General features: G+C 39.1%; 1 protein-coding gene and 2 long non-coding RNA genes across 10 annotated transcripts; 2 read left to right on the top strand and 1 right to left on the bottom strand.

The window, feature by feature from the left end:
- Positions 1–38,288: 38,288 nt before the first annotated feature.
- Positions 38,289–350,945, top strand: zfhx3b (zinc finger homeobox 3b). Of its 4 annotated transcripts, none has more exons than XM_017303941.2 (14): positions 38,289–38,699; positions 144,434–144,468; positions 168,940–169,010; positions 196,848–197,191; positions 257,402–259,915; positions 260,079–260,658; positions 263,605–264,098; positions 289,589–289,820; positions 322,324–322,431; positions 333,721–333,857; positions 334,391–334,591; positions 337,849–337,972; positions 338,380–343,896; positions 344,284–350,945. In XM_017303941.2, exons 5-14 carry the CDS (start codon positions 257,438–257,440, stop codon positions 346,005–346,007), a joined length of 11,595 nt encoding a protein of 3,864 aa, XP_017159430.2. In that variant the 5' UTR covers positions 38,289–38,699; positions 144,434–144,468; positions 168,940–169,010; positions 196,848–197,191; positions 257,402–257,437; the 3' UTR covers positions 346,008–350,945. The 4 variants fall into 4 exon arrangements, with proteins under 4 accessions (XP_017159430.2, XP_017159429.2, XP_008403558.2 ...); XM_017303940.2 differs by lacking the exon at positions 38,289–38,699 and adding an exon at positions 126,425–126,623; XM_008405336.3 differs by lacking the exon at positions 38,289–38,699 and adding an exon at positions 126,425–127,199.
- LOC108166184 (uncharacterized) lies at positions 172,057–176,138 on the bottom strand. The gene is made up of 2 exons (XR_001776458.2): positions 173,158–176,138; positions 172,057–172,819 (listed from the first exon to the last, which is right to left on the bottom strand). It is a non-coding gene; the product is annotated as an uncharacterized LOC108166184 (long non-coding RNA).
- A 15,123-nt stretch (positions 350,946–366,068) lies between the features above and the next one.
- Positions 366,069–500,616, top strand: LOC145551099 (uncharacterized). 5 transcript variants are annotated; one of them, XR_014086902.1, is made up of 7 exons: positions 366,069–366,464; positions 391,667–391,695; positions 397,805–397,872; positions 447,313–447,374; positions 498,515–498,615; positions 498,684–498,735; positions 499,298–500,616. It is a non-coding gene; the product is annotated as an uncharacterized LOC145551099 (long non-coding RNA). The 5 variants fall into 5 exon arrangements; XR_014086898.1 differs by lacking the exon at positions 498,684–498,735 and having other exon boundaries at positions 366,217–366,464; positions 499,298–500,609; XR_014086899.1 differs by lacking the exons at positions 391,667–391,695; positions 498,684–498,735 and having other exon boundaries at positions 366,218–366,464; positions 499,298–500,609.
- The last annotated feature ends 2,271 nt before the right edge of the window (positions 500,617–502,887 follow it).

The raw sequence follows: 502,887 nt of genomic DNA, 5'->3' as shown, positions 1-502,887 counted from the left end.
ACAATTCAGCGCACCACCATAAAATCTGACATGAATTCTACTCTGTATCATAGGTTGCTGAAGGAAAACGCGAGACCATCTGCAAAAGAAATTGAGCCGTAGCAGAACTGGATCCTGCAACTTGACAATGATCCAAAACATACCAGTAAATTCACCAAGGACTGGCTGAGAACTGAAAAATAGAATATCATAGGGTCGAGTCAAAACCTAGATCTTAATCTCAATGAGATGCTGCAGGGTGGCTTGAAACCAGCTGTACATGTAAGAAACCTTCAGAGCTGATAGTGAGGAGTGGGGAAAAAACTTATTTCAGAACGATGTCAGAGAATCGTAGATGGATACAAGCAGCGTCTGACTGAAGTTATTCCAGTCAAAGGATGCAACATAGCTATTAGGGGGCATGGGATCCTAACCTTTTCCTCTGGTAAATTCATTTCTTCCTCAGACATGGGAAAAAAATATTAGCTTTTCTTTTGAAGGAATTAAACATGCTTTTTTTTTCTTGACTAGAGATAAAGATGGAGGCAGAGCAACATTTATCTATGAAACCGCTGTGGGTTTCTTAGAGACACTACATAATACAACCCCCCCCCCCCAAAAAAACTGCATGCATGAAATCATGGCGCTTCCATTCCAGATCCATCCTTACAGCCGTTTTTTGTGCCCCAAGAGGAAGAGGAAAAATGAAGAAAGACAAAATTTCAAAACAAGTTTAAACCTGTCAAGTTTCTGGCGTTATAGAAGAAGCTGAACTTTAAATGTTAGAAACAGAAAGCACATCTTGTTTCCATTAACTTTAAAAAAGCTGAAAGATCAAACTACATGAGACAAATGGGGTTCTGTGCTGATGAGATCTCCACACAGTTAACAGCAGAGCCAAGTGACTTGTTCTTAACCGTGTCAAGACGGCGCCACGCACAATTTTCAGGTTATTATTACATGGATGTATCCAGCAAATGTATATACTTATATAATATAATAATAGTGTAGGTGTTTATCAGTCCCTCAGAAGACTAAAAGATTCCTAAACCCACCTGAACTGTAGAGGGGAATCTAACTGGGCAGATGAAACCAAGATTTGGAACCAATTATAATCAATCAGGATGATCACTGGATCACTGTGACAGCTGCAGTTACAGCCATACAAATCCGGTAATGTCTATCAAACATTACGCAGCAACAATAGACAACTGTATATATCATTACCCTTATTTTGGTTTCTTTAAATGATTTGTAATGATTTGATTTACAATTAATAAGACTATTTTTGGTTAAAAATGAATTTAAAAAATCATACAATACTGTAAAGTAAGTGCACATATTTTAGTTTACACCATTACACGTGTTTGGATTGATTTAATCTTGTTTTCTGAGCTACCGCAGTGCCAGCTGCTCCAGTCCTTTGGCTGAACAAAGAAGTGGAAAAGGGGTGGAGCAGGTTTACAGGGGGACCTACAAATCGGGTCTTACCACATCTTAGGAACATGGAGAGAAAAAGGGATTTGCTTATTGGTTTCAGTTAGATTTTTGTTTTTCTTCCGTATTTAAGTTTCCCCTTTGGCTCATTTTGGAAAGTCAGTTTGTTTGAATTACTCATATATTATACCCCAATATATTGATTTTGTATAGTTTATCCAAGTTTTTCTTTGGACTTTAACCTGTTGCTAGCTGTCATTTGTTGCTCAGTCACACATGGGTAACTTTCGCAGAACCGACTTGCATTTTTTTCCCATGTAGTCTTTACCTCCATCTTTCCTGACTTTAGAACTGAAACAATTGTTCTGTTTGCTAAGGGGCACTTTGCCACACTTTTGAAAACAACATTCCCAAGAGATTTTCTGCATACCTCCAAGGAAACTTGATTCATGCACAGTTTTACATAAATACAGCCTAGTTTAATGCAGCGCAGGATGCAAACCAAATAAGAAGACATCTGACGCAACTACATCTTGAAAGTTTGATTAGTTCTTCCTGACCCAGTCGGTCATTTCTAAGGTTAGGTCTAAGTGTGAACTCTGTTCCTGTGCAGAACTCTGTTCCTGTCTCAACTGATGGGGTTCTGTTATTTTACCAACACATCATATTTGAACGACAGAGAGACTTCTCAAAGTTACCAAAATGTCAACAAGCTAAACATTTTGATATAATGGCAATAAAATACCATGATGTCAGTCTCTCTCTCTCTTTTTTTTTTTTTTTTTTTTTTTTTTTTAAGTAATCTTCACAGTTGTTGTCTGGCTTTCAGACAAACAACTTGATTATATTAGCTTAGCAAGATCATAAGAAGTGCTAAAATGTTCTTTCAAATCACTCATTTGAGACACTTGAGAATATTTCAGCGAAAATCACTTGCCTTGATTTATTCTATGCATAACTGCATACTGTTCAGCGATCAGGTTTCTTCTAGGGCCCATGAGTCGTATGGGCCCTGCATGCTTCTGTGTATGCTGAGTGTAATTGAAGGAGATGGGACATGATACGAAGAAAATCTAAGAAACAGACCATTTTGATACGCTACAGTAAACTCTGCAACAACAACAACAACTTTGGGGATTCTTGAAAAGTCATTACCTGCTGACACAATCAGTCTTCAGTTTTGGACTCAGTGGTGCTTTTTCCTGAAAAACGCTGCTGACTCTCGAGTAGAGTCGGAGTCAAAATATGACTTATAGTAATGTGTGCCACAGATTAACTGCTCTGATGGCTCTGAGCGTCTTTACAGTAATAATTACAAAAAAATTAGGTCCAGTTTTATGAGATGGTGGATTTTTACATTTTCAGCCTAAAATATCTGAGGCACTCACTGATATGATTTAGTTCTGAAGAAAATCTTTATTAAGAAAATATTCAAAGGTTTTAGGCTGTCAACAGAACATGTGCTTGACAACTAAAGTTTAAGGTTATTCTTTCTTTATACTGATCTAAATAAGCTGCAGCATGTTGTGGAAACGGAGAAAAGCCTTTATTGTGGTGCTGCAGACGTCCTGACAGCTCAACTCTTAAAAGGCTTTTAAGGTTTTTAATATGAGTGTTGGCCTTTTTTTATGAAACAGAAATATTTTGGAAAGAGATAAAAAATAAATTACCAAGTTGACTGAATGTTGAGGATTCACATTTTTTGGCAGGGGTAAAAGAAAAGCTTTTCAACCAAAGCGGGGTTGGAGTAGCATTTGTGTGTTCAATTTCTCTACTAATTGAAGGATTATTTGATGGAGTAGGCAATAATAGCTGCAGCCCTTCTCATATTTTTTGACATCCTGGGCCACCAGGTGCTGGAATGAGAGCTGATTTGACTAGACCAATGGTTCTAGGAGGTCATTTTAAAGAGGACTGTACAAAAACCGTTAAAGTACATTAAGTCCAGATCTGTTGAAGTCAGGCCTCGCTGCAGTACTGAGTCCTCCTCCTTTGCCAGATTCATTTAGGATCTTTTTATGTATGAACCAGAGTGCAGAGTACATCATGATATTATCTTGAATGACAGTACTCTGTACACAGCCAGTAACATTTCTATTTTACTTCTGCAAAGATAAAACATAAATTTCAGTTCTGATGGCCCAATATTTGACCCTCATTTCTTTTTTATTACTTAAAGGTCATTTTTTTTCTTTTTTTTTTTCCCCACTGACCTGAACACCATGAAGCCACCAATTAGGTTGGGCGTTTCTATTGCAGTCTGTGTAAATGCTATGATTGTGAGCTTGAGGCCTTGGTTGTGGTGTTAGCAGGAATGAAAGCAGTGACTCTTGGAGGAGAGAATGTGGTGCTTTTTACTCTGCTCAGCCAAATGTGAAATAAATAAAAAGAAAGGAAAAATGGCTGCTCCCCTGCCTTTACTTGTGGTCCCTTGCTCTTTGTTAAAACCATATCTCAGCTGCTCCATTGCCCCCAGCAACATTAAATCCCATTAAATTCACCTTCATTAAAGCAGTCCTCTCGATTCTTTGCCGCAGCCCTGGTGCGGGCCTCTCAAGGACAGAGTAATAATGAGGGTGGACTGGATTTAACCTTGAAGAGTACAGGTTTTCATTTCCAAATCAATAACTTATGCTTCAAAACTGCCATTAGATCCAGGGTATAATTTTCCAGCTTTAATTGTGTGGATTAGGTTTCTCCAGCAGCGAGAATGTATTTCTCTTTAAGCTGCAGTGTGGAGATTAAATTTATTATTATATATTTTCTCCTTAAATAAAAATTGACAGCTTGCACATTTTGTGCACAAATTTATGTGCATGTGTACAGTGTGGCGAACAGATGGGAAAACTTAAGGAGATTGTATTTCAAAGAGTTTGTCCAAATAGAAGTTATAAGGGGGTTGGTGCAATTTTCTGCAGCGAAACCAAGGAGAGGACAGTACGCTGCTTGGACTTTTTCCCCTTCATCTCCATCCAGTATTGCAAACTGTGTCATCATTCACTATGAGAATGCAGAAGTGTAAGAAATCTCTTGTACAGCTATGTAAGACAACTTTTGGCAGTCACCTGCTGTCAGAAAAAGCCGAAGGAATTGCGTATAAAATTAACTCTTGGTTGATAGGCATGATGGGAGTGGGCGGGAAAAAAACTGCTTGACCTTCAGGGAAATGGTTTAATCTCCTGTCTTTTTGAACGTTTTAGTGGGACACTCTCTCTTCGGCGGGCTTTGCCGTCATTGTCACATGATTGTATTGAAAGCATTAACTTGTCCTGCGGTGATAATTTCTGCCCGACATTTTAATAATGGGAAATATCAGGTCTTTTCCCTAAATTGGGGAGGGCTGAAGGTGTGGCGATCACCAGAGCTTAATTTTTTAATCAACTTCTCTTTTAAATGAAGCTTTATTAAATTACAAACTCACACAGCAGGAGTAGGACACAGGCAGAGTGTGTAAAAAAAAAAAAAAGCTTCGTGGTATAATTAAATAAAATTAATAATAAAAATACCATCTTCTAGCACGGAGCGAGGAGAATGGGAAGGAGACAAAACCCACAAGCTATTTCATGCTTCGCTTTTCTTCCATTCTTTCTCATTAGTGTTTCAGGAAATTTACCATGTAAAATTATGAAAAGAAGAAAGGGATGCATTGTCTGCAAGATATTGATTCAGGGTAAACGGAGACACATTTTCATTCATTTTTTTCCCCCCCAGCTAAATTCAGTCACTGTGTTCTGTGAATTGAATGGGCTCATTGTTGCTGCTGTGGCAAAGAAAACAGAAATGATTGTATTTGGTTGAGCTTTGGTAGCTTTGGTTAGTTGTAAGTACTGAGAACATAAACTAAATTGACAGACAAGACGGTCTGCAGTTTAATCATGACTTCAAGAAGACAGATTTCAGTCTGTTATAATATGCAAGTTTTTTTTTATATACTGAAAGATTTGATAACAGGTAAAATATTTTTAAGAGTATTACAGAATACTACACAAAAGAAACTATAACAAAAATATCTGGAATTACAAGTTGATATTAGAAATCATACCAGTAATACAATTAAGCTATCCTGGTAAAAAAAACAGCCCCTTTTTCTACGCTGTTTCGTCTGGATCCTCGGCTATAGAGAAACAATTTCAACTTGCTGGAGGCATCAAGTTGAAGTTTTAAATGTTACCCAATTGCTAACATGTGGTCATGACGTATGCAATGTGCCAGTTTGATGCTATGAAGTTTACCGGAAACTGCGTACAACCGTCGTCCACTGCGAACAGAGAAGTGCCGATCCGAACGAGGCGGCTGTTGATGTTAATTAAATATGTTGAAGTTTGACCAACACGGACTGAATGGCTTCATTCACTCCCTCTGCTCTCATTGCTACAACTACAGGCAGACTACAGTTCTAAAAAAGTCATTATTAACAGGACAGCCTACAATTAAGCCACAAGTCTGTCACTTCTTTCTGTTTCTTCCATATTGTGTTAAATCTCTTTCTCTTTACTGGAAAATGCTTATTTTTTCCTCTCCTTATAAATAACTCAGCAACACGTGATTCAGACACAATCTTCTAAAATAGGTGTTTATCTTTTAGTCACAAACAAAACAAACTATATCACTGGACTAGAAGTGTTTGCATAGTGATATTCTGAAAGCTATACATCTGTCAGCAGGTGTTAAAATTGTAATTTTTAAGAAAATCCAAGGGTTAACATTTGTCTTCCATGGCAAAAAAAAGTGCATGGGTGGATTTTCTTTTTATGACGGCTTCGGTATCATGCTTTCTGATTAGGTAGATTTACTGCCTTGGTGTTTTAGTGACCACAGTAAATGCTTTTAGTTTTTCCCTTGAGTTTTGTGCTCATTATTTTTGCACAGCTGTCTGTCACATGTGGTTGTCATGATACTCTAATCTCAGAATAGTTTCTGCATTTTGTAGGTGATTGCTGTAGTTTATTGCACAAATAAAACTATAACAAAAATATCTGGAATTACTGTCAGCCAGAGACGGTTCTGCTATTTATACACAATTGTCACTGCAATATGTCTATAAGGAGTTGTTGGAGATCGTAAGAGACTCCAACATGCAGGGAGTGCTTCCTTTCCTCATCCCAAAGTATTCACAGGCCTGCCAGTCCTTTCACCACCAGCCCTCCCAGCTGCAGTCTTACCAGCAAAGCTTACCTTTACTCCCTCTGAGTCGAAACTGCAACACTAAGTACTGCAGGGTGGGTTTGCTGATGTTTAGGTAATTTTCTGGACACAAGAAAACTTTATCATTAAATGTAAAAACAACAAAAACAAGTAACCAAAAACATTTGTTTTAGGTCAGAATTAATGGTCTGAAGTCCAGATAAAGCAAAAATAAAAATAAAAAAAAGAAAAAAGCTTTATCCTTGCTGAAATTGTATTTACTTTTGGCTATCCCTTTTTCTTATTCCACCTTCCTATAGCAAAACATTTCAGCAACATGCACATATCAAATTCTGTAAATAAGGTGATGAAACACCTGAATTTTGTGTGTATTCAGGTTAAACCACAACTCTTCTCTGCCTTTTTGTGTCCTGCTCTTGACTACCTATTTCATTTGGCTATTTATTATTATTTTTTACATATTCAAATAATAAAGTTGTAAAATGCCCTTTAGGCTTGCTGTGCCTTTGATTCTTTCTATGTTCCAATGCACTTTTACTTGACAATAAAGTATCAACATCAAAATCTGCATTAGACAAAAAGACTCTGAAGGGACTTCTTAGTAAATGTTTTCTATGGAAAGTGACTTTGCTAAAGCGAATTCACTGCTAGGCCCAAAGTACAATCATTAACAATCTAATTTATTTTACTATATTCTGGTTTTACTCCTGATGTGTTCAAATCCTGCTCTGCTCTGCATATTGATATTGGACTGTAAAACCAGCTTTTGTTTTTAATCTGATGTATAGCATGAAGGCCCAAATATGCTTTTACCAAAAAAATGTTAAAACACTGTAACCAGAAACCAGTGGATATATTCTGAAAAATTAAAAGCGCATTTGTGCACTCTGTGCTAGCAGCTCATCCAACCCTCTGCAGCATGACATCTAATGCCTGTCCCAAAATCTTTGGATGGACTTCAAAGCCTTAAATATAGTAAATCTTATTACAGCACCTAATATTGTACTTATAAGTCACCACAGAGCATGTAAGCTGGAGTAATTCAGTTATCCCAAACCTCTCCCAGCAAATGCTCTGAAGTTTTACTCTTGCACTCTCTCTGTTATGAAATTTCACTTTTATGTCTGCTTGTCAAACTTTTTAATGCTCTGATTTCTAACCCACTGGCAGTGTTTTATAATTAGATTATACTTGAGGAATAACCAGAGTCCAGAATGCCAATTTGTGTCCCAGACGGTGTAAAATTTGTTGTTACGTTGCCGCCAAAAAGTGTAGGTGAGAGCAGACAAAGTCCTGAGGCAAAGAGCAGAAGACTGCTGCTTGACTATTTCTCTTCCTTCTCTTCCTCCCATCTCTGTTCCTTCTATGCCAGCAGATATCAAAGACATCTGAGGAAAGATAAACGACTGTTTCTGCAGACCAACAATTGCAGAGAAATGTAGATATTTTTACATAAAGACCAGCGATGACAGAAAAAGAACGGCAGCTGTGGTAAGGGTTTATTTTATCGAGTTTATTTGGAATTTAACCCCCTCCCCCCAATGTTTTTTTAAAGAACATGCAATTAAAATACTATGAATAGATTTCTGTTGCATGTTTCAAATGCTTGTTGTAACACTCCACACTCAGGTTTACATAAATTGAGAGAGAAAATACTTACCTTGGGTTTGAAGAATGTAGTGGACCAAAGCAGTGAGCAGCTGCAGGTAATTAGAGCTGGCTTGGGATTCAAAGTAAACATGGACGGTTTCCACAATCAACAACATTTACAAATGTAGGCGAAGGAAGCTACTGAATTTGTGAAGAATGTGCAGTGGGAATGGTAAACACAGAACCATGAAGCCAGCAGATGTTTAAAATCAAATACATGTGGCATGTGGCTAACAGGACTGGGGCCTTATTCTTCTGATGGGGGAATGTCGAGTTCTTCGGGGCTCAAGGCAGCTGTTCTCAGTTAAACCTTACAGGTTAACATTCACCCAGGCCCTGCCAAAAGGGGAAAAAAAAGGCTTTCTTCAGGGGAAACTCACTTCAGTTTTGCGTATCTGTGCTCGCTACTGATGTTTGTGAAATTTAACTCTTGTATTTAAAACCTGATCAAAGCCGTGCAGAAATTAGTTGTAATTATTGGCTTTAACTATGAGAATTAAAATGACAAGAATAGCTTAGATTTTTATTTTATCTTATTTTATTATGTATCAAGAGTTTAGGAGAATCTTTCCATCTTATTGCATCAACTTCTGGGTGCTATAAAGTCAGCCAGAAATATTCCTGTTGGATATGTGGGGAGAGATAGCTGTGATAAATCATTGAAAAGTAAAACAGGTGCAGATACTGACACATGGAAAGAAAATAACGTGTAAAGAAACTGCCCTCCAAAACCCAGCCGCAGTCTGTATATTCCCTTTCTGAACGTCTTTATTTTGAGAAGTTAATCTTGTCCATGTAACGAGAGCAGAAGCTCAAAACATTGACATATTTCATGAAAGTTAGTGTAAATGCTGTTCTGTAAAGGTAGATTCTTCATTTTCTGAGGTAAGCTAATTGTTTTTATTGAAGAAACCCAAATCAACCTCAACTCAAAAGAACCTGCTGGTACAACAGGACAGAGTTACTTCTTCCATGACGTCACCATCCCTTTTCTTAATTATCATCTGGCCAGCTGGGAATGAAATTCCAACTCATTATGCACAGTCAAATAAATAATATTATAAATGTGTTAGACTACTTCCTGCTGATGGCACTATGAGCATGCAGTATGCCAGAGTAAGGTAGTAGCCACCCAAACCACCACATAGCTATAAAAAAGATATTTGGGCGCAAAGTGACCAAATTCACAAATATAAAAATCAAGCACTGAAACAAATGCAACAGAAAGAAAGAAATCCCATAGAGACATTTCCCATTTGAGTAGAAGTTAGAATATGTTTAATTGGTCTCTGTGAAAGATTGCTATGCTAAATATTAACACACAGAGCCAAAGTGTTTTCCCCATGGTTTCTTTGTAGTGTCATGGTTTAAAGCAGCTGCCTGAAGCTTAGACCCTCACACTTTCAAAGTTATGATTTCATACATGCAACTGATCTCATTTTGAAATCTTTTATAGTTTATTTAGACATTTGATTTGCTTATCATGTACAGAAAAAATATTTACATAATGAAAAAAACACTAACAAGTGGCATAGTTCACAAATTTTTTCTTCTGATATTTCCTCTGATTTTGAAGCAAATGAAAACTACAGTATTTTCCACACTATAAGGCGCACCTAAAAACCTTCAATTTCCTCAAAAGCTGACAGTGCGCCTTATAATCCGGTGCGCCTTATATATGGACCAATATTGAGCCACAACAAGTCGAGCAACTACGGTAAGCAGCCGCCGACTTCATTTTCGCCCGTAGAAGAAGAAGCTCGCGGTGAATGCTGGGATAGTTGTCAGAACGCTGGCTTGTTAATAAAGTTTGACTGACCTATCTACCTACCGACCTGATAATCGGGTCGTCTGCAGGTCCTTTAGCACCACGTTCTCCACGAACATGCCGAGCACGAACAGAGAAGGGTGACCATCGTCCGGCCACGCCCCGGCCCAGTCGCGGAAGGCTCTCCTCGCCGACCGGAGTCGGACTGTTTTGTTGACATTCCCTTTAGTGCAGCTCCATCTAGTGGAGGCATAATGTAACTCCAGCCTCTACTATAGCGTCTATTCTATGCGCCTTATAATGCGGTGCGCCTTATATATGAAAAAAGTTTTAAAATAGGCTATTTATTGAAGGTGCGCCTTATAGTGCGGAAAATACGGTAGTTTTGGTCGTGTGAGTTGTTGCTAGAGTAAGATCCTGTCTTTTGAAGACAAAAAAAGGGACCCTAACCCTAACCCTAACAAAATTACAAAATTATCAAGCCATAATTTTGTCATTTCATTCAAAAATAATAGGTCCATTTAACACATCTGCCTTGATTTTTATTGGTGACCTTCTGGTCCTCTGTTTACAATGTTTGATAAAGACCCATGCACATCGTAAGTTTCCCTTATCTCTGTTCTTGGTGATTTAGCCTCTGGGTGGTTACAGTCTTCCTGTAGTTAGTGCGTCACTGTAGACCAAAATAAAAATATTTCTGAGGAAATGGTGGGGAAAAAAACCCCTTTATGTCAGGGTGTATATCAAATTGGGAAAATGAAAGCTTTCCTATTAACTCAGCTTATATTGTAGATTATAGTTTCAAAGACCGGTGTAGATATGCCAGATAGGATGGCTCATATTTGCCGCAACTGCTTCCCATTGGTTTCAGTGATTGGGAAATATACATTATGTATTTCATATTAAATCATTTTTAAAGTTAGCAGTAGCAGGGATGGTCGAATGGTCAAATCCCCATTTAAAGAAACGAGGTGTTTTATCGCCAGCGGGTTATTGGACAGAGTTGAAGCCCTCCTTATCCCCACAGGTGGGTTAAGATCATTAGTTTTAGTTTTTGATGTGTTTGGCCTTTTGATGTTCCTATGTTCTCTTTAGGCATCCCGGCCTGAAGGATATTTAATATCACTCCTACAAATTTCCAGTTAGGAATAATTTGAACTGAGCATCTGTTGAAGAAACAGCCATTTAAATACATTGGTCATGGTTAAAGAGGCATAAAATGAAGTCAGATTAGACAGAGCACCTTTTTCTGAAGGCTTGGTTTAGTTGAGTATGGGTCAACCAGGGGCAGAACAGCCCTGCAAAAACGCTACTGCTTTACATTTTATATATTCACACACGCTATGTTAAACAACTGGAAGACTTGGACTTTAGCATGAACATAACATCATGTAAGGCTGGAAGTAGACGTCCAAGAAAGCATGTTTCTTAAACTGCTTGTACGAGTCGTCTGTTTATATATTGGTATTGCTTGTGGAATAGAAAATATACAGCAAACTGTGCAAATAAATAAAAAAAAATTCTAAATGGATACAGAAAAAAAACAGAAACACAACAGCAGGGATGAAATTGAGAATATTGTTCAGCAGTGACATTTCCGAGTTTGTTTTATCACCGCACCCAGTGTGTTACCCGGTGAGGAAACTTCTCCATTTCCAGAACCTGGCACATTTCCACTCTCTTGAATTACTAACTACGGCTCAGTTTATGTAAACATAACATCAAAAATTTTGATATGCATGTGCAAGTCAAATAAGAACAAAACAAAGAGAAAATGTCCAGCTTCTCCAGAGGATTTCACATGTAATTGTTGTGTAGGTCAGTTCCACACACGGCAAGCGAGGACCGCAAATGACCCATCTCTGTCTTGTAATCTACATTTCTCGTCTTTAGTAATTATTTAACATTTTCAAATCACTTCAGGACTTTTTTTCATTCCTAACTTGGTTGTCCTTATTCTATCATGCTACAGTGCCAATGCAATTAACCCTAAGAAAGTTCATTAAAAAATTAGGTAAATCCCAATTATAAATAGTCTAAAAATAGTCGTCGTCATGTTAAATGGATCACCTAAGGTCTGAATGAATATCTGATTTGATTATCTAGTGCCACTATGACTGTGTTGTGTCACAATGGATATATCTGCAGTGTTTTTTTATATACATGAAGATTTCTGTTTTTCTCATTTACTCCGCTCACTGTGAGTAGGCTTGTTACAATAAGCAAATCAGATAAATTAAAATGAGCTCAATATTTTCCCCTTTGCATGATTTTATAATTTTTCTCTTTTCTCTCTTTGTGCGAAAAACTGGATGACAAAGTCTTCAGTCTGGTGCATTGGTCTCAACTAACCCTTTTCTTGAAGGACAATTTTGTTTGCACAGCCTTCATAACTCATTTTATTTGTTTTATTTATTTTGTATATTTAAAATGTCTTACAGTTAAAGTGTAAATGCTCACTGGAATTTAAAACTTAATGGACTTGGCAAATGTGTTTTTGCATTCTTGTGCCATTACCATTATACTACTTGAAAATGGTCTCAAAACAACAATAATATTGTTTATTGCAAAAACTTCTGGGACAATTTATCGTGCAGCAAGATTTGTTATTGTGACAGGCCTAACTGTGAGTTGAAATCAAGATTTCAAAATGGATGTACCATCTTTTTTTCATCATTTTCAACTTTTAAGTGAGACTAAAAGTTTCCTTAAAAAGCATGTCTCATTGGGGAAAGGATTTACGTAGCAAATAGGAATATATTAATACAGTTTGAGTAGTTACAATCAGTAGAATTACGATGATCAGCCTAGAAACATACAGATAGTCGTAACATAAAAGTTTAGTGTGACTTCAATGTACCAAATATTGTAGAAACATTTTGTCTAAGAGACCCAAGAAGAAACGGTAATGGGTGCTGAAAAAGTCAGGTTGATGATTAGGTAAAGTTCTTAGGTGCAGTTTTTGGTAAAATGTATAAATTAGAATTTTTACACTAAATACAAGTTTGAAAATAGACAATTTGTCTCAAAAAAGAACTTGTAAATCAGTCTTATCAGAGTAGAAGTATTTGGCCAGGGCATAAGGAGGACTCTTCCTCTATAAATACATGTATGTTGCTGAAGTCTTACTTCACCCCTCGGCTTCCTTTGAAACGGAAATCATTTGGGTTCAGGGACTGTGCTTCTACTACACACTATCTAGTTCAACTTGACGTTAAATAACTCGATAACAGGGAGTAGTTAATCTGTGTGATGTTGCGGCTTTATCTTTTACTTTGGTTTTCCTGGTGCTGGGAGGAGACAGTGGAATAGGTGAATGTCCTGTAAGTGAAGAACTGCTGTGGAATAGGCTGTCAGGCTCTATTAGCCTAAGCAATCTCTATCTTAGGGGGAATGTAGCTTGTGGTTTAAAAGCAATTTCCATTACCTGGTTTCATTTTATTAACTTCCGTACCATTACCAGACAGCTTCCCTTTGACAGTTGTTCCTCCTTTCTGTCTCGTCCTTTCTAAGAAATCCATGTGGGAACTGATTGTGAAACTTTCCCTGTCCTGTTCTCTTAAATTTACAAAGCTCTGTGTCTCAGCCATCTTTACCCAATTGTGCCAAAAGTGTACAGTGTGTACTATGGATATTAGAGCTGTTGAAATAACCTTCTTGACATCAAAAGTGATGCAAGTGTCCTACAGAAATGGCTCATCTGTATCTGGTATTTTTGAACAGCTGTAAAGGGAAATTTGCAGTAGCCTGGCTGAGGTTCTCTCATAGATCAAGCATTTTTTCTTCTTCTTCTTCACTGTTAAAAGAGCTGCTGACTTTAGAATCATGTGCACAGCGCTAGGCTGGGATAATCCTGCCGGACTGAGAAAAGTCAGCAATATCTATTTACTTCACGACTTCTGCTGCTGATAAAATCTGCTATCCATGAATAAGACAGGCTTTTCCTTCAAGTGGAGAATGCTAGCATAAAACTTGTGAGGCACCCCTCGTCTTTACTACCACTTGGGAGCGGAGTGAAATGGAAGAGGAGGTGAAAGGCCAGGTTTCTGCCACAGCATTTAATTAGAAAGACTGGATACGTTGTGCTCTGTTCAGCTGCTTCAGGCATTCTTTAATTGCCCCATTCCTAATTTCTTCCAGCAGCTCCATCTGTAAAGTTCATTAGTATTCATTCTACATGTGCATTTGGGAAAGTTGATTGCAAGAATATTTTATTTAACTATTTTTTTTTTTTTTTGCAATTCCTTCCCTGACTTCTTGCATACATTTAAAAGCATTTACGATAGTTCTGTTTGAAGCTCCTTTTTCCTGACGTTGAATGTGATCAGTCTTTTATGGAATGACATTAATGGTTTAAAGTGAGAAATGGTTATCAAGTTATTAAAAAAAATCTTTGAATAAATGTTGTCTTAGAGAAAACAAGATACATTTTTTATATGGAAAGTTGATAAAAGAACATCAACAAAAAGGCCTAGATGTTTTAAAAAAAGTAATGTAATGCTGTTCATTGTGGAAATTAGAAAAACTTTAGAAGATTTTCTCTGATTTTCTCTGCTTAGTTTTAGAAATATATAGTTAATTGGTTTCTACTCAACACAAAATTTAAGTGTTGGGAAGTACCGTGGCAGAAATAAAAGTGAAATCACAGAATATTTGTTGTAAGAAACAAATTGTACTTAATTTTAGATGTTTAAAGTAAATTACTTTGGGGCAGTTTGGGATTTATTTAGCACTTCCTGAAATCTGTCAGGGGGTTTGGTCCGATCACTTTATGTTACAAGTCGTTAATAGTTAAAATCTTATTTTAAGAATGTGCTGACTGGAACGCCAGCACATCTGAGATTTCTTTAACTCAGTAAAAATGGCACTGTTAATACAAAGTGGTTATTAGCAGAGTAACACTGTCCATTTCCTGTTTAAACAGCAATTATGTGGAAAATCTGATTAATAGAAGATTTTCAGAAGGTTGAAAAAAAAAGAAATGGAGGACTAATTAGGCACCCTGAACACACATCTCACCAGCAACACAAACCGCATACAGCACCACCCCCTGCCCTGCACTATAATATCGGGTTTATCTAGCTACTGGGAATGGTTAAATCCTTCATGGAGGAAGCACTCTGTTGGTAGGATTACTCCAGTATCCACCCACCGCTTTTCTTCTTATTATCACCCGTTTTTTTTTCCTCCAGCAGGCGAGCTTAAGGCCAGTGTTTTAATGTTCGGCTCAATCCAATCCCCAGCATTTACACAGGATATAGTATTTATTTTAGCTAATCACGTAAGTATTATGCCGAGCTTAATATTCTTAGTGCTTGGTAACAGGATTAGGTGTCCAGTGGTTGAAAGTCAGGCCACAAATATACTTTTTAGATGTACTTTGCTAAAAAGTTAGCCTTTTTTCAAACACGGAGACAGTCATATTTGCTAGTCACATATAAAACTCTACTTTACTAATCTGACCATGAAATTGGAAAACCTTTTTGCCCATTAATGTATTACTCAGTCTACTCAATCCAGAGTGTGTCAGAAAAGACACATGAAACATGAGTAATATAAAGTAAAATAAAAATCTGTGTTGTTGGATATCCTTTTTTTTCGTGCCCAACATTTTTGATTTCCCAAATCCTTTTTTTTTTTTTTCCTTGAATGATTCACATGAGACTGGACTCTGCACATGCTGTTTAAAAGGTTCATTTTGGACTTACAACCAAGGCTGACACCTGAGGAACCCTGGCTTTGATTGATTGCTGGGACCATTGATCTAATTTTGAAACCTTTGAATTTCTTCTCTGCATCCTTCCTTTTTTTTCCCAGCAAGGTTTGGAGTAAAACTAATTTCCTTGTGCTTCATGTGGAGCTTAACTCTCTATGGTGGGGGAAACTGCAGTGAATAAATAAATAAAAAAGCCCAGGAAGCAGGGCTTTCACAGTGGCACAGGGATTTTTATAGACTGGATCGATTAAATTTGTCTTATTTGGAACAATGGGACATCGTAACTCAGTAAGAGGTAATGTGGTTGAAAATGTCCCTTGCTGTGCAGCCATTAGGTGAAAGAATGTTACCATGAGACTTTTCGCATGCAGGGATTTACGGAGGCATAAGACTGGTCTGAGCTAATTAGAATCAAGAGCAGCCTAGATAGCGGAAATGTGGGTGGGCATCCTGGGTTATCAAGACCTGCTGCGAGAGTGAGGGGGAAAGAAAAGACTCCAGGGCATGATGGAAACCGCCGGTGCTTCTGAACAGAGAGGGAAGCTGGTGTCCTTTGCTTTTAGCAGTCTAATAACATCCTTGGCCATCAAGGGTTAGCTTTTCGTTTTGCTGCACTATTATGTGAAAGTAGAACAATTTCAGAATCGGTGCACTCTGCCGTGGCAAAGCATAACATGCAGTCTCATTTAGCAGTGAAATGTGTAAAACCCAACAGGTCATCAGCAGCGCAGTGTCGCGGATGATTAGCAAATACTGAAAAACTAACAAGCATGTGATTTTGGACTGGGATAGTTTTAAAACTATCCCAGTTTGATCTTTCGCATGTTGGTGCATCGCTTTATCAGATTTCCTTATTTTAGCTTAAACTGGTTTAAAAGTTCATTTTAACCCCATGCTGCTGCAGCTGCGAGCCTGTTGGTGTGTGTCCCTGTCAGCTTTGACTAACTAAATACTCGAAACAAAAAAAAATCCTTACCTGTTCTTCCTTAAAAATAAGATCAGTCAGACTGGATGAAGCGTGACTGTGACCATCCATTTTAAGTGGTCTAGTCTTTGACTAGACCATCAGATCACGTGCATATGCTTTGATATAAATGGTTATGTAGCTCTGGCTGTATGTTTTGGGGTTGTTACTCTGCTAGAAGGTGAACTTTTCCCCCAGCTGTCAAACGTTTTGCATAATTACCAGTTTCTTTTCCCTCTATTTAGTTTCATCCATCTTTCCATCTATTAGAACAATCTTCCATTCTTTCCGTTCACATGGGTGCCCTAAGCAAAGGTTTTTTGTGGTGGTCCCAACCCCGTAAACATGAAATCATCATCACCACCATTGTACTCAGTGGGTATATTATAATTCCACCACACACAGCATTTTGTGTGTAGACCAGAAAGTTGAAAATACCCCTCTATCTGAGCAGAGCACCTTCTTTCAGCTGTTTCCTCTCCCCTACCTGGTTTTGGGTAAAACACAAGGACTTTTTTATTTATTTATTTATTTATTTATTTATTTATTTATTTATTTATTTATTTATTTATGTTGCCATTTTTAAACATTGTTTCTTTCATAGAGGTCATATTTGTGGAAGTTATTTTCTTCCACGTCCCCGGTTAGTTATAATTAACTAACCGGGGATATAATTAGAAATAAAAAGCAAATGCCAAAATATATGGTTTTATTTGCACAAAAACTGATTGTGGTGAGCATTACGACCCTACAGGATGACTTAAGTGTTTGTAATTTGACCCTGTGGGCTTATTTACTTGAGGATAGAATAAAAGACATATGTGCTGCACTTAAAACTTCTCCCACACTATAATCCTTATTTTTATTCTTATTTAACAAATTATCAAAAGGTTTCTTTAGTATTTTGCTTACCTGAGGCATCGATGGGTAAATGGACTGAACTGCATTTGGGGACAAATTTAGGCTTTTTTGTACTGTAGATACTTTTGTCTTATTATTCTATTGCTTAAATAAAAAAGAATCAAATGTCCTGTAGCAATGTCATGCTCCCTCGAGTTATTAATTTTTTTCAAGTTTGTTTATAACCCTAATATTTTTTGCAAAATTTAAAAAAAGCGTTCCCTGTTTAACCTGTCCTGATGAAAGGGACAAAACAGTTCCTCCTTTGTGCTCTTGTGTGTATGTGGTGTGTACGCGGTGTGCACGCGTGTGCTCGTAAGAAGCACTTCCCTCTAAGTGTATTCAGATGTGTTAGTTACTATGTCAGGGAAGGATAGAAACACAAAGTGCCTCAGGACATTATAACAAACTCCCTTGTGCCACCAGCCCCCCCGACACAATTACCCACTCATGTCTAATTGGCATTTGAAGCTTCTCTGCTTGATCGACCATGGCCATATCAGCATGAAGTGGCAGCGCAGTGCTTGCCAAACTGCGACTTAACTGGTATCACGCTTTGTTACTCTCGTAGCTACTTACATAATTTGTTGATGTAAATTCACTCTGCCTAATTAGCATCGTCAGCCTCTCATTTAATCTGAACAGACGTGGGATGCAGTCAGTCTCCAGCGCTACTGTCCGTTCTGCTGATGTTACTAAGCGGTGGCGCACAGACCTGTCGGTGTGCTCTGAGGACCTTTCGTTGCAACTTGGCAGAACAAATTCATTCCTCAGTAAAGTTTAAGCATGAAGAGTTGGAGGAGAGGGCAAACTTTTGAGAAGAGTGGTCATTTTCAAAAAGGTTTTGGTTATTTGTTTTAAAAGCTTGTAATGAAAATAATTTAATGAATAATGGAAAATTGTTGCTACCAATATGGGTTTGTCAAATTTGAGTTGAAGGTGTAATGGAAACCAAAAGATGGTCTTTGTTAAGGAGCCCTGTTTTCATAGTTATTGGTGTGACTTAAGTTACAGACTGTTACATCTTTAGCTCATCAATTATATATATCCACAAATATGCACTTGTTTGCCAGTACACACTATACATCCAGAGCTAAACAAATATAAATGTAAAAGATTTTATTAATGTAAAGGAATGACCCAAAGTTGTTGGTTGTGATTCTCATTTTTATTATATTTAACACAAAGTCAGAGTTGCAAGAACATAAAACAATCTACAGTCGCTGTTATTGCATTTTTGTCATTGAAGCTCTACATTTAGGTTTTATTACAACTCTGTGATGCTTGAATGAGACGCACCATGTCGGCAGAGCTGGTCTGATGTGGACCGAGCCTCCCACTGCTTCAGTCAGTCAGGATATTAGATCAGACTGGTGGTTTGTGATGATGGCAGGGTCAGTGAGCATCTCATTCGCATATCCCCTTCCCCCCTCCCTCCCTACCCCTCTGCTCCCTTTGATGCTCACCCATTTGCCTCTCCGCTGCACGCGGGGTAATCAGGACAGCGACACTTTATGAGAGAGGAAACGACAAAAGGATTTACACACAAAGCCTGTCAGTGGAACAAACCTTTCTTGCTTTCAGAGTTTGAACTTGCATGCCTAAGCGTTTAAGTTCAAAGGAACGGAGTACAAGTCAAATAGCCTAATTGTTTGCATTCATTTGCATCTTAACACGTCAGATGCATGTGCGCATATTATTTAGATTTCAAGTTTTATTTATTGGCTGCTGTATGCAAAGTAGAAAACTGATCATTCCAAATGCCTGTCAAAGTTTTCAGAATTTTAATCACTTTCAAATAGTGATGATTCGCTTTGGTTTTTGGATAGCCATTGTTTTACTAACATGTATAATTTACAGGATTTTTACTTTATTGACTGACCTACATTGCCTGAATTCAATCAGCTTACAGTAAAATAATACATAAAACAAAACTAAAGAATACTTGTAGAAAGTTAATTCAAGCACTCAAACATGAGGAAACCTAGAGGAAAATATATATTTTAATGCTGCAAACTGAGAAATATTAGAAATGTGTAACATAAATAAACTATAAACATAAATGTAATAACTTTTAGAGCAGATACGTGATCTGGATATTCAAAGGCCAATTAACTATCGCTGTATATCTGGTAGCTACTTACAGTTTCCTTGATTACAAAGATCTCCTTTATTGGCATAAAGTGAATGGAGGCACTACAGAACAGAGAAGACATACAGCAAGCACTTTTGCTACAGTTTCAGGTAGGAAAATGCAAAGTTTAAGAGAGCTTTTTAATTTTTTCTTTATATTCTTTCAGTATGAGATGTCCTCTGATGTCTGCAAAGTTTTTCAATTGAGCTGCAAGTGATTTTTTTACTCTGTTTGACCCAAGTTAACGGAGGGGTTTGTGAACGCAGCCAGTCTGATTTTATATAAATTATTTTCTCTCGATCCTCAACATCAGTGACCTTAGTTTAAAGTAGCTTTTTAAATCCAACAGTTATTGTGTACAACTCCAAACAAGCTGTTTGGTGTTTCTTAATTTCTTAGTAATGTTCAACAGTTGCATAGCTAAAGGACAGCTCAACCTTTACATGCAAGAAAAATGGATCTATTGGTTTGGAAAGCTGAAACTTGACTTTGTTCGTACCTTGTGGATAACGAGTGAATGTTTGTGGTGACTGTTTGAGAGAACATGCTGATGCTTCGCTGTGCATATCAGAGTAACAATGATAGTCAGAACCGGAGAAGAATCAAATTTTTCTGAAAGCTATCAGAATTTTATTGTCATTTACAGTTTTTGTTACAAGTGGATCGGGCTCGCTTCAAACCTTTTAAACTTGTTGATATGGTGCCAGTTTGTCAGGTCTTCAACCTATTTCTCTTGGACAATATTCTATTTATATATCTTCTAATTTCTTCTTCTTGGCTAAAGAATTTGAGCTGCAGACTTTACTATCACTATTTTTGTCTCAGGTGAACATTGATGTTCCAAACTTCAGTGTTGTCACTTTTCAACAACCGTCAGCCATGTTATCAGTGGCCTTCTGCTCGCTTCTTTTATGTATATTTGCACATTTCTCAAGTGCTGTTGTGCAAATAAGTATAAATATCACAAGCTACAACCCTGAACACAATAAAAAAAAAAAAGAAATAATATTATATATACTTTAATTAAAGAAGATATTAAAGCACCAGCATGTTTACTGCTGACCCAAAAGTTTCTGTTCTTAAACTTTAATTTTGTGTTTTATGCCCAACTATAAATATATAAACATATCTGTGGTTGTATTTATCAGGCCCTTTACCAATTTTTACTGGCTCAACCTTAAATTCTTTTAAAGTTGCAATCACTGCATATCAAGGAGACTTGTTGACTTATCCATAAAGTTAGATTTCAAGTAATGCTCCTAATACTTCATATTTCATAGGGAGGGCATATTTAACAGGGTTTTTTGAAGATCTCTGCTAGGCTTCCGCACAAACTTTGGTCAGTAATAAAGAAAAATTTCCCTCAGGGTAAGGCTCACAGGTACTGTTTATTTTGACCAATGGAACCACAGGCTGGAAACCAGAGGAGCAGCTCTGTTGGAATTGAAGCAGGTGGGTTCTGGGCTTCAAAGACCTAAAGATAATCTTGTGGAAAAAAAATCTAAAGCTGGGCTCAGAAATGTGCTGAACATCTACGAGCTTTTGCTCGCAAAGACACAAGGCTCATCATGTGGCTTGAGCCGGTCCAGGAATGCTTTGATGCTGCTGATCTCCGAACTTTTGTTAGTTTATTTGACTGAGTTTTAATGTATAATATGTATTCCAAATGCCAGCTTCTCTTTAAAGAACTTAAAGGAAATCCAGAAGAAATAACCTTGGAGTTGAGAGCTTGTGCAAAAAGCGTCAGTTGATTCAAAGGCTCAGCTGCAAAGTCGTCTATAACACAAAGGGAGAAGTGCTCGGCCAATAGGTGGATAAACCGCAGCCAAAGATGGCACCACGTAAGCACAGAAGATCCTTTTTTTATCAGGCTTATATAGTTTTTAATTTTCTGAGCAGAATGATAATGTAGATATATCGACTGGCTTGCTGAGTTACCTCTAAAAATGATTTCATTTTATGCAGAACCTTGGTATTTGTTGTTTTTCTCAAGGCATCCAATATAACTTATGACTTTACAATATTAAGTATTAATCATAAAGAGATGTGTGCAGTTTTTTTAGTCATTAAAGTGTCCTTATTAAGTCTTTAAGTGTGTCGCTTTAAAGGCAATGTGTTGATATGTTGAACATTTATTTAGATGAATTGTTTTTAAAAAAAGCACGGATATAACAGAATCATTTGCATCCTAAATACTGCTTCAAACTCTTTTTTACCTACTTTTCCATCTATGCTCACTTATTTCCTTCACACATCTCTGAAGTTGCCTGAGTTTATAGGCTGATGAGGCGGATAAAGTTTTGTATCATCTCTGCTATGTGAATTAAACCTGCAGGTTTTCAGTTTTATCAGGTACATAATAAACTTAAGGCAAATATTCCAAAGCTTTCAAAGTTGCATGTAAAATCAAAATGTTTTCCATGTTCTGCATGCACAGTATTTGAACACTCCTACTTTTCTGACTTCACATGGATAACGTAGTTATAACACAGCATACGTGATTACACAGGCAGAATGAAAAAAACAGAAACAGGAAACGGAAGGACCTAAATGAAGAGGTTTGCTGCATACAGTGACTTACAGTAAAACCTTTCGCAGTGTGAATAATTTGCTCATTTTATTAAAGTGTGTACATTTGCTTGGTATGTAAAGCTGGGCATCATCGAGGGTCTCCAAACATGAAATTGGCAGAAATGTAAAAATGTATATCGTTTTATTTTAAAAGGGTCGCATTTGAAGAGAGTAATTGTGTTTTTCCTGCCTGCAGAGGGTGATATTGGCCTGGAGATCAACTCATGTGTTTTTAAGTAGCTGAGCAGCATGCACTGATTCCCCCAGATATCTGCCTACATGTGTATTGTATGCAAGAATTTCATTACAGGATGACAGCCTGTCTATTTGAGCAACTCTGTGCTGTTTTACAGCTGAGCCACCCTTTTCTTGCACAGGGAGCGTCGCGCAAAGCATCCGGTGGATACCACGAGTCCGTCTTTGTTCATCTAACTGTATTGTTCGTGATGCGGCGTCTATGAGGGGCTGCGGAGGCAAATGAACTGAGGGGTAGTTTTGTAATTTACCAGAACATTAAACAGAGATTTAAAAAAAGTTAGGAGTATTTAACAAATCCCATTTGGTAGAAAACGGTGCAGGTGAGAAGCTGCTCAGCAGACTGTTGGATGAAAACAGTCCATAAATATGAGAAATAGTTGAGGTTGAAGAATAGGCTACGGAGGTGGGAGATGAGATAGCGGCGGTTCAGATCCCCCCGCCCTCCTGGTGCCGGCCGTCAGAAGGAACGAAGTAGCCATTTTGTGGCGAGTGCGGTGGTGCGGCAGAGATGAGATGGTTAACACCCTCCTGCAGTATAGCTACCCTCCTCTCTCTCCCTCTCTAATTTTCTCCCTCTTTCTTTTCCTTGCTCTTCGCTCAGTCGACTATGAAGACACTTCATCTTCCCTGACAGCATGACCACTGCTGCACGTTCTGATGCGTTCAGCATACCTTCATTGCATCATAAATAAATCAGAGAAATGACTTTTTCTCTCTTTTTTCCTCTCATATCTTCCTTTTATTTCCCCCCCCCTTACAATGCCTGTTATCTTGAGGGGTCTCTGGGAAATAGAAAAAAAAAAAAAAAAGTGTGTTGGTCCATTTCCTGCTCTCCTTTCCTCTTTCGCTGCTCTTACTAAATGTGCGGGATCATCACCCTCCAATCCCCTTTTACATTATCTCAAAGGAACAAAATTATTTTTTCCCTCTATAATGATATTCGATTCTTGCCATGACATTATCTGGTTTAATTTTAATTTAAATGTCATGGATGTGAGGGGTTTTCCAAATTAATGTGTGCAGAGGAGGATGCAAACACAAAGTTGCATAATGGAAACAATGTGATGTCCTTTCTTCTCTTTTTAAAAGGTTTGGGGAGTATTTAGGTGTACCAACAACTCGGGTGATTTGTTATCATGTTGGGACCACATAAAAAAATAAAATAAAACACATCTGCACATCACTGTGGGTCTAGAGCACATGAACTGGAAAGGTTGATGGAAAATTAAGGTGGGGGGGGAAGATTGTCAAGAATCCCTCCTCCCTCTGGCTCCCTGTAACCCAGTCCCCCCCCCCCCCCCTTTCCCCCCCACAACCCTTCCTGTAATCTCCACTCCTCCACGGGTAGTCTCAAACCTTGTGTTCGTCCACCACCAACCAATTACCTGGCAACCCTGCCCTTATCCCCAGCACAGCCATGATGCTGCTGCATGATGGGGTTTTTGTATATTGAATTCCATCTCCTGGTGAGATAAAGGGTGTAGGAACAGGGCTCTGCCGCTGTGCTAGATAAGTGTTTCTCACAAACCGTTCCTCACTGCTTCTTCTGACACTGATTGTGGAGAAAAGAGACGTAGGGGATGAGGAGGAGGGCGATGAGGGAGGGTTGCAAGATGAGACCAAATTTTCAGAGGTTTTCTTTTTGTGTGTGTGTGTCTTATTTAATTTGTCGCAGAATAAGCTCAGATGTAAAGCTGTGGCTCCATATTAGATGTCTTTCGTTTTCAACGCTTGTAAATGGCTGTCACTATTGACGGCAATATTCAAATATCAGGAGAGAACTCTTTTCTTACCAAACACCAGATGTTACTTTGGGGATCAATACTTTATCTTCATTTAGCTCTACAGCTCAATCTGCAGAGGTGACAGTTATGGGATGAGCATCTCTGCGGAGTATCGGGTTCTATTCTGCTCCATCCCTTTCCTCTCAGTCTTATTTGTAATCTGTCCCGAGTCGTGTCCCTTGGCACCAAAGGCCTCACCTGGGTCCATATATCCGTCTTCTGTTTGACCGTCTGCAGGGAACCCTCACCGGCTGTTCTCGTGATGGACTTCCGTTCATACGTCAAACCTGCCGGCCGTTTGACAGTTCAGGACAGAAGTATTGAAAATAATGCACGCATCAGAGGTTAAAAATAGAGTTGCCACAGATAAGTGCTTGGAAAGTTGAGGGAGAGAGCTTTTTTTTTTTTGTATGACCCGCCCAACCCCTGTCCTCCCGCTGTTTTTCAGAGGGTTAATGGAAGCTGCCTTGAGCGCAGGAGAAAAGATGTTTCCAGTTAGCTCGAATGAGTGATATTCAACTGCTCGGACACTAATATGCTTCAATTGAATTTCTCCCTTTGTCAGAGGGAAGTCTGTCCCGGCGCAGACCCTCTCTCACAGCTGTGCCCTTGCCTCTCTGCTTGGCTCAAGCGTCACTGAGCCAAGCTCCTCAGAGGTCAAGTGTGAGGGGTCAAGTTTAACCTGAAACCAGACGGAGAGGGGGAGCCAGGAAGGTCCGAGGTCACTACTGTGCTGCGTGCCACCCTGTGCGTTTCTGTTCCTGAAAGATTTCCTTTAACATGGAGAGTTGTAGCAGTGTCTTTTTGCGAAGCACATTTTGTTTAAGAGGATTTAGCAATGCTAAATATTTCTGACCGGATCTTGCAGCATTCTCTGTAATTTCTTTTTTTTTTTTTTTTTTTTGCAAAAATAAGTTATGAAAATCTAATCAGGCTGGTAGACCGAGAAGTATTTGATGTTATGAGGGAGCCGCGGTCTTTTTAAGCCGTGTGTAAAAAGCATTTCTATCTGGATACATATCAGAGCTCCTGAGCGGGGCGGTGTACAAGGCTGCCTTATTGCTTTCACATGCTTTGAGCTTAACAGAGTTTGTGTTGCCCTTCTGTTTTAGTTTTGCAAATTGCCTGTGGATCTTGAATCTGTTCCTGTACATAAACATCTGCATCTCCCACTTGATTTCTCTCAGTCACACACACTCCCAGTGTGAGTCGGGCCACACCTGGAACAGATAAAGGGTCTTTCATGTTCGCGGGGCTATCCCGAGGTCACAGAGAGCTGGTGTTGAGAGCTAGTTTTACTATGAGCGAGTGTAGCTGGCGGACAAATGAAAAGAAACCATATACATCCAGGTGTTGCAGAAGTAAGGAACTCGTATTAGTTGCAATTTCTTCCTCAATTCTTTCTCCCACCCCTATAGAGATCTGCCCCTGGCATCATACCATACCTATCTATTGCAGAGTTGGCTCTTCAGGAGAAATATAAATGGAAGTCTGCATGGTGCCTTTTGAATTATCAACAGTATATTATATAAAGAACAGTGTACATTTCTTGTATTGTTGGAATTTATTGGAGATTTTGTGCTCCTTGTTGAACCCTCCACTGACTATTAAAGTTTATGATACACCTCTATCTGCAAGAGTTTCGTCTGGCTTTAATTACAGGAGATCATATGGGAAGACTTATTCTCTGCAAAGTAACTTTTCCAAAAAAAAAGTCAAATGGCATCCAAAATAAATATAGACCTCTCAACGTATTCATAATCTTTAAATCTTTCCAAATTTTACCACCTTACCATGACAAACTGCAATGTGCATATTAAAATATTTTTTTTTGGACAAACACATTTTGATGTCACTGGATTTCATTTAGGGGTATCAGAATGGAGGGGACTGAATGCAAATGCATTGCTAGTGTTTTACATGTTGAGAAGTTGGCTTAGCTTTTTTTTAAACCAATGATGTTATTTGAAACTAGTATTTTGTACATGACCAGGTCTAAGGGTACAAATACTTTTTTCCCAGCACTGTATGTCGTCGTTCTCTGATGCAGTCTCTTCCCAGCTAGCCGTAGGGGTAAAATGTCAAATAACAGTGCTTGGAGCATTTTCTTATAGACCTTTTTTCTTTTTTTTTCTTTGAATGTCACAGCAGTGGACATATACACTGGGCTGAGCTTCTATTTATGTGGCTGTGTGAGTTCATGCTTTAATGTGAGTTATTGAAATAAACAAATAGGACCCTCCATGCCTCTTTTCTCACAGTCCTCTGTGGAAGAATGGCACCTGTATTCTTGTAAAGTTTCTGTTTCAGGTGTAATTCCCTGTAAAACTCTATAATTTACTGCCCTTTGGGAGCGCACGCGCTCTCAGGGTGTGAAAATCAATAAGATGGCGGAGAGGGATTGGGCACACACAACGGCAGCCGTTAGGGTAATTCTGTAATGGCAGGGGATGAGGTTCAACCTATGTAATGCTTTATCCGAAGCAGATAAATGTTTTACAACACCACCGTTTAACCCATCCTGCCCACTGCACCCTGCCCCCAACTCGGAGGTTCTACCCAGGGACCGCCCCTACAGCTAAAGTGCATACCATGATGATGGTAATGGTATTTCATTGAATGTATTTACGTGGGCACGGTTCATCCACTTTTCACCCTGCGTGTGCATTCAAAGTCTTTATAGTGCAAAACCTCATAAAGCCGGGCTGTATGCTAAAATGCCTCAGGCTGTCTTCAACCCCCCCCTCTAGTTGTTTCAGTGGGGAGTCGTGTGGAAAACACGCATTGAATCTTACAAGACAGTGCATGTATAATGTAGAATAGAGTGGGTCATGGAAACCAAAGGATGAAATTATCCTAATTTGTTGCACCCTTATAATATGCAGAGTGCATTGTTTTCCTCATAATGAGACTGATAAGTATCACCGGTGGAGCTAATTGTTGTTTAAAGTAACGATGAACACAATGTAGCACTGCTTCTTGCATTTTTCTTTAAATACAGTGAGCATTTGAGGAACTGTGTGTGTGTGTGTGTGTGTGCGTGTGTGCGTGTGTGTGTGTGTGTGTGTGTGTGATAGTTAGGAAACGGCTGAGGAGGGAGATCCCCAGCTGAACTGCATCTCAGTCTGCGTGACGCGTCTTCACTTTGACAGGGATATGCAATCCTCTGTGCGAGAGTGGCACTGAGAGATCTCATTGTGCCTGCTGGGATTGGCATCTTCAGCAATCACTTGTTTCTGATCTATTAGATAGCCAAGGAAATTAATTTTGATCCAAAATGCATGGTCGGAAATTAGATGGTGAAATTGTGTGAAAGAATCGGTGATTGTCGTAACGCCCCCCCGCCCCTCCCCTCCTCCGCCATCCCTCCGGAGGTACTGATAAGTGCTGATCTCAGTGACACCATTAATGAAAAACTTATTCAGATTCAGGAAAGAAAGAAAAAAAACCCGGCATTGGCATTGTTGTAATTAACTTTCCTTTTTCTCCAGCCCCTTGAAGTTACTTGAACCGCCCATTAATAGTCTCCTAAAAGCTGGACACTAACACTCAGGTTGTGGTTAGAAACGGACCTTTGGAAGTGCTGCCCTCCATTTCGCTTCCTGTTCACACATCCAGTATGAAAAGAACAAAAAGGATGAGCATTGCTGGATTTAATATCTGCAGTGCAAGAATATATAATTCATGCTGTCATGTTGCAGTTCAGCCTCAGTTTGGATGTTACAGTATACTAGTACATTATGTTTTTTTCAACTGTATGAGTCGTTGCACTTGCTCTTCTATATTTAGTTTTTTTGCTTACCGTTTATTATAATTGGCTAATTATTAGTGTGAAGCTGGCTGTGCCGAATGCCACTTCTCACTTTTTAATTTGGCCAGGCACAATAAACAACGTTCACAGTAAAGCAAATAAAAAATGAGAACATTTAGTTTTTAGACCTATAATTGATCCAATGTGCCTCAGTAGAACTGAACTGGACTATTGAAGATCCTTCGACGCCAAACGCACCTTAGATCTACATGAAAAGTTTTGCTCCATCTCTACACTTCAGAACAACTATTGAATGCTGTATGGACTTTTTCTAATTTGACTTAAAACTTTAACAGCCATGTTTCAGCACGAAGGCCAAATTGGTGTGAGATTGCTTCCAAAAATTTAAGAAGCAGTCCTAAAGATTGCTTTGAGCTTTTAATAGTCACACTAACTTCTTCTTGAAGCCTTGCAGAGAGGTTGAGGTAGTGGGTATTTAGTTGATTGCAGTCTGCCTCTATATCCTGCATGGATCTCACAGTAATTCAGTGTAGGGTCTTTCACTGTCCAGTGAAACAGATACTTTTTTATTGTTCAAAGACACTAAACACAGGAACTAACTCATATACTATTAACCACGTTCTCCAAGTATAAAACCCTAGTCACTTTTAAATTTTGGGGTTGCTTAACTGTGATGCAGCATTGCATGACTTTAAATTCACCTGCTGCACGTCTGATATAGTTGACTGTAATCCCCAAGTCTGACCCATCATGATTTTTCCACCATTAATGTCCCTTTATTTTGTTATAATGCTTGAATGCTAATTGACTGGTGGGTATTTTTAAGGATTGCTTAAATTAATAAGTCCTGTTTTAATTTCATTGAAAGAAGTGAAAAAAAGACAATTATTCTGATTTCTCCTGCATGTACCTATATTTCTGTTTGCAGTTAGCCCGTCCTGCCTCTGTCCGATTTGTCAGTCGGCTCCTGAAGGTTATATCACGTCTGGACATCTAATCAGGCCCGGTCTTCTGGTTGAATATGCTTTGGCCCTCACCCTCAAACTCTGTGCTTTTCATTCTACGGCCTGCCGTTACATATTCAAGTCTTTGTCCTGTCTCCGCCACTCATCATGCTATGATAAATGAACATGACCTTAGAAAAGAGGAAGGTGGGAGAACAATACAAAACACTTTTTTATGAATTTATTGGTCCGATTTAGAGTGAAGTTCAGTAGAAACCAAAGTTGCCCATTTGAAAGACATTTTTTATCTGAGCTTTTAAAAATGTGAGTGACATTTTTATTGACAAATATGAACAAAACATTTTTAAGATGTCCTGCCTTGTGCTGTTTTAAGGCGACCAAAGTCTGATACTCGTTCTCATTTTTGTAGGATCCTGGTGACGACAAAGGTCATAGCGTCTTTATACATATGCTTACTCATCCCAGAAAGTTGATTATGGAACTTCTTGGTGTTCTTGAAAGGTGTGGATAGTTATTCTGGAAAAAGACTCTCCTCTGAAAAAACCCCCCAAAAAACTTCATCTCACAACCAACACCATTTTGATACTCAGATCTCTCAGGATTACCCAAATGAACCGTTTAGGCATTTATATTTCAGAACTAAATGACAAAGATGATCTGTTGGAGTGATGATTGCTTTGCATGCATCTGTGGGATGAAGACTTTTCAAACTGTAGCCTCAGTACATGCCCATTAAAGTTGATCACAACTACATGTCATCATTCATGCTCATCAGATCACTTCACGCTCCCACTCTTCTTTCCTACTGGATATTATCCATATGCAGTTTTGTTGAATCGTAGTGGGGAAATTCAGGTGTACCAGCATTAGCTAAAGGTAAATGGAAACATGCATATTCAAATTAAGGTAAAAAAAAAAAAGAATATAAGATAAAAAACCCCCAGAATAATAAGAATAATACAGTAAGGCCATACATCAGCTCTTCTCTGAAAGTCATACAAATGTTTCATTTACTAGCAGCTGTGTTTCTGTCCAAGTGAATAATTTGCTTAGAAGATTCAGAATAGAGCTTTCTCTACACCTCTTCTCTTGCACCAGTAAGGCTGCAGTACCCATGTCTGGCCAGTAGATGGTGGGCCTAATTCAGGTTTCCCTGGGTTCCGGTCACTGAACGTTGCTTGCTCACCCGTGTCTTGTGAAAGTGCTTTGGGGTAGGCCTCCCCAACCTATCATTCTGCACCCCCTCCCTGAGCCATAACCTCCTCGTCCCCAACATGCACCCCCCACATCTCCTGCACCCCTCTGAGCACCCCTTCCATCTTTGCCATCTCTCCCATCCTCCCCCCTTCTCTCTCCAACCAGGGGGCAGAGTCACCGAGGTGGCAGTTCTAACAAGCTGCCGGGGACCGCACTGCTCAAATGAGCCAAATCAAAGAGAAAAGGGGGAGTGGGATAGGTAGCGCCATGAGCCCCCTGCAGAGAACAACCACTCTGATGAATATGAAATGAATTTGTATTGCTCGACATGATAAGCCCAGGGATAAGTCTGTGCTCTGCCGACATCTGCACCTTAACATCCTGCAGACATTAACAGATTGCCACAAAATTATCAGCAAAATAGTATTGTACTAACTGAGAAGCTTGAGATTATTTATTTGTGTTCTCACTTTTTTTTCCCTTTTTTGAGGTTGTGGCTGCTGAGAATCTCCTGGTGCTTTTTTGACCATCTGTATAAGGACTCCAGAAGGATGGATGGCGCACACAGTGCAACAACACAAATATTTGTTACATTGACTGGTGGGGTTGGCATTAATAAGAGAGCGCTCCTGTATTATTTTCTGTTTATGTGTCAAATTTCGATCCTGTTGTCCCCTCCTGCCTTCCGTCTTCATTCCCTCTGCACCTCCATGATGCCTCTTAATCTTTAGTGGTGAAGTTGCTTCTCTTCAACATTACTTGCATTTGTCTCAGTTTGTCTTCCTGGAGTTGGTGTTTGTTATAAAACTGCACCACATCTGCCCAGATAATGATCGCATGAATAAATAAATAACCAAGCAAAAAATAAAAAACAAAAACAACAAACCACTGTCCTGGACAAAGTAAACACCAAATGGTGTCCTCCCCCATCCTTCAGCTTTAGTCCATCATTTCCAAAACCCACATTTAAACATGTGTGAGTGACCATCAGTTCGCACGCACGCACGCACGCACGCACGCACGCACGCACGCACGCACGCACGCACGCACGCACGCACGCACGCACACACACACACACACACACGCATACATGCATGTGGACAAACTCTCATGTGGCAGCTGCACACTTCATTTAACACATACAGATGCAGCTGCTTTATGGTTTTCTTCAAGCCAGAAAACAAGGAAGTGCACAGAAATCGTAAAAGCCGGTGTTATCATTTCTGTTCACAAATGCTCTTGGCATGGAAGAGGAGCCATTGAAATTGCCCATCCAAAAGAAGGGAATAGAATACGTTATGTGTAATAACGTGCGTCAGGTTTTTTTTATTTTTTTTATCCCTGCTTTGTCTGAGTGTGTGCAGTGTGAACCCAGGTTTTACAATGATTTTACAATATATAAAAATGTAATGCATACAGAAAAGACATTATCAGAAGTGTTTCTTTCTTTTCTTTCTTTTTGGTTCCTTTAAGCACTATGTGAACTCAAAGAATTGCACAGCCAACGTGTCTTACCTGCATTACAACTATTATTTCTAACAAGATGTTCTTTTGAATGATTCCCATCTGAGAAAGTCCTTGTTTTCTAAAAGTAATGCAACATGCTTATGTGTTCTTCTCTTAAAAAGCAGTAGAACTGATAATTCTGCTCACATATGAATATTTTAGTACCCTCTATTAAGTACTTATTTATGTGGCGTCAGAACTTTTTTTAACATTTTATTTTTTTTTATTATTCTTTATTAATTGTTTTTGGGAACCTGATATTTATTTATGCTTATTGCAAAAGTAATATTTTGCATTCAAATATAAAATAAATAAATAAATTAATTAATTACCTAACAGGTTTTTGAGGAGTTTCTAGGTAAATCAGGAGGTGTGATATAGGTTTGACGGATATATTTAGATATGGCTCTTTTGGCTCACTGTCCAGGGTGTCTTTGTGTCAGGGAGCAGCTAGAGAGTGGGTACAAAAAGGAAAACTGTCATTTACAACCTTCTGTAGCTTACTGTTATCTTGATTCAACCTGAAGTGTGTGTCTCCTTGTCTTGTTCATAATGCGAGCAGGGTAAGAAAAATATTGTTATATTAATACTGGTGTCTAATCTTCCTTTTGGTCCAAAATAAAAAAAGACTGTTTTATTAAACTGTGTTTGATCTGCTTAAATGCATAATCTGCAAAGAGATGGTGAAACCTGATCAATAGTAGATAGTTGAGAAACCTTTATTCTGTTTGGGAAATCACAAAGAAGTTAGTCTTTCTGTAGTGTTTTTTTTTTTAATGACAGAGAAGATGTATATGTACTGAGTGTGTTTTTAGAAACTGGAATTTGTGAAACCAATTTGTAAAAACCAAAGTGCGTAAAAAAAAAGATTATTTTTTGATTAAAAATATTGTTAGGTTTTTTTCTCCTGTGTTTTATTTTCATTCAACCCAAATGTGTGTATTGTACAGTGGACACAGAAAAAGCACTGTGTTGTTCCTGCCTGGTCAGTGCATATGCATTAGCCCTCACGTGAGAATTGATGATGTTGTTTGACTGATGATTTTCTTCTTTCATCTAATGTCCTGTTTGAGTACCATCATGTTCATCATAATGCACCTCCGTCATGCTTTAAAAAAAAAAACAACAAAAAACACTTTACCGGGAAGGAGCAACATGTGTTGACATATTCAATCTTAAATTTCCAGATATTATTTAGAAAAGCAGAGCAAAAGTGGCACATTGTTGGCTCTCTAATTCTAGTTCGTAAGTCATTTCCTCTGCGCTTTTGTGAGCATTGTCTCTGGACTAGATGCTGGAGGTGTTTTTTTTTTTTTGCTTTTGGTTTTCCTGAGTAGACACAATAAAAGCAATTTCTCTATAAAGCCACTCAAATGTGGAGTGATCGGACAAAAGGGATTGGAGGAAAATCTGGGCCACAGCAGAATCCAGCGTGCCCCTCCGCTAACCTCCGCTCAAGCGCAAACAGCAGCCATTTCCTCCCTCTGTCCCTGGAGCCCCTCGCCACTTGCTGAAGAACCAATTCAGGGCTGCTGCGGCACAGGTGTCGTGACGTCTGCCGTTTTTACCCGCATTTACAATGTGGTCGGAAAAGCATTTTGTCACAGCATGTCCGTAACGTTTATATTGTTGTGTGCATAAAACTCTTTTTTTTGCTGTTAATTTAATTTAAATGTGCAAAAGCCATTGTTTAAATAAAGCTTGTGTTTAGCCCGTGAACATTTTTCCACAGAATAAAGAGCAAAAAATATAATATATGACTTGGACAAAATGTAGTACTTTTTTTTTGTTTTGTTTAGATAACATCAGACAAATTTGATATAGTTTTAAGCTAAATGCTTACATGCTTTTGAACAAAGCACAAGTACAGCACAAAATATCTAAACTTGGCTAAATTGTGCTATCTTACTTAAAAAGGGATTCCTCCCCTCTATTTTAACATTTACTGTTTTATTCACATAAAAGCAAGCAATATTTTATGCACAGATGCATCTGGTAGGAATCAGCCGGCGAAGCTGAGGGAGCTAAAAGTGAAAGGGACTGTTGTACTTTAGCACAGGTCGACCTGCAGAAGTGACTGCCCGAACACACTAAATCCCTGGCGTGGCAAAGAAATCAAGCATGGAGTTAACACTGTGTACCACCAAATAGGAAAAAACACGAAGCACCAAAATGAAACCAAACGGCAGAACCCCCCCACAAAACAAATAAAGGTTTGAGATATTCTGGCTTTATTTACATAGAGTCCAGAATTCCTTTCACAAACCCACACTTTCCTGCATTTCTCCCCTTAAATTAACACAATTTATGATTGAGTTAATGATTAAAATTATTTTTTATAAATTACATAAATTAAAAAAATATATTTGCGTTATAACTGAAATTAATGTCATGCATTAGAAAAGGCAAAAATAATGTTCAAATAAAAATTAGAAGAAAAAAAATCTAACAAAGAAAAAAAATATATAGAAAAATTAAACTGAAAAAGAAAAAGATGGAGCATTTATTCTTTTCTTTTTTTTTTTTTTGGATCATACAAATCTGAATCTCCCTTCTCCTTTGGAAGAAATAGAAAAATCTTTTTTTCCCCCCAGAAAATGTTTTTTTTCTTCTCCCTTTGCCATACAATTTTCCTCTATCGCTCTGATGGCCATGAATCTTGTCACTCATATTTTTCATCAACTCATGTCCATGGAGCGTGCTGCAGCTCCTGAAGATGGCCGCTGAAGCGAATGCAGTGGCCAGAATACGGGAGTCACAAAGCAAACGGGGAAAACCCCCCCACAAATACAGACAAATAATAATAATAATAAAAACACTGCTTCCACAAGATCAAGCCGGAGACCTGTTCCAGCACACAAATATACCAATGGCAACAGAGGTTTGAAATAAAACATGACAGTAATATGTTGTCACGTCTGTGAATAACACGAGCGTCTGTGTGAAGTGATTTGACTGAGCAGATGGAAACTGGAACAGTTGACAAAAACACTCATTCGTACGGACTTTAGCTTCTCCTATCAAAATATTTGTAAGCCGTGCAGGAATTTGGTAAGAGGAAAATCGTGTTTCCTTGTGAACGCTGGTAAAAGGCGGCAGAAAACAAGGGAGCGGCGCGTGTACTCTAGTTTCCTCCAGGTTGGATTCTCAGATGGCAGGAGCCACATCACCGGCTCTCCTCTTTGCATCTGGGCTCTGCTGCCTGTCAGCTCAGCTACTGTTGGGTTCATATGTGAGCCATGTTTCTTTTGGTGCAATTCTTTCTGCCTTCCAGATTCTTTGTTCTTTCAACCTGAAACTGACATTGTTTTCCCTGCTTATGTTCAAGGCTAGAATGATTGGCTGTGACAAAAGGGCTCTCTCCCTCCATCTTCAGAGAAGAGTGATGGCCTCTCAGACAGCTGTCATTTACTATTAGTCTTACACTCTCCCCCTTCATCTAATACGATTTCGTATTGTTTTTAACTCCTGCAGAAATGTGTTTTCTTTTTTTTCATCAATAACACAAAGCACATTTTGCACAATCTCTTATCTACCCGTTAATGCGTCTGCGAGTGGCATAATCACTTGTTCTTTAGGCGTTAATTGTGATTTAATTGCCCTAATTACTTAATTATCTCATGCATGGCTAAGATAATTAGCCTAGTGTTAAATACTGTGACTTTTTTCCTGTTAGACAGGATGAATTCCCCTTGATTATTTAATGAGATTAATTACTCTCACAGATACACCAGGTATATTAGAGGAAATTCCCACCTGTAATTTAATTTTCACTTCATTAATGAAAATTATGTGCGAATAAAGACATACATGTGTTTTTTTTTATCAGTTAATTAATTGCAGATAATCTTTCACACAGTGTAAATGTGAAATTTGGATAATTTATATATGGAAAAAGGGTGCTTGAACTGTGTAATCATTTATTCTCTTATATAAATGAGGTATTTCTGTGTTTTGGATTTAAAGGTTTATATATATATATATATATATGTATTTTTCTAAGCTTCATAAATTTTTCAGATATCTTTGCCCGGACTGGACCTAAATTGTAATTGCTTGATAAGCATGAGGCCCAGTTTGAAAAGTGACCTGATATCTGTCTGCCTGATGAGTTTGGAATTGATATTAAGCCTGTTTCACAGAAACTGTAGCTTGAATAAAGTCAGCATGGGTTGAATAAGGCTGAATCAATCAGCATGGTTAGCCTTTAGTGGAATTTAGCAGTTGAAAGAAAAAAAAAAAAAACAGCCTAAGTTGAATATTGGATGCAGCTGCAAAATCTGACGGAGAATCAGGGTAGCAGTTTTGTCTGCCTGTATTTTTCTGTGTCTCTCTCCACCCTCCGTGTCTTTCTGTCTGTGTGTCGGCACTCAGTGGGTAGACTCAGTTTTACTGTCACTACCTGTGAAATTGCATTCCATGAAGATGGATGCTTTCTCTTATATTCATGACACCCAGGGAAGCACAGTCACCTCTAGAGCTGTTTAATATGGATGCTACTATACGACGGACACGTGTACTCACGTTTGCATATGTGAACGCGATGCACGCATGCGCATCCACAGCAATGCATAGGCAGGAAGTTTCTTATGCAAACCAGCATGCTCTCAAACATGGGTAGTTTTTGCCCCAAAGACGATGTATGGCTGGTGTTTTCTTCGCCTCCTGATGATGAAGAGTGGTAGTGACAGTGCTGCTCTCAGTAGGGTTGATGCATTACAACACAGTGTTGCCATGTTGCGTAAAGTCTGTGTCTGCTCATGGAAAACATGGCGGTTTCTTATCTGGCATGGGGCACCCTGTTCTTCTGAATTCTTATCTCTGGGGTTTTATGAGAACATTTAGTCTCTGTTGGTTGATTACACATTGTAACGACAGAATAGTTTTGCCTTTTGGCTCGGACATGAGAGGGGCTGCACAGATATGGTGTCAAAGCCACTTGCAACCAGCTTACCTTACGTAAGAGTTGACCAGTGTAGAGTAAGCTGCACAGGTTTGCTTGAAAACTATATTTTGTACTTTTCTAGTTTTGGTAGTGTTGCAACCAGAAAAGCCCAGGGCTGTCTACATCGGCATGTTGTGCACCAGTTACATTGGCTAGAAAGTCATTTTCTATGTTCTGTGTACTTCAAGAAAATGTGGTTATGTGGGCAATAAATAATATCAATCAACAGGCAGTCAATTAAAAGTAATCGTGCTTTGATTACTGTTCCTGTTCTGTCATATTTCAAAAGAGTGCAGGGACCCCGGAGCTGATTCGCTGCCTGCGTGCCATGAGTGTGGTTGAATATTTTTGTATTTATTTGCACTAAAAGAAAGGACAGAGTGTTGGTGGTGGAGATGAATGGGTGGTCTGTAGGTCAAGAGAGCAGGAGCCTCATGGTTAAGGGGTTTGTGGGCTGCAGCCACAGAAGTGTGCAGATTAATAAAACAACAGTAAGCACAGTCCAGGCCTCTTAGGGGCACCAGCAGGCCCTCTCTTCCCTCCCTTTTTATACTAACCCTCCCCTCACTTTTCAACTACTACCCTAATATAACCAAGACATGCATCCCCAGGAGTCCTTGAGAGTGGGGCTGGGGGTGTGGAGGTGGTGATGGGGGAGCATCATTATTTTTCTTTTGGGCTTTCTTTTCCCTCTTACTGTTATTCCATAGTATACGGCCCACACCCTGCTCCCGTATGCTCGAGGCCAGTGCAAACTTGCATGTGTGCAAGTTTGCTCTTCACCCCGGACCCTCCAGTGTTCTCTCCCGATGCCCTCATGCAACACGACAGTCAGCCGCCGCTCTTCGCCGAAGCAGATACAGAAATACTCGCACATCTGGGCTCTTTCAGGAATATCTCCACAGAGAGGCTGCCTGAGCTGTTACAATGCTGCAGCATTTCATTCTTTCTCTGCCCCCTTTGGAAGAGCTGTTGTTGTAGAACTAAACTTAGGCGATATGCAATAGCTGCGGGTTGTGTGGAGTTTCTACACCTTGTTCTTTGGTGTGGGGGAGGAGAGGAATCACAGAGTTTGTAGGAATAGGGGTTCTGCTCAGGGGTTCAGAGGAGAGGTTTTTGTGTAATCCTATGCTAAATTCAGCATCAGATCTTTAGGGGAGCTGTGTAAAACCAGTATGTTTTTCTTGTCTTTGCTTTTCCGGCGCACCTAAAAAATGATGATAGCACATGGCTTTTCAGCTATCTCGCCCTCAAGGCAAAATGTATAAGGCTGCTAGGCGGCGTTAACTCTTCCTCTTCCTAGAGACAGCTAACCCCCTCAAAGGATGCTGATGTCTGGAGAGGGAATGCCTATGAGCGGAAATTTGGTCCGGGGAGGGGGTATGATGGGTTTGGGTAGGGTGAATGAAAGAGAACAAGGAGGGAGGGAATACGTGTTTGATTCTAAAAGGAAAAAAGCCGAATTTTGTCCGCCTGTTCTTTGTACAACATTTAGCTTTGACCCTCCTTCTCTGCTCCCTCCCACCGTAACCCCCCCACCCCTGCCCAACTCTTGCGCACAAACGGACAGACGAGGTCCAGAAAATCTGCGGGATACCACACCAGCGAGCCTTTTTGGTGTCCTCTCCACTGAGACGCAAGCATCGTGATGTATATCTTCACAGTATAGAGTGTGTATATGTCCACACTGTTGCAACAGGCAGACACTAAGGGAGGAGAGAGGGAAATACAGAGAGAGAGAGAGTGACAGGAAGGGAGTGAGGGAGGAAGAGAGGTGGAGGGAGAATCAGACTGAAAAAGGAAAAGGGAGGGGGAGAGCTTTATATGTTGGTTTCATGTTTATGATACAGGAAAAAAATATATAAAAAAATTATTTTGCTTTTCTTGGGTAAAGTTAGGGATAGATCCAGAATGTTTCCTATATTTCTGGCGAAGTTGTCCACATAGCTGCAGCCAGAGCTTCTGACCAGACCTCCACTTGTGCTGAGCAGACTGGAGGCGACCCTGGGTAAGTTATGGGCTTCTTTCTTTCTCTCCCTCTCTACGCTGCTGATTATGATGCTGCTGATTGATTGGTTAGAGGCTGTGGATTATCACGGGCCGCTCGTCACCAGGTACCTGATGATGAGAGGAGAGAGAGACGAGAGGGGGAGGAGGAGGAGGGGGGATTTAGAGGGAAGGACGGAAGGAGGGGTGGAAATTAGATGAGCATGGCCAGCGCTCGCATCAGCCAGATCTCACTAACTCCCCTTCTGATTTCTGTTTACTCTGGCATTGCACATTTGTATACAGAGAGTGCAGAAATTGATTTTGTGCATTTGTGTGTGTTTGCGTATCATCTGGATGCGAGTGTGTGCTCCCAACCGGCACACGTTGCGAGCCCTCTCGCTTTTCCCTTAGTCAAACCGGCGTGTGCTGATGAGGCCGTGGGGAGGGGTTTGCTGATAAAGGGAAAGCCAGAGGGGCCTTTTTGGTAAATATGCAGATGAGGGGCATGTATAAATGGGAGTGGGCTCGACACGAGCGCGTGCCACACGCTTTACTGTTTATATGTTCTCCATAGGGAGCCTGATCCTCAACAGATGCTGCCGTTTGGTGTGATCTTGCCACTGCTTTGTTTAGTGCATTCACTGACAAAGATAGAGACAGCAAAGAGCAGAGTCAGAGAAGGAAAGATTGAGGAAATACTGAAGGGGAAAAAAATGTTAGAGAATGAAAGAGATCGGGGTGGGGGAGAGGGGGTAATGGTAGAGTAGCTTAAGGGCATATTTTCACCCCAATGACAAGATGTGATGATTGCTGCTTTGCCCCATCCCTCCCTCCCTCCTCCCCCCCCTTTACCTCCCGAGACGTTTTTCTAATCCATTTGCATGTCAAAGCAGTGGAGGCCACTGCACAGATTAGTATGAGATGACATAATGATGTAATGAATTAAATACTCCTGTTTAAGCTCTGCGCTTAGCTGTAGTACGAGGCAAGGACAGCGGACCACTGGGGGCAAGAAAGCAGCGCCTTGTAAGAATGCTGATTGAAGTAACATTTTTACTTAATTTGATTACTGCTGCTTCTGTGACCTTAATCTGGTTTACATGTTTTCGCTGAACGCGTGCTCCTTGAATGCCACCGCCTCTGCTAAAGTGTACAGCTGTTTGTCTTTTCACCGGATGGTCTTAAATCCAAAATTTTCATACTCAAATGTAAAATTTTTGTGTAGCTATAACAAATTGTTTCCCGTGAAGTTTTGTCGTCTTCTGGCTGTGATTACGATCACTTGTATCAGTCTTAACTGCGTTAAAGAGGTGGAACTCATTTTACTTACGTTTTTCCTGTTTGTAGTTTCCAAACCTTTATTCGAATCAGTTTTTCCTCAAAACGTTTTAAAATAAATTTTTATGATCAGCCTTTAATTTTGGCTTTTATCTCTGAAAGGTGTAAGAGATAAAAAAAATAAATGTATATAAAAATACTTATTAAAAGTGAATCAAATTAACCCTAGTATTTCAGTATTTTTGGAGATGTGACCACATTGTTTTTGCCTTCTCTTTGAAGGCTATTGATTTAAAGTTTTTGTCTTTTTCTAGCTACATGAATGTGATGCATCTTTGTCTCTTAATTTTATTTTTTTACTTCTTTTGACATTCACTTTAATTTCTGGAATTGAAATCAATATGCTTAGCAGCTGTAAAGATGTATGAGTGATACCACTGAGTGCTGTATGAATGAGGCATTTTTTTTTCTTTCAGTCCAAGAATATTTAAAACCCAATGCTTGGGTGAAGGGATCGCAATGTATCAAAACTATATTGAGATGGTGTTATCAGGGTGTGCAATATTAATATTGCCATGGATTGTGAGGAATGCAGTAATTATTCACTGATAAATGTCTCATAAGTAGACTCTTAGCATGCCAATAGCATATTCAGCCTGTTAGATGGAGTTTCACTGTGATATTAAAAATACAGTGCCCAAGACAATAATATCACAGTAAGACCGGGAAGCGCAGTTGAAAAGAATAATTGGCATCACATGACTTTTTTTCACGTTGTCTAACTCTAACTTGGGTCAATGTGGAGAAACATTTCAGGCCAACAGAGGTGAGAATTTATCACTTTTGACACCATAAAAAGACCCCACTCACACATTAAAAGGAATATATATGTTTTAAATACATTAAGATGCTTCTTTTCACTATTACTAATTTAGTGAAAAGAAGCATTTTAAAGATACTTCTGTTTCTTTAAAATGTTTTTTTTCCTCCATGAATTTTTCCATGACACTAACAATCGATTCCAACTTTATATTGAATTTCTAAGCTTGTTTTTTTAATTTAAAAACAAAAAAAGTGATTTTGAAATAACATTTAATTGTATGACAAGCAAAAATATATATTTTTGCGCAAACAATGGTTTCATTTGGACACTTTGAGATATTGCAGAATCTACTGCTGATCTTGGGTCGACAATAAGCATTGTTCAGATATACTTTGATACTTTATGCATAGATACACTCCCCTGCGTGGCCCCCCGGAGCCATGTCCAGGCGGGCGTGGCCGCGCGGAGTCAGCTGGCTGGTGCAGAGGGTAATGAGTATGGACTGTGACAGCTGGGATAAAGTGTATGGATGTGTTTGGTGGGAGTAATCAGCTGCCGACCACGGGGTGCACCGGGATGATGTGAGGCTTTATGACTGCAGAGTTTACACCAACACACACACACACACATGAACACGTACACGGAGGTCCGTTGGGACTGTATGCTTCGTCTCGCCCTGGTACTGCTGGACATATCCCAGTTTCTCCTTTTTGGTTTTGGTAGAACGAGCACACTCTTTGTTTTTTCCTCCCTATTAATCATTATTATTTTGTATGGCAAACATGGAACAAATTTCTCAAACAGCAAAATAATTTTTTTTTTTAAAATTAATAAAGTTCTGTTTTAATCTGAATTGTGATGTGGTGAAAATATGCAAAGCTGTGTTTTGTGAATGAAGACAGACTATCTGAAAGTTAAACAGCAGAAAAATATTGAATTTGCATTTGGAAACAAATGATTTTCCAATATTTCAGAAGAGTATGATTAACATGCTATTGTGCAGTTTTTTTGTTGTTGGTGGTGGTGGTGCTGTGGCGTAATTGTATTACTGAACAGATTTGCTTTGTTACAAACCACATCTCAATACAACTATTTAGAGCATGTGTTTTCAGTGATTTGCAAAAACAATTGGTATAAACTGGGCCCTCGTGTTAAGTGACATGGAACACCTAATAAAGTAAAGGAAAAATAAATATCGATGACCATGTGCATAAGAATGAGGTGGCTATGCTTTGATTTTTATTATTTTCATGGTATTCAAACCAGCCTCTTGTAAAGTTTGGCTTGCTTCGATTTTGCCTTTTTATAATAAATCTTCGTCTGCACTTTTGAACGTGTCTGTAAAACATTGATTGAACAAGTAAAAGTTAGCACCCTTTGACCTGAACTCCTCGCCCCCATCTATTGGCTGGGGTTTTACCCCGTTCTTCTAGGTTTTCCATCGTCAATGAGCAGAATAGGTGGGAAAGCGGATTATTGGTATTGATCTACCCAGGAGGATCATTAGGCATCACTATCAATTCCCAGCTCCAAGCGCACAGCACCGGCCCGCACAGACATTGCCAATTTGTCCCTATTAGAGGTCCCGTTTTCTGTGTATAGGCTGTAAGGGGCTGCTCTGGCCACGCCACGGAGCAGCCATCCAGGCCCTGCTTTGGCCCTGACCACTTGTTGTGATTGATATCCAGAGCTGCAAAATCTCCAACTGAATTTACTGTCTCCCCCCCCACTTTTCTCTCCATGCAATGTCTGTAATTAAAGATTTTATTTCAGAAAACAAAGAAACTGAGATTTTTTTTTTTTTTTTTTAAAGACACATTCCACTTCCTGCCAGCAGCTTCCTCTACATGCCCATATTATTTACTGAAGGGTAATTGGCACTGTAATAGAATACTTCAGCGAGGCTTATCCAGCCTGGCCCACTTATCTGTGTAAGCTGGCTGTTCTGGAGACTAAAGCTGCTAGATCTGTTGTCGCCGACTTTAACCCTGTGCTGGATTCAGGTGTGCAGGGAAGCTGTGCTGCTGCTGCTGCATATCATGTTGGGTGGCAGGTAGCACAAGTCACTTTGAACAAACACACGAAATCCATCACTCATACAAATAATAATAATGAGAAAAATAATTGTGTAATTGCGTGTAATTTGCAACTATTTTCCACACATTTTGTGTTCCTTTTTATTTTTTTCAGTTTGGCATATTTATGAGCCCAGCATGAACTGTTTGTACTGTATGTATGCATTTGAATCCAAAGGATGTTTCATAATTCTCTGCATACTGTAAATGTAACGGCATCGAACCACATTGAGAAACACACACCCGTAGTCTTACCTGTTGTGCAGTCGAACCAGAGAAATCCACGTCTACAGATTTCATTATAGTATCAGACGGCTCAGTTAGTCACCGGTTCATACACTGCAGAAAAGAAGAAAAGAACTTTAAAAAATGTAGTGATTTTTCACCCGAATATCAACGCTCCGTTGCCAAGAGAAAAATGATTCAAATGAGGAAAACAGCAGATCACTCCTTACCACGTTTCTTATAAACAAGCAACAACGTCTTTTTCGCCTCTGCTTGTGATCGGATGTGTCTTTAAGCGCTGGTGTTTTGCGCCAGCCTTTAAAAAAGATTTCGTCGGCTCTGTGATGACTGCAGATTTCTCGTGAACTCCACTGGGCCAGCACAGATGACACAATTTACCTCACAAATCCAGCTTGCAGGGTTTAGTGGACAGGAGATTGGACCGGGATATTCGCCTGAAGACATTTCCTCCCTGGTTGAATACAAACATCATCACACATTTGACTGTGAAAATGGATCTTAACCTTTGACCTGACAGTCTGGTAAACATGCTGGTCGAATAGTTTTTTTTGGGGGGGGTTTTGCGACATCTATTAAAAACAACATCTGTTATTTCCAAACACAAGCTCCAGACAGTAACATGCCTTTATTGGATTGTGTCCTGATTACTTTCATTTTAGACTCGGCCTGTTGTTTCTTTCTTACAACCGGTGCAAAATGCTGGCACTCAAATTAGTTTTGCTAAATCTAGACTTTAATATTAGCATTCTTTATCTGCCAGCTAGCAGTGTTTTACTTGTGCAAGTCTTTTTACAGAGTTGCCCCATTTTATCTGTCCATGCTTCTATACACACAAGTATGATTATGTTCCTTCAGGTGAGGAAACTTGATGCTTTTGAAGTCTCAAAACACACCATGCAAACTCCGAGGTGAAACGAAGTTTTGGCTTTCCTCCCCTTTTAGTCTTTGTCCTGTGTTTTTTTATTATTTTTTTTAGTTCAGTTTTAATGTGTGACACTTCGATAAGAGTTTTTGATTCTTAAAATGTGTTGCACATAAATTGGTATGGGAAACTTTGTAATAGTTTGGTAACTTGTGACATTTTCTTTAGGAAGACAGAGGAGGAAGATTGGTTCAGATTGGGAGGATTTAAATTTTTTCTGTTTGCAGTCATATCAGTATGTTAAATTCACATATTTAAGTTTATTTTGCTTACCCCACACTTACAGTTCGCCACACAATAAGCCTGACAAAGCTTTCCTTTGACCAAGTGGGTCGGTGGCCAGCAGGTGATTTTCTTCCTCATGCCCTTTAGCTCCTTCCTGACTACTCTATCTGTATCCTAATAAAAGCACGGTTATGCAGAAAGATGAGCAATGACTGCACCCCTGCTCCAAACAAATACAGTGTGGATATGTTTCAGATGGTACACTTAAGAAAATCAAAGCCAAATCTTTGACTTTGTAAACAGTATCATGCTTAGTGGGAACAGTATCAGTTCACACTGTGGTCTATTAAGGGGTGAGCTGTGTGTGAAGGACATCCTGCAGACCTTTTAAGTGCTCTAATAAATCATCTTCAACACATTCAAAATTCATCAGCGCTAGCACTTTGCCCTCTCTTTCCGAAACTGCTCCGCGTATCCAGACAGCCAAAACCACATGAACACACTTAGCAGAAGCTGTGCTCCAGGGGAACAACACATTGGACCTCAACCTGAGGTTTTTGCATATGGAAATCAAAGCCTCACTCGTAATGACTTCAGTCTGGGCGATGCGTGGGGGTCCCGTTTGAGCCGGCTATTCCCCAGCCGTACCCTGGCTTTCACACGTCCTCGTTCACACGCAGCTCATAGGATACTGTTAGGCTCTGCTGGGTTCGGTCAGCGACCACACAAATGACATATGGAGCCAGCTTTTGAGTTAACCAGTCCATTCAGTCACTCACACTCAATCAACATAAAAGCCAAGGAAATACTTGTAAGGCTACATCATTAAGACGTAACAAGAGCTGGTTATAGAGAAAACATAAACTGGGTAAGTAATAAAAGATGGAAGATGACATTAAAATTGGGGATCTAATTGTTGTTTTATACGCTCTAAGCAGCAATATTGTGGAGCTGCCAAGAGAGGGCAGTGTGGCCTGCCCATCAGCGTGGCTGGCAGCCGCAAATTCAAGGTTGGAGGATTGTGATCACCTGACACAAGCAGACAGGCGCGCACACACACACGCACGCACGCACGCACGCGCACACACACACACACATGCACACACTTTGGCTTCACATGCTCCGTCTTCTGCCTGGTTGCTATAAACATAAATGATGTACAGACGTCCATAGGCCTTTTCTTTCTTTATGGTGGTGCGTGGAATCTTTCTGATCTTCACCGGGACTCGCACGCCTGCTTTATAGATTATAATCATTTTAATCTCGGTTCATTTTAAATCGGCATTATCCTGGGTACGAAATATCAAATGCTCAGCTGTCGTTGAAGAGCTAAATAATTTATTTACAGCATTTGATAAATAACATCTCTTGGAATATTATTAGAAGAAAAAGAGCAGCCGCATTTGTAAATTTAACAGGCTATATTTGTGTGCCAGTTGTATACTCTTTATGTTTTTTTATGAGACAATGGAGGCAGACTGTCTGGGAGTAATCACATTAAAACAAGAATCACTCATGACGCTTAAAAATGTACAAATGAAAAATAAATGGATCGCACCGAGTAGGTGGGAGGGATTTTCCTGACAGGGTCATTCACTGGTAGATCTCACTGTTACAAAGTCCACATCCTCTTGATATGTTTTTGCTTGTATGTTTTGTTACCCATAGATATGCTTGAGAGAGAGAGTGAGTTTTCCTGGGTGAAGGGAGAGGGTGAGTGTGTGAGCAAAGGAGAAAAACCTTAGAAAAAGGAAAAAGAGATGGATGAGGGCAGTTCGGGGGCCCTGGGTGTTTTAATTATCCACTGCTCTGTCGTTGGGTCAGAGCTCGCTATCTCTTCCTGGCTTTATCCCTGTCTCATGATTTGAGCAGTACCTTTATCCCTAAGCCTTCAGCTCCTCTGGCCAAACAAAGAAAAAAGGGAGGGCAGAGAAAGGGTATTAAATCAGTAACCATGCCACATTTACCATTAATATCCCCCAATCTCCTCTTTTTTTATGTAGCGCAGAGCTGAGTAACCTCAATAAAATGACCCTGCTGAGGCCTGGTGGTGTATGAATATAGCTGTTGGGATGGAAGACCCTCTTGCACTACAGGGAAGAGCCGGTCTAGTTCTGCTGAAAAAGCTGAAGCTAAGTGCTGGCATCCTTCTAAACAAGCAGGGTGAAGGAGCAAAATATTTTTTATCTTCTTACTTCCATCATTCTTTCTTTCTCTTTTTTTTCTATTTTTGTTGCGTGGAAAGATCGTTGAAATGCCAAGCATTCCAGGAACAGCGCCTGATAACACTATTGGCTGAGGAATGGCTACTGTGGATGGACACTGGTCACATGACATAGTTGTCGAATTTCCCTGAAGCATTTAGAGATCTCTGCCAAGCACTGGAGTCGATTTTTCTGTCAATAACTTTTTTTTTTCTGGTTTATTTTCATTGAGAAGACTTTTCACCATAAGTGCTAAGATGTTAAATAGAAAAAAAAAGTTTCCACTTCAGTAGAAAATGTTTTTTTTAAAATACTTACACCCCCTTTGTGCATGTATTTTATTTTTGATCAAATTTACCCTTTAAAATAAGAGAAGTAAAGCAAATATTAAGCATTCATTAAATGTGCATATATATATATATATATATATATGTACATTTCTGGTAGTTTTTAATAATTACACCAATTTTTACTGGTATTCCTGAAGTCTGGAACAAGTTGTTTTTGCATATATGTTAAGATGTTTAAAAAAAAAAAAATCCTCAAAGCAAATGTTTTTTATTGGGGTGTGCATAAAAGCTTGACAGTTTATACTGTATCTCAGCTTCTCTGTGCAACTCTGTAATTTCTGGACTCTGCTGCATCTCCATGACAACCTGGTTTTGATGTGGGTTCTCTTCCTGACATTTCCCCGTTTGGGGAGGCTCGTGAATTGCATTGCCTCTCCTTCAGTCAGCATGTCACATTAAAAAAATGTGTTTGGGGTATGTGTGTGAGTGGGTAGGGTGGGGATCCGTGGAGTGTGGGGGGGCAGTATGAGGAATCTAATGGGCGTCTGGTCTGATTGTCCTCAGCCGTGGCAGAAGAGACAAAGCAGATGAATTGTGCAATGGATTCGAAGAGATTGGAGACAAGTGCATGTCAGCGGCTCCTCCATCTCTCCTCCTTTTCCTCCCCACCATCTTCCAGGATCCCTCCCTCTCCCTCTCCATCTCTTCTTTTTTTTTTTTGTCTGACATTCAGGAAAAAAAAAAAAAAAAAAAAAAGCAGGCATGACAGCATTGCTCCGCTTGAGCAAAACATTGAAAACAAAATGCAATCCTCACCCATTTTGTTTTTGTATTAGATATTCAGTCAGACAGCCAGAGTGTCGGACTCATATTAATTGTGAAGCACCGCATGGGGAATTTTTGCAATGTTAATCACTGAGCAAACATCAAGGACGTTTTTTGATTCATGCCATCTTGAGTGCGAGAAATAAAGGACGGCATTTTTAGGGAACATATTTAGAAGATAAAGGCACTTATCTAATCATCCTAAAAGAGTCACAGTGGGCTGAAATCTGATAGACTTTTTCCCTTGAATGTCTTTGTCTCTCATTCTTACATTTTGAAATGTTTTTTTTAATTTATTTATTTTTTATGAAGTGTGATCCCGTTTCAATCTCTGCGCTACAAAAATGACTACACAGTGTCTGACTAGAATAAACTCTTTTCACAAGGCTCTAAACTCCAGGAAACTGTTACAGCACAGCAATTCAACCTTTGTATGATCATTCTCGCTATCTTTGTCATAAAAGGTTCTGGCCGGTATCACAGCTTTAGCTGAATGTTTTGTGTTAGCTGCATAGTGTGAAGATCTCCTACAGTAAGTTTGTTGATGTATTTCAGACAGCTACTGTAGCTTTGAAGTATCAAAGACGAACCACTCAGGGATCACTTTTTCTTCTACAACACATGTTTTGAGTTCGGGTTAGCTGCGCTTTATCTTTTCAAGATGTTAAAGTGTAAGGTAAATTCAACCAGAATCTCTAGAAAAGAGCGTTGAGGCTTAAATTTAATTGGTTTTTGTCCTAAAACTGCACAACACATGAATAGACATGCAGACGTTTCCATGAAGTGACCACAATGGCAGCACTGGTCTGCCAGCTTTTGTTTTGTGTTGACTGTATTTATTATTCATCTTTACATCACTCTGTGTTTTAATATGAATAATGGAGGAGGTATCAGAGGAGGAATAGGGATGTGAGAGAGGGGTGGCACACAGCATGTGTCCTTGGCTCCTCTCCACTTCTGCGATACTCAGAGGGGAGCAGGTGGAAAAAGGAGCAAGAAGAAGAGGGGATGCGAGGTTTTGAGTCTACCTGAAGGGCTCAGACTCTGAGGTCTTGCTCTTCTGCTTCTCCTCCCTCACTCTGCCTACTTTACCTGCTTGTCTCTCTTGTTTGGTTTAATAACAGTGTATAAATCAAAAGCCTCCTGTCACCCACACAGCTTTCATTAAATTCAAATGGCGAACGTTGCTCTTTGGATCTTTGTTTTTTTTTTTAAATAAAACCAGATGATCAAATGTGGGTTGAAATGTGGGTCATTATTTTATGATTCTTAAAGCGTGTTGCCATTGTTTTTTTAATTTTTTTTACTTTACATTTTAGAGGATAAGACCACACGTGCGGATGTGCTGAACTTGACTGTAAAACATTTCTGCAAGGGCATTTCTTTCTTTGTATGCACACACTGGAACACACAATACATGTTATTTTCTTGTAATAAGCCCAGGAAATTCAAGAGCTTTGTGTTTTCCATTTCTTTTCGCAATGCACCATGACAGTTTTTTTTTTCAAAGTGAAGAATATTCATCCTTGAAAGTATTTCAAGTTCACAGAACAGTGAAAAACAGAAGTACTTCTGTTGGAAAAAAAAAAAACATACACACAAAGACCTCCATTTTATTTGTTTTTATTAACATTTCAAAGTGTTTAGGGTTTTCAAATTACATGCAGGGTAACAAAGGTCAAAAGTTACAGAGCCGTGAAGGTCTGTTGTTAGAGGTTATGAAGATGACTCCCTAGAGGCATTTCTTGATATGGGCGATATGCCTCACAACTGCTTGAAAAAAATTCTAATATATATATTTTAGATTTTTACTTATCTAAATGGAAGTTCTTTAATCAAAACCAAATTCCTACAACTTATTTTTCAATCCAGTCATTGGGGTTTGAGCTGCTGTGCGTTGAGTGAAAAATACAGAACTTAGTATCTGATTCATGGCATCAGATTTGGCACTAAATCAAAGCTTTATTTTACAAATATTACAGAAATCTACACTGCAATTATTCATCAGATCAGAACCTAAAATACTCAGTGATCAAACTTAAAAAAGGTTTATTCTACTGTGGATGAAACTGGTTTTTAATACAAACTTTATCCTCTATTTGAAAAGATAAAAAAAAAAAACAACACAGAAAACAAAATTTCTGATTGCTTTGAGGCGCGGGAACCAGAACCAGCTAAAAACATCTCAGTTAAACTTTAACCAAATTATGCTACACCAGTTGCACCTCAAAAATTGGTTTGTAAATTGTTTCCAAAAAAAAAAAGAAAAAAAAAAAGAATTTTAAGCATCGATATATGTGTGGACCTTTTGTGCTTAGGGATGACTTGGAATAGGGTTTCAGAGTTGGATGTTTTCCCCGGGTATCAAAAAGGACCAACTGCTTTGTCAGCAGCCGTTGGTGATTTTTTCCCCCAAGCAATTAAAAAGAAATAAGAAATATGACAAATTATGCAAAAGTTTTACAAATCTGCATGTCATGAATTCAAACTGTGTGCAACTTTTTTTTTTATTTATTAACAAGACTTGTACAAGTTAAAGAACATAAACATCTGTTTCTTAACTAACACTTGCGTGTGAAATGAGACAATTGTGTTAAGGCTCCTACTCTCGCACATCACACAAAAACGCATAAATAATAATGTAAATCGAGAACCACGCAGAAAAAAAAGCAGCACTTTTTGTCCAGTGGCAGGTGGATTAGGGAGTTTTGTTGCTGATCAAAATGAATAAAACTGTATCATGCAGCCTGCAAGCAGAAGAGGGCACTATGTGTCGGCAGTGTGCATTCTCTTCTGTTTCTTCTCTCTCATCTTTTCTTCTTTTGCTTCGCTTCTCTCTGTCTTTGCAACAATTTGCCATATATGCTGTATTTCAAAGCCACATGCTGCAAGAATTTATGTCAGCTCTGGAGGAAAGTACATGAGATCATATGCAGTAAAACATGGGTTAAAAGTGAAGATGATTAATAGCAGATTAGACTCTTATTTGATGTAGTGGTATCTGTGCACAGCCTCTCTGGGTAGTTAAATGTCCACATGTTCAAATGTCATATAATAAATCTTTTAAATAATATTGTTCGGTAATGGGTATCTTATTTTAAACTAAATTTGCTCTCAATTTAATGACGAGCAGGTTCTCTGAGTATTTCACAAAAGCTTTTTAGCCACACAATTCCTTCATCATACACATTTTATGATGCTGTCCTTCACCAGTGTTACCGGTATAGTTTTGAAAGAAATGTTTAGAACGTAAAATATTTGCAGATAAATGTTAGATTTATGTTAAACATTGTATTTTTCTTCTCAGCTGCTGACATAGCATTTACATTTTGTTTTTTATTAAACAGTAACTACAGCAGATCAACATGACCATACTCCACTGAATTTGAAGCGACTTTCCACATCAACGCACTTTTTTTTTTTTTTTTTTTCTTTTGTTTGTTGTCAATCCTTTGTTTGAGTGGAGACGGAGCGGCCCTTTGAATATTTGTCCCGCACAAAAGCCAGATAATCATGGCGCCGATACCTGAGCGCTGTGTCCTCTACAGGCAGGTCAGAGTAGCTCCCATCACCCCCTAGTGTGTCTGCCTCCTGCCTCTGTTCTTCCTGCCTCCTTTCCTGTTGCCATCGTGGCCTGCCATGTTAGCGCAGGCCCCCGCTGCTTGGCCCTCTCCTTCAATAAATCTTCATATGTGCTGGAAGGGGAAGGTGGAGGGTACAGACAACAGTAACCGCTGGTACTCTCCATCAAAGGGTTATCTGGCTTTCACAGGCGCACTGACAGACTGCTCTCTGACATGGAGCTGAGACCAAGTGCTATGTGCCTGAGAGAAGGAAGTCATTTATAAAAACGCAGCACAAAACGTCAAAATAAGCCAAATTAAAAAAGTTTTTGTAATCAAGTCCTTTAAAGACGCACTTTTTTTTTTTTTTTTTTTTGCCATTATCATTACTAAAATCTTTAACGTGTAAGGGCTTGTTTTGACTCAGGCTGACAAAAACCGTTCTGCTCGTGAAGTAGATATTTAAATTTCTGCGTTGAGTTGCAGTGGTCTATTTTTCAGCGTTGTGTTATTGTGTCAGCAGGAAGTGCTGTTATGAATTACCAGCCTCAAATTTTGCAACTTAAAAAGTGGGAATGAGAGTAAACCTTTTGTTTATGTCACCCATCATCTTGAAATATTTACCATTCTGCGCCTCTCAGCTCCTTGTCTTCCTCCAGTGTGATAAAAGGTTGCCGGCTCCCAGTCTTAACCCCTTCCTGCTTTATCCCGTCTCTGGATCCAACATCACACAAACCTCATCTTCCTGCTCAAATCTGCTTCCTCCAATTTTTTTTCCCCCACCCTGTTTTCCTCCTTTCCCTCTGGAGGAAGTGGTTTATTCAGAGTGGTTCCTTTGGGAATTATATGAGCATTTGACCAGGTGTCTGTGTCACTTTTCAATATTTTATTCCAGAGTATGTTTGTGTGTTTAGTTTGTGTATTTGATTTGTTAGGTGTTTGACTACTCAGTTCGGAAAGAAGCAATACACGCCTGTGCTTATGCTCTTTGTACTGTATTGCCTGTGCGGTGTGAGGGGAAGGTGTGTGCAGTGTTTCTTTCTTTTTCTTAGTTTTAAGAGCAAAGGAAATGAAATTCAATGCTATATGAATTATGGAGTATGTATCGTTACCTACTGTGTGTTGTTCAGAGTGTGTCGGCGAATAGAATCCACGTATGAAAGGTGCAGAAATAAAAACAGAAAAACTGCGGAGTGTTGTAGACATAGTGCCGGGTACTGTATGAATTGCCTGCGGTTGCCTTGCAGGAGTGATGCCTCTGAAATCCGACATTTTTCTCCATTCACTTTCAACAAAAACATGTCCCCCAGCTAGGGTGCACCTTCACTGTTTTACCACCACTTTTTCAAGAGAAAACAAAACTGTGCGGAATGGCAGCCTGATTCTGGGTTTTGTAAAGATGTTTTGTGAAGTTTTCAAAGCTAAATTGGCATTGTGCTGGAGTAACCTTCCATATATCACTTGTTTTCACTGTCGGAAGCAAACTGATGACACCAGAAATTACTGCACATAACCGCTGTGGAAAGCCCTTTGTTGAGTGAAATGATTATGTTTCACCAAGTAAAGCATCTGCATGTTTTTCTAGAAATCTCGTGTCAAAAGAGAAAGATTTCAATGGCATTTTCTGTTGCAGGAACTACTTGAGATGTAATTTTGACAGAGGAATTAGTTTTGTTACCGTCATGAAATGCACCTACTAATAGGCTTGTCTGCATCCGCTAGACAGTTTAGTGTGTGTTTGATCTTTATATATTCTTAATCCTGCCTGACACCTTTCTGCCTTTGTAAATAGAAGCAAGGGCTCGTGTGAACGTTTTAAACAGAATCAAAGCCTTAAATATCAACATTTAGATTTATTGTCATTAAAAATAAGACGGGTTTTTGTGCTTCTAGTTATTTCTCATCTCTCCTTTACATTCTTCACATCGGACTGACTCCCTTTTGTTTTTAAATCCCATTCATTTTTTTCTGTTGGATGGTGGGAGATGGTGGCCTCTTTGTGGTGGTTATATCAGGAAAGGTGATCATAAATTTTAAGAGCTGCAGGGAGACAAAGGGGCTAAAATGGAGAGGCTTGGCTGAATGAGGGGACCTGGCCATGTCATGTACCTCAGTCATTTTTCTTGTGCGCTTAGAACTCAGTCAGGGGTTTAATTGGAATCCAGACTTCAAAGAAACGCTTGGTCCATCCAGCAAACCCCCCACCTCCCCATTCTCCATCCCAGCTCCACCCCTGTTCCTAGCTCCCCTGGCTGGATGGATCCGCTCACATTCACAACACATACACACAGAGCATGACCACTACAATATCAGACGGAGCATCACCATGCACGACCTCGGCTGAAATTGACTTTGCTCATATTTGCACAGGACGTTTGGGTGTGGGGCGCGGATTTGTGTGGCCCTTGTTTGTGCTTCCAAATAGACGCTCCCAAATAGACGCTCCCAAATAGACGCTCCCAACATTGCAAAAGTGTGTTCGTTTTTTTTTTGATAACCTTTGTGAAAGGTGAGAAAAGCAAATAAAGACAATTATTTTATTTGTGTTGCATTTTCTGAATAGTGTGGCAGAATTTAACAAGCGACAGCCTTTCTTAAAAATAATTTTTCAGGATAGGCTTTTTGTGAACAATTGTGATAACATGACCTTGATAATTTTTTTTAGCTCTTTTAAAATAAGTATTAAATAAAATTGCAGCTCCGATAAAGATTTACCAGCTATAGCATGATACAATTTAAGTTTTTACTTCGGTTACTTTTTATGACTGTGACTCACACCTAATGAGAATCCAGTTTCAGAACTAAATAAGACCAATGAAAAATAGTTTTAATACAATTTTGTTTTGAACCACCTATAATAGACAGTGACTGACACTCACCCCACACATCAGCCACATTGCGCCATTGCTACAGGATCTGCTTGTACACACAGATATGCATACAACATTTTATTGGAAGATGAAGTGGAAGGAAAAAAGTGTGGTAGAAAAATATACACAAACAACAAAGATGAATGCTTTATTGAGATCATTGTGAAGCAAAGCCCATTTAGGAGTTTGAGGAGATCAGCAAATCATGGATTGTTGCTGGAGTGAGTTTCTCAAGGTCCACTGGCATACTGTCATAGCAGCTCTATGCCACAAAATTGTCCAACACTTTGTGCTTCCCATTGTTGAAAAACGTAAGGGATATTTTATTTAATTTATTTTTTTTCATTTTCCAGCAGGACTGGGCATCTGTTCTCTCTGCCAGACATACAAGACCTGGTTTAATGAACATGACCTGCAAACTCTCCTGAACCACTTGGACAATCTATACAATATTGTCAAGAGGAAGATGAGAGACGCCAAATTCAAGAATGCAAACGAGCTAATCATTGGCTTCCTAAACACCTCAGCAGAGTCACTGTCTGATCGTCCCCATGTCGCATAGTCATTCATGCAAAATGCGCCCTGACCAACTGTTGAAGTTATTTACTGTATAATGTATGGACATATATTTCAGAGGGTCAGATTTCTGTGTCACAGGTCTTTTATATTGGTCTTACATGATGTGTTTTGAATTTGAATTTTGGGTTTGCATTAACTACAACCTGTGATCATAAAAAAATAACAAATGCTTGAATTCAATTTTGAATTGAATTAACTAAATAAGTTTACACTTTAATTGTATTCTAATTTATTAAGAAGCACTTGTCTAATTAGTTGAGAGCTGCAGCTGAGCTGTTGTCCAGATGATCATTGAAATGACGTTTGAACAGTCTGAACTTTTATTAGCTTTAGCTGCACCATGCTCCTAGGCCTGCTCCTCTTGGAACAGCTCTAAGTTTTTAATGTGAAAATACACAATGAAAACGGTTAAGCAGTGAGATATTTCAGCTTACAGCTTTCAGTGTGTTGTATGGAAAGAAGACTCACAATGTGGGCAATCTCGGCTTTGCATTAGGCTGCGTTTCTCAGCTCTCGAACCGTTTGAGTCGGCTGTCAACGGAACTCTTGAGGTTTCTGTTATTACAAGGTTCATTCTGCAGAATTCAGAATAAAACCATGATCGAGGTTTATTCCTCCGGTAATATAATGCAGTCACTTTTATTATGGATCCTGAGCATAGTACAGTGAGGCAGCGGACTTGTCTTCCCACTGAAGCCCTCCCGAGCAGCTGGTGAAAAGAGAAACTGTTTGTCACAGTCGTTTGTCTTAAGGTCCCCATGACAAAACAGAATTTCCTTCCTGAAACTCCTCCTCTTCATGCTGCTGAAAGCAGAGAGGGTTAAGTCAGTGCTTTGTTTCATCAAGAAGTTCATGTAGTCCTCCTGAAGTTCATGTAGTCCTCCTGTAGTTTTAGCCCTTTATGGCTGGAGGGACAACACTGCAGAATCTGAAGTGAATGAGAACCAGATAAAATCTTTGTTGGAGTAAATATCATGAAGCATGCAAACGCCAGAAAACAAAATATATGAGAATTACACCGATGAGTGTAAATTGTGCAGCGGTTGTGTAAAACTTACACAGATTGTGCTGTTTCTTTTATTGTGAGTTGTAAAATACTTTTCATATGTGGACATATTTTACACCACATGTGATACTCTGTCTTTATTTAACTTTTATCTGGTGGAGATTATGTCTTCCTATCAGTAGAGCTAGAGATCATGTGTGTGTGGAGATGCTCCTGATGGTCTCTGCAGTGAGAGAAGCTTGAGAAGTTGTACTTGTAATTACCACCATATCGAAAATAAAACCCAACATAATTTATGCATGAATAAGCAATTTATGTTATTGCTATAAACATAAAACAGTGTTATTTAAGAAGATTAGGAGATAAATAATTCAGGCTTCGTTGTTGTTTATTGTTGGGACTTCCTGTTTTGCTCATAAGGAGTTTTCTTTTTGTAGTTAAGATATTAATGTTATAGAAAGTCATTCATATTATTTTTCTTGTTGTAAAATAATCTCCAAAAATGTTGAGTAATCCGACAAGCACCACCATTTTTACACTTTTGTTCCTTCAGATTTTCTGAAATGTGTGTGTGTGTGTGTGTATATATATATATATCTGAAGGAAAGTTAACTTAATCACAAGGCAAACCTATAGAAAATTGGCAGAAAAAGAACTGAATATTAGAAACTATAATTAACAGTGGAGCAGCAGGAGCTGATGGGCTGAAATACATGGCTGTGTAATTAAGGTTTCAGGTCTTTTTGAGTTTCAGCAGGCCTTGCTTGCAACAGTGCTGAAGATACAGTCTGTAAGATAATATGTTTCCAAGCTGTAATTATTAGGAGGAAAAGACAACCTATTTTCAGACCTCTAACAAATCATTTTTTCCATTACACCTGGTAAAGGTGTTAATGACTTCTTGTCTATTTGATTCCTCCTTTTGAATTATGAAACATCTGAAACACAGCTAGATGAGAATTTAAGTCACAATTTTTACAAAAATGCGCTTTGAATTTTAAGGTACCTTGATTTTTGTTTTATTTTACAGAAAGGCAAAAGTTCAGATGGGATTTGCCGATGACGTGATTTAAAAACAAATTGACTTAAAGTGGTCAGCTGATTATGATGTGAAAACTTAAAAAGGTGACGCAAAATTTTAATCTCAATCTCCTGAATCTCAAGCACTATCATTTTTACTCTTCTGTTCTTTCAGATTTTCTGTGTATATATGAAAGTGAAGGAAAGTGCAGTGAGATTAACGAGTTATATTAAATATTTATATATTGAATATATAAAAAATGTCCCCCGGGGGGTCTTGTGGGGAGTTCTCCGGGAGTATGGGGTACCGGGCCCTTTGATACGGGCCGTCAGGTCCCTGTATGACCAGTGTCAGAGTCTGGTCCGCATTGCCGGCAGTAAGTCGGGCTCGTTTCCGGTGAGAGTTGGACTCCGCCAAGGCTGCCCTTTGTCACCAATTCTGTTAATTACTTTCATGAACAGAATTTCTAGGCGCAGCCGAGGTGCTGAGGGGATCCGTTTTGGTGGCCTTAGGATCACATCTATGCTTTTTGTGGATGATGTGGTCCTGTTGGCTTCATCGGAACGTGATCTGCAGCTCTCACTGGAGCGGTTCGCGGCCGAGTGTGAAGCAGCAGGGATGAGGCTCAGTGCCTCCAAATCCGAGGCCATGGTCTTGAGCTGGAAAAGGGTAGAGTGCCTTCTCTGGGTCAGAGGGGTCGTCCTGCCTCAAGTGGAGGAGTTTAAGTATCTGGGGATCTTGTTCACGAATGAGGGAAGAAGGGAACGGGAGATCAACAGGCGGATTGGGGCAGCATCTGCCGTGAAGTGGGCGCTGTACCGGTCCGTCGTGGTGAAGAGAGAGCTGAGCCAAAAAGCGAAGCTCTCGATTTATAGGTCGATCTACGTTCCCACCCTCATCTATGGTCATGAGCTTTGGGTCATGACCGAAAGAACGAGATCACGGATACAAGCGACCAAAATGGGTTTCCTCCGCAGGGTGACTGGGCTCTCCCTTAGAGATAGGGTGAGAAGCTCGGTCATCCGGGAGGGACTCAGAGTGGAGCCGCTGCTCCTCCACGTCGAGAGGAGCCAGTTGAGGCTCAGGCATCTGATAAGGATGCCTCCTGGACGCCTCCCTGGTGAGGTGTTCCGGGCATGTCCCACCGGGAGGAGGCCTCGGGGAAGACCCAGGACACGCTGGAGGGACTATGTCTCTCGGCTGGCCTGGGAACACCTTGGGGTTCCTCCGGAGGAGCTGGAAGAAGTGACTGGGGAGAGGGAAGTCTGGGCCTCCCTTCTGGAGCTGCTGCTGCCCCGCGACCCGACCCCGGATAAAGAGGAAGAAAATGGATGGATGGATATATTGAATATGTGAATATTCGGAAGGAAAACAATACATTCTAGTGCTAATTATTTTTGAAGTTGTTGCCTTGCCACTAAATAGCTTTTCATTTTTGTTTATTGAGACAATTTGACAACTGCTGCTAGTCTTTCTCTGAATTTTCTGTTTACACATCAACCCATGAACACACAAGATTCAGCTTGACCTGCCGCATCCGTCTGCACAGTCAACACGGTGAATGTAAGTCTGTAGATCAGCCTAATGCAGAGGAGCATGTAAACAGTTGGTGGTTGCAATGGCCATGACTGATTGTTGTTGAAAAGAAAACAAATATGTCTTTTTAACCATCCTGCTGTTAGTTCCAAAATTAATAAATAAATAAAACGTATGGTAAGCGTGGGCTGTGAATGACTAATAGACCTGCTCATACAGAAGAGTTAGTAATGGAGGTGTTAATGACCATGTTCCTTAAAGGTTACCTCTGAGTGCTGTTTTCTTTCTGCCTCACATCAACACCTTTATGCTCCCGCCAACGTGTTCCCTTTGTTTCCTATTATCGGCTGCATTTCCAGCACAACCTTGAGTGTAACTGCAGCATCCAGCAGATCAAGGGATGACAGAATCAGATGAGAATGAATACAGTAATGAGGAAAAATGGTGCTGTGGGAGAAAAAAGCGCTAAATCATATAGATCTCAGCTCTACACAGCTTGATTTAGTGGGACTTAGGTGACTCTTAACTTCCTGGGCATGATGTATTTCTCGCAAGAGTCTTTACTAGGTGAAGCCAATCCCATAGTGAATGTTCTCTGCAGCCACACCATGTAGAAATCATCAAATGTTTGTAAATTCAGGGATTGCAGCTCACAGCGGAGCCCCAAAATTGCAGGACACAATGGAGCTATATGTGAATATTGGGGAAGGGAAAAAAAAGGGGACAAGGATTTTTTTTGAGAGGCAGATGGAGGTCAGGGGTGCTGTGGGGTGCAAAGAGAGGTGGTAGTTCTGAAGGGGCCCAGCTTTTATGGTAATTGCATCTCAGCATCCCTTTATCAGTTGACTCAGTGGTGGGTCTAATTTTGCAGCAGAGGTTGTTGTGTGTTGCACTCTGACAGGCCTGACTATTGTCATATCCAGTGGGGGTACAGAGCTCTGCCACACATTTAAGCTTGGTCTTTATTGAGTTCTGGAGGCAGGTGAAGGTTGGGTTAAATGGATGTACTTGCCGAGAAAATGGTGGACATTTGAATAAACTGATGTCCTTGCCTTAGAACAGGTCTGATGGATGTCGTAGTTGTCAATGGACTTCATTTTGATTTTTGTTTTTTTTTGCATGTCAAGTTGCCACTTATGATGTTAATTGAAAACTCGTATTATAATACAACAGACTGATACAGTAAGTACTGTCACAGTATAGAAATAATCCAGCAGCCAGGATATTAGACCAGTCTACTGGATGAGAATAGAAATCACAAGTGGCCGGCTGCATGATGCCATTACTGTATTTATAGCTTCATCCAAAGAATTCTTTTTAGTTCTGTCATAACTCTCTGTAAAATAAGCAGGACTCTGCAAAGTTTGTAACAGTGTCCGCTAATATTAGCTTTTAGTCTTTAATCTTTACCAGAACCACAGTAAAATTATCATATGCTTCTAAATAATCATGTGTACTCTAGAACTACCAAGCTTTATGTCTGTTTAGGTTTTTTAGCTCTGCGTACACCTGTAAAAGTGGAACAGAATAAAATGGGACCATTTTTAAAACAGCCTTGGTCGTTAATGTTGTAACTTAGTTGGACTTTCAATTTTATTACAATGCTTGATTCTCAAGTAGGGTATAAATTTGATTTTAAAAATAGATATTAGCAAGTACTCATGTTACAAATGTTTGGCTATTTGAGGTCCAGGTCATACTGTTTGGACTATCATACTGACCATACATCACAGTTTAACCAATATTTTACTTGACGATTTAAAAGTTTCTCAGATCCCCAGTTAGAGGAGATTTTTCAAGCATTAGATTCAAAATGTTTTATTAAATTTATGCCTTAGGTCTGAATGAATTAAATGCAAATTCTCCAGTTTTGTGTGTTATTTGCTGGTAATAAGTAGTGATGTTTGCACACCATCTCACCTTCTGATATTACAGATTTTTTTTATTGGGATACTTGATGGAAAATCTCCCACGTAGGCTCTGGGATAATGCTGCAGAAATTAGCATTCTCATGCGCGCCTTCCTTCTGGAATATTTCACGTGTGTGAAATGGCTTAGGCAAGCAAAAAGGATGAAACAATGTTGGTGTTCCGGGTGCAGACTCAGAGTTAGGTTAGAGGTGCATCTACCTACATGATCTATTGATAACAGACCTTAGCCGAAACTTACAGAGAGAGTAGACAGAACACAGCCACACTTCTCCGCCTGCAAACATACAGTGAGAGAAAGAAAGAAAAAAGCAACACCAAACAGCCTTAGCTGCCTCTTGGCTGTGGTGCAAACAGAAGGCTCCACTGCTTTATCACTGTGGGGAAAACGTACACAAAGCATATATATGTATATTTATAGGCCCCTAAGCCTTGTGTTTGGGTTGAGCCCACATAGATGCTTTTTTTTTTTTTTTTTAAATAAATGTCGGACAGAATATCCCTCAGCACAAAATCTTACAATCATAAATCTGTCTTGATCACACCTATGATAATATTTAAACACTGACTGCACTGCCTATGCCAGAGTTGCAGTGGAATTATATTTGTTTGGCCTTTTGCTAGTTGGGTTTTAAGGGTACAGCGTTCCAGCCAGTGCAGAAAATGACATGGCATATATTTTTAAATGACTGCTGTAAATGCAAACAAAATTATTAGAAGAACTTTAATAGCAGATTTGAAACGTTACAACACATATTCATCACAGTCTGTGAAACTGTCATGTAAAGTTATCAATTGGTTTGTAAACTGGGACACAATTTATACACATGGCGGTCATCCAGGACCCGAGTTTATGTCTGGATTGACCGAGTACTTTACCCCCTTACTTTGTAGGCTATTAAAGATAACTAAATGTTTTATTTTAGACTGCTTTCTTTATTCCTTCTATTTCTAATTACTTGTAGACATCGAAAGTACACAGATTTGTTAAAGAAAAAAAAAGTGTTTGAAATTATCTGCTGTTTGAATCTAATGTTTTAGTTTTGGTTGAGAATGCCTGACCCGCCATTAAAAGAAATAAAGAAATTTTGTTCAGTTATCGTCAAGTTAATCTATTCTGACATTTTAAAAAGCAAGTTGTGGTCTTGTTTAAAAAAGGAAATAAGTATTCACCTGAAGACAAGGCAACAAAAAGTTAAATGTTTTTTTTTGTGTTTTTTTTTACCCCTTTGGAAATGTAGCAAAACATTTTTAATTAAAATGAGGCTTAACATCTAGCAGACACATTTTGAAAGAAATAACTTTTTCTTTTTTCTCCCCTTTTGTGCACAATCATTCAACTTTCTCCATCATTTATTTATTCAACTTCTATTCCCATCTTAACATGACCACAACATTTCACTTGACCATACTAAAATAAAGTTGAACAACTGTTAAACGCGTACATTGGCTTGCCAGTGTTCACTTGTGTGGACGTCTGAGATACATTTGTAATGACGGCATGTTCTGAAGTCTGTCGAGGCATCCTTTGTGTTCCCTGCTGAAACCACAGGCTGAGCCCCCTCTGCTGCTCCTGTGGCTCTGTGTGGTAACAACCTGCAGGATTCGGGCCACAGCCGAGGGGATTAGACCTACCAGTGGTGAGAAGCAGAACGGAGGCTTGTATTTTTAACGTAGGAGTGATCCTCTCCGCTGGTGGCTGTTGTGGGTGGGCTTTCTGAGACACTTTAGCCGTTGTAGCTATAGGCCTCATGAGGAAACGTCTCTTGGTTTCTAAGAACTGCGGCTTTCATTTATTGTTAAGATACCACAAAAATGCCCCTAAAGTCTGCAGTATACTTACCGCAAAGGATGCTGTGCAAATGAATTCAACCTCCTCCACCTTTCCGTGTCTTTGTGTTTTGCTTAACACCAGCGTGCGTTAGCGCTTTCCTCGAAAATAGTTGCAAACTTGAAATAAAATGATTAAAATCTAAGATCCCAAACATTTCTACAGCAGAAAAGCAACGTGCCAACAATCCTGCAGCAAAGCCCTGAGTTCAATAAAAGCCTTTAATTGGTCTTCTAAACATTACACTGTAATTGACTGTGGTGAGCCTGGAGAAATCTGTAAACACTCCGTATGTGGTGTTTTTCCTCAACCCTCTCCTTTGACTTTCTTCTCCTTACATCTCCTCAAAAGGGTAGAAACATGAGTTGATTTTAAAGACTGGAAGTTAAAGAATTTACTTTTTTTTTACTTTCAGTTAAAGGAAAAATGTCTTGTTTTTATTTAAATCAATGAAATATTGGAGAAAAAAATCAACTCTTTATTTTTTCTTTTTGTTTTCTTTTATTTAATTTAACTCACAACTGCTAAGTATTGGGATTTCATGAGAAAAGGCCAACACAAAGTACTGTAAAGTGAATAGAAAATCATTCATGCCCTTTAACAGTTTGTTCACATAAAACCCTGAAAACGTGTGGCGCTATTCAGCCCCAATCTTTTCATCTGATGCCTTAAAATAAAATCTATTTCATTGCATTGCTTTCAGAAGACACCTGATAGTCTGCCTGTTGACCTCAAGACAAACCCAGATTTTATGTGAAGGTCTCAGTGACTTGTTAGAAAATCTGCACAATTTCTTGAATCACACTGTTGCTCTGTGGTAGCACTGCAATCACAATGGACTGCATGGGTGCAGTATTTTGTTGGGAATTATGTTTCATGCATTGCAGTTTTGCATATGCAGATGTTTGATATGCAAACATCTGGATATGTTTGTATATCCAAATGCATATTGTATAACATATACAGTATTTATACAATATGGAAGTTGTGTAAATGTCCATGTTAGACATTTACAAAATGTCTAATATGGACCTTGTGTAAATGTAAGAAACAAGAAACCAAAAAGTGTGGGCTTATTGCAATAGTATCATAATTAAACGTTTCTTATGTTTCACACACACTCACTAGGGCATAACTGTCTAAACTCACAGCTAAAGAGAATATCAATGCAAGAAGCAACCAAGACCCCCATAGTAACTTTGGATGAGATTCACAGTTTAGACTGGGGAATCTGTTGACAAGACAACTTTTAGCATTCTTTGCCATTGTCTGGCAAAGACAATGTTAGAAGAAGCCACTGCTATATTTACAATATTAGGGACAAATCATTGTATGTAGAGGAAGGCATTCGGGCCTGATGACACCAAAATTGTAATTTTTGGCCTACGCCATTTGTGATGGAAAAACTAACACATCTCATCACCATGAATATGCGTTCTCTGCATTAAAATAAACAGGAATCAACTTTATCATGCTGTGGGGAGGGACAAAGTAGCTGGTAGAAGTTGATAGAAATATGCATAATGCTAAAGAGAGGATTATCCTGGAAGACAGAGGCTCATTTTCAAAGATGACAGTAACTGTAAACATACTGGAATGACCCAGTCAGAGTCACGATCCAATTACACTTTGTCAGCATATGGTTTTGTGTGTAGAATTTTGAGGAAAGAGATTAATTTAATAGAATCTAATGGAATTTTAATTTAAAAGAACATAAAATCTGGAAAAGGTGAAGTGCGGCTAATACTTTTCAGATGCACTGTACATTTTGCAAGGCACTGTACACGTGGTTCCATATGTCACAGACTTCTTGTTAATATCAGACTCCATTTGTACAGTTATGAGGGTTAATTCTTGTAGACCTTGTCATGAAGAACTCAACTCGTTTGAAGGGTAATATAAAGGAAGTGGGGGGCTGGGGGGAAATCAGATGCAGAAGGTGAAACCTGTCTTGGTTCAGGTCAATCAGTTTTCTTCTGGTCCCCATCCCCCTGACTCTTTCACTGACTTCATCTATTTTTCCCTCTGGAGCACTGGAGAGAGTCACAGTAGAGTTGGAGTTCAGAGTGGAGGACACAGAGAACAGGTGACACTTATACTTTTAATGAGAAAAGTTGGAATACTTATGCCTGTTTTTACCTGTTTCTTCAGAATTAATAGAGCCTGATTCAATGCTAGAAATGAGAGGACAGACAGAGAGTAAAAGCTCCTATTACTTAGAAAATTAACTTGAAATCTCGGGTGTATATAGACACACATCCCAGCCATAGTGTAATTTATGTACATTTGCATTAAGGCCAGGATTCTAAATTGTTTGTAAATAAGATACTTAGATTTTAATACATTACACTTCTACATCACTTTTTCTTGCCGTACCTTTGTGTCATGTTTCTGCACCCATAAGTCTGACGCAAAGCAACATCCGCAAACGGCAGCGATGAATGACAAGTCGCTTCTCTGGGCTCACTGGTGGTTAAAGATGCTGGAAAAGGACTTGGAGAGTCTAAAGCTAGTCAAACTTAAAATCATCTCAATGAAAAAACAGGAGGGACAGACGCCCCCCCAAATGCTAATCCCACCATCCACATTTCAAAGTATTTTTTCCAAAGAAGTTTCTGAAACACTTCAAAGATTTATAGATGCAACAGTACTTTGCACCAATCATATGGTGGAATAACCTAAATAAGATGAAAAATATTTGTCGCTTGTATCATATGTCTATTTATTCAGTGATGTACCAGCAAAACGGCTTTTGATGTGAAAATATTGCTTATTTTTTTCCAATATGGTCATTGATTAAAATGCGATTAAATGATATTGATTAATTACAAATCCTTTGAGACCCTTTTGGCCAGGAAATGTTTGCAGTATGAAAGAGCCACAGATGAGGGTGAGCTTTGTAACGGGACAAATGAAGCAATGAGCAGTTTTCCATCCTGACATTGGATGGTGTATAGAGATACCTTAGTTGAGTTAAAGGTGGTTGTCTAAACCACTGGTCTTCACTGTAGAACAAGTAGCACACACGGCGAGGTGGAATCTGAACAATTTTTGATGTTAGCTGCATGTTACTGTCTTTGGCAAGACGTAACACTCCACGCATCTTTACCAGTGTATGAGAAGTGATAGCCCTGACATTTTCATGAAAAGATTGCCCTAATATGGAATGCATGTAATTGCCAAGCTGAAACATTGCCAGGTTTTTTTTTATTATTGCTCTTGAGGGTTTTCCTTTGACGCAGGTGAAGTGGTGTCCTGTTCTGTTATTACACCCAGAGAGCTGATGGCTAATGTAGATACGCTCTGATAGGAGAGGTTTATCACAACGTGCCGCAGCCGCGGCGATGGATGCACACTCCCAGTGGGTAGAGGTGCTTATTATGCATCCCATCTGGAGGCACAGTGTTTGCTCATAAAAGCCCAGTCTGGATAACGATGCTTGAACACTCGCTCTTATCTGATTTCATCTAAAGACTAATGATGAGTTTGCCTTCGAACTTCATTTCCTCTTAGCGTCACGGTGCGGCCGGGTTTTGCCCGATGATTAAGCGCTATAAAACTACTGACGAAGTATTTGAGCTACAATGACAAAATGAGGTGTAACAAGTCCAGGTTTTTCATGATGGAAATATTTCTTTAAAGTATTCTGCTGAGCTTAATTTGAAGTGATTTAGTTTATTTTCCATTCTTTGTTCTTGTTCCTCCACTTCCTGTGTTTTTGTAAGCCAGCCGGTGACAGCTCGAGTCTGTGGTTTACCTTTGTATCCTTAATGTCACACTGCCTTTAGATTACTGCTGTCTAGTTAGAGGTTGATTTATCCTGTGATAAAAAGGCTATAAAGTTTAGAAATTGGACAAAAATTCTTCCTATAGCACCACAGGGCTTTTTTTTTTTTTACTTATTTACTTCTCTCTAAGTGAAGCACAAAATAAATAAAATAATAATAAATAAAATTGGATATTTAAACAGAAATAAATAAGGCCGCTGTCTGTTTTCTTTTGCTTGATTGTGATAATTCATGTCTTCCATGTTGGAAATAAGTTAAATAGAAACATAACCGACTATATTATGTTAATTGAAAAAATCTTATCCTGCAATAGATTTTTATGGAGTTGAATTTTTCCTAAACCGTCAGGACACTTAAGTCTACTGTTTTGTATAACAAGTTGAGGTATTCTGAAACATACCAATTATAAGCTGATCATAAAATTGTTCTGTATAAAATATCTTTAATTTAATTTCTCTTTGGGATTAATAAAGTATTTTTGAATTGAATTATAATCTTTTTTATATAAAAATTAAATGGTTGTTTGCATATGTAATTCTGTTCAGAATTTTGATTCTTCTGCCTGCATGACTGTATATTATATTGCATGTCAATTTGATGAATGCTTTTACCCCCTATTATGGGTTCTCCTTTAAAAACATTCAAGGATTCCTGTTTCGTTAAATCACACTATCGTATATTTTATTCAGAAAGCTGAAGAAAATTAAAACTACACATATTCATATAGATTTATAACTTTTGTCAAGATGTTGTAATACCTCCGCAATGTGTCTTGATATCAACCAAATAGCTACACATGGCAAAGGTTTTGTGTTTAAACTGAATACCAGAAACAAGGTGAGACCCCAAGCAATAAAAACTGTTGATTACACGCTTTCCTTGAATTATGGACAAGGCATTTTATTTTTTGCTGCAGTTTCAAGCCACCCTCTCACAAACACAAATTTAGCAATTCAATAAATAAATAATCAATTCTATTGCAAAATATCAAAACAACTGCCCTTTTTCTGGCATTTCATTATCATATTTATGCCTGAAGCCCTAATTTAGGGTGTCAGTGTTTTTTCACAAGAACTATTTGAAGGCTAATTTCAAGACACTGACCTTTACCAGGTTGGACATATCAAACAATCAAGCAAAAACAAATACTTTGCAAATTTGTGAACATATTCAGCTGCCACACACGTATATCTTTGTTTATTTTAGAAACAAACACACACACACGCACACACACACAATGATACAAAAACGAAACAAAACCAAAAAAAGGCAGAGTGTTTGTTTGTTTTGCTCCGGCAGTAAACTGCATCTGGTCAGCGAAGGCTTGCAGAGACTTCACTGAGACGATATTGTGTCCCATCCCCCCCTTTTGTGCTCCGTCCTTCTTTCAGTCACATTTGAATTTAATATTCCATGAAATAAAGCAGCCCATCAGGCTATTGTGATCACATCAGGTTATTAGAAGAAGTAAAATTATTCTTTCTTACTCGCCTCTCCCCCTCCTTGTCACTTTGGGAACCTTATTTTTTTTCTCTCTATCATGAGTATATTTGAAGGCGAAATGTGCCACGGTTTTTTTCTGTCCTTTAAAATTCTTCATGCTGCCTCTCTGAGGGTTCTGAGAAATGCAAGGGTCCATCCTAAATGGCAGAGACAGTTCCTTTTGAGAGTAAGACAGATGTTTATTTTCATATGCATTTTGTTAATTTGTATTTGTTATATTTCTGTTTCCCCCCCAGCCCCCAATGTTTACTTGTGCAGGCCTAGCTTGTACACACACATGCATACACATGCCCACATGAGTGCAGTCTGTGGGTGTCAGCCTGTCAGGGGTTCCACATGTCATGTAATTGTATGTATCACCTGCAGCATTCCTTCATTGTAAAAGCATTCTCCTGCAGCTCTGTGGCCTGCTGATCTGGTGCGACGGTGCAATGCCATACATGTGACACCCCCACACTGCTCCCATCGGGCTCTTTATTACTCCCATCTTACCTCCATCAAGACCTGGTCTGCTGCCATTATGTCACCTGAGGAGAGAGGGAAGGAAGGGAGAAAGAAGGAGAACAGTCACACTCAAAGCAACATATTCCTGATGGACTGTCTTCTGGACAGGCCAGAGACAGAAAGTGCTTCTGCTCTCAAAGTAGCATTTCCCCTTTTTATTTTAAATAAAGATCTTTCTCGTATTTCTTAACTTGGAATTTTCTAGTTTTAAAACAAACAAACAAAAAAAAAAAGTGTGGTGAAAGCTATTTGATATTTTAGGATTTAGCTGGCTTATGTTTGATATTGTTGATGTATGATTTTTAAGAATTCAGAGCAGCAACAGCAAATTATCTGATTTAAAATAAAAGTTTTGAGCATTTCAAGTTTTAGTCAAAGGGCTCTGTTTTGTCTCTTTCCCAAATCTGTCGTATTGAATTTATGAAACCATTTAAAACCATTTACAGCTAATAAAAAAAAAGAAAAAGATTTACATTTCGTCAGTAACTTAATGTTTGTTGTCAGTAAAGTTTAGCGTAATAAAAATAGACTGAACGTGTGCACTGAAGTAAACAGTCTTTTTCTTTTTTAATATTTTGTGTTTCAGTAAGTGCAAAACTGAAAAACATATGGACTTAAAAAATGACTGAGAACAGATATGAATTTAACTACCTTTTAAGAAGATTTTTAAATATAAAATATAACTAACGTAATACCTCATTTGTACTTCAATTAAAAAACAAGGAAAGCATAGAAAAATTCAAGAATGCCAAACTAACAAAAAAAATATACAGGGTTACAAATATTCCTCAGGAAAAAAATATTACTGAAATTTACAAATCTTTCATTTTCAGTCGAAATGTTTTGATTGTCTTTATAATTTCTTTTCTGTTAGTAGTGCTTGGAGTTTTCTTTACATGTCTTTTTTTTTCTTGTATCATTTTACCTATTTTATTCTCTAAGACACTGAACAACTGAAAATCTACTGTGGATTTGAAAAAAGTTTAATGTGTAATATGTAAAATAATTACATCACACATCACATGTGATGGCAGTAATGAATCTGACGATGCAGGTGATTTAGATTTGTTTCAAACACAAGAACAAGAAAGATGAATTACTTCTTGTTTTTCAGTTTATAAAGACGTCTAAATATTTGCAAAACTATGAGATTTATATCAAACTCATCAGTGCTACTATTAAAAGTTAAATCCATGTTATAACATTTTTGCCATTTCACTTTCTATTAATGTAGTTTAGCATAGAACAATTTTAAAACATATTTCAGTTATTACTCAATTATTAGATATTTTGTTGCACTAAGGCCACATGATTTAGATTTACTTGTGTATGTTATTGCTTCAAACAATACAGAATTTATAAATGTAACACATCGAAGTAACGGTATGTTTTCTGTGAAGGTTAAAAAATTAGTTAAAAAATGTTAGTTCATTTTCTACTTTAACAAAATACACAAACGCGCAATTTTTGTATTCTACCGCTGCTTTTTGCAGAGTTTCCATTTTCAGTTTTACAGTTTTAATGTGATCTTGCAACTTGAGTGTTTGTATGGGGGCGGAGGCGGGGGGTAACAGAGAAAAGGGAGAGAAGGGGTAAGATGGTGCATGCTGATTTATAGCAAGGCCAGAGAGCAAAGCCCTGAAGCAGCAAATGCTGTGGTTCAAATAGAGATTGCTGGCGGCCTTTGGTGTGATCGGTGACCCAAGGTGAGGCACTTAGTGATTTATCTCCTACATATCTCCTCATCTCTCTTGCTCTCTGGTGGTCTGGGGTGTAGGCTAAAACATGTAGCACCTCACTTGGCTTCGGCCCTGGCTTCGCCTCTGACTGACTCAGAAGCGGAGCCTAGCTTAGCCTGGCAAGCGCAGCCCCTCCTGTTAGGGTTAACCACACATTATGTCATGGGTCAAAGATGGAGGACAAGAGTTGCATGACCTCTGAAAACTTAAAAAGTGATTGTTTAAAGTTCTTGTGCTGTAATTTGATTGGTTTAGCTGTTAAAGTTTTTACTTTTACAAATGTTTAGTCTTTGATAGTGTAACCCATAATTAGTCAATTAGTCAGACTTTTATTTTTGCGGGCCCACTTCCTGCCTTGCCCCAAACTCTTCAACTTATTTAAAGCCCCGCCTCCAGTGCAGTTTGAACACTACCTGTTTCACTGTGATTGTGGCTGGCTGTTGGCGTCTTGCTGATCATCTCCCCTTGGCAAATTCACCCAAATCTCTGAAACAACTGATTTGAACTATTGAACTGTTGGCAGTTGTTACCTGGGCCGTCACCGGGATTCACAGCTGATCGCAGTCTAGCACTCTCTGCTCAAAGGTCTTTTTTTTTTTTGATGGATCAGATCCTCTTCTGAGCAAAGGATGGCGAGCTAAGGACAAGAATTTTGATCTTTTGAATTGATTTATTTTGAATTAATTTGACCCTCATTGTGTATTTGTAATTGTTTGTTGTTTTTTTCCCCCAATCACCAATACAAAAACACCAAAACTAAAACAGTGATTGTGTCTTCATTCACACCTCAGGCTCCTTAAAGAACCATCTTCTGATGCTGCTTTTGTAGCCGCAGTTAGCTGCCTAGCCCATAACTGTTACAATAGCCATCATCCTGTTTCAGTAAATGCCATGATATCTGCCGTCGCATGTAAGCAAAACGTCTTCGTTTTACTACGACAGCAGTTTGTAAAAAAAAAACTTTTCTTTAAATTTCCTTAATATTGGTTGGTAATTTCTAAAGCTAGAGCTCAGACACCGAGCTAAAAGAAGAGAAAAGGCCACCAAGTAACTTATGTCTTATTTTACATGTGGGTTCTGTGTGACGGACAGTAAACAGCCTGATCTACCTTTTCTCAGGTGCCTACCTAACAGATGGGGGTGCCAACTCTCTATGGACTACACATGCACAAAAATTAAATAAGACTTGTTCAGACCCTGAAGGACAGATAAATAAGTCAATTTTTATGCCACCCTGGGAAACTGCCCATATCAAAACCACCATTTCCTGGGATCCTGTAGGAGTTGCATTAAGATTGATTTCCCAAGAAAACATTCCTGCCAGCTTTGACTGGTAGATCTTCCCTCTGCTTGGATCCTATCTTCATGACAGAGCGGCTCCCACACAGCGAAAGAGGCCCATCTCCAGCAGCCACATATAAACCAGAGAAAACAACAATCACTGACTCTCCTCGGCTATGAGATTGGAGTAGTTACAGTGGCTTACAGCCAGGGTCGCACATGGTGCTCAGGACAGGAGGGCACTCACAGGCAGCCGAAGGTGATAATGAGCCTCTGTGCTGAGTGTCAGTCACCGGTATGTTCTCTCTTTGTGATGTGTGAGGGTATATAGGTGTGCAGTGATAGTTTTGCTGTCGTAATTGGAGAAGCCAAGTGTGGAGGTGCAAATGACAGCATTGCTCCCCTGTAGGTGATCGGCTGACGTCTGCGCTCATATGTTGTGAGTTGGAGGATGTTATTCTGTCCAGCTTAATTATGCCTTAAATCTACTGTATTATTGCAGCAGATACTTAAAAAACACGCAGCATATTCAGACAGTATTACAAATATTACTATCCTCAGTTGGCCACTGTTCAATTATGCGCTATGTTTGTTACCCTGCGGCCCTTTCTAGTGACCTTTGTGAACACACAAGTCTGAGGTTTTGTGTCTTCAGCACCATATATTAGATTAGTCATAAAAAAAAAATGTCTTGAGCTCTTACTGCTTCATATACTGACAGCTAATGAGAGATGGACAGTCTGCTGCACAGTAAAGCCACTCACCAACACCGGTGGAGGAACCTGGGTAATAAAGAGAGGAAGGGTGTTGAGGACAATTTGATCTCTTACAAGAAGTGTATTACCTCTTCAACTGCCGTGTCCGTGTGGCGTCCATTTTAGCTGTCGCAGGGTAGATGGGCCAGTTAATGCACCGGCACATGTTGGAGCAGAGAGAAGGTGCCGTGCGGAGATTCAAGCACTTCTCGCTAATTTCACACGTATTTCACAGAAGTTCAGATGAACATTTCTGTGTTGTGCCGCCGTTTCAGGAGATTAAGAGACAAGAGACTTTATCTCACGGTGAAAGAGTTTCTCTTAACTCACACTCTTGGTTAAATGACCAAAGGGTCGTGCTCAGTGTTGCTTACACAGTTTAGTTAACATGGGTTCATATTTATAATCTATGCATCTTCATACAATAAACTTGATTTCCCAATGTTTCTCATCTCCTGAGACTTTAATTACTGTCACTTTATTCATAAATTTGCATGAGACCTATCTAAAATACAGTGCTAGAATAAACTCCTTAAGCTTATAATGTGGATACATAATGCAGTAGATTGCGCAAGATACATGATTTAATAATGTGGAATTTTTGTGATGGTTTTCATTGTATTTTTACCCTGTTGAATATTTTTCTGACCACAAGCCACATCAATACAAATGTTGTTTTTTTTTCAAAGGCAAATGTATCTGCAAGCACATCAAAGTCGCTCATTTGTTCTTTTACTCAAAAGAAACCAAAATCTTCAAAGACGACAACCTCAAAGACATTGTGTAAAAATGGTATATGGAGTGAACTCATGAAATGGTTATAGACGTATTGAAAACTGAGAACTTTTAATAAAACAAGTCACATTTGCCCATCCACGCACTCACGTTGGGAAGCAGCTTTGGGTTCAGTGTCTTTCTCAATGATTTTTCGACATGCAGTGTGGAAGGAGTGCTGCAGTTGAACCCACATACTTTTTTTTTTTTTTTTTTTTTTTTTTAGTAAATTTATTCATTTCATTTTAAAACAAAACAGATGCTATACATACAAAAAGAATATACAAAACACAAATCAAAAATAAAAAATAAAATGAAAGGTAGCAGTAGAAGAATAAAATTCTTATTAATATCTGCCCCTGTTTTCCAATAAACACATTCTAACAATAATAGTTTTCCATTAATAAAGCATTACAAAAAGTGAAGAAAGAAAAAAAATAAACATCAGCTCCTTCTTGTACAACAACTTTTATGATTGCACATTATACATTTGAATATACTTTCAACAACTTAACTTTTATCATTCTCTTAAATATATCTATCGAACCAGCATTTTTATAATCACTTTCCAGATTATTCCACAATCTTATACCTTGTACTGATGTACATCGGTCCTTCAAATTTGTCCGAATCTTAGGCTTTACAAACATTTCTATACCCTTAAGATTGTAGTTACTTGCTCTCTTAACGAAGTATAATTGCATATTAAGAGGTAATAAACTTTTATGAGCTTTATACATAACCTGCAAAATATTGTAATCAACCAACTCATAAAATTTCAAGAATTTCAACTGACAAAATAAAGCATTTGACGGGTGATTATAATGTTTCCTGGTGATACATCTTATTGCTCGTTTCTGTAAAATATAGATGGGATTTGTAATTGTTTTACATGCTTTCCCCCAGACTTCAATACAGTAAGTCAGGTGTGGAGCAATTAGTGCATTATATAACATAAATAAAGCTTTGTCATGAAATAAATCCCTTACTTTGTACAATACTGCCATAGATTTGGCTATTTTTGTTTTTAAGTAATTTACATGGGGTTTCCATGTCAACTTTTCATCAATGATAACACCCAAGAACTTAACCTCATTGACCCTACAGATCTCAACATCATCGACTTCAAAAGGAAGATCGATAACTTTTTTTTTTTTTTTTACTAAATATCATGTAATTCGTCTTATTCAAATTTAATGTTAATTTATTTAATTTAAACCAAGTTTGTATCTTAATGAATTCTGTTTGTATCATCTCCATCAGTTGTTCTATGTCTTTTCCTAAACAGAAAAAGGTCGTATCATCTGCAAATAACACACATTTAAGAAGCCCTGATACATTTACTAAATCATTCAGATATAAAAGAAACAACTTTGGCCCAAGTACAGAACCCTGAGGAACCCCACATGTAATGTTACAGAGTTCAGATCTTGCATCATTCACCTGCACGAACTGCTTCCTATTTTCCAAATAACTAGATACCCACTGTAAAGCTGTACCTCTTATGCCATATCTATTTAACTTTTCCAGAAGAATGGTGTGGTTTATGGTGTCGAAGGCCTTCTTTAAATCAACAAAAACACTAACACAATACTGTTTTTGATCAACAGCTTCTGTTATTTGTTCAATGAAGTCCATAATAGCCATTGATGTAGAATTTCCAGACTGAAAGCCATATTGACTTCTACTTAATAAATTGTGTTTATCAATAAATAAATTTAATCTATTTACAAATAATTTTTCCAAAATCTTTGAAAACTGTGGTAACAAAGAAATTGGTCGATAATTTGCAAACAAACTTTTTTCTCCATTTTCCTACTGCCAAAGGTCATGGGTCACGGGTGGTCTTCCTACCGGAGGCCACGACCACACCATGATAATGGGGTTCGTGTTTTACTTTGTATGGTGGCAAAACCAAATGGATGAGTCATGTTTTTTTTTTTAAAGAAATATTTTATATAACGAAAATACAAAAACAATGTACATAAAAGCACAAATGCACACAAATACAAATTTATGAGAATATTTCTGTCACACTAATGTTTAAGAAAGTCCACCTAAACCCTCCAAACGCTATGAAATTCTTCCTTTAGTTGGACAGGTTAGTCATCCAGCACAGTTTTCTTTATTAATACTTACTTTGAATCTGGAAGGAGCTTAATTGTGTTTGAGATATGACTGCTGCTAAACTCTGTGGCTGGCATTTGTATTACAATATTTAATCAAATATATATGTATCAGTTGAGCCTTTAATTAAGTATTTAATGTACTTGTGGGATTCCTTTTCATGTCTGGATGCTTTTCAGATTGGTATGCTTCGTGAACTTTACTAAGATCTGTTGAACTGACATAAACTAGACTGAACTGAAAACTGAAACTGGATTTGAATTTGAATCAGACTCTGCACTACTTTGGGTAATCATTTAACTGATTAACACTGTTTGTACAGTGCCTTGAGAAAGTTTTGTACCCATTTAAGTTCTTTACATTTTCCCAAATTACAGATAAACCATTGATAAAAATCTAAAGGTTTTGGTGTGCATTTGCTTTCAGCATACTTTACTGCACTACCCCTAATTAAAAAAGCTACAAACATTTCACAGAGCGGTGTTAAATACATCTGTCCATCTATATTTTCTTTTTCCCACAGATGCTTAACTCCTCAGGATACGGAGGAACAGTAAATCTCCCGCAATCAAAGTACACCCTGGACAGGTTGACAGTCCATCACAGGTCTAGTACAGAGACGTACGAAATAGATGTGAAAGATGTGCATTATCCACTGTGGACACAGGAGGAACAGACTCACCCACAGGGTCCGCATGTGTAAAAGCATGGAACGGTGTCCCCTGTTACCTCTGACAGCTCACTTCTACCTGTGCCCTTTACAATCACAGCAAAAGCAAAGTGAAGAAGCATGTTAAAACCCCTCGTGCACAAGTCACGTTCATCTGTCAGGGTTGTGATTAGCATGAACTATGATCTGGTATCCACACGCACAGTCGTGGCCGTGCAACACTCACTCCTGTCTTCCTGTCTTTTATGCAAAGTACCTCCGATGTTCACGCACTAACTCTCCCTCCATCACTCTCCTTAGTTCGTCACGCAGTCAACAAAGGAAATCAACTGTTTGGTTCCCCTGCTCTCTGTCAGTATTTATTCTAATGTTGTCTGACGTTGCAGGAGAAGCTCATGAAGAGTTCTGATAAATTAACGGTTGTATTGTTCGGCTGCCATGGTCGTTCTTGATCAGGACACCAATTATGGAGGGCAATTTTCTTACTCGCCCGTCTTCTTCCATATGTTCCCAACAAAGGAAGGTTTCTGCAGGGTGGATCAAGTTGACACATGGTGACAGATTCTTTTTTAAATCTTTTTTTTCCTAATAATATTTCAGTGTTATGATGGCACTTACTGTATTTTTATAAATGCTTCCCCCCATTTTCTTCTCTTCCTCAGGGGTAAAGCACAAAATACAGCTCATCTGATTCAATTGAAAATGTCACCCAAGAATCTTTAACCTGAATAGAATAGTTTTGACTCTCCTTATGAGATGTGACATATGAGGACGCAGCCTGTCTTTATTTGTAAAGATGTAGTCAGACAAGTATGCCTGTGCCTAACTAGTGCAAGTCTAAAAATCAGTAAATAAACTAAGATGCTTGAAGACAGGTGAAGGGAACCTTTGCTTTTTTCATAAACAATATATGAGGGGCTTTTTGCAAGTCAAATCCTTAAAGATTTACTTCTAGCGGTGCTCTCAGTGCTTTTTAAAGAGCGAAAGCGCATGCATCTAAAATGGGGAGGAAGCGCAGAGGGGGCAGGTAAACAGAAAAAGGATGCACTAAATAAGAACCACTGGGTAATATAAAAATTGAAGGAGTTGGACCATATTGTGTCCCCCTTTAAATCTTATTTTTAGTATGAACCCAAATATGTTTCTGTCTGCTGCCGTCACTCTGAGCTTGCTGAAAACTGTGATGACAGTGCCGTTCCAGGCGCAGTCTGTGCAGCCCAGTTGGTCAGACAGAGAGTGACCAGTAATTAAGAGGTTTGGTTTCCCACTGCATGTTATTGCCTTAATAGTCTCCAGGGTAAGATGCTTTTTGACTGCTGGTTGTGCAGTGACCTGCACACATCAAGCTTTTCTCTGCTTATTGGGTTGTCTTCTTTCCACACTAATGGCCATAGGGGGCTGCGTCCAGGCTTCACCTGACCACCGCTCACAAAGCTGGGTCTCTGGAACCGACAGGCGGAACGGAAATCACATTAACCCGACTCAAACCAAAATAAAATCCTACATTCTCTTGCGCTATATTCTAAACAAAAACAGGAGAGTGTCTCTGTTTTCCCCTTTCATCAGCAGCATGTGTCAGTTCGACTCATTGTTGTTTACCGGTGCTTCATGGAGGCCGTCTGCCACCCACACCTCCTTTCCGAGGGCACTCGACAAGCACCTTGTGAGAACACAACTGGGGTGGAAGATCTGTAACACAGAGAGGGCGATTCAGGGGAGTTGACCTCTCTAGTCAACACACTTTAATTTTGTCTTAAAAGGCGTATAATTAACCGAGCTTGTTACCGGTTAATTTAAAATCTCAGTTTGTTTTTCATTCAAGCACTCTGATGGCTGTTTCCATGACTGGAAGAATCTAGGCCACTGCAGTCCAGCACATCACATCTTGCCTGTAGGCTTAAAGGCAAGAAATTGGAGGTGAATTAAAGCTAAATTAGTTATCACAGCAGCAAGATTTTTTTTTTCTTGTTAAGATTGTGCTTGTTTTTTTTTAGTTTTTTTTTTAGGTGAGTCTCCATGCCTCTCATCTCTCATCTGTGCGCGCAGCTCTGTGTCCAGAAGGCATCTAGACTCATTTCTTTCCTACCCTTTACATTGCACCTCATCATAAACTCCCCCCCGCGCGGACAATACTGTGGAGAATAAATCGACAATATTTCACCGCTGATGCTCCCTGCCCGCTCTCAGTCCTTTAAAGGGGGTGTGCAGATGCACTGGCAGTTTGTTGTTTTTATTTAATGTGCTGCTACTTCTATGTCATATTTTCTCTCTTTAATTGATGCCATGCCCGCGTTGTTGCCTATTGCACCATTGAGAGGATGGTTTCTCCTAGCAGGCCCTTATCTTTCTCTAATAGGCCTGGCACTCCTCTGAGGCCTTCAGCTGTGTCAGGCCACTGCTGCCTCACCGCACCTCCGGTTTGAGCTGTTGCCGTGCTGCCCATTAGTTCTCTCTCCAGACCTTTCTATTCCCTGCGCTCATCCCTCTGCCACCTCGCCCCTACCCCACAGCTTTCCCATCCTCATCTTTTACCTCTGCCTGCTCTGTTATCTCCTTTCTACCCCGCAGTGTTTCATCAACTGTAATATGAGCTTTCACAATAACTATTTTCCCTCGTACTTTGGCTCTGGTCTGCTCTAGCCCACGGGGTTAGACGCAAAAATTAATTGTTTTTGAATGTTTGGTTAGCGGGTATACAGTCAATTGACAGTGTTGCTAATCAGATATGATGTGTTCAAAAAAGTGTAATATAAAGTATTGAAAATATTTAATTGCCAACATTAGACAGCAGGTTGTGGAAGTTAAAAGTTAGTTAATTCTGTAATCTGAAAAAATTCTACTTCTGAAAATATTTCAAACAGTAAACGATACTAGTTTATACTTATGCTGAAGACTCAATAGAGGAAACCATCGCATAGCAGTAAATGTCCCTATTCAATTCTATTATCAGCCTCATTAAGCCAAATAATCTAAAATCAATGGAAGAAGTTTCCTTGGAGCCTTCTTATTGCATGTTTTAAAGGGAAATAAATAAAATAAATGTTATCTTATAAAAATAAACTAAATTTGAAAATTGCAATATTGCCTCTTCAAGTTAAATTTTAATGCTGGAACTAGTCACTTACAGAATCAGCAGCCAAGCTGTCACTAATCACAATCATTTATAGCTATGAGCAATCAATAAAGCAGCAAAGCATAAGCAAAACAAATCCAACATGAAACTAATAACTATTTAAAGACAAGTTCTGATGAACCCTGAGAATGACTATTTTGTAGCTGATTAAATGCTTGACATTAATAAAAGTTTACGTTTTCTCTGCTATCTCTAAAACCGGATGGTTTGGTTGCATATTTTAGAGTTAATAACTGAAATTAATAACTGACTCAGTTAAAAAGTAAAGTTTGGAAGGGGGGGAAGAAAAATAACAATTCAAAAGAAGGAATCCATCAATTCAGAGGAGAGTACACCAGAGGTCCTGCTAATGGGTTACGTCACTTTCTGTGTCAACTTGGATTTCAGACCCATGTAGCTTTAAGCTCCTGCCTCTTTGAAGAAGGTGTTGTTTATTTTTGTCTTGGTTGTGCTGCTTTTTCATAAGTAAAGCACTGTCCCATTAGCCTGTTTCGACTGGCATATTTTCAAGACTTTGCAGAGGATAGACAGACGATTTCAGCTTGCTTTACTGCTGCTAATTTATGGTGGATTTCCCATTTTACAGTTTGCATGGTACAGTTTTACTTTCGCTGTTGATGTTGCCCTCGAAGAACTCAACATCAGCTGTTCATCATTTCACTGTCTCAAAGTTTGTTAGGAGAACCACACACAATTCAACCTCCGTTTATTATGTTTATTTTGCTGAATGTGATTACACACTATGTGGTTCCATGCATGCTCACAGGGATTGAGTAATCCATAAAATTTACTGGAAACGCTGCATTAAGAAAATGTGCGACCTCCTTGAGCTATGTACATCTGGTGAGTTGGGGTGAGATCTGTGACAAACGTTTACAGGATTTTGTTTTTATTATATGGAACTGATACCTATAATAAGTTTGTAGAGCATAGTGTAGAATAACTTGAAACTGGGTGTTTTGTTTGTCTGCTTGCACTTTGACAATTACGTATTTTTGCTAAGAAAGTCTTTGATGTTTTTTTCCTTCCAAACCAGCTTATTTTCAGAGCCAATATATTCTGATTAGAAACATTAGAACTACACTTGTAAGTCCTTTTTCAGTAGTAATAATATAGCTTATGGTTTCCTGTCATTACATTGCAAATTGGTGTGAAAATTTGAAGTGGACTGTTTCATCTGCTGTAACATGGCTGTAGCTCTCAGCTTGAGATTTCTTTCCAGATCATGTTTTAATTAGTTTAATGCTTGACTTAGTCTGCCTGTGCTTGTTGGTCTAAAAGAGCAGAACCGATATTCTATGTCTTTTAACTGAAAATGGAAAAGATACTAAATTAATTGCTAAAATCTGATCTGTGTGTAACAGCAGTCTTCTTAACTTTTGACAGTTTGGCAAAATGATTAATTGTGCAAGACCAACGTGTAATTGCACCAATCAATGTGCACTAAATACCTTTTTTACATTTGTGTTATACATGGGCTCTAGTTATGGAAAATAAAAACAGATCTCATTGGTATAATTTTTTTTTATATATATTTTTTAGAAATTTAATTCATAACACTAAATTTTTAACCTGTGCAGTTTTGTGTGTGATTATTTACAAAATTTTAAGCTCACCAGCATAAATCCACTTGCGAATGTGATGACCTTCTGGTGACCCAAGCCAAGTCCATCAGGATCAAGTTGAGCAGCTTTTAGCCAATCACATTTCAAGGTTTGATCACATGACATCAGTGGGTTGGGCAACAATGCCAGTGGTGACTCTCTCCGAAGTTAACTGTAACTTAAGCATTTGTATAGCTGCTGTAATTGATGATATACCAGTGGCAATAGGAACAAAAGGATAATTTTTTATTCTTGAGAGCATCACAAAGAGCATACAGTACTTGAAGACTGTGTTAAACTAAATAATTTAATTCTTTCTTAGCAGTGAAAGGGAGAGTGCAAGGTTTGTTAGGGGTTTTCTTAACTTATGGCTGGATATTTTTTTATTTAATTAACAAAAAAATCACTATTTTACTTATCTTGATGGCATTCTATTGTGTACATTTTGTAAATTGTTTAAATAATTATATTCAGTAGCACTTTTCTTTGGATGGATTATGTTATTTTTAATAACTACGTATTTTATGTTGTCAATTTACCCTTACTATACAGTATGCTATTTTCTAGTTTTTATATTTTTTGTGTAAATATGCATTATTCGAGACCTCTCTAAATTGGCCCTAGGTGTGAGTGTGTGTGTGTGTGCATGGTTGTGTGTCTTGTGTGTCTCTGTGTTGCCCTGCGACAGACTGGCGACCTGTCCAGGGTGACCCCGCCTCTCGCCCACAACAATAGCTGGAGATGGGCAACAGCAAACCCTCCCGACCCCACTGAGGGACAAGGGTGTAAAGAAAATGGATGGATGGATGGATTCATTCTTCGACTTACCTGTCACTTTGCTGCTGGTTTACCTGAATTTCCCCACTGAGAGACTATGAAAGTTATTTCTATTTTATGTTAGGAATTTACACTATAAACAGTTCAATTTGGATCATACAGTTAAAGAAGAATCATGTATCAAAGTCAAAATGTTTGTGTTCATTCAATAATGTTTTTATAAAGTAAAGTACTTTGAACTACCTTGTTGCTTAAATGTGCTATACAAATTTGATTGATTGATTGAATAATTAAGAACAGTCAGTATCAATAATCATTTTATTACAGATTTGATGGCACCCCGTCTTTGTACAGATCTTAAATTGTTTTACGTATTCTTGTCCTGTTCAGGGGATTCCTTATCCTTCAAAAATATCTGAAGAATATGTTTTATATTAGATTCAGATTTGCTAAATGCTATGACATTATGATAAAAAAAATAATACATTACTCCAGGTGCTTTGATATTATCCATGTCCTTCTGAGAGGTGAAATCTGACACTGACTTGTTGGTTGTCTTGGAATGAAAGCCCGTGTAGGCATTGGTAGATTGGCAAAGCAGTTTGTTCAACCAAATTTAACAATGATATATCATTATCACAACTTTTGGGAAAATCTATAAAATCAATGGGCCTGCAGGAGGAGCAGGATTAGAATTACTAACACGCTAAGAGAGTGTTAAAGTGCTCGAGTATGGATCTCGGTTGTGGCTTGGATCAATGGCATTTGTGGACACTAAGCTCAATAACAAGCCATCTAAGAACTGGTTAGAAGAAGAAAGAAATAGATGTGAAAAGCAAATTTGCTGCTAGAGAAGCTAATATCCTGCGCGCGCGCCTGGCTGAACATGAGCTGCGCAGCTGCTCTGAGAGAAAAAAGTGCAGAAAGGTGCAGAGGAACAGGTCCTGCTGCTGAAACGATACAGATACAAATGTAGATGCCTTTATTGATATTCCTCCATCACTGTTATTGACAGACAGCAGTGAGGAATGTAGAGATGCATTGATCTCAAAGTGTGGGGGAAAAAATGCATTGAGTGGCACAATTTAATTTGAACATTGAGTGTTTTCAGAAAGACAAGTGATCCTGTAGTATTTATTGAAGAATGCATTACTGTAAGGTTTTATAATTATTTTTTTGAAGGAGTTAATATATTTCAATTGGGCCTGAAATCCTAGTCTGATGTCTGTGCTCTCTGGTCTGAGTTTTATATCACTTAACAACAAAAATAACACAAAAAAAGTGAAACTGTGCTCATGATTTTCACAGTTTAAGAGAAAGTGATGAAATACAGTATACATTTAAAGCTGATTATGTATCTACATTCAAATGCCAATTAGACACATATAGTACAAAAGTACACTTTAAACAGAACACTAGAAAATACTTTTAAAATTAGACAATGTAACTTAAGCCCCCTTTTATGACTTTACTCTGTTGCAAAACAATAGTGAAAATAAAAACTTTTATTCACCAGAAATTTTAAGTGAAAAATACTGAGTACAGCCTTCAAAGGTTTCAATTCTTCAGTGGACTTGGACTTCCTTTAACACCTTAGATCTGAACAATAGACCGTCCATCTGTCCGTGTGTCTAATCACAAGGCATCTCCAGATCAAATAGGAAAAAAGCCATCCAGCAGGGTTTTGGGTCCATGCCTGTGGTCTTCTCCCAGTGCAGTAAGATCCATACCCCAACACTCCTGGTAGATATAATCCCAAAATACCCCATAATCACAACAACCAAGTGGATCAGACAATGAAAATCCCATGACACCTTTAACAATTTCTACTAAAGATCAAGGTCACAGTTCCACAACCAGGTTAGGGGGCACACTGCTCCTTCTGAACTTGAGGTTTTAGATGTGTCATTCCTTTAACACATAATTGGCATTAGCAGGATTCAGGAGAATGTTACATATTAAGGTAATCCAATGGAATTGGGGATACATCTAAAGGATACAGGGCAGCCTTCAATGACTACCTTTTCACATCCTTACCCTGGAGTAAAGATTCCTAGAGAAACTGAGATGTGGGAACTGGAATCTCTGCTCTCCTTTCCAGATAGATGGGCTTTAGGTGAAAACCTAAAGCCTATCTTTAGGTTTTTACGTTTTCACCTAAAACCTAAAACATTTTAGGTTTTAGGTGAAAACCTAAAATGTTTTCACCTAAAATAGGTGAAAACATTTTAGGTGTTTTCACCTAAAATAGGTGAAAACATTATTAAACACATATATTTTATTAGCACCAAAATCTAATTGGGTTTTACTTTCCTTATCTAAACTGAAATGGGGTGTGTGCTTGTACTTGGTGATTGCATGTGCAATGAGGACCAACTCTGGCTTCATGTGGAACAGTTGAGAAGGTAAAAATGGTGCTTGAGCTACAGTCAAACAACTCCACTTCCCAAAGAGCACAAGTGGGTTGTCTACACAAAGGGCTGGGAATAACAGCGAGACACCAACACAACTTATTTGCTAGGAGGACAACACAATGGTAAGAATGATGGACTGAGCAAAAAGAAAGGACTGTTGTGTGAAACACAAAATAAGGACAGGTATAAAAGGAAGGCAAGAAGTGAAAAGGCAAATTGTTCCAAATGGAGGATGGATGAAAACTCATAGTAAACTGGGAAGCTTAGACTCCCTTTAACTAGTTTGGTTCTACCGCCTCGATGAGCGGCATGAGAGCTAAATGGAGTCAGGTACAAATGACGCATAATCAAACGGCTTAACGAGTTCCAGCATTTAAAAAAAAATTTTTTTTATTGTCACCCTTGCAACTATTTTCTAACTGGAGGCCTGGTTTGGATGTAGAAAATCTTCTCTTTCAGAGATGTCAAAGAAGTTTCTGACAGAGCAGTTATCACAGCATGTCAAATTGCTCCTGCTCAAGAAATAATTTGGATTTTTTTTTTCTTTTTCAGAGAGTGCTGCAAAACAAAAGCCTCCACCCCTCCCTAATTTGCCTTGGCAGGGTCCCTCTGGCTGGGGGGTCCGCATGGAAAGAAAGGGTTTTACCAGAGGATTATAGGAGGAGAGGGGGTGAGATGAGAGAGTATGGATGTGTATGTGTGTGTGAGATGAGGTGTGGTGGTGATGGGGTTGCAAGCAATTTTATCCAAAATGCTGCAATTGTCCCCAAGATTGTACAGTGCAGAGCGGTAGCACTCATTTTCTAGTCTATTCATTACCTCCTCTGTATTTACTTATCTTTGTCTCCCAAGAAAAAAAGAATCTGTGTTAAAAGGGTTGCTTTTATTCGGTAGAGGGTTTTTAACAGAGCTTTATCCCCTGACGTGGTTGAGTTAACCTAAACTGTAGCTATCTTATGAGAGTGGCATGAATAGCAAATGAGTAGTTTTGAGGTTTCTTGTGGTAATAGACACTGTTAGATTCCTGATTTCTTCAAATTGCATTTCCCTGCTGTCTCACGTAATGTTTTCTTTTTAAATGGAATTGCCAGTTTTGTTGTAGCTCCAATTAGAACAGTGAGAATTATGCTATTATTTTGAGACAGGAAGAAATTAATGCTGTTTTTAGATCCTGTACAATCTATGGTAGTTTGTGATTGTAGTTTTCTTTGAAATGTAATCCCCTCATAAATGATTCATATTTGGTGGGAGATCATATGACAGAGAATAATAAACAAGTACTGGCTGTCATATTTACATTCAAATAAATGCAGGCAAAGGAAGTTCATATGAAAAGATATTTCTTCTGTTTTTGTTTCCCTGTAAAACATAGTTGTCATTGTCTCTCTCAATGACTGTCAGAGTGGATTTACAGTATTGTTGTGTCTCAGTTTGATATAATGTCATTATTTTAGATTCTGTCAACGTTTTTTTTTTTTTTTGTATACATCTTAAGATTCATGTAGAAATCAGGCTTTTCTTTAACACTAGAACTTGAGGAAGTCTTACATTTGGTTGCTATGTGTTATAATCTCAGTTTTAATCCAAATTACAGAACTCACAACTGCAAAAGAATTAATAAATTGTGTGAGGAGAGTAGATCCTTAATAATAATTAACACAATTTTTTTTTCCCGTATTTTAAAAAAAATAACACAAAGCTGTTGTAGCTTTTGTACAAAACATGGGCTTTGACTATAGCTACGACATTAGTGTTTTCAGAATGTTTCATATTTAAATATTGGAACTAATGAAAAACAACCCCTGGATAAGAAACAAATGGATCTTTCTTGACAAATTATTTCAAAGCACATTTTGCTGATTATAATTCGCTGCTCATTCGCATGCGGGGGGCACAGCTCATTGGGAATAAGCCCCAGTGTTGAAACATTGTTAAATTGTGGTTACTGATAGTGTGCCAACACTTCATTGCAGATAAAGTAAAGTCTGCAAGAGAAATAACTTAAAGAAACATCTCCTTAGGGCACTCAGGCTAACCAATCTCTTCGGGAGAAAAAATGTCCAATTAAAAACTCCTGAACAATAAGATTTTTTTTCTCCTCCCTTCCAACTTAATTACTGATATTTCTCTTTAATAGGTGCCTGATTTGAAGTAGATAATTAGATGGGATATTGAACTGGGCCTCCAGGGGGCTCAGGTCTAGTGGATCAGGCACACAAAGATGAGTGTAGACGCCATCTTTTCAAATTATTCTGGGAGGCCAGTGCTCCCAAGCAGCTTATGCAGCTAAGGCTGGGTAATTAAATTATAATTTAACCTGCTGAGGGTGGAGTGGCAGGACTGGACTGAATTTGGGGGTAGAATGGCACTGACAGGATTTACACTTAATGAAATAATAAAGCAATACTAGCAAGGAAGCTGGCAGTGAAGTAACAGATGTACTGCCACTTGACTTTCTCTTTATCCACTCCTAAGCATTGAGAGAAGGTGCAAACGTAACGAGTGGCACGCTCACTCCTTTCCATTTTCTGCTTGCACTCCTCCCTTTTCTTTAGCATGTTTTCGTCAAGTGGACGATGTTATGCTTTAGTCAATAAAAACAGTTTTATGGTGTTACTTTTTTCTCCAGGTATTTGCTCTGAGTGTGCGTGAAACGCATGTTGTTTGAAATGTAATGAACACTAATGTTTACACAGGTTTATAGGATTTTGAAAGAAAGACAAACAATGTATATAATGTACACAGGCAACGTCGACCTGCTTTATCTTATTTTTACACTATGTTGTTTTGAAAATAGACTTTATTGCTTTCTCTGCTTAATAGGCTGTTGTCATTTGCAGCCTTTTTTTTGTTTGGCGAACACGTGGCATGCATCTTGTACATCCAGAGGTTTGTCCGTTCTCCTTTGTATAATTGTGCGAGCTCAGTTAGATTTGATAGATTATCTCTGAAAATCTTTCAAAGCTTGCCACAGATGCTCAATTAGAATCATTCAAACTCAGATTTTGACCAGGCATTTTGAGCACATAGATGTGCTTTGATCCAAACCATTTCATCTTAGATCTGACTGTACGTTAAAGGTCATCCTGCTGACAGATAAACATCCACACGAGTTCCAAGTTTTCTGCAACCTCTACTAGATTTTCTCCCAGGGTTGCTTTGTATTAAGCTCAAGAAGTGCTCAAAGCAAACACCTCCACAGCCGGTTTTTCAGTGTGTGTTTAGGTGATGTGTAACACTTTTCCAATACCGCATAGCTGCATGCATGTAGGCGAGAACACAAAGGTTGTCTTCCTGAAATACATTCACAAAGACCAGATTTGTGGAGAACAAAACTAAACTGCCAATGTCTGCAGCTCCTCCAGAGTTACCATTGACCCTCTTGGCTGCAGTGACCCTTGCTTGCCTTTCATGCCATTCGGTTTAGATGGAAAGCCATGGAGGTGTGGCTTGTGAGATTTGGCATCACATTTCAGAAAAATGTAGTTAGACAACTGATTGTACCTCTAACAAAGGGAACGACTGTCTTTTGGCCACGATGGTTTGAAAACCTTTCATCCTTTAATGAAAGTGTGATATGAAAACTGCTTTATATAGGTTTGCAGTAATGGCTTACTGGTTTGCTCTTTGATGACGGATTAGTCAGCGGTCTGTGAGTTTTTACAGTACTTGGAATATTATTTTGTAACCTGAAGTTGCTTTAAACTTCTCCATAACTTTATCCCTGGCCTGTGTGTTTTATTCCTTGGTCTTCATGATGCTGTTTGTTCAGCAATGTTCACAGAACAGCCGGGTGTAGACAGGTACATTTTACTAATTAGACGTCTGCTAGCATAGTTTGTGCTGAAATCGATGCAGGAGCAATTAAAAGCAAAACTTTACTTTAAAAATATTTGATCTCAACATTAACAAGTGATCCATAGCTTGAGACATCAAATCTATTTGCATATTCCTCTCAGTACATACCTGCGTCGTGTATCTCATTATGATGCCTCCTCCACCATCTGCAGTCAGTTCTGAAATAAACAAACACGGTGCACCTCATTCACCTTCAGACAGTGAGCTGGATTACATTTCATAAAGGACTCTCTCAATTCAGAGTTCTTATGTTAAAATGCATCAGGAAGACAGTGGGTGAATTAAAGAGGAGAAGGAAGTGGAGTAGAGTGTGAATTGGAGAGAAATAAAAACATTTAGACAACCGTCTGGGCAAAAGAAGTAGAAAATTTGACTGCTTCTGTTTAGGGCTGCTCCATCTTCTCGTATTCCCTTCTCTCCCCTTCGTCCATCTCCGTCGCAGTTAAGATGGATGCATCTCAGCGGAAGCAAGAGGCAGGCAACGTTCCTAAAGCTCCTCGATGCCGCGAGCTCATTACATCCCTCCCCTTCATAATCACTCCCACCCTCGTCCGTCCCCGCTCCCACCACTCACCCGAGCCTAAATCTGCCCGCAGCCTCGGCCTGAGATCCAGCCCCAGCCAGCATGACAGACAGGCCCAGTTAACAGTCCCTGTAAGCAGGGAAAGAAAGCCAAGCATTGAGGTAAAATGACTGGACCGCAAATGACAGGTGTAGTTAAAATAGTGAGGCGCAGAAAGGCTTGAGGACAGAGAACCAGGGCAGTGCTGTAATAAGCAGGATGAAGGAGCTCAAGCATTGCCTGAGTTTTCCTCTCTCATCTACTAACATCTCTCCTCAGGCAAACACAGGGAAAATAAGAGAAAGTTAACTTTTTTTTTCCTTTTGAGACTTCGTCTCTTCATTCAGTTATGTCTCTTATGTTAGTCCTGTCTTAAAGGAAGGACGCTAATGAAGTGTGATTGACATAATGCAGGATTTTTCCATCAAGTTCAGTCCACCCCAATTTCAAAAAATATTTTTGTTGCATCTTGGCGTTGGGCTGCAGGGTGGCTGAGCGGTTGACTGGAAAAGAATAAAACTAACTTAGAAAATGAGTTGAAAGGCATGGAGTTAGACCGTCACTGATAGACAATTATGTATCTCAGCGAGTTCCAGTCTATGAAAAACATATTTTAATGAACTCATTCGTTAAAAAAGGTTTGATAGGAATCATTAAAGGTTGATAATGTCAAGATTTTCTAAGCACAGATCACAGAATGTGGAAATTGGAGCGTTGAGCTGGTCTTTTTTTTGGCTGTGTTTTTGTTTGTTTCTGTCTTTGCTGGAAACTACAGGATAGCGCATTAGTATAAACCAAATATAAGTTATTGTAATTTATTAAGATGCTTATTTTCCTGCTAAAAGTACAAGTATAAAACATTTTGTAAATACAAAGTGCGGTTTATGAAGATTTTGTGCCTTCATTGAAAAAGGCGATCCAAACCAACCTCAACTTGTGTGAAAGTATTATTCCCCAACTTATTAAGTCAAAAGTCATGAATGAAAAGCTGTGATTAACCATATTTTTCTTTTTGATTTATAAGCTAACCTTTCTGTCATGAAGGAAAGACCTCAAAATCAGCACATCATATCTCAGTCTAAATGACTTCTCGAACATGTGAGAAACGAAACAAAACTGAGAAAACTGAACAGGGGTGTATCTTTGCAAAAATGGGGGATTTCTCCAAGAGCAAATCAACGACTCACACAGGTGGTCACAGAAAAAAAAAATCAACCTTGCTGTAATTAATGGAACCAGGAATTCTGCTCTCCTGCAGAAAATTGTGAAAGTGAATGTCGCTAAGTCATGACCTTAAGCTCAAGTCCACTTTTACAGGAAAATAATCTATCTATCTATAATAATAATAAATGCACGATCTAGTTCACTAACCTGCACATAGAATAAAATGAAGGGTTTAAAGTGATCTATTCAAAATCTGGACTTGTATCTGATTGATATGCTGTGGCGTCACCTTAGACAGACCTCTCATGCTTGAAAAACCTCCAGTGTGGCTGAATTAAAACAATTCTGCAAAGAATCAGAACAATGCAAAACTGATCTTTAGCTATTATTAGGTTTAACATGCATACTTTACATGTAGCCCCAGGTTGATAGTTTTTTGCCTTGAAAAGACTTTAAAAACAAAACTGTATTTTGTGTATGCTGAAGTTGCACCTCTTTATCTAAAATCTTATTTGACAATCTGAAACATTTAGTGTGAGAGCAAAAACCAAAACAAAAAATCAAACAAAAAAAGGATTATTTATCCTCAGCCTTTCAAAAATGTCCATATAAAACAATCCCCTCAAGATGACTGGCAGCTAAGTGTCATGATTTCTAATCCATGAATGAAAAATGCTACATAAGCAGTAAATATCCACTACTATTTATTATCTAAAACACTTTCAAAGTCCATGGCATTGGGCTGATGTAGTGTCTTTGTTTTGTTCCATCAAATTCATTTGATGAAGTTGCTTTTTATTATTCAAAAGTATTTTTTTTCTTATCCTTTCAATTGCCCTTCCTGACACAGATTCCCATGCCTGTCTGATTGGTATTAGCAGGATTATCAATGCTGCAGTCATAATGAAAGGTAATGCACCACAATTACTGATATAGATCTGAGGGATTAAATTTCATAATGCAGAGTTTCCTTTGGGGTAATAAATCTAATGCGCTTTGATCATCAACTTAGTTGATATATGCATGCTGCTTCTGTTTCCACAATACTTAGCAGATCATTATTGGCTCTCAAACTTGGCTTTGCGCTTCCCTTGTACTGCACAAGAGAGACAATCATTCTCCTGCCATATTTGTAGTTGATCTCTTGAAAAGGTGATGTCACAGTTAAATGACCATAAAGTAGACATGCTTCATTTTGACTTCTTTATTTATTTAGAGCAAAATAAAAACAAACAAAAAAACAATCATAAATGGTATGATGACTGTCCATCCATGCATTGTCTGTCTATAGCTACCTATCGTTGCAGAACCTAAATATACAGGTTAACCTAACAGGTTTTGGACTGCTGTTTAGGGTCTTAAGCTGAATTTGATTTCGACCGCTCTTCTGGTTAAGAACGACACATCGGTACAGTTTTGGCGGAATCTGGAAAAGAGAGCCAAGTTGAATTATAAATGATGGATGATTGTTAATTTTTTTGAATAAACTGAGCTCAAACACAAATAAAAGATTAAACTTGCAGAATTGGGTTGTATTTATGTTAATAAAAATATCAAACAATGGAGATTGTTCTTTGCACTTTTACAAAGTAAACTTGCCAATTACTCAAAATGTTAAAGGGCGGGTAATATGTATTTTCCAGTCACATTGCCATTTCATGACATAATCCAGTAACTCTGCTACCTTCAATTGTTATGAAAATGCTGTATACATCAAACATAGCTTAAAATAAATTTGGCTTCACTATTTGATGCCTTGAAATTGGCCTCTGTCTCTTTAAGAAGCACCTGCTCTTTCTGACTGTCTGCTTTCAGGATGTCATCACATCACCCTTTTATTAAGCCATTTACAAATGTTCTTCAGAGCATTGGACTGAGAAGCAGTTCATATGCTGAACACAGCTGATGCGTAGTTCCATCAGCTGTTTGCTAATTGCTGCTGCTGCTAGTCTGTAGGAGCTGTGAGGGGAAGGCGCAGAGGAGAGCAGCTCTGTACGTTCCTGGAGACTGCAGCTCTGAGGAAGAGCTTTCTTTAAATAGCTGGCGCTTTGCTTGAGCGAGCGATTGGCAACCCTGAATGGCTGCCACCAGAAATTTAAGGACTTCTCAAAAATGCATCAAAGAATCAAAGCATAACACCAGGTTTGATTGTGATTAGGGAATAGCAATACAATATGATAAAATGCTCAAAAAAGTTGATTTTGGAAAATATGCCCCATCTTAATTTATCCTGGGTGTAAATTTGGTCACTTCAAATTTAATATTATTCTCATTCTCGATAAACAAATCACAAAAAAAGTTGATCTATATTCTGTGTTTAAATTCAAGCATTTATGCCAAGCCGTGATGGTTTGGGGGCACTAAGCAATGGCTTAGTTCTCTTATGGGTAGGATCGACTCTCGTTTGAAGAAGCCAGAAGTACCCGGCGAAAACTTGGACAACATGCAAAGTCAATGCAGAAAAACCTCAAGCCAGAATTGGAACAAAGGACTTTCTAGTTACAAAGCAATAGTACAAACAACTGCACCACAATGCCCCCCCGAACTACTACAGCATCAATAAAGATAAATGAATGTAGGAATTTTGGTGAAAACCTTAGTTATATTTAGATCTAGTGACTCACAATAATCTTATGTTTAGCAACATTCTTGAGTGAAAGGACATAAGCTCCTTCTTCTACAGAAAGACCGAAGTACAATCATCTTTCAGCCCATGTCTGTACAGGACATGTTAAATATGACTAATGGCCCTGTCTTAAAACAACATTTCCACAAGGTCTTTGGCTGTTGTTAAAGGGCCAGTCTATCATAACATGCACAAAAAACTCAGCATGATGAGTTTCCATCATCACTTGTGTATAATTGTTTGAAGAGGTAAATGTGGCACCTTCAAGAGTCTGGAAAATGCTTCCAAGGATGAACCAGAGTTATGCAGCTTGGCAATTCTCAAGATATCTTGGCTGTTTTTTTTTTGTTTTTTGTTTTTTCCTGTGATGTCAAGTAAGAAAGTAGTGTGTTAGAAACTGCTTTCTAACACACTGATTAACTCATGTGGAGTTAATCGGTGTCCCTCCAATTAACTCCACATGAGTCAGAAGTTCCCAAAGCCATGACATCACCATCCGGGCTTCCCTGCTTTTTCCTTTTATTTAAAGAGATAGTAATCAGTCGATATGTAAATTTTTGATTTTGCAGACATTAATAAATAAACCTCTGACACATCCTCTTATTTTTGTGGCATGTTAGAAACAAATAAATTGTGTTAATTCTAACTGACTTAAAACAAGTTAGGTTTGACCTGATTTAACTTCAGACACATTCAGGTGTATGTGCCTCCTCTATTCGGTGTGAATAAGTGCCTGGTTTCAGCTTGACTTTCTAAAATTGCAAGCAAATTCGAAGGCTCTTTCCAGGTCAGCAGCCTTTGTTTCTTTGTTTTTTTTTGTTTTTTTTTTTTTGTTTTGTGTCTCTCTATGCCTTCATTTGACTTTGTCTCAACAGTTTCTAAAAATATTCCACCCTGTCAGAGGGCCTCAAAAAAGTTGGTGTTACCTCTGATTGAAAATAATTTCTAATCTTATTAGAAATTCTACCACTTAAGTTCAAAGCATACCTTCACTTGTTGAGTACCTGGACAATATTTTTTCCTACTGAATCAGAATCTATTCTGTAGTTCATAAAACTAATTACACATCTATCATAAATCAGTTGTTTTTCTTACAGTTCATCTTCTTTAATTCCTTCCTCTATTTTCTTTGTCTCATTATGTTGCCTGCTCTTATGTTTCTGCTCCTCCACATCCTTGGCGTCAATCGATTAAGTCCTTGGTTGAGGTTCTTCCCCTTAGCGGATGCGCTGGGTATCCATAGTTTGCATTCTGACCCTGGTGCGACCCCTTGCCTCACCCCGTGGCTCCTTCCGAACTTTGATGGTAGCGTCCATATCCATGTCACCAGTCTGACACTGTCTGTACTACATCAATAAACATTTAGGGTGGGCAGATTTTTCGGGGCTGAATAATTTATAGTGCATGATTAGAAACTCTATCCTGACGGAGGGGTCTGGTTGCTTGTATGTTTTGTCTTGGATCTTTACAATAAAACATGACCCAGTCTGATTAGAAACTCTGTGGCTTCAGAGATCGGTGTATTGTTGTGTGTCTGTGAGCAAAAATACCCATGAGAGACAGAAAAACTGGGGTTTTGAAGGACGACTGGAGAAGCCAATACAGCATAAAGAAACTCTTGTTAAGTCTTTGATTTTTCAGTTGACTTTGTCTTTGTCCTTTTGACAAGGACTACCTAGCGTTGGACGCGTCTGGGTTTGCCAGCTCACCTTTAATTGTAGATAATGGTAATTACTTGACAGCAGTGGGATAATACTTTAACATGATTTGAATAATCTTCTGTTTAAAATATGGTACATGTCAACATTGAGGCAAACTGCAGATTTTCTTTAAGTGGTTTTCTTCTTGCGACTGTTTCAGTAAAAGGCCACATTTGTTAAGAGCATGACCAACAGTTGTTCTGTCAAACTAGGTTTCCCACCTGAGCTGTGGGTCAGGTGGGAAACCCTCTTGACATAGAGGACTCTCGTGGTCCTCTGTTACTTAAAGATCTGCAGGCCCAGCCTGTCACTTTAGGAAAATGACAATGTTCTAGTAGGTCTGCAGTTGTGGAATAAGCCCTCAACATACGTCTCCATGTCCGTGTATAGAAGCTGCTTAGGCCTTGTGCCACTATTCATCCTATTTTTAATTCTGCTGAACAACCACATTCTACTTAGAGATGAACGGTTCTCACCACGGCCTCTTAAGCGATGACAATGTGTTGGTTTAAACATTGTCTTCTCATAGGAGAAAAAGAAGGAAATAACTGTGGCAAATAATTTAATAATTTCTCAAGAGTAGCAATGCAGTTAGTTATTGCTGAGAGATGAATTATCTAAATAAAGAGAAAAACAGTAAATATCTCCTGACTTTCTGAAAAATGAAAAGTTTTCTGAAAAGTTGTTTTTTTTTTTTTCTTCTGCCACTCATAATCTGACCGGTTGTTTTCTTTACCTGCTGTGTGTTGGGCACCAGCCTCTGACTGTGGAAGTTATTGGTTCTGTCAGTGCGTCAGCCAACGCAGTCACAAAAATCTGGGCTGCACACGGACATTGGCAGAGTCAGCTGGTGAGTAAGTACAGCTGGCAAAATTAATGACACGCACACTTTGCAGTTGAGCATGCAGTAGAGAAGACGAGGAGATATGAATTTGGCTATATTTTTTTCAATTTTGGCATGATGGATTTGACATCCATCATTCCGTGATGGATGCCGTGAGATAACTTGGGATATTGTTCTACAACCTTACCATCTTTTAATCTTCCCAAAAACGTAATCCCTGAACTGTCTGGTTTGTTGTTTGGTCTACACGATGGTGTTTAATTTCTAGCAGACCTCTGGGACCTTCACAGACCAGCACAGTAAGTTACAACGTAATGCAGCTGGTTGCTTTGAATATTGCGAATGTATAACAGAGTAAACAAAACTAAATAGAAACTTTTCTCTCAATTTGTTTTACAATTTATGTCTAAAACAAAATCCTTGTCGTTAGAGTTATGAAACTAAAATAAATGACAATATGTCAATTGAAATCTTTTATTCCAAGAGTGAATTACATGCTGACACAAATTCTAAAGCCCCAGTCTTTACCTTCAATATCTGACTTTTAAAAGTGAAGCGCTTGTTCCATTTGAGCGCTCACATCAGTTTTTACATAATACAGAGAAATATTCTGCATGTTCAGAATATGAAAAAAAAAAAACTTTCATTTTCATCCAGCTGATAAAAGCAAACATAAGCAAGTGTCTGGCAGGCATTTGTGTCCTTCATGCGGGCCCGCTTTTCTTTGTGGTTCAAAGGGACAACGGCGAGAGCTCATCATGGACATCTCATCATGCAGCATCTCAGAGTCTGTGTTTGGGGTGGGTAGAAGGGTGTTATGTTCATTAGCACAGTCAAAAAGCCTGGGGGCATACGCAGAAGAGGAGTGAGTGAAGGGGAGCAGAGAGGGAGGGATGGCTTGTATGGAAATTGACCAGTGTGCTGTAACTGTTCATCTGGTGTAGGCCTTTGAAGTGAGCTGTTCAACACTGCAGCCGGCCTTGTTCTTGATAATTGCCTAAATGATCTCCGTGGAGCGTGGGCTTGTGTTACAACTGAACTAATCCAGGGGCAACCCGCTGATTTGACAGAGAGCTCCTCTGTGCCCACCCTGCACACCCACCCCCTTCGCCCAAACAACCCGCCTGTCTTCCATTCTTTTTTTGTCTGTTTATTGGACTAAAGCACCAGGGGGTGTCATGCTTGTGTTGCGGGTTTTGGCGGTGCGGGGAATGTTGGCGGGGGCTGGTGATGTTCTGTTTGTTATGGGGTTGAAGCCCTCAACAGTCCTCAAGGTTAGGCACACGCTTAACCCCGCACTCCTTGACATACTCTTCTCATGCGCATTGATATGGAAATGCACAGAGGACCTTATTTGCAAATCAGGGAGGAATAATTAGTCAGGAGCACTTGGTAACAACAACAATATAACACAAGTCTGATCCAGGCTGAGCTGCTCTCTCTTTGTCATTTTAGCAGCTTTTGGCAATCTGACAATCTTTCCTTCACCCCACACGCCTCTCAGTTGCCAAAAACGCTTGTGGGTGATGGGGCATCCACATCAACTACAGTGTTTGGCCTTTTGGAGCCTCAACAGGGTTTAGGGAGCCAGTGGAGCATGGAGGCCAAGCAGAGCCCTAGGCCAAGAGCATGGAGTATGGAGCAGAGCCTGGGTCGGAGACCTTTCTGGGAATCAGCGAGGTCAGAGCACAGAGCAAAACAGAAAGGAAATAATGTGGATATCCAGAGACCTGAGCTTTACAGGTCCTGAAGGAAGAAAGAGCTTGATCATTTAGGTCCATGAAAAGACTTGTAAAATGAAAGTTCAGTCAAAAGTAAGAGACATAGTTTGCTAGCTGAAGTTTCTCTTGAAGAGCTTTCGTAAAGAAAGAATTACAGAAAGAGGCTTGAGAAAAAACAAAGTGGCCAATGAGGGGGTAAATAAATAAATGGCATCGGTTTCGGGAACATAAGTCTGTGCCTCAACTGGGAAAAATAGATTATTATGTCCAATTTACATGCAGTGATGGTTCTTCAAAGAGCGGGTGTCATGTTAGTTCTCTGGTGCCAGGCGTAATGAAGAGCCCCCCTCCCACTGTCCCAGGACAGGCCCAGTGGCGCAGTATCAGGTAGACGGAGGTCCCGTATAAAAGCGGCCTCTATGAATTATAAATCATAGGCCACTGGAGCCACAGCCTGTGGGATACGGAGAGGGTAAGACGTACCATATTCCCGGAACAAAGGACAACAATGGGTGGGGGTAAGGTGGAGAGGTGGCGGCTTGTCCAGTAAGCTAGGGAACGATTTGATAGTATAATGTTTGTCTACGATGAAGAAAGCTATATTTTTGGTCATAGGCACTTGACGCATAACGAAAGCCACATGTTCTACCTTAAGGTCCATGCGCATAAAAAAAGATTTCTAAACCAGCAGGAGTGTGGTCCTCCCCACTGGTCACCAGGTTGCAGGCCTGGTTCAGTCAGAAGTGATTGAATAGAAATATTGTTTTTTTTCCATTTTTTTGTGGGGTGGGGGGCATACTGATGAAAGGTTGATTGATATGGTGTCGGGCGCTCTGTGATGGATTAAATTGTGTGTGCAGACGTAGTGGCCCTGGCCAGTCATGGCTGTTGCTGCCTTTTCCGCCAGCTACCGCTGCGGCGGCTTTAAGAAAATTTGATTTTCGCAGCTCAGAAACACACGGCAGCCCCTTTCTCTCCGCTGTCTGACTTCCATTTAGTTTGAGAGTGCACAAGTGATTCTTTATTGGATGAAATCTGCACCGGATTGGATAAAGTGTTAGAGCGCTGAGCCATCTATCACTATCACCGCCCAAGCTCCAGTTTCATTTAAAAAAAAAAGAAAAACGAATGAAAGGAAAAAAAAAAAGAAAAACAGACAGCCATAGGATGTTGGAGATTTGAAAATTAACTGTGGCAAAGAAAAAAAAGATCTATCCTCCAACCACTAAGCCTGTTTCCTCTGTTGGAGGATACCAGGGTTTTCTCTGTAGAGATGCCTCCATGACTCACGAGTTCACCAAGCTCTCCTGTCTCTCTGCTCTCTTAATGTCTGCTGACTAGCTCACACTCACACCTCTTCACATCCTGCTCTGTGGGTCTTGCTCACTTCACACCATCCTTATGTTTTTGTTTTTTTTTCCCATGTAGTAAATCAGATGATTACAGCAATAAATAAGAGTCACTTCTGTATTCATATTTTTTACTTAAACCCATATAGCAGCTGATCTAAAATGTGAACAGGTAATAAATATGCCAAATTTTAAACATCTCACAGAAACGTTTAGTTCATTGTCAGAAAATGAAAAGTGTTTATCACCAAATGTGGAAAAGTTGAAAGTATGCTTTTGTATGCAACTCTAAAATAAATTCTCTATTGACCAATATGATTACATGCCATTTGTGATGGCTAAAACTTACAAATACAACCTTTTAATGCAAATTAAAGCTGTTTTGTATGCATATAAATTTAGCTTTACTAGAGCAAACCTTATAATTTCCTTTATACTACTACTGCTTTAAATTAACCTGAAAAAGGTTAGTGTCACATTGATTGGAATCTGCCTTGTAGCCAAATGCTAGTCCAGTCTATTTTAGGGTTAAGAATTAATCCAACTTGTTTGCTCACATCTGACCATCCCAATTTCATCTATTTTTGAACACTGTTACTTCTGTCCCTCTGTCTGTGCATTAGTGCTTTGCTGTATGAAGCAAATGGCCGTACATTTACCTCAAGGCGATGCACACTGGAGCTCTGAATGGAGGGGAAAAGAAGGAGCTCTGGGCAAAAAGTAGAAATAAAAAGTCGGTAAAGAAAATGCAAGGCTCCTATGCATTTCATTTCATCTTACATAATTCAATATGATATGCATCTTGGATGATGTAAATCTGTTCAGAGGCACCTTCTGTTTCAAGCCTTTACCCTTAAATGTCTCTGCGGCTGAAGTGTCCTGAGGCGGTTTGGACCCACCAGCCTTCTCCTCCTCCATTCTTAATAAATCATTATGGCGCCGGGCTGCACTTATCAAGCTGGTCAGAGACCTCTAATGAGCACAGAGACCCCGACTCTGCACAACCCAAGAAATATTTTATTAGGAGCACATTTAAACAGACACCACTGAGGATGTGTAACCACACTTGTGAGCTCTCAGTATAGTATCGGCATCATAAATAACTTGCCCTTAGACTCCAGAGTGTATGTAGATGTGGCCATTATAGTGTAGCTGATTTTCACTGAGCCTGACTTGTCAGGTGGATAACATTTGGCCGCTCTATTGAAATGTTTTTGGATCCCAATTACGAGAAGGGGGTCTCATGACCTTTGCTCCTACAATCTTTTTGTGATGCCCCAATGAGTCAGAAATGGATTTGTATGTCATGCTTCAGTTATCTTTAAGAGGAAAGTTCTTCACCTGGTCCAATAGGTAGACATATAAATATTTACCAGAGCCAACCCCAAGGTTGTATTGAGCGCTAAGCAGAATTTGATTCAGAGGGAGCACTTTCATTAAAGTCCATCACACACACCGACCCACACAGCATCACTGATGCCTGTTTAACGTTGTCCATCCGTGATTATCTGTGCATAGAGGCGATGGTGGCGATGTTGGTAGGAGTTTGTCCTGCAGTCGGCTGGTTACCCGTTTGATTCCCGCTCTGTCTGCCTGCGTTGTTCCGTCTGACCGCCACCAGCCCTTTCATTTGCATTTGCACTGAATTGGTTTCCCTCCACCTGCATAGAAAGTGTGCCAATTTTTCATAGAAGCAGGATAACACAAATGGATCAAATTAAACTAAATGAGAAAAGAAGCATCAAAGTAGAGTATCGGGGCTTTAAGAATTGCGGTTTGACCTCAGTGACCCTTTGGCTTTTGGTCCCACTGACTTGCTGCCTTGGCTGAATTCCCTTTGGGTCTTTTCTGCCATTCTGTCCTCGTTTCTGATCCAGTACTGCTATATTCTGACAGAATAATACCATTTTCTCACTCTGCCAAGTGAGTATCTCATATGGTGCCCTTATCAGAAACATATCTTCACCGCACCATATTTACCTTGCTGGAGTTTAGCAGAGGAAAAGCTTGTATCTTCATCAAACAGCAGTCAGGAGAGATAAAAATTGTGCGCCTGCTTTATGCATTATTAAGGTTAAAATCTTTCTTATATTACCCGTCCTTTCCTCCTTCCACCCCTTTTCCTCCTTTACGTTTTGCTACTTTTACTTGAAATTTTAAAACATTTATACCCTTCTGTTCCTGAGTAAACGAGCTCAGGGCCCATTTTCTATTAAAAATAAAAGTTGCACGGGGGAGGAAAGAGAGATGGTATGTAGAATGGTCGGTTTTAGCCATCTTTAATCAGTCCAGTCCATGTGTGCTTGCAAGGGAAGGAGTCAGATGAAACAACCTAGTAATTATTTTTTTTTTTTACTAGTTTTCTTCAGTCTTGGATTTTGAAAACTTGAAAGGAATGTAAAAGAAAGACTTTCTTACCTGTTATTATTACTGTCAGCGAGCTCTTGCTCATTCTGCTTTTGTTCATTGGTCTAGGCAATTTTCCAACTTATTAATAAAGTGAAGCATTAACAATGTACTTGCCATTATCCTGGGTCAGGTGTTTCTGAATGGAGGATTCGTTGCTAAGAGCCTAAGCATTTCTTTAATGATAGCCCACCTATATCAAAGAGACTGGCCTTTTACCTGTAATGTGATCTTTTTCTGGTTCTCATTTTACCTCTAAATGCCTTACTGACTGGCTTAAATTGCAATAATTCATTAGGAAAAAATAGAAAAGCTAAAGCACATCAGGTTTTTTTCCCCCTTTTTTTTTCACAAGTACAACGGCAAATGCTTCAATCATACAATGAAGGCCACAATCCTGTCAATCACAACAGTGTTTCAGCTAAAAGGATATTGTAAAGGATAAGATTTTCAAGAGTAGTTTAATAACTTTTTTACTTGTACTATTCACTATTAAAATAATTTGTGCTTGTGGCTAATTTAAGTTTGGAAGTCTTTTATCTCAATGCAGCAATTTTACCTGAATTTGAAAAAACTGATAGTCAAAGATTTCCTAACAGTGAACAAAACTCATCATAAAACTGTGATTATAACTAATTGAAACCTGCAAAGTAACTGATGTGACTGTGTAACACAGTCAATTAAAACATAACTTTTTGCTTCACTTGTTTACTGTAAAACAAGTGTTGTTTAAATGGTAAGTGGATTGTACTTACCACTTACCATTTAAACAACTTACTCTTGCTCTTAAACAAGTCCACAGGACACCAAAGCCTCTTATACTACACTCAGTCCAAGTTGCATTCAGATCCAATTACGTACAGTTGAATTTGAACCAAATTAAAATAAAGTGCAATCTAAGTTATTTAAGAAATGTTTGAGTTTTGAGCTTCTAGTAAGGCACAGACCTACCAACTTATTTGGCAAATGTTTCCATCTCTCCTTTTGTGCGTTCACTCCCGTTTGTAAAAGCCAAAACCCACCTCAAACGAGCGTAAAACTTTCATGTGACATTGAGGACGTTATTTTGAATTTGGCCATTTCTGTCATCCTTTTCAGTGGGACACTTTGAAATGCGCTTACAAAAAAGCACTGGTGGAAATACGGCCATTGACAGTTAAACTGTCTTTTATGGAAAATGGGGAAAAAAATGAATTACTCATCTCTTTAGGAAGTAAGTAAGGAAGGAAGGGAGGGCAGTTCCTCTGATCCCCTCTTAAGTTGAGGCTCAGCATGCTTCGCAGCACAGCGAGTCAAACCTGCGGGTCCCCCAGGGTTCACAATGTGCTCAAGGAGTTCACCTCTGTCAGACTCCTCTGCATAACAGCGAAGGCACAGCTTCTTTTCCATCTCAGCGATCACATTCGCGCTCCCCCCCTGACGGACTTGCATGTTGACACTGAGTTTGAGGAAGTGTTCTGTGATAATGTCCCAGTATTGATCAGCTTGCTGTGGTGGTAACTGCTGGGAAACAGACCTGAATTTAATAAGTTAATGAATGTTAATACTAGACACTGGATGGGGCGGCTCAGCACGTGGCTGGCCATGTTGGGGGGGGATGGAAGGGGATGTTAGGCAGTTAGGTCCAGGGTTCACCGAAATGAGCCCCTCCTTTCCATCTGCAGTCTTGAGAGTCAAGTTCAGCCAGAGTCTATGAGGGGACGGAGGTCTGGACACCATGTCCATCTGGCTCAATCTGCATACGCAGGCCAGCTGAGTGGAGCTGCAGATTCTAGTTGAGCACAGAAAATGAGGACGGTAGAGTTGGAAGGATTTACTATGAACTATGTTTATTTGACCTAGATTATGGATACAATGGAAGGATGTGGTCAGCAATGATTTCATTTTGAAATTTGCTAAAAAACAAAAGTGACTTAAAGTGAGATAAACAATTAGAGAAGGCAACTGTTGTTTTTAAAGATGGATTTAAATTTAAATGTCAGTGTCGATGTTACTCCTTGAACCACAGATCTTTGCAAATGGTCTGTTTATGAGTGGACAATATGCATCTGTGGGTGTGCTTGTGTGTGTGTGTGTATATATATATATATATATATAAGGCATTCATGAGATTAGCGTGAACCCTGTCCTCCCTGAAGGTGCAAAGGCCAGGCACACTGCTGATGCTCATATGCATCTCTTTTATAGTCTATTGTGTGTAATCACAGTCCTTTTGCCTCTCAGTGCCAGACTTTTGACCCCTTTTATTTAGCTGTCCATTTTCAGCTGCTGCGCCACATAACAGGCGTTAGACTGCAGAACAGATGTGAAGGGGAGGGAGAGGAAAGCTAAAAGAATGCTAATGAATGCTTCTGAAACAACAGATCTTTTGAAAAAGATGGCAGAACTCAAGACGGATTCATGTGAGGGGCGATTTTTGTAAAACCCCCCCCCCAAAAAAAAACAAAAAACAAAACAAAACAAGAAAAGCCTTCAGTTTTGATTCAAGCTGAAAAATCAGCAGCGTGAATGCGAATGTGGCCGTCCATCCAGGCTAGACAAACCTTGGTAGTTCCACCCTGTCACCGCAGAGGCCTCGGTGTGCGTGAGCATGAGTGTGTGTGTGATCAATCTCACGTGGACCAGTCATGGTGTCAGGGCAGCAGTGGATCTGACTCTCCCTCCCTCTCTGCCTCTCTCCTCTCCTCGTCTCACTCCCATTTCTCTCCCGCTCCCATCATCCTTCCGTTTCCTCTCCTTCCCGTTGACTGTGGGACAGTGGGAATGCCACACCAGAGCATTCCTCTTTGTGGAGGATAATTAATGCATGCCGAGCTGGAGGGCCGATGCCACCACCAGACTTCTCCAAACAGGTACTTTCTGTGGAGCCAGCCTGCTCTGCTTCACTTCGTCAAACTAAGCTGACTGACTGATTTGCTGACTGCCACTCACTCCTGCTTTCACTTCTCACATCCTGGCTCTCCCTCCCTCTCTACCTCACTGCTCTTTCCTTTTCCCTCTCTCTCCCCCTCACACACACGCACGCATGCACGCACACACGCACACACGCACACACACACGACACATGCACACACTTGCACTGTACACAAGGTAATGCTCTAGTGTGTACAGTCCCATCACTGAGTAACTTTTAATAGTATTTGCTGGAGTGAGAATACACAGCTCGGCTTCCCTCTACACCATGTGGGTTTACAGGTTTACAGGTGTAGAGTCAGGGAGGCACATTTTATGCTCTGAGGTGGCAAATGTCATGTGTTTGAAGTTGAAGTAGGTTGTCTTTACTGCTCTGGGCTGTACCAGGCGCTTCTGCACCTCTGATCGCCTCTGATCGACTTCCACAAAGGTTACAGCTCCTCTCTTTACTGTGATTTTTTGTGCATTTGATGTGTTATTCCTCGCTGAGATGAAGACCAAAGTATGTGGCAAACTGTGATGATTTTGACGCAGTTAAATCTGTTTGACTGCTTTGCAACATTGTTACTTTGTAGCCCGAAGTGGTTACTGGAGTGTTGCACTTTCTTTAAATAATAATAAATAATAATAATAATTTTTAAAAAAAGTCACGGCAAAAGAAGTCGATGTTTTGTATTTTTTTTTCTTCTTAGAAGTAGGAAATGTTTTCCGTATTTCTTGTAGTTAAATGAACTTTTCTGCGATTGTTTCTTAATCTTTGCAAGTCACTAAAAAGACCTTCCACATGTTTTTGATGACACTGAAACTTTAGCTTAAGTTAACAAGTTACTACAAAGCCTCCTTCTTCCAAGTCATCCTACCACATTAGTCTTGATGGACAGAGAGGATCAACTTTCAGAGTTCTTTAGGCATGTAGGAAGGCAACAACTTCACAGATTTGAGAAAAGAGGAAGAGGTGTTTCCTCTAAATGTCACTCTGAGTTTTAGATGAAGAGATATTTTTTTTCTGAAGGGTCAGCCGGAGAATTCATATTTACTTCAGCTCTGGGTGCTCTATAAGGTGTCTAATTTGGGAACCACATGACATGGCTCTCAAAAAATCCCCCTCCCCTTCAGCCCCTTTACAAAAAAAAAAAAAAAAAACCTGACACACTATGGGGTTTTGTGCTCTGATATATCTTAAATGCATTCCATTTATTAGATGAAGCTAGGTAACTCATTTAGAAGTTGTTTTAAACTGAATTTACACGTGCATCCACCAGTCCAAAAGGTTAATGGGTGACAAATTAACCCCTGCAGCATTATCTTACAAATGGCCTACAGCATATGATAACCTATAATCAATATTGCCAATTATGTGTCTGACAGAGGCTGTTGGCCATGACCTGTCTCTCATGAAGAGACTTTACGAGGAAACAGGATCTCCTCCACTATGCAGATCAGGGATACTGTCCATGCTGATGTCATTAGAGACACCTGGGACCACCTAACATCCTCTGACTGCATCTCCCCGTCTGATTGTGTTGCTTCACTGCAGACATCCATTCTGCATCTTTGTCTTCTTTTTGTCTTTATCTGTGTGTGATCTGTGGCCCTTTCCTTTTGCTTCTTCTGGTTTCTCTCTTCTAATTTTGTCTGGGTTTGTTTTTTGTTTTACAAGTTATCTTTTTAAATTTTGATGGTGTCTCCCCCCCCCACCCCCTTATGCAGGTTTTGAACATGAATTGACCTGTAGGTCAAAATGTACATGTCGGTTCTGTTCAAATAAGGAACTACAATCCTTGCTGTATTTTTGTTAATTTGGTTGGAATATTTGTATTTGTTAAAGAGGCAGTTTTGTAGTTTCATGTTAGATCAATTTAAAATTGTTTGATGAGAACGTTTAGATTTGAAGGGAAATGACGTCACTCATCAACTGGCAGTTTCTGTTATCAGGAAAAAATCGAAATAATTAAGTTCAGGTGATGATGGGGTCCATCTGTTCAGAGCTTATCTTAACAGGCCTTGATAAAACTTCAGATGTGGCTCTCTGCATCTCTCGAAGTTCAGAAATTTATGAAGGCCACCTGTGCTTTTGTGCATATAATTAAGTCATAAATAACAATGGGTAACGAGTTAGCTCCTTCTCCTTTTTAAAAAAGAAACTTTTGCTTTCGTTGTCAGCCATTTTTTCTGCGTTTTCCAGAGTGGAATTTTTATTTTATTTTTTTAAACAAAAAGAGAAACATTTAACTCTGCCGAATTTTGCGCTGACGGGAGTGTGGGGGGTAGCGCAATAAGAAGTTTTAATCGGAATATTTAAAATAGAAATGTAAAAAAAAACAACAACAAGGGCTAAATAATTATTTAATTTAAGAGCGCATAACTCAAATCATGTTCTGCAGAGGTTTTTATTTTATTTAATTTTTTTAGTAATGTGCATGTTTTTCATAACTTTAAATCTTTTTATTTAAGTATAGATTTTGAAATTGTCAGTGTTTATCACCACAGTAATAAAACTACTTGTCCCGTTTTTGCATACGAAATAACAATAATGATAATAAAAAAAAAAAAAAAAAAAAAAAAAAAAAAAAACGCGGTCCAAAAAATAAGAAAAGACGATCCATTCGGCCCTCAACAAGATTGCTGGTGGAAGTTGTTACATAAGAACTTGAAAAATGACTAATTATTCTTAACTCTAGCTTCAAAAATAGCTGAAGAAAATATGTTTAAAAATGAATATTAGATCATGTTTAAGAATGTGACATTTATTTAAATTCGAAGAGACTGCTAATTAAATTCAACATCCTGAGCATCTTTAATGGCTCGATGTTCTCATCTAAATTAGGAAATAAGTATAATTAATTCAATAATAATAATAATGATAATAATAAAAAATAAAAGTGTAATTTTTTTATTTTATTCTGGAACATGTTGACAGAGTCTCAGCCACGCATACAGCGGACGCTGCGTCCTCCCAGCGTCGTTATGGTCACTGGCTGCAGAGACCTTGAACTTCACCAGAGTTGGCTGGGGCTTCAGACATGGGGGGGGGGGGGGGGTTGCGCACAGCCATATGCCCCCAAGTGACTGCTGCTTCCCTGCTCAGAGGGACTAATGGACACCGCATCTATTTTTTTTCCTTTAACCACTATTATTTTTTAAATAACTATTGTTGTTAATGATTATTACCTGGACGTTTTGTAAACATTTATTTGGCCATCATCATATACCTACAATATGCACCGCTAAATGTAATTATGAGCTTTACATTATTACTTCAAAATTATCAGAAATATTTTTATGTATAATTGAATAAACAGGCCTCGATTCTGCATATCATTACGACAATTCTAAAACCATTATCGTCTCTACAACAGTTTGAAAACTAGTTCCTAACTTTCATGGTGACATTAACCCAAACATATTTTCATATATATTTTGTTTCTACATCATGACAGCAAATCTGTTTTCCGCTGTTCATTTTTCCCGCCTCATACTATTTTGTTACACGACTGTTAATTGATTAATGATCAAAGATTCTCGGCAGTAGATCATTTTACATCCTGCATTGATGCTTCGAGACTACTATTTTTGTTGCACATCAATTTTTTGGCGATGTAAGACAGCAAGGGCCTGCATCCTTCCCTGTCTGATATGTCCGGTCAGGCTGTGTGATGTCACGTTTCTTTTAAACGCCTTTGCTCTTTGAGGGACTGAAGGTACATAGAGCTATAAATAAGGCAAACTAAACAAACTATATTCTCTCTTTATGTGGAGGGATGGAGGGTACAGGGGTTAATAAATGACGTTTAATAAATGACGTATGAAGGGACTTAAAAAAATCTCACCGTTTATTAGAAACATGAAATCAAAATAGTATAATTTAATAGCGAGCACTTAATTTTTCTATTCCCTTTAACTATGTTTTACCATATGAGGACAAATTAGTTTGGAAAATTTTCGGAACACTTCCAATAGTTAAAAATGGCACTTAGTTCTCACTGTGTACATTTCTGGAGAATATATATTCTCCAGAAATAAATATATATATATATATATATATATATATATATATATATATATATAATTTTATCATATTTTAAAATGATATCCTTAAAACATGAACCCTGAGAGGTAGATTGCAAAACAACATGCGGGTCCCACCGTGTTGCTGGCCCCTAATTGGTGTATTCATGCTAACAAGTGTCCTATTAGAATATAATGAATATTAAATAGACGGAATGAACTTGTCAGCTTCAATCGGATCACGCGCTAAATTCCTTAACAGTTGGCCCGCGAGGCAATTAATACAAGCTATTATCGCGTGATAAAGCTTAATTAGCACCGATTAGCCCAGAAAGGGAGGGGCCGTGGAGGGGGGGGGGGGGTAGGTGGGCTGGACTGCTAATTGAAAAATCCTGCTTGTGTATCGCAGACACGGGCTGTTTCTAAGCAGCTCTCGGTGTTAAATGCGCATTCACATTCAAATGAGAGCCGAAAAGTTTGGCACAGGAACAGGCACACGTCCGCCTCCCAGCCCTTCAAAACACACACACACACACATACACACACACACACGCATACACGCACACCCACGCTCACACACTCCGCCTTTTGTTGCCACGACACGTGTTCTGGAGAGCTTTTTATTGTGGATTCTGCTGGAAGGTGGCTCTGTGCCCGACAGCCTATAGGAAACGGGTGGAAGGGGACATCCTAATTACAATTAAGGCGTAATTAAAATTAAATTGTATCACCTAAGTGTCTGATTCTTTTTTGTTGTTTATTTTTATTTGACCTTACAATGTAACGCTCCGAATGACGCACAGCCAGGCGCTCAAATAAAGCCAACAAAAGCGGAGCAGAATAATAATCTCATTGAAATAAAACGAGGGGTAATGCGTGTGTGTGTGTGTGTGTGTGTGCGTGTGCGTGCGTGGGTGCGCGTATGTGTGTTAAGAAAGGACTTTAAATGCGTTTAAGCTACAGTGTGGAGAGCAGAGCCTTGCACCTGTCTCCCCTCTCGCTTGCGGATTCGCACCCCTCCTTCTGCCACTTGCATTGAAGAGTCGCTTTCTGTCTGCGTGTGCCTGTGTGTGTGTGTGTGTGTGTGCGTGTGTGTGTGTGTGTGTGTCTGACTAGTCATGCATGTCATATTTCTGACCGGCACACACGCAAACAACGCCTTTCCTGCGGCATTTGTCTCTTTCTTGCGCATTACAGTGAGCATGTGACCTAAATAACCATTTTGTCGTCTGTTCTCCCTTTTAGACTTCTCATAAGAATAATCTGTAACTCTGCACGTTTTGTTGCGTCCCGACATCCCCCTCCTTTTTTTTTTTTTTTTTTTTTTTTTTTTTACACGGTATGGTCTTTGATGAGTATAATATTAACATGATAAGGAGATGTCAATGAAAAGATCTCTACCTGACGGAGTAGAGGGCCCTGTGATATACTACCTCTAATGTAATATTAATGCATGCAGGGCTTGTTTCTTATCGGGAAAGATCTTTCCAAAAGTGTCCTCCACAGGGACCCACTTAGACTGAAGCTCACGTAATAGGAAAGATCAGACTATTTTAGCACGTTGCCTGAAATTTCCTTCCAGTTTTTTTTTTTTTTTTTTGCAATATGTGGCAGGAATTTAAAAAAGCTTTGATTAACAGCAGCACATCTTTTTGAGCTCTGTTAAATTTATGAGCTACGTTTTTGGTCCTGTGACAGAAAGTGAAGGATTTTTGATTCCAGTCAAATTGGATTTATTCCATAAAATTTCTGATTTTTGCCATGAGAATCAGGCAGACTGTTTAAAGTGAGCATAGTCAGCTCTGATTAACAAAAATGTGAATTAGAATCAGAGAGGAATTGTATTCAGAAATCCTTTGTTTGTTACCTGAAAAAAAAAATATATTTTTTTTTATGTATTTTGGTAAAGCTGGATTTATGTAGTAGTTCCATTTTTTTATTATATGTTTGACCATTTTGAAAGCATTGAGCTTGGATGGGAAGTGTTTTAGGAAGGGATTCATTTGCTCCTCTGAGATTGTGAATTTTTTATGCTTTTGTTTTGTGTGTATTGTTTTAGTTCTCCAATAAAAATAGTTAAAGGAAAATCTGAATTTAACCACTCAATTCATAAAATTAAACAGTTTATTTGAAAATATTATTTAAATTAGAATGAAGTTTTTTTAATTTGCATGTTAAGAAAGGTAAAAATGATTATAAATCAGGTTTAAATTCTTTTTATCGCTCATCTATTTTTATGATGTATGTGAATGTTATTCTGAACAATCTTAAATAATTGTTTTTGCATAAGGCCAAAATGAACTTTTCTGCTCCTCGGATGGATTGAGATAGACTTAAATCAATAACGCTGACAGTTGTATGTGTATATTTGTTGCAGAACTGCGAGAGTGTAAATAAAATGCCGACTGATGTGTCTGCCCTGTGAGGAGAGAATATCCAGAGATAATGAGGCATAATGCTGCCTGAGACCGGGGCCTCCTACTGAATGAATCCCAAATTATTCCCCAAACCCGATGAACATTCTCCTGGGGGCCACAAGGTCAAGTCCAGGACCTCTGACCTCGGGGAGTCTGGGTCTGGAGTGGAGGTGTCGCAGGAGGCTGATCGTAGCCACTCATGCGGCGGCTGCTGCTGCAGATGACGACGGCGATGATGGCGAGGGAATGCCCTGTACCTGCTTGTTGTCTCTCTATATCTTGCCGTCCTCGGCCTCTGCATGCCTCTCTGGACTTGAATTTTAGCCAGAGCTCCATCTATTATTTAGCAGGCTTATTAAAAGTTTTTTTTTTTTTTTTCCAGAACCATCAGGTCCAGCCAGATGACCTGAGAAGACGGGGAGGTGGGGGGGCTCCTGAGTGGCCAGACAGGAAATCCAAATGGATGCAGTGAAACTGCTAAAACACATACACTTCAAATAAACAGAAAACACAGCCTGCATTATTAAGAGGTGAATTCACTGGAGGAGGAATAAGAGCTTTTTAATATTTCACATGCATAGTCTCAAATATAGAAAACGCTTTAATAAAAGCCAACTTTTAGAAATAATAAAAGCATAACACTATAGACGCGCTAAAATAAACAGAGAATACAATAACTTTATTTAAACATAACTGAGATCGTTGGTTGTGCAAAAAAAAGTAATAGAAACACTAAATTTGGCCAAAACTAAATTAGACTCGAGCAAAGTCAATTTATATATATATAAAAAAACCTTTGAAGCATTGAAGTATTTTAAATCACAATTTGAAATAATAGTCTGAATTTGATTAAACATGTAATAACTTGCAAGATTCAATATATTACATATTTTAATCATTTACATCCTGTGGGAAAGTGATTTTGAAGAGAGTTTAAGGTCCAATTTGAACATTTCTTGAACTTTAACACCAATAAAACTTGCCTTATCACAGAGATGTTGGATCCTCCTTAAGAGAAAGACATAACCCAACACAGATTTTTTATTCTTTTTTTTTTTTGCTGGGCTCTGTTTGGTTTTTGAATATTTAAATCTTTGGTGAAAAGCATGACATAACCTTTTCCCCCTTAATGAGATGTGCACCCATGCACTTCCCATCTGTGTCCAGAGAGGGCAGGGCTATCATGGGGGGTGGGGACGGGTAAAAAGAGCGAGAACTGGCCGAGGCAGAAAGGTCAGCAGAGGCAGGAGACAGGCGGGCTGGCCGACCGCTAAAGCTTTGAACCTAACAGATGGTGAAGGTTAGGTGACGTCCCCTCGCCTGGCCTTTCCCCAGTAATTGAGGATAATTTGAGTACCAAAGAGAGCAGGCCTGTCCACTGTCAGGCCCAGAAAGGAGAGACGAGGTTAATATGAAAATGATTTTGCATTACGGCCGGCTTTGTGAGGCTGGGTGCAATCCTAATCCTGGCCTCAGGCAGCAGGAATGAAGAAGTGTCACCCTGGGTCCAGGCGCCACGCCACGCACATGAATACATCTCCAGCCTATCGCCCCGTGCCCCCCCATTAACCAGCACTCTGCCAGGACCGATTACACACTCCCACTCAGGAGCTGGGCAGGCTTTGGGGGCATTTTAGGGAGGCTTGAGAGTGAACTGACATCACCCCTTATCCCAGAAGAACAAAAGAGGTACAAAAAGATATCAGTGGGGATTTTCTAACTCTTACCACAGCTACTGCAGCTTTAGACCTGGATTAGGATTACCTTTGAGAAAGTTATTAACTAGGACATATGTTTTTGATTTAAAACATTGCTTTAGTCTTTCTCGTTCTTATTATATAAAAGCATACAGTTTTTTTTTTCTTCCAAAGAATGCATCTTTGCAACAAATGTTCAGGACAGCTTTGAGTTGGCACAATGCTTTCAGTTTGCAATTGTGCAGTCACTTGTGTTCACATGGTTTGATGAAGTCACTTAAAACTATTGATCTGACAGTCGAACCGGACGTGTTAACCTGACGAGCCTTGGAGGGAGTTTCTGGGAAAATCAAGGTGCCCCAGGGAGCAGCTCATAAGCTCTAAAACAAGTCACAGTAGACAGAAGGCTCATCTAAAATGTACTGTGTGGCGTGAGCATTAATTTGGGAAGTCTTCCTTTTTAGGCCCTAGTATACTGTTTTTGTTGGTCTTTAGTTAATTATACTGTAAAACTAAGCTCTGCTATATAATGTAACAACACAATAAACTGAAAAGTCGCATGAAGGCCAAATTATTGTTTATCTGCGAAGGAGAATTTTGAACACAATCCAAGCGCCTACACAAAAACAAATACACAGCTTTTTTAAGGCAACTTATTCAACATAATATTTCAATTATAAGGAAAAGAAAATTTCAGCTTGGTTTGTCACATATGTTCGCATTGTGTTTGATTTGGGTCAATTATTATTTTCTAATGTGTCAAAAAAAAAGTTGCCGCTGAAATAATCTGATTAAATGTGTTGAAGTGTTCAGTGTTCTCTCCAAGGCTGAAATTCGTCTTCCGTTTGTTGTGTGTTACCAAGTTGCTACTGTGCCATGGAGCTGGGTGGCCCCTGGCCTCCCTCAGGTGTAGTCCAGATGAAGGGGTCTTTGCCGGGGAGTCCCTGCTGCGGCGCCCTCTGCTAGTCTGTCTTGCTCCCCTGAAGCAGCGAGCTTTAAACCGGCTCGGCCTGCGACCCCCCCACCCCCGTCCCTCTCCCCGGGCTCTGAACAGACCTTCCCAGCCCTGGAGGATAGTTTCTGGCTACAACTCGGGTCCTCATCTTTCTCCACCTGTCTTTTCACTTTTTAAGCCCCAGCTGAAGTTTTTTTTTTCCATCATAGTTGAAATAAGTTCAGGTTCATGTACCGAATAAAGCAGAATAATGATTTATTGGCTGCACTTACACCATTGATTTTGTTAAAAGAGAATAACTGTCGGAAAGATGGAGTTTGCCTCTCGGTCTGAAACGGGGGTGCTCTCTGCCTCCGTTTTCCTCCTCTTGTCACCCCACCCCCTGAGCTTCGTGTGGATTGGTCAGCTGGCGGGTCAGTCGCTCTCTCAGAGGGAGAAGGCTGAATAAAAATTGTGTGCTGCTTCCCTAAACAATGAGAGAAGCAGCCGTTTTATGCAGCTCATAAGCCTTTTTCTTTTTACTGCAGCACAGACTCGCATGCTTGCCTGCACACTCTTGGGCTGTGATTGGAACCTTTTATTCACCTTTTTACCATAATGCAACTCCTATTCCAGTAAATCACATGAAGGCAAATATCTCTTGCAGTTAAAATTGTATTTCTTTTTTACATATACGCTTATCTGAGCTTTCAGCTTTATTACCTTCTAATTATTTAACTTCTTTTTGCAAGTTCAAACTCAAAGATAACATTCGTCATTACCTTGACCTCTACAATCAAGGCAAAACATGTGTCTTTGAAAGCTAAAGCAATGAGCAGAAAAAAAAATACACTTTTAAATAAGATCAATTTTAAACAAACCCAGGGCAGCCCTTTGAAAAGCCCCGCCAAGAGATTTACCTTGCCCCGTGGCAAATAATATTTCTTGAACTTGGTTTAAATTTCAAGTGTCTTGGGTTTATAAAACGCTGGAACAAAAGAAAGAGAGTCTCCGAACAGCAAATATTATTTGCTGGCTGGGCAAAATGTCAGGGCTGCCTTTTTGTTGTCTCAAGTACAGGGATGGATCTGGTATCTGGCAAATCCCGGTAAAACAACAACAACAAAAAAAATCTCACAATATACATCACTATTTACTTGAATTTAGTCAAATCGCCGTGAAACCTTCCCCATGTTCGTGTCTGACTCAGATCCTTTCTCCATGTCAAATTTCAGTCCTCTCAGGATTTCTTTGTTTCTTAGCATTTGGTCAGTTCAAATTCACTTTGGCATACAGCTGAGATTTTTTCCTCCTGCTATTCAAAGCCAGTTAAAACTAGTTTATAAGCGACATCACTGCGGTTCAGAGTAATGTTGCATATCATTACAATAACTTTATTTCTAAAAGTTTCCACATAAACTTGGATTTATTTGATGATTGAATATATTAAAAAGGAGACGTGCTTGCCTGCTTGCTCTGCAATCTTTCAGGATGATAAACACAGCAATAACTATTTACTCTTCCTGGGTAATAACAGCACTTGGAAACCAAGTAATGTCCTGTTCCCTTGATCAGTCTCATCGAGCAATGATGAAAGCATGTGGAAATTTGTTACAGAGGCCTGGTGTGACATCCATTACTCCTTAATATCCTGCAATCTTTCCACTCTCTTCTTTCATTTTTCCTAAAATCCCCATTGCTGCGAATCTAACAGACCACCTCAGCACGCATGTTCCCACCTCTCTGCTCCTATAATGCTTCACATTTGGTCTTTTGTTTGTTTGTGTGAGCACATCAGAGAGAGTGAGATAGCTAAGTAGTCGTAAAAGAAGGCTGCTGCCCCACTGCTGAGTCACTTTTCTTTTAATTGGATGCAGGTTTTTCCCTAAACTTCCCTCGCTGGATGCAGGGAGGAACACCACTGCCTGTAATTTGGCTTTCCTTTGTAGTGAGACCTTGTCAGAGCCAAATAAACTTACCGAAGCTCACCGACCGGGAAACCCTTCCCTGCAAACCCACTACACCCCAGCAAGAGATTCTTCTCTGTCATCTGATGTTCCACTCTGCTTATACCAGAGCTATCAGGGGTGGAGGTAGGGGGTGGGGGCAGATATCAAGGGTGCAAGGGGTGGGGGGAGAAAAAGGAAAAAAACAAAAAAAGCCACAGCCCCGCTATCATCATTTTATTTTGATTTTTTTTTCATCCCTCTCTTTAATCCTTCTGATGAAGTCTGGACAGGCAGAGGCATGCTCTCGCAGACAGCAATTTCACTTCACCATATGCACCTCACACATAGAATGGCAGGGAGTAGAGGGGTCTGTCGGGAGCATAGCCAGGAGACAGAGGCAAGGAAGAAAATGCACGACATGAAATCTGGAATGGACAGCAATTTCGGTGCACTGATAACGCATGAGATTCTGTCTGCAGCATGCCCTCATTCTCCTTCACCTACATGTCTGTCATGAAGTCACCATTTGCAAAAAAAAAAGAAGCCCCTCGAAACACTGTCACACTTCAGAAATGGCCCACGTCTTACTGCTAATTTTAAGGATGTAAATAAATGAGCCGGATACTCACAAAAAGAAAGCCAGGTACCCACACAAAATGGTGGTGAGCGTAGGGATGCTTAGCCCCTCCCTGCTCTGTGAAAGCTGTGCCGACACCCTGATCACATGACTGGAGAGGATCGGAAATTAGCAAGTCTGCTGTGGTTGCTGTCAGACTACCCCGGTTTGCTCCGCCGTGCAGAAGTGATGCCTTGGCGACGCAGGCGACATGCATTGTTTCAGATGTTGAAATATTTAAATCACAATCCTCCCCCCCCCCCAACCCCAAAACAAACGTAAAATACAATAATAAAAAAAAAAATCTTTGGATTAATATTTCAGGTGCATTTGAGCATACTATGATATAATAATGCCAATAAACCTCAAAGGCTAAATGTGAAGCCACTAGAAAAGTAGAATACTATAATATAGAAAAAGATAATTTTATGTCACTGTTAGGGGGACCTGAAGGAAAATCACTGTAGGTGGAAGTTAAAATAATTTTATTTTGATCAATAGACCTTGACCAGTTAAATACAAAGGGGGATCCATAATTGTGGATGTTGTTTGATTTGTTTGCAGTTTCAGTGCTGACCAAGCAGATTACCCATTAGATCTTTGTCTTGCTTCCTACATATACATAATATATCCATCTCATATCATCCTGACCTGTGTACAGCCCCCTCTGAAGTGTGTGTAGACCTCAGGGGGATGCATTGCATTTGTTCCCGAGGGGATGGATAGAGGGATGGATGCGGCTGAGCAACACTAGGTCACACACACTGATTGGGTGGTATGTAATTAAGACTGCATTTGGCAGCTTTCAATTTTGGGCGAGAATTGAAGGGGAATTAGAGTGATTGTGTCTATTACTAAGTTCACCTGAGAGTCCAGGGGGATCGCATCAGTTCTCTGAAGCTCGGAGACTGTTGGCATGAGAAACTGTTTCCAGACTTAATTTGTTGTTTCTGCAACTGATTTGAATGATAATGAGTTTTTTTTTTTGTTTTTTTTTTTTATAATCTAAAAACATACAGTGTATTTCAAAACGCCCCATCTGTTTCCAGCTACACCGTCACTGTGAGGCATTCTTCACAGTAACCCATCACTATCAGTGTCCATGTCGAGTTGGACACTGGCTCCAGTGAATCGTTTTAAATGTATTTTAAATGGCAGTAATAAGACCCGCTGAGTGATTGATGTTGTCAGCAGATAGCGTATACCTAAGCAACCCTGAGCCCAGCAGGTGTAGATCAGCAGCACATTAGACAGACAGGGGAAATGTCTCACAGTTGAGGTGTTTTTTTTTTTCTTCTTCTTCTTTCCTTGAAGAGACATGCGTTATTCGTCCCTCGGCAGTGATGTTAGCGTGCGTACTGTAACACAGTACCTGTGCTAGGCGATCCGCCCAGGAGGATCCATTTATAGCTTTTCAGTTGCTGCAGGGAAAGACTGAGACATCCCGGGATATTGATCTAGTTATTGACATCATTTAATGGTGTCCTTTAAGCATATTGTTAAGCTGCCAAGGAAATAGAGGGGAAGTGTTTAGAGGTAATCTCCCTGTAATCAAAGTTAAATCTGTATTTTAGTGTGAATATTCAAAACTGAGGGTGCAGTTATCCCCCTACCCCCCAAGTCATCGAATCAGATGAGGTTGAAGTTTAAATGAATTTAATTCAATTTAAAATTTGGGGGAATTTATAGTAAATTTGCTATGCCTCTATAACTGTTTAAGTCACAGTAATCTGTAAATGTCAACATTTAAATCGGAATTTTTGGTTGCCTCTCTTGCATGTTTTTAAAATATATATTTGCCACGTCCACTTAGAGCTGCAAGGGCCGGCCTTGACCTTGAGCCATTCCCAGGCTCCGTAGGGGCCGCGAGGGGCTCCGAAGGGGCAGCTATGTGTAACACACAGACAGCAGATGTTCCTGTGAATTTTGTTGTGGTCAGTTTGGGATGTCGTCTCTGTCTGGACCTGACCCCGTGACCTTTTAGGTTTAACAATCTGCCCCAGCAGGGTTCTAAAAGAAAAGCTCCATATGCAGTGAAGTTGGAGAAAAAAATAATAATGCAAATTTTATATATATATATATATATATATATATAGAGAGAGAGAGAGAGAGAGAGAGAGAGAGAAAGAGAGAGAGAGTTTGAACAAAACAATTGTCACTTAATGTTTTGAAAATGCAGCAGACGGTGAACATATTTAAATTGTCAGTAATTTTGGTGCTACTTTCCTCATTAATAATATTTTTGGGTTTCATTTTTCCATTTTTAAATTTTAGAATTTAAAATGTTTCTACCACTCATGTAGCAAGGCAGTAAAGTGCATCATCTTAACAGAGTATCTCACGCTTGTCATAAGCCGGTGATGATTTTGAGATGGTGCCTCAGTCGTTCAAACAAGGGTCTTCTCCTTCCATTCACCGTGCATCGTATCACTGCGAGGGGCTCAGAGTCTGCTCCCCACTGACCAGTTCCAGGCCTCGGGGCTTTCTGTAGGGAATGAGCTACTTGCTGACCACTTCAATAAATTTCCATCATAGGTACCATTCAAAATTCCAGTAACCATGTTCTGACTTTATAATGTGACAGCCTATGTCAAATCCCATATCATTGCAACAGAAGTTCAACTAAAAATCTTTCCTCATTCAATCATTTCTTTAGCTGTCCAACACATGCCGTGATCTAAAAGCCCAGAAGGCTCTTCGAAAATTAGGTTCTGTTAATTACGAAAGTTAACTTTCTTTGAGTTTTGTTAAACGAAATGTGGAGCCGACCGTTAATAGATTTGTGACTTTGTGAGAGTGAGTCTGACAGGATGATGCTGGTATTTGATTCAAATGAATTATTCATTTTGAGATGCTTTTTTGTATAATTCATGGGTCTCTATTTCTGTGTTGGCCACAGCACCTGGGATGATTCCGTAGCTTAAAATGATATGTGGGAATGTGTGTGTTGTAATTAGATTAATAATTATTTAGGTAAATTATAGGAATTCAAATATGTTAACTAGAATTTGGTGCTGGTTGATTCTGAGTTATTTAGAAGCCTGTCAGAAAATAGCTTGACATTAACCTGATGCAATAAACAGTAATTTTCTATTGTGCTCAAATATAATTTGATTGATTTTGTGATGAAACTGTTAAATTTATGAATTTCTGTTTGAAATAAAACAACAACAACAAAGAAAACAAAAGGAAAGTAATAAGGTAGCACATTAGCTTAGAAAAAATGTTTCACCTTATTTAAGCACCTGTACAGTTGGTGTGGAGTTAAAAGAAAGGTGTAAATATATAGTTTTCATAAAATATAAAGAATAGAAAGTTTCATAACATTTTATGAATGTTTCTATCACTTAGTTCCTGTTGCTTGATTAATAATATTTTATAGTTAATTCACATCTTATTAATATAAGTTTTGAGTAGTACTGTAAAGGTGGAATTAAATAAATTTGCATTTTCTCTCACTCTATTTCCAGTTATGTAAAACTAATCACTTAAGAAGGGCTTTGTTTCCTATTTTGTTTTTGATTTGCTTATGTAAATATATATACATATATATTCATATGTGCACAAATTAAACATATTTAGCATAAATTTTAAAAAAAGTTAAAATAAACCTTTTTCAGTTTTTATTCTCCCCCATGGTATTAAACAAAATTTAATAACAAAAGCAAAGAAATGGCCAAATCATTGTTTCTAATTTTGTTTGAGTCGTGAAGTGAAAATATTTGCCGTGGTTGCATTTCAAAATTAAATGCAACATTTTTACAATCTCTCTTTCCCACCCTACCTGTGGCCTTGTTAAAGCTGTTGAAAGCACACATGTTGCCTGATCCCAGCCTTAAAAGTTTTTGACTGACAGCAGCTCATGGATGAGCTTTAGTAGCAGCTCTCTACGGTCCCTCCCCTCAAAGACACGCGGCACAGGCTCAGGCTGATTTGACCTCAGCCACTTTGTTGACTTTTCAAAGATAATGGGAAGCATCTTATTGTGCTGTCTGAGGCTTAGTGATTGCTGCTTTCCCTATGAAACTTTCCCCAGGATCAAAGACTCTCTCATGCATTAATAAAGGGTGTTTTGTGAGGCTCTTATTAGCTGTAATGTGCCTGTCTGGTAATTCATGTCTGGTGGCAGCACGCGTCAGTTGTAGGCGGAAGAATGAAAGAGCGCAGACAGTGTTGTATTTCAATATTGCTGCCTTTCAAGCGTGCTGGGGCTAAATTTATATTGATCTGAATTTGATAATGATTCTATTAGCTCTATTAAATCTGTATATATTCAGGGGCTCAGTTACACTGAAACAGAAAAAGAGACAAACAAAACAAATTAGTGTGTAAAGGTGGATTGTGTTGCATGTAATATAAGAGGGAGCTGATGCAGAAGATCAAGACCTGTCATAAAGTTTGAATGGGTTGTGCAAGAGGCTGCGTTTGTGTGTGTAAATATCTAAATAACCTCGGCATAAACTGTAGTTGGAGTTTACTCTGGACATTTTTTAAACAGATTTCTTTTTTTTTGTTTTAATTTTTTTTTTGTTTTGTTTTTGCCCTGAGCAGTCAGTTTAATTAAGCTTGTTTGCACGTTCCAGATTAAAACAAATGTTACATGAAAGCCTTTCACACAAAATAACTGTCTAATGAGTATTTTCTATAAGAAAATAGTTATAAAGTTTGAGTTTCCTATGAAAAGTAAAAAGAATAACAGTTATTAGCAGCAGTAGCCACAAATTACCTACGCACATAAAGTATCTAGAGAAAAAAAAGCAAAGTAATAAAAATTTTCTCCAGCAGCATAAAATCCAGAAATACCAATAACTTCTAAATCATAAAAAAAAGCGCCGCGGCGTCAACTGAGTTTTGACAATTAGGAAATACAAATGCCATGTCTGTAGGTGGCAGACGCATCAGTGTTGGTAAAATACATTGTAGAAGTTACTAGGAGAAAAATACTTGGGTGGAAAGATGAAATTTGAGGTGTTTATGTGCACTACTATATTCTGTTGCATTCCCTCTAATTTATGTTTTTCAGGGATTTAAAAAAGTTCTAAATAAAATGCATTGCTGTAAAACCAGGAGGTATGAGCAAAGCCAGCAAATATGTCACCATTTATCCAATTTTTCCCTTTTTGTGAGTCAAATTATACACAACTTACACTTTAAAAATCTCTACTGAAGAAGTCTTTTGGCTACCAAAATTGGCAGTTTGTATGTGGAAGAGGGTGCTAGCACATCACACAAACATGTTTTTGCAAGTTAATGTGGAGAGTTTTTACCATATTTATCTAAAATTACAGTTTGTTACACAAACTTTTAAGCTTAGGAGTGACAGTGTTCCTGGATTCGCACCAAAGAAGGTCGGGTTTCAGAGGTCATCAGATCACTCGCTATTAACACACTGACCAATTATCGGCACCTTTGTGACACTGGTCAGCAGGTCTGCCAATACCTGTCTGTTACTATCCCGGTCAGACAGAGGTCATCATTAGAGATCTGGGTCGCCATGGGGACCTTAGGGACCACCAGCTCAACAGGCCACAAGCACAGACAGGTCAGGTCGGGGCAAACCCCTCACCCTTCCACCTCAACCTTATTCCAGTTTGCTATTTCTCTCTCTTTTACTCTTTTAAAATTCTTCATTTACTATAAAAACACCTTTACACGTTGGTGCAATTGTAGTTTTTGATGTTTTCTGCGACTTGATTTATAGTCGAAATAGGTCATCATCATTGAGCAACTTCTCGATCTTTGCCTGTGGCTTTTGCATTGAACAGTTGAAGCACAACTCATCCTTAGTGTTTTCACTTCAGCGACCAACATGGGGCTGATAAATCTTTGGGAAAACACTCATTTAGGGAGTGTGCATGCATGCTTCACAAATAATGGGGATTGTATATTTAGGTGAATTAACATAAGACATTTTGCACAGTCTAAGTAAAATATAATTCATGCATAATTGATCGGCGGCATGATTGCCTGAGTTTACTGTCATTTTTCTGTGGTGAGACAAAGTCTTTCCTCAGGCTGTTTAGCCTAATGGACTTTGGGGATTTTTAATTTAGGGCTGTCCGGGAGCAGAAATGGAGCTTGGGAACTCTTGCTCTCTTTTGCGCAACATGTGTGGACAATCTAATTGCCTGTCATTTTGATAAACTCCATCAACTTATTTAAATGTTGTGCCTCACATCTCAGTTTTTAGCTGCAGGTGAGAAGAGTGGGACAACTTTCATGGAATAAGTTTAATTTGGTTGACAGAGTTGTTTTGTTTTTAAGTTATCAGTTTGAAAGTGTTATTTGTAACATTAACACCCTTCATTCAGCTTAGTTGTAAGTTCTCTTGCAGAACAAGAAAAATCAATTATCCTAAATGGGCATGAACTGCATAACACAATCAACATATACTAATATTTAAAAAAAAAATAAAAATGTTACTATGGTTTAAAGCCTTTTACACGAGATGCCAAAGAAAGTGCATAAGTGACCAGATTTTCTCAGTCTGTGCACAGGATAAATTGCTCTTTGGCAGCAACAGGTGAGGGAGGCAGAAGGAAAAGCAAATATGTATTTTTAAATGTTATTTCTGGCTTAAAATACAAAGACAGTCATAGTGTCTTTGTATTTTAAATTAACTCTTTAAATGGCACGGATTATCATTTTCACAAGTTTCCCCTTTCATTTGTTTTCAGGCTTGTGGATCATGACAGTTGCATTCATTTTATGTCTAAAATCCAAAAACGTGTAAAAGACGAATTAAGTTACATTTGAACTGTTAACTCAGGAATCAGTGCATAGAACAGCGGCCAGCACTGACTCGCCAGAATTAGCGAGTCACTTTCCTCATCACAATCAGTTGGTTATTTACTTGTTAGGGTTTAACTGCACTGCAGTAATGTAGCTGCCAAAACATTTACCAGAAGGACATTGTCTGTCTCACCATTCAAACTCTGTGTCCTTCTCCAGCTAGAGTCTACTGCACATCATTTGGGCCCCAAAATGCCACTTTACACTAATCCTTGGAAAGTTAAATTATTCGGACACCATCTGCAGCCAAATGTTCCCTGATTCATTTGGCTTATCTGACCCAGATACATTGTAAAAAAAAAAAAAAAAAAAAGTAGTCTCTTCTAGAACTACTTATCATGGTAAGCATGTAGGAGAAACATTTGAAACAAGTGAACATAGATGTATTTATTAACATGGTCTGCGGACACCAGCAGGAGTTTGCACTGAGACAGCAGACATACTGCATAAAAAACTAGGTTTAAGAATAATGTATTTAAATCTAAATCAGTAAGGGGTGTGAATCATCTTAGGCACAAATGTCCTGGTGCCAATTTTAAAAGCTGAATATTAAAAAAAAAACATACAATTTTATAATACACATTTAAGAACTCATGAAATGTAGGATGTTTTTATGATATTGTTAGCAGACTAAAATCTAAATAATGTGATATTATAGCTCAAATGACTGCACCTACAAAAATCAACTTTACACTTCTTTGAAACAATTAAAATAGTTTTTCCTTCTCTGTTTTAAATTAACAGTTCCGTCACATTGAGCATTTTAACTTTGACATATGTCAATTATTTGATTGAGTGAAATGATGGCATTTTCACTAAAACTCATCACGCCAGTAGAATATCATACTGGCCAATGCCTGGCCCCATTGTCACAGTGACTTTGAAAAATGTTTAAAAAAAATAGTCCTAAAGTCTAAAAATGGTCAAGTTCACAAATCTGTTTATGCCCTATTGTGCAGAAAACCACTAAACTTTACTCTACTACTGCAATCAACTAATATGCCTTTTTCAGGGTCAGAGGTAGTGTTACTTTTGTTTGTATAAGTGTGATCTATTTTGAGAAAGATGCAAAAAATAAATAAATAAATAAAAAATCTGCTGCTCATGAAAAAAAAAAGATATTTTACATTAGGGACTGTTTGAACCTCATGGTCATAAGATATGCCCATATTTGGACTGAAACAGGCGCTGATGCCCTTCTTTGGTCTAAATGCTGCTGTGTGCTTTGAACAAAATTGTTTGTATGTTGCTGAATGTGGTGGCCAGGTTGTTAGAGTAATTTATACCTGTTGTGCACCAGATAGGCTTAGATTGGCAAGATGTCTGTCAGAAAGAGAGGCAAGATTAAAGATAGGTAATGCATGGTTAAGGTAGTCTTGAAAGGTTTTTTTTTTTCCTTTTTTCTTTTTTTTTGAGAGCATAGTATGGAGTTGAAACAGGCTATTGGCTGCTAACAGACAAATGAGAAGACATAAGTTACAAAGAACATTAAGTAGCGATAATTTTCATGTATTTTCAGACTTTTCAAGTAACATGTAATGGCTCAGGATTACGAGAAGGCTAGCAACCATGTTCGGCAATGGCCCTTTCACAGCTGGTGGACGTGGTGAACGAAACATAGCCAAACCCCAGGTTGGTTGCCACTTCATTATCCCCCTGTAACCATTCACATCAGCAGCCGCCTCCACCCCAGCCTGCTGGGGCCACCGCTGCACCAACCACTCGCCCGAAACGAAACGCAATGAACTCCAAAACAGGCCGTTCATCTTCCAGATCGGGGTGATTTACCGATTTGGAGCGGGCCTCTCACCCTCGAGAGCCACAAGAACATTTCTCCTTCTGCTGAATAAACATTCATAATCTTTAACTTGATGTCCTGATAGGAGGAAAATAGAAATCAAGCTGTCAAAGTTCATTTTCGAGCATTCTGCGCTTAATCAGCTGATGGAGAAAACGGAGTAAGATGACACAAGGGGAGAAGCAGAAAAATGTGGAAACAGTGGAAAAATGAATGCATCTGATTGGACAGCAGAGCTCGTAGGACATTTGAAATCATGCTGGGGAGGAATGGAAGCAGGAGCTATACGGCTTTTCCTGCTGAGTTGCATGAAAAGAGAAAACGGTGGAATGTTGTATGTCCCTTTTTCCAATTCTTTCTATGAAGTACAATTGTTTTTAGAAGCTTGATTGGAGTTTTTGCAATTTTATTTACTACTCTGATGCAGCTGTAACTGTGTCTTTCTCTGTGCCTGACATAATGAGCCTACATCCACAAGCAGAGTGGGGCAAGGAGACTGACCGGGGGGTGGGGGGGAGAAGGAGGAAAACACAAGGTGTTTGGGGGTGGCGGGGAGTGTTACATAGGAGAAAACAGGGCTGCAATAGAGATATGCTTTGGGAGAGGGAGGGGCGTGTATTAAAAGATGAGAGAGGTGACCTTTTTTCTCCCCCAGCTTCAGTGTGGCCATCAGTGAGCAGCCATGTTTGAGAGGGACGCCATTTTCTTGCAGCACTCATTACTGCGTTTTATATTCAGCGGTGTTGGGATTCGCTGGTCACTGTTCAGGCCCACAGTCATGTCAGACGTCTGTTAATCATGTGAAGTGTGTCTGTCTGTGTCAGGTTTGAGTAGGGGGAGGGAGAGGGGGCGCTCCGAAGGCGGAATGAGGGTGGGGGCGCTCAGATTAAACAGACAGACTTCTGTCTGACCGCAGCTGAAGTTCATAACTGCGGCGACAGTCGACGACGGAAATCGCTTCGTTTTGGCGTGTGTGTTGTCGAGCGTGCTCGCCTCTAACATCATCCCATCTGTGCCGTCGCTCATGCCCATCTTCTTTCGGGCCTGCTGGGTGGACCAAATTTCTGTAACCTTCAGTCAGAGCCTGTAAGCGTGACCGAACGGCATGCTAACACGTGTGCGGTTTCCGGTGCTGTTTTTGCGTCTGTGAAAGACAGAGGCGCTGTTTTACTGGGCATGTGCGCAGTGTCAGACTGTGCTCTGAGTACAATACATGGTGACAGAACAACCCACAGACACACGCGCGCACGCACACACGCACACACGCACACACACACACACACAAAACACCAAGACCCTCATCCCCCCCCTCCTCCTCCTGCCCTTCTCCGAACACAACCTCCTCCCTCTTTACACCCCTTCACGAGGACATCTGCTCCCCAAGCGTGGCTGCCATTGTGGCACTCCACACTAACAGGGGTTTTAGCCACTGGTGGTGTGAAATTAAACAGCCACCTCGTCCCTTGATGATAAGTGGCGTCCTGTCTTCATGCTGCGGCTATCTCCTGTCACACAGCACAAGGTCATGCTTTCAAGGGTGATCATGGGAATTAGAGTTCACCATTGTAAAAAAAAAAAAATCACGAGGAGTTGAACATGAGGGACGAATGGTTGTGGAAACTATCCTATAAGGACAGACTCAGTCTGTTTTTTTTTGTTAGTGAACCTCACCTGATAATTTGCTGTTCAATCAACAGAGATTTTGCCTTGATTCAGCTCTTTATCCAGCATCTGTGTCCATTTTATGCTCCATTTTAATTAAAGTAAACACACGCAGGGCTTTCTGATACTCCAAGCTAATTTTTTTTCATATTCTATTTGATTTACAGGTACAAGGTAATTACACATTACTCATTCATAGCGAAGTACACTAAAAAAAACGAAAGAAAGTTATAGAAGTAATGAAAAGGCTCTTTTCCCTGCCCTGGCAAATTATCTTTTTGAAATTAATACTTAATATTTTAGTATTGTTATATATTTTTAATTCACTCTGCATTTTTGCAATCATAATGTATCTTTCCACATTCATCGCGGTGCTCAGCCTTGATGAGTACTTCAAATGTGAATTAAGGCACTCCATTTTAAGAGGAAAACGAGTAATAATTCAAAGATATTAATAAAACATCATAATGTTATTCAGGAAAATTGAAAGTAGAAAAACAGGAGAGAAAAGGAAGGAAACATTAACTCTTTGAGTGTTTAGTGATGTTTCACGGTTGCGTGTCTGGAATACGATGTGCGCAGAAGGGGGGGAGCGGGTCACCGGAGTGCAGGTTGTTGTCTCGGCGGTCCGACGGAGACCATGAGGTCAAGGAGAACACATGATAGTGTTATTTACTTTTACCAAACCATTCATTAACATGGAAGCTGTGTATATAATCCTTATTTTCTTACTTGGTACACGATGCAGACAGACAGAGGTGTGCAGCAGAATGGACGCAGGAGGGGAAGGACTAAAGCTTACTCTTGTCTCTCTTTGACTTATAACTCGGGTTGTGCTCTTTTCACTCCCCTAACTTAGTCTCTCTTAATTTAAGATTGTTAACTGGTGAGAATGAAATTTCATTTTTCTTACTGGGGCTTTAAAAAAATAACAGAAGGACGTTTTTATGATTATGATGGCGTTAAAATGATTGAGATGTGCTGGTCTTACCACTGGAGTAATTTTCCAGCTCTACTTAAGCTCTGTCAGTGACAGAATGGTTCGGCCTTGCCCGGGGTCATTTTATAGTAGATATGCGTCCTGTGGTTGAGAATTTGGGAACTTGGATCAGCACAGACTTCAGTGGAGCTAAGTGCAGCACAGGTTGTGTCACCTGTATGGCCATTAGTGAGTAATATTTGCATATAAGTTGTGTTCACTCAGTAAATCTGCCTTTGTTTCATCTTTTGGGATTTTTAACTCTCCCGTTTGTGACACGTGTATTTCTATCCAGAAACATATCAGTTATGTTTCTGGATAGTTGTGTTTCCGTTGTGTTAGTCTGCTGCTCCCGCTGCAGAGAAGGGGCAGTGCTGATGGTGCTGACAGAGTCTTGAGGGTCCACTCTGCAGTCATGACTTCTGCCTGGACGTTTAATCCCACGGGGCCACACTGCAGCAGTCTGTTGACCAGCGGGGCAAGTTGAGCTTACGCAGGCACTTTAAGCCTGTGAGAGCTCCCTTCTTCACTGTCCAAGGCTAAAGATTATGCTAATACGCATTTGTCCATTCATATTTTTTGTAAAAAGTAGGTTAAATAAAAGATCACAGCCGTTATTTAAAAATTTTTTATTTTTATTTTTATTTTCTAAATCACTAAATACAAATCATCAACAAAAGGAAGTCGATGTTAAAAACACAGACTGTTATTCTGTCTTTTTAGTGTTTTTAGTTATTCTCTTCAGTACACACAGATGTATTATAAGCTCATGTTTTTATTCAACTGCAGGAGGCCTAGATGTAAAATTTTGGAGATTCAGTTCTGTCTGTTTTTTTTTGTGTGTGTGTGTGTGTGTGTGTGTGTGTGTGTGTGTGTGGAGTGGATTCATTTTGCACAAAATATGGCAGCGCGATTTGGGATTGCTTGGAGCCAGCAGTGATGTCATTAGGCAGCACCTTGGATGATAAGGCAATCCCAGGCACTGAATAAATAAATAAATTAAAATCATTTCTTATGTATTCTTTTCACCTCCCTGCACGTCCCGCCTCTCCCTCATCCTGACCCCCTCATCCCTACCCCCAACTGCCCACCTCCCCTAAGTACACATATCACAAATACAACCCTCATGTAGTCGTCACTGCTGCTCCCTTCCCCCCTGCGTGTCCACAGGAATATCAGGGAGGGGGGGGAAAAACAAAAAAAAAAAAAACGAATGAATGCAGGTTTTTAATAAATAATGCCTTCTACTAATATGCATTCAGGTGGAGTCAGTCTTCGGCCCATCTCGCACACATCCGCAAAGAGGAAAAATATAGAATCCAAGAAGGGAAAGCTTTCCTCCTGAACTGAAATCGTTGACGGCTCGATAATAGGCTAAAACAACGAGCACGAGAGTGAAAGAGTCAGAGAGGGAGAGAATGATGAGAGAGAGGGAACCGGGAAAAAAGAGGTGAAGGGGGGGCGGGGGGGTAAGAGAGAGGGAGAGAGTGGCAAGCATATTATAACTCATCCATGTGGATCACCCTAGTAGATTGGGAGCAATCCCTTGTTGAAATTGTCTTCTAAACACTTAGAGAGAAGGAGACAGAACGGAGCGGCCAGCCCATCTCAGTGTGCCTGTGTGTGTGCTCTCACACTGCCTGCTATCCCAGCCAAGGTAGAGAGACCTTTGACAGACTGCCTGCATGTGTGTGCGTGCGTGCGTGTGTGTGTATGTGTGTTTCACCTTGCTCTAGTGTGTGTTGCCTATCTTGTCAGGCAGCCAGCAAGTGTGTGTGTGTGTGTGTGTGTGTGTGTGTGTGTGTGTGTGTGTGTGTGTGTGTGTGTGTGGGTGTGCGTGTGCGTGTGTGTGTATGTGTTTGAGCAAGAGGGAGAGAGAAGATGCATCTGAGTGTGTGTGTGTGGTGGAGGAGGTGGTGGGTATTATGCACCCTGGATGTTGCCTCGTGCTTTAAACAGTTGCCTACAAGCCCAGGTAGTGTGTGCCGGCTTCTAAATAAGCAGCACATTCACCGTCCCCTTCAGGACGGGAGGCAAGGCTGCAGAGTGTGAAATCAGACTAATACAGTGGCGTAGGACTGAGCAGGAGCAGGAAGAAGCTCCCGCATGACTTACTCAGACTAGAGGGGTAGAGAGAGAGGGGTAGAGAGAGAGAGAGAGAGAGAGAGGACAAGAACCAGCAGAAGATAAAGAGGGGATTGGACATCAGAGATAAAAGGGAAAAAACAGAAAGGTCAGTATTTTTTATTTTAATTGATTTTATTTAGTTATTTCTGCTCTGTGGATTCTTCCTTTAAGTCTTCCCCACTTTCAGTGGAGTTAGTGTGGAGCTGGGACTGAGCCTGTGACTGTTCTGATTTGCTGGAAAAAGTATTGATTGTAAGTTTGTGGGAAGTGTGGTTATTTGATCCTGCCAGGTGAGAACAGACAGAGTGGAGGTGGGGGGGCAAGTATAGAGAGTGGCCTAACTTTTTATTTAGTATGTGTATATGTAAGAATGTGGAGTGTATATTTTTTTGTTTGCATAACTCTGTATGTTGTCTAGATTTAGTTTTACTGTACACGGTGTGCACCTGCAGTCTGTGTACTTTGCTTTCTTTTTTGAAATTTTCTGAATTTATGGAAACAGCTAAGGCAGGCGTGAGTATACATGTGGAAGTGCAGAGATTGTGAAGTCTAGGGGTGAACGAGACGATACTCCACAGAATCAAATGGGTCATGATGGGGTGGAAAAAGAGGACTTTTCATCTCCAGTTTGTGTGTGTGACGTAAAGAAGACAGACAGACGGCGTGAAGCTCGAAACACAGCGAACAGTCAGTATGTCATGCGGTGACGCGTTATCCAATCACAGCCTGCGTGCACATATACAGAAAGACCATGTGACCATGGCGCGCGTCCACACACAAGATGGTGTCCACAGCTACTGTATGGAAAATTTTGTTCATAATATAATTCAGAAAGTTTTTTTCTTTCTCGATTAATTTTAAATGTTTCATTATCACACTTCTCACATCTTAAACATTTTGTCATAGAGTTAAAATTCTAATTAACATTGCATTAATAGCAATAGCAGTTTTTTTTTTTCAAAAAGCATATTTTTAAGCAGGAAGGAAAAAATGTCAATGTACAGATGTGTTCAACCACACACACAGGCACAGGAAAAGTGAAAAAGCCCGGACTACCAAATTGTCAGCAATACTAAAGACATCAACACAAAAATTTCAGCCATCCATCACAGCTGTCGGCCTTTTTCTGTGGCGACAGTGATTTATTCCAGGGCTGAAATTATTTGGAGTCTCTTGCTCCCTAACTCACTGGCTCTCTCGCTTACATTCACAGACACACACACACACACACCATGCACAGCCACTCCTCCAGTCTTAATAGGTGTTGGATTTGTCCTGTTGTAAATTTCTGAAGTAGAGATGTGATGTATGTGGAATTATATATGTCCTCTTAAAAAGCTGACCGTACTAATATCTTCTTGGGTATGTTGTGTGCTGGATGCTAACAAGGTTTATTTCGTCTCGTCAGTGTGTGAACAACAAATACTCACAATGTTTCTTTAAAAGACGGTTTAATCAAATCTCTAATCCACAACAACCTGCAGAATACATTTAAATTTAATTCATTTTAATTATTTTTATTTTTATATTTTAAGAACTAACATTTCAAATGTCACATTGCAAACTTTATTAGATTTTACTTGTCTTCATACGGGTGAAAATAAGTTTAGGTATTAAATTTCTTGTTTTAAATATTGAAATTAAACTTTGTAAATATTTCCTACAAAATCCCGATTCAAAAGACTAGACTTACCCACCAACTGAGACGAGAGATAAAAAGTGTTCTACTGCATTTTTTCACTTCAGTTACAGCAGATTTGATTAAAAATCAGTCATGTTTAATAGATGTCAGTGTTTCTCTTTTTTTTTTTGCAGCACTGTAATGATGTAAATAAAAATAAAATCTGTCACACAGTGGTGACCCAAATTCTAAACTCGCCTATAAATTCCACACAGGAAGTGGCAGGCGTTTCTCTAAGACTATTTTTGACATGTGTGTTAGCCATGCATCTAGCAGAATAAATGCGGAGACATTAATTAAAACTGATATGCAGTGAGTATTCTTTCACATACTGGTGCTTGTTTGTTTGTGGAAATTATGAGCAAAACAGCTGCCCACAGCAGTGCTAGTTTGACCCCCCCCCCCCTCCCTCTCCTTTATTTTTAATACCACTGTCATTTCATTTCCTTTCTTTTCTGCACGGCCTCTCTGGTATTCTTTTCAGATGTCGGATGATAAATCAGGTCTTTTGTGCTGGAGCATTTATAAGTCAGTCCAATGCCCCTAATAACCCCGCTCTTCCAACAAGCGCACACACTCCTCTAAGCTTGTGCTCTTCCTCTAAGCCTTAGTCCAAGCCCTATGGCTGCGACTTAAGATTGGCGTGTGCATGTCTTTCTGCAAGTGGGTACATGCACATGGAGTCACGTGGCGTTGCGCTCACTGCTGTTGTTTTTGGTGGATGGGTGTTTTGTTTGATTTGCTTAAACATGCCAGTTTTGCACATGCACGGTCAGGAGCCATCAGCTCTTGATATTTTCGTCTTCATTGCTGATCCGAGGTGGTCTGTGTGGTTATGGAGTTGAGCAGAGCAGCAGAGATTGCTTGGTTATGTGTCAGCTCTGCTCTGGCCTTTTATATATCTGGAGAAATGATGTTTGTGCTGGCATTGAAATCGGCCAAGGGGGTCACTCGGGCTCAGTCAGAGACAAAACTCAGAGCGTGTCTTATGTTAACAGAATCCAACGCGCATTAAAAAAATGAAACATCTGTTTGTCTTGTTGAGCAAAAAAAAAAAAACATCTGAGGGAGTGAGGAGCTGGCAGAAAATAAATAGCTAATTGAAATTTAAATTAATCTTTGCTGAAAAAAAAATTTACATGAACCGAAAGAAACTTAAAACACTGAAAAGTTCCACAAAGACAGAGTATGATGTACATTATTAACCAGCCAATCATTACAGTTCGTGATTCAGGCTGTCTGGGCTTCTGCATAGTGATTGAGCTCAGCCTAGGGTCTGGGCCTTGTCATGATAAGGTGCCAAACTTAGCTTTACTTCTAAAATCCTGGATTAATGCCTGCTTTAAGAGCTTAGCATGGTCATCCATTCAGACATGCACTGGATTGACTGGCCTACCCTGGTTGCCTGTTATCTTCTTTTAAGTTTTACAAGCACCAGTTCGCTGTGAAGCACCACCCCTTGCTGTGGATATTCATCATGTCCCATACTAAGACTTTTTATCTTATACAAACTTTTAAATTATTATTATTGTACTCAAACAAAGCAATGCACAATTTTTATCAAATTTACTTTTCATTTTTATGACAGGATGCTGTTTTATAGAGTTCCAGCTAAATAATGTAATGTTATTATTGCATTTATTCGTTTTCCACTAGAAGTGGATGATGTGGGTCTCTGGGAAAGAGTTAGTTTCAGTCCCTTTCCCACACAATTGTTTGCCTATTAACTTTAAGGATTTTAGGTCTTATTCACTTTAAAATAGTTTTCTATAAAATTATTTATGTGTGTTTCTAAAACAGCTCTTTTTTTCTTTCTTAAGAAGTCATCAATACAAAAAGATGACCCACAATCTTATGATAGTCAATTTTTGATGCTTCTTTTGAAATGCATAAAAAATAAAGATGTGTAGCCTGGACACATCTTTACACCATGCTAGGTGTCCGGCGTTATGTTTGAGGTAAAGCTATGACATTATTTTTTCAATTGTTGCATATTAGTTATCTGCATAAAGAATCCCACAAATTAAAACACCACACGGTCGTCTGTATGGTTGTTCTCACTATCATGACTCTTTTTCAAAGTCGTATGTGTTTGAAAGGCTACAATGTCTAAAAATGTGCCAGAAGATATGTTAGCATTTTTGCTATTGATAAAACAAATATCCTGTTATACTTTGGCTTTTTTGTTGTTTATACTACTTTCCATTCAGGGAAAGTAGAATAGATGCGAAAACAGTTCAATGCACTCTTTCATGTCCTCTCACTTCTCTGAGCCTCAATATTAAAAGAACATTGTGCTAATATTTGACTATTATTTTAGTCCTACTAGGAAAGGCAGAATTAATATTTGTTTTTCTTTCTTCCTTTATATTTTTTACTCAAAAATTACTTTCTTTAAAAATGCTTTTGATTTTACCTGTACTTTGTGAGACAAAGTGTGCAATAGAGCTAAAAAAACTAAAATTTTCATGAGGTTTTTTTTCTTTTAACATGATTTGTAATATTACAAGTAATATTACTTATTCAGTAAATACGTTTTTCTCAATTATAGGCATCTGTTCTCTTTATGAAATATATTCAGGGAAGGCGGTGCGGTGATTAAATGCAAACTTCGAGAAAGTGATTGTGAGGCAGATTTTCAAGTCGAACTAAAATGTCCATAAACTCCATGCTGGATTTGGCCAGAATGTCAGAAATACAGCGTGAAAAGTCTGATAAAGACTTTGTAATGTTTTAGAGTAAAAATTATTTTTGATTACTATCTTACATTGTGTCTTACATTTTTGTACCTTTATTTTCCGCTAAAATAAAGGTAGTATATTTTTAAAACTGGCTAAATGTATTTACGATCATGGTGATGGTCATTCGCACTAGTAGTTGAAGCTGTAGTAACAAAAGTAGCACTAGCAGAACAATAAAAACTACTAGTTTTAATTGTAATTTTTTTCTTGAAGTGTAACTCTTGTGTATGACAAATTTTGTTTCTTTACTCTTGACATTTTCTGCTGCATATCCTATTATCCATTTTTGTAAGATAATAAGATAGGTAGGTAACTAATGCCTACCACCTGAGGCAGGTGTTTCACCAACAGAAGTTTTGAATGGAATAGCTCCTGATAATCTACAGGCACAGTTCGTTTTTCATCTTGTGCTGTTGGTAAGAGTAACGATAGAGGAGTTTGGAGCTACGTTGATTCCATCTTGACTACTCTGCAATAAGTCAGGAGTGGAAGAGAAGGCGCGGTGGTGGGCAGCCACCATTTTACTCCTCCAATCCTCCTCCGCCACCACTGGAATATAATCTGCTGTCTCCTGACCTTCAAATCATGCAACGCTAGAGCCATTTCAATTGGCCTGTCCACCATTAACGTGAAACGCCCTCTAAACACTCTGCTTCTGCTCATGGAAGATTTCCCTTCTCCCAGCATGTCTTCCTTCCTCGTTCCTCGCTCCGTTTTTCCATATTGTCTTCTGTTTCCATCATGCCCCCCTGGATCTTCACAGCTGTGGAAGGTGGGAACCTCTTGCACTTTAGAGCTGTGCCACCACAGGAGATGCTGCTGGTCTAAAGATGGGAATGAAAAATATTCCATTTGTTGTTCTCTGAAATGTTTGTGTTGCACCAAATGAACAAAGAAAAAGGCCATTTTAGAATACATTGGAAACAATAGACTATTTTCTTTTCCAAAATATTGGAGTTCACATATGACATTCATCCATGAGCCACTCAACCATAGTGCTTTAACCCATTAGTTTTCCGAAAACAAAAAGACACATTTTTATTTGAATAAAATATGAAGGCAAAAATTCTTTAAACTCTGATTTCTGTCCAACAAAAATGTAAGGAAGCTCTTAAAATATTATGAACCTACATAATATGGTTCATAATATATTGCAGTTTTTAAGGAAGTGCCAAATCCCTTGTCATAGTGCATCACGTTTACAAATCAGACGGGTCCCCCTTCTTATTCCAAAAAAATGTAAAGATGCAGCACTGATTGGAGCATAAAATCCCACTCCAAAGCTCAGCATGTTATGTTGCCAGTAGATGGATAGATCTATTATTGAAAAAGGACATATTTGATATGATCTGAATATTAAAAATATATCAGAGGGCAAACAACGTTCATTGCTGCCATCTGATCTGTGCTGAGAGATGGGTGTCAAATCTCGAGGGAGAAGCTTTATTCAGCAGGGTCAAGGGGTTTTCTAAGTGCTTGATGAGATGCAGGAAGTTTTATTTTTATAAATTTTTTTGTTGTTGTTTGGTTAGCATAAAAGTGTCACTGGTGCCTTTTAAACATGGTCTTTATCATCAGCCCAATTGCTAATTATTTTACCATCATGAACACAGATGAATGTATCGTGACCTAGAATCTTCTGACAACTTAATCTCTTCACAAACACTCATATTTCAGCATCATATTTTTCCCTCCATATGATGTTGTTTTCCTGTTTTTGCTCTGACTGATTTTATTTCATCTTGTCCCTGTTTATTGTCATCTTTCTAGGGCAGTGACAAATGTAAATAAGACTCAATGCAGCCGTGTGACTGATTGTGCAGCAGCTCTAGTAAGGTGGGCAAACTGGTGAGACTGGTTTGTTTATAAAGTCAGTGTTTCTTGACCACATATAAGTCCTCATCTCAAAGCTTTTGTGTAGTCTATTCCACTGGTTGTTATTACATATAATAAATGTATTTATGATTAATGACTCCACTGGGGTTTATCCATAACGCTATGACCTCAAGGTAAAATTGAAATGCATGCACTGGATGTAGAGCATTTGTATATTATTGCTCAATATACTTAGCAGCCATTACATTTGTTGGCCCTGGTGAAAATAAAACAGAAGGCTATGGGGTTTCAAATCAACAGGGCCACTCTAAGAAATGGACTTATTGGAATTGCATTAAGTTGATTAGACTGAGAAATGAATACTGTTTACAATGGAGCAGTGTTAAACACTCTTGTTTCTCCCAGCTATAGTAGTGCATCGACAGTCAGTCAGCATCAATTAAAGCTCCTGATCTGTATATCCTGAGAGCCTGGTCTTGTTGTCTTCTAATAAAGCCAAGCCTGTGGCGGCAGAATGTTTCATTTCCTCCTAGAGATTGCCCTCAGTAATGCCGAGCACTTATCATAGTCCAGGAAAAACAGGCTGTAACGACATAGCAGTCAGATGCTTGATGCCCAGATCAAACTGAGGCCACATGAGGAAGCACATCTGAGCACCATGTCAACGTTTTACACTGCAAAAAGACCTGACACTTTAGAAGAAGATGACTTTAAATTTCATGTTGTGCTCCAAACTCTGTAGTTAAAAAAAAAAAATGTGACAAAGTTGTTCACTTAATAGGTTTTTCCGTATCTTAGGTTTTGGGAATACAAGGTATTTGGGGAATATTATAAGCGGTTGTATGTGTCTGTTTGTTCAGATGAAAATGAAAAATGGGGCCTGGGAAATACAGGGTTGTGAAGGGGGCCAAGCTGTCCCTGGCCATTCATTCTCTCTGGCCCCTCTGTCTAATTAATGGGGCACATTCATACACGTTATTGCACCAGAGGGTCTGTCACTCATTAATCATGTGACCTTCTGTGGCACATTTAATGACCTTGGAGGAGTAGATCAGCTGGAGATGGCCGAAGCTGTGGAATTAAATTGTTTCTGGAAGTGGTCATGGCCACATCAGGTGCTTTAACAGCCTCTCTGCTTGGGCCCTCTCCTGTGCCTCATCTGAAGGATCTTTGTAGGCTCTGCAGCCAAGATGGGAAAGAAAACTCTAGGGCTCTGGTCTAGATTAGGGAAAGAAGTAAAGTCAAAGTAAAATGAAAAGTTTTTTTTTATTCTAATGGAACAAACAATGAAGAAGATGCACACATTTAAAAACTTGTAAACATGCACTCTCCATACCTTAATGAAAATGTCATAATTTTCAAATATTTTGTTTTTCTACTAAGTTTCAAACATGAGAATATTGCAAATCCTTTGCAGGCTTAGGAATTAACACATTTGTTTATAAAATATTTTCAAGTAAATAGAAAAGCCTAAGTGCAGCCTAATGTTTGTATATTTTGATTTGAACCCTAATTTAGATGTTATGTATTCATACTTCTGTATTATCACTCATCAAATTCATGTTTATTGAAGATGTAATATAGAGTTGAAATGGTGCAGTTACCAGAGGGTCAAACTGAATCCCTGTCTTTTTGTTTTATTTATTAAAAATGTTATTGACAATTGAAATGAAATATTTTTCTTAAACCAGAAAACTGGTCTAAAATACCTAAACTCATCCTTTGTCTGAGACACTTTTAATTGAGACTTTAAGGATGCAGCTCTGGAGGCTGGCTTAATTTCCTCCGGCAGGAAAGTAGGCCTTAAGCAAACAAACAAACAAACAAAAAAAAAATAAAAAAATAAAAAAAAAAACAACAAAAAAAAACAGTTGGCCCTACCACAGGTTTTTCAACAGAGATGACAGGAATGGTATGTTTTCTGTTTTGCAATCCTAGCGTCTTATTTTTATGTTAATTCTAAATTATTATTTTGGAGTGAATAAATTTGACCTAAAATCAAAAAGCATCAAAATACAAAAATGAATTCACATTAAATTGTGGCTTAGGTCAAGAAATTATATATTCTGTTCATTTTTAAACAGCTACACTTTGTTGTGAAGGGTAACTCGGGGTCACTGCAGTGGAAGATTGACCAGTTTATCAATGCAATAATTCTGTGATCTAACTAGAGAACTGATTTGAGCCTCCTAACTGCATAATGTTATGTATGTAATTTTGTAATTTTTTTTTTTTTTGCAGAAATGTGAATACTGATGTTGTCTAAAATAATTATTCAGTGGAGTCATTAAAAGAAAACAAAAAAATGTCTAGGCTTTTTCACTGCATTCATTTTTTCCTCCAAAAGAGTAAAACTGGAGGATTTTCCATATAATGAATGTCCATGTCGTTGTTATATAGCGAGTCTGCAATTAATGTTTGTGCAGCACCAAAATTATGTTTTGTTGCATTTTTAGATGTGAGGAAAGGTCCAATATCCCAGGGAGACAAAAAGAAGTAATTAACAAATGTAAAACTAAAAGAAATGGCAACATCTCCCACAATTCCTCATTCATCTGTGCAAACTTTTAGGATTCCACTTCTTACAGTGAGCTTTGGAAAATCCTTTTTTTTTTGTTTAACCTGATCACTGCGTGTCATAAGATAAACGAGTTCTTTTTTAACCTTGCTTGTCTGAGTTCTGGTATTTTAAACATCTTTGCATTAACTATATAAATGAGTTAGTTTAGTCCAGTGGCTGTATGTATCTTGTAGTCATTTTCTTATGAAGATCAACACACGTCTGACTCACTTAAAAGCTGTGTTCTGTTGTCTTTCCCTTTTTGACATCACTAACGGAAATTGGCCCTTTATTAGATATTTATACTACAGGGCAACAGAAAGGCATGGATTATTAAAGTAACCAGAGACTTTGACTTAAAAATGTGAAATTGTAAAAACAAAAAGCCAAAAAAAAAAAAGCATCATAGGAATTGTTAGTGAGGTCAGTATTTGTATTTTATTTTATTTTTTTACATATTACACATTTTACATACAGGGGTCATTTCATGGACTATAAATAGCATAAACTTACTGCATCATGTTAGAGGCTACCACATTCCTAGTCGCTTGATAGGCACCGCCTTTCAATTAACATCTTATTAACATTTTAGAAAAAAAAAATCCCAATTTCTTTGCATCCAAAGTTTAAACGCAGATCTCGTTTGGCTGCCACCTTCTGTTCACAGCGGCAGCGTGAAAATGTTGGCTTTCTTCTCAGTGACATTGAAATGGAAGGATTTTGTTTATCCCCGTCTTTGTTTATTTAACATTTTGCTCAGTGGGGGGAGTTTCAGATAGATTGTTTTCAAGACAGTCCCTGCAGACAGCGAGCAAACACACTACAGCTTCATCAAACAGAACAATCTTCAACTTTCCCCTTCTGCAGCGTGCAGGGAAATGTGACTGAGAGGAACATCATAATGGAATATGATTGAAAATGATCGGTGTAATTTTTGCGTGCATCTGTAACAGTATGCCAGCGTTGTTTTTTTTTTAGTTTTTTTTTAGAGGATTTATTTAGAATCATGTGTAAGTGTACCCTTACACAGAAAAAAAAAAAAAGCACAGTGATGGATGAAAACATTTCATTTTCATGTGGCAAACATTTGCAAGTTGGGTTATTAATGGATTCATGCGCGTGTGATGGATTGTCGATGTGCAGGGATTGTTTTATTTCCTTGCCAAGGAAGCGTCAACAGAAATTGTGGCACATGAAATTCAACTTGAAAAACAGGGAGGGAGCTAAAATAAATCTTTGTGAGCTGAAAAGTGAGTTAACCCCCCCGGTATGAAATGAGTTCGGAATTGAGTTCATTTCACATGTTTGACTCGTCTTTGTGTAAATGTGAGCAGGGCGAGAGCTGATGGAAGCAGCAGCGTTTTGAAATGTATTTATAACAAAAGAGAGAGACTCTGTTGTCAAAAGTGGCATCTTTGGTGTCGGCATGCAGATGTTCAAAGCGTGCAAGGGACAGTTATGAACTTTTGCAACTTCACTCATTAAAACACATCAAATCAAACACACGGAGGCTGTGCCATTACCCCCTCTCCCTCCGTCTGCCTCGCTGCTGTCGTTCGTCTCCTTCCACCATCCTATTTCTCCTTGTCGTAAGCGCAGGCCTGATTAATATTTTTCACCGTCCTGTAACCATGGCAATAAGGTCACTGCATATGATACTTAATTGAATCTTCCCTGTGCTTTTGTGTGCGCCTCCACTGTCCGGGCAATAAAAATCTTCCGCTGATGACTCAGAGCCCCTTTTCTGCTCCCCTCCATCTTTCTCTTCATGTTGTGGCCCATGAATTTATTCATTTGTTTCCTCTTTCTTGTGCCCCCCACCCCGCCTTCCCTCTTTCATTCCTGACCTCTCTCTGACCTAGTCTTCCTTGTCTTGGTGTAGTATTTTTATTTATTTTTTTCCCTTTTTCCTCCTCAAACACTGTTTTTGCGCAGGTCAGTCGCTTGTTAATGTGTTGAGTTCAAATCTTTTTGTGTGTGTGTGTTCTGTTGCTTGCAGAACAACACTTGATGGCTTATTGCTTTTTAATGTCAGAGTAATGCACAGCAGGTCCTCTCAGCTTGGCCTTTTTTTGTGCCCTACTCTGGTCTTCTTAATGCTTACTCTTTTTCTCCCCATGCAAGAATTTGCATACTCAAATCAGTCTCGGGCACAATTGTTAAATTGATTTCAAATGACACTGATGACTGAAGTGGGGAAACAAAGAGGCCGGCAACCAGGAAACCGCTGGGTACACAAAGTAAGCCTCTGACACAGGTTGCTCTCCGAGCAGGTGCTCTGATTAATGCCTAACAAATTGGGGTTCTCTAAGATCTGGTCGTAAGTGGGAGACATGTTTCCTCTTCACACAATGCAAGGGCCAACACATAAACACGCCCTGATGGAGTCTTTGTTCATGCCAGTGTGGGGGGTAATCCAGGACAAGAGGGCATGCAGGGTTACATTGGGAAAACACCAGCATGGCTAAACAGTAAAACAGTAAAGTGAAGGAAAGGACCGTTTTATGGGGATACTGGAATAAAAATACTAATACGACAGCATGCAGGCTTGCCTTAGAACATATGTTTTTAATTTAATGTCCTTCTATTCTGTATGTCCTTTGTCGCAAACTGTTTTTGAGATGATTCATGTTAGTTTTTCTCTCAGTGAAGTAACTAGAGCTGGATATAGGGTAAACAAATACTGTACTTAAGTAGGAGCAATATCATTTGTAAAATCAGGACCTCAGAGGTTTTTTTTTTGTTTTTTTTTTTTTTTTTTTAGAGAACATTAGAGAACACCTCATCACAGTGGAGGTGACAGGTAAGCTGGTCAGAGTGCATGGGGAGATGGATCCAGCTAAATACACCCATGACCTGGTCAAAAGTTTATCTTCCAACAGAAAAGCATCCCCAAACACACAGTCATATCTGCAATGGACAACTTAGATGAAAGCATTGCTATTGTTAAAAAAGTCTAGATCTAAAGCCTATTTAAAATATGTACCAAACCTTAACCCCCCCCTCACCTCCCCAAAAAAGAAATGTTCTTGAACCCTATTCGTCCAATCTGAACGAGCAACAGCGATTCTACTGAGAATAAGAAAATAAAAAAATCAGTTTTTTGCTATGCAAAGTTAATATATACACACCTAAAACATTTGCAACCATAACTACAATGAATATATTGTCTGGAGAGGGTAAAGGGAGGCGCAAATACATTTGCATCCACACCTACCTGATTAAAAAAAAAAAGAACAACAAAAAAAAACTTGGTTCATGACGTAAAATAAAATGTTTGTAAAATTAACAAAATGTGAACATTTTGAGTATAAATATTTTTTGTAAGGTACTTTATGCCGCTTTGATAACAGTCAGATAATGACTGATAGTATAATTAAATGTATACTTTGCTGTTATTCCTCACAGGCCATGTTTGTGAAAGGTCAATACTTGCTAACATCTCTCCAGGATTAAGGACTTACTGTAATAAAACTGCGACAGTGATCTTGGGTCAATCATTAAGCTCAAATTAAATCAACTAGTCCAGTTTGTCTGAGGAGGGAAAAAAAAATACAAATCAGATCTGACACATGCATCATAAAATAACCATTAGCTGTTACCTGCAATTTGAAGTGACAGTATATCAATAATGTCACTTGGAAAATGGGACAGGTTTGTTGTTGTCTTTAAATCACCCGAAACTCCATGCAGCAGTGGAGTATGCAGGTACTGGAAACGCATTAAGGCTTGATGGTAATGGCCACGGTGGAAGCAGTGGGACACGAGAGAAGCGGGGGGAGAACAAGAACATCATTCACTCCTCTCTTGGTCACAGACTTCCAACGTCTGACTTCGTAACAAGGTACAAACTCAACATTAAATTTTCTGTTTTAATAATTAGCAAAAATGCTTCCAAAATATTTTCCCCATTCAGCCTGTTTCTCATTATCTCACAATTATTCGGTAGACTAAAAGATGTGCATCCGTGGCAGCCCAAACGATTGTAATATAAAGAATAAAATGCATTCACATTGGAATTAATCTGTTAAAATATTCCTTTTACCCGACTATTTAATCCACGGGGCCTTTTGATCACTCACCATGCAAATGGCCTCATTCAAAGATACATAAGCACACATTCAAACTGTGCAAACAACCACACCCCCCCTTTCCTTACTGATGGGGCATTTGTGTACAATCACACTTAATGTTGCATATGAATGGGCCTCTTAATGAATGGGACATGCATACGGTCTCTGCCAGCTTTGAGGGTTGAGAGCGGAGCACGTGTCCTTTCTGCCGTTTGTCACAGAAGCATGTGGAGGCTATAGTGTGCCCATCTGTTCCACCCCCCCCCACACACTCCTCAGCCACCTAATTTCTGCCATGCGCCGGCGTAACAGGCGAGCATTGTGGCAACAAGTGTCTCTACATTGCCACGCTTGCCAGCTCCCCTCACTTGGCAGCGAGCCCGCTCAGCTGCCCTGCCCTCTTGTGAGAAAAAGGCTTGATTGTGCCAGAGGGAGAGAGCCGAGGGGGCCCGACCGGGAGGAGGGACAAGGAGGGGGAGGGATTTGATTTACATACTCCAGCTTATGTGGCACTCATCTGATTTTAAACAGCTCCAAAGCAATTAAGGGTCATTAATCCTTTTGTTTGTTTGTTTTATAATTTTTTTCCCTTTTCTCCCAGAGGCATGATGCTGCAGTAGCAGCATCTGAGGCACAGTGCCACCTGTGGGGGCTCCATGTGGGAATGTCAGCTCAACACAGGGTCTTTCTCTCAGCCTTCGTTCCTATTCATGCCTACTGACACAGCTGTGCTCTGTGTGTAAACAAACACAGCAGCACCAGCTTGGCACTGCAAGGGAAGGTACTTTGGCAAAGACCCAGATCTGGAGTGTGCAGCTGGTGATGGCGTGCAGGGGCCACAGGCTGCTTATCCTAATTGTTCTAATTATGACAACAGTTTCTTTCATTTGATATAATCTGCAGAATTGAAGCACTTAATTAAATTTGTATCAGGGCAAGGCAAGTGCTAGAATGTGTTTCCACTGGAATTTTTTATTTTTTTTTGCCGGTTTAGCTTTAAGGGCTTCACTCCGTGTAATGGGAAATGCACTATAAATGTGATACAACCGCATAATATCGCAGATCATGATTCTTTATCTCGACACATGCGCTTTAATATTTTTTTTTTTGTTTTTATTTGTCCGTATATACTGTCTACCACTGAGAGCAAATGAATAATATGAAATGTTTTAGAATACATTTTCAACTATAACAGCATTCTAATGAGGGGATGTGATGAGGCAGGTATTTTAAATAAGACATAATGTAGAAAATAACATTGCCTCAAGGTCAATTGTGGTGCAGTAATGAGGGCTTGGCTTGGGAAACATTCTTCAAATATTTATTTCTGCATCATCCATTACTCACTCAGGAGGCAGCGCTGTGTTAAGAGACCCTCACTACGGTGAAAATGCATCACGGAGAGCAAAAGGAAGACGGGCATGGTGCAGAATGCGAATGTTCTCGTGTCCATTCTTGTGGCCGAACGACCCTCCTCACACGGTATAGAAAAACACTTACTGGTAATGTAAATAGCAAAGCAGCATAAATCAGGGGACACGTGCAGCCTGGGAGAGTATTGTGTAATAGTTATAGCGAAATGAAGTGGCATTGGGATCAATATCCTACTATATCTCACTCTGGCGTAATGGCACAGAGGGAAACTGGAGGCCAGGGGAGTCTGATCCCTCCACCCCACTATGGGCCTATAAATCTGCCCGACCTGCAGACTGCTTATTAAAGTACATACACAATCAGCAGCAGCCATCCAAAATAGCAAGCTTACTTACTGACCTGAAGTCAGGGGAATGGATGCCTTTACCTTGTTAAGGAGTGGGGTTACAGATTGATTGGCATTGTCTCATTATCCTGCACAGGGAGGTAAGGAAAAGTTGTATTATTTATAACATTGAAATAATTTACTACTGAACATTGCAAATATGTTTTAACTGTTACAGAGTTAAACCAACTTAATAACAGTTAAATATTTTTCTTAAATTAGTACTCGTTTTATCTTTTAAGAGACGCATGTCTTAATTCTTCTTAGCAGTACACTTCTAAGTTGAATAAAAATAACTTGTAAATCTTAAATTCCTTTCCCGTTAAATCAGGAATTACAACTTTTTGAGATCCCTGACCTTGTTAGCTAAACCTAGGACTGATTACAAGAATATGAATAGAGCTTACCTGACAACAGGAAGTAGAGTAAGATATTTTTAAAGGCAGGTTAATGCCTGTAGCATCACCAAGACGAGTTGCATGAATGGTGGCCTCATTACTCCTTTATAAAAGTTTTGCATGTATGCTCGTACATTTATCAAGCCACATATTTCATAAAATGTTAGGCATGTCCAAGTGGAAGTCTCTTTCAATGAGTCAACTGAAATTCCTTCTGGATGAGTTAATTAAACATGACGTTTCAAATGTTAACGTTTAATCAGATTTTTGTGGTCAAGCACCAACAAGCGGTCCGGTTTGATAAGATTACGTTGGTCATGACAGTTGAAACTAAATGTTTAAATATACAATGTCGATAGACACAAACACATCGTTTCTCAACGCCCGACATTAACTGTCCATTTACTGTTATGGACAGTTACGATTATTCAAATTTCCTCTATGTCAAATGCCAGGTTAATTAAGGACACAATATTTGAGAAATATTTGTATTAGTTTGTCCACTTTCAAAATTTTTTATAGACTTCTTTACTGTTTAAAGTGTATGACTTTGATCAGATATTTTGGGTATACTTCTCTGTGATAAATGATGCTTTTTACTCTTTTTTCGGGGGGTTGATTTACACTTTTTGTGCCAAAGCGTATTCATTTCTGGGACACAGAACTCTTCTCCTTCTTGGCCTGTATGAAGGCTGGACATTTCTATGATGTTTATACTTGCACATATTTGTTTATACAGACGAACTGCGCACCTTCAACCATCTGGAAATGGAAATCCAATGTTCCAATGGCAGATTTATTTTGATTTTCCCATAAATAAGGAGTGTGTTAAAATACAACCATAAGTGTTTCTCCATGTGAGTTAAGCTGCCTTCCAGTTACCTCACAAGTGAGAGCTCAGGAATGGATCTGATGTCAGACCTGAGGTAATGGCATTCTGGTTAAGAAGTTGGAATTTCAACACAGCGATGCTCAAAAACATTGTTTTCAAACATAATTTTAGGCTTTACTTTCTATAAGCAAATACCACTATTAATTTGTTAAAGTTATAGTTGCAGGCACTAGGTAACATTGATTTTAGGAGCACTTCTTGTATTCTAAAATACACATTTTCACCATATCTTGTTGATGCCAGGAGCGGCCATATTGAAATGCAAAGTTGTGGGTAGTCGGAGTTACTCCCAGTTTCCCAGTGGGAAATCTGACTTGGGAGGGCATTCCAGTTGATTTTTCTGATGGGAAAGTCGGAATTTTCCAGTTCCAAAAGCAGCTAGAATGTGGAATTAACCTGTCACAGGCTTACAAAGCCATGACATCAACCATCATATAAGCTTTTTCACATTGTTTAAAAGTACAGTAATATCTGAGGTTATGTCAACTTCTGTCCTTGGATATTAGATCTGAAAATTCTCTGTTCTCTCATTATTAATGAGCAAATATAATTAAGTTTTCCTAAGGCAGAAATATTTTGTCTCATTTAATAGATAACAAAAAAAGGGCTATGTGTTTTTTTATGCAACGTATGTATACACCTGGCTCCAACTCAATATACAAATTGAATTAAACAATATGTATGTTGTTTAATGTTTTAAAAATGCCATTAGTTTATGACTGCATGAGTGTCATTTTTGCAATAACATTCATTGGAAACGGAAAAGGATGCCACTGCATGTTGCAATTTCACTATGTACAGTCTGTTAGTGTGCAGATCACTTTGTATTCTCGTGAGACGTTTGCGGGTGATCATTCGAGTGGGAGAAGTACATTTTAAACAAGTAAGGGACAGTGCATTGGACTGTCTAAAGTGCTGTAATAAAGTGGTCTAAATAATGAAAATGCCGTCGGTGTATGAAAGACGAGTAGTTTTTGATTTACATTTAGATTTTCTCTGACAAAGATTGTATTTTTTAACATAGCTTTTATGTATTTTTTTGCATAATGTGTTTGTAGATTGTCCTTTTATCAACCTCAGGTTGTAATAACTTTATAAAAAAGAATACAGAACCTGAAGGCAGAAATAAGTGCAAAATACCAATATAATGGCTGCCTGTGATTTTCCAAATTATTCAGGTTTTATCCATTTATTTATAAGATCTTGTTGAAGCTTAGCACAGCCCTGAGGCAGAAGGATGTTGGCAAAAGGTTGCGAATTGTAATTGTAATAAAATAAAAGGAAAAACAAGAACAATGGTTTACTTCAGTATTATCTGAGATCTTTTCTTTCAGTAGGTTATTTTGTGAACTGCTGAAGACTGTGAACAGTAAAAAAAAAACATGTCTTGTATTTTACAGGACCATGAAGACACCTTTGCCCTGTTTCAGAGTGGGTAAGTGATTCTTTTACACATTCTTTTTTTATTACTTGAAATCTTTTTCTCTGTGGAAAATTAGAATGTTTAAACAGGATCTTGAGAAACAAGATCCTTTGATTTGAATGAAGCAATAATGATTTGGAATGTGAAGTATGAGCGATGCTTCAGAGAATAAATACATCAAAAATATCAATTGAATATTATTATAATGTAAATACCAATTACATTGAACCAGTAAAATCTTCTCATTTACTATGGAGGTTTCCTCCTCAAATTTTGACTGTTTAGCCAGGTCTAAGTATTTAAAGTACACCATTTAATAAAATCTTAGACAATAATTAAAATTCATCACAGGTCAAAAGCCAACAAAACCATAATAGATTAAATTTATAAATTATTTGGGGTTTTAAAGAAACAACATTTGAAAAAACAAAAAAACAACAACATGGACCATAGTCCACTCTTCTGGTGTCTTATAAGGTTGACCTTTGGCATGCTAACCTTGGCATGCTACCCCATTTAATAGACCAGCTGATTATTCATTCATTCAGTTTTGTCAAACCTTTGCACCTTGTGGTAGCCGACGGTAAGCATGAGCTCCTTTAATCAATTCAGTCCACATCTAAAAATTAATATACGGTTTAATGCCTACAAAATAGAGAAAGGCTATATAAAGACATTGAAGCTCTTCCACCATGCAATTTCCACTCTCTGAAATGTCATTAAAATTAGAGGAGATGTGAAAGTCAAGGGAAAATTTCCAAGAAAACTTTCACATATAGGTACATGTGGTAGACAGGAAAAGTGTGCAAAACCTGTAGGGACCTGCTGGAAAACATCAGATATGTAGTCTCTGTGCAACACTGATGCATAAATAGCTTCAATGTGGAAGAGCAGAAATAATAATGACTTAAAAAATAACCTACCTGGGACTGTTTCACAAGATTCAGAACTTAACATCTGAATAATTATATTGTAAATAAATCTGCTTGACACAGTTTCATATACTGATTCAAAATGAGTCACAGTGGAAGCAGCATTTGTAAAACCTTACATAATGCTGTCTACCTTGCTTACTTACAACATGGAATATGCCAGAAACTCCTCCTCTTTGAAAACACCTAACACCTTTAATATACATCTAAAAGTGAAACAATAAAACATGTACAATGTAAAACAACAGGCTCAAGGCTTAAACAAATGTTGAGATCATCAGTAAACAACAATTTCACTAATTACATTTTTTACATACTGAGAAAATCCAATATTATTTCAACAGTTACCATAAATTACTTTTAATATCTTACTTTCTACTGCGTGTATGTGCACACCGGGTCATATTTCAGGCACACAACTGTTTGTATGTCAACAAGTAGCTGAGTATTTTTTATTTATATATATTTTTTGCCATAGTTGTTGATGAGCAATACAATAATTTTCTCATCATCTCTTACACTACCAAGTCTGGAATAAAGGGATTTGTTTGGAAATGGATGCCACAAATCTGCTCTGGACTTCATAAAGATATGAACTGGCTCTGTCCGGTAATGGTAGCCACAGTCATTTTCTGTTTCAGTTCTCCAGCAAAATAGTACGTTAATTACATCTAAATGGGTAGTACTGTTGAAATTTTGTTTTTATCTGCTGACAAGACGAATGGCAACACAGTATGAAATAATGTGATGCTCTATTAAAAAAAAAAAAAAAAGTGACTCCCAAAGCAATTGTTTTTAAATTCAATGCAAAAAAAGAAAGAAAGAGGAGTCACATGTCAGTTATGAAAAGTGTTCTATGGTTAAAAGTTGTGCATAAGAAAACATTCACATGATTAGGTGAACAGATATTAAGCAGCACTTTTTTTTTTTTTATGTGCCATACCTTCTGTACCCTGTGGTGGCAGTAGTTTACAGGACGTCCTGTCAATGTTGGAGATTCTCATTTTGTCTTGCAGTAATTACCATCTGAGTGGAGGTGTCCTACATGTAATGGGAAAAAAAATGCAGATGTCATAAGGTCAGTTAGGAGAAATAAACAGAATTTCTATAATAGAAAAATTAGTTGATGCCAAAAAAAAAACTTGAAAGAATGTAACAGATGTTTCTGAATGTTGTCATTATTGCTGCCAACTGTGTACAAAATGTGTGATCCTAAATATTATGTTTGTATCTGACAAAACATGCCTAATATTTGTCTGATCTGCCAGTCGGTGGAAATAAAAACACAGTTGATGAGATTAACCCCTTCCAAACAGCTGAAAACAATACAATATTACAAAAACAGGTTAATCAGAAGCAAAGATATTTATTTTACTCTAAATTGTGGAAACAGAAACTTTTTGTCATTTGAAAAAAATATTTAGTCTTTTGTTTTGATTATTCTGTAGGAAAATATTGTGTTTCTTGTTCTAATTTAGACAATGTCTAGAGACAATCTGAATAAAATATTTGAGTAACTTAAAAAGTAAAAATTGTAATAAATAACATCCATTGTTGTGTCAGAAAATCTAAACATGAACCAAGTTAATTATTTATTTAAACTTTATTCTATTGCATTGTTTTATACCGGACAGGATTGAAAAATCATAAGCTTGTGCAATAAGAAGTTTGAAGTTAAATAAATAAAATAAAAATAAATAAAATCCAAATTGAATTTAGAATTGGGAATTTTGAATTTACATTTAAAAATAGATAAAATTATTATGTTAGTCAAACTGGGCATTCCCTTTACAATCTTACACAAAACTAGGACTTCTAAATTCACACCAGTACGAGGTTAGACTGATGACGAGGCTCTCTGATCAGTAGATATGTACTGCAAATTTTTTTTGTAAGACCACATCGAGATTTAAAATAAATGACAAATCAAGAAATACTCTCTAAATCTTACATTTAGTGATCTGTGAACTTGACCTATAACAAGCCTTTCCCCTCACACCCACCTTTCCACGCACACACACACCCGCACACACACACACACACGCACACGCACCCACACACACACACACACACACACACACACGCACACACACACACACACACACACACACACACGCATTCTTCTCTCCACTGAGTGTGTGTGTTTGTCTGCGAGTCTGTCACTGTCCATGGTCTTGACCTTGCTGGAGGTCACCAGACAGTGATGACAGTGGTCTCCTTGTTGGAGTAAATGTTTTAGCATGAAAACTGACCTGGAAGAGAAAATGATCACAAACCAGCCTGCAGAACAGCTACTGTTTTTATTCACTACAGGTGTTCCCACAATGCAGACCTGATTTTTGGAAATCGCATGTAAATATTCAGTCAGCCTGACCTTTTGGTCTGTCTGTGTGAGGATCTTTGACCAGTGTCTGACCTATAATCCGCTCCTAAATGATTTGACAATAGAGAGACCTATTGATCTCGTCAGACCCCGTTGCAAAGGGTCAAGAGCCTGATGTGCAGTGCAGCTCTTCTTAGTGTGTTTAGGTAAAATGGAGTCACCAATACTGAATGAGGCACCTTTGTCTTTCCACAACCTGCAGTGTTTGTGCTGCTTAATAAGTGGATCAGGCTTCTGTTTCCATTCTTGGGGCAGAGAGGCTTCATACGTCAGCTCCTACGTCACTTGCTTTGCTGCATTAGTAATGATTACAAAGAAGCTCTGTGCTAAAATTGAAAAAATAACACATTAGGAGTCATGTGGCAGGCTCAGGAAATGGCTTCTTTTTCTCTTTAACACAGCACAAATTGCTTAAAGTAAAACGTATGCCTACAAGCTCTGGTTACCTTTGCTATTAAACATGCTGCTTTTAACATTATAAAAAAAAGAAAAGAATAACTGCATACTCTTTCTCAGAGCTCTCGCTGCAGCCCCTGGGTGGCTCCTCTGGGTTCACAAAGAGACGCTTTGGCAGCTCCTACATCTGGCCAGACAGAGAAAACATGGAGAGATTCTCCTGCTGACCACTAGTCTCCCCATCTTGCGTAATAAAACCATCCCTTGCTCTCTTTTTTTTCTTCTCTCCCTCTCTCTCGTGCTCTCCTGGATTCTTTTGGAGTGACTGCTGTTGGAGCAACATCTGGAATCAGCAGCAGTTTTCTTTCCCTGTGTTTTTTTGGGGGGAGATTTAGGCCCCCGATAATCCGTCTCCCTCCTCATTAAAGGGGCTGAATAAACACAGGCCTCTTCCAGTTGTTCCTATGAATTTCCTTACCAGGCGTCAGGAGACCGAAGTGGGGGCTACTGGATCAAAGCTGCCGGCAGCCGTGGGTGAAAAGAGTGAGAGTGCGTTCCGGGGTTGGGCCCATTACCTTTCTCCCCGGGAACCCTGGAGACTCCTAGGTCACTGGCTGTCAGCTCTTTGGCCCAAACTCAGCAGAGAGAAGAAAGAGTAGAGGAGAGAGAGAGAAAAAAAGAAAACAGATTTTTTTTTTAACAGAAGTTGCCTAGAGGAGATGCACAGATGTTGTATTGTCTGTGTGCTTAAAAGAAGGATAGCAAATTAAGAAATGCAATGCTGAGATTCTTGAATTTTCTGTAATGTTGTGTCTGCATTTTTTTTTCCAAGTGTGTTTTTAAATAAGTGATCACTGATGATGTCTATCAGGTAGGATTTGTTTTTGTCCGAGGGGTTTAACATGAGCTCTCTGTGCATTTGTCCGACTTTGGCGTGTTTGGCTGATGATTGATGATTGAAGACTGGAATCTGTAGAGTTTAGAGATCGGGTGAAACTTTCGGGCCCGTCAAGCCGTCCATGAGCAGCTTTTGTACATTTTGAGGTTGCTTTGTTCCACTGCAGGAGGTCATTGTTTGGTTGTTGCCCTGAACGTAATGGTTCACATGAAATCCACACCAAAAAGGCTTTTTGTATTTTTTTTAGAGTCGAACTGGATATAGAGCTGGTCAGAGTTGTTGCCTATGTTCACGTCTGCCTCTAAAATGATGGATGCCTTTGTCTCCTGTGGGTGAAGGTCCAGGAAAAACAAAACAACAAAAAAAAAACCCCAGCATGGCATAGATGAAACAAAATACACTAATTTCTTATTTTATCTCATTGACTCTTCTAAATTCCCAAGGAACTGTTTAAATTATACTTTAATCCCAGAGCTATAACTGGAAATGTGGCTTTGTTTTTTTGACAGATGAAACAAAGGCTGAACTTTTCAAAAATAATGTCTACTGCAAAGTATGGTGAGAGATCTGTGATGCTGCGGGCCTATTTCTCCTCCATAGGTATTGGAAATCATGTTCTTCTGTATGCCAGATTTTAAATTAAAAAAAATCTTGGCTTTCTCATTATAGTAAACATAGCTTTGTCAAGGATATCTCGGCAAAATTATGATCCAGAATTTGTGGGCAAATCAACACAAAATGGTTCACTAGACAAGGAAAGCAAGTATCTCTCAGAACCCAGACCTGAATCCTATAGATAACCTGCTAGAGATGCCAGAAATTGTACTCAAGCAAGAATAGCACTACTTCTATATAAATTAGCTCAAACATAGATAAAAAGAAGTAATAAAAAAAATCACAATATTACAGTAAAAAAATAACAATATTACAAAATTACACATTCGACTAGAAGAAAACAACATTTTCAAACCTCACTTTTCCACAACACAAAACTTTTGGAATCAATGCGTAAAGCAAGCATATGGTAGTAAAACAATCCACTTACAATTTATACTCTTTATTTTATCTCCAAAAAGACACAACAGATGGAAAATAAAACAAAATAAACTGTGAACCTGCAGTTTTGATTAAAACATGTTTTTTTTTATTGTTCAGTTAAGTAACTCAAGGTGGGTAGTTAGAATTTTTATGCAGTTAAGAGTAGTGTAACTTCCTAATAATATTATTCAAGTAGAAGTAAAATGCATGGCAGAGTAAAATTACTACTAGAAGTACTTTTTTTTTCTAAAATGCTACTTAAGTAAATGTTACTGGATAAATGAAACTAGTTACAACCCACCTCTGTTCAGCTATGAGGTGAGTTTAAGAGAAGAACATTTAAGAGAAGACCCAAGATTCGGGAGGATCTAGAGATATTGTGAAATAAATTGTTAAATATCACTCTGTGTTCTCCAGCTGTGGGAAGTGTTATTGGAGAAGAATAACTGTTATTGACAGCCAGGGTGCCAGCAGTTCTGCCACCGGTAATTGTCTTAAAAACTGCAATTACTTTACATGAAATGTTGAGCAAGACTGTGCTTCTCCAATAAAATCAAAATTTATTTTAAGCCATTTTACACATGTTTTTCAGGAGTGATTTCAAATTTATTTGTATCTATTTTTTCCCTACCAAAATGGGGTAAAGAAAAAATGTAAAGAACTTTTTTTTGTGTTAGCCCTCTAACATGTTGAAAAAACATGGTGCGAATGTATGTGTGCCTCTCTAATGCAGTGACCCCAGAGTAACATTAATTTTCTAATTCCCTCACACGTCCTGGCAATCGAGTTATAGGTTCGCTTCAAAAGTTTGCAGTAGAGGCAATTAAAGAAAAACCAGAAACCTTAGAAATAGGAGCAGGGTAATCAACATAGGAAAAGGGTGATGCCTTGGACTGCAATTGTTACTCACTTACTCAGAAAGATGATAAAATTGATCAAATTGCATCCCCCATGCTCCAAAGGAAAAAAAAAAATGCCAGTATTAAATGGTCAATGTAATTAACTTGCTTGGCCACTAGCTGCGTGATGGGAGCAGCTGCGGCTGGATATAGTGTTTGTGTTTGTATATGTGCACTCTGCGTGTATGTGTACAAATGGCCCTGTGGTCATCATCAGGCCCCCATCAGCCCCTCCATTAGTTACTGAGCTGCGGGTCTGCGTTGCAGCCCACCTGCACTGAATACAGATGAGGGTAGGAGAGCATGGACTGCAAGCGCAATGAAGACAAACACGCACGTGAGCTCTCACAAAAGACGGCATTACCATATTATCTGCTTTGACACGCCGTGACATATTTTGAAACACAGGCTCGCAATTAAAGCCGAGACAGAACTGTTGCATCATGGGCTTAAATTAACCGCGAGACCATTCAGCTGCTTCTGTATGTTTCCTCTGGCTGACACAAAACATCTGTCACTGAACAAACACCGGAGCTTCTGGAGACCACTTTATCTGACGCCAGCACATCATAGCTTACACGTTCTGAAATAACGTCACACACAGCAGAGTACACACACCGGCAGCCATGCACAAAGGCAAACATGGCTGCGCGGCGATCTCCTTCTTCTCCCAGAGTCGCAGGCTCACACGCTCGTGACAAGAAATCTGCTGGCGGTCATTACGTCGGGGCCGAGTAAACTCGGGGCCGCCACGCTGACAGATAGCGTTTTCACGTGCTCTGCTCCTGCGAGAAGCAGGTGTTTGTGATCCATAAGACACTGCCTTAAAATTTTAAAAACAAATGGTTTTGGTTTTAGGCTATGTGCAAAATTTTATTTTAAACAATGACCTTAAGCTGTATTCTGATTTAAATCCATATGTCCAAATGGGGGAAAAAAAAAAAAGAATTAGCTGTCCAGAATGAGATCAAGGCTAGAGAGCAATGTTTTACCCTGGAGTTCAAGCAGAACCTGTAGGGCATGGGGACTGGGGGAAGGAGAGAGAGGCTGTGTGATGGCTTCAGTGTGTCTCTGTGGCAGTGCAATGGGACTCTTGGGAGACCCAGGTCAGGAGCCCCCGCCTCCAACTCCCTCCCACCCCCACATTACTGTGCCATTTAAAGCCACCCAGCATCTATTTCCTCCAATAAAAACTAATAACCTTTTCTGTCGGAAATCACGGCAGCTCTTGAGTGCTGGAGCAGAGGCCTGGCTGGATGGCCTGTAATTGCGGCCCTGTAGTTTCCCTTTAGTTTATTTTTTGCACTGTTTTGGATTTGATTTTTTATTTTTTTTTTACCCTGTCCTCTTGGTGCTCTGAGCTTTGTGGCTGATTGCCTGTACAGCTCACCCCACACTCAGTAATCAGACAGGAGCTAGAGAGGGGGCAAAACAGCAACTCAAGGACCTTTTATAATTGGGAGGGATTTGGGGGGCAGTATGACTTTACATTTGGTGACAGAATTGGTTGTGATGGTGACCGCACACGCCGAATAACAGGCATGCCAAAGCCCTCTCTGCAGTCCAGTCATTGTGAGGCGGCTATGAATAGTTTGTACATGTTTGTATTCTTGTTCTGGAACTGTCCATTTGCCACTGAGACTGGCATATTTGGTAATGGGCTAAAACCATCCATCTCCACATTTTGCACACATTTTCACCAATGCCTGAATGATACTCCACCATTCATTTGTGGTAATGTTTTATAGAAAGGTTGTTATTTCAAATATTCAAAGTGTCAAATGTTGGTTATGCTCTTTGCGTTTTTTGGCAGTGTTTTCAGCTTGTTTTGCATTTGTTTAAGTAACGTGGGATGGAAATTGGTTTTAAAGCACCGCTCGGTACATGTGACTGACTTTGTGACCACCGGCAGATGAAGTAACATTGCTCTTACTGTTGCAATATTTTTCTGCAGAAAACATAGAATATGACTCTCACACAGGTACATCTCATCGTACACACCTACATAATTTTACAGACAAGTCCCATTTTCCACCTGGAAACAGAACCTCCCAGCATAAACCTGATCATGTCTAAACAGAACAGTGGAGGAACCCACCAACTAGTAAAAATATAAAAACCAGTTATTAAACTTAAATAATCATCTGAGGTACACTAAAAATAGTTTTTTAATCCATAAAGGGCTGGTAGAATATTCAACATTTATTGATTATAATATAATATTTTTCATGGAGATGTTTACTATAAAAAAAACACTTTTCTCTCTATTAGAGAGATTGCATGTTTCAACTTAAAATAATTTGATATCTAAATCTCGCTCTTTGTGGTGGTTGTAGTTATAATTAACAGTTTGCTCAAAAATATTGAAGAGTTTATTTCACTATACCAAAATCAAATACCGTTCATTCAAGAGTGTCCTGCACCGGAGTGAAGTTCAGTGGGCTCAGGATGATTTGGTGGACAAAGGAAAGTTAAATCTTTGAGCAGAACTAATGTTTGGGTTGTAACAACTGCTTTGGTTTGAATTATTTCACAAGGTTTTTCAGTAAGTTGGTTTGGCATCATATTTTGATAGACTTGCAATCATCTGTACTGTCTAAGTTTTTGTTTTTGCATTCATATATTCTCATAAGGCTGCCTAGAGATGTTTGAACAAAGAAGCCACAGTCCAGCTTTTTTTACAGACAATACAGCAATACTTAGCATCCGTAAAAGAGCAAATGTTCATGATTTCCACAATATTTGGCACACTTTTGGCATATCTGTGTAAGAGGGCTAATTTTCTCTTTTGATCTTGCAGAGCAAGATAGTTCTGGGAATTTAAGAAGTGCTGCAAACTAAAATTTAAAACACAGATGTCAATGGCTGCTTTGTCATCTGTGGACTACAAACTGTGGTCAGATGAGCTCGATTTGTTGCTGGATATTTTTTCACTTAAAGCACTGAACTTGACAAGAAACTTAGAGAAATTCAATTTGTGAGTTAAACATTGTAATGACAGATCAATAGTAATTATGGAGCCTTCATGCCTGACAAAAGACAGCACTGTGTGTATAAACTACTGCTTGTGACCTGTGTGAGCACAGTTATGAATGTGAGCATGGGCTCTTGTCAGTGTGGGTTAATTAGAATTAGAATTGTGTAATGTAGGGCTGTATTTTTCAGGCACATGAAACCTAACACTGCAGTGGTGTCAATTTATGGGGCTTTATTTATTCATAAAACTGGTCCTTTTAGCTAACTAAGTCTTCCTTGCAAAAGAAAAAACTGATTGTATTGTTGAGAGGCTTCACAAAGTATTTAGGTGAGAAAAATATGTGTTGATGTTTTTGAAGAAAAATCCTACCTCTTCACAGGAGGCACTATATAATATGGCATTTTCAGGAGTTTTTCTACCACTAATTCATGCTAAAATACAAAAAAGCAAATTCACTTTACATGTTCTATATTTTTCCCCATTCAAAACTGGTTTAAGTTTGCTTTGTTATAATAAAAACATTTTCATTTCTTAATTTCATCATTCAGTGGACTTAATCAGTTTAACAAGTTTATTGTTTATCACATTAAAATCTTTCCACCTGCAGAATAAATTGAAAATAGGCTTATTTAATAGAAGACTTATGATTCTAACATGTGGTTTGATTGCTTCAAATTTGCTGCAATTACAAATTCAGGATGAATTTCTCAAGCCAAAGAAAACCATAGTCATCACTTACATTTTGTAGCATTTATTACTTGTCTCAGTAACATAAATAAAATATAAAAAATAAAAAAAAGAAGAAGAAGAAGAAAAAAAAGAGGAACCCTGGAGTGTTTTCTAAATGGCAAAAATGAAAAAAGACAAACACTGAAAAATGAAATTTGGTGGTTTACTTCAGCCTTAACAGAACAGACACACACACATATAAGGGAAACTGTCTCTTTTTCACAAACTAGTTGCTCAGCATTCTATGGCTATTACTGCCTGACTGAACTTTTCACAAAACGGCACACCTTGTCACTGAAAGTGAAAGTGATAACCAAGTCCATGAGCACATGCTACAAACTTGCTTTTGCATCTTTGCTTAAAACAATAAAAACTGTTGCCAATTTTCCAAAAAAAAAAAAGATTAATAATAATAATAATAATAATAATAATAATAATAATAATAATAATAATAATAATAAAATAACTCTTTTGATTAGAGAACTCCTGTCCAATATACCTGTCTATCTCACAAGAGCTCAAGCACAAAAAATATGCAGTTTTCTTTGTGTAATCTGTAATTGCTTTTTTCCTTAATGATTTATTTTGTACTTTTATTTGTGGATGCACTGGTTAAATGTATATTACTTCAAAAAAATGTTCTAAAACAGGCTCATCACCACTTAGTTTTGGGTTTAAGGCCATACAACATTTGGGGCTCTTCATCCTTGGACTTTCCCTTAACTCCCTTTATCTTTTCAAAAGGTTATGTCGAACTGAACGGACTCTGTTCAGTTCAGAGTGTTTTTAACCTCCTATATTTTTTGACAAATGCGGTGCTGGCCACTTTTATTGGCACTCCTGGTGAAGATAGGTCAAACCCCCTTTAAATAAAAGAAACTAACCTTTAAATTGAGCAAATCTATTTAGTGGTGTTAAGAAATAATTAGCACACTAAAAGGAACATTTTGACCATTCATTTTTTCCACACTATTTTTTCCATGCACCTTTCCCTTCAGCTCAACCCACAGATTTTCTCTTGGATTTAGTTCCTGTGACTAAGATGGTCATGAAAGAAGGTTTAGATACTCGGTACCAAATAATTCTTGGCTTTCTGACGTAGACCATCAGATTCTTCTTTAAAGTGTCTCAATATTTCACAGAGTTATTGATGCTGCACACTCCAAAAATTACCCCAGGGTCTTTAAAAGAGAAACTGGCTCATAACTTTATAGATCTTTTGGCATATTTTACAGTTATCACGAGATACTTTTCCACATATTCATCCTTTGTTTCGTGCCAGACCCAACTGGCCGTCCTACCCACTGTCCGCTGCAGCAAAATAAAGGTGGATCCTTTTACATGCCAGGTAGTGGCTAAAAAAAAGGCCTCTGTGTCACATCATATATATACCCCATATAAACATGGGATTTTCCCCCATTGAATAAATGTCTTCAGGGTAAAGGTTATATAGTGAGGTTAGGGAAGTGCAAGGAGAACTATGCTTTTATGGGTTTTTACAAAACGTTATCAATGACAGTCTTACCCGAATTGCAAGGCTCTGATTGCTTACTGTAAAAGATACTCAGTTTCATTTCAAACTGTTTTCTTTCAGCTTTTCTGAGGTGGTAATACTGAAATCGCATTCTCAGTTTTTTTTTTTGAAAACCTGACACGTTTGTCTTGTGTACCGTTGTCTGTTCAGTTGAAACAAATGAACAACACCAACATTTTTCTTGGGAGGTAGAATTGCCAGGAAAGCAATTAGACAATTACAGTTTGTTAATCTTTAAACGGGTACTAAAGCTGTGTACAAAAATGAAGTTGACGGCTACATTAGAGAGAAAACACTATCACAAACTTTGAGCATCATATCTAAGATACTCTGAATATGACGTGATGCAACTAAGTAAAAGGGTTGCTTTGCCTAATAAATCGACCTTTTCCGCTTGCTTCTCTGTGCTTTGTTCTCTCTATGTATTTCTGTTTTTGTGTTATGCACTATCACCGCATGTTTGTGTGCACACTTCCTTAATTGCATTAAGAGGATGACGCACTTTCTTACTCTGTTTAAGCTCACTTTAATTGCCTCTGAATGGTGCTCTGGGGAGGCAGGGACTGACTGTACAATGTGGACATGCAATTAGCTAGCTTTCATAAGACGCTCCGGGGAAAAAGAGAGGGTTTCAGTTCATGGAGGAATTTCACACAGAAGGCAGCAAATGCTATTTTGTGTCATTGATGTGGTGGCATCTTGATGGAATGGCATTTCATTCTTTAAAAAAAAACTGAGACTTATAGAAGAACCAAATAGAGAAAAATTGATTCACCAAGAAAGAGGAGAAAAAATGGGCAGAAAAACACCAGCATATATAAAAGGTTAGGTGCACTTAGAAAAGAGGCGAAAAAAAGATGGATATGCAAGCAGGTGTGATAGGAATAAAATACATTAAAAAAAGAAGCATTTTGCCATTGTGAAATAATCACCACTCAAAAAAATGTTGAGATTACCCTGAGGTTTAAATTCACATTAACATTTTATGTCATTCAAGTTGTGTTTGTATGATTTGTAGCCAGTTGTTCTATAGTCCTGTCCATATCTTGAATAACAATACTACCAGTTTCGCAGTTTGCTATGTCTGATCATTACATGAACCGAGAAAAATACTTTGTAAACAGAATCAGTGATAGCTACCATAGCTTAGCATTTAGCTTCTAGCTGAGATAACCATTTAGCATGTTTTAAGGAATATGTGGACATATATAGTTATTGAGGCGAGAGAAAAGGAAAAATAGCACTAAAATGGAACAAGTTAATGTTTTAAGACTGTCAGTGCTCAAATTGCTTATTAGAAGGAAATTTGAATGACCTAAATCTCGATAACCTTCAGCTTTGGCTTCCTCTAAGATTTCTAAGCTCCAGCTTGGAACAGTTTTAAGCATCAACAATGAAAAAAAAATAAAAATATTTATGTAATTTTATCCTAAACTAATTTATCTCTCTGCCCAGCCACACGTCTTGCTTTAGTCATTCTTAAGGACAGCAAAAGTGCCAATAAGCAAAGGTAGCCGTGATCAGATGGGAGCCTTTGCAGCACGGTGGTGGAAACCAGTTGAGGTTATGTTGTGTGGCTAGTGGCTGGGAAAGTCGTTGGCTTGGAGCAAGACAGTGGTGGCAAGACCAGTTGGAGGAATAAAGCGGCAGGGCATTGTGTGTGGAGCTGTCTTCTCTCTCAGGATGGTGGAAGTAGCACTGGTGTGTTGGCAGGATCAGAGGCAGCGTTTCTTTTGGGGTCTCTACGATTGTTTAGATTCCTTTCTGCATTTTTTCAGATAAGCCAGGGTCAACATTTAATCTTTGACCAGAATGCAGCAGCCCAAATGCTAAGCTCTGAATATTGACTTTGGACTCAGGGTTACTGCAAACATGCAGTGCCTTTCTTCTCCACCAGAAAAGATGGGGTCTCACAAGACTGCGTCGCGTCATTGCAGTGCCCTACAGTAAAGTGACAGACTTCCTTCAAGGGTAGGATTTGGTAAAACATTATGTCACAGTGAAACTCCTTATCTGCTTTTTTTTAAACTGAAAGTGTGTCATTACAGTGCATTCTGGGATTCAGAGTTTTTATACCAGTCTCTTTGTTCCCCGTGTGTAATTCAGTTCTTCATGACTGCGTCCCAACAGCACATCCTTTCTACTCAACAAACATGATAACCAAACGGAAAACATTTGTGAAGAACTTAATGCACATTAAAAATACATAAATGCGAAAACACTTGTAACCCTATTTTTTTAAACTCTTTCTGAGCATGTAAAAACTTTCAAAGATTTAGTGTTCTGCCATTTTTTGTTACACTCATGTACATGTCTCATGCAATCAAACAAATATTCTCAGAGAAAGAACACGCATAAATAAATCAGGGAGTTTTTGAAATAATGTTTTCGGTTGTCGAAAGAAGTGGGGGAAAAGTCACTTAATTAATTATTAATTTTCAAATAATTAACTGTGATTAATCAAACCTGGAAGTGATTCTCATCAGATCTCTAAAATGAAGAGATTAAATTTATCCAGCCTCTCCGACAACACAAAAGAAGCTACAGGATCTAAAAAGCAACAAGGAATTCGGGAATAGGTGCAAAAAAAAAACAATCACTGATATCTGTCACTCTGGAAATGGGCGTATATGTAGACCTTACACCAGATTCCAGATGGTCATTTCTTAATAAAAAAGAGGAGATTAATATGCAAAAGTTTGAGAAAAATTTACTAAATTCGGAAATACATAATTCTCAATCATTTGCAAAGGGTTAAATTACTAAAGTATTTTTTTCTATAACTGTAAACATAAATACATTGACTTCATCTAACACTGAGCCAGCTAGCAATTATATATTAAGTACCCCTGCGATCATCAGTTTATGATGCTTTATCTAGATTTTGACAAGTTTCACCATGTGTTTTCCACGTGTGCAATCTTTAAATACACAGCATTAAAAGTACAATATGTGGTTATGCGCCTAGTTAAAGATATTGTTGTAACGCAGATCAGAGACTTTTCACACCAGATAATGTGATAGGTACGTAAAGCAGAACCCACTGTCTCCTTTCTTTTGCTCTTGTAGTCATTCTCTATGCCCTTCTCCACACTCCCACCCCCACTTTTTTTTTTTTTTTTTTCATTTTTCTATAACACCCCACCACCTCTGCGCCACCCTGATACCCCTTCCTCCTGTCTTGGACAATCCTTTCCTGTGTATTGCTGTCTTTCCTGTCTTTCCTGTTCTTCCTCTTTCTCTGTCTGTCTGTCTGTCTGTCTGTCTGTCTGTCTGTCTGTCTGTCTGTCTGTCTGTGTCTGTCTCATCCCGACTCCATTCTCCCTGTCCCTCCCTCCGCTCTTCTTCATTTAATAGTGGACCTCAGAGCGGTTGCCATGTCGACCAGCCGGCATATTACTATGGCAACCACTCGGAGCGAGACAAGGCTGCTGATTAGGGAGAGATGTCTAGTGTTGCCTGGCCAGTGGAGGGTGGGGGAGAAAAGGAGGGAAACTGTTGGGGGGTGTCAGAGAAGGTGGCGGTGGGGGTTTATTATAGACCTGATCATTGTGTGTGTGTGTGCGTGTGCATGTGTGTGAGTGCGTGTGTTTGTTGGAGAGTGTGTGCTGAACGTGTGTATGTCTCAAAATAGAAATTTACAGAGGCTGGTTGGATTTCAAATAACTAGCTAAAGGACATTTTACCTTAGATTTTATATCATGGTCAGCTGCATTTATTTACTCTTCAAAGACTTTTTTGCTTTCTGTAAATACATTTGATTTAATTAATGCATTACTGCTTGAAATCTAATATGGTTTTAATTCATATTTTAATAATAACCAATAACAAAAAAAAATCATTAAAAATTACATAATCATTGCACAAGAATGATCTTATCTCCAGCATTGAAATGGAGCTCGTCTGGTTTATTTTGTGATCTCAAGGCATTCTGAACCAAACTGAACGCTGCAGGTTGCATTTGGGCAGGTTCATATCCAGTGTTATGACATGTGAGCGAGGGAGCAGGGAGAGCTTTTTAAGAGCCAAACCCGCCTCCAAGACCACTAATGAACACTGTGAGGATGCCTGAGACCTCCCAGATCCATCAGAGAAACTAATTACAAGATCCAATTAAAGAGAGGGAGAAAGAGAAGAAGGGGATAGAGAGAAAAAAGGGGGGGTGTTGGGAGGGCTGGAAGATGACGGGGTCCCTCTTTACCATTGACCAAGCCAAGCCGTCAGCTCATTCAAGACATTAATTATAGCTTATTTATTATTCATCCTTGAGCTAAATAAGAGCATGACATTTCAATAACAATAATAAGGGCAGAAAAAAGGCAGCGCAAACTACAGACTTACTAATTGCGGTACTCAGAGATTAAACGACTGGAAAAATGTTATTTACTTATTCATAACACCGAGAACAGTCATAAGAGTGGAGCGAGGCACTTTGCTGGAAATGAGTCTGAGGGGGTTCTCTCATGATCTCCCCAGTGGACATAATCCTCAATGAAACCAGGATGACATGCTTTCCTTAACAAGTGTTGTGATCAGTATCACAGGGCAAACTGTTCTCTGTGGTGGCTGAGCCTCATTAGTCCGAGGGAAGGAATTCGGTAAAGTGAGGCAAAAATGTTTACATCGGACACAATAAGAAAAATAATTAAATTAATAACTTGAAAAACAATTTTACGCCTTTTAATTTTAGCTATTTAACTGCAATATTATATCCTGCCTTTTCATATGGTGAATATTTATTTTTATTTTTTTTTTTACAAATATTGACTTATTTAACTCACGTCTTCACTCCTCCTCTTCCTTAAGCTGAACTTGCAGGCCACCTATTTGTGCTGCCAACTCTTGGCCTCATTGCCTGCGGCAGAGGTGAAGAATATCACATAATCATGAAGTGGATCAGGCATTACGCTCATCACAAATTATGAATGAGTTTTACTACGTGGCAGCCCAGTGGACTGCAGCTCGGTTTAAGTGACTGTCACAGGGGTCTGCAGCTCCTTTCTCGTTTTCTTGTTTAAACCAGCTCCCCCCCCACCCCCCCAATCTCTCGTTCCTGAAGCTAAAATTTAATAAGCCCGTCTGGGTTAACATCTGGAATCTGTGCATTACATCTCTCGTTACGTTTTCTTCTTTTTCCACCATGCATTAGGATTTACTTTAAGATCAAATAAGAGAAGTTTCTGGTTTACTCTATGAAGCTAAAAGGTCAATTTTATCCAAATCCAGTGAACCGCTGATGCATTTCACATTGAAATATACCAAGAAACAGTTATTGAAAATGAAAGGTTGGAAATAGTCTAGCTGGTATAAATCACTTAATCACATTTGAAAGGGAGATGGATTATTCTTACCCATTAACCTTTAATTATGAAGATATTTCATATTCTCTTAGGTCATTTACTTTCCAGAAATTGATATCTATGTTTGATCATAACATTAGCTTTCGTGTTGGTCCACAGGATTCAACCCTTATGACTCTGCCTGGGAAGTTATTTTGTGAAACATACAACTGTAGCCACACAATTTTGCTGTAATTTTTTTGTTGTTTTTTTTGGTTTCCATTTGAATTTTCTCCTTTAGTCATCTGAAAAGCTTTCATGGTGCTTAAGACCACTAGAGTGTACACTCTAGTGGTCTTAAGCACCACCAGTCTCCAGTCAACTGTTCAGTTCCTTGTTTCATTTTCTCTATTATAATCTTGTCCTTGAATCTTATAGGCACCTTTTTAATGTTGTTAGTTGAATGAAGCAGCCACAGTTGAGGTGGTATAAAGGAATAGTCGGTATTAAGATAGGTCAAAGGCATGTTAAGAGATGAATTTTGGTTTCCTTTTATCTTAAATGTTCAGTCTCATGAAATGGAAAATTGTGTTAAAACTGTTAGTTTCATTAGCAGTTTTTTTTTCCCTAAAATATTGATACCACTTGAACGTTTTTAAAAAGTAGAGCATGATTTTGAAGTGGAAGAAAATGGATACGAATTTCCTGTAACTTTTACAAATTGATTTATGTAAAGTGGGGAATGCTTTTATTTTCTGGTTTCCCTTAAAATATCCAGTGCAGCTAATTGCTTTCAGAAATCACCTACCTGTTCCGCCTGTGTGTCATTTATGTTTTAGTGAACACAACCATTCGATGAAGGCTTCAAAAGTTTAGCCATTATTAATCCATAGTATGTGATCATTGTGCCTGCTTTTACTTACAGCTTGAGTATCATATATATGTAATATGCTTAGTTAGTATAAGTATGATTTTGTGTCTTTTTTTAAAAATGATTAATTTATTATGTTTTCTAATTTATGATGTTCTACTGTGCAATGTTTTGATGCTTTTAGGCTAGGTCATTTTTGAAAATGATGATTTGTTCTCAGTCACTTACCAGGTTAAAATAAAAAGATAAAATAAAACAATCAAAGATGCAGCCAAGGAGCTCATATTGGAGCAACACCTGTGTTTATCAGGGACAATCCTGTTAGAGGCTGTGAAACACTTTGGATCTGGGTCAAGGTTTGCCCAGGTCCAGCAAGACGTTGACTGCAAACGCAAAGCCAGTCGTACAATAAATTGCTTAGATTAAAGAATGCTTGAGTAGCCCGGTCAAAGTCCAGACCTAAAGAGCCGGGGGAATTTGTAGCAACACTTGGATTAGATTTTTACATACGCTCTTCCTCTAACCTGAATGAACATGAGTTATTTTAAAGTTTATCTCTGACACAAACCGTCAGACATACCCCAAAACACTCCTCTCTAAATGCAGTAAAAAGTGGTTCTACAAAGCGTTGACTCATATGAATACAAATTCACATCATATTTTTCAGATTTTATTTACAAAAAATGTAGACAACTATGTACAATTTCTCCTCAACTTTTCTAGTTGTATTTCCTTCTTCTTGTGATGTGCCGAAATGCAAAACAATCAGTGGTGTGAATACTTCTGCAAGGCACAGTATTTCATATAAACGCGGCTGAGCACACGACTGAGTTTCACACGACTGAGTTTCACACTGACAGATATAAACTCGCAGAATTGTAAATAAAAAGGAATCAGTCGCCCAGGTGACCTGAGGAAGACAGACATTTTTATTTTGCTATTTCTGATTTTCCCTTTCACGTCATTTAGTTTAAATCTTAGTTGTTGTTGGGGTTTTCTCTCGGAGAAGGAGATTTTTACCACTTAATCAGCTGATACAGCCAATTTAATTGACTCTTTGGTGACTTTTCCATACAGTTGCCTCACATTTTGTGAGTGGTTTCATTTAGTGGAAATGAGGGTTTCTCTTTTTCTATGATACACCAAACAAGTAACTGCAATTTCTTGAATTTTAAATTGCATTATCTAGTCAGATAAACGGAACAATGATAAAACAACATGGTAGCTTTACTCTGTACACTGTAAATAATTTCCTCCTCATTCGCTGTGCTATTAACTCAGTCACAGAAATGATGCGAAAAAGCATCCAAACGATTACACCCATTTGGGTCATAATTAGACGATCACGTCAGACAAACAGACAAACACATTGGCATATTGCTTCCTCGACACCCTCACCGAAATGCGTACACGCTGACCAGATCCCACCCCCTCGGGGCTGTGGGGCAGTGCTTGAGCGATGTGTCCCCAGGGGGCTGATATTTTATAGTTTGTGTCCATCAGTGCTGTAGCCTGGGGCGCAAGGGTTGACAGTAAGTGCTCTCAACACCGGTGACACTGATTCATCTGAGCCATGACACACATGAGAGGAAAAATGGGAGGAGGACCGGTCAGAAAAGAAAAAAAAAAAAATTCTGGGCTTAAAAATATTATAATTCATACAACAGTACACCAAATCGTGTTCAGGTAGATTATACTATCGCCTAGCATCAAATTGTTTTATGTTTTGTAGGTTTAGGTTTATTTACTAAAAGTCAAAGGTTTGTACTATGATATAGTGGACTAATATGGGCCAGCCTTGGCTAGACTAGAAAGATTGGCTCGAGGAAGAGACTCCAATCTAACATGGCATTTCAATTTCTCATTCCCCGTTATGGCTGTGCTGTGCACTGCTGAGCCTCTTCTACATATATATAGGAAGGACGCCTCTGAACCCCAGCTTTCTAGATGCGCATACTAAGCAATCAATGTGTCACCTCTTCCTGACAATCCTATTTTTGTTGTATGGGGGCCGTGCTCATTTTTTCTTGTCAGCAGAAGGTAATTTGCTGTATTGTGATTCAGTCCTAAAACTTGGTGACGAGGTGTCTGATAAGTCACTACCTCCCTTCGGTGCTCCCCTGCCGCCCCTCACCCCCAGCATCCCTGCCATAATATGGAAAATCCAAAGGTAGCACCCCAACCCCCATTCTATCCGCGCCCTGCTGCACCCCCACGCCTCTGTCCCGTTCTTCCTACACTAAGTCCAACATAGTTGTATCAAGGCAGGCTGCTAAATTAGATAAGCAGGGCTGTGGTGCAGCGGCCCTGATTAATAAAAGATGCGGCATTCCCTGGGGATGGCCCCTCTCAGGGCCGAGCAGAATCTACCCGCAGACAATAGGGGTTGCTTGCACACAATGAACAGGAAGTGGAGAGAATGAACCAATCATGGAAATATAACATTTGAAAAAGAACTATCCTGTGACCCTATTGAACATTATGCATGCACTGATGCAAATTAGATCTTGAGAACCTTAACAATTACTTGTAAACCTGCAACTGACTCTAAAGGTGTATATGAAGATGCGTTATGCTCATGCCCACAAGTTTAGGCAGTGCACAGGACCTTACCAAATAAACTTGGTGAGTCTGTAGTTTAACTGACAACATGTAGCTTTAAACCAAGCTCTTTGAAATAATTAGGCTCCCTAAGGACTTATGTGGTACAGACAGGAGTGATATTTTCAGTAGAAGGAACATGACAGCAGATGGAAGGTGAAAGGCGTAGTTATCCTGAGAACAGAAATCGCCAATTTACAACAAAAAAAATTGTAGAAAAAGTCAGCCCGCATTTATAATTTAAGCTAAAAATATTCATACCTTTGGCAAATTTAGATGTAAAATAATTTTCATTCAACCAAGAAATGTGTCACTGGAAATGAGACAGGCATGTTTCAAAGTAAACTAAAACAATGCAAAAAGATGTAAGTTTTGAAAAAATGTGATTAAAAAATGGCATTTCAAAAAGTATTCAGAATCTTCTCAATAATCAGTTGATATTTGGCACCACACCAATTTTACTATTCTTATAATTGTTAAGCAGCTTTTAGCATGTCTCCATTGGTACATTCACACTATATTTTAGGTTATATTTTAGTATTTTAGATTGGAAAACCTTTTTGCCATTACCGTAAAACTCCCTACACATCTTCTGTCAGATTCAGTCAGGGCTCTTGCTGGGCCACTTCAAACAAGCTGTTAGAATTACTTCCAGTTGAAATAAAAATATTACTTCAAATCTAAATCTAGCATGAGTATGAATAATTTTGGGCTCAACAGCAAATCCACAAATATTTGGTGAAATAATAATAAAATAATTTTACTTCTGAAATCAGAACGGACTTTTCTTAAAGTCAGTGTTGGATAGAAGCATGATATCTGAGGATAAGCTTACTTTTTCTTACTACTATATGTATTGATACATCTGATTAAAATATAAAAAAATTACAAAAAAATACTTAGTCACAGCAAATTCGTAATCAGAATTTTCTGATTACAAAAATTTAAAAAATAAAATACAAAAAAAGTATCTTAATTTTTTTAATCATTATTATTTAAGATACCTTTTTTTTTTTGGAAACTACATTTTTTCCCAAACACTTACCAATACACTGTAGAAGCTCTTGACTGCAGAGAATAATTTCATGAGATTATTTTATACATATTTCGCCCACAGCTTTATATATTTCTTTAGGATAATAATCCATGGTAAATTCCCATATGTAAAGCATACTGTGTAAGAATCCTGAAACACTGTGAATTTATACAATCATTGTAAAAAAAAAAAAAAAAGTATGTTGGGCATCATTTCCAGCATTTCAATTAATAAACTATATTTTTACAATGATATGAAGTCATAGAATTTAAAGGGGATGTTATTTCATTTAACTTTGACTCTACGCATGAATGCATACTTTAGAAATCACAGATCCACAGGCCTCCATAAAAACCAAATGGAGTATTTCACTTGCCTGGTAAACATTCCACTGGCCCTCAAAACATCAACATAAACAAGGTTTAAAAGTTTTTTCTACCACTCGAGATTATAAAAAGACTAACACTCAACTATTGTTTTTTACGCCACAAGTCTCATGTTGTCATGTAATTTCAGCTTTTCAGAGTTGTATTCATATTTGTCACCTAATGGCTTTGTTACTCGGAGGACATTATCCCTCTCATTGCTCATGTTTATAAGTGAGCCAGCAGTGAACCAGTTGCCTATGGAGACCAGTGAAATCAAGGTTGTATAACTACCTGAGTTTCCTTTCTAAAGTGAGCTCAAATTGAGCATTTAAGCTGTTTTTTTAATTGCTCATCGTGATGCAAAATTGTTCTCAGAAACCTTCCTGCCAGATGGGTTTACCAGCCAAATAAGGAGCTACTTACATGCTAAGCATTCACCACAACAAAGCCTTGTTGGTGCACATCTACCTCATCCAATCGCACTGCGTGCTGCATTCTGCCGCGAACGCTGGTGTGTGATTACTGCATGGATCATGAGCACTTAAGCATTTATCTTTAAATAACCTCCACTACTGTCCCCCCCTTTGGTAGTGAACAATAGTGAGATGTGTCTAATTTTCAGCAAGATAATGGTAATCATATTGAGATGAAAAAGGTCAGGGGTTGACTTGTAAGGTTCTGATTGGCTCCGAGCATCCCTTTGCCCCCCGGAGATAAAATGGAAAGTGATATTTCATTTGTAGCCCCGCCTTTGCTTAGCAGTTGTAGATGATGAGGAGACCCACCGCTGCAATGATTGGAGTGTAGCCACCAGTCAAATGCTAAGCACAAAAAATTATGCCTGGGATCCCTTGCATCAGTGGGTGTGTGTGTGTGTGTGTGTGTGCGTGTGCGTGTGTGTGTTTCCAGATCAGACATATGGTGTATATATTTTTTCATTCTGTTTTTTTAATATTTAAGGATTCAAATTTCCTTTATACCCCTCCAACCAGAAAAGATTGATGGGTTTTGTTTATACATATGTATAGGATGCTGAAATGAAGCTGAACCTATCTTTGACCTTTATCTTCTCACATATACGCACTGAGCTACAGCTGTAACACTATGCATTGCTCTAGCTTTTAAAAAAATATAAAAAATTCTTTGATCGTTAGAATAAGCATGGCTTTAGTTATTTTCCTCACTTCACCGGAAGCTCATAATAAAGGTACTTCTGATATAGTACTTTATTAATATTGCAGCATAAACATTTAGTTTCATATTCCTCAAATCACAGTACAGTTTTATGCCCTGCTTGTCAGTTTGCATCTTTCTAGCCTGGTTTCTGTTCTATGTTGATGATGTTTTTTTTTTTTTTTGCTTTAATATCCACCCTGAGGGCCAGATGCATCACATTATGCAGTGACCTGAGCTGTATTTTGCACTGAACAGTTCAGCCAGTGGGAGTGGCCTGAGCTTGTTGAGGAAGCTGCCCTTTAAGGTCATTACAATGGTCATGTGATAGGCCAGTGGAGCCCCGTGAGCCATATGACAAACCGAGCTGCCAGACCAAGGTGTGTGTCTGGGGTGTTTTTCCACAAAGCATTCTATAAAAGTGTAACTGGGCTGTATTTGCCCTTTTCTCCTGCTATGTGTTCAGCCAACAGGCCCCTGAAGATCTCTTAAAAAGTGCTGATCCACAGAGCTGGGCTGGTGCTCTTGTAATCCTTCCAGCTCAGCCCCACCTCCCCTCATGTTCCCACCGTTCCCACCTCCTCCTCTTCCCCCCACATTCCCCCACTCTTTCCCAGAATTACGCCTGGTGTTGGTGCGAGGGACAAGGTGATGCTCTAATGTAGTCAAGCACTAATGTGAGCTAATTAGCCCACATTAGAGCATGACTAAATAAGGCGTAAGTGTTGCTAATTGGTCGGCAATGAAAACAATAACTGTTGTTCCTGCCTAGAGGCTCTGGGGTACTGAACGGCTGGGACACGAGGGACCTGGGGACCCTGGCACTAGGCCAGCAAAAGGCACCAGCACCATCAGTCAACCGCCTTCATGCTTGAGTCACACACCACTTGGCACTGCTGCTCTCATGCTCCCTCTACCCCACACCCACCACCCAGCCCAACAGCTACTCTCCCTGCAGCCGTCACCAGCAAAGAATAAGCTCTACATGACAAGCACAGACAAACTCAGTCTGTCTGTGGAGCCATCATACATCACAGCATTAATAAACATGAATTAGTAATGGCACAATTAGATGGGGCTGTTCTGACATTTACTGGTACAATAATGGTGTGCTCCTTTCGACAGAAGCCTTTGGCCTTTAGTGGAGCGCCAGCAGACCTTAGACATTTAGATATGATGGGTGGAATGGGGAGAACTGTCTCAGTCAGTTTGTATCTTAATCACATTTTTGGTCCAAAGGGTGTGACTCCAGACTGTGTTTTTTTTTTTTATATTTTCCAACAAATGGTACAATAATGATTAACAGTATTAGTCTGGCTGTTTTCCACCGTATAAACACAGGCATATTGTATGTTTGTTTCCCCTTTAGGTTGCAGCCTGGCCAGTGTGTGAAGACGATATTTGAACAGCCTGGCCTGCTCGAGCTGCTTCGGACCAAAGGTATGTTTGGGACAGACAGGCCATCTCTGACACAGAGGCTCTGACAAAGAGAGAATAGAATAATCTCCCAGTTCTTTGAACATTCTCTATCAGATAATATTTGAACCGCTGTCATAACAATAAGACATTACCTTGGTGTTTTTACTATGTGGAATTATGCTTTTTTTTTTTTTTTGCTCTGAACTTGTATAAAAATAAGAAGAAAAGATGATCTGTTCCCATTATCAGAACATTTTCTTTGAAATCTTAATGTTAACTTGGGTTAAGCACAGCTTTTCTGCATGTGTGTGTGTGTGTGTGTTTTTTATGTGCTTTGCGAGTCAATTTGACTTAGCAGTTTGAAACTGATCAAAGTAATGCATCAACACAATAAAGTTTATGATTAGAGGAGCTAAACAGCTTAACCGTTGCCAAGTGTCTAGTGGCTTTCTCCTTTTCCCTCTCAAACCAGAGGCTTTTCATCCTTGCTGTCATTCTTCTTCTGGGTTTTACTGCTTTCCCAGGGGACTCATGTGCTTTTGTTAGCTTTCCTGTGTACACACATGGCCTAATTAGTTGATTAGTTCAGCTCGACTGGCTTGTTAATTGAATAGTAATTTATGTTTGATGTGTCTAATGAATACCCTAATTTGATGTTTGGCACTCATCCAAAGGTTTGTTTTTGACAGAAGGAATTAATCAAAAGAATGAATGGAAAGATGAAAACGACTTAGTGCGCAGATTTTGCCTTGATATCTCATGAATTAAGTCTTTGAGTGAGGTGATGATGCTCTTGAGTTTATCTTTGTGTAATTAAGCTTTTGTAGACAATAGGATTACCAATGTGTATAAAGGGCAAATCATGATCAGTAACACAATGTTTTGTTCTAGGGGTCGAAACTGTTGTCGAATAATTTTATTGTAATAATTCATGCACTGGCCACAATGAGAGGCAATGTCAATCACGATATAACAAGATGGAAAGGAAGCTACTTAATGTAGCATTTTCTGTGCTTAAGAAACTTCAACAGGGGGTTAATGAAGTATTTCAGACTTGTTTTATACACTGCAATTTTAATTACTGGTAGTCAAACTATTTATTGACTTTTTAAAAAAATCAAGAATACTTTAACCCCAATTTTAGAGTAATGTTTCTATGGATTTTGAGCAATCGTCTGGTGACCTTGACCAGTGAAAACATTGATTACAGGTGGTTCATTTGCTCATACACCTGCTAAGACATTCATTAGTTTTGGCAATATAATGCCACATGAAAAGACGAGTTTATGTTTGTTCACTTTAACAAAGCTCTTAAAAAGAATGGCAAGAATGGCACTTTACTGTTATACTACATTGTGAAAAAAAAATGTACCCATTTAGTTTAACTTTTTCTTTGATAGACAGTTGAGATTTTGCATTGCGTCAATATTACTGTTATTATATTATGCAGTGATATAATTCTCTAATTTTAATTTATACAATACTGCAGTGAATAAATAACACTTCAGCCAATAAAACACAATTCTTTGCACAGAAAGGGACATCAATGTCATTTTTCTTCAACCTTTTCTTTCACTTGTTCTAATAATGTTGCTATAGTATCTAAAAGCTTTGTACAATTTATCATGTAACCACAATGAATAATTTTTAGTTACGTATATCCTTTCATGATTCATAATTTGCACATTGATCAATCAAAAGGTGTTAATTACCTATCCTAACTTCAGATTCAGCTTTACGTCATCTGCTTACTGATTCTTGTGCCTCATTTTCTATGTACTTGACTTAAACTTCAGCTCAAGATCTGAATTTAAATCAACTATTGCATCCTACCTCTCACTGGGAAACAATACTTTTGCATTATTATTAATTTACATTTAGTTTTTAATGAAAGTTGCTTTGATTGTCTGGAAAACATCTGAGACTCTGAACATTGCATATGTTGCAAAACATTGCATATGTTGATTGTCTGGAAAACATCTGAGACTCTGAACATTGCATATGTTGCATATGTTGCATATGTTGCAAAGCAACAGTATGATACTAATCATACTGTTGCCGAGAAGGAATAATCTATTTAAACTTAATATGTTGTTTCACCAATTCCTCCCATTCCATTATAAACATTGGTTGTTCTTATTTAACAGGCATTAAGAAAAAATATTTTAACCACGTTATCTCATTGCATGTGTTAAGTGTTTAACCGAGAAAGTGCAATGCCTTCCAAACTTATTAATGCTCTTGCATTTTCACATTTTGTCTCATTACAACCACAGACCTCAGTTTATTTTGTGATAACCCAAAACAAAGTAGTGCTGAAGTAGAAGGAAGGTGCTTTCCTTCCTTCTACTTCTGTTTGCTTCTTTTTACTCTGATGCAATTAATAAAAATTGGTTCCATATTCCTTCAGAAATCACCAGGTATACTCTTTTCAATTGGAAATGTTATGCCACATGCATCATTGAAACCCATCCACCAATGACGGAGAGCATTGGGTTGGGAGTGTTGTAAAATATGGTCATAGCAGCAAAATGCTGTGGGTATGCTTTACTTCACAAGCTAATGAGAGTTAAAGGATTGATTGATAGAGCTAAGTAGTTCTGGAAGGAAATCTCTTTAGTGGCTGCAAAAGACCTAAAACCTTTGTGCATATTGACTTTATAGCAGAACAATAACCTAAACTTACTGCAAATACAGTTGCAAGGTTTTTCTGATGTGTTTGCAATCGGTTAGCAAATTAAGTCTAATCTAAACTGTTTGTATAGCAACTTTTATACTTAGCATCTCGCTTGGATTATAGGATTTTGACTAGGGCATTCTTACACATAAATGAACTTAATCATAACCCATCCTCTGGCTGTAGAGGGCTGTTTACCATTATTGAAAAGGATAAGCTGAATTCAAATACACACCATAGTTCCCAGGTTTTATTTGTGCAGTGTTTTTAAGTCTTTCTATCCTTTCCCTTTTGGCTCACAGTAGTCCATTATTTGTATTGGTCTATTTCATAAAATCCCAGTAAAATGCTTTGTTTGAAAGGTGAGAAGATTCACAAAAGGTCAGCTGATGAAATTTTTGCCCAGTGTATTTTGTTAATTCATTAGGAAAATTGTTTACAAGTGTCTCATGCCCTTAATAAGCCTTGATAAGCCTAAATCCTTTTTCTTTCTTTTTTTTTTTTTAGCTTGGTCAAAGAGGCATGAGCCATCAGGCCTTTTTCATTGAGTGCTTCCACACTAGTCTCCAGAGCACATGAGTTCATGAGCATCAAGGTCTTCCCCCACAGTTCGTTTGAGGAATTCATCTTCCTTCAGATCCTCATTTATGCACAACACATCTTATTTAAAAACCAATCAATGAAGCTTGATTTCCCCACAGCATGAGGGAATGACAGCAAAAGCATTTGACTTGTCCTCCAGCGCAGGGCAGATTGTGGCCTTGAACTTGTGTTGAGTCATCCAGTGAGTCATCTCAGCTTCAGTAAATCTCCTACTTGTGTTTTAAATGTAAAGCAATCATCCAATTTAGAGAATTCCCAGACAGTAAAAAAGTATTCCAAAAAGCCAGCCATCCACGTGTTTACAAAGCGGCAGCAATCCTGTACGTTGAAGATGGTCGTCATGTTGCCATGTTTGTCTTTTGGTATTAGCATTGCCTCTACATTTAATATGCTTCTGCAGTTCTTCTTCCATAATGGTGATGTGGAATTATTCCTCTCCTGAATGTTAAGGATGTTTCAGGAAATATAAGTTTTGATCATTTTGCAGCAATTAGATTCAGAGCAGCAGTGTGCTCTCAGCCTCCTCCGTCTCTTCTTTAAGAGTTTCTTTCTAGGAATAACAGAAAAAATAAATCTCTGTGAATTTGTTTACATTATCATCACTTATCATCTGATCATCCCACACAGATTTATAGAAAACAATCTCGTTTGACCTCATGCAGTCTTGCACATGCAGTAGCGTACCTGTTTGTGTCACATGCTATAACAGGCCTGAATTAGAGCAGGAATTTTACAAAGTTATTCTCACTTTTCCTGTCATCATTCACTATCTCGAAACTGTCATCAGTTGCCGTCGCCCCCCTCCCCTTTGTTAACGAGAAAGCAATTACCATTTGTTTTCCTCAGTCCCAACGGCCTGGCAGCATTTCCCAAAATCTGCATCCTCACCTGCTTCCGTCTCTGCGTCCGCCTCTCCCTCAGTCTCTTCCAACCTTGCACCTCTTTTCGTTTTCACTGTGGTTGCAGACTCGCTCTCCTTCGCCATCCTCTATTCAGCCTCTCTCTTTTGCTCCTCCCACCTCTGAGCTCTAGGCTGTTCTGGGTTTTAGACGGATCACTCTCACAATGCCTGATCAATACAGGTATTGATCTGCTGGCAAAATGTTTATAAAATCATTATGGGCAACAGCAGTTCAGTGGGAACGGAAGGCGGGGCCACGAGACAGCCAACATTCCATGTCATTCGCCTGCAAAAGAGCTTGCACACATCTGATTGGCTGCCTGCCTTGTGCCATGCAAAGGACAGGACTGGCACATTTTGCCATTCTTTTATATCTTTGCTTAGTGCACAACAACTCCTCTTAGATTCAACAACACTTTCCAGACTGCAAACGTTTTGATCAGCAGTTTAATATATGAGTCATTTCACTCTGCCTGCAATGTAATTCCACCTGCTCCCACTCTTTGTACAGTAGATTAATTTAGGAAGTGGCAAGGGACTTTAATTTATTGATTCATGTCGTTGTACCTCTGCTTTTCTCTGAGGACAAAACAATATATATAAAACCCAAATTAAGAAAATGCATTCTGCAGTACTCTGATTTTTGCCCATTCTTTCTGTCATGACCACCCCAAAAATTTTGTACCTGCCTTGATCCCCCACTCCCTACTACAATCTCCTCCTGTGCTCTGCTGTACAGCAATAACAATCTGTCGCTTTGCTTGGGAAAGACTGACGGGGCAGGCGACTCGAACGTCACAGCACTTCAGCTCTGTTCAACTGCGTGGCAGATTCATTGCTTTCGGGAGACTTTTGCAATCCACAAACGTGCTTTTGCTCGTGTCTTGTTGATCGATGATCTACGAGATCTTCATTAAACAGAGGAGATTATTCCAGCATGCGGCGCAACATGGTGTAAATTTTTCCAGAAACACAACTCTTGTTGAAGCAGATGAACATCTGTGAGCCATAAGGCCAGGCAGCCAGTGTGACCCAGAGTCAACCTCACCACTCTGGGACGTCTGACTGCGTCTGCTCTCCTCCCTCTCTGGCACCGGTCCAAGACCCAGATGCCCAGACGCTGGCTCAGACCACAAGGTCTGGTCCTGCCCGTCTTCTATTAATAGATGATGTTCAACAAATTATGAGAGATATTGCGCACTACACCAACTGCTTAAATGTTGCACATTTTAATTTGCATGTTTTCTGCTTTGGCCAACTTGTAGGGACCCATATTATTTCCACACTCGCTTAGGCAGACACAAGCATTTTGTGAGCATATCCAAAAAGTGTCACTCACACATGCTGCAAAGTGGTGATTACTCTAACACGTTCAGAACTGGCCACAGACCATTCATTACCATAACATGTTGCAATGAAGTTTAATCCCTCATCATGTTGTCTGTGGTTGGAGAGCGGCATGTGGCTGTTATCCTCCTCTGCTCCAGATGTCTCCCAGTCTGTGTCTCCTCAGTGCTGCACTAGACTGAACACATGAAATTCAGTATGGCACATTTAGACATTTCCTTCCATTTTTTTCCGTCCCTGCTTTTCTTTCCCCTCATAAAATCATTTTGACCCCATCCATCTTTGTTTCTTGCCTTCCTCCCTGATCCCATTTTCCACCTTCTGTTCCTTCTTCCACATACCCCCCCCCATCTTCACAAGAGTATGTTATTTATTTCATCTGAAAGCAGAGGCTCTTTGGTGCATGCTTCTCACAGAAATCAATTTCAGCTCAGACAGCATAACCAAACAAAGCACTACACTCATTTCAGCACGGGCAGAGTTGTAACCCATCTCTCTCATTTTCTCCCTCCTGCTCCTTTATTGGAAGACATTTTGTTCTCACTCTGATGCCATTATGTCAATCACTGCAGACATGTCGTGATGTGTGGATGCAGCTGCTAAATGAGTCATGGCAAGTAATGATCATTAGAGACTGCAGAGTTTATATATGTGCTAATGTGTTTTTGCATACAATTGTCACCTTTTTCTCTGCATGAATATTTTAAAAATGTCATTTTTTTATAGTCATTGTCACTCACTTGCACATGTGCGTGTGTGTGTGTGTGTGAGTGAGACCCTTTATGTCTGTTGAGACTTTTAAATTGTTTTTCTTTTTTCAGAGTCTCCACTGCATTACAAAATGACAACATATAGTGTAGATCACAAGCAGAATTCTTGCACCATTGGATGAATGAGAGGCTGGAGCTTCCCACTCTCCACTGCCAGCAGCCCACTTTATACCACAGTCAAGACCACCAGTTAATGCAGCTGTTGGATCGTCCTCTTTCCTTGCTCTGCCTTTATTGATTTCAGTCAGACACAGAGACAGACAGAAAGAAAGGGCCTTTTCAGGAAGAAGTTAAATGGTCAAGTAGCGGGTGGAGGGTGGCTTTCACCACTTTATTGACGAGGTGGAAAAATGTCACTATTATGGAGGCCCTTGCAGCAGATAGCGAGCTGATTGGATGAGTGCCCCCAGGTCAGAGTGGAGCACATTCCCCCCCGCAACCAAACGAGAGCAAATAAAAGGGCAGAGTAATCCGCTTGAATTGCAGGTGAGATTTCTCTCCACCAGGCCCCTCTTTATGCCACATTTTTCTGGATGCATGAGTGTTTGCGAATGTGGACCGAGTCCTGATCTCTGGTGAACTTCCTCCCACTGAACGGCTCTCAGAGCATTTTACGCATTCACATAAATGTTGAAGCTGTACCACAAATTCATAGTAAGACCACCTGAAAATGGGTAGGACATGAAGAAGCTAATGCAACTTGAAGAGGACTTTTTTTCATTCCCTCAAATGCACATTAGTTAGGAATGACAGAATGGACCTATTTGTTTTACCAACATTCTGTACTGCCATTGTACCAGCAGTCAGACAATGCATTAATTTGGTATGTTCACATGTAGCATGAACTTTTATATTGCTCTATATAGACAGGTTTAAACTAGACAAGAATTCCTTATGTTTTTATATTTTATCTTTTAATACCTCTTTCTTGCAGTTAAAGCTTTTACTAAATTTCTGTAACAAGTTTGACTTTACTGATGTCACAGGTCAAGCACAAATATGTGCAAGATGTGCAGGACATCAAAAGCACACCAATAACGGTCCATGTATGAATACCTAATAGGTTTTGGAGTGATATAGTCAAATTGCGAACTTAATCTGTGTGAGAAGCTGACGTATGATTAAACTAGCTGATCATGGTTGAAAATTCACCAATGTGACTGAATTAAAACAATTCTACAAAGCAGACCAAAATCAGAAACTCCTTACATGAAATGTTTTTGAGTCAGACATCACCTACAAACTCTATTGTAGAACCAAATTGCCAGAAAAGCAGATTCTCATCATACAGAAAGGTCAACAAGACAGACCTTTTCAATGTCCAACACCCAAAACACTGGAAAAATTAGAAAAAAGTAGCGAGCTCACCAAAAGTGAAAGCACACTATTTTATAAACTACATTCAAAAATATGACTGATAATACGTTTGAAATCTAAATGCCAAAAGCTTTGCTATTTAATAATCCTCACCAACAATTTAAAACAGTGATACATTTTTAGTGTTATCAACTTTGAAGTAGTGAAGGCATTAATGACTGTTAAATGTGGTGAATGCATAGACGTTCATTATTTTTGCAAATTTGAAAGACAGTGGAGAGAGGTTAAAATAACAGGCTTAGTACGGTCCTCTTCAGAGGGATCCAAATTTCTAATACTCCAAATATTATACAACATGCCTAGTGTGAACATATGAATGCTTGCTTGCATATGACCATGGTAAGTGTCACCATGGTCAATGTACAATCACAAAATATTTGGCTGCATGGGATAGATGAAAAAAATTGTCACAAGCCTTGCAGTAAAGTAGACAGTTAATGGGATGGTTGATCTTCAATAAGCGTCTAACAGGAGGGAAGGAGACAGATAGTTGTTCCTGCAGACAGTCACTTTTAACACTCTAAATTAGGAATCTTACTCAAGAGCATCCAAATACACAATGTGTGGTTGATGTACCCAATGCATCTGCTTTTCAGACTTTTCCAAGTTTGAGCAACGGAAACCTTTCCCTACGTACAGGAAGACCCCAAGGAGAAGTCGACCCAAAGCAAGCTGTATTATTTACCACCAAGCAGGTGTTTTGTTTTTCAATTTCTGCACAAGGGAAAAAAAGAGAGAGCATCAATTAGAAAAATAAAAGCAAACCATATGCTAGAAAAATTTGCAAAAAAAAGAATTTATGCTCAGCACACAAAGATGAAATTAGAATGACTTGTGAGTCTGAGAGTCCTTAACAGAGATGCAGTTGTGATTCCTGACAAACGGTTCAAATACAAGCCACTGTGCCTTCTGACGTCAATCAGTCTAATTAGCCCCGCATATCCTCTGTTTAGCCCCGCCTAGAAGCACAAGACAGACTTCTGGAAAGGTCAGCATGCCACAGCAGAGACAGAGCTGTGCTTAAACAGAAGCAAAATGGTTTCTTTTCCAAATTGATTCTGGTTCAAATCAGACAAGACTATGTTGTGTTGAGCCACTTAAAGACTTAATGGAAAGGCGGCAGTCACTATTAAGGGGGCTTTTAAAACAAGACATTAACAAACAAAAACTGCTCTGGTGACATCTGGACCTGGGCCCAAAGAGCAGCTTGTCACATGTAAGATCTGCCCGTCTCTATCTTCATCTCTTTCTGGTCTGTTTCCTTTCTCTTGTGTCTCTTTATCTCCTGCTCTGCTTGAGGCGCAGTCTGTACATCTACATGTGGACGCGAAGACTCGGATGAACAGAGAAAATTCATCATAACTCTGTAGGAAACTTTTTTTTTCTTCTTCCCCCCCACGCATGGTAAAACTTGAAATATCACTTCTCTCGTGTTGACACAAAACTGTATGAAATAAATATTTTCTCTTTGTTTCCACAAAGTAAATCAAGTACCATTAACTCTGGACCCCTGGGGCATTTTATCTGTTTAACACCCTCTTTTTTTTATATACATATATATATAAAAAAAATAATAAAAAAAACACAACAGGCATGTCACAGTCATGTATACATAGAGGGAAACATCTGAGTTTGCCAACACCCACACGCCGGCATCTGCATAGCGCACATTCACTACCTCCTTTTTGCTGAATGCATAATATATGTAATGAAATAATGTTTCCAGTGGGGATGGTTTTGGCTGGGGGATGGAGATGTGTGGTGAATATCAATTTGCCTACCCCCAGACTCCCTGGTTCAATTGGCGTGATGGTAGGGGGTAAATGAATATGTGGAAGTGAGAGAAGCTTTATCCCTCTGCCCAGAGCAACAGTGGATGGAGGCGGGGTCCTCCACAGACTCACTCCAAACTTGTAAACTTAAGGTTTTTACTGTTAAATTGTCGAGCACACTATCGGTTTTATTGTGTTTTTTTTCTAAAAGGCACTATTTGCTACTTACTAAATTATGATATCCATTATAATACGTCACAAAAACAGCTTGATGTCTCATTATATTGTACGAATGCAGGTGAGACCATTGACTGGCAAGACCCATTAGTTTTATTCACATTACAAATCCTGAAATTCAATGTTTTTTACTCTAATATCCCTACATAAAATCTAAATTCTGCTTTCAAATATTGCCTGATCTATAGATGTAGTCTGACTCTGTGTAATTTAATCTGTCTGCTCCGTGAATAATTAAGAGGAATGTTTATAGAGGAGGTTAGTGAACCAGCAGCAAAGTAAAGACCAAGAAACACAATAAAGAGGTTAGGGATGAAGTTAAAACTTTCTATTGAAGCAGAAGGGAAAGTCAAAATTTCTTAGTTTTGTCTTAACACTGGTAAGCTTTAAGGTGTGTTTGAAATGTTAGCAAAAGGTCAGCGTCCTGCACGCAGAGTGGAAACGGTCTCCAAAGCAGAAAGACCTTTGTAAGGAGCGAAAAAGATTTTGTGCTGAATTCAAAATTTCATTGGGACCCTATATAACAAAGCCAATAAATGACAAATATAAACTATTTGAAAGCCTCTGAGGTTTGTTAGAGAATGCTGGTGAAAAAACTTGACGCGTCAAACTCTCCAAACGGGTCAAATCGCGCCACGCTAGACGCTCAAAACACACCGCAGCGGGCCCTCCACGTGCCTCCACATAGACATCTGTCTAGCTATCAAACTGCACTATTATTTGTTGGTTAATAACATAACATCATACTAAAAAAGGATGTGTAAAATTGAAGATGTTAAAGAGACTGTACATTCCTAAATTAAATCCTACATACAAAAGCATTAACCAATTTTGGTCAACAAATTCCATGATATCTCAATGAAAATCTGCAAGGAGGTAAATGACTTCCACCCCCTGTGCCTCACCTTGACTGACTCCAGTGTGCTCATCTGTTCCACCTCGCCTCACTGAAGATGCTGCGTCTCTTCGTCAGCCGTGGCTTTGATGTTTTAAACATTACCATTAATAATGTTTTGAGCATCAGAATTAATTGCTCTGCAAGTCTGTCCTGTTCTCTTCATCCTAAGTGGAGGCATGTATAAATCAAACCTAACTACCTTTGTCTTGAAATTTTGAGGTCAGGAGTTTGGGATGAAACCAAACTTTTACATATCTGTGAAGTTCTGCGAGTGTGTCTGTTGGGAGCTTGCAAGAATGAAGCAGTGGCGCTTTGAGTTTGTTGGCTGAGTTAATTACATGTTGACGTATGTGCCACTCGTGCTTTTTGAAAATGAGGCTGGTGGTTGCGTAATATAATGAGTTTGGAACAGTTTTGTTAGAAATTTGATGTAATTTCCATGTTCCCTTAGTCTTTGTCCCAAATCTGATGAAACAGTGGTTCTAAATATAGAATGCACAAAGTTTTGGCATAATTACTATACTGCTACATATGTCAGTTTATTATTTTTTCTTAACAAAAGCAGAAATATTGGGCCTGTCAAATCTTTGGTTTTGGGATGTCGCTCACAGCAAGATGTGGCAACTTTTGAATGAGTTTGAATCAGTCGTCAGAGAGGTATTTTTGTGACTTCCAGATGTTCTGTTATCTATAATTCCCAGCTGTGTTCGAAGAGCTTAAATGAGCTGGAAAGTTCCTGTCCAAGTTCTGTTACACTCATCAGGCTTTGAGAAATGTAATTACTGCCTTTTTGAGTTCATGTCGCTTAGCAACTCCCTCCTAAATAAACACACACATAAAAACCTCTTCCATTTTCATTTAGCCACACCTCTTATACACCAAACACCTCCTCTGGAGTGGCTTTGGCAGTGTCCAGGCTGCAGGGGCCCTGTAATCTGAAGACAGAGTGAGGAATGTGTGAAGCATCCAAGGAAACATGAACTGCTATTTTCCCACAAGTATGAAAAAATAGAGGTTACGGCTGTGGAATCTTTCTGACGCAATCAGTTAGTGGGATGGCCTTGGTACGTTTGGGATTTGGATGAGGGCTTTGGCCAGGACGCTGTTAAAGTCTTAGGACTTAAAGATCTAAACTGGGAAAGTGAGAGAGCTGCTGACAGAGGTAAAAATCAAATGAGGAAAACCGGACGAAAACATTGCATGAACCGACGGTTGGCCCCAACTCCCTGATTGGGAACACTCTATTGTTCCTGCTTATTTATTATTTGTGTTTTTAACAGGCATCTTTTGGGCACCAAATTAATTGTTTGTTGGTCAAACAGTCATTAAAAACACAGAGAACAGAGTGGCTTTTGCAGAGCTGCGTGTGGGAGCAAAGAGCCAAAACAGGAGAAAGCTTCACTGAAGGGGCCCCAAGAGCTCTTCCTACAGACCCAAATGATTACCACTCTCCTGTTCGCTCTGCCATTCTTCAGGCATCAGACAGAAGATGAAATTCTCAAACACAGAAACGGAGCAAACTTCAACGAGTCCGTTACTTTCCTGATCTAATTATGCCTGCACCCATAATCACTGTTATATTCATCACAGTGGTGCGTATTTATAGGGTCTGTTTTCATCATACTCTAATCTCACTCTGAAATTCCCAAGCAGGAAGACAAAGCATGGGAACGCCATTATATATTTTTATGTTTAGGATGCCATTAGGGCATGACTGCCTCCTTTATTTTTTCTGGATTTCTATCTTCTGTATATGACATGCATTCAGCTTGGTTTTAATTTTCACTTCGTCTTTGTCAATTTGCTAAATGCCAATATATGTCAAACCTCAGACTACTGCTGTTTCTGTGGCATCATAGAAAAAAATCTAAACAAATCAAACAAGAATTTCACAGAAAGAGAATAACGAACTTTAAAAAATCTAACTGATCATTTTGTGCAGTTTTCAGATGCCTGGCAGGTGTCATGTTTATCTGTTGAAACATTTGGGCGCAAGTAAAAAAAATATTCTGGGAGATCATCTTATGTTTTTTTGTCCCAGAGATTAACATGATTGAACTGAGATGAATCTATGAACCACACAAGAGCAACATACATTGTGAATATCTTTGCTGTGGGGGGTTAAGAAACTCTTTTTGAACACTGTCAAGAAAGTCATTTACTATAATTGGAGGAAAAGTCACTCTGCAAGGCAGAGGTTATTTCACCTAAAGCAGGGGTGTCCAAAGTCGATCCTCGAGGGCCGGCGTCCTGCACATTTTAGTTCTCTCCCTGGTGGTAGTAACAACCTTTTCAGCTTGTCAACGTTCTTCTTAGGGCTTCTAACGAGCCATCATTTGATCCAGGTGCGTTAAACCAGGGAGAGAACTCAAACATGCAGGATGTCGGCCCTCAAGGACCGACTTTGGGCACCACTGACCTAAAGCAACATAAAAAAACAGTAACAGTATACAAATGCCCCGTTTCCACTGAACAGTACAGGATGGGATGATTTAATTTGCTCTTTCATGGATATAATCCAGAAAGTGCTTTCTATGGATAAATGAGCCAAAATTCCAGCAAACCATTGCAAGAAGCTTGTGGGAAAAATAACTGGTTCACCAAACTCATATAAGGTCAAAAGGGAAATTCTTAGGCAAATTTATGAAAAACATACATATCTCATTATTTTTGCAAGGATTAATAGTTATTTATTATAATTCTACTAAAAAAACTGAAATTAAACTAGTCTAAACTCATATCAAAGTGAAAATAAAATGTTTGTCTTTTTACACTACATTTGAATTTAACTGTATGTCTTCATCCCTTTAATGTTGGAACCTCAACAAAAAACTGTGTTCCTGTCTTTCCTTTCTCTAAATCCCTTCTTCCCATTTCATTCTTGCTCTGAAAAGAACCCACTGCCTCCTGTTCTGTGCCCCCACAATGTTGCTCCCAGTATTTGGATATATATTTAACACCCACATGTGAGGCCTGGTAGAAGTGCCTTGGGAATGGAAAGAAAAACAAGCATGCCCTCTGTCCTGGCCCTTTAGAGCTGGCCTGCTATAAATACCTCCGGGTGGCGCGCCGGTTCCAGCACCAGTGGCATGGGAACCTCTCCCCCCTCCTCTGGGCCATTGCTTGGCCACTCATGTCTTGTCTGGGAAGCTTGGAAGGCTTTAGCCAAACAACCTAGCCTAAAGGGTGGGTGGGTGAGAAGGTGTGTGCAAAATGTGTAGTGCAGGAAAAAAGGAAAAAAAAAGAAAAATCAACAGAAAACGCAGGCCTTTGTAGCATTCATGGTCTTCCTGGTTGTTTTGTCTGCGCCGTATAGGAGCATCCCCGTGTCTTTCTGCTTTCTCCCGTCCTGTCATCTCTCTTTTCAAAAGACTTCATGTATACTGCATTTATTCTGTTTTGCCTTATGAAGATTGTATGAATATGTGCTTTTCAAAGCGTAAAAAAAAAAAAAGATTGCCCCCCTCCCCCCTTCACCCCTTTTCAATGCTGCGGTGAAGCGTTTGTTATGTTACTCCCCCAAAAATTGATTTAGACTTTTCAAAGGTTTGTTCTCCTCAACGCTGTCTCCCCGTGTCGATGCACGACAGGCTCAACTCATATTCTCAGAGTTTGAGGTAATAGTTTTAAACTGACAGACTAAACAGACTCCCCGGCTGTTCCACCTCTATGGAATGAATAGTTTTATGTGCACAACCATACACACAAAGGCTGTGTGAATGATTTGATTTCTTGATCGTTTTTTTCTCTCTTTTTCATTTTGGGACGTCAAGAGATTTTGGAAGCTGAAAGTTTACATCCTATTGGTCCTTTTTTTTTTACCCAAAATCTTCTAATTGTTGTTCAGTATATCATATGCAAGGGACACATGATGTCCATGCTCTGTACTTTTTAAAATCATAGATATGTTCTTTACTTTTGCACACATAGTGTGCTTTTTATCTGGTTATTTACCAAACTAAATCCACACATCGAATATCTCAGCTATCCCTCCCCAAACGCCTCCCACCATCCTAGTTCTGTCCCTTTTTCTCTCTCCTTTGCCTAATGCTCCACATCTCTCTCTCTCTCTCTCCTACAAGTCTTACTTGTTATTTTTTTGTACAAGGTCCTTTAATTAAGTTTGACATAAGCACAGGGATTAAATATGCGGTTGAGCCGGGAGAGAAAGGCGCTCTGTTACAATTTCAAGGCCAGCTGTAAAATGGAACCAGATTGCAACACTTGGAGCTGGAAAAGTTTGTAGAAGGAGGTTTCGAGCACAGCCAAGAGACTACTGAGTGTCCAGCCAAAAACATTAATATTAAAGCTCCTTAGGCAGAGAACTAACACTAAGTCCGATCCAATGATTATTTCTTTTCTTGCTAAAATACTACCATCGCCTCGAGCAATGTGTTAAAAGTTGTCTGTCCGGCCAGATGAGTGATAAACCTACATGGCAAAACTCTGCTGCCAAAAGCTTTCTAGAAAGCATAGTTTGCTGCACATTTATGGTCCATGGGTTTAATGTATTATTTCCTTTGGGAAACAACAGCTAATTTGTCTGCTAGTTTGTACATAGTTATCACAACCTGTAAACAAAATGGTTTGAATGAAACCAGATGTCTTCATTTGAAGTCACAGCTTTTGTTATTAAGCAAGCAAGTTAATTAATTTCACAAATGAGGACAAAACCTGAATTGAGCCTTTAACTCCTAGGCATGGGCCTGTATGAGATCCTCAGTGATGAGAACCCGATGTCAAAATAACACAGTCTCATATTTACACCAAAAACTTATAAAATAATTTAATTGCACAAAACCAAGCCACCCTCTGAGGTCCTTTGGTTTTGCACTCCAGGTGTGTTCTTTGAACACACAAAAAAATGCTTTTCATAAGATTACCATAAATGTGTAATTTACCAACTTATTTTTTTCCAATTTCTTTTTTCAGATTCCATTATTATCACAATCCTCACTATACATAGAACATATTAAGAAATATAATAAGACTAAATCAAATATTTTTTGGAAAACCCTATTTGATTGACAACTTTAAAACATCTCTGACATGGAATCAAAAGATTATGCAATATTTAGGTGTGATTATGACCCATTCCTCCAAACTGTCTTCAAATGGTGAAGGATCTAGGGGTTCTTTCTTTGCACTTCATGAGATCTTCAGCTCTGTTTACTGTAATGTATATGACAAAACCCTTTGACAAATACGGCAGTGGGAGGAGTTTCACTGGAGCTTGGCTCGGTGTGTGCCAATACAAACATCCCGATACCACATGACCGCGTATTAACGGTTCCACTTCAGTCTGACTGCGTTGGGACCAGTATGCAGCCCACATCAAGGTTTTCCCACCTGCAAACTTCACTTTTGCAGTAAAATAAAGGGATGATGTGCAGAACTGTTCTATTCTCAAACATAGACGACGAGTGCAATGACATCCGTATAGTTCAGCTTTGGCGTAATGTCATCGGTGTATATTCTCCCAGTATTTTGCTGGCTCGTTCAAGTTGTCTGCAACAAGCTTTAAACAAGTGTCGAGCTTTAATCATGTTTTTACTTGAGCAAGATCTTCTGCAGTGAGTTTGCATGAAGGCTATTACCGTTAAAGGAATTACTTATCATTTTCACGGGGGGAAAAGCTGTTCCTGCTATTCCCAAGTCTTTCTTGAGCTCGCTGTGAAAGCTCCTTGGCTGTTAGATAGCTCTTTTGATTTTTATTTCCTACTCCTCTCCAAGAAATCTTGTGAGGGGCACCTGGCCATGACTGGTTTATGGTGAAATTATGTTCCTTCCAATTCTGAATTATGGATTCAGTGGCGCACGCTAGAACATTCGGAAGTTAAGAAATGCTTTGGTAACCATTGCCATTAGTGTGATTTGCAACAGTAAGACATTTTTGTGAAGGCCTCTTTGCTTTTACCAGCTGTACCACTCTGAGCAATAGTTTGGAAATGAGAGACGCTTTTACAGGCCATGATAATTTTAAACCAGCAAACTTTGACAAAGCAGCTGGAATACTTTCTAAATATTGACAGATTTTCTAAGTATCGACTAGTTGTCTTTTTGTACATTCTTTCCCTAATCTGCATACTTATCCCACGTCTCGTTCCCTTTCTTCGAAATTAAGTTAAATTATTAATTCATTTTTTTGTTTGTTTTTGTATGTGTGAATTTCTTGGCTTGTTACTAAAATCCAGTATGAAGTTCATGTCAGTAGAAATATTAGAAAGAAATTTTCAAAAACTTTGACTTGTTCAAAAACTATTTTACTTGCTGTATACCATAAATTGTATTTTTATATCTTGAGGAATGAACACAGTAATTAAGAACAGAACAAAAATGGTAGTAATTTCTGTATTTAATTTAAAGAGTAAAAGTAGAAAAGAAAATTGTTAACCTGGCCTAATTGAATTTCCATAAGCATAGATAGCCAAGCTTATGCTTATGCAAATAAAAGCTTGTGCAAATAAAATTACAAAATACAAAAAAAAAAAAACATCTCGATGAAGCAAGAGAGTGAAGGCAGAAAATCAACAATGGATCCTAAATTAAAAATATATCTGGGTTTTTACTTATTATTTTATAATATTATCTATAGTATTAATTTATTTTGTTTCTGAAGCAAAATATTAAGCAAAGAATTAACACCTGCTGAATTCAGTGGTGTGTTCATGTTTTTATTGAACAGTATATTTATGTTTTTATCATCCTGCTTTTTATAGTGACAAGATCGCAGTGAGCCAAAAAATATTGATATGGCTTCTCATGCTTGTAATCCACGTAAGCATAATTTTTATTTTTATTTTTTACTTAAAATGTTTCAAAAACATTTATTTGTTTTTTCTTTTAAGTGAGGCAAAAACAGTCGCCTTCTTTTAGCCAGCTGATTCACAGAGGCAGCAACAGGTCAGGGAGGGGCAGTGCTGTGTTACTGACATTGTTTCTTTAAAAAAAAAAACACACAGACACACCTCACTATATGATAGAACATTTTGGCAGTTTTCAAAACATATATATTTTTCAACTCTTGATATGCTGTAACACCACTCTTTTAACCACGTGAAGAAAAAGTGATCACAACTCTAAACCTCACTGCATCAGGAAAAACACATTCCACATGCTATCACTCAATCACTGACACCAAATATAGAAATATAGGGTAAGATCAGCCCCAAGTGCACCGAGCGTGTCAATAGGATTTTCTTCTGTTTTGAACTCTGAGAGGTCTCACATGGAACTTTGCATTCTTAAATAACTCTAGCAAAATGCTTTAATCTTAATGAGTCTGAACAGTAAATCTCTCATCTGCAGCAAAAAGGATTAGGAATTCAGAAAAAAAAAAGAAAAAGAAAAGGAGAGAGACCGACGTTCCACTTTGATGAATTGTGTTTTGAAAATCCCTGGGCATAAAGTTCCCCCAGTGAACAAAGCGTAAGACGAGAACGGATGCTTTTTTAAACAACACAACTTATCTGTGAAAAACAGAACATGCATTTAAGTGAAAACACAAAAGCAGAGCTGATTCCCCTCCTCTGCCGATGATAAAAGTGACTAACTCCTTTTCCTCAATCTGCTTTGCTACTTTTGGAATCAAACCTGGAGTAGCTTTGCACAAATTATTGTGCATTGTGTTTTCGGTGCCTCATCAGTGTTTATTTATTCTTGCCTGACGCATTCTGCCATTGTTAAGAGTAAATAAATGACTTCATAATTTTTTTCTTTGCCTCCTGGTAAAAGCTTAAAATGGATGATGCTGTGATGAAAAAGGAAGCTGATGAGCCCAGGCAGTTTAAGTGGCAAAAAAAAAAAAAAAAAAAAAACGGGCTTCTGAAACCACAAAAAAGTGTCTGCTGCTTCCTCTGTACTCTGCTGTGGGTTTCGGTGTTGTTTGAGGAAGATGAGCTTTTCCACTTTAGTTCTAAATTTTAGCTACTTAAACATGCCATTATGCGGAGGTGTTTATTTGTATTTGATTTATGCATTATTGATAATATGTTAATGTAATCCAAATCAAAGCAGTTTGGTGTTTACTTGATTAATTATTACGCTGTGGTGTAATTTCCCCAAACAGGCTCTCTGAGTAGTTGGGGTTAGAGCAGTAAGCCTCTGGCTTGTTCAGAATGCTCCAACTACAAAGAGCCTTGCTGCCCTGGGACCTGGTCTGGGTTCCCCCCTTCCAACCCAACACCCACCCCTTTAAATGCCCCCAGGCCTTCAGAAATACCCTAGCTAATGTCTGCTGCATTCATTTTACCTTTGCTTTCAAATCCACTCCTCCTTTTGTTCCCTGTAATAGACAAATCCATGTCTTGCCGATGCAGGTCAAGCATATAATCTATATAAATAAAAAAACATTTCTCAGCTGTAAAGGTTTTTGAAGTCAGTAAGAATATCAGTAAATGGGCTAAATGTCTAGCTGCATGCAAGTGTTCAATTATTTTGCGTTGTGAAGACATCACCGTGTTGGCAAGTGTAGTTGTGAGTATTACCATCCCGCTTGCTTCGTATTGATCTCTCCCACTTGCATGGATGTCCACTCCACCACACTGAGCCCAAACACCTGGTCACCAGAACGCTGTGAATGACAGATAACATCTGGGAAGTCTTCTGCTATCACAGGAAACATTGTTCCTATCTCCTCCTCCGTGCCCCCTTCCTCCCCATGTCCTGCTCATAAGCACATCCTTCTTATTGATTTCTCATTAACCCCTTCTAGACTGTGAGTATCTCCCCATCCAGACACGCAGACATCAGGAGATTGATTAACAGCATAATGACATCACTATGGCTGCCTGTTCTCATCAGTTTGACCAGGTCTGCGGAGAGATCCTGTTCTGCACTCCTCCCTTATGTTTCTAGGCTTCCGTCCTCCGTTTTCCTCGATACTCAGAAACGCTTTCTTTACTTCCCACTACAGTTTCCTCTTCATCCTCTGCATTTTCTTCCTTTTAGTTTGCCAATATTTTTAAAAAAATTTTTTTTAATGGCACTGAACCTCAAAGCCAGCGGTGACTTTTGATATGGGTGATGGAGCTCAATGATCCGAGTGGCACGGCCAGTGGAGGAGCTACACTCATGCTACGGAGAGGAAAAGTTAGCTGTCAATGAGTTTTCTATTGCTTTTTTACTTCTCCTGCCAATTTTGAGTTGGCCTTCTCCTACACTCTGTAAGGTGCAAATCACTGTCAGAACTGTAAAAAAATAAAATAAAATGGCCGCACACCAATACTGGTAACACTGAACTTGCTATTTGAGTTGCCATTGATGCCCAATTAATGGGCTATTTATGTGTAAAGAAGTTTTAAAAACTGAAAAATTGATTGAAAAGATTCTCACTTTTGTTGGGCAAAATAAGGGACTCAGTCCGCTGGACCACAACTCATACGAGAGCCACTGTGGAGCATGTGTCTCCCTGCTTAGTTTCACAATGGCAGAAGAGACACACGCGTGTGTCCGTTTGGAGGCTCTCTACGAGTATGGCTGCCACTTAGGTGTTAAATTGGTGCGTTCGTCAGCAGTTGGCTTCTGTAGTGCTTGTGTTTTGGTGCAAGAGAGTAGTTTTGAAGTTACAGTGAGAACGCGTACAAAATTCAAAATAAACTCATCTCTTCTGTGGGGGGGGGATGGGTGTTTTTGGATTTCTCTCTTCTGCCTCACAGTCTGCTAAAGACATGCCCGCTTGCAGAATGCTGTGTCTGTTTTAGTACGTCTTCCCTCCCTTTCTCTCCCAACAGCTCTGGTGGCAGGATATAGTGTGCGTTTGTTCGGTTATGTCGTTCCAAACCACAATGGAAGTAAGTTAGAGAAAGCAGTTGATTTAAGCATGGCATGCCTCCATCAGTCCCAGTCTCTGATGTACAAAGAGCCCAGAGGAAGGAGCTTCACAGCTGTTTGTAAACTATGAGAACAGGAAAGGTCAACAAAGTAATGCAGCGCGCTTTTTTTGTAACACATTTTCATCTCTCTCTTTTCCATAGTGAGACAGCAGGGCTGCACCCTGCCTCAGTAGTACTGGTGCATTTAAATTACTGTTCTTGCCTGGAGAATAATGGTGAAAGCATAACCCCATTGTATTCTTTGATAAACTCTGGAAAATGCATGGTATAAGCTGGGAGAGAGGCACGGTTTAAGGGCACAATTGCCTTGCAAATCTACCATGGCAAAGTTTTTTTTTTTTTTTTTTCTGAAGGGAGAGAGGGAGGAAAAGAGGAAGGGAGAGATGACGGGAAAGAATGGTGGAAAAGGGAGATAGAGGATCTTACATGTGGGTTACAGTCGAAGGGGGAACCGAAGGGGAGTCTCAGTTTCAGGGACATGTGTTATCTCTGGGTGCAGAGGCCTTTGTTTGTGGGGCACAGAGGTGTAGATTTCTTCTCCATGTCAGTGCCTTTATTTGAGGCTCAGCACTCAGGGGACAATAGAGGACTAATCCACTCGTGAATCAGGATTAATATTCAAACCACAAATATTAATTCGCAGTGCAAATAAAGGAAATGCAGAATCTGTCAAAAAACTCCCAAACAAATAAAGAACAAAACAGCCGTCGACGTTTGACCAAAAAAAAAAAAAAACACCCTTTCAAAGTCTTTTCATACGTGTGCATTATTTTGACCGGGGGCCTGCCGACTTGCCTCAGCATTCTGTTTGATTTCAGTATTAATCTTTATAATGAGTTTCTATAGAAGAGTGAGAGCTGGAGGAAGCTGAAGAGCCGCATGTTGTTTTTGGCTATTCTCCTCACTAAGCTCTGGATTTAAGATCTGGATTTGAATATTTATGATTGAAAATAATGGGGGTTATAAAAATAAGTCCCTGCAGAGCTGGGCTGTAAGTTATAGGGGGGTAGACGCAATGCCTCCCACATGAAAGGAGCCTGAAGAAGTTGGCCACTATAGTCTGATGCCAGTGAAAGCCTATGGTTCTTCATTCTGGCCCAGTTGAGAGTTTGATCCTGCTGAAGATTTATGATCCCAATAGTGTCATTCGCTCTCAGCGCTCGCAACAGTGCAGAATTTATTAGAATTAAGTTATTTAGTGCAGTTTACTTTAACACAAGACAAGAGAAAACAAACCAGCCCTCTGGGTGAGATCATTTGACTCGCTTCAAACACAGTTGGACTTGTTTTGAGATTGAAACAAGTGATAGTGTTTGTAACTGACAGTTGAGTGACTTACAGGATTCAAGAAAATGTTTTAAACATGCTAGTTTGAATATAAAACAAATGACACTTTGCCCCCCCAGTGCCAGTTTTTTTGTTTTTCGCATTCTGAGATGCTGATATTCAACAGAAGTGTGGAAGTAATATCTGCTTTCTCTGTTTGTAAAAGGAGGAGAGGAGAGTAAAAGACAAAAATCCTGATGGACACCTATTTATTAGTGTTAGATCATTCATTTTACGTATAGAAATAATAAAATACTAATGTTCTGACAATCCATCTCTTTAAAATTACAAGCTTAGTAGTTTTAAAATATCTGGGAAAAATATAGAATCTGTTTTTTAAATATTTTTCCATTTAAAATTTAATTTTGGCCGGCATGGTGGTACACTTGTTTGCACAGTTGCCTTGCAGTAAGAAGGTCCCAGGTTTGAATTTTGGCCTGTGATTAGTCCAGAGGGGTTTGCAACTTTTCCCTGTGCAAGTAGTCCTACTATTTAAAAACTTGCATATTATGGCAATGGGTTTCTCTAAATTGCCTTTGGTGATGGACACCAGATCTGTTGGGGTGTTTTTTGCCTCTTGCCCACTGACAACTGGAGAGAGGCACCAGGCCTTTGTAACCAAGAAAAATGATAAGTGGATTTTGACAATTGATGTCTAAACCAATTTGTATTTATGCTTTAAAAAATGTCCAAAAAGGTTCCTTTTCCAGACCATTTTTCATCTGGAAAAGTACGGAAATCAGAGCAGGCCTCGAATGGAATACTGAGAGTTACTAATAACCCTATAATTATTTGTCCAGAGTGATCATAAAAGAGAGAGAATAAAGTTTTTTACACAAGATTAGTTTTTCAATGTAGTCTGGAAAAGCAACCATGCGTGTCCACAACACACCCCTTTCTGCACACACACACACACACACACACGCACCCCCACACGCACACACACACACCCATACGCATAGGCACTGTAATCCCACAATGGGGGGTAGAAGCCTGTTGTACACCAACCTACAAAAACCATTGTGATGTTCAAAGGGGCTTCATGGAGGCTCTGGCCATTGATAAGCTCTAATGTTATAAAAAAAATATAAAAAAAACTGTAAACTTCATCTTTTATACATAGTAACATAATGTGAAAGGTCATCTTATCTTAATCCTCAAATCAGCAGCATCCAGACCCATGCCCCCTCCCCATTTTTCATGAAGTTAAAGAAATAATCTTAGAAGGCACTCCAAAGAAAGCCTGCATTATCTTCTCGACTAGGTCCAATCAGAAGATGTCATTAAAGTGTGCCATGAATGCACTGTCAGGAATGATTATTTCTCTTTTCTAATCGACCTCAATCATATCACAGAATCAGCTGGACTGTGAGCTCGCGGTGAGAAGTGTTATTATGTCCAGTGATTAATCATCAAGCACTACCTTATCCCTCTCAGACGCACAGCAGACTGCTGGCCTGTTCACAGCCAAAAAAACAAAAAAGACATAAAAACTTTCATCTGCATGCTATTTGCTTCATTTTCTCTACTCTCACAACTACGTCTGTTAAGGTAGATGGTCTATATTACGTGAACACCATAACTGTTGTTTTAGGAGCCATGTTACTCGGCAACTTTGTGTGCATTCTAATGAGAGTCAAAAAGCAACAGTAATAAGGCATTGCTGCTTTTTTTAAAAAAAATGTTTTAGCTGGTTTATCCTTTTTAGTGAACAATTCAAAAACCAGCTATCTTGTTTTGACTAGCCCTTCTTGATCTGTTTCAGCATGCCCCTTCCATACCTACCAACAGAAATTTTTATCAGCTTAAAACAAAAGCGCCATAGAAATTGAAGAGAAATCATATACACAGTTACATGCTGAATTAATGCAGGTCAAAGAGGTTATTATCTCAAGCTTCAGTTTGTGCAATTTGTTCCCCAGGAATCCTTTGTTCTTGACTAAAAGTGTGTCAAATGTAGACAGATTGTGAAATATTTATTCCATGACTGAAAATCATATTAGAGTGTCGTTTGTTTGTTTCGCTTTTCCATTCCACCCCTAATTTGCCAACAGTTACAGGGTTTTTGGCAAAGTCTTACAAACAGACATCAACTTTAACACAGTATACCCCATCCTGTAGCCTTAATTAGAAAGAAATTGTAAACAACCACGCCTGCCTTTTCTTTTGCAGATTATCCATACTTTATGACTGAGCGTTTGAAGTTATGAGGGATTCTGAATCAGCACTGCAGGAGCGGTACTCTTATAGGACATTGTTGTCTTCAATTATTTTCAGTCATATTCCCGTCTGTAAGAGGCAGAGGGTCATTTATTATTTAAAGATGCAATCGTTGCTGTTTATCTGAGATTTTTTAAAACCGGGTTATCTCTTCACATAGCATTTTTTTGATTAAACGGAACAAAGTGCAATAAAACGCAGTTTCAAATAGACGCCTGTCTCTCCAGAGCAAGAGCTCATCTGCCATTAATGTGATTTAATATGTACGGTGGCAAGCAGTTGCAGGGAGACGAGAGTTAACGAGCAACAGAGATGCTTTAGTATGTACATAAAGGGGCTTGCACAGACACTAACGGGCACAAACACACACAAATACACACATAGTTACTGACTAACAATCTCATATATTTGTCTCCCTATGTTGTAGTAAAGGAGATGGCAGGCTCAAAGAAGAGATGCCAACTTTTGGAGTTATGGAGCGCTGTTTGAACAATGACTGATTAGTGCCTTCTGCATTTAACTTAAAAATCTCGGATGCAAACATCAACAAGAGCTGAAAGAAAAAAAAATGCATTCTAAAACAATCTGAAGAATATTATTTGCTAAATATGTTGTTTTTTTTAAGCAATTTTTTTTGTACTCTGCAACAACAGATTGTTAAACTGTAGCTGCAATTTAACAATCTGTTGTTTCTGAATAATTTCCAAATAAACATCTGCCAAACCTGAATCCCAGCCTGATATTAATTTAAAATCTATGTGATTAGAACTCCATCCACTGCTTTACAGTGTTGCTTTACACTGTTCTTGAAAGGAACAGATATTTTAGCAAAATGGCTTTTCACTATAAAATGTGTGCTATCTATTTAATAAAACAATCTCTATCTATTTATTTATTTTATTACTGGAACAGGAATTGTGGAGAAATAATGAAGAACATTGATTTCGCTCCCTATTTAAACATTCCTCAGAAAATAGGATGAGCCATGCTTTGGTGCAATGCAGTTCTATTGTGCCATCTTCCTTTTTGTCATGTTCATTGTGATTTTTAGATGTAGTAAATGGTCCAGGTCTGCACTGGTTTTTAAGTTGAGGGTCTGATTTTCTGGCAGTTTTGCATTAGAATAGATTGGCCACAATAAAATGTGTGGTTTATGTCCCATAAGCTGCTGTATAGAGTAGATATTAGGTCAAAGTAAAACAAAAAGAAAAATGAAGATAAGACTTCAGAAAGTAGTGAGTGGTACAAATCTGACTCCAAGAGTTCAGTTTGCTGTGGAAAAAAATTGCCCTGCACAAAGTTTGATGGCCCATATACAGCATTTTTTTTTTTTTCAAGAATGAACAATCACTGTCTCTGTCTCGCTGCTACATCTCACTCTTCCCAAATCCCAAATCCCCACAGCTCCTCTGGTGGACCCTCTTATGTTCACTTGTATCCACAAGCTGCACTATCACTGCTGTTAGTTCCAATGCTTAACTTTACCCTGAAGTCTTTGCCCCTGAGACCCTGGTGTTGGGAGATTAGTCTAACCTCAGCCGAAGCAGACAAACTGCAATCAATACCTGATAGGAGCAATTCGCCCGGGTCAGCTGACCTCGTATGCCACTAACGGTAACCTTAGTAAAGTCCTAACACTTCCTGGGTGACTGACCCCTGACGACCTGGGCAGATAAGGTCAGTCTGGCCTGAGTGACCCAGATCCAAGAGGCCACTGTCCAGTTAGTCTAGCTGTCTTATAATGAAGTGGTCAGTATTGCCTTTCTGTCACTCAGCAATTACCAGGAGAGATATGGAGTCATAGATACGTGCTGAATGCACGCAGAATCACTAGCCACAGAATTACATTCATGAGGCAAAGTACCGGTAAAGTGACATGTAAACTACTCTAATATTGGCTCGTAATGACTGGGAGCAAAATGGATCGAAAGGAGTCTGACAATTGCAACGGAGCTGCTTTACATCGGAGTGTGCAGACACAGGAAAACGCCACAGAAAAACTCATAACTAATAGTGGCTTTTAAAAGTCTGATGTTTTGCTCATTTAGAAAAGCTGAGCTGCCACAATGAGGGTTTTTTTTGTCTTTCTGTTGAAGTGCTACAAATTCCTTAAATATCAGTGAACATCAGTCAATACTAAACACCTGATGAATGCTCAGTCTACAGGAATCAATGTATAGATGAGACAGGTGTAGCCAAGAGTCGGAGCTGTGAGCACATTTAAAGGACAAACAAACATGCGCCTCTTCTGGCCATTTGTGCTCTTTCGATACAGGTCACGGAAAAGGGAAATCCCCAAAGCCACCCAGCTGCTGCCATCACAGACTCTGTGCATTCTTGTATCTGCTAACTATTTAGTTGTCAGTGATTTGGTTAAGTGGAATTGACTTTTATCTGCGGTGTGCTGTGGGGCTGCCACTGGCAATTCAGAATCCCCCTTCCTCAGCTCCTGTTTTAGCCCAGTGTCACATCCAGCACATTGCTATTGGCAGCTGAGCCGGGCCTAATCAATACCCCAGGTCAGGGATCGCCCGCGGCTCTGCTGTGGGTGGGCTATTGATCCGACACACACACTCCCACAGGTCTCACCCGACAAACCCTGGAAGTCGTGGCCTTGGACGGAGCGCGAGGGACGGGCAGGCAGGGATGACAAATTAACAGCGCTGCTCTTCTTCTGCTGTAACTGCTGACAAAACAGTGTCATAAAAATAATTTGGTTATTGATTAGCAAGTGAGACGCTGTGCCCCCCTTATTTAAAATCGCTTGGAAGAAACATTATTGAAATTGATATTTCAAGTGGATTCTAAGAAGCTGAAGTCAGGAAAAACACACACGTTAAAAAAAAACTACAAAAAAACAAATGAAACATTTCAGCTGTGTGTAGCTTACAGTCACACTCGACCTCTGCTGCTGTCGGCCTGTCTTGCTTTTCTTCTCCCCTTTTCACCGATCTTGGTTTGCCTTCGCTTTGTGTGGATACTCTGTCGTCACTCTATCAGACCTGCAGCCAGAGACACTCAAGCTATTTTTCAGCTGCAGTTTTAAATGTTGCTCCCAGAGCTCCTTATCAGCGCCATGCTAAGAACTCATGGGAACAATTAAGCACAGGCTTTAACTCCAGCCTAACCACAGAGGTAAAAAACCATTGCACAGTGCTTCCAAATGGATGTAGCTTCAAAAGAGCTATTCAGTTATCACAAGCTGTCTGCCGATCCCAGCCGTATTCCCAAACTAACTCTCAGTCACTGTGGAACTATTGGAACACATGACAAGCATATTTACCCAGCTTCACAAACCAGGCCCTCGTGGAATTCAAAGCCTTTTTTTTTTTTTTTTTAAAGCCTCATTTTTTTTTATTTTATTATTATTATTGCTGGAATTGACAGTTGAATAAATAAGTATTGTTTATGAGACTTTGTTGTCGTGTGCTGGAGATCCTCTGCAGAACAGGCAATTATATATGCTATTACAGGAATACGACTTGTTCCAGTTACAGGGAAATTAAGTTTCTCTGCAAATCTTCTTTTCATTTTTCATCTGAAAAGTCTTCAGTGGTATGAGAAAAGAAATTACTCACAGCAGTTCATTTGCTATTAAATATAATCTTGAAATCATGCGAGGCTGTCCAGCAGTGGTAGCATACAAATAATTATAGATTAATTTTGTTGACTCTGAAAACAGATGATTAATTTTGAAGTCTTGATGGAAATCATACTGCTCTGGTTTGCCTCCCCTGAAAGACATTTATTATGTGCTCATATTTCCGGGATGAGGCACAGAAACTGTGGGGCTTACAGAGGACTGCCATGGAACTTTTGTTTTCCTTTGTTGTAATGTTTTCCAAGTGTGTTGAAAAATCTCCCTAAGTCCGGTCTTTCTTTCTCTTCTTACTCTAGGTGATGGTGTCATCTTGATATGCTGTTCGTTTGACCTGGGAGCCCCTAATTCCCAAACCACATAGCTTTGGAAAACCCTGGAAATACCTGGAATTCTAGGAGTATCTCACCAAAACAACTTTAGGTGCCCAGGCACCGAATCAATAGCTTTACGCTTTTCATTCATTTTTCTGCACACAAAGAAGAACCATCGCGATATTGGTAATAGTGGCTGGGCCGTTCATGTCCACAAGAAGCGTGCCGAGACCAAGAGGGCGTGACCTTTCTGCATGCTGACTTCAAACAGACACCCGAATTGGAGACACAGTCAGAGAGGGGACACTCAGACCAAAAACCTCCATCAGGTAAGGCTGTGCAGACCCCACTGCTTATGCGGACCTGTAACTGAGGTCTTTAACATTTTATGGTCTTTGAAGCTAACTTGCTCCCCACATGTTTAGTTTGTTTTAGGATTTGGTGCGAAGCAATGTCTGGCTGAGAAATATTCCATCTACATGCCCTGTTTTCTGCTTGTTGCTCTTGGATTAGAAGTTCTGAATATGTTGAAATTTCCTTCCATGCATGCACACTTCAGGTTGGAAGCTTCGGACTCATATTGGCAGCATTATTAGCTTCAGCAATATGTTAAGGGAAGCATCGTTTTATGCAGTCACTTTTGCATTAATCATCTTCTCAGCTTCATTCACACATGTCTATGACGAAAGAACAGAGCCGCGGTTTTCACAGGTTTTCTGTCACATATTTTATCGCCATCACATTAACCTCACAATCATGCTGTGGGTGTGTAAACATCCAGGCAGTTTATGGGAAAGTTGAAAAGCTCACCAACAGCTGATTTGAAACGAAACTGTTTTACAGTGAAGTTTGAGCAAAAATATTTTGAGGAGTTTAAAGTCTGCAGAGGAATAATGTTGTTTCTGTTGAGTTTGATGATAATTGGCCACAGCTAATGAAAACCAAACAAATATTTACTACAAATTAAATAAGTTGTAACTGCTAATGTGACAGTTTTCCAGCAGACAGTCACTGACAGTCTCCACAGGAACCCCGAGCCATGAAAGGTCACTGTGACCGGAGTTGACCTTATCCAAGCATGCGGATAGAAAGTTGAGTGGAAGGAAAAATGTGAAAGGAAAAAGTACTCAAGCTCTATGTTTAACCTGTCACGTGCCTTGTGTTTGACCACATGTCAACCAGAGACTGTTAGTGTCTGGAAATATAGGTAAGGAGGAAAAATAGACAAGGCTGTTTCTCACTATTCTAAAATTAGCATTTCAGACTGATTCAACTTTAGATTTTCATGTATAAAAAATGTCCTAGGATCTGAAGAAAGAGTGAGATTTGGACTGATATACTGCTTTGAGGTCCAGTGTGAATTTCACTAGTCAGTGATGATATGGTGACCCATGTCTTCTGCCTGGTCGGCCCGTTGTGTTTCATTTAGCCATTGTCTCTTAAAGCTACCTGGGCTTCCTTAACACCTCAGCTGAGTCACAGTGTGATGATCTCCATGTAAAGCTGCATTTATGTAGTAATTCTTTTAAAAAGCAGCCCTGACCATGCATCTTAGAGTCTGTATTGTACAATACATAGACATACCTTTCAGTTGACATGCCAATGTAAAAAAAACGATTTCTTATTGATCTTATGCAATAATATTTTCAGCAAGTTTTAAGTCAATCTTTCAATGACATTTGAATTTATTGGGATGCTTCTGTGTGTGAATATCTACATATCTATTACAATAGACATGCAGACGATGTGATATGTTTGCATGTGTGTGTGAGTGTGTGAGAGGGGAAGTTCATCCATTTCACTAAATTTGGCATGGTGCTGTGCGGACAGAGCTGCTCTGAGTCAGATGTGTGATGTTTTCTGTTAGCAATACTTAAAATATAGAATTGTTTGTTAAAAGGGAGAAAAAAGAAAGAAAAGAAAGAAAGCCACGAAAAGGGGCAAAATTCAACAACAACCTTCTTGAAGGATGTGTTTTCTGAGCATCTTTGTTCGTGTTATGACAGGATCTGTGAGATCATTTTAGCACTTTCTCTGCAAACCAGACTTTAAGCCACATTAACCAACCACTACTTTGCTTATCTCTTTACCAGTGTAACATCCTGCTGTTGAGATTTATTTCTTAAAATACATGCCTTTTTTTGCACATATTCCATCAATATTACTTGATTGAGAGGAGACAGTTAACATGATCCCATCAGAAACAGGGAAGGTGCACATGCCAACGTGTGGCTAATGTATGCAGTTACATATAGTTAATGTAAAATGAAGTGCTGTCTGCAGAGCCTTATGTGTTGTGCACTATGGCCCTTTTGAAAATAATCTGAATTTATCCAAATCAGCTTCAAAATGGCCTCAAAGTAACATTTACAAACTATGCGCTTTCATGTTTTCATCCTGAAAGAAGTGTGTATGCTGTCATATTGAAATGTTCAAAATGTTAGAAAATCCAGAGTGGATTTTTTTGCAGTTAAATTGTGACCACAAGCTCGCTTTGTATGTTTGTTGAAAGAGTTTTTGGTACGTCTGTGAGTTTGATATCAAAAATGTCAATTTTGTGATGCATAGACCTCCAGCTTCTGATTCTAGTCTGCCAGTGCATCTCTCTGTCAACATTCAAGTCCTGGACCCAAGTTATTGGCACTGTACCAAATAATTTTGTTTTTGAAAACATGTTTTCGTTTCTCTGCAGTGACTTTGACTCAAACGATATCAGATATCCTTCATTCAAAAGGTAAAACTGTTTATCGATGACACAAAGGGGAGATTGTTCTTCACTTGAAATTATGTCTGATAATAAGAGAAATTGGTTCATGAAATCAAGGAAGAATATTTTAACAATGGAAGAAAATGTGGCAAAACCAGCAGGAGATGAGTCACTTGGATTTAAGGATCTAAACACACTTGTTTTGATGACGAGAATAAGGACAAGCAAACAAAGATAAGGCTGCGTTTTATTTTATTATGAAAGCATGTTAAGGTTGCTTATATAAAAACATACAAATAATAATAATAATAATAATAATAATAATAATAATAATAATAATAATAATAAATTGTTAATGCAGAAATCGTCACCGTCACAATCTGGAACTCATTTTCAATAAAATCTGAATTAAGATCAAACACATCAGCTGCCTTCCAAGGAGGGGGATGATAACAAAGCTGAATTCAGGAGAAAAAAGGATTTCCATCTGGGGGGAAGCATCATCCATCCCTCCCGCCTCTCCTGCGTGCTGAAGTAGGGCTCCAGGGCTCCGACACTCGACCTTATTTTCACTGTTCTTCTGCAGCCAGGGTTTCTCCCCTTGTGCGAGCCTTCTCCGTTCAGAAAAAAAAGGGGGAAAAAAGGCATGCATGATTTTATACATGAAAGATATATGTAATTGGACAGTGGTGCCCATGCTATACATTTACAATTCTAAACAGGACCTGTAAAGAGCTGTTTCCTGTTTCCCTCGGCCTTCCCTCTCGCAGACTTGTATTCACAGAGAGTAAGAAGCATGACATCAAAAGGTGGAATAAACGCAGGTTGATGCAGTTGTTGTAACTCACATGAATGTACAAAATGCTCAGAAGCTGCCAGAATATGGCTCATAACTTCACATCATCAGTCTAGATCAGACACTTTGTGGTAGCTTGAAGAAAAAAACAAAACAAAACACAAGATGATTTGGATTTGACCTCCAATCTGTCTTTGTGAATTGATGTGGGCTGAAGCACTAAAAGTAATACATTAAGGATTGTTAATAAAGCCTCTCTGACAATACAATATCATTTTCATATAATAGCTTTCATGAATAGTGCATTCAAATTTTAGTCAAGCTTGTTTTATTCATCAAAGAAAAGCATAGGCATAATTGTTATTATTTTCTGTTAATCACTTCCTTCAGCTAAACAAGTATACCCCCAAAATACACCAACCTGAAGATTTCAGTTTGGACATTTCTGAGTAAAACTAGACATTTTAGACACTAAACAAAACCTACATCAGGAAAAAAAAATTGTGCCTTCCAAAAGCACTTTTATTCCTTAAACTGTTTACATTTGGTCACAGTACAATAATAAACCTCAATGTGTTTTTTTTAGGACTTCATGTAACAAACCATTTAAAGTCAGTATAATTGCAGTTATTCTGTGAAGGTCTCAGAAGTTTGTTGGGAACATTAGTGAGAAAAAAACAGACCCGCAAACACATGACATATCTAAGATAATAGGGTTAGCTTATAAAACAATAACCTAGACTATAAACATTTATCAAACAGTGTTCAACTCATCATCTGAAATTGATAAGAGTATACACAACCTACCAAGACATGGCAATCCACCTAAACTTATGTAAAAGGAGACAATGGTGTCTCAGGAAGAAAATTGGAGTCTGTAGAAAGGACCATTACTAGTGTACAGTATAAAACTGACTTTTGAGTGGCAAGACAAATCCCTTTGTTGAAAATGTCCACAAGTCATGTAGGAGAAAAAAAAACATAAATGAAGGTGCTCTAGTCAGAGCAGACCCAAATCAAGCTTTGTCTTACATGCAAAAAGGTTATGATTGGCATAAAGCTAGCCCTGTGCGTCACCCACAGTGAAACATAGCTTTATTTGGCAGTGGGGATGATCTTCAGCATAGACTAGGAAGTTGGTCAAAGGAGATTGGATAATTGCTGAAGCTTAATGAAGAGTAATCCTGTAAGAAAGCATGCAAGGCACTGTAAAAGACTCGAGACTGGGATGTCACCTTACAACAGAGTTATGATCAGATGCACACATTTTTCATCTATACATTAAGTCAAACTCCAGACCAAAATCCAGTTAACAATTAATAACAAAGCTTGAAAGTTGATCTTCAGAGTCTCCCCATCAAATCTGACTGAGACTGAGCTGACTGGCAATAAAAACTGAACAAATTCTTCTGTTTCTAGATTTGCCAGTTGGGTAGAACCCAAAAGATTCAGACCCAAAAGATCTGAATCTGGAATGTATCAAAAGCAAGGTGTTCTACAAAGTGCTGATTTGAGAACACTAATCACATATTCTGTTGGTCAATCAAACAAAAACCCCGTGAAATATATTTAAGTTTGTGGTTGAAACCTAAAATAAATATTAAATTAAAAGCTTGTCAACAGTCTTGGAAGGTACCATTTTGCTAAAATGTCAAAAGGTCTCCATTAATACCTGCCTGAAAGAATCCCCTTGAACATTAATACATCATGTACTGGTAACAGGCTTCCAATAGTCCTGCATGAAATTATTAGAGTTGTAAAACAGGTTCAAGATGTGTATATAAACTGAGCTTTCATGAAGTGAAGAAATGTGTGATTGTGTGCACACATGTAATCCTGTCAGATGTGAAGGAGAATATGAAGTCACTGCTGGTCATCTGACCCGGGGGAAGGTGTGACCTTTTGGATCAGAAAAGCAGGTTTTTTTATTTTTTATGTTGACATGTTTTTTCTGTTACAAACAGAAACAATGGCTTGTTTAGATGGTCGGGTTTTGGTTTATTTATGATCGAAGTGTTGATGTGGCCATATTTAGCTTTTGTTATATTCTTGTAACATGGTGTAATCCACACCAGTGTCATAATTTGATTGCATGTGTTAAAGTAATCAAGTAGCAGTTGCTATGGACTCTTTTATGGGAAAAAAATAAAATAAAATAAAAAAATAATCACATTTTACACACAACAGATGCCAAAAAAAATGTTTTTAACCAAATTAAGGATTTTTTTTTTCCCTATTACTTCAAGGTCATCCGCATTGCAAACTTCTATGACATGTAAGCTGTGATAGCAGGCTGCCTTACAGCTATTTCTAATATGCGAGGCCTCTTAGGATATGTTTCTATTTAAGAACTGATCTTATGAGATTTGACTCCACCTTCTGTTTATGTCTCAGTGTTTATAACCAACTCTACCATGAAAGTTAGCATTTTATGGAGTGCTGCAGACCTCTTGATTTTATGATCTTCGCTCAACCTTCGGTGGTGTACCTGTCATGCAAAAGTAAACACCTGTACTGTTAACCTTCTTTACAAGCTAACACCTTAAAAAGGAAACAGCTCTACCAGGCACTTGGTTTTATTGGTTGCAGGAACACTGAAGGCTATACTGAGGGGTGGGGGTGTGGGGGGAGGGCCTCACCTCTACTGAGGCATTTCAAGTTCAGAGGCCAAAGCAGTTGATGGACAAGCAAAGCTCTGTGACCTCCACCCTTCCACAGCTTGCCACACACAGCAAATATCAGTGGGGCTTACCGGCAACCTGAACAAAGTTTAGAGTTTGAGAGCTTACAGAGGTTAAACGTACCTCAGTTACAGTCACACAAGTGGGGAGGTGGGCTCCCACGCTGTCTGAAGGTTTGATCCCACAAAGCTTCAAATGAGCTGCTGTGGACTGTTTTACAACAAGGAATTGTAATGTCTGTATTTCCTTTGTTTCCTTTTTTTTTTTTTTTTTTTTAGAAAAGAAACCCAGCCAGTGATTTCTGATGTGCACGCAAACAGAAAAACTGAAATTAGATAGTATTTGAAGCTACTGAGGTCATCCTTTATTCTGGATTTACTTACTGTCTTGATTAGGTTAGTATTCCTCGTTATACATAATTATTATTTTGTTATAATTGTCTATTTACTGACAATCAGATTTGGGTGATTTCTTTTTCTTTTTTTTTCAGATTCCGTTCAAAAATGATTTCCTTTCTCTGCGCCACATGTCATTTATTGTTATTTTGTTTCATGAATTATTAATAGTAATTTAAAAAACAAAACAAAAAAACAGCATTCATTGTTGTTTGGTCCAAACAAGACAGATGACATCATCATGGCTAGGATTTGGATTTGACCTCAGGGGAAAATCTTAGATCTGTACTTGCCTTCTGTGTCGCTTCTACCTGTCATCTTTCATCTCGTCGCGTTCCCCCCCCCCTCCCCCCCCCCTCCATTTTTATTCTTTCTCCTTTTGTTTTCTTTTCTTTTTCTGTGTGTGTGCTCTTCTTGACATCAGGAATATCAGGTCTGTAAGTTTATTACGTTCCCGTGCATATTCAGCGAGCACGAAGTGGCATTTAGAGAGGCTTGGCCTCGCAGAGGTCTGCGATTCTCCCCCTCGTCCTGTTTGGATAGGTTTACCATCAGCGGGTGCATGGCTGCTGCCTGAAGTGTTCATATGGCTCTGATTTGGGATCCCTCTGTTTCAGTGAGCCGCTCTAAAGCGCGTAAAACCCCACGGGTCTCACCCGGAGACTGTGACAGCAGCTTCGAGGATTTCTCCATTATTCACCGTATCACCGACCTGAAACGAGCATTATTTGAAGATCTCTACTCCATTTTCCACTTTTTTTCTTTTTTTTTAGTCAGTTACTGCTGCTTAAAAATAATTTCAGCATAACTTTTATTGAGAAGAGGTTTAACATTGAACGCTGATAAACTGTCAAAAAAAAATGAGCAAAGCTCATCTTCAAGACGAGCTTTGCTTGTGTCTTTTTATTTATAGCTATTTGTTTTAAATTCGAGTTTTTGGAATTTGATCTTCAACACTTTCAAGGTACTAAAATCTGTCTGTTACCTGCAGTTTAATGCGTTTAAAACAGATAGAAAAATGTGCACAGATATCACCCAGTCATTTTTGACGTTACTTAATGAGCATACACGTAAAAATGACATCGATCTTTTCAAAATACATATTTCTAACATTTCTTATTTTCTAAATGTCTGTCAATTTTTCAATTTTTCATGGGTTTTTTTTTGGACAACAAATACAATACAATAAAAAAATGATAAAAAACAGAGGATTTGTTTTCAAATATTAAATTTGTCGTATTTTTGTTTTTATATTTGGACTTGTCAATTAATTATTATTATTATTATTATTATTATTATTATTATTATTATTATTATTATTAGTTTTACATTATATAACAGACTCGTAAAACACTTTACCATGCAGTCACACACACACACACACACACACACACACACACACACACACACACACACACACACTGAGCATACCATACTCATGCACGGGCGCACACACAAACACACACACACACACACACACACACACATTGGGGAGAGAGAGAGGATGGATTCAGACAGACAGGGGGAGACAGACAGACGGTTACGTTCGCTGCTTTGGGGAAATCTTTACGTGTTTTAATGTTTATTGGTTTAAATCGCTGTGATCAGGATGAAACGATCTGCACGATCAACTAAAGACAGCAACAAAACATCTGCGATATTTTCTAAATATTGACAGGAGAATTAAGGTTTAACAGATCTATTTCCGAAGGAAAAAAATGTTAAATGTGTTTTTTGAATAATGCATAGGATCTTTAATAAGGTAGTACTGACAGGGCGAGTAAATGCATGAGAGAGGAGAATTGATATGGCTTCTTGTTTCTCATGTAAATGAAGCAGACTGACCAGACGGTCGGTCCACATTTATTCTGCTCCAAACTCAAAAATCAGAAACACCAGACGCACTGGGTTGTGTGTGTTTTTTTTTTTGTTTTTTTTTCTATTTCACAGATCTGGTGTTAGGTTTGCCTCTAATGTGCTGTTTTGCTTATAGTTACTGCTTCTATGAACGAATTTTACATTTCTATATCAAAATTGTAAAAAAATAAAAAATAAAAAAATGAAGCAAACTGTCAGACGATGTGTCACCTTTCAGAAAAATTTTAATATGAACATTTTATTTGAACAATATTTAGCAAAGGCAGCATCAGCATCAAAGTGCATCTGAATACACTGGGAACAGGTGAAGTCATCATAGGAAACAAAAGTATATGTTATTCACAAAGATACGAAACACGTCAACAAATTACAACTCAAACAGATTAGGAAAATATAAACAGCAGATGACAAAAAAAAATAAACAGAAACAAGAAAAGCTGTGCATTTGAAACAAAATCAAAAATGAGTAAATGATTGAAAAGGTCCGATAAAAACATCCAGTATAGTACCGACAAAATCTATTAATACAGAAAAAAAAAACATTTGGCCAAATGTAACAATTGACAACATTGTATCCTCTCAGAAAGGTTCTGTGCTAAACACCCACCTGAGCTCAACGTGAAGATCAAGACAGAATAAAAGATATATCTATGGATATAAATGGAGATATGAGAGAATAAGACTGAAGAAATGCCTTTCATTAAAAAAACAACAAAAACAAAACTCAGGTTTGTTAAAACGACGTTTCCCATATCCACCAGGGATCGGCTTACATGATGCTGGACGTTGCATCACCTGACATACATTTTATTTATACCACAAAAGTTTGCTCATAAAATATAAAATAATGACAAACCTAATAGTTTTTTTTTTTAATTAATATTATTATTTTTCATTTCTGGATCGGCTGCTGTCGTGTTTGCAGCTTAGTCCCACTTATTTCGTTTAAGTTCATGTTTAATCGAAGCTGGACCCTGGCCACACCTCATTCCTCCACTAAAACATGCTGTTTACTAATTAGAATAGTTTCAGAAACTTCTACACACCTCTTTGAATAAACGCGAATTTAAACAACATTGAACTTCCCTAAACAATCTCCTTTTTAACTTCTTTCATCAGATAACCCGATTGGCGTTTTAGATAATGTGAGATCCTCTTGGATGCGGTTTGAACCGCAGCACACAGTATTGGCAGGTAAAGGTAAAGGTGCGCTCTGGCAGAGACCACTTGGTCCGCAGGCGCCTGCCTCGCTGTGAAACAGTTGATGCTCTGCTTGATCCCAGTGGTCAGGCTGAACATAAGAGGGCGCTCCCATTGCACCTGGCTGTGCTGCCCTATCCACCCCAGACACAGGGAGAGCCGGACGCCATGCTCCCATGTGTGATGTGGGGGTAAACAGTGCTGTCTTAACTGCTTTATACGATAGGAAACTATATATACATATTTTTTTAAACATAGGATGAATCAAATCAGCATGGAAATAAGAGCCGCGTGTACTTGAAGATGCTTAAGTCTAGTGAAAGTGCGCACTAACTTTATTGAAATAGAATAATGCGCGATGCCTTTTTCCTGCATCTCTAAGAGAGACGCAAAAGCGAGGCGTTAAAGTGTTGCAGCTCGACTTAATGTAACATGCTTCTAAATGTTTTATTCAACCCACCAAAAATAAAAAATAAAAAATATATATATATATATATATATATATATATATATATATAATAAAAAAATATATGCATTGTTTTTAAAATCAGGTACAGAGTTCTCATTCTCTCCCAATTTAAATATTTTCAGAGCATAATCTCACTCACTGTGTATTCTAAAGAAACTATGATGCCCTTTTCATCTCTGTTTACCACAGCCTCAACATACAACTCACACCGTGCAGTCGTTAATATTACAGCCTATGAACATCTTAAATCCCCCCAAATCCTTCGAAATATATTAGTCGTTATCTCTTTATAAAGTTATATGACTTTTTCTCGAACACAGCTTTTATCTTTAAATACTTTCAACCCTGCTCATTTCCTCTGTTTCCTTTTGTGCTTTGTCTGGGATTGCGCGCGCTCGTGCACGCTCACACACGCTCGCATGCGCGCGCGTGCGCGCGCCCGGGTCCCACTGCAGAGAATAACTTGTAATTCAATTTGAAAACATTAAAATAAATGTTTCTGACAAGTCGTGCACGTGCGTCTTGCTTGCGACACCCCCCCCTCCTCCTCCTCCTCCCATCTCTTCAAGGAGCGATTATATGGGGCTTGGCCCTCCGTCTCAATGCGCTGTTTTTGTTTCTGGCAGCTCTGGTGATGGTCAACCACTTCCACGCGCCCTCGCATCCACGCAGCACTTTGCATTTCAAGCCACTCTGGCTTTCTTTGTCACATCCACGGGCTGTCATAGCCACAGGTTGCGTTGAATTTGCAATGCCACTCATCGATGCATGCCTATTGAGGCTGGCACGTGGACAGTTATCCTTCCCACTGAGAGGCGCAATTGAATGCTGGCAACACAAAAGCCCCAGACCCTGTCAGCCCCCCTCCCCACACACCCCCTCTCCTCTTTTCACTCAAGCATAGGCCCTAAAAGCATGAAGGCCTCCGTCTGGCAGCTCCCTTTTTTGATTTAGCCCGCACCGTGCTCAATATGGCCACTGATGGAGTAATGTCAATCAGGCCTTTGCATTAATTTGTAAACTGAAGTTTGCATTGTTGCAGGGCTTTGAGCGAGCGACTGGCTGAAAGCTGCCTCCATGCAAGCCTCAAATTACACCAGACTCTTTTATTATCTGGTAGCCCCCTTTAACTCCTCCAGCACGCTATTTTCGACCTATTCATTTTTACAATCTCCTTCTTCCCGAGAGAGCAGACGCGTCGCAAATCCTCGAGATTCCTGCAGTCTGCCTCTCACACATGCAGCGATTGGGAGGAGAACAACAACAACAACAAAAAATGCAAGCAGTTTGAGCGATTTATTTACTTAGTTTTTTTTTTTTATTTCTGAGGAGGGGGGGCATTCTATACAGCAGATGCTGCGTTGCTTAAAAACAGGTATCAGTGGCTGTCGCTGCTTGTGGACTGCCGGGGAAATGCCGTGTTACAGCACAGCACCATATATTTTAGCAGCAGGGAGAGAGAGAGAAGAGGACAGTGAGGGAGGAAGGGTGAGGGAAAAAGGGAGAGTGTGATGGAAAAGGGTGGGGCAGAGGGTGGGGGTAGGTGGGGGGGGGAGTCCTGACCATATAGGCTACAATGTAAGAAGTTTGAGTCTCTTCAAAGGAATATATGCTATTGGATCTGTAGAAACGCCGCATCCCGGGAGGGTGGGGGGGGGGGGGGGGTTTCATAACCTCTCTAACCTTTAAGTCAAAGGGCCTTGGAGAACATAAAATATAGTCTATTTATTTCATCAGCCATCCTTCTCAAGCAGAACATCACGGAGGTCTTCAACCGGTGCAGCCTTAAAATAAAAACACACCGGAAAGAATTTCTATCCGGCACAAATATGAAACACACACACAAACGCACACACACACACACACACACGTCAGGTATTTTTCTTAATCCAGTTATGATTTCTTAAACAGTGCGAGTTTTTAGGTTCGTTCTCAGGCAACATCTAGATACGACAATGTATTTCTTTTTTATCTATTAACTCTGCATCGGAATTTAGCACGTTGACGTCGTGGACTAACAAATCCGTATTGTTTCAATCAGCAGAAGGCGTTCTGTGAAAGCTGCTGCCTGTGTTCGCAGTAACTTGGGCTCAGCACAGAGAGCTGTTTGCACAGAAAGTGTGTAGAAACGAGACAGAGAGGGGTTGTCCACGTTCTCAAACACCCAACAAAAAATTCTGATAAAAAGTGCAATGACAGTCAAGTGTTTTTTGCTTGTTTTTGTTGCGTTTTTTTTTCACTACATCCATCTGGGGGCAATAGAGGGGGGAATAACGTCCTTAGTTTGCGAGAAAAAAAGTTGGCAAATGTTCAGTTTGCGTAAGTTCTGATCACCTTATAATGAGATATCAGACTGATAATGTGGACACTAACACTCTTCTAAAAAAATAAAATAAAAAAATCCAAAACATACAGCCAGAACCTCAAGAAACGTCCTGATCAGTCTGAGTCACGCATCTTTTTTTTTTTTCTTTTTTTTTTACATTTATTATTGTTATTTACGTGAACCCACACGTATTGACAACGTGTTCCTACAAGTTTGGTAACAGATGTCACGATGGCATGCTGGTTCATCACACCTACACTCACAGGTCTTTCTTTCACTGGTGTGCTTGGTAAGAACAAATCTATTCATATTTTTGCAAATGTTTTCTATACACATCTTCTTAATTTTGATTTGAAACATGAACACGTGTATGCAAAAAAAAAATGCACTGAAGCTTAAGCAGGTATTTCTGAGACGAGCTGAAGTTGCAGACATACTGTACAAATGCAGGCAGCCTTGGTGATTTTTTTTTTCACTTTTTGAATGAAAGCAAAATATTTCAAATTGTGCTCTATTCCGAGATTTCTTTACGTAAGTGTCTTTTGTAGCAACAAAACTCCGCGTGTGTTGTGAGCTGAGAGTAAAAGGTAAACCATAGAAGCTTTTATCATCTCTTTAAAAATGTATCTAATTTTTCATTTTAAAGGCAACATTTTATTATTTTAATAAATATGACAAGAGCTTGGATTTTTTTTTTTTTTTTTAGCATTTTATAGTTCTAAATCAATAAAACCTATAACTTACGTCTAATAATTAGAGGCACTCATCGGTCTGAGTTGGGTTTCTTGTTCTTTATTATAACCTCTTGTTCTGAGCAGAACATTTATTTTTTATTTTTTTTAAAGAAATTTCCCGACTGCATCATCTCTCAAGTTGAACTACATGAACTTTATCAAAGTTAAAACACCGAAGCTGCGCCGTCAGGACAACTTCATATTCATTTTCTGCTCCCGAACTGAGGTATTTACTCTTAATGCGTAAAATATATATTTACCGGTCCAAATACACAGTTAGCTGTGATAATATGCAGGTGCCACTGTATTTACGATAAGCTCTGGTCTTTGCAGATTACAACAGCAGCCCTTGCGCCGTGCCAGCTCATGTGTTGCTGCTACTGTACAGTTCTGCGTAAAGGAAGCGCTTTAAACAAGCTTCTATTGTCGTAAAAAAAAAAAAAAAAAAATTATTTGCTTATAATCTGTCATTTACATGGTTGTGTGTGGTACAGATTGCCGAGCGTTTCGTCGCTTCCGTTTTGCTCTCAACAGAAAGTCAAAGTTATGATTTTTAATAAGTTGTCAAAGCGATCGCAAAACTCGTCAGAAACGCAACCCCCTGGCTCTACTTTTGAAGCGACTAAAATGCAAGCCGGGAAGTCTAAATAGTTGGAATAAAATCAAGCGGAGTCGCTTTTGTGCTGAAACTGCATAAATTATATTTATTTAAAAAAAAAAGCAAAACAAAAACGCTTTTTTTAAAGTGAAGGGGGGGAGAAATAATAATAATAATAAAAAAAAAGCGGTGGAAAAAACGTGCGCCAGTGCCGTCGGTGTTCGCCCGCTGAGGCTGCCCGCTCCCGCATTAACTTTCACTGTCTTCCGTCTAATCAAACTCTTACTTTCCGCTGTTCGTAATTCCATATTTTCAATTCCTGATCATTACTTTCCTCTTTTTTTTCTACTTGTATCTATCCATCCATCCCTCCCTCCCTCCCTCTATCTCCCTCCCTCCCTCCCTCTCTCTCCCGAGCCTCTCTCCTTTGCTGAATCTTATTGATCCAGAAGGCGGCTAATTAGCCCTTCCCTTCGTGCCTGTGTAATGAAGCACATGCGCACTGAATTAATCACAGCCATTTTTTGCAGGAAACTAATTAGCAGGAATAAAGATCCAAAGAGTTTTTTCTTTTCAATCATCAGATCTCACTTTCACCTCTTCCTCGCTCCCTCTAACACAAGACTCATCGCCTGCTTTGCATCCAAATTATTTTTATATCGCCTTTAACAACTAATAGTAGCCTACCTACTTCGGTTTTTTACACTCCGCAACAACAATGATCTTTCTTTTGCCACCCTAAGCGCAAACTGACCAAAAGGAGACTTGCCTTGATGGGATCTTTAGCTAAATCATCTCAATACTGGATTAAAAAGCGAGGATCACAAAGCGGCAGCGAGAAATTGTAAGTTTCAACTTTGCGTTTATCTCTTTTTTCCTCTCTTGTTTCCACGATCCTATTCTCTCGCTGTGTGACTTATCTGAAGCACTCTGTCTGTTCGTGGGGTTTACCGTCTGGCGGACCCGGCTATATTCTCGCTTTTAGAGAGATGACCGGCGATCACAAGTTCATTTTCATGCAAGATACTTTGCTTTTATTCTCGATCTCCTTTTCTTTCTTTCTTTTTTTTTTTGATCATTCGTATCGTTACCTGTGTTTACATGAGCGTTCCGTCCTCTCCTCCTCTCATGAATGGAAGATAAGAAACGGGGCAAGACAGCGATCCACTCCAGAGCAGTTGATCGTAGAAAAACACGGTTTTAAAAACGGAATCGTGTTTTGTTTTCTGCGGTGGGATCGGGGAAATGGGTATGGAGGGCTAATGGTTGTTAAGAGACGTGTTTTAAAGCACAAATGCAACAAGGAGGTGGTTGGAGGTGGGGGGGGAGGAAAGCTGTGCAGAGCGGACGAGGGGCAGCGGCAGCTCCACATGAGCGCAGCCCAGGGAAGGAGCTCCAAGTCCAGCCTGTGGGTCCGTGGGCGTCCGGGAAAACCAGGGGGAGCATCTCTCGCTTTCTGCTCTGTTTTTCTGAACAGATTTGACACTTTCCACATCCAGAGAGTTTCGCCACCGTCGATTTCTAATAAAATCCTCTTCTGGCTGAGGACAGTTTTGTTCTTCTCCGACAACGTCTCTTGTGTGAAATGTGCAATCCCTCCGCCCAGCCTCAGCTCCGTCAGCCGCACACTTTTTCCCCCCCAAACACTTTCTCCGTGTTTTAGCCCCTTTTTTTTATTTTTACAACAGCTGTTTGCCTCCTTTCGGTGATGTTTTTCACTCGATTCTCGCTCATTCACTGACGAAGTCACATGCAGATCGATTGACAAGCGTGTGTGTGTGTGTGTGTGTATATGCGTGTATGTGCGTGCGTGCGTGCATCAGGGGGGCTCGGCGTTGAGTTGAATGTGGTGTTGTTGATGGGGTTGGGAGAAAAAACGGAGCACCGGGTCTCCTGCGTGACAAGAGCGGATCAGCAGGACCCCGCACACGGACAGGCTGCGAGTGGGAGCTGCGTGACGAGGGATCAGACATGTGGGTTCAGGGAAGAGACAGGGAGGCTGGCTCTGCTGCCTCGAACTATACTCGGCTACCGACTCTGACTTTCAAGGGAATATTTCTTTCTCGTGGAGAGAAAACACAATACTGCCCTATACATCTGATCTTAGAGGATGTTAGAATTAATGCAAAGTAACCATCGGAAACTTTAGATGGCGGTCCAAGCTGCATCCGGGGGGGTCGCTTTAAGTTGCAGCATCAGTTTATGTAAAAGAAAAAAAAAACAAAATAGAATAAAATGCCAAAATACGCAAAAATCATAACAAATGCAATAGGAAAAAAAAACTGGCTGCAATGGGAAAGAGGCCTTTGTGACAATAACCTCCCAAAATAATTAGAGAACACAAGTCATTAAAATGCAAAAATCGACATAAATGCAATATTAAAACGTTGCTTTTGGAAAGAAGGGTTCGAAATACAGTCAGATTAAAAAAAAAAAGGTAGAACATTGATTCTTTTTTTTTTATTCCAGAGAAAAACAAGAAAAAATGGGAAGCATTTTTTTTTTCTCTTTTTGCGATGAACAGAGATGGTGGCAGGATATCTGTACTGTTGGGGTAAAAGCTGAAGGCTGAGGGGAGTGAGGTGGTGGTGGGGTGGCAGTTGTGAGTGTGTTTGCGGGGAGTGCAAGGGGTGTGGATGTGGGGGTGGTGGGGGGTTAGGTCAGACAGCAAGAAACAGGGGAACAGGGGTCATGGAGTGAGTACAGAGATAAAAAGGAAAGAGAGGAAACCCCCTCGCAAACAGCCAAGAGGATAATGGGGAGAGAGTTGGGTCTGGCTGGGAGAAAAAGGCTGATCTGAGTTGTTGTTGGGTGTGTGTGTGTGTGTGTGTTTTATTATTATTATTTTTCGAAGCAGGTAGAACTCAAATAAAAAAGGGGGCTCACTGTTGTCAGCATCTGGGGGATTACGGATTTATTTATTGATGAGAGAATCAAAAAATGGGGCCGGCTTTGATAAAAATTAATCACCAAGCAGTGAGAGAAACTCCATCTACAAATGAAGAGGAGGGGAGGGCTGTTAGGGTGGCAGAGCAGAGAGGTCAGATAGCCATGGGCCATAGAGGAGAAGAGGTCAGGTAAATAGATCCCTGCTTTTCATACAGGAGATAGGAGTAAAAAGGGAAGCAAGATTCTGGCTCTCTTCAGAAATAGTCACAATTCGAAATGACTTTTCATAATTCGGTTCTGCCTTCTTTGGATTTTCTGACACTGGCTTTTTCATCACTGCTTCATTTGCCTGCAGTGGGGACTTCAGATTGCCACGATCAGAAACTTATAGATGCTCAGTGGGACAGGAAGGCCGCTTTCCGCCCCCCGCCCCATCCCAAAAAAAACCCAACAAAAAAAAAAAAACACACCAATGATCTCCCTTCCTGCACCGTTTGACAGGATAGCACTCCTCTCCTCCTCCTTCCCATCTTCCTCCTCCTTCTCTCCCTCCTCTGTTACAAAACAAAGACAGCAGAAAATGTTTACTGTCATTGCACCTGCCTGTTTTTTTTTTTTTTTTCCTGTCTTGCCACATTCTCATATTTATGTTTAATTATAACAGTTCCAGGAAAAGGTGTGGAAATGTCATGGGCTTTATTTTTTCCATGTACTCTCTTTTCACAAAATGCATCCAGGTGTTCTGTTTGGTGTTGGTGGCAGCAGTTCCAGAATCCTTAACTCGGAATTATTTTTCACTGAATTCCAATTAGACAGTGACGGTTCGAAAAGAGGCACTTGAAAAATAAATACGTCCAAAATAGGTTTGTTTTTTTTAACGTTCACCTTTCAATCTTTTATTTGTTATTGTCAAATTTTATTTAAACGTAATTTAGCAACATTCTGGTACATTTTAATCTGAGGGGGGAATGAAAGGACTTCTCATTCATACTTCCCTCCATTTTGGTTAATTTTGTCGTTGCATGTTTTAATTATTTATTCAATTTATTTTACATAAGTCCGTGATTGCACGTAGCGCACTTTTTTTATTTGAAGATGCAGATGTGCATGTGACAACATTCTTCATTTTTATTTAAATGACTAGAGGAGCTTTGTTTGCAGCTCTTCTGCATATAGTAGCTGCGTTAAAGTGCAGATGTGAGGTGTTGTGGCTGCTTTTCATAGGGAGGTCGTTGTGTTGAAACGTCAGTGGCCATTGATTCTGCATTGTCCACCGTTTGCACTTGACCCTCGTCTGTAGCAGCATTTAATGTGAGGTATATTTAGAAAATTTAGATGCCATTTAACTGTATGAGTGGGAACAGAGCGTCCAGCAGTTGCGTAAATGAGATAAAGGGGGGAGCCGCAGTCGTCACGGATTGGCTTGCTTTTTGGTTTGGCGTGAGACAGAGGAGAGCTGGAAGGGGTGCAGGGGGGAAGGGGGGTAACACAGAGAAAGGAGAGACAGCGCCTCTGGCTGTCATAACCCCTTCGCCTCCACACACACACACACACACACACACACACACACGCGCGCGCACACTCACCGGTGCATCTTGTTCTTCCTATCTCATTCTCGGCATCTCTGCATATATCCCCTTCCTTGACTCCCACCTCTTCGTGTTCGGGATGTGGCACTGTGGGGGGAAATCGGTGCCACGTCTTCGGTCGGAGGGAGCCCTCTTTGGGTGAGGAGCTGGCTGGGAGCATACGTGAAATATTCAGCAAAGAAGCAGTGAGAACTGCATGTAGTTACGTATGCACATAGAGGAGAAAAAGAGTGTGTGTGTGTTTTTTTATTTTATTATTTTTTTTTTTTACATAATTGTTTTAATTCACAATTTTGTTTTCTTATTTATTTCCAATATCTCCAAATAAATTGCAGGTCGTTTCCAATTAGTTCCCCTCTTCCGAGACACAGCATCATAAAATGCCTGTAATTGTGTCGAGTGTGTATTCTCTGAAACCCAAAAGCCGGAGCAGGCGTCTTGTCTCCACCATTAGCCGTATGGATGTTTAGATGAGTGCGACTGACAGACACAGATGATGGGCTTTTCATCTGATGTATGCTTTTCAATACGACCGACTCTTCCAGTCATGCTGCATCTGAGTCCGGCAAACACTCGTCATGGCTGTCAGAACGGGGTTCAAGCTGCTCGAGGAGGGGGGGTGTGGTGGAGGTGGGGGTGGGGGCGGGGGGTGTGCCCGTGGTCCTGGCTCAACACTGTGAGTGGGATGGATGCGATGGTCAGGTGTGTTTATGTAGGCATGCTTACAATGTGAATGAATCCTCCACCCGATCCTTAATCCCAGGAGTCCAGAGTGTCCTCTTCATCTGCAGAGAGCCCCCTATCCCCTGCTTGTCTCTAAAATTTCCCCCTCCATGTTTCCTTTAGAGTTTGCCTCTTTTTTTTTTTTATTCCTCCTCACTGTCGACTGTCTTTTATCTTTCTGAAGTGAAGTTGGCGGGGTTTCTTGTGGTTTGCTCTTTCACAACATGTTATCGTGTTAACAATCTTGGTTAAATCATTGTGGTAGACAAGATTTATGACTGAGAAGATGCACATGTGTCACAGCCTGCGCGCGCAAGCGCGCGCTTGTGTGTGTGTCTGTGCAGCAGCAACGTCCGGATTTATTTGTATGCCGACATTGTAAATAAATCAGTTTTCTTTTAAGTGTGCTATGTCAAGGTCTTCTCATGACATAGTTGTGGTTTTAATCAATATTTTGGCAAGCTTACAGGAAAAAGCTGAATTTAGGTGTCATGCAGCAACCAGATTCTGATTGTCTACTAGTCGTAATGTGAAAAACAGGTGAAGCTTAAAAGCAAAAGATGCTTTCTTTTTTCTTTCCACCCTTCACTCGTGGATACTGTCGAGGTGACAGAATGGGGTTGAACAATGTGTGAAATATTTATTTTAAAAAAAAGAATTCTGTTTCTTTTCTTACAATGAATTAAAGCTGTTACATTGAGAGAAACACATTATAATATGCTCTTGTGTCCTTGAGTTGAATGTTACTACTGGAATAGGTTTATTAGTATGCTTGCAAACCAAGCTTTTTCTTAGATGCTGCTATCACCGTACTTATAAACTCTGTTGTTTTTTTTTTGTTGTTTTTGTTTTTTTTCCTGTTTTGCTTTACTGACTGTGAGTCAAATTCCTGTGTGATGCAAGTCCATCCATGACTGGCAGCATTCTCAAAGTGTGTGTGAGCGCGTGTGTGTGTGTAGGTGTGTGTGTGTGTGTTGTGGTAGAGCAGTGTGCTGACTCCATCCTGTTTGAAGCAGCAGGAGCAGCGGCTAGCTCTCGTGCTCTGAGATGTGTCTGCGGAAGCTGCGTATGCCAGTATGCCGGTCAGGCAGGGATGACAGCGAACGCTCTGAGGGCTGCAAAATTAAAAGGGAGCTGCATCCCGGCCACCCTCCCATCCTCTACCCCCATGCTGCTCCTCATAAGCCCACCCTTCTTTTTGGACCCTGGAGGCCAACATTCCACCCTCCGCACTGGTGCTTATCATCACAAAGGACAGAATGCATAAAACATGGAGGACGCTTAGACAGAGGCTGCCCAGGTCGCCTCTTTCTCCCTACGCCGAACCGCGGAACAATGTGCGGGCCCCTCTGGCCTGTGACTCTGACGACACACACGCCATCTTTTTTGTCCTCCCCCTGTTTCTTTGTCATGCTCTTCCTCTTCCTCTGTGTTACTGTGCTCTGTGGAGTGATAACTGCCCTTGCATTGTTTATCTGTGTCTGTGAAATCTCCATTGTGTAACCCAAATGTAAGTGTGTGCGAGCGCGCGCGGCTGCTTGAGAGAGTGACAGCTTTAACAAATTGACACTGCCACAGCTGTGCTGCTCCTGCTTTCATGCTTCATGTTATCTGTTGCTTTATGAATTTAAAGAATGAGAATTCGGATTTTTATATTTTGAGAAAAACATAGTGTTTGTCTTCTGAGAGACAAAGATTCGACTGACTGAATATAAACTGCTTTGTAAACCTGTAAGAAATGGGATATGTTTTGAAGAAGATGGGCCATTGCAGTCAGATTGGTCATGTTGTTTTAGATAATCTCTATTATGTTTTAGTGGGTCACTCAATGTTGCAATGTCATGGTTTGCGTGTGTGTGCGCATGTGTGTGTGTGTGTGGGTTTACAATTAGATTTTGTGTGTTTGAAAAAAAAAATAAAACTATTAAAAGCAGTAATAATATTTTACTGTCAGTATTTATATAACTGCCCTGCCACAACCTGTGGGTGCTTATTATTTTCAATGAGGCAGATAGACAAATAGATTGTATTATTTCATGTTGGGTGGGTTATCGTTTTTTGTGTGTGTGTTTTGCAAAATCCAGGCCAGAGCTCAGTTTTTGACTTCACATTTACCAATTTAAACTTGTCTTAGCAATTGTGGTTGGAATTGGTTCAGTTTTTCCCCGTCCCTGTGTGTCTGATAAGCCACGGCTGCAGGAATGCACTGCTGGGATGTGCTGGACCCCAGCAGGTCTGTGGCACTTCCTCTCTGTGTACCTCACAGCTTATCCTCCCCAGGATTATAGAGAGAAGAAAAGAAAAGGGCGATGGCAGGAGCACTCCTTCTCCCTCTCACACACACACCCTCTTTCCCAATTTTTTTTTTTTTTTCCTTAAACACACGCACAAAAATCTTAACAAAAAGAGTAATTCACTTGCAAATGTGTAGTTCCCTGTTTTGAGGAGAGAAAAGGAGACTGGGAGGGGCATGTGTGGAGAGATGTGGAGAAGAAGGCTGTGATGTGCTTTGGTATGAAGCTGAGGTTCGGTTACTGTCTCTGGGTGGTCAGACAAAAACAAACTGACCTCTACTAAATATTTATAGATTATTTTAGGATTTTTGTTAAATATATATTTTAATTTCTGTAAAAAAAAACAAAAATCTGTTGTAGCTATGTGTACTTTGGAGCTGCAGTATTCAGGCAGGTAGATTGTGCAGGATGTGGCTGTTGCTCCACTATCTTCCCCTGAGGCATCTGATGCTGTTGGCTCAGTGTCGTAGGCCACTGATCTGCCAGTAGTGAAGGGGTTAAGAAGCAAGGATAGCCCTCTTTTGTCTCTGCGGCCCTCTTTGCCATTGTTGTGGTGGAATTGAGCTCGGTGCACCTCACTTGACCACAGCAAAGCAATAAAATGGCCTCTAAGTGCTGCAGCCTCCATAGTCCTCTGAAGTGTGCTCTCTTTCAGCTTCTGCTGCTTTATTTCTTCTCTTTTCCTGCATCGCTGTGCAGTGTGTATGCGTCGCATGCCTACATATACTGTACATCCTTGTGTTTGCTATTATATGTCTATATTACTCATGCAAGGCTAGTCCGCGTGAGAATAGGCTCACATAGTGGATCCTTTCTGAGACGTGCACACGTCTGAACAGCGTTTTAGTTCATTTTATTTGTTAAACACAGAATGCACATAATAAGAGAAGATTATACCAGGTTGTATTAGAAGGAAGATGCGATGGTTCTGTTAGCACCTGCAGTCTTGGGGGGAGGGGGGGCAGGGGCTACGTTTTTAAATAACCCCTGTGAAAAATGCACATGTTTAATATTTCTATGATTAAATTCAGCAGAATGCTGATTATCTTGTACATATAGTCAGTGGAGTGTTTCTGGCTCTCATGAGTGCCTGTAAATATCTGCACTGATCTGACCGACACCACCGCCAGATCGGCATTATAAAATTGAATGAGGATCTCCCACTGCTATGTCCGGCAAATAAAAGATAGATGATTTGCAGATTTATACGCCCCCAGCTTTAAGCTATTGGTCTACGTGTGAGTATTAAAAAAAAAGAATAATTAAGATTAGCATTTGGAGACCAACGTTCTCCAAATAATCCAGTTTCTCGGTTTTAGAACGAGCTGCTATAAGGCTAAGTGTTAGTGCTTTTGCGTCTGATTGCACAGATGATTGTTTATAGCAGAGTTCCACCTCTGCAGACATTGTAATTAAAAAGAAGATATACTGCATGTGTGCCTGTCGCCATCCCGCCCCATCTCATCTTGTCAAATAAGCATCTAGTGCTTGCAGTGAGCATGTTGGTGGATTTATGAAAGATTCCTCATTGGCTGAATTATAATTGGCACCGTCCGGAGCGTAAACCATTTTTGCCAGGTGTCATACAGGCCGTATTAAATGTTACGCCCTGCTGCAATTAAAGCCATATTTCCTCAAAGCCACATTATATTACACCTTTATGTTTATACCGAGAGGGAGTGGGTGGGGGTCTTTTTTTTCCTCCGTGTGTGCCTCAATCTCTCCCCCTATCGTCTTTTGCTTTTCCTTTCCCTCACAAGAACATGCCTGGTTCTCAAGCTGGATCCCACCGTACCAGAAGAAACAAATGTTGTTTTTCATTTTCTCTGTGTTAAATGAACAAACATGAGGACTTCAGTTCCTCATAATAAATTGATTAGAGAGGAGAAGGTTCCCATGCAGCAACACAAAAACACAGATATTTGTGTATGTAGCCCGAGGAGGAGGATGAGGCATCCTCTTGTTGTCTTCTCACAAAAAATACATTGATTTAAAAATTAGATGTATATATTTATCCAGTGGCTGTAATTCATCCCATAGCTGACGTTTCATTAAAATGAACTAATACGTTTCTGACACCCCGCACTCTTTGACTGTTTTCGTTCTGATATCCAGGACCACAGAGCTTAGGTTGGACCAATAGGCTGAAGGCGGCGGGGGGGTGGGGGGGGGTGAGGGAGATCCCAAGGGACCGACTGGGGGCTAGACGGTCGCAACAGACTGGTGACCTCGGCTTTGTGACGTCATCTGCCTTGTCTGGTCACCATGGCATTCATTTTCCCCCTACTGTTTAATGAATGAGGATGGAGTCCCTTGGCTAGCCCACACTGTTATTATTTTTTTTCTCCTCCTTCTTGCTGAATGGGGAGTCTAATAGATGCCCAAGAAAGCGTTATGCACATTTATTATTGCGGCTCAGGTGTAATGCATCCCCTGTATCACCTCATCACCTGCTGCATGGCCACAAGTCTGCTGTGGCTCAGTTTCGGTTTAATTAAAGGCGACATTTTCCAGCAAAGCTCAACGTTTGACATTTCAGTTTTACCCAGGTGGTAACAAGTGGTGTATATGTATTGTCAAGCGAAGCGATAAAACAATACGCTCACTGACCACACATAGGAAGTCAACCTGAGGTAAGAGCGAGGCTCAAAACGGATACTGGCTGTTTCAACAGTTTCTCTCCTCTCCTCGCGTGCTAAGTGCCAATCTTTTGACCAGATATGCCCTGCTTTTTCCTTCCTCTCTGCTATCATTGCACATCTGCTCATGAAGCACTTTTTTTCCTCCCCCCCCCTCCACCCCCTTTACTGAACCATTGTAGGTAGATCAGAACCAGCAGAGTAAATAAAAAGAGTATTCTGTTTTCTCAATTTAGTTGTCCTTGTTTGTCAGACAAGCTTTTTTTTTTTTTTTATAGGAGGAGGGGTAAAAAAATAAAGGCTCCTCTTACAGCTTGCTTTTTTGTTTCAGCCAGGTGTTTCCTCATGTTGGATCATGCCCTGATGGGGAACAACAGGCCACACGGCAGGTGAGAATTGAGTGTTTAGCTTTGTGGTCGAAGGCATAAAAACGATAGCTCTTCGTTCTGAGGTCTTCCTGTGCCAAACTCAGAGCTCAGAGAGACCCTGCTGCATGCAAGCAGGGCCGGCAAAGTTGCTCTCTGTGCTGAGGATTAACACAGGAAGCAGCCCTCGTATGCTGCAGGAGCCCTACGCTTTCTCACTCCTAGCGGTGCCAGGAGCAGGACGAGTGTGTGGATTACACAGTCTTTGTTTACACTGGAGAGAATCTGGGTTTTGTAGGGAGGGAGAGAAAAGAAGGAGGAGGTGGTCAGGGCAGGGGGAGGGCAGGCACCAGTCTCATCACTTCCTTCCTTTCTTTAAGTTTTCTCACGTTTCACTCATGAAAACAACAGGCAGAAGAGGAGGTTGATGAGTCCTGAAACGCACACAACATCTGAAAACAGGAGTTAATTGGTTACTGGTTGCAGCCGTCATCTTGGTCTTCTCCTGTTTTCCACCTGGCGGGGTGCAATTAAACGGGCCCTTACGTTTTGATCCCGATCAAGACCCGGCTTTTATTTCTCACGGACCCCATTGCTTTGCTCATTATGCACACGTGCGCAGATGTTTGGCTGGAGATCTTCAAATCATCAGGAGTCCTTCATCATATACCTCTTACTTTTTATCACAAATGTATAAAACAGCAAACTGCCAGGTCTCGTTGCACCGTGTGGTCTGGGGAAAATGCACTTTCACATGACAGATGGGTATGTGGGCATTCAACAGGAAGCCTGGCTGCAGTGTTTCACAATCCCTCTAGAAACAAGAACTGAGCCGCTGCACTCTGGTGTGCCTTTTTTTTTTCTCTTTTTCTTTTTTAAATAGATGCCAGCTTGCCTGTAGTGGGTACAAGCACAGGGCGGAGGGAGGGGGCATCCCCTGCATAAGTGGACCCCTGAGACCTCCTGGAGGGGTAGAGGTGTGGCGAACGTCTGTTTTTGGCATGGCTTGTGTCAGCGTGTTTAGCGTTTGCCTGTGAGGGTATTTATATGCAAATGCTAAACAACCTATTCGGGTGGCTAATTACAGCGGGGTCTTTGTGTGTGCCACGCACTGAGAGGCAGGGAGTTTCTAGCACACCGGGCCTGGACTTCCCCTGCTTGTTTACTCATTGTCTTTCCTTATTACCCCCTCATTGACACTCCCCTTTTATGTGGCTGTGCTGTTTGCCTGCTTGCTGGCTCCTCCCCTTGTAGTGCTGGAGTTAATGTAGCAGATTAAAGAGGCAGCACTCTGGCCATGTTTACTTCCTCTTTTATCTGGTGGCCGAGCTCCGCTTCACTCCGTAGCCATCCTGCCTACAGCTTTGGACTAGCCACCACCCATTTAGGGAGGCTTCAGCCTCGCAGTCCTCTCACTCTCGCTTACAACTAATGCTCGGCTAATTACTTTGGGTGATAAAAAATGCATTTAGGTCAGGTTCTAATGCGATGCAAATTTATGAGCAGGCAGAAGCAAATATTAACTTGTAGAGTGACGGATAGTCGCTGGATGGGGGACAAAGGTTCACCTGCCTCAACTGTCACATATGAAAATTTGTGTTTTCCATTATTGTGACTGGTGTGTTTGTTTATTTTCCAATAATTTTTTTTTGTTTGTCGAGTCAGAAAACCGATGAGCTGGGACCTTTTTAGTTATTACTCCTTTCTGCTGGAACCAGCTTGATGATATGAGTACATGCAGTAAGAGTTTGAAATAAAGGGGAATTCAAAGTGTGGATTTGTTTTATGCTTGGACTGAATCTGGACGTCGAAGATGAAAGTGGATCACATTTTGGAACAAAACATTTTGACGTTTCTGTAAGATTTTTGTTTGTTGAACCGGTGATTAAGTTTGTCAGTGTTCGGGCAAGCAGAACTTTCTGATTTAGAATGCTATTTAAAAATGACAGCCAAAGTCTGGCTTTATAATCAATCTGTTTGGGTATAAAACTGCCAAATTTGGGCAGTTTTTTTAACCACTTGTGCATTTCCTTACTTGCCCCTGCATTTTTGCTTTTTAATCTTCTTCCATCAAAATAAAATGAAACAAATATCTGCAGATAATCTAACTCCTTTACTACTTAGGGAAGTAGTCGTTGGAGAAGAGCTAAGCATAATAAGAGCTCCTGTTTTACAATGGTTTCTTTATTCCCCATTATGCTCTAAAAAGTGTTGAAAACATAGCAGCAGATACCAGCCCAGCTGCATTCCAGAGAAATTATTTGTCTTGTCTAAAACAAAGAGAGAGGAAGAGAACAAAGCTCTGGTTTCGTGTTTCTTCTCAGTTTGGTTTACCACCTAAGTTTCAGAGTTGGTTCCACGTTTTGCCACCACTCGTGTGCTTTTCCGCGCTAACTATACTTTCGTTTGACGTAGGCTATCGCATAAATACATTCCTATGTATACTTATAAATATGAGATAGGGGGATGGGAAATTGTTTGGCCAAAGAAACCAAAGTGGATCAAAGGCCATGTGTGGGGAAGGGCTACCTTCTAGAAAACAGCTGCCCCTTTCTGCCTCTGCCTCTCACCCTGGCCTGACAGCAGCTAGAAATATGAGGCCTCTCCAGACCTCTGTCCTGGGAAAAAAGGGACAGAACAGCATACATCCACTCTGAAAAGCTTTTGTTTCATCTCTCTCTGTGTGTGTCTCTCTCTCTCTCTCACGCAGACATACAAAGAAGAAAGCACACTGTTTTGTCTTTGCTCATTCACTCATTCAGCTACAAATAGAAATGTTCGTTTCAAACGTACTCCCCTTGCAAACCTACGACATTATCATTTGCTTCATTTCTCCTTGCTGTCTGTTTGTTAAACTGTTTCATTATCTTTTCAAACCCTTTTTGCTCAATTTCTTTGTCAGTCGTACTCATTGTTTGCCGTTTTATCCCCTCCTCTTTTTTTTTACTTCGGCGTTGTGGTTGCTCGTTCAGTTTGCCTTTATTCTTCTACACTTATGTTCTCACCTTTCCTCAGCACGTTTCCACTTTTCCACATTTCTGGGATTTCTCTGCCTCCTCTTGGCTTCTCCAGCATGTTCAAACTCTGACAGAGTTGAGAAAGGCATTCAGCTCCTTAATCCAAGCTCCCTCTATCAGGAATGCTTATACGCATGATTGTGTGACCCCCAGAAGCCCAGCAACATCTGCAGGAGCCTATGGCAAGACCCCCTCACTCCCACACCCACTGTGCCCCCTGCCTTTGAGCATTCACTCACTGCCATTATTTTATTGTTTCACTTTTTTCATGCCTGCTACCAGGCATTGCAGTTAACCCTCTGCTGCTCAGGCCAGGCTTGCTGCAGTCCTGCACACAGAGGGGAAGAGAAGAGGAGGGGGGTTTGCACAGCTTTTTCCCAGGAAAAGCCCCCCTGCCAGCCCATCTGGTATTCTACATGCAGCCCTGCCCCTCATACTGTTTACTTGTGCATTCCACTAATAATCAGCCTGCTCATCTACACTTTTTCTTTTCATTGCTTCATTTGAGGGTTAAATCATAACTGCAGGAGTTATGATTTTATTGCACAATGCATGAGTTTGAACATTTTCATTTTGTCAGACCTCATGAGAGGGAACCACAGGCAGATCTGATCTGAGTGTTGTGGCAACCAATAACTTTTTAAAGTAATTTTCATGACCTTTACCAGGTAATGGTTAAAAAGAGATTTTTTACTGAAAACGTGTCTGTTTTCGGAAGCACGAATTACTGCTAAAGCACAACTGACAAAGTAAATTTGTGTCGGGCTGGAATTCAGCTAATTGGATTTTTTTGTTGTTGCTGTTTTTTTCTAAACTGGCTACAGTGTTGCCTCTTTACTCATTGTGCCCTAACAATAACAGATTTAGATAAATCTTGGGCAGCGTGGGATAAATTACTTTAAAAAGTAATTAGCTATAGAATGAAGTTAATTCTTTGAAAAAGCAACTCAGTTAGTAACTAAGTTACAATTTCCAAAATGTAACTAATTAAATGAGAAAGCATTGAGAGGACCAGCAAACATGTTTAAATATGTAAAAGCATTTGGGTCACCTTCTTATTAAATTATGAAATGCATGTTCAAATGCTTATTATAAAACTGAATATTCAATAAACACACACTTAACAGAACAAATTAAAAACAGGAAACTGTACATTAATCCAAACCATTCAAATGTTATTGTGTGACATGAAACAAGATACCAATTAAATTACATACATAATTGTACTTTAAATTATTTCTACATTTGTAATAAAACAATAAAACTAAGTAAATGTTTTAAAGCTTTTGATATTTATTGTACATCAACAGGTTGCAACTGGCTATTAAATATGTGTAAAATTAAGTTGGACTTGCCAAACATTGCAAGCCAAGCTATCACGGGAACTGCATCTTAGTGAAATTCTCTTTAATGGTGTTTATTCATGCTGAGACCATTGCCTGTCATCATAATTTGAAATGATATGTGAATTGAAATCAAGCTGAAATTGCGTTGGTGGTGTTGCTCCATCTCTTTCATTCACAGAGTTCATGCTAGGTGTTTGGACTGCGCCTGCAAGCATCAACACCGCCAGTGTTGGTGACTAGTTTTGTGTGATGTTGAGTTGCTCTGTGAGATTCAAGTTGCTTAATAAGTAACGACTTTGTTCTGGGGGCATTATTTACATTTCACATCGACATATTTGCCTTTTTATGTCTGAGAGAAATATGGTGCCTGCATTTCCACTTAAAGAATCCTTTGAATTACCTGGGCTCTCCATTACTGTGTCTGCCTTTCTGTTTATGTGTGCTCAATGTGGGAATCTGTTTGTATGAAGTTACCAGTATCTGCTCACTTCTTCCAGGGTCATGAGAGTGTTGGGGCCTATCTCCAGTGACCAGTGAGTGACACACAGGACAAACAACCATTCATGTTTGCACTCATACCTTTCGGCAATTTAGAGTGAGCAGTCAACATTACATTCATGTTTTTGAACTTTGAGTTGCAGCCAGAATAGCTGGAGAAAACTCAAGCATGCACGGGGAGAACATGCCCCCGTGCATGTTCTCGGGGTCACGCACGTGCAAACTCAAGACTGTTTCATTGGGACGTCCTTGCTAGGAGGCAACCATGCTAACAACTGGCTAAGATACAAAAGCATAAAAGTTTTAGGGGTTGCACCTTTTTAATTTATGAACAAAATGTGCTGTCTATCCCTTGGTTTATGCTCTTGAAACAGGAACCGTGGGAACAATCTTAAAAGGCATAAATTAAGACAGCCTAAATTTTGCTCATAAAACACACTTAGTTAACCAGTCTCATAGACTTGCGGAGTAGGAACTAATGTGGCTGTTTGTTTAACATTAGCAACATATCAGTAGCTCATGTGGTGCAAATCTTTGTTATACTTGCCACGTCAAAGATGGAGTATGTTTAAGAGGAATTAAGGGTGAGCAGCTGCTGCCTTGACAACCATGAAGTCAGAGGTGGGGCTAATTTACATATTTATATGTGGATGTATATATTATGAGTTAAGTCATTCTGAGGTATGCTTAGGAAGTTTGGAAATCTAGCATTGCAAAGCAGGAAATAGTCTGGATATTCAATGTCCATTCACCGTATGCATATTGTGCGTATGTCCAGCACACCACAATGTGTCTCATCTATAGTCAGAAGAGATTAGGTTTGAGTTGCTGGGATGGATGTCGAGAAGGTACATTATGTCTTAGTTCAGTGTATCTTGTATACTCTAGGAATTCAAATCTAGTGGACTTCTTTTCACTATGCAACATAAACACTCACAGACCCTTAGTTGAGGTTAGTACAATGAATGTCTGCATTTCTATAAAAAGCTGGATGAATACAAATTACATTTAACACAGACTGTTTATAAAGTTAATGTTTCTCCAACAACCCTCTGATTTAAACTTACCATCCAAGCTGGTTTCTGAACACAAATTTGCCTTTTTGTCTTTAACTACTTGTACTCTGTACCCTCAAGATCCATTGTGTCTTACTTATTTAAACACGTCTCTGATTGAATTAATGGTAAATTGCAGCTCCCTCAATGCTATGTTTAAAGACATGTTTCAGGATTTCACAATGGTTTAAATGGGCTGGGCTCCATAGAGCCAAATTGGATCTGGGTATGTAAATACTCCTTTGATGTTTAATGAGAAACAAAGTTAGCTAATTATAGCAGCTCTGAGAAACATGAGGAGGACAGTGGGAAATGTTTCCATCACTCCCTAGCTCTATAGATTACTGCCTAATTGCCTCAATCGAATCAGGCGGAGACATTAGCCAGAGAGGCAGAGAGTGAGAGAGAAACATGGGGATGGGGCTGATTACACATATCCGTCGGTGGCTCTTTAGATAATCCAACAGAGGACCAGCAAGCCGGCCGCTCTGACTTCGTATGAGACTGTCTGTCTTCTTTAGACAGCACGTCTCCCTTGGCTTGCACCCCTCCCCCTCTGCAGTTTTGAAGGTGAGGATAGCAGGGTACTGTTTTTTCTCCTGCCACGCCAGCCAGCTGCAGAGGTGATTCATGCTCTCATGCGGAAGTTTTTCCAACTATAATTACATGTAATTCTGACACATGTTTATGCCTGATTTTACCAGACAGCTTCTCCACTAATGATAAAGTAGTGCAGAACTTCCGCCTAAACATTTGTTACAAAATTGTTTTTCTCCATTATGATTGTATGTTGTAATTTTAAGTACAAGCCGGAAATGTACTATGGCAGTTTGCCTGTCCTGTTCACAACTATAAAAATAGTTTTTTTTTTTTTTTTTTACTTTATACTGAGTATAACCATGGGGGAGGAAGTTGAAGGACTCACTTTATTCTGGGAATTCCTTTAATTCCTGTTAATGTTTGTGCTGGGGGAAAAAAAAACTGTAAATGTGCATCCTGCTAATATTTTGGCAGCAGGGCATAGGGACTAAGAAGTTCCACTGGATCTGTTTCATCCTCAGAGCACAGTGATATTGAGGTCAGCTGTCCAAAATGATCTCATGTAAAGGAATTGGCGAGTCAGCAGGGTCAGAGCAGAACCGCCATGACGACACTTTCTCCACGGTGATAACGCTTGCCCTTCTTTCCCTCCCCTTCACTTCCTTTATATGGGAATGGAAGAGAGGGGCTGGATTGTGTCTGTCCCCTCTAACGGTTTGTAAAAAATGAAGTGGCGTCGTGTCCTAACAGAATCACACCTTTGCCGCTCTGACAAGTCAAATCTTAAACTTCAGACTGCATGAATCAACATGAAACCTCTGATCCTGGATGTAATAAAGACAGATCTTTTTCCAGGAAGGATTCTATGGACCACAGTTGAGAGCTGTATGTAGTCGCTCTGTTTTGTGGATCCCAGGCCCTGCAAATTCTTCTTTTACTATTCTGTTGGGAAAGTAGACTCTGTAAACAGCTAATGGCACTCATGCAGGAAGGGCCGGAAGCGCCGGGTGTCTGTCTCACTTGTCCAGATATTTAGCGTGGCCACGCTGGGTGGGAATCTTTGGAAAGTCACTCAGCTTCTTGTCACTGGACGATGTTTGGGGAGACCTTTAAAAGCAGCTTAAGGTGACTTTTCCGTGTTTGTCTTGCTCCCAGGTCACGTGCTCCCAGGTGTTAGCAGCTTATCTTTGCATTATTCTCTAAAAATCAGCCAAATATGTTCAGCCTCTTTCAATTTCTCCGTCTTCCCGTACTTTCTCGTTTTCTCCTGTGTCTCCCTCTCTCTCTCGCTCACGCACACACGTGTTCCCATAATTTATGACTGCCGGGTCCTTGATCAATTGATAGCAGGGAATCCTTTGGTAAATAGAGTTTTAGACACATTGCCAATAGACCTGGGCTATTGATTGGTGTGTAAATTAAAAACTTAATCAGGTCTCTGAGATAAGATTTATCTCCGCTCCAAGCAAATTACAGGGCTGACTTGGAGACATAAAGGCAGGCCAGTTGGCAGTTAAGCGCCTCCCCTTTGACGATGCCAAGTTTGAACTTGGATCTCCATCCTCCTCCAGTGACACAATGAGCGCCACTCCTCACCAGTAAAGCTGGTGGTTTACCTCATAAAATCCCCTGTAGAATGGACCATGACAACTTTGTTCACACTCACTAGATAAATGTTTTTTTTCTGGTAGCTTAAGCGGGACCAATATAGCAGTTAACATTTTCCAAAATTCCATATAATTCCATGATGTATTTTTAATTAGGTTGATCCAATAGGATGTTGTTTCATTTCTTTATGACTTTGTTCTGTTTTGCAGTCAATAACCTTTTTTTCTGCCCACTCTTTGTCTGTGATAAGAAATACAAATCATGAAACCTTATGTTTTATTTTTTTCAATTATAATCTCATCTCCTTGAGATCGTTTTACAGCACAATACATTCACGGACATTCGTACAAGCATATAATATTGTCCATATTTTATACGTATTAAGACAATCCTTGGGATTGTGCATTGATCAGTTTATGGATTTCCACGGTAATTGCTGAGGGGAGATTTTCTGTCTCGGTTCTTGTTCATTATTAATATTGGGAAATCTGTATTCATTCAAAATGTCTGAGTATAATTTCAGATTAAAACAACAAGTGAAGTTTCAATTCACGCCAGCAGCTACAGAGCGGCCTGCATTTCTAGAACATAGATAAGACATCATTAGAGGTACCTCCACAGGTATCTTTGTAGTCCCTAATTAAAACATATGCTTTTTACGCTTTGTGATTAAGACCAGAATTAGGCTCCACTCAGGGATTATAGCTCTTCCCATTATCTTTGCCTGTATTTCTCATATACAGAAGCCATAAAAATGACATTGACCCAGAGAAAGATACAGAGAGAAATTGGAAGAGCAAGATGGAGAGCAGATTGTTGAGGAGGTCACAAGTCCATTAGCAGATAACTGTAAATATACATAAATATAATAAAGTGTGCAATACCCCTGAGGGGTGTCATGTTAAAGGGGACTATGTTAGCATCTTTTTCTGGTTTTGTGATTGGCTGAATAAGTATAGCAGGTCTCCAAAAGTGTGACATAATCCAACTCATGCAATGGCTACATAATAGTGGCCAACGTCTCCCTTTGTCTGCTTGTGGGGGAGGCTGAGAGCATCAGTAATAGGCTTTTTGCCTGATAAGCCCGGAAAATACTCGTTTAGTTAGTAAAAGTGCAGAGGGATCTTGGCCTGATAAACCCGCTGTTTCCTTCTGTAATACCCAACAGCTAAAATCAATAGTTGGGATAATTCTCTTGCTAGTTGCCCAGTCTTCTTTATCTGCAGCCTTCTCCAATCTGTGTACATGGGTGTTTTTGTTGGCTGGACTGTGCTTCGGTGCGTATTAATTATATAGGATAAATAACTTAGATATGAATGACTTTGAGGTTGCACGCATTTTTTTCCTTAATTACCATAATCACTTACCTGATTTTGTAATTGCAATACACCCTATGCCAAACTGATCATTACCCAGTATGATACGTGGTAACATTTTTGTTGTTTTGTTTGCTAAAAGGTTCATATAATGTGGACGAAACTCCTGCCAATCAGCTCAGTCGTTGTCTCTGCGTAGGTACATGTATAAATCTGGTGGGAGGAAGTATCTGTCAGCACTAATTCAATCCCGCATAGAGTCTTGTGCTCTGTCAACACACATGCTCTATGTTCTGACAGAGGTGCTTGATTAGACTTAAAAACACAGCACAGGTAGTTCCTTGAACAAAGCCACAGGATTGAAAGGATCCAACTGGAAGCAAGAGAGGATTGTAAAGATTTAGGGGCAAATGCAATGGGTTGATCTCGTTGATGAGGAATATCATATTCTATTTTACAAGATATCTTTTTGCAGAGTCCGACTTTTCAGTCGTACTCTCTTCTGTATACTCTTCCTGGCCCATAAAGGTCTACCATTATACATAATAAAACCAGAAAATTTGTCACAGCTCTGCTTTTTCTGCCGTAGCCAGTGTCCTCGTTTGGCTGGCAGGCTCTTCCAGAGTTAGTTTCTCCATAATCTGTGTGGCCATCTCAGTGCTGCCGTAAAATATGGCCTCAGGTGTTTAGTCGCTGAGGTGGTTAGCCTGCGACACGCTTACCTAAAGTGCAGTGTATTAAAAAGCAGTCAGGGTCCTGGATCACAGTATATCACAAGGGGAGAGGCAGCGATAAGGCGTGCCTACCCTCCAACAGATCAATGAAGGTTACTGACATCATATCACAAAGTGAAAGCAAGTGCTGCACCAGTAGCTATTTATCAGCAGTGGGTCGAACATGAAAGGGAGTTGAAGGGAAGGAGGGGACTTGGCACCACCTCGATGTTGGTGGCTTCAGTGCTGACGCCACCTGTCTGACCAGGCTTCCCTCGTGGACAGTAGTGACTCTTGCTGTCCCATGTGATCCTCATATTCGTTTGAAACGGACATTTCCAAACTCATACTGCTAGTATTTAGGTAACCGGTAACACATTGCATGTATTGGACTCTGTTCATAGTTTTCGTTAATCATTTTTGCTGAAACATTATACCAGAATATCAGTGTTTGAAACATCAACATTCTTTGGTGTGATGCCTTCTCTTCTTTTCCATTTCTCTCCATCCTATTGGTCATCACATTATGTGTCTTAAACCCCCCCATTTTCCTTCCGTGTCTGCATTAGTATTGTAATATTGAGCCGCTTGTATGCGAAAATGCACCTTTCCAGGCCCACGCCTAGGAGATCATGCTTACAGGTACTGTATGAGTTCCATTTATCAGCTGCCTGGGGCACAATGTGGAGGATTTCCCCCAATGGGTTAGTGTGTAACTGCTCTGTCAATACATGCTTGTCAAGTCTGGGAGAGTGTGGAGGAAAAAAGGCCCCTTACTCCAACACACTGAAGCCACTTATTGAGCAGCCAATAGCTATTTACCTCTTGACGGTGGCAGGCAGAGAAGGGGGCCCAGCGAGGCAGGAGGAACTCTGTGGCTCACTACACCACCATCAGGATTATGTTGCTGCTGCTGCAGCAGCTTGCCCCATTCGGGGTGAGGAAGCAGAACCAGTGGCTCAGGGAGAGGACAGGGAGGTCTGTGTTTACATGGAGCAGGTTGTTCTCTCCTGGCTCCTGGTCTTTGCAGGTTCTGGCTGTGTGTGTGCGCGCCGCTTGCTGCTGTAAAGCCCTGCTTCCTCTCTGGAATCTCGGTGTTGACAGAGCGCATCTGGGTCCTGGGAGAGCTTCCAGCCTGCTGGTTCCTCACATGTACACATAAAGAGAGAGAGGGAAGGTGGGGCGGGGAGTAAGACAGATAGAGCACAGGCTTCTGTTAAAATGCTGTGTAAATCTACCTTTTGCTTTGTTCAGTAACTGACCCATGAACCCAATCCTCAGTCTGTTCCCCTCCCTTGTTCGCCACAGGCACCCAAGTGTGGTATTTTTTTATTTTTTATGAATGGTTGTTTTGTTGGGTGTTCCTTTTATCGTCTCCTGCTTTGATTCAACAAAGACAAAAATGCTGTCAAGGAGGTGTTTTTCTTTTCTCTTCTCACTTTGTTTGGTTAGACCTTCTTGCTCCAGTGAAATATCACCATTTTTGTGGGCCGTGGAGATCCCTTTTGGTGTGTTCTGAGTTGCCGGTCGCCTGTCTGGACTTGTCCCGTACACCTGAGTCAGAGCGATAAGTTAACTCTCTAAGCACTATTTTGGAAGAAAATAAGTTAACCTCATAAGCTGATGTGTGCCAGATACGCATGTGTAACTTAAATTCCACACTTTCTTTCATCAAAAAAGTTTCTTCTCACAACCATCAATGTTGTCCAAGCGTATTAAGCTGAAGTGATATGTCAGTTTTGCCCAAAGTAAGCCATACAAGAGAAGAACCGTGAGATGACCTGCTGTTAGAGAACAGCTGTGCAAACAGTGAGAGGGGGGGAAAAGAACAAGAAAAACACATTATATCAACATTTAACAACAGTTGCTCTGTAATCTGGTATTACTTCCACAAGCAAAGGAGGGGCCTGTGTCAGGCCAAAATGAACTTGGATACTGTTGTGGCAGGAGGAAGCCAAGTGCTTTGGAGAGGTTAGCCTAAGATGTGAAGGTCTACACACTCGTCTTAATCCTTGGGGCTTGCACCTAATCGCTTTTGATGTGCTTGTGAACATGACCTGCTGCAACATTCCAGTCCTGAAGTTTAGAAGACAAGGACTGAGTTCAGCAGAGAGAAGATAAAGTGGAGAGTAGAACAATATCAGTCCTGGTTTTCAGGTCTTACTGGCTGCCAGCCTTGTCAATAGTGCCAGGGGTAAAAGGACTAACCTGTAATCAACTCTGAAAAAATCTTTACGCCTCCGAGCTCTTTCTGTACTGCACTTTTGTGTGTGTGTGTGCGTGCGCACGTGCACGTCTTTATTGCACGTGCTGTAATGTGTAAACTGGCACTATGTTATGGGAAATTCCAGTGAAAGGGAGAAGTCGAACAGAGAAGGGTCTGTCTTATAGGTTTGTTGTGGGTGGCATCATTGTGCATAATTTCAGCTCACACTGACCCCCATGCATGTTTCTGTTCCAGTCCGTGTTGGATTACGAGACGATGGCACACAGCACTCCTAAAATGAGGATTTTCTTTCTTGTGTTTGTTGAGCATGTGGACGTTTTAGCAGAGGTGGAACATTGTCAAGCAAAGGTTTTAAGTGACTCAGGAAGAATTAGCTGAGACGAGCTTGGCAGCCGTCCACATTGACACAGCACAAAGATGGGAAGTGAATAAAACCAACAGAGGATCGACATGCGAGAAGAGAAGACATGACGAGGCATCTGCTAGTGGAGCACATGTACACTTACATGCACACGCACACAAACAATTGCACACGCTCTGATGTAGAAAGTTTTTTTTTTATTTTTTAAATAAGCTGGTATGCTGTTAAATCTTGCCAAAACACTGGTGTAAAGTGCAAGCAGTGCACATGCAAGCCTCTTCCTGTTTTGTCAATGTGTGTGTGTGTTTATGTGTTTGTGTGTGCCGTAGTGTGGTTCAGGTGCGGTTAATGTTGGCACCAGATCTTCACGCCGGCGGCAATAAACAACAGAGCAGGCAGGAGGCCAGATGCAGCTCCACAAACTTTTAACCTCTCCCTCAGCTAATCCCTCGCCACACTAGTAACTCTTTTTTTAACTCCTCCTCTCACCTCTCACTTGCTCTCCGTTCTTTATTTCTCCTCCTACTGCCTTCTTTCTTTCTTTCTTTCTCCCTCACCCCTTTAGTCCCTTTCTCCTTTTAACTGAAGTCAGCCTGCTGACCTCTAAATAAAGGCTGGAACCACTACAGCTGTTACCAACTTCAAAAAGCCAGTGGCTGAGATTGGAGGCTGTGCGGGTGTCAGGGGTAGAAATAATGTGCCTATTAAAACTAACTTAGGACCCTGTTTTCTCTTTAGTCTTGCTGGGCCTGAGATAACCACAACAAACTAGGCTTGATACTTACTTGAGTTCAATCAGAACAGTCTCTGTGAAGCAAGTCCTGCCTAAGCATAAAGTAAGAGATAAGACAGAGTAAGAGCACTGTTGGTATTGAGTCCCCTGCACCTTTGTGACTTCCACACTTTGATAAAATCTTTTCATGGCAAAGGGCTGCAACAAAGGGTCACTGGATTTGGCGCCAGTTGCATCATTTGACTGGACATCACCTAATCTAACTTCATGCAAAACCACTGAGGCCCCTAAACGATAAAGTGGCGCTTAGTTCTCTATTCAACAATGTTCTTTTTACGGTACTTTTTTCCTGGCAACCACAGCGAAAACAGACTGAAGGTTTAAAGAAATGACAAGTTCAGCTGGGTACACTAAAGTTTTGAAACAGATAAGTGTGTGTTGCTTCATAATTTTTTTTTGTGGTATGCATTTGTGGAAAAATGTTCCAGTTCACAATGAATCATCCACATCAAGACTGTATTAATAGAACTTGTAAAAATGGAAGTTGTCGCCTGTCCAAACACTCTACAATATATTTTTATGATGTAAAAAGTGAGCCAGAGTTGAAATCTGAAGTATCACAGTTTAAGTCACTCTGTCTGTCTCTGACTAAAGGTTTGTGTGATTTGTTGTTGACAAAGATCCAAACAATACCATCAAATTCAATGCTACGACCACCACTGAAAGTACATGGGTTGCTTTTAGTCGGAATTTTTTTTTCATCAATCATCTATGTGCAAGGTAAATATAAAGCTTAATACAAACCAAAGAATGGACTTGTCCAGATATTTACTTCATTAGAAACTTCTTAGTGCAGTGAAAACATTTTGAAAACTCCCAGTAGAAATTATGCCAGAAATGTGATCTGAGAACACGCGCTAGTGTAGTTTACTTACTACTAAAGTCAGAGCAGGAATCTGAGCACAGCACCAAACCCAACTTAATCATGTTCCAGTTTTAGTTCAGCAAACCTACAGGATATAGTAACGACTGCAGTGGCTACTCTTGGCAATAGCTAAAGAGAGTGTATTTCTTTCCATTTTCTGAATGTATTCACTAAGAGATGATGTATTGCGCTGTGTGAGATACAAGTGTTAAAATAAGCTGGTTAATACTGCAGCTTTGACCTTGTTTTTAAAAAAAGCTGAAGCCGTATTGGATTTTGAAGTTTGCGGTGGGTGAGAAACCTTCCACTTTTCCACTTGAAGTTTAGAATTCAGGGGACTTCCTGTCTATTTTTCCAACTTGTAGCTGGGAAATTTAGACTTCAAAGTGAAAACTAAATGCACAATTACATTCAATCCTTCAAGTAAACATACTAAATACAGCAAACCTATAAAGTCCTTGTAATATACACTTTGTGTGGTGGTATTTGGAAGTGTTTACTGACATCCTGCATGTTCTACTCTAAGCAATTTGAAAATGTCTTTGATTCCCAGCGTTTTAGCTCAACTTGCCAAACTGGGAAACCTTTTCTAGAGGCTAATGTCTAAGGCTTTGATTCACATAATGGAAAAACAGCATATAAGAAAATGAACAATTAAACAATACCAGGTAGTTCTGTTAATCTGCATCGTCTACCCTTGCACTTGTGGAAAATTCTGCTCGTAGCCCTTGTCTAATTTCAGTAATGAAATTACCCTTGTGGGCTAAACATTAATCAGTGTAATGTTTCTCTATAGTGAATCACACTCAGTGCTTTGTAGCCTAAATTACATATTATTAGTCAGTTATAATTTTTGGATTTCAATTAGGTTTGCATATTATGTACCACTTACCTGATCTCAATTGTGTGTATGTTTGCAGAGATAGGGATCGTTTCTATCCCATTACAGGCTCTGGCTTTTAGTAAAAAAATAAATACATGTTGATTGGTTATTCTTTTTCTAAACTTTTACAGGTAAAAAAAAAGGAGCAGTGTGCTAAGTTGGAATGGATAAAGAAAAAAATAATTTAACATTCTTATCAGGTTAAGTTGTGTTGAAAGTATGCACAGAATGCATTCCGGCTTGAATCAGGTGAGCAAGCAAATATAGGAATGGGCATAAAATTCCTCGTGTTACACCTGAGAGGCTGGGCAGATGGTGACTGCAAGCTAAGAGAATGCAGAGTCCAAATCTCTGTCGACAAGTTGTGCCTCCTGCCCTGCTCCTCCTGGGGAATGTGTTACTTAATGGGCCACAAAACTGCCTGGAGACCGCAGCTCTCTTATCACTGATATTAGATGACCCTGCAAAAAAACAGAGAAAAAAAAAACAGGAACCCATTGCACAAAATAGGATCCTTGCAGAAAACAGGGTAGGCTTTTTCTTTCTTTTTTTGTGGACATAGCGATAGAATGGTGGGTAATGTTATCTCGTTCACAGTTACAAGAATCCTACTTGCAGTGTCTAAGGGTTTCGAGTTTCTAATATGTATATAAAGTTTCATTGCACAATGGCTCTTTTGTCTCAAGCAAACTGAACACTCCCCCTCCTTTTTTCCCTCTCTCCTCTTGTAAAAAAAGTGCATTCATGACTTGTGGGGCTTTGAGGACTCAGGTTTCTGCTATCTTTTTGTGCCATGTCGTCACTCGCCCTCGTGAGTCGAAATGTGCATCTTGCACAGACAGGCGCACAGCCAGGGCTGCTTCCAGCCATGGATTAGGGAGAATCCGAGAAACAACGAACTCTTGACAAAACAGCAGTGTGACAGGTAACTGCAGTTGCGCTGTGGAGAGACGAGGCAGACGATAATTACAGAGCTTTTTGTTTTCTGGGCACTCTTCACTGGCTACTTAAGTGCTTGATCTGAAATCTGTGCCTTGTAATTACAGTAGTGGGCCCCATTAGGGCAGAGGTCTTGGTGGGGATTATTCTCCTTCTCTTCTTTCCACGATGCGTGTGTATGTGAGACACGAAGAAAAAGAAAGACCTCCCTACCTTCTAATGCGTCATGCACAAACCACGGCAGCCAGAGCAGGAGGAGGAGCAGGAATTAGCCTTCCCCTTGTCAGCTTGCCATGTGTGCGCACCAACGTTCACACTTGCTGCTTGATCCTAAGACCACTTAGATTGCATTATGACCCCATGCTTAGTAAGTCTGCCTCTCTCTTGCTCCAGCAACTTAGCATACCCTTTCCTGATGCAAATAGTTGTGCGTTGATTTGTGATAGAGATAGAGATGTGACTTGGCGTGTGTTACGTCAAGGTGACTTTTTGGCACGCCATCTGTGAAGTTGGGCTGTGGCTGTGGGTGAAGCTGGCCTGGACACCTCCAGAACTGTGTCACCAGGTTAATGGAAGAAGGCCAGGAGATTTACCAATGAAGATCAGCGGATAAACCTTGGTGCAGCCTTGGCACATGACCACATGAGTAAATAAAGAAGCATGTTGAACATTAAAACAAACGGAGGTCAACATTGGATGTAAAGTGGGTCACAAAACCAGGGGCAAGCAAATAACTCCAACCTTTTGGCACACAAATGCAGATCTAGCAGGCAACTTTAGACGGATCCTGTCTCTTTAAGCTTCTAATAGTTTCTTAAGCACTGGCTTTAGTGCATGTTAAACCAGGATTACCCAATCAATTATGGTGAAGACAAACAAGGATTACTTAAAACAGTACATTTTTCATGCTAAGAGACCAAAAGCAGGTTAATTGGAAGGAGCAGCACTGCTGTTGATGGGAAGAGCGTTCAGGATGAGACCATTCAGGAGGAATTCCCATATACAGTGTGTGTGTATATATATATACTGCTCAAAAAAATAAAGGGAACACTTCAGTGTTCACTTAAATGTTAAAGTGTTCCCTTTATTTTTTTTGAGCAGTGTATATATATATATATATATATATATATATATATATATATATATATATATAGTTTTTTTTTTTTGCTATAAGCGTCATGTGATGAACAGCAGCTTTTGGGAGGGCGTGGAGTTGATCGAGCCCCGAGCTCACACGTTCGCCCTTTCTCCGAACTCTTCCTTTGTTTACATTTTAATCACAATCGACAGCTGTAACCTTCTTCACAATACCCAACAAGTAAGGGCATATATAGTTGCCAAACCAGATTCATGCATTCATGTGTGACTCTGTTTACATATTTGGTTCTCTCTAAGCTACCACCCTGTAAATACAGGAACATACAACCTTGGAAGCTTACGATTTGTGATAGCACCGTCAGTGTGACAACACATCCAGCTCACGGAGCTACTTTGTGCATAGTCTTGTTTTATCAAAATGAGTTGTGATGGCATTTTAGCAATACTGTTAAAAAAACAGAAGGAATCACTTTTCTTTTATTGTCTTCACAAGGAGAGTAAGTGTTTCATAAATTACGTACTTAGTGTTATATTATTTCAGTGAAGTTTTGACTATTCCATATGCTGTTTTTTAATGTTTGTCTAATTTTAAGGTGGTCCAAATGCCAAAAAAGCAGTGACTTTGTGTGTTTTTACAAATATAATAATAATAATGGCCAAGTTTGGTCCAGAAAAGTCCATTGAAGACTGTGAAATAAACTTTGTAGCAGATGGCAACTTTAAAGTCCTTTCCAGCTGACTGTTAGTTATTGCCCAAAGTTCAGCTTTACCAACTATTTAAAACATGCAGGGGACTTCATTAAGACCTAAGTTTTTAGGTGATTTTTTTTAACACACTCTGTCTACTTTAAAACACTCCCTTTCTTATCTGGGACTAATAACATTTGTTTATATTTGCATCATCAGGTGAAGTCCAACGACGTCAGCTTTTTGAGAAAGACTTGCTTGAATATTAAAGTTGCAAAGTATTAATATTGTGGAACCCCCTTACCAATCATGCATTTTATAAAGTGTTTGTCTAAAGGACTGCAGCCAGCAGAAAGAAGATAGTTTAGCGACACATAATGCAATTTAATTGGTTAAAATTCCGCCTGAACCTCTGCACATATTTATCATCAGTGATCTCAGAAATTTCTGTTCAGTGACTTGGTTCATCTTTTTCTTTCTTGCTATCACACAAATGCATGCATCTGTAAACATCCCTCATTCAGTGTTCCTCTTGCTGTCAGTCAGTGCTGAGCTACTTGTGACTAACATCCTTATAAAAGGTCATCACACTCCTTGGAAAGAAAGAGTCAGCTGTCTTTGTGGAAAGCAACTTTTCCTACAGTATTCAATGTATCTGTCAGTCATTCATCTCCTAAAAGACATTGTCTTGCAGATTGCATTTGTGGCATACACCCTTGTGGTTCTTGTCTTTTTTCCCTCTCCTTTCTTGTTTTACAACCAAAGCTGAACGGGAAACAAAGTCAAAGATATACCCTCCTTCCAAAAATGATTTTTCCAGCCCATTTTGAAATGAATCTTACTTAATTAAGAAGCAATGAGAGTCAACAGACAGCATTCATTAATTAGCCAGAGCAGGCTGCTGTAACCAGATCCACTGCATTAATGACAACAGCCCTGTGAAAAGCATCATTGTTCTCTGGATAATTGTCCTTTTAGTTAACGTGGCCCAGGAAAGCTCTCCTTGTTAAAGAAGCTGGCTGGGACCAAGGACAGCCGGAGGCAGGGAGGGGACTGGGACTGACACTGGCCCAGTGCCCAATGTGTGACAAGCCCACTTGTGTACCCTATGCTGAAATCCTTTTGGCATGCACTGGAATTAGCAGTCCCCAGGGTGTGGCACCAGGGGGTTGGTCATTAATTATATACCCTGAATCTTAACGAATGAGTAGCAATCAATAAAATAAAGGAGATGCATGCAAATAAGATGCTGATTATACTGCCTAATGACATGACATGCTGTTGAGATGAAGGGAAAATAGGAGGGAGAATAGAAAAGGAAGCAGACAGCGATGGAGAAGAGGTTTGGCAACAAGTCTGTGTTGTTTCATTAGCTTGTTGGGTGTAATTTTTGATCTCATCGATTTAAGTTTTATGTTCGTCTTTGAGACAGAGTGCAGTACCTGCCAGCCAGGAAGCAGAGTGAGACCTAAGAATTGGTTTTACTGGAATTTGTTGAAGCTCCTAGGAAGCTGAAGGGATGTTAGTAGCACCACTAAGAGACTGATAAAGGTGACAAGGGAAAGAAGAAGATGTTAGTTAACTTGCTTGAGACTCTTCACTGAATCTAAAAGGCCAGCTGGAGTTGTTGGAAACCTTATACCTGCCTTTAAGCTGAGAGGGAAGCCAGCCAAGAATTAATCACTACCTCATCCTACTTGTCACCAAGGATACTGTCTACCTCCATTCATGGCAAGCACGAAAGGGCAAGAAGGAAAGACAGAAAGGGGAGGGGAAAAACAATTCTGATGGTGTTTGTCACAAAAAAAGCTCCACACAATTATGGAGAAAGCACTATCCTCTTAGGCACCAGTAAACATTTTAGTTTGTGCTACAGATGTATAGAACATATACTTGCATCACTACAAAAATATTTGCGATCCATACAGGGGAAACTTCATGTGCTTTTCAAAACGCTCACATTGGATGCTGTATGAAAAGTTGCACCGTGTTATGTCATTGGCTAATCGGAGTCAGATGTAAAGTTAGCAATCATTAGCAGACAAAAGCATATTTGACCACTTCACTATTATTCCTTAGTTTTTCCAATTGGTATAAATATCATGTAACAAACTGGGATTTGACATTTATGGTTTTTCTGTCATGGACTTTCAGTTTCCCTTGGAACAGTGCAATTTGAGCCTTTGCCAGTTCAATAGGCCAGGACAGTCCAAGGAGAGGACAGGGAACAGGTGGTGACCCTGCACAATCTGGGAGTATATTATTGACCAGGGTCCAGCACCCAGATTGATTACTTTATTGTATTGCCATGAACCTCACTGGCCAGAAACCTCGGATTGACCCTGACTGGACAGAGCATCACACTGACCCTCACCTTAGCTAAAGAGTTATGTGGCTTTGACCCGCTTCCTAATGGGGAGGTCTTGACCCGTTCATGAACTGGCCTCAGTAAACAGTTGAAATGGGCCCACTGCTGTCCCGCCACCTTTGTGTCATCACAGGTAATTTAGAGGCTCGAAGGTTGGACAGACGGTACGGTCTCATTGGGGGATATCTTTTTTTTTTTTTTTTGTTGCTTTTTTTTGTATTCTCACATTATACCTTCTTCGGACGCAATACATTCTTAAGAAATAAAAGTCACAGCAAACTGAATTATAGCACAGAATTGTAAAAGATGTATTGTAATATTCATGATAAAAACTCCAAATTAAATAGTTTTTATTGATTGTCTGCTTTCCAAACTTTCACAGCGATATTGGAATTTAGCTGTGCCTTGTGTGGTGCAGCTGCTTTCTGGGCTGGATGCCATTTAGATGAACCTCATGCCCTGCGTGAACAGGGTGAGACAACAGGCAACATGGGGGAAGCAGCCTTTACTCTAGTGGAGGCTGTTTCCTCTACCATCATTTCCTACTTCCATTTAGCTGACAGACAGAATATCTGTCAGGCAGGTTTTTCCTGTGCTTTACATGCTTTTTCTAGTTGTCAGCTGCAGCTTTTCACCAGAAATAAACAAGCGGTACACTTAGTAAGCTGGGTAAACAGTTGACTCTGAAATGCCTCTCCTTCCACCTCCTTCCTTGCCGTCTCTGTTCATGTGTTGCTCTTGTTTAATTTGTACGTTTCTTCAGTTGAAGTTCCCCCAGATTACCATCAAAAGGTGCATGGTGTGGAAAGGATGTGCGGATGTTTGACTGTGGCAGTCTTATTTTTAACAATGCATGATGCATCGCTGAACAACTACAAGAAAACTTCCCACTTTAATTCTCGTCGCAATTTTTAGCATTTTCCCCTCTCCCCACCAAATAAATTGGAGGCTTTGCTGCTGAGTTGATCTGCTCAGTCTTTGAAGTGGATCTTAACGCCCTGTTTCAAGTAGGATGTGAAGCTTGCTTCTCTATTGTGAAAACCTCCGTGCATGACTGAAATCATTGTCAAGGGAACTTTCTTACTGCTCTTACTGCATTACTTGCAGTACTTTTCAAGGAGTAAATATTTGCCTTTGGCTCTTTTTTTTTTTTTTTAGGATTATTCTCTGTTGCTCATAATTAATGCCGCAGAACGTACAACCTTAAACCAAAAGATTAGATATTGCAGAAAATGTAGGGAGTGTCGTTTATGAGAGTGCCTTGATTGCCTCCTCCAAAAGGGGAACACATGACTGCACTTACACAACTACTCAATAATAACTGATAATAACAGGGTGATTGCCTGGACAAACAGATGTTCTGCTAAATACATTCTTCGTCAAAGGATGTATTTGCACACATGTTTCTCTGGTCCTGTTTGTTGCTTAAAAAGATTTTAACCAATCGATTCAGCAAGCGGTCGTGTTGTCGACATTACGCAGCTTTCATCGCGGCATTTCTGATGCTTCGGCAAAAAGCACTTGCGCTCCATCACCCACCTTTCTTTAACGCTGTCCCAATTAACACTCAGCCCCCATTACATTGATTGGGAGAGGTGTGTTATTGGTTTGGTGGACCATGAACACATTGATCATATTGACCCACCACATGAACCATGAGAAAATGTTGAGCTGCAGATTTCTTATAGTACAGAATTACCATTGAACATGAAGATGTAGCACCGTGTGTGTATTTGCTTGAGACTTTGTGTAGATTCGATGTACAGTGGGAGAAATAATGTGAATCTGTCCATTTTTGTCCTGCCTAAATATATTTTACTAATGGATATTTACATGAAATTCACATGGTAACAAGTAATCCACACAAAACTCAATCAATCAGGTTATATGTAATAAAGTTGAATAACACATGGAATCAATATTGAGCACATGAAGAAAAGGCCAAAAAAATAAAGGCACTAAAGCCTTTAAACCAGCTGAAACCTGCTAGTATTTAGGAAACAACTCTACTCCTTATCAGTGCCAATTTATATTTGTCTGTTTGGTACTAATTTATGGTTTATAATAAAAAAGTTTTCTCATTGCCAGAGTGTCATACAAGGAGAATGCCATGATCAGTAAAAACAAAGACCTCTTTCAAAACCTCAACTTTCTTGCTGTTAAACCTGCTTATAGGATTGGTTTACAAATGTCTAAACTTCTTAAAGTAATTGAGGTCTTTTTCTGGAAATGGATAGAACATCATATCATCATAAATCTGCTTCAACCAGCTGCTCCTTGCAAGGTTTCTCCAAAAGGAGTCAAGAAAGTAATCGGAACAATTTAAAGAGACCTGGACCATTCACAGGGAGATTTCAAAGGACAGCAAGTTCTGTTCTTCCATAAAAACAATAAGCAGTGCATTCATCTGCCATAGACTGTGTGCATGCTCAATGAGAGAGGCTCCACTGGTGATGAAAATGTATGTTGAAGTGTCTGTTTAAGGTTTGGTGAAAATTATTGGGACAAATTAAGGAAATAGTGGAAGAAAATGAAATAGAGGTGGGAGCGTCATAGAACGTTTTCTCCCACCTTATTAGTTATTACTATAAAAACTTGTATGTTTTTTTTATATTATTTTCATAATTTATTTGTATGTGTGAATGGCTTTTCTTATTACCTACTGCTGGTGTGAATTTCACATCAACAGGACTATAACTGACAAGTTTAATACCTATTTTCCCCCTCTGTATGTATTTTCCTTTTCACTCTGGGTGTGGTTGTCCTGTTTTCAGATTTCAGGTCATTGGCTTTTATGTGGTTTTTGCAAAACTAATAGGCCCATGTCACGCCTAAAATATATTGTTTGGGGACGCTTTGCCGTTAAAACATTGCTTCCCCTCTGCAAATAATCCCTGTGCAGTCCCCTGTAACCCAAAACACACACCCCTGTAGCCAGGCGAAAGGGCACTGCACTGCCCCACCTCAAGCAGACGCACCTGGCATCTGCCAGTCCATTCCAATTACTTCTCCCCAATTACAGGTTATGAACCAATTAGTCTTCCTATCGTCTTACACTGTCCCTATCGTTCCCTGTTCTCACAGATCAAAAATAGGGGCGTCTCTCAGACACGGGGCAGAGAATCTTATTATGCGGGACATGACTGATCTAAGCGACTTGGTGTTCGGCACAGTTTGAGTAAAATTACAGTGTTCTTATGTTACTGTGCTATGTCTGCGTGCGTGTGTTTGTGTGTGTGTGTGTGTGTGGGTTAGAGATATAATTGTGACATGTAAATACCTCATCCAGAACAGCTGTCTGGAGGCATTTGCCTTAGCAAACTCCAACATGCACATGCATTGTAAGGAACACATTCCAGGGACAGTTATAGCTGTCAGCTTGTAATTTGTAGTAGCACTCAACTTGAACTTTCAGGGTGAGCCAGTTGGCCCTGGTGTAATTCTCACCTCCTCGTTGACATGTTTTTTTTTGTGTGTATGTTAAAGGAGGTGAGCACAAAATGTGGACAAGCAAGTTTGCTCATGCTCACATGAATGAATGTTTTTTTTTAGTTTTTTTTTCCACATTGTTCTTTCATTTTTATACCCCGTTTCTATTTTTGTGTTTTGTGTCATGTGTTTCATGTACAAAAATCTGAATCCTCACTCCTGTTCCTCATTTCTCGTTATTTAGCTGGCTGATGTGAAGAACAACAACTTATAAACAGCACTCTAGCATACAGTGCCTTATAAGAACTCATTCCCCTCAATGTTTTCTGCATTTTGTTATGTGATAACCCACAGACTTGATGGATCAACACAAAGTAGCGCATTTTTGTGACGTGACAAAAACATGTTATTTATTAACATTAAAAGTCTGTAAAGTTGGTATTCATCCCCTCTTAGTAAATATTTTTGCAACAATTACAGCTGTAAGGCTTTTGGGATACGTCTCTACCAGCTTTGTACGTCTGAAGAATAATATGTATGCCTTTGTTCTTTACAAAATAACATAATCTCAGTCAGTTTGGTTACAGAACATCTGTTAATGTTCATTTTCAACTCTTGCCACAGATTCTCAATTGGATCAAGGTCTCAACTTTGAGTAGGCCATTAAAAACCCCTTTTACAAAACACTTACGGTGGGATTAAGGCATCTTTATTTTTTGAAAGGACCAATATTGCGAGAGTGGAGAAGTCAGCCCAACTCTATTACGTTTTTGGCTTGGTTTTAGTCACAGGCCCAAAGCTTGACTTTTATAGAGGGAAAGCTGGCTTCACAGTTTGAGGGAGTGATATATTAATGATGTATAGTTTGTGTGATCAGAAAGCAACAGGATTTTAAAATGTAGACAAGACTCAGAAATAATGTCCAAAGAGAAGAGTAAGAAAGTGAGATAAATCGTTTAGACTTGTCTTCATGATTCTATATGCTCACTTTTGCAGAAATTATATTACCTGTTAAACTGTTTTCAGCGATTAGGTATTGCAGTTGTATTTTTCTTATCAGAATTACGGGAGATGAATGCAAATACACACCATACATTTCTAGTTTTAAGCTTGTAAAACATTTTAAAATATTGCATGATTTTTCTTCCACTTCTCTCGTACCCTACTTTGGGTTGGTCTATCTCATAAAATCCTATTACAGTACATTGAAGTTTGTGACTGTAATGTGACATAATGTGTAAATATTTCAGCAGTATAAATACATTTTTCATGCACTATACAGTATGTAGTAATTATTTCTGAACAACCACTTGTCATTTGTGATCTCACAGCTTTCTCTTTCTTCCAGTATTATATCTCATCACAGTGTTAGATTTTGTTGGTCTCAGTATTTACGATGGTCTTTAAAGTCAAAGCAGTTACATCATTAATTCCTTAAACAAATGTCTGCCAAAGTCAACAGGATGCCTAGTAAGACCGGCTTTTTTTATTCTCAGAAAGGAAAACACATCATGTATTATTTTATCTTACTGATATGTACACTGATATTAATGTGTTTTCTGCTTCGTGTGTTCCAATGATGACTTATTTCTGCTTCTTGGTCTCTAAACCATCTTGTAATCTCTGTGAATGTGCATACACATAGGGAAGTCTTTATCCTGTTCATTCTGTCTATTTAGTCAGAAAATGTTCATGCTAGGACCCATTTCACTGTGCCACTCTTCTCCCTAACCTTTTTTTTGGCTGTTATGCAGTGCAATACACAGAAGTATAGGCTGAAACGATATGTAGTACAGTTGTGCGGTAACATACTTGCTTGTGCCTCTATGAGAAACCCTCTATTGCTGGCTGGAGCACTATGATCCTCGGGCTAATTACTCAACAGTGTAAACAATAATATTGCAGGTTGTAGTCAGTGTAATAACACCATAGGTTTGTTTGAATGTAGTCATTTGTACTGTCCCTCAGTCTCTCACTCTTGCCTCAGTGTTTTATTTAATTTTTTTAAACTGCGCCTTTTTTGCACCGAAACCAAATTACAAAATAACTTTTCTTGTGCCGTATATCTCATTCTGGAGAGTACGCTGAAGAAGTTAAGGGAGGTTTCTGCTAGTCTGATTTGCTCACACATGCATGCATTCAAGTTGACGGAAACTTCAGAGTGCCCGGGCGCAAAAAGATGTGTGCCTGTCCTCTGAGGAATGTGTGGGTTCTCTTGCAGCAATTGACCCTCAGACCCTTGACTCACGTGACTGAAATTCCATTCACATACACACACAGACTGCATAGACACAACACTCAGACCCTCAGATGCTTTTATCTCCCTGCTCAGAAATAGAAGCTGCACCTCTTGAAAATACTGCAATAACACCCACAAGCCTTTCACAGCTCACTAATAAGAAAACATGCCGTCAAATGCCAGTAAACAATACAAATTTAAAAAGGGGGGGGGGCTATGTTTGATCCCTCAACATGAGAGTTTTGCCATGAAAACTATGGAAGACTGGGGCTTCTGTGCTCTGCAGCTTAGCCTTGGTTTGGCTACAGTTTGTTCAGCAGGCTTCCCAGCTGGGGCCCAGATGTGTCAGCCATGTCATGCAGAGCTGCGAGGCACAAGATAAGAGGCCGATGGTAGGCCCGCTCCCTGGTCTCGGGTCTGTTTCGGAGCGGTTCAACCCGATGTTGCGGTCGGTGCGATGTGAACTTTGACAGCCTATGTCATGCTTAATGCCTCACTTCCCAAATACAGCACACTAGGGCTGATTTATATCTACCAGGTGTTACGGCGTGTAAGCAACTCGAGGATGAGAGGAGGCATGTGGCCTTTTCATTAAAGCAGACGAACAAGGGCTGCAGTGTGTGCGCAGCAGAGATGGTGGGACAGCAGGCTGGTCTTTCTCAAATATAGCTCCACGCCACTGTCACAACACCCAGACCCAGCTGGGAGAGGAGAGGAAGAAAAGGAACTTATTAACACACTCCGCAACTCTCAAAATATCCCCTTCGGATTTTGCCTCTCCCTTGCTCTTGTTTGGCACTGTGTTGTACTCCCTTTAAAAGAGATGTCATTTTTAAATGTTTTTCTTTTTCTTCTTCTTCTTCTTTTGTGTGTGTATGCTTGAGCGTAAATTGCCTTTGTGCCAAAGTTTAATGCGAGGCCCATCCTCACCAGAACTTAATGTCTGCTTGCACCACAGATTCAAGCACCTTGTAACCATAGAGAGAGATGCAGTTTGCCTGGAATGCATTAACTGTCCTCACCTTCATTTTCATTACGAGTAACCTTTTTCTGTTGTGAAATCTGACAACAGCCTCAGCTCTCCCCGTGCCTCAGATTTAGTGTTTATGAACACATAGGCGTAATAAAGTGAAAAGTGCAGTCTTTTAATCACATTTTCCTGTGTGTTCCTGACAGCAGCAGTGCTTCTCTTCACACAAGGGGTATCTGTGCACTATGGTCTGCTTTGTCAGTGCTCAGCTTTGCTACAGATATCCTGTTTGATGTTTCTTACACACTTCAGAGTCAAGTGCTGAGGTGTCTTTCAGCATTGCCCTCCAGGCCACCTTGTTATACACTTAACAAGTTGTTTTTCCTTTGTTTTCCTTCCCCTTTCCACTGTTGACTGTTCCTCATCCCAGCTTTGCTCTGAAGGAATTTGATTTACCTTCCAACGTTTGCCTTGGAATCCTTCCTTGTAAACTGTAAGGCAAGCCCTGTCCTCCTTTAAGGATGACGATTGCGTCAAAAGCTGATTTATGAGTACAGAGTTTACAAAACCGCCGGTATGAAGATCACACGTGTCTCAGGCAATAAAATCTCTTCTTTTTATCTTCTGTTAAACAGCAAAAAAATATTCAAAGATATTCAATTCAGAGTTTATGCTGTCGTGTAGAATTTTGTTCCTAAGTTCTGCAACAGTTTTGTATTAATCGTGTGCTGTTTTGAGTAGATAGTGAATGAAGTGGCTTAATTAGAGCACTCACTCACTCAGGAAATGTGTCCCTGTTTGACACAACAATGGCTTTCTATGAGAAGTCAGTGGCTTTAGTCATCTAATAACTTTTTAGCAGACCTTAGTTTTGTCTATTATATGTGCATTTATATATTTTTCACTTTTGTGTCATGTTATACTCACAGAATTTTAGGCTTTCATTTAGTTGACCATAATAGATTGTAAAGTGGCTTTCAACTTTTTTTTTTTTTACACAGCATTGTTATTACCCTTATTGCCCTGTTACCCTAGAAAAAGCTAACACTATATATATTTCCCTGGGGGACAATGAAACACAGTAGTGGTACCATCGTGTTGCATATGCAGACCTAAATCCAGTTGAGAACTTGTCGAGACTTAAAAATGATCTTTTATAGGTCTTCACCCTCCCATCTGACTGAGCTTGAACTATTTAGCAAATAAATTAGTAAAATTTTAAGATGTGCAAAGCTCATATTCATTTTCTAGCAACCCATATGAGCTACTTTGTGATGGTGTGTCCATAAAAACCCACAGCAATTCATTAAAACTTTGTAAATGTGACAAAACGCAAACAAGCTTAACTGGTAGGAATACTTTTGCCAGGCATTGTCAAAGTTCACATCGTATCATATTTCTCCTGTGTGTTTTATCCATTTGCAGTCACAATATGTAATTTCTCTTACATAAGATAAATAATCGTTCCTAGGATGGACATTTTTAAGTTGAGGAGAGGAAGGAGGCAGAGGCAAACATTTCCCACCGAGGTTTATTGTTTGAAACAGGAGCAGTCCTTTCCCAGGATAAGGGCCTCTTCAAGGCAGAGGGGAATTTGGACCAGCCTTGATATTACAAAAAAAGAATCTCTGCAGCAGAAAGAGTTTTGCTTTTCCTTTTTAAGTCTTTGTCATTAATGACTTTAGCAAATGTGAAGTGGAGAGTGAACGGTTTAGCTGAACAAGGTCTTTAAAGCAACCCTCTAATTATTTATCCAGGATATCCTACTCTAGAATTAGACTTTCATGTTTTTTTTTGTTTTTTTCTGCAGCAAAATAATTTCCACAGAATGGTTTCACTGGGACACTATAATCCATGCTTTATGTGCATGTGTGTCATTGGTGTCTGCATGTGTGTGTGCTTGTGTGTGTGTGTGTGTGTGTGTGTGTGTGTGTGTGTGTGGATATGTGCTCACTCACATGATATGGTATATGCCCACACAAGCTTACGTGGATAGGACTGCGCTGCTCCTCAGTAAGAGGTGCGTAAAAGAGATAGTGAGTTTCCATTTTCCACACATAACACTGCATGACTTCCCTCCTCGCTGCTCTCACTCCAGAACGCTTTCACCCACATTACTCAGGTTTCCTGGTCATTTGGCCTTCACATGCCTTCTAAAAGGGATCTTATCACTCTACTCAGGTTTACACACTTAACCGAACACTGCCCCTAACTCTCTGACTTTCTGTCTGATCTAACTCGCTCCTCATAGTCCGGCGGTGTGTGCCAGCTTAGCCTGCTAAATGCTGATGTTTATGTCACACAGCATATGTGATTTTATTTTTACTTATATTTTAAGTTCTCGCAGTAATTACATGCTTTCTTTCCCGGTCACTTCACAAAAACATATTTGTTGCGCTTTTGTTTCTGCCCCTTTAAGAAACCCCACGAGTGGATATTTGCCTAATTCCAGGTGCCTGTGAAGCCTGTGTTTTTCCAGGTGCAGGACTGGGTCATTACTAAGGTATTTGTTTTCCAGATTGCACAGTAACGCTTAGCATTATAGACATGTCATCCATGTCCCCATTCTATCTGTCGGGGCATGATTTTCACAAACAGCCCATGTTCTCCCTTTAATGTAAAGGGCTGCTTTTAATTATTTAGAAACATTTTCAGAAGGCTGAGATTGTTCCTTGGTTCATGGTAGGGGGTTTGAAGGGTCCCTCTTCTCCCCTTTTTTGTTGTTTTGTACTCTGTATGCTAAACTGTTTCATTGATTCTTAAAAAAAATGTAGAGGCGATGGTAATGACGTCTTCCTGTTCACCCCAGTCTCTCAAGATTTTTTTTTTGGGTGACCAGGCAGTAAAGGAGAGCAGTGAGATGTCTGCCTGTGTGGTGCTGGAATTCAGATGAAGCCACAGCGGACGGGCAGCTTGAAAGACCCTCTAAAACATTTACATAAAGCCTTACAATTGTGATAATAAACCATTTTATCACTAGGCTCTGAATCAATATTGTGGCTTCTTAAGGTTTAATATTTCAATGGTATTGATCATCTTAACAACTGTGTTTGTGGTTGCCTTGCCTAAGCTGATGCGCTGCCGAACAGTGTATATGTGCTCCTGTACGTTGTTAATATGGTTGCTCTTTTTCGGCTGTTCTCAATTTTGTGTTTTCTAACAGTGACTCAAACGAGTTTCCCCGCCCCTGAAAACAGGATGGTGGGTTACTTGAACTTGATCAGCTGCTTCTGTGCACAATATTCTGTCCACGGTCTACAATGACACCCCCAACTGTCACTTGGTTTCAAGTCCAAAAAAATAAAGAATGAAATTAACTCGGTGCAAACACTGGCACATTGAAAGCACTGTAGTTTGCAGATTTCACTTCCATCCTCTCCAGAGAGAACGACTGCTTCCCGCATTTATAAATAGCGGCAGATCTGATAATTAGTAGAAATGAAGGACCTGGGGCTCCAAGAATTTGATCAGCACATTTTCCCCTTGTCCGTGACCTTTCACTGGACATGTATCTTTGGCTTCCCGGCTTTGTGTCTAGCGCCATATCTCAATCTAATCTTACATCTTTCTTTCCTTTTTATTTGCAGACACGCAGAATCCCAGCAGTACACATTTCGCTTTTAGAAGTTTTTTTAAATTCAGAGGAATCCCAAAGAATTAAAGATTAGCTCCTGTAAGATAAAGGCACAGAGCACGACTTTCCTCTCAGCCTTACTGGATTCCGCTCTGTGAGAAAGTCAGAGGTCCGTGCTAAAGGATGTGAAGCTCCATGTCAAACCGTTTCAAATCACTCAACACCCATGTCTGTTGGTCTAAAATTGAGCCGAAATGGAGGATGTGTATCTAACCAATCTGATGAGTATTTGAAAATCTCTCCCACTCTATCTTGCAATTTTACAGCCGCCCCACTGTGTGTGGATGTCAACCAGTGCACTGTGCATGGGGTTGCCTGGGGGTGAACATTAGTTTGTGCCCAATAGCCCTTCTCTGATTTTACATCAATATCGTAATTTCAAGGATAATTTATGCGCTTATAAATTACAAAGCTTTCTAAGCAAACCACATGAGACACAGGAGAAACATAACAGTGCAATCTTTATGAATGAAAAGTGGTAAGAAGTTGCCTTTGTAGAATTTCCTTGTAAGTTTTTCTGTCTTTTTTTCAAATACATAAGTGTTAAAAAAAGAAAAGTTTTGCTGTGATTTACTGACGTTTTTACCCCAGACAGTCGTAAGAATTCATAAGAAAGAGTATATGCTTTTTGCCTGCTCTTATTTCATTTCTTTTCCTGTATGAGCGGTTTTCATATTTGTTCTTGAAGTGCACCAGAACACTGCAACCCCCTCTCCCTGTTTGCTAATTGGTGGGAGACTGCGAGCTTCCTGCTGTGCGTTCACAGCTTCTCTCTTTGCTTTGCCACCCCACCAGGTCTTTCACCATCACTCTGCAGAACCCAGTAATTAACCCTCAGCTAATTAACTACTTCTAATTACACCAGCGCGCTGTTTCCATCACACCTTGGGAAACCGGACGAACTCTGACGCAGCATCAGTCTTTCCTTCAGTTTGACTCAAACCTGTCCCTATCACTGAATGCCACCACCTTGTTCAGCTCTGATTTTACTGCTTTGGTCTCTTATGCAACTTTTTCCTTTTTTTTTTTTCCGTTTCCATTTGCAGTATTGAATGGATTTGCACAATGTGATAGAGTTGTGTAAAGGGTAAAAATAAGTTTGCAGATTCTGCTTCAGGTCCACTGATTTTGTGCAACTAGTAAATTTATTTTTCAAATTCCTACAGAAATTGAGAGATGTTGAAGTACATTTAGTCTGGCTAGACTGTGTTAACTATTTTTGTCATAGTTTATATTTTGTTTTAAACACACTAGCTATCAACAAGCGTGACGGTGAACTACATGCCTCGATTCAGACATACTTGAGACATTTTCCCAGACGTGCCAGGGAAGAGCCTCCTGCACATACACTCTCTGCTGTAAACACACATGACTGTTCCTCCATGCCTCAGACTCGACACAGGCTAGCTATTTCTGTTTCACAGACTGATAGCTCCCACTGAACATCATTGATTTTACGGGAAGCCCTGTTTACAGGCTGAGTGCCATCGACCTGAGGTGACTTTTTACCTCCTGCAGTTAGAGCATCCTTATGTCTGCATTAATGGAAGAAAAGGCTGAACATTTACAAAACACAATTAACAACACCGTGTAGATGAGCAGTTGTCACAATTGCAATTTTGGGGGAAACGAGAAAAAGAACTGCTAACATATTTTAGTCAAGTTTTGTAATATTTTTAGTCATTTAATTTTTTTTATCTTTTGACCTATTGCTCTTAAAGTGACTTGATGAAACACTGGGAGGTATTATCTTCTTGATTGGTATTTTTCAGTAAAATATTTGGCTGTTTGATATTTTATCCTATTTGAATGTTGGAGTTATTTATTTCACGGATACATTTATTCATGTCTTTAAAAAACAAACAAAAAAAACAAAACATTAGTCTGGCGAGTTATTAAGATTTCTTTCTTAATGAGTTGATTCAGCAAATAATTTTGGCAGGACACATAAATCCTTAACAATGAGGGAACAATTGTTCCCTCATTGTTAGAGCGCTGTGTTGAAGCAAGGATTCACTAAGCTAACGTTAAAGTAAATGTATGCCTTTATTGGTGATTAAGTGGAACAAACCTGGGAGATAAACTCAGGCTTCTCTCTGCCCGAGGACTACAATGGTTCCCTCGTCAATGAGCATGTCCCTGGTGCAACATCAAAAGCCTTCCCCTGCTTTATCAATAAGAATCCTTCCTTCCCACATCTTCCTGTAACTTGCTTAGCGTTCACGCCATTGATTTTTCAATAAGCGCCCCTTACCCTGCGGTGGCTGGCCTGGCTCTGTGATGGCTCAGAGACTAGACACAGACAAGCTACATCACTGAGGAACAATTGAGAATCAGATCTGCTGTATCGTTAGTGGTCCTTGAGGCATATTAAGTAGCTCTGTCTTTTCCGTTTCAAACAGGAGGTCTCTCATTGCTGACGTATATTTGGATAGAAGGTTTGGTCTCTGTCCTACCTATAATTTTTGCAGCTTGTGTGAGAGCTTATTCTCTCAGGACCCCCTAGAAAACAGTTGTACTCTGGAGGCAGTAACAAGGCTTCAAAGCAAGTCATCAGCCATGCTTATAATCAAATGGTTCCTTGGCCTTAAATGCTTACCCTGCATGGTAAATCACACCAAATGAAAAGACCTGCAACTTAGATCTAACTAACTAAAACAACCAAATGACATCCAAATTGTGGCGTTGCTCATAAGATCAGAAGCTGATTTAAAAAGAGATTAAAGCGTTTCCTGTTATTACTCAGAGGTTGTGGAATAATGTCTTTTTTTCATGAGAAGAAGAAAGCAAAACAATTCTGGCAAGTGTCTTTGAAGGAAGGTGGCACTAGAGGGTGATTTCTACTGTCTGGCACACTCTCTTTTAGATCAGCTTAGGAATCCAGCCCTTTCTTCCTTGTGATTATCTCATATTGTCAGCTAAAGCTTGTTTTGGCTGCACACAGCCTGCTTATTGTGAACTTAGCGGGCCCACATTTAGAACTACAATGCAACCCAGGCTGCAGGGGCCATGACTTAATCACTTGTTGTGCTGCCAGCAAGCAAAAAATAATTGTTTTATTTCTGGATATGACATGATACTGTATATCTGTCCATAATAATGCCTGGTTGTAGTCACCTTCAGCGGGCTCCTCCTTCATTTTGATTTGTGGTTATTAACATAGTCAGCACTCAGAGACTCAAGCCTCCTCCACTTCCCCTCTACTTCGACTGCGTCTCTGTGTCTGTCTCCTGTACTTGTTTAGTGCCTCCCAGAGATTAAAGCTTTTCCTGCTTTAAACAGGTGTCACTGAGCCAGGCAGACATCCAAGAGACAAACAGTTTTATATCAGTTGGGCCCATCTGCGACTTTCCGACTCCAGACAATCCCATTGCTCATCTGTAACCACTGTAGGTTATTGAATTACACCATCTTGATTTTAAAGGGCAATCCTGTTTTCTGTAAGCAGTGGGCACACCAAGCTAGCTCAGAGCTTCACCTCTGATCAAGAGTCATTGTGTTGCCCTGACTACTGCTAATTGCTTGTGGTATCTTAGATATGTAATGGGAACTGAGGGCTACATACTCTCAGTACAGTAGCTCACACTGTACTCGGCTTGTTCACGCTCATCAAGGCCAAAAGCAGGTCATTGTTGAGCAGCAGTCTTAACTGCTAATCGTGCATTTGTGCAAACCTCCCCGGCGTAGCAACAACTGGAACGTGAAGGAATGGGTTAATAAATGATAAAAAAATAAATAAAGCATGAAATACTCCCCTTTTTGACGTGGGAATATATTCCTGTGAGACATTTCTTTCAGACAACTCTCATTTCTGTCCCTTTTCCACTTAATTTTGCACAATTTATCCTCTTGCTTTTAGCTTGAAGAATCACTCGGCTTGAAGTGGCTTTTCTTTCTTTTCTTTTTTTTTTCTTCTTCCACTCCTCAGCCGTCTGTCCATTTGTGTGAAATGGCCGTTGAGCTCATAGCCTCTTATTAATGGAGCAGATAATAAATACAGACCAGTAGGGCTAGTATCCCCTCACTCAATATGGCAGCCATCTTTAAATCATGTCTGGTTGTATAAAGCAATCTTGTTAATAAGCCAGCAAGTCTACCATCTTCAATATCTCATCAAATTATATGCAAACTAGCTCAAAGTTAAGGGTTAGTTCATTTAGCATTAAAAATCTAACAACTTGTACATCCTTTGATAAATGCGTGCATGTTTATGACGTTTATTTGTTAGTTTCTTTTTAACTTTCTCTGTTTATTTTGGTTTCCACTGCCCTTCCTTTATTATGTTTTACTAGAATTTAGGTTGCTTAATATAGTTTAGTTTCTGGTCTCTTACAGTTAATAATGAAGCCTTAACACAAATTAACATCTTTAAAATAGCTGCACATTATTTTTGTAGTGGGAGAGATTATAGGTTGAAGAGGTACTTTGCACAAGGGGTACTTTTCATCAGACATTCATGAATAGGCAGACAAACATTATCAATCTCTCTTCTTGCTCAGTGGTTAATGTGTTAGGCTGTGGGGGTAGACTTTATTCTGATCACAGCTGAAATTTGCATCTCTAAGTAAATAAGTAAATAAATCAAGTGCAAGCACTGAATTTGCTAATCAACCGAGACATGGCAGTGAGCTTGGTGCCGGGAAACTTTACTCATGTAATATTCAGCACTGGTGGGTTAAAGGGCAGCCCAGAGTTATTGGCTTCAGCCCGATTGCCCCCTTTAATCAATGTTGGCTGCATCCCTTTAATAAAATTATTAGCTCAGCAGTATCTTGTGTTATCATTTTATCTCTTCTGCGCTCTAAATTGCAGCCTGTGTTGGGCCTCTCAGATGCTCGGGGCATGGCCGGCTCCCGAAAGCTCAGCTCCCATTTATTATTTCAGAGGCGGATGATGGCTGGAGTGTTTGAAACCAGGCTAAGCTCAGAGGTTATTGGATGCAAGATCTAAACACAGCTGCAGTGAAGTCCCAACCCATCTTATGTATTTTGAGCTCAAAAAAAAAAAAAAAAAAATCCAGCCTTTTATTGCTGTTGTTAGTTTAGGCATTCCTATCCCAATAATACACATGATTTATATATTTTTTTCCTTTTTTACTGCAACTCTACTTGGAGTAATAACTGTAATACTGCTAAAAAATTTTTTTAAACAACACATTTTCACCTTTTCTACAAGTTATGTAAATGTGTGATGTGCTGATGGGTGGCTTCTCAGTGTCTAATTATCTCACAAGGAATCTATTTGATCTATTAAGTTAGTCTGACTGCAAGTTAATTAAAAACGGATGTAGGATTTGCAGAATATAAGATTAAGGGTGTTGTTTGGAAGGTGAAGATAAAAGATGGTGCTTTTGTGATATGGCAGGAAGATGAATCGTGGATGGCTTATTAGTGCTTGTCTCAGGTATTGTGTTTAAGTGCCTAATCTAGCGTAATGAGTAGGGTGTCAGCTTTCCAATTATATTTCAGAGTTTTGGCTCTTGTTTAATGTGCCATGCTTTTGATATTCTTTTCTTTTAAGCGTTCTATACATGGATTTTATATTTCTATGTTTGTTTTTTTTCAATTGAGACAGTAATTTTGCTTAAAATATGGGCATTTGTTTCTAGCTTTGACATGGAAATGTGTACCATATCTACAATTTATTAACTTCTTATATGTGTCTTTGCAGGCCTGGATGCGATGAACGCCTCATGTAGGCATCAGCATGGACAGCTGTGAGTCTCCCGTGGTTTCTGGGACAGAGGATGGGCTCAGCTCCTCCCAACAGCAGCAACCACCACAGCCCTGGAACGATCACTCAAGCTCACAGGTCACTTGCACCAACCAGGCAACTTCTCTGGATGCCCTGTCCCTCTCTGGGTCGTACCCTTCTCAGCCCCTGAACTCCATTGCCCCTCATGACGGGGTGAGAGACCTACAGTCACAGCAGCCGAAGCCAAAACAGACTCTACCCCAGGCTCACCGTGATAGCTCTGCCATTGGCCAGCTGCATTCCAGGAGAGAGGGTCTTGAAGAAGTGGTGCAGGAGGGAGTGAGCTGTGAAGAGGAAGAATCGGAGGACTTGGATGAAATGGAGATTGACAGCTGTTTTCCAAGTCTTCAGCCCTTTCCTGGAGTGCCAATAACTTCAGGGGGAGGAGGTATGCCCACTCTTTTGCGACATCAGCCCACACAACAGCAGGGACCACCTGAGAGTGGGAGTGAAGAAGGAGAGGAGGAAGAGGAAGAGGAGAGTAGTGATGTGGAAAACCTGACTGGAGAGATAGTCTACCAGCCAGATGGCTCAGCATACATTGTGGAGAGCCTCAGTCAATTGATCCAAAGTAGTGGAAGTATGGTACCTGGCCTGCTTCCTACAAACTCTGTCACAAGTGGGGGAATACTGGGAGAACCTGCTGGGGTTTCATCCTCAGTCTACCCACAGATCATCAACACTTTCCACATAGCATCGTCTTTTGGGAAGTGGTTTGGTAACTCGGACCAAGGTTTTCCCAATACCTCATCAATGGCAGGCCTCAGCCCTGTCCTGCACAGTTTTCGTGTCTTCGATGTGCGGCACAAAAGCAACAAGGATTACCTGAACAGCGATGGGTCTGCCAAGAAGTCCTGCGTATCCAAAGATGTTCCCAACAATGTGGATTTTTCCAAATTTGATGGGCTAGCCCTTTATGGAAAGGGTAAGCCCATTCTAATGTGTTTTCTCTGCAAGTTGTCCTTTGGCTATGCTCGTTCCTTTGCCACTCATGCTGTCCATGATCACCGCATGACACTGTGTGAAGATGAACGGCAGCTGTTAGGGGACAAGCATGCCTCTGCCATCATCCAGGGCATTGGGAAGGACAAGGAGCCCCTTATTAGCTTCCTGGAACCAAAAAATAGGAGCAGTCCTCTGCCACCTACCTTGCTACCCATTAACTCTGGACAGAGCTTCTATGGTACATTTAGTGGTGTTCATCTGGAGTCTGGAAATAGCAGTGGGGGCAATGAGACCCTCCTGAACAAAGACTCTGACTCTGGCCTTCAACAACAGCAGCAGCAACAAACACCACTTGGTTCAGTCCTTTCTATAGGTGGACTAAGTGTTTCCAAAGCATCCAATCTTACCTCTTCTCCTGGCTCTGCCAAAGACTCCAGTGCCCTGCCCAAACAGGGAGGGAGAATAGAGGAGCCCGTGGGGAAAGAGTTGGCATACAAGGGAGAAGATATGAGAACTGAGGGACATGAAAGCAATGTGCAGCTATCCAACCAGTTGGGGGGCTCAGAAGAAGAGGATGAACTATTGTTAGAGGAAGAGGAAGATGAGGTGGAGGCAGAAAGCACTGCAGTGGCCTGTGGTGGTAACAGTAGCAGCGGTGGGAGTGAGGTGGGGGAACCAGCTGTCTCAAACCAAAGCAATTCCAAATCTCCTTTATTATTGCCTAGTAGCACTCTCCAGCCTTCTGCCTGCACCGCTGCAGTTGGTTCCACGCTCAACAGCAAAGCCCTTGCTTCCATTTCCTCCTCTGTCAAGGAAGAGGCTTCAGCTGCAGATGGTGGAGGGAGGACATCAGAACTCCCTTTGAGCTTTAACTGCCAGGGACCAACAATTCCCATGGCAATAGCGGCAGCTGCCGTCAGAAGGAGCGAGGATGACACTGCTGGCACTTCTTCCTCACCTCTGTCCATCAATGCTGCTGCTGATGAAAGTGCCAATCGAGATAGTGCCACAGCTCCAGAACCAAATGATTGCCCAGCAGAAGGAGAGGATGAAAATGGAGCCCTTCTGCATCATCACCATATACACCACCATCATCATCACCTCCACCCGTCATCTCATGGTCACTCCCTCTCCCTCCCAGGGGGTTCTTGTGACATCACAGGGATGGGGGAGTGTTCACAGAACCATGGCCCAGGAGGGAGTGGAGGAAGCGGAGTAGAGTGTCCCAAATGTGATACCGTTCTGGGGTCGTCACGTTCTTTAGGGGGTCATATGACCATGATGCATTCACGCAACTCATGCAAGACACTAAAGTGTCCCAAATGCAATTGGCATTATAAGTACCAGCAGACATTGGAGGCCCATATGAAAGAGAAACACCCGGACTCTGGAGGCTCCTGTGTGTATTGCAGCAGTGGTCAGAGTCACCCTCGTTTGGCTCGTGGTGAAAGTTATACCTGTGGATACAAGCCCTTCCGGTGTGAGGTAAGAACACAAAAAAGGTGCTAATGCTCCTTTTTAAGAGTTGCATATGCGTTTTAGTTTTGTTTATTTAGATGGATAAATTGAAATAATGTACAATTTTAGCCAAGAATTGTGTCTCTATAGCATTATTACACTTAAAGAGAAAATATTATTTGTTCTTCAGGTGTGTAACTATTCCACTACGACAAAGGGCAACTTAAGTATCCACATGCAATCGGATAAGCACTTAAACAACATGCAGACGCTGCAGAATGGAGGCTCTATTGGCTCTGCACAGGAGCAGGTCTTTGGACATAACCCAGGTGGAGTGGTGACTGTACCTTCAGTGACCCAAGCCAGCAGCCATCATACTCCACACCATCATCCGACGCAGTCGTCCACTCACATGTCTGTGCCGTGTGGAGCCCCCTCACCAACCAAGCCGAAGAGCAAACCCACCTGGCGGTGTGAAGTTTGTGACTATGAAACCAACGTTGCGCGGAATCTACGCATCCACATGACCAGTGAAAAGCACATGCACAACATGATGCTTCTTCAACAAAACGTGACTCAGATGCAGCATGGGCGACTTGGCTTAGGAGCCATGCCGTCTCCGTCTGAGGCTGAGCTTTACCAATATTACCTGACCCAGAACATGAGCCTTCCACCAGGCCTTAAGATAGATCCAGCTGGACCTGAAGCCCAGTTTCTGATGGGGAGTTTTCATCTGGATCCCAGCATGGCTACCTTGGCGCCTGCTCTCGGTGAGTCACATCTTGCCTCTCTAGATTTAAAAAAAGCAGTCTTAGTTTCCCAACACTCACAGTGAAATTTTATTTCCATTAATTGTTGCGCACATGTTGTGGGAAAACATCTTGGCAAACGTCTTGGCACAATCAGGAGAAAGACAAGACCATATGTCCCCCCCGCCTTTTCAGCTAGATATACAGAACTGATAATTGAAAATGCTGCGACAGACTGGCGACCTGTCCAGGGTGACCCCGCCTCTCGCCCGGAACATTAGCTGGAGATAGGCACCAGCAACCCTCCTGACCCCACAAAGGGACAAGGGTGTAAAGAAAATGGATGGATGGATGGATAATTGCAAATGTTGGTTACTTATGCTTTAAATTATGCTTCTACCATTCATAAAAACCTTTTTGGTTCATATGGCCATTTAATGTGAAGCAAAATGTGTATCATGTGATACAAAGACTCTAAAAATAATTGATTCTTCTACCTTTCATAGCCTTGGTGAGTTAATGCTTCATATGCTGCCCCTGCACAGAACATTTCTTTAATCCCAGTTTTGCTTCCTCCTGGTGGATTTCAAACTATTACTTTCTGTTCCTGCAGTGTCTGTGTTCTACTACCATTGGGTCCTGCAGGATTTCTGACCATTACCCCTGCTTCCACACAAGCTCATACAATAGTTCCATTAATTTAGTTCCCTCCCCCCCATCCTTTAAAATGGATCTTTCAGTTTTTTTAATGTGGGGTTGTGTGAAGTATTTCCAAGTTGTTAGAATCTTACCTTTTGCATACAGCTATAGTGTTGGGAGACAGGGAAGGAGGCTGACAGGTCACTCAAACTCCTCTGAATAGGAGCTCAGATGAGCTAAATTTTGGAATGTTGGATAATGTTCCCCAATAAATCTATGAACAAACTACTCTACTTTAATATTATTTGACAAGTACGTAAATCCTAAGAGAATGTATTATCTAATGGTATCTCAGACCAGAAACTGATTATATTTATTGTTTCTTGCTCTCTCTGCATTGCTGAAGATTTTTAGTGTTGAGCATAACACTAAAAGCTATGGCGGTAATCAGTTCCAATACTCACGTGTTGTACTAAAGTCATGATATGAGAAAATTATTTTCAGAATTAAAGAATGAGGTCGGGAGAGTGATAACTTGTGGTATAGTCTACGCTATAGAGTGAAGCAGTACTGCAGTAAATATCTATTTAAAACTACTGGTTAAAAGATAATTTATAATTTGTAAAAATATATATATATATATATTATTATTACATAAAAGCAGATTATATATAAGAAATTTGTATTTCTTTCTGCTTTTATAATAATAGTAAAAAACAGTATGGAAATAGTTGCACAACTTTCAATCAATAACTTGAACAAATAATCTACAACCAAATTCACTGATGCGCGGTACATATCTATAGTAAATCAATAAATCCATCTAGGTATGAAGCATGAAGTCACAAAGGAAGGGGAGGCATGAGATGCAGAACAGTACTAGCATACTGTGTCAGCATCTGTTAGTGAGTATAAGCAGCTATGACTGGGTCTGCAAGTGATTTCAGAGAACTTCTCAAAGGTCTCTCTCTCTTTGCTATAAAAGCCCAGGTAACAGCCTGCCTTTTGCAGCAATAAATAAAAAGGAGCTGCTGGTATTAATTTAGTGTAAAGCCAGGCTAGGTCAGGCCTGCATGCTCAGTCTGGACAGTGAAAGATTAAAGAACAGCAAATAAAGGCAAAAGTGTCACCTCTTACCTAATTTCTTTTTGGCCCATTGTGAGTTGACATGCTCTTTTTATTGCCTCTGCTCTATTTTATGTAAGTGTTTTAATGTGTTTTAAATATTTGTTTAGAACAGCAGTTTTTTGGCAAACTTTCTGTTTTTAAACATGCTTTGAAAATAAACTGGATTTGGATTTTATAAGTATTTGTTTTTAAAGTTGGGGCATGATTTGTATTGTTGGTGGCAGGGCACCTATCCTAACACTGGAACTAAAGACAGTCATTCTGTTAAGATAATGAAAAAAACAAAACCTTGCATATTGTTTAAATTGTAACATTTAATTGAATAATTGACACAAGGTGTTTACATGAGGGCTATAAAAACACACACATAAACCTTTTGTTTTCCTAAGATTTCCTGTTTCGGGTCAGGTAAGAGTACCACAAATTTTCTATTAGCTAAATACATGACAGACATAACATTATCGAGGATGTTTTATTACTTTCTTCAAAGTCGTAAATCCACATGCACTAAAAGTACAATGCCTTTAAACTGTTTGTGAAAGCTCAGATAATGAGGTCATGGTTTGGTTTTTTCTTTGTGCCTCATCTTTGGAAAATCTAAAGAAATCAGCAAAGATGGATCAGGATGAGAAGTGCAGACCTCCAGTTCTGTCTCGTTCCTGGGTACAATTGATATGACGCTACCTGTCAGTCAATCCAGATGCCAGAAAGTGGCATGTTCATCAGTTCCAACAATGACATGCGAACATAAACTACATTGGAATGAGATCATTCAGAAAGAGGGCAGGTTCTTTCTTACTCCTTTGTCCATGACAGATTAAAGTTTGTAAATGTATTCAGGGCCTAAAACCTTATTGCCAAAGACGTGTCTTGTCCTAAAATTAAAGTGTTTGGCTTCAATGAACATTTTTGCTATTGCAAGCCATGGAGTCGCATCAAGACTTTGAAGCAGCACATGGGTGGCGTGCTCTTGACGAACTAGATGACATCATAGGGAAAGAAAGTTATATAATGGAGCAACACATGAACAAAAACCCAAATCATAATATAATGTCAAATAGTAAAAAAAAAAAAAAAAAAAAGGTTACTTGTTTTTTCTACAGTGTATATAAACACTACTGCAATGATCACAATGTGTTAGCAATCAGTGTAACAATCTAGCTAGACTTTACTTCATTTTCTTTTTGCTCTTTCCTGTAGGTGGGGAAATCCCAATGGATGTGCGTCTTGGCGGCGGGCAGCTGGTGTCTGAGGAACTGATGACTCTTGGAGAAAGTCTTTCACAGACCACAGATCCCTCCCTCAAGCTCTTTCAGTGTGCTGTGTGCAATCGCTTCACCACTGACAACCTGGATGTGCTAGGCATGCATATGGGTGCCGAACGCAGCCTGCCAGAGGAGGAGTGGCGTGCCGTGGTGGGAGACTCGCATCAGTGCAAGTTGTGCCACTACACAACTCAGCTTAAAGCCAACTTCCAGCTGCATTGCAAAACAGACAAGCATGTGCAGAAGTACCAGCTTGTCGCCCACATCAAAGAAGGGGGCAAAGGCAATGAATGGCGCCTGAAGTGTGTGGCAATAGGCAATCCAGTGCACCTAAAGTGCAATGCCTGTGACTACTACACTAACAGTCTGGAGAAGCTCAGGATGCACACTGTCAATTCACGCCATGAGGCCAGCCTCAAACTGTATAAGGTTAGTGGTTCATAAGTTGTTTTTAATCACACGTGCCACTCAGACTTTTCTTTTCTTCTAAGTTTATCGGTTGATTTTTTTGAATTTATTTTGATTTACACATTGGTCAATTTGGTTAATCTGGATGTGTCCTGCAAAACGTATTTGTTATAAGTTTAAAAATGTCTGGGAAAAGTATAACGGTCCTGTTATGCATCACAGTTTTTATTGTCTTTTTGAGAAGTCGGAACATCATAGAGTTTTGCAGAAAGGGTAAAACGCTTATTCAATAATCTCCATGCTAACTTGATCTGCCTCAGCAAGACTTAATAAATGTTCTTGTGTTGCCGACATCACCGCCAGCTGTTCTCTAGAGGCATGAATAACAGCTTTGTTGTGTAGCTGTCATACAGAAGCCGGGCCCACTAGTGCCCTGAGAAGAACATGGCAGGACAAGCTGGCTTGGAAGCTTAGGACTAAATCACTTGGTAGACGAATGAAGAAGTGTTAGGAGACAGAGGTTTGGTGCTAATACTCCTCTGAGCGGGAAGGGCTGAATTGTTCTCGACAGCCGTATTGATTTTTGCTGGACTTGGAGCTTCACCTTCTCCTCTAATCATTCCATAATAGCCAGTGGATGAACACTCTCCGAACAAATGGCCATAAATCTAACAGGCCTGATTCCACTTAGGTGCCTATCCTGTATGTCTGCGGCTTTGGCTAGTCTGCGCTTAACCCAAACTGGCATAGCTGCACATATGCACAAGACACACAAGCACTGGCAACACATATGTGGTGTCAACTTAGGCAACATGCTCAAGGAAAGCACCATCTTTCGACAGCTATAGAATACATTTTTAGGAAGTTCCTTATTGTCATGAACCAGTTTGGATTAATGACAAACTGGGATTTTATTTCAATTATTGCATTCCTTTGCACCTGCGGCACCTTATCTGTTGCAGGAAATATCTAAAGATGAGAGAAAGAAAGACATGCTCGCTACCTCGAGCATGGGCTTTTAATTACACGAAAAACTGAGCTTAAAAATCTCATCAATTTAAAAGCCTAGTAGCATTTCAAATGATCTCTCAGACTCTGTGGCATGACAAACATGTTTTCGACAAAGGGTCTTTGTACTGAAATAACAGTAAGAATAAATAAATCAATTTTTGGTTTTGTTATAAAGGCAGGTGGAACCGAGTGCTTCGGTTGCACCTGCAACCAAACACATTACATTCAAAGATTTTTTTTTTGTCTATTTCTAGAAAATTTACATTACAAAATAACAATGCGTGTGTGACCTTGGATCCAAGGTGACAGATTAGGGCATGTTATCTCTCATCCTCACACTTTTACAGAGGAGAACGTTGTTCTTGTAGAACAGGGAACGTCTTATTGTCTTGTAGCTATATCTTTGCTATGACCCTAACGATCTGAAGAAATTGCGTTCTTTTATTTTACTGTATTTCTTCACACAAGCTTTAGGAGAGGAAATACACATGTCACACAAGACTTCAGGCTGCGAGGGATTAAATATGTACAACACATCCAGGGATGATCTTTTTTTTTTTTTTACTTAAGCCTCTTAAGATGGCTCCATATTTCTTAAAACCAATTGGTTTTCCAACTAAGACTGTGTGCATTTGTCCAGAAATCACCTGCTCCATAAACCAGAGAAAATGTTAGTTCATGTAAGCTCTGCCTCATCCCCTACACAACTCAGAAACAAAGATGAGCACGAGTCGACAAGATTCATTACAGCAGTTTATGACTTTACCAATGTGACAAATACATGGTCGTGAGGTTTTTTCAGTTGCACAGTTTTCTTACTCCTTTAGATTTACAGTTCTGGTTGAGATACTGACAGGCAAAACATCTGCCTTGCCCACCAATGTCTGAAAAGGCCTCTTGGTTTATTCATGGATGAAAAAAAAAGAGAAAATCAAAACAGGGATAAAATAAATCATCAACTCAGCATAAACATGCTGTAAGATGTGGGACATGCTCGGGACACTTCACCCAAATCAAACTGGTTTGCATTAAACTAGGCCTTTGTGTGTGCAGCTCCATATAAATTGGAGCCTGTAATTACTGGAATTAAAAAGGAAGGTTTAAACTGAGAGCTAAGTTAGATGGGATAATTTCAGAGTCTGTGGTATGTGGCCCATATTAGGGCTTTCTAAAAATATCACCCCCACCACCCCATGTATCGGAATGTTTTAGGAGGCCACAGAATGATCCAGCAACTTATCCTGACCACCGGACCGCCACACAGCACGGGCTGAGTCTGTCTGCTTTCTAAACGGTGTTCCTCAATCGAAATGCACTCTTTGTGAGAACCGTGTTCTGTCCACTGAGCCGTGTGATCTGAAATCTTTCTTTCATCTTATTATTTTCCCAAAGAGATTTAATGGGATGGGAATCAACCTAGAATGGTCACTCCTGAATTCAAACCCATGTCATGTTGCTGTGCGGATAACTTCAGATGATCATCTTCAGTTTGCACAACTCAAATAAAATGTATTTGTCGCTTAACTTTGACGTTGATCCTGAAAAAAAAAGAAAAAAACCTGCTTCACAGCTGGACATTTACATAATATTTTACATGTGTAGGGATAATCCCTTATGATAATATGTGGCAATGACAGGCTAATCCTTTTTCCCAACCTGGTTGCTCTAACAAGCGGGAGCGGATGGGGCCTAACCAGGCCTAGCTGTAGGCCTCAGCTTGCGTTGAAGGTTTGGAAGAAAGGGGAGAAGCATGGGGGGGAGGTGGGGTTTGCTGGCTACCTTCCTTGTCTCGGGGGCCGGTGCAATCGGCAGTAATTGAGATTGATTGGATGTTATTTTTCCTCTTGCAAATGTAGTCCATTAGCTTGGCACATGCATAATCAGTTTAGAGCACAGTTAGCCGAATGTAATCATGTTCCTTGGTGTCTGCTAGCACAAAATCCACTCCAGATGCAAGTTGGCTACGGAAAGATGGGGAGAAAGTGCCGTCACTATCAAACGTGGAATCTTAAACTGAGAACGTCCCGACATCCCTTCCTGTATCCTGGTCCTGCTCTATTGAGCACACCTAACTGTAAAATATTTTCTCCTTCCTCCGTTTGCCGTACGCGCTCAGTCAAAAACCACCGTTTATCCCCTTAAAAAGCGTGACTTTTCATCTTACGATCTGTCCATCAACAGAGAGAACAATTTTCGCAGTTACCTGCAGTTGCTTTATCTCTTGTTATGACTGAAATGAAGCAAGTAAAAGTTAGACATGTCAGTCTTCTGCAAAGTCAAATAATCCCTATAAATGATAATTGAGGAGTGAAGGGTTTAACATAAATGAAAGGATTAGTTGTTACATGCATTAAGTGTTTCCTTGATTATCCTTCTCAGCACACTGGAACGAGAGGCTCGATTATCTCACATTTTAATGATCATGAGTGATGAGATTGACTCCAAGCCGTTTTATAATAGCAGTTATGTAAAGTTGGAAACCCCCCTCAACCCCCCCAAAGAAAAAACTAAATAAAAAGAAAACAGAGTCTATTGTTGTATTCCAAGTTTAATTCCCTAAAACAAAAGCTCGGTTGAAAAGAGTATAACTCATCATGATTCAAAAATTGAATTTGGCATAGTGATGTTGTTTAAGCTGCTATGACTTATTTGTGAAGTTGATTTATTTATTTATTTTTTGGTTTCCTCCAAGACTTTGCTACTCACTATTTTCTCCGTGATGCTGCAATAATGACTGCGAACATGATCTAAGCATACTAAAAGTTAAGTGGAAGAAAAACTGTTTCAGAAAAAGATGTGTAAGAAATGGGGACAAGCACAGCCCCGAATGGACTGTGATGCAAAGCCCATTCAAAAAAATTTAGGTCGACTCAGGCCACAGATGGCATCTGGAGTCAAGTCTTCAATTGGCACAGGCTTATCCAACACAAGAGCTACACTGTCACGTTACTTGCATTAAGTCTAAAACACATCGCCCTTGAAGTGAGACCCTGTGAAATTTAACTGTATAAAAAAAGGTGAAAAAAATAAATGAACAAGCTGCCCATGTGCTTGATTGGCCAGCAAACTGGCCTTACCCAAATCTGTACAAGTATTATTACACATTTACTGGTGTAATAATATTGTTCTAAGAAAACAGAATTTTTGCTTTCCTCAGCAGCAAGACATAATCACAAGAATCAACAGAATAAATCCTTCTGATATAAGAGTTTCACTTTTCGGATTCAATCAATTAATCAGTGATATTTACATTTATTTAGATGTACCTGTGGAGTTGAAGCAGATGTTACTCGGTCAAACATCACAGGAAAAAAACCAAAACAAACTGTGGCAGATAAGCGACTGTGAGATGTCCTGAGTGATCCTCCCAGGAGAGCCTTGTCTTAATCACTCAGAATTCCTGCAAGATGACGGGTAGAAAGAGGATGGATGGACAGAGAGGAGAAAGAGTGGAAAGTGGGGAGTGGTGGTGGCGATGGAGGGGGTTTACAGGAGGGTTCGACGGATAGATACTTTGCTAATTATCATGGCTAGCCTATGATTGTTCAGTAATAGTGCTCAGTGGGAAAGGTTGTAGCAGTTCCAGGAAGAGCCGAGCTCTGATTTACTGGTACTACTGCTCTAATAAAGCGTGAGCTGCACATCCTGGGAGACAGCCCATTCTCTTCTTTCACATGCACAAGCGTGTGAATGCGCACAAAGAGACGGACAGGCACATGCTCACAAGCAATCTAACATTTAACAGGAATAATAAAATGTATCGTTTTAGTAGTTCACAGCAGCAAAGACAGATTGGTCAACACAGCATACGCACAACAAGCCTTATTGTTTACTTCTAACACGAGGTTCCTTGTGTTGGGAGTCAGTAGTTGCTTACAGGGGATTGAACGCCAGCGTCCTCACTCAAACCAGGCTCGGTCTTTAACAAGAAAAAACTGGCATACATCTTAAAATCAAGGTATGTTGAAAAGGGGGAAATGTAAAGGAGGACTGGTAGGACTTTGTGTTTGGCAGGGTGCAGGAAGTTTACAACCTTTTAAGCTTCCACTCCTCAGGAAGGCCAAGGAGAGGGTCAGGGATTGACCCGTAACACAGCTGTTGTTGCTGGTTGCGTTAATTGTCCACACAAAAGCCCAACAGAGGTTATTCCTGAGACTAACGCGTAGATGGTTAGCAAAAATAAACAAGACACACACACATAGAAATCTGTTCTTTACCCATGAAGCTCCTGTTATTTCAGCAGTTATTCTAAAAAGCTATAATAGTTTAAATTCATTTAAATTTTTTATTTTTTTTTTTGCTTTTTTTGAGGAAGCGTGGCAGAGTACTCTGCTCTCTGCTAGCCTGCAAGAAATCAGGTGATCCTGCTATCAGAGTGTGATCAGCAGAAAGGGGTGATTGGTGTTTAGGAAAGGAACGGAATAGGAAGCAATGTTATATTAACTTGTGCGACTGAGATCATCGCAGTTCAAGACGGAGATAAGCGCCACTAAGTGTGGATAGTTTTATCAACATCAGGAGTGACGTATGATGTGGAAATGCACTTTGTGAATCCCACCATATTCCTCTTAGTTTTACATAAAAGCGGCTTTCTCTAATTCATGTCTTCTGGAAAACGAATGTTTTTCCTCAGTAAATATTTCTTCGGCCCGTATCTTCACAATTGTTTCAGCGATTGAAAGTGTCGGCGTGCAGAGGTGCAAGAAAAAAAAACAAAACAGTTTGCCACGGGAAACACGTCACACTCTGAAAGAAGACAGATGAGTAGTCTGATGTGTCTAGGATTAAAAACTTCCGATCATTGTCACCACGCTCTGATCTGAGCGGTACGGATGCATCTGATTAGAGCAGTGTTTAGCTCCTCACAGCAGACTGACTGCTGTGATGGCAGTCCCACATACAGCGGAATATGTGTCTCTTCTTTCAGAGCATCAAACGGGGATTTTGTGCATTTAGAAACTGACGTCTCCATGCTGTGTTGCTATCAGTTCTTAGAAACAGTTGTCTGCTCATTGAAGAAAACTGCTATTTAAACTTTTTTTTTATTTTTTATTAAATCAACAGGACTGTCTTCCAACAAGAAAACGTATAGTGCTGTCTACGCCACAGTGTTGTTCTTATTATAAACCACAAAATTAAGTTTTGTCTTGGAGAAAGTTCTTCCTGCACTTACTGGAAGCTCTCTGTATCTAATGTTGTACAATAGCTTTATCTGAGTCTATGCTGTAAAGACGACACACGTATCAGTCACGGCCTCCTTTAGTTAAAATTTCCACAAAATCCCCATTGCTGGTCTCTGGGAGATCGTGTCCATGTTGTCTTCAATGAGACACCTGAGTCAGATTTGTTGGCAAACTGCAGTACACCAGGTTTTATTTAATGAATTACTTTAAAATCAAAGAAACTGTTACTTTTTTTCCTTTGTTGTTGTCAATTGATACTCGGCCAAAAACTGTAAATACTAAATAACTGCAATTTCTGGAAGACACATGCTATGTGGATGAGTCCAGATACATTTTTGAGATTTCAATTGCAGATCTAGAGGGCTTTGTAAATCTAATTTATTATTATTACTATTATTATTATAGATTTTTCTATCTTATCTTGAGATTAACATTTTGTCCATCACTATTTTATTTTGCACTTTCATTGGCACCTAGACAACTTTTATTGAGATTTTCTTAGATTAAAATAGTTTGAGACTTCAATCAAAATTTGATTTCTTTCTATTTTAAGAAATAGGAGAAAGTTCAAACAACAGATGCTCCTTTTGGGAATCTGTACTTAATGGACAATGACAAAGGCTGATTTGACAAGTTCAACTCGCATGCTTTTTTTTATTATTAAAAGAGCTCATAATAAAAATGCTGAGAACAAGTTATTTTGAGGTCAAGTTAATTTCAGCCTTGTTCAATATTTGCATCATACGTGTAATAAGAAAAGACAATTGTTCAAATATATTTAAGATGACTCAAATGTTATGAAATTTGCAGAATAAACTTTGGCAAATTGACTGAACGAGTATATAAAAGGAAAAATGTGTAGGAGGCCTGTACTATGCACCTTAAGTTAAACTTAGAAATTATGTAAAGCATGTGTTAGAAAAAAAAACAAACAAAAAAACCCCCAGCATTGTCTTATTGTTTAGTTATCCCAGGATGGCTGAAGCTCCTGTCGTCTGCCAGAGGGTGCTGACTCAGAAGTTAACACAGGCAATTGGCAGGTAAATGCTGCCCTGATGAGGCCAGGTGGAGGTTCCTCTGAATGTATTTAGCTCCTAAGCTGCAGGGATGGAGAAAGTGAGGCAGACAAGCCCTGCCGGCTGTGTGCCATCAATACATCAGTGGCTTAGCCACCAGATTAATGGCCTCAGAGTGGTCAGAGCCACAAAACTACTCAGTTCTGAGGACTGTGTTCAGTAGAGCTGTACATAAAGGGAAGTTCAGTTAAAGAGACAGATGAATAGAGGAGGAAGTCTTGGCTGCAGGAATGAGTACATGGGGACCCATTCTCTCTGGGTTTGGCATTTTGGGTAGAGTCATGGGAGGGATAAATCTTAGATATGGTTAGATATGTTCCCCTGCTTCTTTCACTTTCCTGAACTTTTCTCGCTCCACTTCTATTCACAAAGTTTCTGTAGCTAATGGAGCTCAACTCTATGCATTTTTTCCCCCCACCAATGGGCTTTAGACATTGTGTGAGAGGATGATGATGATGATGTGAAGAACTATTGAATGTCACGCAAATTCCTTTTTTTTCCTTTGTGTCAACATGACCAAAGTCTGACCCTTAAAAAGAGTGTCAAAGTCAAGAATTTTTATTTGAAATCTTGGAGCCTCTGGCCCTTCTTTGAAAATTGAATAGCCATCTCTTCCTGAATTTCATGGCTCCGGTTGTCCATCCATGTTTTGCCTAATTGCTGTGTGCTGGAGTCCAGTGCAGGGAGTTGTAAATCTCCCGGTGTTATGCAGACAATGTTTTCTCCAGATGGAGAAGAAAAGATTTCATCCTTTTGTAATTAAGCGGTGCAGGCCAGGGTGTCATGCGGTTTTTATTAGGAGCTCTGGAAAAATTGTTTCCCACCTTGTTTTCTCATTATGCCTTTTATTCCTGAATACAAAAGATGGATAAACTAGAATATGGAAACAAAAGACTTTGCAAAGAATATAATACATTTAACAAAATGTATATTATATGAAAAGAACAATGCGGCACTGTGAAAGCTAATGTGTGGAGGAGACAAAGGACAGACTTATTGTTAAGGCACTAAAGCTAATGCTTGGTCTCCCCAAAGATGAAGTTAATTTTAATTAGATGAATACTTGCAAATGTTAACTTCAGCAACAATACCATCTGGACTTCAACTGATTTATTTCTGAAGTAGGGTGAAGGATAGTGAACGCAGAGAGGTGAGACTGAAAGATGTCCTTAAAGGTTGGGGACAAGAATGTCCTTTAGCTTCTCGGGAGCACAGATACTTTATGGTTCGAACATTCCTTTATGACACCCTGATGCCCAGAATAGACTCAGTGGTGTTTGAAGAAAAAAAGAGAGATTAACTACCCTGCCTGTAAGCCCCTCCCAAGCATATCATCTCTCATCTATACTCACCTTAACCTCAGCTTGCTTCATTTTTGTGGCGAGCCTCAGCTATAATGCTGCGACACTGTTTCACAGCCCGCTGTGCTGCAGGTTCTAGCCGTTTTGAATATTTGTCATTTATTAAGTCCTGTTTCTATCTCTTCCTCCATGAGGATCTCCAGTGGACATTTAAGACTCTTTCCTAGATCACATTTCAACATCCCTTTTCTCCACAACCCATATACCGCTTTTTTTTTTTTTTTTTTTTGTAATATCACCTGATTCACTTGACAGTTTCCCCTAAAAATGAATGCCTAATAAATTAAATTCGGATTTCACCTTTAGGTGGCCAGTTTCTCTCACAAAGTAGGAATTTCCCCAAGTTATCCTTCCTTGAAGTGAATCATGTTAAACTAATCTGAGCCATAAGGACGGCCTGTGCAGCTGCAGATGAAATGAGAACTCTGGGAGCTGTTAAAGTTTGGACATGAAATTGTGAGATCTGGAATGCAAATGATTATTCAAATGATCAGTGTTTAATTTGCATGCAGAAAGCCACGAGGGAGAGGGAATCTTATTAAGTTTTGTAAAGCAAAATATTGTATTATTTGTTTATGTTTCAGAAGTGAAAATGTATTAATTTCCCTATTCCAGTGGGGCCAAAATATCTCTGTCTGAATATCTCTCCATCTCTCCATCTCACACACACACACACGCACACACGCCTACACACACACGCACACACACACACACACGCACACACACACACACACACACACACACACTCATTGACAAAGACTTCACCAAACTAGTATTCTTCCATTTTAATGATCAAACCTACAAGAAAATGTTTTTGATGGGAAATCTGGAAAGTTTCACAGAAATAATAAATATTTAACCATAAGAAAATGTCAAAATGTCATTATTGCAATGTCAGTTATTAAAAAATAATTAGGCTTCAATCTTAAAAACTTAAGAATATTTAAAAAGGAAGATTAATTAGGATATTAAATTACTGAAGAATCATATCAGATGTTTGTACACCTCTGTCAACTTGTCTTCCAGATCAGCATAGCTTTTCCTCAAATTTTCTTCCATTTATAGCCTAATTTGCTGATTTTAGTTTCTGCTGTCAAACCTGACTTGTTCATTTCATAAGTTTTAGAATAAACTAGCAATAAGTCTTTTGGTGGTTTGGACTGATCTTTTTACATTTATTTATTTTTATGCCAAGCGTTTCTTACTCTACTTTTTAAATTGTTAGGACTGTGACTGAGTTGCAGATTTAAGTTGTAGATGACATCTGTGACTGGATAATAGAAGATGGATCAAATCATTTGTTGTGATGTCCTGTTTTGATAATTTATCACAGGAAAGCAGAGTGGCTTACGGCATCAAACTAGCCACAATCAGTGCACATAGTTTAAAGAGATTAGAGCTTCCATCTGGAAGGGAGGTTAGGGCTTTTTTTAAATGAGAGATCCAGCGTTGGAGTATTCCCAGTATTCAACTTAACTTTTAAATCATTAAACATGATGAAGCCATCTCCCCAAAGTCAGAGGTTTATATACGAAAATCAAACACCATCTGCCATTTCTGATCAGACCCAACAGGCATCAGGCCGGGGTTACCAAGGCAGAACAGGGAAAGCCATTAACTGCCAATCACTGCATCGATCGACAAGCCAGTCCAGCACTACCACCCCGTCCCAACACCCGCGCCCAACCTCTGCCCATGGACACACACACACGCGCACTTCATCAGCCTTTACTGTACATTGAACACGTGCACGAACAGATGCACCCAGGCTTGCTGTCTGTGCATTCTCTGGCTTTAACGTTTGGTCCGGTTTGTATCTTCTGTTTTTGCTTAAACTGTATTATCTCTGAATTATCTTTTGTCTAGATTGCAGGACCAACATTGTGCACAGCTCAGATAAAGTGAACCTCGCTTTCTAATGTATCGGATCAGCACAGAATGTGTGGTTGAAGGACAGTCAAGATACTGTGCAAAAGAACTTTCATTCTGGCCATAGCTTTATTTTTTTTTCTTTTTAAGGTTTTTATTATCAAAATTCATCTCAGGAAAGTCCACTGCCCCATCGGAATAGGAATGTGTGCTTCGCTCTGCTCAATCTCTGTCCACGTTTTTGGAGTCAACCTTTAGATAAAAAAGGAACTAATAGAGCCAGTGAAGGGCAAAAAGGAAAGAAGAAGATTGATTTTTTTTTTCCTCTTTGCCATTTTCAGTACTATTGCCAGAGCGGAGGGTCATTAGAAGAATATTTTCCTACTTCCCAGTTTAATAGAGACGCTGTATATCAGAGTGATCTGGATCAGAGGTCAGGGCAGGGGGGAGCAATTAAAGAATATAGATCCAGAAGCTTGGAGCCTGTTCCATTGTGTATGTGTTGTTGGCAGAAATGGACAGGTGAGCTAAAGAAGAGGCAGAGGCTGTTTGTATTGAACACTGTGGTATTAATTTATTGAATTTTGTTACTGAGAAACTGAAATATTACATTACTTTCCAAGCACAATTCCTTTTACATGCACACCTTTTTGCCCTGTGCAGTATGCTCTCACTCCGTCAATAATTATTTACAATTTCCCATAAACGAGACCACTGATGAGTGATGTTTTCCATCTTTATTTATTTATTTATTTATTTATTTATTTATTTATTTATTTATTTATTTATTTTTATGCATAGCAAATGGATCGTCTTTTTCTCTCTCTTGGTTTTGGTTAGGTCGGCCCTCTCTGGGGTCGCACAACATCCAGAGACGGAGCAGATATGATGGATGTGGCCTGGGGCCTATGTGCTCGCTCTGCGTCTGCGGTGGCCTCATCATCGGCCACATGGGGGGAGGGCGGAGAGGGAGGCAGAGAGACACAAACCAGACCAGCCATTTTCTTCATTCTGCTCATAAATATTTGTGTAACCAATTTATAAACAGCAGAGCGAGAGAAGAGATCAAAGTGAACTCTAACGCCTATATCTAAAACTCTGGGTTTTCAGCCATTTGCACAACGTGCTCATATCTACGAAGGCCAAAGCAATGGGTTGCAGTGTGTTATTTGCAAGAACCGAAAAGCAAGGCTAGTAACAGAGCGAGGCACTTCTTTTCTGGTAAAATGAACCAGTTTTGTTTTCTACAACCATATAACCAAATCAGAGCCACATCTCACTGTCACTGTAAACCTCAAACCACAATGTTATTATTTTTAAAAAAGATTTTATGCCACTAGTGCCCTTTATCACAGTGACCAGACCGGAAACAGAGAGACAAAAGAGATAACATATGCAGAAGATCCCACGATCTGAAATTGACCACTGGCTTTTGGGCCATAAACCTCTTTACTGAGTCGTGAAAATATAAAACAAACCTCATAATTTATTTCAGTAACCCTACAGACGGATGCAGACAGAATTAGCTCTGTTAAAAAGAAGCAGAGTTTATGAGTTCCTTGAGTAGCTGATCTGAGATCAGCGTCAGCAGTGATGGAAATGGGAGTTTAACAACAACAGGATTTGCATCTGACAATATTAGAAGTCCGACAGTGTTCGAGAACTGAGTTTAAAATGATGTTTGTTAATCAAGGATAAAGTTACAGGTGAGATCATAATAACAATAAAGTAAGTGACTGATTTTATTCTTTTTCATGAGGTAATTTGACATTTTATTCATCTTAAAGCTCTGTGTTTTTAATACACTTTTTTTTATAACTATGCAGATGAAAAAGTAAAGCTAATGTGATTTAAGCTTGATGGAGGTGACGTTTTGATTGGTTGTTGGAGCTGCCCACCCAACTCCCCCTTCATCTGGCCCAGCCCAATATTGGCACTAGTGATGAAACCAAATTATTAATGCCTACACTTGCATTGGTAGAACCTGAATTAACTGATGTAGAACAAGCAACATCATCCAGTTATGACCGGAACTGGTTGGTGGAAATATCCACTCAAAGGGTCAAATTGGTTCATAGTTTCTTTTTACCCTTCAAGAGTCTTACAAAAAATAAGTCCCAACATTACTCATTAACCTGGAAAATTTAGGTTTGCTTTGGCATTTCTTTGCATCCATTACAAAATAGATCAATCTAGTGAATCCCTTTATTGAATGTACATTTGTTAGACCAACTGTCCAAAAGGGGCTTTTTGAGGAGAAAAGAGACGGCTGTGGTTTGACTGTGACAATCTGCATATGTCTGGTATAAACAGACTTTTTTATAACTTCATATGCAAACATGAACAGAAAAAAATAACCCTATTTATCTCTTCCCAAATCACTAGTTCTATAGATCCCATTCTGTCTCAGTATGCAGCTTCATTACTCAGTCTATGCTTTATGCAAATACAAGGTGGCAAAAGTTGTTCTGCTTTGCTTAACTGATTATAAGATGATGTACCACTGACTACATTAGGATGAAGAATGACAGAGAGTGAAGGAGTTGCCGTTCAACACTCCATCTGCTCTTGCAAAGATCTGCTTCGGCAAGACTTCAGCTCCATTATACAGTTGGAACTGTACTTTTTTTTAGGTGCTTTATCTTGTGTCTATTATTTTCTGTTGTTCTTCATGCACATGTTCTGAATTTGTTGATTTGTGGAACAGCAGATGATCCGAATTGGTATTTCCAGTCATTACTTTCTTCACCAGAGCTTCATATGTCTATATATACCAGCTGTTAGATAAACTCTGTCCTCTGTGCCGTCTCTGTAGAGGGTAATTCCGATCAGGTAGGCAGGCATTGTAGGAGGGCGTTAGACTGCAGAAAGTTTTCCCCCCATGGTGTGTCTGAGCTTCTGTGCGGGGAGTTCAAAGTCCTGCTGAACATCAGAGGGCTGATGCTGAGTGAGGCTGACTAGCTGCAGCCTGTGGTCTGGGAAGGGTTACTGAATTATTACTGATGGTTTCAGGGGTAACTGTCCAACCACATGACCGGGGAATATTAATCATTTATTTGATTGTCCGCATGTGCTGATTAATCAAATTGAGTCGGATCCAGAGGATTAACTACTTTATTATTACCCCTGTAAGAACAGATAAGAGGTAAGACTATAAAATATCTTATTCCATTTATCATTTATTTTTAGATCCCTGCTGATGATGGAGAATTAAAAACTAAGGTGAAATTAAGCAGAACAGCAACACGAGGAAGCTGTTCAGGGAGAAGGAATAGAGGTTTGATGTGAAACGGGAAAATTTCTTTCCGCAGGGTTTAGTATTTCTGAAGATTGGGGGGGGGGGGGGGGAGGCACGGCTTATTACTTGAAAAATGGCACAGAAAAAAAGTTAAGCGGCTGGGAGGGAGATGCTGGAGAGAAAAAAGGGGGCGGAGAGATATGAGGAACAGGAAGTTAATGGGAAAGTGATAGCTGTCTCCACCTGGAGTACAGCCTGAGCTGTGTGTTAGGAAGAGAGGCAAAGCAAGGGAAAGAAGGGAGCTTCTGCAGCTGACTCCTTCCCTGTACTCTGGTTTGGGTAAGTTTGGCTCTCGCACCACGTATAGCTAGTTAAACTTATCCAACAACGGCACTTTTTCCTGTTTACCTCACTCACTATCTGTGCAGTATATAAATTCTCAATCTGCCAACTGTTTAATGTGTTATGTCATGTGGTAATGCCTTTGATTCCAACATGCCTCCGTTTGTAAATACAAGAGGCACTCAAAAGGCTGTGGTTTCTTTACAAGCATGGCGCCCCCGGCACTTTGGTTGGGAATGCATTGAGGGAGAGAAGGATTGAAAGAGTGAGGGAGGGAGCGAGAGGTAGTTGGAAACTGTATACACTTCCCGTTGCTCCTCTGCCAACCCCTCTCCCGGCTGCCGCTGGTTGTGCAGGCAGGCGCTGAGCAAGAAATGTGAGAAGGAGGAGTATGTCCTCTCTCCTGACTAAACACGGCACCTTAATTATGCACTTTTCAGCAGGTTTTACCTTTAACACTTTCCTCCCGGGGTTGAGATTAGTGCTCCCCATGCTTGATTTACTGCACAATTACTGAACAAGAGTTCTACCTAATCAATAAACAGGAAGAGGAAAAGTGGTAGTCTTTGATGTATAGTTTTAAATTTCTTGCACGACTGAGCAGAGTATATGGTGTGGCAGCTGCGGGGGAGCTTGGGTGCAATGCCAGTCTATGAATTAACTTCTCTGCCAGCTGTAGGTCTTTGTGTTATAACACAGAATATCTATTGTTTGTGGCAGGTACAAGGCTATTGAGAAGTGTTTCAAAACCGTAGTACAATAAAGTATGGACAGGTTGTAGTGTTAATTCATAAAAGAAGACAATAAACATTTATTGCAGCTGCATGATTAGCTAAATAGCTATAGGAGTGGGCTTATGGAATTGATTTTATGCAGAAGTTGGTATTTTTTAAGTTAGTTGTTTGAAAAATCCACAGAAAATTTGGAAATCAGCAATTTTTTTTACCCAAGTAAGTATCTTACAAAGAATCAAGTTTAAACTTCGAGCAAAGTAAAAGAGCATTCAGGGCCACCAACACCCCTTCTTGTTCTGCTGTTACCCCCTACAAAATGGTCGTTCTTAACTTTACTTTGTGTTTATTTTTCTGAAATTTCTGATAAAGAAAAAACCTTGGTAATATTCACATATTCACAAATAATCTATACCAAACTTCTTTTGAGTACACAGAAAAGCAAGTATCACCAACTGTACACCTACCACAGTTTGAGAACCACACCTTTACAAAGTAGTCATACACTCATTGACCACTCTAGAAAACATCCAGATCATGCACTAACATGATTTGGGTTAGTGCAGATCATGTTAAAAATTAAAAAAGGAGAAAGAGAGAGATAGAAATCTCTTGTTTTGCCTTGGTATGCTCTACATTTGATGCCCTGGAAGCCACTAGTATGACCTCTGCGATGACACTTGCTAATGGCATTTGGAGTTATTTTAGGAAGCTTCAGCCGACTGTTCATCAACACTTTCTGGGGCTTAAAAAGCTTTTTGTCTGCCTGGCAAAAGCAATATGACTCTTCCAATTAGCCTGGTTTATGTTCGATTTTTAGTTATGCCAACTATATCTTAGCAGCAATTATACAGCACTCGGAATGATGAGGGTTTAGGTTATTGATGCTTAATTGATCAGTCTGATCAATAAGAACTTTTGTATATTTTTTTGTGTGTAACTTGATTTTATTTTATTTTTTTCAGCTAATGAATGGGCCAAGCACAGACTCTGGAAGAAATCTGTGTTACTAAAGCAATGTTCATTACTGAACCACCTGGGTATGTTCATATAAAGAGGATAGGTACCACATAGAACAATTTTTCAGCACAGCATATAGATCTATTATAAATGCTATTATCAATCTGAAAAGTTCTTTTTTTTTTGCCTGTTGCAGTTTGGATTGTTCTTATTAATTTATAATGGTTTCAAGACTTTAGGAATCAAAACAGACTTAAAAAGACTGATTCCCAAATGTTTTGTTGAATGAAGGGAACCGCTCATTTAGTTTGCATCTTCTTAGTTAAAAGTAGGAAGGAGTTAATAGGCGAAAAGGTGGGTGTTTACTTTTTGAGCTGCTTGATGAACCCTCCATCAAGGTACTTTTCGTACCATGAAGAGGAACCCACATATTCACCTACTTTGTATATTCACCTCCACTCAACCCCACTCATTAATTTTCATTTTAAGAAGAAGACCTCTCAAAGGGCACATTGCTCCTTTTGTCAGTGTAGTGCTGCTAATAAAGATAGCTGCGTACGGCTGGGTTAAATATTGACACAGGCTGAGCACATCATCACTGTTCTTAATTAGCTGGCGTCTCTAGCAAGGCTGTGCGAGGGCAGTGCATGAAAAACGAAACATTTCCCCCACACGAAATCTCGCACCACCCTCCTCTCCTCAAAACATATTTCTATGAATTTTACATAAGAAAGGATACGGGATAGTCAGAAAACATACAGTGTTACAGCTATCACGGCCTTATTGCATAGCCTGGAGCCGCAACCAATTATGTGTTAATGAAATATTTACAATACCAAACTGAGAACGCCAGGGGTGAGAGCGAGATAATACAAGCCTGAGGAGACTGGATTCTGTGTCTTCTCTCCTCCACTCCACTGTTTTGTCTGTATGAAAGGTAGAACAGGAGATTGGCTAATGACAAAAGGCTCACAAGGAAGAATGTGGGTGCAGCTGCTGTTTAGGGGGTTTTTCAGACTCCCCTACTGCTGTGGAAACATTTCAGACTGAGAATTCAATAGGCCTTAAGGAAGAAACGGGTAACTGCAATAGTGACTCACTGAATGTCCAAGTCAGGCATGTCCAGCTTCACCCCTCCAGTCCATGATTTCAACTGGCAACTCTCTCACAGGATGTTGGCATGTGGATCTGCATTCACTGCAGTGTGTGATGTTTGTTCTCAAGGACTAATTGTGTTTGGGTAATGTTCCTGCTCTGAATTTAATTCTCACTGACTGCATTAATCATTTCAAGTGGTGTTTGCTTGTATCTTAATCCAACACCCTGCCAACCCATGATTCCCCATCTCCGTTTCTTTTTCTTAAGACTATCACCAAACTCTCTGTCATTCTTCTTTTCCACCTAACAAGCTTCCTCCTTCTCACATACGAAGCACCTTAACAAGGTGCTGCATCTACTGTATGCCAGGGAAGTGACAAATAACTCATATTTTACTAAAAGTTCAGCTTAGTTACAGTTGTTAATAGGTAAACACAATCATATCACTTAACGTCTCCAGACAGCTCTAAATACTGGTGTTATGCTTTTATTGCAACCTGATAATCCTCTAGATTTCAAGGAAGTTATGCGTGCAGGTGTAAACTGATGGTCTGTCTACCTGTTCATTTTAATTCTGTATGGACTAACTTCATCTGGTTTGTTTTGCAAATAATACATTTTCACTAGAGGCTATGTCAAGTTATTGCACTCCTAGAAGTTGGATGTCTGTGGCATGCTACTGTTGACCCAATTCCGTACATTTGTCTAAAAGTAGTATATATTTACATAATGGAAATTTTTGTTTGATAGCTCTCTTGTTTGAAAATTAAAAAAAAAAAAAATTAGTTAGTGCTTTGAGTTGTCATTTGTGCTTGAGGATTTCGAAGTAGATTTTTTATCTTACGAAAAATAAAAAGTGTATAAAATGTTTATTAATCTTTGGTGTATTAATAAACTCTTCATTGTTTCTTGAATCTCTACCTTAATTTGACAAGTTGAAGCATCTGAGGGAAGTTAGGATGGAGTTGGCTTGGTGGATAGGGCTTGATAAAACGAGCTGAGCAAAAGAAAAAGAAAAGTAGCGTGCAAGTAACGTCCAACTCTTGTTTTGTGCCTGCATGTTGGAGAGTAAAGTAAAAGTTCTATTGGTTTGACTATGTTTTGACCCTCATCTGGTCATGACATATGTATCATGACTGAAAGAAGACTTGGTTTCAAGCAGGTTGCATTAGATTTCTGTGTTTTTAAAATGGAGTGCAGCTCTCCAGGGAGAGAGCTTTGATTAGAACTACTGCTCCTCCACTCTGAAAGGAGTCAGTTGCAGTGGCTTGTGCAATTTACCAGGATGCCTCTTGGGCTCCTTTCTTTGGGGGTTTCCCAGGCACGCCCCAAAAGGCAGAGACTCTGAGGTAGACCTAGAACATGCTGGAGGGACTGTAAATCCAATTTGGCATGGGGACATCTTGGAATCCCCCAGAATGAACTGGCAAGGCCTGGATGGATGCTTATGGCAGCCCAATAATAGTCGAAGGAATTTTCCTCAAGCCAAAGCTCTAACTCTAAAAGAAAGAAGAAGTTACATATTATGGTATCTCAAAATGTCAACATCCCTATCTGCTCCATTATGGGTTCTATAAAATATCTTTCTTTAGTGTGCATGGGGAGTAATTGACTCCGTTGTCCAAAAATGGAGCTCTCATTACGATTTGCCTCACCTGGTGTCTAGGTGGTACCTTGTCACTACATATGTCAGAAAGTGGGTGTAGCAGTTGATGTGGCACCCCATGACTCCACCCTGCTCTCTCCACCTGCAGGTAATCTGGTTGTACTGCAGTTCTGGCAGGCTCCTCCCAGCATGGATTTCATAAAAACTCCAGGAGGTTAAACTGTTAATTAGCTACTGAAAGAAGAGGCCAGCAGCTTGCTGTTAATTTGTTTCACTCTCTTCTTTCTTATTTAAAAAAAAAAAAAAAAAAAAAAACGAAACGACATCTTTTCCTGCCTGTTTTTTTTAGTCATTTCTATATGTCACAAAAGCTGGACCCCGCTCATTAAAAGGGAGAGAAATGTGTTTATCCGGCTATGATTAAAAGTGTACATTATGTATGTAGAGCCATGCTTATCCAAATGTTCTTAATGAGAGAGACCCTAGGCGCCAGTGTGGGGCTCCTGTGGGCATAGACCCAGGCTCGTTATCACTACACAGGGCATTGATCTCTCAACCGCCTGCTTGCTTATCCTCCCTCTCCTCAGCCTTTCAAAAACAGCGAGCTGCACATGAATTATGTGGACACATTGATCAGCTGATTGAGAGCTATTGTTTAGAGGCCCGGGTCATTATTGAAGGAGGGATTACCCAACTCTTGTTTTGTGCGTGCATGTTGGAGAGTGTATTACTCAGCTCCTTGTCACAGCACACGCTCCCTTTAGCTCACCTTAGACTTGCAGCGGCTGCACAAATGTTCGTGCACACTTGGACACGAGGAAGCACATATGCTTGAACCTACACAATCAACGTGGCCCAAATGACTGGCTACATTGATTGCCTTCCATCTGCAATTATGTTCCCATTGTTTACTTTGCAGCATCTTACTCATTCAAACGGAATTCAATAATTATTGCTTTATTTAATGTAAAAGTAAGTAAGAGTGGTGGGTGTGGAGCACCAATAGCTGCGCTGTCTTTAAGTGTGTCCATGACCACCCCTCCAAAAAGGACTCTGTTTCTATGGTTAATGTTAAGTAATTCTCTCCTAGGACATCTAGAGTTATCCATCTTTACCTTTCTAATTTTCCTAAGGCCACAGAGGTCCGTTCCGCTCCTGTATCCACTCCAAGAGACAAATATACAGGCTGTTTTTATCCACCGGTAGTGATGGATCATTTCTGCAGTAAAGGAAGCAACATAGCACATTATGGGCTTTGAGACACAGGGACAGGATGCAGTGGAGGGGTGGCTGGGATTAAAGAGCAAAGGGAACGAAAGGACACGGGTGGGGATGAGGTTCAGGAAGCGGTAGGTATGCAGTTTATGCCTGGAATACACAGTCTCCTTAAGCCACAACCTAACTTTTAGGCGTGTTGTAACTCGCTCTGCCTAATTCAAAGCAGCCAATGTACTTGGCACCCAGTGGGGGCCTTTGTGGTTTAAGCTGTTGTTCGTGCTGCTGGCAGACAGAACATCACCAGCCAAAACTGCAAGAACTGACTGCTTCTCGTAGTCACTGCTTTGCTAAATAACCGGCTTGTGTTCCAGGGGAATCCCGGTGCACAAGCTATGATAATCAAGATCCCAGTAGATTTCTGTGAATGGACTTACTCACACATGCACATACACACAGGCTGACAAACTTTTTAGGTATTTCATTTGATTAAACTATTCTCAGCTCTGTATCTACATGATCATACCGACAAGGAGTATTTTCTTCTGCTTCTTACTGTTGTGGGGTTTTTCAACGCCACGGGATGCTCTACCTTGTCTTCCTTCATAGAAAAATAACGGTTATGTCATACTTTATAACTACTGCTATGACCTCACTGTGGTCGCATAACAAAAGGTGCTGTATGACTTATTCCAACAGGAAGTCAAAACCTGTTTCGTACCTCTGTGATTTCAATGATCTAATTTTCTCATGTCTGCCTTGTTACAGTACTTTGCATGGCGTCAGGTGTGAATTGTAGCTTTCTAAACCATGTATGCCTCTCATAAAATGCATGCATGCGTGTGCCCACACACACACACGCACACACACACACACACACACACACACACACACACACACACACACACACACACACACACACACACACACACACACACACACACAGTCAGAGGAGAGCTTTTAGTGCTGAGAATCAGGGAGACAATTACAAAGCAATATCCAAGCAGATACTCGCTGGCTCTCACAGGGAATTTGGCAGCTCTCTTGGAATTGATAGCTATTTAGCTCACAGATAGTAATCTGTTTTAATGCATTAATTTTGTATTAACAGCACTGCCAAATTTAATGGTGGAAATTAGGCTATGATCATAATGGCATGTGACTGTGTGAGTGTGTTTTTGTGTGTCTGTGTGTGAACAGTCCTGATGCTCTTTTTGTCTATACTTTTTGCATGTGTTTGTTGCAGGCGCGTGCTATATTACCGGCTCCTTTGGGAGCCATTCTTTGAAATTACCGGCTTTCTTACTCCCTTCCATCCTTCCAGTAATACCCCCTTAATCTTGTATTAGCTGGACTCTCCCGGCAACCACACTATTCTGTGTTAAAGGTGCACTTTTACTTTGCATTTAAGTGGCTGGAAATGCAGATGTATGCCGTGCCCTGGGTGGGCGTTGTAACTGATACAGGCGTATGTGTGCCCACTCAGAGGGCAAGGAGCAGCGTGGAGTTGTGAGAGAGAGGATGGGGTGGTGCCCACACCGCCCCTGTCCCTCTTTACCTGAAAAAGCACAGAGCACTGCTTCAGCCTCCACAATGAGAGATGAGGGCCTTCATCAGGGAGAGAGGTTTAAAACGCCTCGATTGCAATTTTAGACCATGAAGATAAAATGAAGCTGAGAACTGGACCTTCTACCACTGTGAACACCTACAGTGCCTTGCAAAAGTATTGACACCCCTTGAACTTTTTGTTACAAGTACTGTGCAAATGCCGGTACTTTACCAGGAGTTTATTTAATAGACTACTAAAAGTAGTACATAAATCTGATGTGCAAAGAAAGGGTGAAATAATGCAACAAGAAACCTTAAAGCTGTGGCGTTCATTTGTATTTAGTCTGCTTTGATCTTGTAGCTCGTAATAAAAATCTAGTGTAGTCAGTATAAGTGCAGCTGTTTTGGTTCTGGAATCTGTTGTGGTCAGATCAAGAATTAACTTTTTGTTCCACATGCAGAGTTTCCCTTCCTATCGGTAGAGGGAAATTAAAGCCACACATCGCTGTTGACGCACTCTCACTGTGAAACATGGCAGTGGCAGCATCATGCTGGTTATTCTTCAGTCGGAACAGGAAAGCTAGAGGACTAGAAATAACTAAAAATAAGAATAAAATTGATACTCGCAGACTAATTCTCCAGTCTGACTGAGATCATGCTGTTTAATAAAAGGATTAAGGATAACCTTTAGATGTGCCAAAATAGACAAACTACAATAGACATAAAACTGTAATTTCAGCAGAGGGTGTTTCTATGAAATATTGACTCAGGTGGCTGGATACAAACACATGCCACGCTTTTCATATTTCATTTCAGAAAAAAAAAAAATGTTGAAAAGCATTAATTATTTTTTCTCCTATTTATCACTATGCACTTCTTCCATTAGTTTGTCAAATAAAATTACAACAACACTCCAAGTCATGATTGTGATTTGATAAAGGGTCAAGGAAATACACTTTCGTAAATAGTGGTTGAATGTTTTAAGATTCTTGTTGTTGGACTAATATGTAGAGTTCTGTCCCTTTCCATTAACATAAATTACATTTTGTTTAAAATAATTGTCACAAATCAACTTACCGTTGCGAACATATTTTGTTTTACACATATACTGTTATTATGCTTTTAGTATGTCTCGCTTTTGTTGCTTTATAGCCAGTCTTACATTAAAATCCCTCAGCTGCACCCACTACTTAAATGCGGTAAGTGCTACTGAAATCACTGCAACCGAGGCAATCAAGCGCCCACACCCCCGCCCCAAAGCACCACGGCACCCCTCCTGTTGGGGCCTTGATAGGGCAGTAAGAGACCCCAGAGTCAGGCAGCACAAGTCCTCCTAGGCCAACATGACTTTTTCATTAAGCTGCCAAATTCCTCCTCTCGAGTTGGAGGTGATTTATCATCCGGGGACTTCATTGAAGGTTCATAGGAAACAGACACAAGCCCCGTCTCATGCATTATTATGTTTCACATTCAAAGTGTGGATGTCTGAGTGAGACCTGGAGCTGGCCTGAGAGAATATCCAATATATATTTGTGCTTTTAGATGTGATCCCAGGAATCTCGCATGGATAATTCAAGGAATCCACTGAGAATCAGAGGAAGCTTGTGAGCGTGATGATCAGAGGGGCTGCTGGCTGTCTCTGTGCTGCTCTCTTATGCAATACACAATTATGCCTAAGACTTAGGTCCTGAATGCTAAATGAGCAGAGACCACCTCGCTCTTCATTAGGCATGATTCCCTTCCTGTTTCACTGACGCAGAAATGCCCCAGACTGCTGCAGGTCACGGCCGATGCAGAGATGGTGAAAGTGTTGGTTTACAGGTGTAATCATTTGAGATAGTAGACAGAGCTACAAGCAGCAGGGCAGGCTGCTTTTGGCCCCACTGAGACCATCTCCCTGACCAGTCAGGTTTATAGTGAATTATGGTCGATTGCGGGGCAGGCGGTCTCAAGTTCACTCCTATATAAACCTTGTGCTTTTTATGGGGAACTATAAAACTCTCAGGATTTTTCCCCCCCTTCCTCATGAGACTGGCTTTGAAGTTGCAGTCAGGTGCTGTCATTTTTTAAAACTTGTCTTCTCGTAGATTTTTGGAGCCTTGAGTCATTTGCGGCAGCAGCCCTTTTTAATTCAAGACATCTGCTGTGACTAAAAGCAATTTGACTGATTTGCTGTCATCTATAACTGAATCTGTCTCATATTTCCCTCTACCTTATTTCTGATGCAATATTTGTGTAGAGCGCAAAAAGGAGGAGAAGGAGGAGGGCCCCCACAGTATCCAGCAACACCTATTCATGACATCATGGATGGCTTAAAACGAGGCGAGAAAGGAGAGCACACAGAGCTTTTTACAATCACCTAATAACTCTATTACACTGAGCTGTGGGGCTCACAAAGAGGAAAAAAAATCTCCTATTCCTTTTCCTGGAAGCGGTGTCTTAATGCACATTTTAGGTGTAGAAGTGAGAAATGTGAAACCAAAAAGAATGAAACACAATAGCTCAGAAAACCCCATGGCAACATTACAATATTGCCAGAAAATTAAACATTAGGAGAAAGGGACAAAAGCATTTTAGGGAGGCATAATATTGTTATGACTCTTTTTCTGTACCAGGCTGTCAACACCTGATTTGAAGGTAATGCAGTTAAATGTGTGATATTTCCATTGCTTTTACGTATTACAGCCAACGGAACGGGCCATCTAGTTCAGGAGAGGGTAGCTCAATTTCCTTTTCATAAGTAGAACCATATTCTGATCATGCAGGTGAACATTTAGGGCAAATAATGTTAGAAGATTATAGTCTGAAGGTGCGGGTGAAAAATACTCAGCAGTCAGCTAAAAGCAGTCGATTTGTTCTCTAAGCTTAATCGTACGCAGGCTTAGTTTTCCACAAGCCATTTTAGTTGGTTTTAAAGTCGTGATGCGTTCCATGTCCTGTTTGGTTTTTCTTTCATTTCTATTAATAACTTGTTTGTTTAACCATTCCCTTAAAACACTGGACATTAAGGGAAAGAAAATCATCTTAATGGGATACAATGTTGACCAGTCTTTGTTTTAATTTGTCCCAGAAAAATAGATTGACATTTTTTTTTTTTTTACTCTTTTAGACAATGAACTCACGGTAACAAGGCATCAATTTAGAATTTTTTGGAATTTAAAAACTTTGACTTTTCAAATCATCCAAAAATAATTGGAACATGATGACGTTAACAAAGATATTTTCCCCTCTCAAAACGTGGCTCACACTACATACACAGGAGTCAATAAAATTAAAGGGAAAAGAGGAAAACTTGGGAACTGACATTGATTCTATCCACAGAAATCCACAGCAAGGCATCCCAGTTTCATACGAGTATGACAAATGACGGGCGTGACACATACAGAGTGAGGGACTTTTATTGCATACATGCATCAGTGTGATGCTTTAGGATAATGGTCAATAACTCCGTTGCTCACACCAGGCCCAGCCATATTGTGTTGGCCTTGCATCATTGATTGAGTCATGCAGGAGGTAATTAGATTGGGGCTTGGCGGTGTGACGAGTGGTTGTGGTGGCACGGTGTCACTATGGGGTGTTATGCATGTTGTGACTCTACAGAGGGACAGGCTGGAGGCCGGACAGGGCGTGCTGTTAAGTGTCGGGGTCAATACCGATGGCGATTTTCTGTTTTGCGAAGATTGTCCTCCTGTTGGGGAATGTTCTGTTATCCCTCTGATTGCACTCAGTCCCCCCCTCCTGCTTCGCCACAGACTGACTTTGCCTCTGTTTCTCTATGAGAGCAAGAATTTAACTCGCTATGATCAATATTTAGTATCCCATGCGTGAAACAGGCAGATGTTTGGAGTTTCCTTTTTCAGAGACGGGAAGCTTCTGTTGAGTGAAGGGGATCAATGCTTCCTTCCGTCTGTGAGGCTGCGGACCCGCGGCTTCTGAAGGATGGCTGATGCTATTCCTGCCCACCCTTGGGCCCCCTGAGGTTTGCGTGCCTCCCTGGCTTCTCCTGTCCTGTTAGCCCATGAAACAGACACTCACTCAGACAAGTGTGCAGTCCAAACAGTTGTCTTGAAGTGAAAGAGGTCTGGATGTTAAACAACGGGCCCGTGATTGGGAATTGATTTGTTCATTTGCCAGCTGTGTGAGTGAAAGTGAGTCGGTGGTGCCTGGCCAGCTATCTGCCATCCACAATAACTTCTTTCTTCTCTCTCCTTCTTGTCTCTCTCTCTCTTTCTCTCTCTCTCTTTTGCTCCGTCATCCTTCTTTCCTCCCTCAGCACCTGCAGCAGCATGAAAATGCGGTGGAGGGAGATGCCTGCTACTACCACTGCGTGCTGTGCAACTACTCGACCAAGGCCAAACTCAACCTCATCCAACACGTGCGCTCCATGAAGCACCAACGCAGCGAGAGCCTCAGGAAGCTTCAGCGCTTGCAGAAGGGCCTGCCGGAGGAGGACGAGGACCTTAGCTCCATTTTCACCATCCGCAAATGCCCTTCTTCAGACACAGGTCAGGACATGACCTTTTGGCTCTTTACGTGTGCATTTCTTTGTTTTTTATTCTTTTATGCAACTTTATTCATGAACTGTCATTTAGTGGCTCAGTCAAGAAGATTCATATGTCCTATCTGATGTGTGCACCTAAACCTTTCGATTTTCGTGTTACTTTTTTGTTTATTTGAATATTCCTACTTTTGGACAGCCCTTTTACCCTGATTGAACTAAATGACAAAAATAAGCAACATATGCATAACTTTTTTTCCATTCAATTTTTAGCTGCAAATATGATTTACTACAAAATATTCCTGCCAAGGCACAACTCCCTGTTAATGGAAGCTGTCCCTTTTTAGCCATTAGAGACACATTAAGATAGAACATTATGTATGGAGAAGGAGACGCTGAACAACAGCAGTGGCTTTCTAAACAAGTACACCAAAAAACAGACACTGCCTCAACTGTAGCTTGGCAAAAACAAAGTGCCTCCACTGTCCATTTATTACGGACTGATTAGGAGGAGTGAGCTGTGGTCAATTAACACGCTTTCTTAGTAGAGATTTGGTTTTCTAATCACTTTAAGTTCTGTGTCTTGACAAAGGGCCTCTATTGTGTGTCCCTCCAAGAAGGAACCATTTACTTCCCTCGCACACATACTCGCTGTCTGTGTTATGTGGGTGAAAAAAAAAAAAAGGGCCAGCCTGTGAAGACGCTTTGTTCCAAGGAGGCAGGGATAATGAAGCCAGCGGCCGGGAAATTGCGCAAAAGGCAGTCACAGATCTGAAGCAAATCATTAGAGAACATATTTAGCTGAGCAATTAGGGACAATTAAGCTTTCTGCTCACTGCACTCCAAATATGTTAATGACTACAGTACAGTGGACAGGCGAACATGCAAAGGCAAGAGGAAGGGGCATTTAGGTTAAAAGGGATGGGGGTAGGGATATTTTTTTTTTTGTTTTCAGGATAGAGAGAAGAGTTGTGCTGTTTGCAAATTGTTTTTAGTAAATGATAGGCCATTTACGTCGTCCTCTTCTTATTTTATTTTTTTTACTTTTACGTCTTAGATGGCCATATCTATGTCCAAATTAGGAATTCAAGCCTCGAGTCAGGCAGTGTGCATTACACATGTACAAATGCTTACAGCCCTTCAGAACCTCATCGAATTACAAGAACCCTCACTTACTAAAACAGACCACTGGAATCTTTTTCCTGTCAGGGTGTTTAAAGGTTCACCATGCAGTTTGATAATGACTCAAGGACAAAATTAATTGTGAAGCCTGTCCTTTTCTTTATAAGACCTACAGCTTTACTATAGTGTTTAATTATTCGAGGGAGAAGGAACTGTCTTAGATGTATCATTGACTAAATGTTTCCTTCATACTTTGTACTGAATTTCCACAGGCCAACTGGACTTTCAGTGAGAATAACTAGAATGTTATCTAAAGTAACATTTGAAAGTGAATATTTTTATTTATTTTTTTATATATAAATTTTGAGTTTTAAGAATCTGCATGGACTCTAAAAAGTTGCTTCTCATGTTTCTCTGGTTAGTTTTTTGTTGACCCTATTGACACGCATCAATCAGGTGCTGAAAATGTTACTGCCTGAAAACCCAGTGAGTGCTGGTTTGGATAAATCACTTCCTTTGTTCTTTTATATGCTCATGTTTGTGAGCTTTAAGTTGGTATTGTTGCCACCTATTGGCAGGGCATGGGCACTCCATCATTTTGGGACAGAGTATTTGTTTCTGATCCGGTCAAACATTCTTTTTCAATTAGGGAAATAATCCAATGAAGGTCTTCTAGTGGTAGCATGAGTTAGACACTTAATACTCATTTTACTTTTCAGTCTTTGTCAGAAATATTTTTGTCTAAACATGTACAACATCAGTGCAAATTGTCATATTTTTCAGAAAGTCATATTTTTTTTCAGATATTTTAATACCCTTGAAGTAATATAGTTGGGGTATCCCTTTTACTCTTCTGCTTTCCAAAACCATGATCAAATTCAAGATCAGTGACTGTGACCCAGTATTATTATTTACGGGAGTCAATTATTTAGCAACACCCCTGTTTGTTTTACACAGTGAAAACATACTTATTTTGATTTAAATTACCACAGTGACAGTCTTCAACTGTAATATCAAAAAGCGCTTACTTTGCACTTTCTTCTGGATAGCCACAGCTGTGTAGGTTGCCTTAAAGCAGCATCCTCTTTTCTGAGCCCGAGCCTTTCCTTCTTTTGAGCAATACTTCATTATTCCCTCTCTGTCACTTATTTTACACTTCTGTCTTTTGTATTTTTGTTATAGTTGCTACAGTGGTTGAACACTGACTGGTTTCTGAGCTGATCAAGGATTTTTGACTCATCTATTTGGGTCTTATTACTTTCTGGTTTGATCTAGGAACTCTTTCTCTGCTGGTTTAGGTGTTAGGTTTATACCTCACTTCCTCAGATAACCTTCAAAATAAAATAAAAATAATAGTTTATTATCAAACACATATTGCAAATATTGACAGGAGGTAGGAAATCTCTTACTTTTTTATTAACAACAAAGGCATAATTCTGAACTACATCACTGAGCACTATGGGTATAATACTTCTTTTCATGTCATGGCCTCTCATGAGGATGCAGCAAATATGGATAACAGGAATTTGGAGCCTCAAATCCCCACTGAGCATAAAGTCCAAAGAAGGCAAGGACAGCAGAACTTTTATTTTTAATTAGAAAATACATGCACAAAAGTCCCTGCATTGTTTTCATTCTTGCTTATACTATAAATGTGCTGCTGAGGCATGTTGCTCTGTGGCCCCACCTTCATTTGTCTTCTTTAACCCTTTATCTGTGGCGAAACAAAGGAAGTCTCCAAGGGACCTCAGCCCCACACATCTGCCATGTGTGCAAAGGTCACTGAGTAAACCTCGTGTTTGACTTAAACCAAGACACCCGCACTAATCTGCAGTTTTACGAAAAGTGGCTCAATGTGAACAGATACTCAGAGAAGATGGCGACATGCATGGGGCACATTCACGGGAGATGAAAGATGCTTCTGGCGCCTGAGAGCAAACTGTGTCGTGTGTTTAGATGTTCAGTGGAAAAAAAAACAAAAACGAGTGAGGCAACCGGTGCTAGATGTCATCTTTCCAGGCTCTCTACATAGAAAGTCATATGGACACTCAGAATAAAAATGAATGCAAGTCCAGATGGAAAAACATGTTTGGGTAGCTCACATTTGAGAACTACTGACACACTCCCGCCTATAATGACTCTATTTCAATGATGATACTCCCAGGGCATATAGCTCTGTGACACATTGGGGTTTCGTCGCACTTAATCAAATACTATTATTTTTTTTTTAGCATAGAGCAGAATGAGAGCATGACTTTTAAAAGGGCAAAGTAAACTAAAGAGTGACGCTTGGTTTTTGCCTGTCTACGAAATAGACGACGAGACAGAAGCAGGGGCGCAGAGTGTTTGAAGATGGTGAAATATTAGTATTTTTCTGGTGTGTGTGTGTATAAATGTGCGTTTTTATGCATGTGTATGAAGGAGGCAGAGATGGAGAACAAACGTGGCTGACAGTGAGGATTAGCTCCTGCTGTAAATCTGCCTCAGTCACAGATGGCAGGCCCTTGATCGCTGGGCTGTGACGGCTTGGCTCTCTTCGCAGAAGGAAATCCCTGTCTGCGAGTCGGAGAGGCTGGAAAGAAGAGGAACAGGGCTGGGGCCACCTGGGAAGCCACCAGTCATTGTGTCTTGTCTGAGTGAAAGTAAATACTCGAGTGTTTTAAGTTAAACAATTGTTTTTGGAGGTGTTATTCTTTCGTTTGTTACACATAACTGCTATGTAGTTATTCTAATTGAAGCGTGAAGCCCCCAAACTAGATCAGCATCCCTTTGTTTGCTACTTTCAGAATCTGTCTACATGCCTGCAAACATTAATTTCATGCATAACATTTAATGACTCAGGAAGCAGATTTCTGAGATCTCTGTTTCTTTAAATAAGCTGTAAGTTAGCTCAAAAACCGTGCCTATCGAATGCTAGACTAAGATTTGACCATCCAAGTCCAAGAGGCTACACATTACTTTTAAGAGTTTTCATAGAATTCCAAGATTGCTTCTTTCATAAAAATATGTTCTGAAAATATTTTAGTTTAAATATGAGTCAATAATACAGTGTTAGATTTTAAAAAATTTACAGTATATTATGGATAATGTTTTTCTTTTTTATTGGAAGCTGTTGTGTTTGCCATCTGTGATACTTAAGTATTTAGGTATAGTTCATGAGTCAGCTGTTTTTACTGAATTTCTGCCACAAGTTTCTCTTAATGCATACGATTCTGACCTTTTTGTTTGATGAAAATCTTATGAACACATGACTATAAAGGCCTAATGTTTCAATTATGATACAAAAAGGAAAGTATTTTGGGTTTTGTTTTGTCAATGCCTCCAATAAACCGGTTTTTAATGTCGAACTTTATCCCATTTTTATAGCAGACAATAAATAGAATATTCCCTAAAGATTAAAAAAAAACTGATGAATGTGGAAAATAACTTTACAAAGCATAGATGACAAATTAGTTTTTTTAATGGTAGTTAATTGACTTACAAGTTCTAATATACTGATTATCCTACTGTTTCATCTTTTGCTTCTGCTTGTTTTTGCACCAGATCAAAGATGAGTTTTTTTTTCTTTCTTTCTTTCTTCTGCCCTCCTCTCATACAATCTGTGACCTGTGGCCATGCTACAACTTTGAAATTCAGGTACAATCAGAGGTGAGCCAGGCCACGCTTGGATGGCATGCGACGTCCACAGTCTGAGCTGCTGCTCCCCACAGGCAAGAGAGAAACAGACGGTAGCCGTTTCTGGAATGTCCTTCTTTATTCATGCTTGTTAAAATGCAAAGCAAACCTTTCCAGGAACAGGATATTGTAGCCCCCAACCACCAGACCCTTTCTACATGCCACATTATGGGCAATCTGAAAGTAAGTTGTATGGGCAGACACTGCTGCAATGCGCTTTTAATAAAGACTGTTATTGCCCCACTGATGCAGAGTGGATATGAGGATGAGGGCTGTGCAGGCCTGGATGAGCAGGGCCCCAGAGGGCCCACAGCTCACTCAGACCTCTGTCAGTCGCCTGCCTTCTAATCCCTGTCCGAAGGGCATCAAGGCAGCATAGGAAATTGTTTGCTGTCTGCGTAACGTGCCAGGAAATTCATAAATACATTACTTTTCATTTTGAAAATATTACAGAAGACTAGACATTTATTAAAAAGCCAAAATGATGGCTTTATAGATTTTCCAGTGTAGGATTTTAGCATTTATGTGACCCCTCTGCTAAAACTACCACACTGAAGTCTCCTGCCTCCTCTACCACTGGCTTGATATAAAATCCTCCCTGTGCCCCTCTTGTTATGGCAAATTGACCTAAAAGCCACCACTCTAGCTGTGCACAGGAATGTATGGTGTTCAGATTTTCATTGCCACTCCTGCCTGACACTCTGTCCCTGCCAGATGATCAAAAGATCACCGATGTCATAAATATACAAAGACAGGATATTTGTGAAGTGACGGAGAAAGTCTGTTAGTTTAGCAGCAGAGAGCCGTACCCATGGCAGGACCTCCGAGTTTGTGCTCTGTTTGTTTTCTGGCCTTCGCCTAATTTCTTTCACTGTCAGTTATGCCACGTGGGTGTAAGTATGCACCACATTTTACTTTGCAAACTCGCATGCCCATAAACGAGGCACACACCTAGGTGTCTGCACTGAAATTCAGGCCATGTGTGGCTGCAGGAGGCTCTCCCTGTCATCGAGACCATTTTTAGAGGAGGCCGAAAGCACATTATAATATTGGTTTCCCCCTCTCTTGTCATTACGGCGCGCTCTCTTTGAAAGCTGATCCAAAAGATAGACAGTCCATCAGGAGACTGTCATCTCATTTGTACTTACTAAACGTGTTAATGAGTTCTATTTTCGGGGGCCAGCGGCTTTGCTGCTGGATACTGGAGCAGAGGTGGCGATCAGTGGTGTGAGGTGCTGGATTGAATGATCCGGAGGAGCTCGCCGGGAGGAGACGGGGGTAATGCAGTAGCCTCGCTGCCCCTCATGTCAGTCACTCAGAGTGACCACAGCCTCCACAGGGTCTGTCAGTCAGGGCTGAGGCGGGAAGTCTGTGGTTACAGACAGACAGCGGAGGAGGGAATAGATTAGGTGCCAGAGACATAATGGTTGTGATGGGTTTAATTATAGCAGCGGTCATGTCTCTGTCACAGGTAGATGAGATGAAGAAGAAACAGATTTCCAGCTTTCAGATGAAAGTTTTGTATTCATGAATGTAAGCGTTTTTATGCACCTGTCTTACCGAGTAAACAACCAAGCAGTTATAATTCGCCATATAAGTGTGTTAATGTCATGTCAACATTGGCTTGTTAAGCATGACTTATTCTGAATGAAAACATATTATACATTTTTAAACGTTTTAAGCCAGAGTATCTTGTAATTTTTGTAGTCTAAATCATTGTTGTTTAACTTTTCTGAGGATTTGTCTCTCTCTATCTTGAACGTGTGCCTGACCATGACCGCATTTTATGCGTTGTGTTCATAAAAACAAGAGGAATGTTGACACGTAGAGGACAAAAGAAGAGGTCGAAAACACCTACAGCAGCAGATAAACAAAATCTGAAAGTCATGAATAAAATAAAACACAATTAAAAAAACAAAAAAACAATACCTTAGAGTAAGGCTGCACAATATGTTGCGCATACACCATCAACACAATACCAGTGTGTGCAATAATCATATCACAAAGTACTGTTAGGAGGGCAATAATTGTTACCTGATATATTCTAAGTGTATGCTATACCATATGCTGTAACAGTTGATTTTTTATTGTGTTAATTCACAGTACAAAGGCTCATGTTGCCATTTTATGTAATAGACCGAGACAAAGTAGTCTTGTGAAATAGAAGAAAAATATGTATAAAGATATATTTTTTTTTTTTTTATTAAAAAAAATCTTAAATTGCTTGAAAACCTTAGATCTGTTAGATCAAATCCATGATTTACCAACTCTTCAGTGTTTTCTGCATCCTATTTTTGCAATATGTCTGGGTTTACATTGAACTGTTGTTTGCTTCACAAAGTAGCTCTGGATTTTTGCCCTGTTATTGGAAGGGGAACCTCAGCCCAACTCTCAAATCTTCTGTAGCCTCTAACAGGTTTTCTTGCATATATATCATTATCTATTTTTATCTCTGAGCAGCTGCTGAAGAAAAGCATCCCCATAGCATAATGATGGGACAACCATGTGTCACAGCGAGGATGGTATGCAGGGTTATTATCCCACCAAACACATTGTTTACGTCTAGGCCAAAACAATACATTTTGGCCTCATTTTAGTAGATCGTGTCATGGTTGTCTTTTAACAGTGCCATTCTTCTTGCTGCACTTCCATAAAATCTAATTTAGTAGAGTGCATTATGAATAGATTTACATACAAATAATTCTCCTCTGTAGCTATGCTAAAGGTTACAGTAGAAGTGTTGAATGTCCATTTAGGTGGAAGGCCATGATTTGGTAGCTTTACTGTTGCGCTAACTTATTTCAAACCTTTCCACAATATAATATAACATAAGAGTTGTATTTTATTTAGAGGAATCAGATTTAAGGGGCCCACATGCAAACTAATGCCATACATCTCCTATTTTGTTGATAATAAAGTTTAAAAACGTTGCATTCTTTATCTTTCACTCCACAGTTATGAGCTACTTTGTTTTTATCATATAAAATTCCTCTGAGATACATTAACATCTGTGTTTCTAATGTAGGAAAATGTAATATTTTTCAAAGGCACCGTAGTTCTTTTGGAATCACCAAGTTAATGGTGAAATACAAATATGTGCTACTTTTATTGATTTTCATATTTAACTAAAGAAACAAAACAAAGAAAAACAACAACAAAAAAAAACAGATCGAGTCGGACAAGCTTCCGTGAACAAAATCTTTAAAGATATAATTTCAAATGAGTTATGTGCTTAGTTGTCTGTTAGGTGTACAAATAACACCAGTTCATGCCGTGAATTTAGAAACATTTTTGTGTGTGAAAAATTTAAAATCATAAAAAGCAGTATTATTAATATGAAAAAAAAACCCAAAAAGAAATGAGGAATGACTCGAGACTTTTGCACTGTCTATGCTGGCAAAAATGATCAGTTATGTTTACACTAAACTACAGATACTCCCAGTCTTGTTTGCCCCTGTGTAGTAGTTGTAATATTTCATTTTTTAAAGGTTTCCTACATAATCCTTACTTGAACTTTCCCCTAAGGCTCACATTATCACTGTACATCCAGCCCCTTCTCATCTGTGATATTGATCGTAGCGCAAGTGTGTGCCAGGTAATCTAGGAAATACGACCAATAAATTGTTATACACTTGGATTGCTTCATTTGTTTCAGTGTTTTGGTATTGGGTTTAACAACGCTGCTTGCTGTCAGAATTAGGCAGCTCAATTTGAAACGGGGAGAGGGGGCGTGGGGGGGGGTGAAGTTTGGGAAGTATTGAGCCTAGGCAGAAAAGTTTTATTTAGCCATTTTTAATAAGGCTGTTTTTGCCCCCCAGAGATAACTGGTGGATCAAAGGGCACGATCTGTTCAGCTTGGGGTCCAGCAGAGATGATCAGCTTTGCTGACAGCAAAACAAAAGCGGAGTGAAGGATGCCCTATCTGGCCTCAAATCCGAAGGCTCCATTAGAATAAAGGCAGATGAAACAAAGACTGGCTAACAGCACATATGTTGTAAATCATTATCTGCTGTCTAATAGATGGACATGAGGAGAGAGCTGAGCCTACAGAAGGGTGTTTGTGAACAGCTGCTTAATGTGCAGTTTTATGTTATGCTAGTTACATGCGAAGAAAACATCATTACTGTCCAAAAAAACATTTAAACAGGAATCACACACACAGAGACACGCACCCACCCCCCACACACACACACACACACATCTATGTTTCCGATGCATTAGCAAAGAGTCCCCTCCAGTGCCTCAACCACATCAACTAAAAGCAGCCAGGCAGATGGCAGCAATGAGAGAAGTGCAGAAATAATTCAATAGTGAACCTCTCTAACCTTTACCTGTGGGCGTGAGCACCAGTCATTGATTCATGCAGTGCTTGACAGCACACTACACACCACCTGAGGAGGGTGAGAGGAGGATGGATGAAGAGAAATGGATGAGTTTGGTGAAAAACACAAAAAGGATAATGCGAGTGGGAGGACAGCTCTGCAGTGTGTTGGTGTGTGTGACATTAGAGGGAACTTTCCACAGATGGATACTGAAAATTATTCTGGATTTGACTAGTTTCCTCCGACACCCCGGCTGCCTGGCTCTCCCCTCAGCTGGATGTTGGCAGCAAACAAACAGTTTCGCACCAGGTTCGGTTGTGACGCCACAGGAGGATGCCACTGATCACACAGCACTTTTCAGATCTGAGGCTTTCAGAAGCTTGCTTTTGGATTATGAACACAGCCGTCTTGTCTTAAACAAGACTTAGCAGACATTAATTATGCCATTAAAGCAAAGTTTTCTAAAGATTTGTTCATGATTTCAGCAACACAGAAGATGTAACTGCCTGCTTTTCAGAAGATGATCCAAGACTCAGGTGGGACATTATCCGTGTTCCTTTGGGTCCGTCAGATATATTACTGTTTGTGTTTGTCTGAGCTTTAAGCTCAAAGACGCAGAATGGCTAGGATTAGCATTTGGGATTAATGAGATTTAACCTGGGCAGGTAAACGAAGCCTGTCATTTACACTATAGGTGCGCACCTGGACTTCAGAAAGGATTTGAGGGCAATGAGAATGTTTCAACCAATAACGTACTAGTTTGTCTCAAACAACTTTTTATTTTATTTTGTATGTATTGTCAGAAGAGTTTTTTTTTTAAGAAATAAACTTTCCATGATCATTAAAGAATATGTACGTAATTTACTCACATTTAGCTTTGTAGACTTCTCTGTTATGAGAAGCAGCACAAGATATTCAGCAAAATGATTCTTTGTAGTTGGAAAGGATTTCTTTCTGTTGACATCACAGACAAAACATAAGGACCTTAGAATAAAACAAGGTTCTCATTCTTCAATTTGCTGTTGACATACGCGTTGCTTTTAACTGTTCTCTGCATATTTTGTCATTTGAAGCATTGAGATGCATTGATCCATAATCTAGAAAGCAAGTGAATGTCAGCCTTCATACCTGCTGCCCAGTAAGCATGCAGCAGGATGCATCAAGTAAATTCAGCAGCACAGTGACCGTTATGGGGAGGAGGCCTTTTTTTATTATTAGAATGTGCTTAAATCAAGTAGTGTTTTAAAAAATATGTTGTTATATTAAAATTATGCTGAGCTGAGTAATTATTCTAGATGTACTAATCATGACTTGTCTGATAAAATAAGGACAAGGAAAATATTTTCTGTTTTAGTTTTGCTTTCCTATGCTAATAGTCTTTGGTTGATGAATAATTCACCATGTGTTTTTTTGTAACTAATAGAAGACCATTGTAATACCACAAACCATCTAAAGTACAAGAACCTTAGAGCTGCAGGATCAACAATTTTTGCTTTTACCTACATTTTTCTTCTCTGAATCAGTTTTGTTAACTTTTAGTGATTGTTAAAAAAAAAGACCATGTTTTCTGTGAGCTGTTGAAAACAGAGTTTGCTTGCATCAGAAGAAAAAGCATAAAGTTTTATTTGCAATGTGATGTGAAATCTCCTTGAAAATATTAAGTATTCTTGAAGATATTTTCTTCCCAATCCAGGTTGGTCAAAGCTGTAAAGCAGCTCCTGACCGAGTGAGGGTTTCTTGGGAAATGAGCCCTTGTCATGCATGTGGTGAATATTTCAAGCAGTTGGGAAAGCTGAGATGGGGCACATATTTGTGTGTGAAATGTTGAACAGAGAACACAGCGAATGTGTCTGAATCCATGTCACAAGTCGCTGTCAGTCTAACGTACGAGCCTGCACTCTGAGGCTTTACTCGATTAAAGGTGATACGGCGGCCAGGACGGCAGCCAGAATTAAGAAAAATGGGCCGGTTTTTGTCATGTTAAACCGGCCAAAAGAATCTAATTAGACGAGGGAGAGTGAATGGCAATAGCGTCTTTGTTTAAGGGCCCTATGCAGTCACTTTTTTAAGGCCTTTGTTCATTGGTCACAATAGCATCAGTTTGCGCTCTTGTTCTGGGATCTTCTTTTTTTTCTGACTCTGCAGTCAGTTCCTGTCCGTTCCACTTTGTCTCGCTTCACCTCCATGCTCTGGTACTCAGAGTCACGACAGGCCAAAAAAAAACTTGCCCCCCTGCTCCTGCACTTTATCATAATCCACCCCATACCTCCATTCCTTCCTTCGCCATCATCGTTATCCTCTACAGTTCATTCTGCCCTCATGTTTCTTTTCTCTCTGCACTGCTGTCGTGGATAAGTAGTGAGGGCAATGATTTACATGTGGTCTTTGTAATGATTTAGATATTTATTTAGATTATTTCTTTATAGCAAGCTTTTCAGAAGGTAGAAAGTAGAATATAATAACAGTCTTCAGTATTTTTTTTTGTGCCTTTTTGCCTAATAGCAAAATAGCCATAAATTGAAATCACTAATAATTCAACAACCCTCCAAATTGCTGCACTATTGAAAAGTACTTGACATGTGTAACCAATGAGGTATAAGTCACCTTTTAACAACAATTTATCCTTTCTTATTGTGTTTTTTTGAAGACAGGGGCCATATTTGAATTATATGAGCCATTCAACAAAGAGAAGCACTCACCTTCCATGATAATTTGTTCACAAGTAATTAAGCCTGCTCTTAGTACTACATAATAGTTCATAAAGTAGAATTTCATTTGTAGATCTTCTATGATGGAAAATGTAGCTATCCCCTCACCAGCAACTTTGTTAGGTACACCTGCTCAACTGCCTGTCAAGACAATTAGCCCATCACATGAGAGGAAGCCAGCACCAACATGGAAAATTGAAACGGACGAGCCACTGCTCTAGATCACACTGACGACCACTTGTACCAGCAAAGAACAGAATACTGCAATTCGGCTTCCCAATATTTCTCGATAATCAATGCTGCCTGGTCCCGTGGGTCTGGATTTCAGCGGCAGAAGTCATATGATAGGGTTAAGATTTGATGTAAAGCATGGATCCATCTTGGCTTGTACAAACAGCTCAGGCTGGTAATGGTGGTGTAATGCTATGGGGAATATTTTCTTGGGCCCATTAGTACCAAGCGGTCATAATTAAAATGGCACAACCTATCTGAGCATTGCTGCTGACCACTTCACCCTTCTGCGACCACAAGGTTCCCATCTTCTGATGGCTAATTCCAGCAGGATAATGTACCATGTCACAAGGCTCAAATCATCTAAATCTGGTTTCTTGAACATGACACCATATCTCAGTTGGGATGTGGAGGAACTGGAAAATCACATCTTGGATGTGCAGATTTGCCATATGGATGCCACAAAGGGCTAAGGTAGCTGTAAAAAAGAATACCTACTTGGTAGTAATCTTGTGTACATAATAAAGCAGCTGCTGAGTATAGAACTGGATAGATTCATGCATAAAAGGAAAGGAAGCATATTTCTAAAGATGCCTCTAAGTTACGGTCTATCACAAGCAAATTTTTGTTCAAAGAAATATAATGACGCACCTCGGTGTATTGAGTGGACTGTTAACGGCTCTGTGACTTACGAAAGTGTAATCATGCATGGCAAAACCGGGCCCAAGTCGCTAACCAAGGAGCAATCTTGTGTGCATTTAAGTGTCCTTTTCTTGTTGCAAAGGTCATTCATAACTTAGTCACGCTACTGATGTACAGTGAGAGATATTGATTGATTAATGCATTAAGTGCTCACAATCCATTAGGTTCTGTGAAAGAGACTGGAGAAAAGACTCCTCTCACCATGTATTTTCACCTCTCTGTGTTGTTCAAAGGGCATGGGTTTTTTTTTTCCTCCTGGCAAACTTTGAAGGGACAAAAGCCAGAATATCTGCCAAGTAATGCATTTAAAAAAAGATTGGTTCTCATAAGTGTCAGTTCAATTAGTCTGAAAAGCTTGACAAGAGATTGCTCTTACATTAGCCTCCTGTTCATGCTGACCCAAAAAGAATATGTTTATGGGCTTCACTTGAAGTAAAATGAGCGCAGTTTAGCGTTTAGTGTTTAGTGTTTAGAAAAGGCTCTGGAATTAAAAGGATTGCATGTTCAGCCAATACTGCCATCTGCCATTTCAAGGTGTAGTCCTGACGGCTGTTATCCGTTCAACGAGGTGTACGCACTCCTAGACGAATTCAGTTTCTGCTTTGAACCGATTCCTTAGATAAATTAAAGTAAACCCAGAAATGTGTTTAACTAAAAAAAAAAAAAAATGCCTTAGTGGATTTTTGCACAGTTCCTCAGAGGGAAAGGCTCCTCTGTGTTACAACTCACTGACAAGAAAGAGGCAACCTTTATTGTCTGTGCCCTAAGCAGGTATGCCTGTGTAAGAGGCCTGAGAGTTAGTCATTACCTTCGAAACATAGGCTGCATTAGAGATTCATAACAGTGTGCCATCTCTGCACCTTTCATCTCTACTAGGGCCAGCTCCATTAGGATCTTTTATCTTTGTGCTGATGGCTGCTGTTGATAATGGGGCTGCCGAGAAATCCCAAAAACTAAAGACTCAACTGTATTGGGTCTCTTTTTTCCTCAGCATACGGTCGGAGACATGTAAACTCCTGTTTGCTGCATTAAAAGCCAAAATGTAATATTTCTTCCACTTTTCAGACGTTTATCTTAAAAATGATATCTATAATTTGAAGTTTCTCTCCCATGCTTTGAATCTATCCCGCTGTGAATGCAGCCTGTCTTTTAAACATGCACCACCTTTTAAAACCACAGTCAGATCGTAGTGATCAACAAGAAGAAAACTAAAATATGTAAATCATTAAAACCCCCATAAATATTCCTGGAGCACTGTTTTCAAGCATCTGCTGCCATCTAACTGCATAAGCTTTGGAAGGTTAAATGTTGTTAATATATTGGTATTACCGAGCCCCCTGTGCAACTGCTTTAATGATATCCCATGCAAAGCCTCATTGAAAGCTTTGCTTTTGGGCAGACAAACATGACTTTATAATGGTATAGTAATTCACGCGAGCCAATGTTTTTCAAATGTTACCGTAATTATGAAAAATATTCATACGTTTCCCCTACATTGCCATTGCGGCACAAATCTCATTTCCAAGGCGAAGCGGGGAAGGAACACACTGAATAATCATTGTGTTTAATGCTCTGGTCATAATCCCAGGTTTTATGATGGTTTTCTAATGATTTTCTAATGATGTTAAATATTAGTAGAGAGTACAGCCATAATTTGAACACATGCGGCCATTTTTTTTCCCCGGCGCTGTATCAGCACGCCCGATTGCAACTACAATGAATATTGCACTGGGAATGAGATTTAAGGGCCATCCCTTTCGGTGTTTTATTTTGCCGTCTCCCCTTCTGCCATAAATCCTCATTGCTGTGCTCCTGAAACCTCCGCCCTTGTCTGCCTTTCCCAGGTGGGAATACAATTAGGTGCAGGGGCCATTTCATTCAATGCCATTGTCTGTCCACTGCAGTCATCCGTTTCTAAGAAGAAGTAAAAACAAAAACAAAACAAAAAAACAACAACAACAAAAAAAACCCATTGGAAATATTAAAAACAAAGAAGCAAAAGGGGAAAAAATAGTAAGAAATGACACAAGGACTGTGAAAATATTCAGCTGTTTTCAGAGGTTATCCAAACTTTGTGATGAACAACAATACTGAGCAAAATATGTATTGCAGACAAAGGCTTTGTCTCCTTCCTGTGCTTTTTCGATGAATTACACCTCTCCACCCCCTACCCCAAGCTTTTTAATTAAATGGCTGCAGCTCCATCTCTCTATCCGTAGCTCCCCATTACAGGGGCTAGATAAGGGATTGCTATCTGTAGCATGTTAAGAAAGGCTGCTGGGCAGCCAAGCCTCATGAAATTTGTCACAAGATCTCATTTTCCTCATTGCCAGACGTGATGCTTATAATTGATGTGGAGGCAGCAGTAATTTATTGGCCGTCCGCAATTATCATCCCCTTCTAGCAGGGGGATGTGACTGCAATTTATAAGTCTGTGCATGTGTGTTGTTGTGTGGAGGTGGGTGGGTGTTGGGGGTGACATTATGTCTTATAAATGAACACAAAAACATGTTTCTTCTTATTGTGTGGTAGGCGAGTGAGTCTGTGTGTTTGCTCCTTCAGAATGCACATTTGGAAGGAGCTCATTATAAACAATATGGGGGCTTTAATGCAGCTCCAGTTTGTTCATTTGAGGTGCAGAGACTGTCAATGTGCCAGCTGGACTTTCACACTCAGCCAGGGGGTGGAAAGCCAACCAGAAGCCTGGGAGGTGACGAGATGGGGGTCAATGAGGACAGGCCAGAGGGGCAGAAGGGACTGCTGCTGCAACCTATTGTCTAAACCTACCCCTCATGTCTTTAGGGTATGTTTCCAAATTATGACAGCACTAATCCCTGAGGTAGTTTGTCAATAATGTGGCTTCCAGAGACGAGTAGACTTAATGCAGTTACTTATCAAGATGTTAAAATTTTTTTAAATTCTCCCCCTCTAGAATATTTCCTATAATGCTTCCAGTTTCATGAGTGTACATAAAGTCTCTGAAGGAAACAAGGCAAAGCGTCTATACTAGACTAAATGGACGAGAATTTTTAAAACACAGCTGAACCTTCCTGTCTTCTGCTTACGTTCACAGAGGCCCAAATCATCTAAATAGCTAATCTTTAAGATTCCCATCCTATTTAATTCAGATGAATTATTCTTAAAAAACTGTGTTCGTTTCTTTGGAGCATGTAAAAAAATAAGAACCTGAAAGTCACTGAGATCCACTATTATTCATTATTATAAAGCCCACATTTCCTTATGGCCTTAGGCTACTCAAGATGCAGCCGGTATTTCTGTGCAGAGTCAAAATCACTTCTCCCGCTTCCGACGACTACTTACGTCTCATGTTCTTTCCCTCCTCTGAGACTCTTTGATATTGTCTGTTCTGAACACGAGTCACAGGTTTACTGGCTGGTGCACAGATATTCCTGTTGCACAGTGGTAAGCTCCATGGTCAAAGTGGATTGCTGTCATGCCATGTTGAGGTAGAGAAAGAAGAAGACGGCTGTCACCAGAATCCAAGGCGGGCATGCTTCAAAATGGAACTGGTTTGTTTTGTATACCTGCTCGCCTGTTGTGTGCAGTTGCCAAATTAGACTTTCAAATCAAGAAGCCAGTGGGAGACCAAGACTCTAGTTTCTCCTTCCCTTTAATAATCATCCCTGTTTACTCTTCAGGGAGTCATCTTTATATATTTTTTTTTCTTAAACGCGCCCTCTAAGCAGGGAGACGGTCTTTAATAAAGCAAGCAGGCAGTGCGCCGTTTCAACATGTGAATTACACAGGAGAGAATTGAGACATGGAAGCAATAGAGGAACACCGGAGGAGGGGGATTGGGGGGCCTGCCGCTACACCCTTCATGCTATTATCTTTATGGCATAGCAAAACACGCTTCAGGCAATCAGCATGAAATTGTTAATTGCTCAGCCCACTTGTGTGCCGCTCGGGGGACAGGGGCAAACAGGAGGTCCCACACAGAGTAAGTAAGAGCTGTCCGTCTGACTGCCTGCTCGTCTGGCCCCCCCACTCGACATTTAACACTGTCCGATGAATCTGTTTTCTCTGTGCTGCTCCCAGTGAACTCCACAGGCAGATTTTCTTTTTTTTTTTTTTCCCACATGGTGTATTTAAATAAATAATCATGGAATATGTTTGTGTTACAGCTCAGTGGGTGTAGTTGCAGATAATAGCTCTTTGTCATCATCTTCCCTATATCTATATTTACTTATCTTGCAGACACATAAGACTGAGTCTGTAGCGTTTTGCTAGTGAATTTGAGGGGCCTATGTGTGCGGCCTGTGTGTGGTGTTTATCAGAGTGCAATGAAGATTGTTTTTGAGCTAAGGAAACACAACTAATCCATAAGAGAACTAAAAACCTGCCTAAAACATCTGCATTAATGTGATATTGGTAAATGAAGAACTCTTTTCTTTTCACTCCTAGTTTTGAAGAGGTGGCTCCAGGTGTCTTAGAGGAGGATATTTAAGACATCTTTTTAAAATGAACACCACCCCTCCTGTTACACGCTCAGTCATAACATAATGCCCCTCCTCCCTGGCTATCGGTTTTGTTCCTGTTGGAAAAGAGAGGCAGAAAGAGCAAGGTTACATGGGCGTCATATTAATGGGCCCTGTCATGCGCGTGGATCGTCTTAGGCGTGGAGGAGGATGAGCGCTCAGAAGGTGTTGTCTTCAAATAGGATTTCTGCGAGTGAGACATCCTCGTTGGTTGATATCCCCCCTCCAAGCAGCCACTTTCTTATAGAATGATCTGTTATTAGGCAAATGAAGTGCTGCGGGCCCAACGGTAAATCCCTCCACTTTGTCATGGTGTGCTTTCAGTTATCTCACCCGACTCCCTCATTCATTGCTGATGTTCTACCCACTTCACCACGTTATACCAGGCAACCACAGCCTAGTGTTTGAATTCTGTCACCCCTTTTTGAGCATGGATGACGGAGGAAGGATTCCAAGTTGTAATCTGCGCCTTCTTAAAAGGCACTCTGATCTTGGAAAAATAGTCGGCTTTCACCTTAAGACTTGTCTTTAAGTCAAAGACTTGTACAGCGGGACAACTGGATCCATGGAGGCAATGTTCATATATTTTCATTTTAACTCGTTATAATTCACATAACAAACTGATTTCCTTTTCTTCATCTGGGATTGATAAATTCCACTAATTAAAGTAAAAAACTTTTTAAGATAACCTTTACATCAAGTTTTAATTGTTGGTTGTTTTAAAAAATTCAGCAAAATATTTTTTTTTCCCCTCCAAAACTTCCGTTTGACTTAAACCTGTATTCCAGACCCCATGACAGAGGGAAGCTAGTTGAGATTGTAAGTGGGGTATGGTAAAAGAGAAGCGGGTAGGATGCATTGTAACTGCTGGACAGGAATTGATTGCATTAATTGATATGCCAATATGTAAGCTTGTTACATCCACCATTGCTAAGGATGATGGCTAACAGGTCCAGCTGATCAATGGAACCAATAAAGGCTTCATCCATTAATGAGGAATGTGGTAATTAATGTTATCCCTAAACCAATTACCTGAGGCGGTGCATCTTCAGGAGAGCCAAGCAAATAGTCCAACCAGGTTATCTCTGTTACACTCTTGGCAATTTTCACATGCTCGCTCCTTAGTCTGCTCTGAGTTAGCATGGCAGTAAAGCTGTAATCTTTCCCAGAGCGTTCACAGCGTTTAAAGCAAAATGTTAAGCAATGCTGAAGGTTATCAGCCAAATTAGAATTGTTTTCTGAATGGAGACCTCCTTAACAATGTGCTAAAGTCATGCTAACTGATCTGCTGGCTGAGAAATGCAATAATAAAATCAGTCAGACTCATTGTCTGACCAAATCTCATTCATCTCAAATGTGTCTTTGAAATTTGAAGCTGGAGTTATATGGTTGTGGTTGGATCCTCTTTTTCCTGTCTGGCTATACATTTTTCTAGTTTTCTTTGGCATTATCTGAAACTTTCAACTGATGAGCAAAGTTTCAAATGCTACCCTGCTGTCAGATAGCAGAAAACCTTATTGTGTTTGCTCATTTCATTTATATGACATAGATAAAATACAATTTGGATTTTGTAGCTTGATCCATCAGCTTGGTCAAACAGTGCTGCAACTGTGGCAATTCTTTCTCTGCTGGTGACCCGACTTTGAAAACTAATTAAAGATAAGTCAATAAAAAAGATCTGATGTTTGCCGTTTTCCTGTACCTATTTACACGCTCTAAATGACTTGACGAGCAGCCCTCAGATGTACAATTTGTTGTATGCTTGCTCATAAACATGTGCTCATCAATTTATCTCTTGGTGGGGAAAGTCTTATAAAAAAATATGGAGAGGTTTGTTTGTTTTTATACTGTCACTGTTCCTGCCTCCACTGATTTAACAGAACAGGAAACTACACAATGTGTGAAATGATGACTTATTAGTTTGGACAAGCCCTTCAGACCAAAATCCAGTTTATCTAATGGGTGTTGCAGAAGTGCAGAAAGGTCCATCTGTCTCTCTGGCCATTATCTGAAGCCTTAATCGGGACTTACAGCAGGGCAGGCTAAATAAACAGTAAGTAAGTTGTCTTGGGTGGAGGAACGTCAATGCCTGCAACTTGCTCAAGCCTTCCCTTTGAATGGTTCTGTATTGACCCCTAAGGACCCCACGAGAATTCCCTAATTGAAAATTAATATTGAATCAATGCAGCTGGCCATTTGCATATTGATTATAAACATCCAGGAAGGCACCAAGTATGTCTGGGATCAATAGGGCCCTTCTGCAGCAGGCCGAGAGCACTACATCACATGGCAGCTGCCTGCTCCTGAGGTTAATGACTGCTGCTTGTTAAGGAGTTCTTGTCAGGTAGAATCCAGCTGTGGGGTCTTTTGGCTAAAGCTAGGAAAGTGAATGAAGAAGTAAACTTTAATGGAAGAATGTAGAGAAGGATAATCTAGCAAATTCTTTAAATACCATAGTGATGTTTGAGCAAACTTGGTGTTGTCAAACTGTATCGTGTATGTTGTGTATTTTGGCTTGGTGCCCTGCTGTTGAACCCTGTTTAAAACAAACCTTAAAGATACCTATATACTAGTATAAAAAAATAAAATAAAAATAAAAAACTGGATATTGTGTAAGAGTGCAATATTTTTTCCCAGTCGTCTCAGAAAGTGCAACTCATATGTTCTATGGAATCATATATTCCAAGCCTTTGTTTCTTGTAATTTTGCGACTGTGGCTTGTACGCAACAAAAACCCAAAATTCAGTGTCTCTGAAAATTAGAATACTATGAAAAGGTAATTATTGGAAACTCATGGCGTCACACCCTTATTTGCTAATTAACTCAAAACACTCCTTAAGTTTCCTGAGCCTATAAATAATCCCTCACTCTGAGTCTGTTGGCTGCACAATCATGAGGAAGAAAGCTGACTTGACAGATGTCAAGATAACGGCCATCGACACATTGCTGAAGAAGCTGGCTGTTCGGAGTTCTATATCCAAGCAGTACCTAAACAGAACATTGAGTGGAAGGAAGAAGTGTGGTAGAAAAAGGTGCAGCAACAACAACAGGGAGAACTGCAGCCTTGAAAGGATTGTCAAGCAAACTCCATTCCCTCTGCTGACAAGCTGTATGTAGATGCTGATTTTATTTTCCATCAGGACATGAAACCTGTCCCCACTGCCAAAGGTATCAAAAGCTGGTTCAGTGACCATGGTGTTCCTGTTCTTGATGACCAGCAAATTCCCCTGACCTAGAACATATTGAAAATATATGGGCTGCTAAGAGGAAGATGAGAAACACCAGAATCAAGAAGACAGAGATGACCTGACTCCAGCTATCTGGGCTTTCATTACACTTACGCAGTGCCACAGGCTGATCGCCTCCATGCCATGGCACATTGATGTGGAGATTCATGCAAGAGGAAGCCCGATCAATTACTGAGTGAATAGAAATGTACAAACTTTTCAGAAGTCTGAAATTTGTGGTTAAGGCATTATTTTATTTTTGATTGGTCTAATGTGATATTGAAATTTTCCAAGACACTAAATTTTGCAAGTCTTAATGATTAAAATGGCAAAAAAATAAAATAAAAGCTTGAAATATTTTACTCTTTTTATAAAATGTCAATTTCTCTTTCTGAGATGACTGGTAAGAAACGTTGCACTTTTCACTCACAATCCTAATTTCTTTAAATGTGCCAGTACTTTGAGTCACAAATTTGGGTTTAACACAGGTTAAATTGAAACTCATCTTGTTATTTTCCACAAGTTTAAGAAGTTGAAGGCGGGCGCTTCCCAATTGACCCAAAAAGGTGTAAGTAGAAGAAATGACAGACATCTGCCAGCTGCACGTTACACAGTGTGTCAGCCATTCCTCGCTTACTGGGTTATCTTCAATAAACTAACAGATCTTTCACAAACTGAGTCTCTGAAGCTGCAGGAACCAGAAGACCTGGTGTGAAACACATGTTAGAGCAGCGTATCCTCCAGTCTATGAAAGACTAGGTTTTGAATTAATGTCTGTGCAGTTTGAGCCCACTCTTCCCTTTGCTGGAGCCCACCGCCCCCCCTCCAGCCCAGCCCCATGCTCTGCACTGGGAGATGGGGTCTGGTAGCCAAGAATGGAGTGTTGGGACCAGAAAACCAGGCTGCATCTGATTGCTTCATTACAGACCCTTTCATTGACTTGGTTGCACTGAACTGATGAACTCAGGCAGTGGACAAGAGCACATAATGGGTAGAAATGAATTCTCATCACAGCCTTCTCAAGAGGCCACCGGTCCTGGCTTGAGCCAACAGAAACCATGACTGAATGAAGAGGAGGGATCTGTATTGGTGCCTATTCATGAGCAAGAGCCAGGACTGAGGCTGAGGGCATGATGGAGCGTTAGGATGTTGGATCAGTACACAGGGGAGGAACCACAAATCCACAGAGAGCCACATTATCGTAGGCAGGGTGTTTTAATGATTAGTTTAGTGATTAGTGTTTGCTTTCTCCTGGTAACTGACACCCCTGGCATAACATTTTCTCAATTGTTTACTCCAGCATTTCTCCAGAGACGGCCCTTTGCTAGTTAGAGGCCCTGCCTTTAGGCCTTAGAGGTGCAACAAAACGCCAACCAGCGAGATAAATAATTACATTTGTACCTTATCGGTACTCTCAGCCCAGCTCTCAAACTTTTGGCTAATGAGTGAGAAGAGTCTTCCGCAGCAAAGACAGTAAGAGCTCCTATTATATTAAAAGTAACTATAACAGCTGCACTAACAACAACATGCATATACAATAAAAATGCAAGATGTGGTAAAACATGGTACCAATTTAGCAGGAGGGCCAGGTCTCTGTAGGGAAGAGACTGTTAATTCCCTGACCATGCCTCTGAGAGGGTATGAACCTCACCACCCAGACCCACTTATTTCCATAAGTCTGTGCTCAGTCAGCATTAAACAGAGGAGAGGCTTGTACTGGAAGAGCTGGTGTCCTGTGAGTACTTATGATGCTCAAAACACCAGTGGTTCTGTGTGAAAGTTAACGTTACGTTAAATAATGTCGCTCTGTATCATCCTAATGTCCTGCGAATATGCAAGACTCAGAAATCCACTGACAGTAGAGTTAGCTGGCACCTTTCTGAGAGTGCGCTCTGCTCTGTCCTCTTTATGCCCGCTGCCACGGAGCCCCCACCCCAACATTCATACCTGTTCACTCAGCACAAATTGGATGCTGCAAAGCCATTTAATTGGCCTCTACTTCAGAATCCAAGGACATGTGAAACTGTCTAATATCTGCTCCCCTACAGAGCTGTTCTCAGCTGTATTTTTTTTTTTTTTACTTTTTTTTTTTTTATTTTTTTTTGTCGAGGTAAGGGTGTGTTTTAAAAGCTTTTGGACATCAGACAGTCTTAACACCCGAAAAGAAAAAAAAAATCATTTGACCTCAGTGATTGTCACTGGCTGAGGTTTTTCTCTTTTAGTACTGGGTAAAAGACACATGAGCAATATGAAACTCTACAAGTCACTTTGTTTCTTTTTTATTTCTAAAAGATGGTCTATGTGATGTCATCTTTTTTTTTCTTTCCTCCTTTCTTTCTGTCCTTCCTTCCTTTCCCCCTTCCTTGTTTTCTTCCTTCCTTCTTTTCCTTCCTTCCTTCCCTTCTGTCTCTCTTTCTTCCCTTCTCTCTTTCTTGTCTTGTCTTCTCCCTCTCTTGTGGCTGAGCCAAAGTTAACTGAGTAGCAATGTTTGACTGTAATCACTCCAAGGCTCCTTCTCTGGAGAGCAGCACAGCGGGCAGCACAGTTCCTTCCCTGTAGGAGGCTTCAGCTCACTTTCTCAGTCTTACAGCAAAGCAAAATTTGCTTGGATTCAATCACACCTGTTTAAACTTTGTAGCATTTTCTTATAGAATAATTCATCCGCTAATAATCAGCAATAGTCAACAGCAGTTGCAGGTAATCTCTGCTTGTTTTTAAAGACAAGTGCCGGACATTTTTGACATTCACGTAACTTTTTATTAGGCACTGCATTCCAGCATCTTCTTGTGTAACATTCCAGCCTCTAATTGTACCCTATGGTTTGCAAATAAAACTTAAAGATCTTTGTATAATTAAGAAGTAAACGGCCCAGGAATAATTGTGTGAAAGTAAATTACTATATATAAATAAAAGAGAAGCTAATCACATGAGATGTTTATTTTCACCTTTGCCAAAGGATCAAGGGCAAAACACTGTATCTCAGTGGACGTTTAGTTGTCATAAACTTATGCAACGATTTTGTATAACATTATGAACAGTTGCCTAATAGTGTGTTGGTCCAAAATAGCCCTGACCCAGTGTGGCATAGATTTCCCTGGACCTTTGAAGGTGCACTGTGGTATCTGGCGCCAGGATGTTAGAAGCAGATTTTCTTTTCTTTTCTTTTTTTCTTTTTTTTTAAAAGTCCTGTAAGTCGTGAGGTGGATTGAATTTGTTTATGTAGCATATCACACATATGCTTGATTGGATTGAGACCTGGGGAATTTGGAGTTTTTACGTTGACACCTTATACTCTGTTGTGCCTCTCAAGTCATTCTCGAAGCATTCCTCTCTTGTGGTCGGAGACATTATTCTGCTGAATGAGCCAAAGACATAACTGAGTACTTTCTATCAAAAGGCTTTGAAGGTCTTAAGCGGTGCTCAGGTCGGTGCTATTTAAAAACGAACCTCTGTAAGAATGACAGGAACCAAGGTTAACTAGCAGAACATTTTCCAAGGCATCACTTTGCCTACACTGGATTGGCTTCTTCCCATAAGTATATCCTGGTGCCAGCAGACCGGAAACCTCCTACAAGATCTACAGTTTTGTACGTACTGTGTCCATCAGAATGTTAATCACTATCTGTAAGTGATCACAAGGTTAAGCCTGATTGGTGCATGATCAGTGTCGCTGTTGTTTCCTTTAACTTCACAAATACACCGGGAGTCTCTGTGGATTTGAAGGTTTGAAGCTTTGACTTTTTTTTTTTTATCAGTCTTTTTGGATTGTGATGTTTTCTTAAATTCAATTAGTTTAATTGCATTTTCTATAACTGCACTGAAAAATGGCTCTTCATTTTGTGTTTATTTAAAGCGAAAGGCAGCCTGCCTGTTACACACTTATTGATAGCAGTATACAAGGTAGTTACTATTACTTTGCTGCTGAGAGTGAAAATAAGGATTTCCTGAATTAAAAGGATCCTCAGACGATAGCTCAGGCTAATTGTGTTGGATCTTGCATATATCTCTAGTTGTACATCGTTTGTAATGGCTAAATGCTGATCAGTTAGGAAGGCCTTTACAAGCCGTGTCCTGAGTGTGTGTTTTTGGGACTGCTCTGCTGCCAGAGAGTCTGATAGCTCTTGAATTATTTATTTATCAGGCTGCTGGACGGTAGTCACAGCGACCTGGGCCCCTTAGTGGCTGTCTGACGACATCTTTCCTCTGCACTGGCCATTAACGGACAGGGGAAGGGGTGCTAATGAGCAGGGGGCACTCTGTGCATAGGACCGAAGTTTTCTAACCTTCCAATTTTTTTTGTTTCTCTTGCACACCGACCCGCCATGGTGAATAAAGACGCAGCAAAGATTTGCAAAGATCTGAGTGCAGAACTTTTTAATTAGGTTAAAAAAAAAAAAAGAGGTTAGCCGAAGAAAAAGATTGGGGTGGAAAAGAAAGATAGAAACAACCAGCCGTTTTCCTATTAAGGCGAAATGTCAAGCGCAGTGGTGGAGCAATAGTCTGTGTGCATCCCTTTGTTGTCCTCCCTGACATTGAAGGCTAATTTTTCATGGTTATTTGAACTGGAAAATGAAAGAGAGGTTTGTGATTATTTCCTATAAATGACAACACAATCGCATTACGCTTCAGTACAAACACAGAGAGGATATTGCCTTTTCATATTTCATGTGAAAGTAATGGATGGTCTATGCAAAGAGGGGCAGAAAGAAAGACAAATGGTAAAAGAAAGCTCCCTATGTTTGATTTGTGTTAGAAATTGAATAGATGGAGGTGGAGTGAGCTTTAATTTTTTTTTCCTTTGCCCAATATGTGGTTGCTCTCTCAGGATGTTTTAAAGTGCCTCTGCAGTGTAATCATTGGATTTCTTTAGCAATTAGCTATGAGTAACCAGCCAGTTGCAACCGAGAAGAAAAGTTTCCCTCCACATCCACTACAGTCTCTGCAAGAAAAATTTATATCAACACTAAGGTATCCTCGTGTGCTTTCTCCATCCATAAATGTATAGCGGCATGATGTAACAAACAGAAATAAGTGTAATAAATGAATAAATAAAATGAAACACACCACACCTTTCTCCACCTTTCCTTTCTACTAACATAAAACATCTGAACTCAGCAAGCCGCTCGACCTTTGAGAGCAAACACGCATCAATGCTACCCTACATTTTAGATTTGAAATAAAATTGATTAGCAAAATTGGTATTCATAACCTTGTTGGATTCTGTTTTATCTCTGCGTACGCTTTCATAAACAAACAGACGGTCAAGCTCAGGGCTTTGGATGGAAACGGGGAGGCAACATGACCACAGAGGAGGATGGCAAGCCCGCCTACTCTTGGGAGGCAAGCTGAGAAATATGTTTGTGGACTTTAAGTTTACAAAGATTTGAAGAACTGAAAGGAGTGGGGTGTGGGGTCTTGTACCAGCAGGACTCATGTAAATAGGGCTCATGCGGGAGCTATAAGCCGGACTCTAAGCACGTGCAGCGGTAGGGGCTGCATACATCCCGCCATGGCAACATTGATTTTCTGAGCTAATACCACCACAGAACGGTCCACAGGCAGATGGAAGCACTACAAAGATATGCAAATGGTACATTCGATAAATCGACAGACAGAGATCTTTTTCAGACAGTTCACTGTACTGGTCTGCAGTGCCTAAAAGGAGAGATAAACAGATAAGTACCTGTTAATGGACACAGATATACACAAGTGTGCACACTCAGTGAAACATAGGGGGGACCTGCCTGCTACCTGAAAAAACTTGGATCAATGGGAGAAATTCATGTTAAGCAGTGGGGCTTCAGAAAAGCCCATGAAATAAGTGCTCGGACCATTCAGGATTATCTTTTCATATGAAAAGGTCTTTTTAATGTGTCGCGCCGCATTTTGTTATTTTCAAGGCTTTCCTCAAGAAAGCTTTTTGCTCTACAGCTTTGTATGGTAAAAAAAACAAAAACTGTGGGTATAGTCGCATTCAGTGCACTTATTAGTTAGATATGAAACAAAAGCTGCTGGGTGTATGTCATATATAATAGATGTGGGCTGTCTTGTTAAGCCCAGCAGGCTGTATGTGGCAGCGTCTCTGTGGAGAAAGGCTCTGAAGCTTACTATACCTGGTAATTAAAGAGATTTTGTGGCAAAAGCCAAACATCAGGAGAGATGAGCTATGAACAGAAGAGCTGTGACAGTTTCAGGTTATGTGATTTTTGTGTGTCCCTCTTCACCAAATGAAAAATCAATACATTTTCCGGGTTATACATATTCAGAATGTCCACCGTGCTTCCGCCCTGATGGAGAGCGGGGCCGGCGTGGTGGGGGCTGAGTCGGGAGCTGGGTGGGGGCGATGGGGGGCTAGAGTGTCCGCCTGTCATAACTGTACCATCGCATTTTCCAAGCCACTGGTGAATATTTCAGAGTTGATGTGATTGCCCTTCATGACAGCGGTGATGCCTTTTTTTTTTTTCATCTATCCCCTCTGCCCATGAACTGCTTGGCTCCTTTGAATAGTCACAAACAAAGTAAGGGGATTGTAGTTTGAGCTCGAGGAAAATGAAGAAAAAAAATGGCGCATTAACAAAAATAGGTTGATTTAAAAGCAGGCAGAAGTGGAAGACGATAAGCATAAATGCATGGTGAGACGGGGGGGTGCAGGATAGGGGGGAGCAGGGGGATGGCTTGCTGTACCGAGTAACTAAAGAGGCAGAGTGACTCTTTGTGCAGGACAATGTCCCTCAGGCGGAGTAGATAAAAGAGTATTGCCCAATGATGCTTTTGCCCCTTATCCAGGCTTTCAGCCTGCCATTCTATCAGGGAAAGGGGAAAAGTACAGCCTGTATCTTCCATTGTGGATGTAATATGTGTTAGTTTGCAGCCATCATCTTAGACATTTAACAAAGTCAGGGTTGTGTGTGTGTGTGTGTGTGTATGTGTGTGTGTGTGTGTGTGTGTGTGTTGTGTGTATCAGATGGAGCTGAAGAGTGAGCAGTCCTTGCATGCTCAGTCCCCGTCCACAGCCACATTAACCTAGATCCTCCTCTCCTTTATCACCCCGAGTAAAACACAAAGACAAAAGAATTGGAGCAGCTGCACTTTACTTTATTTGTAATGTTTCTAAACATGTCATTACTGCAATAAGTATTTCTAATTAGTTTCCCAAGAGGTAACACGTTAGGGAAAATATTTTTAATTGAATAAGTACCAAGAGCATAGAAAATGGTTAAATGAGCTGCAATGAGAGTGCTTTTTAAATCTTTTTTTATCTCCCATAACACGAAACAATATTGACTTTGAGATGTAAGGGGAATCAGAATGAGGACCTACAGGCTGGTGTGATGTGCATGTACCAAAAGATAAAGCAATGGCTCAAAAACACGCTTCCATTGCAGCATCTAAAGCTGTCTGTGATTAACTTGCTCTGTAAAGTTTTTTTTTTTTTTTTAATTATTAGCTGCCCTAACTCTTTACCCCTCCTCCACCTGCTGCACCTTCTCCTCCGCTGCTCTTGCGCCCTTTTTGTTCCTCCTGCCCTCAGCCCATTGGAGACACAAAGTATTCATTCACATTTGGATCCTGAGGTCAGAGCAGGGCCAGCAGGGAGAGGCCAGCAAGTCCCCCCCCCCCATAGACAGGTCAGGAATCTAACACGTAACTCTGACCAGCAGCGCCAAAGTAGCCTTGCTCGTCTTTCTTTTCAAAGACCGTGATGCTGTGTGGGAGAGCAGGGAGCGAGGGCATATGTGAGTGGAGCACAGAGACAAAATAGACATTCATTTTGCATGAGCCAAACTCCCTCACATTCGGTGCATTCATTTCCTGAGATATTACCACACTGGGTGCTTTAATTTGATGGAAGTACTGCTGCTTAGTTTTCAATTTTTCTACATATCAGTTTGAGTGTTTTGACAGCCATTTCAAATATATATGCATATATTCAGTGTGTCCGTTCTTAATTTTGTTTTTGTTTTTTTCGGCATAAGTAATGCAAGTGACAATTACTGTTTCTGATAATGTCACCTTACAGCTTATTAGATGTTCATGTGGAACACACATTTTGTCTTTGTTTTCTGACATGTTTTTCTCAGTGGTGGTTTTATGATTTGCACCTTGTGAAGACTCGAGGAGAGAGCTTCTAACTGTGTTGGTGAAGGTGGGGGGTATTAAAAGTTGGAAGGGTTTTGCTGTTTATTTTGCTTTAGAAGAGGGAGGAGTGTCCTGTGTACGGAGTGCAGAGGTGCTGATATGAGGAGCAGACAATGCATGAAAGCTCTCAGCATGGGTCCTGTGTCTCATTGTCCCATGGTACCCTCCTGTCACTTTCATTTTGCGCCCTCTAGTCCAGAGTCAGGCCAACTTTAATACATGGAAGGGGAGCACCGGGTGCTGGGGGAGGCTGAGGGGGATGCTTAAAAGACGAAGTAGGGGAGAAAGATGGAGTCTGTGAAGTGTGAAATAAGATTGCTTTTTATCCGACAGAACAGCGCTATGGAAAAGGAAGCTGTCCACCCTGGGATAAAGCATGGGGGGCAGAGGGGCGCGCACCTATCTGATTTACTGTACAACCCTGTGACACCTGGCTAAAACTGATGACAGCAGCTTTGATAATGATAATGAGAGTAATGAGGGCTTAGAGATGGAGCCACAGCCAGAAGGAGGCAGAACGCAACCTTCCTTCCAAGAACTCAGGAGCCCGGCAGAGGAAGAAGTTCAACTCATCCCTCACAGGGGTGATCCAGGGCACATGCATGTCAAACGGCAGCAGGCACTAGTGTTATTGTCTGAGAACCGAATATGCAGCAGAAAATAGTTTGAGGACCACGGGAGCCGTTTTCAGGTGGGACTGCAGTTCCGCACTTTTAAAAGGCAGTTACCATCATAGCGGTATATTCAGCTGAGGCCGCGGACGGAGGAGGAGCCTGACCCAGTGAAAGATATCCAGAGTGACTATTATTACTTGCTGCTGCTCTTCTCTACAGTCTGGGAAGGAATACTGGAAAGTGCAGTGGTTACCATCAATTATTTATTAGGCCGTTTGTGCTTGTCAGTCTGATTAGCATTAGTGTAATCACTGCTCTTCGGGGGGAAAAAGGAAGACTGCTCTCTCTCATCTGAAGGTAATCTTTCCATTTTCAGTGTCTCATCTTCACCGGACAGCTTTTGCATAGCATCTGCTTTTGTCATCTCCACATATTTCTTCCCGTTTTCCTTTCCCCATGTGTTTCTGTCTGATGCTGTTCGGCCCCTTCCCCCCGCACCTCATTAATGTGTGCGAGCAAGTTGCTCTCTCCCAGCTTGTATAGAGTGACACCTATGGGTTTGAGTAGGCCTTTGCAGTCACAGGCAAGGAAGAAAAACTCATGGGGAAAGGCTGCAAAGCGCCTGAATGATGTGTGTGTGTGTGTGTTTGTGTGTGCGCGCGTGTGCGTGTGTGTGTGTATGTGTGCGTGTGCGTATGTGTGTCTGTCTGGGATACGCTGGAACAGAGAGCCCATGAACTGTCCCCACTGAGTGACTGCCAGAGCAGGGCTGAAATTTATATGCTCAGAACAGATGAGTTTAATCTTTGTGTCGGCAATAGGCTTATTCAGCTTGCATGATTAGATTAATGGAACTGTTTCATATCATTGTATTAGAATGGTTAATGAAGACAATTAATTAGAAGACAACCTTCAGGCTATTGTCCTTTACATCTTTCAGATTTGGGTTAGAAATGGCCCACTGCCATAGCTTTGAGTGTTTCTCCTAATCTATTTCCAGAGTTAATCTGCAGCTGCAGTTTTAGTGTCTCTTCCATTTGCATCCTACTCTTAGGCCACTCGTGACCTTTCATTAATTAAAGTCGACCTAGCTTTAATCATTCTGTAATGCGGTTGTAGATGAGACAAGAAATGGGCAAAACCATTTGCCGCTTGGAGATGTGAAAGCGCTGCTGGAATCATACGTCTGCATTTCTGTATAAATTATGTATGGGGTTCTGTGTTGTGCAGGCTCAAATTGTCATGCATGTTGATTAAACATCTCGATAAAGCAGAATAAAAAAACATGATGGGGAAAGAAACGTATGCGTGCACATACGTGCAGGTAACGTGTTTGTGCTCGATTTTTGGGGGCGGGTACACGGAAGCTAAATAGCTTTAAAATGTAGGCTGCCTATCACGGTAATGTTTGAGAACAAAGTAAGTATTGATGTCTGGGTGGAGAATTAGTCTCACTACATGTGTCACATGGCAGGAAATGACACATTGCCCCATTTTTAAAGGTTGAAAAAATTTACCTGGGGATTATTTTGTAATCTAAGCACCTATGCAGCTGCACAGCATCCTAATTCTCACGCAGCCGTGGAGATTTATGCAGACGTGAGGTAGATGGGATTAAACGACCCTGCAGAAGATTTTGGGCTCGTTTAGAGAACATTTGGTGTTTTGGAATATTCTAGATAGAATTTAGATTTTTTTTACATTTAAAGAGTAAAAGAAAAAAAAATATGACTTAGATATGTATGTTCAAGTGGTCAGCCTTGCCTTTAAAAATGTTTATTTAAACAATGGATTGTCAGATTGGCTTTGGTGATATTTTACATCAAAATCCATACACTTCTCACTCCGCTCAGACAGCTGTTTCCTCCAACAGCTGTACTGGCAAGCAGGAAGCGCTTCCTAGTTTGTGGTTAGGAATATAAAAGGTGTTTCCTGCTCAATTATTGTATGGTTTTTTTGTTAATATTTTTTGTTACCTCTTTAAGCCTCCTTAAGCAGTGAAGCAGTTCTGTGAAAAGTTATGTTTCTTATTCCAGTATTGTTCTTGTAACCATTCATTTTTAAGCAACTGAAGATTTACCGTGGATTTTTTGTTTGTTTGTCTTAGGATGTATCTCAGTTATGACTCTGACTTTAATAAGCAGGTCTGTTGATGAGCAGGAGCATTCACTAATTGAGAGAAGTAATAGGGAGTGATGAGGGACAGCGTAATGTCATGAAAGCGGTTTTGGCTCATGATATTCCTGTAGTGTGCTCAAACTAGATGCGCGATGACTGCAGGGCTGAATACTTGACCAGGATATTTCAGTAGCTGTTGTACTTTTGTCAATATATCAATAGCTCATAGAGTAGAGACCGAGGCATGAAAGCATTTTCAAAAGAGCATTTAAGTACATTTGCTGAGAATTAGCTGACTTGTGTAATAACTGATAAAGCGTATCGACTGCGGCCTAGTTTACTGTTGTCAAATCAATGCTGTTGCATGCAAGTCTCTCTACTTTTAAACAAACTTAACAGGCAGAGGGGATGTTCACAGGGCACTGGAGGGAAATAAACATGATTGATGCGCTTTTTATTATCTGTTTTTGCTATCTTTTCCTCTGTGTGTTACTTACAAATGGAGTTATTGGATATCCATTGTTGGGACTTTGACGCACCTAAATGGCCCTGATATATCGAGCTAATGCTTTTAAGATGGTTACAGGGGATTTCTGACTTTGACTTGGCATAAAAATACATTGAATTGTTGGCCTGAAAGTTTTAAATATTTATGATTTTTTTAATAGTAGAATAACAGAAGAAAAACTGGGTTATTGGTATTGGTTAGTAATTTAGCAGATTGCAGCAAGGGACAGTAAAATGTGTGCAAGAGAACGGTGTGTGATAAAATGTCTATTTCTTGAAGGATGCAGTTATTTTTCCATCTACTAGAACTTGTGTCTTTTTTTTTTCCTTTTGCAGTTTTGTATCCCTACTAAATAAGAATAAAAAAAACATTCTTTCCTCTATGAATCAATATTTGTTTTCCTCTTCCCTCATGATTCAACTCTGATTTAATAATTCAAGTCTGACTAAATATTAGTGTTATCAGATACTGCAGCAATAGAAAGCAGATTCTGTCCTCTTTGTCTGCTAGCCTTGCAACTATGTGTCAGCAAATGTAATTGTTGCGAGCTCCTATAGAAAAAAAAAATGCTGCCGTCCCTTTAAGTGCTTCCACCAATTCTGATGGTGTGGTGATTTACATATTCCGGTCTCCCTCCCCCTTCAGGAGAGCTGAGCGAGGATGTGGAGGCTGCTAGTGAGACCACCACAGATCAGGAGGACCAAACCAAAGACAGAGAAAGTGGGGGGGAGAAGGAGCTCACCAAAGGGACAGGTAAGGCCATCCTTAATACACTTTTTTTTTTTTTTTTTTTCAGGGAGCACTATACACAGCTGCACGGCTGCAGCTCCTGAGAGATGCAAACGATTGGCCTTTTGTCCAACTAAATTAAACTTACTTTAATAAATTAAAAACAAAACGAAAACTTAAAATGATACTATTCAAATAAACAACACTGCACACTACAAATTACGTTAGGGACAATACAGATAGGGTAAGCAGCAGTATGTATATGTGATAAGTTGAGGTGTCATGTGACTCTTGTTTTGTTTTTGCTCAATAGATGAGCAGGGCCTGTGTGCAGACTCCCATGTGATCCTCATTCTCAACTTTGCGGCAAACAGGCTTAGACACCAGCAATACTGAATGCATAGGGTGTTTGTTTTAATACTGGGATTTCTATTTTTATGTTTATCTATTATGTTGTGTGTGTGTGTGTGTGTGTGTGTGTGTGTGTGTGTGTGGGTGTGTGTGTGTGTGTGTGTGTGTGTGTGTGTGTGTGTGTGTGTGTGTGTGTGTGTGTGTGTGTGTGTGTGTGTGCGCGCGGGGGTGTGTTTAGCAGGGGCCTGAGCTCAGGTTGAGGGGAGGGGTCTCTGGTCTGAATTTCTGATTAAGCTTGCTGCTTTTCACTCTTTGAATGTTAAACGCTTTCAGAAACCACATGAACATTTTTAAGGAGTTCTGTTATTAGTTTTAAACCACCCAACTTTAAATACTTTTGTCGAAATGCACGCAGAGATTTTCCGAGAACTTAGTCGCATGATAATATTTACATCATTTCAAATTTCATCAAGCAGCGCAGGGATGTGAAAGCTTTGGCATACTTGCAAGAAGTGTTTAAGTAACTAGAACACGTAATGGAGTCCCAATATTATGTTACCATTAGGGATGGGCAATTGTTTTGTTGTTCACTTGCTATTAGAATATAGAAATTGATGGTCCTTGCAAACCCCCCAAAGGCCTACAATCCGACATTATTGCTTGGATGGGTATTTCTGCAGAATTATTTTTTTCCACTGCCGATTCCCTAAGAGCATCAAATATTATAAGCTGTGATTAAATGCAATTAATACATATCATTTAATGGTACTTGCACTATCTAATGTGAATCATGTGCTAATAAAGCCTATTTGTTAATGAGTATATTTTTTTATTTATTTATTAATTGTGCTTATGATGCTCTGACTACATGCAGAGACAGATGACATTTTGAATACTTTTTTATCATTGTTTTTATTATTGCAACTAATAATAACATTTTAAGTTTATTTTGCTAGCTCATAGTTGTTATGATTCTCCACTAAGACAATGTAATCTTTTAAACATGCCTGCAGCTGTACACACACATTTTTTCATGATTTAATATGTTAAAACAAATGTTAGCAAACTGAATGTAGCTGTAATATTGTTTGGAGCAAGAATAAAAAAATAAAAAAATAGAACAAAAAAAAAGTTTTTCTACAAATTGACAGAGGCATGAAAACAATGAAACGCCAGTAAATGAGAAGCAAGTTCACTTCAATTCAAAATGAGGTTCTTTCCCATTACATACCATGCATGTGAATCAGAGCATCAAAGTGCATCAAGCTCCAAAAGCTTAATTTATTTACTGATTGCCTTGCTTTTCTTTGTCTTTTTTTAACATAGGAAAATTGAACCTTGTTGCAGTTCTCTCTTCTCAGCTCAGCTAAACCTCAACGGCTGTAACACCAAAAACAAAGCTGCGAGTTTAGACGTCTAGCATACCATAGAGAGGGTGCTTGATTTTAATGACTCTGAACAGCATCAGGCCCAGATAAAGATGCTCTTCACTTGTCTAACTTCTTGCGTCTAACTTCCCTTGTCTAACTGTGAGGTGTTTTGATTTACACGAGTCAGGTTAAAAGCTGCAAAATAATCCGCACCTTTTGCATACCAAAGTTTTTATAAAGTACAGATTAGAAAAAAAAAAAAAAACTTCATCACAGTGTTTGAAGCCTTGCCTTTGTAAAACATCTTTGATATTTGAACTTCTATTTTAAATGAGGCTGAGTTGTTTGTGCTCTTTGAAAGGGCGACACTCCTCTTTGATGGAAGAAATAATGATATGCATGCCTGACTGAATATGGCTAAAAGTATGTTTTAGCACATCAAAATAAAGCACTTTAAAAAGCATTAAAATGAGCTGGCCGATTAATAATTCACTCATACCTGTGGTGCACAGGAAGACGACTCCTTGCATTAGGATTCCTCCTTTTTGAAAGGCGTGCAATTTGATACAAGCATATTCAGTTCCTTTCCTCCTCTGTCAGTCACTAATCAGCAAATAAGAGTGTTTCTGTGTTTTCACAAAAGAAATATGTGCTTGCATATGAAAAATTTACAGCTTCCCCGCAGCTTATTAGAAACGCTTAGTTAAAAATAGCATTGCATTAGGGAACCAGGTCTGAGGTTCTGTTTGATGTCAGTGGAAAGGAAGGTGGGTGGGTAGGATGGTGTAGTGGGTTCAAGGCTGTGTTGGGAAAAAGTAGACAGCTGGAGTTTAATAGGAAGGGCTCTTTTTTATGTACTTCCTGCATATTTAGAAATACAATACCAATTCAGAAGAAAATGCAGAAAACCTGTCTTGTTGGAGCGACACCTCACAATGCATTTGGTGAGCAGAGGAGCACTTGTTTGAGCTGTTGATTATCAGCTAATGCTGCATAGGACGTTACAACACGGCTGATCTGTTATCAATCAGAAAAGGTGTTCAGTCTCCTAACGTCCAACCCAGAGCTCTTGAATTCTGAAATTCATCATTAGAACGAGTGAAGTACTTCTTCTCATCGTTGTCATGTTGCTGTTGGAACGGAGCGAAACATTGTTCCCGTTACAAATGACAGCCACTGTCAGATAGACAGCATTAGTGAACACAAGGGGGAGGTGGGGCGGAAGCTTCCTCCTTTTTTAAAGCCACTGTCAATCTTATTTTCTCTTTCTTGTTGCACAGCTCCTCAGTATTCATTAAAATCATTTAGAGGTACATCAGAAGTCTTTGTAAAATGCATATGTATTTGGCCTGTCATCTCTTGAAAGATGCCTTCATTATTCCATAGCTTTTTATTTGTAGGCAGGGACAAAACACGTTTGCGCGTGTAAAGGCACGCAATGTATTTAGCTGTCTTTTGCTTAAGAAACACTGTATGTTGTGCAACTTTTGAATTATCATAATTGCATTCAGACTCGGATAGAAAAAAAATGTAAATTCAAAAATAATCTGAAATGGCATGTGAACGCTAGCTACAGCTGCCACTGAAGGGTCATCTTAAATGATATGCATAAAATATGTATAAATTGATAACACTCCCATTTTTTCCCCTTGCCTGTTCCTCTCCGAGTGGAGAATCTACGGATTAAGGCATACGATCAGGATCCTTACCTTTATTAAAGCAGGTGATGTATTTCTGCAGCACTTGCATGAATCCATAAGAATGCAGCTGGAAGTGAAGCAGGCTGGAAGTCAGTGTGGGTTGGAGAAGAAGGTGATGAGAGCTTGAAGTGATAGAGGGGGGGGAGGAGGGGATGGAAATTGTTAAAACACCTAGAGGCTCGGACAAGTTGTGATCTGAGATATTTAGCATAAACGGTATGGCGAAGGTTTTTACTAAACGGTATGGCCGAGATGAGGAGTTGCATTAAAAGAGGACGAGTGTAGCTTCTCTAAAAAGTATACCGTCTCAGTTCTGGGCTTTAGTGGAAGTTGATAAATAATTCCTCCTTGCACCTTCCCCTATATTCAATTTACACAAGCTAGAACAAGGTGGTGGAGGCAAAGGGTGAAAAATTATATTTCTGTGTGGGTCATCCACACTCTGTGAACTGTAACACCTCAGGGAGCAGACAGACTTATAAGTAGGCTAAAATAAATGGTTAGAAATGGTTAACATGGGCTGAACAATAAATAAACTGTTTAGTTTATTATTTTTACATTGCTTGTAAAACAATGCACAGCTTTAAGACAATTTAAAATATTTTTATCTGCCTAATTAAAATGAATGTGTCATTTTGCAACTTCACACACAAAAGCTGGAGAATTTATTTTCTAACTTGCATTTTTATTTTATTTAATTTTATTTTTTTACTCTTAAGCTATTAGGGATATGTGTGTTTTGACACAGTGATGTCTTGCACCAATTAAATGTGACACAGGTTCTAATTCAATCTGCTCTTGGCTGGACTATACAGTATTTACACAACCTGTACATAAATATTTATGCCCTTTGCTGAATTCATCAGAATTCATTGTGCCACGTCTAACCACACCTCATTCAGAACAATTGGAATCAGAATCAAATGTTATTCAAAACACTGAATTTAGCGTTTCTTTGTTTTTGTTTTCTTCCTGTCACAAAGATATTTATTTATTTAATGTACATTCCCAAACTGATGTTTGAGCTGTTTGTATTACTGCAGTTTTTGGTTTACTTTTCTTCCTTTTTTTTTTTTTAATTCACACAGATGTGACCAGAAAAACCTCCAAATTATTGTCAGCTAAATTTTGACATTAAAGCTGAATGGTTGTCTGATTGAAGACTGAGCAGCTGCAGTGCACGTGCTTACAATATACAGCCTGAGTGCGTGTGTGTGTGTGTGCGTGTGTGTGGGTGTGTGTGTGGGTGTGTGTGTGTGTGTGTTTCTGGCTCCATATCCACCTGCTGTTTGGGTCAATGTGCTTCAGTGAGCACATGTGCACATTCAGGTGCTCTGTGGGTAGGAGAAGCAGATGTGCTTTACAAGTTGCGGCGGCTGCATGTAATCTGGATAATGAAGCTGATGATTAGCATCCCCTAGACGCAACACGGTGGCATTGCAGCCCGCTCATTTTTTTATTTTTTTTATTCCGTTCTGTTTTGTGCTGCTAGCCTTTTGGCTGGGCATATTCAGAAACACACAAATCAAATGATTCGAATTGCTCTCTGCCTAACATTGCGCATATGCAGATTTTATTTGAGCACCGTTGAAGTTGAAATTGCACAGCTCAACTCGGTTATAATTCAATTATTCAGGTTTAGAATGGCCACTTGTGGGTCATTCAGCATAGTGGTGTTTTGTTATTGCTAAGGTCCTCAGTGGTGTAGGAACCTGGGAGATGGAGCAGTGGAAATGTTTGCATAATCATGTCACGTCCTTCCAGTGTTTGTCATCCCTTAAATTATAATTCCTTTTGTCTTTGAAGATAATAGGCCATAAATTGTCCTTGTTTGTTCGCCACCTCCCTGAAAGCTCAGTGTTTACGAGTCTTCCACAGGGTTTCTAACATTCAGAGCTGTGTCCTGCTAAGGCAAAGCACTTCTTCTTCTATTATACTTCGAAGCCTACGAATTAGTACAAATTTGTATCCTCCTAAAAATTGTCTCCATATCTGAACATTTTAGCTTCCTCATAACTTACAGAATTTAGTTTTTTGCTCTTTGCAAAATAAAAATGTGTGCATTTTTGCTTCCACATCCCTAGTTGAAATCTGCTCTGTTGGATCTTGCTGCATAGTAATTACCACAGAAATAAAAGACGAAATGGAGCACTGCCCTTTATTACTTTGGGCTCCGACTCAGGCCGCAGATTAAAAACCCGGTTAGAAGTGGAGAGGGAGGGTGGGGATGGGGGGGTGGAGAGAAAAGGCAATATTGTTAACATAGCAAAGACAGAAAATGACTTGTAGCACTCTGGGAGTTGGATCATCTCCATATTAATAGCCAACTCGCCATGGGAATAGAGGTGAGGATTTCATGCAGCGCGAGAAGCTGAAGGGCGTTGCAGGGTCTCGGCGCTTTGAAGGTGAAAGGTTTCAGCAGGAATGCTTCTCAGAGCATCCTGGAGTCCCAACATGAACAGGTTAAACTTTCTCTCTACGACATGGCATGGACAGGATGTATGATGATGTTAGCAACATAGGCCTGAACCTGCCAGGGCATGAAATTGTAATCAAGCAACAGAAGCTGCAGAAAAGACGTCCACCTTATCTCAGCTGCTGGAGATGCTATTCAAAATACCAGCCACGTTTTTTTTCCATTTAATACCGCTTGGTATGCTGTTTATTTTTATTTCTACAATATGGATAACCTGTCAAAAAAGACGTATGTTAGCGGGCAAGAGTGATTTTGCACTCATGGAAGATTTCAATGGTAGATGACCTATTGTGGTTAATCCAGCCTCTGCTGTGTCAGTCACTCTGTCCAGCAGCCATCTTTTTTTCCACTTGAAAGCACAACAAGGCAGCAAGGATTTGCTCCAGAGACCGGCGCAGAACGCTGGCAGCCCCCTTTGCTGCTTGACTAATACAGTCCAGCTACGGAAGAGAGACAAGGTGCCAAAGACCAATTCACTTACGGGACTCGACAGCAGAAAAGCCTCTGGTTTACGGAAAAGGGGCATGAATTAATAATCACCTTATTGGCTTGCAGTTTTATTTTTTTCTTTTCTCCTGCTCTGTGTGCCCTGCTGGTGCTCACATACAATCGCCATCCTTTGCATTCGACAGAAGATGTTTATTGCAGTTGAACGCTCTCTGTCTAGCGAAGGTGCAAAAAAAGGCATTAAAAAGAATGTCTGACAAACATTAAGGTTTAATGCACATTGACTTTTATGGTGACTGTACAGGCTTTGCAAGACTGAGTTTTAATTGATGAATGTCTTGTAGATTTATATACGTTCCTAATAAATATTACTCCTAATCAGCGATTCATTGGTGAAATCGGAGAAAAATTTAAGAGCCCTTCATCTTCTTTCTTTAAACATTTTTGTTAGCCTTTCTTCCTTGTATCTGAATCCACATGCCACCTTTTCTGATTGTATTTAAGTTTAAAAATTGGTCCTTACATCAGACACTATAGATAAAAGAAGGTACGTAAATAAAATTAAAATGTTATTTTTGTTCTTTATAACCAGAAAGTATGACTACTTGTTAGTAGTTGATATTTAAAGCATTTTATTCCTGTTTGTTGTAATCACTGCCCCTGTGGTAGTCCTCTGCACAATTTTAGTCATTGTTTTTGAGCCAACTTTGTGTCATTTTCAGACATAAATGAGGAAATAAACCTAAACTGAAATTGTTTTGATTTGATTGCAGCTCTGGGTTTTGCAGTGTTTCAGAAATTCCTTTTCATTGCCAATGACAAAAAAAAAAAAAAAAAACAACAACTATGGAAACAGTAGTTATACATTAGTCACGGGCTGCTGATGATAGCGCTGCTCTGTTCCTTAGAGAAGCAATGGATCAGATTTATGAAGTCCTAATTAGCCATGACAGAGAGACTGCACCAGAGAAAGGCCTGTGTAGCTCCTCACCTCACACGCCTTCCCTCTCACCTACACTTAAGCATGAAGCACCTCATCCAGAAAACACGGGTTTTAACAGCTTTCAGTACAAAAACAGCCACTTGTTGCACCTCTGGTGCTAATTGAGCAGCTCTGGAAGTATAATTGTTATGCTCATTCTCTTAATCATGAGGCTGAGAGGAGGTATGATGCTTTCCTTACTGTACTTGTAGCTGTACATTTATGTTTTTACCCTTCTGAAGTTACCAACTCAACCCTCACTAAAAAACGTAAATACACACATTAATCATTTATCAGTTTCTATATTTGCTTCTGTTTTAATTCTTTTTATGTTGCAAGGAGTGAAGGCATCCTTCCTTACTTTGTGGGTGTTGATGTTAATTATAGTCAAGGAGCTGCTTGTTGAAATAATGAGCTGCTGAAGGTGAGAGGAAAAGGCTCTGTGCAGATTGCAAACTCAAAAACACTTTTTTTTATTTTTTTATTTTTTTTAAGTATGATCCATGACCATATAAAAACAATTCACCTAAACTGGAATCTGGATCCCAAACCTAGAATGACTAAAGTTCTCTAAAACAGGACCAGAGTTGACTATTTTCTTGATCTAACAAGAGAACTTTAGGCAGAAGAAAGAGTGGACTGGAGCAGAGTTGGAGGACGAATTGGTGAGCACAGTGCCATGACTGAAAGGTTAATGTCAACGAATGGGAGGTTCTTTTTGTTTAACATTTCCTTTGTTTATTGGTGGATGTGTTTAATAGGATTGAGTGTGACTGCACCCTAATAGGGTCTCCATGGCTGATCTCAGTGTCTCTGGGAGATCTTACAGACTCCTCTGTCCTAAGCCAGGTCTCCCACTGGGTAATCACCTCAACTGCCCTCATCCTGATTGGAGCTGACATTTTAATGTCTGGAGTAGCAGTGTGGTCAGCCCTGTTTAACCTGACCACCCCCCCATTGCCATACCACCCCTCCCTTACCGGTGGCCTCTGTTCTCAATTTGCCCCTTAAGAACTGTACAAATCAGGCCAAATTTAACTCTTTATAGGGCTGTTAGGGGTTTGTGAGACAACTCCTTAAGTTTCACAATAAACACTTTCCACTGCAGCTCCTGCTGCAGTTTCCCTTCACAGATTCTCTGTGGCGTTAGCTTTTCAGTTAGCACATGCTTAGCTGTTCCACTAAAGTTACACCTCTACAGTGCCAACTGTTGGTTGTCCTTTTCAGTTTTTTTAAGTGGAGTACGTTTAAAGCCTTGCTTTGCAGAGGAAGAATAATATATAAAAAAAGAAAAACACATTATTTTGGCTATTTCAGCATTGTTTACATTTAAATGGGTCTGCAATCTGATTTAATGTGTGAGCCAGTGAAACACTTGAAATCTCTTTAGAGAATGGAAAAGACTGACACACACACTGACAATCATTGTGGTCTTTCTATTTTCTTGCAAAAAGTTGTTGATTAATATGCTTGCATATGACTAATCTAGAGCTTGCTGTGTGTTTTATTTGAGTCTTAAATGTACATTAAAAGGTTCTAGCATGTTTGTATGAAACTTTTCTTTGATTACTAAAGATTTGCTTCATGACACCTTTTACATACATTTTAAGAAACAAACCCCAGCTATTGGTCAAGTCTCACATGATCTGAATGAGAGACTGTCATCAACAGATTTTGTTATTGTTTGTTTGATGTTGTTTGATATCACTTTAGACCAATCAAAACAGGAGTTTTAAGCACAAATGTCGGGCTTCTGAAAAGTGTGCACATATCTATTCACTCAGTATTTGGTTTGGCCTCCTCTTGCATAAATCTCCACATCAGTATGCCACAGCTTACAGGTGATCATACTGTGGCACTGCGTAGGTGCAATAGAAACCCAGATTGCTTCTTTCATAGCTGCCTTCAGGTCATCTGCCTTGTTGGGTCTGGTGTCTCTCATCGTTATCTTAACAACAGCTCATAGATCTTCTATGGAGTTCAGGTCAGCAGAGTTTGCTGGTCAATCAAGAATAGGAATGGTCACTGAACCAGCTACTACCTGTGGCAGTGTGGGCAGATGCCCACACTGCCACCTGCCCAGTGGCACCTGCCCACACTGCCACAGGTACTGATTGTGTAGCCTACTGACCCAGAGTGAGAGACTGTTTAATGGCTCAGGGAACCTTTGCAGGTGTTTTGACTTAAGTCTTGCTGGAAAATAAAATCAGCATCTTCATACAGCTTGTAATCAGAGGTGAGCATAGTGCTCCAGAATTTCCTGGTAGACGGCTACATTGACTGTAGACTTCAGAAAGCATAATGGAGCAACACCAGATGATGTGGCACCAAAAACCATCACTGACTGTGGAAACTTCATACTGGACTTCAAGCAACATGGTTTCTGTGCCTCTCTACTCTTCCTTCAGACCCTGCAACCTTAATTTCCAAATGAAATTCAGAATTTACTTTAATTTAGAAAAAGAACAATGGACCATTTCGTAACAGTCCAGTTCCTTTGCCTATGTGAGATCCCTCTGATGTCGTCACTGGTTTAGTAGTGGCTTGACACAGGGAATGTGACACCTGTAGCCCATGTCTAGTGTATGCCTGTGTGTGGTGGCTCTTCTGGTAAGGATTTCTCTTGACAATCCTCTTAAGGCTGCTGTTCTTCCTGCTGCTGGTGCACCATTTTTCACCACACTTCTTTTTTCTACTCAATTTACTGTTAATATTCTACAGACCAGCTTCTTCAGCAATGACCTTTCGTGACTTAACCTACCTGTGAAGGGTGTCGATGACTGTCTCCTGGACGTTTGTCAAGTCAGCTTTCTTCCCAATGATTGTGTAGCCTACTGACCCAGAGTGAGAGACTGTTTAATGGCTCAGGGAACCTTTGCAGGTGTTTTGACTTAATTAGCTGATTAAAATATGACACCATCAATTCCCATTAATGACCTTTTTCACAGTATTCTAGTTTTCTGAAAAACTGAATTTTGGGCTTTCATTATATGTAAGCCATAATCGTCAATGTTACAAGAGATAGATGACGAGTTTCACTTTTTGAGATGACTGGCGTGAAATATTTTTACTTTATTGCTACATCTTGTTTATTTGAGATGTACTAGTACAAACACAAACCATTTGTTTCGTTCATTTATTTTTTTAGTTCATAATCTTTAGTTATACACTGGAGTTTTAGTAAAACATGATTTTGGATTATCAAGAGATGCCTTTTCAAGCCGCCACACACTATATGATGCAATTTGATTCAGATGTTATGGAATAAATATTGTGAATAAATGTATTAGAAACATTACAAACAAAAAGAACTGTCCTACGTATATTAATTAATTCATATTAATGTTCCCAGTATTGCTAGTATGTCTATATGTAATGCTAAGAAGAGGTACAAGTTCTTAGAGATTTTTCAAGACTCCTTAAACAGTGAGTACGCCTAAGAAATGAAATTGGATCACTTCACGTCTTGCTGTAAGATGTATATAGTGAGGGACAATGTAAGAGATAAAAGCAGCAATTATTGTGCAGCAATTTTCCATATGACAAAATATCAAACAAATGTACAGAGAGGCAAGTCGCATCTTGGTGCATAAATGTTGACAGAGATCTCTGCCCCTCTGCAAAACATGAGATCATCTATTGGTCAAAACCAAAGTAAGAATCTCATATGATGTGACATTTTGTAATGACGTGAAACCTAAATTTTGTGCTATGGTGTTGTTTTGATATCACAACTCAAGACTCAAATGGCCCATCAGTTGGCATTGGTAGTGTTTTCCATAACAGTTTGTTATTGATAATAATTTTCTTGCCCAATTCCCATTAAATGCACTTAAATCACATCTGAGAAAGACATCCAAAGGCTCTTTATTCTCACTGTTATTGATCTGTTACCAAGCTGCCAGGTTCTCAAATTGTCCTAACATATCTGTTGTATCCCTCTTAGTCCTTTGGTTTATGTGTTTGTTTCTATTTGAATATTTTCAGGTGCGTCTGGCCACTTGGAACGGCACCAGTCGGATTCTCCTCTTCCCTCCAAAAGGCCCTCTTCCCGCTCGGAGGTCTCTGACAGCCCGCTTTCCTTGAAGCGTCCCAGGACAGCTGAAAAGGGAACTGCGGAGCAGGTCGGCATTAAAAAAACAAAAAAACCCACAGATTTTAAATTATTATTTTTTAATATATTGACAGCCTATGATGTTTTTAAAAAGTCTATTTTCCTTTGAATTAAGGGCATCTAGCTAAAGGTTATCTCGTCATTAATTACCGAGACATCATTAAAAGTCTCAAGCTTGTGAATCAGTTCAATATAAACCTCTGCAAGTAATTCTCAGTGCCGAGCTTTTTTATGTTATGCAGATTTTCTTCTTTTAGATCTACTCAAAATTAATTTAGCAAATCTGCTAGGCCAGCACTGCTAATTGTGCACAAGCTGGAAAATCAATATAGTATTTGACAGATGAGACCACTTTCAAGTGGGTGCCAACTGCCAAGACTCGGCATTGCTCACTTTTCCACGTGTCTGGGTGTGATCAGAGCGGTCTGCTGTTAGAGGGGCGTGCCACTACCCTTCCCCCTGAGATACAGCTTCTACTGAGACAAGCATCCTGGTTTCACCATGTTAACCTTTTGGTTCTTCTGTCTCTGCCACCACCTCCAGATGTACCAGTGTCCCTACTGCAAATTCACCAACACGGACCTGAATCGCCTCAGAATGCACGTGATGACGCAGCACTCTGTTCAGCCAATGTTACGCTGCCCACTGTGCCAGGACATGCTCAATAATAAGATCCACCTGCAGTTCCACCTCACACACCTCCACAGTGTTGCACCCGACTGTGTTGACAAGCTAATAGCCACAGTAAGTCCTGAGTTATCACGTATACTTTGAGTGTGACTGGACGTACAAGGACTGGGAATGTTGAGAGGGTTTATGTAACCAAGGTTCGGTAGTGCATTTCTCTGTGATTATTGTTTTGTTGTACTCCTAGGTGCCTTCAAACATCTAATGTGAGCGTCTCAAAGAGAACATTATTTGTTTTAATCTGCACCAAGCAGGCATTTCTTTTCACTATTTCATTATATCCTAATATCTCATAATAAAATGGGGGGTGGGGGTGCAAAGATGTGCTCTAGTTTTCTGAGCCAGTATATGTAAGGAACTAATAAAGCTAAAACTTTTTTTAATTTAACCAAGATGTTTAAACCATAACACAAGAGTTTAGCTAAAGCAAATAATTTACTATATTATAAAATACAATGCTTTACAGCAGTATGTATGATCCTTGAACATCTTTTATGTTAAAACCATAAACTTCAATTTAGGCTAATTAAAGTTTATGGTTGGTAGCTTTGTTGTGCAACACTATTTTAAAATCAAGTGATGGATTTAACAATACTGTGTGAGAATTTAAAACTTTGTATGTCTTTATATAACATTATCCTGCTTTAAGCTTTCCACACATCCATCCCTGGCCTGAATGGCGGGTATACCATGGTTTTCATAGTGTTTTCTCTGATACCTTCACAGAACAGTTATATTAATATCATCATAAAGTTAGTTACTTGCAGGCGGACATCATTTACTAATGAGGTGACTTCTGAAGGCACTTGACTGAAACTGATTTTATCTATTTATTGCATGCAATGCATGGATATTCAAACACCATGCATTGCATAGAGCAGTTCTAATAAAGTATATTAAAGTTTAAGGGGTAAACAAGACTATTGTAGTTGATCCTGCAGATCTCTTTAGTTTTCAAACTTTGGATTCATACATTGTTAGCTATTCCTTATTTATTTTCTCTACAACTTCAATGAATTCAGATACTAATTCACTAGTCTCTGAAGAATGGCTTTGTTCTGATCAAAGCAAGACCTTTTGATTATAATTATAATATTTGTGACACAGATCAACCAATATATAATTAGCAACTGAACAAAAAATTGAGATATTATTTGCTACCTATTCAGTAGCAACTAACAGAATCACTTTCAAAGTAAATAAAATATTACATTTGTAGTTTTCGTGACGTGTGAAATCAGTGACTCTCAATTTATATTATTTTTGCTCTTGTTTTCTCAAGACAAAACAATCTTTGCTTTATTTAAAACACACCGAGGTTGAATAATCAATCAAAACTTCCCAATTTGCTTCTAAATCAAACAGCAAATCTTTGTTCTCTTCCATGCTCTGAGGCTAAATAACACGCTGAACAATCACACTATAAAACATTTCTCTGTCTGCTTCCCAGCCATTTTCATCCCCTATCTAGAAAGTAAATGACATGCACATTAGTATGGTAGATAGCAATATTTATTTCTTTTATAGTGCTAGTAATGTACTGAAACACTACAAGGGGAGACAGAACAGAGGTAATATAACACACATTAAAGCCTGAACCTTTTTACAGCTGGTGAATGCAGATGGAAATATACTTCATCCCTTTCGCATGTCTTCTTAGAATACCCTAATTAATTCTGAGATAGGTGACTTTTATTTCTTTCCAAGTGTGCATACTGATGCATTTACTCTCCCTTAATTCATTTGTTGTCTTTGCACTTCCACCATTCTTTTTTTTCCTTGTGTGTCTCTCTTATATATAAAATACATTAACTTATTTAGTCTGCTCGCCTTCATTCCAGGTCTCATTTTCTTTTTGAATTAGTTAGAGGTGATGAAAATAATTGTGCTTCATTAATTCTGAGTCTGACTGGATGATAGCCATTTTAAACTATGTTTGCCAATTAAGCAGTCTGAATTAAAAGTGACCTTGGGATCAACTCTTTCACCTAACTGTTTAATGAAGCCATTGTTTAGGAACTGGCAGGTTTCTTTTATAAATCAAATATTTGTTTGTCTTTTTTTTTTTTGCTAGTTTTATTTTTATTTTTATTTCATACATAACATTTTCTAATGTTCTAGGATTTTAACATTAAATCTAAAATGTATTTTATTAAAAGGTGCAGATACTGCCATTTTTAGAGCAATAGTACTCCAGTTAATATTAGACCTGTAGTATATAATTGTTATATATGATGTAAAAAAAACAAAAAAACATTGCAAAAGAAAACAAATGAGAACAAAACAGCCAAGATTGCTGCAGGAAGTGGATAAAGAGTTGTCACATTTAGTTTGAAATTCCAGACATGGATCACAGAGGATTCAAAGGGAAGTGCTAAGCTCACATTTGAGTTCATGCATTTAGGATTTACATGGCATTTTATGCAGTGAGGAGGAGTAAATAAAAAGAAATGTTTATGTATAAGCCAGCTGCCTATTAAGGAATTTAACAGCTGTCTGTTGTGAAACCGTACAACCAGAAATTCGTCATGGTAGCAAGTGAACACTTGTGACAAAAACTGCCATTCGAAACATTAAAGTTCAGGCAGAATTCACATAAACGTAAACACTTAGTTCTGACCTGCATTGTTCCTCTGATGTGTCATTCATTACCCAGCTCCTCCCAACACCTATGCCAGCAGAAAAGCCTGTTTTGAATGACTAAATCAGGTTTTTTCAGTGGTGTTTGTATTACTCTGCACTACGTATACAGTCAGGTAGCTGTCAAAGTATGATTTTGAGGACAGAAGTTGTCTTGTCACTAAAACATTATAAGTCAGTCTACGATTAGTTTTCCCACAGCATGGTGTTATTTGGACCTGAAAAACAATTTCTGTCAAATGCTACACATGTGTTGGATAGATGAAAAGTTAAAACACTGATATATTACACAGAAGAAGAAGAAAAAATACTTTAAAAGAAAGCATTTTCATACTTGGTAAATATTATGCTCTCAGACACCAGCTCCAGCCACACATTGTTTAAACATGTTTCTGTTTATAGTTTTTTTTTTTTTCAACTGCAGATCCATATCATTCATCATTACATATATACGTTACTCATTTTCTGTTTCCACAGAGCAGCGACTACAAATATTTTATTAATTTCCTAAAGGTGTTTCTATAGCTCTGAAAAAATAACTAAGGTCTGATTATGTTTTCTCTTTGAATGTGGTTTTGCTGGGTTTGTTTTTTTTATCTGACCAAATTCTAAGTACACATAGTCACTAAGTAAGATTGTTAACACTTTAATTCATTTGTGTTTTGTGTCTACAGGTAACAGCCACTGAGGTTCTACCAGCAAGCATGTTCATACCAGTGCCTAGTCCAGACAAAGAGTCCCAGAGCACCCCACTTGCTACAACCAACTCCATCTCTGAGGACACAAAAAAGCAGACTGGTTAGTATCTCAGTATTTGAAATATTACCTTTGAATTTCATAATATACATATTTTCTGCAATACCAACCATGGGGTTTATAAGTCATATCTTTATTTACCTTGATAAGCATTTGGCAATTTGTAAATACAAAAAAATAGTAAGTCATAAGAAAATTAGGAGAAACTACAGGTTTTTCTCACTCAGCATATTAAGCACCTTTTTATTCTGTGACTCTCACCCACCACACAACTGGATGAATGATTGGTATTTTAACACCTTGTAATTAATCACAAGGTTGATCTTTTTGTACACATTTCTGCCTGTGGATGCACAATAAAAGCATTTTTCTCCATTACTAAACTTAATTGGAAAATAACTGCAAATGGTGATGTCCTGATAAGTAGTTCTTTGCTGATTTATTTACAGATGCCACAGATGCTGATCCAGAGAAAGGGATGTCCCTCACCACAGACACAGCTGAATCTCGCAAGTCACCTTCTGAGGATCAGCAGTCAGAAAAGGAAGATGCCACTGGTTTTCTGTGCTGGAAGAAAGGCTGCAGTCAAGTGTTTAAATCCTCCAACTCTCTCCAAATGCACTTCAACGAAGTTCACAACAAGAGGCCCCAGTTACCGGTTTCTGATCGCCATGTCTATAAGTATAGATGTAACCAGTGCAGTTTGGCCTTCAAGACTGTGGAGAAACTGCAGCTTCATTCACAGTACCATGTGATAAGAGCAGCTACCATGTGCTGCCTTTGTCAGCGGAGCTTCAGAACTCTACAAGCCTTGAAGAAGCACTTAGAAACCAGCCATTTGGAGCTGAGTGAAGCTGATATCCAGCAACTTTATGGAGGATTATTGATGAACGGAGACATTATGGCAATGGGGGATCTGGCTCTCAATGAGGAGCATGGAAGCCTGGGAGAAGACGACAAAGAGGGAGACGACAGTGACCCTGAGGAAAAACAAAGCCCAACAGGCAGTGATTCTGGCTCACTACAGGAAGATTCTGGATCTGAACCCAAACGAGCACTACCATTCAGAAAGGGCCCCAACTTTACAATGGAGAAGTTTTTGGACCCGTCTCGTCCATTCAAGTGTACTGTATGCAAAGAGTCTTTTACACAGAAGAACATTCTGTTAGTTCATTATAACTCTGTCTCCCACCTACACAAGGTGAAAAGAGCTCTTCAGGAATCCACTACTGGTCAACCAGAGCCTACCAGCAGTCCTGATAATAAGCCATTTAAGTGCAGCACTTGCAATGTGGCATATAGCCAGAGTTCAACTCTGGAAATCCACATGCGCTCTGTTCTACACCAGACCAAAGCTAGGGCAGCCAAACTTGAAGCAGCTGGAGGGATCACCAGTTCTGCAAGTACAATTAGCGGAGGGTCCAGCACGAGCACGTCAACAACTAGTCCAAGCCCAGCTAATAACTCTACTCCCAGCTCAGCAAACCACAGTTCTTCTGGATCTCAGGCAGCTCAAAGTATTCATGGAGGAAATCACATGAATCAGACTCATGGCATTGAAAGTTTGGGAAATTCTTCAGCAAGCTGTCATTCATCATCTGAGAACCATGAAGTAAAAAAGTCTAAATTTAGCGAGATTCTCTCTGCAAGAGGGCAACAGCAGCAGCTTCAGCAACAACAGCAATTGGCTCAAGCACAAGCTCAGGCTCAAGCCCAGCTTCAGCAGGAGCTTCAGCAGCAGGCTGCTCTTTTACAATCACAGCTATTCAATCCAGCACTTCTGCAGCACTTCCCACTGACAACTGATGCACTTCTGCCACTGCAGCAGCAGCAATTACTGTTCCCTTTCTATATCCCTGGAGCAGAATTTCAACTCAATCCAGATATCAACATCAGCAACTCTGTTCTCGGCCTAGCAGGATCTGCAGCTTCTACCCTGCAAGAAGATTTAAAAAACTCAGCCCAGCAGGCCCAGCAGAGTTGCTTGCAGCAGCAATTAATGCATCACCACCTACAACAGCAACACCAACAGCAGCAGCAGCAGCAGCATCAACAGCAACAGCAGCAGCAGCAAGCTCACTCGCAGATTCAAGGGCAGATGGCTTTGCTGCAGCAGAGTGCATCTCTTCTCCAGCAGGCTGAAAAAAAGCAGAAACATTCCTCCTCAAAAGATGAGAAAGATAAAGAAATACAAAAGGAGAAAGATGTAACTGAGAAAAGTGAGAACAATATAAACAAAGATTCCACCGAAATCAAATCAAAAGAAAAAAAGGACATTCAAAGCATTTCACTAAACATTAACCAAGATTCTGGCATGCTTCCACCTAGGATTGCTTCAGATGCTCGAGGAAATGCAACTAAAGCTTTGCTGGAAAACTTTGGATTTGAATTAGTTATTCAGTACAACGAAAATAAACAGAAAGCTCAGAAAAAGACAAGTGGACCTACAGGATCAGGTGGTTCAGGTGGAATAATGAAGGTTGTAGATCCCATTGAGGGATTAGAGAAACTGGAATGTGAAGCCTGTGGCAAGCTGTTTTCAAACATACTGATTCTAAAGAGTCACCAGGAACATATCCACCAGGCTTTTTTCCCGTTTCGATCCTTGGAGAGATTTGCTAAGGAATACAGAGAGCATTATGATAAACTCTATCCACTAAGACCTCCAACACCAGAAGCTAGTCCTGCTCCTGCCCCACCTCCTCCTCCACCGCCACCTCCTCCACCACCCCAAAGAGCTCCAACACCAAATATTCCAGTCTCTGCAGCCTCGCTCACTCCTCCCACTGTACCCCCTCCACAACCCCCAGTTACAATGACACAAATACCCATGCCAATGGATTTACCCTTGTTCTCTCCACTCATGATGCAACCCATGTCTTTGCAGTCCCTGCCCACTCAGTTGCCTCCTCAGTTACCTTCTGTTGAGCCAAGCTTGGCATCAGACTTGGCCCAACTCTATCAACAACAGCTTACACCTGCCATGTTACAGCAACAGAACAAGAGGCCACGGACTCGCATCACTGATGACCAGCTTAGGGTCCTGCGACAGTACTTTGATATAAACAACTCGCCAAACGAAGAACAAATTAAAGAAATGGCAGATAAGTCTGGGCTGCCACAAAAAGTGATAAAGCACTGGTTCAGAAACACGCTCTTTAAAGAACGTCAGCGCAACAAGGACTCTCCTTACAATTTCAATAATCCTCCAACAACAACTCTAGAAGAAACAAAAATTGATTCCAAACCTCCTTCCCCTGAACCTCAGAAACATGAATTCTATGGAAGTAAGAGATCATCTAGGACCCGGTTTACTGACTACCAGCTAAGAGTCCTACAAGATTTCTTTGATGCAAATGCTTATCCGAAAGATGACGAATTTGAACAGCTCTCCAACCTTTTGAGCCTCCCCACCCGTGTTATTGTTGTGTGGTTCCAAAATGCTCGACAAAAGGCAAGAAAGAATTATGAAAACCAGGGTGAGGGAGCCAAAGATGGAGAAAGGCGAGAACTGTCAAATGACCGATATATCCGTACATCAAATCTAAACTACCAGTGCAAGAAATGCAGTCTGGTTTTCCAGCGTATCTTTGACCTGATAAAGCACCAAAAGAAGCTGTGTTACAAAGATGAAGATGAGGATGGGCAGTATGACAGCCAAAATGAAGATTCGTTGGATTTTTCCCATGACAGCTATACTCCCTCTGGGTCGTCCTGTCACACACCAATGCCCTCCTCTTCAAGTCTTTGCCCTCTTGCTCCATCAACGTCAGCGTTTTCACAACTCTCATCGGCTGAGAAAGAGGAAGCATCACCAGCAACCACCTCAAACCCCTATGATGAAAACCCCAAACAGCTGCCAGAAATTTCTAGTGATCCACGAGATACTCAAACTTCTATAAAGCAGGAAATCATACTCCAAAACCAATCTGAGCCCCAACACACTAGATCTCAGAGAGAGGAAAAGATGCACGTCTCTAAGGCTGTCAAGCATTCGTCACTGTCTCAGCAACAGCAGCAGTGTGGCCCATCATCTTCTCAGACAACCCAGGCATCCTCACAAAGCTCCCACTTGGGCCTCAATCCACATCTGTCCTCTGCCACACAGCAGCTGGCACAGCAGATGATTCCATACCAATGTGAGCAGTGCAAGATTGGCTTTCCATCCTTTGAGCACTGGCAAGAACACCAGCAACTGCACTTTCTCTCTGTGCAAAATCAGTTCATCCATCCTCAGTTCCTTGATCGTCCAATTGACATGCCCTTTATGCTGTTTGATCCCAGCAATCCTCTGCTGGCAACCCAGCTTCTCTCTGGTGCAATGCCTCAGATACCCAGCAGTTCTGCCACCTCTCCATCCACTCCAACCTCCACCATGAACTCCCTGAAAAGAAAGCTTGAAGAAAAGGCTAGTACTAGCCCTGGAGAGAATGACAGTGCAAACAGTGGAGAGGAACCACAGAGAGACAAGCGGCTCAGAACCACCATTACACCTGAGCAACTAGAAATCCTGTATCAGAAGTATTTATTAGACTCAAACCCCACTCGTAAAATGCTTGATCACATTGCTCATGAGGTGGGATTAAAAAAGAGAGTTGTGCAAGTGTGGTTCCAAAATACTAGAGCAAGAGAGAGAAAAGGCCAGTTCAGGGCTGTAGGGCCTGCCCAAGCTCATCGTAGGTGCCCGTTTTGCCGAGCTCTATTCAAGGCAAAAACAGCCCTTGAGGCACACATTAGATCTCGTCACTGGCATGAAGCCAAACGTGCTGGATACAATTTGACTCTCACTGGTTTGTTACCTGAGCAGGAGAGCATGCAAATTAAAATGGATGTTTTGGATACATCAGGCTACTCCCAACTAGCCTCAACAGTGAACAGTGATGGACAAAGCTCCTCTATGTCTCCAGTGAATAAAAGCATGGATCTGTCTCCCAGGGGTCTGCTGAGCCCTTCATCCATCAAAGTTGAAGGAATGGAAGACTTTGAGGGTGCAACAATGTCCTCGGTGAACCTTAGCTTTGATCCAAACAAACTGGATAATGACGACTGTTCATCTGTGAACACGGCAATCACAGACACAACTACAGGGGATGAGGCCAATGCAGACATTGACAGCGCTGATGCAAAGCCCAGCCACAATAGTGGTGATTACCTACCCAAGTCTGGAGGTACATCCACTATGCTCGAAAATGATGACCAAATGTCATCAGGGTTAGTGAGCCCTGCAACAAGCTTTTATGCTAAGGACTATGAAAATGAACATATAATTGACCACAGTGAGACATCCAGCCTGGCTGACCCCTGCTCACCAAGCCCTGGAGCCTCAGGTACCAGGAGCATTGACAGTGGAGACAGACCAGGCCAAAAGCGCTTCCGGACCCAAATGACGAACCTCCAGTTGAAAGTGTTGAAGTCTTGCTTTAATGACTACAGAACACCCACTATGCTGGAGTGTGAGGTGCTTGGCAATGAAATTGGACTTCCAAAGAGAGTGGTTCAAGTGTGGTTTCAAAATGCTCGTGCCAAGGAGAAAAAGGCGAAACTGAACATGGCTAAGCACTTTGGAATAAACCAGACATCTTACGAGGGGCCAAAGACTGAATGCACATTGTGTGCCGTTAAGTACAGTGCTCGCCTTTCTGTTCGTGATCATATATTCTCTCAACAACACATATCTAAGGTGAAAGATACCATTGGGAGCCAGATTGATAAAGAAAAAGAATATTTTGACCCAGCTACTGTTCGCCAGCTCATGGCCCAGCAAGAGATGGATCGCATTAAGAAGGCCAATGAAGTTTTGGGTCTGGCACAACAGCAGGCCATGCAGCAGCAGGGGATGTTTGATAACCCTGCTATGCAGGCTCTGAATCTCCAGTCAGCCTACCCAAATCTTCAAGGCATCCCACCTGTACTTTTGCCAGGGGTTGGTAGCCCTTCTCTATCCAGCTTTAACTCATCTAATTCAGGTATGTCATTGTTTCAAACTGACTGAATACCAGTCTTTGCATGCTATACAAAGAAACTTGAAACTTATAATAGACATCTTGAAGAAATATTACATTTCTCTTGCCCTTCTATCAGTTGCATGAATTTGCACACTGTACATAGTGTACTCTTTTATATATTGATCTTTTACTATTCTTGATATGCTGCAGAGGTTTACGCTCTTGTTACAAAAAATTAGCTAACTTGACTGACTTTTCTTTATAAAACTTAAATAAGCCATTGCCATTCATATATCAGCAATCTTCTTTATTCTTCTATGTGTACTGAACAAAATGCCTTGTTTTTTTCTCTTTGCAACTGTTAATGCTACTTTTTTGTACTTCTTGTTTTTTCTGACAAACTTTCAGCTTTAACTCCTCCAAAACCCTCAAACCTCCTGAATATGACGGGTGCCAGTGTTCCCTCACCAAGCCTGCCCACTTCTGGATTGCCTAATAAACCTCCCTCTTCAGCATCTCTTGCAGCATCGAGCCCTGCCCAGACCAACACATCTGCTTCTCATTCAAGCCCTACGCCCACATCGAGCTCCACTTCCTCCACTACCCCATCAAGCTTACGACCTGGATCCCACAAGGAACGTGATGCTGAAAGTTTAAGAGAGAAGGAGAAGGATAAACCCAAGGAAAAGACAGAAAAACCCTCAACTCCATCTTCAACTGGAAGCACCCCGGCCCCTTCCACTTCTGCTGCAAGTGCCAAGAAGGAGAAACCAGACACAGCTGTTCCTGCCACCTCCATGCCAACACCTGGTATGGAGTATGTGGTAGATCCTGCCCAGCTTCAAGCTCTGCAGGCCGCTTTAGCATCAGACCCCACAGCTCTCCTTACAAACCAATTTTTACCTTACTTCATGCCAGGCTTTTCCCCTTATTACACCCCACAGATCCCTGGTGCTCTCCAGGGGGGCTATCTGCAACCAATGTATGGTATGGAAAGTCTTTTCCCATATAACCCAGCATTGTCCCAAGCACTCATGGGTCTTTCCCCAGGTTCACTATTGCAGCATTACCAGCAATATCAGCAAAGCTTACAGGAGGCACTACAGCAGCAGCAGCGGCAGCTTCAACAGATCCAGCAACCCAAGGCAAGCCAAACTGCAGCTCCTACTCAAAACTTAGGGGATCGCAAAGAAGCTGCCAAAGATTCAGTCAAAACAGAGGAGCAAAAGAGCAATCCCCACAGTGAAACCCCCATATCCTCCTCCTCTCGTAAAAAAGTATCTTCTGAGCAGAACGAAATAGATGACAAAGCTATGGACCTTCATCTAGACCAGTACATTGTCCCCAAGACGCAGAGTAAACTTGCCTGTCGCAAGTGTCAAGCTGTTTTCACCAAGGAAGAAGCGGCTATTACCCACATTAAATCTAACTGTTTCTTTGGTCAATCTGTGGCAAATCTGCAAGAGGTGTTGCTGCGTGTCCCCGGTGGCGTAGGTGTAGGGGGCGGAAGTCTCTATGACTGCTTGGCTTGTGACACTACGTTGGATGGAGAGAAAGCACTCAGTCAACACCTGGAATCGGCATTGCACAAACACAGAACAATCAAGCGTTCAGTCAGAAATGCCAAAGAGCACGCTACTAGTTTATTACCTCACTCTTCAGCCTGCTTCCCCAGTCCTAACACCGCATCTACCTCGCAGTCTGCCACTCATCCCATCAGCAGCCCATCTCCCTTGCCAACAACATCAGCCACCATGCCATCCTCTGCTGTCTCCACTTCCCTGTGCTCTTCCTCTAAGGCCCAACTCAATACCGCAGCTGTCGGCAAACCCTGGCCCCAGGTCCCCTTCTCCAGAGCTTCAGCTGGAAAGCCCAGTGCTAGTCCCTCCTCCTCTTTTCCTCCAGTGTCCTCACCCTCAACGGTTACCTCAAGTTCATTGAGCACCTCAGGAGTTCAGACCTCGATACCAACAGACGTCTTTACCGACGAGTCTGACTCTGACAGCAGTCAGAAGTCAGCAGATAGGCAGGGCAGGGCAACAGAGGAGCCGCAGCAGCCTACCTATGTCAAAGACAGTAGTAGTTGTAGTAGTAACCTGGCTAGTGTAGGAACAGACTCCATCAGATTGTAAAAGAGCTTTCAGTGATGGACAATATTTAAAAAAAAAATACAAAGAAAATGACAAAAAAACACAAAAAAATCATAAAAAGCAGCAATGTTAAAAATACATTAAAAGTATACAAACCAATTTCAGAAAAAGATGTGTAAAGACTAACTGCAATTCCAAAGCTTGTAACCAAAAATTAAATGTTAGTGGATTGTTTTCCCATATCAACATGCTGGTTTTTATTTTTTTAATTTTTCATTTTCTTTATGTTTAACCCAACTGAAATCCAGGCATACTAAGGTGTGAGGACAAGAAAGATCAAAGATCATAGCAGTTATATTTTATGTAATAGTGGAAAAATGCTGTACTGTATGGCGATGGACTGCCTCAAAGTTGGCAAATGGCCCAATAGCCCTTTTTTTTTAAAGAATGCAAGTAAGTAACCCAATACTTTCTACTTAAGAGCACAGTCACTAAAAGCCAGTATGTACTGTATGGGAGAATAGTCTGTTCAGTTCAGTTTTCTTGCTACTTAAGCATTCAGATACCAATGGCTTGCAAAAGTAAAAGAATAATGTAATGTCTATTTTATTCTCAGGTCAACAGCTCAAAGATGTTTTTTTCTGTTACAGAGACTCACGTTTAACTTTTTTTTTCCAATAAGATGATTTTTTTTTTCTTCCTTAACTTGATTTAACAACAAAGTTCTGTGTTAAATTTAATTTAACAAGGCATTTCTTCTGGGCATTTTAAAGAATTAATGATTAATATTCCTAATTTTAAAATCCTCATAAAGTGAGGAATTCCCATTATATCCAGATAAGCATTGCAGACATAGTAATGGACAATTTGAAAAAGCTTTTGATAAAAAAAAAAATAATAAAACCTTCTGTATTTATGATAGATATGAGCATTTTTGGTGTTGAGTAGATTGTTGCATTGGAAATGAATTTCAACAGTATGGTAGGTTGGGGAAAAAAAACTTTGTGTACATTTAACTTTTGTATTGTCTAATTTTAAGACACTTCATTTGATGTTGACTTGGTCATTCCAATAGTCTAGGTTAATGAGAGGTAATTTATCTAAACATTATTTCTGTCTTATCAAACTCTTGTGAAACATTCTCCCAAATGCCCCTGTTGACAAGGCAGGATCCTCTTTAGGATCAAAATTTATTTAATTTTGTGATGTGGTTAGTATTGTTCAAACCAAATGATCCTGGGTGAAATACTGAGAGATTTATTTTTTATTTAATTTTTGTGTTAACTTTGTGCACTTGTCAGACTCCTAATTGTCATTCTTCTAGTTTCTTTCTTCGCACTTATTTTCCCTTCTGCCCTGTGTTCGTAGTCATATATACTACAAAGCAGGTATGTTGTTCTTCATGTTGAGTGGCTACATTGTTTGTTTGTTTGTTTTTTTTCTGTCAGTTTTGTTTTCATAAATGAAAAAAAGATTACTACTAATAATTCTCACGCTTTAAGACAAAAGAAAATCCAAAGACTAAACACTTTCACCATTGGTGCATAAAGATGAGAAAAGAGGCTTCTTTATACTTGAGAATTTGTTGCTTTTTTTTGAGGAAAGAACACAAAGTTTTAAAAGTTAAAGGAGTACGTATCCAAGTTGCCATTTCTGCTTGTTCGCAAGCAAGCGGGTAGCTTTTTTACGTAAATAACCAAAAACCAAAAAGGGCCCTTGTCCTTGCATTGTGGAGTAGCACCGTTACAGAGCCATTGCAGTTTGTAAGATAGAGGTTATTGATTTTTGTTTGACTTTTGTCACAATTAAATGTCCATTTTTTTTAAAGAAAATGTATAAGGTCTGGTCTTCAAGGACATACTTTTTGCTGCTAATGTAGATTTTTGAAAAAACAAAAATGAAAAAAATTAATACCTAGATGCATGCTCATTTTGCTTTTGGCTAAGCTTTAACTAAAACAAACAATAAACCAATTTCTTGCCTCTGCAACACTTTTTTTTTTCTTGTTGCAAAAACGGAACTTTGAAGACTGTGAATATTTGTTCCAAAGGACATTTTGCGGAGTTTCTTTTTGAACAGACCAATGTTTAAAGCCAATGATCTATAACGTTTGTAAAGAACAGTGCATTCCAAATATCACTATGGATTTTTCTTAAGCAAGGACTGATCAATCTGATTTCATTTGATTGTTTTTATTTTCACAATCTATTTTCTCTCATTTTTTTAAATGACTGTAAACTGTTGTGTATATTTTTTGCATAGTTGGTTGCTGAACACAGTGACCTCTGTATGTCAATTTGTGCTGGCATGGAACATGGCTGAAAATCCCTCCATCCAATCAAGGTTGTTGCTTACTTGTTAAGCAAGTAACAGTGGTTACCAAAAAATGTATATAATACATCTGGTACTGATGTGTCTCATGTTTTGATTTTTCTTTTCTACATTATTGCCATTCAACCTCCCCCTAGTCTCAGAGGGAATCAATGGCTTTTTGCTGAGGTCTTGTCACCCTTTCCCATGAGGTCTAATAGTGACTTGTTTCATGTTTGTGCAGGGTACCACTTCCACTCTTAGATTACAGGTTTTTAGGGGCATCTTGAGTCCAAAGCATTATTTCTGCTGAAGAGTTGGAAGTTTATTTCATTTTATTGAAGATGTCCCTTGCTTTCAAACACTTCGGATGCTCTCATGTCCAAAGAAGTCATCTAATTAATTTTGCTGGAAAGGAAATGGTTGTGTATAGGTGCCCGCATCTTCTCATTTTAATGATGTGAAACACAAGATTTTCTAAACCAAAACCAAGGTGTCTTTAAATTTTTTGGGTAAAAAAAACGTTTGGTCAATATTAACCCTAATGAATACAAGGCACAATCTCTAAAGTGTTTTTAAAAAAGTGCTACTTCTGGCAGAAAATGTGACTTGGTGTTAATACCTTGCTGTGCTGTTTATGTCAGTAGCTCTAGTCTTCAAGCTTGAAAATTCTGAAATCCAGTTCCTTGGAATACTGTTAATGTGTACCTTAAGTTATCCAGTTTACTGTCTCAACTATGTTTTGTTTTCATATTTTATTTTTTAAAGATTGATAAATATACATTATTTTATTTTGTTTGCAATTTGCTTTAATTTCTGTATATTACTTTTAATCATAAATTAACACTAGCTTTAATTTGAATTGCTGAAATTGAGAAAAACAGACTAAAATGACCTGGCCACTTTATGGTGTGACAATGTTCTTTATATTCACTGTTTCAATGTTATTGTTTGTTCTCTGTTTACTCAAAGTGTAATCATGTGGGCTCTCTTGTGGACCACAAAGTTGAGGTCTCCACAATAGACTGATGCCAGTATGGGTGTGTTTTGTGTGCCTGTGTATATCTGTGTGTATTTCAGAAGAGCCAGCATCAATTCAACTTTTCTTTTTTTCTTGTTTGCCTTTTTTATTTTTTTTGTTCATGTGTTACACACCAAATAAACAGAACCACAAAGCTGGATTGTAATAAAATTCTAAACAAATCAAACTGAAAAATAATAGCTCTTAACAAGAACGATGAAACCGAAGCACTGAGCAGTTTTCAACATTGATTGAATATGTTAATGTGGCCAAAGCTTTTATGCAGTTGTGACAAAAAAAAGCGACAATTTCTGCCCCGTATGAGTGCATATTTTATAGTGGCTACAATAAAATATATGCGAGTTACACATTGAGATACATTCAATGGACACTTACAAGAAAAAGACAAAGACAAGATTTTGCTGTAGAGGTCATTTTTTTTGCCCACTGTGAAACATGTACCTGTATACAGATATAGATATATTTAAAGACATTTTTTTTCCTCCTTTTTTTTTTTTATTTTATTTTTTTTGTCTTTGAGATGAAGAAAGAATGAAAATGAATAAAACGGACTCTGGGAAGCTTTGGAGACCTCGTTAGGAGGACACGAGAGGCTGCGGGCACACCAAAACTGGGCACGGGAGCCAAAGGCAGGCTCGAAACAGCTTTAAAAACCACCTCTTTATTTGATTACTGACATCTCTGTAATGGGAATGGACTCTGGAACCAATGGACTTGTGTGACACAGAGGGAAGTCTTTAAATGAAACTGAACTTTAAGTGGCTCCAGCTGCCTCTAACCTCCCCCATCCCCTCCCTCCATCTGTCCTTTCTTTCTCTAGCTCTGCCTCAGCTTCTGCTCTTTGATGGACATTTTTCAGATTTCAGGACAGAATGGACAGAGATGCTTGCTTCATTTCTTCCTCTTCACGTTGCTACCCGTTTAATTTTCTTGTGCTTGTCTCTGGCTGACAAGTACAGCTCTCCAGTCAAACGGCGACTCATCCCTCTCTGTGTTGGTTACATAATCTAAATAGGGAAATTATTAACATAGAGAGGGGACGAGTTCTCGGAGCTGTCTTTCTTAGAGGCAGACACTAAAAAAAAGCATAATAACCAAAATTACCAACCAAACTAACAACCAAACAACCATTTGCTCCAGCTTCAAAGATGAACTGTTACCTGGAGCGCTCTGTTCTTTTTGTGACTTCTGGTGCCACAATGTTTTTTTACGCTTTTAGTTTTTCTTTCCTTTAATTACTCCTCCTTTGAGCCTCATAAGCATGGCTCTGTGGCTCCAGGAAGCCCATCTGAGGGTAGAAAAAAACAGCCTTGCAATGTACAAAAAAGAGCAAGTTAAACCAAAAATGTTGTTCTTGATGTCTTTTCTATACTGTAGTCTTGTTAGTTTTTTTTTTTTTTGTTACTGTAATTATATGAAGATTTCCAGACTGTACCAAATTACATGGAAACTAACATACATACAACCACATGGAACTTCAGACTTTTAAAGAAACTTTTGTCACAAAACCTTGTTGTCCTAGTTAAGTTGATTGTAGATGGTAATTGAATATACTCCTTTGAAAATATTTCATCAAGTATGTTTCTTGCTCATTGTGATACATTAAAAAATTATGAGCATAAACTGCACTGTTTGGACTCATTTTTGAGTGTCGCGAGAGTGGAACCCATCCAGGTATGCATGATTTGACTTTTCAATCAGAGGCATCAGATGTTTGGCCTAAGGCCCATTTAAGGCCTGAGAATGATTTTGTACTGCTGCAATTCAAACACTGTACAGGTCTGACCCTGTATCTGATTAATACAGATACAGATTTTAAAAACATACTGAGAAATTTAGCTTATTCAAATGTAAAATCTCTATCCAAAATTTTAAAATAGTCAACCCAATGTACTTAGGATATTGTATGCCTTTCTTTTGATTGGCAAACAAAAGAAAGTCATTATAATTCAGATTTAGAATGATTTACTCATCCTGTTATCCAAAAATCTGTGACTGCTGTGTTTCACAAAAATATTTGCATTTATTAATTTTAATCGTGTACTCATGTAAACGAACAGTATGCGCTCTCCCAGAGCGTCAGCGTTATTTAAATCAATCAATCCTGTCCTTTATGACTACAAATCTAACGTGAATGGCCTGAGAATAATTGCTGGTCTTTGTCGTTTATTATATTAAGACAGAATGAAGTGATTGTAAGAGAATTTACTTGATAACAACCTGTTGCCAAGCACAGAACAGAGTTTTCTATCTAGTGAGTCCATGTCAAATTGGCTCTTTGTCCATTCCTATTTAATGTTTGTTTTGAGGATAACGGAACAGATTGTTTACACTTGCAAGCATGCTTGCAGGATATCTGTCTGTGTAACATGGATCTTTGTGGCATCTGAGCTAAAACCAGAAGCGAAAGAAGTAGAAGCAAAGTGGTCCTGCTTTGGCAGCAGAAGACGTGACACATTCTGACTGGTTAGTGTTTATTCAGACTTTCCTTTAATGTTCCCTCCAAACTTAACAGCATAATGTGTTGGAATACTTACACCAGAACAAGCAAGCAAGTGAGCAAAAAAAAATCTGGTACTCTTGGATCCTATTGAAAAAAAGATTACAATCTCTGCCTACATAGCTTTGCACCATCAATGACAAGATTATGACATCTTGCAACATTTTTCATGTATGGAGGAGCATTTTCAGCACCTGATGCAAAAAACTCAAAGTAATCACACACTTATCTTTGTCTAAGATTATAAAACGTTTGCAGACATTTTTCCCCCTGCTGATTTATATTTGTGTTCTTGTGAAAAAGACAGCAAGGTCAAAAATTCAAGAGTTGCCTTCTTTTTAGGGTCCGGCCTATAAACATTGAGCTGTAAAGTTTAAATTGGATATTGTGACAGAACTTGCATGTCAAAATCTGGATTTCAAAGAACATCACTCAAAATTCAATGTTGACATTCACATTTACTAAAACGATGAAAAATGTTGACATGTTGCTGAGCAATGCTTGATTAAATGTGGATTTAGATGAAAAGAAATTATGATCTGCCCGTGCTGCTTGTTTGAAAGGACTGATGCTGATACGTAAGTGATCAAGCCTTGGCTTCTGTTACACTTAACTTGTAGTTAGAGCTATTTGCGCATATTAAGTTTCACTTTTTTAAGTATAATGACTTTGAGTTATTTTCATTAATATGTAGTGCGATCTTGTTAGATCCCTTCATCACCTGAAATGCTTTCAGCAAATGTGTGACATTAACACCAGCAGTAATAATTGTTAGTGGGCCAGCTTAATATGAACATGTTAAGCAACAACTGTGAACTTCTTAATAAGAAGTGGTAGTGTGTTTCTAATGTAATCAAAACCATGAACAACCATGCTTGATGAAACATCCTAAAATGAGTTGCTTTTTGATATTCTTAGACATCCTTTAAGTGTTTATGTTGAAGAAACCACACACCTATTAACACTTTATTAAAGTTTTTAATAATGTGCAGCTATTTAAAAATCTCCAGTTGTTTTAGGAACAAAAGGTCACGGTTAATTGAGTTCTTTATTTTTAATCTTTTTGGGTTTTTTTTTTTAGAAATTTTAACTTTAATATTTTTAAATGCTCATGAGTTGATTAAACTACAATACAGTTGGATTGCTATGGTCTCTTAATGTTTGTTGAAATCCCACCAATTTGCAAGGGTATTAAAAAGAACATTAACATTTTACTTTAAGATTGCAGAAAGAAATGAACATCTTCTTGCAGGCAACAGGCAAGATTCACTGGCCATGTTGAGCCAATTAACACGCAAGGGCACATCCCGAATGAATTAAAAACACCCTAATCCGATCAGTGTGAAAGGCAAGGCCATTTCCTTCACAGGCCTGGACCAGATGGCACTCACACTTGGAGGCTTCACTGAAACAGGCCAGGCTCAGTCACACAGTGTGAAATTGGGTTAACGCCTGCGTTTAACATAGGCCCTCGGCAATGTGAGGTCTGAAGCCAATTTTCCCCAGGCCTCAAGGTACAGGGTCCACCTTGCCAATTGTTGGCCCCCTATTTAATTACTATTCTCAATGCACATCACTAACTTAGCCATTACAGCCAAAGGTGCTGCTTACAGCTTCCTATTGCCATACACCATCTTGGACAAGTAAATATTTGACAGTTCAAAATGAAGCTACTGTAATTCACCTATTTCTTATGCTGTCCTGTGATTTCCACCCATTAACTAAAATTCACAAAAGGTAAGTACAAAATTTTTTTAGCTTAGTTGCCTTTCATTTCTCTTGAACATTTCTGTAGTGAGTTGAGTTTATTGTACATAATTGTGTTTCCATACTCAGTCTTAAAACATGCACATAATGCAGTTTATAGTGACAATAAACTAAGACATTAGGTCAAAGGAATTTATTTTAGAGGGTAAGGAAAAAATGTCTATGATCAGTCTGCTGTAGAGTGACTTTAATAAAATTTAAACACAATTCTTCCAGTGTTAACCAGCTGTTAACTCAGAAAGTGTTAACAGCTGGCATAAAACATTTTTGACCTAAAAATATATTCTGTAGCGGAGTATCCAGATGGAGCTCACGTTTTAATAGTAAATATTTTTGCAATCAAGATAATTTTTGGATTTTACCTTTTACTATTATAGTCTGAGTGTTTTTATTTAAACCCTTTCGGTTCAGTTCATAGTTTTTTAAAAAGCATAATCAATGAAGTTCTCAGTTTTTCCTCATCATTACACAGTATTGACCAGTCTTTCAAAATGTTGCAAGGACTATAAAAATTATTGACTCCCTCAGACTCTTTATCCTTTTTTTTATTTTAATATTGCTAAAAACAAAACTTTATATAACTTTATATACTAATAACAACTTTTATTAAAAACATGTTTTTTTTTACATATTTGTTAAAAATGTTACTATAAAATAAGAAATAATTTGTGAAAAGATTGAGTTCCTCCACCTCCTCCCAGTGCAACTATTGCAGTCCGAAGAAATGCACCTCTCCTACCATCTGCCATCCTGGTCAAAAACAAGTCGGAGCCAGTTTCTGTGCTGTCAATCAATCCCGGGTATGCGCTGCACAATGTATTAATGGCCGAGAAACAACGTACTGTTACAGGAAACAGTACGTTTCCTGTAACAGTACGTTACAGGAAACGTAACGTTTCCTGCAACGTTACGGTGGTCACCGATGACACATCGGTGACCACCGATGATGACACCGATGTGTCATCATCGGTGGTCATGCTAACTAGCCTGAGCATTCATATAGAGTCACAGGGAGGAAAACAAATAGACAAATTATTTCACTGCCCTGCTATCAACCAGGCTTTGTTGCACTGTATCTATCCTAAAGACATGCCACACTAGTTATCATATTATATCATAGACTCTAATTGTATTCTATATCCCAGGTTTTGAGGTTTTACAATGCAGAGTTTTAACTTTTTACTTTGCAGGAATAGTAGCTTGTGACCTTTCCCAGACTTCCTCAGTATCAGCTTTCAATTACTGCAGGGAGTAAATTGTAGAAATGTCTCAACAAAAAGACTTTGAAGCTGTTGGAGCCTTGTCTTAAACAAAAACTGTTGGGATGTGCATTTGGCACAATAAAGGAAGAAAACAAGGAGCCAAAGGCTTTGCAGACCTAAAAACCACCACACATTTCTTCATTCAAATTTTCTAAAGAACATCCAGTCTCCATTATAATTAAGAAAGGGCAATTCCTCTATTATTGAAAGAAAACCACTAGCACTAATTCAAATGTCATATTTAAATTATACAGCATGCGGAAGAATTAGGGGGAGGGGGGAATTTTTAGACACGTTCAGCAGGCAAATGCAACCCAAATCTGACTCTGTTTTTTTTTTTTTTTTACCAAATGCGACCCATATCCAACTTTTTCACGGCAACCTGAACAGCCCAATTCCGATCTTTTAACCTCCCACCAAAAACAATCTGATTTGTGCCACTTTGATATGTGGTGCTAAACCAGATACGTATCCGATTGTTTTCAACATCTCTGCCATCTGTTTTGTTAAGAAATGTATATATTTTCTTTTGCGTTTTCCTTCAGCATGCATTTTCATCAAGTATGGTATATATATTTTTTGTCTTTTTCTTATACAAGTGCTTGTTCTTTTTACATTTCCTTCTCTCCTTTTTTTTTTTTTTTACTTTTCCTTGGGTATTTCTGCTTCATTATGCAAATGAGGTGGGGCAGGGTCATAATGCTCTACTTGGCCTCAACAAGGAGGCCAAGTACAGTGAAACCTACCATCATGCTATAAAAACATAAATCTTAATTATGCTTCAGGAGAAGCAAATACCATAAATTCACATGTAAACAATGGCTGAAAATTTTAAATATGAAATTATGAAAGTAATCCGTGTCATTAAATCCCATCATTCTTGTTTCTGACTACGCATCCAAACAGGTTTCTCTACAGAAGCTGCGATCAATGTTCCACAAAAGGCCATTCCTATTAGTTGAATGTTCTTTTTATTAACTTCCTTTATTTTGTTATGATCTTGTAACAATAACGTCAGCTTTAAATAACTTTAAAGTCTATCCATATTCAGAAGCATTCATTATTACTTTGGTAAACTGTGCGTTGCGTGGCATTTAAGTTCTTCTGTGGACGTGTTTCACTTTGGGGTTGCCAAGTTCATCTCATGCTTGTGGGTGTATTATATTGAAATGTGCTCAGTCAGCAATGTTGATATTTTTCTTTAACTAGTCCGCTTTCACTGTCCTGTTTTTGCGTCAGTAGTCAACATGAATACTATTGAGGAGCACCTTAGACATTGTAAGGAATTATGTACAATTGTGCGATTCATCACAAAATTCCTACAAGGATTGGAAAATGACTTTTTCATGCTCAGTCAATGTTATCTTCTTCGTCAAACCATTAGATTGATTCACATTCTTCTCTACCATGTTTTCTGCCAGTATGTTTTCATATGTCAGGGAGCAACCCATATATACGGGGCCTGACATGTACTGAAGAAAATGTCCTGCAACTACATGGCTGCATGTTGACTGTTCAACGTCGAATTAAGCATAGGAGAGCTTAAACTATTCACAACAGAAGTTCAGTTATATCATTCAGCAGTATAAACAACCATGCAAAAAAAAAAAAACTTTTTCAGCTAAAGTAATTGTTTTTTAGCAAATAATCAGAATTGAACATCAAGACCTGCACTCTGAACGTAGGTAGTCAGCCACAGCCTTATGAATGTCATCATGTAAACAGTAAATACTGTGGATCTGCAAGGTGGATTGGTGACAAAGCCAATAAAATACCTTACTAATCAGGACTGCTTTGCACATGAGTAACGTGTGCAAAGCCACTGTCAAAGGTTAAACCCTGACAAGCAGTCTGGAGAATTACCATAGTAGACCATGACAAATGGGAATTTCACTGCAGAGCCTGCAAGGTACATAGTCTTCGATACAACTACGCCTCATCCCTATTTTCCACCCCCCTCATCTTTTTTGTGCCTTGTCGCATTTTCTTCTTTTCCTATCAGTGTCAAAGAAAAAATAAGCTGTTGTCTTAATGACGGGTCAAACTAATTCTATGTCTATGACCTACAAGATATTTGAAATATTTTCAAATTTCTAAACTCGAGGCCAGAATTAAAATTAGATCGAGATTTAAACTTCATTTAATTCCAAACTATTTCTCTTACACGCCAAAGAAGTTTAAATCTAGATCTGTTTTATTTTAATTCCGTCCTCAAGTTTGGAAATTAGAAAATATTTCAAATACCTTCACATCGTGTTCATACAAGGAAGAACGGCACTTTCTGAAGACTGAGGGCTGGGTTCAACGGCTGGGTCCTCTTCATATTCATTATATTATTGTTGCTGAATCATAAAAAAACATTCTTGATAATACATAATATATTTACATTATAGTAACAGAAAAAATTTTTGTAATTTCAACTTAATATTTTAAAGTAATCTTATGTACATAAAATATGTTGATTTGACAAGCTATAACTGTCTGAGGGGAAAAAGGGAAAATATGTCTGTTTTACTTATTCACATTGTGTGGGACGGATGTACACAATAAAATCAAATGAATTGAACAGCTTTTTTCTTTCAGTGCAGGTGGGATCCATCCTCGGGAAGATGAGGAAGGTGCCTTGGCAGATTCCGAGCCTCGTCGAGGCTCTCCCATCTCCTGAACACAGGATCAGGTGTCGCCACTTTCACAGCGCCTTCTGGTTCTGTTTAATAGGAAATGAAGTACATCAGAAGAACTCTGTTCGAAACTGAGCCGGAATGGGCCCTGACAGGCAGGGATATCAGCCTGTGACGGCAGTCAGTAATTGAATGATCGGCTCCCCCCTTACTCATAATGAAGAGAATATGTGCTGGGAATGTGTTTGTCCTTCTCCATCCTTCATCTGCCCTTTTGCCTTTCCTCACCCCCTTCTCTTTCTTACCCCTTAATAAATCATTTGTGGGAGCAGAAAATGGGGATAATTTTACTTCACTTCAAAGTGCTTCTCATTGTGTCACTTCTGTAACCTCAAAGTGATGATGCATTAAGAAAGGCTTTGGTGAGAGCTGCCTCAAAGTGTTTTCCCTTGAAACAAAGCTGTGCTGACGGTACCGTGAGAGGCTCAGCTGAAGTACATGAGAGATCAATTATCACACCTCATTTTTTTCTCATATGCAAAATGATAATGGGTGGACCATGTCCATCCTGAACCATCAGGTGGTGTATCGTCTCTCTGTAAATGTGTTTCACAGATTTTCTGAAGGGGTCTGCGAAATGTTTTAAACGGCTAAACAGCACAGGGGAAGGAATTTGCCTCCTCCTTGATCTGGCTTCAAATGTCCCTCTGTGGAAAAGGTTAAAGAGTAATAAAACAAGCTAAATAAAGCTGATACTCTGCATGATTTCACCACAACACTTGTAAACACTGTTTTTGTATAGTTTGATTCCCCCCCCGCCCCTCCCAGTTCCTTGTGTATCTGTGCACGTTTCATTGAGATGTGGTGACATTTGTACCACAAATCAGGCTTTTGCTTAAGTCACAGGTATGGAAAGGTGATGCAGTAAAGGAAGTGAGAGGCACCACTTTAAGATGCAGCATCAGATTTTGCATTGCCATGGGGAAAACATCAAGTCTGTGAGAGATTCTTAATACAATAATTGTTTTGAGACTCGCTCTTCTTAATATTTCCTTGGGTTTTTTTTTTTTAACCTCAAACAAATGCAGTACTGAGCCTGGAATGCCTGTCAGACTGGGCCCTGACCCTGGGCCGGCTGCTATAATGATGGGAAGATGAAAGAACCAGAGCCATTCCCAGGCTGCCCTGTTAGGGGGTGCAAGCCTGTGAAATGGAGAGATAATGGAGACCAGGTGTGCTGTGGATGCAGGAGACACCGCTCAGTCAGTATGAGAGCTCCTCTCAGTGAGAGGGAGGGTAAACTACCCCTGCTGGAAATTAGTCAGACCCTAATCCTCTCTGTTTGGTTTGAGACTGGAAACATAAATACATGGTAAATGTTTAATAATGTTCATGGAAGTAAACACTGTCATCAGGTTCATTAATGCATCAAAACTGTTTTATTCATAAATAAAAAAATATACCAAGAGGAAATTTTTTGAAATGTTGTGCCTGTGTCAGTGTGGTACCCATAAACATGGTAGTTTTAATATGTTTGAACATTTACCTCTTGTGTTCAGCATTAGCTTAAAGTATTGAAAATGTTAGCAAAAGGTCAAGGCGGATCAGCAACAAAAGTGTTTCTAATTGGACCAGACAGGCTTGCTCAGCTCGTTTGTAATTACAATCTAATTAGCAAGCAGTTAACTGAATCCAACATGCAATTTAACATAAAAAAATGAACTCTTCACAAGAAGCCCCTATAAGAGTAAAGATCTTGCGGGAGAAATAGTTCACCCTACTTTTGTTCTTGACAGGAGGTCAGCAAACGATTGACCTGTCACCTGAGTGTTGAATGGCTAAATAGAGACAAGTTCATATAAGTCTTCATTAGTGCTTTCCACACAACTGCTTTTTGAAGCATAACTATAAAACGTTAGTTACATATAAGTGGAAATGCTCTCATCAGCTTGCATTGTCTTCTTGGGATTAGTTCATGATTAAATCTAAAAAGCCCCTAAAGAGACTTCTTTATAAATGACTGAATCACCCACAAAGAAAGAAGAGGCAGACAGTCATTGTGTGAGCAAGCATCCAAAGTCAGGACCTGACAATATGACGTCGCTGCAGAAGGAATTTTATATCATATTCTGTTTGGCTAGCCAAATTGCTATCACTAAGTAAGGTCTAACTCCCAGTTTAGATCATGTATGTTTCATGTGCTGGAATTCAGTCCTTCTCTTTACATGTATACAAGTTTGAGAGCACGAAAGGTTGCAAGATTCAAACAAAAGCTCCTACTCTACAGAATGGCAGCTAAGACCTGACAAGTACTGCCTCTGCTTTGTGAATAACATTTATGAGTTAAAGCACAAGTTTTTTTATTTGCTTACTTAGCCTCATTAATCTAAAAAAGAAACAATGTTTGAATTAAAATAGCAAAAATTTGTCAAAACTAGAATTGATTAATGAAGTTTTCCTTTTCCTAGTCAAGAAACAAACATACACAGCAATCCACAACCAGGACGAAAATGTTACACCGAAAAGACATAACTATTTGACAACTAAAACAAAATCAAAAGTGATATGTTAATGAGGAAACGGAAAATATATGTACAAGGAACATAAAAAATATAAAATGATAGAATTGTAAACTTGAAAATGAAAGTATTCAGCCTTAATACAAATAAACATGAAACATGAAATTGTGTTTATTTTTTGATTAAACCTATGGAAGTGCCAAAAAAAAACTACATTAAAACTATAAATAATAAGACAGACAAAATAACATTACATTTTACATTTGATACACACACAAATAAAGTAATTTAAAAAGTCTGGCGAAGTGAAAACAATTTTTTACAAGGATGAGGTCACGCATCTGGCTAAAACCTAACATTTTATTTGCTTCAGTTTAGATTTTCATCTCTCAGTTCGGTTTTTGTGGTGCGTCTTGGCCAAGATCTTACAAAGTCAAAAAAATCTTATGCCATGATAAAAGGCTGCATATCTCTAACAACAATCACCTGCTTCTTTTTATCATTCAAATATCTATGGTAACAGATTTTATTTGTGATGATATTTCATTTTTCAGAAGTGTGAAATGACATTTTTATTTAGTTGAAAAGGTTAGCAAAAATATATATATCCTGTTTGGCCCTCAAACTTGGGCTCTCAAACTTTGAGCACTTTTCACTTTCTGCTAAGTTAACTGACCACATCATCTTCAGCCACCTAATGATATTTCAGTTGTTCTGACTGGCTAAAGTCCCTTTCAGAGCTTAGGTACATAGCTTTTTAGAGTTTCCATAAATCCATATATCCATCCACCTATTCATCCACCCACTTATCCTGTGTCGGGTTGTGGAAGCAATTTGAGAGGCCCAAACTTCCCTCTCTCCACTCACTTGGGTCAGCTCCTCCAGGGGAATGCCAATGTTTATTCCCTCCAGCATGTCCTGGGTCTTCCTCTAAGTCTCCTCCCAGTAAAAAGCATTCTACGCTTTTCCAGGTCACGTCCATCTCTGATTTGGGGGCACTGATCACCCTAACTGCTTCACACTTGACTGCAGACTTCTCCAGCGAAAGCTGGAGATCATGATGTGATGAAGCCAACAGGTCCACATCATTTGCAAAAAGCAGAAACCCGATCCTGAGACAACTAAACGGATCCCCATAACACCTTTACTCCCTCCTAGAAATTCTGTGTAGAAGGGTTACAATTGGAATCTATGACAAAGGACAACCTCGGCAGAGTGCAACTGTCACGGGAAAAAAGCCAGATTTACTGCCAGAAATGTGGGCCAAGTACAATAACCGGTCATGCGGGGACAAACTGCAACCCAAATCAAGGGGCATGGTACTCCACACTCCTGAAGATTCACCTTCAGGGCTCTCACAGTTACAGGGCCTTCTCCAGGCCCATAAAACACTTTAGACTGGTTGGGGGAACTCTCTTGCACCTTCCAGGTCCTACTGCAAGTGTAGAGCTGGTACAATTTTTTATGGCTAGGACAAAAGCAACACCGTTTCCTCCTGAACCTGAAGTTCGACTATCTGGTGGCGCGTCCTCTCCAGAAACCCCGAAACCCTCAGCACAAGAGATTGTAAAGCCCAAACCAAAGTCCCCAGACTCCACTTCCTCACTGGAAGACATGCTGGTGGGATTGAGGAGGTCAATGGGACATCACTGACTCATGATGTCCCAAGTCTCGGTCTTCAGCACAACATGTCCACCACCACTTTGTCTGATCCTTCACCGAGGGCCTGTTTGCGAAGGACGACTCTACTGGGGGCATAAATCCCCTGACAATTTGGATCACTGGGACACTGAAATCCTCCACCTTAATAAGGTGTCAGCCCAGGGAGGGGGAAATAAATATCAGCTGGGTGAAATTAGATTCATTGAATGGATAAAGCATTTCAGCCACCGACTGGTAGTCACTTGTCAATATTAATTAGTTTCAATTATTTTATAATATACACTTATTTATCATTTGTGTTTTAAGAATTGTTCAATCAAACTGCTTTTGTCATCTCTCCTCCTCATTTTCTGTCTCATACTGGTTACTTCACGTAGCACCACCCACACAGTAACAGAAGTCAGCGTAAGATTGTCTGAGCAGTTTGTTGCTCCACAATTCCTCCAGTTGTGAATCATCAGGCAATTAGTCTGCACCACACTGCCTGAAGCACATCCAAAGCTTCAACACAAACTCATGCAAACCCAGGCTGTCCTCCGGTTTGCCTTTTTATCGGTCTTACCATCTTCTTCGAAGGAACATGACACTCTAAACGTATCGAGCCAAGGTCACAGAACAGCCATTTCAAACTGCCGCCTACTGCTGCAGTGTGAAAGTAATAAGGCCACCATTTAAAAAGCTTCACTTATCAAATTCATATAACAAATGCTGGGCAATCTTCCCACAACATACTCTTTCCCTCTCTCCTTCCTTTGATATATTAATTTTTGACCAAATGTCCCCGCTTGACTACTGTAATGAGGTATGATATATTGAGCCTTAGTCGTTGCCATGGAGACAACCATCCCCTCTTACTTGTCATTAGAGCACAAACAAGTGCTGGCATCTAATGTCATTCCAGTCAACATGACGGAGAGCGATGAGAAATAGAGAGACTGCTGGAGCGCTTTCTCTCTTCCCTCGGCTGGAATTGTTTTTGTGTGTCTGCATCATTTGGATTTCAGTTCATGCCACAGGCTGGTGGACTTTGTGCAGAATCATTGTCAGGTCATACACCTGGGGAGAGACGCATTCATTGTTCTCTTTGTATGCTCTGCAAATCAAAGTACTTTGATGTTGGTCTGCAAGAGAAAGCATGTGGATGCCATGGAGTAATTACCTGTCAGGCATTCCGTCTGGCCGATGTGTCCGACGTCTTTGCAAATGACTGGAAATGTACAATTTACAGCCTTTGCTTCGAAAAAATAGAATGAGAAGTGCTCGTTTTTAAATCTTTCATAACAAATTTATTTCTCAAAATAATTTAACTACGGTAGTGCAGATGAAAAATAATACGTCTTGGTATTCTCATTTTCCCCACCATCGTGATGAAATTATGGGCTGACTAGGTTTGGAGAAAAGAAGGCAGACAAATTAACAGCAGCTTCAAAACAGAGGGAAAAAACTGGAAAAAAAAAAAGAAGAAACAAATGAGCTTCATCACAACTGGGCTAATGCTCTGTAGCTCCCTCTCTGTCTCTCTGTTTGCTCACTTAAAGCCATGCTAAGATAATGACATTGTAGCTCCGTAGCAGTTCTGCAGATGCCTGGGAATATTCCAGTTCATTTTATTTTCATTTAGTATAAAGCTTTATACTTGTTGTCTCGGCATGAAAGCGTGCTTCACTTTCAGATGTTTCTTTTCCCCTCATTTCAGTTTTAATCAGAGGCTGTTTTTTAGCCCTGTTGTTCAAGGTGAAAGTGTAGCCGCATGCCTCCCGTGTCTTTTCTCTGAACATAATCTCTTCCTCACACAGAACAATAATCCTACCTTATTTTCTCTCTCACTGTGGCTCTTTTATTACTTCCAGGTGTTAAGGCTCTACCTTCCTTGCAAGCAGATGTGCTGGGGGGACTCTTTGTTTGGAGCTGTGCTATTCCAAACCGAATATTCATCTTGCAATACTCTGATGGAAAGCAACATGAAAAAAAACCCAAAATAAAAACTAGGTGAATGAGTATTTGCATTAAAGACAGGCAGTGACAGACTGAAGAGACTGTGGAAAAACAAATGGAATACAGATCAAACCTGTAAGTTGTGTGCACAGAGGAAAGTCACAAAAGAAACTCAAACTCATAAATAAATAGGCAGAAAGCAACATAAAATAGAAACTATACATTATTTAAACATCTCTCTCTTTTTTAGTGATCTGTGTATTGACTGGTCAATTTAACTGCACATGTGCTTTTTTGTTAGTTTTTGGCAATAATAAAGAAAATGATAAAACAATAAATACAGTACATTTAAAACACAAGACCTTGTGCCATTGAGTTTCTGTTTTGAACTTTTACCATTTTCCCACAAGTAGCTTAACTGAGATCACAAGTACCTGCAATGAACAGTGGCAGGAAATTGACTAAAGCATTGGAAATCAATTGAAAGTAAATGTGCTCTCTAACTAAAAGTGAACAGCTGATCGCTCCCCTTGGTAGGTCTCTGCATGTGCATTTCTTGCTTTGCGTATTCACTCTCCTCCCTTTATCCAAAAATCTGATTCTTTCTCTCTCTGCTGCAAGGATTAGTATGTGTGCCTCCAGTACATAATTTCTTTTCTGAATTACCAACAAAGAAAATAATTTCTGTAGACATGGACCACATGTCTGTGCAAAACATAAAAGATGTTGTGTTTGACCGTATTCTTTGGGAATATGGTCAAAGACACATCTTCCCACTGTAAAGCTGTCTCCTCAGAGGAAAAATAAATAAATAAATTCAAGACCTAAAACAATGTTTTATCCTAAAAAAAAGTGTTTGTTGCTTTCTATGCGCATCGGTACGTTTTTGGTGGAAAAATAGTTCAAGACAGCCCAAAAAGTGTTTTATTGGGTGCCTAGACTTATGAAAACAGAAATATTTTTTGCAGGTTTTAATTCAGTGTTATATATATTTTATTGCTGTCAAAACTGCTATCAGTTTTGATTGTAATGCATATAAAAATGTGAATGAAGACAAGTGACTTGTTCAAACATTTATTTTTTTTATTGTGAAGCTCCTCTCTGATCCTGTTTCATAAATTGTAAGAAACCAAAGATCTAATGCAAAATAAAGAAACACACACACACACACACACACGCCCAAGCACACACACTCAAAATAATAATAATGTGAAAGTTATGAAGAGGGTTCTTACCCACCCCCTACTTGCTTTCATGGACTGGTGGGAGTGTGACCAGTAAGGGGTTAAATCCGTCGCCCTATAAAAAGGAGCTGTTCATAAAATGGAGGAATAAGAAGCAGAAATAATATTTCAAGTATGATTAGTTCATCCGCAGGGCACCTTGTGTGATTGAGAAAGCGGGTGAGAGAGGGTGGGGGTATTGTGCAAGGCAAGCAGTAAATTATATCTAGCCTTTGAATGATTCCTGCAGATCCTATTACGACAGTGAGGGAGACTAGGGAGTGGTGGGAGGTGTGGTCGGAAGGGGGATTGGGCAGTTGGGAGAGAGAAAAGCAGCAGAACGAATCGGATGAATTCTGATGAATTCTGTTTCCAGCTGTCCGAATGATGGGGGGCAGACGGGTTGTGTTTGGAGGGGGCTGGGGTGCAGAAAAGGGACAATAAGGCAATCATTTACTCTGAACCTAAAGTCATGCACATATTCAAACATACAGACAAATAGTATGCTTTGTTTTGATTCCCCCCCCCCCCCCCCCCCCCACACACACTTTTACTCTAAGCATCACACTCAGCAAATTTTACAGTCAACGTGCCAAACTGAGAAAAACACTGTCTCCTATTACTACCCCCTTGCACTTCCCCACCCTCTCTGAATATTTGAGAGGCGCTTGTCTGCCATTTGTCACTTTGACTGGTGATATAGTAGCTGATAGTGGCATTAATGTGCTGCAGCAGAAGATAGTCCTCACAGGGAAACAGAGATACTAAATTTATTCAGCCTGCTCCTCCATTTTGCCAACAGATGCCAAATATTGTTCATGAAGCCTCCTTTCTTTCTTAGTACAAAGAAAAACCACTTAACCACTGGTAGAGTGTTGCAGCATGAACCAAAAAAAAGAGAAAGAGAATACATTTCCAGTAAAACTTGGATAAGGAACTCCTCTTTACTCTATATTTCCATGTTCTGTTGCTCAAAAGTAAAAGCACTGTTCAGTTTTGTCATTTTAAATTAATAATGTTAGCAGGGTTTTGTGATGTACAATTACACTTATGGACTGTTTCTTACATAAAAATCAAATGAAAAGCAAAAATACAAATCCTCTTTCAGCATAATTGTAATTGTTTTTATTATTATCCTTTCTATCTTTCAGTCCCACATAAAAATAACATCACCCTATAAAATAAAATAACACAAAAAAATAGCAACATAATGTATAATTTAAAAAATACAACTGACACAGTACCCAGAATTCAATATATGACGATTATAAAGTTTGTGGGAGGTTTAGCTATCACTTCCAAATTATATAAACACAAGTGTTGACATATGCCACCAAAATCTAAAAATGCCTTGGTTATAATCTGTGAAAGTATTTGAAATCTCATTTCGCAGCTTGTCTGTGCAGCTGCTCTCCTCTTTCCTTCACACTGCGCAAACGCACAGCAACAAATCCTAAGCGATGTGGAACTATAACGCACTGAGTGATTGAGGACGTTTGCGTGTTGCGGCGGAAAATGGAAGCATATGGGGTGAAGCAGGTCAAAATGCATCAACACGACGAATCTAATATGGCATCAAAACAATGCCATACTTAACGGAGTTTGGCTACATCAAGGCTCATTGCAGTAAAAAAGACATATGGAGGATCAGATAGCAGGTAAAGCAGCGCACAGCTACAAACACTCACCCGGATTAGCATGACGGCCAGAAAGCTAAACAAATACCGCGTAAAATTTTTTAAGTCTTCGAGCTGCGATGTAAGACGCTGGTTCTGCTCTCGCTGTTGAACCGCTACTACGCGCTATAGGTAGTAATATTTCACAGACGGAGCGCCGCTTCTGCTCCATCTGGTAGTGACTCTCACACCGAACCTCTGTTTAAAGCTGCAGCATATAACCTAAAAAAATAAATTTTATATACGTATTAAAACTTTCGCTGTCCTAACATGAGACAAATAATCTCTGAAAAAAATAATCGATCTCCTCTGCCTCCTCCCTGTTCTGCATAATTACTCCGCTCAGTCAGAAACAGCCAATCAGAACTAGCAGTAATCAGCTAGCCGCCATGCTATCAGGAAGGTTTCATTCAGTAACTCAGGTGGCTTAAGGTGGCTCTTTATTGTAATGGAACCTGTATTTACCTTTGAATGTTAAGTTTTATACTTGAATTTCTTTGGCAATGTTGAGAGGTTTTTGTTGGACTTCTTGCATTATTTAGCCTCTTCAGAGCCTTCATATGTTTTCAGTCTGTTAAAGATAGTATTACCAATAGCAGTACAATTTGCACAATGCCTGTTTTGTTTTTTTTTTGGAAAAAGTCATTAAAAACAAGTTTTTGTCTAAATTAAGGTGAATTTATGGCTCCTTTTTCCACATAATGTAACCGGTAGTGCTTATGATTAAAAAAATAATAATTATGTGATCGGTATTGGTGATCGGCCCTCATGTGTGATCGGAATCGGTATCGGCTATATATATATATATATATATATATATATATATATATATATATATATATATATATATATATATAAATTGACAGTCAATAGCTTTCTTGCACTGATTTACGTTGACTTCCCTTCACCTACAAATTAAGTCTTTTGGAAATTAGTTCATCACAGGTCAAATACGCAGGTCAAACATTTCAAGGACCAACAGTTTATGAGCACAATAAAAAATAGATCAAATGTCAGAGCTGAAAACACAAAACTGAGGTCAGTTGGGAAAGTTTCAACACTTTTTCAGGTCATTTCTTCATATTAACAAACTTGTGTTTATTTAAATTTTCTTATGAAGAAAAACACATAAGTATTAACTCATCTGCCTGTCCAAGTATATATATATATATATATATATATATATATATATATATATATATATATATATATATATATATATATATACACACATAAAAACTTGATCGACTTAATGAATGGGGTTTAATATGATGTCAGTTCAATTTTTGCGACTATATCAGCTTAAACCCCTCTGGGACAGCATTTCTAAAAGGTTTAATAGTGTGCTTAATGGAAAATGTTTTACCATTCTTCCAGAAGAGCATTCATAAGGTCAGGCACTGATGTTGGAAGATAAGGCCTAGCTAGCAGTCTCTACTGTAAGTCACCCCAAAGACTCTATCCAGCAAATTTCTTCCACACTTAACTTGCTCGTCCATGTCTCTAAGGACCTGGCTTTGTGCACCGGTTGGAACGTGAAGGGGCCGTCTCCACATTGTTCCCACAAAGTAGTAAGCTTGAAATATAAAATGACTGAGCAAACTGAAGAACTGAGACTTGCTTTCGAGTCCCAAATGACTGAGACAGCCTCATACCATAATTCCATGTACACATTGAGATTAGGAAAGAGTTATTGGACAAGTGTAGTCTTCCTGGAAACAACTCGCCATTAAAGTAAGAGAAAGAGAGCCAGGATTCATCATTCCAGTAAACAAGTCTCCACTATTCTAGTGTCCAGAGTTGATATGTTTTATGTCACTGCATCCAAGTCTTGACTTCCTACGGCTCACAGTTGCTACTTGTTTGAGACATCACCAACGTTTAAGTGTGGAATATTTAATTTCAAATAAATTTCAAGACTGGACTTATTACTCAGGTGACATCCTATCATGCGACCACACTAGAATTCACTGAGCTCCTGAAAGTGACTCAGTCTTTTGCAAATATTTGTAGAACACTTGATATCAATGATTTAAAGTCAAGTTAATTTGCTGAGTAAATACCTTTGACTAAATAGTATATCAGTCTTATGGATTTTTCACACTGAGGAATACTTACTGTTAACATAGTTTTAATAGCACTAAGAATAAGAATAAGAATAATAAGAATAAGTTTAAGCTTGCTCCAACATTTTAAAAATTATATTAGTAATTATTCTGCCAGTGAAATTTGTCACATGATGAAAATACTTGAATGATTCTAAAATATTTTTTATATATTGATTAAACAGTAATATGAACATTGATTAAATGGTAGAATGAGCTTTGAAATAGATAAGAATAACAATAAAAATAGTCGTACTTCATGTATGTCGGATAATTAGCACATTTTAACTGTACTGTTTTGAAACGATGGTAGCCCGGCTGTGCACAGTGTATGCTGGAATTAAATTAGTGAATATTTAAATACATTTTAATGATATAAAGGGATATTTATTACCACTAGGTTACATGTGAGAGTATTTTTTTCTTAGCAAGTTTAGAAAATGCTGTTTTGCTAATGATGTCTGATTTTACTTAAGTCATATTTTTATGTCCATGAAAACAGCAAGAAACTGATAGTGTATTTGTTTCTTGAATTAGTATCCCATTTTAAAGTGGGATACTTAAACCATTCTTTTTTTAAGTACCACGTGACTGGGGTACAAATAGTACGAGTTCTAGAAATTGGAATTGAAATTAAGAGGAAACTACAGAAACTCCAGGTTGGAACAAAATTTCTGTTGCTGTCGAGTAAAATGGAGAAGAGACTCAGAATATCATTGGCAAGTGAGTAACATGATAAAGAATGACAATAGCAGTGGTTACAATTTAATGCTAATAGCAAAAGTCTTAACATGCTGGGAGAATAAAAATGAAAGAATTCTGAACCTAACCCCTCCGATTTAATTACAAATTTAAATTTTCCATAATGGATTGTGATATCTCAAGTCACCAAAATCCATCACTTTGAAGGGTTTTATTCCTCAATTAACCTGTCACCCCCTCCACAACCACCACAGTGTGTCTTTCTGCAGGGCTTCAAACAGAAAAAAAAATCTAATTACTTTCAATATAACTAAGATTGATAATCCAAGCGTTTTCTAATGCATACACTGACCTACAATCTCCAAGTTTTGATTACAGATGGGGATGAGAGCCTACATGAGTCACCAGAAAGGGTTTTTCCCCATTTGTTGAATCTGTTTAGCATATGACATTCACGTCAGAATGTGTGAATGACCTATGAAGAAATTTGAGAAGGCCAGAATTAATTCTGTCATCTATTCCAGGCTTTAAACTGAATGTTGCTTACTCAGCTGCATTATCATAGAGACAAAAATCAGAACTGTGTCAGCAGCCATAATTTATGCTGCATGTTTTTGAAAGGATGTATAAAAAGCACTCTAAAACAACGAGAGGAAACTAGATAGTTCCACAACCAAGAAACAAGAAAGAGACACATTGTCACACAGTTTTTTCATCTGAACCTTTATAAACTAAGCTTAGAAAACCACATTTGCAGGCTTGGACAAAAATGGAGAACCGGGGACATCTTTGGGTTAAATACTCAAAAGTTTGATGTCCCGTACAGCTGACTGGCCAAAACATATGTCTACAATACATAGTCTATACACAGAAAAAGGGAAGGCAGAAAAAGGGAGACGATATACCAAAACAAAAAATGCAAGTGTTGAGTCACACATGGGATGGGAATATTTTTTTCCAAATATTCTGAAGCACATGTTAATTTGCCTTCTATATTTTAATCTAAAAAAAGACAAATTTAACAATTGGCATGAGTGTTGATGTAGTGATTTCCAGAATTTGTTCAAAATCTTCATTATATCGTCCTTTTAAAACAACTGCATGTTTAACTGACTGTTTAAGAAAGGGTTAATAACAGATGATAAGGTGTGAAGAATGACAAACATGCTCTATATTGTGTGTCCTGTCTACAGACTTTATAATTTGTGACCAAAGGTCATATAAAACACAATTCTTTGCGTAATGACTGAAGATATGTAATAAAGTTTTATATGAATTTTAAAATTTTATATGAACTGAATTCATGGCATTACTTGGTAAAATGTATATGGAACAAAAATGAATGGAATATTACAGACTCTACATTACAACTTCTTCCAGCTGATCCCCACAGAAAACAACATAGAACCACACCTGAAACTCTAACCAGCTCTTTGTCATGGAGTGACTTTCGAATTTACCAAATGATAACTAATTGGCTAATGACCATTATAAAATCAAACAAGAAACATATGCAGGAGAAGTAGAGAAAATAAATAATAACTGCTGTGACTACTTCTGATTATTACAACCACAATTTACTGCCAGTACATGGCTTTTTAATGCTTATTTTAAGAATCTCAATTGGGAACATCAGACTAGACTGACATCTGCTCTTACATTCACACTGCTGGCAACAGAAGGTACATTTAGCACAGCTACTACTCATGTTGCACTCTTCAGCTTTGACATATGTCATGTTCGTCTCTGTTGACAACAGCCATGTCTTCTTGTGGACAGCAGTTGGCTTGCTTGCTGCATCTTGTGTTCAGAAAAAGAAGTGAACGCCACAGCTGAGAACTAATGACAGCACTTAGGCTCTCCAAGAATCAGCTACTCCATTGGCATCTTTGCTGACACCCTAACCAAGTCGATAAAGTGTTAAGCTAGAAGAGCTTCTTTCTGTTTTAGTAGTTTATATTTTTAAGACCTTTAAGAAAAAAAATTTCTTAGTACATTTCTTTTACAATTTACTATTGGTTTCAATACAAAACATTGAAACCAATAGTAAATTGTATTTACTATATTTTTAAGTTAAAATCTCAGAAGGGGTGCATTTTTGTTAATCTCTTGAGACTACCTTGAGTTATTCAAATCCAACTAAAATACTTTCAAGTTGACAAGTTTCAGTCACCTTTGCTGCAAAGATGAATGGATGGATGAATTCAATCTAGGTCATGGGTATGATAACATTTTAGATAGATAAAGGGGTAATTCTCGTGGAAGATATGCAAAGCATTCACTTTATTCACTGAAGCGATGTTGGCATACATTTTTGTTTTTGAGTTTAAGAATGTGTTCTCTACCTTTTTGGTTCAATTCAACTTCCTTTGAATGGGGAACTTACTGTGCCTTAAAAAGTTCATCCATAAAGGGGAGATGTTAGTTCAATTAACTTTATTCACTGAAGCCAGTGGTTCCCAAACTTTTTCTCCTGGGCCCCCCCCAGTGGTTTCCGAACTATTTCTGCCCCCCCCTCTATGGCTTACAAATAGCTGTCTGGTTGAACAATGTGTGTGAGCGAAGAGGGGGTGGATTCTTAGAGACTCCCTGTTATACTCAGCCCCGGCTCCACACGAACAAGGGGGTGGGGGGATCAACTTTTTTGGGGATAAAATGAATCGTAGCTGAACATAGACAACAACACCAGTAACCTATGAGAGGCCCCAAGGGCCAAAACATACAAACTCTCTTACAGAGTTTGATTGCAACGGAAGTTAACTTAAACTTTCAGGTTCTGATTGGACCCCAGGTGGACCTAGGCGGGTTTTCACGGACAGAAAAATAGCTGAGCGGCAGCGACTCACAGAGGCAACTAATATTTTAAATGACATCGTTAGCGCTCCTACAGTAATGTCAGAATTAATGAGAAGTGTTTAGAAGCCGGCAGCCAGCATCAGAAACCCCATGTATCAGTGGGATAAAGCTAGTCGCCTCTTCGGAAATGGCAGTAAAGCCAGCCTGCACTCGATTTTAATGTGCGCTACAGCACAAGTTATGGCGCTCTCTTTTCAAAATAAAAGCGCATCTCCGGTTTATGTTTGATTCATGTTTCTATCCTACGGCTTTAAAAATGCAAAACTTTGTGTTAGTTGATTAGCTAAAGGAAATCATGCATCTGAAAAAAAATTAAACATATTATGTGGGCAAAAAAATTCTGTAAACCGCATATGTGCTACCTCTATTAAAATTGCTGACATGCAAAACATCTTTCAGATTACATAAACAATACTTCTCTCACTTCAGGATGACACAGGGACACCTATAAGACCAATTTTAACTAAGGTTGCACATATGTGCTTTACAGGATTTTTTGCCTGCACAATATATAAATTTTATATATATTTATTTCCGCTCAGCTATTTTTCTGTCCGTGAAAACCCGCCTACTCCTGCCTGGGGTCCAATCAGAAACTGAAATTTTAAGTTAACTTCCGTTGCAATCAAACTCTCTCAAATAGTAAGTGTAAGAGAGTTTGACTGTGAATGTGAGAGAGTTTGATAGTGAATGTAAGAGTTTGACTGTGAATGTAAGAGAGTTTGTAAGTTTTGGCCCATGGGGCCTCTCATATGCAGGTCTCCTTCACTGCCGCACAGGTGTAAATGCAGCGCTAGCGTCGTAGCGCTCATGTTGCGTTTAAATGCGGCTCGGAAAAACAGGTTAAGACATGTTAACAACGGATTAAACAGTTTTAACTGCTGATAAAAGTGACAGAGGAACACAGCTATGGGAGGTGCGGAAGTTCCTACTGTATCAAATTGACAGAGGAATAACAGAGAGTTGGCCATTCTAAGGTAAAAACCCAGCGCATACAATGTTCATGTTTTTTTTTTTTTTTTTATCCCGACTCTCCCCCCTGCAATGGCACGCCCCACAGTTTGGGAACCTCTGACTGAAGCGATGTTGGCATTCATTTTTGTTTTCGAGTTTACATTTTTGTTTTCGTGTTTACATTTTTGTTTTCAAGTTACAGAATGTGTTCTCTACCTTTTTGGTTCAGTTCAACTTCCTTTGAATGGGGAACTTAGGAAATAACTGTGCCTTAAAAAGTTAATGCATAAAGGGGAGATGTTAGTTCAAGTCACAGTTTTACCATGTATTCATAAAAACTGTTGGATAAATAGTTTACAGGCAGAGGGCACCAACAGAGAGTAGATGCATACTGTGCCTGTAAGAAGCTATGTGAGTAAAGAGAACTAAGAAAAATGCATCATGATTGATTTTCACATATTTTCTCTGATTCCTTACATGCTGCTCAAAGCTTTAGATATTTTAGATGTCATTCATAAACTGAAACATCATCACTGAAATTAATTTTATAGCCCAATTATATTTACTAGTACCACCTGTTTAAATGTAGATCCAAAGCAAAGCCAAAACAGCAATTTCAAACGCAAAGATCAACAGAGATACAGCCTATTGACAGCAGTCTGCTGCAATGAAACGGCATTACGAAAACTATTTTAAACATTGTCTTTGCAGCTACTTAAATTACATACTTCCTTGTGTGCTGATGTCTATTATCTGCCACAGGGTACAATTAATTTGTGAGCAGAATATGAATATTCTGTGATGAATATGTGCAAGCCTAGAGCAGGTTGGATTTGCCTCTGTGATATGACCCAACTCTGGTAGCAATCAAAACAGAACTTCCAAATTAAATTTTCACAGAAGTAGGAATGTTTCAGAAATTATACGAGCAATTCACTATTACGGTAGTTGTTTTTTCTAAATAATCATTGCTTTTTATAGAGTCCCTTTACCATCATTGACCGAGTAGTAAAATGGATTTTTGCAGCTAATATCCTGTTCTTTCTATACTGAATATGGCTTTTAATAGTTTTAACTGTTTTAAGTTTAAGTGTTACAAACAAATCTCTTTGGAATTTGACTTGTTCTGTTTGAATACAATACTGGCTCAGTTGAAACCGTTTGAGAATGGGTTGCCTATTTCTACACAAACATTCTCTTGTTGATCATGTAAAAAATCCCAACAAAATTTACTGCTTGTGTTGTGGCGCATGTTATGATGCGCAGATTTTTCTGTTTCTCCTCACTATATGGTTTTAAAAACATCATTCAAGTTTTACCTTGATAAGGATAAAGCAAGCACATTGTTGATTATTTAATGTCTGACTAAGATATATTTTAGAAAATGTTTACGTTATTTGGTATTAGTAAACATGTCCATACTTAACATTTAGTTATCCAAAGAAATAAAAAATATATATACTTCATCACATTCATTGTTTATTTTGATCATTTAACCTTAAAAAGCTTAATGCTTAAGTATATCTCAATGTGACTTTTGTTAAAGTGTTTTGTTGGGAGAACATTAGGTAATTGGAATTCTAATTGCACTTTCAATAAAGTTTCACATGTTAATAAATCATTATAATTGCACAGAATGAACATGCTGAATGCACACTTGGTTCTAATGTATGTCAGGAGTAGCCCTGATTTATTAATCTGCACTGTTTGCCAAAGCTTGCTTTGAAAAAGACTCCCGCCCCTATAAATGTCACCAAAAAGCCATTCTTGGGGGTCTAACTTATTAATCTTTTCCAAAGACACAGAAGACTGGAGGAGCACATAAACGCAGACAGTAGTAAATGTCAAGATTATGAAGACCAACAAGCAAGCCATGGAGCTGTGAGCGTGTAGAAAAAATGTTTTTAAAATTTGTAATGAGTCATCTGCCCGCGGGCATAATGCACTTATAGCCAGGAGTTGTGTAGCTGTTGACTGTTCTGTACTTTTGTAATCATTCAAATTTAATTAAAGGCTTAAGGAGAAAATGGCCTGAGTTGACAGTATAATGAGTTGCCCAGGGACATCTTTTTAATAATCTTAGCTTGTAACAAAGCTGTTACCAAGTCATGGTAGTACTATAAGCCTTGCCTGTCCACTTCTGCCGGTCAGATAATTCACACCAGCCCCAAGGAGTAAGCTCTTTTTCTGAAATTCTTCTGACTAAACGGATGATTTCATTTTTTCCATCATTTTTAATTAACATCAACAAAAGTTGTAAATCTAAGAATAAAGTACCATTAGTATTTTTCTCACCTTGGAATATTCTTCTGATTTCAGGAAATAAATTAATAACTTGTTTTAAAACTTTTTTTCATATTTTGTTCTCTTAAAATAAGGTTTTGCATTTGTTTAACATGTATTTACTGACCCAGTCCAATAAATTGGCATTTAGTTTAGTCTATAAAGTCCATCTTCTCAAAAAGCAGGTCATTCAGTCTGGCTGGTCTTGGTTGTAATATTAGAGCATGGCTTATTTCACGAGCAAGTTCTGGCATCAATCCAATGGAGCTGTCTTTTATACAACCACTCTAAGCGCTTGACACTGCAGGTCTTCTTTTCAACAGCAGACTTTGTCACAGCAAAACCCTGCTTCTCTTCTACAAGTGGCAGTTTAAAAAGAGTTGTAGATGAAGTATATTCTTCATATATAGTCCTGTGAAAATAATTGTACTTTATTAGATTTTCTTTTAAGCATTTTTCAAGTTCATGTAATATGTTTATTCCCCTGCTATATTTAGTTATATTTGTATAACTATATACAAATATGTATATATTTATTTCTATAACTAATAAATATATAGTTATATATATAGTCTTATATATTTATTAGTTATACAACTAATAACTAATAAATATAGTTATCAAGCCTTTTTGGTAGAGGGACCAGATGGACATGTCAGCCAGTTTAAACTTTCAGAATCCAAAACTCATTGTCTCACAGGAGAAAACATAATTCTCTAGTCTATGGAAACTAAGACAGACTTTTTTCTGAATTTTAATTTTCATCTCTGGGCAATAAACAGCAGTGTTAATCATTTGTTTAACTTGATTCCTACTGTCAAACAGCTGTGGCAGGATCATGTTCTGCAGTAAGAACTGGATGACAAGTCCACATAGAAGGCAAGATGACAGCAGCCAAATACAGATATAATAGACTTTTATTTTTATTTAACTAGGTGAGTTATCAAGAACAAATTCTTATTTACAAGAATAAACTGGCAGAGGCATTCATGCTTGAACGATAAACAAGCCTCCAGCCACTAGATGGCAGCAGCGCTCAAACTAATTACCATACTGCCTGACTGTTCAATCCAGTAATTGACGTACAGAACTTACAAAGAGAGACTGAGAAATTTGTGACAACGAAAAGAAAAGCAGCAGCAGCGGTAAGTAAAGTAAGCATAGCAGTCAGTAGAAAAAGACTAATACGACGAAGCCGGCGTTTCATGGGCTAACTGTAGTGGCAGACTTCGCACGCGTCTATGTTCGGGGATAAGCGGCTCCGTCGTTTCCGTCTATTGGAGATGGCATTTTACACTAGGTGCTTGCAGAGCTTGCCCAAGGTAACAATTAATGACGTACATCCATCCGAAGCAAGTAAGCTGGAGAAAGGTTGTAAGATGTAGCCCTCGTTATGCATTCACGGAAGGTGAGTTTTACTTTCTTTAAACTTTGTGACTAACATTAACTTTAGCTTATGCTAGTAGGCAATATTCTCGGACATTTTCATTATAGAAATGTGCTATTAAGTATCTAAACATTTTCATTCATTCCAACGAACAATGTTTTTACCTTATTTTGTGTTTATTTTCAGGTATATTGCTGTAATGTGTGTTTGTTGTCGTTAGTGTCAGAAACCAAGAGGAGATTAGGACTCGGGGTTTTGCTTCCGAAGCATGAGTAAGCACAACAAGCCCCATAGCTTAAAAGTAGGGCAGCTCTGGTGTCGGAGTTCTAGTTCAGCTGACAGTTCAAGTTCAAAGTAGTTGCTTTTAGAAAAATATGGCTGTGTTCTCTAAGGTCTCCGTGTTATTTCGTTTTATTACTTTTGCAGGCTTCTTGTGAAGAGCTCAAATAGGATGGTGTTTACAGTGTGTACAGGCGGATCAGTTGTTCGGCTGTCTGGATCTGGTCTGCTCACTTGTTCCCATACACTCGCTCTTTAAGGCTGAATACAGATGTGATTCCATGGAAGTAACACAGGGACGGCTCCTTTATTTACCATCCGTCTCCCCCCGGTAGTTTTAGGCTGAAGAAGCTGATCCGGGGTGAAATGAAGGTTGCGAACTTCGCTGTGCGGCGTTAGCTTTAACTTGTTGTGACGAATATTTACAAGCCACGTCTTCTTAATTCAGGATCGCATGAAAACTTAAAAGCCCATTGCATTTGGAAGACAACAATATTCATGGTATTGCTTTATTTGCTTCTGAAATACGATTTTGTCTTTCCTAGCTGTCATGGTAACTCAAAGCAAGAGCAAGAAAGCCGCATTTAGCTCATGCGGATGTGACGTCAGCGCCGTAGATACAAAGAGTCCTTCTCTGCTAAACACAATCATAATTCCTAACATACATTAACAACCGAAATGATGATGTTTCTCAAATTGTATTAGTTATCTTACAATAGCTTTTTTTTCCTTATGTATAGCGTTTATCTTGATTTGCTTCTTCCCGTCTGTGAATGAATTATCGATGTTTCGTCCAACATCGGATTTCAGTATGCATATGTGCTGAAAGGGGCAGTGTAATCTAGCCAGGTGTGGCAGGCCTTTTTAGCATAAAATCAGTTTCGTCTTATTCATAATTAAATTCTAGATATCTAAAAATGCATTTTTTACTTCACAGAACTACATTTTAACTATCCTGAATGGTAATTTAAGATAGCTACTTTCACATTCTGACAAGTAAGAATAATCAAGATATCTCCAATTAATTTTTGACAAGTCAAAATTCCAGTCAAGATATCTCAAATGACATCACATATTCGTCATTTGGAGGGTCACACATCCGTAATAACAATATATTTCAAACATAACTATGCCTAGTCAAAATGTCATTTTTAGATATGTGAATTGAGAATTGTGCATAAGCCCTCTTGTTCTGCCACTGAGCTATCCAAACAGTTGCTTCAAATATTGAGTGTCCTGCACAAAGGTGTCAAAAAAATGCCACAGTGAAACTGAAACTGGAATGGTCAGCGAAGAGTCATTGAAGTTTTCCTGCCTAAAAAGGAGAGGAATGGATTTTTGCCTATAAAGAAATAATCAACAATTGAGCGAGCATTATGTGTTTTATTTATGTATGTGGCATAGTTAAGGCTGCTGTGTAGTTCTTAGGAGTTATCTGAACTGATTTGTTTTAAAAACAATAGTATCCACTCTCAAAATAGTATAATGGTGATTATATAAAAAGTATCATAATCACTGTCTTCCTTCTGTGTTTATTTGCATACAGTACAGTTAGTGAGTGCTGGATCCATGTGGCCTATTAAATTCCTGGTGTGAATGACGCATTCATAGCAGGACACTTGAAACCCCATCACTCAATACTGATGTTGATATCAGGGCTGAGCACGACCTCTTTAATACCAGGCCTTGTTATGCAGCGATTTTTGTATTGTGTTGATGGCTTGTGAAATTGCAGTGCCAAAGTGGTGGATTAAATTGGTAAATCCCTTTGAATGCACAAATGCAGAGCCCACTACTGGTTTTACTGTGAATGACTTCTCATCTTTTCTGATAAGTTAAAATTATGAGCAATATTGTTGACAGTTTTGCACAAAAAATGTTAAGTTATATTCCTATTTGAAAAAGAACTTGATAAAGCTGTCAAGTAAGCAATAGCTACAGTTTTAAAGAAGTTTTAGATGTTAGTGTTTTTAAGTACACTAGATGGTGACAAAAACTTTTTCCAAGAATTATTTTTGAAAATGGGTAAAAATAAAATTACGATAAAATTGTATGTGTAGAAATGTTGTCATGAACAAAAATTTGTGTTGAAAGTGTTGAATAGTTAAGAACTGCATCGCTATAAAACTGGAGACAAAACCTGCATTTGCATTTAAAGTTGCTTTTATATATATATATATATATATATATATATATATATATATATATATATATATTTTATTTTATTTTATTTTTTTTCAGTTTTCGAGCTACAAATAGATGAACTTCCCCTTAGAAAGCTATCTCTAATTCAGTTGAAACTTTTTATTCAGTATTTTAACTGCAAAAGCAGGGGCAAGCACAGTGGCAGGTCCCTGCATCCTCAGCACTTCCTCTAATCTTACATGGACAGATACCTGCAGATGACAGATGTAAGCTGACCTATAGCAGGCTACTTATCTGTAAATAATGAGACACCACTCACACACATTCCACCCTACTTTATATAATCTGATGGACAATTTCAGAATCTCATCTTGGTTCAGTATTTTAAGTAAAGTCATGTAAATGAAACAGGTAGAAAGACAGATAAGGTGGGTTATGTCCTTCCTACACAGTCCCATCACAGGGCCAACATGAGGGAAATATAATGCAAACTCTTAAGTTTAAATTAGAATTGCCAAATATTTTAATGTTAATGTTTCTCTTTTTTAGGCTGAGTGAACAGATTTGCTTGACCTTCCATGTTTCATGAAAGCTTCTCTTACTGACAAAATAATAAATTACACTAAATGTAAATACATATATGGTGACATAGATAACTCCTGATCATGAACACATTCTACACATGAATGTGTTTCTGAATGAATGTAAACTTCATTACATTACAGTACATTTTGACCATCAGAATGCATTGCTCTTTCACCTACGTTTGTCTGGAGAAATAAGACAGTAGTCAGAGCAGCTGATGCATACATTTTGCTTACTGCAATAGCCTTCTGAATAATAAACACACAAACAGTTTGTTCATCTTTTTCTTTTAACCTTTATTGAAAACAGGTGTATTGTTGTTTATAATAATACACACTCCAACATTAATCTTTGTGTGGGGTTGAAAAGTAGAATTTCATTCAATATATTTCAGTTTCCCTGTTTGTGATGCATAATGCACAGTGTTGCTTTGAATACATACAATATTATTTTTTGTGCACTTAACCTTGACTATGACTGACAAATCTCTTAACATATTTTCACTTTAGCTGTCATGTTTTACTAGTTGTAACTGCACTCTACTATTAGCTGGATCTTTTCAATTTAGTTTGGAAAACTCATACATCGCTATTAAATTCCATATCTATTGTTAATTAAGTAGCCAACAGGTGGAGCTGTGTCATTCTCAGTTAGCTGGGACATAGTTTTTTTTCCTTCTGTTTTAGGAATACAGTTGCAAATTATATGACATCTGAAAAAATGTTTTTTTTTTTCTTCATGTTGTTTTAATTGACATACTTTTTAATAGCTGCAGCTCCAAGCTAAAACTTGACAATTTGTTGTCTTAGAAAATTAAGCCTTTATCTTTATTTTTAACGATTATGGCTTATAATTTGTACCACAAAAAATATTGGGATTTTACACCAAAAACCAGGACTCAAATGCTTTTCATACTGAAATAATGGCGATAGATTTCGTTACTAGCTCTTTGCAAAGAGTGGTCGCATCTGGTTACCATTGCACATAAAGGATATGTTACAACTTGACATATCAAAAACACATTTGTATTTGATAGTTATACTTCTGAGTTGCAAGGTTTTGAACAATGTTATCGATGAGAAAATGTGCTCAATTAAGTGTTTTGGAATGTAGATACATTTTATGCCCATTTATTCATTTAACCAAATGAATAAATGTCGACTATGTGGATTAGGTAGTGTACTTTAACATATTGTGGTGTGAAAAAGTGTTTGCCTGCTTTGTAATTTCTATTTTTTTTGTATGCTTGTCACAATTTCAGAACATGAAACCATTTTAAATATAATTCAAAGACTACACAAGTAAACACAAAAGGCAGTTTTTTGGGTCTACCTTAGCCGCAACAATTGCAATGAACAGCAGCAGCACTGTGGAGGAGAATTTTGGCCTATTCATCTTTGCAGAATTGTTCTAATTTAGCCACAGATCATGCCACAGCATCTCAATAAGGTTCAGACCAGGACTTTGACTAGGCCACTCCGAAGTCATCTTTCTGTTTTTCTTCAGCTATTCAGTGGCGGACTTGCTGGTGTCGTTTGGATCATTGTTCTGCTGCAGAACTCAAATTGGTTTCAGCTTGAGATCACAAACAGATGGCTGGACATTCTCCTTCAGAACTTTTAGTTTTGATAGACAGCAGAATTCATGGTTCCATTTATCACAGCACATCTTCCAGATCCTGAGGCACCAAAACTGCCCAGATTATCAAACTACCACCACTATGTTTTACTTATGGTGTGATGTTCTTTTTCTTAAATGAAGTGTTACTTTTTCAGTTGTTGTAAAAGTAAAATTTTTGTCTTGTCAGTTCACAGAATGTTTTCCTATAAGTCTTGGGTATAATCAAGATGTGTTCTGCAAAATTGAGATGAACCTTAATGTTCTGTTTGTTCAGAACACAAAAACTTTCATTCTGTTATTTTATTTTGTCGTAAGTCTTTGCACGCTGAGTGTGCTTCACATATAAACCCTAATACAGCCTCATGCATTACAATCACTAAAGTTCAACATGTTATTAGGCACATGTTTGAGTGAAAACAGTTTAAAACTTTCAAATATTTAATTAAGACAGGAAGGCTGTATTACTTCTACTTTTAATCGTACTCTACAGTTAAAATCAGTCTTATACTGTAATAATGTACCATTAGTACTTGCACATGACAGTAAATTGGAATTGAATTGAATAACAACTATGCTTTTGTCATCACAATTTGTCTGTGGCAATCACTTTTTAACCAGCATTTTCTTGACTTAAATTCTTTATCACAATAGTTAAAAACTTTCAAGTTTAGTGTCTGAAGCTTTGACTGTAACATGAATTATGTTAATCTGCAGCCTTCTTTCTCTTAAAGTTTCAGCCAATCCCAAATTTATTACACGGCCCTGTCAGAGAGATAAGGCAAACTAGGGGGATGTTGGCGTATCCACAGGAGTTAAATAGACAGGGGCGGTATCAAGATAATCTAGTAGGTCAAGGCTACTCTACAAGAAGATATATTGTAGCAAAGCAGATTTTTTTTTTTATACTCCCTTCACATTCCGCCCTACTCAGACTTATATTTTCACAGCTCACATTAGAAGAGAAAAAACAGACCAGTCTGTTCCTTACGTTCAATTTTCTATTTGAATTTATTTTTCAGATCATTTTAAAGTTTTGTTTCAAGAAGAAACGTTTTGAATTTAGCAGTAACTGTATTTCTCCCAGCGTTGAGTCCAAATCAAACTTTCTGTTTTATGACTCCATGCCAACTTGGAGGACACTGCTCTTTGTAGATCTCAGCACATAATTACAAACAACAGCATGTTTTGAACTCTGCAAAGGAGGATTCAAGTGTCTTATTAAACCCATTTATCATTGCAAATTCAGCTTCCCCAGGCAGTCGAGAGCTCCACAGAGAAACATTGGCAAGTCAGTTTACTGCTCTTGTCATAAATAGGAAATTTTAATGATTTACCGTTGTGATTTCTGTGCTTTGATCTTGGGAGGATATTTAAGGAAACATTTATTTATATTAATAGAACTACATTAATGCCCTTATATCAACTGGGCATTCTATACTTGAAGACAAAATGGATTTCTCAAAGGTACCCTTAGTTCTCCACCATCTCATGATTGAAAGTTAATACAATACAAAGTAAAACTTTGCTACTATTGGTGGTACTTACAAGTTTTACCTGGTCAGTACCGATATTATTTATTTCAGCGTGAAAATTTACTGCAAAAAAAAGCAACAAAAATTAAGATAAGGACAGGATTTCAACTTGAAAAGATGTCAGGAAATGTACTATTTCAATTAGCTAACATATTAAGTCTAGGTGACATAAAGTACATAAGGTGAAAAGGTTATGTGAAATTTTTTTTTTTCTTCTAGCACGATGACTCATTGAATCGTTTTTTGTTTTATGGACACAAAACCATGAGTTCAGAATCTTTCCAAGGTAATATGTTATTAACTTAGCACATGGTTAATAAAAGGTAGTGTGTCCTGAATGCATAAAAGGTTCATCAGTGTTGTTTTATGAATTAGCACTATTACATCAAAAAGCTTTTTACCACAGAGCAAAGTTCATTAAATATTTTCATCTGTAAGGAAAATGTCCATTTTAAAAGGTGCCTGTCTGAAGAAACATTAAATACTACTGGCCTTAGTGTCTTCATATTTATAATTTATTATTTTTTTTCTCTTTTGCTGCACAGCTTGATCATTTATTTAATCGTCTTTCATAAAAAAATAGAAAAATCTTTTACTTATGAGCAGAAGAATGGTCTTTGTATGCCTTATTATTCTTATTCTTATTATTTAAAAAAAAACAACCTGAAAAGTATATATTTTAAATCACATCAACACTTTATCTCCAGACTTTTAGAAAATTAGATAAAATCCTTTACTGGAGCATCTTTCTTATAATCTATGCCAAATAATGATATGCCAAATAATACAACTTTTTCATGAGTAAGGACATAACACAGTCAAGTGAAATGCATCACAAAATGCACTGTGTAGACAAACCAACTTTTCTGAAAAGTTAGCTTTCATTTTTAATACATCTTACATCTATGTTGATGGCACAGTCTATATTCTTACTGCTAATTTCTTACCAATCTTTTAATGACCCGAACCCAGGAATAATAGCGAATTAACAAAGGAAAGGAGAGAAGACGGTAGCCACGCAGATATTTTAGTTTAGTTTAAATCTCCCTATACAAAGATGTATAATCCATTTATTATTAGGAAGCAATAAATAATGTTCAGCTTGTGGTTTAAACTCCCAGTAACAATAAATGTTGTTTCAAATACTTTGTCTTTGAAACACCAAAGGCATGCAGAATTTTTTTGACCCTATGTAATCATCTAATTAGACAATATCAGTTTCTTACAGTTAGTTCATGAATAGCACCTCTCATCAGAAACAAGATCCTAAACTCGGTTTCAACCTCTGCTTTCATCAAACATCTTTGATCTTCTGGCAGGATGTGGGAGATCCTTGTATCAATGCAACAAAAAATAATTAGCACTTAGATTATGTATGTGTTTGTGTTGTTTGTGTGTGTGTGAGAGAGAGAGAGAGAGAGAGAGAGAGAGAGAGAGAGAGAGAGAGAGAGAGAGAGAGAGAGAGAGAGGATCTGTGAGCACAGCAAGTTGGAGAAGATGGAATGGATTTGACGAAGATGAGAAGCTGTCTGTTTGTGGTCAGAGAATACGGCACACTGCTTGTGTTGGGTGATACTTGATCTGATGTTAATGTGCTGCTGTGTGTGTGGGAGGGGGAAAGCTGAAACAGGCAGTGGGAAAGATGGGCAGATAATCCCGTCTGCTTGATGAGACTGAATGCTAGGATTGATTGATCGCCTAATCATAGAAGGAAATGGGCCTGAAAATGAATGGGGACTCTGCCCCTGGCTTGCTGTGGAGCTGGCTAGTTGGGTTGGAGGGGATGTTAGCTGCAGAAAGACATGGCCTTAATGTGCATGAGACCTGATTTCATTTGTGTCTGATATACAGTTATATGATCCTTGCTAAATGATCAAATAAAAAAAGGAAGAGGGAGAACAGGGAAGGGGAGGGTGTAAATCAAGGTTTATTGCAGGAATATTACTTTTTCATCTCATCTGAAATGGATGCTTTGAGAAAAGAGCAAGAATAAAAATCCATCATCAGTGTAGAATTGATGGAACTATGTGTAGGTACAGAAACCCTCAGTCCCCGATCTAGTTGACTGGCTATTGATATATATTAGATTATTTCATGTGACAATACTTGGTTTGTCGTAGTCTTTCATTTTTAAGACACTTTTTACAAGTAAATTTGTGGTTTTATAAGGGTCAAACTCAAATTTTGTTGCATTTTATTTTATACTAATCTGTTGCATGCTTTCTGAAAGAAAGACAAGGATTCAATGAAGGAATATTCTAAGCTCAGGAGTCCAGTTTGTTGGAGAAAACTTACTTTTAAATTATTTTTTCCAAATAGGCTTACCAAATGTAGTTTTTAGCTGGATGTGATTCTCTCAGAAAGATTCAATGAGAAGTACTTTTTTCTTATACCAGAAACATGGCATTTTTTTGTCTTGCTTGATGTTTGTTGATAAAAATAAGTTTTCCCCCAGAAAATTGTTCTTTGCATATTTATTGTTCCATTAGAGCATGGCATTTATTTCAGCTTGATGCACTCTGGGTTTCATTCGTAAATCTTAAGAGCATAGCTGATAATCTTTTGTATTTTTAAAAAACTGCAGTGGGAGAGAGTGGCAAATTGTTTTATTTTCTCAAGAAGCCCAAGTTTTGAAAATGTGTTGTCTGAACGTACAAATGTCTGTATTTATTGAGGTTCTTCTTCCTTGATATTCAGCACAATAAGAGTGTTTGATGAGCGGCTCGGGTGCCATTTTCTGCACCTGCTGAAAACGGTTGAGAGAAAGACACTGCAGCATGGTATTGCAGCAGTTCATGCATGCCAGGTGTTTACCACCACAGAGAGACACACAGAGACACAAAAAGCAAATAAGTTTCTTTTGGTAAAAAATTAGATGGGATAATTAACCGAACATTTCTGTTTTTAGACTGCTGGAATATTTTAGGGTATCCTGAGAAAACACATCGGGAGAAGATGCAAACTTATTCTTTTAGTTTTTTTAGGCAAGGGACATGGTGTAATATGGTGATTTATGTATGGTTTTCCACTTTACTTATACATATTTGATATGCTGACACACACAACTTTGGACTTGTCAAAGGGAGTACTTACTTTTTATTCTGTGTGGAATTAGTAGGGCCTCTTCCTCTGTCTCCCTCTAGTGTGCAGGTTGTGTTTGATTGTGTCTGGGTACTTTCTTGTGATTGAGTGCTTGAAGCTTGAGAGTGAAACATCTTAAGGGTAAGACATAAACGTAAAGGGGATTGAGTGATCAATGGAATTGATCAGTAAGTCAATCTTTGGCTCAGATTTGTCTTTGTTTACACTTCAGCACTGCTGAGCATTCGCTAACCAGCCACCTTAGGAACCCTCTGAAAGCTGGACTCACGTGAGTCATTGATCAAAATAAGATTATCCTAAAAGCTGTTGATATTTCAGTTGTTAGCTATTCCAAACACTAAAAGTGATTGCGGTTTGCTAGTTTTTACTAAAATAAAACACATTAAATAAAATCTTATAGTTACAGGGTAGTAGCCATCCTATAGCTATTCTATTCATTTTTATTTCTGGAGCTTTTTTGATTTGTCTTTACCAATTGTCTCTGGTAAATGATATTGTAAGACTTTGGAAATATGAGCAATGTACTCATCTGCAAAAAAAAAATGTACTGATCCAAAATTCAAATATAATTTAATATACACGTTTGTGTAGCTTATTATTGCAAAGATATTTTTGCTATTTGCAAGTAAATATTCAATAGAGGTTTACCGTTTTACAATTTTACAACATATAATGTGAGAGTAAAGATAACTGTATATTATTGCTATTAATGGAGGAAGTGAGGGACCCTTTAATCAGTGGGACTAAATGTAAGCGATTTTTTTTATATATTTGCATCATTTACCAACTGTGAACAGTTTGTTCAAACTTTCACAATATTTTTCAAATATATACACAACAGCTTAAAACATACAATTGTCTACATTTTGAGGCAATCAATCAGCTGATGGAAAGCTGACTTTACACTTCTGAAACAAATTGTAGGTTTTACTTTTGACCGCACCAGGCTAGGGGTGGTTTAAGTTTTTATAGTTGGTGTTTAGGCAGGCACTGCAGAGAGGGGGGATGGGGGGCTGGGGGTGCTTGAGCACCTGCCCCTTTTGCTCCTTGCCCCCAAGTGCCCTTTTGGTAAATTTTGTTTGTATTATTATTTTCTAAGCCCTCTTCTGACACATAAAAATAAAGTGGAGTAGACTTGCTACTTGTCAGATGACGGAAAACATTGAAGTATCGTTTCTGCTTCAGCTCGGAGTCGCGGTTTAAGCAGAGAGGAAATGAAATACAACAGACACTGACAGGCCTCTGCGTCTGCCTTTCTCTGAAGAACTACGGAGCGGGAGGAGACAGCCAGGTGAGGAAAAACTGTTCTTATCTATCAATTCAGTATTTTTATCATACAAACATTAGGCTGTTGTTGTTGTTGTGCTATTAGCTTGCTGCTAGCTAGCGACTTTGCTAGCAACGCAAGATAACTAAAAAGCTTCTTCCCTATATCGTTAATAATAACAGTCATTCTTCAGTATTGCTTATGCAATAGGAGCACATTGCCCATCCAAAACCGATCATCTCCATAATGAATATATGTCTTCTAATTTACTTTGCTGCATAATGTACATTGCATTTATTCTAGCGTTAGGTAAATGTATCTTGAAGGAGAATAACACTTAAATAAAAGTCCAACAAGGATATTCATTTAGAATTAAAAAATAACTCACCCTGAATTACCATGATATATATAATGAATGTAATAAAAGTGTGTCATTAATGAAGGGGAAAAAACTCAATCCAGACTTTAAGTTTAGGGTCTGGTTCGCAGAGTATGAAGTTATATATATATTTTTTCCCAATTATTCAATAAAAAAAAAAGCTAACCTCAGTTAAGTAAAATAAAATTGTAATCAAAACTTTTGGAATTGTAATAATTTATTTTTAAAAAACAAAATGTTTTGTTTAAATAACTTTTTTTAATTAAATAACTAATTTTTGTCTCGTGAACTTAAAAAGTTATTTGCCAAACACAAACTTTTATTTGCACATATCAGAAATATTTTGTTGTGATTTTGGGCCCTGCCCACAGTGTCATGTGAGAAAAAAGTTTAAGCAAAACTCAGTAGGCTTTTCTCATGGTGACATGCATTAACAATTCAATTTTTGCTTTTTTTTTTTTTTTTTTCTGCAGTTCCACCTTAAAGTTTGATGCAGCTCTGCTTTCCTGAGTGGATCACCTTTATCTCCACTGCAGCAAACAGGAAGCTCTTTTTTATAGATCGCAGTCCACAAAAATGTTGCATTGTGCCCTTGTTTACATTTTTAATAGTTTAATTCTGTAAAGACAAAATATGTCTGGTGCTCTAGCTCTGATTTACATATCTTGCTAAATTGCGGGTTTGAATACGGCAATACTTTCTTATAACAAAATAGACCTGCAGAAAGAAATTACTAATAAAATATCTTACATATGCATAGTTGTATGCTTTATATAGAGATTTTCCTTAGCTTTTATTGTACATCTCACAATTTTGTTATTTATCATTGTTTATTAAACTCTTAAAGCTGTGTGGCTTTGTTAATATTCTGTCCTTGAATGCGGTTAGATGTGCCCCCTTTTTTGGGGGGGAGAACCTGCCCCTTTAGTGGTCTCTGCACGGCCCTGTGTTTAGGTATTGTTGATAATGTCTTCCAATGGCACACAATCACCTAATGAGATTTTTAAATTTCATAACTCAAAAACACTGAAAATTGCTGGATGACTGCCCTAGCGTCCATACCACCAGCAACAAACAAAGTTTTTATTTAGGAAGTTTTACCAGGGAAACCCTGGATTGCATCCCATGATTAAAGATCATACTTTGATATATTGTCTGCAGACAGAAAAATTACAATTTTAAAGTGATACACAGTCTACATCAAGTTTTTTGTTTTTGTTTTATTGGATTCTCTTAAAGGTACTTTCCTGCTGCTACAAGTCTTCCTAAAAATATGGTCAGTCATGACATTGAACCCTTACTATTTTTATTTTTTTTTGCATGATTGTCCTTGGCATTCATGTCACCTCTAAATGTGTGGAGACTGATATGACAATCATGTGAACATATCCAGGGTATTAGAGTTAAGCTGGCTTGTTAGGCACCATATTGATAAATGTTTCATTTGACATTGGCCATATCTGAGGATCAAGAAGTGAGTCAGTTAAGTAGCCAAAGGCTGACACTGAATAATGATTTAAACAGAGATAAATACAATATGTAATCACAAAAGTATTTTAACAGTTGTTGTCTAAACACAAGATTTTTTTAAAATTAAGTTTAAAAACTTATTTACAACTTCATCTTTCATTAAGCATTATATTGTACAATGGAGGGCTGGGTGATATGGAACTGTGTAAATTTCAAAATGTATTTTACAGTAAAATCGACATTGTAAATTTAGCATAAATTTCTGTCTTCACAAGAAAAAAAAAATACTTCACTTCGAAAGAGATACCAGATTTTTTAGGCATAAGACAAATTATGAAGACAATTTGCAATTGAAAAATAGATGCACAAAAAGAGACCAGTTTTGTTTAATCAGTGCGCATTACTTACATTTTCCCATATAATTAAAACAATTTCATGTTACAGTTAATATCTAATTAACTAGCTATTACATAGAAACTTAATAGCTGATATCAAGATTCAGGAAACTAATCACTTATCTCTGGGCTTGATATATGTTACTTCTGAAGCATCTGTGAATGATGTATTTTATAAAAAAAAAAAAAAAGATATATGCTTAATGGAACTTTTCAACAGCCCCTCACAAAGCTACGCTTTACTCCAATTAGCCTGAATCCATATGTGTGGTGATTAAGTCGAAGGATTTAGTGAAAAGCGGCGGTTTGATCTAGACTTCCCCTGTTAACTGGAATAATTGATATTATCAGATTCTGGTGATTAATGGGCTTATGAACTTGTATCAGGGCTAAGTAGCTTTTGTTGCATGTGAAGAAGTCAAATTATTTGAAGTATGTCCTTGGAGTCGAACTGTTTGCAAAGTAAAGAAGGAAAAAGAGATGGAAAAAACATTAAATAAGCTTATCTTTTTTCTATCTTAAATACTGACTTAAACTGTCAAAAATTGCTTTGTTTTTTGACATTTTGATTTTGTATTTTTAAGTCATGCTTAAAAAAACTTTGGTAGTTTACATCTTTCCAACTATAGAGATTGGAATTTTCCCAATATGTGAATAATCCAGCAGAAGCATTTTCTTCAAATGAATTTCAACATGCGCAAACTGTTTTTTTTTTTTTTTGTAAAAACCTAATTTAATGTCTCATTTACAACATTCTATATTTTGATACCGAAAAATTAAAAATAAGTCATCATGCATTTTATGATGACTGTATGTGAGACTTTACGGTTCCTAAATGTGTTGTGTTCATGTTCTACATTTTGGATAGTGATTGCACAGCTTTGTATTCATCATGTAGGACCTGCTGATCCATTTACTTTATTGATTTTTTAAAAATAATGTTTGTTATTGATGGGAATATGGGGCAGTATAGAAATCCTCGATCAACATGCATTTAAAAGTTCTTTGGAAACAGCAATCAACCTTAAACTGCATCCATAATGTTTATATATTCATAGTATAGTAGTCTAGTACACACATAAACACTCAAATTAAAGGTACTGGCTGAAGAGTGAACAAGTTAAAAGAGCTACCAAAATTGATCAAACATAAATTACACTGCACCATTGTGAATGGTGCTGTATGAGGTTGCATGTGATGAGTTTTTCTTCATGTATTATTATGTATTACACTTTCTAATTTAAGCAAATTCACAAATGTCACTGGTCTTTTTGCTGACAAGACAGACTTTTTACCTGCTATAATGTTACAGTTACACAGGTTTTTAAGTAAGCCAAAGGACCAGTTAAATACCATGCTAAGTGTAACACTGTTTCCTTTTCCTTTTTTTCTTGACTATTGTTGATGCTAACGTAAAGCTGGAGTTTGGATTCTTTGGTTTTTGTTTGGCACTTTTATTTATGTTTGTGAACATTATTATACATTAACATTTATATTTGGTATTGCTGTTGATTTGCAGCAACAAGGTCCTGGGTTAAAATCCCTGCCAGGGATCTCTTTGCATGGAGTTTGCATGTTCTCTGGGTTCTTTCTGGGTACTCCAGCTTCCTCCCACAGTCCAAATACATGACTGTTAGGTTAATTGGTCTCTCTAAATTGTCCTTAGTTATGATTGTGAATGTTTATGGTTGTTTGTCCTGTTTGTCTCTGTGCTGGACTTTTGACCTGTCCAAGGCATAATCCACCTCTCGCTCGTTGACCGCTGGAAATTGGCATCAGCATAACACATGGATAAGTGTGTTAGATGATGGATGGATGATTATTAAGATTAGAATATAAAATAGAAACCATAATGAGAAAAAAAATGACCCATGTGCTGTGAAATAACACCAACTTTTTCACTTCATTTAAATGTTGCTGTCTTGATTAAGTCTTCACATAAAACTAGATCTTAAGACTTTGTCTGCATGCCTGCCTCACATCATTTTTAATACTGATTGATGGAGCGTTTTTCAACCCTTCCAACCCAAAGTGCGGCTGTGGTTTGCTGTTTTTTTTTTTTTTGTCTGCCTTTGGTTTCTTCTCTGGTAAGCCTGCATTGCTTTCTTTGTGTCTCTCTGCAGACAGTGAGCTGATATCATCCTTTGAAAAGGTAATGATCCCACTGTGTTGAGATTGTGCATGTGTGTTGCACAGTGTAATGGTCTGGCTTTTTACTGCCTGCCGCATACTAATCTTGCAGCTGAAGGAATGAGATGACACCTGCAGGGGGATGTGTATGAGAGGCAGCCTCACATGAAAGAATGGCCATTAAAAATGATCAAAGAAATTACTGCAGTTGGCTGCACAACTCTGCTCTCACGGTTGGCTAGGTGTACATCCCCCTGCCCTACAATGTATATGCTCTGACATACATAAACACTCATGGATGCATGGACTTTGTCTAATTTGCTTTTGCCTTTGATGGATATTCTTAAATGATCCTTTGTGGAAATGTCCTGTAACGTAGTTGCCTAAGGCTCCTCAAAGTTTATACACCCACACTTTCAGGTACAAAATCAAATACATTTGAAATGATGGTCTCTTTGACATAACTCCACACATTACCATAAATGCTATTTCCAACTGGACTTTTTAAAGACATTTCTTAGCAGCCTTTTTGTTATAAAGAAATAGCCACATCATATATTTTTTTATTACAATCTGTCATTTTAGAGTCATATTACTCTTTAGGTTGCATTTAAGAAAATTAAACCCTTTGAAACATCTACAGCAGAACCACTATTGAGGTTTTGGGCAAATGCTGGGAGACTTGCTGGTTAACTTGACCAAGCTGTATATAGATACTCAGCTTTGCCTTTATAATGTTAACATTCATCATGAATGTACAACAGTTGCGATAATGTGAATTTCCATTTTTCTCTGACTTTAGAGTGGTGTCTACCATGCATAGGGAATCTGAATTTCCTTCTTAGGCTAACTTAATTTTCTCTCCAAGGTATTTGATTATTAGGCATAACTGTTGATTTCCTGGACCCTATGGAATTCAGGCCTATGTAGAACGCCATCTCTTTGGTATATACAGCATTTATTGAGACTTGCGTAATTTGCTCAAAGTTGCTGTAAAGTTCATGGAGTTTCCAATGAAGACTCACAGAATGTTGTCGACCTTGTACACCCTGAGGCATTCCAGGATTAACATGTGCAAAGTTTTGTCTAAATCAACATTTCTGTTAACCTTCAGCTAATGTTTGGCTTCTCTAATGCTTTTTGGTGCCTCTGCCATATTCAGGATGAACCCTTACCACTGCTCTTATGCAGTGCTAAATACTGGTAGAGAAAAGTCAGCCATTTGATCCAGTGGCCAAGGCTCATGTACGGTCCTGGTGCTGTCCACGTCTTCATTCCTCAGACTCTGGTATGTCTCTGGTAGTTTATTTTTGCATCCATTTCTGTCACCAGGGATTGGTAACCAATCCTAGATTGTGCCCTGGACCCACTTCCTATAACATTAATGCTGTGCCTCTAGAATGATGTTTTATCAAAGTGGGACCCACGTTGGTATTTCCCATTTTCTTTCATTCAGGCCTTCCTTTTCTGTTTGTCAGTGGTCCGTTTTACATACGTGTGGTTGAATGGGTTGGTTGGGAATTTCACTGGTGTTTCATGTGTCTGGGGGTGAGAAATATCATCCATTAGATAGTATCCACTTGTGATGTATGATGTATGCACAGAAAGTCGATCCAATGTTTATTCATGACTTTCAAGGCAATGCCTTTACAAAGCTCTTGGATTTTCTTTTAACGAAGAAAACTACATGAGATTGAGACTTCAGTTTTAAGGCATGCAGACCTTCCTGCAGCTTTGATTTCCTTGTCTCTTTCACTTTTATGCTCTGGCATATACTCTCTCTTATCTCTTGCCCACATCTTTTTCTTTTATAATATATTTTAAATTTTCCCTGTTTTTGTCAAAAGAAATCTGTCTGACCCTTAGAAAAAGCAGCAGCTATTCCTTCTGATTTTACTAGAATGTCTTCTCGTCTTGCTTCTGCACATAGCTAAAAACTTGAATATGAATTTAGATAATTCATGTGATTATACATGACAATCGCAAACACATTTTCAGTGTGCATAATCATATATTAATCCTCCCCGAGTCTTAAGAGATACTTTTTTACTCATAGCACAGTCTGGTGGGGTCACACTGCGTGTGCTTTTACGTACCAGAGTGACGGGACACCCCGCTTCCCCATTGTCCGACTGTGAGATTTGCTGCGCTCTACCTGAGCATCACAGTAAGACTGTGGAAAGGTTAAATAATTGCAACAGTGTCAACTTTTACTTGCTTATCGCAACCTTTACTGAAATTTTAACTGCCAAAACTTTAAACAAAACATTGTTTTTAATTTGACTCCAAAGTATTATTTGCTGTCTGAAAAACACAAATCTGTAACGCAATTCGGAAAATGGGACGTGCTACGCCAAAAACAGAAACAAGTCATGAGAACATAAACAGAGAAAAACCATAAATTTACGAGAAAATACAGATTTTTATTTTCATTTTTCCGAAGTATACTAGTCAAACTAATGAAGAACACACGTATTATTGGTTTCGGTCTGTATGATGACAGTTCGAACGGAACACATGGCTAAATTGCATTGCCATTGCAAATAACCCCACACTAGTAATGGGCTGCTGGAAAAGGAGACCTGGTCTGCTCACCTATAGACCAGATGCTGCTCACCTATCAAGTTTGTTGCTCGTCTGATCAAGATTAGTTAGAGATATACACACCTTCCAGTGACATTAGTGGGTCTGGCTTGACTCACATAGTGGACTTAGTCAGGATCAGTACATGGAGATGGCCTCCAAAATATGAAAGTGATTTATTACATGGGCAGAACTTGACCATAAACCAAAGAACAGAATGTACAAGAAATTTGTTGAATCCAAAGGTAGAAATAAGAAAAACGTGTTTAACCATTTGACAAAAAATAACTGCAAAATTACTAGGTAATAGTGATGGAGGAGGAGATGGAAACAAGCAAGTGTGATATTTAAAGGCAAACATCAACAATTGACAAGAAAATCAAACGGCTTCTGGAGAGACTTTGGTCCCTGTCCACAAAATGTTTTATTTGACAGGTTGGCTTGTATTGTTTGTTTGTTTTTCTGCACATTTGTGCTTATATTTAGTTGTGAGATTCAAATGGTGACAGTTGCTGCTTCTGAAGAGGTGCAAGTTTGAATTAAATCAGTAATTGTTCAATCAGGAAATGTGAAACTGTTGATTTAGTTTTGAATATTCAATGTGAACTATAGACAAGACATTTATCTCGCTTTGTGTCTAAGATTACAGTGTAGCATACGTTAGGATTTTGAATTTAGCATTTATCGTATGTCACTAATAACCATGCACTCTTGCCCTGAGTAATACATACACTAACCTCATATAAGAAAAAAATGCAAATGCAGGAATGGCTGCAAATGCCAGGGAGAACTATGCAGAAAAGAGGGAGAGGGCAGGTGAATGAAGGGGAAAGAGACAGGAGCCGGCATATCTAACTGATTGTTGTGCTGTCAAATTGATTTGCATGACAAAGGCTGCTCTAATTGCAACACTTTTCTGCAACATACTGATAATACAAAGCAGGACGACTGAAAGAGAGAAAGGAGGTTTTATTAAGACGGATTTCCTGGGTGCTTTTTTTGAGATTCACCACCATCTTCTGTTTTCAGAAGGGTTACTTTCAGTGAAGTGTGTCTTTAGACATCCTCTGCCTGCTATGACATATTTGTCATAATTGCTCCAGCAACCTTTGTCAGAAGTTATTGTTTGAAAATATACAAATATGGACACTGATGCAGTTTATTGACGCCAATATTTAGCAGTGCTTTTTTTAGTCATGGTACATACTTGAATTGGATGTAAAACAAAGACCAAACTGCAATGTCTTAACTTAGTTGCTACATTTGCCCCAGAAAACCATCAACAACTTAAAGTGGGGGATTATGCAAAGTCGACTTTGAGATCATGTTAGAACGTTATTCCGTCATTAAACATATACCTGGAGTGTTGCTTAGAATGTTGCAATAGTTTTTTATGATTGTCGCATCCTAAAATTGCAGATTTTAGGGCGTGTCACCTTTTTCAAAAAGTTTCAGTCAAAGTTGCTAATTTTTTAAGCTTTGTTTTTGCCATAACATAAAAAAAGTTCAAATTGCTGTTAGGCATGGACCGGTAGGAAGTTATGACCATATTATAACCTCCGGTAAAAATATAACAGTATCAAGCTCTCAATAATTACTGTGCATAATCTCTGTGCTCATTTATACGGACTCTTTTTGGTACATAACATAATTAAGCTATATTGATAAAGTTTACATCTAAAAGGACAATTGTGTTTCCACTGCTTTAATATCTAAGATAAATCAGGTTATACTGGGTGACAATGGGTGTCTTTTTTTATTGCTGTAATATCACATTAGGAGTTTCTATTGTGTTTTAAATTCCACAACGGTGTTTTGACATACAGCAAATTATACATATAAATCTTAGGTGCACAGAAAAACTAGAAATCATGGATAAATGAAATGCGCATTCAACTAAAGAGTTACTCATGTAAAGCTATGGAGGCACTTTGTGCTTTTGCCATTCACTTAAAATGAATCAAACACATAAGCAACATTTCCAAAACACTCAAGCAGACAATCTGTGACCGACATAATATATAAAAATATAAAAGACATACGTCAACATTTATTTTGTTTTACATGTGAAAAACTGACTCCAGTCAGGAATCTTGTGGCATAGCACAATATTTAGCTCTGAAAGTGACTTAACTCATACACAACCACGTGATACAGTATTCAATAGATTGTTCCTACTACATAGTTTTGAAAATAACAGGATAGAGTGCAAGGCTGCACAGTGGCGCAGTTGGTAGAGCTGTTGCCTTGCAGCAAGAAGGTTCTGGGTTCAATTCCCGTCCCCGGTCTTTCTGCATGGAGTTTGCATGTTCTCCCTGTGCATGCGTGGGTTTTCTCCGGGTACTCCGGCTTCCTCCCACAGTCCAAAAACATGACTGTCAGGTTAATTGGCCTCTCCAAATTGCCCCTAGGTGTGAGTGTGTGTGTGCATGGTTGTGTGTCCTGTGTGTCTCTGTGTTGCCCTGCGACAGACTGGCAACCTGTCTGGGGTGTACCCCGCCTCTCGCCCGAAACGTTAGCTGGAGATAGGCACCAGCAACCCTCCCGACCCCATTAAGGGACAAGGGTGCAAGAAAATGGATGGATGGATGGAAGGATAGAGTGCTTGCAGATTATAAAGCCCCGATTTAGAACAACAAGGTCTCCAATAATGAGGGAAGAAGTTTTTAATTGTCATCATTCAAAAATGTTATTTGACACATTGACTGACTTTGGAAAAAATCTAGGAACTAATTTTCAGTATGTTGTAGTGCATTATTAAGTTTGTACTAAGAAGAAAAGCTGATCCACTTCCTGGCAATTTTCTGCCTTCATAATCACTTAACACATTTTTTTTTATGTTAAAAATGACAAGTTATAATACAGAAATAATATGTTCACAAGTGTTAAATTAACTCTTAACACCTTTGTTCTCAATTTTTGTCAGAGCTTTATGACCCACAAAGCTCTGACAATAATGTGCAAGTATGCAAAAAATAAACCACAAGCACACATTTTAAAGTAATTTGATTTCTGGACACCTACAAACCCTCCTAAGATTTCACAACCTATAGGGTCACAAGACTAACTTTGGCAACTACCGAAATAATCTATACTGACCAACAATAATCAGTTGTTGGTCAGTGACCAACAACAATAATAATTCTTTAAGAGCTATACAGCTTCAGAGAAGTGATCTTGATAATTAGACAAAGGCATATCTTTAGAAACCAGTTTTTGATCTACAAAATGTCTGGTGAAAAACACTAGTGTATGTTTTAAAGACATGCACTAATGGGTACTGAGTTTTATTTTCTTCAGAGCTGACTTTTCTATCCTACGTAGTTTGTAATGGGATGGGTAATATAGTAGGTGTGTATGACAAACAAAGTGGAACATTAAAGTAAAAATCTGTGCATGCTAAAAAGATTTTTACTTTTGTCTGTTTTTTTCCCATTCTTTTTATTGACATTATCTGATTCTCATTCCTTATTATGAACCTGCTATTTTTAGACTGTCATCTTTTATATTAGTTATCTCACTCTTCTTTATGTTAAACTTCTTTTCAGATAAAGCAGTTCCAGTGATGGTTGAGGACGTCTGGACTAAGTTGTAAGTTGTATCTATAAAGAGCCAGGTAAGAACTGATTTCACTTTAAAAGCCAACACATTGTCTTGAATAAAACGCTTTGTTCCATATTTCTTTGAGTTTTCTTTTATAATGGAATATTTTATTAAAGTCTGAGATAAAAAAAAAATCTTTGTTTTGAAAAGTCCGTTTAAATGGTGCTTCATATCATTAACCGTGCTTCTTTTTCAGTGGAAAAACGAGTTTGACTATAAGAACAACAAAAAAACAACAACAAAATAATACTTGTATAAGTTTTGAACATATATTGTAAAAATCATAATTTGCATTGTAGTTAATCTAAGCCCAGAACTTTCACAGTTATGGTGTAACCACTGTAAATTACATGAGTGATATTTTTTCTACGTTTACATAAAAGGCACATGCTTCATCTTTCAGATTACCAATGCGTAATAAGAAAATCATATACATGCATCATATGACATATTACATGCATCAGCAATTAGGTTTAATAAGTCTAGTTAATTTTCAGTGTAGCATAGTTGCTTCCGCAGATCCACAGTCGTGAACATTTAAGTTTAGTCATTTTCAAGGACTTATAACTTAAAACAGTATCCTTTACCAAGATGAAGATGAGCAATTTTGCCTATTTCTATTCTCTTAATAGTTTCTTTCTCCTGAGCTTTCCCCACCAAATGTTGCTTTTTCAGCATGATTTTAACCTCACAGGTTTTCTCTGGACAGTGCAATAAATTTTGAGTTACATTTTGTTCCTACAGTTTCCCACTCACAGGTTCATGGTGTTTCAGATGGACTTCAGCATTGTTATACAAGTGTGGCATGCGAGACAGGAAACATCGTGCCTGAGTACTGTAGCTGTCTGACGTGTTGAGCTCAGGAGAGTAGCTTGGCAGCTGTAGTGCATCAGGTCAATGCTAGCAGAACAGGCAAGAAGCAGGGCAGTAATAGGATTTGACCAAGTAAAATCTGCATATTTCTATAAGACCACACACATAAAAGGATAAAGTGAAACCAGAGGAGGAAAAAGTGAAGGAAAGGAGAGGCCGTTCGATGAAAATAAAAATAGAAATGGACTAAATAAGTTGGCTTCCTGATATTAAACAAACTTAACTATTCAAGTTTTGGGGTTCATAGAGGCAAACTATAACATTTGATTTTTTTTCTTCAACTTAGAGTTTGTGACCTTTTTATTGAATATCTAATGGATTATCCACCATACTCACATTTTTGAAACATGATATTTTCTATTTCTGTGTAATCAATGACATCGTGCACAGCACAGCAACTCAGTAGATGTTGTGTTCATGTTGTGTAATCAGAGGCATGCATTCATAAAATCTTATTTCTGGAATCTAGATTTGATCTGGATTAAATTACAATTGGCAATAGAATAAATTCAGAAAGTGCCAATGGCATGTTCTACAGCTTACAAGCTATATCTAAAGTGAATTTGCCTGATTTTACAGAAAAGTCCAGGGAGTCTTTGTCTTATAATTTGAGAACATTTATTGAAATAGTACCGGTTTTTGGTCTATTTGAACACGAGAATGCGTAACAAGTGATTTAATGCCATTGCTGTTCAATCTCTTTGTAAAGACTTTGGTGAATGCTTTAAGTGTCTATAAAGATCTCAAATGTGAAGTAACTCTCCACTAAAACTATTAAAGTATATGCACTGGCTGATAATATAGTCTGAATTACAAAGCCAGGGCATGAGAGTGGTGGTGTTAACTTTCTGCTGCCTTAATGGGAGAGTGAGCTGTCAGAGACATGCATGTAATGGCTCCCTTGCCAGCTGCCCAGTTCAGGCCATGTGGGACCAGCACAGACAAGCTATTCTTTCACACTGTCTCATCTTCAGCACTTGCACTTATTCCTCCTCTTTTTCTCTTTTTTTTCCGTTATTTTCGATGCCTCTGTCTTATCCGTCCTTTCACAAGCTTCTGTTTTAAACTCGGCTCTGAATAGGGATCATGGAAGCTCTTGAACCTTTTTTTCTTCCATTTGCCTGACACTAAACTGTCCACTTGCCAACGATCCCATACAATTATACAGTATCTCAGAGAATATGTAGGACCCATAAGGGGCATTTAGTGACTGGTTCCCACAGGATCTCCTGCTCTTCTTGCTATTTCTCATGGGTAGTCAATCTTTACTATTTGAAACCAAACGAAGCAGAATAGTCGAACTGTAATGGTACATCTTTATCTCTGACATAGTACGCTTTGAGTACTGCACTTAGTCTGTCTGTGTTTCCTCCTCGATGTGTCCTTTGCATTCATTTAAGACTTCAGTTTTATTGAAGAAACAGGGCTTTGTTGCTTCAGCATTATAACATTGTATTACTAAAGACATTACGCCAGGCCACTAGACATTATCTAACTTGTTGGATAGTTCTTTGTGTGCAGATGTTATTATGTAGGACCATCTCATCTGTTGTTTGAAATGTATGTGCACTCTGCGGTGAAGCTTCCACCTTCTCTTCTTTGTCTCTTCACCTAATCAGTCTTGAAGCAATCATCCCTAGAGGCTATCAGTTATGACAGTTCTTTCATCAGCCATTACTGCTAGTGCTAATGGCGTCCTCGTACTGACTTTAAAAACTTATTATCATACTGCGTGTGCTGATTGACAGTTGACCTTCACAGCACTTTATGAAAAGCTGGACAGATACATCGGGTCACTGCAGTTGCTTCCATGACAGCATATTAATAATAATTTGATAGAATTGCTGGGAACCAATTAATCTACTGACTTCACACAAGACAGTAGCTAAGGAAACATTCTTGTTGCTCAGTTCTACAAAACGATTGCCACACATATTGTTGTGAAAAGTTTGCACCTACCTATCACAGGTATAGATATCATGTTAATTCTGGACTTTTATACTTTAAACCATTGTTTTTTTCTTAGAATGGAACATATAACCCAAGACTTGAAATCATTTGCAAAACCTAAATTAGTATGGATGTAGAAGGTTGTATATTTTATAGATTTTCTCTAATTTATACAAGGTTGGAGGCTGGGCAAATCTTACTTAGCAGTTTTCACTGTGGCTATAATTCTGGCTGTATATTTAACCACTTGTCTTGGGAGAATAGTTTGATTAAATTGGTTGGCTTTCTGTGTTTTTTGAACACAGTCCACACATTTCCCAGATTTTGGGTTGGGGAAAGAAAGATAACCATTTCTAAAAGTCAGATCCTTGCCAGGAACTTAACTGATTTAGAGGGACTGTAACAATTCAGCCAAGAAGAGCAGCCCATCAGAAATATGCCAGAACCTTGTTGACATTAGTTGCTACCACTATCCTTCGGCTAATGTGTAATATTCTAGGGTACATTAAACTAAATACTGATAATGCTATATATAGCTTCTTTGTATAATTGGGAACCAGTGTTAATTAAATAAAACCTACAATAAATTCTTAATGATGCACCCAATTCTTAGTTTTAAAATTGAGTTTTCTGATGTCCAGTTTCTTTACAATGGAAAAATAGCAAGCTAAAGGGTTTCTATTCCATATTTTCCAGGCAGATAGTGCCATTTTATATCACTGTTACTTTCAGTTGTTAGGAAAATGCTGTATATATAAAAAATAAGAGAAGAAATCCGACTTTGCAATTTGATGTCTTGAAATTGGCCTCTGTCTCTATAAGAAGCTCTTAAAATGTTTGCATTATGATTGCCAACAGTAACAGCTTATTGTATAGCTGTAGGTTTTTTCTGCTGACAATGTGTTGACCCAAAGACAGATGTTATAGGTCTCCAAATGCGTTGTAAAGGTGATTTACTAATACAAGAGACGATAAGGTAGTAGATAAACAACTTAGTTTTTTCACTGATAGCCTGAATATTACACACAGAAAACATGTTTTATTTTTAGGCAGAATTTTGAGTACTGATTTTTATATAATCTTTTCATCTTGAATTTTGCTGAACAGCATAATGAATAGCGTTGTGTAGGTAGCGCTAAAGCAAGACTTATTTTAAAAGGTGTTGCTAAAAAAACTAACCACTTGCATAAAGTGGCTCTTCATTGTACATGTTATATATAATCAGAGGTTCTAAGGAAGTCGAGTGGAAATGTGTCACATCCATTTGAAATTGTATTATTTTATGTTTATATCTCATTGGTTTAGAGTTTGAGTTGAAGTTCTGAGAAACATCAGTCATTGCACATAATACCCAATTGTCAGATGAATGTGAAAAATGGAGTAAACTGTTTATTTTCTTATTGCTTTTTTATTACTGTGAACAGATGCAAAAGACCTTTCCTAAGCGAGTTTGAAATGTATGCTGCTAAAAGTAAGCATGAAATTAAACTCATAATATACAGACACTATTATCCTGCTGAGATATATAACTTTGTGATTTTTTTCCCCCACCTGTTACCAATGGAGCTTGTGTTTTCATTTCATATTGACCTCTGGATATGATAGCTAATTAAACATTTTGATAGGAGAGTGAGGAAATGAGGGCTCTGTTTGTTCAGAGAGAGATAACATTCAGAGAGTAACCAAGGCATGGCAGAACAGCCTGGCAATATTACCTCACGTTGAGCTGCATAATAAAGAGGGCTCGCATGCATATTAATACCAGCACTCTGCATAATGTCTACATCTTATGACAGACTCAGAAATACACTGACATCTCACTGGTATTGCTTAACCTCTTCTGCTTTATTATTTGCATCCACATTCTCCTATGCTGGCAGAGATCTCCCTTAAGCCTATCCTCACCCATGTCAACTTCACCGGCCCTGGCTGCCACCCACTTTCTCACGCACTACCAGTTTTCACTCTTTAAAAGCGCACGGTGGAGGTATGTGATGCCAAATGAGCTCCTCGTTACCCCCCTCCCTCCCGCTCGGTTAGTAGACGCTTTTGGAAGAACTACAGCGACATCTGCATGTGCCATGATTACAAAGCGCCAGGCTCATACCCAACAAATTCGCTGGGCCTCCCCCTGCCAGTCTGCTACTCATCTCTACAACCCCTGCCCCCCCGGCCCTGCGGCACTCGTTTCTCAAATTACTAAACATGGTTAATTGTGTGAGGCGTAAAGCTCACTTCATTTGAATATTGTGTCTAGGAGGAAGGTTGGGGGGGAGGTGGGTGCCATGCGGAGGGAGGAGAATTAAAGAAGTGTGCCTGGGAAAAGGAGAGGGTGGGTAGAGAATTTGGGAGGGGGGGTGCGTGCAACTGAAACTACAGATCTCAGAGGAACAAAACACACTTTTTTTTTTTACTTTTTTTTTTTACAGTGATGTTGCCAAAGGGGACGCAACAATTTTAACTCTCCTCAAGTCAAAACCTAAACTCTGAATTTGATAGGTTATTTTAAGTAATTTATTTGTTATGAAACTTCAGTTATTTTGCCTAGAATGCTTTGCAGTGTTGAAGGGCTGAAAAATTTGTGGATTTCTTAATTCATTTTTAACTTGTGGTGATTTTTGTCTTTTTAAAAGCTCCGAATCTTGCCACATATTTTGTTTGTGTGTGTGTTCGATTGATTCATCACAGGTACTTGACATATCCAGGAGCTTTAAATCATTTGAAATTAACACTAAAGCGTATTTTGAGCTTATTTAATTATAGTTGACTAAAGATATTATTAAATTGGTGCAAATTGTTCCTTTTAAGTGAAAAGGTTTGTTCTCATTCTTCAGCTTGTTTAAATGAAACACACAACTTGACTTGTGCCGTTTGCAATGCTCTAATCTTATTGGATATATTGAATGAATCCAGTGCATATTATTTCAAAGAAATAACTTTACATGCTTGATCCATAATTTTACTTTTAAAAGTCAGAAATTGCAATAATCAAATTTCTGTTTCGCTTTACAAATCAACAAACATCCATTAGTTCTACATGAACAGACATTCGCTGTATCTGCGATGGCCTCTTGCATAGATTATAACGCGACTAATTATTCCTCGTTCGAAAGGCTGAAAGCAATTATTTTTGTCATGAAGTCATTTTGAAATAAACAAATTGGCAGATTGTCTGAATCAAGCACACTTCTTTGAAGATTGTCATCGCTTAATGAGCTGCTTTTTTTTTTCCAATTCTTTTTTTTTTTTTTGGTTTCCACTCCCTCGCTCTTGTCTGCCATTTGCCCGTATGCTTTGGCGGTTAATGATATGCAAATGAAATATGCATAAAACCGCTCTGTTGTAGGATGATTAAGCATAGAAGACATTAGCCAGTGCCCGCTACAGTGTCTCTCTGCTGCATTCCACTTCCACCAAGCGCCACTCTTTCGAAGATTAACAATTCTAATGCACTAGTAATGAGAATAACACAAATAGTATCCAGTTTGACAGAAATTAGATCCCTGTAAGGTTTCTTCTCAGCCCAGTTTTGTAAGATCCAGAGCCAGGATACGCAGATGTCTTCAGACATGATAGATGGTGCTACAAAGAGCACGCACAAAGTAAAGAGACCAGGTTTCCCAGGAAAAAGTGCCTTGAACATGACTCGCAATGCAGGAGCTTTTCTCTCCGGTGTTTGTGAGTACTGTAGCATTATTTGACTACTGGCATATAACGAAGGAAGAAAAATATCCCCGTTCTTTCCTTCTCTCTCTCTCCCTCTCTCAAACACACACAGATACACTCCACCCCCCATTCCATCCTGCTCTCTTGTGCAAGCCCTCGTTTTTTTTTTTTTTTGTAATCCATTTGTGCAATGAAGATGCTCCACAATTAACATCCCCCATGGAATCAAATAAAAGGGTGATTATCCAGCGTTGATTAGTTCCGAGTGATTAAAATATCCACGTGATTCCATCTGATGAATATAGAAGAAATGCGCCAGCAGTTACTAATTACGTTGTTAATCGCGTTTGTCGCGATCCTGATTAGTGCGTTTAAAATGCCCGAAAAGATGCCATCTTTTAAACGATCTTTGTTGAGTCGTGCAGATGGCAGATTCAGACATATTGATTGCTCCAAATTTTTGTAGCAAGGAAAAAAGACGTCAAAATCCCTCTCTTAATTATTCATCTTGTACAACCATGGTGTTCTTCCAAATAAATCCCAGGAAAAAAATGCAGTTTGAAGGGGACCCAGCTGATGAATATCCATGCGTTGCTAATTACTATTTTAATTCCATGTGCATGTTGATAATAAAGCGTAATTGATGAAATCCTCCGATGTGTCTTTGCAGCGATGCCCATCTGTGCCCGGTGCCAGCGGAACTGGGACCAGAGAAACATTCCTTGCGACCCAGAGAGTATGTCTAGCTGTGGTTCAGACCAGTTGTTAGGTCTGTGTTGCATCTGTTTATGATAGTTTAGCGCAGGAAGGAAAATCCTCTAAGGGTGGAGTTTGTTCAGTTCTTTTGGGTGGTTGGCAAGAAAGGGGCAGAAAAAAGTCAAAGCGATGTGGGTGTGGAGGATGTAATGAGTTCCCACGGCCTCAGTACCCCCAGTGTGGTTGCAAGCAGGCCAGCACCTCCCCCCTGAATGTCTCTCGTACTCAGGTTTCCTCCTCATTTCAATCTCTTGTGTGCCCGTTTCACAACGCCCCAGTAGTTTCTGTGCCAACTGTCTCACTGTTGTTGTAATACTGCTAAGGTTGAATCTCTAGTATTTAAAGACCTTCACTGTCATTTTACATGTAGATGTAGAACGTAAATGTTTGCATTCCACTGTGCTATTTTGATGTGCAGAAATATGTCCCTTTACGAGATGATGATGTTGCCACAGTGCAAATAAAATTAGTTTACATCTGCACATTTAAAGTAAGGATAAAAGTTAGTATAACCAACTGTCCTTTGGTAATTTCTTTTTGGAGTTGATTAAGATGCATCCTTATGTTTGCATCTTTGTTGTCTCTCTCTTTCATGTCTTTGGCATTGTAAACAGCTGCTATTGAGCTACAGCCAGTCCCCCAGGTTCATTCTTCCCTCCTCCTCCTTTTGCCACAAGCAGATTGGTGGCATCTGTTGCAGTGGTAGACATTGAACGTTGCTGCCAGCCAGTTCAGTGCAGAATGGCAGTTTACACAGGGGAAAATGATGAGTAAAGGGGGAAGGGTGTTGGCATAAGAAAGCTTTTGCTTTATGTCCTTTTACTAAAAGTCAGACTCTTTGCTGCTTTCCTCGTGACATATACTCCTTTTTGATTTTTGTTGATGTTGCTGCTCTTCTTCATTATGAAGTCTATTGTTTACGTATTAAAATCGTTTCTTTGAATGACGCAGCCTAATTAACGATGCTAATTTTGCTCTAATTAGCCCTATCTTCTCTGCAAGGTCTCCTCCTGTTTGTTCGTTCTCTTTTGTTTTTACCAGCTGATACGCGACGGGTATCCCATCGTGCCGATTGGGTTTAATAACGGTATATCTCCAGTGTCCTTTGCCAGTTTTCATGCCAGATGCCATCACGTTCCCGCCAGTAAACCAGTCGAGACTCAAAACTGCCGAATTATTTGTCCCTGGCAATCCTCCAAGGTAGGAATTTTTGCCTGCGTATTTAAATGCCAACCGTGAGACTGGGTCATCATTTTCCAAAGGGTACATCCTTAACTCCTAACGAAAGGAATGGCATGGTGTCTCCTGCCCAGATGGCTGACTGCCTGGCATCACAAGCGGTAGCTCCGATGGATAGTGAGAGAGTGAGAATGAGTCAGTGGGAGGAGTTTTCTGTGCCACCGCCACTCCCCATTATCCCAACAAAACAGCTCAAAGTTTTTTTTCTTTTTTTTTTTATAGAATGTCGTTATTCATAAATCCTGTGTCAACTCTGTCTCCACCTCCCATTTCTTGTGTGCTTGGCATCCATTATCAAGACTGGACTTCCGGTCTCACATCTTCGGTAATCAACTTTGTGGTTGCACTCTAGAGAGCTGAACATCCACCCCGTTACCTCAATTTTGGTGCTAGGTTTTAACAGCTTTTCCATTTTAGTACATCTTAACCTTAGGTTTTACTGTCAAGTCTTCATCGTAAGTTCATTAGTCCTCCAAATCGGCATTGAAGATGGAATAGAAGGATGTCTGGTGATCCATATCTTCAATCATAAGATGGCCTTCTATCCTAAAAAAAGTTAAATAAAAATATCCAGAAGTCTGGCGCTATCAAAACGACAGCAGCCTTTTTGTCCTCCGAGCTATATCTATCAGCAAATCCCTGAGCGAACAGTAGTCCGTCTTGATGCTAGCACTGAATGGATGGCACTGTGCCAACTTCTCACTGCCATCAGGCGCATTCGCTCCTTGTTTCCCTTATTTGCCCATCCCCTTTCTATCTCTGTCCCTCTCTTGCTCACCCTCCTCCTCTATGGTAGTTTTCTTCCACATGCCCAGTACACCCGTCTTTCCTTGCCCTCTTTTTTTCCTGTCTGCTGCTTTACACTAATTACCATTTGTGCTAATTGGTTCCAATAGCCAGCGATTGACGATGACAGTTTTAAATAAAAGTTTTTGATCAGGTCTGCTGAGTCAAGCCTTTTAACCTTAACGCCTTGCATTAGTGATTTTCAGTTTTGCCTTTCCTCTGCACTGGTCCTCAATCCAGTCTCTTTTTGGTGCAGTGAAACCAGAGTGGGCTGTTTGTGCCACAGTGCAAAGTGAAGGACCTCAAGCTATATCTCAAGCTATCTGACTGTAGCTGATTAAAGTGGACTTTTACTGGCTGATCCTACTGCACAATATCGCCCAGGCCGTTTAATATTTAGCATTATCTCCTTTTTTTCCCTCTTCTTGTCTTGCAATTTCCCTAAGTCTTGTTTTATTGTCACTCTAGATAGTTCCCATCCCCCTATTAACCATCTCATTAGGTTTTTTTTTTTTAGCTTTTTCACAATCGTTTGTTTCACTTAACCGTGTATTTTAATCCCATGTATTACTGCTAATTGTGTGAGACATGGCAAATAAACAATTTATGAATAATTGTGTATTGCAATAGTTTTGATAACACTCTGCATATTTAATAACTATCTCAAATACAATGGCTTTCTAGTATTTTTTGTTTACGGCTCTTACGAGATTGAAGGCAAGTGATAGAGATTTTTTGGTATTATCATTTTGTTGTTACTTTAGTTCATATTCAGGTTAAAGTGTTCTCTTGTTTAAACTGTATGTGTGAACTGACCTGGAAGTCACAGCTGCCTGTTATCTTCATGTGAAACAGTTTGACCGAGATTTGAACCGGGCTCAGATCAGGGGCCAGATGTTAAATTGTTTTACGACCTTTGCTTTGTTTAGGTAAAATGTTTTACGACCTTTGCTGTTTTTCTTCTGCTGTCTATCTTGCCTATCCTCCCTCTTTGAAGTTTGAGAATAAAAGACAAGCTGTATCCAAAGATTGGCAGAACGCTCTGTGAACAGCTCTGAGAAGCAGTTGACAGAGTCTTCTCCTTTTGCTTGCAGAAGTTTAGTCATAAATTCATATACGTTGTCTGTGGTTCTTTTATGTAGGTTCTAGGAAAATACCTATCAGCAAGCAACAGAAGTGGTTAAATGAATAGATAAAAGGATCTGTTCCCTTGAGAGAATTGCAGTGTGCTCTTAATTAGCAATGCACTGGATTGCTTAATTAGTAAAAACAGATTTGAGTAATTAATGTAAGTTTTACTTGTATTTACAAATGACTCCGTGAGATAATTTTTCTAACTCTGAGATGCTTTTTCTTTGTTTATCCTGTTTACATTCTGTGATTGTTTTGGTTGTTCAATCAAAGACAAAGGTTTGACTACAGAAATGATCCCCTTTTTTAAACTCAAAGAGCTTACAATGATTTGAATATACTATTCATTATTGTTAGATATGCTTTATTTTATTATTAACTAAAAAGTAGCAACTGGGCAATTGAGGCAACAAGAGGAATTCATTATGCAAATTGGTGGGATTTGCATAATGTCTTATGCCCTGAGTATGCAAATGAGCCGTATAATTTATGAGTGCCTGCGTCTGCCTCAGTGTTCTCATAACTTACAAAGAGTTTTTTTTTTTTTTTTCACACGTCTCCCCTCCTATACTGGCTGGCATGGCGTGCGCCACACTCTCACAAACCAGAGCTGTACTAAATAAGCACACCCACAAAAGGGGTTGCAGGCTGGGTACTGTGACTGACTGGGAAAACTTGTCTGGCAGATGGATGGGAAAATAAGGAGGTATGGGGAGTATGGGCAAAATGTTTCGAGGGGTACAAATCACACTAGAAATGCTCAATAGAAACCAAATAAATGAGGACGCAAAACAAAGGCGGAAGATTTCAACTGGGCAGAACAGCTGCAGTTTCTGACTTTTTTATGTATCTGGTAGGAGAGTGAATGTTATGTCCCTTTTTTGATGCCCGCTTTTATGTGGATTTTTTTCCTACTTACGACTGGAGCTGGCAGCTTTTTCCTGTTGTGGAGGATTTCTACATGAGTCTGTTCAATGATGGCAGCTGGCTGGGCGAGAGAAGGAAGCACAGAAGGAGAGAGAGGCTATGTCTCAAGGCATGTGTGTGGGTTCCAGTCAGTCTCTTCCAGTGCCCTGCGATGCCACCACTCAACCCAGCCAAGACCAGATCAGAGCATCTAGGCTGTATCCAGGGAGACGAGAAGCAGACAGTGTTGTATAAACTGCTGAGGTTTAGCCACCTTATTTTCCCAGGAGGATCATGATTGCGGCAATTATTCCGATGCAAATCGTTTGTAATGATTGGTCTGCTTTGCATGCTTAATAGAAAGCAAAAGACAAAGAAATTTCTGCGGCAATCTTGAAGAAAAGAAGCCAGTGAGGACAGCGCTGGAAAACAGAACCGTCCATCGCAGTGAGGACATATTTAAAAAAGAAAATGTAATTCTTCCTCAGGTCGTCAAGCCAGAAAAATTGCAGAAATTTAATATTTTTGTGACTTTCACCACACACCTATGTTCATTGTGATCTGGAAGATGTAAGTTTCAGCATTTCTTAATACTTTGACACTGCCATGCTTATGGTTATGGATCCATGGCAGTGCCAAGAACACTTAATTGAACTCAAAAACAGTTGTATTTGCCTATTTCAATATTGTTTGAAATTGACCATGTTGCAGCAAATACCCGTTTGTGTGTTAAGGACAGAGGGACAAAGGAAACGTCATTATGTAATTCAGCAACTACCCTCATTGTGCTGATGCACGCGCACACACATGGACATGGACGGGTTTATGAAATGTGTGCTGTTTGTCTTTGTGTATAACTTTTTCTATGCACTGTTTACTACTCTCGAACTGTTTTTCATCTCTGTAATCTCAGCTCACAACTTTTCTAATTTGACTTAAATATTCTGTCTGTATTTTTTTAAATGTAGCCGATGTTTACAATTTGTCCCACGTAACAGCATGTACGCGAAATCAGTTTTATGAATATGTTATTCATGTGGTAATTCAATTTTGTTTCAGCATTTCACAAGTATTATGTGCCTTACACTGTACTGATTGCTTATGAATGTGTAAAAAGTATACTTCAGAACTGTAAGTTTGTCATAATGACTTGATATCAGGGTCCTGTCATATTAATATGCATACTCATGAAGTTTTCAGACTTTTTTTTTGTTTTGGTAAAAATAACAGTTAAATAATTGAATCTGTTTGTATTTTGGTCCTTACAACCAAAATACAAGAATATTTAGTTCTTATTACTTAAAATTTAAAATGAACACTAAAATATTTGAGATTCATAGTACCAGTACTAAATGGAAATTGACCTAAGGTTGGCACTCAAGGTGCAAGAATACGGACACTTGTTGAATTACTTCCTGCCTACCATTTTCAAAAGGTAATGGTACGTATTATGTTTTTAACCTTTATATCATGCTAGAACGTACTTCTCTCATCCAAAAACACACCTGGAATGTTGCTTTGATTTTTTTCATGCAAGTTTGAGAAATCTTTGAATCTCCCGTGGCAACCATTCAGGGGTGCCTAAACGCTTGCTCCTTCAAGGTGCCACCTATTTTCACAAGCCAAGCTTCTGGTTCACATAGCACCCCATAACCTGCCCCACAAACTTCCGCCAGACTAGCAACAGCAGAAATTAGCAAACACCTGGTGAAACTGGACATCTGCTGAGCTCATCATTCAAACCACTTCTCAGTCTAACACTCCTAAGAATGGTTGTAAACAACATAATGGATGAACACTGTTGTGATAACATTCTGAAGGCGGAGTTTCGGGAAGAGTAGGAGCTTCTTCAAGAGAGAGGGGTCTATTTCAAGAAGTCAAATTGTGAAGTCAAATTTCTTTCAAGTTGAATGCAACATTTTTATAATTGAATATATCATAGTAACTGGATTGTACAATAAAATGGCAAGAATCTTTATGTTTATCTTGGCTGATACTCAGCCAGGTTCCATGATGGTTCTTGTTTTATTGTGTTCTGTTTTGAGTTATTTTAGCATTTATGTTATGTTTGATATTTTGTCTTATGTTGTTTTATTGTTTTTTAAGCTGATTTATGTTGTTAAAGCCCCATCTGGGGACATGCATTACAAATTAGCCAAGGGTATAAATGCATTAGTGTCCAGTATTTGTTTACATGTAACACTTATCCTCATGCAAATTTCAATAAAAGAAATAATCATGTCATGTTTGACTGATTTTGATTTTTAATGTCAAAGTTGAACCACTTTGGCAGCAAGCGTTTTGTAAGATAGCTAACTTTCCAGCAAACACTTGATTAAATATTTAAAAAATATATGTCTAGGTCAGTAATATTTAAGTTGCTTCACTCACTGAAATATATTTGGCAAAAACATAAAAACTTACTGGTAGAGGAGGAAGCTTGTCTCTTTGTATAAGACAAAACATTTGAGTTTATGAAACAACAGCATAGTCATCATAAATTAAAGTCATTCTAAAAAAAAAAAAAAAAGTAAGCAGTTGTAATGAGCGAGGTGACGCCTGTGTCCTGGACTAGATGGGATCCTTGTTAATGGTCATTTATCCTATTAGGTGATGGTGTTTTTCAAACATCCAAAATGTCTTGGTATGCAGAAGCATTAAGAGTTCCTTTCCCTGGAACAAGGAGCCAAGCCCAGCTCCTGATAAACAACCCTACACCATATTTTCCCCTTCACCAAACTTTACATTTGGCACAATGCACTCAGACAAGTACTGTTATCCTGGCAACTGCCAAACCAGACTCATCCATCAGATTGCCGGATGGAGAAGCGTGATTCGCCACTCCAGAGAATGGCCCTCCACTGCTCTAGAATCCAGTGGCGGCGTGCTTTACACCACTGCATCCGACTCTTTGCATTGCACTTGGTGATGTATGGCTTGGATGCAGCTGCTCGACCATGGAAACCCATTCCATGAAGCTCTCTGCTCACTGTTTTTGAGCTAATCTGAAGGCCATAAGAAATTTGGGGATCTGTAGTGATTGGCGCTGCAGAAACTTGGAGACCCCTTCGTACTCCAATTTTAACTCCAGGATTCCTATAACATGTTCCTAAATCAGAAACTTAAAAAGACCACCAAGTCAACCTGGTGCTCATGCAGAACAAATTCACCACTGTGGGAGCTGGAGCTAAAGCATGCTTTCATCTTCACGTGTTTGCTTGAATCTGTCTGTATTTGCCTAAATCCTTAGCCTTTTCTTACCAACCTATTCTTTCAAATTTGCCCCTTTTCCAGCTTGATGTTCCACATATCATGGCCCAAGGGCAAACAAGAACAGTGCCACCCAATATTTTCTGAATCTCCAGAATTTAGAATTCCATGTTAAAGGAAGCTGACATATTTTTTTTCACACCAGCATGCACATTTGTGATGAGTCTAATTGTAAAACAATCATGACTCTGAAGAGACTTGGGGCCGTGTTAAACAGTTAGCTGCTGCATGCAAAGCATATTAATGTAGTTGTAAGCAATCATGCATTATTTAAACTGGTTGGACTGAGAGATTAAGACTCTTGTAGCTCCTCTATAATTTATCTGCATTAAAGCTTTATCGGTTTTGTTGGAATAAACAGTGGGCACATGATGAGATGTAAGATACAACAGCATGACACTTGTGCATAGCTTTGCTGTCTTGTCATCTTCACATTTAGCCCATGCTTGGTTTGTGTGGATGATGAAAATAAACTGCACTTTATTATGCTGATTTTACAAAAGGCAACTTTGAAAAAAAAAAAATCTCAACTTCTTGAAAACAAACATCACAAATCCCAAAGTCCTTTGTCAAAGCATAATGTGGTTCTTGCTTCTTATTTGCTAAGCTTGATTTTAACCATCTTAGTTTAGTTGTAACAGGGTATATGGGCTGAAAATATTGAACATTCAGCATAGTTTTTGAAGTAAATATGGATAATGACAGGAAAACCTGAAGTAGCTATTTAATATATGTCCATTAAAGTGTGTTTGGAGGAAAAGTAACTCATCTTGTGAACTGGTAGCTCTAATAAAATATATATTTGGCAAGTCACATTTAGCACTCATCTTTTTATGCACACATAAGAGCGTATTTGAAGTGGATAACTCAACTAATTTGTCACAGTCTTGGGTTGCTTGGGTTTGGGGTTTACTTACTTTAGACTAGTCTAGTCTTATTTACACAAGATCACTTCAGTTTTCTTTTATGCATTCAGTTAACGTATCTTATTCATAATCTCGTTTTACTGCTTTTAGTATTATGTTTTTTTGGGGTTCTTTATTTTTTGATGGAGAACACTTTGGTCCAACTTTTTTTTTATTTATTTACTTTATAAATTTCCTCTTTAGTTTGTCCCTAAACCAAATGCAGTACGTTATCATGAGAGTTTCTTGGTATTTAACACTAAACTTTATTTACTCTCTTTTGGTGATCTTTACTCACATCTGACTGGAACCTTCTGCCTGGTCATCAGTTCCACACATTTCTTGCCAGTATTTCCTCCTCTAGCCCTTAGTGCACCTCTTCTGCCTGCAGTCTTGTGTGCAGCGTGCTCTGGTGGCAAAAGGTGCTCGTTAAAGTCCATAACTTATCTCACGTTTGAAGCTAATGGGAAGAATACTGGCTGCAGTAAAAAATAAATTACATTTTTCCCCCCTCTCTCTTCCTGCCCTTCTAACCTGTCGCGTAATATAGAAGCGTTGAGTGTATGCATTACAGATCCTAAGCATCAGAATTTATCTGTGCTGCACAACGCTGACTGATGCATTTGGAAATAATGTACTAGAGCTGGGCATTACAAGAACCCTGCTAACTAATGGACAGCTCTTGCCTGTGGCTTGCGATGTATATCATTCAGCTGGACAAGCTCATCAACTCCAACAGTTCTTTGCAGGGTTTCCTGGACAGACCAATGACTCAGACCTTTTATGAAAGACTCCTGCACGAAAAAAACCCCCTCCTCTATGACTGATTATTTCTGTCGCCATCAGTACATATTTTTTGCCTTTGTTTTTGAAAAATTGGGCTTCAAATTTTATTCATTCATTGTACAGACATATAAGCAAAACTCTTAGAGAATAGTAGTAGAGACAAAATATGTATTTACATCAGATCTAAACTTTCATGCAGGACTTTTTGATGTTTTTAATACCAACTTTGCATGATTTTGTGAATTATGATAATTTAATGCAAAGTTGGCATTTTTAATGGACTTTCAATGCAACTTTTAGAGCAACTTTGCATTAAAAGTGTTATTATTTACCGAATGACACTTCATGACATCTGTCATAAACATTCATACAGACTTCTTTATGTTCATGACAGGTGTTATGTCATGTTTTTGACAGTAACATGTCAGTCTTATGCACACCCCTTCAAATAAAGTGTTACTCAGAATGGTAATCAGTAGTAATGAGTACATTTTTTAAATCTGGTTCACTGGACTTTAGTAGATATAGCATTTGTTTTCTTCCTGCATTTCCATGGCTCTTGTGCATTTATTTGTGTTATTTGTGTGCATGTTTTAATAGCTGTACCAGACAGTTGCTGCCTTTCTCCAAAGTAATGTAAACAACAAGGGATAGGTCAGATGAATTCCATCCGCACAGAGGTCAGAGATACAGAAAATGAATAGCGATGAGAATCCCCCAGCAGGCCACAGGAGAGACAGACTAATAAGAGCATAGCAGAAGAGTAAAAGGGGGCCCCCGGGAACAAGAATAAAGGTTTTCAGTACATTTTTAAAAGAAAAGTGGTCTGAAAATATAATGATGCCTGCATCAGTAATCAGGAAAGGAATTTCAGGAAAGGAATTTGTTCTAGGATATGAAATAGGATTGAAATTCCCTAGTTGTGTTAAAGAATGGGGTTTGTAGGTGGAGGGTTAGGTTATGAGGGCTGAGTGGGGATATCGTGGAATGAAAAATATGAAGAGGAAAACTGGTGGGTTGTTGAGTGGGGTTGGGGTTCTCCTTTTTTGGAGGTGGAGAGTACAAGGGACATTGGAGCAAATTGACTGTTTTCTGGTTTTAGCATAGTTTTCATACTTTGCAACATTTATTTATTAATTTTTAAAAATACACAATTTTATAGTTCAAAATTAGCATTGAACACCTTGATTAATGCCTTTAAGGAAGATGTTTTCTACATCTTTCATAATGTTTTAGTTTTTAAATTAAAATGCCTCAATTTGTTTCCAATGGATGTTTAACAATTGTAAGCGTGAACGGAGAGTCAGAGGAAATAGTTGGATATTTTTGACCTAATTATTTAAGACATTAGATAAAAACCCTTAACATATTTGTCTGTGAATCAAAGTACCAATACTTAAGAGAATACAAGACTTTCTTTGGGTTCTTGAAGAGAATGCATCTCTTACCATAGAGGCTTTTTCCCCCTAATTATTTAGGAAGTCGTGTATATCTAAGCATTTCTCTCAACCTTTTTGGAGATCTTTGCACTTCTCCCTAAATTGGAGCCCTGCCGTAGCAGATCCAATGCATGCTAATATTTTGGTGTATTTATTTGAATGGATATTGTGGATTGCTCATTTCAGCTGCTTGTTGAGATGCTTTTAGGTTGCTGCTTAACCACCTGCACATTGCATCCTCTCTGCCAAAGCATTACAGTAATTAAAGCACTGCTTGTCCTTTGTGATGAGGGTTTTATCCATCTCAGTGTATGCAGACCACATGTCATAAATAAACTACCACTGCTGCCACTGGGCTCCTCTGAACCTTGCCCTACACTCAAGCATTTAGCCACCTCTCCATATAACCACCATGATCTGTGGAGATTTGGTGAATGCTCAAAACAGTTAAATATTTGTTTTACTCCATCACTTATAATTGAGAGCACAGTATTTTCTTGATGCAGCCTAGAGCACTCCGAGACCCTGCAGAGGTCATCTTATTCTGGTAGATTTTTTGTGTGTGTTTTGGACTATACTCTGTGCCTCTATGTAGCCTTGTGATGTACAGACATCACAGCAACACTAAACAAACAATGATGTACATGCTCATTTTTTTACTAATGGCAATTTTGAAAGACTAATCTACCAGTCACAGTTTTCGCTTGTGAGAGGATGCTGGAGAATATACAAACTCAAAGCAGGTAGATTCCAGTCCAGGATTCAAACACGGGACTTTATTGCTGCAAAAATTTTCTGACTATTGTGATTTAAGAAATTGAGTAATTATTAGTTAATATGTATAAATCTTCATAGGAATGCCCCTGTACAAAACATTGCCAGCATACATTTTATTTTAACTGCTTAGAAACACAAAACAACTTGTGTATGCAATATTACTTGATGCCTTGAAACATGCTGTTGTAATTTGGCCTTCCAGTACACATTTCCTATTTCCCAAGATAAAACAGTTTGTTAGTAAAGAGGTCAATACAATGACTAAAATCTCAAATCACTGGGATTATAAAGATATTTCTCAAGTAATTATCTTCTACTTCTTGGGTACACCCAACTTAAAATTCATTTATGCTTCAGTCTAATAGTATACTTGTCTGGAAATTTATATATATATATATATATATATATATATATATATATATATATATATATATAAAAACCAGACAGCTCTCAAGTCACCATGATTTGACTTGTTGGAAGTGAGAAAATGCAAAAAATATTTGTTTTGGAACTCAAATTGGAGGACAACAGACCGATGTCATCTAACAGCCTGCTGTCAAAAGGTTGATTGTGCCAGTACCAGAATAGAAATGCTTCATAGCCGGTCCAATTTGATATAATTGACATCGTCTGGTTGTTTACTGAAGTGCACATTTGCAGTGTACGTTCATCATGGTTCCTCTAGGTGATATATTTTATTAGTTCTTTTATGTCATTTTACTGTGTTACTATCATTTATATTCTACCTATCTCCACTGGCAGTCCCTCAACTGGACTCATAAACCCATCCCCTAAAAGTGCTTTTTCCTTTTGGTAATGGCTACCAATAATATGTTTCAATTTCAGAGGAGTGAATTATCCCAATTGCAGAATTGCTATCCGTGTATTTATTTTTGCTGCACCAGTTTGAGTCTGGGTTCCCAATGGATGCCCTCTTTGAGTTTCTGCTTTGATGTGAATAATGACTGAGCCTCATCAATGCCCCCCCACCCCATGAACCCTGTCAAAACCTTTTGATGTTTCCTGTGTGAATTTCCACGTAGTATTTCTAATAAGGAGTCATTATCATTTTTATTTCTTTCAGTATGAAAGTACTGACCTCTAGCAATTACTCTGACGTGTTTGGTTAAAAGAGAAACTACCTGAAGTGGTGAGGACTGAAGGTCTGGTGACTTTTGGAGGAAGATTAGTCTCATTGGTATGAAAGTTCAAAATTGCTCACACTGAACATTGTGCAAGATTGGGTTCTCTTAGTATGAATTTAAAAACATGATTTTCCATTTATGACATTTTTGAAGATCTTAGAGAGTCTAGAGTTGAACTTGGATACGTAAACAAGCAAAAGCTACTGCTAAATTTTAAATCAAGTCAGGTTGACTTGTATCAGGCTTGTGTCCAGAGATCACCTGTTCTTCTTAAAACTGCTTTTTGTGGGCCCTATTCAAGAAATAATTTGTAATGTACTGCAGAAATCAATAGATTTTAGGAATCTTGGTTAAAGAGTTGCTTTAAGTCCTAAAAGTCATCTGAGATAAGTTTGATCAGGCACTGAAATCCCTTTAAGATAACATAATTGAAGTATTTTTAGTGTAGTTTTGTTAACTTTCCAAGATGATGAAATAAATGTTGGACTTCTAATAAATAAACTCCTAATTTCAAGAACAGTTCATTAAAAATTCAGGCATTAGACTGTTCTTCAGTGATTCAGAATCAAACATCTTACTCCAACTGATTTAAATTAATTATACTCAGAACTCTGCTCCAATCTTTTCTTTTTATTTATTCTCAGGGGATCTGCATAATTTCTCTTAAGCTCTACTTGATATTGTTTCCTGCTGCATGAACTCTGCGTGGTTCATTTAGTAAGACTGGTGTTGCTGCTTTGTCACAGTGGAGGGATCAAAGAACCTTCTTAATGCTGAGGTTTAGGAAATCTAGAACACCCAGTAAAGGCAGTATGCTGGGTCCGCTGTGGGTAGGAGGTCAGAAATAATGAGCATTGTATAATTGCCCTTTAAAGACGCAAAACTCTTCAAATGTGGACATTATTCAGTCGAAGAGCAGCTTTACTAAGACAACCTCAGGGAAGCCAAAGATTAAGAGAAGCCCAGGTATACATGAAGGCAGGTCACAGTGTTTCACAAGTCAACACTGAACAAATAAAGTGTGGGTGGAAGGCCTTGACAGAGGTAGGCGTTGACTTTGGTTAGAAAAAGGAAACAGTCTTGAGGGTACTTGGGAAGGCTGCACTTTGAAAAAGACATTTGCTTTACACCAAATGGAATAACAATTTCATAATGCATTGATTGTGAAATGTTTACTTCCTTTGTTGAGTGTTTCTTTGTTTCTTTTTTCTCTATTTACCATCTTCTGTGTTTTTTAATGCCTCATTGAGACCCATGTGTGAGGATGCCAGACTGTTGTAAGTTGTGACCCATGGTGCTGAAAGCCTGGCCTTCGTAGTTGTTAGAGGAGCCCCTGCGTTCAAACGGTACCCTGCAGTGTTCACACAACCTCATCTCTCTCCATGCAATGCCCCAGGCCACAGGCTTCAGACAACCCCTGCCTTGTTACACTCACCTCATCCGATTCTCCTTTGAACCATTTCCCTTTCTTTTTTTCCCCGTCACTGTTAAATTCACACAATTTCTTACAATTTAAACAAGTGTTCAAGGATAAACATGTTTCTGTCTTTATGGAGCTTACTGCCAACTTCAGGTTAGGTAATAACTATTCATAAGTACCTAAAGAATCCCTAGTTCCCAAACGGAAATATCCTTTTGAAACACATTGAATAAACTAACAAGTATATTTGTAGTTGCTTAATTGTGGTTTAAAAAAAAGCCAATGAGTTAATTAGAACATCAAAATAGAAATCAAGTATGCCTCTTTCTATTAGATTGGTATGTCTTGCATACAAGTGGGATATCTGCAGATATGCCCCTGTAGCTTATCTGCCTAATGTATGGTAAATTTGACCATACATTTAACATTATAAGGTAAATTTGACATAAACAACTGTGAACTACTCTGTACGTTGGAGATAGATTTGTTCAGTCCAGGTGGCATATAATGGTCTTTGTGAATTTTTAATACACAAGTTACAAAAAAGCCCACAGGTTTATGATATGTACTCAGTAGTCTATGAATGGCTGGTTGTTATGTATGTTTCTAATTGTATAACTTGTTAAAGTCGAAACCAAGAGCAAACTAAACACCCTAAATTTCTCGGGTGAACTTCACTCCGCAGACATCTGCGCGTACTTGAGGCAGACTCTAAGCGGATGTCCGCTGGACATGTCCACGAAAAGGTCAATTTTTATGACCGCGTACGCATACTCTGTATCGCACAGTAAACTGCTCAGCAGGAAACAGTGTTCATATCAAACAATTTTGCATGTGACACTGAGCTGATAAGGTTGAGAGTCAGTGCAACCAGTTGCGGGTACGTGCAGCATGACTGCCACTCTCTGTCCCGCACACAGGTTTGCGTTGACTGAACTGAAGGAGAAGAACAGGGCTAGGTGCCCAAGAAGCTCATCAAACTTGCTTGTATCCACTAGGACAGTGGGAAATAAAAGAATTTGTCATGAGAAATATAGGCTATGCGTATGCTTGATTATGAAATCCCAATCGTGAGCGCAGAGTCAGCACGGCTCACAGAATATGCACTATATCCTAAAGTATGTGGGAGCCTTAAGGCTTCATCCACACATAGACAATTTTAGGTGAAAATGCCGTTGTTTTTTTAATCATTAGGCTTTGCATCCACACGGCTTCAGCGTCTTGGGAGACCACACATTTGAAACATTAATCTAGAATGGATGCATTTCATAACACTGGTTTCATGTTTCCATGTGGCTGTGCGAGCCACGTCTTGTTTGTTTGTTTGTTTGTTTGTTTGTTTGTTTGTTTGTTTGTTTGTTTGTTTGTTAACACAAAACTAGGTGGTTGCCATTACTTTTTGGTTTTTGGCCTAACTTAGTACGGCCATGATAACACGTGTTCACTCTTCACATGCTAGTTCTGGTGTTCCTTTATCTGAGTATATAAAATTAACTTGGGTGTTCAAGGTCTGGTTCAAGGTCATCCATGGTAACTTTTAAGAGCATCAGAAAAGTCTAGAATATTTTCCATGTCTATCAGGGTAAAACAATAATCAACGTGTAAATCAATTTGACTTCCATGTTTGCTGGAGATAAAAATAAAGTTGACCATACCAAAATTTTGTACGAACTCTTCACCCTGCTGCTTTGCCTTACTGTGCTGCCATCCCTCTGGCAAATTACTATTCAGAGCCGTTCTGACTAACAGGAGTTAGACCTTGCTTAGTAAGTAGTAGAATTTGGCAACTGCAAACATGCTGAGAACACATGAGTATCATAAGTTGGGAAATTTGACATTTTGACATTTCTTTACATTTTTAACAGTTTTCGCTGTCATCTTCCCATCTCCTTCTTCCTCACTGTAGTGGTAATCTGTTGGAAAGGAGAACCAAAGTCACACTACATTAGTTTGGTGGTGGCTGTTGCTGCAGAGAGCCATTACTCTTCCTTGACAGTATCAAAGAGAGCAGCAGAGCTGGGCTGCGGCTAGCCCTTTACACTCTCCCTCACCATGCGCCACTCTGAGGAAATTGCCTTATACCTCAGCAGGCAGGAGGTGAAACGGCAGCGACACCCATGCATGTGTCACTTTCTGGGCTCAGGACTTGGGTGGGAGTGGGCTTTGGTGTCACACACAAATACTGCCTGGGGACCAATGGTGGAGCAAATCCCAAGGGGAATGGAAGCCATGATGCACATTTAGATTTGTTTGAAACGACAGAAAATTCTTATTTAGAGGTTCATACTAAAATGATTTTAAAAAATAGAGAATTGGAGAGTATGTAATCACTAATAATCATGCCGTTGTTCCTAATAGGTAACACTTAAAACACAATACTCATTAGCTGTTTGTTAAAGATGATGTTAGCTTAATTTGTTGAAATATTTTATGAGTTTATTATCAAGGGAAAATGTTTGACTGTGTTACCGAGTTAGCATTTTTAGTGTTGCTAAGAAGAACATTTTAAATTCACCAGTTTTGTTAGCAGTGCAGCTGCTCTGAAGCAAATATAAAATAGATGTTTTCTCTCAAGACTTGGAGAAATGTACAGTTCATACATAGAGAAATATTGGATTGTTTGTTATTTGTTGGAAAAATAACCTTTTTTTCAGGGTTGGTGGGGGGTAAGAAATTGTTGATGCCATTTCAGCTTCTGCTGTATCTTACCACACCACACCCAGCATTCTGCGCAGATGTCTCGAGAGAACAAGTGTTTATTGCTATTATGAAGCAGGCTTTGTTGTGATTGTGTGTGCTCGCTGTCCCTTTCTCCTTGTTTCTTCTCGCCTTTCATTTTATGCCGGGGTGCAGGAGGGTGGGGGGCTGAATTGGTGCAGCCAGTCTCCTCTGCGGCTGTGTGATTAGAATGGGAGGGAGGGAGAGTGCATCTCAGCAGGACTCTCTGTTTTATATTCATCAAAAGAGCTGCCTTTGATTTGCTCCCTCTTTGACGTGTGACAGCGTGGACTGCAGCACCACACTGCTGCGAAGGAAATCGTGCACTTACCACCCCCTCTTGTACACCACCCCAACCTTTTTTCCATTTTCTCTTTTCTGCTAGCCATGCCCCCTTCCACCGCCTCTTTTAGTCTGGACCCCAGGCCAATGCACCGACTTATTAATTTCTTCATTATTATTGATATTGCTGCTCTCTGCAAATCATCAGACGCGCCAAGGTCATCTTTGCAGAGAATGTGCCCTGTATTGTTACTCCCCCCCCACTCACCCGTTTGAGAAACAGATGGACTTATAAAATGGTGAGCTCACAAGTGCTCTGATTGTGAGACAGTAACAAAGAGAATGCAATACACATAATCCAGAACAATACCAGCCTTGAATAAGACCAAATGACGATGATGTGATGTTGCTAACAATGACTGTAATGAGAGTTTCATTAAGTGACTTTGTCATCTGGACTGCAACCATTGAGTTTTTCTTTTATTTTGTCATTGCGCTATGTATGCGCCATTATCATTGCTCCAACTACTTGGTGGTTACAAAAACAGCTCAGCTTGTGACCTTGAGTTTTTTGTCTTTGTGGGAAGGCATCTGTGATTTCCGCCTGTGTTGACTCAGTAGCTCACCTAATAACCACAGTCAACTATCAGATCAGTCAATTCTGCCTACTCTTTGATAACTTATACTGCAATCACATACACATTCATACATACACCTTCACTGCACTGTTCAAACACAGTTCCATTTTCACTTTGCTGTGCGGTCACAAGTGTACACAAAGGCACATTGCTATATTTGCACAGGACTGCTCTGTGCCAAGAGAGAGCAAGATGGTTATTAACAACATGAATTATTTAAGAAATTTCCAAGTCTGCAGAAACTGGTTAGAAAAGGGAAGATAGAGACTAGGCTGCTTAATTCTTTATCTTTGTTCTGGTGTTGCTACATTTGTAAAAATCCTGACCTGTTTTCCAGTTTCTAATTTTAGTGATTCAAAAATAAAAAGTTTTGCTTCTACAGATTTCATTTCCAAATAATTTTCAGCGCACATTTAATTCTGTTCAGGGTCAGGAGTGTGTGTGATGAGAGAGGAGGGGGACGAGAAGCCTAAATTAGTAAGAGGCAGAACATACTCGGGACAGTTCAATTTACAAACACAATTTTTAAGAAAAAAAAAACATTTAAAATTGTAGTAAAAGCAAACCCACAGATTATTAACTGTATCATTGCAGATTTAATTTTCATACCTAAAATATACTTGTGTAGAAGTATGCGGAGTTGGTAATCACAAATGCGCAGAAGAAAAATTTTTTTTGTGAGTTTTGAAATGGACAAAAAAAGTGATTTACCAAACAAAATACCTCCAAGGTTTAATCTGCAACCAGAAGATTACTCAGTCGTTTTCAATTTTGGTCAGACAACAGCTATTTTCAGTTCTTTACACCCTAATCTCTTCACAAAACTAAAGGGCATCGTAGCCTCAGCTGCAAAGTGGCTAGAAGTTTGTTGATGACTTCATCCTCACGGGTATTTTTCCTTTTGTGCTTTTCTTCTCTTGGTCAAACGGCAGCCTAACTGACCTGATCTTTTTACACTCTCCAGATACATTCATAATATAGCAGAAGAGGGCGTCTCTTAACTCAAATATTGTAATAATTCTGATCAAACTCACTGTAGACGTTTTTTTTTATTGCATAATCCTAAACTCAAACTGATTAGTCAATTTTTTTCAGTTGTGTGTAGTTATAGGTTTGCTGCATAATCTGCTCTGACAGGATTTTTCTTGGCTTGAAGGCACAACAAAACGTCACAACAAAAACCAGATAGTTTTCACGATCTAGATTTTGCTTTTACCCATAATTTTGTAAATCTTGTTCTTTAGAATAGGATTTTACAGTCTAATGTGTGCTTTATTATCAGAAAACTAATGTGTTTTATAATCGTATAATCTTCAGACTGCAAAGACATTTTCTTCTAAAACGTATCAGAAATAAAACCTGTTCGCCTGAACAGGTGGAGTGTTCAGTCCCTCACATCACTATATAAAATTGTTTCAGTCTTTGCCTTTGTTTTAAATTGTTGCTTTTTGACAAGTTCATCTCAGACCGTCAGTGATGTGGTCACTCTTGAAAGGTTCTGTTGAGTTGCTAAGCGCCAAAAAAGCTGAAAAAAGTGAGAAGGTATCTCAATAATAGCTAGCCACTGTGCATGAGTAATAACAGGTTGTGTGGGTCATTGGACCTTTTGACATGAGTACATCAGTTTGATTTTGTTGTCAGCTGAGATGGAGTTTGATTGGAGTTTGGTGCTGCACTCTCCCCATGTGATTGCTCTCCTAGGCAGACGAAACCAAACTGTTCAAGGTGAACATTGTGTAGGCCCTGTCTACATGCATGCATCTTATCACTGTCTCCCTAATGGTCCTTCACTTAGCTTAGAGGCATTTTCTCCAGCACTCAAGCCAGCATCACCCTCTGTCACTTCAAATGTTCACTTGCCCCAGTAAGCAGACACAGGCGTTCAGCTCTTTCTCTTCTGTGCCACTTCACAGAAAGGGTCTGTGAGGGAGACAAGAGCAGATGAGAGGAAAAGAAAATGAAGAGAAAGAAGAGTGTTAAAGTATACACCACTGCACTTTGTGTCAAAAAAGGTACATATAGACCCCTTGTAATCTCTGAAGCCATGGTGTGGTGTGTCAGTGTTAAGTTGATACCAAGCTTTGGGGTGCTGTCTGTGGACTAGTATATCTGAAACTACACTGTAGCACTTAAACTCCATAATCCTTCTCAAAAGGACAGCTAAGTGTCTGTGCGATCAAAATTCACTGCTCTTTTTTTTCCTAAACCAAGTATTTTTGCTTCTTTTCCTCATTCCTCCAATTCTCTTGTGTTGTCTGCTCTCTGGACCCAAAAGACACCCACCCTGAAACCTTTGGGTGGTTTCAGAATTTATCCCTTTTTTCAGACTGCCTGTTCTAGACACCTGCTGTCATACTGAAGATCGGTTAGAGCCATTAATTTGCACAAAAATGCTTTTTAGTTGACCTTTACGTGACTATTTTAATACGGTTTTGTTTTTTTTAAAACAAACTATCATTCTATAAAGTAGCTTTAACCATTTGCTGGAAATTGTTGAAACTAGGCTGTAATGATTCATCGAGTGATTCGAGTACCTCTATTATTACAATTCGTCGAGGCAAATTATCTACATTAAATGATGTCTTACTACTGAGCGCCTTTTGTTCTGGCTGGATAATTATTTGTGTTTTGCAATGCTCTTACTTCCGCCAATGAGTTGTTGACAAATACTATGTGCTATTGACACAAGATAGCATGACAAAATGTCCACTTTTTCCTGGCCATGTCTGGGTTTTCATCATTTTACGGGGGACTCAGAGGCATTCTTAAATTGACTGGCGCAATGCATGGGATGCAACAGCCTTCCCGAGCTGCTGCCGAGTGGCTAGTTTAGAGCGAACGGCAGCAAAGTGCACGGCGGGTGCAGAGCGGATAGATGGAACACATGGAGCTGCGCACCAGCTCTGTATCTGATGCAGAGTGTAAGTGGGGCTTTACAGATGAACCGGAAAATAAATTTCATACCATCCTAGTTGCAACAAAAAGGTGGTACAGGCAGCGCACTGTGGCATGTACATAGCTGGCTTGTGTTTGTATCACTAAAATGCTAAAGATGCATTGCTCACATGGACACATGGACATAAATGCTTTAGATGAGTGTGTAAAGTGAGAGTTCATCTATTAATTTGAATGAAGAGGAATATGGAAACTAAACACTGGAGTGTTCTTTTTTGTTGTTAAGTGTCTGTCAGTCTGCTGCTTCTTTATTTTTATTATTAAATTGAATACATTTTCATATTTTTGTGTACTTTTAGTCCAGGTTTACATAAGTAATGAGCTGCTTTTGGTAAATGTTAATTTTCTAAGCTACAGAGAAGTAATTGTTGGGGATACACGGAAAGGGTGGCACCTACCTTCTGGGTGAAGGGCTGCAGCCTCAGACACTTGTCTATATTGGATGTTTTGTACTGAAATATGTGAATTTCCCTCTGGGATTAATAAAGTATTTTCATCCATTCATATTAAAATTTAATCCGATATTGATATCCAATATTAATACTGCTGTTATGACAAAATTTACCAAAATTGTATTTTATTAAATTATTTTATTCAGTTACTTTATTAATGGTCAGAATAATCTATAGCTTACTCGATTACTAAAATAATTACAATAAAATGTAAAGAGGAAGAAAACCGATGTTACATTCCTTCTAAGAGCGTATTCTAATTTATAACATTTCTGCATTAGAAAAGTCAAAGCATCAATCACATCAAGGGTTTATCTTCTCACCACTGTCTTTTTTTTCTTGTTGCTGAAGTCAAGAGGATTTTATAGGGCTCTTGACACAACTAAGCCTTGACAACTGACCCTCTTTGTTCTCTCAGAAAATGATGCCAAATTCAATAGGAGGCAGTAAATAAGAAAATATTTTTACAGTCTTCAGAATCTTCCCTGTTAGAACAGCAAACTTTTTTTTTCTACGCAAGATTATTTTTTTTCTAGGATAGAAATGTAAACATTCAGTATTTGGGTTAAAGTTGAGGCACACTCACAAAAACCTTGATTACAAATTCATAACATTGGAGATTTAATCTTACCACTGATATCTACCCAATGGAAGCACTTAGATCAGCAGAACGGAGAAAATCACAGGACATAAAGCTCTCCTTTTGCTTCCAGACACCTGTTCCCTCATCCAAGTGGCTTTGCCAGAGCCTTCTCCAAGCAATTACTTGCTAGTGGTCAGCATTTGGCCTATCTGTGTGGATTAACAGTGAGAATGCTGACCAGGGAGCCGGTCAGTCGTGAGGCTGTCACACCTCAGTGAGTGGGCTGTGGGCTTGACTATAGGCACATAAGGGCTGTCTTGAGGGACAGGGAATTAGAGAGGTCAGGTAAATTCAGTTGAAGAAGCATTTGGTCTTATTCCTATATCCAACTGCAGCTCCTATCTGTGTCTGCCACACCAATAACTAGCAACAGAGGTGAAGGTTTTGAAATGAACCACTGCATAATGGAGATAAACTGAAGTCACAGGTCATGCAGAGCGATAACAGCCCGTCCTTAACTGGGAAGTTTCATACATCATCTCGACAACTTAAAGCAGAGGTTAGTTTGAAATAGGCCAAACTATGATTACGTGGGACAGAATGTGTTTGTTCATGTGTGGCTACAATATAATGTTTTTTCTGTGTGCATGTGCATGATTATGTGTGTGATAAAAATAGTGACCTCAGAGATGCATGGGTGTGAATGTGAGTGGAGACCTTAAGTGGTATTGGTGCGGGCCAGTGTTCGTCTGTTCAGGCGCCAAAACGTGATTGTGTTTTGATTAGGTCTCAGTGGTGTGCCTAGACCTAGCCTTGTTGAGATTCCTGCCACTCCCAAATCACCATCCCTTTCCCAATTTGACAGCTGATGGGATCTTAGATGGAATGTGCATGTGTGAATTGCCAGCAATATACATAACCTAATTTTTCGTCTCCATTTTTCACCCTTTTCCCTCCTCCTTGCTTATATTGCAGCCCTCCACCTCTTTTATCTGCAGTCATTTCTCTGTTTTCTTTGTTCACTTATATATACTTCTTATGTAAGTCATGTGGTATTCAATGCCTGTCTTTTCCTTTTTACTTCTCTGTAGTGCTAGTATGCAGTAATTGGTCGGTTAAAGAAAATTCTGGCACAGAACTATCAAAATAAACAATTATTAGGAAAATCATGTTTCTGAAATTTTGCTAAGCTTTCAGTGGTTCAAGGATAAATTTAACTTGAAAGGAAACAGTCATTCAACAAAGCTAACTGCAGTCCTGATGATAAGTCCATTAATACAGCATGCATGGTTTGGTTGTCATTTTCTGTCTTTTTTTCCCAAATACAATGGACATGAAAATGGAAAAGAAATGGAGAAAGGTGGGGTACAAAGTTTAAAGGGAAAGAAGGAGAGATCAGAGAAAGAAGCATAAAAAATACTAGTCAGCACTATAGAAGTCTGCTTCTGAACCCAGAGAAACAAGAACCAAGAAACTACAGCAAAAACCAACCCTTGGATTTATAATAACAATTTTAACATAATTGAAAATTACACAGTAAAAGATAATATAAGATGTACTTAGTGGCAACCGCAACCCAGTGTACCTGGAAACACCTGAATCTAAACACGTGTGTATGTGTGTGGGTGTGTGTGGATGCGTGTGCACGCTTGTAAGTCTCTCCATAAGAATGTTCAATGTTCATTCTCAGTTTTAATTTGACCCCAGTTTCAGTTCTTTTCAACACAGCGTGAACTTTGAACCTGACTACGTCTTGGTCTTTTTTACGTACTTGACTGCAATAATAGCCTTATTTGTCTAACACTACCTGATTATCTCTGCTGATGGCTATACAAGTTTAGAAATGTTACATAAGTCACATAATTGCAAGCTCTTTTAAAGGCATGTAAATGATACTAATTGCTGTGATTACAATAAATCATGGGGGAAAACTGTCTCTCCATATAGCATTTGTAATGATAAACTCTGATTGCTCTGGTCTGTCTTAAATTATGCAGTCCAGCTCTTTACTCAAGACTGGTGGATGGACGTTAGCTGCACTTAAATAAAACGTCCTTCATATTTTTTATTTATTTATTTATTTATTTTTTTTACTTGCGTGATGTATTAGTTTTAGTTGGACCAAAATGCTTGCAGGAGTTCAGGATGATCATGGTGAAGGTTTTCAGTTCAACTTTACATTGTGCCAATTCACAACTAACCTCCTGGCACTTCAGTAAAGTCATTTCAATTCATTCACACACATATTCCAGTTGGTCCTAGTTGTCAAACAGTACAATTTGTAGTTAATTATTCTAAGTAGTTTAAAATGTTGCTATCAAAGGAAGCCCAAATTGCTTTGAGTCTAAAATAAAAGACAACAGAAGCATACAGGTCTGGGGGCCTGAACATAAAAACGGATAGTGAAATGACAGGGGAACAGATTATTTAAAGGAAGGAACCAGCAAAGGACAACTAAAAACCACCAAATACTGAGGGATGAGTCAGGAATGACACTAGATACAGGTGAGGAAAATCAGGTGTTTGAAAACAACTGTGAAAGGGAGCAACCGTTGGTGTCTATATAAAATAGCTTAAGTAGTAAAGTGATTAGACAATTAACTGTCATGTTTAAATGTAGATCAAATGTACTTTACAGTATATCAGTGTACTAAAAGTGGCTTTCGGATTGTAATTAGCATATCAGTTTTATTGTTTGTTTGTTTGTTTGTAATGGTGAGGATGTATGACAAGGTTGCAGTAATGAACCTTGGCAGCAAATTGCTTTATTATTAAACACACATCATCACTTTCATCTTAAAACCAGTAAACCATTTTGGGATGCCGTAAAATGTTTATGATGCTGTGGTTGACTCCGGCAGCACTTTTGGACATGAACATTATTGTCCTCACAATTCCAATCTATCGTCCTAAACACTAAATCAAGGCTCTGACTGTTGATGCTTTCATGTCCGACAGAGCAACACTCCAAAGGATCTCTGAAGAAACATAATTACCTTAACCTGGTTAAATAGTGTCCTTGTTATTCTTGTGTGTTGGATGCAATTCTACTAATCATTTATATTTAATTCATACCAAATTAAAATAATTTTCATCCAATGGCACTTTGGGGACCAAACAAGTCCAATCCATATCATTCTAATACAGTTTTATCTAAGGTGGTCATGCAATGAACTATTATTATCAATCATAGCCGCAGTACGGTCCTGACCATACTTATAGTATTCTACTTTCAAAGATAGTTGCTCATGCAATGCCAAGAGAAGTAAAACTAGGTGAGCCTAATGGAGCCACTGCAGGGCACCATCTTGAGCAAGTATGTGGTGGCAGCAGAAAGACCAACTCCCTTCATCTGCAACTGGTTGGAGGGAACAGAAAACAAAAGCACTGGAAAGAGTATGTAAGGTTTATCCTCTGGGAGAGAAATGCTGTTAAATATCAAAACTCTGAGCCAGTAGTACGTACCTGTACAGAAAATGCTCTTCAATTTTTACATGTGAGCCAGCAGACTAGTTTTTTGGCTCTCCCATAAAAGAGTGATCATTGACTGGGGCCTGATAAATGTATGCAGTCTTAGTTCATTTGTTTTATTATTTTTGTGAACTAACAAATTAAAAGTAGGTATTGGAAATAGATAGTCCATTCTGACATTTAGTTTGCAAACCAAAAGGTAAATGTTTGTTGAGAAGTACACCGTTTTTTGTGGTGGAGTATAATTTGTTTATGACCGGGATGCAAAGTTCAGGGAGGAAAATAGAGCAAATTGTGAAGACTGAGTATAGAGTAGGTTATATATACTTAATATAAGTACATAATGAGTATTATTATTGCTGATACATCAGTCAGTTGGATCTGGCTGATCCAAACCGATCAATTGAACTCTGCGAGTTTTTTACACTGCGTGGTCCGGACGTGCGCTTTTACGAGGATTATTAATTTATTTTTTGCGTGGTTTTGCTTCTCCAAAACAGACAGATGTTACGTCTGCCGTGCTCCTCCAGAATGCTGCTCTCTTTCTGGGCGCGAGAGGTAATATGAACAAAGAAGGCTCCCTTTGTTAAAACCGCAGGATGAGTCAAGTTTAATTCTTTGCAGCGGAGGAGCCTGCATCGGTTGTGCAGCGCACTGCGCATGTTACGGTCTAATTAACTTCTGCACCGTTATTTATTTCTTCCTCTATTTAGACTATAAATGGATTAACACAACATTGCATTCTCTTCAGTTTTCTCTGGTCTGTAATGGAGACTGGAATTAAAGGCGCCATTTCTACCAATGGTTTTGTATGCACTTCCTACTAACTCTCCAAAGCGTCCTGTCCATAACTCTTCAACATGCTGTCAGCTCCCGGTCAGAAAGACGCATTTGGCTCAGTGTCCAAGAGATTATATTCAGAAAGGATCTTTTTATTGATTGAGTTTAGTTGCCAATGTGATTAAATCTTTGCGTAAAGTCTATAATGTCACCGCATGTGCACCTGTCCAGGATGTTAATTATAACCTGTCAAAATGGCCGACAGGCTTAAAATTTTCCCGTCATTTAAAAAAACAACCGGTCAAATACAGAAAATATTCGGTTAACGCGACCTCCGGGTGGGATATAAAGATCCATCCACCATTTGAGGACCACTGGTTTAAATTATTTGCTGCCTTTTCCAGTGTGGTAACACCGACAAGAGCCTGTCCTTCACAACAGTTCCTAATCTGTGTCAACAGCTAACAATACAATTAAAGTATAACACAACTGTCCAATATGCCTACATTAGACATGCCACTTCATTGGTCATGTCTCTGAATGTGGGAGGCTGCTGTTACACTGGCTCTAATTAAAAATCTGGTTAGAAGTCGCTCCTGTGTGACACTTGGGAAAACACTACACTGGACAGTTATTGGATGATTGTGCCAATTTGCCATCCTCAAACTAGAAGCTGGCATTTAGTTCAACTTTAATTACCAGGAAGAACTTGGTAGTAAATGAGGTGCCAGTGGAGGAGATAAGGAAAAGTGGAGGGAAAAGTTGGAAAAATTGGGTGAAGGGGAGAGCTGAGTGGTGCTGCATTAAAGAATGCATTAAGCAATTAAAGTTAGGGAGCAGCAGAATGAAGTGACGTAGTGATTCTTTCCTACATTTATCACAGGTAAGGGTGATTGTTGGATTTGAGCAGGGAAGAGGAGTAAGCAGAGTCAGTGTGGCCTGTGTTAGCCTGCTGTTTTGACAGTTTTATGCATCATAGTCTACTAAATACATATAAATACTATTGAAATAAAACACATCACATGTTCAGTGTTTTGTTATGACAAGATAATTATATCCATCCCCAAGGTGATTAAGTCTTAATACGATTCACCTGAATCATATTTTCTTTTGTAAAGCCTGTACTGAAATTGGCTCCGCCACTGACACGCATCTACATATTCACACAATCTGCGCACTTATGCTCAAATAATTATGTATGCATCAATATTTGATGAACAACAAAAACGTTTGCACCCCGTCGCATTTTAAGATCGAGCCATGGGATTATGGTAACGGTGTTCACAAAGCCTCATCTATGATTCATTTATTACACGAACCCAAGCCACAGCTATTTTGCCCCTCAGAGCTTTGTCAGGGTTTGCCTCCAGGAGATAGCTTGTAAAAGAGGAAAGCTAGCGTACAGAATGTCCAAATGGACAGATTGGAAAGTAAATAGATGGTATGATGACATAGAAATGTAACCTTTTTCAGTGTTCTATTTGCTATTTGAAGCCGTTTTCTCTCCCCTTGTTTTGTTTTTGTTCCTTTCAGTCCTTCTCTCCCTCCCTTTACTGCAGGTCTTTTCAGCTCTCATTAATGCTAATTTATGCAGTCAGCCTGGCACAAAACTAGCAGGGAGGGTCTTCTCCCTTGATTACCAGCAGTGAGAACAGTGAGGTGGTGGTGTTGGGGGGGAGCAAAGGGGGATGCTGTTGGAAGCTGGGGTGACCTGGACAGACACCTCATTTAATTTAATACATTGGAGCATGCAGCAGCGGGGGAGTTGAGGCGAGGGAGGGAGATAATCAAGAAACTGGGCCCTTATAAATGTGCTCTGAGATGACATGGAAGAGATTGGATTTGGAAACGAAGAGCAAAGAAGAGCAAAGCCAAGCGGAACACAATTGATTGATTCCATTCAAGTGATAGCACCCACTGATGAGGAATGAGTTTTTATTTTTTTTTATTTTTTCCTGAGGGAGGAGGATCTGATGAGCTCTTTTAAAATTTCAACATAAGTATTTTCATGGCCTATCCCTTATTCAGCACACTCTACCCTTCAGTGTAGTTGCATAAATAAATGGTTGCCATAAATCCTTGTGATGCAGCAAAACACTTTACAAATAGTATGTTCTTTTAGAATTAGTCACTGTTACTTAGATTTCTTAAACATGTACAAACACAGACAAACGTCTGATGCAATGAATCAATCAATCAATCAATCAATCAATCAATCAATCAATCAATCAATCAATCAATCAAATTTTATTTGTATAGCACTTTTCAGCAGCAAGGAATTTCAAGGTGCTTTACATAATAAAAAAAATATATAAAAACAGCATATACATTGAATAAACAGTAAGAAAGAGAAAGATTTTGAAAAAAAAATATTTAAAAAAGACAAAAACATACTTTTGTTACGGAATTTAAGCGCCTGTTGTTGCCAGACTCTGCCGTCCGTTTAACACGGGTATTATCCAGGCCCCGTCGCCTAACAGGACAAGGTCTCTAACCTTGCAGCACCAGGCTCCGTCCACCTGTCACGCGAATTTTTGCGCTAGGACTTCGCTGTCCTACACGGATTTTTGTGCACCATTTTTACCTGTTAGAGTCTAGAATTCAGATTCTAACAGGTAGAATTTGAAAATAACCCATATCTGAAATAGTGAAAGTAGTTGTTTTCACACAAGACTTGGGTTTGACTGGGACAAAAGTTGCAACATTTGTCACATTTTCAGCTAGTGCAGTTTGCTTTCACACTGCAATGTGTCATACCAACTAAATCCTTTGAAAAACCTGTTCTCCCTCGTCGCCTGTGGTGGCGCTGCACCAAGAACCACTGAAGGAAAGGACATTTCTAAAGAAGAAATGAGAGCAACTTGCTTCTTCACTAAATGTGAACAAAAATGGAGTGACATGAGATTTTAGCGGTTGTACGAGTTCTCCTTTGTCGTCCATGAGCCATTTCCCCCAGTATTTTTAGACAAACATTTTTTAGTTGCACTTAACCAGAATGCCCTGCACTATACTTCTCATCTTGCTTTTCTATAGTGGTTCCGCTTGGGATTCACATATACATTCAAACCATGTGAGAGTTCACTTCAACTTCTAGGTTTTTAGGTAGACCAGAGTTTGCTTTTTTGGTCCACATCAGAAATCAATTTCACATTCACGCCTTCCCAAACAAACCAAATTTTTATGTCATTGCACCCTAAAAGTGGGAATTCTTCCTGAATATAGCGGACAATATTCATTCAAAATTTCAAATACAGTCGATGTGTTGTTTCATTGTTGTTATGAATGACGAGGAATATAGTGGACCATGCTTTTTCCATGTCTTCCTCCCAACAAAGCCGTTTCAGCTCTACAGAAAGGCACACAGCTGTATTTTAGGTGGTTCCGTAGCAACACAGCACAGACCAGTTTGTTTTTAAGCAGCCAGAAAACAATCACAGACCTTTCATCATTACATCACCTAAAATAGCTCTTCCACTAAAAGTTTGATCCTCACTTTTTGTGTTCTGAATTTCTTCCCAGAATAGCATTACAGATAATTGTCATAGTTCAGTGTTCACCTTTTATTTCTTGAAAGTTATGTTTTATTGTCCCCATTATATTCTTTCAGTACAGTTAATGCAGTAGTTGTATTTAACACTCTATACATCACAAATGGAAATTATGATCTACGATTCCTTTTTTTTAATCAACAGCCCTGCAAGCAGGAGTTACACACAGGAGTTTGTGTATGTATGAAGGATTTATAAACAATTATTCACTGATATTTCAAGACCCAACAATGTAAACAAGCCAAACTGGTGACACTGATACAGTTGGAAGTGGTTGTTGTCACAGCTTGGCATCAGGAATATGAGAGATATTGAGCTTGTTTTATTTTAGTAGATAATTTGCTTTTTTATTCATGCTCATTATGGTGCATTTCATCAGAATTTCATGCTGGCATTGAGACTCTTTAAAGTAAATTGATACCTTAGCTTCCTCTGAAGATGAGCAGTCTCCTCCTGAGGCTAGAGCAACGCTCTGTTGTAAGTGGAGTGTTGGAACACCATCCGCTCATCCTGCCCATCCATACTGTGACGAATGGCAGGAAATCAGACGGTTGCCATGACAAGCAGATTATGAAATCCCTCTGTCTAGATGACTTAGATCCGTCTCTGCTTCTTAATCGTTAAATGTGATTAAAACAAACAAACTAAGCATTATTAGATTAATCAGACATGAACTCTTTGTTGCTGATCATGTTTTTCTCTTTAATGAAATGCTGCTTGAAATTAACATGGCTTTCACTAATTAGATTTTGCATTGCCCTGAGAAACGCCAGACAGCTCTTATTTGCCTGGAGACAGTTTTGAGATCCTTGTCAAGGTCCATGAGATCAAATGTCGGAGCAAAGCAAACATTTCTGTTCTTCTGCAAAGTTCACAGGACTTGAATGAGTTGCCTGCTCTGCACTGTTTAAGGAGTAGATTATTGTTGGCGAGACTTTAAGAGAATTGAGTTGCCTTAGTAAAAAGTTAAAAATACAAAATTTCAATTAAGGTAATACAAGGACAATATGATGAAAAATAATCAGCATAAGTAGTAATGAAAGTTATTGAATTGTCAATTTTTAAAGAGACACCTGACTATTCTAAAGCCATGCATGTGTGTTCATTAGAAAGCTGTTGTGATCTTGGATTAAAGAGGGTTAACGTTTGCATGAATAGCAAGTATGTGTGTTTGTGAGTGGCAGCAGGTTCTACATTGTTGTCAAAAATAATCCTGTCAGCATAATCCTCCTCTGTGAGTCATTAATTACATTTAAAATTGGATGCAATCTAGCTGATTCAGGCCTTTCTTTTCAACCCTTCTCACCTTTTGCTGCACAAAGACTTTGTTGCTTCAAAGGCTAAATGCTTGGCCAAAGGATTCTGTCTGATTTACATTTAAATGTATATTGCTTTTTGATTGCATTAACTCATACTGTGCCACTATAGTGTGTGCCATTTTCAGATTAATGCTGTTGTATTAATCTGAAAATGGGATGTATACCACATTAGATGAAATATCGTGAAAAAGTTCAATATTTTTTTGTTCTTCATCTCTGAAAATGATACTATTGTATAGATTGGTGGAATTAAATATTTCAGCATTTATTGTAATTTTGTTGACTATGTCCTCCTGATAATGAAAGCTTAAATTCTCAGCAATGTCAAATATCAGGCTTCTGAAAATTATTTAAATTCATTTGTGTTTTCAATACTTAATCGAGCCTCCTTTTGCATGAGTTACTGCATCAATAGGATGTGGCACGGGTCAACCTGTGGCATTGCTGAGATGTAATGGAAGCACAAGTTACTTTAATAGCAGCCTTCCAGGTTATCTGCATTATTGGGCCGATTATTTTTAATTTTCCACTCAACAATAACCCATATATTCTCTATGAAGTTCAGGTCTGGCAAGTTTTGTTGCCCAGTCATACACAGTAACAGTCTAGTCTCTTTCTTTCCTTAGCCTTGTAGACCATATGTAGGATTTGCCAGCTGACTCCAGTCTCAGTCTACTTCTTATAAATCTGCCTCCATCAAATTCTTGGGTGGCATTTTTCTGACAATCCTCTCAAGGCTGTGCACCACACTACCACACTTTTCTTTTCATAAAACATTCCCTGTATATATTTGGGCACAGCAGTCTGTAAACATCCTGCTTCTTTAGCGAGGATGTTTTGTTACTTTCCCTCCTTGTGCAGGATGTTGATGACTGTCTTATTTGACATCTGTCCAGTTAGCAATCTTCCCAATGTTTGAGTAGCCTACTGACCCAGACTGAGAGATTACTTAGAGGCACAGGAGATATTTTTAGTTGTTTTGAGTTAATTAGCTCACAACTTTATCACAGTTCTCACATTTTCTATGTTCCCTTTTTCTCTAACTATCTGCCCAGCTGTGCTTTTTATCTTAATTTAGCTGTGTGTGTGTGTGCGTGTGTGTGTGTGTGTGTCCTCATAACAAATTTACATATCTTCACCTTCCTAAAATAATGGCCTAATTGATTTAGCCAAAATTGATTTTTTTCTTTTGCCTAGGAAATCTTTCGCAAATAAAAGGGGATCTTTATTTTTATTTTATTTATTTTTATTTATGTTTTTTTTTGTTGCTAAAATCAGTTTTGCCATTATTTTATGAAGGTGATGATATGCATTGTTCAGTGCATTGTTCCTGTTTTATTATTATATTGATAATACAATATTAATTGTCCAAAACATTTTTTTGAGATCATTTTTATAGCATTTTTCCTAAACTGCATTTGTTGTACAATAATATGATTTATTTCACTGAAATAAACTCAATTAACAAATTCAATTCTGCAGATTTTTGCTTCATTCATTCTGTATGTACCCATTTATAATGTGGTGCTTTTTAATCCTTATCCAGTTTTGTCGTCCCTCACATGTGCCTCTGTTCTTTCTGAAGATCTTCTGTCCCTTTTTCTCTGTTTGGTGGCAGGAGGCAACTTGCCATGCATTTCACGTTGAACTCTGAGTATGTTGCTATGGTGGTTGCTAGGGATTTAGCCTAGAGTGACGTGAAAGTCCAAATATTAAAGGTGTCCTTCTGATGCAGAGGCCATTAAAGCTGTGCAGAATGAGCAATTGCCTCAGAGAGACTTTCTTTATGCCCTTTTTTATTATCATGCCTATCGCTTTTGAAACAGCAGAATTGGTTTTCAAAGGATTACATGAAAAAAGAAAGCTTTGGGAAACGTGGAAACACTCCCTATGTATATCCATGTTTATTACATTTTACATTTAGGCACATTTTTTTTATTACATTTTTTAGGCAGATTTATTTTATGATAGAGGTGCATGATAATGCACTAACAAAATCAATAATTTGCCCAGTAGTATTATCACATAAAAACATGCCTTTGAATTGAATTTCAGACATTACATGATTTAAAGTTTTTTTTTTAGTTTTTTTTTTTTATTTTAACTAAAGAAATAATTTCTTAATCCCAAATGTAAATTGAATGTTACTGCATCCCTCACTAAGTTTCTTCAAAGAGTGTCCTGTAGCAGTTTGCATTACAATCACTCTGAAGAAGTCTCTGACTGAAGACATTTTTTTGTTTTTCTTTCTTGTAAAGAGGAGGTTCAGGGATGTTAATTAAGGTATATATCTTATGAGATGTGCTTCTTTGCAAAATTTACTCTGGAGGTTTCAGAGCAGAGCATCAAAGAGAGCCACCCTTTTTTAATAAATGTGTTGAACTTAGTAAAATTTCTTGCTTTGCTGCTGCCACCCTAAGTATCTTTAACATTTTCTTTAAATATATTTTACCTATTCCCTTCCTGATGTCAGTTTTAAATCTACAAAACACACATACTTGAAGTAGAAAAATATTTCAATCACATTACTTGTACCAATATCACATTTGAAGACAACTTGGAATCTTGGATGATTAGCAGTGATTTATTATGGCATTTGTCATTCTCATCATGACAAGGCTGACTGAGTTTGAGATGATTAATTCTTATATACTTTTTAGTATAATAAATACCACAAAATGTGTTAAAGTTTAAATCCTTATTGCTTAACCTTATTCATTAGCTTATTTACTAATTTCAACATTGCTGTTCCAATCCAAGAGGTGGCGCTCACCTTTTTGTTTTTTTGTGACTTAAAAAAATGGTATCTTTGATTGAGAAAACACGCTAAATATTCAATTTTGGCATTATTAATTAAGCACTGTGGTAATTCTGTGCTAAACAAAATCTATAGACATAATTTTTGCATGTTAATACTTCGTGTATTGTTAGCATCTGTTTTTATTTGTTTCCCATTATTCTGAACACTGAATAATGAACCACCGTTCAAAGTATCAATAAGAGCAACTGTTTGCATCCCATAATATATTTTGATTGGATGTTTGAATTCTTCTAAGTGCCTTTCTGCTTGTGTGTGACTGCTCAATATGATGGTTTATCAAGCCTGTAGCAATCAATAGCTGCCTAAATGATGATATCCATTGCCTAAATCAGGGCCTGAGGAGAAAAAGACCAGCTCTGCCCTTCCTCCTACTTCCCTTGTCGCAGTCCACAGCTGTAGCAGCTGTCACACAACCTGAGGCAGGCTAGTTAGCCCACAGAAAAGAGTCTGAACCCTTGATCAATAATTTTAGTCTGTCTGCTTAATTGCTCATTGGTCAACAATGGCGCCAGACTATATGTAAGTGATGTTCCCCCGGGTGATCGACTTCAGCTCCATTTCCACCCACTACCCTCCTAGTGTTGGGCTCGCAGTCTATTCCTGTCCATTCTCTCTTCTCCTGCATTCTCGCTTATGTTCGTCCATGTTCGCAATGGGGAAATTCTGACCTGATCAGCTTTTTGCCAGCCATCCCTGAGGAATGACACCATCCAGAAAACGGCAGACGTACTTCTTTCAAACCAGGCCCGTTACTCAACGGCCGCTCAGGTAAATATCCGGGTTTAATGATGAACAGAAGTGTTAGCCATCTACTTCAGCCTGCCATTTCAGGGAGCCGCGGGAAATTAGCAAGACTTGTTGTAAGTTTTCTCAACGGCTTATTGTTTGATCTAATGCAGACACACTTTATGAGGATAGCGCAGTATTGATTTTGTTCATTGTGAATTATGTGAATAGATAAAAGCGTGAGTGTGCATATATATTAGATAATTATACACTGGGGTGCTAATGTAAAATTTCTGCTGAATAAATATGAAATATTGCTCTATCAGCATCCAGCTTGTGTCCCTAAAGCTAGTCATTTGAGATGATAATTGGGATAGTATGTTTGCTTTTTTCTGATGAGATGAGACGTTGTGAAAGCGTTCTTCAGCCTCAATTTAAATGTGTATTGATCAGTGTGAGGCTTAGGAGCTCAAATCCAAACGGCACTGAAGCCTTTCACACTTATATAAATTCTTTGCTTCTTACATTATAGTTGAAAGAAATGAACTTTTTAACACAAATCATCCCATACTGTATATCATTACCTATTTGTATTTATTCTTACGTTTTCCCTTCAGTAGTAGTGGGCTAATGCCATGATTTAAATGAAGTATTGATCAGTTTAGGAGGGGAGAATGGAGAGAGAGGGAGCGATTGTGAGGGAAAGAAAGCTAGACCAGGGTTATCGGTGTGGATCGCACACAAGAAAGAGACTGCTAACGGATGAGACACGTTTAAAGCGATTCCGTAAAATGGATTTCTGCATAAACTGCATTTTTAACTTAGGAATTACAGCCACGTTCTTCTGTGTGACACATTGCGGGAGGTAAAGATGGACGCTGAAATTACAACATTGTTTTGAGCACAACAGAAATTGGCTTTTTTCTTCTTGTTTCATGTTTTTATGGAGTATTTGCCAGTCCAAATACAGATGGTTAAAGAGTTTTGGTCCTGTTAGCTGTCCGTGAGTCCATTTTGTCTCCATGACACCTGCAGCAGCATCGGGCTCACCGGACAAAGCCTTCGTCCAACTGAACCAGGAGCTTGGTCTGTTCGTCTTTTGCATGCTATCCTCCTTTCCTTTCACCCAACCTCTCTCCTTTTCCTCTCTCTCTCTTTCTCTGTCTTTCGCTTGCTCTCTTCCCCTCCAACCCTTCCTCTCTTGTGATTTACCTCCGGTGATTTGTATTAATTATTGGCTTCTTTAATATTATTGGATGTCTTTTAGACTTGTGATGAATTGCTAGTAACTATTCTACTTTTCTGGTGCAGATTAGTGTTTAAGCACAGAGGACAATTGTAATTTAAACTTTAGGGGATTAGTTTAAATATGTAGATGTATTTTTCAGTTCTGTCAAGCACTATACAAAAATTCCATAAAATGTACTCTCCTATATAGTACATTTTATATATATATACCAGTTAGGACAATCAATAATTCATTTCACCTATCAGTTATTTGTGCCTATGTGTAATATTTTTTCTGAGTCTATGTGTCTGTTCTGGTATTTCCGTGACATAATCTGTAGTTGAATACATTAGGCCTGCCTCTGAAAGACAGGACACTGTATGTTTCCTCACTTTATAGTATCTTCTTAGAAACACAGGGATCTATTGTACATCGTAGCTTCAGCAAAGAGTAAGCGAGTTTGCTACACAGAAAGGGTATGTGCCAGATTGATTTTTCTCCTCTTCTCAGCACCCTGCCTCCTTTGTGGTTCCGCATTTGGACACCCTGGAACAAATATCTCTCAGTTGCTGCCTGACCAGCTGGAAAACTTAATGGATCTTTAAAGGACCAGCTGTATGCCAGAACACCTGAAACAGTTTGAGAGCTCAACCAGGCCTAGGAGCTCCAGTGTCAGGTACAGTGTTTACTGCTAAGCATGCAACTATTTCAGAAGGCCTCAAATTCAGTCCCATCTACAGAAGATTCAGAGCAGGACAGCAACTTGAACAGTACACCTTATCATATTGTAATGCGTCATAGAAAGAGAAAGAAAATGATCAAAACAAAGAGGCTACAGTGGTGCCAGGTAGTGGAATAAGGACATTTTTGTTCTATGTTAAATGTACAGGCTAAATGTCCATAGGACTCTGACAAGTGGTTAATGTTTTTTGATGTTTGGAGGTTAAAACATGTTTTCACAGTGAAAACTAACCAACCACTCTGACACTTGGTAGATCAATAGTGGGTTTGTCACCTGTTGCAATAGGTTAGACCCAATTTACTTCAGAACTGCCCCAATTCCTTTTGGCAAAGATTCAACAAGTTGCCATGAACATGCCTCAGAGATGTTGGACCTGCAGATTTGCTCACTTCTCATCCATATTTACTTACTGTACAGATGTCCCTTTATGAAGCAAATATCCTGCTCTGCCACAGCCACAATGTCTATTTGCTGGAGATGTGATGACACTCTAGTCCATTGGAGGACAGTGAGCTTGTTTTTAAATGATAGAAATCTGTTTTTTTATAGGATTAACATAGAAGGATTAATAGAGAAGCATTGATGTGATGACGTTTGAAATTGATGTGATGGGGCGTCAAATTTCTTTTAAGCTATGTTTGATATATATATACACAGCATTTTTATAACAACTGAAGGTAACATAGTTACTGGATGCTATAAAATGGGACTATGTGCCTACAAAATACATAATACCATCCCTTTAAATGGTATTATGTATTTTATAGGAATACATAATGCCTCTGTATGCCTATGTTGCTGGGTCTAGTGTCAAATTTGAGTGAATCTTTGTGAATTGTACCCTTAGTTTTAGGTGATATATGGGGGACTTGTTTTTGTGCAGGTATGGTCTTATGATGTAGCGTCAATGTTTGAGGTGTTTTGTGCTAAGAGATGGCATTTTGCTTACCTTGTTTGCAGTAGGTGGTACAACTCTGGTGGTGCAGATGTTTGTCATGTTTGTATTGCAGTAATTTCAGTAAAAATTCCTTCATTTACCATTGTCTGAGTGATATAGCAGATAGCTTCTTTTACAAAGCCAATTCATAAATTATCACCAGAGCAGGCAGAACAAAACAGAACCAATAGATGAATAAAATATGTTTTTATTGATGACCGTCAGATCAGAAACTCGGTTGGATCTACCAGAATGGGGTACTAAGTGGTCAGAACCTTTTCTTTTTGTTTCTCTTTTTTGTCTGGAGCCTAATCAGATTAGACCTACCATGATTGTGATTCTCTAGATTCTATAACTATAATCCAGCGGCTGTAATGTATCGGGTAATATTTAAAATTAAACAGAATGTCCTTTATTTTACCTAATTGGTGAAATTTTGTTACCTCTGAGTCCAAGCAACACACTGATCCAATCAGACATTGCACAAGTACATATTTTCATGTCGGTAAAGGTCACTTATTTTGTTGTATCATACTCTGGGTTAGAATAAATAAACATAACTGATTGTTATTAGAATATATATATATATATATATATATATATATATATATATATATATATATATATATATATATGTATATATATATATGTGTGTGTGTGTGTGTGGGGGGGTGTGTGTGCGTGTGTGTGTGTGTGCGTGCGTGCATTCATGGCATTCATGCCATACTCAACTTTGAGTGCAAAACCCCCGAGTACAAGCTATATTTTACTTCAAGGTTAAAGCAAACTTTTAATTCATATTGGTTTATATTGTTTGATATATGTAGATTTCTCAATAGATTTTTGTTCTAGCCAAGAAATGTTAATATTTTATGTCAAATTCCTATGACTTTATATATTTGAAATGGATATTACTCTATACAACATCCTGTCAGTTATTCCCTGTTCTTCTGCAGATTACAATGATGAGTGTGAGGAATTGATGGAAGTGTGGATTAAATCGACCATAATCAGTCAATTCAAAATAAGACTTTGTTGAATCATCAAATTTGCATTTTTCTGTTATGACAAAAAATATTATTATATTCTTTTATCTATTGCCAGTGATTTTTCATAATTACCTAATTAACTGTAGCTCTACATGCTTTGTTATAATACGGACTGAATAGTGACTCAGTAAGATTTATAGCAGCAAAATAAAACGGACCCCTAAAAACCTCCTATTGAAAAACAATTTTCAATAAGCAGCAAGTGGAGCTGTATACCAAATTGCAATCTACGTTGCATTACCTGTGTGTTGAGTATCGCACTCACAAATAACTGATCAAATGTAATTTTTGAATGCTGTGTTACAAGTGACGCTGGCTGGAGATGGGCACCAGCACCCCTCCTGACCCCACTGAGGGACACCAGCACCCCTCCCGACCCCACTGAGGGACAAGGGTGTAAGAAAATGGATGGATGGATGGATGGATGGATGGATGGATGGATGGATAGATGGATAGATGGATGGATGGATGGATGGATGGTGTTACAAGTGTCATGCATTCATCTAACTGCCCTTTCTCCTCTTACCAAATGTATGTTTTTAGTGGTTGATATACTAAAACTCACAGAGACAGGAACAAAGTCTGATAGTAAAGAAAGAACAGTCAGGATAAAACAAAAGTGTAATAATTATAAATAATGGATTCATAGCAGGCTTTTGCAGAACTATGAAATATATATGTGTCTTTTAAGAAACTGTTATTATTCATTCCAAAACATTGAGAGAGGAAGTTTTTCACATAAAAAGGAAAAGTTAATGATGTAAAACTGTGACTTCTTAAGCCTAGGCATCCTAGATGAAAATGAATAACACTTACCACATTTTGAGTCATCAATAAGGGCACACGTTTTGCAATCAGACTACAATCCATGAAAGGCATAATAGCTTTATTTTAGCTCAAGTTAAATTGGCCACAACTTTTTGCATAAGGGTCTTGCAGTGATGTAATCAAGGTGGCAATCTACTCAAGACATATTGTATAAGTGAGAGGAGAGAAATTAAATATTTTTTTTCTTTCTGTGGGTGGATTACTGATGATAAAGTTTGATTAGGTGAGATAAGTGTATCTTGATACTTGAAAAAAAAACCTTGATTACAGAAAATGCCAACTTTTTTGTTTGTTTTTAGTTTTGCTTAAAATGTTTACATTTATTGTTTACCAAAGTGCTTTTCAAATAGAGTAATTCAATGAAACATAACTAACTTATACATGTAAGATATATTAGTAGACACTCTTTTTCTAAGCAGCTGATGTTTCACCTACAGCTTGTTATCATGCAATAATTTCAGGTGCAGAAATTTAAGTTGACAAGATTACAGTCTCCACAGAAAAGTTAAGCACCATTCTGCAGATTCTGTATAATTTGAACGTGTCATTTTTTTTGTTAGCAAGATTTAGAGCCGTACAGGTTAAGAAATGCTTATCTTTATCATTAGAATGTCATGTTCTCTGGTTGGGGATTGAGATGTTACATTTTCTTAAAAATGTAATGTGGCTTAGGCAGAATTTCTCACATTTTTGTAGATGGTTCTGTGAATGCTTACAAAATATATCAACTATATTTATCCAAGAGTTTCCCTTTTTATGTGAAGAGGCATTGATTATGAGACCACTCAACTCAAAAAAAGCTGAACACATTATAGATGGAAATCGAGTCCCTCAGTTTTGGTCAAATGTTAAAGGATTTGACCAAAACTGAGGTCAAATCCTCAGTTTTGACCTGAGGATTTGACCTCAGAAGCAAAAAGAAAATTGTTTACTTAGTATCCATCATTCTTTTTTAAATGTTTATAGACTTACCTGTGTCTTGTTTTTAGGTGTAGAACTCATGGTTGATATTTATTCCTTGCAGAATTCATCATTGAGTGAAATGCTTGAGCAGATGGAGCACATCAATGAGTAACAGTTGCCCCAAGTGTACAACAGTGTCAGGCAATGCAGATTATTTTGGTCAGTTTTTGTCTTAAATAATAATTTATGTAGTCAGAAAACATAGATTGCTTGGTACTGTCTTGTGATACAACCTTAAGAAAATAGTTACCAAACCCTGACAAATATTTTGGAATTTCATTTTTAAGTCAGTTTCAATTTGACTGTTAAATGTGGCTGATGAGTGGAGACAGTCTCCGCTACTTCTAATCTTCGGTTGACTTTAAACCAATCACTGACCAGCATCTGGATGTCAGTGGTCAGACCAACTGCTGTGTTGTCTGGATGGAAAGAGATCAGCTCCTAGAACAGTTAGCATGTCCAGATAGATTATGAAAGGTTGCTATAGAGCCAGTCAAAATTTCTATCAACCAACGGATGAACATTCAGATGCAAAAGCAGAAGAATATATGTTTCTGAGAGGTCAGCTTTTAGGGTGTTTTCACACCTGACACATTTGGTCCACTTTAAACAAACCACAGTTTGTTTTCCCCTTTGGTCTGGACCTATTGTGCAGGTGTGAAGATACTCAAGCGAATCCGGGTTCAAACCAAAGAACCTGATCGAGACCCGCTTTTTGAGGTGCTTCGAAATGGTACGGTTCGCTTCTGGTGTGAAGACAGACTGGACTTGGTTCTGACCAACTACAGGAAATTTATGTCTGTTTGGACTTAATGAGCCACCGTTAATGGGCATTATGGTAAAAATGAGTCCTTCATTATTGCTAACGGTGCTGCTCCGTGTACTGAAATAATACCCGCTGAATTTGCAGTTGCTTTTCCAAAATTAATATCACATTGAAACACCTGCATCGTATGATCTACTCTTGACATTCAAAATTGTGCTGCAGTTGTAATAACAGCAGCACATTTTATTGTGCTGCTGTTATTTGAAAGTTAACAGCAATAAGTTGCTGCAGAACTTATTGGAAAGTTCTGCAGCAAGCTGTAGGACTGAATGTTACCCACATTATGTTGCAATCTACCTTATTACAGAAATGCATATTTCCCTTAATCAATGCATGTTATAGGTGTTTTGCTGTTTGAGGTTTAAAAATGTTTCTTTAATTAATACTAGAATGATAGAATCTGCTTCCTTACACTGTGAATTTTGTGATTCAAAGTGTTATATATAATATATTCCAGTAATATATTTCTGGAAGCTCACTTTTATCAGCACATTTGTAGGTTGCCTTAGTAAAGGTTGTGTTTTTTTGAAGAATAACAATGAACAAGTTCAGCTAGATGAGGTACATCTAGGTAATAAGGTACATCTGGAACATTGTAAACAAGCAGCACCTCTAATTTGACATTGCAAATTTTTCAAAGCCATTCCTGGTGCTATCTATCTATAGCATATATAGTGTTTTATGCATTAGTGCCTCTGGCTTAATGCATGCCCCCTCTCCAAGACGTAAATTACAGCAACAGCACATTATTCTTTTTCATTTTAGGTTAAGAAAATTATATCTAAAAGACAAGAAGATGTATTTTATGCCTACTGATGCAGGTTGACACATGTTTCTAAAAGCATATAGTAAAGATTTGGTCTTCTATTTCTTTCTAGTTGTTGTTTGTTATTTATGCAGATGTGCATTTGCGTGCATGTGTGCACTTGGGCACGTGTGTTTCTGATTTCCGTGTCCTCTGTCTCCATGTCACCTTTGTTGACTTTGTCTCTCCTCCTGCAACACTGTGCTCTCCGCTTTAATGACGCATACATCCTACCTTCAGTCAACTACCTAATCCCAGCAGCGCTAGCTCAGGAACAGATTACTGCTGCCAGACACCAGAGGAGAGAGCAGCAGAGAGGGGAGGGGGTTGCAGTGGAGAAAACGATGCTTCACTGACACAATATACAGAGGAATGGATAAGGCATGCATGGAATGCTTACCAACATTATGATTGCAATTTAATCCTGAAAATTTCAATTTAATGTTAAAAAATTATATAACTTGCAAAAGCTTCATTTTAGTTTGTTAAATTGTATGTGTTCAGTTCAAATTAGATTGCTATATTTAGTGTGACTTTTCACATCAGTAAGTCACTTGGCTGGAAAATATATCAAAACAAGTACCTACAAGGTGATAAGATATATCAAACATAAAGAGTTTTCTATGACTGAAATTACCTACAATGGGACAACAACAACAGCAGACAAATATAGTTTTGTAGAATGGATATGCTGCATGTTTTTTAAATTGTCATTCTTTCTTTCTGTCTCTAGACCAAAGTGAAGACCCTCCCACTGTATGACAAAATATCCAACATGGCTCCTTCCCTCAGCAGGTATAGTTACAGCTGCGCAGACCTCAAAATGAAAACAAAACACTGATGTCTGATGTTGCCGAAGTAGTGCACAGTGTAATATGTTTTTCATATGTAATCATTGCATTAATGGGGCAACAGTAATAGATTTAAAATGTCCTTCTCCACGAGCCAGCTCCAGACTCCCTCTGCCTTTAGAACAAATTAATAAGCACGTTTCTTGTGTTCACATTAATAACAACTTTTAATGATGATTTTGAATATATTTTTAACAGTATAAAAGTGTGTGTGTGACAGATCCGAAGCAGAAGGTCTGTGGCAACCCTTATACATAGGGTTAATTAGAGCTTTTTGCTGCCCTCTCATGCAGGTGTAAATAATTGGGAGTGGGGTCTGGTCTGTCCAGCAGCTGTTGTCACCCTGCCAGCTGACACACAAGACCATGACTTTTAGGACCAAATGATTGCCAATAAAACATTTGATTGAGAGACGAAGAGAGTGAGAACCATAAACAGGCAGGAATCTGCCCTTTAATTCCACCATCTCCAGAGAATTGGTTTTACCGTGCTGGGGAGTAGGTGCCGGACACAAGGAGTTTAGTTGTCTGCCCAAGGACTGAAATTTAATTTAGCTTGTGTGTAGCCGTTCTGGTTGCTTGTGAGTGTGTATAGCTGGGTGTACATGTGAACATGGTTCTCTTTGAGCTTGCTAGGGTGATTTTAGTATTTTTAAAGTGAAGCTTTAGAAATAAAAAGCATTGCATGATGGATATATAAATGTTTGTGCTGTTATATTTGTGTTTACTGTATTTTGTGTTGTTTTTTTATTATTTATTCTCCTGTGACCTAAAACTTGCACATTGCCTGGTTTCTGCAGCGTTTCTCTCTGTCTGGTTGTACTGAAGTTTTTATTTTCATTGTATACTGCTTTGTTGTTACTGGATTTGAACTCATTATTGTGTATTTTTTCCCCCCCAATGTTTTATCATTGCTTTAACCTGTAAACCTTGAAAATAATTTTCTGTTCCTGCTGGCAACATTTTTTTGTTGTTGTATTTTTCTGGTGTTTGCTGAAATATGTGTGTAGGGGAAAAAAGCAGCGACTGAAATGTTCGACAATGGTTACTTTGGCTTTTCACTGCAGCCAGTTGGTAACGCTGCTTCATGTGTATATGTGTGTCTGTTTATGTGTTTAGGACCAGGTTTCTGATGAAAGCCTCGAGCAGAGGCATATATCAGAGCTCTAGTACTAATAAAAGGCCAGCAAGCTTTGTTCCTCTCCGTCTGGGAACACCACTGGTTTTTACTGCCTCTCTGACAGCAAGATAAAGTGCCCTTCCAATTAGAAAAATATTTGAACGCATACCTACCAACAGCAATCCTAGGGTTTTATTGTTTATGACTCTTGATCAGGAATTCTTGCTATTTTCACACTGCTTTTTTTTTTTGTAGTCATGTTCTGGGTATGAACATGATAAAATGCGCTGTGTATAAGCAGTGATATACATATGCGGTTTTAGGTGGTTGTCTATTTTTTTCTTCTTCTTTGTTTCACAGGGTGAGGTAGCGCACCGTTGTGTTTTGGTATGAATTTCGGACTAAGACTGTTGGTGTTTTAACATATTGCATGAGAAGATTCTAGCGCCTGTGTGTGTTTGGGTAGATGTCATTCTTGTTTCCTGTGTCATCCATCTCTGCCTCATACAGAAATGTGTGCATATACACTTAACTGCTGACGCTAGTCCCCTCTCGTACTGTAGATGTTTTTTCCCCCTTCTTTCCAGAGAGTGCATTAAAATTAAATTCTCTCTTGTTGTTGTGAAAAGAGGCACACGTAAAAAATAATTGGCTGTAGGAGAGAACAAAGGGCTGGCTCCTCTCCCCTCCCTGCACACCACAACCAGGCATTAATACCAAGCCTGCTGCATTGTTCTGCTGTCTGCAGCCATCCCCCTAGCCAGACACTCAGCTCTGGAGAAGTCACTTTTAATGTCTGATAATCAAGGTGAATTTTCAAAAAGCTGCCATTTTCAAATGGTGGTGTATATATTATGTGTAGATGGGAGTTCAGGACTGGAGGATCCCTTTTTTGGTGAGAGAGAGGGAGAGAGAGAGACTGACAGAAAGCGAGAGAAAGACAGAGCAAGTGAGAGAGAGAGAGAGCGTTTCAGTAATGTGAAGTGAAAGAGAGACACCTAACGGCAAAAGATGGAACTGCTGGAGGATTTTTGGACTAATCATAAGTAGTTGGAGAACAGAAAGCAGCTAAAATATCAGTGTCACTGCAGAATTTGGTTCAGCAATTTGATTTGAGGGTTTAAATATTTACTTCTGCAACACAAACATACACACGAAATACAGCAGGAAACCTAGCCATCCAGAGCATCCATACTGTCTGTGCTTCTAGAGTGTGAAGGTAGCTTTTTTTTTGCTTTTTTTTTTGTAGAGAACAGATGCTTCATAGTATTACACCTTTCTGAAGGAAATTCTTGGGCAGTGTTACCAGGGAATCAGGGATCCAGCAGCCAAGCAGTGGAGCTCCATTTCCTTGCTACAGGGCACAGACTCATCTTCTTCTTGCTCCTCCCTCCCCCGTTTTCTCCCCCTTCACTAGGTATGATTATTTCTCCTTCGCTCCAACACACCATTATATTCCAGTCTGCAGTTACCCCTCCCTGCTGTCATTTTTCATACCATGTTTTTGCCCATGTGCAGCACTGCACATTTGCGCTGTGCCTGGGCAATATGTAAAGGAAGCGAATGTATGCAGTGTGCAGAATGTAATAAGTATATATATTTTTTTATTTTATTTTATGGTGATTTACTGTTTGTTTGTTTTTTTCTTCTTCTTTTCCCCGTGTGCTTGTAAAGAAAGGCCAGCACTAGCCATGCATCTTAACAAACATGACTGCTGTGTATGCACACCTCCAAGGCTTTTTACTCACCAAGGAAACCAAATTATACATCTGAGGCAGACTGGTCGTTCTTCGTGCCATGACTGTTAAAAAAAATCACCTTTTTTTATTTTTTATTTGAGGTACAAGCTTTGCAAGCATTGGCTAGGTAAAGTTTGGTGAGTGTGGATTTAGCAGTGGCGTTCACAACCGATATGCTGATCTTTCATAACTGACTTATAAATTATATTTACTTTTTAAAAAAAATCCATTATATATCTGACACCAAGTAAGCTTGCTGCGATCGGCACTTGGATCATGTCTTATCCTTCACACTGCCTCCTCTTACCCCCCACCCACCTCTTGCTCGCCACCCTCCACTATTCAGGCAGAAAAAAAAAATACAGCAGGAATTTTGAAGCTCAGAATACAGAAATATGCAACAAACACTGAAGCCGAAATTACACTCAGAGGGGAGGTAGATCTAACCCTGTGAAACAGTCGGCTTTAAATTGAGTCTGTGTTGGGAGCAGCATAGTACACTAGTCTCCCTCTGCGAGGCTGTCACAGTGGGACACGTTTCACAGAACAAGCAAGGAAAATGATTTCTTAAAGATACACAGCCTAATTTCGTCCTTGTTCATAATATCTTCTGATAACGTCCCAGTTAACACAATACAGTAAGTGATAGGTTTAAAAATATTAGTGATCAAAAGAAAGAAATTGTTGGAGAGATGGGAAATTGCAGTGACCTTAGCTAAATCACTGCAGGCTTCACATGGAAGTAGGATGCAGTGTTTGGGATAACCTGTTGTTTTTAGAAAAACGTACTCCAAGACACCCATTCCATTATTTTAAGTGTACATAGAAATGCAAAAGATTACAAATAAATATTGCTCTTCAGGGTTTTATTCACAGCAAGGTGTAATAGTGAAGCTTTACTTGTGTTTTGTCGGCACTGAGCTGCTCCACTGCACAACATTATATTAAAGTATTTTTGTGTGGTTAATGTTCACTTTGCTGAGAGTCTTGAACTATATCGTCTTATCAATACTTGGATAAACAACTCAAACCTGGCTCAAATTCTGGCTCTTTTTATGCAATAAAATTTGACTTTCTCTCAGTGGCTAACTATATCCGTCTTTACACCGGATACCTGATTCAGTGCATCGATGTAACATTGTTTAAAGGTAACTTAGTGTCATGTTTGATTACATAATAGACAGGAATTCAAATAGGCTTCATTTGTTCCTTTGCAGTGCTAGTGCTACGAGTGCTAGCATTTTTCTCAGGCTGGTTGGAGGGCATACTTTCAAAGTGTTGATCTCAGCTGCGGTGCAGAAAAAAGACGGAGGAGACGGCCGCAGGCATTCAGATAAAAGAAAGCATGGGGAATTTGAGCAAGTTGAGAGGGAGGGTGTGTTTTGCCCGTCAAGTGTGGCAGAGCAGCTCTGGCTCTGTGCCAGTATGGGCAATGTGCCCACGAGGAGGCAGTGTGTGGCCAACGCTGACTGTAACACTGAAAGGTGCAAAGATAGCAAGAGAGATGCTGGGAGAACACAAGTGTGTCTGTGGGGGGTGTCTGCGGCTGATTGGCAGGAGAGGTTCGGTCTGCATTTGCATGTGAAATGACCAGGTTGTGATCCAGCAGGAGAACGCGGCAAAAAACAGCAGGGGAAAAAATGAGCAGAAATTTCCTGGGCAGTGTTATGTCACCAGTCTGTTACTTATCACAGGCTTCATGCCAACCACACTGCTTAAACTTGCAGCGGAATTTGAATCTTGTTCTTAATGATGAGGAGTTGATGGAACGGTTCATTTAATCAAGCGTTGTAGTTTCATTTAATCACACACTTGATTGTCGCTCTTAATTGTGTTGTCTCCTGTTTCTTTATGCCGTGCCTGAATAAATACTTTCACTACGGGGACGCAAATGTAATCTTTCTGCTTTGTGTGCATTTACATATTGTTTGCCTTTCTACATATTATCTCTCTCTCTCTGTCTCTCTCTCCCATACTCTCTCTGTTCTCCTCTTTGTATCCTTAAAATATTCTGCACACCCCTCAGCAGTTCCGCATGGCAGACACCCCTAATATAATCTGTGCGTCTGAATTCTAATTTACACCGTCAGGATAAAATAAATAGTCTGCAGTTAATTATGGGGAGGCAGCTCCTGGCTTTGCCAGGGTGATTTATGAAGTGCACGTAGGCATTCTGCAACACATTTTTCTTAATTTATTTTTAATCTGTCTTTCAATTAATTTTACTGCAAATGTCTTAATGATGGCAAAGGGTTTTGTGTTAATGAGGCCTTTGTGGTGATGAGGCCTTTGTCCCTGCAGGTTGGAAGTTGGAGGTTTTGGGGATGAGGTCACGTAACACTTCATCTGCTACTTTCAAGATCAGACTGTCTTTAAATAACATCTTTTCCTGCATTGCAATTAGACTAAATGCAGATCTTTTGAGAATTTGGACTTGTTTATTTCCAGATTTGCAGAAGTGTTGTTTTTTTTTTATATGACTTCCTTCTGTGAATACAGTGCCCTATCTGTTGTTCCCAGTGATTGGCATTTTCACACCCACCATCACTGCTGTTTAAGCTGTTTCATTCAGCTGTTGTAAAGGAAGTGCCACTCTATTCTTGAACTCAGCCCATTTCCAAACGATTTTGACAATGCGTGATTGTCCAATTCGCACATCTTGCAGACAACTCACAAATTCAGACCTTGAATAGAAGTGGTATTCATGGTGGAATTGTGTTGCTTATTTGTGACTCGCAATTTTACTGTAAAGCAGTGATGCAGTGAAGTTTGCCCAGTTAACGTATAGTAACTGGAGTTGGGGACTGCTGGGCAGTGTATGTGGACTCAAGCCTTTTGTTGGTGGCACATTTGTAAGTCGTCACTCTTAGCTTCTTATTGAAGAGAAAAAAAGTTGCAGTTGCACCTTCGAAAACAAAAAGATACTTCTGTCTTTTATTCATCATTTCCTCCTTTTTTGTTAGGGACCACTGTTTTTGTGGCCAACTCACATAGAGTGTTGTGACAGAGACCTGGTCTTGCCAGTTTCTAGACAGATCATATCTGTCCTCTATCCTCAATAGACGGATTCACATTCAGCTCTGAGCATCAGGATGCTCTCATTCACTGCCTGCATATTCAGGCATTTATCTCCCTTTCCTCCGATTGCCATCTCATTCTGTTCTCTCTCTTTTTAATTTTCCCCTCAAAAAACAAATCTCACATTAAGCAGCCAAGCATGGCTCAGTGCAGTTCCTCTCATGAAAGAGAAAGGGAATCGTTTCATTTCTCTGCGGCCTCTTCTCCCTGCTCATACACAGATCATTACACACAAAGGCCTCATTTTCATCTCCCACTGAGGGCACATGCATGGCTTTAACTAGTCAGCCACGCCATGACCATTGCTGGCAATCAATACCTGTGGTCAAGACCGAGCATGCAGTTCACGGTAAATGAGCCCTCCTGGTCCAACCATAAAACACCTTACACACCACCCAATAAATTCCTTTTTTTGCTCAGTCCACTGACAGAGTTAGGTGAGCTTAGTTTGTGTTAGAAGGAAAACACACTGAACTGGCATTATGGTGACCATAAGGTCATGACAATCCACAGAAAATATTACTTATCTAGAAGTTCAGTGTAGGAGTTGACTTTAAAAGAATACTTTGAATTTCCTAAAGTGAAGTACTGTAAGCATATCAGTAGTGCTTTCCGTATATGTAGTAGGCAAATGCCATATCTGTCATGGGTGGCACAAGGATCGGACCAAGATGCAGACAGGAAAGTGGAAGTATCATAATAACATGAGAGAGAATCTAACAAGTGCGATGGGGACCATTCTGCATAAATCGCAGAAAATACTTAGTTGAACCTCTGGATGTTACTCATTCCTGCCGCGGAGTATAAAAAAAACGGGCTTTCAAGACCTAATTTTGAACCTTGATATCTAATTGTAATTTTGAGAGGAAAACAGTCACTGTACTTTAATGAAAAGAAACCTGTAGTGATGATTCTTTGAGACACTTTAGGCATCAGGCTTTGATTGAGGAAAGTGTTAACTGAGCTCCTGTTGAAAAGCAGCAGTGCAACAAGTCTTTATGGTTTCAACTGCCCCGTATGGAAACCTTTCACAAGAAGAATCTACTCTATACCCAAGTGATTTAACCAGTTCCATACAGAGTCAGCGATGGTCGCTTTGATTATTCCAAGCAATTAAGATTTCAGAGTTTTCTGGAGTCGCTTCAGCTATATCTAAAGTTATACCCCGGAGCAGGCGAAGGAGAGAGAAAGCTGGAAAAAATTGATATAATAGGTGATTTTACAAAGGTACAGAAAAAACAGAAATGTTACACTAACAGAATTTCCCAATTTCAGAAAACTAAGTGAGCGTCCAACAAACTGAACAAGAATGCCAGATGTAAATCAGGAAATGTTATGTTGCAAATGTGTCAGATGAGGCTGTGCAATTTCTCTGAACCTTTTGCTTTTCTTTTCTTTTCTTTGATTTTACCACCTCAGCACCTCTTACAGGTGGAGGAGTAATCAGTTCTTCTGAAACTGCTGCTCCTTTTGCCAAAAATGATCACTCCAAATAAGGTATGTGGTGATAGATGGCCTCTCCTGGATTTTGGGATATCTGGAGGTTCTTCAATTTGGACTCAGAATTGCATTACGCAATGAACTCAAAGAGTGACTTTTAGAAGTGTGGAGGAAAAACAAAACGTAACTCTTTGCAGAGAAATTGTAACAAAATTAACTAAAACCCAAACAATATCACAACCAAAAATTGACAAGTTTGTCAGGATTGTTTGTCTTTCTCTGTTTTACAGGTTCTGTTTTCTTAGTCACAGCACAGCAGATTCCTGGAAAGAAATATTTTGAGTTGCCTGTGGTACTACTAGGGACAGGGCATATCTGCTCAGTGACTGTTTGGTTTTTAATAAGCAACACAGAGGCAATTTGTTTCCATAGGCCAGACTTCATGGAACAAGTTTTTCTGATCAGAGCTGAGCTACTGCACAGGACAAGTAGAGAAGGCATTTGAGATAGCATAGTTTTAGTCATTGTTGGGCTACAAAACAACAGAATGCTGCATGGGTGAACTCAACACCTTCTCCAGTGGCTTCATCCAAACTGACAATATCTTGTACAGCTGCTTCTGTCTGATTCCCATTCAGTGAGAGTTGGAAGTAAATATAAAATTGTCTAAAATAAATAATCTGACGAAAACATAGTTGATATTGATTCTATATATAGCAACTTGGATTAGATCATTAAGTGAAACTTGGGCATATAATCCAAACTAACACATATCAGGTTGAATTGTATGTTTCAGGGCATTTTACTGGTTACATTACTTTTTCCAAGCTTGGTGACTAACTGTTTTAAATTATTGTGCTCTGAACATTTATAGTCAAATACCGTTACCAAAATATTAGTCAGTCTGTTGAGTGAAAAAAAGACTAGACTTACATTTCAGAGCAAGATAACTTCCATCCATCCAACTTTCCGTGGATTATTTCAAATTGTTTTTTTTCCCTTTTTTTTTTTACCAAATTCCTCAAATATCGGAAATAAACCATTAATATAAAATATAGTTTGTTTTGTAATAACAACTTTGCTTCTTTTTTTTTATTCAAACTGTTCAGTCGTAATAACATCCACCTTTTAATGACTTGTTTGTGCCATCAGTGCTAGATATATGGCTTTTTGCAGCTAACTGTAAAATACATGTTAGACGTACTTCATAGGAAATCTGTGTGAAAGGTCACAATCACTACAAATGGGCAACATGTGAAGTAATTACTATGTAATCTGCTTAAACATCTTCAAAGATGTATGAATTCAAACAGCATGAGATGTTATAACAAGATTTTATTCTTTGGAAGCTAATTGAAGTAAGATAAGCTTATTGAATTAATCCCAGGTTTTGTGAAAGGATTGTTTTAGTTTTAATATGTGCACTGCCAGACTGGAATAGGTGATGTAGGGATTAGATTGGGTCAGCCTGGAGGCTGGAAGACTTGGTGAAAAAAATAGATGTTTCTCATCTTGCTCTTTGCCTCCGAGGCTCTTGACAGGCTTGATCCCTACATTAACCAAATAGATAGCCAGCAGCTTTAATTACCTTTGCATCCAGTCACTCCCTCTATCCACCACTCCCCGCTTTGCTTGCACAAATCAAAGAAAGAGAGGGGTAGAAGAAAGAAATAGCACAATTACTTATTTTACCAGAGAGCAACAGCAGGCTGCCTTTTGCCAAATGACTCTAATTCCAAATGGTTAACAAGATGTTTCTTTTTAATAGAGGTAAATCCATGTGACAGCAAATTGCTTTCCTGTTTGGGCTCTTGATGGTTTTCATAGTTTGCACTTCCAATAGGCAGTAAAACTCAGAAATTAATATTGCACACCCTGTTATGATGCAAATGTTAGTGAGAGGCGAGAACTGTACCTCCATCCAGAAACCTCTGATTAGATTCATAATTGTTCTACTGGGATGTTTTTCTTGAGTTTGTTTGGTCTTATTCCTTTATTTGCTTCCTTTTGTCCACATATTTCATTCCGGTGGTACAATCATTGGCACCCCTGATTTTCTGGGTGGTGTTGCATTTTACCTTTGATTACCTTAAGTTGAAATATTAGAGTAGCACATTCACTTGTCATTAAAATGGCAATCATAATAACTTTTGTGGTTGACCAGCAGTAGTTCCAAATCTGATTTACGTGATTCATTCACATAATTAAATAATTTAAATGTAACCTAGTGGACATTGTTATTTAGACAAATGCCAAAAAAACAAAAATATGACCTTTCTGGTCCAATTGAATTTATATTGTTTTTGCTGACAGATTCTGCTGCACTGATATAGAAATAAACTAATTTGAAGTGATATTGTAACCTTTAAACCAGGTTCTCATGTCAGATTCCAAGAGGGTTTTTCTTTAGAAAAACCTTCTAAAGAAAATGGGGATAATACTTATTTTCCAAACACCTATGGTCAGTGTATAGCAGATTCAAGTAACTGAGTAATTTTCAGTAGCTATGAAAATGCTATATAGAAATATATATGTATAAATATAATTATGTATAAATTAAAAAAGAATACATTTTACTGCACATCATAGCCATATATGAGGCCTTGCAATTGGTCTTTATCTCTTTAAGAAGCTTCTACCAACATTTCCCCTTCATCAAGTTGTCACTATAATGCTTCTCCATGGTGTCATTTACAATAGTTCTTTGGATTGAGAAGTAGTTGGTATGATGAACTCAAGACACACAAGACTTTGGGTACATATGTCATAGCATGATATAACAATAAAGAAAGTTGATTCTGCTACAGCCCCCCACCCTTTTAATTAGAAGATTGCAGAGTGGGGCATTGTTTTTTAAAAAAACATTCCTGCTGAGACTCTTTTAATAAACTGTCCAAAGGCAAGACAATGTTCAAAGCTTTTTTGAACCTCTTAATTTGAGCAGTAGTTCAAATCAGAACCCTTATAAGCAGTCTGTGACAAATGTGCTAATTGCATTAATGTTTCTACTGAAAGAACGACATCACTGTTAATTCCTTCTGCCTTCTGTGTCATTAAAGAATATCTTTGTGGAAATAGATGTTGTAGCTATGTATGAATATCCTATAGTCTTCTGCCCCGTTCTGCCCCAAAAGTAGAAGATTTGAGAATGCCTGGGCTTTGATTGGAGTAGCACCAACCAAATACACATCTAGCCTGACCTACAGACAGAAACCACCAACGAATTCAGCTCAATCATCTTGCGTTCGCTACCAGCAACTGAGGTTAAGTGGCCTGTGGTCTACATGCCTCGAGCACAGCAGCATTCCAGATATCAGTCACATGACCACGGAAAAGCTGTACAGTCAGATTCCACACTATATCACCATGGCAACTCTTCATATCTTCTCAGCATGCGCACATTTTCACCTATCACTGAATCATATATATATATATATATATATATATATATATATATATATATATATATATATATATATATATATATGGGATTGTCAGGAAGATATAGAAGAAAAAAATAATTTGAGAATGTTAATGCATGCTTCTTTTAGGAACTAATAAGCTTTGTTCTCATTGTTTTTATATGTTTCTCTTATTTCATGGATACTGAGCCGTTCTGGAGAGTATTTCTGAGTTTCAGTGTAGATTTAATTGGGTCACCCTCTCCTTCCATTCTCATTTCTTGCTCTGCCTTTCTGTAAAACCCAGCTTAATTAGACCTACAAGATTGTGAAACTACCAGAAACATATTGTATCAGCCCTGCCTCCATTCCTATTGATGTTCTGTTTTTAGAAGTATTGATGATACAAGCTATGTAATGACATTTACTATACTGCTGTAGTCGTTAATGGCCTTGCATGGGTTGGCTTGAGCAGCACAGACAGAAATGGATAAAAGGTTTTATGGAAATAAAAGATTCCTGAAGGCGGAGAAAGCAAGGCCTAATGACTGTTGTACCAGCTGCTCCTCATTACCAAGGTCACTGGCATTGGGACCAGCTGAGATATGCTAAGTGGTTTAATGCCTTTAAAAATGGCTATGATGCCTCACTGTTACATTCACTGACACCATTAACTCTCTAAAGTGCAAAACAAAATTGTATTTTCTTTTATGTTTTTCTCATCTTAGCTGGTTTTCATCAAGAACGCTGTCAGAAAATGGCATACAAGTACTGTACATACATGACAACTGTATATTTATGTTACACTGTGTTGTTTTGAGCGCTGCCATGGTTGCCAAGGTTCCTTGTCTCCCTCTATAATTACAGTGAGAGATCTTCCTAATGTTTTATTACATTTATGAAAAATATTTCTTTTGTTATGCAGCAAGAAGCAGCAGTAAGCTAAGCAAAGAATGTATTTGCTCCCTGAATAACTTATTAGATTGTCAAACATCAAAAAGTCATGTTCAGTTCTTACATAGAAAAAAGCAGTTTTTCTTACATTGCTTTCTCTTAAATTGAGGCATTGAAACTGTTTTGCTACATGCAGAAACAGAAACAAGAAATCTAAGCTTAATGTTTAGATCTATGTGAGTCCTGTGGGGGCTTAGAGGGCATCAGTGGAATTAACTAATTTGCCCGCATTTACCAGAAGAGAGTAAGCACCTAATCCCAGCTTGCATTATTAAACATGATAGCACAGTGGTTTCTGTAAGACCACCGCACTGAATCAAAGTCTGACATGGGCTGATGATGTATGGATATATAATTCAGTGCACTGCATGGCCCTTGGAATGATTCTGCTCTTTTTTTTTTTCCTTCCCTCCTAGCCAACTGACTCCTCATGCACAGACACACGCACGCAACAAACCACTCCTCATCCCCTGGAGGGCACCTGTGTTTTCAAAGTAAAGACCACTTAAAGAATAGCCCCAGGCGTCTGAATGCTAAAGTGCCCTGCGTTACACATTAGGAGCTACTGTACTCACCAGAAACATAAACACTCTCGGTAGCCTTTGTCTCCTTTCAAGAACACCCCAAATATCTCCAAGTGGTGGTAAAATACTATTACACGGACTTTCATATAGAACAGGTGGTCTAGTGGGACATGCCCCATTAAAGACCAGTCACTTGCAGGCACAGTTCATTGGATAGAAAAGACATGTCAAGAGTAAGAAAATGGTCTCTGCCCCGTCAGACTTTTTTAATATTCAGTATAAACTGTTCAGCCACACTATCATTTTCTAGCCCAAAATTGTTGCAAGAAGTTGCATTTTGGTGAATGTTCATCAGTACTAAACAGGAGAAGCAGAAGAACAACCAGCTCAGCCTTTAGAGTGAGACTCTTGTCATTTGTCGTAATGCGCAGCTTGATATTAATCTTATCACAATATCAAGCAGCCACAGATGAGAGTTTTTGGTAAAGAGAGGAAAGTGTTATCTAAATTTTTAATGACTCTTCCAACATGATGGCATCGTCTATATATTTTATGTGTTTGGGGTGGGAGGAACGTTAGTGTTGTTAAATCAGGTTACCCTTTTGTGCATAAATAGCTGGCGGAGACATTTGATTGTCTCGATAGAAGCTGCAACTGCTCTGCCTCTAAATGTGTTGAAATGGAGGCGTGAGGAATGGCATCATTAAGGTAATGTGTTCAGGAAGCCAACGAGTTATGCTCTAACCTCTGCTGCTCAGTTCGAGATGCAGTAAATGCACAATGTAAGGTCACCTCTTCATCAGTGAGATGCAGCACTCACAAACATGCACACACAATAGTCCAATTACATTATAAAATGGCTCTCAAATGAGTCGCATGACATGTCTAGCTGTTTCTGTTCTTGCAGAGGTTATGCTTTGTAAGAGCAGATATGTATTGTATATGGAATTTGTGCAGTTATTGCATGAAAACTAGCAAGCTGTTCTACGTATGTTTTATCCGCTGTTACATTATCTCTTGAAACAGTAGATAGTGTTACTTGTTTATGCACACCAAAGGAGCTCTATATTTTCTGTTTAGCAATTACTCTGAATGCCAGAAGCAAAGGCTATGATGAGAAAGCAATTTTTGCTATCTTTGCCCATGACATGATCTCAGGGAATGATAAAATCCTCAGATTTCCCTCACGCACTTCGAATTTTCCTTGTCAGCCCTGAAGCCACAGTCAGCAGCTGTCTTTTCCCATAAACCAGCGTCCCATGAAGTTTCTTGTCCCTATGTTTGGAGGCTACCAGCACTATAATGACCACGCGCTCTCATGTCACTTTGTTCTCCAGTGTTTGTTTTGTTTGGTATGAAGGGTTTTCTGTGATGAATTTCACCTATCACTCTTGCCACTGTGGTTGACCAATGAGTTCTGTGACTGCCTCGCCTGTGGTGTTTTTCTTTAATAAGTCCAGAGGTGAGGCAAAGCAAGCAGACCATCAGTCATCCTGCCAGGATCTTACACTCTGATTGCTATAGTTGCCTACCTCATGAACGAGCGTTATTCTTCATGCAATGATTTACATTACTCAGCTAAAATCCTGTATTTCTAAGATTGCTGTGCACCGTTTTGCGTTACCTGGCGCCGATAAATGTGGTGTTTTATTCTGGTCTGTGTTGCAATTTCAATTACATTTTATGTCTTTTTAGCAATTGAAAGGTGTATTTGGGATCAGTCTTTTTTAAATGAACTCAACACACACACACACACACATATATATATATATATATATATATATATATATATATATATATATATATATATATATATATGTAAATAAGCAGTCCGGTTGAAGTTTTTTTTTTTTCCATTTACAACATTCCTCAACAAAAGCAATCAAACAGTGATTTGATAAAAACTATTGGCATGTAATTGGTGTAATCCCTTTTTGTATTTCTGATAGAACCCTCCCATCCCACACACCAACAAAATAGGTTCGCAAGAACATTTGCATTTCGTGCTCTCAGCTCAAGTAGTTGTCCCATTCCTGCTCTCTGTTTCTGTCACAGCTCAGCTTTGATGAGGACATTTGTGTGGCCCAGCACATCTCATGGAAGTCCAAGCAACACTTGTGCCTTTGGGCCTCAGTTACACACCTCAGAATGGATCTTTATTTACAACACAGAACTCGGAAACAGCTGGTCAATCCATTTAGCCTAAGGCCACTGATTTGTTCCTATTTACTACAACAGCCAGAGAAAAGCCAGGGTATTTTTTCCTCTCTCCTTCCTATTGATCCGACGCTTAGAAAATCTGCCCCGCTGTCTAAACACTATTGATCCCCCCCTCTCAACGACAGGCTCTCGCACCAGTGTATAAAGGGACTGGATGAATTGAAATTTCATTTCCGACAACTTGTTCCTGTTATTTTTACCCTTTCTTTCAATAGTTGGGAACATGCACTGGCGGGCTGCTACTCAGAGAGTCGATAAGTGTTTGGCTCAGAGGGGAGAGAAGGGATAAAGGTGAGACTCTTTAGATTACTTTAGTCAGTTCTTAAGAGCAGTATGCCATCGCATTCGGTTACCTGCATGTTTGTGGTTCTTGGAGCTTTTGTCGGTTGGGGAGATCTGGGCCAGGCAAGTTGATTTTCATTCTTGGCTACCATAAAACCAGATGTAAACAGATGTGGTGTTGCACCCTGATGATGCACCGTCTAACCTAAATGAATATTTTGATCAGCTGACTTTGTTTTTTATAAAGACAGTTGCTCCATAATCTAACTTAGATCTCCAACATTCACCAAGTCCTCTTTGTCTCTTGATAACATTATAACTGCTTCAAATTGATAGCAGCCTTACATCTCAGCTTTTGATCATTATAACAACAACCTTTCATAAGACTATGGTGTGGTTCATTTCACCTTACCAATTAAGGTACCATGAAGGTCTTAATGATGAAATATAATGTTTATCTGATGGGAGAGCTAAAGTGGAAAGTTACATGAAATGTTTACTTGAAAAACACAGTACAGCTGTGTTTTTTAAGTCAACGGCATTCCCAGTGTAGTCATACAATACATGCACTGCAGTAAAAATACAAAAAGTATGCAGTGTTTTTCTTCTTGTGACTGGTATGGTGCTTTTATAGATTTAGCTTTGTGCTTGTGCTGTTTTTCTTTTTAATTCCATTATATTAATGGTTGAAGCACATGGACTGTGGGTTTCAAGCACTAAAATATTGTTATAGTAAGGCAAGAGTACTCGCCACCAGATTACTATTATATGTCACTCTGATGTCACTAGCTTTAGGATTTTACCAACTTAGCCTTAAACCCATAAAGGAAGACTTCTGCAAATTAGAGTTACCAGTAATGAGTGGTTGCTCCATCTGGGCCGAAGTTTGGAGCAGCTGAAGATCATTACAACAAGACTGAGTGTTATGCGCAAAAGATACGTTCTGTTTTTTTTTTTTTTTTTTTTTTTGTAGATATGTTTATTAATTTTGTTTAATAGAAACAACAACATAACACAAACAAAAAAAAAAAGCAAAAACAAAACAAAAACAAGAGCTCAACAGTCCAGTCCATAAGAGACATAAAAGAAAAGACAGAGGGGATGAGGGGGGCACACATGTTTCCGACATTGTAACGATTACACCTAGGCATTTATAAAAGCTCGGGACAAGATGGTGGATACGTGTCCTTCAGCATAGTCCAGGAAGGGCTTCCATATCCGGACAAAAGTATCCGTCTTAGAGTGGATTAGACATGTTAGGAAGTCAAGAGGTATATATTCCAAGACAAGTTTCTTCCACCCAAAAATAGTAGGAGATTTATTGGAGATCCATTGTAACAGAATATTCTTTCTAGCACAGAAAGTAAGGACATTATACAATTTACTCATGTTTTGATTTTGAATATGTTTATTTGGTAGACCAAGGAGAAGAGATACTGGATCAAGATCGATATTAGTTTTGATAATTTTCCTTATCTCAGCCAGAATTGATTCCCAATATAACTGGATTTTAGGGCATGACCAAAGACAGTGTGTGAGGTTGCCTTCATATATCTTACATTTGGGGCACAGGGAAGAGGACCCTGGTTTAAACTTAGAGACCCGATTTGGGGCCAGGTGAGCTCTATGTAATAATTTAAGTTGCAGCGCCCAAGAGCGATTACAAATAGAAATTTTTCTGGCAGAGTTCCATATACTGTTCCACATTTCATCAGTGATCTCGATGCCCAGCTCATCTCCCCAGGCCTGGGCCAGAGTTGTTAAGTGACTCCTATGACCTTTCAATGTCTTGTAGCAAACACTGAGTGACACAACACGAGTACTGGTAAGCAATCTTTCAACACCCGAAACCTCAGAGTCCCTGAGTAAAGTTGTTTCTTTTTTGATAAAGTCTCTCAGCTGGAAAAAACGGAAGAGATTATTTTTCCCCACTCCAAAGGCTTCCACAACTTGATTAAAAGACATGAGGATCCCTTCCTTAAAAAGACAACCTAAAGAGGAGATACCCTTAACCACCCATTCCCCAAAACCCGCATCCGACATACCTGGAAGGAAATCGGGGTTTCGAAAAAAGGGTGTGAGTGAGGATGTCCTCCCAGTTCTGCCCTCGATGTTTTGAGCCGTCCTCCAGGCCTTGACTGTATTCACAGTAATTGGGTTGTTACAAAATTTATTTATTGTTTTCATATTTTTAAGAAAAAGCAAGCTTTTAAGAGGGCAGTCGCATAACGAGGCTTCTACATCTAGCCAGACTGCGGATGGGTTATCAGATAACCATTCTCGAGCGTATAGAATAAGAGAACTCACTTGATATTTTTTTAAGTCTGGGAGATCTAAGCCTCCCATGTCTCTTGGTAACTGTAATGTTGACATTTTTATAAATGCCCTTCTTTTGGCCCAGATAAAGGAACCAAACCAACTCTTCAGTTTTTGGATCCACTTTTGAGTAAATAAAATAGGAATCATCCTGATTGGGTATAACAAGCGAGGAAGAATGTTCATCTTAAGAAGCGAGATTCTGCCTAGCCAAGATATGGGAAGACCACTCCAACGTTCAAGATCTAGCTTAATTTTTTCAAATAATGGAAGAAAGTTTGTTTTAAACATCTGGTCAAAGGAAGGTGTAACAGATATACCGAGATATTTAAATCCTGCAGGGGACCATTTAAAGGGGGAACTAGGGATATGAAGTTGTCCACCAAGAGGCATGGCCTCGGATTTGGAGAAGTTTATTTTATATCCCGAGAATGAGCCAAACTGGTTAATGATTGTGATGACTCTTTCAACCGAAGTGGCAGGTCTGGAAAGAAACAACAAGACATCATCGGCGTATAAAGAGATTTTATGAGTCCCCCGATCAGTGTTGATACCCATAATGGCGGGATCACTACGAATTGCTTCGGCCAGTGGTTCGATTGCAAGGGTGAATAGAAGAGGGGAAAGGGGGCAGCCCTGCCTATTTCCCCTTCCCACCTCAAAATTATTAGACCTAAGCCCATTCGTAATAACCGCAGCCAAAGGACGACTATATAGGACTTTTATCCAGCTGATAAAGTTGGGGCCCAAACCAAATTGGCGCAAAGTATAGAAAAGAAATGGCCACTCCACACGGTCGAACGCCTTTTCTGCATCCAAGGAGACTATAAGACCATCCATCGCGCGCCGCTGACACAGCTGGATTACGTTCAAAAGACGTCTGAGGTTATTACAGGAATTACGCCCCTTGATAAAACCTGTCTGGTCCATCCCTATCACAAGGGGTAGAATGTTTTCCAGGCGTTTTGCTAAAATTTTGGACAATATTTTTAGATCAACATTAAGTAGTGAGATGGGTCTGTAAGAGCCACAGTTTTCTGGAGGTTTTGATTTCTTAAGAATCAAGGATATATTTGCTTCTCGGAGGGAAGGGGGGAGAACACCTGAACTAAGTGAATCATTCAGCATGGCTAAGTAGGGCTTAGATAGCAGATCCATAAATGTTTTATAAAATTCTGAAGTGAGCCCATCTGGGCCTGGTGCCTTCCCTCCCTGGAGAGATCTGATGGCTCTTTCCACATCTACCTCTGCTATTTCTGCATTTAGGTCATTTTTGTTGTCCTCTGGTAAAATGGGCAGCTTAATTTTGGAGAAAAAAGTCTCCATTGAAGATTGAGAGTTATCACATTGCTCAGATTGGTACAGATTTTTGTAAAAATCAAAGAAAATTGCATTTATTTTCTCTGGATTTGTAGAACACGAACCCTTCTGGTCAGAAATTGAGGCAATTGATTGGGAGGACTTTCGCGCTCTTACAAGATAGGAAAGGTATCTACCCGGTTTATCCCCATGTTCAAACAATCTTTGTTTAGCAAATTTAACTTTGTCTGTAGCGTTCTGTGTCAATATTGTGTTCAACGAACACCGAATAGCATTAAGCTCTCCCAGCTTGGACTGCGAGGGTTTTTTGATATACTCTTTCTCTGCAAGCTTAAGCTTTCTTTCCAATATGTCCTGTTGTTCTGCAATTCTTCGTTTTTTGCTGCACATGTATGATATTATTAATCCTCTACTAAATGCCTTGGCTGTGTCCCAAAGCAAGGAAGGGCTGCTAGCGGAGGGAGAATTGATAGCGAGGAATTGTTTGAATTCTGTTCGAAAATACTTCCCAAATTTTTCATCTTTTAAAATTAAAGGATTTAGTCTCCAGTGATTTGACCGAATCTTAGCATTTTTAACGGAATAATTTAGATACACTGCAGCATGATCGGATATAACAATGTGTCCTATTTTGCATGAGGCAACTTGTCCTAACGTAATTTTAGGGAGGAAGAAATAGTCAATACGTGTGTGGCATTTGTGGGGGTTGGAGTAGAAAGTGTAATCCTTTCCAGCAGGATGGAGTTTTCTCCATACATCCACAAACCCCGCCTCCTCGAAGAGATCAAAAATCTGTTTTGATTTACCTGAAATAGAGAGGGGGCTAATTGGGAGCCTATCAATCAGTGGATTCTTAAGGCAATTGAGGTCGCCTCCTACGATAACATTTTCAAGAGAGAGATCCACAAGTTTTGCCATTATTCCTGTCAAGAAGTTAATAGGATGGCCCGGTGGGAAATAAACATTCAGTATGGCAAATTCTTCTCCATATATCATTGCTCTCACAAGCACATACCTCCCATTTTCATCTTTATTACATTCTATGACTTTAAAGGGCACTGAATTTTTAACAAGGATTGCAACTCCTCTACTTTTATTAGTGAAAGAGGAGAAAAAAACATGTTCGAAGCCGCATTGCCGTAGTTTTAAATGTTCGGAGTCGTTTAAATGTGTTTCCTGCAGCAGCGCTATATCTACACCTTCCTTCTTTAGGGCCTGAAGAACCTTTCTTCTCTTAATTGGTGAATGACTTCCCTTAATGTTCCATGTACATATTCTTAACATTTATAATTTAAAGTTATAATGTAGTAATGCAATGCCACCCCAACTAATGATTAAGTATAAGGACTGTAACGTATTGAGCTGAACAAAAACCAACCAAAACCAACAAACTAGAACCAAGATAGAACAATACAGAACAACAAAAGCGCTTTCAAGGTGCGCATTCCCCCCAAACCCACCGGGGGCCATCCCTACCTTTACTAAACCCGTGTGTCTCATCTCCCTGGTGAAGACACACACAGATAGATTAACCCAAAAGAGAAAGTCCATCACACATTCCCCGCTGCTGCGCACCACAAAAGAAAAAGGTCATAGAAAAGCAGCTGAGCAGAACAGATTGAAAAGAATCATAGTCATAATAATTACTCCCATCACTTGTTCTCACGGGTGACAATGAGAATAATAAAGTAACAAGAGAGAGAAAAAAAAAGGAGAGAGCAAGCTTACAGAGCCGACCTCTGGTGCCGATCTATTCAGAACTTCGGCAGGAGTTTTTCATCCTATACTGTCCACAAACTCCATTGCTCCATCCGGCGAATTAAACATTTTTGCCTCGCCATCGCGCATAATCTTCAGCCTAGCCGGGTAGAGAAGGGAGTACTGGATACCTGCCTCCCTCAGCCGCCTCTTTACCGCGTCAAATCCCTTCCGCCTGCGCATGGTGTCCGCCGAGAAATCCTGGAAGAACATGATCTTGGAGTTCTGATATATCAGGGGCTGATCTCCGCTCCCCGCACGCCGCGCTGCCTCGAGAACCTGCTGTTGATCCCGGTAGTTGTGAAATCTGATCAGCATTGGTCTTGATCTCTGTGTCGGCCCGGGCTGTGGAGCTCGTGTGCGGTGCGCCCTCTCAAGCTTGATCCGGCCGCTCTTGGTCTCGACTCCTAGAAATTCAGGCAGCCATTTTTCCAAAAATTGTAGGGCTCCAGGACCAGCCTCTACGCCCTCTTTTAGACCGAGCACCCGAATATTCTTTCTCCTGCCTCTGTTTTCAATGTCGTCAATTCGTTGAGCCATCATGAGGGTTTCTTTCTCCAACTTTTTGATGCGGGCCGTGGCCTGGTCCAGGCCGTCCTCCTGAACTGCGATCCTGTCCTCGGCCTCTGTAATGCGTCCGACCAGCACCTTTAACTCTGTGGCCTGGCTCTTAAGCATTTCAGTCAGAATGTCCACTTTCTGGGAAATCACTGATGAGATGTTCCCAGTGATCTCCTCAATGACTTGACGAAGCGCCGGGTCGAGCACAGCAGCCCCACCAGCCACTGGTAGCACAGCAGATAGCTCCGCGTTAGCCACTTTACCTGTGCTAGCTAGTTTGGACTCCACTTCACCGGTCTTGTTCATTTTCTTAAGAATTTTGGGCGGCATAATGTTAGCGTAAGTCGAAGAGGCGTTCATCAGCGATCGTATCACCTCATTTAGTTGGGAAATCTTAGAAGGAGGATGGTAGTCTGCTCAAATACCGAACATGTGGTGCGCAGCTAGACGAAGTCGACCACTTGCTACGCCGCCATCTTGAAAAAACTCAGATACGTTCTGTTTTAATTAACATCAATATTCATGTAATAGTCTCAATACTAGCCCACATTTAATTTTAGCCTCCTATTCATATTTTAATACGTTATCATTTTCACTATCATAATTCATATTATGTTAACTGTAATTATTAGATTTATGACTAAATTATGGCTTTATTCCCCAGAGGGTACATATTTTGCAGCAAACCCAATTTTTCCTGGTATAAAATGCTCCCAGTGTTTCCCCCCCCCCCAAAAGACTGAGCAGACACTGATAAAGATAAACATATAAACACCCTGGTGTGTCTGCCACTAGGCCTGTAAGACACTCAATCTGAATTGCATATACGCTTTGCCACAGAGGTTGTCATAAGCTGTATTAAGAAAAATGGTCACATGGTTTGACATAAATTGGAAAATGACATTTGGAAAACGGGTGCTGCTGTGGAAATTAGAGATATTAAAATTATAAATCAGCGTCTGGAAGTGTGGAGGGTTGTGGTAGCTTGAATTGCTTCTTCCCTGTGCTCCACTTTTCCCTCTCTCTTTATCCTCTGCCTTATTTCTCTATTCATTTTTTGTCACATATTTTGCTCTCTCTTTGGGCACCTCAATGTTAAAGCCCAGAAGTCGATTCAGTAAAAACGGGTTAAAACGTAGCCACACAGGATGCTGCCCCAAAAGGAAAAATCCCACCCTATTCTCTGGCTCTTGGAGTGCAGAATATTTCATGTATATGAACTTGCGTGAGACATGTTAGTCTGCAAATGTCCTCTAGGGCTGCATCTCGTCAGCTTACTGCTCAGCTCTCTTGGCGTAACTTGCTAATGGATCATCTCTGAGGTGTGACATGAATTATGCAGAAGTTAGGTGTGCTGACACCTTTAAAAACAGACTCTTCCAATCCTCCACACATCTCACCTCTGCTCTGTAGTTTCTGTCTAAGTGTTGAGCTGGAGAAAGCTAAGAGGCAGAACAAAGCACAGATTTTTGAGGCACATGGGAGACCATTGGTAACTGCAGAAAAATGTAAGTGGTCACTGTAATAACAGCATCTATATATGTACACATGGGAAGTCTGTATGTATTTATCCTCATGTACCTCTGATTTCTGATTTCCTTCACCTGACTTTCACACTGATAAAAAAATAACCCCCTCACGGACTTTTCCTTATTTTTGTGTTTTGTTCTTTTGTCTCAATTCTTAAGTGATAAAACAAATTTAAAAGTCAGACAAAAATAACATGAGAACCTTGAGTTATGAAAGTGACAGCTCCAGAATTAACAAAAGGGGAAAACATTAAACAATGGCATAGATTCCCAAAGTATGACTCGTCCACCAAAATTAACGCAAGAGCAATTTGGCAACTCAGGAGGTCACCAAAGAACACAGAACAGCTGAAGCATTGCACGCCTCAACTAGGTCAGTGTTCACGATACAACAAAAAGCACAGGACAGGAGTTTTGTCCATGGGAGACTTCTGAAATAAAAGCCTCTGCTAACCAAAAAAAATAAACACCACATTATATTTGCTTAAAAATATCTTGACAGTCTACATAACCTTTGTGAATATTTTCTGTGGTCTGAAAGAAACCAAAGTAGTAGTTACACCTGCTGTCAAACTAACAAGTATTTCAGAAAAAGGCCATATTGAGATTCAAGCATCGTAATGGTACTATGAAGGCCTTGCATCGCTTTGGATCCTAAGGTCTTGGATGATATGCTATATATTGATGAAATCTTGAATTCTGCATTGTGCAATTCAGTGTTTGATGCAGGAAAAACCAGTAACTAGGTTTAGAGAACAATAATCTTTTCACATAATTAATAATATTGTACTTCCTGGAACCTGATGTTGATACTAAAATTTATGTTAACGTCTGGAAAACGGGGGGAAAAAATCCACCAAAGATCAGATTCAAAATGGGAAGTATGCATCTTATCTTTCCTTTATCCATTTTCTGCTTGCCAGATTTTATAAGAAATGAAGAAAATCTGCTGAACTGAAGAGTGGCTGTCACGAAGCTATTGTTAAAAAAGCAAAAATAATTTTAAATTCCATATGAACAGGACTTAAAATCAATAACATCAGGTATTGTAGAGGTTTGCTTTGAATTATGTCAGCATGTGTGAAAGAGATCAGCAAATGAGGGACTGTCTACTGCTATATGTGAAACAGCACAGAATGTCAACATTTTCAGAGAGATCATAGCCGTTGATGATAGGAAATCAAATGTAGTGAAGTTATAAATTAAAAAAATAGTCTAGAATATCTGCACACATCATGTATAACATCTGGAAACCATATATTTAGCACCTTCTTTAATTTTTGGAATTAAAGTGCTCCCAAAACAGTACTACTGTACCAGAAGGAAAGTCAACAAAGAAGAAGAAGGAAAGTCAACAAAGAAGAACTCGTGACAAAACAAAACAAAATCTGTCTTGTGTTGCCTGCACAACACCATGGTCAAGGGAGGAAAGGCTGCTTGCATCTACTCAAATATTGTCTTTTAAGCTTTTTAGAATCAGACTCTATAGTTTCGTTTGCCATGTTCAATTTGTATTTTGGTTTTCAACAAATGGCTTTCTTTCCCCTTTTGAGAAAGAACCGATTGACTGGAGATGTTGCAGATGTTGTATTTTTCTTCGTGTCAATTGATGGATTTGCCACTACATACGAGTGTTCATGCGTACCTTTGGAAGCAGTTCAGGCCTTTTGATTGGGCTCAAAGAGCAAAGCTGAAAAAGGCTGGAAATGCTGTGGGCCTTTATGCCGTGACCTGCTGACCTCTGTCTTTTGAGAGAGGAAAAAAAAAAAAATCTCCGGCTTGTGAAGAGCTGCAGCTGTGCCCAATATGTTACCCATAAGACCTGGGTCAAAAGCTCTTTTCATCGCTTGTAGAGGAGGAAAACATTCAATCTTCATGCCCTTGAAGGATGAATGTTGGATTCACACACAGTGTTTAGACAGTAGTCCAAAGTGATGTCCTCTTTATAACATGTAGGTCACCTATTTAAGAGCAGTCATTGGCTCACGCCTGCATTTCTCTGCATCCACAACATACACACACACACACACACACACACACACACACACACACACACACACACACACACACACACACACACACTTTCTTGAATTTTAATTATTTGTTCTTTAAATGTCAGCTCAGTATTACATTGTGTTTGCCATAGAAGCCAACTTATATTTGCACATCAATAAAGCTCTCCTTACCGTAGGCCTTTAAAAGTTAGAAAAGTTTAATACGCCTGCTGCGGCTTTCAAACTGAACAGATCTATAGGAACCTTAGCTTAAAAGTCTTCCCTGCATCCTTGACTTGATTCCACTATATCACTGCCCATCCAAACACCACAGCCTCCTTCAATATATCAGCACTTTATTCACCTCTGCTTGAAATTTCAGTCCATCCTTTCTGTCCTATCATTGAAATATTCAAGGAGGTATTCTGGAGCAGTTCAAAAAAAAGGAGATGAGGCAGTTTGTTTAGTTGAAGTCTAATGTGACTTTTACTGTAGCTAAAAAAAATAGCTTAGAGGAGCTTATGTCTACTTGCAACAAATAAGCCAAGGAAAAGCAACAAGGTTTCACAGTACTCCAAAAAAATAGAATACAGTAAAATAATGCCTGCAAGAAAGGTTGTATTAGGAAGGGTTTTGGTCATTTGCCCCATTGACTCTTTCAAGTATCTATGATTGGTGTTGCTTATCAAAGTGAAATAGCGAAATGCATCCTATTGATGTTTCCTCTCACTTTGAATAAGAGGATTCTAGATTCAAATTTTCTTAATTTATAATATCAATAATTTAAAAACATCCGGTGATGAGTAAGTTGCATAAATTGCTATTTTAATACAAAAACTTAATATCAATGGAGTTATACATATTGTTTTTAATATTTTTGGGCCAGCAATTAATTTCTATGCAAAAAAAGGAAACATCTCATGATCACGCAGCATGGAAGAGTAGTGCAACCTGCAACCCCTACCTAGAAAACCCAGCTCCTCGAGGCAACTCCTCTAAATGCCTTGATCAGAATATATTGGAAGTCTCAGAATTAATGTTTGAATCTGATATGAAAGACAAACTTTTCAGGCAAATTTTCAGCTCGCCGCTGTATTCCCCGATACATGAGGCGTGTTGCCAAAGTCGAGTGCCGAGTTCTGAAATGATGTGTTTTTACAGCACAGTTCTGCTCTGCCTTGGGATAGTAATAAACCTCGGCCTTCAAACCACAGCCAAGCGCCACTTACTGCTGAGTGCTTCTCTGGTGGTTGGGTGAGATTACTCTCAAAACAAAGTGTGGACAGGTTGATTAATAGAAGGGTCTGCAGAGGTGCGTGCGGCAGTATATTTTCACACCCGGCAAACACTTGTTCATTTCTTTCACATGGACTTTTATGGGCTGATCCTGTCATTGTGTGAGTTTGTGACTTCATAAAAATGGCCCCCTTCTTTGACTGTGTTTCAGTAAAAACGCATCAAAGCCCTTACAGACTTCTTGTTAGAGTGTCGTGGGAGCAACGTGTGACTTTCGGGCAACAGCATTTACATATCATATCAGACTCTTCGGCATAACTTTGGGGAAAATACATCTTGAAGATGTGCTCTGCAATCTTTTTCAGACAGGTGTAAGATGTACAACTAATACCATCACTATTCTATTTATGCTTTGGCTGATCCAGATTATATATTTATAATATTGTACTTGAAATCACTGTCCCTCTTTTTTTTTTTTTCTTACATGGCCACATAACTGTGAAAGATGGACTTACAGATGGATCTAGTATACAGCATAAGAAGCTGCTGTTGGTGTTCTTAAAAATAAAATAAAAATCCCAACCATGTGTATATAAGGCTCAGATCCATTACCCATGTTAGGAAACAGAGATGCGTACTGTACAGCCTGTAGACTGTGTGTGACGGGCTTACTTGGTGGATGTGTTGATGGAGGGAAGCCGCTGTGTGGTCAGGCCCTCATCACATCAGATCACAGGTTTCTAATTAACATCAGCTTCACCAAAGACTGCAATCAGTAGAGCCACAAAGCAAATTAGTTTTTTTCTCCCTCCTATGGTGTTAAAATGCATGTTATTCTTGTGTTTTTAATTAAGAGTTTGTGCTTGGGATGCATGTTAACAGTAGCCCTTAATGAGCTTTTATAAATTAAACCACAGTGTGGGTAAAAGGGCAACTTACTTCCATGTTTGCCAATGTGTAGTTCTTTATTGTAGTACAAGGAGATTAGTAGCTAGTGTTTTACTTCTTGTTCAGTATTTATATGCATTAGATGACCCTGAGAAGGAACAACTCAATGCTGGCAGCCTGAAGCGTTTTATTGCTTGTTTTGTACTCATATTGGTAGATTAAGCGTTTAGATTACCTCACCTAAATGAGCTAATTATTATTGTTTGTCATGGATGATATTTTTATAGACTGGCATAACAGACCTTATACATCAATAAAATAAAACATAACTATCATTACTGCTTAAGACAAAAAGCAGAGCTCTTAGAAAACTGTGTTCTTGTTCCTACAGAAGCTTGAACCAGCTGTGTACCAGAAAAACAACAACATTAAAAAGTTATCTCCTAGTGAGATAACTTGGAGATAACTAGTTACAAGTTGTCTTGAGATACAGGTGTAGTCCAGAAAGAGGTACTCTGTATTGGCACACACATCAAGCTAGTGTTTGAGCATGGCACTTAAATCTGACTTTATTGGATCATCATTGCCTGCTTCTGGTTATTTTATAGTTATCAAATTCAAATAAATGTTTGATCATAAAAACATGGGTTTGAGTGAATCTAATGAGTGATCCTAAGCTCAGAGGTAGACTAAATCCTCAGCCGACTCGTGCCTTTCATGTTTCAGATGCGTCTCTCATTCAACAAACCTTAATCAGCTAGTAGCAAACATTTCTCAGTGTGTCGCAGACTTCTGCTACAGCTTTCCAACATGGCCCATTTGCTTTAATCAGGAAATTCAATGTGGTTGTAGCTCATATTATTCAGCTTCCTTCAAAGAGTTGTTGTAGATGCTGATGGCCGAGGGCAGGAAGAGGCCAACATCTCACTGCTGTTGTAAACATTGTTACTGATGATGACCCAAACTTTAGTCTTGTTTTATTGGAACCACTTATATCTCAACTCACAATAGACCACAAGGATTAAAATGTAAAAAACTTTTGCTCTCTAATTATTTGTCAGCTAGAGTGAACAGATTTAATATTCGGAGCAGGTACAGAGCCTTTTACGGTAGAAATGATGACCTTCACATCCCTCTCATTTTTTATATTGATTGACCCAAGCAGAAAAGACTCGCAGAGAAGTTTTTTTGTTTTTTTTGTGCGTTTGTTTCTGCGTTGTACCGCCGTTAAAGCAAATGTTCAAGGGGAGAATTAATCTTATTTGGGCCTGATAAAGGTCTGCTTCTTTCTCACTAGTTAGATGTTTTCCTCTTCAATGACTTACTGAGGTTTTGGAGTCCCTTTCCGTGGCAGCCAGGTCCTTTCTCTTTTATTTATTTCGCGTAGCATCTGGCTGGTCAGTTATTTGTTTTCTGTGGTGTCCTTGTGTGTTTATAAATGGGAGAGGCCTGTCACTTCAATGCTGAAAGGATGTTTTGAGTTGCGAGAAAGATTTTTATTTATTTAATTTAGGTGAAAGGAGAGTGGTGAATAATGCATCTCAACCTGCTACATGTACTGTTTTTATCATTAGCATGCAGCCCAAGTTATCTGCAGAATACTTATGAGTACCGGCGAAATGTTTGTGATGTTATTTATTTATGTTGCTCCCTTCAATTATTCATTTGTTTATTTATTCATGGAAGAACTAACTGAAATTGGAAAATTCATTTTTGCTGAAGGGCTTTTGGCCTCACCCTATCCCCTCCCAACGCAAGGGGAAAAAGAAAGGGGGGTGAGGAGGGGGAGTTGCACATCAGGCTTGTTAGTAATTGCTCCTTTGGACTCACAAGAGAGTCACTTTTACTCATCCAGACAGGTCAGCAAACTAAAAGGAAGACAGACAAGTGAAAGCTAAAAACAGGTTAAAACACAGAAAACATCATGAGACTCCAGATGACGATAACATAAAACCGACAGAAGAAGTGGTCAAGAAAGTTGTGAACACCCAGACAGCACTCCACAGGTTTAATCAAAGGCAGCGGTTCAGATTAAAGGAGAGCATAATAAACTGTGGTTGCCGTTATTCAGGTCCGTGCTCCTGTGACTTCTTCGCAGTATTGTGTTTGCTGAATTTTTATTTATTTTTTTTAATTATATGGTCTGGGATTTTGTTTAATTTCACACTTGCGCAAACATTTAATAATTATTCCTGATAAGTGATAACAAATCACTGAACATTAAATTATTGTGTTTCTGTGTCTGCGCGAGCATGAGCCTCGTGTCACAAACAGCTAACAGAAAATAATTTGCAATTAGGTTTTTGTGCTAAAGAACGAACAGAGACTTGTGTTGGTGTGCACGTCTGCTACTGTGTCTCTGTGATTTACACTCTCTAGGCCTCACTTCATTTTGACAACATTTCAATAAGTTTCTGTTTTTCTGTTTTTCTTTGTTTAGAGGCTAGCAGCTCAGACAGGACTGGAGTCTGACTTAGTGCTAGAGGCAAGAAAACAACAAAATGACGAGAAACTGACCTGAGAGAAACATCTGCAGTAAAGTTCATGCATGTCTCATACATTCATATTTGAACACCCCTGAACTCCCTGTTTTTGTTTCTATGTTCTTAAATATCTAAATTTGCTAAGATAATGGATATTTTATTTGTTTTTGTTTCAGTTAAGTTTTTTGCATTCGCTACAAGCACTATAAGGAAGTGTCAACAGCTATAATAAAGATTTGAGACGAGATCTATAAAAGAGGAGCAAATGTGTTTAAAACCTGTGTCACTGTTATTAGAGACAACCTCTGTTTGTTGTCGTCACAAATGGTGACGGTGCTTTGAAGAACTTTGAAACATGTTGTACCACTTTTAAATATCTTAGTAAAGGAATGTTCACAATCCCTAAATTGTACTTTTATACTTTGTTTAATCCTCTATGGATGGTAACTAACCAAGCATAACTAAAACTGAAGTTCAAAAAGGCCTCAGATGATCGACCTTTTTCAGTGTCTCCCTTTTGGAGACAAATCTGTGATGAGTGTCTTTTAGCTGCTGCTGTCAAACAGTTGAGCCTAACATGATTTGCACCCCTGGCAGATTTAGATTAAATATTTTCATTCAACCTAGAAGCTTGTTTCTGACAGGAAATGATGCAGAGATCTCTCAACAGGTAATTAAAAAAAAGCTCTAATTAATAGAAATTTAACAAAGATATTATATATCTATTTTTATTTTATTTATAAAAAGTATGTTATGAGAAACTACTATTGACATCACAGGAATCAAACCCTTTTTACATCTTTTGTGCGTTTCCATTGATATTTTTTTATCATTTCTGTTTGCTAACTAGTTTCCACTTTTTTAAGGTAAAAAGGCCTCTGTGTGTGTAGACTTGTTTTTCCACTGTCAGTTCAAGAACTGAAAAATTAAAATATGCGCTCTTTAAGACCAAAAATGTCAAAAGGTATGCGTGTTGACCTTGACAAAAAGAAGTATTACTCAAAGACCCCAGACAAGCGCTGAAACATCTGCTAAAGGATGTGTACAGTGTTTTGTATTTCTAAAATCCACATCTTGCGCATGCCACTTCTAGTTCTAAAGATTAAAGGAACTGGATGCCACATTACACAACCCCTTTTTTTCACCGCCACTTGCATTGCGCAATGCAGAAACATTTTCAGAAGATCTGCATTTCTTGCACACACAAGAGAATGTATTGTGTGTGAAAGTGCTTGTCCGGACCAGGGCTGTTTTCTACTTCAGCGTTCTATTTCAGAGAAATGTCGGTGCATTTGTATTAGAACTAATGAACCGTACTAAAAATGCAGTAGAAGTAGATCCCTTGAGGCTGGTCAGGTGTGTCGTACTCTATTCTTCAAGATGTCAACAAATACGGCACAGCCACAGAATGAAAATTTGTATCATTTAATTAGAGGCACACTTCATTTATTTTAATCTGTTTTATGCACCTTGATTGTTTCTCAATATATATTTTCTAATTAACTTGGATTGATCAAAATGCATTGATTCTGTAGCCTTATTAAATAACCTCCTCCAAGCTCTCCTTGCTTATTTTTCATAATTAATGTTGCTGTTAGTACGTGGCTGTGGGGGATTTTAATGTATCTGCGTTCAAACTAATTTGGAAAGAGGTGGAGGTTTGTGATGTGATAGAAAAGTAAAAAATAAAAAAAACACCCAAAAATCACATAAATCACCACAATATGACAGATTAGCTTAAGATCATGTCGTTTTTGTCAGATGAGGTCAAGTCACCAGCGCCATCCACCCATCAGCATTGACCTTGGTTGTTGGAGTCACTGCGTACTTACTTGCAAGCAGGCTTGCTCACATGCGTTCATGTTCGCTTGCTTGGACAAAATGCCATTTCAAACCCAGCGGGCTCTTTAATTTTGATTGATGACTCAGTTTATCTTTGGAATAACAGTCCACTGATTTGTCGCACCACCTTGGTAGCAGCCTCCTTCTCTCTCCCCTCATCCTCAACCCTTATCCCCATCACCCACCCCCGCCCATATGAAAATGATATTAGAAACAAAATGAGATCTGAAATTTTGTGTTTGACAAGCAGCTTGGTAAGGGGGATTTATAGGTGGGCTTAATCCATGGAAATTTTATGCTAATAGTACTGCTTGCCCAGCAATCTAGTTGAAAATTAATCAGGGGGGCTGGATGGAGAAGACGGGAGAAAAGAGGGGAGGAGATAGGTTACTCCATAAACACCCTTCACCCTCCTCACCCCCATTCCCTCTCCTCAGCTCTGAATCTCATCAGAAATAGCCATGGGGTGTTGTCTTTGTGATGGGGCGGGGAGAGAAATGGGGAGTCAGAAAATTACACTGCAGCTTAGCACTGATTGATGCAGTAATGTATGCACCAACGTATGCAGCCATGCAGGGAGCTGCCGTATTATGGATTAGAGCTTCCCTTTTCCAACGGTCCCCTCCTGCATGACAGGAAATACACATTTAGCCACAGATCCATACACACAAACACACACACTTCTTAAAAGCCAATTGAGCTTTGCTCATATTCTATTTACCTTGTTTAGCCCTTGGTGGTGCATCCTTTTGTGTGCAGTTAGCTTTGTATCGAAATGGTGATTCAGCCTTCGTTGGTTTATTCCTTCCCATATCTCGTCACATCTTCTACTTTACACGCACAGGCTCTGCATATTCATTCCTTATCCTCCCTTTACCCTCAGACTCACCATTACGGTTACTCGCTAATGAAGTCATTATTAGATTTTACTGGTTTTAAAACAACACAATTAGGACTATGGCCTTAATGATGTTTTCAAGTTAAATGCAAACTAATTGCTTTCTCCCACTTCTCTGTCTCATTTCCTCTGCAGGCTTGCAGCTCAGCAGGAATGAACAGAGTAGATGAATCACTGAATTGTTTCATAGGCATGCGGGTGTTTTTGGTGCCTTTTTTTTTCTTAACCGTGTTGCGAGCCAGCGTGATTTATTATTTTTACCCCAAGAGACATCTGTTACACCATTCCCTGTTTTTGTAATGCATCATCAGCCAGAGGAAAAGTAATATTATCCAGCCTGGGATATTGCACTCTGGAGTCTAATAATCTAATGTATACTAGGGCTGTTGTCATTAAATTGCCAGTGGAGCTGTTGGAAGATGCTGGGTGAGTACACATCTTTTGCTCTCTGAATTCCCACCAATATTTGTGTTTTGTCCTGCTCACACACAAATTATTCGACAACCTCAGATTTCCACATGCAACACCTGGGTAGGTCTGCTAATGACGTCTTAGTCTTACAGAAAGTGAATTGACACTGAGCTCCAGGAATGCTGGAACGATTAGGGGTTAATAAAATCACACTTTGTTTTGAGATCAGGGTCATTCGGTTATTTAAAATACAGTCTACTAGGTCACTGATAAAGGAAAATACATCACTCTCATTCTGTTGCAAACTTCAGAGTAATACATCTTTATTTAACTATGCCAACTAAATAAAGTGGGCCTACTCTTTCTTTTCAAGTGATTCAGGTAGAAAAGCCGTGTGGAGGCTGCTAGGAGACAGACAGGAGACATTGATGCTAATCAACAATCTCTCTGTGGAGCTGCAAGTGGCGGCCCTGCCTGCCTGCGAGCATGCTTTAGTTCTTATTAAGGAGAAAGGAGCCAGTGATGCACCTGAATATTCAAGTGAGGTCTGCAAGGTGAAGGGCAATACATGACGCCGACGTTGAGCTCCATTATTTATCCATCTCATGTGACAGAAGCCTTCTGTTTCTGTAGGTCAATAGTGTCTCTTTTCATTTTTGTAAACCAAGCAACATCATTTTTCTTTTACACACACTAAAGGATATTAGCTTTTTCTGTACCTTCAGAAATTTGTTCAGCTGTCTGCCAGATGTAATCTTGAATTTGTGTTGATTAACCCGCTGTCCCCATGTTTCACACTATGTATGTTCCCTTCGCTATGGTTGTTCCAGGTGAGCAAACTAAATCGGGCAAATCATAACCCACTGGCGTCTTCCTCTTGGTTATTGCAAACTTTTACTTACACAATAAAATAATTTGGTTTAAAAAAGAAAATCTGTTTCTTCAGCTCTCTAGACTTCAAGGATAATTTGGATTGGCTACAAAATTGGTAGTTACTTGGCTGATTAAGCAGAGAGTTCGAAGTGTCGAAAGATGTAGTGTGTTAACAAGCAGACAGATATCAGCAGCAGTTGTGTTTGTTGAACCAAAAGTTCAATGTACACTCTTCTGTTTTGAGAAAGGGAGCATGTAGATTTGATTTTCCTTGGAGCCACAACAAAAGCTTTCGAGATCAAATGTGCAAAAGAAAACAATATTCTAACCTGACAACAGATTGGCAAAGCCAAGAAGATGGAAACTTGATCTGAAATATTGCAGATCATCCAGGTTGCAGGTTGTCAATGCACTGCCAACCTCGTAACGTCAATGCCCCTGTCTGTAGCAGAGCAAGATACAGTATGCACAGCTCTGGACTGATCGGTTCCTCTCGGCCATATTCAACCCTTTTTGAGTGCAACTGACTAAGGTTCACAACCTTCAGAAAGTTTTTTGCTTTTTGGAAAGCTGTTGCAAATTCTTCTTCTGAGTTTTATTTTAAAGTCTTCATTAGTGCTACAATGTCAAACTGGAATGATTTTGAGCATTAAGAATCCACTCAGAGGCTCAATTAAGTATCTGTTGCTTATGTTTTATATATAAAAATGTTTTATAAAGCACATTTGATTAGTTATTTATTATGTAAGTTTTTGGCAATGATAAAAATCTATTTGGTTTAAAATAATCTGCTTTGTTGGAGTTGAAAAAGAGATTGATGTTTTCAAAACATCCAGAGAGAAAAAGTTTTGTTTTGAATTCTACAAATACAACATTATGCTCATCCTTTGATTTTGAGATTAACCTCATGGGATATTTTGTGGTTGTCTTATATGGTGAGCAGTTGTAAAATCTGCAGGTAGCCTTTGTTGTAATTAACAGAACTGTGAACCTAACATTTCCCTATACCCAAATAAAGGTGCCCACTGAGAAAGGCCCTTGCATATAAAGCCTGTACCCACAGCAGTGACTAATTGTTTGTTATGTCAGGGCTCGTCGGGCCTGTTTGCCTTTAATGGAGTGTGGTGCGGTGATCCATCAGCCTGTCGAGGTAGCCTGATGTCAGCTGAAGTGGTTGTGTGTCAGTGGGGCGACTGCACCGTAGACGTGTGATTTAGTGCCCTGCTTCTTGTGCTGCCTTGTGCCTTTCCCTCCAGCCTTGCGCTGAAGCCCACTCCTCTCTTCTTCCTCCCTGTCTTCTCTTCTCACACCAGATTGATTACCTGAGCAACTGGCTCATGACACTCGCCATCTTCTGGCAACCTTTTAGTGCCGTTTTATAGATGGTTAGTGCACCTCATTTGGCTATTTATACATCCGCAAGTGGCCATGAAATATAGATTTGTCTTGATGGGTGTCAACATCGTGGCTATGGAGCCGGAGCACGGTGACACCTCATTATTTTAATGGTGTGAGATGAAGAGGCTCCATGGCGGGGAGTCATTTTCAAGCGTTGCTAAATGATACTGTTTTTATTTTCATTTAATATTTCGAGTCATATTTTACTCCCAGCAGTAGGATTTTGTTTTCGCTGCATTTGGTTTGCACCCAGAGCCGGGTTTAGGGTGAGGCGGAGATGTAACTAACAATGGAAGAGAACACAACGAGCCTTTTTACTGCTCTCTCTTTGTCTCGGTCGCCAAAGGAAAAAAAACACAAAAAAAACACTCTTTCTATGTGAATGTCAAGGTGGTTGTGATGTGTGACCTGTCATTGCAGGCTCGCAGATGAACGTATTTTACTCCATTCACAGCCAAGGTCTCAGAGGTAATTAGGTGGTGGCACCCACTAAGTGCGACGTGCTGGTTAATTGAATAGTTAACACATCTGAGGCAGGCCTGCACAGACTGGAGGTGACACCTGTCAGGGAGTCGATCCCCACCGACCCAGGACATTTCCTGCTCTGCCTGATACATATGTCATCTTTGAGGAAATCCCAAATTAGCGGCATGCCACTGAGCGAGTGCAGTGCAGCAGGTGTCCAGATAGCTGGAGGCTGGAAAAAGGCAGGCACTTCTGTGCTCTGTCCTTCAAGACAATATGTAAAGCTTGGAGCACCTATCCTTATTTAACCTCGGGGCATTTCTGTGGTTATGTGACAGGACAGTGACAATGCCTTGTGTGTGTCTGTGTGTGCACGTGCTCACCTCACCTGGCTCACCCCTAGCCCAAGGCATCCAGGAGTGGAATGTACATCATGGTGAGATCCTTCCACCTCAGAAAAGATTTGCCAGGCATTTATGCTGCTGATTGCAGAAAGTTCATTGTTTATTAAGTGACACTTACTGTAACGACTCTTAAGAACATGTTGCAGGTCTTAAAGAGATTTTAGACTTTAGCAGACAGACAGCTGACTGCAGGCACTGGTTCCATCAGTGGCCAATACAGTCAGACAGAGATAACAGCTGTGGCTAGAGAAGGTTTTCCACAGTTGAGTGAGACCTGGAGGCTGCTCACAGCCATACCACTGAAATGGAGCTCACAGCAAATGGAACCAATACCAGTTTTCTGCAAATTAATTGAGCAGTCGGCTCACTCACTCACTCACAGGCACTATGATACACTTCTCTCCACTGTAGTCTAATATATGGATTGCTGCACTGAGCACAGACAAATCTGTTGAAAATATAGAAATCTATATAGAGAAAACAGTATCATGCAGCTTGACTGCATTATGTCATCAATATAACATGTAAAGGCCCAGCAGGCTACCATTCAGACTAACTGAATGGCCTGGAACGATGTAAAATATCTGCATTCAGTCTGAGAAATTATCATACGGTTCAACGGTTTTCAGGAATGACTGCAGTTCTAAATGCTTGTAACCCAAATTCAGTGTATTTAAGGCATGGTGGCTGAAGTCTTTTATTATTTTTCTGTCAAACTGTAATATCTCAATTTATTTTCTGTTGTTTTTGCCTTACTCTCACATCCCATTAGTCACTCTTCATCTAATATGGTTCAAAATGGATTAAATCATGGAATGAAAAGGAAAGATGATGATTGAATTTATATTAGTTTGATGGAGAGATCTGAAAGATAGTTGTGTATAATGTGATCTACTCTGGTGCCCTGGTTTCAATACATTGTGAGAGTTTCACCTTTAAATGCTAACAGGGGGACTGACAAGTGTCCTTTGAACTTGAATCACCTCAACTTCTGTTTTTTGTGCAATAAACAAATACAGGCAACAATAATACAAACTGTTTCAAAAGTAAGCATTTATCCTTTTCACAGTACTTGGGAAATACTTAAACTTTGGTCTTCCTTTATTATGACCCCTTTGGATTTGTCAGGTGGAGACCACAAATTACAGGATGGCTCCTGTTGTTATTACTGTAATTGACTGAATGCAAATCTTTTGTATTTATGTCAAAAGTTCAGTGCACCCTTTATGGATAAGAGTGGAGATGCTAACATTTAGATCATTTAGCAAAGTTTGTCAGCTATGTATGATGAAAGTCTGCTATCCTGCTAAATTGATCATGAGCATAAATAATAGTTAGTTAGACTGTTGATTTAATGATGCAATTTTTTGTATGTTGAGTTGAATTTTTTTTTTCTTGGCTATTTGAGTGTTCAGTGGTCTCTCTCCCATCCCATCCCCTGCGTTTCTCAGCAGCTTTGTGGGTATGTGGGGCTGTGGCTCAATAGGCAGATCATTCCAGGTCAGAGTCCTCTTGTGCAATCAGGTGTTTAACTGGCCTGCTAAAGTGGGACGGGAGCATCTTAACCAGCACATTGCCAAAGGTCTGATGTTCACTCAGCCTCTGGGACTGCTGTGAGTAAACGCGCCACCTGCCAATAGGCATTAGTGCGGATTTAGTAATTAAGTGATAGGGTGAGGACTAAATTGGGTGTTTGTGGGCTGGCAAGCCACCCCAAGGTCCCTTTAGCCATGCAGATAGGGGATTCTAATTGCCAGGAATATTGATCAGACAGGCGAGGGGGGTACGCAGGGAATTCACAAGCCATCGATTAGCTGTTACTACACCTCACTTGTCAATGGAGGAGAGAGGTGAGCATTGGAAAACCTCCAGGCTTTTCCCACAGTATCCTTCACCACCAGCAGCGCCTGACACACATCCAGACACTATTGGAGTCTGTGACACAGCATGTTTCTGTAGAATTACTGCATATCAATTGTATATCTGTGAACCAGCTTTATTTTGACGCAGGTGACTCCCGAGTTCAATTGAGACTCCCGAGTCTGCAAATGACTCGGGAGTCATAACTTGCAAATGAGTTGGTGGATGAGCATGCATGTGTTCAAAGTAAATCTGTACTTGCACAGCTTTTTTTTCTGCTATAAAATTGGTCTCCGTAAGTTTTTAGGATTGTTATATTGTTATTAGTTAATGGATTGAAATGGGACTTTAAATTTGGATGTCCTGTGATCATTGATTTGTTAATTCACCTCACTAAGGAAACTTTTCTTTCTGAGCTTTAGAGCCTTCTTCTTTCACTCTGAACTTGTCGTTTGCTCTACTGTTATTCATTAGCATCTCCAAGAAATAAAACATAAAACATCAGTTAGGATTTTCACACAGCTTCTAAGCTAAATTTCAAAGCTTGCACGCAGTTGGGTGTAATAAAGGAGATTTTATCCGAGGCAAATTCACAGCAGGCTAACATATAATGACAAACAATTAAGGGATGGGATTTGATTTTAGGATGTTGCTTTTGAGAGTATGCTGCCAATTGAATTGCAGAAACTAAAAGTTGCTACTGTACTTTTTCCCTATGATGTGGGAAAAAAACAACAACTTTGGGTGCAGAAGAAAAAGAAAAAAAACAACCTGACATCCAAATGTAAACCCTGGAGTCAGCGGCTGCTGTTTTAGCCATGAAAGCACACAATAAAGAAATTACATGAGTTCTAGGATAGATTCCTCTCTCATTGCTAAGCTCAGACAAAAATTCATAAATACAGTAATTCCCCTTACAGATTTCTTTTATCTATTTTTCTTTGTTTTCGTTTATGTTCCGCTTAAATGTACTTGATTATCAAACAAATTTTGCTACTGGTTAAAAATAAGTGAGGAAAATCTAAAAAGTTAATCTGAATTGAATATAAGTCCATACTTTAATTAGGTCACTCCATAAATTTATGCTGTTTGTTTGTTTGTTTGTTTGTTTGTTTGTTTGTTTGTTTGTTTGTTTGTTTGTTTGTTTGTTTGTTTGTTTGTTTGTTTGGTTCAGCGATCAGAGAGGTTGTATTTAAAATGTTCATATATAAAATGACAATTTTGTTTTCTGATAAAAAAGGAAGTTATATATGGTTATATCTTTATGTAAGTACAGACACCAAAGTTTTTTTATGAAATGAATAATATAGGGTCAAGGGCCCTGCGATAGACTGGCGACCTGTCCAGGGTGACCCCGCCTCTCGCCCGAAACGTTAGCTGGAGATGGGCACCAGCAACCCTCCTGACCCCACTAAGGGACAAGGGTGCAAGAAAATGGATGGATGAATAATATAGGTCCAGGTAAATGTAATAGAAAACAGAGAAAGTGTCACTGACAGATAGCTGTATCATATCTCTGAGAGTAAAACTTGATAAAGCAGAAGTTTATGAGAGCAGTCTCAGGTTGTGTTTCCACATTTGAGCTGAAATGAGCTGCAGAAACAGCAGCAGTAAGAAGGTTTTCTGGCCAGCAGTCACTAGCCTGAGTCATTTAGAGCCTATTACAAAACATCAATATATTGATGGAAGTAAGTGTCTCAATGTGCTGCTCTGTAAACACACTGCTGGTTTCATTGAGCATGTTTTATCTGCTTGAATCTTATCTGGACTCAGATCTTTTTATCTTCCGCACTCCGTTATTGCAGTTTTGGCCTTACAGCTTCATATTTGAATCACGGCGCCTTTTATTTGTGCAACGGCCTAGTAATTCTATATTGGTTTTAAATTTAGTCAAATGTGTTCTGCTTATGTTTCCTATATAAATTTCAGTTTGTTCTCTGCATTGAAATTTTCACAGACACTTTCTGTATAAATGGATGCAGCATGTTAGCATGCCTTGTTCAGCAGAAACAGGCCAAGCTGCTCGATCAACAGGTCAAAATGCTCGGAAAAAAAGAAGCAAAAAGGATCAATAACCTCAGAGAAGTCTTGACATAACTCAGTAAGGTCAAAATGTATTTATGAAATTCCTGAATATATTTCACTTCTCTGACATTCTCCATTACAAATGCTTTTGTGTCGGAATTGTACAACTTTACTTTTAATTTACTTTTATATATAAATATAACTTAATTTTAAAAATATTGGGGTTATTTTGATTTCTTTCATTGTTATTTTGGGTTATAATAATCCAAAGGATGAAGAACAGAAAATGTATTTCATATAATGTTTCTCCCATTCTAATTATATTTAAATATAATATTTGGCTTCTGGTAGGATTTCTAAAATAATAGGCCTGGTATTGTAGCTTCTGTAATTAGTTGCTATTTAGATATTGCTAAAAACAAACTTGCCAGAGTTTTGGTTATTAGTATTTTAACACCACGAGTTTGTGATCAAAGCCATATGTTCTGAACTATCTAGAACATTTAAACTGTTTGACTTGAAAAGTCTTTTGGACATTTCTGAATGGTGATTGTCCCTCCTTGCTTGTCTTCTGATTGAAGCCAAGCTGCAACCGTTTATACAGCACTCAGTTACCCTCCAGCCATGCTCACAAATTGAATTAATTTCGTCTGAATTTGTGTTTTCAATCTCGTAATTATTTTTTTAACCCCAGAGGAAGCCAAGAGAAATGAGTCACATCTTCACAAGTGGTGAAATTCGATGGTCTATGATTTAACACCAACCAAAGGGACAGGAGCCCGAAGCGTTGCAATTTACCAACCATTCATCTGTTAGCCGATTCAATCACACCACATTTAACATCTTTCAGAAAATTTGATAAATCTGATGGAAAAACTTTTCTGCTTAAATTAATCTCCTTAATCCCAATTTGATCTTGCGAATAAGCTGTATCTTTTGTCTGTGTCCTTAAATCTGCCACAAAAAGTCAACGAAAGGTGAACAAACTCTTAAACCGCAGATGTAGCTTCATTTAGATAAAAGAACTGATTACACGACATGAGGAGTGTCCACCCTCCATTACTGTTGTCGTCAGACGTTTGGCAAATGTAGCCGGAACCGTGATGAGCTACCAGGGTTTATCTGAGGGAAAATAAAAGTACTTTTTCTCAACTTTAAGTTCAAATTAACTTTTAAGTTCAAATAAAAGCTCAAATTAGCTGTTAGCCAAAAATATTAGTCAAAACAGAAGTCGTAACTGTATTTCACATAAAATGGAATTTTAGATGTCTCTGGAGAAGAAACTAAAGCAGCTGCGCCTATCGACAGAAGGTGAATGCAAACTAATAAACACTTCAAGGGTTGAATCATGTTTGAAATTCAAACTATTTATCTCATTGTTTTGGTTATAACTTTGCCAAGAATCATCCACGCACACATGCAATGATTGCAAAGTTCTACTGTCGGCATTTGTGTACCTCAGCTTTAGCAGCATAGCGTATCTTTGCAGTTTGGGACTTTTGGTCAATCCAAGTGCCAACCTAAACATATAACACCATTAGGCCTATGCTTCACAGAATTAGAACCAACAATTAATGTCTATTAGATTTCTACCTTGAAGATGTTTTGTTTTGTCACTGCCCGACTTTTTCTTTGTGAACAGAAATATCTTTTGTTTGCGGTGTAGCTTTTTGCCAGTTAGTCAGAAACAAAAGCACATGAACTTGTGCAAATATTCCCTGGGCTTCTAGTGTTGTATAAAAAGAACAAGTAAATGTGAAGATCCATTTAGCATATAGTCCATATTTAATTGCCTGTGACCAGGAAGAGTCCTGGGTTGACTAGCTGTCTATGTGACGTCTCATTTTGTCCAAATGACCAGCTGGCAGAAGTAGCCAGCAGGAAAAGACCCAGCTTGAAACTGAAATGATAATTAAGCCACTCATTAGTAACAAAGACTGACATAGTGGACCAGTTAATGCACTTGGCTAGACATTTGGCCAGGATCGTGCTTTAAGCAGCACTTAGAAAACAGCACTGCAGGCTCCAAACACAACTATGCTGAGAACAATAAGGCTAAGAAAATGTTTACATTTTTCTTTGACAGTAATGCTTTTTGTTTAGTCACACTGTATATTTTGGTCTATTTTGATCACAGTATGGAAATGCCAATCCAGATATTTTGTTCCTAGTACACATTCTGGTTATTAAAGATATATTATTTTCCAATACTCCTTTACAATCAAAACTTGCACATTGCTCACTGTATGTTATCAAAACCAGTCTTAAGGTAATGACTGATGCCTAAGTAGATTTACAACAGTTTGACGTGCTGGCCCACGTCAAATGCTGATCATTTCTTTCTCTTTTTTTTGCATCTTTATATGTGTTTCTTGCATTGTTGTGCAAAGCTCTTCGATTGCTTGCTTTATTTTCTCTGCAGCATGACATACATAAACTGATTGGCTTATATTTGATCAAGTAGCAACCTGTTCAATGTGTCAAAATTGTTTTTGTCAATTTTGTTGATTTGACCGTATATAAATCTGAATTTGAAACTAATTTGTTTATCTTGTAAAAAGCCTTGAAGTAGCATTTGGTTTAACTTGGTGTTATGTTAAGTCAACTCAACTGAACTAAGTTAAGTTAGTTCAGTCACACAGCAGTAGTTACTTAGGGTGTTATTGGCTGAAACTTGGATGTTTTATGGTACTTTGTGTGTTCTGAGTTAGTAGATGGATGGGGAACCTCACGCGAAAACGTATAAATTATTTGATTTGTCTCTTTGTTCTTCATTAAGTTCCTGAACAGTGCAGCTCAAACTACTGTACATCTAAAATATTTACTTCATAGAGTTCCCTTGCTGCAAGGACTCCTGAATAATACACAGTAGCATGTAAATACATGGTGTAAACTCTTTCTGTACATTAACATAACGTAACATGTGTTATGTTAATTTTAGTGTTTAGTATTCTAAAAACACTAAATTGTTTTATGAACTGCAGATACAATATTCCTAACAGTAACCAGAAAAACGGTCATGTTGACACGATTGAAAATTGCTATACAGATTTTATTGGTTAAATTGTAACTTGTTTTGTTTCATAAAGCTGTGACCTTCTCTGCTTCCCAAAAGCTGATTAGATAATGAAGTCTTTCTCCACAAGCCTGAGTGGCAAGTATTGTTAAATGCAGACAATTGGGAAGCCTTAGTGTTTGTTTTGTCTTTTGTTTGTTAGATCTTTGTTCCAGTTTGCACGTCCTTATGTACATATTTCTGCTCGATCTTTGCTCTGCAGTGCCATTTCCTTTACTGATGTGAGTGACAGCATTTGTATGATTGCTTAGACACGTGTCTTTTAGACTGCACCACTGGCTGACTCCTGAGTCAAGAGCAGATTTCAGGCTGAACTGTAAAGCCTACCATCAGCTTTCTTAAGTGCTGTCAGTGTCACATGGAAACAACAACGCTGCAGCCCCTTAATTGGTTTAGGAAAAGCATTATTGTCATTTTGCCGAAAGTAAACTGCGCTGAAGAAGATGAAGTCCAAGATTCTGCCCCCTCCTCGATACCCCACACAACCAACCTGACAAAATAATAATAATAATAATAATAATGATTATATGCCATGTATGTTTTTTTGTGATTTCTGTTTTCACTTTTGCTTTTAGAAATAATTGCTGTTGGTTGTGTGGGAGCATCAGAAGAAGGGCATTAATGATTCTTGCTGGCTGCATGGAGGAATTGCACTGCGGTGGGCTGGAAAGAGCACTCATTTACTATCCGAGTGTTGAATATGTGTGAGAGATGGCATGTTAGTGTTTCTGCCTGAATGTGTTTGGTAATATATTTTTAGCTGTTTCCTGCCTTTTGTTTTGCAGTGGATATTGTGTGGCATCTATTGTAATTAAATTTCCTGTGTGCATGTCTGTGTTTGTCTGATCACTTTAATATGTGTGTGTGTGTGTGTGTGTGTGTGTGTGTGTGTGTGTGCGTGTGTGTGTGTGTGTGTGTGTGTGTGTGTGCGTGCGTGCGTGCGTGCGTGCGTGCGTGTGTGTGTTTGTGTGTAAAGTATGTGCATGGCTGTGCTGTTTTTTTTTTTTTTAATGGCTTAGCTGGTGGATGCTGCAGGTGGATGATCAGACTGGGAGCAGACTGGGGCTGATCTGCGATCACACAGGGATTATGGGGGATATGGAGCTATACAGCATTCCAGGGCTGCCTCCAGTTAGGCTCATCTCCGCCATGCTCCCCTCACACACACCACTTTAATTGCCTTTGCTTCTTTCATTACTTTTATTGCCTCTCCTCTGCATTGCTTGCTCCCCGGGCTTGTGGAAAGGTCATTGTGATGGCAGTGGTGTACTCACAGCCACCCTCTCTGACGAGTAGAAAATGGCTGTGGGGCCGAAGCTTTCAGGGAAATAGAGACCCACAGTGAGTATGGACTGTCTTTACAAATTATATGGTAAATATATATTTTTAAGTGAATCTGTGAAGCAAGTGTGTGCCAGCGTATAATCTCGACAGTAAGATGGATTCCCATTTGGGGGCAGTCTCACAATGGAAATATACAAAACACAACAAGTCTGACAACCTGTATGCAAACAGTATTATTAAAAAGAAAAATGAAGATGGAAAATGCATTATCGTTATTAAAAATGACTACCTTCATCATCTGAGAAGGAACTGGGCGTTGTTTGAGAACTAATGGCTCTTCCAGTAAGTATTAAGAAGGCGACAGCCCTCAGATAAACGGCATTTTCATGTCGTCTTGCATCTCTTGCTCACAATACTGAGTTACAAAGGAGCATCGGTTCTGACAAAAGTCCACAGTGACTGACAGTTTAAATTATAATACAATAAAGTTTAACTTATGGTTCAACCTCTTAGTCACAAATGTTCTATTATGTTCTTTAATCATGTATGCTCTGTAAACTAAAAGAATATTTTTTTATTGTAATCAACCTAGCGTGCAACGAGTTATCTATAAAATAATATGAAATTAGATTCAACTTTAAAGACACTGACAGAATTATATCAGATCATAATTCTGATACGATATCAGAATTATATCTTACCGATACAAGATATCTTTGTATCTTACAGATTGGTCTGTAAGATGGTAATCATTCCTTATTGGTAGAAAGAGTTTTTGGGACTTGTACTTTCAAGGAGGGCATATTCAGCAGAATAAGAGAGGTGTTATTCTGTGGATGATAGACTGGCAAAGGGTGGTTACCACCATCAGTATGCGAATATGCGCATGAATGGGTAAATTTGGTGTCCTCTGGACAAAAATTGGGTAACACTTTATTTGAAGGGGTGTGCATAAGACTGACATGACACTGTCATAAACATGACATAACATCTGTCTTAAACATGAAGGAGTCTATATAAATGTCTATGACTGTGGTTATGAAGTGTCATTCGGTAAATAATGACACTTTTAATGCAAAGTTGCTCTAAAAGTTGCATTAAAGGTCCATTAAAAATGCCAACTTTGCATGATTTTGTAAATTATGATAATTTAATGCGAAGTTGGCATTTTTAATGGACTTTCACTGAAACTTTTAGAGCAACTTTGCTTTAAAAGTGTCATTATTTACTGAAAGACACTTCATGACAACTGTCATAAACATTCATAAAGACTTCTTTATATTCATGACAGATGTTATGTCATGTTTATGACAGTGTCATGTCAGTCTTATGCACACCCCTTCAAATAAAGTGTTACCAGAAATTGTATAGCCCAAGTGCTATACAAGCACAGACCATTTGTCTTCCTTGTAATTCTGTCACCCATACAAATTTGTGAGTCATAGAGTAAAAGAGACTTTGGATTTACATTTAATTATTCTAAAACTGCTCTGACTTTCATGTTTTTGCACTGCGCTTTGACAAAATTTTCCCAGGTTACAATGTTGTGTAACTCAGAAAAGTGTATCACTCCTGGCTTGTCACTTTTTAACTGTCAGGTTGAGACTTTAGTAATGAAAGATTAGATTCTTTGAGCGGAGAGTGAAACGTGTTTGGGAGTACTGCTGTGTGAGGCAGAAGCTTGGCAGGAGGCTGCAGCTGAAGGAGGAGCTGTGAGTAAATAGGCGGCCCGTTGTACGAGCAAGCGTTTAGGCACCCTGAATGGTTGCCACGGGAAATTAAAGGATTTCTTAAACATACATGAAAGAATCAAAGCAATCCTCCAGGTATGTTTTTGATGAGAAATGGCATTAAAAATATATATTAAGCTCAAAAGTTGTTTTTACACAATATCTCCAATCTAACAAATATGATTCCTTGTAATTCCACATAAATCTCTGAAGTCCCAATTATTTGCAAATGTGTTTTATTTTCAGCTTAGCTTTTTCACTTTTTGTTTTGCTCGTACATTTTTTCATTACGTTTTATCTCCTTACTGGCTGTTGTGTGTGTTCAGCATACAATGAGACCATGAATGGTGTAGACATTGGTGGCAGTGTGGGAGGGTTGTTTTATTTTAATAAAGGTTATGATCATGTCTCACAGAAACAGCTGTGCCCCCAAGGTTGCTTTGCTCTCTCAAACAGACTACTTTAATCTACATCATAAACTACACATTATTCCCTCTTAGAACCAAACTCTCAAAAATTGAAAATAAAACAGTGGTTTGAGTGTGGTAGTGACTGTTGCTCTGTGATGCCCAGGAGATTTTAATGCACGGTTTCAGTGTTTGTATTTTTCAAAGCTTGAGCTCATCAAACTGAGATCATTGGTCTCAAGCCAGAGCTTGAAGGAAACAAAAAAGGTATACGATAAAAACATAGAGTACTGTCGTTCACGTCTCTTTCCAGCTTTATTTTACGTTAAATATCAATGAATAATTTTGCTTAGTTTAGTTTATGACAGTGCTTAACACTGAACTGTGACTAAAAAGATTAACAGTAGTCCATCGTCACTACCTGAACCACTGTTTTTGGTAGAAACGTTATTTCTACATCACTATTTTATCAATAGGTGTAATAGATAACAGACACAACAGTCATGACGCGTATAATGTTATTTTGTATAGTTGACACAGAATTAGCTGACACAAAACATTTTGCCTGTTCAAAATGGTTCCATTTAGGATCTAATTAAAGAGCTTATTTTGACAAAACCAAAGTCGAACTGGTTGTTCTTATTGTAAGACAAGGCAGTGAATGCCTTACAGGCTGGTTGTAGGGCATTCCTTTAAAAATCTGAGTAACCTCTGCACATTTTTCTGAGGAACTGCTTACTTTAAATAAGGTTGCAAAAGTAGAAAATTATAGGAGGCTGTGCTTAATGGATCTTAAATCTCTTGAGTGGAAATCAAAACCAGAAACAAAGAAGAAAACTGAAAACTTCTATTCAAATTGATCAAAGTTTAGCCAAGCTATTGGCAATAATAACAATAACCTAATGTGCTGAATACGTCACAATTTTCCAGAAAACATTGAATGGTTTGAAGTGAAATGGTGACCCTTTTTTGGACTGATGGAAGCAATGTTTTTGCTTTTTTCAGGGAGGTGTAGACAATTTATCAGACAGCATACCAGCTGAATTCAAACCACAGTACATGTACCATTATGCTATGGGAATGTTTCTCACACTATGGTGTCAGGCTAATTCACGCACCAGGGATCATGGATCAGTCTGACTATATCAGAATACCTGAAGAGGTCATGTTGTCTCATGCCAAAAAGTAAATGCCCTTGAAATTCGTCTTTCAACAAAAGATCCACCCAAAACACACAAGTAGACAAACAGCATCTTAGAACCAAACGAGCAGGTTAAAAAGTGACCATCCCCATCTCTGGACCTTAATACAACAAAGAACTCGTGGCAGGATATTAAACATGCTGTTTCTGAGGTAAAACTGAGGTAAAAGCAGACAATTTGTGAAATTGTTGTTCATTTATTGTAGGTTGGAAGAGTTGCTCACTGTACGACATCAGGAAAATCTTATTTTGATATTACAGCTCTAGATATTGATTAGGAATAATTCACATTTTTCATCATAATGTCCCCACTATTCAACATAAATGTGTTAAATCAGCCCCCAAAAACATCCAAGAGGTGTAGCCTTAAGTGTAAAAAACCTACATATAAGTTTTGAGCAATTTATGACTGTGGCATTTGACATAATAAACTGTTCCATCTAAATATTAGCCCAGATATTCAAAGAGAAGCTATATTTTCAAGCATTTTATGTCAAGTTTATAAAGTACAAATGCAGACACTACAAATTTCAAACCATCTATCTTTACCCCTTTCATCACTTTCTGTAGATCAATACAAATTTCATAATTTTCCTCACATTTTGTTGTGGAAAAACAATGTGCAGTGTTTCCAATCACAATATATTAGGATATTTTGACTTACAAATTCAAGAATATTGAATATTTTGAACAATCCTGATATCTTGCTGGTCACAGAGTGATAACTTGTCAGTACTTGTTTCCTTTTTGCTTTGGAAAGTGCAGTTTCAATGCAGTTATACAACATGAAAAGTTATTCACCAGATTTATTGAAACAGTGAATGAGAAAAGTATATGTTTTAGATTATTTTCATACTAGTTTTGCTAGTACCAAAGAATTTTTTTCTTTTCTTTTTTGAGAACAAAAGTTGCTTGAAGGGCTGAAATTCAGTCAAGGTATGGAGTCCATCATCTCGTTACTGTGATACTCCTGGCTTTGCTCCTCTCCCAAAAGAGGGACAGCAAGCCTGTACAAGCCATCTGTGACTACATGTTCCCTGTTTTTACTTTGGCCCACTCCAGAGACCTCAGTGACAAAGAAGAAAGCTTTCAGGCAGAGCAGGAACGTTCCTGGAGTGGCTCATCTAAAACACAGGTCAATAGAAACACTCAGCAACACATCACAGACGCTGAAAAACAAAGATGCTTCATAACTCCGAGGACTCTATTGTCTGTCATGGTGGGGAATTGTTTTTCTTGCCCTGGGATTAGCATAGGATTCGATGTGTTTGTTTGACTAATGGTCAGTGTTTTGCGGCTGTAAAATCAGCAGCCCAAGAGTCTTGGAAAGTCAAAACATTAGCGTTTGAAATGCCACCATCCTCCCTGGTGGATGTCGCTAATGAAGGCTTGGTACCACGTCCCTGCTAGAGCAGAGGTTCTCCTTTACATACAAACACATTAAGCACATTTCTTGTTCTTCACCCACAATGACCTTCTCTTTAGTCTGCTCGGCTGCAGCTAACCTGTGTGCTCCATTAATGACTGATGGCAAAAGCTTGTTAACACTGAAGACACTTTTCTGCTGGGAAATGTTTGAGACTGACAAAGAGAATCTATAATCTAAGGACAATGAAAGGCGCTGGAGAAAAATGTCTCTACTCCCTGGGGTAGTTTGGTCCTCCGGTAGTTTACAAACTTTCCACACCGAAGACCCGAGGACTCTCCATAAGTGTCTCTGCTACTGGTCACTGACGGCCCACAGGACACATCTCCCAACCTAAGGCAGAACAGAAACTTTCAACTCTTTCTAAATAAAATATGAATTCAATGTGTTTCTTTTGAAAGGGTTGCTTATTGATGGAATCATATCTTATGGCCAAAAAAAAAAAAAAAGTAATTTTCCTCAGCCAGAATCTCCTTGCCTCAGAGTAAGCCCAGCTTGTGTTACCTGGCATTTTCTTGCAACGCATTCTTATCCCACATCCTCTTAAATTGAAAGCAGGGAAATTGGAGCTGATTGAAGGGATTCGGTTTTGGTGATGGAAGGACAGAAGCGGCGTGAGAGTACGAAGAGAAAGCTGTGAACCCAATCTGCCGTGTGTTGACTGTACTGATTAGGGGCTTGTGCTAAGAAGAGCCTCTCTATCCCCTCATTCCTTCTGTTTACTTTGAACCTCACAACTCCTTTCAACACAAGCACCCTTCTCATCTCACCCTCAGCTGGATCACCTGCATCACAGGAGGCACATGTCTTTGTACGCCATTCAGACCAATTAAGAAGATGACAGCTTAACTTGGGCTAGAATGAGCAAGTTAGCATTTTCATTGCACAGGGGCCATAAGCCATGTTTAGTAATATAAGGAGAGTAGTAAAACGTAGCGAAACCTCCAGCATTCTTTATAAGCGGGTGTTCCACATTGGATAAAGCCAGCTGGAAAGCCAGCCGATTGCGGCTACTGGAACAACGTTCAGCTAATGTTTTGCAACATTTCGAAAATCTTTGGGGAGCAATAATTGGAGCATTGGCCTTAACCAAGCAAACTAGAGACACAAGGAATTATGCGCAGATAAATAAGGGGTGGAATAGAAAAAGAGAAGCCGGGAAAATGGCACATCTATTTTCACGCAGCATGTTTGCTTATTTATGATATCTAAAGGCCTGGTCTGGTCTGGATGCGTGGCGGGGGATGCGGAAATAACACAGCCAGCCTATTGCCCTCAGCGTCCGACTCCCCAGCTTTCATTAAGTGTCATTACCAGTACTTTCCAAAAAGCTGGCCAGCCTGAGACCTTACATCCCCTCTGCAGATAGTTGTCCATGCATATGGATGTATTTCTGATCCCTCTTATCCACCACTGAGGAGGGGGAATTAAGGCAGCGAAAGGCAGAGGACAGAGCTTAAAGGCGGCATCCATATCTGACTGTTATGGCCAAGATGAAGCTGTTAATTCATCTCATGGTCAGTTTTCATGCTGCGCTTGTCGTTTTCAGAATGTCACTCACGTTATCAGCATAGATTTTTATTTTATTTACTCTCATTTGCATGACCATGTGGGTTATTTACACCCATTTCAGACTGAGCAAACGCATTTAATGTTCTTGCGAGGAATTGTATTTTCGTTGCAGCCAGTGTAAAATATCTATGCCATTTTAAATTGTGAATGTCGAGCAGCACGGTATTCATTAGCAATTTGCTATTGTTGCTCCGTTGCTTTGAGGCTGTCTCTTGATTGATGGCGGAGGTTGTTGTGTTTATTTGTATATCGGGCTCTGAAAAATTCATATTGTATGCTTTTTCGAGCAGAAGTTATCGAGATTCGGTGTAAATGGTACTTGGGATTAGATTTTCACAGCAGATTGCTGTTATTAAGGGAAAAAAAGCCTACCCCTTTGAGCAGTCATCTTCCTGGGAGGCAATCCATTTCTTTTTCACGCAGCCCCGAGTGCCGGACCAGGCTCTTAATGCACTGAAGCAAAAGTGCTTCGGTCCGCAACCTTTCACGCCTTCAGCTCTCCTTTATGTGATTGAATAGTTAATAACTATAAGTCGCCTTTGAAAGCTTTGTGCCTCCATCCTTCTGAGGCACTGCTTGTCTTTTTGTTTGCTTGGTTGTTATACCTGCCCGCTGATCTGTCTGTCTGCATGTCTGTTTGCCCCCGATGGCAAGTCGACTGTTAGCCCACCTCCTCTGCACCAGCCCCTCTGACTTTTATCTTTGCGTCCCGCCTGACTTGAAGCCTGTGTGTCTGGCTGTCTTGGTTTGTACATCCGAATATTGAGGGGTTTTTTTTGTTATCTTGTGCTTCCTGTTTATCTTCCTGTACATTTACACAAGCCGACAGACTCCCGCCTCACACAGCTTATTAGCTCATCCCACGCTCGCAGCTCTGGCAGAATGTGACCCTGCCTAATTGTGTACCATGCTCATTTGTTCTCCCTGCATGATGTGACTATTGCTTATTTATTCTCCCCAGGGCTTCCATCCCACATTAAAATGATTGACTCATTTCATTCACTGCACATTTTCAAGCTTTATTTGATAAGCTCGTTTCTCTTGGCATTCAAATCCTTCCTCTCGCGATGCTTAAAAGTTCTAATGTCGCCGAGGCATATTGCAGTTCACAGTCGGGTTTGTTTCTTCAGCTAATTATCCGAGTTGTGGAATAATTTTGCACGTGTGATGTTTCCTTTCCGGTGGAACTGAGCCATATACAAAAGGCTAGACATTAACAATGCAGTCAGAATGGTTGAGGAGCCAATTGTGTACAGCAAGCTGGCAGACGCGGTCAACAAGAAGCTTAAGTGGGATTGGGACGCTGTTGAAGCTTAGCCAGAATAAGCAGAGCAAATTTGCATTCTGTTAAAATTTCTGTCTCCTTACAGACCTGTTTTCCAAATGAAAACGCCATCAACCGATCATGTAATAAGGGAATGTTTTGACGAAGAAAAGGAGCCTAACAACCTTCTGCAGTCAAGGGACTTTGGTAAGATTGTTAATTTTTGTGATTTTCCTCCCCGCCCCCTGTTGACAGTCGGTGTTTCCTCCCTGAAGTGTCTGAATATCGACCAGGCCTCAGTGACACCACATCTGCTGGAAATTTCAGGTGATGTGTTGGTGTGTAATGAGAAAGACTATAACAGGCATGTATAATTGTTAAACAGTTTTTATTCCTCTAAAAAAAATGGACCAAAATGATATTGAAACTCTGTAACCATGTCAAGTCAGTATTTGACATGGTTACAGAGTATTTTAACCTGTCCTTGAAGCATTTTCAGTTCATTAATTGTTATGTTTTGCAAATCCATCTTGTTAAATTTTGCACAATATTTAAAGCTGTGTTACTACTGACTGAGAAACGTTTTTCTGCAGTGGTTAAAAACAATGTGACTTTTCTTTTCATTGGTGGTATTTCGAGAAAGGGTTCAAGTTAAATATTTAATATTGAAAAAGAAAAAAAAAATTGGAGGGAGAGGATCCACTTACAACCAGAACAAAAACTGGTATTACTGCTTAAATTACAAGATTGCGTTTCGACAACAGCAGGTAAAAGAAAACAGAGTCCGTGCCTTCCTAATCTGTAAATACAGATGAACATCTTTTGTTTCTAACAGCCTTTTGTGATCTTTGATCATCCAGTTACTGGAATGTTTCTTGTTCTTTTGCAGGTATTTGACTACAAGAGGAATGTTGATTACAAGAGGAGAGAGGCAGCAGATGAATCAAAATATCATAGCCTTTTGTTTTTCATCTGCTATTATGGCTGCAGAGTTGGAAAGACTTTCTTCTGAAGATCTTATCCCTGAGGGGACCCGGCCCTTTGCAGACATTTCTTACATTTTGGAAATTACTGCGATTGAGAAAATTCTACTTTTAGTATTGTAACGACCTTCAATCATCAGTGAAAAGAACTAAAACATGTTCAAGCGATGAAATATGAAGATACATAAAATGAACATTGAATACAGGCTGGGAAATCAGAGCCGTTGCTAATTGTTCTGTGTCGACTTTTACCTTAAAGCACTATGTTGTACTTTTAATCTGTTATATGTTGATCTTTATTGTGATTATTGCATTTCTGTAAGTTGACATCTACAAAAGAAGATATGCTTAAGTGGCACCCGGCAACTACTCCTAAAGTCAAATGCCCACAAGTCAAAACCCCCAAAAATCTTAATGAGTATGGCCAGATAGAAAAGGAATTTCTGCAAAAATAAAAGAATAATAAAGGTATCAAACCCTTAACAAGTCTGCCTTTGTTCTTCCACTCCACCCACCACAAGCAGGCATCGCTGCAGCTCTGAGGGCAGCTCTGAGAGTTCCATGCCCATCGGCCTTCAATCACATGGGATGTCTGAGTTTGACAGTATAAAGTCTTTCTTCTAGAACAAAATAAGACCCCTAAGCAATAGTGGATGAGCTGTTAGTAACTCTGCACTCCATGGGGAAGTAGATCAAGCTTGATAGTACAGTATACACAAAGTGCTGGTTTGGGATAAGACAATGGACCTTTGAAAGCAGGACTGGATGCCACGACGCTCCCCACATTTCTTGCCATTTGCTTCTCTGCAAATGCATCTTTGTTGTTTTTAAAACTGACAAGAATAAAACAAAGTTCCCCCCTTAATTTCTACGATGAAAGTGTTCAACTATGTAATGTTACGCACTTTTCCCAATGAATTGCAGGAGAAGATTGTAGAAGATATGAATTGAATTTTAAAATGGTGTGAGATAGGAGGGAAGTTATCCACTTACTGGCAATACGAATGGATTTATTTAGTATTAACACACAGATGACTTGGTTCCTTCTCGCGGTTGAAGCCATATTTAAAATACTTCCAGCTTTAATGTCAATATTCAACACTTTGAGTGTCCGAGAAAACTAAAACTTACCAAGTATTGTTAGTCAGTACCAAGGATCTTTCCATGATATCATGTTTAGATGTGATCTTTATCCTTCTATATCATGATATTGATATCCTGCAAAGGATTAGCTGATATTTGCAAATACATGGACTCATAATAAATAGGAAAAAAAAAATTATATATATATATATATATACACACTACCTGCAGATTAGTGTCACGTCATGCAGGTGTAGGGAATATTGAATTGAATATTAATGGACCAGAGATCAGACACAAATATTAAGACGACACTTTGACATAATGACATAGGCAACCCCTATTAGGATTTTTAAACTTCTTTATTGTATACAGTTAAAAGCTGAAAATAATTGATACCACTTGCAAATTGTGAGTCTGAGGATAAATGTAATGTTTTACATCATTTCATTTTGTCCCAAACTGTTCTAAAGCTCCTTAATTACCCTGATTAATGGGGGAAAAATGTTTTTATCAACTCAAAAGGTGAAAAAAAGAAAAGTATTTCTGCATAAAACAAAAGAGCTGCATCTCCAGATTGTGTTAAGTAATGAAAATAAATGATAAGAAAAACAGACCTCAACAACAGTCTGCTGAGGATCTTGGTCTTGGGAGTGAGCTTTAGATTACGGTGATTCCAAAGAGGGCTTCCAGCTTCAAAGATTTGGTCGCAATGAATGGTCAGTGACGTCACTGACCATGTAGTTCAATACTGAAATAGCTTCAATAAAGAGAAAATTAATATTCATAAGCTAAACTGCCAATTGGCAGACCTGAAATTGACTTAGAGTTGGAAAAATTTAACAAAACCCCCCTGAAATCAGAATTTAAGTTTGGAACGTTAGACTTCCTGAATAGGCCCCAAGTTCCATCGACCCATTTCATATTTATGTTCATTAGTTGGCAATAACCAGAAGAGTGTAATCAGTGCTAAATATTTACATATAAAGCATTACTTTTAAAAGATATTGGAATAAATGAACTCTTCATATATTCAATCCTAAGTGTGGTTAAGGTGAAATTTGATGGTGCTGCATTTTAGTCAACAGAAAACATTTATACTTTTTCACTCTGATAGTATCCAACCAGCCGTCTGCTGACACAAATAGTAACCTTCTGTGTAGTTTATCTTTTTAAACATGTTGCTATATGCATGACATGGAGACAAATATGTTAACACAATACACTGCTGCACCAAAACAGTTAGCATCTTCCAGGTTACCAGTGGGTGAGACTTTATTCCCAGACCAGGATTTTGTGGGGAATCAACATGAGCAAGCTTTAATAAAACACACCACATATTTAATTTTTTTAACTAATTATATTTGCTGCAAAGTAAGAAACATATCGTTGAGGCAAAAAGTGTGTACTCGTCTTCGCAGGAAGTTTTTGTTTCGTTTCATTTTTCTTATACATCCCCCGCTGTCTGTGTTTATTCAGTTCAAAAATATCACAGTTCAGTGGTTTTAATCTCTTTTCCCCCGTGAACATGCTGTTAGTCACAGGGATGCAACACACAAACAGGCATTAATGCTCCAGCTGGCCACCGCACACTGATTTGAAAGCCACTCTATCACAAAAAGGCAGTTATAAAGTGAAGGACAGCTAACAACGAGCATGCATAGCCTCCCGTTTCCATCATAAGCCACATGTGGGTTCAAACCCGCTGAACGTAAAGGACTACGGAAAACAAGGGGTGAGGTGTGGGGCTGTGTAACATTCAAAATTCAATCAAGTGAAGGCCATCTCCAGCGGGGTAACAGCATGTGGAGGCAGGAGGGGGGGATAAGGGCGAACTCAGCTGAAGTTTCCACTGGGCCCGCTGAGCTCCTAATGCAGCCTTGGATGTAATTGGGTCCCAGAAGGCTGTTCATTATTGCTGGTGAGTGAGGCAACAAAACAAAAAAAAACAAAAAAAAGGGGGGGTAGAGGGAAAAAGAAAATGTCTCATTCTTTGCTCAGTGCCTTTTGTCCTGGCAACATTATGGGACACGAGTTAATTAAAAGAGCACTTGAAGCCTCTGTTTTTTTTTTTGTTTTTGTTTTTTTCTCATCAATCTCGCTTCTGCTCTTTATTAAGTTTGCAGTGGAAGCTCGTCGCTGTCAGCCGGCAGACTTTAAACCAGCGGGAAGGGCAGTTAACATGAGGGACAACTCATTTCAACAAATCTCTCAGTGGTCAACATCCAACATCAGCATAATCTCTTCATCAAGTCTCGGGGCCGAGAATATACAGTCTGCAGGGGACAGACGCCTCTTACGTAGCGGGCAGCTTTTAATCACCCGGGTGTGGCAGAGGAGCCCGTTTAAGAGGCGTGGTGGTTCTGCGCCTAATCCTGCGGCTCCCATCTCCGCCGCCTTGGAGGCCATTTTA

Source organism: Poecilia reticulata, chromosome 3, assembly GCF_904066995.2.
Source record: "Poecilia reticulata chromosome 3, P_reticulata-male-v2, whole genome shotgun sequence".
Lineage (NCBI taxonomy): Eukaryota > Metazoa > Chordata > Actinopteri > Cyprinodontiformes > Poeciliidae > Poecilia > Poecilia reticulata.
Note: the sequence above shows the minus strand (reverse complement) of the source record. Positions and strands in the feature narration are given on the sequence as shown.

Coding starts and splice junctions, on each gene's coding strand:
- zfhx3b (XM_017303941.2), top strand. CDS start 257,438: ATGGACAGCTGTGAGTCTCCCGTGGTTTCTGGGACAGAGGATGGGCTC. Junction 259,916..260,078: donor ACAAGCCCTTCCGGTGTGAG/GTAAGAACACAA, acceptor TTTGTTCTTCAG/GTGTGTAACTATTCCACTAC. Junction 333,858..334,390: donor AAAAGGGAACTGCGGAGCAG/GTCGGCATTAAA, acceptor CACCACCTCCAG/ATGTACCAGTGTCCCTACTG.